General features: G+C 41.7%; 4 protein-coding genes, 2 long non-coding RNA genes and 4 pseudogenes across 25 annotated transcripts; 4 read left to right on the forward strand and 6 right to left on the reverse strand.

Annotated features, from left to right (window-relative positions):
- Nucleotides 1-37,749: 37,749 nt before the first annotated feature.
- On the reverse strand, nt 37,750-73,870 carry PSMA6 (proteasome 20S subunit alpha 6). 3 transcript variants are annotated; one of them, XM_031001729.3, is made up of 7 exons: nt 73,709-73,870; nt 47,363-47,457; nt 46,439-46,520; nt 44,398-44,553; nt 42,171-42,349; nt 40,774-40,868; nt 37,750-37,975 (listed from the first exon to the last, which is right to left on the reverse strand). In XM_031001729.3, the coding sequence occupies exons 1-7, from the start codon at nt 73,725-73,727 to the stop codon at nt 37,918-37,920; spliced, it is 684 nt and encodes a 227-aa protein (XP_030857589.1). In that variant the 5' UTR covers nt 73,728-73,870; the 3' UTR covers nt 37,750-37,917. The 3 variants fall into 3 exon arrangements, with proteins under 3 accessions (XP_030857589.1, XP_004055136.2, XP_055217282.1); XM_004055088.5 differs by lacking the exon at nt 73,709-73,870 and adding an exon at nt 59,856-60,111; XM_055361307.2 differs by lacking the exons at nt 47,363-47,457; nt 73,709-73,870 and adding an exon at nt 59,856-60,001.
- A 4,499-nt stretch (nt 73,871-78,369) lies between these two features.
- On the reverse strand, nt 78,370-232,453 carry PRORP (protein only RNase P catalytic subunit). Of its 12 annotated transcripts, none has more exons than XM_019009755.4 (8): nt 232,261-232,453; nt 229,496-230,775; nt 226,941-226,988; nt 226,102-226,234; nt 173,154-173,261; nt 87,083-87,231; nt 83,355-83,550; nt 78,370-79,000 (listed from the first exon to the last, which is right to left on the reverse strand). In XM_019009755.4, the coding sequence occupies exons 2-8, from the start codon at nt 230,479-230,481 to the stop codon at nt 78,869-78,871; spliced, it is 1,752 nt and encodes a 583-aa protein (XP_018865300.3). In that variant the 5' UTR covers nt 230,482-230,775; nt 232,261-232,453; the 3' UTR covers nt 78,370-78,868. The 12 variants fall into 12 exon arrangements, with proteins under 12 accessions (XP_018865300.3, XP_063553769.1, XP_004055120.3 ...); XM_063697699.1 differs by lacking the exon at nt 232,261-232,453 and adding an exon at nt 231,677-231,883; XM_004055072.5 differs by lacking the exon at nt 232,261-232,453 and adding an exon at nt 231,096-231,209.
- Nucleotides 90,868-91,530, reverse strand: LOC109029512 (large ribosomal subunit protein uL6-like; annotated as a pseudogene).
- On the forward strand, nt 113,082-118,869 carry LOC134757192 (large ribosomal subunit protein eL8-like; annotated as a pseudogene).
- On the forward strand, nt 194,816-196,020 carry LOC109023246 (septin-7-like; annotated as a pseudogene).
- On the forward strand, nt 231,682-268,171 carry PPP2R3C (protein phosphatase 2 regulatory subunit B''gamma). 3 transcript variants are annotated; one of them, XM_031001730.3, is made up of 13 exons: nt 231,682-231,827; nt 237,001-237,128; nt 243,121-243,225; nt 243,817-243,929; nt 245,543-245,640; nt 246,410-246,480; nt 254,410-254,542; nt 257,023-257,078; nt 257,154-257,229; nt 258,612-258,748; nt 262,576-262,713; nt 265,788-265,847; nt 267,860-268,171. In XM_031001730.3, exons 1-13 carry the CDS (start codon nt 231,770-231,772, stop codon nt 268,046-268,048), a joined length of 1,362 nt encoding a protein of 453 aa, XP_030857590.1. In that variant the 5' UTR covers nt 231,682-231,769; the 3' UTR covers nt 268,049-268,171. The 3 variants fall into 3 exon arrangements, with proteins under 3 accessions (XP_030857590.1, XP_030857591.1, XP_055217280.1); XM_055361305.2 differs by lacking the exon at nt 231,682-231,827 and adding an exon at nt 232,262-232,322; XM_031001731.3 differs by lacking the exon at nt 237,001-237,128 and having other exon boundaries at nt 231,691-231,827.
- A 2,081-nt stretch (nt 268,172-270,252) lies between these two features.
- Nucleotides 270,253-368,753, reverse strand: LOC101127474 (signal recognition particle subunit SRP54). 4 transcript variants are annotated; one of them, XM_055361303.2, is made up of 17 exons: nt 368,491-368,657; nt 354,866-354,976; nt 351,976-352,067; nt 350,605-350,689; nt 344,233-344,337; nt 342,937-343,003; nt 342,799-342,856; nt 339,950-340,100; nt 338,114-338,262; nt 337,706-337,806; nt 336,783-336,869; nt 332,856-332,929; nt 332,547-332,655; nt 328,534-328,704; nt 323,443-323,538; nt 274,580-274,677; nt 270,253-272,574 (listed from the first exon to the last, which is right to left on the reverse strand). In XM_055361303.2, exons 2-17 carry the CDS (start codon nt 354,941-354,943, stop codon nt 272,368-272,370), a joined length of 1,728 nt encoding a protein of 575 aa, XP_055217278.1. In that variant the 5' UTR covers nt 354,944-354,976; nt 368,491-368,657; the 3' UTR covers nt 270,253-272,367. The 4 variants fall into 4 exon arrangements, with proteins under 4 accessions (XP_055217278.1, XP_030857595.3, XP_018865484.1 ...); XM_019009939.3 differs by lacking the exons at nt 270,253-272,574; nt 274,580-274,677 and adding an exon at nt 322,063-322,565 and having other exon boundaries at nt 368,491-368,753; XM_019009940.3 differs by lacking the exons at nt 270,253-272,574; nt 274,580-274,677; nt 368,491-368,657 and adding exons at nt 322,063-322,565; nt 358,196-358,389.
- LOC134757108 (uncharacterized) lies at nt 303,009-306,769 on the reverse strand. Its single transcript, XR_010130721.1, has 2 exons — nt 306,450-306,769; nt 303,009-303,372 (listed from the first exon to the last, which is right to left on the reverse strand). It is a non-coding gene; the product is annotated as an uncharacterized lncRNA (long non-coding RNA).
- Nucleotides 368,754-369,180: 427 nt separating the features above from the next.
- LOC129526613 (uncharacterized) lies at nt 369,181-430,775 on the forward strand. The gene is made up of 9 exons (XR_008671291.2): nt 369,181-369,282; nt 382,416-382,553; nt 387,679-387,789; nt 388,576-388,709; nt 396,763-396,858; nt 423,047-423,144; nt 424,737-424,878; nt 429,572-429,696; nt 430,350-430,775. It is a non-coding gene; the product is annotated as an uncharacterized lncRNA (long non-coding RNA).
- Nucleotides 411,198-422,013, reverse strand: LOC101126727 (immunoglobulin-binding protein 1-like; annotated as a pseudogene). The gene is made up of 4 exons (XR_002002507.3): nt 421,881-422,013; nt 419,897-419,988; nt 415,898-415,960; nt 411,198-412,370 (listed from the first exon to the last, which is right to left on the reverse strand). The product of XR_002002507.3 is annotated as an immunoglobulin-binding protein 1-like (transcript).
- Nucleotides 430,776-470,731: the final 39,956 nt, after the last annotated feature.

A 470,731-nucleotide genomic window follows, 5' to 3' on the forward strand; every position in this document is an offset into this window, starting at 1 on the left:
CCTGCTCTGCTCTCCTCCCAAGCCCAGAGCCACTCTATAGTTGCAGAGAAAACGCTAGAGTTTTCTCTGGGAAACCTCACAATTTCTTATCAAGCAGCTTCCCAAATCTGTTTCTGCATCTTTTACACCCGTCTAAGGAGTCAGGATTCAGAAACCCAGAGTTCCAGAAGACTTTGTTTCTTTCTATCCTTTTCTCTTCTGTCTACTCTCATATCTCTTCCCTAAGGCAGGGAATGGCCAGAAGAGCAAGCACATGTACGTGTGTGTGTCTGTGTGTCTGTTGTCTGTGTGTGAGGCATGTGTGAGTGTGTGTGAGTGCATGTATGTGTGAGCATGTCTGAGAGTGTGTGTGTATGAGTGCATGTGTGTGTATGTGTGTGCACGTGTGTGTGACTGTATGTGTGAGTGTATGAGTATGCGCGTATATGTCAGTGTGTGTGTGTGTCTGTGTGTGTGTATGTGTGAGCGTGTGTGTGTCTGTATATGTGGTTCCTGGGGAGGGGAGAGGCCAAAGCTGGAAGGATGTCAGGGAGGAGAGCCCAGCCAGGCATCAGGGCCTGGGGCTGCAGTCCTGGGGCCGTAGTGGGCTGTGCACTTGCTGTGCTGCTTCCCTGGAAGGTATTGCCGGGGTGCTGGCCGGCCCGGCCCTCCTCCTTGGCATCTGACGGTGAGCCTGCACATCTGGGCCCTCGGTCAGGTGCGTAGCATGCAGGCGCCCGCGGGTTTAACAGCCAGGCTGTGCTTGTCCTTGGTGCTCTCCACAAAGGCCTGGAAGGGAGGGGCCTCAAAGTGTCCCTCAAAAGGCCTCTGAGGCTTCTGCTTCCTCCCAAAGACTTTCGTGAGTTCACTCTCAAGGAACCAGTGGGGGGAAAGGGTTTTCTCCAGAGAGCGCTCTTCTCTGTGGATGAGGCCTCCCCAGCCCAGTGCATTGCCCCCCAGCCTCCATTCCTGCTTTGCTAGGTTTCTTTGGGCCAGGAGGCTGGAGAGTGTAAAATGGCCCCACCGGCACCAGTGGCCTCAGACCCCTGTGTGCACAGGAAGGAAGCTGTAGGGGAGGCACTCGGCATTAGGTTACAGACACAGCTGAATTCCTTCCTCACAGTGTGTTTGTCCCATGAGGAAGGAACCACACTCCCTGGTTCCTCCTTTGCACTGCCTCCCACAGAATCAAAGCTCCATCTCCAAGCCTTTTACTCCTTGGGACTAGTTTCCTTCTGTGAGGTCCCATATTTCCTGGAATGGCGATTGCAGTGGATCCAGCCACCTGCACGTGGAGGTGCAGGTGCCCTTTTCTCTTTCCTGAGCAGGGCCAGCTCTCAGGACAGCTTGCCTCTTTATCTCCAGCCACTTCTAATTGTCCCCTCCAGCATCCCCCATGAGCTCACTCTGCAGCCTGACCTAGTTGTGTTGGCCCCATCCTTGCCTCTGTGCTGATTACTCCCAGGACCTTGCTGCCTTCAGTCCTTACTCCTCTAAGAACTTTTCAGTTCTTAGTTCTTCCTCTAACTATTCAGTTAATCTTCTCTTCTCGGTGGCATCTCGGAGCTCCACCAGCAGGCTTGTCTTAGGGGCCTCTGGCCAAACACATCTCTGAAGTATATGCATTCGTGAAGCTTTGGGGTCAGGAGGCAGATCCAGTCCCATTTCTGGCACTGACTGGCTGGTCCCTTGGCTTCTCTGAGCCTCTTTCTTCATCAGTAAAATGATGAAGAAAACAGTATCAACTTCGTAGGGTGGCGAGCTCCATGGGCATCGTGATCATATTTATATGTGCTGGTCAGGCACAGTGGCATGAGCCTGTAATCCCAACACTTCAGGAGGCTGAGGCAGGAGGATCACTTGAGCCCAGGAGTTTGAGATTAGTCTGGACAACAAAGTGAGACCCTCATGCCTATAAAAAATAAAAACAATAATAAAATTATCTGGGTGTGGTGGCACATACTTGTAGTCCTAGCTACTTGAGAGACTGAGGCAGGAGGATTGCTTGAGCCTCAGAGTTTGAGTCTGCAGTGAGCTATGATCGCACCACTGAACTCCAGCCTGGACGATAGAGCAAGATTTTTCTCTCTCTCTAAAAAAAAAGCATATGTGTGGCCAGGCGCGATGGCTCACGCCTGTAATCCCAGCACTTTGGGAGGCCGAGGCGGATGGATCACCTGAGGTCGGGAGTTCGAGACCAGCCTGACCAACATGGAGAAACCCCATCTCTACTAAAATTACAAAATTAGCCAGGCATGGTGGCACATGTCTGTAATCCCAGCTACTCAGGAGGCTGAGGCAGGAGAATCTCTTGAACCCAAGAGTTGGAGGTTGCAGTGAGCTGAGATCGCGCCATTGCACTCCAGCCTGGGCAACAAGAGTGAAACTCTGTCTCAAAAAAATAAAAAATAAAAAATAAAGCATATGGGCTATTAATTATTGTTAGTATTACATGAAAAGCATTATTCATTGTCATTGATCCTGCCTCATCTAGCATAAATCTTGAGTCTAATGTTTCTTGAGGAGATGGGGGTTTTCTCTACAAGTTTCTCCCTTTATTTATTTATTTTTATTTTTAATTTTTTTCTGAGACAAAGTCTTGCTCTGTCGCCTAGGCTGGAGTGCAGTGGCTTGATCTCAGCTCACTGCAACCTCCGTCTCCCGGGTTGAAGCAATTCTCCCGCCTCAGCCTCCCGAGTAAATGGGATTACAGGCGCCCGCCACCACGCCCGACTAATTTTTTTCTTTCTTTTTTTTTTTTTTTGTATTTTTAGTAGAGAAGGGGTTTCACCATGTTGGCCAGGCTGGTCTTGAACTCCTGACCTCATGATCTGCCTGACTCAGCCTCCCAAAGTGCTAGGATTACAGGCATGAGCCACCACGCCCAGCCCATTTTCTCTCTCTTTTTAATGTAATTCTTTTTTTTCTGTCTCTTACCAGAAGGAATGTAATTCTTTTTTTAATTAGAAGGTGAGGATGATGGTTGCAGTGTTGGAGAGGAAAACAGAATAATGTGTGGAAGGAAAGATAAATAGGCTATCAGCAACCTCGACTCCCAGGGTAGGTGCCAGCAAATTCAGCTCTGAAGGAATAAAGCTTGGAAACCTAGTGCTGGACTCCTCGTCTCTATGGACAAGAGACCAGCCCTGCCCCTGCAGAAGCCCTGTGGGTGCTCCCAGGAGCCTCTGACCACACCCAAGGATACACGGGCAATTGGTGTCCTCTTCACTTGTCTGTGTTGCTCTGGTTTGTCACACCTGGAAAACAGGCCAATAGCCCAGGAGGCAGGGCCCCAAGGAAACATGTGCTGGACCGCCTGCAGAGCCAGAAATGAAAGGTCAGGGAGTCTCCTGAGAGGGGACAGCAAGTCCGGCAGCAGAGGGTCAGGAAAGCCTGAGGGCCCAAGGCCCTGAAGTCATGGGCTGGGGGTCTACCTTGCAGGGAGGCTGAGTGGAGGAAACTCAAGGAGAGCGGGGCCGTGAGCCTGGAGAGGAAGCAGGAGGTTAGAAGTAAACCACATTGACTGTGGGGCTATCAGCATAGCAAAACATTGCAAATGCCCTCACTTTCCATCAATGTGGAAAAGGCTAAATACATACGAGTATCCACACGATGAGGAGGCTGAACAGAAAGATGAGAATTTGTATTATGTATTGATGTGAAACGATATCCAAGTTAAATAAAATAATTTTCTTGTTGGTAGGGTTGCTTCGAATTTTCTTTTTTTTTGAGACAAGGTCTCCCTTTGTCACCCAAGCTGCAGTGCAGTGGCGTGTTCATGGCTCACTGCAGCCTTGACCTCCTGGGCTCAAGCTATCCTCCCATCTTAGCCTCCCAAGTAGCTGGAACTACACCTGGCTAATTTTTAAATTTTTTGTAGAGACGAGCTCTCCTTATGTTGCCCAGGCAGGTCTTGAACTCCTGGGCTCAAGTGATCCTTCTGCCTCAGCCTCCCAAAGTGCTGGGATTACAGGCAGCAGGCACCAGGCCTGGCCCCCATCCCCCCAATATTTTTTTAAATAATAATTTGCATGTTTTTTAAAGGAAGAATATTTACGTATTTGCTTGAATGTGCATAAGATGCCTTTGGAAGGATTCACAAAAACCCATTTCAGAGAGTGTTTATTTAATGGGTAGACTCAACTGGGGAAGATGAGAAAGTTCTGGACATGGATGTTGGCGATGGTTGCACACAATGCGAATAGACTTAATGCCCCTGGACTGTACACTTAAAAATGGCTAAAATGGGCTGGGCGCAGTGGCTCACGCCTGTAATCCCAGCACTTCGGGAGGCCGAGGAGGGTGGATCACCTGAGGTCAGGATTTAGAGACCAGCCTGACCAACAAGGTGAAACCCCACTCTCTACTAAAAACACAAAAAATTAGCCGGGCATGGTGGCAGGCGCCTGTAGTCCCAGCTACTTGGGAGGCTGAGACACAACTTGAACCTGGGAGGCGGAAGTTGCAGTGAGCCGACATCATGCCACTGCACCCCAGCCTGTGCGACAGAGACTCCATCCCAAAAAAAAAAAAAAAAAAAAAAAAAAAAGCCGGTGCAGTGGCTCAAGCCTGTAGACCCAGAACTTTGGGAGGCCAAAGCAGGCAGATCACCTGAGGTCGGGAGTTCGAGACCAGCCTGACCAACATGGAGAAACCCTGTCTCTACTAAAAAAAAAATTACAAAATTAGCCAGGCATGGCGGCACATGCCTGTAATCCCAGCTACTTGGGAGGCTGAGGCAGGAGAATCGCTTGAACCCAGGAGGCGGAGGATGCAGTGAGGCGAGATTGCACCATGGCACTCCAGCCTGGGCATCAAGAGTGAAACTCCGTCTAAAAAAAAAGAAAAAAGAAAAATGGCTAAAATGGTAAATTTTATGCTATATACATTTAACCACAATTTTTAAAAACCCACCAAAAACTATTTTGACAGTTGCCTGTGGGGAGAACTGGATGGTCAAGAGAGGGAAAGAGGCTTTTCACTTCATATCCTTTTGTACACATTGAAATCTTTTCAAAAAATAAGTAAATGAAATTAAACATACAAGAAGCAGTTGTTCTCCCTCTCCCTCTCCCTCTCCCTCTCCCTCTCCCTCTCCCTCTCCCTCTCCCCACGGTCTCCCTCTCCCGCCCTTTCCACGGTCTCCCTCTGATGCCGAACCGAAGCTGGACTGTACTGCTGCCATCTCAGCTCACTACAACCTCCCTGCCTGATTCTCCTGCCTCAGCCTGCCGAGTGCCTGCGATTGCAGGTGCGCGCCGCCACGCCTGACTGGTTTTCGTATTTTTTTGGTGGAGACGGGGTTTCGCTGTGTTGGCCGGGCTGGTCTCCAGCTCCTAACCGCGAGTGATCAGCCAGCCTCGGCCTCCCGAGGTGCCGGGATTGCAGACGGAGTCTTGTTCACTCGGTGCTCAATGGTGCCCAGGCTGGAGTGCAGTGGCGTGATCTCGGCCCGCTACAACCACCTCCCAGCCACCTGCCTTGGCCTCCCAAAGTGCCGAGATTGCAGCCTCTGCCCGGCTGCCGCCCCGTCTGGGAAGTGAGGAGCGTCTCCGCCTGGCCGCCCATCGTCCGGGATGTGAGGAGCCCCTCTGCCTGGCTGCCCAGTCTGGAAAGTGAGGAGCGTCTCTGCCCGGCCGCCATCCCATCTAGGAAACGAGGAGCGCCTCTTCCCGGCCGCCATCACATCTGGGAAGTGAGGAGCGTCTCTGCCCGGCCGCCCATCGTCTGAGAAGTGGGGAGCACCTCTGCCCTGCCGCCCCGTCCGGGATGTGAGGAGCGTCTCTGCCCGGCCGCCCAGTCTGAGAAGTGAGGAGACCCTCTGCCTGGCAACCGCCCCATCTGAGAAGTGAGGAGCCCCTCCGCCCGGCAGCTGCCCCGTCCGGGAGGGAGGTGGGGGGGTCAGCCCCCCGCCCGGCCAGCCGCCCCGTCCGGGAGGTGAGGGGCGCCTCTGCCCGGCCGCCCCTACTGGGAAGTGAGGAGCCCCTCAGCCCGGCCAGCCACCCCGTCCGGGAGGGAGGTGGGGGGTCATCCCCCCGCCTGGCCAGCCACCCCGTCCGGGAGGTGAGGGGCGCCTCTGCCCGGCCGCCCCTACTGGGAAGTGAGGAGCCCCTCTGCCCGGCCACCACCCCGTCTGGGAGGTGTACCTAACAGCTCATTGAGAACGGGCCATGATGACAATGGCGGTTTTGTGGAATGGAAAGGGGGGAAAGGTGGGGAAAAGATTGAGAAATCGGATGGTTGCCATGTCTGTGTAGAAAGAGGTAGACATGGGAGACTTTTCATTTTGTTCTGTACTAAGAAAAAATTCTTCTGCCTTGGGATCCTGTTAATCTATGGCCTTACCCCCAACCCCTTGCTCTCTGAAACATGTGCTGTATCCACTCAGGGTTGAATGGATTAAGGGCGGTGCAAGATGTGCTTTGTTAAACAGATGCTTGAAGGCAGCATGCTCGTTAAGAGCCATCACCACTCCCTAATCTCAAGTACCTAGGGACACAAACACTGCGGAAGGCCGCAGGGTCCTCTGCCTAGGAAAACCAGAGAACTTTGTTCACTTGTTTATCTGCTGACCTTCCCTCCACTATTGTCCTGTAACCCTGCCAAATCCCCCTCTGCGAGAAACACCCAAGAATGATCAATAAAAAAATAAAAAAAATAAAAATTAAAAAAAAAAAAAAAAAAAGAAGCAGTTGTTGTACCTGAGCGAGTTAGAGAAAACGCCACACTTTGAGACGAATTAAGAGTCTGTTTATTTAGTTGGCAGCCAAGAGACAGCTAACGCTCAAAATTCTCTCGGCCCGAAGAAGGGGCTAGATTTTCTTTTATACTTTGGTTTAGAAAGGGGAGGGGGGGTCTAGTTAAAACAATTTTACAGAAATAAAGTAGGCAAGAAGTTAAAAGGATAAATGGTTACAGGAAAGTAAACAGTTCCAGGTACAGGGGCTTTAAGACCATTACAAGGTGATAGACTTGGGGCTTTGGGCGTTATCAATCAGACGAATTCCTGAGAATTGCGGATATTGCTCGCCACAGTATCTTATCAGTTAATTGCATTCTTGGATGTGCTGGGAGTCAGCTTGCACAAGTTAAGTCCTCGAGGAAGGGGCTGCCAGTGAAAGAGCCAAGATGGAGTCTGTCTGGCTCTCTTAGCTAAGGGAGAGTCAATTCAGGTGGAAACAAGGCTGGGTGATTAAAGGAAAGGGAGAGTCTAAAAACAGGATTGGTAAAAATGAGGTTGGGCATTACACAGTAAGCAGGTAAGGCTCAAGGACAAGCTAAGCTTTGCTCAGCCTGTAGCTGAGAGGCAGCATGGGAGAGTGGCTGGCTCATTTACAAAGACACTATTTACAAAACCACGAGGGGCCTAGAAGTAGGGATTGTGCAGCAATGCGGGGCGGATGGGAGCAAGAGGAACACTGCGCACCAGCACCCGCACCAGAACCCTGCACCAGAACCCTGTGGGACAGAGGCTGCCTGAGTGGGGCCGTGACCTTCCTTTTAGGTCCAACCCACCCTGGGCGACCCTGCGGGGAGGACTGCAGGGGAATGAATGCAGACTCCCCACCCCCTCCCTCCCTTTGATCTCCCACTGGGCTCTTCACTGGCCATGACCAAAAGGCGGCCAGAGGGCAAGGGTGGCGTCCATGCAGTGCACACGGCAGCTCCTCCAGGGCACAAAGCTGGAGGAGAGGAGGGATGACCTCTGGTCACGCCTGTGGGCTGAGGGGCCAGCCTGCCTGGGTGCACAGCCCAGCTCTACCATTGACTACCTGGGTATCCTTAGGCATCAAGATCTGGAACACCCAGCAATAATCATATTGATCCTAGAGGCTGTTATGAGAATGAAATTTGTTAATCCATGTAAAGTGTTTAGGACAGCGCCCCGCACATGATAAACCCCAGACACATGAATTGTGACTGACTGTGTGAAACCTAAAAGCTTTCTATGGCTTCTGCGGAGGCAGGGCCCATTGGGTCCATTCCGAGAGAGGGGAGGAGGAAGTCAGCAGTGGGTGCTAAGTTCAGGCTGGCACGTGGGAACAACAGTAACACCGAGGCATTGAGAATCTGTAAGTATCAAGACTGTGTGGGATCTGCTGTGTCCATTGTCCTTAAACCCTCATCATGCAAGCAGGCTGGGGGCAGTCGACCCTGTCTAACAGAGGAGGGGACTAAAGCTCAGAGGGGTGAAGCTCCCTGCCCAAGGCCACACAGCCAACAAAGGTGGACTCCAAGCCCCGCGCTCTCACTGCTGCACCCCTCCCAGCTGCTAAATGTTCTTTTAGAAACTCAGAGCATGTTGGGCGAGGTGGCTCATGCCTGGAACCCCAGCGCTTTGGGAGGCTAAAGTGGGAGGATTAGCTTGAGGCCACGAGTTTGAGACCAGCCTAGGCAACATAGTGAAACCCTGTGTCTACAAAAATAAAATAAAAACAAGAAACTCAGAGCCCATGAAAGATTTATAAGTTGCAATATAAAAAATTAGAATTGAGGCTGGGCATGGTGGCTCACTCCTGTAATACCAGCACTTTGGGAAGCCAAGGAGGGCAGATCACTTAAGGTCAGGAGTTCGAGACCAGCCTGGCCAACATGGTGAAACCACATCTCTACAAAAATACAAAAATTAGCCAGGCATGGTGGCACGTGCCTGCAATCCCAGCTACTCCAGAGGCTGAGGCATGAGAATCTCTTGAACCCAGGAGGCAGAGGTTGCAGTGAGCCAAATTAAGCCACTGCACTCCAGCCTGAGCGACAGAACAAGACTCTGTCTCAAAAAATAAAAATTTAATTTAATTTAAAAATTAGAATTGAGACTATCCTCTATTTAGCAGAATTTTCTCCAAGCTTCTTACCAGATATCTTAGCACTTACACAGAGGGTAAATTCTCATTTCAGATTATGTTCTATGGGGAAGAGTCTTTAAGTGTCAAAAATGTCAAATCTATTAACTTTAAAATACAACTTTAAAGAGGATTGTGGGCAATTTTATAAAAAATTAAAAATAATAAATCTATGTTTAAAAGTAATGCATTTTTCAGAAAAATATCAGTGCCATGGTATTTAGAGTCAAGATTTGGTTAAGAAAGTGATTAGGCCGGGTGCGGTGGCTCACGCCTGTGATCCCAGCACTTTGGGAGGCCGAGGCGGGTGAATCACCTGAGGTCTGGAGTTCAAGACCAGCCTGGCCAACATGGTGAAACCCCATCTCTACTAAAAATACAAAAAATTAGCTGGGCATGGTGGCCGGTGCCTGTAATCCCAGCTACTAGGGAGGCCAAGGCAGGAGAATTGCTTGAACTCGGTGGGCGGAGGTTGCAGTGAGCCGAGATCATGCTATTGCACTCCAGCCTGGGTAACAAGAGCAAAACTTCATCTCAAAAGAGAAAAAAAGAAAGAAAGAAAGTGATTCAAGTAGGCCGGGTGCGGTGGCTCACGCCTGTAATCCCAGCACTTTGGGGGGCCAAGGCAGGTGGATTACCTGAGGTCAGGAGTTCGAGACCAGCTGGCCAACATTGCAAAACCCTGTCTCTACTAAAAACACAAAAATTGTATGTGTGTGGTGGCGGGCTTCTGTAATCCTAGCTACTGGGAAGGCTGAGGCAAGAGAATCGCTTGAACCTGGGAGGAGGAGATTGCAGTGAGACAAGATTGAGCCACTGCACTCCAGCCTGGGCAACAAGAGCAAGACTCCATCTCAAAAACAAACAAACAAACAAAAATGATTCAAGCACAGGAATATATGTACCAAGAATAATGTTTTTCTTTTTTGTTTTTAAATATTGAGATAACAATATAAATACATTTTATTTGTTCTAATGCACGTATAATTATTTTAAATAATTTTATTTTTGAAAATAGTTTTTAACTATGTTATTTTATAAGTTCATCAATATAATAAAACAAATATCTTAGAAAATAAATGCTTACAAATGTTTTAAGTCCAAGGCCACTGCGTGTGTCAGCATCTATCAAGGGGTATGTGGGTCACCTCCTTGTTCCTTGTCCCTGCAGCTTCACCAAAGGAAAGATGATTTTCATCCCTATCAGCCTCAATTTGTGACATAATAAAGACGAATGAGTGGATGGACAAACAAAACATTGAAGGACAAATTGGCCAATGTACAGGGGAGCTGGTGACAAGACTGGAAAGACAGTTTGGTTTGGGCTACACAGGAAAGGCTTTTCTTTTTTCTTTTCTTTTTTTTTTTTTTTAGACAGGGTCGTCTGGCTTTGTCACCCAGGCTGGAGTGCAGGGGCACATTCACAGCTCTGCAGCCTGGAACTCCCAAGGCTCAAGTGATCCTCCCACTTCAGCCTCCAGAGTACCTGGGACTACACGTGCATGCCACCGTGCCCAGCTAATTTTTGTGTTTTTAGTAGAGACAAGGTTTCACCATGTTGGCCAGGCTGGTCTTGAACTCCTGGGCTCAAGTGATCCTCCTGCCTCAGCCTCCCAAAGTGCTGGGATTACAGGCGTGAGCCAACGTGCCCAGCTAAGGAGAGGCTTTGACGTAAGACTGAAGAGTTGAGGTTTTACGTACGAGGCAGCACTGTGCTCACTGGGGCATTGGGGTTTTGAACGAAAGAATGATGTGACACAACTTGAGTTCTAAGGAAGATTTATCTCATGGAGGGGTGAGGAGAAAACTGGCAGGATCTTGTGGGAGTGTGGGTTGGTTGGGGGTTAACCAGTCCCTTTGGCAGTGACAGGAAAGTCTGGCCCCAGGGAGGATGTTCATGATAGGAAATGTTTTCTTTCTGCGTTTCGATGATGCCACCTGCCTCCCGAGGCGATGGGGGTGATGGGTTGAGTCCATTGTAAGGTCAGGACCCGTGTCTCAGGCTGGGCGTCGCCCCAGAACCAGAACAGAGGGCAGCACCAAGAGCCCAGCATGCCGCCTCCTCTGGTTCTGTTTCCAGGGGAGATTCTGTACCCCAGAATGGGAGGGATGAGGTCATTCCTTCCAGTCCCTGAGACTTCTTGCACACAGGCAGACCCTGGCCAGAACATTCTTCAGACATGTGTTTGTAACTCTTAGGATGCCCACTGGATAACTTCTCACCACCTGAGACCAGCCCTAGAACAGAACATTCTAGACCAGCACTCCCTTGCTCTCTCCAGTCTTGCCTTGAATGCCAAAGTTCAAGTTGAACTGGAACTCAGGGAGAAGTCAGACAAACCATAAAGGAAGTGGCTGCCCTTCCCATTCATGCACACAGAAAGGCTGGGAGAGAGGAGAGGGGCTGCCAACGGGAAGCTTGATTCTTGATCACAAGACCAGTGCTGGGCAGATGGGATATTTCTCAGCAGGAAGGCGGGCTGAGTGGTCAGCAGCCCCTTCCAGTGTCCTGCGGATGACATACAACACCTGGGAGCCCCATAGTGCTCCTTGCTAAAGTCACACCTCTAAGAAAAATGGAGGGCAAGTCCCTTGCCTACAGCAGCCTCAGTCGTAAGAAGGCCCTCTCTAGAATCAAGTGGCTATTTTCAAATGAATCTCCTGAGGACCAAGTGATCCAAGCCTGCTTCTGGCTGATGGGATAGGGCTGGGCCATGGGCTCAAAAACGCATTGGCACTTAATTCGTTCAGCAAACGTTTATTTATTTATTTATTTTTTAATTTAATTTTTTTTTTTGAGACGGAGTCTTGCTCAGTCGCCCAGGCTGGAGTGCAGTGGCACAATCTCGGCTCACTGCAACCTCTGCCTCCCGGGTTCACGCCATTCTCCTGCCTCAGCCTCCCGAGTAGCTAGGACTACAGATGCCCACCACGACGCCCGGCTAATTTTTTTTTTTTGTATTTTTAGTAGAGACGGGGTTTCATCATGTTAGCCAGGATGGTCTCGATCTCCTGACCTCGTGATCCACCCGCCTCAGCCTCCCAAAGTGCTGGGATTACAGGAGTGAGCCACCGCGCCCGGCCTTATTTATTTTTTACTTTATTTTATTTTATTATTTTGAGGCAGAGTCTCACTGTGTCACCCAGGCTGGAGTGCAGTGGCATGATCTTGGCTCACTGCAACCTCCGCCGCCTTCTGGGTTCAAACAATTCTTCTGCCTCAGCCTCCTGAGTAGCTGAGATTATAGGCGCCCGCCACCATGCCCAGCTAATGTTTTATATTTTTAGTAGAGACAGGGTTTCGGCATGTTGGCCAGGCTGGTCTTGAACTTCTGGGCTCAAGAGATCCTCCTGTCTTAGCCCCCTACAGTGATGGAATTACAGGCATGAGCTACCACACCTGGCCCAACAAATGTTTATTGAGCACCTACTATGTGCCGTGCCCTGTGCTGGGTGGGGGAAAATGATGTGAACAAAACAAAACAACGTGCTGCTGAGGTTAAGATGCTCACAGGGCCAAGACTTTCAAAGGTCACATTCCCCAGTGGACCGGAACTCTCAGGCTGGAAGTAGGGGGAGGTTGTGAGGGCCAGAGGAGAAACAGGATGCTGGTGGCTCCTCCTACCTCAGGGGTTTGAAAATCTGGCCCGGGCAGTTTCTGGCACCCTGGCTGTGCAAGCTGAGAGTCTGGCTGGAACCAAGATAGACCCGTGACTGTCCACAGCTGCTCCAACAGTGAGACGGGTCTGCTCCTGTTCTCTTCCATACAGTGCTGAAGTCACAAGCTATGAGCTAGTGTTCCCTCGGTAGGCCAGGGTCCTTGGGGGACGTATGAGGAGATGGTGTGCACTGGAGGCCTGTGGAGTCACTGCTGGGGAATGACAGGCTGCACACTTGGGCCTCTGAGACACCTCTGGCTGGGTTCGCCTTTCAGAGTTTCAGCCGAGCCTGGAATCACTCCAGGGACAAAGGAGACACATCTGCCAACGTCTGCCCAACTCTCCTTGGCCACGGGAGCCCAGGACCAGCCATAAGTGGGCAGGAGCCAGGGGCCGTGTGGCGAATGGGGCTGCGGCGGAGGCCTTGGGACGTGCATGGGTCAGCAGAGGCCCTTGAAGTCCTGGGCGGGCAGGTTCCTCAAAAGCAAAATCACTTGAAACACATTATGAGGGACAGCTGAGGCCCTGTGGCCAGCCCCCGAGCACGAGAGGCTCCTGCAGCAGAAACCGCTGGCCAGCAAGGCAGCTGCTGGCTGGTGACGCCCAGAGACTGCTGCGGGCAAGGAGCTGAAGGGCCGAGGATGAGGGGGGTGCCCCTGGGGACCCCGCCCCGAGCTCAGGCCGCTCCATCTGGGCTCTAATCCCTTCTTTTGTTTTCAGCTCATGCTTCTCCCCCAGTGAAGGGAGGCTGGGAGGTTCTGTTGTTGCCCTAGGAGCTGCCAACAGCAGTAGAAGGCAGGGCCTTGGCAGGCAGCCTTGCCTCTGTGGGAGCAGGCGGGGCTGATTACTCTAAGCTGCCAGCCACCACTGGTACTTCCCAGCCCGCTGGCCTTGCCTCCTGTGTGGTGGACTCTGTGGGAGGGGACAGAGGGGCGGAGTGGGAGGAGGAGACCCAGCCGGGCCTTGAAGAGGAGCCAGGAGCTAAGAACTTGACCTAGAATCCCAGGATGAAGGACAAGTCCAGCCTCCTCCAGGATTCAGGGTCTCACCAAGGGGAATGAGGGGCCCAGGGTTCACCCAGCTGGGTTCTGATGGAGCCAGGCAGAGACGGGATGCGCTGAGGAGGCCCTGGAGAAGGGGCCTGGTGGAGCATGTACTGTGTGTCTTTCCTTTTTCCTACAAATCTTAGGGACTTTCCTGGGGTCAGGGCTGCTGTGTACAGCATGCAGGTGTGGGCTGAGGCGTGGGGGTCGGGCTGTGTCCATCTGGACAATGAGTTGCCTTTTTCCAAATCACACCAAGGCCCTGTGCAGGTCAGTACCTGGTTTTGCCAGGCCAGCCTCAGGGGGGCAGCTCATCAGAAACCAGCCCTGTGCACTGGGGAGGCTTTGGGCCTGGGGTGCCCTTTCTCAGAGAAGGGGTCACAGGGATGAAGGCTCATCCAGGAGGGGACCGGCAGGTCTGCAGGGTGCCCTGAGCCACTGGCTGGGAAAACCCAGGCCTCCTTCCCTCCCCAGGCTGTTTGCCTCCACACCCTTCCCTGCCTGAGGACTCACTTCTATCACTGAGGCAGGGTCACCTCAGGAACCAATCACGTTTCATCCTGAGTGGAATGAGTCTACGAAAGTCAAGGCCATAAGTCAGTGTGGCACCTGCATTTGACCTGAAAAAATATAGACTGTGAGGGCAAATGACCTGTCAAATGAGTATGTCGGAGCAGGGCCAATTATTGAATTTCACACCTGCCCTAACATCATTCACAAGGATTTTAGATTTCCAGAAAGGACCCTCCAAGCCCTTTTCATGGCCGCCGCAGTGGCTCACGCCTGTATTCCCAGCACCTGGGGAGGCCGAGGCAGGTAAATCACTTGAGGTCAGGAGTTCGAGACCATCCTGGCCAACATGGTGAAATCCCGTCTCTACTAAAAATGCAAAAATTAGCCAGGCGTGATGGTGGGTGCCTGTAATCCCAGCTACTTAGGAGGCTGAGGCAGGAGAATAGCTTGAACCCGGGAGGTGGAGCTTGCAATGAGCTGAGATTGCCCACTGCACTCCAGCCTGGGCAACAGAACCAGACTCCATTTCAAAAAAAAAAAATTCTCTGTCAGGGTGGCAGGAAGGATTCCTGGAAATATGAAGGAACTGAGGCTGGTTTTGAAGATAAATCCAAATATGCAGGCTGGGGAGGCCCACCTGGCACAGAGGTGCTGAGGAGGGGCTGATCTGGGAACCAGAAGGAAGTGGGTGACTGCGATGAGGTACAGTGGGCACCCAAGGGGAGAGGCCTGAGTCTGTGCCGAGGAGTAGACCCAGGGCCTGTACCCGGGTGGTGGTGGGAGGCAGCCGGACAGCACAAGGGGCAAATGCCAGCCTTCTGTGGCACCTCCTCCTCCCCACCGCCTCTGCAGCTGCTTCTGTGGCTTCCTTAGGGTCTTCCTATGCTGTCAACCTGGCCAGAGTCCCACAGAGCAAGATCCTGCTGAGGTTTTGGAGGGGGGGCAGGCTCTGAGAGGGACCCCTGGAAGGAGGCTGCTGCTCCTCAGACCTAGAAGGAGGCTGCTGCTCCTCAGACCTAGAGGTTTGTTCTTCTGCAGAGATCCACCGGATACTGAGAAATGCAGCTGCTGTGGAATTTCTAGCCATAAACACAGAAATGCGGTGGGGAAGGAGCTGTTTAGGGAAGAGGAAGTAGACACGTTGCACAGAGCTGCCGCTAGCCTGGGCTGGTCAGGCCACGCAGGGCGATGGTTCTCAAACTCAGGCTATGACCCAGGCGATGCTGTGATGCAGGTGCCTGGTGGGCTGAGAGCCCTGGAAGCTGGTGCAGAACCACTGGGAAGGCTGGGAACTGGTGGCCCACTGTGGGGCATGGCAGCTCCAGAGACCTCAGATCTGTTCCTCTGGTGAGTATCGGCCTCCTCCTTCCCCACCACAAAACCTCAAAAGCGGTCTTCCCCTGTATCCCACCTGCTCTCCCTGTGCTCCCACAGCTGAAGCAAAGGCAGTGCTAGAGGCTTGAGGGCCCTCTCCCCCAAATCAGCAATCATTTTCTTTCCACCAGGAAAATACCCTAAACAGAGCAGACATGACGATCGCTTTGGGTCGGTCTGGGTCTCCAAGGCTGAAATGCATTTCACCTGTGCCTAAGTCCTTGGCCTCTTAGCAGTTACAGCTTATGGTGATGCAGTCAGTGGACAAAGATGAATATTCCAGAAGAAACCCTTAAAACCAACCAGGCAACAGAGAGAGCTTATAGCTGCTAAGAACCTGGAGGCAGTAAGGCACACGTTCTTTGCCCATCCCACAGCTATTAATATTAGGCTACAGATGCCGAGGAAGGGGTGCGCACCTGGTTGCTGAGGAAGGGCAGCATGAAATGCAGGGCCCAAGGAGGAGCTCAGGCAGGTCAAGGACATTGCCCTCAACAAGCCACCCTCTCCAGGGTCAGAGGCCGACCGAGCAGAGGCACAGGGTGCTTGTTAGCGGGTAGACAGGCTCATCGTGCAAGCTTGCAGGGCTCAATTAAGGGTCTTAGTCACCCACAGCCTTCTGTCTCCTAGGTCCTGAACTGCAGCCCGGGGATGGGGTGGAGGTGCCCTATCTGTGGGGCCGTCCCAAGGCCCTCGCTGAGGGGCTGGGCACAATGAGGCCTGTGTTGGGACTTGCCGAACCGCACCTGCGCTGTAGCTCAGTATCCTTTGTGGGAGGCAGGGGTTTACCCTTGATAATCCTCTCCCCTGCCCAGCCCAATCCTAGCTCTGGCCTGTGGCCTTGCATCCCATGAAAGTTTCTATGTGACAAGGTTAGAAGGGGCTGCGCTGCCTGGTGGGAGACAGGTCCACAGGCCCAGCCCCAGAGCCCTAAACCTCTCCCTGTAAGACCCACATAGCCAACCACAGTGAATAAATTACCTTGATAATGCCATCCACCAGGAGGCAAATACTACTTTTATTTATTTATTGTTTTTTTATTTTTATTTTTTATTTTTTTGAGACAGTCTCATTCTGTCGTCCAGGCACAGAATCGTGCAGTGGCACGATCTCAGCATGATCTCAGCTCACTGCAACCTCTGCCTCCCGGGTTCACGCCATTCTCCTGCCTCAGCCTCCCGAGTAGCTGGGATTACAGGTGCGAGCCACCACGCCCGGCTAATTTTTGCATTTTTAGTAGAGACAAGGTTTCGCCATATTGGGCAGGCTGGTCTCGAACTCCTGACCTCAGGTGATCCACCTGCCTCAGCCTCCCAAAGTGCTGGGATTACAGGCAAGAGCCACTGCACCTGGCCTACATACTACTTTTAAATCATAAGGCAATGTTACTTTGATTTGCTTCTTATTAGGCCATAACCTTTGTTTGGTCTATGTCCTTTCTGAGGCCTCAAGGGGACTTCTGAGCCCCCCTTTTATGGGTACACAGAAGCTCTGAAACTTGGAGTTTGGATTTGGGTGAGAATGTGGGTCAACTGTGCTGGATTTCACAAAGCGAAGGCTGTGTATGACACAAGAAGCCCTGTGCAACAGGACAAGACTCCATGGTCATTGAACTGCACACAGACCTGGTTTTGAATCACCACCTACCATTGGTGTGACCTCGGGCAAGTCACCAATATCTCTGAGTCTCAGAATCCCATCTGTTGGGCAAGAAAACATCCACCTCATAGGATTGTTATTGAGAGTCAAGGAGGTAGTGTTCAAGCACCTCCGAGGGCCTGGTACCTGGTAGCGGCTTGGTGTGTGCCCCTCCCACCTCTCCTTCATTAGGAGCAGGAGCCCTGGAATTCCATTCCTCTCCTGAGTAGTCACGGCCTGACCTCAGGAGGCAGCAGCAGCAAGAAAGGAAGGGAGGCAAGAGCAAGTGATGTTCTCCCCAGACCCTCAGCCCAGGGACACGAGGGCTGTGATGGGCTGAGAGGGTTTTGCATCAGGCTGGTCTGTTCCCTCCCTAGCCCACCTGCGTTCTCCTCTGGAGATGGCATGGGGGGACCCAAATGCAGAGCATTCAGGTGGGGCCCTGGCACTAGCCACAGGGGTGGGGGTGCTGCATGTAGCCTTTCTCTGGCCACAAGCTCCTTGTTCAAGGGTCTCAGGCCACCTTGACTGTGGGTCTCCGTGGGGCCTGGCCTGCAGAAGGCCACATGGCACCTGTGCATCCCTGCATTGGTCACCACCTAGGACTGTGGCACGCAGAAGTGTTATCCATGGGCCTTCACTTTCTGCTCCAGACACGGCAGGGAGTTGAAGTTCGAGAAACAGATAAACAAATGCCCAACATGAGCATAAACTTTAATATATTCAGACTGTTTTAGATATTAAATAGAAAAAAGACCTTGGTGCCTTTGAGGGTCCTGTGTGGCCTTTCCCTGGGTGGAGCTGGTTCCCTTAGAGGCAAAACCAGGACCTGTCTCTTGCAGCTTATGAGAGGGTGATGAGGCTGCGGCTTATCCTTTGTCCTCGTGGCTGGAAAAGGGACCCTGATGGGCACAGGGCCTGCCTCGCCCTCCCTCCTCAGGTCTTGGGGAGACAGAGACTGCAGGTTGCCTGGGCGGCCCCAGGAACAGATTTGCATTATTTTGTGGCAACAAGCAAATTTCCTGGAGGGGATTTCTGGAAGAACTGGGAGCCACCCAGCGGGAAAGCTTTAGGAAACAGGAGAGCAGGAAGCCGGGAGGAGACAGGCCTGGGCAGAGGCGGAGGCTGCTTGGCCTGAGGCTCTGGGCCAAGGGATGGTTGAGGCCTCGAACCCCTCCTCCACCCTTCCTCACAGCAGGCAGGAAGCCAGGCCCTGAGCAGCCTCAGGCGCTGCCTCCGCGCCCTCGCTGACCTGCAGGAGACTCGCCCAACCCAGGCCTATGTCAGCAGCAGGACGATGACCTAAGAAGCCAGGCTGCAGAACAAGATGGAAAATTCCCGACGCTCCTGCACCTAAGGCTGCACCCGGGCGGCAATATTATGCTCCTCTGGCCCTGACTGCATGGGGGAGGGCTGCCCCCGTTCTGGGCTGGCGGCTCAGTCAGGGGCTGGGACAAGAGCAAACCAAACAGCTTCAAGGGGAGGGAAACGGAGCCCCAGCCCTTGACCTTCCACTTGGTTCGTGCGTTGCTGGACCCGGAGTAACTGCGGCTGTGTGGGTGTGTGTGTTGGGCAGGGATGGGGTGGCGATTACAAAACAGAGGAAGGCAGGCCTACTTTCTGCATAGAAAGAACATTCAACAGCCCTCCAACACAGGCTGAGAATCTGAAAAAGTCAGGCCATGTTGGCTTAAAGAAATCAAGCTGCATATCCACCAGCATATCAAGGTTTTAAATGTAAGAACTATGGGTCAGGTAGAGTGGCTCATGCCTGTAATCCCAGCATTTTGGGAGGCCGAGGTGGGTGGATCACCTGAGGTCAGGAATTCAAGACCAGCCTGGCCAACATGGTGAAACCCTGTCTCTACTAAAAATACAAAAATTAGCTGGACATGGTGGCAGGAGCCTGTAATCGCAGATACTTGGGAGGCTGAGGCAGGAGAATGGCTTGAACCCAGGAGGCAGAGGTTGCCGTGAGCTGAGATCGCGGCATTTCACTCCAGCCTGGGTGAAAGAGCGAAACTCCATCTCAAAAAAACAAGAAAACAAAAAACTATGACAGCTCGGATGTGTACATTCTAAAGTTCATCCAAACCTGGTTAATGCAGTGCTTGGCTGGCCCGGAGCCTTACGGAAGAATATCCACAAGGCGCCTGCTGTATGCTGGGCAGGTTCGCATGGAGTCTCTCTCGTTCAGTCCTTGGTTGGTGAGGGCCGCATCACAGGACAGGCTCAGCGCAGCACAAACCGAAAGAGAAATGCTTCGGACCAATGTCCTTTCTCAGTTTCTCCCGGGAAGGCCGGCTGGAGCAGGCTATTTCCAAGGCCCTGGAAATACAGGTGTTTTCCCTTCAGTCATCTCCAGAGCAGGAGCTTCCTATGTCTCAGGAAGATAAGAAGGATCCAGATGCCAGGAGGAGTGTCCTCTGGACACTTGGCTGGGAGCCCAGGAGCCCTGATGCCAGGCCCAGGAAGGCCTCCCCACCCCTCTGGGGCCTAGTCAGGGGAAGGAAGGAACCAAGGAAGGGAGGGAGGGAGGAAGGAAGACACACGGGATAGGATTTCCAGACCCAAGGCCGGCAATCCTCCTGGTTCCAATCACCGGATAGGCAAGCTGGTTTGTAGTTTTCCATAGGTGACAAAAGCCACAGGAAGGTTGCAAAATCCCTCCTGCACCAGTAGGCTTCAAGAGGCTACACTCTCAATAAGAATGTGAAATGGTAGATTCAATAAAATCTAGTGTATGATAACATAATAATTTATGTACATCTTAAAATAACTAGAATAGTGGGCCGGGTGGCTCACGCTTGTAATCCTAGCACTTTGGGAGGCTGAGGCGGGCAGATCACGAGGTCAAGAGATTGAGACCATCCTGGCCAATATGGTGAAACCCCATCTCTACTAAAAAAAATACAAAACTTAGCTGGGTGTGCTGGCACGCGCCTGTAGTCCCAGCTACTCAGGAGGCCAAGGCAGGAGAATTGCTTGAACCCGGGAGGCAGAGGTTGTAGTGAGCCGAGATGGCGCCACTGCACTCCAGCCTGGCCAGTCTGGGCAACAAGAGCAAAACTCCGGCCAGGTGTGGTGGCTCACACCTGTAATCCCAGCACTTTGGGAGGCCAAGGCAGGTGGATCACGAGGTCAGGAGATTGAGGTCATCCTGGCTAACACGGTGAAACCCTGTGTCTCTACTAAAAATACAAAAAAATTAGCCAGGCGTGGTGGCGGGCGCCTGTAGTCCCAGTTACTCAGGAGGCTGAGGCAGGAGAATGGTGTGAACCTGGGAGGCGGAGCTTGCAGTGAGCCAAGATTGTGCCACTGCACTCCAGCCTGGGTGACAGAGCAAGACTCTGTCTCAAAAAAAAAAAAGCGAAACTCTTTTCTACAGAAAGCCTGGGCTTTCTGTAGGGGCTGACTCACTTCAGGGCCCCCTGGCATGGCCCAAAGCTGCAGAGGGGAGCTGGCAGCCCCAGAAGGGCTTCATTTCCCAATCTCTCCTCCCCTTTCTCCTGGCCGCCTGGGCACCTCCACCTCTGCCCCTACCTCCCGAGCAAGCCTTGACTCACACACTCCTGAGTGGCAGCCTCTGGCCTCTCTCCATCTGTGCCACCCCCTCCTAGGACACTGGGGTGAGGAAGCTCTGGGAGGCAGGCTCTGGGTGCAGGTCAGAGGCCTCCCTGTCTGTGCTGGGGTCCAGCTGAGCCAGGGCCACTGAGCCCTTGAGGGCTCTGCAGGCCTCGGGATGGGAAGGGAAGGTGTGGGAGATGAACCTGAGCCCGGGGCGCCCCTTGGAGCTCCCAGAGGCTGTTTTGGCTCCTGGCAGGGTCAGAGCAGCTTGGTGCCATCGTGTGTGCTCCTCCAGGGGGAGAAGGCTCTAGACAGGGCAGGACTTGCCCTAAAGGCCAGGGACCCCCATAGGGAGAAGCTGCCTCCTATGGGTGTCACGAGGAAATGAGCGCCCAGGAAGAACATGGTCACCCAGAAAGAAGTAGGACGTTGTCTCCCTGGCTGAACCACAAGCCTTGCGCGGGTGACGCACGGCCTCACCTGCTCTGCCCTGGCTGAAGAGAGACATTTTTAAACTTCAGGCTGGCTTCTGCCTGCCTGACCACACTGCTTGGGTGACAATGTTCGCAGGAAATCACATTTTGGTAGTGACTGGTCAGGATGCTGGGGAAACTTGACAGCACTAGAGAGCCGTTCTGGAAGGGCGCCGCCACACTCTGCTGCCACAGCGTAGCTGGTGTCTTCTCTGCACTTTAAATGCATTGTGTCATTTTTTCCTCATAGCACTTCTTTGAGATGGATCCTGTGGTTTATACCCTTTTTTTTCAGAAGAGAAAAACTGAGGCTGTAAATTACTCAGCTGTGGACTGAGAATTCAGTCAGGCTCTGACTGTGGGGAAGCTGGAAGTCCCAGCACTTGATTCTGGCGGCTGGAAGCCTGGGGCTGCGAGTGCCCCTTTCCGCACCTCTGTAGTCAGGGCTCTTGTCTCCTGCGTCTTCCTGAGGCCAGACTTGAAAGGGAGCAAGTGCAGGGCTGGGGCTTTGGTGCTAAGATGCAGCCACCTGGAGCTGTTGGCTACGACCTGTTCAGCAGGGTCCTCCGACTCGCAGTGTTGCTGGATTGTCTGGTGTGTCAGTGTCTGGACAGGGCCTCATACGACTATTTATCTCCCTCCCGGGAGCCCCTCCCTTCAAGGTAGGCCTGGAACTAGGGTTTTTCAGAAATGAGAAATCAGCTGTGAGCACCTGCAGCCCCTCCTGCTTTAGAAGAAACAGCATAATACCCTGTTTTACAATGACCTTTTGTTTTTTTAAGTACACTTCATGGAGAAAGAAAAAAGAAAAAGAAAAACCCAGAAGGGATCTCCACGTAGTCTTCGGCAGGAAAGGGGCCTCTTACGGTATTGTTGGTAGCTTTGAATCATTAGAGGCATCTGCTCACGACCTGCTGCAGGGCCCTGGGTGCGGCGCTCACAGAGTCCCTCCCAGGAAGGAGGCCTGGAAGCTGGTTTTTCACAAGAAACGTCTTCATGCCCAGTCTGCTTCTGTAAAGGCCTGGACTGCCACCCTGCTGGATGCAGACAGGATGCAAAGTGGCCACAGATATCTCAGTGGCAGCTCAATAACTTGGAGGGGATACTCTGCAAGGGCCTAAATTCTTAGCCCCTGGGGAGACTTAGTCCGTCTTGGTCATCACCCTGTGCCCCAGAGCAGGGTCTGACTTACAGGAGGGGCTCAAAAATATTCGTTGATCAATAAGAAGTATTAAGAAAATGTCTCCTAAATTGACAGGAGATGGTGCAATAACATGGACCCTGTACAGCCTTCTTCCCTGGGTTCCCTCTTGAAGTACATTTTCTCAGGTGGCTGGGGACACAGAGGCACAGGGAAGCAGGCGGCCTTCCCAGGTCTCCCTGCAATGATGGGTCTCTACAGCCAATCCATTAGGATCGCTAGGCCGTTTTTTAGAAGAGGTGATTTTGCCCCCTGCCGTGTCCATCCACAACTTAGAGCTTGACCACTGTCACTTACAAAATGCCAGCACAGCCATCTTCACCGACAATTTTTTGCCCTCCCTCTTGATGAGGACTTGTATAAGTTCCTAGAAAAAGTGGCAGCCAGGCGCCTGGAGGCTGCCCAAGCAGCGTGGCCCCAGTTTTACCGAGCGGGGCAAACAGGTCTCTGAGGTAGTTACTAAGCAGACGGCTAGACGCGGCCAACATCCGCACTGCTGCTCACGGCCTCTATCCCTGGAAAACCCCAGCTAGGCCTGGCACTCTGGGGCTGTTCGCTGGGGCTCTCCCCAGATCATCCCTCCTCTGCCCAGGGAACAGGTCTTTCCTGTTCTTCTGCTTCTCCTTTTCTTCCTCATTCCAGTCCTCAGTGGAGACTTAATCACCGCAGTGCACTCGGTGAAACCTAAACCACTGTGTTAACTCTGAGGTTTACAGGTCACCCCCCTGCAGTAAGGCCAGAGCCTGATTTCTGTGGAAAGCACGCCCCTAATCCAAACGATCTTCTTGTGGTAAAGGGGTGTCAGCAGCTTCACCAAAGTTTATGCCACTCCACTTGCCATTTGGGACAATGCATTTCCTTCGTCTAAATGCACATTTCCCTACATTCCCCTCGTATCTCTGGATGTGGGAGAGGCCTCTCAATGACAAGGGGCTGCAGCAGGGCCTGGTGGAGCTGCCACAAGCCCTGGAAAGGGGAGCCCCAAGCTGAGGTTGCTGCTAAGAGTTAATTACTGTTAGACATTTGCATTTGTTATCCCCTGGTCTGGCTGCTGGAGTCGAGGATGACGTCAGCAAAGGCACAGATGACATAAGCCTAAGGCACAAGGTCACCTTCTGAAAACGCATTTGACTCAGCACACCAGTAAGCTGCCCACTGACCAAGAGAGCAGCACAGGTGGATGAGCCCCACATACACTTCACTGTGATCTTGTCACCTGCAGCTGCTGCCCACAGTGCTTCCCAAGCAGTGGCAAACTCCAGGCCTGACTGGGCCACACTCTCGAAAGACTCATGCCCACAGCAGTGTCCTGGGAGACTTGGACTTGATAGACCAGGGCTGAGGGCCTGGAACTTTATAGCCTGGAACTCCTGGGCTCAAGCAATTCTCCCACCTCAGACTCCCAATTAGCTGGGGTTACACGCATGTGCCACCGGGCCCAGCTAATATTTTAAATTTTTTTTTTGAGATGGAGTCTCGCTCTGTTGCCCAGGCTGGAGGGCAGTGGCGTGATCTCGGCTCACCGCAACCTCCGTCTCCCGGATTCAAGCAATTCTCCTGCCTCAGTCTCCCAAGTAGCTGGGACTACAGGCGTACACCACCATGGCTGGCTAATTTTTTTTTTTTTTTTTTTTTTTTTTTTTTTTTTTTTTGAGACAGAGTCTTGCTCTGTCACCAGGCTGGAGTGCAGTGGCACTGTCTCAGTTCACTGCAACCTTTGCCTCCTGGGTTTAAGTGATTCTCCTGCCTCAGCCTCCCAAGTAGCTGGGATTACAGGTGTGTGCCACCATGCCTGGCTAATTTTTTGTATTTTAGTAGAGACGGGGTTTTACCATGTTGGCCAAGCTGGTCTTGATCTCCTGACCTCGTGATCCGTTCGCCTTGGCCTTCCAAATTGCTGGGATTACAGGCGTGAGCCACTGCGTCTGTCCATTTTTTGTGTTTTTAGTAGAGACGGGGTTTCATTATGTTGGGCAGGCTGGTCTTGAACTCCTGACCTCGTGATCCGCCCACCTCGGCCTCCCAAAGTGCTGGGATTACAGGCATGAACCACCTTGCCTGGCCAATATTTTAATTTTTTGTAGAAACAGGGTCTGCCTGTGTTGCCCACGCTAGTCTCGAGCTCCTGGGCTCAAGTGATCCTCCCGCCTCGGCCTCCCAAAGTGCTGGGATTACAGGCATGAGCCACCGCACCCATCCAAATTGAGCAGATTGTGTGGAGAGTTCACCACCCCACATCAACTTTCCCTATTATCAATATCTTGCACTGGTGTGGCACATTTGTTACAATTCATGAACTAATACTGACACATTATTATTAAAGTCCATATTTTATATTAAGGCTTACTTTTTGTATTGTACATTTCTATGGGGTTTGATAAAGGCAAATGTCATGCATCCACGATTACCATACCAAACCCAGGTTTCACTGCCCTGAACTGATGCTTCACCTATTCATCCCTCTCCACTTCCCATTTCTTCCCACCCCACTCTGAACTCCCAGCAACCGTTATCTTTTTTTTTTTTTTCTTTTGCTCTTGTTGCCCAGGCTGGAGTGCAATGGCGCAATCTCGGCTCACTGCAACCTCCGCCTCCCGGGTTCAAGCGATTCTCCTGCCTCACCCTCCTGAGTAGCTGGGATTACAGGCATGTGCCACCATGTCCAGCTAATTTTGTATTTTTAGTAGAGATGGGGTTTCTCCATGTTGGTCAGGCTGGTCTCAAACTCCCAACCTCAGGTGATCCGCTCGCCTTGGCCTCCCAAAGTGCTGGGATTGCAGGTGTGAGCCACCACGCCCCACCAACCATTCTTTTTTTTACTGTCTCTATAGTTTTTACTTTTCCAGAAAGTCATATAGTTGGATTCATACAGTAAGTAACCTTTTCAGATGGGCTTCTTTCACCTGCAATATGCACTTAAGATTTTTCCATGTCTTTTTGTGGCTTGATAGCTCATTTTATTTTAGCGCCGAATAATATTCCATGGTATAGATGTACAACAGTTTGTTTTCCACTCACCTATTGAAGGTCATCTTGCTTGCTTCTGGTTTTTGGCAATTGTTATTATTATTCTGTTTTGTTTTGTTTTGAGACAAGTTCTCACTCTGTCACCCAGGCTGGAGTGCAGTGATGAGATCTCAGCTCACTGCAACTTCCACCTCCCGGGTTCAAGTGATTCTCCTGCCTCAGCCTCCTGAGTAGCTGGGATTATAGGCATGTGCCACCATGCCCAAAAAATTTTTGTATTTTTGGTAGAGATGGGGTTTCACTACGTTGGCCAGGCTAGTCTCAAGCTCCTGGCCAGAAGTGATCCACCCGCCTCGGCCTCCCAAAGAGCTGGGATTATAGGCATGAGCCACCTTGCCCAGCCTGTTTTTTTGCAATTATGAAGAAAGCTGCTTTATAAACATTTGTTTGTGAGGTTTTTGTGTGGCTATAAACTGGATTTTACACTAATAGTGTTTAGCTTTGTAAGAACTGCTCAGCTGTCTTCCAGGTGGCTGTACCATTTCACATTCCCACCAGTTACTGCTGCTCTGCACCCTTGCTAGTAGTATTTGGTACTGTTATTAAAAAACTTTTTTTTTTGGACTGGCGAGTTGGCTTACGCCTTTAATCCTAGCACTTTGGGAAGCCTAGGCAGGCAGATTACCTGAGGTCAGGAGTTCAAGACGAGCCTAGCCAACATAGTGAAACTCTGTCTCTACCAAAAATACAAAAAATTAGCTGGGTGCAGTGGCTCACACCTGTAATCCCAGCTACTCAGGAGGCTGAGGCAGGAGAATCGCTTGAACCTGGGAGGCGGAGGTTGCAGTGAGCTGAGATCCCGCCACTGCACTCCAGCCTGGGCAACAGAGCAAGACTCATCTCAAAAAAAAAAAAAAATTCGCCATTCTAATAGATATGTAGTGGCATCTCAGTGTTGTTTTAATTTGCAATTCCTGATGGCCTATGATGTTTAGCATTTTTTCTTTTTTTTTGAGACGGAGTCTGGCTCTGTTGCCAGGATGGAGTGCAGTGGCACAATCTTGGCTCACTGCAAACTCCACCTCCCAGGTTCAAGTGATTCTAGTGCCTCAGCCTCCCGAGTAGCGGGGGTTATAGGCACATGCCACTATGCCCAGCTAATTTTTGTATTTTTAGTAGAGACAGGGTTTCACCATGTTGGCCAGGATGGTCTCAATCTCTTGACCTCGTGATCTGCCTGCCTCAGCCTCCCAAAGTGCTGGGATACAGGCATGAGCCACCGCACCCAGCCAATGAGCATCTTTTCATATACTTAATTTCCATCTGCTTATCTTCTTTGGTGAGGTGTCTGTTTAGATCCTTTGCCAATTTTTAAATTGTTTTCTCATTGTTGAATTTTAGGAATCCTTCGTGTATTTTGGATACCAGTTATCATATATGTGTTTTGCAAATATTTTATCCCAATCTATAGCTCGTCTTTTCATTCTCTTAATGTTTTTTTCACAGAGCACAAGTTTTTAATTTACTAAAGTCCAATTCATCAATTTTTTTCTTTCATGGATTGTGCTGCTGATATTGTATCTGAAAACTCATTGCCAAACCCAAGTCACCTACATTTCCTCTCGTATTGTTATCTGGAAATTTCATAATGTGATGTTTTACATTAAGTCTATAATCCACTTCGAGTTAATTTTTGTGAAAAGTGTGAGGCCTGTGTCTAGATTCATGTTTTTCCATGTGGCTGTCCAATTGTTACAGCACTATTTATCAAAAATACGATTCTCCATTGAATTACCATTGTTCCTTTGTCAAAGTTCAGTTGATTATATGTTTGTGGGTCTATTTCTGGGATCTTTATTCTGTTTTATTAATCTATTTGTCTTTTCTTTCATCAATACCATGTTGTCTTGATTACTGTTGCTTTATATTAAATATTGATAGTCAGATAGTGTCAGTCTTCCGGGGGGACTTTGTTCTTCTTGAGTGTTTTCATTATCATGTTGGTTATTCTGGGTTTTTGGCACTTCTAGATAAACTTTAGAATCAGTTTGTCAATATCCACAAAATAACTTGCTGAGTTTTGACTGGAATTTGTTGAATCTATAGATCAAGTTGGGAAGAAATAACATCTTGACAATATTGAGTTTTCCTATCTATGAATATGGAGTATCTCTCCATTTATTTAGATCTTTGATTTCTTTCATCAGAATTTTGTAGTTTTTCTCATAAAGATCCTGTGTATATTTTGATATATACCTAAGTCTTTTATTTTGTTAGTGCTAATGTAAATGGTGTCGTGTTTTTAGTTTCAAATTCAAATTGTTCATTGATGTTATATAGGAAAGCAATTAACTTTTATATATTACCTTTATATCTTGCAACCGTCCTATAAATGCTTAGTAGTTCCAGGAGCTTTTCCCCCCCCGCCTTGTTTACATTGTTGACATCTTAGACTTTGTAAACAATCTTATATCCTGATTTCCCCCAATTGTGTCATAAATGTTTTTGATGCCATTTTATTTGTTTTTTTAGAGACAGGGTTTCACTCTGTCACCCAGGCTGAAGTGCAATGGTGTGACTATAGGTCAGTGCAGCCTCAACCTCCTGGAGTCATGCTATCCTCCCACCTCAGCCTCCCAAGTTGCTGAGCCCTCAGGCACACACCACCATGCCTGGTTAATTTTTTGTTTTTTTGTAGAGATGTTGCCCAAGCTTGGTCTCAAACTCCTGGTCTCAAGCTCCTGGTCTCAAGCGATTCTCCCTGCCTTGGCCTCCCAAAGTGCTGGGATTACAAGTGTGAGCCACCATACCCAGACTCAGTATCATTTTATTCTTTTAAAAGATTTTTGGTGGTGGGGCGCAGTGGCTCACGCCTGTAATCCCAGCACTTTGGGAGGCCGAGGCAGGCAGATCACCTCAGGTCGGGAGTTCAAGACCAGCCTGACCAACATGGAGAAACCCCATCTCTACTAAAAATACAAAATTAGCCGGGCACGGTGGCGCACGCCTGTAATCCCAGCTACTCGGGAGGCTGAGGCAGGAGAATCGCTTGAACCCGGGAGGCAGAGGTTGTGGTGAGCCAAGATCGTGCCACTGCACTCCAGCCTGGGCAACAAGAGCAAAATTCTGTCTCAAAAAAAAAAAAAAAAAAACAATTTTGGCAGCAAAATATTTTATTGAACTATAATTTCTTAATCAGTTTCCTTTTTGTATATCTGGGGTATTTTCAATTTCTTCATACATGTTTCTTATTTTAAATATGGAAAATGCAGAATATAAGGGAAAAAATGCCCTTGTAATTTCACCAGAATAACCACTGTTGCCATTCGATTGTCTTCCTTCTACTGTTTCCCTTGTGCCAGTGGTTCTCCTTTATTGGCAAATAGACTTATTTGAATATCTGATAAAAGCTATGGGCTTCTCCCAGGAAATTAGGACATGCACCAAATTTTGCATACAGCTTCAGAGTTCTAGGGACATCTATAGCCCATCCCAGAAATGCCCCCCAACAAGAAGCTGGGACATTGATCCATCAGCTCCAGTTGGCATTATTTACCCCAAAGTTTCAGGCTGTATTAGGCTTGCACAGCCTGAGCAGGTTTTCCTGATTTCAGAGAAAGCCCTGAGGCAGGGAAGCAGAGAACTGCACAAAGTACTTTCTGGGTGGGATGCCGTTGGCAGGAGTCAGGACTATCCACCATGGTATGGCAGAAATGAGGAAGGCAGAGTACCAAAATGTCTGCTGCAGGGATCACACTGCATATTTTATTCCGTTTTTTTTAACATAATATTACATTTGTAAATGTTTTCCATATCATTAAATATTCTTCAAAACAGAGGTTTTAGTGGCCTCATAATATTCCACAGTATTGAATGCAATGGAATTTATCATTGTATATAAAATTATATTGTTGTATATAAAATTATATTGTTGTATATAAAAATTACTCTGACACAATTCCTCATCTCTAATTACTTCTCTTAGAGACATTCTTACAAATGGGTAACTTTTCTTTCTTTTTTTTTTTTTTTTTGGTTCTTGATGCATATTTCCGTGTTGCCCTCCAGAAAGATGTCTGTACTTCCACCAGCAAAAGGAGTAGCTAACTTTAATTTTTTTTTTGAGGTGGAGTCTTGCTCTGGCACAGGCTGGAGTGCAATAACGCAATCTCAGCTCACTGCAAACTCCGCCTCCCGGGTTCAAGTAATTCTCCTACCTCAGCCTCCTGAGTAGCTGGGACTGCAGGCACATGCCACCACACCCAGCTATTTTTTATTTTTTAGTAGAGATGGGGATTTCATCATATTGGCCAGGCTGGTCTTGAACTCCTGATCTGCTCGCCTTGGCCTCCCAAAGTGCTGGGATTACAAGCGTGAGCTACTGAGCATGGCCTGGAGTAGCTAACTTTTAATGTACTTCATCACTCCTTCATACAACAAATACTTATGAAACATTTGCAATATGCCAAGTATATTATGTGCTATTAATGTAAAAGTCTTAGTAATTTGATAGAAAATATGTTATCTTGTAATTTTCATTTTAAAATTATTGAGTTTTTTTTTAGGTTTAGACTAGAAAATTTTCATGATTTGTCTGTTGTTGTTATATTTTTCTATGTATGTGTTAATATTTTCTCCTATTTGAACTTTGTTTATGGGGTCTTGTTAACAAAATTTTACATTTTTAAGTAGTGAAATATACAGATGTTTTCCCTTCGTGATTTTTATCCATTGTTATTTTATTTTTTATCATTTATTTATTTTTTGAGACGGAGTTTTGCTGTTGTCACCCAGATTGGAGTGCAATGGTGCAATCTTGGCTCACTGCAACCTCTTCCTCCCAGATTCAAGTGATTCTCCTCCCTCAGCCTTTTGAGTAGCTGGGATTACAGGTGTCCACCATAAGGCCTGGCTAATTTTTTGTATTTTTAGTAGAGACGGGGTTTCAAGGCTGGTCTCGAACTCCTGTTCTCAGCTGATCTGCCCGCCTCGGCCTCCCAAAGTGCATTGTTGTTCTTTAGAAAGTGGATCACCATGTGGAGATCTGTTTTTCAACTAAACTATTTTATTTTCCATCTCTTTTTCCCTCTTCTAGCTCTTTCTAAATATATATATATTTTTAATTACCTTGTGAAGCCTCTTAGATTTTATTTTGTTGTAAGATGTAAGACAAAGAATATTTTTTCCTACGTAGTTATTTTCTCCCTAGAATTATTTTCCCATTGATATGTGGTGCTAATTTTATCATATATTAAATTCTTATATATGCTAAGGTCTGTTGCTTGGCAATTCTAAGTTTTAAAAACACATTTTTTTTTTTTTTTTAGTATTTTGACTAGAATGACTTTAAGTCTACACGTTAGTTTGGAAAAGAACTGACTTTACAATAGTCAGCAGTTCCATCTAGCAGCAGGAGGTCTCGCAGTCAAGTTTTTTACTTTCCTTCACATGGGTCAATATTTCCAGTTAGAACGATTCCTATTTATATTTTTGTTGCTGTTGTGCCATACTTACATAATTTTCTAAACATTTATTCCTGGTATATAGGAAAGGTATTTACTTTTTAGACATTTTTGGGATGGTTGGGAAGGGGGCAATCTGAGAAAAAGTGATTGTAGATTTCGTCTAACATCCTGACAAAGATGCATCTTGAAGTCAGACTATTGTGTGTTCTAGTCCTGTCATTGACACATTGTAGTTGTGTGATCCTGGCCAAATTACTTAACTTGGACTCAGTTTTTGTTTTTGTTTGTTTGTTTGTTTTTACCCGCAACAGGGGAATAATAATAGTATAAGTCTATTATTCTTTATCCAAAAGGCATGGGGCCAGGTTCTTTTCTTTCTTTTTTTTTAAACAGAGTCTCACTCTGTGGCCCAGGCTGGAATGCAGTGGTGCAATCTTGGCTCACTGCAACCTCTGCCTCCCAGGTTCAAGTGATTCTTGTGCCTCAGCCTCCCAAGTACCTGGGACTACAGGCGTGCGCCACCACGCCTAATTTTTTTTTGTATTTTTAATAGAGACAGGGTTTTGCTATGTTATCCAAGCTGGTCTCGAACTCCTGAGCTCAGGCAATCTGCCCACCTCGGCCTCCCCAGTGAGGATTATAAGCATGAGCCACCACGCCTGGCACAGATGCATTTGGAACATAATGTATTTTGGATTTTAGAGTGGTAATATGATGTCTAAACCATATATTCCATAACTCTACCACTGGAGTCTGGGGCAGCACCCTATAATTAAGCACATTCATATTTCTGCAGAAATAAAGTGAGATATAAAAAGCCAGTTGAGTTTTAAGAACTTCCTGAATTTTGGAACTGTAGACAAGCAAATTATAAATGTTCAACTTAAACCAGTTTAAAGGATATTGTATCTAAAACAGGGCCTGTCCCAATAAAGACTAATACTTTATTAGGTCACTTTCTTATTTTTTTAGGTAAATAATCTAAATAGTAGATTATAATTCTATCTCCATTCCAATACCTCTTAATTTCATTTCTTATTGTATCAGCTGGAATTTCCAGAATGTAAAATAAATGGAGTTAGAAGCCATCTTGGAGCCAGGTATGGTGGCTGTAATCCCGCCTGTAATTCCAACACTGGGAAGCTGAGGCAGGAGGATGGCTTGAGCCCAGGAGTTGGACACCAGTCTGGGCAACATGGCGAGACCCTGCCTCTACAAAAATAAAACAGGCTTGGCGTGGTGGCTCACGCCTGTAATCCCAGAACTTTGGGAGGCCGAGGCAGGTGGATCACGAGGTTAGGAGCTGGAGACCAGCCTGACCAACATGGTGAAACCTCGTCTCTATTAAAAATACAAAAATTAGCTGGGCGTGGTGGCACGCGCCTGTAATCCCAGCTACTCAGGAGGCTGAGGCAGGAGAATCACTTGAACCCGGGAGCAGAGGTTGCAGCGAGCCGAGATCGTGCCCCTCCACTCCAACCTGGGTGACAGAAGGAGACTCCGTCTCAAAAAATAAAAATAAATAAAAATAAAAAAATTTAAACTAATTCACCATTATGATGTTAATTAGCTTAGCTGTCATTTTAGATTTTTGTTTTTTTGAGACAGATGTCTCATTCTGTCCCCCAGACTGGAGTGCAGTGGCGTGACCACAGCTTACTATAGCCTCGACCTCTTGGGCTCAAGTGATCCTCTCACCTCAGCCTCCTGAGTAGCTAGACTACAGGTGTGTGCCCCTACGTGAAGATCCTTAATGTAATAATTTGGTTGTGTCACAAATCTGGATCTTGGATTTGGAGGCTAGTGAGGGAGCTGAGTACCTGGTTTGTTGCTGACTTGTAACCTAAATGGTACAGTAACTGCTTATGAAAAATGAGGTATCAAGAGAAGGAAAGCCTCATGTCTACCCAAATAGCTTCACGTTCATGAATGTCTGGACATATCCTCTGAGTGTCAGAATTATTATATTTCTCATATTTAAAAAATCATATCTGTATTTTTTTTTTGAGACAGTCTAGCTCTCTTGCCCAGGCTGAAGTGCAGTGGCGGGATCTCGGCTCACTCCAACCTCTGCCTCCCAGGTTCAAACGATTCTCCTGCCTCAGCCTCCTAAGTAGCTGGGACTACAGGTGTGCACCCCCATGCCCAGCTAATTTTTGTATTTTTTAGTAGAGACGGGGTTTTACCAAGTTGGCCAGGCTGGTCTCGAGCTTCTGACCTCAAGTGATCCACTCCCCCTTGGCCTCCCAGTGCCAGGATTACAGGCATAAGCCACTGTGCTTGGCCTCATATCTGTATTCTTATATTTATTGATTGATTTTTAGATGGAGTCTCACTCTGTTGGCCAGGCTGGAGTGCAGTGGTCCGATCTCAGCTCACTGAAACCTTGGCCTCCCGGGTTCAAGTGATTCTCCTGCTGCAGCCTCCTGAGTAGCTGGAATTACAGGTGCACGCCACCACATCTGGCTAATTTTTGTATTTTTGTAGATACTGGGTTTCACCATGTTGGCCAGGCTGGTCTTGAACTCCTGACCTGAAGTGATCCGCCTGACTGGGCCTCCCAAAGTGCTGGGATTATAGGAGTGAACCACTGTGCCTGGTATGTGTATTTCTTACTAATCAAAGTATTCTTTGAGTAAAGATATTTAAAGATTTCAGGCATTTTTCTTGGCATTTTGTATAACCTTTCTGCATTAACCCTTTGTTATCCATTCCAGGTAGTTTGTTTAGAAAACAAAACAAGAAACAGATTGATTGAGACGGAGTTTCACTCTTGTTGCCCAGGCTGGGGTGCAATGGCATGATCTTGGCTCACTGCAACCTCCACCTCCCAGGTTCAAGCGATTCTCCTGCCTCAGCCCCCCGAGTAGCTGGGATTACAGGCATGTGCCACCATGCCCAGCTCATTTTTTTTTAGTATAGACAGTGTTTCGCCATGTTGGTCAGGCTGCTCTTGAACTCCCGATCTCAGGTGATCTGCCTGCCTCAGCCTCCCAAAGTGCTGGGATTACAGGCATGAGCCACCGCGCCCAGCCAGAATTAGAGTATTTAATGTCCACCCTTTTATTTTCATTATTAGAGAAAGGGTCTTGCTTTGCCACCCAGCCTGGAGTACAGTGTTGTGATCATAGTTTACTACAGCCTTGAATTCCTGGGCTCAAGTGACCCTCCCACTTAAGCCTCCCAAGTAGCTAGGACTCCAGGTGTGTGTGCACCACCACACTTGACCTAATTTTAAATTTTTCTGTAGAGACAAAATGTTGCCACGCTGGTCTTGGGCTCCCAGTGTATTGGGGACTATAGGCATGAGCTACTGTACCCAGCCTAATGTTCACCTATTTAAAATGACCTTTTCTATTTCTTCTCTTTTAATTAAGCATAAACAACCAATATTTAAAACTATTCTATATTTAATCCTAATTCATCTAGATTTTGCCTTATAATGTAAAAACTTACTTTCTAACAAATTACAGAATTTTAGTTTTTCACCTCTGAAAAGGAGCCCCTAACAGTAAAACTGAATTAGTTGCTAGTCTCTCATCCACTGATTCTAGGAGGGTGAAATCAGTCAAGGCTCTAAGGGTGTGGAAATTCAGCTTGTCTTTAGAGGATGAGCCCTTTTACATAGACCCCACTTTCGAAACGATGGCAGCACTTTCAAAGAGCCTAGTGGATTAGGATGGGTAATCCTAGAACAACAACCTGGAAGAACAAGGAAGAACCCTGCTTCCTTGTTAGGAAACTTTACTATTCCTGACAGCTCTGAAGAGGATGTGGTTGGTGAAGTTTCCTGCTTCTACTGGTCATGTTTATGTGGCCTCCCCTTGTGTAGCCCTGGTGGCTGCAGAAACAGGGGCAACTCTGACTTCAGGGACTGGCATGAGACCAGCAGCCACACTCACCTGCATGAGGTCAACAGCAGCAGACTTGCTCTGTGCAAAAGAGGACACAAAATATATTACCCTTAGACTTTCCAAGATTTTTTAATCATCTCTAATTAGTGGTTCAGGTCACCAGTCTAGGGACTTTAAAAAATCCTGTACATTAAAAAAAACATAGGCTACAGCTGGGTGCGGTGGCTTACAGCTGTAATCCCAGCACTTTGGGAGGCCAAGGCAGGTGGATCACGAGGTCAGGAGTTCGAGACCAGCCTGGCCAACATGGTGAAACCCCATCTCTACTAAAAATACAAATAATAATAATAATAATAATAATAATAATAATAATAATAATAATTAGCCGGGCATGGTGCCAGGTGCCTGTAATCCCAGCTGCTCAGGAGGCTGAGGCAGTAGAGTCACTTGATCCCGGGAGGTGGAAGTTGCAGTGAGCCGAGATCACGCCACTGCACTCTAGCCTGGACGATAGAGCAAGACTCTGTCTCAAAAAAAAAAAAAAGTTACCATGAATATACAGTTTGTTCTTTCTTCCTGAACATTGTGGTGCTGGGTCTCTAAACTTTAATATAAACCAATTCCTTAATGTTATCTTCAAGTACTTATTATTAAGGAGGCACAGAAACTACACACATTCTATGAGTTTTCTAGCCCTGTTTCCTGAAGGTAACTAAAATTTCTACCCTTGAAAATACTGGTTCTTAATGAGTATAAATGCTTTTCTCAAAACTATGAAAGATCATACTAATCCTTTTATTATAGTTAAAGCATTCAATGGGACTTGGGAGTCCATATTCAGTAGTATCTTGTTTGAATGAGAAATTGTAAAATAAAGGCCTTTCCTCACATGCCAACTTACGGTCAGAACGGATTTCTTTTTGGAGACCGGGTCTTACTCTGTCACCCAAGCTTAAGTGCAGTGGCACAATCACAACTCACTGCAGCATCAGACTCCTGGGCTCAAGTGATCCTCTTGCCTTAGCCTCCTGAGTAGCTGGGACTACAGGTGCGGGCTACCATGCCCAGCTAATTAAAAATTTTTTGTAGAGACGAGGTCTTGCTATGTAGTCCAGGCTCATCACAAACTCCTGGCCTCAAGCAATCCTCTCACTTCAGCCTCCCAAAGTGCTGGGATTATAGGTGTGAGCCACAGCGCCCGGCCAGAGTGGGTTTCAAAACCAAAGTTGTAGTTTGTTATTTAATTATACCATATAGCTACAGTTTACATTTCTGGCTTTTTTTTTTAAGATGGCATTTCTGTCACCCAGGCTGGAGTGCAGTGGCATAATCTCTGCTTACTGCAACCTCTATCCCCCGAGCTCAAGCAATTCTCCCTCCTCAGTGTCCTAAGTAGCTGGGACCACAGATGTGCATGCTAAGTTTTTATATTTTTGGTAGAGACAGGGTTTCACCATGTTGCCCAGGCTGGTCTTGAACTCCTGAGCTCAAGTGAGCTGCCCGGCTAAGCCTCCCGAAGTGTTGGGGTTACAGGTGTGAGCCAGCACGCCTGGTGCTGGCTATGAAATGTCTTAAGCCAAGTAAACTTGTACCAGTGTCAACAAAATGACTAAAGCTACAATGTGAAGATGGTGAATATTTGTCTGCATATACCAAAGGCTTAATACTTAAAATTGGAGGCAAACCACAATGAGACATCACCTCACTAGTTAGAATAACTATTATCAAAAAGACAAAACATAACAAGTGTTGAGGAAGCAGAGAAAAGGGAACCCTTACAATTAAGGGAAATGTACATGAGTACAGCCATTATGGAAAACAGTATAAACGTTCCTAAAAAAATTAAACAGAATTACTCTATGACCCAACAACTGCACTCCTTTGTATGTATTCAAAGGGAGTGAAATCCGTATGTTGAAGAGATATCTGCAATCCCATGTTTATTGCAGGACTATACACAATAGCCAAGATATAACTGACTTAAGCATTCAAAGTGAATGAATGGATAAAGAAAATGTGATATATATACACAAAGGAATACTATTCAGCTATTAAAAAGAATGAAATCCTGTTATTTATAACATGAATGAACCTAGAGGACAATACATTAAGTGAAAATAAGCCAGATACAGAAAGACAAATGCCACATTTTCACTTACATGCCAAGTCTAAAAACGTTGATCCAAAAGTAGTGAATAGTACATAGAACAGTGGTTACCAGGGACTGGAGGTGGTAGTGGGAGGGATGGGGAGAAGGTGGTGAACAGCTAAAAAGTTACAATTAGACAGGAGGGGCCCAGTGCAGTGACTTACACCTGTAATCCCAGCACTTTGGGAGCCTGAGATAGGACTGTTCGAGGCCAGGAATTTAAGACTAGCCTGGGTGACATAGGGAGACCCCTATGTCAATATTTTAAAAGACAAAAAATTACCCAGGCCTGGTGATGCATGTCTGTAGTCTTAGCTACTTGGGAGGCTAAGGTGGGAGGACTGCTTAACCCCAGGTATTTGAGGTTGCAGTGAGCTATGAGCACGCCTGCCACTGCACTCCAGCCTGGGTGAGATCAAGTACCTGTCTCGAAAAAGAGAAAAAAGGAGTAAGATTTGGTATCCTATTGCACAGCAGAGTGACTACAGTCAACAGTAAGGTACTGTGGACCCAGGCACTGTGGCTCATGCCTGTAACCCCAACATGTTGGGAGACTGAGGCAGAAGGATCGCTTAATGCTAGCCAGGAGTCTGAGACCAGCCCACGCAACACAGTAAGACCCCGACTCTACAAAAAAATAATAAAATTAGCTGGGTACAATGGTGTACACCTGTAGTACCAGCTACTAAGGAGGCTGAGGCGAGAAGATTATTTAACAAGGGAGTTCAAGGCTGCAGTGAGCCATAATCATGGCACTGCACTCTAGCTTGGGCAATAGAGCAAGATCTTGTTTTAAAAAACAAAAAACTAATAAGGTATTGTGTACTTCAAAATAGCTAGAGGAGAGGATTTTAAATGTTCTCACCACAAAAACACCGTGTTTCAGGTGATGGATATGCTAATCACCCTAATTTGATCATTATAATATATACATGTATCGAAACATCACATTGCACCCCATAAATATGTACATTAGGTGTCAAAAATAAATTTTAAAATAGGAGGTGAAAACAACAGGATGCAATTATTTTCCAAAAGCCTTGTTTTTATTTATATAGAGTCCTAACCACTTCGGTGGTAGGAGGAGTGGGAGAGGCTCCTTTTTCAATCCAGGGACCTCCATGATGTTGGTTTGTTGTTACCAAACACACAGGTAAGTGGCATCACGGATCTGGTAAACTAACGACAATGTTTAGTCTCTCTCTGCTAGAGCAACAAGGTGAGCATCAATCTCTGCTTCTGTAAGAATCCTAGAAGGCAAAAGGGGGAAAAAAACAACGATTTAAAAAAAATTTTTTCAAACACACGTAAAAGTGGGATAGTATAATAAACTCCCATATACCTATCAACCTACTTTAACAATTATCAATTTATAAACCAATCTTTAAAAAATCTATACACACACTTATCTTCCCTCAGATTTTGAAGGAATTCCCAGATATTATACCACCTTCACCTACACACAAAAATGTTTACTTCTTTGACATCAGATTTAGAATTGTATCTTGAAAATAAAATTCTTTAGTTGCAGCTAAGATAGAAAATATTTCAACTGAATAACATAAATAAAGCTAAACTATAAAGTATTCTATTTAGCTTCTATGTCAAAATGCATTTATTTTTTATTTTTTTTGAGACAGAGTCTTGCTCTGTCACCCAGGCTGGAGTGCAGTGGTGTGATCTCGGCTCACTGCAAGCTCTGCCTCCCAGGTTCAAGCGATTCTTCTGCCTCAGCCTCCTGAGTAGCTGGGACTACAGGCATGTGCCACTATGCCCAGCTAATTTTTCTATTTTTAGTAGAGATGGGGTTTCACCATACTGGCCAGGCTGGTCTGGAACTCCTGACCTCGTGACCTGCCTGCCTCGGCCTCCCAAAGTGCTGGGATTACAGGCGTGAGCCACCTTGCCCAGCCGTCAAAATACATTTATATGTAGTATAACTGAAATTTATGTCAGCTCAAAGATAAAAATTCATGAAGAAATTTTAAGCATATTAAAGTGTTCAGATTCAGAAGTTCATGAAAATAAAGTTATAATTCTATGAATAGTCTACCAGCCAGAGAGTGCTCCATGTTGAACATATATTTCTTTTTTTTTTTTTTTTTTGAGATGGAGTCTGACCCTGTCGCCCAGGCTGGAGTGCAGTGGCACAATCTTGGCTCACTGCAACCTCTGCCTCCCAGGCTCAAGCAATTCTCCTGCCTCAGCATCCCAAGTAGCTGGGATTACAGGCGTCCACCACCACATCTGGCTAATTTTTGTATTTTTAGTAGAGATGGGGTTTCACCATGTTGGCCAGGCTGGTCTCAAACTCCTGACCTCAAGTGATCTGCCCACTTTGGCCTCCCAAAGTGCTGGGATTACAGGTGTGAGCCACCATGTGTGGCCCTGAACATGTATTTTCTAAATGATGCTTGCCTCGAAAGGAAGCAATTGTTTGGCAACCTTGTTAATGTGACCTATTACTACTAGACTTCTAAAAAGTGAAATTTGTCAAAAGGACATTTTTTAGTGCAACTGAAGGCAATATCAAGCAGTTTAAATAGTTGTTGATGCTTATGCTATGTATTGTAATTATTTACATATATTTACTATCACAGAATTTATAAATGATACAAAGTTTTTTGAAGACAAGATTTTTGGTTCCTTACCAATTTTAAAAATAACAAATACAATTTTAAAGGTGGCAGGAAGGTCTCCAAACAGAAAAGAAAACAAGAACTAATTGTAGGTTCCTTAGAGAGATTTTAAAATTATTCTTGCTGAAATTTTTACTTAAAAAAAAAAAAGGCATCTTTTTCAAAAGCAACTTGATCCCTGCCCCCACCCCTCACCCCTACCCCAACCCAAGTTACAAGACTTCTTCCTACGGGAAGAAAAGCTAGGATAGATTCGCTTTTGGTGTTGTCGGTTGTTTTTTTTACAGATGGGGTCTCACTATGTTACCCAGGCTAGAGTGCAGTGGCTATTCACAGGCACTATCATTGTGCACTACAGCTTTCAACTCCAAGGCTCAAGCCATCCTCTCGCCTCAGCCTCCTGAGGAGCTGAGACTACAGATGCATGCCACAGCACCCAGCTCCTGTTTTTTGTTTTTTTTTTTAAGTCCTATGAATTTTTCTGAATCTGTCATGTTTATATGACTTATCTGTGGGCAACCAAAAGAACAAATTAGGAAAAAAAAGAACAAACGAAAAACCTCTTCAAGGTCTAGTTAAGCTTAGTTTACCACTCCCGTACCCCACACCACAACCAAGACCATGTGTCTTTATGGTTGTGATCTAAGAATAGATACACATAATAGTTAAAATGCCTCCCAGTAGTTCCTTGTATCTGTGGATTTAACTGCAGTATTTTCATTAAATATAAGAGCATCCTGGTCCATGGTATATCAACTGCCTCATAGGGCTGCTGGGAGGATTAAATGAGCTGATTATACGAAGCACTCAGTATGGATTTGAATCATGGAAGCTATAAGGCTGATGTGTGGGAGTAACTTAGTGAGTAAGCACACACACACACACACACACACACACACACACACACACACACACACACATCCAGCAACTGCAAGTCAATTAGCTGTATTCAAAATTTGGGCTTTCCAAAGATCTCTAGATAAGGGTCTGACATATATCAGTAGCTCATATTGCTCCTCAAAGTTCTACTTAAATAACCACTAAATAACCAAAGTTCTATCTGAAAAACTTGCAAACTACTACTTTGGGAATTGAATTTGTACTGGCCTTAAACTAAGAAAAAGAAAACACTTATGCTAATTTTTTTCCTTACATAAGGAAGGTAACTTTATGTCATCTCTGGTGTTAGATATAAAATCACTCTGAAATAAGGAGAAAAGCTTTCATATCTGACTCTTAAATAGAGTCCAAAGTTTTAAAAACAGATCTCAGGTGCTGGGGAAAAAAACAAACACACAAACAAAAACTATGACAGTTAAAGAAAAAAGATTTCCCGCACAAGTTATAGGACACATGGACTCACATGCCTCCACCTTTCTAGTCTGCATGTGGCCCACAATATCACTCACCTGAATTTAGGATTTTCAACTGTCACTACTCCAACTTCTATTTCTGAAGGTTTGAAATCAATTGATAGAACAGTAGACAGGCATGTAATTGCAGTCTGAAAAAAAGTATTTAATGTTAAAATATAGTATTTTTTAGAGATTCCAAGGTTTTCTCATTCCTAGCTTATTCAAATCATGAGTCAATCAGGAGCTCCATGTTTCAATGAGGTAGTTCAATGTTACTAACAGACTGCTTAACTCTAATGTATTGCCTCCCAATGATGAGAAACTGTTTTCTACCAAGGCAAATAATAAAGGAGTCCATTAATTAAAATAGGATGATTTATATAAAAAAGATTTATTGGCTTCATGACCCAGGCACTACACTTCACTTAGCACTTGGGGTGAAATGGGAAAAGGATAAAGATGAATGATACTCTCTGCATCTTCAAGGAATTTACAGTAAAAACGATTTAAGAATGTTTTAAGTGTTTTTTGTTTGTTTTGTTTCTGTTTTTTGAGGCAGAGTCTCACTCTGTCGCCCAGTCTGGAGTGCAGTGGCGCCAGCTTGGCTCACTGCAACCTCAGGCTCGTGGATTCAAGCGAGTCTCCTGCCTCAGTCTCCTGAGTAGCTGGAATTACAGGTGCCTGCCACCATGCCTGGCTAGTTTTTGTATTTTTCGTAGAGACAGGGTTTCGCCATGTTGGCCAGGATGGTCTCAAACTCCTGACCTCAGGTGATCTGTCTGCCTCCCAAAGTGCTGGGATTACAGGTGTGAGCCACCTTAAGTGTTTTTATACCGGATGTGGTTATTTATGTAATTAATTATGAATTGCAATAAAAGAAACCTTTAAGAAATATTTAGACAGGGCCCAGTACTTCCTGAACATGAACTAGCTTTTTATCTCCTTTAAGCATACTTCCAAACCAACCGTAAAAGCATTAGATGGTAATTTTTTCTTGGTCATTTATCAGAAGCATGTTGTTAGCATCTTCAGAATGGCTTTAATTCCAGACTTACACCCAAAATCTACTAAAATTTTTGTTTTTAATTTCTTGGCAGTAAATAGGACTGGCCTCGAACACCTGGACTCAAGCAGCCCTCCAGCTTCAGCCTCTCAAGTAGCTGGGACTACAGGTGTGTGCCACCATGCCCAGCTGGTTCCTATTTTTATTTATATTTTCCTATTATATGCGTTTTGTTGAAAGCCACCTCAAATACATTATGAAATAAGGAATTAAGTGAATAAAAGCAACTCAAATTTTCCTATGTCAGCTGTAGGATATCAATTTCATTATTAGGTTGACAACTTGAATCCTGGGATGTAATTCAGGAATAGCTTTGTATAGAAATTATACAAAGATCCTCACTGTTCTATATAGCATAAAAAAAGTCAGCTCCTTTTGGTTGACTTACTTCCACTGTCTGTTCAAATGTCCAATCAAATTTCTTCTTCACTTTTTTTTCAAGGAAGCTGGTTGACTCAGTTTGTTTAACTCCCGCTGCAGTGGCTTTAAACCCACAGTAGTAACCTGCAGGATCACACTTATATACCTGAGGGCCTTGCTCTTCATCTATACCAATTAAAATCATACCTAAAAAGAGAAAAGACCCTAATTAAATGTTTTAGCTTTATACAATGACATCTCCTCTTTCTTGGTGGTGTCACATAGCTGCTGCTAATCATTACTTTGGCCATCAATTTTAGGATATGTATTTTCCTTTAAGAAAACTGATAAAATACAGGTTATCACCACAGGTAAATTAGGTAACAGATAAATTCCCATTTCACAAAAGGATTTATCACAGATTAAAAAAAGTTTGAATAATTACGATAAATTCCCATTTCACAAAAGGATTTATCACAGATTAAAAAAAGTTTGAATAATTACAAATACAATTTAAAAATAGTGTTTCCAATCCTTGCTGTTATCCAAGCATGTTTATTTGAACCCTAATCCTTTAAGATGTTGCCTGGTCAAATAAACTTCAAAAACACTTTTTTTTTTTTTTTTTTTTTTTTTTTGAGACAGACTCTCGCTCTGTCTCCCAGGCTGGAGTGCAGTGGCATGATCTCGGCTCACTGCACGCTCCGCCTCCCGGGTTCACGCCATTCTCCTGCCTCAGCCTTCCGAGTAGCTGGGACTACAGGTGCCCACCACCACGCCCAGCTAATTTTTTGTGTTTTTAGTAGAGACGGGGTTTCGCCGTGTTAGCCAGGACTGGTCTTGATCTCCTGACCTTGTGATCCACCTGCCTCATCCTCCCAAAGTGCTGGGATTACAGGCGTGAGCCACTGCACCTGGCCAACCTTTTTTTTTTTTTTTTTTTTTTTAAGAGACGAGGACTCGCTGTTGCCCAGGGTGGTCTTGAACTCCTGGGTTCAAGTGATCCTCCTGCCTCGGCCTCCCAAAGTGCTGGGATTATAAGTGTGCACCACTGTGCCTGGCCCAAAAACACTTTCATATACCTTTTCTGGAAACAGATAATAAATAATAGCATATTAAATGCTGTGAAATATTCTGTTGTAGACTGACCTATTTAACTTTAACTCAGTAGTTCTTCTGTTTGTTTGACCGAGAAATACTTTTTTTTTTTTTTTAATAGAAATACCTATTAAGGTTCCAGGGAACAGTGTATGGGACACACTTTGGGAATGCTGGCACAAACTGAAATACACTTACAGGCTACCTGCTCACCTTTACACTGCCCATCTTCATTACTGTTGGTATATACTCCTCTAGTAAGTCACACAAACCAAGCTCTAAATTCTATACATGTAACTTTGTTACTACAATTCTAATGTTACCATATTATAGGAATACAATTAAAATAAACACCATCATTACATTTCTTTCTACTCAGTAGAACAGGTAACAAGGTACTTAATGGTTTGACTGCTTTCTTATATTTGATATATACAAAATGTAAGGGCAACACAAAAAAGTACCCACTTACTGCTTGGGGAAACAACAAATACTTCTTTCCTTCAAGGTCTTGCAAGATGAATATGATTTAAGTAATTTTTAAGTGAGAAGTCAAGAGGGTCAGATGCTAAACAGAAATCATTACACTGACTGCTTTAATGCTCATAAATGAATGACACAATGTCAGAAACAAACATGCACTGAATTTTTCATGCTAATTTATTACATCACATCTAAAAATCAGTAAATCTCATCCCTCTCCCAATACAATTTTACTTGTTTTCAAAAATAGAAATTTATTCTAAAAATGTGAATCACACACCTGTATATGACCCTAATTCTTTAGGGTGGTCAAAACAAACAGCTACATTATTAAGATGCCTGATGTAGGTATTTCTATGGAATTAGTAATCTCGAATTGCAGTAGAACCTCATTACAACATCCTAATAATGAGGACTTGCATCTTTCAAATCACATACTCCAAATGGAAATACTTTGATAAAAAGTCTAACAGCATCTAAAGCTTAAAGATAATGCCCGACATACTGTTGTGAAACCTATCCTTTAGTTCTGATTTATTATAAAGATTTTCCCACTCTATGTATTTTCCAAACCACATGTTCAGAACTCAAGTGTTATTTAAATAATTCTGTATACATGTTCTGTAAAAAGTTTCAATTCATCAATTATTTGGGAGACCTCTTAGCATACTTACAACAACCAAGAGGCCTCATTTCAGCATTCTGTGTGTAGACCTGAGAAATATCGGCAATTCTTTTACACAGCATGTCCACAGGAATCTCATAGCCATATTTGTATTTCCAGTTAGCTGCCTCATAGCGTGCCCTCTGTACCTGGGATCTGCTGTCAGCTTATAGCATAAAAAACAAAGATTTACCTGGTTAGAAGGAAAGAACAAACCTGAAAGCCAGGCAATTTAGCCAGGCAATTTTCCCACCATATAGACATACATGAGTTAAAGAGAAAGGGTCCGCTATGGCTTTTTCTCCCCCAATGAATACTAAATAACTCATCAACAAGTATATGAAAAAAATTTAAAAACATGAAGCTCTCTACACAGTACTCCCCTTTTATACTGAGCCTTTCATCAGCAGTCAAAATAGTTTCTACAAGTATCCAGTAACTCCCAAAAGAAAAAGCATTAAGGAGGCAGGGCATGGTGGCTCAACACTTTGGGAGGCCAAGACAGGCAGATCACTTGAGGCCAGGAGTTTGAGACCAGCCTGGCCAACATGGCTAAATCCTGTCTCTACTAAAAATATAAAAATTAGCTGGGCGTGGTGGTGCATTCCTATAGTCCCAGCTACCTGGGAGGTTGAGGCACGAGAATTGCTTGAACCCAGGAGGCGGAGCAGCCTGGGCGACAAAGTGAGACTCTTCTCCAAAAAAAAAAACCAAAAAAAGCCTTGAGAGAGAATAATCTTTCTTAATCTTTGTTTTTAGGCTTAAATTAGTTTTTCATTTATTTTTTTAGAGATGGGGTCTTGGACTGGCACCCAGTGAGCCATCATAGCTCACTGCAGCCTTGAATTCCTTGGCTCAAGTGATCCTCCTACCTCAGCCTCCTGAGTAGCTAGGACTACAGGTGTGTGCCACCATACCAGCTAATTTTTTTTTTCTTCTTCAGATGGAGTCTTGCTCTGTTGCCCAGGCTGCAGTACAGTCTCATGATCTTGGCTCACTGCAACCTCTACCTCCTGGGTTCAAGCGATTCTCCTGCCTCAGCCTCCCGAGTAGTTGGGATTACAGGCACCTGCCACCATAGCTGGTTAAGTTTTTTGGTATTTTTGCTTTTATTTTTTGAGACAGTCTCACTCTGTTGCCAAGGCTGGAGTGCAGTGGTACAATCTCAGCTCACTGCAACCTCTGCCTCCTGAGTTCAAGCAATTCTCCTGCCTCACCCTCCTGAATAACTGGGATTACAGGTGTGCATGTGCCACCATGCCCAGCTAATTTTTGTATTTTTGGTAGAGACGGGGTTTCACCATGTTGGCCAGGCTGGTCTCAAACTCCTGACCTCAAATGATCCGCCTGCCTTGGCCTGCCAAAGTGCTGGGATTACAGGTGTGAGCCACTGCGCCCAGCCTTTTTCTGTATTTTTAGTAGAGACGGAGTTTCACCACGTTGGCCAGGCTGATCTCGAATTCCTGACCTCAAGTGATCCGCCTGCCTTGGCCTCCCAAAGTGCTGGGATTACAGGTGTGAGCCACCGTGCCCAGCCCCCAGCTAATTTCTAAATTTGTTATAGAGATGGAGTCTCACCATGTTGCCCAGGCTGGTTTTGAACTCTTGGTCTTAAACAATCCTCTCACCTTGGCCTCCCAAAGTGCTGGGATTACAACTGTGAGCCACTGTGCCCAACCTAAAATAATTTTCATAATAATTCTCACTCACTTCTAACTGATGCCATTATTACCAGGTTTGAGATATACTGAGTTAGGTCCCCTTAAACTACTAACTATAGCTGAAATAAGATAAAATCATCTATGAAAGGGCCCTCAGCCCAGTTTCTCCGACAGTAGCATAAGCATCTAATTCTATTATAGGTATAATTTCAAAAAAGCTCACAATACTCTTAAAATATTGATACTAGTCTTAGAAGACTGCAAATCCACTCATGGCACCTGAAAATCAGGCAATAAGTTTAAAATTAATACAAAACTCAAAATAATTTGAAGGAAATAACAAAAGGCTTGTATATCTACAGATGTCTTGTATATCTACACATTAATTACCTGTCATTCCGGTCATCACACAACCAATGTTTTCAGTTATCTTGAATAAGTGAGTCACTGTGCTGGAATCCAATAATTTGTCCTAATAAACAAAATAAACAAAGATAATTTTTAAAAAAGCATACAGGTTTCTGTGTAGTTATAAAAAAAATTATGTTTTTATTTTTAATTTGCCCTGCTTCTTGGAGAAAACAATACTATGGAACCATAAAAATAAACTGTATAATAAATGTCTTCTGATCATTTTATAGTTAAAATCAATTTTAAAAAAAGGGTTTCGAGGGGCTCTATTTACCTTTTCTAGATGATACTTTTCCTGTGGACAAGCAATAGCTTAATAAAAATTTGTCTCAAGGTCCCCAAAGACAAAAGACTTAGAAACACCGTTATGCTTATAATCATGCCATGAAGTTTAATAAGTTAATTCTGTCCACACAGCTGAACTGTATATAGACGTTCAATAGACACTTCTTGGATGACAGGAAAGCAGGGTCAAAGCAAGATTATGTTAATATTTGTATATAAAAATACACTTTTCTACAAACCCTTGAAAAATTCTTTTTTCTTTTCTTTTCTTTTTTTTTTTTTTTTGAGACGGAGTTGCACTGTTGTTGCCCAGGCTGGAGTGCAATGGTGTGATCCTGGCTCACCGTAACCTCCACCTCCCAGGTTCAAGTGATTCTCCTGCCTCAGCCTCCCGAGTAGCTGGAATTACAGGCATGTGCCACCATGCCTGACTAATTTTGTATTTTTAATAGAGACGGGGTTTCTCCATGTTGGTCAGACTGGTCTAGAACTCCCGACCTAAGGTGATCTGCCCACCTCAGCCTCCCAAAGTGCTGGGATTACAGGTGTGAGCCACTGCACCTGGCTGAAAAATTCTTATATTCTGCAATTATTAACTATTTGGGCAGTATTACTTACAGGTACTTTCTTCTGTGTGACAATTACTGCACAGTCTTTCCCTCTGACAGCTACTGATGTAAGGCCACCCTGGTTAATAGCCTTAAAAGCATATTCTGGAAAACAGAACAGTTTTAAGTTGGAATAAATTATTGTAGATTCTTGCAATGAAATAATAGTCATTAAAAAGAATGAGAAAGAGCCACAGGAACACAGAATGCTCATATAGCATTCCAGGATGTGCAAAGTCAAAATAATAATAATGACCACAAGTCACAGTTAAACCAACTCCATTTCTTCCATTTTCATTTTACTGAAATTATTTTCATTAGGCTGATGCACCCAATTTCCAATAAAGTTTTTTTTTTTTTTTTTGGAAACAGAGTCTCGCTCTGTCATCCAGGCTGGAGTGCAGTGGTGCGACCTCAGCTCACTGCAACCTCTGCCTGCCAGGTTAACGCTAGTCTCCTGCCTCAGCCTCCTAAGTAGCTGGGATTATAGGCGCGTGCCACCACATCTGGCTAATATTTGTATTTTTACTAGAGACGGGGTTTCACTGTGTTGGCCAGGCTAGTCTTGAACTCCTGACCTCAGGTGATCCACCTGCCTTGGCATCCCAAAGTGCTGAGATTACAGGCGTGAGCCACCAGGCCAGCCTCTGCAATATTTAAATTTAATAACAGACACATATTTTGGTGGGTTTTGAGATAGGGTCTTGCTCTGTTGCCTAGGCTGGAGCACCAGGCCATGATCATAGCTCACTGCAGCCTCGACCTCCTGGGCCCAAGTGATCTTCCGGCCTCAGCCTCCCGAGTAGCTGGGACCACAGGTGTATACCACCACACCCAGCTAATTTTCAATTTTTTTTTCTGTAGAGATGGAGTCTTCCCATGTTGCCCAGGCTGGTCTCAAACTCCTGGACTCAAGCGATCCTCCCACCTCAGACTCCCAAAGTGATGGGATTACAGGGATGAGCCACCATGCCTGGCCTGTTTATTTTATTTTTAGTTAAAAATAGATATGGGGTCTTGCTATGTCGCCCAGGCTGGTCTTAAACTCTGGCTCAAGTGATCCTCCCACCTTAGGATTACAGGCATGAGCCACTGTTCCTGGCCTGGGCACATATTTTGTAATCAGGGGAAAAGCAACAAAAATCAATACGTGCTCATGGTAGAAAATATGAAAACACAGAAGATAACTTTTAAATAATTATTCATAATCCTAATCATTATTTACATTTTGACATATAACAGATTATTTCAAAATTCTGTCTTCGAGTGTTACTCTGGGCACTGAGTCTGAGCCAAGGCCTCATCTGTTCAAAAAGCCACAGGTGATGACGACCAGCTAAGAAAGCTACTGCCTATCAGGCTAAAGAATCTCTTTTAATAGAAACTAATAAATCATCAAGTATTTCTAAATGGCTAAATATTTAAGAGAGAACAAAAGAACAGAGCAAAAATGATTCTAGAAAAATCACCTTAAAGGAAATCCTCAGCTGGGTGCAGTGGCTCACACCTGTAATCCTAGCAATTTGGGAAGCCAAGATGGGAGAACTGCTTGAGCCCAGGAGTCCGAGGCCAGCCTGGGCAACATGGCAAGACCCTGTCTCTACAAAAAAATGTTAGCTAGGCGTGGTGGTGCACCTGTGGTCCCAGTTCCTTGGGAGGCTGAGGCAAGAGGATCACTTGAGCCCAGGAGGTCAAGGCTGCAGTGAGCCGTGCTCACACCACTGTACTCCAGCCTGGGCAACAGAGCAAGACCCCGTTTCAAAAAAAAAAAAAAGAAACAAAAGAAAAGAAATCTTCAAATATGGCTTGGATTTAACTGGTTTTATCATTATTATCATTATTGAGCAAGAGACAGCATCTTGCTCTGTCACCCAGGCTGAGTGCAGTGGCACAATCATAGCTCACCACAGCCTCAAACTTCTGATTCAGACCCTCCCACTTCAGTCTCCTGAGCAGCTGAGACTACAGGTGGGTATCACCATGCCTAATTTAAAAGAATTTTTTAGAGATGGGGTCTCACTACATTGCTCAGGCTGGTCTCAAACTCTTGGCCTCAAATGATCCTCTTGCCTCGGCTTCTGGAGTAGCTGGGATTACAGCAGGTATGAGCCATAACCCCCAATTTAATTGGTTAATTATAATAGCAAAATTTTACCATCCCATTACACTACAAGTAACTTTTTTTTTTTTTTGAGATGGAGTTTCACTCTGTCGCCCAGGCTGGAGTGCAGTGGTGCAGTCTTGGCTTACTGCAACCTCTGCCTCCTGGGTTGGAGCAATTCTGCCTCAGCCTCCCGAGTAGCTGGGATTACAGGTGTGCACAACCACGCCCAGCTAATTTTTGTATTTTTAGTAGAGACGAGGTTTCGCCATGTTGGCCAGGCTGGTCTTGAACTCCTGACCTCAGGTAGTACACCCACCTCGGCCTCCCAGATGCTGGGATTACAGGTGTGAGCGACCGCGCTCAGCCTACACTACAGATAACTTCTAAAATGTAGCTGGTGCCTCGCTATTTGTGGGGATTGGTTCTAGGACCTCCCATGGATTCCAAAATCCACAGAAACTCAAGTCTCTGATATAAAATGGCACAGTATTTGCACATTGCCTATGTATATCCTCCTGTATACTTGAAATTATCCCTAGCTTGGCCAGTCGTGGTAGCTGACACCTGTAATCCCAGCACTTTGGGAGGCAGAGACAGGCAGATCACCTGAAGTCAGGAGTTCAAGACCATCCTGGCCGACATGGTGAAACCGCATCTCTATTAAAAATACAAAAATTAGCCAGACATGGTGGCAGGTGCCTGTAATCCCAGCTACTCAGGAGGCTGAGGCAGGAAAATCGCTGGAACCTGGGAGGTGGAGGTTGCAGTGAGCTGAGATTGCACCACTACACTCCAGCCTGGGCTACAGAGCGAGACTCCGTCTAAAAAAAAAAGAAAGAAATTATCTCTAGCTTACACTACACGAGCTAATACAATGAGTGAGACTCCGTTTAAAAAAAAAAAAAAAAAGAAAGAAATTATCTCTAGCTTACACTACACTAGCTAATACAATGTAAATGCTAAATAGTTGTTATACTACATTGTTTAGCGAATAATGACAAGAAAAAAATCTGTACATGTTCAGTACAGGAGCAGTTTTTTCCCTGAATATTTATGATCTGCAGCTGGTTGAATCCATGGATGACGAACCCATGAATATGGGTTGAATATGGAGGACTAGCTGTACAACTTTCAAACTGCTTCTTGATTCTGATCCTGATATGGCTAATAAAGCTTCTATCAGATCAGCCCTCCACAAATAAAAAGTACTAACTCTAAACAAAACAACAATTACCTAAAGACACCACAAAGTCAGATTCTAGAGGGGAAGTCAACAGTTGGGAGAAAGGAATGGCATGAGTTGAGTTTCCCATTTTTGTGGCTCATAATCTGAGAGCAGTAAAGGCTGAACTCCCACAGAAAACTCAGTCTTTTTGGCCTGAAGAACTAGAGAACAGTTTGGGGTAACAATAGCTGCCAGAAAACAAGGGAGAGAAACAAGAGCACTAGAGAGTTAGAGTCCCAACTTCTATATATAAACACTGCCCAAATCTCTGGCAGATTCCATAACAACACACACAAGGCAGACTCCAAGCGGCCTAGTTAAGGATAAAAGAAACCGAGTGAGATTTAAGATGCCACCCAAGAGACAGACTTTGTAGCTTGAGAATAACCAAATTAACTGCCTATTAGAATAAAACAAGTCAATACTCTTTGGAGAAATATAACAGAATCCACAGTCTTCATAAAATAACATTCATAAATGTCCAGGATACAATCCAGAACTCTCAATATACCAAAAAACAAATCAAGTCAAACTAAAAAACCAAAACCAAAACCAAACAACAAAAACCAGGAATATTGTGTTTAATTCTCAAAAAGAACAATCCTGAGATGACCCAGATGTTGCTGTATTAGCAAAGAATTAAAAACAACCATTATAACTATGCTCAATGACATGATGGAAAATGTTCTCAAAATGAAAAATGATAGGAAATCTCAGCAAAGAAAAAATGAAAGAAGCAAAAGGAAATTGTAGAACTGAAAAATATAATACGTAAAATTTAAAAATTCACCAAATGGACGTTAACTGTAGAATGGAGATGAGAAAGGAAAGAGTGAGTGAATATGAAAATGCATCAAATGATCCAATGTTAAAAAGGCAGAAAAAATAGTTGAAAAAAACAATGAATCTGTGGGTCTACATCAAAATGTGTAAGATATGTATAACTGGAGTCCTATATGGAGAGCAAAGAATGGGGAAACAAAATCTGAAGAAATAATGGCTAAAAATGTTAAAAATATGGCAAAAGACAAAAAAATTTCAGATTAAAGAACCTCAGAAAACTCCAAGCAAAATGAAAACAGAAAATCACATATAGATTCATTATGGTCCAATATCTGAAAACCAAAAATATAAAAAATTTTGAAAACAGAGAAAAACAAATGAAAAACATAAAGAAACTATGACATAATAAAAGTGTGTTGTTTAAACACCACTAAATTTGTAGTGATTCTGGCTGTGTGTGATGGCTCATGCTTGTAATCCCACTGCTTTGGGAGGCTGAATGGGGAGGATCGCTTGAGCCCAGAAGTTTGAGACCAGCCTGGACAACATGGCCAGAAATCAAGAAACAGTAACAGACAACAAGAGAAAAACCAGCTAAGTCAAAAACTGGTTCTTTGAGCCAATAAAATCATTAACCCTCTGGTAGGTTGGTAAATGCATCCCCAAAATATATCTATGTCCTAGTCCCTGGAACCTGTGAATGTTACCTTATATGGCAAAAGCAGGCAGAGGGTCTTTAGAGATGTGATTTTTTCCTAGAAAAAAAAAAATTCTAGTAACACTTGATCTTCAATCCCACATGGCAACTGGCCACAAAGAAAAAAATCACCTAAGCTGAGCAGGTGTTTTGCAGTTTTCCACAGGTCCCACCATTTCCTGTTATCTTTCACCCAGCCTGTTTTACTCACTGGCATTACTTATCTGGTCTGTGTAAGCATTTGTGTCTGTCATCCCTGAACTAAATAAATGAATACATGCTTATTGCTCAAATAATGCAAAAGGTAAAAGCCACAAAAGAGTATCTTCCCTACCACATAAACTTTTGTCTCACAAAATAAAAAACATTTTACATATAAAAAATGCTTCTCAACAGAGAATGCACCTGTGAATTTGCCAGGATTCATTAAGGGGGCCCTCGTTCTTTATATAGACCAGTGCTGTCCAACAGAAATTTCTGTGATGCTGGCAATGTTCTGTATTTGCAATGTCCAATATGATAGTCACTAGTCATATGTGGCTATTGAGCACATAAAATGTGGCTAGTGTAACTGAGCAACTGGATTTTAAAGTTTTTTTTTTTTTTTGAGATGGAGTCTCACTCTGTCACCCAGGCTGGTGTGCAGTGCAGCAATCTTGGCTCTCCGCAACCTCTGCCTCCCAGGTTCAAGCGATTCTCCTGCCTCAGCTTCCTGAGTAGCTGGGATTACAGGCACACACCACCACACCCAGCTAGTTTTTCTGTATTTTTAGTAGAGACAGGGTTTTACCATGTTGGCCAGGCTGGTCTCAAACTCCTGACCTCAAGTGATCCACCCGCCTCGGCCTCCCAAAGTGCTGGGATTATAGGTGTGAACCACTGCGCTCAGCCAAATTTAAAGTTCTTTGTTAAGAATATCATTCCTACTCTTCCTCTCCTACTTCTCTGAACTTCCCTTCTCAATCTTCTTCACTGCTTTCATCTCTTCAGCCAGCTCCTGAAATACTGGTATTTCCCAGAATTCTATTATTTTCTCCATCCCTGAATGATTTTACCCTAAACCACAGATTTAGCTATAACCTAGATAATCACTACTAATCTGTCATCTCTAGCTCTGGACTTATAATTACAAATGTCTATTTCTTCAAATACCTATGCCTATTAGCCACAGACATGTCTAAAAATAAACTCTTCCTCTTTATAAACCTGATTTTCTTACAGTCCTTATTTCATAATTGTATTACTGGCCACTCAATTTTTCAAGCTACAAACCTGGGTTATCACTCTTGACTCTAACCTCCTGCCCTTTCCCAAGAAATGTCCATTCTTATACCTAGGATTTGCTTTAACATACTCTAGAAGAGAGGGGAAAGTGCGTGGGAAAGGGAGAAAACAAGACTGACAAAATATTGACATCAGATGAAGCTGCGTGATGGGTACATGAAGGTCACTGTACTAGTCTATCTACATTTGTCTAGACTCTGTCTCCAAAATAATAATAATAATAATAAAGAAATGAAGATAAAAATAATAGTTTATGGGCAGCATTTTAAAAGGATATTTATTTTTTAAAGTCAGGATTCAAATGTTGGCAACAGTACTTACACACTATTTACATGACCAAAGACTTTGGTTTGGGCTAAAATTTTGGAAACTTACAAAACTCTAAAACTGAGTAAACTATTCTTGAATGTCCAAGATTATGCAAGAAAATAATAAGTCATAGTTCATTTTCCTTTTTTTTTTTCTTTTTTTGAGATGGAGTCTCACTTTGTTGCCCAGGCTAGAGTGCAGCGGTGCGATCTCAGCTCACTACAACCTCCACCTCCCAGGCTCAAGCAATTCTCCTGTCTCAGCCTCCCTAGTAGCTGGGTCTACAGGGGCACGCCACCACACCCAGCTAATTTTTGTATTTAGTAATTTAGTACAGATAGGGTTTCACCATGTGGGCCAGGCTGGTCTTGAACACCTGAACTTAGGTTATCCACCTGCCTCGGCCTCCCAAAGTGCTGGGATTACAGGTGTGAGCCACTGCGTCCGGCCCCATTTTCCAGTTTTTAAATGGGAAAAATTATAATGCATTAAACTCGAGTCCAAGCCCCCAATTTTCTAAATCTTAAATACACAGTAAAATACCTAAGTATTAGATTGAACCACACGAAACTGCCACTTTTACAGGTTAAAAATTAGTCAAAGACCAGCAGTTTCATGGTTCAACCCAACAACAAACCATTAGGTTAGGAAGTAAATTGCTTCCTTGCTCAAACAAAATGGTATCAACAGTTATTTTGTATGTAGAAATGTCATTTCCATAGTAATATCTTATTTGCTTTGTTTCCTTCCCTACCATTTTCCCCAACACTTCCTCAATTTCTCTGGGATTCATTTGTATACTAGAAAAATACAGTGGCTAAACATAAAAGGCACGGTGGCAAAATGTTCAGGACAGGCACACGATGCAAGACAATGGCTCACACTGTACACAGCTCAGGCTGTGAGAACGACAGCAGAGATGTATATTCCCTTTATGTCACTCATCAGGCGTTGCAAAGCATTTACAGGTGATTCTGAGGTCCTACCAATTATTAGAAATGTAACTCAAGACTTTTTCCACCCATAATTTTGTTTAGAATGCTGTAGAGTTTCGGGATGTAAATATGATTTTCTCCCATATAAACGTGGGCTTGAAAAATAAAAATGAATTGAGAGATACATATTCTATGAGTTATTAAAAAACAGGCCTCACGGTGGCTCACTCCTGTAATCCCAGCACTTTGGGAGGCCGAGGCAGGCGGATCACGAGGTCAGGAGACTGAGACCATCCTGGCTAACACGGTGAAACCCCGTCTCTATTAAAAATATAAAAAATTAGCTGGGCTCGGAGGCAGGCGCCTACAGTCCCAGCTACTCAGGAGGCTGAGGCAGCAGAAAGGCGTGAACCCGGGAGGCGGAGTTTGCAGTGAGCAGAGATTGCAACACTGCACTCCAGCCTGGGTGACAGAGCGAGACTCAATCCCCCCCAAAAAAATAAAAATAAAAATAAAATAAGGGATGTTCTACTGGGGCAAAGAAAGTATATTCATATTCAATTTCAATGCTGTGTGGCAAAAAAAAAAAAAAAAAAAAAAAACTGTTAAGATTTTTTTGAAGCTGCTTATTTGCTTTTCCCTAAACTTGTAGGCTACATAATTGAGATGTGTGGTTCACTATAAAGTGCCTCCTAACCTTTTACTCTTTAGAACAGTGATTCCTCAAGGGGGTGGGGTCATTAGAAATCTTGGCACTGGGGGAGGGGGAAAGAGAGGGGGAATATGAAGTTTGAAAATACAGCAGTATTTGATCCCATCACTTTTTTTGTGTAGTTATATATGTATTTATGTATATATGCACATGTATGTATGTATGTGTATGCATGCACACACATGCATTGAATTTCAAATCAGATTCAAGGAGGGCATGAGAAGCCTGGGTTGAGAAATACTGCTTTGAAATAAGAATATTTTTTAAATTGCAAAAGAGGCAAATGGTAAGTACTTCTCAGTCATTTGTGAAATTTCTGACTCCATTTACATCAGCCATTTGTTTCTTCTTGACAGTAACCCCTACAGAAAATACTAACTGAAGGCGGGGCATGGTGGCTCACGCTTGTAATCCCAGAACTTTGGGAGGCCGAGGTGGGCAGATCATGAGGTCAGGAGTTCAAGACCAACCTGGCCAACATAGTGAAACCCTGTTTCTACAAAAAATACAAAAATTAGCCGGGCATGGTGGCAGGCGCCTGCAATCCCAGCTACTCAGGAGGCTGAGGCAGGAGAATCACTTGAACCCGGAAGGCGGAGGTTGCAGTGAGCTGAGATCACGCCATTGTACTCTAGCCTGGGCGACCGAGCGAGACTGTCTCAAAAACAAACAAACAAACAAACAAACACCCAGAAAACATTGAGTGCTTACTATATATACCGGGCAATGTTTTAAATGCTTTACATTTATTAACTAATTAAATCCTTAAAGCCCTATAAGGTAGGTGGTTATTATATTTTACAGATAAAAAGTTCTTAGAGTTGGTATGCAGGAAGGACTTGAACTCAGGAATTCTGGCTTCAATACACAATGACACTTCTACATTTTATTTTCAGTATGTCTCCACCAGTCCATTTCTTTCTAGTTCCCTATCAGCACGCTCCCTTCTTTGTAGCAACCAGGCAGTGCTCACATACACCTGTCAAGCAAATCCAAATGACTACTCCTCTTCTCCTTTGCCAGACCTATCCAGCAAAGGATCAGCAAACAGAAGAGAAGGGCCTACTGAACCAGGCTGAATTTGCCCAACTAGGGCCTCAGTGCCATTCCCCCTACAATGCACCTCCTCCCTCTAGTAACTTGGGCAATTCCTGAAAATAGATTACAAAGCTAGGTGTTCTACAATTTTTAACACATGAATACATGCACACACATACAACCTGCATATGTACATTAAGAGAAATATTTCAGGCCGAGCGCAATGGCTCATGCCTGTAATCCCAGCACTTTGGGAGGCCAAGGTGGGTGGATCACCTGAAGTCAGGAGTTCAAGACCAGCCAGACCAACATGGTGAAACCCCATCTCTATTAAAACTGCAAAATTAGCCAGCAGTGGTGGCACATGTCTGTAATCCCAGCTACTTGGGAGGCTGAGGCAGGAGAATCGCTTGAACCTGGGAGGTGGAAGTTTCAGTGAGCTGAGATCATGGCCATTGCACTCCAGCCTGGGCAACAAGAGCGCAACTCTGTCTCAAAGGGAAAAAAAAAAAAAAAAAGAAAAAGTCTTTCTCTCCACTCCCTGGGAGCAAACACTGCCAATAATATGTTATTAATAATTATAAATTATGTTTATAATTATGATTGGCATTACAACTTTTTTTTTTTTTTTAGATGGAGTCTAGCTCTGTCACCCAGTCTGGAGGTGCAGTGGCACGGTCTTGGCTCACTGCAACCTCCGCCTCCTAAGTTCAAGCGATTCTTGTGCCTCAGCTTCCTGAGGAGGTAGGACTACAGGCACACCAACACGAGCAGCTAATTTTTTGTACTTTTAGTAGAGACAGAGTTTCACCATGTTGGTCAGGCTGGTCTTCAACTCCTGACCTCAGGTAATCTGCCCACCTCGCCCTACCAAAGTGCTGGGATTACAGGTGTGAGGCACTGCACCTGGCCAAGCATTATAACTTTAAATGTATACCTCTAGTTTTTGATATATCAACTTTAGACGACATTTATCTTTTGAGTCCCAAGTACGGAAGATAAAGAGCATAGTTACCTTCCATTAATCTCCCCTCATCATCATCCCATTTTAAAAATATTATTTTCCTACTGTCAATGTTAACAACTTGCATCCTATAATCCTTCGATGCTTTGTCTTTGGAGGATTCTAAAGTTTACAAACAGACAGTATTTAGAATATTATGATTATGTATATATTTTACTGGAGAACTAAGCACGGAAGGACCCATAAAAAGGGAAATATTCCTTACAGAGCCACTAATCTAATAGACCAAAAAAAAAAGGGGGGCCAAAGAATCAAACAAGCATCTAATAACATTCACTGAGCATTTACTATGTGGCAGGCACACGTTAAGCACTCTACATACACTGCCTTATTTAATTCTCAAAACCACCATTTAAGGAAGAATTATTATGAGCCCAACTTTGGAAAGAGAAACTAAGGCTAAGGTTACACACCTGGCAAGTGCCCAGATCAGGTAGTATGGAGCAGGGCAGAGATTTGAACCCAGGTATGACTCCAGGGCCTGAACTCTTCACTATACTGCTTGCTCATACTACTCTTTCACTTTCATTTTCCTAACAATGTCTAATTAATGCCCTGAATAGCAGAGGGAGTGTGTTATTCACAGAGATTGAAATCATTCTGTCTAGGCTGGTGCTAGGCCCGGTGCTCACGCCTGTAATCCCAGCACTTTGGAAGGCCGAGGTGGGTGGATCACCTGAGGTTGGGAGTTCGAGATCAACATGGAGAAACCTCGTCTCTACTAAGAATACAAAATTAGCCAGGCGTGGTGGCGCATGCCTGTAATCCCAGTACTTGGGAGGATGAGGCAGAATTGCTTGAACCCGGGAGGCGGAGATTGCGGGGAGCCGAGATCGCGCCATTGCACTCCAGCCTAGGCAACAAGAGTGAAGCTCTGTCTCAAAAAAATAAAAATAAATAAAAAATCATTCTGTCTAGATAATGAACTTGTTTTCAGATAGATGTTCTCTTCCAAATCTTTTAAAACTATCACAATGACACTGTGTTCAGCCTTTCCACTCACCAAATCTGGGAAGCATTAACGATTATGCTTTATGGCTGGATTTCACAATACAGTATATAGAAACAAAGTAAAGGTCTCAGAGTGACTTTTCCTGTTCACATATTAAAAATCACGAATAGAACACTGAAAGCAGTAGTCTAATATACGAAAATTATTTAAAACTCAGGAATTTAATACAATAAATGAAAATTCTTTGAGGATACAGTTATCTCTTTGTTCTATCTTTAATCATGTTTTTCAATTGGGGATAAATTAAAAGGGCTATTGAATTATCCAACAAGATGATGTTTCTTGCTACATTATATATACTACGCAGTAATACACTGAGCAGTTTCATTCCAAGTTATCTTTAACTCTATTTCTAAAATTTACAGGTGAAGAGAACCTCATTTACAGACCAACTCTCTCCTTATGATTCCAAGCACAGATGATTATATTACTGTGCAAGACACGGAGCCACTAAACTCATTCAAAAATAAAACTATCACGGACCAGATGTAAATCAAGCCCTCCTGACACTAAATTCTCTATGGTAAGAGGTCAAGGGTCTGGCTTATAATCATAACCTAAACCTTGACACCGTTTCAGCGCAATACATTACTATTCCGAGTAACTGATAGTTTCTTTCCACTACAGGTGTTCTTCAGTAAACTAGTACACAGTACCTCATCTACAACTCAGAATCGGCATTTAAATTACAGGAGCATTCAAACAGCTGTGGGTAAAAAGGGGATGCCAATTTCAAGAGCAGCTCTAGAACTGAGTCACTCATTCTATCAGATTCCCAAAGATGTCTTGAACTCTGTAGATATTTGTAAACTGGCACTTTTAATTTTTTTTATCCGTTTGTTTAACGTATCTGTCACTCTAAGCTGTGGGCTTCAGTATAGAAGAGGGTATAACATTCATATTTGTATCTCCTAGGACTAGCAGTGTCTGGTATATAGCAGGCTTCGAGTGCCTGTGTGGAATTAACCACAGAAGTCCATGCTGCAAACAAAGGAAAACGGAGAGGAAGCATTTTAGTTGAGACGTTAAGGAATCAATCACCCTTTAGAAACAGACCTTGTGCCTGGCCAGGACAGAATACAATAATTGAAGGGGCCTCAGGAAGCCGGAGTCAGGCATTACAGCCCTATCTTCCTTAACTCTCCATTGGGTCTACGCAGTGTGGCCGCTCGCCCTGCAGAGACAGGCCTTCAGGCCCCCGATCCCTGCGTCCAGACGGGGGTGCAAACACCACAGAGCTCAATCCAGCCTCAGCCGTTCTCCCTTCCCAGCTCCAGCCCAGCTTCGGCCCCAGACTAAACCCGGGCCGCGTCTGCTCGCTCCAGGCCGTACCATGACAGGGCAATTCAGGTGGCCCACAGGCGAACCTGGTTCACTCACCTACTTGGTAGAGCCGACCCTCGGGTGAAAAAATGGTAATGTGGCGGTCAAAACCGGCGCTGGAACCACGGGACATGTTCGTAGAAGCACTACTTCAAACACAATCCCTGGGCCCCGTAGCTCCCGCACCAGGCACACAAGCACCTCCCGGAAGTTGCAGCGACTGCTTCCGGGGTACCAGCCGCGTTTCTTCCGCTCTTGCATGCCGAACTCACGGCTCTGGAGCCAGTTCGAGCACTGAGCTCTGAGGCCCCGCCCCCTAAGGGGGTGGTGGAGTGAGGGCGGGAGGACTTCGAAGGTATGCGCCTGCGCCAAGCAGGCCTCTTGAGTGGATAGACGTGAAACTTGGGTCGTGGCGGTTTCAGGCTTTCATCTGGAGAATGAATTGACTATAGCAAGGACGAAATGGCTTCCTGGGGACCCAGAATAGCGATTTGCCCATCAGTGTGACCTAAATAGAACGTGTAATTAACAAGTCTCTTACATGCATCCTGTGTCTGGTCAGACTGCTGGCTTGCCTTCTTCCTAACCTCTTTTATCCTCCACTTTCATTCCTATTACGGGGGAAACAGGTTGCAGCTGCAGCTGCAGCCGTTAAATTTAGGCACTGAAGGAAGCGGGTTCAAGCAGCCGTTGGAAAGAACATTATTTTCTGACAGCCAGGCAAGATCTTCCTTTGGCCAGCAGCCCCGACAATTTTTAGTCTTTTTTTTTTTTTTTTTTTTTTTTTTTTTTTTTTTGAGACAGAGTTTCGCCCTTGTTGCTCAGGCTGGAGTGCAATGGCGCGATCTCGGCTGACTGCAACCTCCCCCTCCTGAGTTCAAGCGATTCTCCTGCCTCATCCTCCCGAATAGCTGGGATTATAGGCGTGTGCCACCAGGCCCGGCTAATTTTGTATTTTTAGTAGAGGCGGGGTTTCGCCATGTTGGTCAGGCAGCTCTCGAACTCCTGAGCCCAAGTGATCCACCTTCCTCGGCCTCCCAAAGTGCTGGGATTACAGGCGTGAGCCACAGTGCCCAGCCAATTTTTAGTTTTGAAAGCGGAGGCCGGGCGCGGTGGCTCACGCCTGTAATCCCAGCACTTTGGGAGACCAAGGCGGGCGGATCACGAGGCCAGGAGATCGAGACCATCCTGGCTAACACGGTGAAACCCCGTCTCTACTAAAAAATACAAAAAAATTTAGCCAGGCGTGGTGGCGGGCGCCTGTAGTCCCAGCTACTTGGGAGGCTGAGGCAGGAGAACGGGGTGAACCGGGGAGGCGGAGCTTGCAGTGAGCCGAGATCACGCCACTGCACTCTAGCCTGGGTGACAGAGCGAGACTCCGTCTCAAAAAAAAAAAAAAAGAAAGCCTAACTCCAGCCTGGCCAACATAGGAAGGCCCCGTCTCTACAAAAAATAAAATTAGCTGGGCGTGGTGGCGCGCGCCAGTAGTCCCAGCTACTCGGGGGGCTAAGGTGGGAGGATGGCTTGAGCCCAGGAGATCCAGGTTGCAGTGAGCTATGATCACGCCACTGCACTCCAGCCTGGGCGACAGAGGAAGATCTATCTACAAAAAAAAAAAAAAAAAAAAAAAAAGAAATGTGGAACTGAGGTTGAAATACGAGTAATGGGGAATGAGGTTAAGCACCCTTGATTAATAATGAACTAGAGCTGAGGGGATGGGGCTTAGAGCAGCTAGTGTTGCATGGATTAATGAGAGTAATTCCAAGCTGGCGAGGTAGCTCCGGGAGAACAGCAGGTGGCTTTTCAAATCGCAAATTTGTGCCTATTTTGACTTTCCCCAAGGCACACTCCCATTTAATGAATACAAAATGCAAAACATAATGTTAGGATAGTTGTTTTTCTCCCCAGATAAAGATGGTTTGTGTACAAGGAAGGCAAGATACACTAATGTTTGCGGCACTGTAATGCCTGCTGTAATACTGAAGTAGGGATTCTTACTCCTTTAATGTATTTCCTAAACTAACTTTCTATTTTAAAGAAAAAATGTTCTAAGACCTTCATAAGGGAATTCCAATTTCTCAAGTGTTTTTTAAAAATTAATTTCTATTTTGTTAATCTAAAAAATCCCAAACTGAAACATGGTTAAGAAAACGGTAAATGCATACAGCATCTCTGGCACAAAGGGTACTTTCCAGCACTGGCTAGTTCCCAAGTGGACTGATAAAAGTTTTCCCTTGCTTCTGGTTCAGGTCCCTACTCTCAGGACCAACTCCTCTTGACCTTTTGAAGACTTTTGTCTTCTCAGACTCTGAAAGAGCCTGGTATACTGTAATTCCTACTGTTTGCCTGCATAGTCAGAGTTCTCGGTAAGGCTGCTAGGAGGATGAACTTAGTCTCACAGCCTCAGCAGCTGGCTCTATACTGATGTCTCCTGAATTTAGGTCTCTAGCTGGACCCTTCTCTGGAACTGGATCTTCTCTAATTGCCAATGGGATATTTTTCACATTGAGACATATGGCACCTCAAAACCCCACGTTTAAAAGAGAACTCCTTATCTCATCTATTCCCTCTCAAGCCAATTCCTGCCCCTTGTACCACATTTTCCAAGTCTTCAGAGCCAAAAGTTTGCAGCAGTCTTAATTTCTTAATACTTCTCCCCCTCTGCCTTCATTTGTTCCTGCTCTGCTATTCTGCCTTTCTTTTTTTTTTTTGAAATGGGGTATTGCTCTGTCACCCAGACTGGAGTGCAGTGGCATGATCACTGCAGCCTTGAACTCCTGCGCTCAAGTGATCCTCTGGCCTCAGCCTCCCAAGGAGCTGGGACTGCAGCTGCACACCAACAGTCCTGGCTAGTTTAAAAAAAATTTTTTTTTAGAGACTAGGTTTCACTGTATTGCCCAGGCCAGCCTCAAACTCCTGGCCTCAAGGGATCCTTTGGCCTTAGCCTCCTGAGTATCTTTTTTCTTTCTGTTATATAATTCATAAATTTAGGCTGGGCGTGGTGCAACACCTGTAATCCCAGCACTTTGGGAGGCTGAGGTGGGTGGATCATTTGAGGTCAGGAGTTAAAGACCACCCTGGCAGAGATGGTGAAACCTCATCTCTATTAAAATACAAAAAAAAAAAAAGCCATGCAGTAATGGTGTGCACCTGTAATCCCAGCTACTCGGGAGAGGTTGAGGCAGGAGAATCGCTTGAGCCTGGGAGGTGGGGGTTGCAGTGAGCTGAGATCATGCCACTGCACTCCAGTCTGGGCAATAGAGTGAGACCTTGTCTCAAAAAAAAAAAAAATCATAAATTTGTTCACTGTTTATTGTCCCTCATGCCCACCCACAATTTAACCTCCATGATGGCAAGGATTTTTGTTTTGTTCACTGATACAGCTCAACTTGAACAATAACCAGCATATATTAAGTGCTCAATAAATATTAGTTGAATGAATGAATCCCTAATGGTGTGGGAGTTAGTTCATCCTTTTTTATTTAAACCTGAATTTAAATTCATTTGTGACAGTTACTAGTTGGTATCAAACTCCTAGGCTCAAGCCAGGAGTGTCCAATCTTTTGGCTTCCCTGGCCACATTGGAAGAAGAATTGTCTTGAGCCACACATAAACTACACTAACACTAATGATAAGTGATGGGCTAAAAAAAAATTGCAAAAAAATCTCATAATGTTTTAAGAATGTTTACAAATTTGTGTTGGGCCACACTGAAAGCCATCCTGGGCCACATGCAGCCTGCAGGTCATGGGTTGGACAAGCTTGGCTTAAGCAATCCTCCTGCCTTGCCCTCCCAAAGTGCTGAGATTACAGGTGTGAGCCAGCATGCCTGGCCTGTGATGGGATATTTCAAATCACACATATTACGCACCCTGCAGTCTATGAGAATTATTTCACACATTCAAACAAATATTCATCCCCTCTTGTGGTATTTAAGCTGGGCATAGGATTTTGGATGGTGTATATATTTTAATACTCTAAAGGATATTTCCTGGAAGGAATCAACTTCATTTTCAACACAAACATAAAATTGAAAGCTAGGATTAAAAATCAGGCTCCTTGAGGGTGGTGGCCACATCTGTTTTTGTTGTTGTTTTTGGCTTATTTTTTGAGATGGAGCCTTGCTCTGTCGCCTAGGCTGGAGTGCAGTGGCATGATCTCGGCTCATTGCAACTTCCGTCTCCTGGGTTCAAGTGATTCTTGTGCCTCAGCCTCCCAAGGAGCTGGAATTACAGGGGTGCACCACCACACCTGGCTAATTTTTGCATTTTTAGTAGAGACAGGGTTTTGCCATGTTGGCCAGTTTGGTCTCAAACTCCTGGCCTCAAGTGATCCGCCTACCTCGGCCTCCCAAAATGCTGGGATTACAGGCGTGAGCCACCATGCCCAACTAGCCGCATCTGTTTTGTTCACCAGTGTATCCTCAATACCAAACAGTGCCTAGCCTGAGGTAAGCACTCCAATCATTTGTTGAATATGCATTCTCACTGTTTAGGTTTTCTATTATGTTAATTGTTTTTCTTTATTCAAAAAGATTCGTCAGTAAATGAGAGATCCAAATTTCAAAACCCTAAAAGGTCAGAGATTTTATATTAGAATTTGAGATTTTTCCACATAGCTAAATGAATTCCTCTGGGAAATCTTTCAGAAAGACAAAGCGTTTGCCAATTCCATTGCAAAGGGAAATCCCCTGGAAGCCGACTTCGTGATTATGTGCCAACGGGCTCCGGGCAGCAGCTAAACTACTCACTCAGGTGGACTTTCCCCTGGGTCAGGGAGCTTTCAGAAATGTCTGGGTACCAATACTGCAGCTCTAACACAAGCCTGGGTGGCAGACTTGCTGTGTCTGTGTGGAAAGTTTGATCTTCCTCTCTGTGGGGCCATCAAGTTAGACTTTTTGAAATGACTTTCTGGTTTTTTGAAAAAATTTAGAGATGACTTGACATCTCGTGAGTCTTGGAAAATCTCCTGGGGGCCTCCATTTGGCAAGGCCCACATTCTCCCCTGGGGGTGGAGGTAGGTGGAAGGTAAGGGTTACCCACAAGGCAAAGGTAGAAAGTGGCAGTGTAGATTCCCAGAGACTGCAGACATGCTGAATCACATGGTATTTAAAGGCAAGATAAGAATGTAGCCCTTAGCTTAAGGTGCTCTGCCGGCAGTTTCAGTGAGCCAGGGAATAAAAAAAAAGAAGCCTATTTGTGTTTCCATATGATATTAGCAGGGGTTGAAACACAGTGCCCTGTGAGTTGGCCACTTGCAATACAGCATCTTAGGGGAGTATCCTGATGTTAAGGGGCCTCAAAGGACAGCTGTAATAAGGACAGAGCTAGGGATGTGGCAGTTCTGGGTAAAGAAAGGGATGTAGGACTCTGCCCAGCTCTCTGGCCAGATTTTCACTAATTCAGAGCTTCCTCCCTGAGGACAAGAACCTGGCTCTGTATCTTTCCCTTTTTTTATCTTTCTCAGATCCTTCAGTTCTTCTTGCACCCCAGTAGCTATAGTTGGCTACCTAGGACTTCGGTCATTCTGGATGAGTGTTGGAGGAGGAGAAAAGGGTACTTTCTCTACTCTAGTTCTATAATTTATGGGTAAAGGAAACGGACAAATGGAGCACCAAATGTGGTTTGGGGTGTGACTTCTGTGACTTACATGAGGCAACTTACATGAGGTTATGCTTCTCATAAGCCCTTCAAACCCCTTAAAACCCTTCAAAGCCCTTCAAACCCCAGATTCCAATAAAGCAACCCTCCTCTGCCCCCTTGTCTGTAACATCTAGTGTGGTTCTTCTACCCTCTGGAACCAATGGTGGATGCAATACAGTGTTTAGCAACATAGAAGTCACACAACTATCATTTCCCTTCTGTGCCATCCCCTTACTAACCAGTCAATGTGGTTCTGTGCCTGGATTATCTCAGCCATTCCCCAGAATAAGTGCTGTCCTTTGGTTTGAGAGGGAATAAACTTGTATCACTTCAACCCAAAGGACATTTAAATACAACTATACACGAACCCCTCTACAGAGCCAAAACCTTTAGCTTTTCAGTTCACCCTTGTTTTTTAGCTATAATAACTTCAGTATTATCCTCTTACGGCTTTTGATATTTCTTGTTTTTCCAAGCTCTGTCTTAAATGAAAACCCGATGCTCAGCTTCTTGTTTCTGGAAGCCAAGGACTTTGAAAAACACTGAGAATTCTCATGGGTCTCCCCACAATACTGGAAGAAACAACGGAAGACCCCAGCTGGCTTGGGCTTAACCGTTGGTGGTTTTTAACATACAGCTTCCCCTTAGGCATGTTAACACAGGAAGCCCTTCATAGCTTGAGAGAACAGCAAATGTTCCAGTGAAAAATAAGATGGGGAAGGGTGGGAGAAGGGAACGGTCATATTGTGAACTTTGAAAATGGTCAGGTTCTGCTCTGAGTGTCAGCAGCACTGGGTTTGAATCTGAGCCTTGCCACAGATTACTTGGTGACCATAATCTCAGTTTCTTCGTCTCTCAAACAGGTGAGTATGCTGTACCCACTTTAAAAGGCATAGAAGTCCACTACGGTGAAATTAAGCCACCTACTATTTGACTGGAACTCAGCTTCTTTGTGAAAGGAGGGGGCGCACTGATGAATAACGCCTGAATTGTTGGCTATTTCGCTTTGATCTATCCCTAGTAAAGAATGAAACCAAATAGGTACGGCATGGGCCTGCACTGCACACTGCTATTATTCAGAAGTGAAACTCACTCTGTCTTAATTTGGAAAGCAGCTAATTCTTACCTATTGTGTCTCACACACATGCAGCCTTCACCCATGAATGTTGATGGGGGATGGAACTGCAAGATCAATTATTTCATGGTACCTCCCTACATCTTGGGATCTTTATGAACTTTATTTAGACTTTATTCACTCTATTCCCCACCCCCACCCCCAGCTCCCTGAAGGTGGGGAAAGGAAGGTGCAGAGATTGGCCAGTCACTAAGAAAGTGAGTCAAGAACAGAGAGGAAATAAGACTCAACAGCCTTCCCTTTAGCCTAGAGACACTTCCTCTTCCTTGAGGTTTCCTAATTGGCTTACTCTAATTCCTATTTTCTTACCACAAAATTAAGTCATCTGTGATGCTCAGAATGAACCAAATTCTCTTGAGGGTAATTGGAGAGAGGGAGAGAGAAAATGCAAATGAATGAGGTTTCTGATCATTTTGACCAATATTTTCAGTCACTAATTTAGAAACTAGTTCTTGAGAGTCCAGTTATTGATAGAAAAGCAAGAGTGTGCTACAGTTTTGTTTTTTTTTTTTTTTGAGATAGAGTTTTGCTCTGTCACCCTGGCTAGAGTGCAGTGGCACGATCTTGGCTCACTGCAACCTCTGCCTCCCAGGCGATCCTCCCACTTCAGCCTCCCAAGTAGCTGGGACTACAGGCATGCACCACCATGCTTGGCTGATTTTTAAGTTTTTTGTAGAGATAATGTCTCACTATATTGCCCAGGCTGGTCTTGAACTCCTGGGCTTAAGTGATCCTCCTGCCTCGGCCTCCCAAAGTGCTGGGATTACAGTCATCGCACCTGACTCCAGTTTTATTTTCTACTTGCTTTTGAATGACTTGATGAACCTCAGCTGAGATCCTCAAACTTCACTCTAAATGTATTTCATCCATAATGGTGAAACAAAGGCAAGTTCCGAAAATCAACCACAGACAGCAGATTTAGGCACTGAAACATGCCAAAGATTAAAAACTCTGGGATGATGTCTTACAAGTACATAGCAAGTTTTATCCCAGTTACCACAGTACCAAGTACAGAGTAGATGTCTAATGAATAAACCTTTAATTCACTGAAGATATCATGATTATAGAGGATGGCACTGAGAAGTTATTATTTTTTTGAGGATCAGTGAGGCATCAGACACCACAGATTAAGTTCCCACTTAGGCAGCTCACACACAAAATACCAACGAGCAAGAGGGGAATTCACTTAAAGGAGAAGTAGGCATTAGAGGTAAAAATCAGGAAGATATTTTCAAACAAATTCTCCAAAGTAATTCAACATTTACTGAGCTCCCTCTTTGGGCAAGAAGCTGGGCTAGCTGCTCTGGGAGACACACAGATGAACCCGACGGCGTCCCCACCAGAGTTCCATGGAGATGAAACATGAATGAAAGCAAAGCTAACATGAGGTAGTCTGTAATACATAAGGAAATGTGTAACAGAGCAGCACAGATGAGAAAATGACCTTATATGCTCATGGGCCAGAGGGAATGTAAGACTACCTGTTGGAAGATGCATGTCCAAGCTCAGCTTAGAACAGGGAGAACTCTTAACAGGTGTGTTAAGAGCAATGTTTGGAGCAATGTGGGAGGCACCACAATGCAACATGGAATGGGAGTGGCATAAACAAGCAGAGGAAGAAAAAAGATCCTGTGTTTAGGGCAAGCTAGGCAATAGCCTAAGCTAAGTATGACTCAAAAAATGTTTTGGATTAGGGTACAAATGAAAGGAGCTGGCCTTGGATACTAAGCTAAGGAATTTATGCTCTATCTAGTTGGAAGGCTACGGGGAGACATTTAATGTTTTTGAGCAAGGAGAGTGGCAAGACTAGAATGATGCTTTGGGAAGATAAACCTTGTAGCTGTATTTATGAAGAACTGTCATTGGGGACATCAGCCAGGAGGCTATTGATAATAGACCAAGTGAAAGTTTTTGAAGGCCTGAACTGGGGTAAGCAGCAATAGGAATGGAAAGAAGAGATTATCTGCAAAAAATTTGTAAAGGCTGGACATGGTGGCTCATACCTATCTATAATCCTAGCACTTTGGGAGATCGAGTTGGGAGGATTGCTTGAGCCCAGGAGTTTGAGACCAGCTTGGGCAACATGGCAAAACCCTTTATCTACAAAAAATAAATTAACCAGGTGTGGTGGTGTCCACCTTATAGGGTGTGTGCCAATGGTCCCAGTTACTTGGGAGGCTGAGGCAGGATAATTGCTTGAGCCCAGGAGGTCGAGGCTGCAGTGAGCTATGATTGCATCACGGCACTCCAGCCTGGGCAACAGAGTGAGACCCCATCTCCTAAAAAAAAAAAAAAAAGAAAGAGTTCTAGTCTAACATCCTATTACACCTATTGCAAAAATTTTAGACTGTGCAGAAGATGAAGTAAAAATCATCCACAACCCAACATCCAGAGATACCTATTAACATTGTGGAATCAATGAAATGTTATTCCTTCCAGACATTTTCCTCCAAGTATTTTTTCTCTTTCTCTCTCTTTTTTTTTTTTTTGTAGAGATAGGGTCTCCCTGTGTTGCCCAGGCTGGTCTTGTACTCCTGGGCTCAAAAGATTCTCCCACCTCAGCCTCCCGAAGTGTTAGGATTACAGGTGTGAGCCACCACACCTGAGCCGCCAAGTATTTTCTTTCCTTCATTTAAAAAATGGGATCTTACTAGACATACTATTTTGGAGCTGCTTTTTCATTGATTCTATGCCAATGTACAAAGTATCGGTGGGGCACAGTGGCTCACGCCTGTAATCCCAGCACTTTGGGAGGCCAAGGTGAGCGAACACCTGAGGTCAGGAGTTTGACACCAGCCTGGGCAACATGGTGAAACCCTGACTCCACTAAAAAATACAAAAAATTAGCTGGGTGTGGTGGTGCACGCCTGTAGTCCCAGCTACTCAGGAGGCTGAGGCAGGAGAACCGCTTGAGCCCAGGAGGCAGAGGTTGCAGTGAGCCGAGATCTTTCCTTTGCACTCCAGCCTGACCCTGTGGGGTCTCACTCTGTTGCCCAGGCTGTGTGGGTCTCACTCTGTTGCCCAGGCTGGAGTGCAGTGGCTCGATCTTGGCTCACTGCAACCTCTGCCTCCCAGGCTCAAGCAATCCTCCTACCTCAGCCTCCTGAGTAGCTGAGACGACAGGCACATGCCACCGTGCCCAGCTAATTTTTGTCTTTTTTGTAGAGATGGGGGGAATCTCACCATGCTTCCCAGGCTGGTCTTGAGCTCCTAGACGCAAGAAATCCTCCTGCCTTGACCTCCCAAAGTGCAAAGTATGATTTTAATCATTGCAACGTTAAAAGTTATGTTTAGGTTAGGTGCAACGGCTCATTCCTGTAATCCCAGCGCTTTGGAAGGCCGAGATAAGTGGATTGCTTGAGGCCAGGAGTTCAAGACCAGCCTGGGAAACATAGTGAGACCCTGTCTGTAAAAAAAAATTTTTTTTTTAATTTACAAATAAGTTAGAAAATTATCTGGGGGTGGTAGAGTGCGCCAGTAGTACCAGCTACTCAGGAGGCTGAGGCAGGAGGATTGCTTGAGTCCAGGAGGTCAAGGCTGCAGTGAGTCATGATCACACTGCTGCACATCAGCCTGGGTGACAGCAGGACCCTGTCTCAAAAAGTAAAAAATTAAATTACAGTTATTTACTTCTTCCCTTATTTTGAATAGTTACTTCCAATTTCATTATTGTCAATTACACTATTATGAATAAGCTGTTTTCAAAGTGGTTCAGTTTGAGTGTCTCAGGTGAAGTTGGTCAGCTGCAAATGTGGAATTGGAAAGAAACCGATGGCAGAGATGGTGCCTTCTTTTGAGAATGTTGCTATGAAACTATCCCTGGGAAAGCACAGTTTTGTCCAGTCAGAGCCTAAAGGTATTTGTAAGTAAATGGGAAAGAGCTGGAGGAAAGGGATTAACTGAGAACAAGATCCCAATTCAGCAAGAAGGAACAGCATGGATGTAGGTAGAAAAAGTAACCTAGGGCTGGGAGTAGTGGCTGATGCCTGTAATCCTAGCACCTTGAGAGGCCAAGGCAGGAGGACTGATAGAGGCAAAGAGTTCAAGACCAACCTGATCCTGTCTCTATTTTATAATTAAAAAAAAAATTTTTTTAAGTAACCTAGGGAAGAAAAGGGAGAAAAGATTCAGGAGAGGAAAATTATTGGAAAAGGCAAACATTGATGAAGAGGTTCATAACAGATGGCTTTTAGTTTCCGGTTAAGTCTGCTGAGTGTGAGAATGATGAGACTGACTCAGGACTTGGACTCACAGGTGTTGTTTTATTACTATTTTTTATATAATTGTGGAGCTCACTGAGGCCCTTACTTCTCAAATTACAGTCTGCAGCACTGGCATCACGGGGTATGTCAGACCTGAATCAGAACTGGCATTTTGAGTGGGATCCCCAGGTGATTCTATGCCTATTAAGTTTGAGAAGCACTGTGATGGCCCATCTTCCCCACTTAACAGAAAAGGAAATGAAGGCTCCAGGAGATTAGCTGCTTGCAACTTACCTTTGCAGAGTTAAGACTGCAAAGGTTGGGAGAGCTCCTTCAGGAAATTAATGGGAATTTCATGACTTTTCTAGCAATACTATGGTATACAGGAGTGGAGAAAGTGGAATGGTTTGTGGCTACTCAAAATAAGGTTTAGAACTGAAAAGATGGAGACCAAAGGAGGTAAAAAGTATGAAATAATTTGCACTGCTATTGAAGCCATCCCTCCCATGAATGCTTTGAGAGGCAGGGTAGGGAGAAAGGCAAGCAAAGTCAGATGGGAAAGGGCAATAGAGGCTTCCTGGGTGAGGAAGGGATAGGTCTAAGAACAGGTCAATGGTGGTTTAACCCAGTGGTGGTTGGGTTAAAGGAGTGGGGCAGGTAAGGAGGTTGTGGACAAAATGAGGAACTTGAAAGTTTAAAATCCTGAAACTAATCAAAAAGGTTGGCCATCTCATAGGGAGCCAAAAGTCACAAAATCAGGGAAGTGTGGTGGTGCATGCCTGTAATCCCAGCTACTTGGGAGGCTGAGGCAGGAGGATCGCTTGAGCCCAGGAGTTTGAGGCTGCAGTGAGCTATGACCACTGTGAATAGCTACTGCACTCCAGCCTGGGCAACACAGTGAGACCCCATTTCGAAAACAAACAACAACAACAAATCATGAGACCAGAGTTAAGAAACAATGAGACCAGGCTGGGTGTGGTGGCTCATGCCTGTAATCCCAGCACTTTGGGAGGCCAAGGTGGGCTGATCACTTGAGGTCAGGAGTTCAAGACCAGCTTGGCCAACATGACGAAACCCTGTCTCTACTAAACATACAAAAATTAGGTGGGCATAGTGGCACGTGCCTGTAATCCCAGCTACTTGGGAGGCTGAGGCATGAGAATCACTTGAATCCGGGAGGTGGAGGTTGCAGTGAGCCAAATTGACGCCACTGAGCTCCAGCCTGGGTGATAGAGTGAGACTCCATCTCAAGAAAAAAAAAAAAAAAAAAAAAGAAACAATGAGACCAAAATGTGGATGGAGCTGGAATCTCTGGTGATACTGGCAATGGGAGTGGAAGAAAAATACATTTTTGTTGTTGTTGTATTTTTAGTAGAGACAGGGTTTTGCCATGTTGGCCAGCCTGGTCTCGAACTCCTGACCTCAGGTGATCCACCTGCCTCGGCCTCCCAAAGTGCTGGGATTACAGGCGTGAGCCATTGCGCCAGGCCGAAAAATACATTCTTTTTTTTTTTTTTTTGAGACGGAGTCTTGCTGTGTCGCCCAGGCTGGAGCTGGAGTGTAGTGGCGCGATCTCGGCTCACTGCAAGCTCCGCCTCCCTGGTTCACGCCATTCTCCTACCTCAGCCTCCCGAGTAGCTGGGATTACAGGCACCTGCCACCACGCCTGGCTAATTTTTTTGTATTTTTAGTAGAGACGGGGTTTCACCGTGTTAGCCAGGATGGTCTCGATCTCCTGACCTCGTGATCCGCCTGCCTCGGCCTCCCAAAGTGCTGAGATTACAGGCGTGAGCCACCACGCCCGGCCCGAAAAGTACATTCTTATAACATGTATCAAGTACAAACTATTCAATACTGATTTCCTCACAGAAACTTCCCTTGGTGTGTTGATGAACAAAGAGTTACATGATTTGCTTTAAGCAGTAAAAAGCTCTTTATCTGTGTAAAGCAGCAATTGTTCCTTAGACGTTCTCTTCAAAAACATGGTCTGACCAGAGTTTATTTCTTTAGGAGTTGGAGATCAGAGGGCCTGACTTAGAAAAGACCCATTACATCAAGGATTTGACCACTCCTGCCAGAATAGCGCTAAGTGCCAAAGGACGTGACCCTTAATTTGAGCCAACAGCTATTATCAGGGTTCAGCTTCTGTGAACACAGATTTCCTTCTGAACAAAGCAAGCCTTGAGTAGCAGTTTGTGAGTATACAGCTATGCAAGTACTATTTTATGGTGTCCAGCAATGCTCTAGTTTAAGCTGGCTGCCCCTTTTTATGAATTTACATTATTAATTATTAGAATACATGAGGCCGAGTGCAGTGGCTCATGCCTGTAATCCCAACACTTTGGGAGGTCGAGGTGGGCGGATCACCTGAGGTCTGGAGTTCGAGACTAGCCTGACCAACATGGAGAAACCCTGTCTCTACTAAAAATACAAAATTAGCTGGGCATAGTGGCACATGCCTGTAATCCCAGCTACTCAGGAGGCTGAAGCAGGAGAATTGCTTGAACCAGGGAGGCAGAGGTTGCAGTGAGCCGAGATCGCGCCACTGCACTCCAGCCTGGGCGAGAAGAGCAAAACTCCATCTCAAACACACACACACAAAAGGATACATGAGGAAGAAGTGACTGTAAGAACAGGGAAAATTTTTCATTTTCTGTCAGGTGAAAAAAACATGTTACAAAAGAGTTCCTAGAGAATAAGTATATATGTATAGAAAAACAAAAAATGAGTATATATGTATAGAAAAATATATACGTACAACAACTTAATAGCAATAGACTGCTCAGCCATGGAACACAGGATAGAAAAAAAAGCAACTTTGGATTCTAGAGCAAGGTCATTGTAAAGAGGAATAAAATATAAGAATGATTTATTTTCAAAGAATCAGTAATATAGTACATCTCAAGCAACAAGTCTGAGTGAGGGACTTACCTCTCCGAAGACCTGCCATAGCCACCTCCAAAGGAAGCTACTTCATGAGGTGGAGGCTCCATCCCATTCTCCCAGCCTAGGACACTACCCTGCTCCAGCAGAGCCGCATGGATGGAATTGTCAGGGAATTCCATTGGCATCCTATTGGATACTGACATTCTCTGTTCTGATGCAGTCATAGAAAGCACAAGAAACCTTATTTATTTATTTATTTATTTTTGAGATGGAATCTTGCTCTGTCATCAGGCTGGAGTACAGTGGTGCAATCTCAGCTCACTGCAACCTCCGCCTCCCGGGTTCAAGCAATTCTCCTGCCTCAGCCTCCCGAGTAGCTGGGACTACAGGCGCACACCACCATGCCCAGCTAATTTTTGTATTTTTAGTAGAGACGGGGTTTCACCATGTTGGTCAGGATGGTCTCAATCAATCTCTTGACCTCAGGTGATCCTCCCGCCTCGGCCTCCCAAAGTGCTGGGATTACAGACATGAGTCACTGCACCCGGCCAGGAAACCTCTTTTAATAGTAGACTTTAAATATTTAGATGTGAACTGAACTTGGTATCTATATAATGTTCTAGTCCATCTGAGAGTGATGAGGCAATCTGACCTGGTCTCATTAAAATGAATTAATGTCTATCATATTCAAAATTAAAGCCCCTACTAATGATTTCTCAAGTATTTGCTTCTTGAGCTGGCTTTTAAATAGCACTGAAGAGATGAGTGGGATAGTCATTTTAATGTGCTCGAAATTAACTCTCTACATCAAATTTCTTGTCAGAAGTTACCAAAACCTTCCTATGTTACTGCTATTTATAATAACAAATTACCACGGTTATCATAATAACTCAATCCATTAGATAAGAGTATACTTCTGAGGGCACTCTGGTAGCAAAACAAACTATTTTTAGCTGCCATCAGTGACTAGATAATTGTCTTCCTGTTTATTTCCATTACCAGTTAAAAGCAAGTTGTGTATGTAGTAGAACCTCTGGAAGCACTCGTCAGATCAAATAATGCCAAAAAAACCCACAAAAACAAAAAACTAAACTTGGGGAGAGGGAACGTCAGGACATCATGAAAAAGCATAAATGGAGATGATAAAAGTAAAGATTATTTCTCAAATTTTATTACATTTACTCATCTGTGTTCCTGTCTCTTGTATTTTCATCCTGTTATTTTCTATGGCTTCCTCTCTGTAGAGCTCTAAATGGAACTTCCTTTGTTTATTTAGCATAGACTCAAGCAGACTGCTTGTCACTGGCCAGGACTGGGCAGGTAAAAGCTGGTCCTATTTCCTTTCTGCTCACTCCTAAGTGCCTTTTACAAATTTCCTTTCTTATTCTTGTTCCCCTCCTGCCTCCTGTAGGGCTGCTGGACTATAGAGATGCCTCATTTCAGGCTGTGCGGGGTGACTCACACCTGTAATCCCAGCACTTCGGGAGGCTGAGGTGGGTGGATCACCTGAGGTCAGGAGTTTGAGAGCAACCGGGGCAACATGGTGAAAACCCGTCTCTACTAAAAATGCAAAAATTAGCCAGGCGTCATGGCGCATGCCTGTAATTCCAGCTGCCCGAGAGGCAGAGGCATGAGAATTGCTTGAACCCAGGAGGCAGAGGTTGCAGTGAACTGAGATCAAACCACTGCACTCCAGCCTAGATGAAAAAAGATCAAGACTCTGTGTCAAAAAAAAAAAAATTAATAAAAGTGAGAAATCTGCTAGAGGACCAAGGAAGCAGTAATTATATTTAAGTGCAGACTTGAGAAGAAAAATTAATTTCCTATGAAGAATAAGCCACCTCAGATGAGGTAGTCCCAACAGAGCCCTGAGAGAATAAACTCAGCCTTCTTCCTTGAGATTTTCTTTTCACTGGGTCTGAGAACAGCAGGAGGAAAAGTGTATAAATTCAGAATGCAAGGGGGAAGCACAAAGTATTTTAGAAATACTTTTAAGTGGCAAAGTCAATGCTCTTTCAAATCCTTCATTGTTCACAACTGATTTTAAAGATACTAACAATTTAAGAGTACAGCTTTTAAAATAATTCCTCCTTCTTGTGGTGTCCAGGAGCTTGCTTGACAGGTACCTTTTTTTCACTCAAATGATCAGAACACAAATGGGCAGCCTAAGTGTCTGGTACCAGCTGCTTCCTTCAGGGAATCCCTGCACTCCTCAAGGTCACTGTGGCAGTACGACTTATGCTGAGCAACCCTACAATGGTTCCCCACTCCTGGACAAGGGACAGATGCACTTCAGTTTATCTCAAGCAGAAGTTAGGGTTTTGTTTCTAAATGGTATTAGAGTTATTTTAAAATGTAATTTCTCTACCACAATGTTCTATACTGCTGAGCCATTCAGGATACTTGGGCCCTTAAAACAGGTACGCCCCTGTTCCTTCTTCTCATTCTTACCTCCCTCCCTTTGAGACAGGGTCTCGCTCTGTCACCTAGGCTGGAGTGTAGTAGCATGATCATAGCTCACTGTAGCCTTGACCTCTGGGGCTCAAGTGATCCTCCCACCTCAGCCTTCTGAGTAGCTGGGACCACAGGCATGTGCTACCATGCCCAGCTAATTTTTAAATTTTTTGTCGACACGGGTCTCCCTGTGTTGCCTAGGCTGGTCTCCAACTCCTGGCTTCAAGCAATTCTCCCATTTGGCCTCCCAAAGTGCTGGAACTATAGGTGTGGGCCACCATGCCCTGACTCCTCCCCCATCTCTATGTGCCAGTAGAAGAAAGAGTATTTGGGAATTAGAAGAGCTGGGTTATGGCTGAAATGTCTGCACTAACTAGCCGTGGGATTCAGGGAAGCCAGGTCATCTTCCTGGGTCTGTTCCTCATCTCCAAAATGGACTTTACATGCTCTAAGGTTTACTCCTGCTCTAAAGTTCTAGTTTTCTTCTTGTAGCTTCTCCCGTCTTTTTTTTTTTTTTTTAAGAGACAGGGTCTTGCTATGTTGCCCAGGTTGGTCTCCAACTCTGGGCCTAAAGTGATCCTCCTGTCTTGGCCTCCCAAAGTGCTGGAATTAACAGGTATGAGCCACCACTTCGGCCTCCTCCTCTATCTCTATGTGCTCCTTTTTTGGGAATTTGCATTAGCCTTTTAGATGGGCTTAATAAATACTTTTTGTCTTCTTAAAATGTTTTTCTTAAAACTATGATAGTTACTTAAAAAAAGAAGTTTAGCTCACTGAAAGCACAGTTTCCTAAGTATGTAGTTTATGAAATTTGGAAAATAAGCAGACTGAATTTATTAGAGCTTTCGCAGTATCTTTTAATGCTCTCAATATATCCAATGTTTTCCTGGAGAGCTCTTTTGTCTTGGTGTGCAGTAATGTTGCATTCAGTAAATAGGTAAGAATATAAAATGTCCCCTCCTTGGATTTTCCTAAATTGTTTCTCTGTGCATAATACATACCCTAATTATACACATGTATATGGTTTGATATAAAAGAGGTCATTGTTTATTTCATGTAAATAATTATCTTTTCTTACCCTAACTTACTTTGAGGTATATTGTCATAAATGTAAATATATCAATTTAAAATGTTTAGTGTGAGGAATTTTAACTAATATATACATATAGCTATGTTACTATTACCCAAATCAATATAAGAAACTTTCCATCACCCCGAGAAAGTTCTCTCAAGTTCTCTCATATCCCTTTCCTCAGGCAATTATTATTCTGATTTTTATCACAATAGAGTAGTTTTTGCCTGTTCTTGCATATTGAATACAGTATGTATATGTAAAGAAAGAACTATCATGAAGGGGTGCAGACATGAATATTTTCAGCTGAAATCAAGGGCTAATAAACTGTAAGCTGGCTAGTGAGTGGAAAAAACAGAAATGTAACTATTAAAATATAATCACTTTGTTAAATTAAGTCAAACTTGATTAAGTGGAAAAAAATTGGCATATTTTAGAAAGCCCACATATACTGAATGATGAAATTAATAGTGTTCACAAAATGTTGAACCAATTTGGAAAAGAGATTATAGAATGAAGAAAAAACCATCATAGTCTAGAGAAGTGAGGCTGGGCACTGTGGCTCAAGTCTGCAATTCCAGCACTTTGTTTTGTTTTGAGACAAGGTCTCGCTCTGTCAGCCAGGCTAGAGTGCAGTGGTGCAACGTTGGCTCATTGCAGCCTTGACCTCCGAGGCTCAAGCAATCCTCCTACCTCAGTCCCCAAAGTAGCTGGGACTATGTGTGCAAACTACCATGCCTGGCTAATTTTTAAATTTTTTGTAGAAATGAGATCTTACGATGTTGCCTAGGCTGGTCTTGAACTCCTAGACTCAAGTGATTCTCTCGCCTCAATCTCCCAAATTGCTGGGGATTGACTGAGGCCAGGGGTTGGAGACCAGTCTGGTCAACAGAGTAAGACAGCCATCTCTACAAAAAAAAAAAAAAAAAATTAGCCAAGCCTGGTGATACATGCCTGTAGTCCCAAGTACTCAGGAGGGCTGAGGTAGGAAGATTGCTTGAGCCTGGGAGTTTGAGGCTGCAGTGAACTGTGATCACGTCACTGCACTCCAGCCCTGGCGACAGAGTAAGTTGAGACTCTGTTTCCAAAAAAAATAAGAAAAAGAGGAATGAATGCCCCCTCTTCTCCAATCCAAATAATTGGATGATAAGTAATTAAAAACTGCTATGAATAGTAAGCCTTTAGTATCTTGGCCTGTTTATTACAGAGGACGATAAATGATTCCATGTGGATAGGGCATAACATACAGAGAATGAGACTATGCCAGAAATGGGAGAAGGCATTTGAAACAACATGAGTATCTCAGGGACAGATGGATTGATTCTGCTATTGGTAGGCCTGGAAGGCAAGGTCAGAAGTAGCAAAAAATGGATACCAAAAGCACTATTTGTCACCCAAGCTAAGTGGAATAGCTGGCCCAGTAGGAGAAATGCAGGTTTTGCTCTACACTAAGTTCTCCAACTCTTGATAAGCCTCCAAAAACAAATGTTAGGGGGAAAAAACGCAGCTGGTTATGAAAAGATATATCTCATTTCATTAAAAAATCAATGTCAATGCTGTTAATAGAATCCTTTTATCTTCAGGACAGAGGCAATGCCCTAAACAAACACCAACTCAAGAGCCTCTGATGCCAACCTAGAGGGTACCCAAACACAAACTTAGCATAGAGGTAAGAATCTCTATGTCTTTTGGTGGAGGCAAAGCCATTTGGTTGGTACTTCATAGGAACATCTTTCTACCAGGTCTTCATCATACGGTATGTGCCACGAGTCTCCAGTTGTTTGCACCACTGTGTCATAGCTGAGAATATGCTGTTGAATTAAAAAGAGAACAAAACATTGAGAACAACACTAAAGGGCTACTTGGCCATTTCTCTTTCTGACACTTCTCAAGTTTGCTCCAGAAGAGTATTGATAATGGATTATCTCACGTAATAATGGATTTTCAAACAGCAGCAAACTCTGTGAAGATGAGCCCTAATATTAGGAGTTCCTTTTTTTGAGGGGTCTCATTTTTAAGTCTAAAGACTCTCTGTAGAAGCATTACATTTATGTAATACAGACGTTCTTTTGTTGGCTCTATCAGTTTTGTGTGTGAGAGTGAAAAATTTCAAATCCAGTCAGCCTTCCATAACTGCAGGTTCTGTATCCCTGGCAAACAACCACGGATTGAAAATATTTGAAAACAAAATGAAACAAAACAAAACAACAACAACAAAAAACTGTGTTCTGAACATGTACAGACTTTTTTTCTTCTTGGCATTATTCCCTAAAAGATACAGAAACAACTATTTATATAGCATTTACATTGTATTAGGTATTATAAATAATCTAGATGATTCAAAGTACACAGGAGGATGTGTGTAGGTTATATGCAAATACTATGCCATTTTATATAAGGGACTTGAGCATTTGAGGATTTTAGTATCTGTGAGAGGTCCTGAAACCAATTCCTCATGGATACCAAGGGACAAATGTAAACAAAAGTAGAGAAATGCTGTAATGAACTCTCATGTACTCATCACCTGGCTTCAGCCATTATCAATTCATCTCTAGTCTTATTTCATCCATACGCTGCCCTCCCATCTCAGATATGTAATTTCTTCTGTAATACTTCAGTATGTATCTCTAAGAAATAAGGTCTTATTTTATAAATGTAAGATCAATACCTTTATACCTTTATTATACTTAAGAATTAATAGTTCTTCAACTATATCTTGAATCACTATGGTATCATTTAATACCACATTTACTATAAATTTATTGTTTTGGATATTCTTATTTACTTACTTTTATAGAGACATGGTCTTACCATGTTGCCCAGGCTAGTCTTAAACTCCTAGGCTCAGGCAATCCTCCCGCTTCGGCCTCCCAAAGTGCTGGGATTACACAAGTGAGCCACTGCACCCAGCCTTTCTTACTTATTTTTAAATTGAGGAATAACGATTATACATATTTATCATGTATAGCATGTTTTTGAAATATGCATACATTGTAGAATAGCTAAATTGAGCTCATTAACATGAGCATTACCTTATATACTTACAATTTTTGTGGTGAGAACATTTAAAATCTACTCTTAGCAATTTTCAATGATACAACACATTGTTATTATTAACTACAGTCATCATGGAACGTATTCCTCTTATCTAACTGAAATTTTTTCTCCTTTGACCAACATCTCCGTTTTTTTTTGTTGTTGTTTTTTTGTTTTTTTTGAGACGGAGTCTCGCTCTGTCACCCAGGCTGGATAGCAGTGGCACAATCTTGGCTCACTGAAACCTTTGCCTCCCAGGTTCAAGCGATTCTTGTACTTTAGCCTCCCATGTAGCTGGGATTATAGGCACACGCCACCACGCCTGGCTAATTTTTGTATTTTTAGTAGAGATGAGGTTTTCGCTATGTTGGCTAGGCTGGTCTTCAACTCCTGCCCTCAAGTGATCCACCCGCCTTGGCCTCCCAAAGTGTTGAGATTACAGGCGTGAGCCATCACGCCCAGCCAATATTTTTTGATAATTGAACCTTATTTATTATATCACGGGCCAGTGTACTTTTCTGTAATAACTCACTTTGGATTCTCTCCCTTTGCTTTCACACAAGATGTGTCCTTATATTATAGATATCTTAACTAGAATCAAAGGAGAATTCAGTTGAGACTGTCATAGAAATGAATTAAACAGGGAAAACAAATTACTTAGCAGAAGTATAACAAACTATAAGAAATAAAGAATTTGAGCTATTGCAAATAAACAAAAATAAAAAACACATGTAAGAAGTTATAATTTATGGCCGGGTACGGTGGCTCACGCCTGTAATCCCAGCACTTTGGGAGGCTGAGGTGGGTGGATTATGAGCTCAGGAGTTCAAGACCAGCCTGACCAACATGGTGAAACCCCACCTCTACTAAAAATACAAAAATTAGCTCGGCGTGGTGGCATGTGCCCGTAGTCCCAGCTACTTGGGAGGCTGAGGCAGGAGAATCGCTTGAATCTGGGAGGCGGAGGCTGTAGTGAGCTGAGATTGCACCACTGCACTCCAGCCTGGGAGACAGAGTGAGATTCCGTCTCAGAAAAAAAAAAAAAAAAAAAAAAAAAGAAGTCATAATTTATGACATAATTAATTGAAGTCAAAACTGGTATATCCTAAATGTTGTTTTTTGTTTTTGAGACGGAGTCTTGCTCTGTCGCCCAGACTGGAGTGCAGTGGTGTGATCTCGGCTCACTGCAAGCTCTGTCTCCAGGGTTCATGACATTCTCCTGCCTCAGCCTCCCAAGTAGCTGGGATTACAGGCACCCGCCACCACACCTGGCTAATTTTTTTTTTTTTTCCATTCAACCCTGAGTGGATACAGCACATGTTTCAGAGAGCACAGGGTTGGGGGTAAGGTCACAGATCAACAGGATCCCAAGGCAGAAGAATTTTTCTTAGTACAGAACAAAATGAAAAGTCTCCCATGTCTACCTCTTTCTACACAGACATGGCAACCATCCGATTTCTCAATCTTTTCCCCACCTTTTCCCCCTTTCTATTCCACAAAACCGCCATTGTCATCATGGCCCGTTCTCAATGAGCTGTTGGGTACACCTCCCAGACGGGGTGGTGGCCGGGCAGAGGCGCCCCTCACCTCCTGGATGGGGCGGCTGGCCGGGCGGGGGGCTGACCCCCCCCACCTCCCTCCTGGACGGGGCGGCTGGCCGGGCAGAGGGGCTCCTCACTTCCCAGTAGGGGCGGCCAGGCAGAGGCACCCCTCACCTCCCGGAGGGGCGGCTGGCCGGGCGGGGGGCTGACCCCCCCACCTCCCTCCCAGACGGAGCGGCTGGCCGGGCAGAGGGGCTCCTCACTTCCCAGTAGGTGCGGCCGGGCAGAGGCGCCCCTCACCTCCCGGATGGGGAGGCTGGCCGGGCGGGGGGCTGACCCCCCCCACCTCCCTCCCGGACGAGGTGGCTGCCGGGCGGAGATGCTCCTCACTTCCCAGACGGGGTGGCTGCTGGGCGGAGGAGCTCCTCACTTCTCAGACGGGGCGGCTGCCGGGCGGAGGGGCTCCTCATTTCTCAGACGGGGCGGTTGACAGGCAGAGGGTCTCCTCACTTCTCAGACGGGGCGGCCGGGCAGAGACGCTCCTCACATCCCGGACGGGGCGGGGCGGCAGGGCAGAGGTGCTCCCCACATCTCAGACAATGGGCGGCCGGGCAGAGACGCTCCTCACTTCCAGGATGTGATGGCCGCCGGGAAGAGGCGCTCCTCACTTCCTAGATGGGATGGCGGCCGGGCAGAGACGCTCCTCACTTTCCAGACTGGGCAGCCAGGCAGAGGGGCTCCTCACATCCCAGACGATGGGCGGCCAGGCGGAGACGCTCCTCACTTCCCAGACGGGGTGGCGGCCAGGCAGAGGCTGCAATCTCAGCACTTTGGGAGGCCAAGGCAGGCGGCTGGGAGGTGGTTGTAGCGAGCCGAGATCACGCCACTGCACTCCAGCCTGGGCGCCATTGAGCACTGAGTTAACGAGACTCCGTCTGCAATCCCGGCACCTCGGGAGGCCAAGGCTGGCAGATCACTCGCGGTTAGGAGCTGGAGACCAGCCCGGCCAACACAGCGAAACCCCGTCTCCACCAAAAAAATACGAAAACCAGTCAGGCGTGGCGGCGCGCGCCTGCAATCGCAGGCACTCGGCAGGCTGAGGCAGGAGAATCAGGCAGGGAGGTTGCAGTGAGCTGAGATGGCAGCAGTACCGTCCAGCTTCGGCTCGGCATCAGAGGGAGACCGTGGAAAGAGAGGGAGAGGGAGACCGTGGGGAGAGGGAGAGGGAGAGGGAGAGCTTTTTTTTTTTTTTTTTTTGTACTTTTAGTAGAGACGGGGCTTCACCGTGTTAGCCAGGATGGTCTTGATCTCCTGACCTCATGATTTGCCCACCTCGGCCTCCCAAAGTGCTGGGATTACAGGTGTGAGCCACTGCGCCTGGCCCCTAAGTGTTTTAATTAATTTGAGGTTGGCCTATGAAAACTCTAGCAGACTCTTTCTAGGACCTGGCTAGTTCCAAATACTAACCTAAAACTGAGAAAAAAAAAGCATTTGCAACCTTCAATTAGTTGTGACACTCTTTTTCTATGCCACATTCTTACTGTATACTTGACTCTGTTAATATTACATAAAGAACAGGTACCATTACCTGAAAGGTTAGTTTTGATCCTGGAAACCTATTTACAATTGCCAGCTGATGTCCCTGCTGCCACTTAAAAAACAAGCGTTGGGTCTTGGCATCAGGCAGACAGGCCTTGTGGTCCCGCATCAGGTCTCTTGTGATAAACCTGCAGTGATTCCCGGAGTGCAGTGTGGCATACAGAAGGAATGGATCATCCTCCGAGCTGAACCAGGCATAAGAAAGGACACAATCAAGCACAGCTGAAGAGGCAGAGGACAGTGTTTTTCACCGTACTTTTTACTTACTTTCCTTGGAGGTGCCTCTGATTTCTTGACCAACATGATGCTAGTAATACTTAAGAACCACCTCAAAGTCCTAGCTGGTAAGCAATACTATCTAGAACACAGATGGAAAGCTGAGGGGAACGGAATGCTAATGCCTGGGATTCTCACAGCTCACTGGACTCTTCCACTAGAACGATGAATTCTAACAATGCTCTCTTCACGCTTAAAAGTTGCTTCTCTTTGGGCATTTTTCCTATTTGCCTTATCTATCACAGAGCACACCTTTTCCCTCTCTCTTCACCCAAATTCAAGAAACACCCAAAATACTACTAGGGCAGGATGAGACTTTCTTGCAAGCCACCAAATAACTGGCTGCCCCTAAAGCTGAACTGGTATTTCAGAGCAGCTTCTAGACAGTCACCTGGATCAGCACCCCAAAACATCTTCTTTGGTAAGAGCCAGTGACTCAAAGCCTCCAACAGACCATCAACCTTAGCACTTATTATTTTAATAAATGTGCTGTAAAAATGGCAGTAACGACCTTGCTTTAGGAGATTCAGACTGCAACTTGTGATATGCCCTACGCCTTGATTCAAATGACCCTAAATAGGACCATTTAAAGTTTTCTTTATCCTGAAGTATTTCAAGTGAAATGATAAAATGACGAAATTTGCCTTATAACTCTCCAGGAAAAAAAGAAAAAAGAAAAAATGTATTCGGTTTATGGAACAAAATTAGCAAAATGATGGTAATTGTTGGAGCCGGGTGACAGTTACATGAGGACTCACTATTCACTATATTATTCTCTCTAGTGTATGTTTGAAAAGCTTCTTTGGCACATTAGTGGAAAACAGATTTAATGTTAAACACTTAAATATTCAAATCCAAAGCGACAGAGAAGGTCAGTGAATTGATCGTTACAACTGAGTTTGGAATTTCAGCTGATGCAATAAATACAGCCCCCAAACCAAGCAGTGAGACCACTTTCCAACAGGCTTCTTGGTCATAACACTTCAAATTTATCTAATTTTTCCATATAAGGAAAATAATAATGATCATGACAGCAACTAACATATATGTTTTCCATGTACTTGGTGCTATGCCAAGAGTTTTACATGAGTTATTTACACATATTATCTTATTTAATCCTTAAAACAACCCCATAAAAGTTACACAAGAGATAAGGAAGACAGAGAGAAAGGAAAAACCTTTCCCAGACAGGGAGTGGCAGGGCCATGATCTCAGCCTGGGTAAACTAATTCCCAAGCCTACAATCTTACTGTCTACCCAATGTTGCCATTAGGTCTTCTGCTCTTGGAGAAATGGAAGCACCATCTTCCAGCTAAAAAAAGAAGGGATGTGGTTTGGGAACTGGATGAGAGGTTTGCTTCTCCCTTGCTTTATGCATTGAGAGCTACTGTACTTTTTAAATAATAAATGATTTGGGGGCCAGGCGAGGTGGCTCATGCCTGTAATCCTAGCACTTTGGGAGGCTGAGGTGGGTGGATCACGAGGTCAGGAGTTCGAGACCAGCCTGGCCAACATGGTGAAACCCCATCTCCACTAAAAATACAAAAATTAGTTGGGCATGGTGGCGGGTGCCTGTAATCCCAACTACTTGGGAGGCTGAGGCAGGAGAATCGCTTGAACCCGGGAGGCGGAGGTTGCCATGAGCAAAGATTGCGCCACTGTATTCCAGCCTGGGTGACACAGCGAGACTCCGTCTCAATAAAATAAATGATTTGGAGAATACTGACAAATCTTGAAGTTATCACATTCAGACTATGAAACCTAGATTTGGGGCTGAGGCATATATACTCATTAAGCAAAGTTGGAAATAAACTTTTGTTAGCACAAACAATATGAAAACCTCAATGCACAACAGTGCATTGAGTTCATATGTGCTGTTGCGGATCTGTACTCCTCCTAATTAGCTATTTTCTTCTTACTTTATGGCTACTGTAGGTTTGTGGGTTGTTTTTTGTTTTTTTTTTTGAGACAGTCTCACTCCGTAACCCAGGCTGGAGTGCAGTGGCACGATCTTGGCTCACTGCAACCTCGGCTTTCCAGGTTCAAGTGATTCTGCTGCCTCAGCCTCCTGAGTACCTGGGACTACAAGGCGTGTGCCACCACATCTGGCTAATCGTATTTTTAGTAGAGATGGGGTTCACTATGTTGGCCAGGCTGGTCTCAAACTCCTGATCTTGAGTGATCTGCCTGCCTTGGCTTCCCAAAGTGCTGGGATTATAGACATGAGCCACTGTGGCTGGCTTACTGTAGGTTTTGTTACTGACCATGTTTACCATGGTTCCTTTGGCTTCCTGGGAAGCTGCAGCTCAACAGCAATTTTCTCCCTACATTTAGAATAAAATCTAGGCCTCTTGCTTGTCTACCAGGATCTGCAAGGTCCTCTGTATTGCGGTTTCTGCCTTCTCTCTAATCTCAGAGCTTATTACTTTCCCTCTTGCTATTATAGCCCAACTGGCCGTCTTGCTTTCCTCAAACACACACCAAGCTTATGCCTGCCTCAGGGCTCCTTTGGGCTCCTTTTTTTTTTTTTGAGATGGAGCCTCGCACTGTTGCCCAGGCTGGAGTGCAGTGGCGTGATCTCGGCTCACTGCAAGCTCCGCCTCCTGGGTTCACGCCATTCTCCTGCCTCAGCCTCCTCAGTATCTGGGACTACAGGCGCCCGCCACCATGCCCGGTTAATTTTTTGTATTTTTAGTAGAGATGAGGTTTCACAGTTAGCCAGGATGGTCTCGATCTCCTGACCTCGTAATCTGCCCGCCTCGGCCTCCCAAAGTGTTGGGATTACAGGCATGAGCCCGGCCTGCATCGGGGCTTTTTAAATATTTCGTATTATTTGGGATGTTCTTCCCACCACCTCTCCCCATTTCTCAAATAACTCACTCCTCATCGAATCTGCCCCCTCAGAAAGGCTGTTCCTGACCACCCCATTCACAACCCTCTGACCTGTCCCTTACCTAAATTCTTTCTATCTACCTTGCTTTATTGTCCCCATAGTACTAATCACTGCCTGGAATGACATTACCTGTTTGTTTATCTGTTTATTGTAAATTCTAAGAGGGCAGGGACTTTGTCTTTTTCACTGCTCTTTCTCCAAGAACATAGAAGGTGCTCCTGTTTGTCAAGTATTTGCTAAATGATCTACTTAGGATCTTATGGCATGTATTCGGTGTACTAATCTCACTCCTGACTTAACTTCCCTCCATTTCTCCTTTATCCTGATTTCCTCATCTGTTTAAGTTTATCCTGCCGTAGAAACTGTAGTGTTTTTCTTTTTTAGAAGAAACCGTAGTTTTGTAAGTTGTCTCAAATCTTTTTTTTTTTTTAATGAGGGTGAGTATACATATACACATGCATTTAAAAGATAGGTTTTAAAGTAGGTAACTAACAAGCAGATAGATGTCTGCAGCACAGTATAATTCACCTATTACCTCCAACACTTACATGTCATCAGCAAAAAAACAGCTGGCTTGCTTTTGCACCTCTTCCATCTCATCCCGACTCCACTGGGAACTCCGTCTTAGCATGTGCTTCCGGCCTAGGACCAGCAGTCGCAGATTCCGTTTGGCTAGTTGAGAGACGACATTCAAGAGCTAAAAAACACAAAGCCAGAACCACAAAAGTTCAAGGGAAGACTCTCAAATTAGTGGAGTGATTTTTCCAGCAGCCCACCTCAATGGTGAAGCACTCTTTTCTGGTAGGGGGTAAGAAAACAATCCACAATAATTTCCCATCTTTGAAAGCCTGAGGAAAATGCTTCCCTATTACACATTAACGTCTAACATCTGCCTACTGGTCAGGCTACATTGCAGGGGGGGGTTTCTTTATTTTTGTGTGTGGGACAGGATCTCATTCTGCTGTCCAGACTGGAGTGCACAGGTGCAATCATAGCTCACTGCAGCCTTGAATTCCTGGGCTCAAGCAATCCTCCCACTTCAGCCTCCTGAGTAGTTGGGACCACAGATGTGCACCACGTCTGGCTATTTTTTTTTTTTTTTTTTTTGAGACAGAGTTTCACTCTTGTTGCCCAGGCTGGAGTACAATGGCGAGATCTCAGCTCACTGCAACCTCTCCCTCCCGGGTTCAAGTGATTCTCCTGCCTCAGCCTCCCAAGTAGCTGGGATTACAGGCATGCGCCACCACACCCAACTAATTTTGTATTTTTAGTAGAGACGGGGTTTCACCATGTTGGTCAGGCTGGTCTCGAACTCCTGACCTCAGGTGACCCACCCGCTTCAGCCTCCCTAAGTGCTGGGATTACAGGCATGAGCCACCATGCCTGGCCTAATTTTTTTTTTTTGGTAGAGATGGGATCTCACGATCCTGCCCAGGCTGGTCTTGAACTTCTGGCCTCAAGAAATTCTCCTGCCTTGGCCTCCCAAAGCACCTGGATTACAGGTGTGAGCCACTGCACCCAGCCTAGTTCAGCTGTTTTAAACTGTGCTCTCTAGGGCCCACTAGGATAGAGATAGAGAGGCTCAAGAGGGATGGGATTTTGTTTCCTATACATGTCAAACCTTGTTTCGACCCAAACGGCTCAACCTTTATATATTTATCATATTGGTATTCTACATAAGTTTTGATTTGAATAAAAGCTTCTACTTCTTTTTAAGTTTGTAAATGATTAGACTAGACAGTGACTTTTCTATGTTATGACTTTATTGCTAATACTGCCTCCTTTCATTGAAATCCCCTTTTCTACTAAAGATCTGTCGATTTCTGCCCTGTAGCCTACTTTCCAGTCAGTTACTTTATCCCCATTCTCTCCACTTCCCACTGGCCTCCACTTCATTGTGTGCACATGAACTCCTCAAAGGTCTAGACTTGGGTTTTAGAAGTCTAGTACTTTGGTGAGCTTGCCTATACTCAATTTTTCATAAGGAAAAGTACATAAATTACTTTTATGTACCACCTATTAAACTAAGCTATAAATGGATATTACTAAGTAAAACAAAAGCTGAAAAAATTATCTTGTATTATATAATCATGTATCAGAAATATAAAAGATCTTTATAAGAATTGGTAGGCCCACAAAAATCACAAGTTGAAAGGTCTTGCAGAAATCCTTTATTTTCTTGGGTCTTGGTTGGAAAAGGTATTTATTTTAGTCTAGCTTCTCTTTACTTATAAGTTCCTCCTCTGTAGATTTTCAGGACATTACTTAAAGTCCTATCATCAATAAAATGAATTCATTTATTTAATCAGCTATCAAATATTACATTCGTACCTGTTATATCCAATATACACGTTGACTCTGATGATCTAATAATGAATTATCAAGGGCTGAATTTTTTTATTTTTTATTTATTTATTTTTTATTTTTGAGACGAAGTTTTGCTCTGTTGCCCAGGCTGGAGTGCAGTGGCGCGATCTCAGTTCACTGCAACCTCCACCTCCTGGGTTCAAACAAGTCTTCTGCCACAGAAGTGGTGGCACTTCCAGAGTAGGTGGGACTACAGGCACACACCATCATGCCTGGCTAATTTTTGTATTTTTAGCAGAGACGGGGTTTCACCATAATGGCCAGGCTGGTCTGGAACTCCTGACCTTGTGATCCAACCGCCTCGGCTCCCAAAGTGTTGGGATTACAGGCGTGAGCCACTGTGCCTGGCCAGCTGAATTTTAAAAATATTACTGTTTATTGCTTTGGACTGATATTGAATTTTTGTCCACTCCATTGCTAATCTTATTTCAGTAAGGAGTAGTTGGCTTTTTTATCCCTAATTATTAGTTCTATAATTAAGACATAGAATGGGCCGGGTATGGTGGCTCACATCTGTAACTTCGGCACTGTGGGAGGATGAGACTGGAGGACTGCTTGAGGCAAGAAGTTTTAGACCAGCCTGGACAACATAGCAAGACCTCGTCTCTATTAAAAAAAAAAATTAGGCCAGGCACGGTGGCTCTCACCTGTAATCCCAGCACTTTGGGAGGCCAAGGTGGGCAGATCACTTGACTCAGGAGTTTAAGACTAGCCTAGCCAACATGGCCCCATCTCTACTAAAAATACAAAAATTAGCTGGGCGTGGTGGTGCATGTCTGTAATCCCAGCTACTGGGGAGGCTGAGGCAGGAGAATTGCTTGAATCCGTGGGGTGGAGGTTGCCATGAGCTGAGATCACACCACTGCACTCCAGCCTGGGTGACAGAGCAAGACTCCATCTCAAAAAAAATGAATGAATGAATGAATGAATGAATGAATGAATGAATGAATAAATAAATAAAATAAAAATTAGCCAGGCATGGTGGCATGCACCTGTGATCCTGGCTACATGAGAGGCTGAGGCAGGAGGATTGCTTGAGGAGTTCAAGGCTACAGTGAGCTACAATTGTACCACTGCAATCCTGGGCAACAGAGTGAGACACCATCTCTTTAAAAAAAAAGAATGGACACAACTTGCCCACTTCATGTGAGCTAACACTCAAGCAGGTAATTACCTTGAGGACACCAAACTCAAAGATTTACAACTAGTAAAATATAGTTCTTTCCTTCAAAGCTAGGAATAATGGTTTCTGTGCTCAAGCAGTTATTTCCTAGACCTCTCTATGTGTAAGGCATATGGTAGGTATCACAGCTGCAGGATTTTAAGCCATAGTCCCTGCCTTTAGTAACGGAGTACCCAATATTATTATTATTATTATTTTTTTTGAGACAGAGTCTTGCTCTGTCACCCAGGCTGGAGTGCAGTGGCACAATTTCAGTTCACTGCAACCTCTGCCTCCCAGGTTCAAGCGATTCTCCTACCTCAGCCTCCTGAGTACCTTGGATTACAGGCACCTGCCACCCATGCCTGGCTAATTTTTGTATTTTTAGTAGAGACGGAGTTTTCACCATGTTGGCCAGGTGGTCTCAAACTCCTGACCTCAGGTGATCCACCCACCTCAGCCTAGCAAAGTGCTGGGATTACAGGCGTGAGCCACCGCGCCCAGCCCCCAATATTTTCTTATGTAACTATCAAGACTAAGAAAACATATATGCTGGCTCTACACACATTGGATGGATCATAAATATATTTTTTCGTTAATAAATATTTTCTGATTAGCTGAAGAATATGCCCAACATCCATTTTCATCCATCATAAAGTAGCTCATATTTGAAAACTTGAAAAATGAAAGAACAAACGACTCACAGCTCACTACCCAAAGATTGTTAATGTCTATTTACCAGTCTTTCTGTCCTATGTATTTTTATTTTATTTTTCTTTCCAAATCAATAGGTCTTTTGCATCATTTAAACATCACAAATAGGTCTTAGGAATCATCCGGCATCTTGTTTCAGAAGCTGGACAACTCTTAGATCTTATTCATCAGCCGGCTGAACAGTTCCTTTTTCAGAGACATAGATACCATCCAAAAATTTCCTGATATCCTTGTTTTTAATTGTCGTGGCTTGCTGAATCAAAGCCTCTAAATTGGAAACAAGCTCAATGTCATTACCTTCAAGGATTAATTCATCTTTCTGGGCTTGAGATACTGAACAAGCAACACCTGTTCTCATCCAAACCCTGAGGATGTATTTTTCACCCAAGAAATTTCAGATTTCAACAAGAGACCCATTCTCCTGGATAACGACATTGATGGGGAAGTGAGCATACATAGACCTCATCTTGTAATGGAAGCCCAGTGTAACACCCTTGATCATGTTCTGTACATGACTACAAATAGTCTGAACGGCAACCAGTTCCTTTCTGTTCCCCCACCATTTGTCAACCTGGAGCCTCTTTTCTTTCTTTCCAAGAAGACTGAATCTACACTGATGTGACTGAAATCCCTCTGCAGGGTTCCTCTGGGGCCTTTCACAGTAACTGTGTGTCCCTTCAGAGTAATGTCACCATTTTCTGGAATGTTGACGGTCTGGTTGCTGAGAATGGTCTTCGTTCTCTCAGTAGACATGGCAAAGAAAGTTATTCTATGTATAAACATAATCTTATAAGCTATTTTAAAAGTTGGGCTAGTAATAAAAGGCAAACATCTATACTAGTAAACTTTGATTCATGGATTCGAATAGCTCAAAAGACATAGGCTGGGTCTGGTGGCTCAGGCCTGTAATCCCAGCACTTTGGGATGCTGAGGCAGGAGGACTGCTTGAGGCCAGGAGTTTGGGACCAGCCTGGGCAACACAGGAAGACCCCATCTCTAAATAATAATAATAATAATACAATTATAAAAAAAATTCAAACAAAAACTATTTCTGATACTGATTGCTTAAGTTTTCAGGCAACTGGGAAAACATGGCTTAAGATAATACAGTTGTGTCTTCACAGCTATATCCTGGTTCAGATAAATGGCCTTGAGTTTACTAATAGTACATTAAAGACTGGGGCCCAAAGAAGAGCAGAAAAGCCTATCTTGAACTATTCTGGGGCACCATCTTGTGGCTGAGAAGTCTCTACTAGAAGCAGCTCTCTGAAAACAATGAAAACAAAGAATAAATGAAAGACACAGGGAAAAAGATGAGTGTGCAGCATAAAAGCCCTGGCCTGAAACTCCGTGACAGTCCAGCCATGAACCCACTTCCTCTCGGGTAAATTCGAAGGCTGGATCCAGTGGTCTGAATCAGTGTCATAGGTATACTTGGAATAGTTTTTTTTTTTTTTTTTTTTTTTTTGAGACGGAGTCTCGCTCTGTTACCCAGGCTGGAGTGCAATGGCACGATCTTGGCTCACTGCAACCTCCGCCTCCTGGGTTCAAGTGATTCTCCTGCTTCAACCTCCTGAGTAGCTGTGATTACAGGCGCCCGCCACAACGCCCAGCTAATTTTTGTATTTTCAGTAGAGACGGGGTTTCACCATGTTGGTCGGGCTGGTCTCAAACTCCTGACCTCGTGATCTGCCTGCCTTGGCCTCCCAAAGTGCTGGGATTACAGGCGTGAGCCACCGCGCCCGGCTACTTGGAATAATTTTTTTAAAAAGACAGAAAATTCAACTTAAGATTCTATGTTAGATCAAAAGTAAAACCAGGAGGGAAAATGGAGTAGATGTACTTCTCCCTATGTCTCCCACTAAGTGCAACTAAAAACCTTGGACATTATATATAAAATAAACATAAGAAGACTTGGAAAGGTAGAGGGAAAAATGGCAAACTGGCTGGGGACCTCAGTACACAAGGACTGACATGGTGGTGAGTTCCCTGGGTTTTCTTTTTGCCACATGTATCTCAGAATTGGAGCTGAAGAAGCTGTCAACCTAGAAATGCCAATGTGTGCAGACAAAAAAACCCAACAAAGGCTTGTTCTCTCTAGCCAAAGACCAGGAAAGAGGCAGTCTTACTCAGAAAACTTGGTAAAATAACATCAGTAGACTATGATGCTGTGTATGTGTGTGTGTCTGTGTATGTATAAAACAAATAGAGTTGGCTGGGTGTGGTAGTTCATACCTGTAATCCTAGCACTTTGGGAGGTCAAGTTGGATGGATCGCTTTGTTGCAGAAATCAGGAGGACTAGACAGACGTCAGAGTAAAGCAGGAGGATCTTTATTGAGTGCACTCAGACCTAGCAGACTTAACATCTAAAAAACTGGGCTAAGAACAAAGACAACACTTGACTTTTATATACCCTTCAAAAAGGGGGTGGGCTAGCCTGAAACAAACTTATGGTGGTGCGAAAGCAAGAATACAGAGGCAGAACAAAGACAGTTAATCAAACTGTGATAGGTGCATAACTCAGGATTACACATGACTGTTGCTATGCAACCTAGATGGCTGTTATCTAGGTTTGCCCTAGTGCCTAGCATGGCTTATTCTGTGACATTCACTATGGCACCTAGGTGGCTATAGCTTAGGCCTGCTCAGATGTCTCATGACTTTCACTGTACTGTTTAGGTAAAACAGAATACCTGAAGTTACTAGTTACAGAGAACAGGAATCTATAAACTCATACTATAAGACAAAGGAAAATTTGTTTTTCTCTTCCTTATGTTGAGGGAGTACTGGGAGAGTCTTCAGGGCACATTAGATAGTATTATCAAGACTTTTCTTGGGTCTGGGCTGTGCCTGTTGCTGCCTCTGGGTCAAGTCAGCCTAATACAGGAAAGTTTATTTCTCTTTTTTAATTTTATTTTTTCTTTCTTTCTTTAATTTCTGCCTCAGCTTGAGTTCAGGAGTTTGAGACCAGCCTGGGAAACAAAGCAAGATTTTGTCTCTACTAAAAATAAAAAAAATTAGTTGGGGATGGTGGTGTGTGCCTGTGGTCCCAGCTACTCTGGAGGCTGAAGTGGGAGGATCCCTTGGGCCCAGTAGATCAATGCTGCAGTGAGCTATGATAGTGCCACTGCACTCCACCCTGCGCAACAGAGTGAAACCCTATCTGAAAAAACTCCCACCAAAAAAAAAAAAAAAACCCGAAAAACCTCCAAAACACCTGCAGTGATCACTAAAAATGCTATACAAAAAGATACACTCAAAAACACTATAGATTTTATTTTATTTTATTTATTTTTTGAGACAGAATCTCGCTGTCCACCAGGCTGGAGTGCAGTGGTCTGATCTCGGCTCACTGCAACTTCCGCCTCCCGGATTCAAGCAATTTTCCTGCCTCAGCCTCCTGAGTAGCTGGGATTACAGGTGCACGGCACCGTGCCTGGCTAATTTTTTTTTGTATTTTTAGTAAAGCCCAATTTTCACCATGTTGGCCAGGCTGGTTGGTTTTGAATTCCTGACCTCAAATGATCCACCCACTTCAGCCTCCCAAAGTGCTGGAATTACAGGTGTGAAGCACTGCACCCAGAAAAAAACACTATAGATTTTAAAAAGCCATTATAAAGAAATAAAAATGGAATTCTAAAAAAGTTCAATAGTCCATAGGAAGGAAGGAAAAGTAAAACAGAGACAAAACACAGAAAAGAAAAAATAAATGGCAAATATAAGCCCTAACATATCAATAAGAGTATGAGGTATAAAAAGTCTACATATACCAATTAAAAGACAGAGGCTGGCAGAATGGATTAAAAAACATGACCCAACTATATGCTATCTAAAAAAACTCACTTCAAATATAATCAAATAGACTGGTGGAAAGTAGACGGATGGAAAAAGTTATATAGCATGCAAACAATGAAAGGAAAGCTGGAGTGGCTACATTAATATTAAGTAAAATAGACTTCAGAGCAGAGAAAATTACCAGAGACACAAAAGACGTTATATAACGGTAACAGCGTCAATCTAAGAAAACATAGCAATCTTAAATGTGTGTACCAAACAACAGAGCTCCAAAATATGTGAAAGCAAAAGCTGACAGAACCAAAAGGAGAAATAGCCAAATCTACAACTACAGTTGGAGACCTCGACACTCCTCTCTCAACAATTGAGATAACTGGACAGAAAATCAGCAAGCATATAGAAGAACTCAACACCATCGTCCAGGTTCATGAATTGGAAGGCTATAGACAGTAAAGGCAAAGGAAGTAGAATAGCTAAAACAATTTTGAAAAGAAAGAATGAAGCAGAAAAATCAGTTAACCTCATTTTAGTCCTTCTTATACAGCTGTGGTAATCAAAACTGTGTGATAATACCGGAAGGATACATTCTGGAGTCTGGACTACATAGCACAACAAAATAAACAATACGCGGTTCATTCTAGAGCACATCTAAAATTCCAAACTGATCCCAGAACTAATACCTCCTGAGTACCCAATACCTCAGGCTTAACCTAAAATAAGGTATCTCTGCCCCGCCCCCACACCCTGCCTGCCCCATCCCACACAACATCACGGGTCCTCCTTAGTGACACTTTCCCTTACTGATAAGGAGTACACTTGGCCCAGACTTCTGGAATGGGAAGATGGAGGCTTACTCAAGTCAGACTTATCATCTTAGAATTCTTTTTTTTCTCTCTTCTGATTTGGGGTTTCTGTTTCCAATATTTTCTACTATTTCACCTTTCCTTTTCACAAAATTATTTTTCCTTGAAATACGTCTCCTTTTGCCACTGCATTTTCTTTATTCTGATTACTATCGGGGTTAAATTTTAATTTTCTGTCTACCGTTTTTTTCTCAAGATGATTAAGGATAATTCTCTAAAAATCAGAAGAATAAAAACATATTTTGCCAGGTGCGGTGGCTCATGCCTGTAATCCCAGTGCTTTGAGAGGCTGAGGTGGGAGGATCTCTTGAACTCAGGAGTTCGAGACCAGCCTGGGCAACATGGTGAGACCCTGTCTCAAACAAATGAACAAACAAACATATTTCAGATTAATATTTGGTTTGAACTTTTTCTGGTTTGGCTTCTGCCCTAATTTGGCTTATCTCCAGTAGGAGGAGATAAGAGATTTTTTTTTTTTTTACTCATATGTGACACATTAACTTTTGGCATAAAACTGATGAAAAGTAGTTCCTGAGCTTAGGGTAAAAATATAGTTGGCAGGGCTACATGGGTTAGAAATAACTGTGTAGGGATGCTCCGGAAATAGAAAAGCTGCCTGGGAGGTAAGAGAGGCCAATGAAAGCAAGAGCTTTTCTCAGTAATCCTAAACAGCAAATGTTAACTTCCTTTCCCTGTGCTTATACCTTTTTACCTCCTCCTCTGCAGTCTATGGCACTTCCTGAGGTTTTATGGATTGTAGCTGTTCAGAAACTCTAAAGCCTTTGGGATCTGATGTCTTCAGAAACTAGAAATTCTTCGTCTGTTCCTCAGCAAGATAACTATCATCAATATACCTCATTTATAAGAACATTCATTATGGGATACCTCCAAGAAAGAACTTAAAAACTGTTTTGGAAGCAACCCAAATGTCAATTTCTGGAAGATGAATAGATCGATAAAATGTGGTATATACATATAATAGATTATTATTCAGCCTTAAACAGGAATGAAATTCTAATACATGCTACAACATGGATGAACTTGAAAACTAAGTGAAAAAAGCCAGACACTAAACGACAAATACTGAATGATTGCACTTACATAAGTTACCTAAAGTAGTCAAATTCATAAAGACAGCATAGAATGGTGGTTGTCAGGGCAGCAGGGAGAGGAGAATGAGGAGCTATTGTTTAATGGATACAGAGTTTCAGTTTGGGAAGATGAGAAAAGTCTGGAGATGAATGGTGGCAACAGTTGCACGACAACATGAAGTACTTAATGCCACTGAACTGTATACTGAAAAATGGTTAAAATGGTAAATTTTATGTTAATATATTTTACAACAATAAGAGATTTTATCAGGCCAGACACGGTGGCTCATGCCTGTAATGCCAGCACTTTGGGAGGCTGAGGTGGGCAAATCACTTGAGGTCAGGAGTTTGAGACCAGCCTGGCTAACATGGTAGAACCCAGTCCCTACTAAAAATGCAAAAAACTTAGCTGGGTATGGTGGCAAGCGCCTGTAGTCCCAGCTACTTGGGAGGCCGAGGCAGGAGAATCGCTTGAACCTAGGAGGAGGAGGTTGCAGTGAGCTGAGATGGTGCCACTATACTCTAGCCTGGGCGACAGAGTGAGACTCGGTCTCAAAAAAGAAAAAAAAAAAGGATTTTATCATAAAAATTTTAAATACAAACAAAAGCAGGCAGAATAGCATAATGAACTGCCATGTACCCATCGCTCAGCTGCAATAATTATCAGCTCACGGCCAATCCAATTTCATCTATATACCAATTCACTTCCTTCTCTCGGATTATTTTGAAACAAATCCCAGACATATCATTTCACCTGTAAATATGTTGGAATGCATTTCTAAATATAAGAATGCTTTAAAAGATAAGCACAGGGCCAGGCGCAGTGGCTCACGCCTGTAGTCCCAGCACTTTGGGAGGCCAAGGTGGGCGGATCACGAGGTCAGGAGTTCGAGACCAGCCTGACCAACATGGTGAAACCCCATCTCTACTAAAAATACAAAAATTAGTTGGGCGTGGTGGCAGGCGCCTGTAATCGCGGATGCTCGGGAGGCTGAGGCAGGAGAATCGCTTAAGCCCAGGAGGCGGAGGCTGCAGTGAGCTGAGATTGCACCACTGAACTCCAGCCTGGGCGACAGAGCAAGACTCTGTCTAAAAAAAAAAAAAAAAAAAAAAAAGATAAGCACAATTTCTTTTTTCTTTTTTTTTTTGAGATTTTGAGACAGAGTCTCGCTCTGTCACCCAGGCTGGAGTACGGTGGTGCAATCTCAGCTCACTGCAGCCTCCGCCTCCTGGGCTTAAGCGATTCTCCTGCCTCAGCCTCCCGAGCACCTGGGATTACAGGCGCCTGCCACCACGCCCAACTAATTTTTGTATTTTTAGTAGAGATGGGGTTTCACCATGTTGGCCAGGCTGGTCTCAAACTCCTGACCTCGTGATCCGCCCTCCTTGGCCTCCCAAAGTGCTGGGATTACAGGCGTGAACCACTGCGCCCAGCCTGATAAAATCTTTTCTTGTTGTAAAATATATTTAATATAAAATTTATGTAACATAAATGTAACATAAATGACTCATATTTCTGAGTCACAATTGTTTTTTGAATAAGGATCTAAAAAATTCCCATACATTGAAATTGCCTGGTATCTCTCTTAAGACTCTGTATAAGCTCTTTATCTATTTATCTTTTCTCCCTTATAGTCTAAGGCATATGATTGTTCATAGAGAATTTCCTCCATTTAGATTTTACCGATTGCATCCCTATGGTATCATGTAACATAGTCTCCAGTCTTCTATGCTTCTTGCAAACTGGTAGTTGAATCTAGAGGCTGCGTTTGTTGGTACATGCATGTAGTCCCAGCTACCTGGGATGCTGAGGTAGGAGGATTGCTTGAGCCCAGCAGTTCAAGCGTAGCCTGGGCAACCACAGCAAGACCCTATCTCTTGATAAAATAAAATATTATGGTCCTGATGAATTGAAAAGGCCAGTTCATTTATCAAAGATTAAGAAGAACCTCCTCTGTAAGTCACTAGGCATGTGGTACTTGGAATACAGATATAAAAAAACAGGTATTCCAGCCGGGTGTGGTGGCTCACGCCTGTAATCCCAGCACTTTGGGAGGCCAAGGCGGGTGGATCATTTGAGGTCAGGAGTTCGAGACCAGCCTGACCAACATGGTGAAACCCCGTCTCTACTAAAAATACAAAAAAATTAGCCAGGCGTGGTGGCACATGCTTGTAGTCCCAGCTACTTGGGAGGCTGAGGCAGGAGAATTGCTCGAACCCAGGAGACAGAGGTTGCAGTGAGCCGAGATCACGCCACTGCACTCCAGCCTGGGAGACAAAGTGAGACTCCATCTCAAAAAAACAAAAAAAACCCAAACACAGTTATCTCTAACCTCAAGGTCTTTGCAGTCAAATTAATATAATATAATGTATGCACTAAGATGGAACACAAAGGATGGGCACTTCAATCAGACTGTGGGTGAGGAGGGTGGTCAGGGAAGTCACCACAGAGGAAGTGACAGCAGAGCTGAGTTTTCAGATGAACTAGCCCGGCAAGGAATGGGAATTTCCAAGAACAGGAGCAGCAAGTTGAAGGTGGAGGCTCTTTATTAGCACACTGAATTTGAGGAACTGCAAGGTGTCAAATGTGACTCAAGCAGAGGTGTGGGAGGATGACATGGGACGTGCCAGAAATAAGACTGGAAATGAATGCAAGGGTTAGATCCCAGGGGTCTTTATAAGTTGTATAAAGTCTTTTCCTGCCTGAAAGCAATGGGGGAAAATCAAAGGATTTAAAACAGGAGAGTGGGCTGGGCGCGGTGGCTCATGCCTGTAATCCCAGCACTTTGGGAGGTCAAAGCGGGTGGAGCACCTGAGGTCAGGAGTTCAAGGCCTGCCTGATCAACATGGAGAAACCTCATCTCTACTAAAAATACAAAATTAGCTGGGCATGGTGGTGCATGCCTGTAATCCCAGCTACTCAGGAGGCTGAGGCAGGAGAATCGCTTGAACTCGGGAGGCAGAGGTTGTGGTGAGCTGAGATTGTGTCATTGCACTCCAGCCTGGGCAACAAGAGCGAAACTCCATCTCAAAACAAACAAACAAACAAACAAACAAGCAAGCAAACAAACCAAAACAGGAGAGTGACATGACTTCCATTTTAGAGAGATCAAAATTGTGGACTGCATGAAGGCTGGGCTACAAAAGGGAGATCAATTAGGAGGCTTCTGCAGTAATTCAGGCAAGAGATAATGAGAAAACTGGCAGTAAAAATGAAAAGAACAGAGCTCTTTGCGAGTTAGTAAAGCAGAACTGAGCAGACTTAGTCACTGACCGGATGTGGGAAATAAGGAGAGGGATAAAGCAAGACAGATTGGACAGCTGGATAGATGATGGTACCAAGATAGAGTCTATGAGAGGAGGAGCTTTTGATATCTCAAGGTGGAAGAGATCTAGGTGGCCAGTTATGTGGCTCTCTACCAGATTTGGGAGTCATTCAGGGACCATGCAATGGCAGGTGCCATCAGAGAGTAGATGAGCTGTAACAGGACAGGTAAAAACTCTGGAGGGAAGATAGTGAAGGAAGACACTTGAGGAATACCATTATTTGAAGGATGGGGTACTAAGAAAAGCTTATAACAGAGACTGAAGCATGACCAAAAAGATGAAAACCCAGGAGACAGTGGTCTCTCAGAAAGAGACTATAAGGAGCATTTCAAGAAGGAGGGAGCAGCTATGTACCAGTGCTACGGGGACACCATGTCAGATAAGAACCAAAGTGTGGCCTACAACCAAGGGGAGTCATTTTGATGATGCCAGAGGGGGCAGGACTGAGATTTCAGTTGGTTCCCTAAATCCTATATAAGGATGCAGTTTGCTTTGCCCAGAGAGACTCTGTCCTATAAGTATAGCTCTATTTTGTCTGAGCAAACAATTGGTTCTGCTCTTCATTTCAGATACTGAGTGTTGTGGCCTCTTCAAAATCCCATCTCCCAGAAGCTTCACTGTTAAGGGAGAAAGGTGTGTGTGTGTGTGTTTCTTTTTTCTTTTCTTTTCTTTTCTCTTTCTTTCCTTCTTTCTTTTTCTTTCTTTTCTTTCTTTCTTTCTCTTTCTCTCTCTCTTTTTTTTTTTTTGAAACAGTCTCATTCTGTCGCCCAGGCTGGAGGACTGCAGTGGCACAAATCACAGCTCACTGCAGCCTCAACCTCCTGGGCTCAAGTGATTCGCCTCCACCTCCTGAGTAGCTGGGACTATAGGTGCACACCAGCATACCTGGCTAATTTTTGTATTATTTGTAGAGGTGGGGTTTCACCATGCTGCCCAGGCTGGTCTGGAACTCCTGACCTCAAGCAATCTGCCTGCCTTGGCCTCCCAAAGTACTGGGATTACAGGCATGAGCCATTGCACCTGACCAGCAGAAAGTTTCTCAAATTTTTTAAGGATGGAAGAGACTTGAGAATATTCATATTCTGATCAGAAAAAGCAAGTAGCAAGGTAGAGGCTGAAGATATGGGCACAGAAAGGAAAACAAGGTTCCTGAGAAAGCCGGGGACAGAATCTACAGAACAGGTGGAGAGAACACCTCTTGCCACTGAAATGGAAGGATAAGGGTAGGTCTAAACATAGGAAAGTCTGATTGTGTGGTTTGTGTGTAGGTGTATGTATGTGGTATGTAGGTAGAGATGTGAAGTCATTCATCCTGATATTTTCTGTTTTCTGTGTGCAACAGGAGGCAAGTCATTGGCAGAGGGATGGTGAAGTAGGAGGCTTGAGGGCAACAGTGCAGATGAGATATAGCTGGTGTGGGGATTGGGAGCAGGAGCTGACTGCAGACACGTAGAGAGAGCTGGACAGGGTAAAGCCCAGTCATGGTTGGAGACCAGCCACACCTACAGGCAGCAGCAGTTGGCCCAGTGGGGAGATTTACAGGGCTCAGCATCCTGCCTGCACCATGAAAGAAGGCAACTGGAAGACAGCCAGAAAGGATAATGACTGCCTTCTTTTTAATTTGTTTTTTTGTTTGTTTGTTTTTTGTTTTTGAGACAGGGTTTCACTCTGCCATCCAGGCTGGAGTGCAGCAGTGGCACAAACATGGCTCACTGCAGCCTTGACGTCCTGGGCTCAAGCCATCCGCCTGCTTCAGCCTCCTGAGTAGCTGGGACCACAGGCATGTGCCCCTACACCCGGCTAATTTTTTTCTTTTTTAGAGATGGGGTCTCACCATGTTACCCAAGCTAGACTCAAACTCCTGGGCTTAAGCAGTCCTCCCTCCTCAGCCTCCCAAAGTGTTGGGATTACAGGCGTGAGATACCATGCCTGGTCATGATTGACTTCTGGTTTCATGTTAATATTTGGCCAAAATGCACTTTCTGGTAGAAACATAATTGAAATGTCAGTCATCTAATATCATTCTTCCTATTTATTATTAGTAATTGGAGATACTATTCCAAATTTATATTTATATCAGTATAGGATCCATGGTTTTGTATTCTGGTCCAAGGTATGAATTCCTCAGGTACCCTCCCGCCTGCTCCTGTGCCTCCCCTACCCCTCCACTATCCTTACAGTGTTATTAAAATTTGTCAAGTCATCATTAACAAAAATATTAAACAGCCAGGCGTGGTGGCTCATGCCTGTAATCCCAGCACTTTGGGAGGCCGAGGCAGGTGGATCACGAGGTCAGGAGTTTGAGACCAGTCTGGCCAAGATGGTGAAACCCCGTCTCTACTAAAAATACAAAAATTAGCTGGGTGTGGTGGTGGGCGCCTGTAATCCCAGTTACTCGGGAGGCTGAGGCAGGAGAATCGCTTGAACCCAGGAGGCGGAGGTTGCAGTGAGCCAAGGTAGCTGCACTCTAGCCTGGGCAACAGAGCAAGACTCCATCTCAAAACAAACAAACAAACAAAACCCAAAAATATAAACAACATTATTTACATACAGTTTTTTGTATGGAAAGATGAAATTATCTTTGATAATTTTCTATTATTTCTCATAGCAATTTATGAGGGAAGTCAGCGGTGTTTTCTCATTTACAGGATAAAGAAGGTAAAGGAAAGAGAAATTAGGGACTTAGTCAAGGTGTTCCTAAGTGGTAATATAAAAAAAGGATCTTGTTTTTGCAATTGCAAACTGTGCTGCTATAAACTTGTGTGTGCAAGTATCTTTTCTGTGTAATGACTTCCATGCCCATCAATCAACAAGTGGATAAAAGAACTGTGGTGTGTATATATATATATATATATATATATATATATATATATATATATATATATATATATATGTGTGATGGAATACTACTACTCAGCCATAAAAAGGAACAAATTAATGGCATTTGCAGTGACCTGGATGAAACTGGAAACTATTATTCTAAGTGAAGTAACTCAGGAATGGAAAACCAATCGTCGAATGTTCTCACTCATAAGTGGGAGCTAAGCTATGACGATGCAAAGGCAAAAGAATGACACAATGGACTCTGGGCATTCAGGGGAAAAGAGTGGGAAGGGGGTAAGGGATAAAAGACTACAAATTGTGTGCAATGTATACTGCTCGGGTGGTGGGTGCACCAAAATCTCACAAATCACCACTAAAGAACTTAATCATAAACCAAACACCACCTTTTCCCCAATAACCTACGGAAATAAAAAATTTTAAAAAACGAAAAAAAAAATAAAATGGAGATTGGCCACCTCCAAAAGACTAAAAAATAAATACAGGATCTCAAAACCACCTGGCTCTCAAGGCAAGTTCTCTCTGGCAATATCTCCCTCTTTTAAGGACTTTAGGAAACAAGTAGGGGCCTATTTGATAAGGTGGTTCAGGGAGGCCACGTGTCAGTGCTGAAGTACATTTCCTTCCTCAATCTACCTCTCTACCTTCTGTTCAACTTCCCTCCCTTTAATGAATCAGTCAGGGGATGGTGAGGAGAAGCTCCACTTTATCTGAGCCTTAGTTAGGAGCAGACCTCAATTCTATTCAGCTAGTCTGGTACTCCTTGGAAAATGCATCAGTGTCATTCCCTGGCAGCTTCTGATCTTATTATTCTATGTGTAAAATGAATCAATGTAAATAGCTCTTCAGGAACCGGAGGAAGTTCACAGATCCCTAAACTCAGGAATAATTTTCTCTAAAGGACCTGATGTAGAAGGGGAGTCTGATTAAAGTAGAAACTGTTTTCCCTGAAAATGGTCAGCAGCTGTTCTAAGTCCAAACTGGGAGTAGGTAGGGTGTTTGAGGAGCAAGGCACCATGCATTTGAGGGGTATAAGACATCTTTTTTTTTCTTTTTTTTTTTGAGACCGAGTCTCGCTCTGTCACCCAGGCTGGTGTGCAGTGGCGCGATCTTGGCTCACTGGGTTCAGGCGATTCTCCTGCCTCAGCCTCCCGAGTAGCTGGGACCACAGGCATGCGCCACCATGCCCAGCTATTTTTTTGTATTTTTTATAGAGACAGGGTTTCGCCATGTTGCTCAGGCTGGTCTCGAACTCCTGGCCTCAAGTGATCTGCCCACCTGGGACTCTCAAAGTGCTGGGATTACAGGCATGACCCACTGTGCCCGGCCCCTTTTCTTGGATAAAACCACGTGAGTGTGCACACCAGGGAGGATGTAAAGTGATTTAGTCTTTGACCTGCCTCCTCTTTACACATTCACATAGCTATAGTTCAAAGCCTGAACTTTGAAAGGAGAGCAAATTAATTTTAAATGTATGATGATATTTAAGACAGTATCTTTAGTTATTCATAAGCTGAGATATTTGAAATTCCATAAAATATGGAAGTCCTTAAAATAACCACAGGTAACCCACATAGTGTTCTGATATAAAGGATTTCTAATACCAGTTCTACAGTTGTTTGGGAGACTAAAGCCAGGAAATATACTATCACACTGGTCTTTAAGAACAACAACAACAAAAAAGCCAGGTAATAATTCAATTTCATTTTTTTTGGTCCTGCTCTGTTATCCAGGTGGCAGTGCAGTGGCATGATCATGGTTCATTGTGGTCTCAATCTCCCAGGCTCAAGTGATCCTCCCACCTTAGCCTTCTGAGTAGGTGGGACTGCAGGTGCACGCTATCGTACTTGGCTAATTTTTTATTTTTTTATTTTTTGTAGAGATAGGGTCTCATGATGTTTGTTGCCCAGGCTGGTCTTGAACTCCTGGGTTCAAGCAATCCTCCTGCCTCTGCTTCCCAAAGTGCTGAGATTACAGGTATGAACCACCATGCCCAGCCCATCTTCACTTTTTATGTGATTACCTCACTAAAGATAACCTCATGGTAATTTGGGGCTTGAACTGGAATTAATTGTCCTGGGTGGGAATTTTCCTATTTGAGTCTGGCTGGATTTGAGGATATAATGGGGTTAAGTCAAAAGCAGACAGGAGAAAGCAAGAAAAGTAAATATTCTTTCATGTGCATTTATTAATTTTGACAATTATTTCCCACAGACTGAGAGAACGCAAGACCACTTTAGGGACAAAGACAATGATTGATGAACTCTCTTGAGGCAGTGTTCCAGAACTCAGGATATCACAAACATAATGCCTGTAATTGATGCATTGTGCTCGCCACAAAATGTACAGTGGAAAAAAACAGGGAACTCATAACTTACACTAGTCCAGTGGAGTTTTCTACTTGTTTTTATGATGCTATTACTCTCTGCAGGTTAGCTAATATCCAGTTTAAGTCCCTTCTTTGTCTTCGTTCCTCTTGTTTTTCTCTTGAGCTAAGTTTTGGGACGAGAATCCCTGTCCCAGACATAGAGTGACACTATTTCTCAAGTGACTGCTATATTCAACATTTTTCTGTATACCTCTGAAAATGCCACCAAGGGGGAGAGTGCAGGAAACCTAACAAAGTTGTGGCTTGAGGCTTCTAGTTTCAAATATTCTTGTCATATTTTCATTAGCAGCCTGCTCCATTGGTGCTGCCTTGGCCTCAGTTCTACCTTTGACAGCTGTTGCTGCTTGCAGAGAGAGAAAGAGATCATGATTTATTTAAAGGAAGCTTGATCATATTGTCTTGCTGGAACTACTTAAGAGCTATATACCATACAACAGACAGATTAGCACTTGAAGAAAATGAGAGAAATGGAAGATGAGAAAAGGAAACTTTCACCAGGTGGTATGTAAGCTGCAAGCTTTCTAAGTCTGGTGGTGTATCCAGAGGAGAGAGGCTGAGGCTGACCGAGCAGGAGTCCTACTTCTACCTCTTTGTACACAGATCTAAAAGTATTTAATGACTGACTCACTATATAAAGCACTTTGAATCTCTTTGGTAAAAAATGGATATATGGATATATACAAAATATTATTACTTCATTATAATGTCATAAATGATCCCACTGGTTTACATTAGACCCACCATGTCCTATATCCTGCTTTCGTCAGTCTTTGGTATTTTAGGGAGATTTCAATTATCTCATCTTGTCCTTAGTTAATGAAACAATTCTATGGAGGAAGAGAAATCCCTTCCTGCTTTGGGAACATCCTGTCAAGTGTGGGATGTTTCCTGCTCACCACTATCTTCTCTGATGCCATTAGCACCCACACAGTCATCCAGCCTTTTAGAAAACTATTAAATCATTGGCCTAGATGGATTTTCTCAGCTAGCTCAGAGTCAAAGCTGTCTAGAAGACAGATTTGCCTCCTGACTCATAGTGTGACTTTTCTCCAAACATTTATATGCATTTGGTCTTTTTATTTTCTCTGTAAGATATCTGTGTTTCCTCCCTATCCTGTAAGGCAAGAAAGGATAGGTATTCTGAAGACTGAAAACTAATTTCAGGAAGATTAAACTAACTCATTTTGACATGGAAATATCAAAATTTGATTAAATTTCCACTCTCAAAAGGTTTATTAAAAATTCCCCCTAGGGTTCTAGGTCCAGTCCATATATAAGGAATAATTTGCTCACTCTGGGAAAGTATATGAATACTGTCAGGATCAAAGGGCTCCATTTCATGACTAGAAGAGAAAGAGTAAGATGAGTGGGGAGTTCAGAAGCTTGAAAACTTGTGTAGCCTGGCCATGGCTGCACTAATTCACACAGCTTTTGTCTTGCTACAAAGCCCCACACAGTTGTACACTATGGTTATGGATTCTGTTTTCTGGTAAAGTACTGTCTGTTCGAAATATATAAAATACCTGGCTATATAAAAAGACACCCTATAATGGATGACTGGAAGCAGAAAAATAGTAAGAGAAAGGAAGGGAGGAAGGGAGGGAGGGAGGGACACCTTAGACATCTCCAGTTCATGTTTTAAGCAATCTATGCCGCTCTGCGGTGGAAGGACTTATACATAAATAAAACTGGATAGACACATAATAGAGACCTTTCCAACTTCTATTACTTAATAGTTCAATAATCATAATTAAGAGCACAAGCTTTGGCATCAGGCTGCCTGGGTTCAGATTCTAATTCTACTATGTACCAACTGTGTGACCTTGCGGAAGTTACATTTCCTCTCTGAGCCTGTTTCTTCATTGGTAAAGTAGAAATAATAATTGGGTTATTATGACGGTTACTTTAGATAATGTATGTAGACACAAAGCACATGGGAAAATACTCAATAAATGTTAGCTATTACTACGCAATCGGGACTGGATTAGGGAATTTAGAGCTCCCAATCCTTACTATATTCTCCCCGCATCCAAAACAAAGAAAGAGCAAAAAAGAAAAGAAGAGAGAGTAAAGAATAAAACAAAAGACAGAGAAAAAAGAGTTTCTTTTGGCATTATCACAGATTTGGGTGGTTTTTGTGGTAATCTCTGTCAACACTTGGTAGGAGTAGAACATAAACTTTCAGGTTAAGGCAAACTGAACACATGCATCTAATCTTAACCCCACTTGAAATTCCATTAAAACTATAATATAGACCTTCTAAAATCACAAATCCACAATGACTTTAGAGACAATAGCAACAAAATTTTGGAAGCTGGAAAGCAGATAAACAAGTGGTAACTGACTTTACAGATCCAACAAAGTCAAATCTGAAGAGAGGTAAGCTAAGAACCAACGCAATTTTCAAAAGACTCCAGAACTGGAAGTAAAGGAGTAAGACTTAATGAAGTGTGTGGCTGAACTAAGGAGAACTGGGGAAAACTGCTGAAGAAGGATTAGATTCCTAGACTCAGATACCCTTGCCCCCTCAGTTACATATTGCTTTTGCTGGGGTAGGAGATAGAAGTCTGAAGATTCATTATTTGAGTTTAGAGAGAGAGAACCAGAAAACAGAGAGGAAGGAATCATCAACAAAATAACCAATGAACATCTCCCCAAATAAGAAGATATCAGTTTCTAGAATGAAATAGTCTGCGTGTTCAACTCAATGAATGAAAATAGACCATACAAAGTCACAGCACCGTAAAATTTTAAAACACTGGAGACAAAAAGAAGACTCCAAAAACTTCCAGAGAGAATAAAGCAGATCATATACAAAAGATAAGGAGCCAGAATGTCTTCAGACTTCAAGAGTAACACTGGGAGCATAAAACACTGCCTTCAAAATTCTGAAATAATATTATTTCTAACCTGAGATCTATTTTCAGCTATACCATCATGTGTAAGAATAATATAAAGGCATTTTCAGACACGGAAACTCATAAAAATTTTACCTCCTATGTACCTTTCTTTGAGAAGCTCCTGGAGAACTTTTCACTAAAGAGACTAATCCAAGAAAGAGGAAGACAGGAAATTGGAGTTCCAAAACAGGAGAGCGGTAATGGGAATCCCCCAAAGGATGGTGAAGGGAGATCCCAGGATGATTGCTGTGTATCAGATACAGAGGGCAATTAATCCAGATTGAAAAGTGACTCAAGAGATAGCCACATTGCATACTGTCATCACCAAGATCCTCACTGCCATCACTTTATTATTTTTTTTGAGAGAGGGTCTCATTCTGTTGCCTAGGCTGGAGTGCAAGTGGCACAATCAGGGCTCACTGCAACCTAGACCTCTTGGACTCTAGCGATCCTCCTTCCTCAGCCCCCCAAGTAGCTGGGATTACAGGTGTGCACCACAACACCTAGCTAATTTTTTGTATTTTTAGTAGCGATGGGGGTCTCACCATGTTGCCCAGGTTGGTCTTGAACTCCTGGACTCAAGCAATCTGCCCGCCTCGGCCTCCCAAAGTGCTGGTATTAGAGGCGTGAGCCACTGTGCATGGCCACCATCCTTTTAACTGGAGCACAGAATGCCCGAGTGAGCCTGTATTTGGCTTGTTTTAACTGTAGTCCAGAGTTTCCATACTCCCTGACATCCCATGGTGCCGTAATCAGTGAAGACTTGCATTTTATTGAGAATGTAAGAAATTTTTGTTTTGACCTACTCCTGAAAGCTGGAGGAAAGCCATGGTGAGTTTAGAAGCAGAAAAACAGCAGCTTGTTCTGTTTGACCATATTTTCTGTTGGATGTTTTTGGGTACCTGGTCCAAACTACAGCTTTGCCAGATGCCCTGATGTGGTAAACCCTCTGTTTTGTAAGACTAGCTCTGACTTCCCCAGAAGGGGCTCCCAAAGAATAACGCCAGATCATAAACCAAAGACCTTGCTCAGCTTATCTTCTCAAGGGAGCTTTCATCTGACAGTGACAATCTTGCCCCTTCCTCACACAGCTAGAGTTGAGCTTACTCCTCAGTTTTTCAATCCTAAACAATGAAAAGCAAGAAAATTATTTACACAGAAGTCAGGATTATGTTACCTGACTGGGGTGGAGAGTTGGGGAAGAAGAAGTTAGCAGGGGAAAGGAGACAAGGTTAGAAGAGGTTAAACAGGACACAGAGGGAACTTCTTAACCCAACTGGTGGGTACAAATGTGTTAGTTTTATTATCACTCTTTAAACTACACATTTACATTAAAACAGTCTTTACACATGATATATTTTATGCGCGCACACACAGAGGCTTTGTATTTATTAGAGAACCACATAAAATTGCCAATATTCTACCATTTTTGAGGTATAAAAATAGCAACCTCATATGTTTAAACCCAATCATTCAGGCTCAGTAATGTACTTTGTGCCTTTGAGGCAAATTAAGAGCCTAAGTTTCCCCATGTGCAAAATGAAGTTAAAAAAAAAAAAGATAATATCCAAGAAGATAAGTAACCATAAGAGAAAAAAAGAATTTAAAAAAGTGGGTTTCTGCATTAAATTATATTTAATAAACTCTCATGATCGAGTAACTCTCATATTATGTATGTAACACCATAATACTGGTCCTCTAAAAAGTTAAAATGTTAGTCTCTAATGGAGGAAATTCTTTGTGTTTCCCAGAGGGAAGATTTGGCAAATATTACATTAACATAACTATAGTTCAATATAACATAACAATGAGGACTTATGAAAAGTTTTTAGAAATCCCCAAGCCCTCACATCTCCCTTACTTCTGCTTTTCTTGGCAGAAATGGGACACAGAAAGTGGAAATGGTGGGAAGCAATAACGGGGATTGATGTGAGGAATTAGAATATAAAATGAGACAAGTGTATTCACTATACTTGAATCAAGGCAGAAACATGGATGGTCTGAGTTCGTTCTTGGTAGAAGAGCTGTTTTAAGCCTCTTTTTTTCAGGTATATAAATTTAAAAAATGACCTAAACCAAAAAGAAGAGTCTTCCATTTTTTTCACCTTTAGCTATGAGTTACTAGGCAATTATGATGTGTCAAAAGTACTTTAAATATTAATGTGTTTATACACATCACCATTTAATCCTCATAGACACCCTTATGAATTTCGTACCATTATTACCACCCACTCCTACTTCCCTTTTACTTATGGGGAAACTGAGCCACAGCAAGGTTAAGGAACTAGCTCAAAGTTACAGGCCAGTAAGTAGCAGAACTAGGTTTCGAACCTAGGCAAACCTACATTCTAACCACAAACCTACATTCTTAATCAGTCACTCTTCTTGTAGCATATAACTCTCAATTTTAACTCCTTTCTTTTTAAAACGTTCCCTTATTAAACCTGTCCCTTATTCTTTTTTTTTTTTTAGACATGGTCTCACTCTGTCGCCCAGACTGGAGTGCAGTGGTGTGATCACGGCTCACTGCAGCCTCAACCTCCTGGGCTCAAGTCATCCTCCTGCCTCAGCCTCCCAAGTAGCTGGAACCACTGGGGTGCACCACCACACCTAGCTAATTTTTGTATTTTTTTATAGAGATGAGAGTCTCACTATGTTGCTCATAGGCTGGTGTCAAACTCCTGGGCTCAAGAGATCTGCCTGCCTCTGCCTCCCAAAGTGTGGGGATTACAGGCATGAGCCACCATACCGGGCCCTGTCCTTTATTCTACAGCTAACTGCGACTATGATTATTCCAGTAACATCTTTTGCATCCTTCTTAAGTGAACTATGGGAAATCCTTAGGTACTTTTGTTGGAAACCTAACACTGTATTTCTCAGCTGGAGTGTACATGAGCAGTACTTGGCAATACACTGAAGGTACTTGAAGCCATAGGATAAACAAGACATAACTTCCTGGAGTGACCATTACTTCAGGTTCAGTTTTTTTGGGAGAAACTCCTTGTAAAAACAAAGGAAACAAACACAGATATACCATGATGTCTTTGAATGCAAGATCTGCACTAAATTTTAAGATAAAAGAAATAACACTCCAAAGACATTTTCCACTTCCCTCAGGGCTATTTGATCCAATCTTTGGGGACAGTAGCTCTTTCTCCTCTGCTGGTAAGAGCACTCTGCAAATAATGTCAGGAGTGATCACTGGATTGTAAAATATGTCAGCTAAGCACAGCACTCTACCCAGGTCAGGAACAAAGTCACAATACCAAACATGGCCCTAATCTGACTATTTAAAACTTCCAAAATATTGCACTTGGAAATACGTGAGATATAGCTAGCTAGCTAGATAGATGAAAATGTAAATTTTAGAACAATATATTAATTATGCCGTATTTGTGCAAAATACGTATGTATGTATGTGCTCAAAATAGTCTTAAAAGATACACACTACACTGTTATCAGTGGTCTCTTCTGGGGAATAGAACTAGGGAGATGGCTTTCATTTTCTATCATTTGATATGATTTGACTCCCCCCCAACAATAAACATGTATACTATCTTTGTAAAGGAAGAAAAACAATACCCAAAGAGTAAAAAACACCAACAGCAGAACATACAGTAACCCCAAAGACCAAAAATAAATGAGGATCCCTAGAGATCTTCCAAGACAGTAACCCTGTGAATGTGTCTAAAGGTTAATCTGAAAGTCATCACAATATATGCAGAGTAGGTTCAGCCTGAGTTTATTAAATTCAACACAAATATTTATATGGTGTCTACATATGATAGGTACTACTTGAGGTGCAGGGATATTTAGATCTTTCTATCATAAGATTCAGTTCTTTTCTTTAAATAATTCATTCCATAGTAGGAAGCCAGACATAAATAAATCACTAAAATGTATATTATTCTAATGCAATACAAATAATACACAAATTTACCAAATGTGTGTACCTTTTCTGCTCCAGGTACTACCTGAAGCACAGGTGGATATAAGGGTAAACAAGACATGGTCCCTGCCCTCAGTGAGTTTAGAGCCCAGTGGGAGTAAATAAAAGGTGTCAGTAGAATCACCAGGGTAGGAGAAAAGAGAAGCCTATGAAAAGTTTTTAAAGCTAAAATGGAACTCCCCAGTTTAGAACTTCTTTAATCTTCTAGATTACAGAATCAGCAAATGCAAAGGCACAAATGAGTGAAATGTTACGGTATGTTGAGAGAATAACAAGAATTTTAGGACCAGTGGAGTGTACAGTGCAGGGTGGGAGAGAAGAAAAGCTGAGGAGAGGTGAGTCGAGGCTGGGAGGTAGGCAGGACTCTTGCATAAGGCACACAGGATCTTGGGTTTTGTGATGAGAAGCCTCTGAAGGGTGGTAATAGCAGGAAAGTGACAGTTTCAGATGTCCATTTCAAAAAGAACATTCTCACTGAGGTTCGGAATGTATTGAGGCCAATTATTAGACTTCAGCAACAGTGAGAGATGAAAAGGGTCTAAGACCAAAATAATCCAGAGCAGACTGTCCAAGAGAAATATAATGTGAGCCACAAATGAGAGCCAAAAGTTTAACTGTAAATTTGGATGCTCAGGTCCCTGATATAAAATTGCCATCCTTATATACTTCTTTTTTTTTTTTGAGACGGAGTCTCCCTCTGTCACCCAGGCTGGCGTGCAGTGGCATGGTCTCAGCTCACTGCAACCTCTGCTTCCTGGGTTCAAGAGATTCTCCTACCTTAGCCTCCTGAGTAGCTGGGATTACAAGCATGTGCCACCATACCCCACTAATTTTTGTATTTTTAGTAGAGACAGAGTTTCACCATGTTGGCCAGGCTGCTCTCGAACTCCTGACCTCAACTGATGCTCCCGCCTTGGCCTCCCAAAGTGCTAGGATTACAGGCGTGAGCCACTGCGCCCAGCCTTCCCTCCCATATATTTAAAATCATCTCTAGATTACTTATAATAGTTAATATAATGTGAATGCTATGTAAGTAGTTGTTATATTGTATTATTTAGGGAATAATGACAAGAAGAAAGTCTGTACATGTTTAGTACAGACACAATTTTTTTCAAATATTTTTGATCTGTGGTTGGTTGAATCCACGGATGAGGGGAACCCACAAATATGGAGGGCTATTTCACACAGCACATCTCAATTTGGTCAGCCACATTTCAAGTGCTCAACAGACCCACTGGCTAGTAGCTACTATATTGGATAATGCAGGACCAGAGGGACTAATTGAGGAGGCAATATCAGCAGAATTTGTTGATTTAATCAATGTGGAGGAGGAGGAACAAGCAGGTAGAAATCACTGTGATTGCCGGCTCGGGTAACTCAATAGGTGAAGATATTAAATTTTAAGAACAATCTAATAGCCATAAAACTGCTATGAACTTCTGATATGTTGTAGAATAAAAAAATGAGGAGATCCAGTGTGATCCTACACGCTAGTCCAAGGATGTTTACTTGAACTAAATGTTGGTTCTTTTCCAACACCTGTATAGCTAATACAGCATAGGAAAAGTGACACCAGCAAAAGAAGGTGGGAGGCACCACAGCTGTCCCTGAAATTATTTGCTGTCTCAAAACACAATTGGTTACCTTGGAAATGGCTGTGACTACCTGCATGTGTGCATACACATGTAGCTATGGATGGGCGTAAACAAACAAAGATCAAGAAAACCCACCCGGGTAAATTTTAAAACCAAAAAAATAAAAAAAAAAAAAAGATGGTTTAAAAGTTGACCACTTCGCAGGAACCACAGTATTTTTAAAGAATGCTAAAATAAAAATGTGTATATGCAGAATGCAAGGAAACTGGCATAACTTTGGTGGTAGTGAAATGACTGATGAACCACCAACTCTAATTCCAATCAGTACAACATTCCTACTAAGCTCTTCAACATCTTTTCTAATTTCTTCTTCTTCTTTTTTTTTTTTTTTTGAGATGGAGTCTTACTCTGTCACCCAGGCTGGAGTGCAGTGGCATGATCTCCACTCAATGCAACCTCCGCCTTCTGGGTTCAAGCGATTTTCCTGTCTCAGCCTCCTGAGTAGCTGGGACTACAGGCGCACGCCACCACGCCCGGCCAATTTTTGTATTTTTAGTAGAGACAAGGTTTCACCATGTTGGCCAGGCTGGTCTCAAACTCTTGACCGCAGGTGATCTGCCCGCCTCTCCCTCCCAAAGTGCTGGGATTACAAGCATGGGGCACCGTGCCCAGCCAACTTTTCTAATTTATTCTATAGAGGCCAGAGCAGAAGACCCTTGGTTTTCTTTAGTTGTACAGGGCAGGACAGTTCATGATTTGGCATGACACTGGTATGGCTTCATTCACATAATGCTTGCAGGCAACGTCTGAAATGCCAAAGAAACAATGTGTCATGTACATGTAACCTGTCAAAGGTCACGAGAATCTTGTTTCTAAAATTTAGACCAGCCATCTAATTTTATGAACACTATACAGTAGTCTGTTCTTATTCTTCACCAGTTCGTTGCCTGATCTAATAAACTTATTTATAAGCTGGTATTCAAATGCTGAGGAGAAAAGGGGCTCCACCTTGATCACGTACTTTGAAAAAATATTGTTTGTTTTTAGGGAAGCAGACATCTCTGGAGAAAGCATAGGAAGTGGATTTAGTGTAGTTTGGTTTTTTTTTCTTGAGACGGAGTCTTACTCTGTCACCCAGGCTGGAGTGCGGTGTCGCGATCTTGGCTCATTGCAACCTCCGCCTCTGGGTTTTCCTGCCTCAGCCTCCCAAGTCGCTGGGATTACAGGCACCTGCCACCACACCTGGCTAATTTTTTTGTATTTTTAGTAGAGACGGGGTTTCACCATGTTGGCCAGGCTGGTTTTGAACTCCTGACCTCAAGAGATCCGCCCGCCTCGCCTCCTAAAGTGCTAGGATTATAGCCGTGAGCCACCACCACACCTGGCCTAGTGTAGTGTTTTGAGAGCTGTTACCTCTGGGCAAGTCACAGCCTTTTAAGCCAGTTTCCTTATATGTAAAGTAAGAAAAATACAACACTTAGTCCATAGGGATGTGTGAGGATCAAATCACTTAATATTTATGAAAGGACTCTCTAAGCTGTAAAAGACTACGTGTTGTTATTGTTAGGCTGTAAAAGCACAATGTGATACGTTTATATATAGCCTTGTTATGCCTTAAAAAGCTTTGATATGCCTTACTTCATAGGACTGCTTAAGCACAGTGTCCAGCTTTAATAAGAGTATTTGGTTTCTGGCCCTTCAGATAAAATGCAGAGAAAAAAAGGTGTGTTAACTTAGAATGGCTATGTGCACTGTATTTAAAGAGTTTTGTTTGTTTCACTTAATGAATCTTAATCTTAAAAAGGTTAAGATTTTAAGAGAATTAAGAGGTTTTATGACAACAGAGTTGACATATTTTTCCCAAAGTCCTAGACTTTAATTCCTTTGAGCACATTCTTTCCCTCTTTTTTAGATTCCACTGTCATCACTTTAGTTCAAGATGTCATTAGGTCTTTTGGTTGGTCTTTCAATGCTGTTTCTCCTGTGACATCGCCAGGTTAACTTTCCTACAACCTGGCTTTCTTTGTGTCATTTTCCTATACATACTCATCCTCCAAATCCTAATTTCTGGCATTGGTAGGCTGTCCAAACCTACAGGTGTAAACAAATCCAGAGAACTACCCAGTGAGGGGCGGTCTAGATATGTGGGTTTGGGAATTACAAATGCATACCACAGGGCATGATAGTGTGGCATGGTAAAAGACCACGGACTTTGGTGTCAGATTGGCATTTCAATTCTGAATCTGTTACTTTTATTAACGATTCAGGGAAGTGACTTAATTGCACCTCAGTTTTCTCATTTGTAAAATGAGAATCTAATTACTTCATAGGATTGTTTAAGCACAGTGACCACCTTTAATACAGTGTGCAGTTTCTGGCCCTTCACATAAAATGCAGAGAAAAAAAAAAAAGATGTGTTAACTTAGAATGGCTATGTGCACTGTATTTAGAGTTTTGTTTGTTTGACTTAATGAACAGCTATTATATCTAATTTAAAAATTTAAGGCCAGGCGCGGTGGCTCATGCCTGTAATCCCAGCACTTTGGGAGGCCGAGGTGGGTGGAGCACAAGGTCAGGAGATCAAGACCATCCTGGCTTACATGGTGAAACCCCGTCTCTACTAGAAATACAAAAAAAATTAGCCAGGCGTGGTGGCACACGCCTGTAGTCCCAGCGGAGGCTGAGGCAGGAGAATCTCTTGTACCCGGGAGGCAGAGGTTGCAGTGAGCCGAGATAGCACCACTGTACTCCAGCCTGGGCAACAGAGCAAGACTCTGTCTCAAAAAAAAAAATATATATATATATATATATATATAAAATAAAAAATAAAAGTTTAAGAAGGTAAAAAGGCAAAATTGGAAAGGGGAACTATAAATATTTTAATATATTCAGATATCTCCCTAGTCAAAACATTAACTGTAAATTGATTTAAGTTACATGGTCATTTTTGCCTGTGGAAGAGGATAGATTCGAAAGAAACAAAACTGAAGATGAGAAACCAGTTAGGAGGCTATGATAGGGATTTAAGCAGGTACTAATAAGGATCTGATGAGAAAGATATGGTAAAAGAGGAAGAGAAGAGAATGGATTTGAGAAACAGAGCTGGGCACAGTGGTTCATGCCTGTAACCCCAGCACTTTGGGAGGTCTAGGTGGGAGGATCGCTTGAGTCTGGGAGTTTGAGATCTGCCTGGGCAACATAGGGAGACTTTGTCTCTATGAAAAATTTAAAAATTAGTTGGATGTGGTGGCGCATGCCTGTGGTCCCAGCTACTCAGGATGCAGAGGCAGGAGGATCATTTCAGCCTAGGAGGTCAAGGCTGCAGTGAGCTGTGATGGCGCCACTGCACTGCAGCCTGGGTGACAGAGCAAGACTCTGTTGAGAGAGAGAAAGAGAGAGAGAGAAGGAAGGAAGGAAAGGAAGGAAGGGAAGGAGGGAAGGAAGGAGTGAAGGAGGAAAGGAAGGAAGGGAAGGAGGGAAGGAAGGAGTGAAGGAGGGAAGGAGGGAGGGAGGAAGAAAGGAAAGAAAAGAAAGAAAAGAAAAATGAAAGAAAGAAAGAAAGAAGATGAGAGAGAGAAATAATTAGGAGGTAAAATTGGCAAGACATGGTGAACAACTGGTACCACCTATTGGTGTAGATGTCTGGCAGGAAGATGGCAAGTTCAGTTTTGGACATACAGTATTTAGTCTGAAGTACCTGTCTAAGGTAAAGATGCAGAGATAGAACATCAGAGAACACCAACATTTAAGGAGTAAGAGAAGGAAGGGAAATTCAAAAACAAGAGAGAACAAGGAATGGTCAGAGAGCGTAATGAGAAGGATAAGAATGTGAAGTCACAGAATTCAAAGACAATTTCAAGAAGAAAGGAATATATAAAGTATTAAATGCAGAAAAAGAGTGATAAAGACTAAAATATGTTCATCAAAATTGGCAATTAGGAAGTTACTGCTGTCCTGAGGGAGAGCATTTTCAATGCAATGATGGAGACTAAGCCAGACTTCAGTGGGCTTAGGGGTTAGGGAGCAAATGGGTAGCAAGAAAAGAATTGTATACCAGTCTTTTGAGAAGTTTAGATGAGGAGGACAGAAACTAGAGCAAGCTAGCTATTTATGAGTTAGTGATTAAAGCAATGGACATCCAAGAGAATCAGAAAAGCATGTTTCAAAGAGTCTACCATGGTATTTCAAGAAAACAGATAAATAGATCAGTAGGTTAAAATATAAAGAACAGTGTGTTACACTGGAAAGAACAAGGAATTTGGAATGAGACATGTCTAATCCTGTTACTTTGCCATTTACTAGCTATGAGACAAGTTACTTAACCTTTTCTGGGTCTTAGTTTCCTTATGCTTTTTTTTTTTTGAGATGGGGTCTTGCTGTGTTGCCCAGGTTGGAGTGCAGTGGCACAATCTCGGCTCACTGCAACCTCCGCCTTCTGGGCTCAAGATGTCCTCCCACCTCAGCCTCCCCAGTAGCTGGGACTATATGTGTGTATCACCCTGCCTGGCTAATTTTTTGTTTTCTGTTTTTTGTGGTGTTTTTTTTTTGTTTGTTTTTTTGGTAGAGATGGGTTTTGTCACCTTGCCCAGGCTGGTCTCAAAATCCTGAGCTCAAGCAATCCACCACCTCGGCCTCCCAAAATGCTGGGATTACAGGCATGAGCCACCTCGCCTGGCTAGTTTCCACATTCTTAAGGAGGTAATACCAATAACAGCTGTAGGAATTAAATGAGGTACTCCATATACAAGTGTCTAGCATTGGCAACTTTTGCTTGGTCTACAGAAGGTACTAAAAAATATTAGCTTCCCAAGAGAAGAAGCAGAGGCTGTTTGTCCGGGCCAAGAAGAAAGCTGCTGGCAAAGGGAACGTCCCCACTAAAAGACCACCTGTCCTTCGAGCAGGAGTTAACACCATCACCACCTTGGAGGAGAACAAGAAGGCTCAGCTGGTGGTGACTGCACATGAAGTGGATCCCATCAAGCTGGTTGTCTTCCTGCTTGCCTTGTGTCATAAAATGGGGGTCCCTTACTGCATTATCAAGGGGAAGGCAAGACTGGGACATCTAGTCCACAGGAAGACCTGCACCACTGTCAACTTTACACAGGTTAACTCGGAAGACAAAGACACTTTAGCTAAGCTGGTGGAAGCTATCAGGACCAATTACAATGACAGATATGATGAAATCCGCCATCACTAGGGAGGCAATGTCCTGGGTCCCAAGTCTGTGGCTCGCATCACCAAGCTTGAAAAGGCAAAGGCTAAAGAACTTTCCACTAAACTGGGTTAAATGTACACTGTTGAGTTTTCTGTACATAAAAATAATTAAAATAATACAAATTTTCCTTCAAAAAATATTAGCTTCCATTTCCCCTTGGAGGTTACTGGTAACATTGAAAGAGTGCCATTTCAATTAAGCAGTGAAGATGTATCTTAAGTTGCAGGATTAAAGCACTCAGTTATAAGATATTAAAAATAGGGAACAGGTGTAGCGGCTCATGCCTGTAATCCCAGCACTTTGGGAGGCCAAGGTGGGAGGATCACTTGAAGCCAGGAGTTTGAGACCAGCCTGGGAAACAAAGCGAGATTCTGTCTCTAAAAAAACATTAAAAAAAAATTAGTTGGGCATGGTGGTGTGTGCTGGCAGTCTCAGCTACTCTGGGAGCTGGGTGGGAGGATTGCTTGAGCCCAGGAGTTCAGAGGCTACAGTAAGCTATGATCACACCACTGCACTCCAAACTGGGTGACACAGCGAGACCCTGTCTCTTAAAAAAAAAAAAAAAGGAACAACAGTTGAAAGAGGAAAGAAAGGATTTGAGAGAGTTAATCATATTTGAAGTCTAAAAAAAAATGAAGTAAGTAAAAGTGCCAAGAGGGAAGTAAGGCTAGGGGCGTAGGAGCCTTTGTGTCTCATATATGATTAGCATACATCCAAAAATTATTTGAAAGAGTGTCTTACTGCATCATATAAATGACATTTGCAGCAGAGATGGTTTTAAGAGGCTGAACATGGACAGAAAAGATCAAAGGACAAACAAAGCTATCTTAAAGAGGAAAGTTGGTGCAGTTCATACCTAATGTTGATCATTTCAGTAAAGATCTAGGAAACACAGTATTTGGAAAAAATAGTTTCCAAAGCAGATGTGAATCCAAGTATCCTTGGGCCTAATTGTTAATGAATGTGAAACACACGGCTACAGAATCTGTGGGTAGAAAACATTCCCTAATTGCACAATCTCTAAACCTTTCCATCTGATTTCAACTACAATGACGTGCAAGTAAACATACTTCTCAACTTTTCCAACCCTACATGCACAAAGAATTACTCTCTTTGAGCACACATTTCATTGTAAGATGCGTCTTGACATGATTTCTTAGACAAATTCAAAGTTATTTTCTATATAAGGGAGTAGAGTAAGTAGTATTAATAAGTGTTTTTCAGATCCATACTTTGATCACAAGGAAAGCCTGAGCTTTAACAAACTTAAGAGGACTGAGCAGAGTCACGAAGCAAGAAAATATTATAATGGAATCTAATGGTATTATTTTTCTACATCTCTCTTCCTAATAAATATATGAATTGTAACTTTGCCTTCAAAATGCAGAGCACAGACTTCTTACCAATTGCACATTTACTGAACATAAATCAAGGTGGAAGAACCACTGCAGAGCTCAGGAAAAACACATGCTGTGATCATTGTAAGGGAAAAGAAATGTGAACATAGTTTTTCTGTGCAGGGAAAAAAAAGAAAAAAAAAAGGAAACAAAAAAAATTAGAGAACTACTCAAAGACAAAGGAAAAAAATCCTTCAATACTGCAGAAGGTAAAGAAAGAAGCAACAAGCAAATTTTAGGGTGGCCTAACACAGGTAATCTGAGGAAATACAAAGGATGATTTCTCCACAAAATCCTCTTCCACCCCATGGAGAGGACTGCATACTTTTCTTAAACGAAGGGATTGCACGTTGGCAATTGTTAGAATGTGGAAGCTGACTGATTTTACTATAGGAAATTAGTTTTGACAGACATCCTAATTAAGCACAGTAGATAAGACTACTGTATAGAACTAAGCTGGCTGTGCACTGAACAACTCTAGAGGTAATATTCATTGTCTCTACAACAATTCTAGAGACAAAGTTATAATTCATATATTTATTAGGAAGAGAGATGTAGAAAAATAATACTCTAGAGTTATGCAATGCCGTAGCCGATGGTAAGTACCTATCAGAAACAATGTTAGCTCCATGAGAGAAGGGAGTTTTCTCTACTTAATTCATTGGTGTATCCCTGGCGCAAAAAACAGGGCCTGACGCTTATGATGATCAATAAGTATTTGCCGAATGGGTTGACGAATGAAAAGAAAAGGGGAAACTGAAGTTTGAGAGCACAGAAGAGAGATGGATTTCTTAAAACTGAAAGAGATTAAGAGAATGAGTCCAAAAATCCAGAACCTTGGAATGGAACTCCTACCTGTTATAAAAGAGGAAGGAGGGCTGGGCACAGTGGCTCATGCCTGTAATCCCAGCACTTTGGTAGGCTGAGGCGGGCAGATCATGAGGTCAGGAGACCAAGACCATCCTGGCTAACATGGTGAAACCCTGCCTCTACTAAAAATACAAAAAAATTAGCCGGTCGTGGTGGCATGCATCTGTAGTCCCAGCTACTCGGGAGGCTGAGGTAGGAGAATCACTTGAACCTGGGAGGTGGAGGTTGCAGTGAGCCAAGATCGCGCCACTGCACTCCAGCCTGGCAACGAAGAAAGATTCTGTCTCAAAAAAAAAAAAAAAAGAGGAAGGAGAAGGAATGGTAGAAACAGTTTGGGACATTGCCAGATTTTACCATGCTCTGGCAAGGACTTACTATGGGCCAAGCAAAAATTAAGTAATAAAAAGGGGTGGAAATACCATGTTAGCAGAGATGCAGATTTTCTTCTTAATTGGCAGGCTACGTATGTCAAGAAAAGTTTACATAATTGCTGTTTTTCTATCAAAAACTTCCACATGGGTTAAGGCAGGAGAATTGCTTGAGGCCAGGAGTTAGAAACTAACCTGGGCAACACAGTGAGACCCCATCTCTACAAATTTTTTTTTTTTTTTTTTACATTAGCTAGGCATGGTGGCGCATGCCTATAATCCCAGCTACTTGGGAGGCTGAGGTGAGAGGACTGCTTGAGGCCAGGAGTCTGAGGCTGCAGTAAGCTATGTTTGTGTCACTGCACTCCAGCCTGGGTGACAAAGTGAGACCCTGTCTCAAAAAAACTCCAAAATGAAAAAAAAAAAAAAATCTGCATGGCCATACCAAACAGGGAGATGGAAGTCAGAATAAAAGATATGATTTTCATTATGATATAAACCATCTCCCCAAATATTAATAAAATCTTGAACCTATGATTAAGTGAGATAAACACTGCAGAAGTGATCTGTAAACTGTTATATGCTACCATGGTATAAGCTGTTTTTATTATCTAATTAACAGAAACAGAGTTCATAAAGATTAACCAGCCATTTGATGTCTACTGACTATATATTGTGCTTTAGCAAGTATGCATGTATATAATAAAGTTCATAACTTATGCAATTCCTTGTGTATACGTGACTTTCATTCTGTTTTATTTATCAGGTTTCAACTAGACCTAAAGTTCCTTAGATTGAATAAACCTATACTTTACAACCCTCAACATCATCTTTACGTGATCCATAAACACATATTAAATTTCTAAGGACCCCTGGGGTATGGCTGATTCTAAGGACTTTCCTTTCACATTCCCAGTATTTTTAAATTTCAGCTATAAAAAATTTATTTCAAGAGAGTTGGCGCCTCTATCTGTCCTACTATGACTACTCCAATTCATCTCAACAAGGAAATATGTTAATTTGCTCTAAATTCTGAGCAATGCAAATGGACTTACTAACCATATGTTTTCTGTTCACAATCTGTTTTCTGCCAGGATTATCTGGCATACCTCATGTATAATTTCCATTAAAACAACAAAGCCAAACAAATACAAAAACACATAGCTTTTTGCTGTACATGAAAAAAAATCTATAGTTGGCTTTTGTGGGAGGAACCACTTCCACTCTCAGCCACTCAAGGTTTATCAGGATATACTAGTTGAGAGGCATGAAAAATAAAAACTGGTAATTTCCCATAACCAAAACAAAAAGTGTTACAAGATACTTATATGATCCTTGGCAATACTTTTATTCTACTTAGTATATGATTAGGAGTTTAGTAGATTACAAAACCCAGCAAATAAAAGACAACTGGTATATATTCTCCTCAGACATGGTAATGTGATGTAAGGTAGTAAACCTTGAACTTCATTTTTGTATGGGTAATAAATTCACATGGCTCAAACTCCAAAAGAAACCAAATGATATTCAATAAAAAGTTTCTCTCCCACTCCATCCCCCAGCCACCTAGCTGTTCTCCCCAGAGGCAACCAGTATTATCCATTTCTTCAGTAGCCTTCTAGAGACTAGACATCAACAAGCAAGTGTGTGTGTGTGTTCTCTTTTCCTGTCTTTACACAGTTGGTGGCATACTGCATAACATTTCTCAGTAGTATCTTAGGCACTACTCCCACCATGCCATGTTTAGGAAACAGGCTTCTTGCATGTCTTCTTTGATTGAACAATACCAGCTTCTCAAGTGTTGTGAAGGAGTTTGAGACCAGCAGACTTGGAAGAAAAGTGTGTTGTAATTAATTGGTAATATCTGCCATAACCATCTATTCCTATTCTGTGCTTTTACCGTATCTTCCACATACCTCTTTCACAAGAATCACCAGGTTTCACTAACTTGAAAAGCCATATCTGAGAGTACGGACTATGTCCTTTCATAATCGTAATGCAGGATGCCTACCCAGCACAGTGCCTAACATATAAGTACTCGATGAATACTTACTAAATGAATCCCACAATCAAAATCCCCAATGTTTAGGGAGAACAAGACAGCTTTTCATATTCCTGAATGAGTTACTTTCTCCCGCTCAAAGATATACTTGATTGACCCTATAACTGTAGATTTGTAATGAAGTCATATTTGAAAGCTATGTGATACTGCTTTCCCCATCTCTATCAGAATTTACAGTAATGGGTTGGGCATGGTGGCTCACGCCTGTAATCCCAATGCTTTGGGAGGCCAAGGCGGGTGGATTGCTTGAGTCCAGGAGTTAGAGACCAGCCTGGGCAACATGGCGAAACCCGTTTCTACTAAAAATACAAAAATGAGCCAGGAGTTATGGCGCATACCTGTAATCCCAGCCACTAGGGAGGCTGAGGCAGGAGAATTGCTTGAACCTGGGAGGCAGAGGTTGCAGTGAGCAGAGATTGCACCACTGCACTCCAGCCTGGGCCACAGAGTGATACTTGGTCTCAAAAAAAAAAAAAAAAAGAATTTACAGTAATGACATCTGGCTGGCACTCAAGCTTCTTGAGGAAAAAAATATGTACCCAGAAGTTCACACAGGATCCTATCATATATGTAATCAACTAGTTTCTAATCACTGCCCTCTAAAGAGAAAATGATTGTGTAACATGTGATTTCTGAAACAAAAGTGGGGTCTAGGGAGGTCAGGCGGTGGTGAAAGAAAACTCAATGGAAACATCATGAGTGATAAAGAAAGCTTGTGATTGAAAAAAATCCAGTGAATGAAAAAAATTGACAAAGAACATGTCAATTAAGCCTTACTCATTAAAGACCCCACCTGCTAATCATTCTCAAAGCTCTTTCTAAACTTACATCTTTCATATAAGTACTGCCATCTACAGGGCATAATGTAAACAAAGTATTTTATGAGGGGTGGGGAGTAACTGAAATGAAAAGGCTGGCATACTATAGGCTAACATCTTCATGCCCTTTTAAAATACCAGCATTAATGGGGAAAAGACTCCCTATTCAATAAATGGTGCCGGGATAGCTGGCCAGTCATAGCAGAAGAATGAAACTGGACCTTTACCTTTCACCATACACAAAAATTAAGTCAAGATGGATTAAAGATTTAAACATAAAACCTCAAACTATAGAAATCCTAAAAGAAAACCTAGTAAACACCATTCTGGACATCGGCCTTCAGAAAGAATTTATGACTAAGTCCTCAAAAGCAACTGCAACAAAAACAAAAATCAACAAGTGGGACCTAATTAAACTAAAGAGCTTCTGCACAACAAAAGAAACTATTAACAGAAGAAACAGATAACCTACAAATAGGAGAAAATAATCGCAAACTACGCATCCAACAAAAATCTAATATCCAGGAATCTACAAGGAGCTTAAGCAATTTAATAAGCAAAAAACAAATAATCCTATTACAAAGTGGGCAAAAGACATGAATAGACACTTCTCAAAAGAAGACATACAAGTGGACAACAAACATGAAAAAATGCTCAATATCGCTAATCATCAGAGAACTATAAATCAAAACCATAATGAGATCCCATCTCATACCAGTCAGAATGGATATTGTTAAAAAGTAAAAAACAGATGCTGGCAAGGCTGTGGAGAAAAGGGAAGGCTCATACACTGTTGGTGGGAATATAGATTGGTTCAGTCACCACAGAAAGCAGTTTGGAGATTTTTCAAATAACTTAAAAGAGAACTACCATTCAACCCAGCAATCCCATCAATGGGTATATATTAAAAATAAAATCATTTTACCAAAAAGACACATGCACTCATATGTTCATCGCAACATTATTCACAATAGCAGAGACATGGACTCAACCTAGATGCCCATCAATGGTGGACTGGATAAAGAAAATGTGGTACATATGCACCATGGAATACTATGTGGCCATAGAAAAGAATAAAATCATGTCCTTCACAGCAACATGGATGCAGCCGGAGGCGATTATCCTATGCAAATTAACACAGGAACAGAAAGCTAAATACTGCATGTTCTCACTTACAAGTATGATAAACATTGGGTACTCATGGATATAAAGATGGCAACAATGGACACTGGGACTACTAGCGGGGAGATGGAGGGAGGAAGGCAAGGGTTGAAAACACTAACTATTGGGTACTGTGCTCACTACCTGGGAGAGGGGATCATTCGTAATCCAAACCTCAGCGTCATGCAATATATCTATGTAACAAATCTGTACATGTAGCCCCAGAATCTAAAACAGAAGTTGAAATTATTTTTTTAACTCTATATTTATTCAGAGTTACATGTTATGTTTTCTTTTTTCACACACAAGGGAAGGCAATAATGCTCAATGGCTGGTTATTATCTTTTAAAAATTAATATTGTAAAGCTAGCACTTACGATTTTAAGTCTTCATTTATTTATTTATTTTGAGACGGAGTCTTGCTCTATCGCCCAGGCTGGAGTGCAGTGGCGTGATCTTGGCTCACTGTAACCTCCACTTCCTGGGTTCAAGCGATTCTTCTGCCTTAGCCTCCCAAGTAGCTGGGACTACAGGCGTGTGCCACCACGCCCGGCTAATTTTTGTATTTTTAGTAGAGATGGGATTTCACCATATTGGCCAGGCTGGTCTCGAACTCCTGACCTTGTGATCCACCGACCTCGGCCTCCCAAAGTGCTGGGATTACAGGCATGAGCCACTGCGCCCGGCTGATTTTAAGTCTTTAAATTACCTGTTACATATTTCTGCGGGCTTGTGCAAAAAAAAATTACTTGTTACTTAACTGTGAACAATAAAGAAAAAAATTATAATTTTAAACTAAAATTTAAAAAAAAGTTTAAAATACGCCCAAATTCCTATTTATTTCATTTTGCTGTAAGATATAAACTGGGACTCTCTGAGAAGTAGAGAGTCCCTGGGAGAAGTAGGGATATTTTTGGTGGGAGTTGTCTTATGTAAGGATAGACCAGGATGGAAGAGGAAGAAGAACATTAAAAGCTAATGGACTGGTTCAGATTTATAGGTGCAAGCTGGAGAAACCTGAATGAAGGAAAGCACAGATGATTTCCATGCTTCTAAGGGGACATTATGCCAATGTGTTGTATTGTCATAACATAACTTTTTTTTTTTTTGAGACGGAGTCTTGCTCTGTCACCCAGGCTGGAGTGCAGTGGTGCGATCTCAGCTCACTGCAAGCTCTGCCTCCCATGTTCTCGCCATTCTCCTGCCTCAGCCTCCCAAGTAGCTGGGACTACAGGCGCCTGCCACGACGCCCGACTAAATTTTTTGTATTTTTAGTAGAGACGGGGTTTCACCATGTTGGCCAGGATGGTCTTCATCTCCTGACCTCGTGATCCACCCACCTCGGCCTCCCAAAGTGCTGGGATTACAGGCATGAGCCACCGTGCCTGGCTAACATAACTTTTAAGGAAAATAAGTGGAATCCATTAAAACTGTTTCTTATAATCAAAAGGAAGAAATCTGATTTTAGAGATAACCAAAATCCACCAGTATCACAAGGACGGTAAGAATTTTTGTTGGGGCCAGGCACGGTGGCTCACGCCTGTATCCCAGAACTTTGGGAGACAGAGGCGGGTGGATCGCTTGAGCTTAGGAGTTCAAGACTAGCCATGGGCAACATGGTGAAACCCTGTCTCTTCAAAATATACAAAAATTAGCCAGGTGTGTTAGTGCATGTCTCTAGGCCCAGCTACTTGGGAGGCTGAAGTGGGAGGATCACCTGAGCCTGGGAGTTTGAGGCTGCAGTGAGCCATGACTGCACCACTGCACTCCAGCCTGGATGATACAGAGAGACCGTGTCTCAAAAAATAATAAAATAATAATAATAATTTTTGCTTGTTTGTTTAACCATCTATTTTCAATTGGGTATTAAATTTTATCTTTCTCCTCAAATCTCGTCACAGTAAAGTTGCCACAAGTTTGGTAATAGAACAAAGTTAGGCAATATTTATTACTCCCCCCAACCCATCACTGCCTATCTCCAAAGTACTACTTTATTATGTGGTGCTGTCTAAACAGCGTTGTTGTCTAAACAGTGGAATCAGCCCCTTTTCCACTCTCCAAATCTGATTATCAAAGTCTAACCTGCCAAGATCCAGATTAAATGCCAATTTCCACATAAAGAATTATTTGATCCCTCCTTAGCTAAAAGTAGTTTTCCTTAGCCTATGAATGTTTTAGCTCTTTGCCTAAACATTTCTTACAGCCCTTGTAAATATTCTACATATTAATGATTTAGGTATCTGTGGGATTATAAACCCCTAAACAAAGGAAGGGACTACATTTTATTCATCTTTGCATCTGTCATAGTATCTAGCACAGAGCCTGGCACATGATGAGGAGTCAATAAAGATTTAATGAATATTGAATGTTTGTATTTGAAAGCTTACATGGCTAACACCAAATAGTTAATTTGAGAAACATCATGGCACAAATATTAACAACAGAGGGTCTTTGTTAAATATTTCACAGACTAGGAAAGCTAGAATCTATACCAACTATAGTAAAATATACATACTTAAGCTGGTGGTTTTATGAGAGTAATAACAGGTATCATTAGGTCACCAGAAGTCTAGTGAAAACTTAGTGTTACAGCTTTGGTTAGGCTAGAGGCAAGTGATTTAGGAGCTATGCTTCTTAAGCTCTTTTCTCATTTGTTTATTTATTTTATTTTATTTTTTAAAGATGTGGTTTCGTTATGTTGCCCAGGCTGGTCTTGAACTCCTAAGCTCAAGCAATCTGCCTGTCTTGGCCTCACAAAGTGCTGGGCTTACAGGTGTGAACCACTGTGCCCAGCCCTAAGCTGTTTTCTACTCTTCACTATAATTTATAGATTAGACAGGTTGTACAGTTGCCAGGGAGATGTCATGGCTACCGAAAAGGAAAGCATAAACACATTTTAAAATACACCAAGTGGGCCGGGCGCGGTGGCTCACGCCTGTAATCCCAGCACTTTGGGAGGCCAAGGTGGGTGGATCACCTGAGCTCAGGAGTTCGAGACCAGCCTGGTCACCATGGTGAAACCCCATCTCTACTAAAAATACAAAAATTAGCTGAGCATGGTGGTGGACACCTGTAATCCCAGTTACTCGGGAGGCTGAGGCAGGAGAATCACTTGAACCTGGGAGGCAGAGGTTGTAGTGAGCCGAGATCGCACCATTGCACTCCAGCCTGGGCGACAAGAGCAAAACTCCATCTTAAAAAAAAGAAAAAAAAAATACACCAAGTGTTGGGTAGAAAAGCAGGTATTAAACAGAATTCTTAGCTTTCTGTTTACTGATTTAGTTTCTTGGGGCTTCCTTCATTACAGGAGAAAAATCTCCTACACCAAAGTATTCAAGTTCTCAGTAAATGTATTCAGAAGTCCTAGTAAATATATGTATGTGGTAAGTCATACTATATTAACTATAATAAAGTTTCTCTTGAAACAATAAAGATTAATACATTTAGGAAAGAATAAAATAAAACCTATGCAAACATGGAAAAAAAATTCTGATACTAGCAACACTTACATGGAAGAGAAGATTGGATGTGAACATGGATAGGTAGAAATAATTAGAAGGTCAGAACTATAATTAAGGTAAAAGAGAATTAGATTAAAGGACATCATTCGTCTAACCCTGGACACAATCAAGAAACTTTCCACAATCCCAGAACACATGTGACCAAAAAAAAAAGGAGTTCATTGTCAAATATACACAAACAAGAGCTAGACACCAACTGTCTAATTTGAATCCTAGGAAATAGGTGGGAGGCCAAGCAGACAATAATAATGTGGAAGGAACATTGTTTTAACTAAGCAGCTTTTGGCCAAGTTATAACTAAGAAGGTTAAAGTGTTACACGTCTGACAAGTCCTTAATTAGTTGTTTTAAACAAAAACAGTATTTTTTGCTCATTAGGTATTTTCTAGTATGAGTTGTATCATTATTCTCTATTGGAACTTTAGGAAGAAAATATATTGGAGAGGCTGCATAAGTAGTGTTTAAGGCATAGACTCTGGTGCCAGGTTTCTTGAATTCAAATTCCAGCTCTCCCCCATTACTAGCTGTGAGACCTTAGGGATGTTACTTAGCCTCTCTAAGCCTCACTTTCTCATCCATTAGTAAAATGGGAACTGGTAGTAGTTCCCATCTGATAGGAGATTCCACTTCCTATGAGTATTCAATAAATTACTGTTCATAAAGCACTTTGAACATATATCCCACAGTAAGCTCTAAGTGAATATTTGCTAAATAAAATCTGTCCTTGATAATTTAGATATTTATCTGATTTAAGACAAATTTTGGCTCCTATGATAGAGAATATCTCTAGATATATATAGTATTATGATGACACTAGGTGGAAATAAAAAAAAGTTTTCTATTTTTGAAGAAGCACTGTTCTTTTTCTGTCCTTTCTTTCCCCTATGATTCATATCTCTGGCTTTACAATGCTAGCTAAAAGATAAACAGTATGCCACTTGCTCAGGTTCCTTAAGTGTTCATCTCCTCCAGGTCTGCCATGCCTTTAAGGAAATGAGAGAGAAAGAAAGGAATGTATCACTTCCCTTATTAGATATATGACAGCATTAAAGCCAGTGATGGGATAGAGTTTGAAATCTCATAAGATTATCTAAAACTGAGCAGAACTCCCATACAGAGGTACTAGAGGTGCTGGTATGATGCCTAAAATTATTATTTAGTAGTAGAGTCTTCCAATAATTTATCAGCAAAAACTCAAGTAGATGGAAAATAAGCTACTAGCCTCATTCCTAATAACAATCTCTGGAATCTGAACAATGTACACTTAGAAGTTAAAGTCTAGGCCAGGTGCAGTGGCTAACGTCTGTAATCCCAGCACTTTGGGAGGCTGAGGCAGGCGGATCACGAGGTCAGGAGTTCAAGACCATCCTGGCTAACACAGTGAAACCCCCGTCTCTACTAAAAATACAAAAAATTAGCCAGGTGCGGTGGCACACACCTGTAATCCCAGCTACTTGGGAGGCTGAGGCAGGGGAATTGCTTGAACCTGGGAGGCAGAGGTTGCAGTAAGCCGAGATCACACCACTGCACTCCAGCCTGGGCGAGAGAGTGAGACTCCATCTCAAAAAAAAAAAAAAAAAAAAAAGAAAGTTAAAGTCTAAAAAGTACACTTAGAAGGTTAATACAAGGAGGCAAGTGTCACTACGGCTCACGACATTAGTAAAGTATGTTCTGTTCTAGTGATACTCTTGTGGTTGATATAGTGATGATTTCCTAATACAGATTACAGAACAGATATAGACACAATATACAGTAGTAACGGGAAACGTCACCTCTCTCAGCATTGGGGAGAGGTTTCATTCTGGTAAAAAAAAAAAAAAAAGAGCACCTGATAAGGTGATACCACATTGACAATTTCATTTCTCAGAAAGTGGAGAAAACAACAAAGAGAACTCCTATCCAAGACTATAATGACTGACAAGAAGGAAACTGTAAGTGATGTGGGGTGACAAGAGTTTTATAAGAAGACAGTATGCTAGTTAGCTTTGGTGTTGTAATAGCAAAGGAAACCTGGAACCTTGACCCTAAGAGAGTAAATTTCAAGCATTCAGAGGTAGGATAGGTAATTCTAAGCCAGAAACTATAACAGGGAGTGTAACCCCAGAGAGACAGAAGGTAAGGCTTCAAAAACAAAATTATAATATAACTGACTCTGATGGGGAAAAATGGAGAGAAGCAACAAAACAAAAACAGGTAGAGATTCATTTATTACAGGATAAATGTGAAGAGTGGCACAAACTCAGTAAACTATCAGGAAAGGTAATGCCCAGAATGAGGTAAATAATTTTTGGCTACCTATTGTTTTTCTCTTCTTGCAAGTCAGAACGGCCAGTTAAGTTCTACCTAGGTGAAGAGACCAAAGAATCAGAACTTGGGCAAAGAACTTGGGAGTCCAAAATGGGGAAGGGGTAGTATATATTATGGTTTTGGCAGTAGCCATAATAGGGTATTCTATGACTAACAGAGTTATCTGTGTGGACCTTAAAACTGGGACATGCTAACTTGGACTGAAGGTGCCAGATGATTTATAGAAATTGGAAAGGCAGGGCTGGCACCGGTAGTGGATCCAGGTGTGCCAATATTTCTCTCCACTCTTCCCTAAAGTAATTGTTATTGTTGAGTCTTCTGTTGTTTTTATTGAATATGGTTGTATTTTCATTTCTTGAGTTTTGCTCTGAGGTTCTTGAATTAAATCTGTAGTACTGTTGGAGAGATGCCAGTTTTTGAGGCCATTCTTTCTAAAGACTGGAGTTTGGGTATGGGTTCTTAATGAATAACATCTCTAAATCTTCCAGTTGTTTCTTGGTGAACATTGTTTTCTTTATGGATGCCTCTGGTGCTTCCTTTTAGTGAGGACCTCTGAATCTGGCATCCTTTAATCTCTGTTGTTCACGTGTTCAGGTTCAGTGACTGCTATTCTTCTTCTTCTTAAGCTACAGATAACAGAAAGTATTTTTGTGTTTGGAGAGGTGAATATAATATTAAGAAATGACTAAAAATAAATCTTCAAGGTTATGTTCAGGTGGAAATGGTGGAGAAAGATTAAATGGGAAAAGAAGTACAAGACAAGTGAAGTGACTGAAAAAAATAGTTACTTCCGATGAATTCATTTTGCTACACCTGGATAAATTTTGTCCTCAGATACCAAAAAGAAAGCTTGCATATATTAATATACAACCACTACTGGTTATCTGTAAAGAAGGGAGAAAGGGAAGAATAGAAGTCTGAAGATAAACAAACATGACTGTGATTTTCAAAAACGAAGAAAATATGGTTCTTGAATACCAGAACAACCGCTCAGAAAAGGGGCATGACCATGGGAGGCCAGGTCATAGTAGGATACTAACTTCTGCTGCTGCCACTGTGAAATGTCTCTAACCACATTTATGCTCCAGAGTCAAAGCCCCAGGAGACAGCACAACTGGCCAAGCATAGATTTTGTGTTTATGTCCTAGTTGTAGGGCTGGAGCTAGGGAGAGGTGACTAAGGCACTCGTTTTTGGCACACAATTTAAAGGAGCACCAACAAACTCCCCAATCAAGACAAACAATATTTCAAAAAATCAAAATTAATGCAAAAAAAAATCCATGTTGAAATACAATAGAAAAATTTAAAGAAAGAGAATCAACAGCAGTGCCATACCAAGCCATATTAGAGCTTGAGGCAAAAGGGAAAACCAATTATACTGATCATGTCTTTCTTTAAGGTTTTGATATTTTATTCATCATGGATTTTTTTGCATCAATTATGATTTTAATAAACAATGCATTAAAATATTCTTTATCTTAATTATAAGTTTTTTGGTATCCCCTTAAATGTTACAGCTGAGTCAAGTGGCTCACTCTCCTCACCCTAGTCCCAGTCCTGCACAATTGCCTGGAACCACCTTTCATTCTCCCCTATGGGAGGCAAGGCTCTAAAACAGGAAGTGGATGGATGAGGATGCTGGGCTGCCAGAAACCCAGCTAATATCTACTACAACTTGTGGGCATTTGTACTGGCTGCTCCCTCTGCCTGGAATGTGAATCTGTCCTGCCTCCCCCCTCTCTTCTTGATCTTCAGGTCTTTAACACTGGCTTAGGAATCTCTGCTTGTGCTCCCTTAGATCCTATACTTAACATTATCCAAATACTTATCACAGTGTCTTGCAATTTATTTGTTTACATCCTCCCCCAGATTATAATCTTAGATGACATGGATTCTAGTATACTCATCCCTGCATCATTCTAATACCTACTAGACTGCCTGGCACATATTAGGCCCTCAATAAATATTTGCTGAATGAATAGAATAAAAGCCATGTCATAGGGGAATAATTAAAATTAAAGGTGTTGATCTTGGAAAAGAACAGACTCAGGAAAATACAGTAGTTGTCTTCATCTGAATGGCTATCATGAGGAAGACTGAAATTGCTGTTCCTCAGTCTTTTTTGTTTGCTCCCAACCCTCCTGGAGGGGATTCATTACATTTCCATCACAACTGGCTCACAAAGTCATGAGTTGTTCATTAAGTCTGAGGTTTTGCGGGGCTGGTGTTAGAGAGGATCTTACACCTCCTATAATGCCGTGTCAGAATGGTGGAGAGGCAGTGCATGTGTTATTCTCCCTCAACCTGAGAATCATGGGACTAGTCTTTCTTATCCCCTATTAACTGTGCAGGAGAGATCTAGAATGTGTTCTCAAATATTATGCCAGAATAGATTTAGCTCAATAGAAGGAATAATTTTTAACCTTTAGAGTTGTTCATAAACAGCATATATTGACATAAAATGATGAATGTGTCATGACTACAAACCTGAAACTCCTTGTTTGGAGTGTTGTAAAGTGAATCTGGTAGAAAGGAAAGTGAGATAGGGGACATGGTGGTATAATGGGTTGAAGGGTGAACTTCAAAAATATATGTTCATGTCCTAACACCCAGAACTTGTGAATGTGACCTTATTTGGGAAAAGGATCTTTTCAAATACAATCAAGTTAAGGACTCAAGATAAGATCCTCCTAGACTACCCATGTGGGTATTAAATCCAATGACCTTTTGAGACAAAAAGAGACAACACACAGAGAAAGCAGTTGTGAGAAGATGGCGGCAGGGAACTTAGACAAGTAGACTTTAAGACCTTCTAAATTTAAGAAACTTTTTTCTAGCCATTTCCTGCCTGGCGGAAAAAAAAAAAAACAATTAAAAAAATAGAGTCCATGTGGGAAGCTACCACATGGAAAGCTAGTAAAGTTTTTCTGCAGTGTTTCCAGAAACTGACACCTCTACTCTCTAGACAATAGAGAGGTGTATTTTGATACAAGCGAATATTAAGCAGGCATACAAGAATTTGCCAGTATAAATTAACTAGCAATGTTATAAATTTCTCAGTACCAGCCTATCTCTAACCAATGCATGAAGCTGTGTCCAACATGTAGGGTGCCATTAGGCACCCCCAAATGTCATGGTCACTTAGAGAATGACAGCAAATCCAAATCATGCAGGTAAGGGGCAAGGTATGCTTTTTGAGTGGCCACCAAATACTTTTCAAGTACTCAGGACCTAAACACTGTCACATGTGGGCCAACAGTTTTCACAAATGCTGCATGTCCCTTTGTAGAAAAAATGTCTCCATAGGCCTATCTCACCTACCTTTAGCTTGCTATTAATTTTACAGAATGGGCTTAGAAAATCTGAGTAGGAAGGGAGCAGAAGGCCCCACCCTGAGGTGGGCATGTTTCCCCCATGCAGAGAGTCCTAAGGGGCTCGGCCACATGCACCACGTTCCTGACTGCCTTCCTCTGCTGCAGTCGCATTCCTGGCAGGCAGTGGACTGGGAAACACCAGTGGTCGCAGACTGTATGGAGAACCTTACTGGCTGGGCATGCCCTATCTGATCACAGGACAGGAGTAAGGCCACAGCACGGTGTGCAGAGCTAAGGTCTTCAAGGCCATGAAGGTGGCCAACACTTCCAAGTTCTCCTGTATATATTTGTTCTAGACCAGCCCAACCATCTCAACATTACCAAAAAATGGCCCTAACCCTGAGCCATCGACTTTCAATTTTATAGATTAGAGGGCTGCCTGTCTTTATTCGCTCTTGGAACTGAAAAAGTGTAGCTTCTATGAAAATGTGACCCTTTGTACTAGAGTCTTATTAAAACAAACAAACATGAGCATCATGACGTCCACATAGAATATCTGGGGCTCCAAACTCCTTAGTACTTAAAAGTACAATTGGCCAGGCGTGGTGGCTCATGCCTTTAATCCCAGCACTTTGGGAGGCTAAGGTGGGCGGATCACTTGAGGTCAGGAGTTCAAGACCAGCCTGGTCAACGTGGTGAAACCCCGTCTCTACTAAACATACAAAAATTAGCTGGGCGTGGCGGCAGCACCTGTAATCCAAACTACTCGGGAGGCTGAGGCAGGAGAATGGCTTAAACTCAGGAGGCGGAAGTTGCAGTGAGCTGAGATCGCGCCACTGCATTCCAGCCTGGGCAACAGAGCAAGACTCTGTCTCAAAAAAAAAAAAAAAAAAAAAAAGTACAATCAGTGTTCTGTTGTGTTTTGTTGTTGGTTTTTTTTTGTTTTTGTTTTTGTTTTTTGAGACAGGATCTTGCTCTGTTGCCCAGGCTACTATGCAGTGGCACAAGAACAGCTTACCGCAGCCTTGACCTCCTGGGCTCAAGTGATCCTCCCACCTCAGCATCCATAATAGCTGGGACTACAAGTGCACACCACCACACCCAGCCAATTTTTTAATTTTTTTGTAGAGACAGGGTCTTACTATGTTGCCCAGGCTGGTCTCGAACTCCTGGGCTCAAGTGATCCTCCCACCTTGGCTTCCCAAAGTACTGAGATTACATGCATGGGCCACCATGCCCAGCTCTATTGTGTTTCTTGTTTCTTTAGCTTGATAGGAGGGTGTCAGGGATTTCCTGGCTTACAGAAATGATATGAATTTGCAGAAGAAACTAAAACTGTTAACAAACATTTGAAAAAAGTTAGCCCCATTATTTATTTTTTAAATGCAAATTAAAACAACATACCGCAGATTTAATGTAACTTCTATCAAAATCTCTGCTGGCTTCTTTGTAGAAATTGACAAACTGATTCTAAAATTCACATGGAAATTCAAGGGACCAAGAACAGTCAAAACAACTTAGAAAAGGAACAAAATTGGAGGGCCCACACTTTCTGACTTCAAAACTTGCTACAAAGCTACACTAATTAAGACTGTGTGGTACTGGCATAAAGACAGACAAACAGATCAATGGAATAAAATTGAGAGTCCAGAAATAAACCTTCACATTTATGGTGAATTCATTTTTAAGAAGGGTACCAAGATAATTCAAGTAGGGGAAAAATAGTCTTTTCAACAAATAGTGCCAGGACAACTAGATATCCATATACTAAAAAGTGAAGTTGGACTCATACCAAGTACAAAAATCAACTCAAAGAGAAAAAAACCCTAAATGTAAAACTATAAAACTCTTAGAAAAAAAAGATGTAAATCATTGTTACTTTGGATTAGACAATGGTTTCTTTTCTCTCTTTTTTTTTTTTTTTTTTTTTTTTTGAGACAGAGTCTTGCTCTGTCACCCAGGCTGGAGTGCAGTGACACAATCTTGGTTCACTTCAACCTTTGCCTCCCAGGTTCAAGTGATTCTCCTGCCTTAGCCTCCCAAATAGCTGGGATTACAGGTGCCTGCCACCACGCCAGGTTAATTTTTGTATTTTCAGTAGAGATGAGGTTTCACCATGTTGGCAAGGCTGGTCTAGAACTCCTGACCTCAGGTGATCTGCCCACCTTGGCCTCCCAAAGTGCTGGGATTACAGGCGTGAGCCACTGCGCCCACCCTAGACAATGGTTTCTTAAGGTACAAAACCAAAAGGACAAGTTATGAAAGAAAAAAAATAGATTGGACATCATCACAATTAAAAACTTTTGTGCTTCAAAAGTCATCTTCAAGAAAGTGAAGCCAAAAACAGAATGGGGGGAAAATTTTGCAAATACATATCTGATAAGGACCTAATATCCAAAATGCATAAAGAACTCTTACAATTCAATAATAAAAGAAAATTAATCCAATTTTAACATAGGCAAAGGATCTGAATGGACATTTCTCCATAGACTATACACAAATGGCTAATAAGCATATTAAAAGATGCTCAGCATCATTAGCCATCAGAGAAACACGAGTCAAAAATCACTTACGATACCACTTCACACCTATTAGTACGACTATAATAAAAAAGACAGTTAACAACAAGTGCTAGCAAGGATATGGAGAAATTAGATCCTTTATATACTGCTGGTGAGAATGTAGAATGGTACAGCCCTTTGGAGAAAAAAGTCTGACAGTTTCTCAAAAACCTAATAGAAGAGTTACTATATGAACTGACAATTCTACTCCTACATATATACTAAAGAGAAATAAAAACACATGTCAACACAAAAACAGGCACAAAAATGTTCATACAGTAGTATTATTCATGATAGCCAAAAAGTAGGAACAACTCAACTGATGAATGGATAAATAAAATGTGATATACCAGTGTGGACAACCTAGTGAGACCTCATCTCTACTAAAAATAAAAAAATCAGCCAGGTGTGGTGGCACGTGCCTCTGGTCCCAGCTACTTGGGGGCTGAGGCGGGAGGATTGCTTGAGCCCAGGAGGTTGAGAATGCAGTGGGCTGTGATCATGCCACTCTATTCCAGCCTGGGCAACAGAACAAGACCTTGTCAAAAACAAACAAACAAAAAACCCAGAAAGGAAAAAGACAAAAACAAATAAAATGACACACACGCACACATAATTTATATATTTTCTCAATTTTATGGGAAGAAGTTGAATGAGTGAAAATACATCAAAATGTTAAAACTCTCTTTCTCTCTCCTTCTCTCTCTCTAATATAAATGTATTATATAAATATATTATATATTATATATAAATATAAATATTATATATAAATATAAATATATACATATATATAATTTATATTTAAAGCTAGAGTCTTACGGTTGGGTGCGGTGGCTCATGCCTATAATCCCAGCACTTTGGGAGGCCGAGGCAGGTGGATCATTTGAGGTCAGGAGTTCAAGACCAGGCTGGCCAATGTGGTGAAACCCGGTCTCTTCTAAAAATACAAAAATTAGCCAGGCATGGTGGCGGGCACCTGTAATCCAAACTACTCAGGAGGCTGAGGCAGGAGAATTGCTTGAACCCAGGAGGTGGAGGCTGTGGTGAGCTGAGATCACGCCACTGCATTCTAGTCTGGGCAACTGGGTGAGACCCTGTCCCCCCAAGAAAAAAAAAAAAGAGACATAGAGTCTTACTCTGTCACCTGGGCTGGAGTGCAGTGGTGAAATAATTGCTTAGTCATAGCTCACTGAAACCTGGAATTCCTGGGCTCAAGCAATCCTTCCGCCTCCAAGCCAACAAAACAGCTAGGACTATAGGCAGACGCCACCATTCCCAGATAATTTTTAATTTTTTTTTTAGAGTCACGATCACTTTGTTGCTTAGGCTGGTTTCAAATTACCAGCCTCAAGTGATCCTCCTGCAGTGCTGGGAGCCACCACATCTGACAAAACTGTCTATATTTGCCTGGTAAAATTATGTGTATTTATTATTTTTTTCTTTGAAACTTACTTAAGTGTCAGTAACATCAGGAATTGGTTTATATCGCCTCATCTAAATAAAGGAAGGAATTAGACACTATTTCTCAAAGGTTGGGAGTCTGCAGACACAAAATTAAGCTGAGATTCTACCATTGTTCAGTTCCTTTCAAGAAGATGCTAAAGTACTGAGAAATACCACAGCACCCTCTTTTGGAAGAAATGCATTGTTCTTCACAGGCAATCTGCTTGAAGTTTTTAGAGCTGAAAGAATCTTTAGAGAATATTAAGTCTGGTCTCCTCATTATCTCCTTATAAATAAGGAAACTGGGGTTTGAATAGGAAAAGAGAACACCGAAGATCATAAAAGGAGGTAGCAACAGAGCTGAGAATGAAGCCCCACATCAAATCCTAACCAGAGCTTATTTTTCTGATCTTGCCATTCTTTATTCAATAAATAATTTAAGGTTAAAAAAAAATGCTTTCCCAATCCTCAGAAAGTCTGAAGGCCTATACTCAAAAGGCACTCAAGACACCCACCTTTGTTTTGTTTTGAGATGGGAGTCTCGCTCTGTCGCCCAGGCTGTAGTGCAATGGCATGATCTCGGCTCACTGAAACCTCTGCCTCCTGGGTTCAAGAGATTCTCTTGCCTCAGCCACCCGAGTAGCTGGGATTACAGGTGTGCACCACCACACCCAGATAATTTTTGTATTTTTAGTAGAGACGCAGTTTCACCACGTTGGGCTGGTCTCGAACTCCTGGCCTCAGATGATCCACCCACCTCAGCCTCACAAAGTGTTGAGATTATAGGCATTAGCCACCACACCTGGCCCCAGCTTTGTTTTGGGGTGCCAGGAACCACACCCATGTAAGATGGAGAAAAGTCTTATTTTAGAAAAACATGTCCATTCTTGCCCTGTTGCTTAAGAAGTCAGAGTAATAAATAACTTATATAACCACACAACCTCTGCATTTGTCTACTAATAATATATCTTTTTAAGATGCAACAGAAGATAAGCATATAAATCATTCCATTTAACTTCAGAAAACAAAATCGTAATGAGAATACACTCAATATTTGTTTGGGGCTTCTGACCACATAATTGACCTAATGTACGGGGATATTACTCTAAACTCCTACAATTTCATTATTTAGGCTGGTTTACAAATGGCTATTCATAAAAAATACAACTCTTCTTCAAAAATAATACAGGGCTTGTCATTTCAGCTTTTCTCATTCTCCTGCTCCTAGATCTGAGAAGTACCCTTGCTTCCCAGACAGTATTCTTTGAAAGAACATGCTGTTTTCCTCTTATTTGAAGGATGACTCACTAAGATAAACAAATGAACATTCTGACAAGTGATGAATAAAGAATGTGTGGCTTTTATCATCATCACCATTAACAGTCTTTAAAGTATACTAAGCAGATGCACAGGGAATATGATAGAGGTATACATTATTTTATTGCACATTACTTTACAGATATTCATTTTTTACAAATTGAAGATTGGTGGCAGTCTTGTGTTTAGCAAGTCTCTTAGTACCATTTTTCCAACAACACTTCTTGTCTTTATGTCACATTTTGGTAATTCTCACAATATTTCCAATTTTTCATTATTATTATATCTGTCATAGTGATCTGTGATCTTGGATGTTACTACTGTAATTGTTTTGGGGTGCCATGAACCACACTCACGTAAGATGGAGAATCTAATCGATAAATGTTGTGTGTGTTCTGACTGCTCCACCCATCAGCTGTTCTTCCATCTCTCTCCCTCTCTTCCCTTTCCCCGAGACACAATAATATAAAAATTAGGCCAATTAACCCTGTGATGACCACTAAGTGTTCAAAAGTGAAAGGAAGAGTTGCACATTTCCTACCTTAAATAAAAATCTAGAGATGATTAGTGAGGAGGGCATGTTGAAAGCCAAGATAGGTCAAAAGCTAGGCCTTTTGTGCCAGTTACCCAAGTTGTGAATGCAAAGAAAAAGGTTTTTTTCCTTTTTTTTTTTTTTTTAAGGAGACAGGATCTCACTCTGCAGACTGGAGTGCAGTTGTCCAATCACAGCTCACTGCAGCCTTGAACTCCTGGGCTGAAGTGATCCTCCCACCAGCTTTCCAAGCTAGGACTATAGGAATGAGCCACCGTGCCCAACCAGGAAAAGTTCTTGAAGGAAATTTAAAGTGTTACGCCAGTGAACACGCAAATGATAAAGAAAGCAAAACAGCCTATTGCTGAGATGAAGTTTTTGTGGCCTGGGTAGAAGACAAAACCAGCCACAACATGCCCTTACACCAAAACGTAATCCAGAGCAAGGCCCTAAACTCTCTTCAATTCTATGAAGTTTGAGAGAGGCAAGAAAGCTGCAGAAGAAAAGCTGGAAGTTGGCAGAGGTTGGCTCATGAGGTTTAAAGAAAGTAGGCATCTCCATGACATAAAAGTGTAAGACGAAGTAGCAAGTGCTGATGGAGAAGCTGCAGTGAGTTATTCCGAAGACCTAGCTAAGATCATTGATAAAGGTGGCTATACTAAACAACAGATTGGCAATGGAGACAAAAAAGCCTTCTATTAGAAGATGCCATCTAGGACTTTCATAACTAGAGAAGAGAAGTCAATGCCTGGCTTCAAAGCTTCAAAGGACAGGCTGACTCTCTTGTAAGGGCTAATGTAGCTGCTGTCTTTAAGTTGAAGCCAATGCTCACTCACCGGTCCAAAAATCCTAGGGCCCTTAAGAATTATGCTAAATCTACCCTGCCTGTGCTTTATCAACGGAACAACAAAGCCTGGATGATGGCACATCTGTTTCCAGCATGATTTACTGAGTATTTTAAGCCCAGAAAATGAGCTCAGAAAGATTCCTTTCAAAATATTACTGTTCATTGACAATGCACCTAGTCACCCAAGAGCTCTTATGGAGATATACAAGGAGATGAATGCTGTTTTCATGCCTGCGAACACAACATCCATTCTGAAGCCCATAGCTCAAGGAGTAATTTACACTTTCAAATCTTATTATTTCAGAAATACATTTCATAAGGCTATAGCTGCCATAGTGACTCCTCTGATGGATCTAAGCAAAATCAATTGAAAACTTTCTGGAAAAGAGTCACCATTCTACATGCCAGCAAGAACATTCATGATTCATGGGAGGAGGTCAAAATACCAATAGTAACAGGAGTTTGGAAGGTGTGGATTCCAATGCTCATGGATGGCTTGGTGGGATTAAAAAATTCAGTGGAGGAAGTTGCTGCAGATGTGGAAACAGCAAGAGAACTAGAATTAGAAGGGGAGCCTGAAGATGGGACTGAATTGCTGTAACCTCATAATAAAACTTGAACCTATGAGGAGTTGCTTGTTATGGAGAAACAAAGAAAATGGTTTCTTGAGACAGAATCAAAATGTACTCCAGAAGAAGATGCTGTGAACGTTGTTGAAATGATAACAAAGGATATGGAATATTCCATAAGTTTAGTTGATACAGCAAGTGGCAGGGTTTAAGAGGATTGACTCTGACTATCAAAGAAGTCCTACTATGGGTAAAATGCTATCAAACAGCATTGCATGCTACAGAGAAATCTTTTGTGAAAGGAAGAGTCAATCAATGCAGCAAACTTCATTGTTATCTTTAAGAAATCACCACAGCCACCTCAACTGTCAGCAACAACCACCCTATCAGCAGCCATCAACACTGAGGCCAAGATCCTCCAAGAAAAAAATATCAGGATGCCCTGAAGGCTCAGATGATTTTAGCATTTTTTAGCAATAAAGTATTTTAAAATTTAGGTATGTGCATTATTTTTAGACATAATGTTATTGCATACATAATAGACTACAGTATAGTATAAACGTAACTTTTATATGCACTGGGAAACCAAAAAACTTGTGTGACTCTTTTTATTGCAGTGGTTTGGAACCAAACTTGCAATATCTCTGCAGTATACCTATACTTCTTCTTGGCTGATAGTTATCTGTCTATTGATGAATCTGTAAAAACAAGAATCATTCATTCTTCTGCAAATATTTACTGAGCAGCCATTATATACAAGGCATGGTCTTAGGTGCTGGGAATATAGCAGTAAATAAAAGAGGCCAAGTCTCTGTTCTCACGGAACTTACATGCTTTAGAGGTGGGAAGCTGTCAGTAAACAAAAACAAATAAATAAGATGTTTGAGAAGTGCTGAGAAGACAATAAAACAGATAATAGACGAAAAAACTTTAAAAGTATCTCTATAGTGTTACCCACTAAAAAACGTTCACCAGTTCCACTATGGTACCTGAGCCAATCCTATATATGTATATCACTGTTCATTATGATGTAATAGGATATGAGCATGAGGCCTGTAGTAATTTGCTTTACTAAAGAAAACTGTTTTGACCAGGCGTGGTGGCTCACACCTATAATCTTAATACTTTGGGAGGCTGAGCTGGAAGGATCGCTTGAGCCCAGCAGTTCAAGACCAGCCTGGGCAACATAGTAAGACCCTGTGTCTCTACAAAAAAATAATTTTTAAAAAACTAGCCAGGTGTGGTAGCATGCACCTGTAGTCTCAGCTACTTGGGAGGCTGAGGTGGGAGGATAGCTTGAGTCTGGGAGATGAAGGCAGCAGTGAGCCGTTTCATGCTATTGTACTCCAGCCTAGGAAACAGAAGGGGACTTTGTCTTAAAAAAAAAAAAAAAAAAAAAGGCAAAAGAAAAGAAGAAAAGGAAAACTTTTCCAGAAGCCCAGCAGGCATATCTTAGTATTCCCGATATCTAAATTAATTTATTTATCTAGTATCTAAATTTGGTGACTTAGGTATTTCTAGCTAGTCGCATGTGTTGATTTTCAAGATAACTGATACTTATCAACATGAGCCTCTTCCTGCAAAATTCTGCCACTGTCAGAATACTAGCTATTCTTGCCACTCCTGCTGACTTCCCTGTATAAGTCTTTTTCTGTGGGCTGAATAAAACTCCTAACTACAAACTAAAAGTTAAAAACAAAAACAACCAAGATGTATCTGAAGTCAGATATATTTTATATGACTTTTTACCTCATTCATTTTCTGGATGCAATATAATTCAAAGCAGAGAATAAGATGAAACATATTCATGATACAAAATTAACCATTTTGTTAGTGGAGAAAAGAAGAATATAGATGTTTTTTGACAAGTAATTATTGGGGACTGAGTTTGCACTTTATAGGTAGGAATATTTTTCCAGTAACTCAGCCAAAGGTCCTTCTTCTAGTCAAATAAAATAAAAACTTCAATTCATAATACTTAACCAAGTTCCTTTTTTTCCATTTGTGAGTATGTGTGCAGTTTTATGGATTTTAATGACAACCACAATTACGATACAGAACAATTTTACTGTTAATTTTAATTTTTACAATTCTGTGCTGATTAAATTTTAACACTAGCATGTGTTTTTTATTTTGATAAGAGAAACTTAAAGATCTTATCTCATTTAGAGAGAGTGCTCTAGCGAAAATCAGAGAAGATACATTAGTGGGGTATGAAACTAGAGGAAGGATAGAAGACAAGTAATAAAATAACCCAACATTGCTAGAGGAAATGTAACTCAACTGAGCATATATGTCAAGAAATCAAGAGAGGCCAGGCATGGTGGCTCACGCCTGTAATCCCAGCACTTTGGGAGGCCGAGGACGGTGGATCACCTGAGGTCAGGAGTTCAAGAGCAGCCTGGCCAACCTGGTGAAACTCCATCTCTACCAAAAATGCAAAAATTAGCCAGGTGTGGTGGCATGGCCTGTAATCCCAGCTACTCAGGAGGCTGAGGCAGGAGAATCGCTTGAACCTGGGAGGCAGAGGTTGCAGCCACTGCACTCCAGCCTGGGCAACACAGCGAGACCCCGTCTCAAAAAACAAAACAAAACAAAAAGAAATCAAGACAAATGAATAAAGGAAAAAAAAATCCTAAGAAGTTTCTGACAAGGAAACTAAAATTAAAACTGACCTTAACATGAAACAGTATAATTAGGGCTTGCTGTGATGAACATCAATACTTCTTTTGCACTTATTAGGAAATTTGTCTGCTAAGTCAGTATATACAGACTATGGAAATTTATGAGGAGGAAGGTACTCCTTATGTTTGAAGGTCTACAACTGCTGTCCAACAAGGAAGCCACTAGCTACATATTACTATCATTGAGCTCTTGAAGTATGGTGGCTAATTAGAATTGAGATGTACTGGATTTGTATAAAAGTTACTATAAAAAAGATGGTAAAGTATTTCATTAATAACTTTTTTTTTTTTTGAGGCAGAGTCTCACTCTGTCGCCGAGGCTGGGGTTCAGTGGCACAATCTCGGCTCACTGCAACCTCTGCCTCCTGGGTTCAAGTGAGCACGTCTGGCTAATTTTTGTATTTGTATTTTTATTTATTTTTATTTTTATTTTTTGAGACAAAGTCTCACTCTGTCACCCAGGCTAGAGTGCAGTTGTGCAATCTCGGCTCACTGCAACCTCTGCCTCCCAAGTTCAAGTGATTGCCTCCCAAATTCAAGTGATTCTCGTGCCTCAGACTGCTGAGTAGCTGGGATTACAGGCGTATACCACCAGGCCTGGCTAATTTTTGTATTTTTAGTAGAGACAAGGTTTCATTCACCATGTTGGCCAGGCTGGTCTAGAACTCCTGACCTCAGGTGATCCACCCACCTTGGCCTCTCAAAGTACTGGGATTACAGGTGTGAGCCACCATGCCCGGCCTAATTTTTCTATTTTTAGTAGAGACGGGTTTTCACCATGTTGGCCAGGCTGGTCTCGAACTCCTGACCTCAAGTGAGCTGCCTGCCTTGGCCTCCCAAAGTGCAGGGATTACAGGTGTGAGCCACCATGCCCGGCCATTAATAATTTTTTTAAGTTACATGTTGAAATGATAACATTTTGGATGTGCTGGGTTAAATAAAATTAAAAACTATTTGACCTGTTAATTTTAACTTTTTAAATTGTGGCTACTAGAACATTTAAAATTACATTATATGTCTTTATAATTTTTAGAAATTATTATTACTTTTAGAGATGGGGCCTCACTAAAATAATAGTCTGCCCCATCAGGACTTGAACTCCTGGGCTCAAAGGATTCTCCTGTTTCAGCCCCAGGAGTAGCTGGGACTACAAGCGCTCACCACTATGCCCAGCTAAAACCACATTATATTTCTATTGGTGCTAATCTAGAATGTCACTGGTCAACTCTATGAAAACCACTTTGCACAGGCTGACAGCATAGTACTGATAAGGCCAGTGATATGGGTTACATCTTTAACAATAGTCTTTTTTTTTTTTTTTGAGACGGAGTCTTGCTCTTTTGCCCAGGCTGGAGTGCAGTAGCACGATCTCGGCTCACTGCAACCTCTGCCTCCTAGGTTCAAGTGATTCTTCTGCCTCAGCCTCCCAAGTAGCTGGGACTACAGGCATACACCACTATGCCCAGCTAATTTTTGTATTTTTAGTAGAGATGGGGTTTCACCATATTGGCCAGGCTGGTCTTGAACTCCTGACCTTGTGATCCACCCGCCTCGGCCTCCCAAAGTGCTGGGATTACAGGCGTGAGCCACCGCGCCCGGCCAGTTACATCTTATATAAGTCAGTAAGAAGAGGTAATTGTGCCTGCATACTTGAGCTCAGTCAATTTTAGCAGAAAAATGAAACTCATCAAAAGAGAAATAGGTATAGATATAGACATCTTCAATATGCTATGAAATGCATTTAAAAACCCACATGGATTAATGAATGAATTGAGGGATAGACAGATACCCAAGAAAGCAAGTACAATAAAATGTTAATGGTGGAATCTAAGGAGACAGCTGTGTTAAGCCTTCACTATAACACATTCTTTAAACTTTGTTACATTTTTGAAAAATTTTTTAAATAAAATGTTGATAAAAAGGGAAACAGGAAGGCTGTAGCAACATGGAATAGTAGAAAAACGAATGAATGAGAGGGTTAGAAGACCTGATACAGACTCTCTCCTCTTTAAAAATGTTATATACTTTGTAGTTTCTTTATTGATGGTGAATAGGACAACAATGTATTTGTAGTAATACTGAAGAAGGTAATTTTTTGTGATTACAACAGTTCTTAACTTTCCTTGTCTGATTTCTGCCTTCAGGAAGTAAGCCTTTAATAAAGCAGAATTGTAAGGTCTTTTTATTTTACATTTAAGAACTGAATTTTGAGAGTAAAGAGTTAAAGCGTATAGGCAATAACATTTCAGCATGTATCTCATGTACTGATATAAATATATGCATGTGCCCAGAGGGCTCCGGCATCCCCAGGTAAATGGCCTGACAGTATACATTTATTTGACATATTAGGCTGTTAGCCTTAAAGAAAAAAAAAATAAAAGATACACAGCCACCTTGGGAAGAAAAATTTAAAAAGAGAGGCCTCCATGTGATATTAATAATCTTAAAAGCAGGAAAATGTAGGGGTTAAAATCACAACCCTGAATGTAATAAGTTCATTTGTTAAGATTTCAACACTGCTAAATTACAAAGAAATGATACATGCATAATCCCTACAGAGAAGAAAACTTCTAATCGTCCTTCTAAGTGAGCATTAGAACATGATGAATATTTCATATAAATTATGCATCTTAATATGGAAATGGAATGGACCTTGACAAAAAATCCAGTTTAGCCCCATGGTCTCAGGAACATAAAATCTTTGCACTCCCACCTTAGAAAGGAGATGATTAAGGCCCAGAGAGGCTCACTATCTTACCTATAGCCACCCAGTCAATAAACAGTGGTGGTGGGATGGTGTGCAGTTCTCCTGCCTTCTGCTATATGATGATGTTGCTAGTCTATAGACTTATGGTAGAGAAGAAGATGATTTCAGGTTAGAAGTGAACACAGGAATGATCTATCATCTCGAATTACAAAGTTTAAACCTGGCTCTGGTTGGTGGGAATATAAAGCTGTATGAAATAGCTACGGGTTTGAACAGAGTAGACCTGGCCAGTACTTAAAACAGAAGTCCCAGCCAGTAAACAGTGAACTACTACTGATAATTTCTGGGGATTAATGTTATCGTGATTATCTTCCTCCAAACTCTAAAGCCTGGCCACATTCTCACCAGGGGAAGAAGGAAGCAGAATAACAGTGTCCTCCACCTCACTCAGGGAATTCGCTAACAGCATTCCCTCACTCGTCTCCCAGCTAATGACCTCAAGGATTCAGGGATATGAAAAACAAACCTTCTTCGCCAGAAAGACTAGAGGATCAAAAGGGACAATGTCCATCATAAGCAGCACTCTATCACAAGTCACGTTTGGTGCAAAAACACAGACTAACAGGAGTCACCAAACATTCTGCAAGTCTGAAAATGCACTTCAAGTCAAATATTCATTCAACATTTTTTTTTGTACCTATGACATACCAAACACCATGCTGGATGTTGTGATTTCTAAAACAAATAACAGACCCTGTTGTCAAGGAGCTGAGATCACTGCAATGGTGTGACTGGTGGTATGACAGAGATTATAATAAGCTTCTTAGAGAGAACATAGGAGGGGTCAAGTGCACAGACTGAAGAGGACTTGGTGGCAGGGGTAGCATGGAGATTAGGGAAGACTTCTTGGAGAGGACCCCCCAAGTTGAGACCTGAAGGGTGAGAAGAAATTAGCCATGTTTTCGTCCCTGAGAGGTGTGAGAAAAAACAAACAAACAAAAAACTGTGTGTATGAAGCCACCATGGTGATAGTGCAAACTTTCTACTTCAAAAACATATAAATATCTAATTAAATCAAACAAAAACCACTAATAACTTTTCTTTCACTTCTGAAACTGCTTTTCTCTGTTAATAGAGCAGATATCGCTGGGTATGGTGGGTCATGCCTTTAATCTCAACACTATGGAAGGCCAAGGTGGGAGGATTGCTTGAGCCCAGGAGTTTGAGACCAGCCAGGGTAACACAGCGAGACCTTGTCTCTATATTTAAAACTGTAGGCCAGGCATGGTGCCTCACGCCTGTAATCCCAGCACTTTGGGAGGCCGAGGTGGACAGATTGCCTGAGGTCAGGAGTTTGAGACCAGTCTGGCCAACATGGTGAAACCTCATCTCTACTAAAAAATAAAATACAAAAAAATTATCTAAGCATGGTGGCATGCGCCTGTAATCCCAGCTACTCAGGAGGCTGAGGCAGGGGAACTGCTTGAACCAGGGAGGTGGAGGTTGCAGAGGGCCGAGATCGTGCCACTGCACTCCAGCCTGTGCGACAGAGCGAGACTCCATCTCAAAACAACAACAACAACAAAAACTGCGTATTTTTTTAAAAAATAGAGCAGATGTTGAAGAATGTTGACAAAGCCCATAAAGAGAGAAAATAATAGTATCATTAAGCTCAGGCTCTGGCATAGAAAATCTGGGTTTGCATCCCAATTCTGACATTTACTAGCTCTGAATTTATCACGGGCGATTTATCATTGACTTCTCTAACCCTCAGTTTTTACATTTGTAAAATAAAAATAATACCTTATTAGACTGTCGAGAGGATTAAATGAGATAATGTGTATAAAGTACTCAAAACAGTTGCTGGTACACGTGAAATTCTTAATAAATGTTAGTGAAAAACAAAAAAAGCAAAAGATGTTGGGGCCATTATGAATAAGTCAACTGGAAATACCATAAAGGCTTAATATTTCTGAACAACTGGACAGAAAGACTAGTCTGAACTACAAGAAAATCTGAGAAATCTAAGAAATGTTACTTGCAGTTCTTGTACATAGAGTTACCGGTACAATGAACACGTTGCTGATATTGTCTTCTGCTACAGATATTTATCTTTTTTTTTCTTATTTCCCCCAAGAGACTATAAAACTCTTAAGGATAAAGACTATGTTTCTTTCACCTTTGTACCTCTGAAACACCCAGTACAGGGCCTTAAAACAAGGAGGCCCTCAAAAAATATTTGATGAATAAAATGATTAGGATGTTCAGATCAATGTAGTTGTGGTCACTGAAGACAGGCTAAATACATTTGGTAACTTTGTAGCATAGCAATATCTTAAAATGCATACATTAAAATCATAAAGTAACTAGAATGTGATTCATTAAAGAAACTGAACAGTATTCTTAAGTGGTAACTTTGTGACTAGGGAGGCAGGAGTCTTGACACATAAAATTAAATGTTAGGTTTTGTGGTCTCATTGACCTATTTTCTTTCTCAAGCAGAAATTTTTTTTCTCATTTCTTAAATCTTTTCCCAACACTACTTTCCAGTAACATGACCACGTGACATGAGTATCACCTTTGACAACGGTTTAAAGTGGAAGAAAAAAAATTAAAGGAGAAAGGTAAATAAGCAGAGTATTACCTAAGAATACAAAGTGTTCCTCCACAGGAAGTTTTTTGTGGTTGCCAGATTAAAGGAGGTAACAGATACCGTATGTGAAATACAAAGCTCAAGATAACTATACAATATGTACATACTTAGTGGTTCAGAATTTAATGAACCAATCCAATAAATAACCTTAGGATGTTCTTGCTTTATCTTCAAAGGAGAATTTTTGTTGTCATTGCCTCAATGCAATAATAAAATGATTGGTTCTATCAAAAGAATATCTTTTTTTTTTTTTTTTGAGATGGAGTCTCGCTGTCGCCCAGGCTGGAGTGCAGTGGCGTGATCTCAGCTCACTGCAGGCTCCGCCCCCTGGGGTTCACGCCATTCTCCTGCCTCAGCCTCCCGAGTAGCTGGGACTACAGGCGCCTGCCACCTTGTCCGGCTAATTTTTTGTATTTTCAGTAGAGACGGGGTTTCACTGTGTTAGCCAGGATGGTCTCGATCTCCTGACCTTGTGATCCGCCCGCCTCAGCCTCCCAAAGTGCTGGGATTACAGGCATGAGCCACTGTGCCCGGCCTCAAAAGAATATTTTTAGACTAAAATCTGGATTTTTAATTTAATTTTAATTTTTCTGAGACAGGGTATCACTCTGTCGTGCAGGCTGCAGTATAGTGGTGTGATCTTGGCTCACTGCAGCCTCCACTTCCTGGGGTCAAGTGATCCTCCCACCCCAGCCTCCCAAGTAGCTGGGAATACAGAAGCCCACCACCACACCCGGCTAATTTTTCCATTTTTTGTAGAGATGGGGTTTCGCCATGTTGCCCAGGCTGGCCTTGAACTCTTCAAATGCTAAAGTGATCATTGCAATTAAATAAAAACAATTGAGCTGAAGTGCCAATTTCATTAGTACAGCTGAACTAGTGAAAAACAGGTACAGCCAAACAAAATTAATGCAAAATAATCAAAACGTTTGAGTGCATCAAGTATGGAAAAAAGTTCTCAAGTTCTGAAGTATTTCAAACCACAGAAAGAGTAAGTTCTTTTCTTTGCATTTCCAGTAACTCTAAAAATAAACCTTTATTATTTTCCAGATTATTTTTTAAAAACCTTCTTATTAAAAAAATTTAACACTACACAAATACATAATATCAAAAACCAACATTTTATTTAAACTTCTCCTTTGGAGGTAACTGGTGCTATCAATTGAGTTTTAACAACCACTTTTCAGGCCAAGTGCCCTGGCTCACACCTGTAATCCCAGCACTTTGGGAGGCTAAGGTGAGGGGATTGCTTGAGGCCAGGAGTTCAAGACCAGCCTGGGCAACATGGCAAGTCTCCATCTCTACAAAAAAAATTTTTTTTAATTAGCCAGGTGTGGCAGCATATGCCTGTTGTCCTAGTTACTCAGGAGGCTGAGGCGGAAGGACTGCTTGAGTCCAGGAGTTCAAGGCTGCAGTGAGCTATAATCCTGCCACTATACTCCAGCCTGGGTGATAGAAGGAGGCCCTGTCTCTAAAAAATAAAAAAACCAAACTAACCAACTAAACAAAAAACCACCTTTTGATCGCATGAGACAGTAATAGGAGAGCTGCTCTAAATAAGTTTATACTAATTGCTTAAACTTCTCCTTTTATCTGTGCCCTTCCTACTCCACTGCTAAGGAAAATCAAAAACAAAAATCAAAAATACATGCTAATCCTCCAAAAAGACAACCCACACATAAGATTAACCCCTGAAAAAAAATCATAAGGTGACTGGGCAAAATTGTGACACCGAGTGGCAGAAACACATTTCCTTTAGTTGCCCTCAATAATAAAAAACAGGAACAGCATTTTTCTTTCAAAGATGATTGGAAGAACCTACCTAATTATCATGTTTTTTAGCTTTTAAAAAATAATTTTGTGAGGCCAGGCGCAGTGGCTCACACCTGTAATCTCAGCACTTGGGAGGCTGAGGCGAGCGGATCACGAGGTCAGGAGATCGAGACCACGGTGAAACCCGGTCTCTACTAAAAATACAAAAAATTAGCCGGGCGTGGTGGCGGGCGCCTGTAGTCCCAGCTACTCGGGAGGCTGAGGCAGGAGAATGGCGTGAACCTGGGAGGCGGAGCTTGCAGTGAGCTGAGATCACACCACTGCACTCCAGCCTGGGTGACAGATTGAGACTCTGTCTCAAAATAATAATAATAATAATAATAATAATTTTGTGGCCAGGCACGGTGACTCATGCCTGTAATCCCAGCACCTTGGGAGGCCCAGATGGGCAGATCACCTGAGGTCAGGAGTTTGAGACCAGCCTAGCCAACACAGTGAAACCCCATCTCTACTAAAAATACAAAAATTAGCCAGATGTGGTGGTGCACACCTGCAATCCCAGCTATTCAGGAGGCTGAGGCATGAGAATCACTTAACCTGGGAGGCGGAGGTTGCAGTGAGCCAAGATCGCACCACTGCAAGATCGCACCACTGCACTCCAACCTGGGTGATAAGAGTGAGACTCAGTCTCTAAATAAATAAATAAATAAATAAATAAATAAAATTTTGTATACAATGAGGCATTTTGTAGTGCCAGAGAGTAAGGAAGTACTAAAAAAAAATAAAGAAAAAAAAACACCTACAGCAACAAAAAGCTTGCAATGGCCAAAGGTAGAACACTGTGAGCAACAAAATAAGCAGTATTAGATTATAATCCAAAGTACTAAAAATAAATATCCATGAGTCCATACTACCCTAAATAAATAAGCAAATAAGGTAGAACAGACAATTTCATGGGGAGAATTCCAAATAATTTACGTAAATACTCTGCCCTCAAGGAAGTGAAACATAACTCCTCCCGCCAGCTCTTTAACTGAGGGCTGCACATAGTGACTTCCTTCTGAAGAGTACAGTATGGCAAGGGGAAAAAAAAGAGTAACTTTACAGTTGAGAAAGCTGACAAAACTTCCTTAGCCAGGTGATCAAGGTTAACATCAACAGTGATAAGTCATGTTGATACTATCTACTTTTGATATGGTATGATGAGAATGGCATTTTGCCTCTGTGGTCTTCCTACCCAAAACCCACAACTGCAGTCTAATTATGAAAAACACAACATAAAAATCCCAATTGAGGGAAATTCTACAAAATATTTGACCATTATTCTCAAAATTGTCAATTTCTTCATCAAAACTGAAGAAAAGTCTAAGTGACTGTCATAGGAACAAGAAGCCTAAAAAAACAAAATGACTAAATGTAATATGGTATCCTGGATGGGATTCCAGAAGAGAACAAGGACAATAAGCAAATCTAAATAAAGTATAGACTTTAGTTAATAGTAATATATCAATATTGGTTCACTAATTTTGACAAATGTACCATACTAATATCTTAGTGATAGAAAAAACTGGGGGTGGGGTATATGAGAACTCTACTAATCTTTGAAACTTTTCTATAAATTTAAAACTTTTCTAAAATAAAACTCTTATTGTAAAAAAACTTTAAAATCTACTATATATATAACATATATAATTTTCTCAGATGGGATAAGTAAATATCATAAAAGTCAATTATTCCTGAAGAATTATTTTATTAATAAAAATAATATAACACTAATTTTAAAATAGTTTAAATGAGATATAAGAAATGGAGATGCTAAAACAAAATACTGGAAAGTAATTAAGAATTTTGCATACTTAGGCCGGGCGCGGTGGCTCACACCTGTAATCCCAGCACTTTGGGAGGCCAAGGTGGGCAGATCACGAGGTCAGGAGTTCAAGACCAGCCTGGCCAAGATAGTAAAACCCTGCCTCTACTAAAAATACAAAAATTAGCTGGGCGTGGTGGCGGGTGCCTGTAATGCCAGCTACTCGGGAGGCTGAGGCAGAGAATTGCTTGAACCCGGGAGGTGGAGGTTGCAGTGAGCCAAGATAGAGCCACAGCACTCTAGCCTGGGCAACAGAGTGAGACTCTGTCTCAAAAGAAAAACAAAACAAACAAACAAAAAATTTTGCATACTTAATATTTTCACAATCATGGAATTGTCATGGCTTTTGGGATTTTCACCTTCAAGTTCTTTTGGTAAAATATTAATACTGTTAAAATACTGTATTTTTATCTTGCAGGATTATTTTGGTTCATTTGAAGAGGAATGGCTGTTTCCATTTATCCTCCAAGCTTAAACCCAATAAGATTACCTGTTATCTCTTTCCTCAACAGATGAGAAAATTTTCAGGGGGTTTTCCTGATATAACAGAGGCTTTCATAACATAACATGGAGAAAGAGAGACCTATTATAATTGGAAAGTTTCCATTTCAATTAATTCTGTAACTTTACATGCATAAGCAATTTCTACTTATGTATAGTCTAGGTAAGACTGACTAAACTAAATGATGTCAGGTTGACTTTGCAAGCTTCTTTTTTCACATTAAAGAAATACTACGGTCTCAGTCCGTTCACACAAAACACCTGAGACTAGGTAATTTATAAAGAACAGAAATTTGTTTCCTCAGAGTTCTGGAGGCTAGGAATTCTAAGATCAAGGTGCCAGCAGGTTCTGTATCTGGTGAAGGCCTTGGGTCTCTGCTTCCAAGATGGCACCTTGAACACTGTGTCCTCACACAGTGAGGCAAAAGGAACAGAAGGACAAAAAGAGCTGAACTCACTCCCTCAAGCCCTTTTATAAGGGTGCTAATCCCATCCACGAGGGCAGAACCCTCATGACCTAATCACCTCCTAAAGGCCTCACTTCTTAATACTGTGAAATTGAGAATTAAGTTTCAGCATGAATGTGGACTGGACATATTCAAACTATAGCAAGTACTCACTATAATTTTTTTTTTTTTAGATGGAGTCTCACTCTCTCACCAGGCTGGAGTGCAGTGGTGCAATCTCGGCTTACTGCAACATCCGCCTTCCAGGTTCAAGCGATTCTCCTGCCTCAGCCTCCCGAGTAGCTGGGACTACAGGCACGCACCACCACGTCCAGCTAATTTTTGTATTTTTTTTTCAATGGAGTTTCACTCTTGTTGCCCAGGCTGGAGTGCAATGGCACGATTTCGGCTCACTGCAGCCTCCGCCTCCCGGGTTCAAGCAATTCTCCTGCCTCGGCCTCCGGAGTAGCTGGGATTACAGGTGCCCGCCACCACGCCTGGCTAATTTTTTGTATTTTTAGTAGAAACGGGGTTTCGCCATGTTGGTCAGGCTGGTCTCGAACTCCTGACATCAGGTGATCCACCTGCCTCGGCCTCCCAAAGTGCTGGGATTACAGGCGTAAGCCACCACGCCTGGCCTAATTTTTGTATTTTTAGTAGAGACGGGGTTTCACCATGTTGGCCAGGATGGTCTCAATCTCTTGACCTCGTCATCTGCCCGCTCAGCCTCCCAAAGTGCTGGGATTACAGGCATGAGCCACTGCGCCCAGCCCTCACTATAATTATTTAACAGACATCGAAGGCAATTCTGATACTAGAACTTACATAAGTACCTCTTCAGAGTGCTTACTACACAGCAGTAATATTAGGGACATATGCTTCTTTTTGTAACCAAACTTTTAAAGAACTGAAATGAAATTATAATTATACAATTTTAAAACAAGGTCTAGCCCTGCTGTGGATTACCGTGGATCTAAAGTGAAAAATCAGCTTAAAAATTTATTTTCCAAAAGAGTCAAAGGGCAGGAGTCCTCCTATTTAGTCTTCTGACCAACTTCCTAGCATTAGTTATTGCTGAGGTATTGAGGCCTGTTTAGTACTTTCAGAAGCCTCTCTCAAGCTCACCCACTGTTCTCCTGACTCCTTTACTGCTGATGCTTACACAATCCATTCACCGGTTCGTAACAAGAATGTTGTGAATAGTACTCAGAGTGCCCACATGGCCCTGCCCTCTGAGGGTTCACAGGAAAAATCCCTTCGGTTTCAATATTAGGAATAATGGAACATTCTCTGAACAATTTGTTTCTATTTAGTCTTATGAATTATGTGAAGCCTATAAATGAATGAGTCTTATAGTGGAAACAGCTCCTTTGGAAGATATACCAGAATTGGGTGTTCCTTCAAATTTCCCCATTCTCCAAAGCTCTGATTTCTCCCTTCTGCTACTGCTCTTAGCCTACCTCCTTTGAGAATCTCTTTAGGAAAGAGAAATGTTTATGATGAGAATGTGAGGTACTTACAAATGATGTGCAAGCAGATAAAAGCATGAGCCCCTGCTCTTAAGTGATCATGTTATCATCTTCAAGTTTGCTGACAGAATTTACAGCCAAATTAATAGAGCACTTCACCATATGCATTTTGTGCACCAACCTTAAACCTTTTATTTCCCTAAGCTTATTTTCCCTTTGTACCCTTTTTACATTAACTTTATTTTAACTTATTTTAAATTTATTTTATTTTCTGTATCGCATATATTATAACCATCTTACATCTTTCACAAGACAAAATGGGGTAGAAATAATATACCAATAAGGAGTATCCACTTGAGTTGGCAGAGTGAATACTCTAAGGAACAATATACCCTTCCTAATACTATCTAGAAAAAAAGCCATGTCTAAATCACTGCAAAAGAAATCTAAGATCTGAACTGATCTTAATCAACTGATCTTAATCGTATTTGACTGGGATAAAAATCAGCCTTTATATTAGTGAAAATTGTGAAACAGAAACAATTTTAAAAGGAAAAAAATGTTGTTTTAAAATAAACATTACCAGAAAATTATGATTAAAGTGTTACCACTGTAATAATTAGGTAAGAATAATTTATATAGCTTTATAAACAGTTTAAGTAAATTTACTACTCACTCTGCAATTGCTGTTTACCTTACTGACAACAAATATTTAAACTTTTCTTGTTAAAATGGATATTATATTTTCATAAGTGGCCTCTTCCTACCACACTCTCAAGGAGAGTGTTTTAAAACACTGTCATGGAAGCAAGATATACACAATAATGACTCACGAGACAATCTCACCACACCCTAAATTGTTATCACACAGACATTATCAATGACACATCAGTGATGGGAAATCAACTTGCTATTAGGATTTTGCCAGAGAGAGAACAGATATGGGAGCTTGGCAACACTGTTTTTAATGCTGTTCGAAGACACTGGATCACGTGACTTCTACAACAATTGGGGAAATCTTGTTTCAAACACTATGCAGAATGTTCCTTTCTGGGACATTTGAAAAGAAAGGACTATGAAGCCAAATCACTATAGAAATTTTGCCTGGCTCCATTCATCTTGCTAGTTATGCCCTTGATCACTTCACTAAAAACCCACCTGACAGTTGATCATTAACTTCATCAGCAGTTGGTAAGAATAATTCTGAGTGATGCAGACTATCCCAGCAGTCACATGACAAAACATAACTCTTAACACATGTCAAGGCAGGAGTGGGTGAAGTGATACATGACAAAAGGAAGTAGTCAGCCTGGCACTGTTTGACCTAGGGCAATATGACTTCCCTGAGTTGCCATGTCATGAAAAATGAATAGTAAGAAAAAACCCAAGAACCATTCTTTTGTGTTCTTTAGTGAATTCTGGATTGGCATCCACTAATGCAAATTTGTTTCCTCAGGTCACTTATATCACCCTTGACTACCCAGCAGTAACTCCTTAAAACTAAGGAGTCATGATTAGATTTACTTTTCCACATGTGATGAAAATATTTATTTTTTGAGACAGGGTCTCACTCTGTTAGCCAGAATGGAGTGCATCAGTGCAATCACGGCTCACTGCAGCCTAGATCTCCAGGGCTCAAGTGATCCTCCCCCCGCCTCAGCCTCCTGAGTTGGTGGGACTACAGGTGTGTGCTACCATACCCAGCTTATTTTTAAAAATTTATTTTTCGTAGACATGGCGGGGGGCAGGGGGGTCTCACTATGTTGCCCAGGCTGGTCTCTAACTCCTGGGCTCAAGTGGTCCTCCCACCTCGGCCTCCCAAAGTGTTGGGATTACAGGTATGAGCCACCATGCCTGGCCTGAAATAGCACTTAAATGCTGCTACCTGATTAGCTGTTTTAAGATTCACAGCCCAAGTTTATAATTTCTATTGACTTATTTATTTTTAGATCTTCTTCCAAGAATCCACATTAACAGTGACTTGTTTGGATGATATTTGTTGGGGGATATTTCAGATTCCCTAGGGAGAAACTTACAATTACATTGCTTTGATATTACATATAATTACTTTAAGTCTGAGGTTTTTCCCAATTTATACATTCTCCTTGGACTCCTTAACATACGTTTCTTAAAGTCATAATCTAGGTAATTTAAACTATTATAATACTAAAGTAACTCCTTGATAACATAACTGTTGGTTATGAAAACATGAGAAACTTCTTTTTTGAAAATGAAAGAAGTATATCACTCTTAGAACTAAGTTCCAGTTTCCTAAGTTTCACATATATAGTTAAAAAAATAGATTTCTACCCTAAGAATCATTAAAAGACCTATCTGACTTCTAAAATTGCTTGTTTTTGAGTTTCTCAAACTCAAGTTTGAAAATTAATATTCTGCAGAATAGCAGAAACATTAGTGTTTAAGTTTATACCATTAAAGATTTATTTTAGTTTCTTATCTTTAAAATATGTGTGAGTTTTTAAAAAGAACTAGAATAAGTATTTGTAAAAATACATAACTATATAAAGAAGAAGTGACTGGTCAGTGGAGAATTTCTACTTCCAGGCTTTTTTCCCTGAATATACATAAAAACACACACAGTAATTTTTTTTTATTTTCAAAAAATGGGATCATCCTGTACATTTTGTTTTCAACTCGTCTTTTTCATGTATCGTGGGTACCTTTCTATGTCAGTAAACTCACCTCCAGTACTCAGTTGGCTTCTGTATAATTTCCAATTTTTTGCTATTACAGAGATACAATGAAAATTATGTATCTTTATGTACCTGTGCAAATATTTCTGCAGAACAGATTTCTGAAAGTGGAACTGATACATCACTGTATATTTTGAATAGATACAGTACCAAACTGACTCCATAAAGCTGAATTAACTTACATTCCCACGTATGGCATAAAAGAGTATGGCCTAGTTAATGTTTTCTAATATCTATAATTAAAATATTTTATATAATAAAACACTGCATATGCTAATACCACATTTATCTGAACACTGTTCAAATATAAGTTTCATATAAATGAATTTCAAGATAAATAAAACTTAAAATCATGTGTGAGAGGAACTTTCTGAAAAGCATTATGATTTTCTTGCCTTCTTAATTATGCAGATAGTTACAATTTACGATTTTCTTTACAATTATAAATTTTCAAAAAAGAAATCACAATTTGCCTATCTTCTGAAATAGGTATACTAGTCATAGTTTAAGATTTTCTTTATAATTTTGAAGATTATATATTGGATGCTACTTTCTTTAATACAGTAATGGCTGTTGAGGCTACTGAGCTGTTTGCTGGAAGGCTGAGCTGGATCCAGAAGGTTGTACTTCTTGACTTTTTAAAAAAAAATTAATTAATTAATTATACTTTAAGTTCTGGGATACATGTGCCGAACGTGCAGGTTTGTTACATAGGTATACACGTGCCATGGTGGTTTGCTGCACCCACCAACCCGTCATCTACATTAGGTATTTCTCCTAATGCTATCCCTCCCCTAGCCCCTCATCCCCCGATAGGCCCCGGTGTGTGATGCTCCCCTCCCTGTGTCCATGTGTTCTCATTGTTCAACTTGCACTTATGAGTGAGGACATGAGGTGTTTGGTTTTCTGTTCCTGTGTTAGTTTGCTGAGAATGATGGTTTCCAGCTTTCCCCATGTCCCTGCAAAGGACATGAACTCATCCTTTTTTATGACTGCATAGTATTCCATGGTGTATATATGCCACATTTTCTTTATCCAGTCTATCACTGATGAGCATTTGGGTTGCATTCTTGTACACCAATAATAGACAAACAGAGAGCCAAATCATGAGTGAACTCTCATTCATAATTGCTACAAAGAGAGTAAAATACCTAGGAATACAACTTACATGGGAAGTGAAGGACTTTTTGACTTTTTATGGCAGCATTTTTCTTTCAACCTGGACAGCAGTCTCTCTCTTCTCCCTAATGTAAGCATACCTGCCTCTAGTAGTAATCCCATCCCTCCACTTTCAATCCATGCATAAAAACTCTAATATGCTGCTCCTCATATATATATTTGAAAAAGAAAAAAAATTCCTCAAACAGCTTCTCAGAGCAGACATGAGGACAGTATGTTCTTCAAAGAAGGACACCCAAGTGTGAATAAGATACCCAAGTTTTGGGACATAAGGGACAAGACATTCTACCTCTAAAGCCAGATGTTAAGAGAGAGTCTTTAAGCGGCAGAAACAATTATATGGAAAAGAGTATTTAAAAGTCAAGGAGGTATGATAAAAATTCTACTTCAATATTTAACATTTCCTATTGTAAACATAATAGGGTATTTCTAAGTTTCCTTCCCACTTTAACATTATTGAAACATAATTTCAAGCATGGGGATCAAGAAACTCACATTTCTACAGTTGGGGCAAGAAAAAAAAAAATACACCCGGGATTATAAACACACAAAAATACTGAGCATAGTTTATTGTACCTTAGGTGCTTTATGGTATTGAAACTTTTACAAGAGGTTATGTAAATCAACAGAAAGAAATAAAATAACTTGAGTGGCAGAAAAAATAAGAACTTACTGTCAAGTAAACACTTTACCAAATGACCTTTAATGACCAATACTTGTGCCTCTATTTTTCTCTCACTGTAGTAAAACCAACTAACAGATGGCAATCAAAACAAATTCTACAGTGTTTTCACCAAACCACTTTCTATTCAATGCCCCAAGCATGCTATAAGAATGAAAGCATTCAGTGCTGGTGTCAGCCATAATTCTTTCAAATTACATTATAAATTTTCATTCTGCTGAAGCCATTTTAACCAATTCTCAGTTATCCACAGAAATAGGGAGCAGAATTTTGAAGAGCTAGCATGATTAACTAAAATGATGTGCTTTTCCTCCCATACATCCTCTATTAGAGGAGCTTATGAACACTGAAAATCCAAAATGCAAGCTGCAAAAGGAACAAAGAACAAAAGCATTAGGACTGAATTATGGGTAGGTATGTGGGGGAAGAGAGAATGAGAGAGAAAATGCAGCATTAGAAGCTTTCCACTTCATATCCTTTTTCTTTTTTTTTTTTTCCACCCTGTCACCCAGGCTGGACTATAGTGGCACAATCTAGGCTCACTCAACCTCTGGCTCCCGGGTTCAAGCGATTCTCCTGCCTCAGTCTCCCTAGTAGCTGGGATTACAGGCACGCGCCACCATGCCTGGCTAATTTTTGTATTTTTAGTAGAGACACGGTTTCGCCGTGTTGGTCAGGCTGGTCTTGAACGCCTGACCTCAGGTGATCCACCCTCCTTGGTCTCCCAAAGTGCTGGGATTACAGTACAGGTGTGAGCCACCACGCCCGGCCCCTCCTTTTGTTTTCTTAATGGAAAGTTATTATACTATGTTGTCCCTGCCTCCTCAAGGGGGTCTCACAGCACCAATTATTAGTGATAACTGAAAAGAAAACCTAATTTATTGAAATGGAAGTTACAAAGGTATGTATAAAGTATGAGTCATGGAGACTTTTAGAATTCCCTCCCTGATCATTCTAGGATAAATGGTCAACAAAAGCATGGTCTCTTTTCACAAAAAACTACTATGAAGGAACCTGATATTGAAAAAGACAATCCAGGCAAAGACAGTTTTGCATTGCCATGTTGAAACTCATCTCTAGTTCCTGGGCTAGACTTGGCAATCCCGATGTAACTGAAAATACAGACAGAAGTGACTAGGCAGAATGAGGTTACTTTGGAAGAATCAAGAAAGACCTTTGAGGTACTGATAATAATCCAGCCATTTGAAGATGGAAGAATATTAAAGAAATAGCAAGTACGAAGATTTGGGGGCAGGAACAAATTCAGCATGTTTGAGGGGCAGGAAAAATCCTAGTGTACCTATAATTCAGTGAAAGACAATGAGAAAAAAACCAGATGAGGTTGAAAAGAGAGGCAAAGACCAGATAATGAGTTACCATAATCCACGACGAGGAACTTGGATTTTATTCTAAGTGTAAAGGGAAGTTATTGAGGCAAGCATGAAAAAAGCAAGGAGACCACTTAGGAGTTTTGGTGAGAGATGATGTTAATGGAGATGGAAAGAAGTGACTAGACTATGGGATATTTTGGGGGGTTAAAACCAAGAAAACTTGTCAGTCTACTGGATATAGGAGTAGTGAGAAAGAGTAATTGTGGCTGGCTGGAATCCTTGGTTTTTGGTTTGAGCAATTTGGTGGATAGTAGTGCCAATTACCCACCCCAGTTTTTGTTTCTTTTTGTTTGTTTGTTTTGGTTTGGTTTTGGTTTTGGTTTTGGTTTTTGAGACTGTTGTCCAGGCTGGAGTGCAGTGGCATGATCACAGCTCACTGCAGCCTCGAATTCCTGGGCTCAAGCAATCCTCCTGCCTCAGCCTTCTGAGAAGCTGGAACCACAGGTGCATGCCATCACATCTAGCTAATTTTTTTGATCTTCTGTAGAGATGGGGTCTCGCTATGTTGCCTAGGCTGGTCTCGTACTCCTGGGCTCAAGTGATTCTCCCGCCTCAGCCTCCTAAAGTGCTGGAATTACAGGTTGTATTAGTCTGTTTTCATGCTGCTGATAAAGACATACCCAAAACTGGGTAATTTATAATGAAAAAGAGGTTTAATGGACTCACATTTCCACGTGGCTTGGGAGGCCTCACAATCATGGCAGAAGGTAAAAGGCACGTCTTACATGGCGGTGGGCAAGAGAGAATGAGAGAAGTGAAAGGGGAAACCTCTTATAAAACCATCAGATCTTGTAAGACTTATTCACTACCACAAGAACAGTATGAGGGAAACTGCCCCCCATGATTCAATTATCTCCCACCAAGTTCCTCCTACAACATGTGGGAATTATGGGAGCTACAATTCAAGATGAGATTTGGGTGGAGACATAGCCAAATCATATAACAGGTGCATGCTACCATGCCTGGCTTTGTTCAGAAGTATTTGTAAGAGTCCAAATAACATGTTGGGAAATGGCTGTTCATAAAAAGAAATCCATGAACCTAAAACTGCTCTAGGAAAATTAAGTTTATTAAATTAAAAAAGAAAAAAGAAATTCAATCCAAGAAAATCTAAAATATCTTACAACAGATTATGATGAAGAGATGTTGGTTCAAGTGCTATATAAAAGTTGACTCAAGTAGTATGTAAGGGTCCATAACTAATACTTTTAAATACAGTCAGCCGGGTGCGGTGGCTCACGCCTGTAATCCCAGCACTTAGGGAGGCCAAGTAGTCGGATCAGGAGGTCAGGAGATTGAGACCATCCTGGCCAACATGGTGAAACCCCGCCTCTACTAAAAATACATAAATTAGCCAGACGTGGTGGCACGTGCCTGTAATCCCAGCTACTCAGGCGGCTGAGGCAGGAGAATTGCTTGAACTCCGGAGGCAGAGGTTGCAATGAGCCAAGATCATGCCACTGCACTCCAGCCTGGGTGACAGAGCAAGACTCCATCTCAAAAAATAAATAAATAAAAAAAAATAAAAATAATAAAATAAATTTAGTCATAGTTTCTTCAAAATTACAACCTATTCTGGAGATTTAAATGTTACTAGACCATTTTGCAATACTTTTTTTTTTTCCTTTTTGAGACAGTTTCACTCTTGTTGCCCAGGCTGGAGTGCAATGGCTCGATCTCGACTCACTGCAACCTCTGCCTCCTGGGTTCAAGCGATTCTCCTGCCTCAGCCTCCCGAGTAGCTGGGATTACAGGCATGCACCACCATGCCCGGCTAATTTTGTATTTTTAATAGAGACAGGGTTTCGCCATGTTGGCCAGGCTGGTCTTGAACTCTTGACCTCAGATGATCCACTCACCTCGGCCTCCCAAAGTGCTGGGATTACAGGCATGAGACACTGCGCCCAGCCTTTTTTTTTTTAAGACGGAGTCTCACTCTGTCACCCAGGCTGGAGTGCAGTGGCGCAATCTCAGCTCACTGCAACCTCTGCTGCCGGGTTCAAGCGATTCTCCTGCCTCAGCCTCCCAAGTAGCTGAGATTACAGGAAAGTACCACCACACCCAGCTAATTTTTGTATTTTTAGTAGAGACAGCGTTTCAGCATCTTGGCCAGGCTGGTCTTGAATTTCTCACCTCTTGATCCACCCGCCACAGCCTCCCAAAGTGCTGGAATTACAGGCATGAGACACTATGCCCAGCCTGCAATGCTTATTTTTTTTAAAAATCTTATCTCATGTATTTTGGGTAAATACTATTTTCTATTCTGACAATTCAAGTAAATCTTTAAGGAAAAGAGTCATGCACGAACACAAGAATCATTGTTAATAGACAACAGGATACACAATATACATTTCTTGTTTAGATAACACAATCATTAGCCTAACCTTGTGGCTAGCATTCCTGTTATTGATCTATGGTCATATCCTCACAGCTTAAAACAGTATCTGGCTTGGAATGGGTGCTCAAGAAACAGTAATTGAATCAACCTAATAATTCCCTGCCAAGTTTCTGTAACTGTTCTTCTTAAAAGGCAGGCTATATAATCAATCTGCTAGTCACTCAGAATCCTTCCCTCTTCTTTAAAAAAAAAAAAAAAAAGCTCAGAATTTTTCTTTTTCTGAAAAATTGAAACCAGGGAAATATATTACTTTATGCAGGCTGGGCACCATGGCTCACACCCATAATCCCAACACTTTGGGAGGCTGAAGCAGGCGGATCACTTGAGCCCAGGGGTTTGAGACTAGCCTGGACAACATGGCAAGGCCCCATCTCTAAAAACAACAACAACAAAAATACTTTAAGCAAAATACAATTTACAGTTGAAAAACATCTACAAGAAAAGTAGTAAGACTCAGTCTGCCTAGATTGACAGGTTAAACAAATAAATAGGGTGAAGGTTAGTCCCTTTTAATCTCACTATATTCTAAATTATGTTGGTTTATCAGGTACTCAAGACTGAACTGTTTCCCTAACAATGCAAACTCTGTAACTGCAAGAACTAAAACTACAAAACTCTTAGAAGAAACATAGGCATTAATCTTCATGACCTTGGATTAGGCAATACTTTCTTTCTTTCTTTTTTTTTTTTCTTTTAGACAGAGTCTTGCTCTGTCGCCAGGCTGGAGTGCAGTGGTACGATCTCAGCTTACTGCAACCTCCGCCTCCCGAGTAGCTGGTACTACAGGCACCCACCACCACATCCAGCTAATTTTTGTATTTTTAGTAGAGACAGAGTTTCACCATGTTGGCCAGGATGGTCTTGATCTCTTGACCTCGTGATCTGCCTGTCTTGGCATCCCAAAGTTCTGGGATTACAGGCGTGAGCCACCGCGCCCGGCCCCTAGGCAATGATTTCTTAGATTAGACACTAAAAGCACAGGCAACGAAAGAAAAAATAAATTGGACTTCATCAAAACTAAAACTTCCATGCCTCAAAGGATATCATCAAAACACCGAAAAGAGAATCCAAAGCCTGGGAGAAAATACTTACAGATTATATATCTGATAAAGATCTAGTATTTGGTATATAGTTAAAAATTACAACTCAGCTGGGTGTGATGGCTCACACCTGTAATCCCAGCACTTTGGGAGGCCGAGGCGGGCAGATCACGAGGTCAGGAGTTCGAGACCAGCCTGACCAACATGGTGAAACCCCATCTCTACCAAAAATACAAAAATGAGCCAGGCATAGTGGTGCACGCCCATAATCCCAGCTACTCAGGAGGCTAAGGCAGGAGAATCGCTTGAACCCGGGAGGTGGAGGTTGTAGTGAGCCGAGATCATGCCACTGCACTCCAGCCTGGGCAACAGAGCGAGACTCTGTCTCAAAAACAAAAAAAAATTACAACTCAACAATAATAATAAAAAACAATTAAAAATGGGCAAAGAAATAGACATTTCTGGCCAGGCATGGTAGCTCATGCCCGTAAGCCCAGCACTTTGGGAGGCTGAGGTCAGGTGTTCAAGACCAGCCTGAACAACATGGTGAAACCCTGTCTCTAATAAAAACACAAAAATTAGCCAGGTGTGGTGGCAAGTGCCTGTAATCCCAGCTACTCAGGAGGCTGAGGCAGGAGAATCGCTTGAACCCAGGAGGTGGAGGTTGCAGTGAACCGAGATCGCGCCATTGCACCACTCCAGCCTGGGCGACAAAGCGAGACTCTGTTTCAAAAAATAAAAAAAAAAGAAAAGAAAATAAATATACATTTCTTCAAAGAAGATATACAAATGGCCATTAAATATATTAAAGGATATTCAACGTCATGCATCATTAACAAATGCAAATCAAAACTACAAGATACTGGGCCAGGTGCGGTGGCTCACGCCTGTAATCCCAGCACTTTGGGAGGCCAAGGCAGGCAGATCACCTGAGGTCAGGACTTTGAGACCAGCCTGGCCAACATGGCGAAAACCCGTCTCTACTAAAAATATGAAAAAAAAAAAAAATTAGCCAGGCATGGTGGTGCACACCTGCAGTCCCAGCTACTCAGGAGTCTGAGCCACGACAATTGCTTAACCCAGGAGGGAGAGGTTGCAGTGAGCTGAGATCATGCCACTGCACTCCAGCCTCGGTGACAGTGAGACTCCATCTAAAAAAAAAAAACAAAGAAACTGCAATATACCAGGTCCTGCATTTCTTACATGACCAAAACAAACAAAAAAAGATACCACTTCACACCTGCTAGGATGACTATAATCAAAAAGACAAATAACAAGTGTTCGTGAGGATGTGGAGACATTGGAACCTTTATACACAGCTGATGAGAATGCAAAATGGTGCAGATGCTTTGGAAAACAGTTGGGAAGTTCAAAAGATTAAACACAGAGTTACCATATGACCCACCAATTCTACTCCTAGGTATATAGCCAAAAGAAATGAAAACATATGTCCACACAAAAACTTGTGCCTAAATGTTCATAGTAGCATTACTCATAATAGCGAAGAAGTGGTAACAACCCAAAGGTCCATCAACTACAGAAAGAATAAATAAAATGTGGCATATCCATACAATGGACCACGATTTGGCAATAAAAGGGAATGAAATACTGATTCCTGCTACAAAATGGATGAACTTTGAAACACTATGCTAAGTGAAAATATGAAATGTCTGGAATAGGTAAATTCACAAAGATAGAAAGAAGGCCAGACATGGTGGCTCACACCTGTAATCCCAGCACTTTGGGAGGACTGCCTGAGGCCAGGAGTTCAAGACCAGCCTGAGCAACACAGTGAGACCCTGTTTCTATGAAAAAATAATAATAATAATAAAATTAGCTGGGCCTGGTGGTGCGTGCCTGCAGTTCTAGCTACTTGGAAGGCTGAGGCAGAGGACCACTTGAGCCCAGGAGGTCAAGCCTGCAGTGAGATATGACTGCACCCTTACCCTCCAGCTTGGGCAACACAAGTACCTGTCTCAAAAGAAAAAAAAAAGAAAATGAAAGAAAAAAGGAAAAGACAGAATGAAGACTAGTGGTTGCCAGGGACCAACGGGAGGAAGAAACTGGGAGTTAGTGCTAATGGGTATGAGGTTTCTTCAAGAAAAATGAAAATGTCCTGGAATAGGATAGTGGTGATGATTGCAAAACTCTGTGAATACAGTAAAAACCACTGAATTGTACACTTTAAAAGGGTGAATATTATGTTATATAAATATTATATTTCTCAATAAAAAAGAAAAAAAATACAACCATTAAAGAGTTGAGACATGACTTGGCCAAGTCTCCAATTGTGCCAAAAGCAAAATCTAGGCGGCATGGTGGTTTATACCTGTAATCCCAACACTTTGGGAGGCCACAGCAGGCAACTTAAGCCCAGGAGTTCAAGACCAGCCCAAGCAACATGACAAAACCCCGTCTCCACACACACACACAAAAAATTAGCTGGACTTGGTGGCATGTCTATGTAGTCCCAGCTACTCAGAAGGCTGAGGTTGGGGGGTGTCTTGAGCCCAGGGACTTTATAGTCCCCAGTTCCACTTAGCACATCTTGTAATCATACTTCCTCATTATTAAGATGCCAGAAACTGTAAGATGAAACACTGGTTTAGGAATAAATAACTTTTAAGCAAAAAAACAAACAAAAAAGTATACTATTTCAGTAACCAACAAAATTGTACATTAATCCATATAGTTCATACCATAATCTTGTTTTGGAATCACAATTAACATGTAAGTATACACTTTCATATCTGAATTGAAGGCTGTTCTGTTCTAAATCACTTTTGGCCATAACAGTTCTGTACATCCTCATGGTGACATATTACACACCACTCTCCTTAGAGCCTGTGCTATTCATCTTCACTTTTATAACACTTTTAGGACCAACAGCATGACACTAAGGTTGAAAAATACTGGAGTTTACCTGTATTTCACATCTGATTATTGCTTTTTCTTTCTTTGAATTATGCCATTCTTGAAGTTAGTCAACTTTGCTTGAATGTCTATGGGAAGGTATTGGCAGGTGGAAGTTTGCAGGCTCAGTGGCAACTTTTCAAAATGCAAAAATCAGTCATAACAACCTCTTCTTGCTTTAAAATTCTGTACCTTAGTCTTAGAAAAGCAACTTCCACTGTCTTTTATTACATTGTCAAGAAACCTTTGGCAAATATTTAAAGTTAAGATTTAGGTTAAAACTACAAATTTACAAGAGAAAAACAATCCCATTAAAAAGTGGGCAAAGGACACGAACAGAAACTTCACAAAAGAAGACAAACATGTGGCCAACAAGCATATGAAAAAAAGCTCAATATCACTGATCATTAGAGAAATGCAAATCAAAACCACAGTGAGATACCATTTCACACCAGTCAGAATGGCTATTATTGAAAAGTCAAAAAATAATACATGCTGGTGAGGTTGCAGAGAAAAGGGAACACTTATACACTGTTGGTGGGAGTGTAAATGAGTTTAACCATTGTGGAAAGCAGTATGGCAATTTCTCAAAGTGCTAAAAGCAGAACTACCATTCAACCCAGCAATCCCATTACTGAGTATATACCCAGACGAGTAGAAATCATTCTACCATAAAAACACATGCAAATGAATGTTCACTGCAGTACTATTAACAATAGCAAAGACATGGAATCAACCTAAATGCCCATCAATGACAGATTGGATAAAGAAAATGTGGCACATATACAACATGGAGTACTATGCAGCCAAAAAAAGAACGAGATCATGTCTTTTGTAGGAACATGGATGGAGATGGAGGCTATTATCGTTAGCAAACTAATGCAGAAACAGAAATCCAAATACTACATGTTCTCACTTATAAGTGGGAACTACATTATAAAAGCTTATGAACACAAATAAAGAAACAACAGACACGGGGGTCTACTTGAGGGGGGAGTGTGGGAGAAGGGAGAGGAGCAGAAAAGATTAACTATTGAGTACTGGGCTTAATACCTGGGTGATGAAATAATATGTATAACAAACCCCCTTGACAAATGTTTATGTATGTAACAAACCTTCCCATGTACCCCCAAGCTTAAAATAAAAGTTTTTAAAAAAAGATTTAGGTTAAAATTAAACAGTGTAACAGTGTGTGGAGCTACGAATACAACTAATTCAACTGAGGTGGCAATGTATAGCTAATTTTGTACACACCCAGGCAATGATAGTCACCAATAAATCTCTACATGGTGGCTGTCAAGTTTCTACTGACATCAATTATAACATAGACTTCAGAAAAGTTAAAATATAAAAAAGATTCATTTGAAAATCGAGAAAATAAAATACATTTACAACTAGAACTTTCTTTTTTTAGTTCCTTAATCTCTATCACCCTTAAGCTATAGGCTCTGAGATCAAGATATGTGATAATGGTGCTATTCCATAAACAATGAATGTAAAAAAGTTATCTTCTCATTAATGAACTTACAGAGAATACCAGATATATAATCAACCATTAATGTAAAAGGACCGAGAAAAATGTGTAATGTATAATGCAGAGAGTTTAGGAAGAGCATAAATAATATGTACATCACTCCACAGACAAAAAGTCTGGAAATCTCTTCAAAGATGGAAAAAACTTAAAACTTATAGAACTTCGAATTCCTAATTTTTCCTTTATGTACACTTATAGGTAATTGTATTAAGAGAAAGATAAGGAAGACAGAAAAGACAGTGAAGAATATTCCCTTTCTGGAACTATTTCATTAAAGTTTGTCCCACAATTTAAAAAAATCTATTTGACCTAAAAAATGGGGAAGAAACCATCCAGCCCTTTTCACTTAGCAGACTCATGGCATAGGTGAGTGGCTGAAACAATCATGTAATAAGTAACCTTAAAGAAATGTGTTATATTTAGGCACCATTATACACTTTTGGTGGTAGTATAAATTACTACAATCATTTTGGAAAGCAATTTGGCAATATATAGTGAGATCTTTAAAAATATATATACCCTTTGACTAAAGAGTCCAGTTTCTCAAAATCTATTCCAAAGACATCCTATGAAACATGCACAGAGGCTGTCTTCCAAGTATTACTTATTGTAGTGAAAAATGGAAAGCCTCGTTTGTCTAACAACAGGTAAATGATTTAAAAATTATTGTACATCCACAAGACACAGAGTATTATAAAATTATTTTAAAATATTTATCAAGAATGCTTTTTAACTTTTTTCCTTTCCTGATATTTTTAAAATTTTTAAGTAATATATACTCATGGTAAAAGAAAATTCAAAAAACGTAAACAAAAACCAGAAGTCCTCTCAATTCTCTTATACAGTATTCTATCCCCAATTCCCAAAGGTAACTACACTGTTAAATTGTGTGTGTGTGCATGTGTGTGTGTGCGTGTGTGTGTGTATGTATGTATGTGTTAAACTTCTAGAAATTTTTTGGGCATACACATACAAACTTATCTAACAAACATTTATCTATAGATGGGTAATTTTTTGCTTTGTTTTTAATGTGAGTAGAGCAATTCTAAGCATGCTGTTTTTCATTTTGCTTCTTACACTTATATTCTGACAACTGTTCCACAGCAGCACATATTGGTTTACCTTATTCACAAAAATTAATATTTAAATATGTATCGGGCTTAAGATTGATAGATATTTAGGTTGTTTAGATTTTTCTGCTTACCAATAACGCAATAATGAACACATATGAATACATTTCTTTATGTACTAGTGTTACTATGTCAGTTCCTAAAAGCAGAATTTCAGTATTTTAGATAATGAAAGTTACAGACAAATCATCCACCAAAAAATCACACTGATATCATCCTTCCTACCTCTTCAAAATATTCTAAACACTGAATATTACCAACTTTTAAAGATTTACTAATCTGGAAGATAAATATTTTAATCTGTGTATCTAGAAATATAAGTAAAATTAAACCACTATTCCACCGCATGGTTCATCTTTTTCTTTTTTGTTTTGAGAAGGAGTCTCACTCTGTCACCCAGGCTGGAGTGCAATGGCAAGATCTCAGCTCACTGCAACCTCCACCTCCCAGGTTCAAGCAATTCTCTTGACTCAGCCTCTCAAGTAGCTGGGATTACAGGCACCTGCCACCACACCCGGCTAATTTTTGCATTTTTAGTAGAGATGGGGTTTCACCATGTTGGCCAGGCTGGTCTTCAACTCCTGACCTCAGGTGATCCACCCGCCTTGGCCTCCCAAAGTGTTGGGATTACAGGCGTGAGCCACCGTGCCCGGTCGGTTCATCTCTTTCTTATAGGCTTATAAGAGTCCTGATACAGTGAGGAAATTTGCTCTTTGTCACATATTGTAAACATTTTATTTACTTTTTATTTTTTGAGATGGAGTCTTGTTTCGTTGCCCAGGCTGGAGTGCAGTGACATGATCTCAGCTCACTAAAACCACCGCCTTCCAGGTTCAAGTGATTCTCCTGCCTCAGCCTCCCAAGTAGCTGGGACTACAGGTGTGCGCCATCATGCCCGGCTAATTTTTTTGTATTTTTAGTAGAGATGGGGTTTCACCATGTTAGCCAGGCTGGTCTCGAACTCCTGACCTCAGGCAATCTGCCCGCCTCAGCCTCCCAAAGTGCTGGGATTACAGGCGTGACCCACCATGCCTGGCCTACATTTTGCAGTTTGTTGTCTTTTAACAGTGTTTATATTTTTTAGTTTAGTTTTGTTTTGTTTTTTACTGTCTAGCAATTTTTCTATTCTTCCCATTAGGGTTCCTCAACTTTATATATGTTTCAATTTCAAATATAAAAATAATATATACGTATTTTACTACTCTTTTTATCATTACTTTTTTTTTTTTTTTTTTTTTTGAGACAGTTTTGCTCTTGTTGCCCAGGCTGGAGTGCGATGGCACGATCTCGGCTCACCGCAACCTCCGCCTCCCAGGTTCAAGCAATTCTCCTGCCTCAGCCTCCCGAGTAGCTGGGATTACAGGCACATGCCACCATGCCCAACTAATTTTTGTATTTTTAGTAGAGACAGGGTTTCACCATGTTAGCCAGGCTGCTCTTGAACACCTGACCTCAGATGATCCACCCACCTTGGCCTCCCAAAGTGCTGGGATTACAGGCATGAGCCACTGCGCCCAGCTAGCGGCAGCAATTTTTAAGACATAGTTTAATTACAGATGAACGGCTATAGATTGCCAATGATAAGAGCCACAAGTCTGAAACCCAGGAGCTCTCTACAATCTAATTTTGATGTTATGACTGTTTTCTATAGATTTACTATACAAAATTAGCCTCAATTTTTTAATCTACAAAATAGAGATTAAAGTAACTGTTAATTGCAGCTATGAAAAATGATAGTCTTATTAGAAACTAGTAGGGCATTTATAAATTAACAAATGGCTACCATATAGAAAAAAAACTGCTTAGGTTAATTTACGAACATACTACGTTTGGAAAAAACAAATGTGAGTAATGAGTGATTAATATCTCTTGATATTGTATATTGATAATTTTCAAATATAAGGATATGACCCAAAGGGAAATGACAGAGTGACCCCAAAGAGAAAGCAGAGACCCAGGAGAAGGTTAGCTAAAGGTTACACGAAACGGGAAAATCTGGTCCTGTATTGCAATCTTTCTTTCAATTCCTCACTTTTAATCGTTTTCTCCCAGCCTTGAAGAGCGACTTATTTGTGATGAAAATAGTAAATCTTAGGGGAGCATGCAGTTAGTCACTGTGGCATCCTGAAGACCTTAGTTTTAGAGGAAGAAAAACTGAGGAGCTAAGAGCCCCAAGAAGGTCATAAATGGGTACAATAAATATTTCTAGAGATGTGGAATAACAAAGTAAAACTTATACTTACAAGTTGAGATTCACGAACTTTAGGAAACATTTTGGCAACATTGAGACCATCAATGACAACATCAAAAGGAGGACGAGATTTTATGAAGTTCTCAAATCTCTTAAGTTCCTAATAAAGAAATGTCAGACAAAACATTAATAAGAACTTAGTAAGGACTTTATTATAAACACACTGCAGTGACCTTTATTATTGTTTTGATAATTCAAAATATTCATCCCTTAAAAATACACACACACACACACACACACAGATACTCTACAAATGAAATCTGAAAAAGCCAGTCTAATGGATGCAACTGCATACAATTATCCAATACACTCTATAATCTCATAGTGTTTTATACTTCACAAAGCACTTTCATATGTAATTTCATTTGATCTGCAGCTGGCCTATCTAGACTTCTAAATTAACCCACATGATAGTTATGATAAGAATGAACTGGTGGTTCCAAGATGGCCGAATAGGAACAGCTCCAGTCCACAGCTCCCAGCGTGAGAGATGCGGAAGATGGGTGATTTCTGCACTTCCAACTGAGCTTTGAAGAGAGCAGCGGTTCTCCCAGCACGGAGTTTGAGATCTGAGAATGGATAGACTGCCTCCTCAAGTGGGTCCCTGACCCCCGAGTAGCCTAACTGGGAGGCACCCCCAAGTAGGGGCAGACTGACACCTCACACGGCCGGGTACCCCTGAGACGAAGCTTCCAGAGGAACGATCAGGCAGCAACATTTGCTGTTCAGTAATATTCGCTGTTCTGCAGCCTCCGCTGCTGATACCCAGGCAAACAGGGTCTGGAGTGGACCTCCAGCAAACTCCAGCAGACCTGCAGCTGAGGGTCCTGACTGTTAGAAGGAAAATTAACAAACAGAAAGGACATCCACAGCAAAACCCCATCTGTCTGTCAACATCATCAAAGACCAAAGGTAGATAAAACCATAAAGATGGGGAAAAAACAGAGCAGAGAAGCTGAAAATTCTAAAAATCAGAGCACCTCTCCCCCTCCAAAGGAACGCAGCTCCTCGCCAGTAACGGAACAAAGCTTTGCGATGACTTTGACGAGTTGAGAGAAGAAGGCTTCAGACGATCAAACTTCTCCAAGCTAAAGAAGGAAGTTCGAACCCATTGCAAAGAAGCTAAAAACCTTGAAAAAAGATTAGACGAATGGCTAACTAGAATAACCAGTGTAGAGAAGTCCTTAAATGACCTGATGGAGCTGACAACCACGGCACGAGAACTACGTGACGAATGCACAAGCTTCAGTAACCGATTCGATCAACTGGAAAAAAGGGTATCAGTGATGGAAGATGAAATGAATGAAATGAAGCAAGATGAGAAGTTTAGAGAAAAAAGAGGAAAAAGAAACGAACAAAGCCTCCAAGAAATATGGGACTATGTGAAAAGACCAAATCTATGTCTGATTGGTGTACCTGAAAGTGACAGGGAGAATGGAACCAAGTTGGAAAACACTGCAGGATATTATCCAGGAGAACTTCCCCAACCTAGCAGGCAAGCCACCATTCAAATTCAGGAAATACAGACAATGCCACAAAGATACTCCTCAAGAAGAGCAACTCCAAGACACATAATTGTCAGATTCACTAAAGTTGAAATGAAGGAAAAAATGTTAAGGGCAGCTAGAGAGAAAGGTCGGGTTACCCACAAAGGGAAGCCCATCAGACTAACAGCAGATCTCCTGGCAGAAACTCTACAAGCCAGAAGAGAGTGGGGACCAATATTCAACATTCTTAAAGAAAAGAATTCTCAACCCAGAATTTCATATCCAGCCAAACTAAGCTTCATAAGTGAAGGAGAAATGAAATCCTTTACAGACAAGCAAATGCTGAGAGATTTTGTCACCACCAGGCCTGACCTAAAAGAGCTTCTGAAGGAAGCGCTAAACACAGAAAGGTACAACCGGTACCAGCCACTGCAAAAACATGCCAAAACGTAAAGACCATAGATGCTAGGAAGAAACTGCATCAACTAATGAGCAAAATAACCAGCTAACATCACAATGACATGATCAAATTCACACATAACAATATTAACCTTAAATGTAAATGGGCTAAATGCTCCAATTAAAAGACACAGTCTGGCAAATTGGATAAAGAGTCAAGATCCATCAGTGTTGCTGTATTCAGGAGACCCATCTCACGTGCAGAGACACACATAGGCTCAAAATAAAAGGATGGAGGAAGATCTACCAAGCAAATGGAAAACAAAAAAAGGCAGAGGTTGCAATCCTAGTCTCTGATAAAACAGATGTTAAACCAACAAAGATCAAAAGAGACAGAGAAGGCCATTACATAATGGTAAGTAAAGGGATCAATTCAACAAGAGGAGCTAACTATCCTAAATATATATGCACCCAACACAGGAGCACCCAGATTCATAAAGCAAGTCCTCAGAGACTTACAAAGAGACTTAGACACCCACACAATAATAATGGGAGACTTTAACACTCCACTGTCAACATTACACAGATCAACGAGACAGAAAGTCAACAAGGATATCCAGGAATTGAACTCAGCTCTGCATCAAGCGGACCTAATAGACATCTACAGAACTCTCCACCCCAAATCAACAGAATTTACATTCTTCTCAGCACCACATTGCACTTATTCCAAAATTGACCACATAGTTGGAAGTAAAGAACTCCTCAGCAAATGTAAAAGAACAGAAATTATAACAAACTGTCTCTCAGACCACAGTGCAATCAAACTAGAACTCAGGATTAAGAAACTCACTCAACCACTCAACTACATGGAAATTGAACAACCTGCTCCTGAATGACTACTGGGTACATAACGAAATGAAGGCAGAAATAAAGATGTTCTTTGAAACCAATGAGAACAAAGACAAAACATACCAGAATCTCTGGGACACATTTAAAGCAGTGTGTAGAGGGAAATTTATAGCACTAAATGCCCACAAGAGAAAGCAGGAAAGATCTAAAATCGACACCCTAACATCACAATTAAAAGAACTAGAGAAGCAAGAGCAAACACATTCAAAAGCTAGCAGAAGGCAAGAAATAACTAAGATCAGAGCAGAACTGAAAGAGACAGAGACACAAAAAACCCTTCAAAAAAATCAATGAATCTAGGACCTGGTTTTTTGAAAAGATCAACAAAATTGATACACTGCTAGAAAGACTAATAAAGAAGAAAAGAGAGAAGACTCAAACAGACACAATAAAAAATGATAAAGGGGATATCACCACCGATCCCACAGAAATACAAACTACCATCAGAGAATACTATAAACACCTCTACGCAAATAAACTAGAAAATCTAGAAGAAATGGATAAATTCCTGGACACATACACCCTCCCAAGACTAAACCAGGAAGAAGTTGGATCTCTGAATAGACCAATAACAGGATCTGAAAGTGAGGCAATAATTAATAGCCTACAAACCAAAAAAAGTCCAGGACCAGATGGATTCACAGACGAATTCTACCAGAGGTACAAGGAGGAGCTGGTACCATTCCTTCTGAAACTATTCCAATCAATAGAAAAATAGGGAATCCTCCCTAACGCATTTTATGAGGCCAACATCATCCTGATACCAAAGTCTGGCAGAGACACAACAAAAAAAGAGAATTTTAGACCAATATCCCTGATGAACATCGATGGAAAAATCCTCAATAAAATACTGGCAAACTGAATCCAGCAGCACATCAAAAAGCTTATCCACCATGATCAAGTGGGCTTCATCCCTGGGATGCAAGGCTGGTTCAACATACTCAAATCAATAAATGTAATCCAGCATATAAACAGAACCAAAGACAAAAACCACACGATTATCTCAATAGATGCAGAAAAGGCCTTTGACAAAATTCAACAGCACTTCATGCTAAAAACTCTCAATAAATTAGGTATTGATGGGACGTATCTCAAAATAATAAGAGCTATTTATGACAAACCCACAGCCAATGTCATACTGAATGGGCAAAAACTGGAAGCATTCCCTTTGAAAACTGGCACAAGACAGGGATGCCCTCTCTCACCACTCCTATTCAACATAGTGTTGGAAGTTCTGGCCAGGGCAATCAGGCAGGAGAAAGAAATAAAGGGTATTCAATTAGGAAAAGAAGAAGTCAAATTGACCCTGTTTGCAGATGACATGATCGTATATTTAGAAAACCCCATTGTTTCAGCCCAAAATCTCCTTAAGCTGATAAGCAGCTTCAGCAAAGTCTCAGGATACAAAATCAATGTGCAAAAATCACAAGCATTCTTATACACCAATAACAGACAGAGAGCCAAATCATGAGTGAACTCCCGTTCACAACTGCTACTAAGAGAATAAAATACCTAGGAATCCAACTTACAAGGGATGTGAAGGACCTCTTCCAGGAGAACTACAAACCACTGCTCAACGAAATAAAAAAGGACACAAATAAATGGAAGAACATTCCATGCTCATGGATAGGAAGAATCAGTATTGTAAAAATGGCCATACTGCCCAAGGTAATTTATAGATTCAATGCCATCCCCATCAAGCTACCAATGACTTTCTTCACAGAATTGGAAAAAACTACTTTAAAGTTCATATGGAACCAAAAAAGAGCCTGCATTGCCAAGACAATCCTAAGCCAAAAGAACAAAGCTGGAGGCATCATGCTACCTGACTGCAAACTATACTACAAGGCTATAGTAACCAAAACAGCATAGTACTGGTACCAAAACAGAGATATAGACCAATGGAACAGAACAGAGCCCTCAGAAATAATGCCACTTATCTACAACTATCTGATCTTTGACAAACCTGAGAAAAACAAGCAATGGGGAAAGGATTCCCTATTTAATAAATGGTGCTGGGAAAACTGGCTAGCCATATGTAGAAAGCTGAAACTGGATCCCTTCCTTACACCTTATACAAAAATTAATTCAAGTTGGATTAAAGACTTAAATGTTAGACCTAAAACCATAAAAACTCTAGAAGAAAACCTAGGCAATACCATTCAGGACATAGGCATGGGCAAGGACTTCATGTCTAAAACACCAAAAGCAATGGCAACAAAAGCCAAAATTGACAAATGGGATCTAATTAAACTAAAGAGCTTCTGCACAGCAAAAGAAACTACCATCAGAGTGAACAGGCAACCTACAGAATGGGAGAAAATTTTTGCAATCTACTCATCTGACAAAGGGCTAATATCCAGAATCTACAAAGAAGTCTAACAAATTTACAACAACAGCAACAAAAAAAACCCATCAAAAAGTGGGTGAAGGACATGAACAGACACGTCTCAAAAGAAGACATTTATTCAGCCAACAGACACATGAAAAAATGCTCATCATCACTGGCCATCAGAGAAATGCAAATCAAAACCACAATGAGATACCATCTCACACCAGTTAGAATGAAAATCATTAAAAAGTCAGGAAACAACAGGTGCTGGAGAGGATGTGGAGAAATAGGAACACTTTTACACTGTTGGCGGGACTGTAAACTAGTTCAACCATTGTGGAAGACAGTGTGGCGATTCCTCAGGGATCTAGAACTAGAAATACCATTTGACCCAGCCATCCCATTACTGGTTATATACCCAAAGGATTATAAATCATGCTGCTATAAAGACACATGCACAGGTATGTTTATTGCGGCACTGTTCACAATAGCAAAGACTTGGAACCAACCCAAATGTCCATCAATGATAGACTGGGTTAAGAAAATGTGGCACATATACACCATGGAATCCTATGCAGCCATAAAAAAGGATGAGTTCATGGATGAAGCTGGAAACCATCATTCTGAGCAAACTATCGCAAGGACAGAAAACCAAACACCGCGTGTTCTCACTCATAAGTGGGAATTGAACAATGAGAACACTTGGACATAGGAAGGGGAACATCACACATCAGGGCTTGTCGTGGGGTTGGGGGAGGGGGGAGGGATAGCACTAGGAGATATACGTAACGTAAATGACGAGTTAACGGGTGCAGCACACCAACATGGCACATGTATACAAACCAGCACATTGTGTACATGTACCCTGGAACTTAAAGTATAATAAAAAAAAAAGAAAGAAAAAAAAAGAAGAATGAACTGTCAAAATCTCTAAGTCCTGTTCTGTAAGCCAAGGAGAAGTGAAGCTTAGATATGCCACTCTACCAGTACAACCATGCTGAAAGAACAAGGCTGTAAAACGTATAGGTCCTCTTTTGTCATTAAGAGGCTTTTATTTACTTATGGCTGTTTCGGACAGGTAAAGATTCAGCCAATCATTAATTCAACAAATGTTTGCTGAGCACCTACTACATGGCTAGCAGTTTACCAAAGGGACAAACAAAACAAAACAGAACAAAAAAACCCCAACTTAATGGAGCTTAGTGGGAGGATGCAGAAAATAAACCAAGTAAATAAGTAAATAATATTAAATGTGAGAATGCTATGGAGAAAAAAATAGGGGAGGGAGTTCCACCTCTGGTAATGATGGAATAGTTTGTACTGGATTACTAGATAATAATATAAATTCTAGATAAATACCCAACTATTTCAAAGTACCAAAGAATGAGCAAAAGCAGGCAGAAACTGGAGGGGACATGACATTTGAAAGGTTTGGTAGTTTTAAAATCTGTCTGAAAATTAGTTGACACTCCCCTCTCAAAAGGTGATGTTTAATACCCTATGCTTGAATATGGGCTCTCCTTTGTGACTGCCTCAATGAGTGGGATGTGGCAGAAGTGACATTATGTGATTTCTGAGGCTAGGAAATAAAAGATAATACAGCTTTCATCTGGCTGTCACTCTCAGGATGCTTGCTCTTGGAAACCAGCCATCCTGAGAATGCCCAAGTAGACGTTATATGTAAGTGTTCCATCTGACAGTCCAACGGAGTCCCAGCCAACAGCCAGCTAGCATCAATCACCACACCGATGAGACTGAGGGGGATTTCAAGATGACCCCCAGCCCCTATTTGATTACAACAATAGGAGACCCAAGCAAGAAGCATCAACTGAGTCTCATCAACCCCTAGAACCATGAGAGAGAACAACAATAATAATAGTAATAAATGATTGTGTTTTTTTAAAGCTACTATATTTGGGAAAATAAAGGAAAGAAAAGGGAATTATACCAGGTAAAATTTGTCTTGGTCAGAGGGCAATCTCCAGACAGTATGGCCAGCAGGAACAGCTGGAAATCAAGCAGAAAGCTGCAGAACTTACTGGTTTGAGGAAACAGAAGACAGAGTTTGGGGCAACCAGAGGCTGGAAAATGACGGGGAATCCTAGAAAGGATAAAACCACAAAATTTGCACATAAATCTCCTCAAATCCTTGGGTAAAACATGATCTGCACATGCTTGGAGAAGATTCCAAGAAGCCCAGCAAAAAAGCAACAGGTGAAAGACTTGAAAGACCTAAGCAGAGATCTCAGCTGCTACCCACTGCAAGGGAGACAGTTTGGAGTCTAAGTCTAAAGAAGTTTAACAGCCTGCTATATTAGCAAAAAAATCAATAATTTCTAGACAAACATAGATAATCTCTAAAGCCTCTGCAATGTGTCATTCACAATGTCTGATACACAATTGAAAATTAATAAACATAAAAAGAAATACAGAAATGTGATCCACAGTCAAGAAAAAAGGGATTCAAAATAAACTAATCTGGGCTGGGCACAGTGGCTCAAGCCTGTAATCCTAGCAATTTGGGAGGCTCAGGTGGGTGGATCACTTGATGTCAGGAGTTCAAGACCAGCCTGGCCAACATGGTGAAACCTCATCTCTACTAAAAATACAAAAATTATCCAGGCATGGTGGTGCATGCCTATAATCCCAGCTACTCAGGAGGCTAAGGCAAGAGAATTGCTTGATCTTGGGAAGTGAAGGTTGCAGTGAGCCAAGATCATGCCACTGCACTCCAGCCTGGGCAACAGAGAGAAACTCTATCTCCAAAAAAAAATGAAACTCTCTGGGCGCAGTGGCTCACACCTGTAATCCCAGCACTTTGGGACGCCGAGGCAGGTGGATCACAAGGTCAAGAGATCAAGACCATCCTGGCCAACATGGTGACACCTTGTCTCTACTAAAAATAAAAAAATTAGCTTAAAAATAAAAATTAGCTGGGCATGGTAGTGCACACCTGTAGTCTCAGCTACTCAGGAGGCTGAGGCAGGAGAATCGCTTGAACCCGGGAGGCGAAGGTTGCAGTGAGCTGAGATCATGCAACTGCACTCCAGCCTGGTGACAGAGCGAGACTCTCAGAAAAGAAAGAAAGAGGAGAGGAGAGGAGAGGAGAGAGAGGGAGAGAGGGAGAGACAGAGAGAGAGGAAGGGAAAGAAAGGAAAGAGGGGAAAGAGAAAGAAAAGAAAAGAAAAGAAAGAAACCAATCCAAAGTGTAGATGCCTGAGTTAGCAGACAAGAGCTATAAAGTAACTATTGCAAATATAATCAAGAAATCTGCCTGTAATCCCAGTACTTTGGGAGCCTGAGGCAGGTGCCTCACCTGAGGTCAGGAGTTCGACACCAGCCTGGCCAATATAGTGAAACCCCGTCTCTACTAAAAATACAAAAATTAGCCGGATGTGGTGGTGGGCACCTGTAATCCCAGCTACTTGGGAGGCTGAGGCAGGAGAATCACTTGAACCTGGAAGGCGAAGGTTGCAGTGAGCCAAGATTATACCACTGTACTCCAGCCTGGGCAACAGAGTGAAACTCCATCTCAAAAAAAAAAAAAAAAAAAAAATTAGAAGTAAATATAGTCATAATTAATGCAAAGAAAGAAAATCTCCACAGAGACTGTAAACTACAAAAATTAACAAAATGAACATTACAGAACCAAAAAGCACCAATGTGAAATAAAATATTCCTAGGGTGGATTTAACAGCAGATTGGAGATGGCAGAAGAAAGAGTCAGTGAACATGAAAGACAGAGCAACAAAAAATTATACAATTTAATGAAAGCAAAAAGATGAATTGGGTCTCAGTAACCTGTGGTACAATATCAAACAGATTAACATGTGTAATTACAGTCTAGAAGGAGAGGATAGAAAGGATAGAGTAATAAAAAGTATTTGAATAGCCAAAACATCCCCAAATTTGGTGAAATACATAACTTACCCAAGAAGCAGAGCGAACTCAAAGCAGAATAAACACAAAGAAAACCATAAGTAAAACTATAACTAGGCACGTCATAGTAAAACTGATGAAAATCAAAAATAGAAAAGTCTTAAAAGCAGTCAGAAAAAAAAGATACATAACATAAAAAGGAATAATGATACAAATGACAGTTTAGTTCTCATCAGACACAATGGGGCCAGAGAACATCTCTAAAAGGATAACAGACAACAAATAAAATAACAACAACAAAAAACTGCTTTCAATCCACAATTCTATATCTAGTAAAAACATCCTTCAAAAATTGCCAAAAACAATTAAGGTGAAATAAAGATATATTCAGGTAAATGAAAACAGATAATTCATCACCAGCAAGCCTGCAACATAAGGAATGCTAAAGCTGGCCAGTGCCATGGCTCATGCCTGTAATCCCAGCATTTTGAGAGGCCCAGGTAGGAGGATCACTTGAGGTCAGGAATTCAAGACCAGCCAGGGCAACACAGCAAGATACTGTCTCTACAAAAAAGAAAGAAGGCTAGGTGCGGTGGCTCATGCTTGTAATCCCAGCACTTTGGGAGGCCGAGGTGGGTGGATCACCTGAGGTCGGGAGCTCAAGACCAGCCTGACCAACATGGAGAAACCCCATCTCTACTAAAAATACAAAATTAGCTGGGTGTGGTGGCACATGCCTGTAATCCCAGCTACTCGGGAGTCTGAGGCAGGAGAATTGCTTGAACCCGGGAGGCAGAGGTTGCGGTGAGCCGAGATTGCACCATTACACTCCAGCCTGGGCAACAAGAATGAAACTCCGTCACAAAAAAAAAAAAAGAAAAAAGAAAAAGAAAAGAAAGAAAGAAATGCTGAAGCAATTTCTTCAGGCTGAAGGGAAATAATATCGGATGAAAACCTAGACTTGGAAGAAATGAAAAAACACCAAAAATAAAATGGTAAAGATGTGGGTATTTATAAAAAAGAATATACTTTTTATTCTTTTAATTTCTTTAAAAGACATATGACTACTTAAAGCAAAAATTATCATAGCACTATATTATGGGGCTTAAAACACATACACATGTAATATATGTTTTAAGCTACAATAAAACAATAGCACAAAGACCAGGAAGTGGTAAATGGAATTCTATTGCTATAATGTTCTTATATTTCATGTGAAATCGTTCAATATAAACTGTAAGTAGACTGAATTAAGTTAAGGATTCAGATTGTAAAGCCCAAATCATACATTTAAAAAATAATGTAGATCTGTAGGCCAGAGTTGATAAAATTTTTTAAAAGTTTAAAAAAAAGTAAAAAGGTATAGATAAAAGCCAATAGATGAATTAAATGACAAATTAAAAGAAATTCGATTAACCCAAAAGGAGACATCAAAGGAGAAACAGAAGAACAAAAAGCAGATGGGATAAATAGAAGACAAATAGCAAAATAAAATGCTTAAATCCAACCTTATAAAAAATGCTATCTATAATAGATGTACTTATCTTTAATACAGAATAAGGGGAAAGTGAAAAGTAGGGAAAAATATATATCATGCATCAATAAGCTTAAGAAACTTGGAATGGTGACACTAATGTTAGACAAAATAGACTTGAAGAAAAGGAATACTACAAAAAGAAGGGACATTTCATAATGATGACAGGATCAATACATCAAAGTCATATCATAAATAAGAATAGAGCTTCAAGATGTGGATAAAGGAAAAGCTGACAGAACAAAGGAGGAACAGATAAATCTACAATTACAGATGGAGATTTCAACACTCTTCTCTGCATAATTGATTGAACAAATAGATAAAAATCAGTAAGGACTTCGAAGACAAATCTATATCTGTAGGACACTATGCCCAACAATAGCAGACTACGTATTCGTTTTCAAGTGCACGTGGAACATCTACCAAGACAGACCACAAGTAGGCCATTGATATGGTTTGGCTTTGTGTCCCCACCCAAATCTCACCTTGAATTGTAATCCCCAGGTGTTGAAGGGAAGACCTGGTAAAAAGTGATTAGATTATGGGAGTGGTTTCTTCCATGCTGTTCTCGTGATAGTGAGTGAATTCTCACGAGATCTGAAGGTTTTATAAACGGTAGTTTTTCCTGTGCTCTCACATACTCTCTTGCCTGCTGCCATGTAAGACATGCCTGCTTCCCCTTCTGCCATCATTTTAAGTTTCCTAAGGCCTCCCCAGCCATGCAGAACCTTGAGTCAATTAAACCTCTTTTCTTTGTAAATTTACCCAGGCTCAGGCAGTTCTTTATAGCAGTGTGAGAATAGACTAACCATAAAATAAGTTTCAATACATTTCAAAATACTGAGATCTTAAAGAGTATAGTTGCTGATACACACATACACACACACATACACACACACACACACTTAAACAAAAAACCACTAGCAGTAAAATATCTATAAAAGCCCCAAGTATTCCTAAATACACTTCTCAATAACCCAAGGGTCAAAAAAATTACAAAGGGAATTAGGAAATATTTTGAACTAAGTGATAATAAAAATTACATATCAAAATTCATGGGATGCAGTATACTAGTACTTAGCAGGAAATACATAGCTTTAAATACTTATATAAAAAAAAAGAAAGGTCATAAAACGTTGACCTAAGTTTTCAACTTAAAAAGGTAGAAAAAGAAGAGCAAATTAAATTTCAAAGAAAGTAGAATAATAATAAGCAGAAATCAAAGAAATAGGAAAAGCTAATAAGGCAAAAAGTTGAAAAAAAAAGAATGAACCTCAATCCCTATTTCACATCACACACACAAAATATTTCTAAATAGTTCATAAACTTAAAAGCCAAAACTATGAAAATTCTAGAAGAAAACAGGAAAATTATTAGCAACATTAGAATAGGCATAAATTTCTTGGGCAACATATAAAGTCATCACTAATAGTCACATACGGGGGTCCTTGATACAATGCCCTTGAAAAGGTTATAAGATAATTTCTGTAACATTCTTGCCAAAAATACCAACCTGAATCTTATCATAAGGAAATATCAGATAAACCCAAATTTTGAGAGACATGTTACAAAATAATAGGCCTATGCTTTTTTATTATTATTTTTTTAAGTTGAGGTCTAAGAAAGACAAAGAAAACTGAGATTAAAAGAAACCAAAGAAACATGACAACTAAACCCAATGTGTGGTCATGGTTTGGATCTAGAGGAAGGAAAAGCTTGTTATGGACATTATTGGGACAAGTGACAAAACCTGAGTATCAACTCGCAATTAAATAATCTTATTATATCAATGTTACAAAGATGAAGAACTCCCTTTGGTCCAATAACTATTATAAAATACTCAACATCATTAGTCTTTAGGAAAATGCAAATTTAAAACCATAGCAAGATATCATTATACACCCACTAGAATGGCCGAAATTAAAAAGACTGACCCATACAACAAGTATGTGGAGCAACTGGAATTTCTAAACATTGCTGATGGGAATGCGGGATGGTACAACCACTTTGGAAAATAATTCAGCAGTTTCTTACAAAGTTAAACATATATTTATCATATAACTGACCAGTCCCATTTATGAGTATTCACAGAAGAAATAAGAAAATACACACCCACACAAAGGCTTATATGTGAATGTTAACAGTGGCTTTATTCCTAATTGCCAAAAACCGAAAACAATTCAAGTGTCTATTAACTAATGAATGAATGGGGGAAAAATGTGTTAAAGCCAGTTGCTTTAATACTCCCTTTCTTCTAATCCTTAGAAAATATTATCTGGTGTCTGCAGCACATGGATATAGTTAACATGTGACGATCACTACTTTTTATGCAAAGTTTTGAGTATGCATTATTGTTTTCCACTTATTTCTTCTTATTTGCTAGAGTAGGACATTAAGTGAGAAAGGTCTTTGTGAATTTGGTATTAAAGCAACTGGCTTTAGTCATAGCAGATGTGGAAAAACAGGGGAATACCAGCTCTTTTGGTTGGAAGCAGTGCTCTTAACATGGGAACAACAATAAAAAATCCATCTCTGTATCTAATTACTTCCTGTGCATTCTTTAAACCATGGAAGCCAAATAGATCCTAAATAAGAACATTAACATGACTGCCTTAATGTAGCTAGGGGAAAATGAAGCCACATGGCTAAAAAGTATCATTGTAAGCTAACAACTAACATGGAGGCTAGAGAAATTTTAAACTGGCAACAGTACTGTAAACTAAAGAGAAGAGAAGTTTGGGAGAGTTCTCCTAACCAAATGACCAATAGCAATCAGTGGTAATTTATTGAGACAAACTATCTTAGCGCATTTCTCCAGCTTTGGAGACAAAAAAGAGTAGAGGTGACTCAAAGTAAAGCAGAAAAAATACTGTAACTCAATTTTAAGAAAAAGGGCTGCATTAAACAGAAAAAACAGTGATGGTCTCCTTACCACATGTCAAACATCTCTCAAGCAACTTTACTTTACCACTCAATCCAGGTGGTCTGTTAGCTGTTTTCTTCTACCCTAATAAAATAATTAACCTTCAAGGCAGGAGAGTTAGGCGAATACAGCATCTCTGAACACTTTATCATCTAAAGAGAAGTGGTATAAGCAGGTAACAGGACTGAAAGTAAGATAAGACAAGCACATGACACCAAGGAATAATCTTTCATAAGCTGTTCAGAGAAGAATTATAAATGGCATCTGACTTGATAAGCCAGAGAGGAAAAATGCCCCATCTTCATGCAGCTTACCAGATAAACTGGATTAATATCCTGATGAGTCTAGATCCAAAAGGTGGAAACTGCCAGCATCCGAAGGGACAATGAAGGGGTAAGTACACTCTGCCCATCTACCTAATGGCATATGCTGAGCATTAATGGATCTCTTCTCTCAAGGATAATTCAATAGGGTGAAAAAGTCTATCACAGGCCAATGAAAGATACGTTAGGAGCTTTGCCTTAAAGATTCAGATAGGCCGGGCACAGTGGCTCACACCTGTAATCCCAGCACTTTGGGAGGCCGAGGCGGGCAGATCACAAGGTCAAGAGATCAAGACCATCTTGCTCAACATGGTGAAACCCTGTCTCTACTAAAAATACCAAAAAAATTAGCTGGGCGTGGTGGCACGCGCCTGTAGTCCCAGCTACTTGGGAGGCTGAGGCAGGAGAATCGCTTGAATCCAGGAGGCAGAGGTTGCAGTGAGCCGAGATTGCACCACTGCACTCCAGCCTGGTGACAGAGCGAGACTCCAACTCAAAAAAAAAAAAAAAAAAAAAGATTCAGATAAAAGCATGTTCTGAAACTCAAATACAATTTAGAAGACCTCTGCCTGGATCCCTCAAAGAAGAGGACAAATTCGGTTGCATCTACGAAGAAAGAGCAATAAGCTTTAAGGAGAGAATAGCAAGAGATGCAAAGAGATCCAAAAATAAAATAGAAATGAAAAAAAATGCAACAGCAGAATTTAAATATGCTTTGAAAGCAGTAAAGATTAGAACTAATATACTAGAACATGTATTTCATGAAATGCAGCACAAATTTTGAGAAATTCTACTTCAGTGCAGAAGAAAAGAAGAAAAAGAATGTTAAGAGAAGGAACATTATGGATATGAGGGACAGAGAACAGAGATCCAACTTTTAAGCCTCAGAAGGGTGTTCTCAAGGAATAAATCAAAACAAAAAGAAGAAGAATCTTTTTTTTTTTTTTAAATACAACTTCCCCAAGATTAAAAAATACCTACTTTTTGGCCGGGTACACTGGCTCATGCCTGTAATCCCAGCACTTTGGGAGGCTGAGGTGGGTGGATCCATTGAGGCCAGGAGTTCAAGACCAGCCTGGCCAACATGGTGAAACCTTGTCTCTACAAAAAATACAAAAATTAGCTGGGTGTAGTGGCAGGTGCCTGTAATCCCAACTATTCAGGAGGCTGAGGCAGGAGAATTGCTTAAACCCAGGAGGCGGAGGTTGCAGTGAACCAAGATCATGCCACTGCACTCCAGCCTGGGCAACAGAGCAAGACTCTGTCTCCAAAAAAAAACCTTACATTTTAAAGGGCACATGACATGAGATTCTGGGAAACAATGAAAAAAATCACCTAATCGTCTTCTCACAAAATGTTTAATTGTGAGATTAAAGAAAAAAATCCTACACACTTCCAAGTCAAATAAATAATATCATAAACTTACATAGTGCTTTCCATGTGCCATGTAGATCACAATGCTATTAAGAAACAAAAATTCTAAGTGCTTTACATATACTAACTTTCTTATTGCTGTAACAATGGTATGAGGTAGATATTATCATTTTTCCCACTTAACAGATTAGGAGAATAAAGCATAGAAAAGTTAAGCAGATCACCTAACTAGTAAATGGTGAACTTGGGGTTCAAAACCCAGAAGTTCATTCTCTTGTACTATCCCTCAGAGCAACAAAAATCAAGCTGGACCCCAGCTACTCAGGAGGCTGAGGCAGGAAGATTGCCAGAGCCCAGGAGTTCCAGGTCAGCCTGGGCCACATAGTAAGACCCCATCTCAAAACTAAGAAATTCAAGCTAGAAATCCCAAAAGCCAGAAGACATCAAAACAACTATGTTTAAGGATCATGGAGTAGTTTACACACGGGGCCTAAACCTCTTGGCACATGCACTATAATAGTTATTTCCTTCTTCCTGTACGGTACATTTTAATAGTGTGGCCTGTATTCTTAAGCAAGGCGTGCCAATCAAGACTGCTGCCCTTCCCTGCAAGGTACCTGCAAACAATGGGAGAGAAACTTTGCAAATGTCCTTCATGAGTTTTTTGGCTGGGAAATCCTACTTTCTTTGATGTGGTCTCCCTATTTTATTTAAGGAGATACATCACTCCCACTCCCCCACTCCCTCCCCAAAAGAGACTAATAAGGACTAATGGAATTTCACCTGGATATGTCTAATGAAGGATTTTTCTTTTTTCCTTATTTTTATTTATTTTAGTATTTCAACTTTTATTTCAGATACAGGAGATCCATGTAGAGGTTCGTTACATGGGTATACTGTACCCAGGTAGTGAACACAGTACCCAGTAGGTAGCTTTTCAACCCATACCCCATCCCCTCTAGCAGTCTGCAGTGTCTGTTGTTCCCATGTTTCTGTCCATGTATGCTCAATGTTTAGCTCCCATTTATAAGTAAGAACTTGCAGTATCTGCTTTTCTCTTACTGAATTAATTTGCTTAGGATTATGGCATCCGGCTCCATCCATGTTGCTGTGAAGGACATGACTTTGTTCTTTTTTATGGTTGCATAGCATTCCATGGTGTATAGTACCACATTTTCTTTATCCAGTCCACCACTGATTGGCACTAGGTTGATTCCACGTCTTTGCTATTGTGAGTAGCGCAGCAATGCACATATGAGTGGATGTGTCTTTTTGGTATAATGATCCATTTCCCTTTGGGTATACACCCAGTAGTGGATTCCTGAGTTAAATGGTTGCTCTGTTTTAAGTTATTTGAGAAATCTCCAAGCTGCTTTCCACAGTGGCTGAACTAATTTACATCCCATCAACAGTGTATAAGCATTCTCTTTTCTCTGCAGCCTCATACTGGTACAAAAACAGACATGGAGACCAATGGAACAGAATGGAAAACTCAGAAATAAAGCTGCACACTCACATACACCTGATTTCCGACAAGGTCAACAAAAACAAGCAATGGGGAAAGGAATTCCTATTCAATAAACGGTGCTCAGATAATTGGCTAGTTATATGTAGCAGAATGAAACTGGACCCTTACCTTTCACCACATATCAAAATTAACTCAAGATGGATTAAAGATTTAAATGTATACCCTCAAACTATAAAAATCCTAGAAGAAAACCTAGGAAATACCCTTCTTGACATCAGCCTTGGCAAAGAATTTTTGGTTAAGTCCCCAAGAGCAATTGCAACAAAAACAAAAATTGACAAGTGGGACCTAATTAATTAACTAATTAAACTAAAGAGCCTCTGTATAGCAAAAGAAACTATTAAAGTAAACAGACAACTTACGGAATAGGAGAAAATATTTACAAACTGCATCCAACAATGGTCTAATATCCAGAATCTACAAGGAACTTAATTCAACAAGCAAAAAACAAATAACCCCATTAAAAAACAGGCAAAAGACATGAACAGACACTTCTCAAAAGAAGGCATACAAGTGGCTAATAAACATATGAAAAAATGCTCAATATCACTAATCATCAGAGAAATGCAAATTAAAAGCACAATGAGATGCCATCTCAAACCAGTTAGAATGGCTATGATTAAAACATCAAATAATAAGGTGTTTTTTTAACTGCAGGTCACAACACCTTACTAGGTCATGAGATCAATTTAATACAGTTGCAACCAGCATTTCAGGGAGAAATAAACAGAACTAAAATAGAGTGCAACAAATAGAGCAAGAGTACATAATTTTTTTATGCATAATTTTTTTTTTCATTTATAAATGTGTTATTACATAAAATGTATATTGTATCTGTGTTGTGTTAAAAACCACTTAAAAGCCACAGGTAATAGGACTCTGTCACATATATAAAACATGATTTTGCCCCAGGGAGCATTATTAATACATTTTATCAGAGGCCTATAATATTTACCTCTGGTAAGTTTATTAAAGAAAGTGCCAGAACCCAAGTTATAAAAATTAGCTCTAATAGATATTAGATATATCATAAAACTACAATAATCAAAATAGTGTCATACTGTTAGGAATGCAGATTAGTGAATCAGAACAGAAAGTCCAAAAAGAGACCTAAATATTTATATGAAGAATTTGGTATATGCTAAAAGTAACATCCCGCTTTATCCCTAGTGGGGTAAAATATGGGTTGTTAAACAAATGATGTTGACACAATTGGCTAATTAGCTGGGGAGGAAATTAAGTTGGAACTACACCTCACATCAGAAAAAAATTCCAAATGGATGAAAAATTTAGAGAAAAACAACAAAAGTGAAGGGAGCAAAAGGAAGTTTTTTGTGTTTGTTGGCTTTTCAATAACCTTGAAACAGAAAAAATCTTTCTAAATATGAAACCCAGGAGCCATAAAAGGAAAGTCTGATAAATTCGAATATTTTAAAATATACATAGAGAAAAAAAATAAGCCTCAAAAATTGTAATTTAAATCACAGATGATTTTTCAAATAAAGAGCTCCTAAAATTAATATGAAAAGTCAGTAACTCAAAAAACAGACAAGACAGGAGCAGTTTGCAGAAAATAAATATAAGTGCCTCTTAAACCTATGAAAATATGCTCCACCACACTCCAAGAAAATTGTAAATTAATCCTATACTGCAATTTTATTTTTTTACTTCATATAGGCAAAGATCAAAATGTTTGATAACACACTGAATCTTAAAGGTGTGGAGAAAGAATTCTCATATTTTGCTGATCAGAGTATACACTGTTAAAATTTCCATGAAGGCCAATCAAAACTAATATGTCTCCATTGTGCTAGCAATTCAATTTGTGGGAATCTATCTTACATCCATCTTGGAATATGTGAGAAATTACAGATGTGTAAGATGATTCACTGTGACACTTTTGTAATAGTGAAAGATTTGAAACAACTTAAATACTCATTAATAGAAGACTCAATGAATAATTAAATTATGGTCATTCCATACAGCTAGAAAGAAGAAAAAAGAGAAGAGGAAGAGGAGAGAGAGGAAGGAGAAAGAAGATAACCTATTTTTCAATCTTGAAATATAAAATGATAGCCCACTATCAACTACATGAAGGACTGAAAAAGTTTCCCTAAAAAATTCTCAATCATCAAGAATCATGAGCTAAAGATGCATGCTCCCTAGCAGTTAGGTATCATTTCCAAGTATTAATACATTATCCTGTAAATTCCAGATAGAACAGAATTTACTTACAAGTTTAAAGTTATTTCTTAAATCTTGTCTGATCTTTGGAGAAATAGATCTAACTCAGGTAAAGATAGTTTAGAAATTAAATTTCTAGACAGAATCAGCTATATTATTTTTAATCCCACTCTTCTTCCTTTTCATATCATATTCTGACAGATTTATGGAGAATAGCTCAAAGAAAGGGCAAAAGGCAATATATTTTTAATTATAAAATCTTGCTCCTAAATTAGAAAGAAACAAATCAGGCCAAAAAATAAAAAATAAAAAAGGCAGTAACACAGCCTGAGTCCTGCAAACCCCAAAATACTGTTAACTACTTTAAAAAAAGAAAAAATTCTGCTTTCATTCAAGGAGTTTGTCCATGCTTACACACCCTGGAAATCCCCTCTGCTTCACACCTAACCCAGAACCTGCTCTAAAGTGCCAACACAGTGTCTAACTTCCCTTCGTCCTTGGAAGGAAATGTGTAGAAAATTTAAGCCCCTTCACTGATCAAATCGCTTCACTTTTCTGGGCCTTATGTTCCTCAGGAATAAAGTGGGGCTATTAACACATACTTTGAAGGGCTGTTGTAAGGACTCAGTAAAATTAAATGATTTGACTGTAAAAAGTCTATACTATAAAAGCCCCTGTATGTGCTTTAGGTAAATAATAATACCACAAGTTTTACCAATAGTTTGTCAACATTTATAACTCTTTGGGTTTTAACACTGGATACCAGGAAAGTAACTTTTCCTGCTTCCTGTTCCTGACTGAGAAATGGGCTCCGGTCTTCACATGGCAGTAGAGTAGATGAATCCCTGAAAGGACCCATAACCTAACTGCTTCCACATGTATAAGAAAAATATGTCTACATTTCAGTTGTTCCCAGGTATTCTCATCAGGGGCCAAAAAGACCATTTAGCTTGTCACCTTCAAAGGGCGCTAGACTGAGGTAAGATCCATCCCTTTGTAGTATGCATGTATGCATGGTTCATAAATCATGTTTTTTGGCTGAGGATTGCCTGTAGTGCATCCTTAAGGATTACTTTATGCTTTACAATGTGCATATGTCTTCTGATCTATCCTCAAAACAAACTTGTGAGAAAACAGATGCAGACAGAAAGACCAAATTAATGACAACAAAAAAATATAGAATCTTTATTTCTAATTCCCAGTTTACTAATGACTTCACTGAGTTGAATGAGCTATTTCCTTTCTTTATGAAGCAGAAACAATTTATCAGTCATTTGCAGAAGCCATCAAGTTTTCAACGTTCCCACAGAAATGAAGCAGAATTTACTACCATCTATACTCAATTCTATTGCTAATTTTTTTAAAAAAGAAAATAGTTTGGGCGATTTTTGTCCTCTTTTAGTGAAAAAAATCGGAAGCAGAGAAGAGAATGAAAAAGGAAAAATTTAAATTCCTGAAATTTCTAGTGCATAAATTCAACAGTAAATCTGACTAATGTTAAATATGTAGACAGTGAATCTTTGTGCACTGCAGTAGTAACAGAGTAGCCTGTGAAAGTTATCCAAGTGGAAAGCAGAAAGGAAATGGGAAGTGATTTTACCCTGAAAGAAAACCAAAAGGTGAAAGAGTCCAACAGTAAATAGGACAGGCAGGAATACTCAGGTAGAAATCTTGGGGATATCCCAGGAACATTCATCAGCTCAAATGACGTGTCTTGTACATCTCATCAGTGGTTTTCCCTCCGCTGTCTAACTTATACAAATATCTGAGTAACTCAAGAGCAACGTAGAACTGGAAGATGAGTCATTCCACCAGTAATCAACGAGATTAAGGGAAATTCTATTTTCCTGTGAACTTTGGCACAGTTTGAATCTGTTTCATTATTCCTGCTAGGAATCACTACGAATCCAGGTTTGCACACCTTTTCTTCTGCCATTATCAAGCAAATAATAATAAGCTAAGTGTTAGGTAATTTCCCATCCTCAGAAAACATACACCAGTCTCATAAGGAGGCAGAATTACCAGTATGGTTAAACAGCAAGTGTTACTGAGTCCAAAGATGTGGGTCTGAATCCTGACTTCATCACTTAACCTGTGTGGTTTCAGCAAGTTACCGAACTTTTCTGAACCTCAGTTTCCTCATTTGTCAAGGAGAGAAAATACTCATTCCCTCAAAGTTATTGTAAAGATTAACTGAAATGGTAGCTATGACATAATAAATGTAAGCACTGGATTATTTAATGTATAAATAACCGTATTTATTACACACCTACTGGATGCCAAGCATTGTGGAAAATAGGAAAAAGGGTGTCCTGTCCCTCAGAGTTTCTAATCTGGTTGAAATAACAATAGATACTGATATGAAAAACTAAACAACACTAAAACAAGAACACATAGTATAAGATCAATAGCCAGATGTGTGCCAGGGTTAATAAATGCTACAAGTTCAAAGGAAGAAAAGATAAATGCAGACTACAGAGGTCAAAAAAGGTTGTGTGACAGAAAAGGGACTGAGATAGTCACGAAGGAAAAACAGGATTTGGAGGTAGAAGTATATTTTAGATGAGGGGAAAAAGAAGAGGAAGAAAACACAAAGCAGTCTAGAGCCACTAATTAGCTGGCACTGGCTGACGCAGGTGTCTGTAGAGGAGAGTGGCAAGCAATGAGGCCTGAAAAGTAGGCTGCCACCAAACTGGAAGAATTACTTGCAGGGCAGGAATGGGAAACTGCTGAAGGTTTTGAGGCAGGGGAGTAACAGGATTACATCAGTGTTTTGAAAAGAATGACCTGGAGTGCGAGATCCACTGCTGATTAGGAGAGGAGCGTCAACAGCAGCACCGTGGTTCTTCTGTGGATTTCTTCTGTTGGAATCTGGACGACTGGAATGATGGAAATGTGTGGGATTTGCCAATCTCCCAAATCAAGTATCCAGAGAATCAGTGAAGAGAACGTTTGAATTCACACTTATGGTGGTGGGAAATCCAGGAAAGACAACATTAATCAACTCATGATTCCTCATAGATTTGCATTCTCCAGAATATCCAAGTCTTTCTCATAGAATTATTACTAAAAAGACTGTACAGGAGGAACAATCCAAAGTTTTAATCAAGGAAGGTAGTGTTAAGTTGCTGCTCACAATAGTTGATACCCCAGGATTTGGAGATGCAGTAGATAATAGTAATTGCTGGCAGCTCGTCATCAACTACATTGATAGTAAATCTGTGGACTACCTAAATGCAGAATCACAAGTGAACAGATTTCAGATGCCTGATAACAGGGTGCCGGGTTTATACTTCACTGCTCCTTCAGGACATGGAATTAAACCAGATAATAACTTTAAAACAGATAATGAAAGAAATCTAAGAACTTAAAATATATAAATTTCCAGAAACAGGTGAAGAAGACAACAAGCTTGTTAAAAAGAAGAAGGACCATTTACCTCTTGCTTAGGTAGGTAGTAATACTATATCATTGAACTTAATGGCAAAAGGGTTAGGGGAAGGCAGTATCCTTGGGGTGTTGGTAAAGTTGAAAATGGTGAACATTGATTTTACAATTCTAAGAAATATGTTGATAACACATACGCATGATTTGAAAGATGTTACTAAATGCCCACTATGAAAGGAGAAAACTGGCAGTTGTGACTTATAATGGAGTTGATAACAAATAAGGGCTTACTAAGAGCCTTCTGGCACAAATGGAAGAAGAAAGAAGGGAGCATGTAGCTAAAATGAAGAAGACGGAGCTGGAAATGGAGCAGGTGTTTGAAATGAAGGTCAAAAAAAAAGTTCAAAAACTGAAGGACTCTGAAGTTGAGCTCCAATGGCAGTGCCATGAGCAAATGAAAAAGAAGCATAACACAAAGAATTAGAGAAGAAACAACATCAGTTTGAGGATGAGGAAGCAAACTGGGAAGCTCAACAACATATTTCAGAACAAAACTCTTTGAGAACCTTCAAAAAGAAAAAGAATAAAGAGATCTTTTAAACTATTGATCAATAGTTACGTATTATTAATAGTTACGAATATCCCAACTTGGACATCAGTGTTTGTTGGATCCATTTGACCAATTTGCACCAGTTTTATCCATAGTGATAGATTTAACAGCATGACAAAAATTATTTTGTTGTTGTTCTTAATGGAGATTAAGATGCCTTGAATTGTTTAGGGTGTTGTGTACTTATTAATAGAAAATAACAGGCCAGGCACCGTGGCTCACACCTGTAATCCCAGCACTTTGGGAGGCCAAGGCGGGCAGATCACTTGAGGTCAGGAGTTCGAGACCAGCCTGGCCAACATGATGAAACCCTGTCTCTACTAAAAATACAAAAATTAGCTGGGTGTGGCAGCGGGTGCCTGGGTTTTAAACACAAGTTTAGCTTCACTGATCACACAGTTTACAGGAACAATGAATGCTGTGGTTTGGATCTGATCATCCAGCTCTGCTAATTTGGTACTTAATAATCAGTTCTTGTTTACTAATAGTCATCTGACGTTTCTCTGATTGTAAGTGGAGAAGCCTTGTACCATCAACACAATGGTGAATGACTTGGGAAGAAACCACATCCAAAAATATCCACAGGTCTGGCCCATGTTTAGGATAGGCTCCTAAGTATATTTTGAAAAAAATGAACGTCCGGGCACGGTGGCTCACGCCTGTAATCCCAGCACTTTGAGAGGCCAAGGTGGGAGGATCACGAGGTCAGGAGATTGAGACTATCCTGGCTAACATAGTGAAACCCCATCTCTACTAAAAATAAAAAAAAATTAGCTGGGCGTGGTGGCAGGCGCCTGTAGTCCCAGCTATTTGGTAGGCTGAGGCAGGAGAATGGCGTGAACCCAGGAGACGGAGCTTGCAGTGAGCCGAGATGGAGCCACTGCACTCCCGCCTGGGCGACAGAGCAAGATTCCGTCTCAAAAAAAAAAAAAAAAGAAAAGAAAAAAGAAAAAAATGAACTACCATTATTAGGGCAAGAAATATTGACAATGACTACAAAAAAAGGTATTAATTTATGATAGGAACTTTCACCTAAGTCTAATGATTCCTAAGCATCTACTCTGCGAATAAGTTCTTTTCATTTCCCACTGACATTGTATCTGGGGACACTGTACCTTGATATGGCCTTATCATATTTTCTTGAAAAACACCCTCTGCCTATTTTTCTCATTTTGGAGAATTTTACAGGTTAAATAATCAAGATAAGCATTTATACTGCATGAATCTGCAAAGGAACTACAGTATTTTTATTGATATGACAGAATGCACTTTTGCCATTAGTGGTTTTTCAGTCAGCTTGCAAAGAATCACACTGTTAAAGCAGTGATCAGCCTAGAGAGAAGCCTGCTTTTGAGACAACCTGAGTTATCTGCTAATTCAAAACATCTGAACAAAAATATTCCTGGCACAAATGCAGTGAACTCATTATAAAAACAAAAACAAAAACAAAAATAAAACACCTATGTTTAAATTAGCCCTGTAGGTAGCTCAATCCATATGCATTCCACCCTTCCAATTTTAAGTCTCTGAAAGAAAAGCCAGCACTCTTTTAAACACAGGAAATCACATTTTACTTCTCTGCAGCTGCTTCATAACCAAGGAAAATGCAAAAGCAAAGAGGAAATGCGCCGGAGATCTTATTAACAAAGAGTGGAAATCCCCACACTCCACATCTCCCAGTTAGCACTGTTGGGGACATAGGCTCTCAGGTTCAAATTTCCCTTTGTGAAATGCCTAACCACACCAGAATTAATCTGCAGTTGCCACCTATGATAAAAGCAGGGGTTGTGCACACTGGAGCATTCCACATTGCCTCTTCAGCTATAGCTTTTACCACAATGGATTAACTTGTACAGGATTTTTTCAAACTCCTCCCCTAACCCAGAAAAAAAATGTTAATAACCTCTTTGCAAAGCAAAAACAATGCAGTACAGTAGGAAACCTTTATAGAATTGACTCTGAATCTAAATTAGTTGTTCTACTCTATTAAGAAATTTTATCTTGTGCATTTCAAAAATGGAAAAAGAAACATGTGCAAATGACATGACAATTTTCAGCATTTAAAAAGTATCATTTAAGAAGGGGACTTTCATTCTCTATAGTGGTATTTCTGAACTGTTTATATCCTTTCTAATGAATATATACTAATATATGTTTACTTGAGGAAATCTTTACTATAGGAAGATTAGGAAGATGTTGCTTCTGCATGAAAATCACTAAGAAAGCATTGTTTTATAATCTCCCTTCTCATAACTTCTATCCTGAAAGCACATGTGTATTTGTCAGCTTTTTTTTTTTTTTTTTTTTTTTTTTTTTTTAAATAGACACCGGGTCTCGCTATGTTGCCCAGGCTTGTCTTAAACTCCTGGGCTCAAGCAATCCTCCAGCTGGCCCTTTGTTAGCTTATAAAAAAAGATTTTCAAGATGAAAATCTTAAACATATATAAAAGTAGACAGAATAGTATAATAAATCCCCATGAACCCATAAACTAGCTTTATCATCTCATGACCAATCTTGTTTCATATATAACTCCATCTATTCCATCCCCTATTTCCCAGTTATTTTTGAAGCATATCTCAGACATCACATCATTTAATCCATAAATATTTCAGTGTTTAGCTCTGAATCTAAAGAGTTTGGGTCAGGCATGGTGGCTCACGCCTGTAATCCCAGCACTTTGGGAGGCCAAAATGGGAAATCACTTGAGCCCACGAGTTCGAGACCAGCCTGGGCAACATGGTGAAACCCCCTCTCTACAAAAAGTACAAAACTTAGCCGATGTGGTGGCAGGCACCTGTAGTCCTAGCTACTAAGGAGGCTGAGGTGGGATAATCACCTGATCCCGGGAGGTTGAGGCTGTGGTGAGCTGTGATTGTGCCACTGCACTCCAGCCTGGGTGACAGATTGAGACCCTGCCCCCCAAAAAAAAAAAAAAGTTTTAACTCACTAGCATTATTAACCCTAAATAAAAATCAACAAAAATGTCTTAATAACTCCAATAACTGGTGTTCAGATTCCTCTGATTGTTCAAATCAGGAACTAAGGGCCCAGTATGATCCATACACTGCAAATGGTTGCTTTATCTCAAATTGCTTTTATCTATAGATCATTGCTCCATCTCTTTTTTTTTTTTGGCAATTGATTTATTGGAAGAAACTGGGTTGTCTTGCAGTTTCCCACAGATGGTATTTGGTAATTGTACCCTTGAGGTGTAATTTAACATATTCCTCTGCCCCCTGTATTTCCAGTAAATTAGTAGTGAGCTCTAGATGCTTGATCAGATTCAGGTTTGATATTTTCACGTACCAAATCCTTAACTCTCCTATTTACTATTTCTTAAAATCTTGAAGAACCACGAGCCAAATTTCAACCTATAGCTAAAAAGTAGTGCTGGTTAATAAGGAGATGTCATGTGCTCTGCTCAAGACATAACAACTTGGAATTTCTCCCTTTAGATATTAAGGAAAGGAGAGAGGTAGACTAAAGAGCTTCACATCATCAAAACCTCAACAACAATTTGATGCTGCCTTCCTTCCCTCCAAAACTGACACTGTGCTACATACAGACTCTGCACTTTAAATTCACCTAAATCGCTACTTCCTGTTCTACTGTGCACTGTCTTTGGGGCTCCACTCTCATCTCTGTTCCCACTAGGAAAAGCTGACCTTATCTAACTTTTCTTAACACATAACTATGTGTTATGTGTTAGTTAGAAAGGCTTAACATTGCAGAGCTGGCGTGGGCTTTGGAGATCATCTGGTCCAACTGTCTCTGTTTAAAGACCAGGAAAAAGAACGAAAGTGCTGAAGTAACTTTTCCAAGGTTATTATAAAGATATATGTTAAGTTAGTTAATATTTATAAAGTACTCATAACAGTGACTAGCTTATAATAACCCTTATATAAACATTTGCTTTTTAAAAAGCAAGTTAAAATTAGTTAAGAAACAGAATTAGTACCTGAGTGAGGACCTCTTAAATTTCTCTAAGAACACAAATAATACTCCCTTCTACTTTGCAGTTTGGGGGAATAATGCACTCTACATATACCAAAATGTTCCAGATAACTGAGGCATGTTCCTTTAAACACCCAATTTTATTTCGTTTTAATCTTTTAAAGTCAAGATAATCCAAGATGGAAACTGTTGTCAGAAATATAGTATACAGTTTCCTTCATCAAATGAAGAACACTGAACACTATCTTATTAAATTTCTCAGTGACCCTTTCATTATGAACACAGGAAAGCTTAATGAATAGAACTCATATTTGGGAATCAGACAGATGTGCATTCCAATCTTAATTCTGTTACTTACAAACCTTGCTTGGCAAGTCACTTAACCTCTCTGAGGTTTAGCAAAAAAGGAGAGACTGCCTTCCTTGTAGGATTGTCACAAAAATTAGAGATCCCTCTCCCTCTCCCTCTCCCCACGGTCTCCCTCTCCCTCTCCCCATGGTCTCCCTCTCCCCACGGTCTCCCTCTCCCTCTCTTTCCACGGTCTCCCTCTGATGCCGAGCCGAAGCTGGACTGTACTGCTGCCATCTCGGCTCACTGCAACCTCCCTGCCAGATTCTCCTGCCTCAGCCTGCCCAGTGCCTGCGATTGCAGGCACGCACCGCCACGCCTGACTGGTTTTTCTATTTTTTTGGTGGAGACAGGGTTTCGCTGTGTTGGCCGGGCTGGTCTCCAGCTCCTAACCGCGAGTGATCCCCCAGCCTCGGCCTCCCGAGGTGCCGGGATTGCAGACGGAGTCTCGTTCACTCAGTGCTCAATGTTGCCCAGGCTGGAGTGCAGTGGTGTGATCTCGGCTAGCTACAACCTCCACCTCCCAGCCGCCTGCCTTGGCCTCCCAAAGTGCCGAGATTACAGCCTCTGCCTGGCCGCCACCCCGTCTGGGAAGTGAGGAGCGTCTCTGCCTGGCCGCCCATCGTCTGGGATGCGAGGAGCCACTCTGCCCGGCTGCCCAGTCTGGGAAGTGAGGAGCGCCTCTTCCCGGCCGCCATCCCGTCTAGGAAGTGAGGATCGTCTCTGCCCGGCCGCCATCCCATCTAGAAGTGAGGAGCCTCTCTGCCCGGCCGCCCATCGTCTGAGATGTGGGGAGCGCCTCTGCTCCGCCGCCCCGTCTGGGATGTGAGGAGCGCCTCTGCCGGGCTGCGACCCCGTCTGGGAGATGAGGAGCGTCTCTGCCCGGCCGACCCGTCTGAGAAGTGAGGAGCCCCTCCACCCGGCAGCCACCCCATCTGGGAAGTGAGGAGCGTCTCCCCCAGGCAGCCGCCCCGTCCGGGAGGGAGGCGGGGTGGGGGATCAGCCCCCGCCCGGCCAGCTGCCTCTTCTGGGAGGGAGGCGGGGGGGTGGGGTGTCAGACGCCGACCAGCCAGCCGCCCTGTCCGGGAGGGAGGTGGGGGGGGGGCTCCTCCACCCGGCTGCTGCCGCATCCGGGAGGTGGGGGGCACCTCTGCCTGGCTGCCCCTTCTGGGAAGTGAGGAGCCCCTCTGCCCGGCCACCATCCCGTCTGGGAGGTGGACCCAACAGCTCATTGAGAACGGGCCATGATGACGATGGCAGTTTTGTGGAATAGACAAGGGGGAAAGGTGGGGAAAAGATAGAGAAATCAGATTGTTGCTGTGTCTGTGTAGAAAGAAGTAGACATGGGAGACTTCATTTTGTTCTGTACTAAGAAAAATTCTTCTGCCTTGGGATGCTGTTGATCTATGACCTTATCCCCAACCCTGTGCTCTCTGAAACATGTGCTGTGTCCACTCAGGGTTGAATGGATTAAGGGCGGTGCAAGATGTGCTTTGTTAAACAGATGCTTGAAGGCAGCATGCTCGTTGAGAGTCATCACCACTCCCTAATCTCAAGTACCCAGGGACACAGACACTGCGGAGGGCCGCAGGGTCCTCTGCCTAGGAAAACCGGAGACCTTTTTTCACTTGTTTATCTGCTGACCTTCCCTCCACTATTGTCCTATGACCCTGCCAAATCCCCCTCTGTGAGAAACACCCAAGAATGATCAATTAAAAAAAAAAAAAAAAAGATGGATTAACAAAAAAAAAAAAAAAGAAAAAAAAATTAGAGATAACTGATACAAAGATCCTAGCACAAAGATCTTAGCCTGACACTAAGAATTCAGTAAATGGTAACTATTATTCATTTATTCAACAAATTGAGCATCTTTATGTAAAGCACTATTCTGAGTTATGAGGATACAACAGTGTTCTAAACAGGCATTTAAAAATCCCTACCCTTGTGGTGCTTTCAGTCTATACAGAGAAAAGATATATAGTAAAAGCTCTGTGTGTGTGTGTGTGTGTGTGTGTGTGTGTGTGTGTGTGGCATGTCAGATAAGTGCTATGGAGAAAAATAAAGCAGAGATGGAAAATAGGGAGTGCTGGCAGATTACAATGGGGATATGAAGGAAAGAGGGGAATCAAGGATGATTCTGACCTTTTTGACCTGAATAGCTAGAAGGAAAAAGTTGTATTTACTGAGATAGGGAAGACTATACATGTGTATAAAGATCGGGAGTTTGGTTCAGTGGTGATCAGAGGCCTTATTCTCAACATCTCAGCTGCTGCTCTTTCACACTGGTAGTTTTCTCTTCCTTCAGAAGTAAGCTGTCTGTCTTCAGCACCAGTATTACTGTTTCTAATCTAGTATCTTATTTACATTATTCTATTCTCTAAGAAGACCAAATGAAAAAGCAATAAAATCGATACATTTAAGCAATAGCTATAGAAAAACTAAATCAAAAATCCTAGGCAGAATTTTTTAAGAAAAATAACACTAAAAGTGTATCACTCTGGGAAGTACCTCACTTCCAAATACTGTTTCTAAAAATTCACTTAGTAGATGATTATAAAGAACTCACAACACTTTTCCCATAAATAAAAATTAATTTAAAAATGGCTTGGTTTCCAAGCCAAATGATGCAATGGGTTATAGTATAACAGTAATAATGCCAACCTGAATCTGAGAGAGAAAAGATCACTCGCTGTAAGAAAGACAAGACTCTCTTGCCCTTAGCACAAGAAAAGTCAAGTATCTCCTTTGCACACTCCCACCTTGTTTCAGTCTCCTAAAGGTGACTTTATCCCTCTGTCTCTAGCACACTACTCCACACAAAACTTTCCATTTGAGCACCCCCCTCAGATCAGCCCCTCAAAACGTTCTCTATGAAAAATCACCAACCCAACTCTAAAACAGCAGCAGCCAAACACCCATACCCACACATAATTTTCATTTCCTTGTAAAGCCAAACTCAGCTAGGCTTTAGGAGGAAAGTACACTGCTTCAAGCTAAATCTCATAAAAAAGCCTGGATCCCAGCTGATAGAATTTCAGTCAAGTGTTACATAAAAGAAAAAGAATGAAGAAATAAGGAAAACATTTGACATTGGGAAGGCCACTGCTAGGAGTGACCTGCTCGTCCTTTTAAGTTTTTAACCTTCCTAAAATTCTGAATTCATTGATTTTTCTAGAAGCTTTACATTTTTGGCCAGAATTCTTGCACCGACATACCTGAACGGTAATTGTTTTAGGGCACCAGAAACCGTGCTGCTGTAAGACAGTAAACTTAATCAATAAATGTTGTGTGACTTCTGATTGCTCCACCAACAGCCATTTCCCCATCTTTCTCCCTCTGTTCAGGCCTCCCTATTACCTGAGACACAACAATACTGAAATTAGGCCAATTAATAATTCTACGATGGCCTCTAGGTGTTCAAGTGAAAGGAAGAGTCTCTGGTCTTACACTTTAAATCAAAAGCTAGAAATCACTGAGCTTAGTGAGGAAGGCATGTCAAAAGCTAAGACAGGGCTGGGCATGGTGGCTCACGCCTGTAATCCCAACATTTTGGGAGGCCGAGGCAGGCGGATCACTTGAGGCCAGAAGTTCCAGACCAGCCTGGGAAACATGGCGACACCCCATCTCTACTAAAAATTAGCCGGTGTGGTGACACATGCCTGTAATCCCCAGCTACTCGGGAGGCTGAGGCATGAGCATTGCTCAACTGAACCTGGGAGGCAGAGGTTGCAGTGAACCGAGATTATGCCGCTGCACTCCAGCCTGGGTGATAGAGTGAGACTCTGTCTCCCCGCCTTAAAAAACAAAACAAAACAAAACAAAAAAGCTAAGATAGGCCAAAAGCTAGGTACCAAACTTTGCAAATGCAAAGTTCTCAAAAGAAATCAGAAGTGCTACTTCAGTGAACAAATAAATGATAAGAAAGCAAAATAGCCTTATTGCTGATTTGAAGAAAGTTTTGGTGGTCTGGATAAAACATCAAACCAGCCACAACATTCTCTTAAGCCAAAGCCTAATCCAGAGCAAGACCTGAATGCTTCAATTCCACAAAGGCTGACCGAGGTGATGAAGCTGTAGAAGAAAAGTTGGAGGCTAGCAGAATTTGGCTCAAGAGGTTTAAGAAAATAAGCAATCTCCATAACATAAAAATGCAAGGTGCCAGTCATGGTGGCTCACACCTGTAATCACAGTACTTTGGGAGGCTGAAGCAAGAGGATCACTTGAGGTCAGGCGTTCGAGACCAGTCTGGGCAACATAGCAAGATCCTATCTCTACAAAAAATTTAAAAATGATCCAGGTATGGTGGTATGCCTGTAGTCCTAGCTACTCGGGAGGCCTAGATGGGAGGATTGCTTGAGCACAGGAGTTCGAGGCCCCAGTGGACTATGATCATAGCACCACACTCCAGCCTGGATGACAGAATGAGACACTGTATTAAAAAAAAAAAATTAAAAAGTGCAACATGTAGGCTGCTGGGAGGTTATGGGTACAGACTGGTGGAACCAACACAAAAAACAAAAAAAGTGCAAGGTGAAGCAGCAAGTACTCATGTAGAAGCTGCAGCAAGCTATCCAGAAGATCTAAGATCACTGATGAAGGTGGCTACACTAAACAACAGATTTTCCGTGGAGACAAAACAGCCCCTTCTATTGGAAGAAGATGCCATCTAGAATTTTCATAGCTAGAGAGAAGTCAATGCTTGACTTCAAAACTTCAAGGGACAGGCTGACTCTCTTGTTATGGGCTAATACAGCTGGTGACTTTATTGAAGTCAATGCCCGTTTACCATTCTAAAAATCTTAAGAGTCCTTAACAATTATGCTGAATCTCCTCTGCCTATGCTCTATCAATGGAACGAAGCCTGGCTAACAGCACATCTGTCTACAGCATGGTTTACTGAATATTTCAAGCCCACTGTGGAGACCTACTGCTCCAAAAAAAAGACTCTTCAAAATATTATTGCTCAGTGACAATGCACTTAGTCACCCAAGAGCTCTTATGGAGATGTATAAGGAGATGAAAGTTGTTTTCATGTCTACCAACACAACATCCATTCTAAAGCCCATGGATAAAAGAGTAAATTCGACTTTCTAGTCTTATTATTTGAAAAACATGTTTTGTAAGGCTATAGCTGTCATAGACAGTGATTGCTCTGAAGGATTTGGGCAAAGTCAATGGAAAACTTTCTGGAAAGGATTCACCGATCTACATGCCACTAAGAACATTTGTGATTCATGGAAAGAGGTTGAAATATCAACAGTAACAGGTTTGGAAGAAGTTGACACCAACCCTCATGGATGACTTAGAGGGATTCAAAATTTCAGTGGAAGAAGGAACTGCAGATATGGTGGAAATAGCAAGAGAACTAGAATTAGAAGTGGAGCCTGAAGATGTGACTGAATTGCTTCAATCACAAAATAAAACTTGGATTAGGAATTTCTTCTTATGGATGAGCAAAGAAAGTGGTTTCTTGAAATAAAACTCACTCCTAGTAGACACGTTGTAAATATTGTTAAAATGATAACAAAGAATTTAGAATTACGTAAACTTAGTTGACAAGGCAGCAGCAGGATTTGAGAGGACTGACTCCAATTTTGAAAAAAGTTCCAATGTGGTAAAATGCTTTCAAAAAGCACTGCATGCTGCAGAAAAATCTTTTGTGATAAGAAGAGTCAATTTATGTGGCAAACTTCATTATTGTCTTATTTTAAGAAATTGCCACACAGTGGCTCATGCCTGTAATCCCAACACTTTGGGAGGCTGAGGTGGGTGGATCGTTTGAGCCCAGGAGTTCGAGACCAGCCTGGGCAATGTGGCAAAACCCCATCTCGACAAAAAATTAGAAAAAATTAGCTAGACATGGTGATGTGAGCTTGTAGTTGCAGCTACTCAGGAGGCTGAGGTGGGAGGATCATGTGAGCCTGAGAAGTGGAGGCTACAGTAAGCCATGATCTTGCCAGTGCACTCCAGCCTGGGTGACAGAGTGAGACCCTGTCTCAAAAAAATAAAGAAATTGTCATAGCTATCCCAGCCTTCAACAAACACCACCACTTTGATCAGTCAGCAGCCATCAACATCAAGGCAAGACTTGCCATCAGCAAAAAGATTACAACTTGCTGAAGGCTCAGATGACCACCAGCATATTTTTTAGCAATAAAGTATTTTTAAATTAAGGTATCTATATATTTTTTTTTAGACATAATGCTATTGCACACTTAATAGTCTACAGCATAGTGGAAAGATAAGTTTTGTTGTTGTTTAGAGGCAGAGTCTCACTCTGTCTCCCAGGCTGGAGTTCAGTGGCACAATCACAACTCATTGTAACCTTGAACTCCTGGGCTTGAGTGATCCTACAAACTCAGCCTTCCAAAGTAGCTAGGACTACAGGTACACACCACCAAGCCCAGCTAACTAAAAAAAATTTTTTTTTGTAGAGATAGGATCTCACTATGTTCCCCGGGCTGGTGTCGAACTCCTGGCCTCAAGCAATGTTCCTGCCTGGGCCCCAATGCACTGGGATTACAAGTGTGAGCCACCATATCCAGCCACGGAAAGATAACTTTTATACGACCTAGGTAACCAAAAAATTTGTGTGACTCACTTTATTGCAATATTTACAATAAAGCTTAGAACCAAACTTGCAGTGTCTTCAAGGTATGCCTGTACTTTAAAACACATGGTTTAAAACTATATTTTGCAGATAATTAAATTTCTTTCTCAGATTTTAAAAAAATCACTAAGCCCACAAAGTTTTCCATTTACCACACAACATTTATTTAAATCTCGGGAAAAAAACCCACAGTTCATTTTAGAGATGACAAGATCTTCGAACCCAGAGAAAAGAGAAGGTTCTGGAGACTGTGATAAAGAGCTCAGTTCACATCTTTCAGTTTGTAACCAAATAAAGAAAAAAAAAATCCCTAAAGACCTAAATTAGATAAGTTCTTATACTGACATTTCATTAGGGTCATATGTCCTGTCTTAAATTTGCATTTAGAGAAACACCAGAAGGCCCCCCTCTTTGTCAATAAACTGAAGAGATACTATCAAGCAGGACAAATGATTTGCTTTAAACTTAACCCTAAAAACTCAATTAAATGTACCACGGGCAATTTGCCTGCCTTTTTTTCTTTTCCAGAAAGGAGAATCCTAAATCATTAAAGCTTTATTTAAAAACTTCTAAATCACAGAATTATGGGGACTGTGATTATGATTAAAGTTTCATTAAAAGTTCAAAATGGGGCCGAGTGCGGCGGCTCACACCTGTAATCCCAGCACTTTGGGAGGCTGAGGCGGGCGGATCACCTGAGGTCAGGAGTTTGAGACCAGCCTGGCCAACATGGTGAAACCCCTTCTTTACTAAAAATATAAAAAAATTAGCCGGGTGTGGTGGCAGGCGTCTGTAATCCCAGCTACTTGGGAGGCTGAGGCAGGAGAATCGCTTGAACCCGGGAGGCAGAGGTTGCAGTGAGCCGAGACAGCGCCACTGCACTCTAGCCTGGGCAACAAGAACAAAACTCTGTCTCAATAAATAAATAAATAAATAAATAAATAAATAAATAAATAAATAATCAAATAAAATTAAAGTTCAAAATGAATGGATCATGGTGGGATGTTTTCTTCCTTCCTTCCTTCCTTCTTTCTTTCTTTTTTGAGATGGAGTCTCGCTCTGTTGCCAGGCTGGAGTGCAGTGGTGCGATCTCAGCTCACTGCAACCTCCGCCTCCCAGGTCCAAGCAATTCTCCTGTCTCAGCCTCCTCAGTAGCTGGGACTACAGACACATGCCACCATGCCCAGCTAATTTTTGTATTTTTAGTACAGACGGGGTTTCACCATGTTAGCCAGGATAGTCTTGATCTCTTGACCTCATGATCTGCCTGCCTCGGCCTCCCAAAGTGCTGAGATTACAGGCGTGAGCCACTGCGCCCGGCCTTTTATCTTTCTTTATAGCTATTTTGACCAAAAAAAAAATTTTCCCCTTTTCACAGGTGTTGATGAAATTTTTTACAATTAATAAATATTATAATCAGGATAAAACCCACTTCCATTTTGAAAAGTAAAAGAAAATGATTAAGAAGTCTCAATAAGAACTAAAAAAGCACCAGGTGCAGTGGCTCACGCCTGTAATCCCAGCCCTTTGGGAGGCCAAGGTTGGAGGATTACTTGAGCCCAGGAGTTCACGACAAGCCCAGGCAACAAAGTGAGACCCCCATCTCTACAAAAAATTAAAAAATTAGCTGGTCGTGGTGGTGTGTGCCTGCAGTCTTAGCTACTCAAGAGGCTAAGGTGAGAGGATCACTTGAGCCTGGGAGGTTGAGGCTGCAATGAGCTATGATCACGCCACTGCACTCTAGTTTGGGTGACAAGGGTCTCTTAAAACAAACAAACAAAAGAACTAAAAAAGAACATAAGAAACTAATAGAAAATATACCGAGTACTGAGACTGCTGTCTTTGTTTTAGCTTCCTTTGTTAATATGCTTGTGTAATAAGATAGAGGGAAATAAACTTTACTTGAACTTTTACAATGGAAAGAAAAAGAAAATCATATCTAAACCAGAGTACTTTCTAAAACTGTGGTTCAAGGACTGCTGGGTATCCCCAAGACCCTCTCAGGGGATCTGCAAAGTTAAAACTATTTTCATAATGCTAAGACGTTATATGCCTTTTTCACTCTCATTTGCTCACAAGTGTACAGTAGAGTTTGGGCATAGTATCAAAGAACGATTATGATTATCTCCAAGAGCCAACAAAATCCTCTTTGCTTTCCAACTACCTATTTCCATGAGCTTCCATTTTCTTCATATGCTTCTACCAAAACACCATACCATACCACAACAGACTGAATATAGAAATAGATATAAAAATCCAGGTGTCAACCCTTTTCACCAAAATGATGATGCTGAAAGCAAAGAAGGAAATCCCTGCTCCTCCCAAAGCCAAATCCAAAGCTAAGGCTTTGAAGGCCAGCAAGGCAGTGTTGAAAGGCATCCAGTCACACACACAAAAAAATATCTGCAGGTCACCTATGTTCCAGTAGCCCAACACACTTTGGCTTTGAAGGTAGCCCAAACATCCTCAGTAGAGAACCTGCAGGACATACAAGCTGGACCATTATGCCATCAAGTTCCCCTTGACCACTGAGCTGACCATGAAGAAGACAATACCACATCTGTGTTCACTGTGGTTATGAAAGCCAACAAGCACCAGATCAAACAGGCTATATGAAGGTCTGTGACACTGACATGACCACGATCAACACCCTAATCAGGACTGATGGAGAGAAGGCAGCCTACGTTTGACTGGCTCCTAACTATGATGTTTTGGATGTTGCCAGTAAAACTGGGATAACCTAAACTGAGTCCGAATAGCTAATTCTAAATAAAAGGGTTTTTTTTTTGCCACTTATTTAAAAAACTACCTGTCTTTGGCCGGGCGCAGTGGCTCACGCCTGTAATCCCAGCACTTTGGGAGGCTGAGGTGGGCGGATCACCTGAGGTCAGGAGTTTGAGACCAGCCTGACCAACATGGAGAAACCCCATCTCTACTAAAAATACAAAATTAGCCAGGCTTGGTGGCGCATGCCTGTAATCCCAGCTACTTGGGAAGGCTGAGGCAGGAGAATCGCTTGAACCTCGGAGGCGGAGGTTGCGGTAAGCCGAGATCGCGCCATTGCACTCCAGCCTAGGCAACAAGAGCAAAACTGTCTCAAAAACAAACAAACAAACAAACAAAAACTATCTGTCTTTTATTAAGCCATATTATTTAAAAGACCTGCAAAAATGTAATACAATGTACTCTTCTCACTAATACTGGTTTTATTCTGGACAACAGAATTATTTTCTATAAAAATGTTATGTTTTATAATAGTTTTTATATTATTTTCAATAAATTAATATATATCTGGCTGTGCACAGTGGCTCACGCCTATAATCCCAGCACTTTGGGAAGCCGAGGCGGCTGGATCACTTGAGGTCAGGAGTTCGAGACCATCCTGGCCAACATGGTGAAACCCCGCCTCTACTAAAAATACAAAAATTAGCCGGGTGTGGTGGCATATGCCTGTAATCCCAGCTACTCGGGGGAGGCTGAGGCAGGAGAATCGCTTGAACCTGGGAGGCAGAGGTTGCAGTAAGCAGAGATCACGCCACTGCACTCCAGCCTGAGCAACAGAGAGAGACTGTCTCGCTTAAAACAAAACAAAAAACAAAAGCTCTCTAGAATGTTCAATAATGTTTAAATATGTAAAAGGGTCCCAAGACCAAAAGGTTAAGAACTGCAATTCTAAAGTATTTCTTAAAGTACACGAAAAATATAGCTTTACAAAGAAGTACTTTTTACAACAAGAAAACAAAGAAAGCTGTTTAAGAGAGAATTTAGGCCAAGCATGGTGGCTTATGCCTGTAATCCCAGCACTTCGGGAAGCCAAGGCAAGAGGATCACTTGAGCTCAGGGCATCAAGACCAGCCTGGACAACATAGTGAGATCCCATCTTTACAATTTTTTTTTTTGAGACAAGAGTCTCACTCTGTCACCCAGGCTGCTGGAATGCAGTGGCGCGATCTCAGCTCACTGCAACCTCAGCTTCCTGGGTTCAAGCAATTCTCCTGCCTCAGCCTCCCGAGTAGCTAGGACTACAGGCATGCGCCACTATGCCCAGCTAATTTTTTGTATTTTTATTAGAGAACGGGTTTTGCCATGTTGTCCAGGCTAGTCTCAAACTTCTGAGCTCAGGCATTCCACCCACCTTGGCCTCCCAAAGTGCTAGGATTGCAGGTGTGAGCCACCAAGCCCAATGCCATCTCTACCCTATCTAAAAAAATTTTTTTTAATTTAAAAATTAGCAGGGCAGGGTGGCATGCACCTGTAAGTCCTAGCTACTTGGGAAGTTGAGGTGGGAGGATTGCTCCAGCCCAGGAGTTCATTGCTGCAGTGAGCTATGATCACACCATTGCACCCCAGCTTGGGCAAAAGAGCAAGGCCTCATCTCTTGAAAAAAAAAAAAAAAAAGCAATGAATTTATAATTTACAGGATGAGCTTCCAGGTGTGGTGGCTCACACTTATTATCCCAGCACTTTGGGAGGCTGAGGTGGGAGGAATGCTTGAGCCCAGGAGTTCAACACCAGCCCTGGCAACATAATGAGACTCCATCTCTACATAAGATAATAAATTAAGGCTGGGCGCGGTGGCTCACGCCTGTAATCCCGCACTTTAGGAGGCCGAGGCGGATGGATCACCTGAGGTCAGGAGTTCAAGATCAGCCTGGCCAACATGGTGAAACCCTGTCTCCACTAAAAATACAAAAATTAGCTGGGCGTGGTTGCGGGCACCTGTAATCCCAGCTACTCAGGAGGCTGAGGCAGGAGAATCGTTTGAACCCAGGAGGCAGAGGTTGCAGTGAGCCGAAATCGTGCCATTGCACTCCAGCCTGGGCAACAACAGCAACACTCCGTCTTAAAAAAAAAAATTGCCCAGGTGTTGTGCCACATGCCTGTAGTCCTAGCTACTCAGGAGGCTGAGGTGGGAGGATCACTTGAGCCCAGGAGGTCTCAGCTGCAGTGAGCCGTGATTGTGCCACTGCACTCCAGCTTAGGTGACAGAGCAAGACCCTGTCAAAAAAAAAAAGTGGTCATGAGTTAATAATCATGGAGGATGGGGGTCCATTATATTAGTCTCTTTTTGATTATGTTTGAAATTTTCTCTAATGAAAATATTAAAGAATTGAATTCTTATCTTTGTAGTTGAATATAAAAAAATCTGACTGTAATTTAATGTTATTATCAAGAACCATGGCTAGGCATAGTAGCTCACACCTGAAATCTCAGCACTTTGGGAGGCCAAGGTGGGAGGACCACTAGAAGCCAGGAGTTCAAGACCAGCCTAGGCAACATAGTGAGACCCCGTCTCTACAGAAAAAATTAAAATAAAAAAATTAGCCAGATGTGATGGTACACACCTGAATCCTAGCTACCCAGGAGGATGAGGCAGGAGGATTACTTCAGCCCAGGAGTTCAAGACTGCAGTGAGTTATGATCATGCCACTGTATTCCAGCCTGGGTGAATAGTAAGAACTTGTCTCAAAAAACAAAACAAAACAAACAAACAAAAACAAAAAAAAAAAAAGAAAAAAGAAGGAAGGAAAATAAGAAAAAAACCTAATTAACATTAAAGCAACACTATGCGCATAGCTCCAAATTCACTTTTTGACCTTCACTGATGCCCACTCAATTAGTGTCAGTAGTTAAATCAGTAGATGCAAATTATTTGGAATTCTGCTTTGTTCACTTAAAATTCACATATACCACTCTTTACCTACTATCACTAATCTGACTTACACAGAAATGACAGATATCTTTCAGTTTAATATTTTAAAAAGTTCAACAAATCCTTTAACCTGATGGACTTGGTCATACCTAGAATAATTTTTATATGTTACATTATTGCCATCTGCTGGCTATGTTGTCTAATTACAGTAAACAAATGTTTAAAACAGAAAAGCTAAAAAATTACCTTATATAATAACTGAGATTTTTCTCCCAAAACTGTTCAACAGAAAAGAAGCTGCCATACTTTAAGTTTCCTCAAAATCTCACATTAGAAGCAACTGTCCTTGATTCTAGCTGCACTTTAAAATCACCTGGAAGCTTTTGAAAATCCTAATACCTGGACCCCACCAAGCCAAAGCAATTAAATCAGAATCTCCATGTTATGAAATGAAAGTCAACCACAGACTGAGAGAAAATATTTGTAAAATATATTGGACTTAGGACTTGTATCTAGAATATAGAAACAGTTCTTACAACTCAATAATGAAACAATCCAATTTTTAAAATAGGCAAAAAATCTGAACAAATATTATACCAAAGATATATGGATGGCAATTAAGCACATAAAACGATGCTCAACAACATTAGTCATTAGGAAAATCTAAATTAAAATCACAATGAGATACCACTTCACACCTATTAGAACAGTAAAGAGACTAACCTTAACCATACTAAGCATCAGCCAGGATGTGGGGCTACTATAGCCCTCATACTCTGCTGGTGGAAATGTAAAATGGTACAACCACTCTGGAAAACAGTTGGGCAGTTTCTGAAAAAGCGACATACACACACATATCTACCATAAGACATCTACCGTAAGACCAAACCATTCCAGTCCTAAGAGAGTTACCCAAGAGAAAAAAAAAGCTGTAGTAGGTTGAATAGTGTAACCTCAAAATTTATGTCTAGCAGGAAACACAGAATGTGAATGTAGAAAGAGGGTCTTTGTAAATGAAATAAGACAAAGTCATGCTAGATTAGGGTGGGCTCTAAATCCCATAACTTGTAGCCTTATAAGAGGAAGAGATGGCACACAGAGATACACACACACAAAGGCGACATGAAGACAGAGGCAGAGAATGGAGTGATGCAGCTAAAAGCCAAGGAACACCATCAATTGCCAGGATCTGGCTTCTGAAGGTAGGAAAGAGAAGGAAGGATTCTTCCCTGGATCCTTCAAAAGGAGCACGACCCTGCCAACATCTTGATTTCAGATTTCTAGCCTCCAGAATTGTGAGAGAGTAAATATCTGTCATTTGAAGCTACCCAGTTTGTGGTAATTTGTTAGGGCAGCCCTAGGAAACAATAACAAAAGCACAAAGACTTGTCCAAGACTGTTCTAATCAGCTTTATTTATAACAGCACCAAACTGGAAATAACCTAAATGTCCATCAACAAATGTACAAATTGTAAAATAGTCACACAATGGAATACTACTCAATTATAAAAATGAAAGAATGATTGAGACACAAAACAAGGATGAAATCTCAAAATGATTATGCTGAATAAAACAAATCAGACCAAAAATATATATATATATTGAATGATTCCATAGTGGTTGCCTGGGGATGGTAGGGCAAGGGAGTCATTACAAAATGGCATGAGGAAACTTTTGGGGGTGATCCATATGTTCATTATCTTGATTGCAGTGACAGTTCCACAGGTATATACATATGTCAAAACTCATAAAGTTGTACACTTTAAATATCTGCTGTTTACTGTATGTCAAATATACTGCAATAAAACTATAGTTGAAAAATCAAAATATTCCTGGGCACAGTGGCTCACACCTGTAATCCCAGAACCTTAGGAGGCCAAGGCAGGAGAATCACTTGAGCCCAGGAGCTCAAGACCAGCCTGAACAACACAGTGAGACCCTATCTCTAATTTTAACAACAAAACCAAAAGAACTTGTATAAAAAATCAGTATCTTTGGCCGGGCATGGCGGCTCATGCCTGTAATCCCAGCACTTCGGGAGGCTGAGGTGGGTGAATCACTTTTGGTCAGGAGTTCGACACCAGCCTAGCCAACATGGTGAAACCCCGTCTCTACAAAAAATACAAAAATTAGCCAGGCATGGTGGTATGCACCTGTAGTCCCAGCCACTCGGGAGGCTGAGGCAGGAGACTCATTTGAACCCAGGAGACAGAGGGTGCAGTGAGCCCAGATGGCACCACTGTACTCCAGCCTGAGCGACAGAGGGAGACTCTGTCTAAAAAAAAAAAATCAATATCTTTAGTGGCTGAGGTCCAGGTAGCAGTTTTAAACACTTCCCAAGTATTCTAACCAGCAGCCACAGTTGAAAGCCACTACATTAGAGAGTGTCATCTAATTTACTTTGTTTTGAACAACAGTACTATTTGGGGAAAACATATAAGCCTAAAACAACTTTTATAATGCTCATTTTAGGTGTTTATGGAGGTCAGTTGGCAAAATTTTTTTAAGTAGATTTAATAATTTAATAATTATTTAATAATTTATTCCTTTAATAATTATTCCTTGGTTTATACCTCATAATCTCAAATTATAAGCAAGCTTTAGAAAGCAACATTGAAGGCAGGTCCAGCTATTTGTCAACTAGATGTTTCTAATGTTCCTAACACAAAATAATTTAAAATGCTGAATATAATATAGTTTTATTAACGCATATTTACAATGAACGGTATCACGGACTGACTTGTGTCCACTCACCAAATTCATATGTTGAAGTCTCAACCCATAGTATTTCAGAATGTGACTGTATTTGGAGATAGGCCTTTAAAGAGGTAATTAAGGTAAAATAAGGTCATAAGGATGGGCCCTAATCAAATCTGATGGGTGTCCTTATAAGAGGAAATTTGTACATACAAAGATGATACCAGGAATACACCACAGGAAGGCCATGTGAAGATACCACAAGAAGGTAGCCATCGGCAAGCCAAAGAGAGAGGGATCAAGAGAAACCAAAGCTGACAACACCTTGATCTTGGACTTCTAGAATCCAGAATGGTGAGAAAATGAATTTCTGCTGTTAAAGCCACCTGGTTTGTGGTATTTGCAATAGCAGCTTTAGCAAATTAATACAAATGGTGAGGAAAAAAAACAATCAACCAACCAAAACAAAACCAACACACACATGTACATGCACGAAGAGACAACCAGTCCCTTGAATCCTCTCATATAGTGCTCTTTGGCCTTCCTCCCTTTCCTATCTGGCCTGGACCCCATGCAGACCATGTTAACTACTTACTCTGTCAGAATCGCCTTCTCTTGCTCTCTATCATGTGCCACATCTAACCAACAAAACCCAAACTCTGGACCAACGCTACCCTTTGTCCTTACTACCTCTGCTCTTGGTGAGCCAAGCTCTGTTGGAAATATATTAAATCACACAATCACACAGAGTAATTTCTACAGATTCACAGATTCAAACCTCAGCACCCACCCTCTGCCATAATCCTTCTGCCTTGAGTTAGCATCTTGACATCCCCTCAAGAACCATTCCAAACCTTCCCCACTCTCTCTAGTACTCTACTTGACTCTCATCTCTCTCATCTTGTATACCACTTAACACAGCAGGTATCATTTCTCTCAATGTTCCCTCTTTCTACCAATATATCATCCACACCCATCTTCACTTTCTTTTCTACAGCCTCAAATGATATTTCCTTCATTTCCAACCTCCACATTTGTGCTCTTTTTGGCAACCCCTGCTACTTTTGCTCAGCAATATTCCTTTTTCTCTCCTACATATCCTGTATACTCAATATTTTTTATCTCTATTGATACCTTTTCTTCATCCTCCAAACAGGCACAAGCCTATCTCTCTAAACCCTCCCTTGACTCCACCATCCTCTAGCCACCACTATATCATCTTTCTAATTTTCATGTAAACTTCTTAAAATTAGAGTTTACACTCAATGGGTATTCACTCAGCTGCTATAACCTGGCTGAATTTGGCCCCCAATAAACTACTGAAACTGTTCTTCCCAAGGTCATCAATGATTTCTTAGTTGCCAAATCCAATGTATCCCTTCAGTCCTCACCTTAACAAATCTCTAGTGTATTGCACTCTGTTTTGATATTTGTGACACTGTACTGAATAGATTCTTTCTGCCTTGTTCTGACTGTTCTGTCTAATATATGAAACTTCTTCTCTGACCTTCCTTCCTATGCTGGTGTTCCCCATCCCACCCCCACCAAGTTGTGAATTGAGCCCACTACTGTTCTCACTGTTTTCCTGGATGAGCTCAGGCACTCTTCGCATTTAACCTATTACTATTATGTGATGGTCCCCAAACCTCCAGCATTGACTCTCCCCTGTAAGCCGGAACCCAAGTCCTGGATCTTCTGCTGACATTAAAACCCAATATGGGCCGGGTGCGGTGGCTCACACCTGTAATCTCTGCACTTTGGGAGGCCGAGGTGGGTGGATCACCTGAGGCTGGGAGTTCGAGACCAGCCTCACCAATATGGAGAAACCACCGTCTCTACTAAAAATACAAAATTAGCCGGGTGTGGTGGTGCATGCCCGTAATCCCAGCTACTCAGGCGGCTGAGACAGGAGAATTGCTTAAACCCGAGGCGGCAGTTGCGGTGAGCAGAGATTGCGCCATTGCACTCCAGCTTGGGCAACAACAGCGAAACTCTGTTTCAAAAAAAAAACCAAAAAAACAAAAAAACCCGTTGTCAGATATTCAATTATCTTCTCCTCATACCTGTTCTTGGTAGATGGCATCTTTCCAGGGTGACAAAAGAGAAGGAATTAGGGAGTGAGAGTTTGTTCATCCCATCACCCAAGCCGAAAACCTGAACATCATCCTGTCTTCTCCCATCACTGCAGCCAAACCAAATGGTGAAATTTTTATCTCCTAAAATGTTCTCAAAGCTGAGCTGGTCCTTCTCTATCCTTATTCTGGCTTCCATTTCCCTCATCATCCCACACCTGGACCACTCAGCAGCCGTCTGACTCAACTCCAGTGCCTCAATCTTATTCTTTTCAACTCCTTTTTCCAACCAGCTGCCAGAGAGGTCTCTCTAAAATATACATATCACACTTTTGCTTAAAACACTTTTTTTTTTTTTTTTTGAGACAGAGTCTTGCTCTGTCGCCCAGGCTGGAGTGCAGTGGCATGATCTCAGCTCACTGCAACCTCCGCCTCCCAGGTTCCAGCGATTCTTCTGCCTCAGCCTCCTTAGTAGCTGGGACTACAGGTGCACGCCACCATGACCAGCTAATTTTTGTATTTTTAGTAGAGACAGGGTTTCCCCATATTGCCCAGGCTGGTCTCAAACTCCTGACTTCATGATCTGCCCGCCTCGGCCACCCAAAGTGCTGGGATTACAGGCATAAGCCACTATGCCCGGCCTGCTTAAAACACATTAATGGCTCCCCAGAACCTATGACAATGTTTCTTAATAACAGCTGCTCATTATCCTATAGTATGCTATAGGACCAACCAATGAGAAAGGAGAGGCCCTCTCCTGGATGCCACTGCTCCTTCACACTCATTACTTCTCCAGAGGTTTATGATATTCATTGATACCAGGGATCAGCAATTTTTTTCTGTTAAGGGCCAAATGGTAAATATTTTAGGCTCTGTAGGCCACATGTTCTCCTTTATATCTACTCAACTCTGCAGGACAAAAGTACCATAGACAGAGGAGAAGGGGTGGAGCAAGAAGGCAGAATAAAAGGCTCCACTGATCGTCCACTTGCAAGGACACCAATTTAACAACTATCTACACATGTAAAAAAAGCACCTTCAAAAGAACCAAAAATCAGGTGAGGACTCACAGTACCTGGTTTTAACTTTGTATCACTGAAAGAGGCACTAAAGAGGTAGGAAAAACAGTCTTGAATCACCATTGCCATTTCTCTCCCATCCCCCTGCAGCAGCAATGTGGTGCAGAGAAAGAATCTGAGTGTTTGGGAGAGGGAGAGTGCAGCAATTGTGAGACACTGCATTGAACTCAGTGCTACCCTGTTATAGCAGAAAGCAAAAATAGAACAAACTCAGCTGATACCCACCCACAGAAGGGGCATTTAAACTAGCTCTAGCCAGAGGGAAATTGCCCATCCCAGTGGTTGAAACCAGAGTTCCCACAAGCCTCACCACCATGGGCCAAAGTGCTCCAGGCCCATAAATAAATTTGAAAGGCAGTCTAAGCCACAAGGATTGTAACTCTTACGTGAGTCCTAGTGGTGAACTGGGCTCAGAGCCAGTGGACTGGTAGGGGCATGTGACCTACTGAGACGATAGCTAGGGGAGTACTGGTGCCATACCTCCCCTAAGCCCAGGCCGCATACCCCACAGTCTCCTAAACAGACCCACTCCTTCTACTTGAGAAGAGGAGATGGAAGAGTGGGGAGGACTTTGTCTTGCATCTTGGACACCAGCTCAGCTACAGCAGGATGGGGTACCGGTCAGAGTCATGAGACACCCCCTTTTCTAGGCCCTAGCTCCTGGACATTTCTAGACACACTCTGAGCCAGAAGGGAACTCACTGCCTTGAAGGGAAGAACCCAATCATGGAAGGATTCATCACCTGCTAACTGAAGAGCCCTTGGGCCCTGAATAAGCAGCAGCAATAGCCAGGTAGTACATCACAGGCCTTGAGTGAGACTCTGATATTGCTAGCTTCAGGCACCACCTCAGCCAGAGGTGGGTAGAGCACCAAGGGTGAGTCCCAGGCCAGGCAGCATGCACCACAAGCTGACTGAAGAGCCTTTCGGCCTTACGAGAACATCAGTGGGAGCCTGGCAGAACTCCCTGTGGGCTGGTGGTGGCAGTGGCCACACGGTGGGGCTCCTCTGCTTTTGGAAACAGGAGGGAAGAGTGGGAAGAACTGTGTCTTATCATTTGAATGCCAGCTCAGCCACAATACAACAGAACACCAGGTAGACTTCTAAGATTTTTGACTCTACTCCCTGGCTCCCAAATGGCACTTCTGGACCTGCTGACGCCTGGGGGAACTTGTCGCCCTGAAGGAAAGAACACAGGCCTGGCTGGCTTTACCAACTGCTGATTGTAGTGCCCCAGGGCCTTGAGTGAACACAGACAGTAGCCAGGGAGTAGTTAAGCAGGCCTTGGGCAAGATCCAGTGCTGTGCTGGCTTCAGGTCTGGCCCAGCACAGTTCTAGTGGTGGTGGCCACAAGGGTATTTGTGTGACTACGTCCTCAGCTCCAGGTGGCTCAGAATGAGAGGGAGAGACTGTTTGTTTAGGAAAAAGTAAGGGAAGAGAACAAGAGCTTCTGCCTAGTAATCCAGAGAATTCTCCCTGATCTTGTTCAAGGCCATGAAGGCAGTACCTCTTACCACAGCATTACTAGGCTTTGGCTGCCCCCTAAAGCACATACAACTTAGATCACAACACCCAAGTCCTTTTAAGTATCTGGAAAGCCTTCTCAGGAAGGAAAGGTACAAACAAGCCCAGACTGCAAAGACTACAATAAATACTTAACTCTTCAATGCCCAGACATGGTATCAAGACCATCCAGGAAAACAGGACATCACAACATGAACTAAATAAGGCAGCAGGGAACAATACTGGAGAAACAGATGTGTGACCTTTCAGACAGAGAATTCAAAATAGCTCTATTGAGTAAACTCAAAGAAATTCAAGATAACCCAAGAAGGAATTCAGAATTCTACCAGATAAATTTAACAAAGAGATTGAAAAAAAATTAAAAAGAATCAAGCAGAAATTCTGAAGCTGAAAAATGTAACTGGCATGCTGAAGAATGCATCAGAGTCCTTTAACAGCAGAAGGGATCAAACAGAAGAATTAGTGAGATTGAAGACAGGCTATTTGAAAATACACAGTTAGGGCTGGGCATGGTAGCTCATGCCTGTAATCCCATCACTTTGGGAGGCCAAGTGGGCAGATCATGAGGTCAGGAGTTCGAGACCAGCCTGGCCAACATGGTGAAACCCCATCTCTACTAAAAATACAAAAATTAGCTGGGCGTGGTGACGTGCACCTGTAATCCCAGCTACTCAAGAGGCTGAGGCAGGATAATCGCTTGAACCTGAGAGGCAGAGGTTGCACTGAGCCAAGATCATGCCATTGCACTCCAGCCTGGGCAACAGAACAACACTCCGTCTCAAAAAAAACAAAAAAACAAAAAACAAAACAAAACAAAAAAACACTACCTCAAAGCATTGAACGATCAAACTTACTTTCCTTCCTTCTTCCTTTCCTTTCCTTTGCTTTGCTTTCCTTTCCTTCTTTCCTTTTTTTTTTTTTTTTTTTTTTGATGGAGTCTCACTCTGTCACCCAGGCTGGAGTACTGTGGCGCAATCTTGGCTCACTACAACCTCCGCTTCACGGGTTCAAATGATTCCCCTGCTTCAGCCTCCCGAGTAGGTAGGATTACAGGCACGCACCACCATGTCTGGCTAATTTTTTTTTATTTTTAGTAGAGACAGGGTTTCACCATGTTGGCCAGGCTGGTCTTAAACTCCTAAACTCAAGAGATTCACACCCACCTCGGCCTCCCAAAGTGCTGGGATTACAGGCGTGAGCCACAATGCCTGGAAGAATAACCCAACTTTCTTTTTTTTCTTGTTTTTTATTTTTTTGAGATGGAGATTTGCTCTTGTTGCCCAGGCTGGAGTGCAGTAGTGTGACCTTGGCTCACCACAACCTCCGGCTCCTGGGTTCAAATGATTCTCCTGCCTCAGCCTCCTACGTAACTGGAATTACAGAGGCCCGCCACCATGCCTGGCTAATTTTTATATATTTTATAGAGACGGGGTTTCAACACGTTGGCCAGGCTGGTCTCGAACTCCTGACCCCAGCTGATCCACCCGCCTCAGCCTCCCAAAGTGCTGGGATTACAAGTGTGAGCCACCACACCCAGTTGAATAATCCAACCTTCAACGGATAAAGAAAGGATTGGGGCTGGGCGCAGTGGCTCATGCCTGTAATTCCAGCACTTACGGAGGCCGAGGCGGATGGATCACCTCAGGTCAGGAGTTCGAGACCAGCCTGGCCAACATGGTGAAACCCGTCGCTACTAAAAATACAAAAATTAGCCAGGCGTGGTGGCAGGTGCCTGTAATCCCAGCTACTTGGGAGGCTGAGGCAGGAGAATCACTTGAACCTGGGAAGCGGAGGTTGCAGTGAGCCAAAATAGCACCACTGCACTCCAGCCTAGGGGACAAGAGTGAGATTTCTTCTCAAAAAAAGAAAAAAAGAAAGGATTGGCTAGGTGTGGTGGCTCACACCTATCTATAATCCCAGCACTTTGGGAGGCTGAGGCAGGCGAATCACCTGAGGTCAGGAGTTCGAGATCAGCCTGGCTAACATAGTGAAACCCTGTCTCTACTAAAAATATAAAAATTAGCTGGGTGTGGTGGCAGACGCCTGTAATCCCAGCTACTCGGAAGGCTGAAGAAGGAGAATCGCTTGAACCCAGGAGGTGGAGGTTGCAGTGAGCCGAAATAGCACCACTGCACTCCAGCCTGGGTGACAGAGCAAGACTCTGTCTCAAAAAAAAAAAAAAAAAAAAAAGAACCAAAAAGCAACTAGAGAAAAAAACAAATAACATACAATGGAGCTAAAATACATCTGGCAGCAGACTTTTCAGTGGAAACTTTACAGGCCAGGAAAGAATGGCATGACATATTTAAAGTGCTGAAGGAAAAACACTTTTACCCCAGAATAGTATATGCAGTGAAAATATCCTTCAGACATGAAGGAGAAATAAAGACTTTCCCAGACAAACCAAAGCTGAGAGATTTCATCAACACCAGACCTATCCTACAAGAAATGCCAAGGAGTACTTCAATCAGAAAGAAAAGGATGGCCAGCTGTGGTGGCTCATGCCTGTAATTCCAGCACTTTGGGAGGCCGAGGTGGGTGGATCACCTGAGGTCAGGAGTTCAAGACCAGCCTGGTCAACATGGTGAAACCCCGTCTCTATTAAAAATACAAAAACTAGCCAGGTCTGGTGGTGCATGCCTATAATCCTAGCTATTCAGAGGCTGAGGCAGGAGAATCACTTGAACCCAGGAGGCGGAGGTTGCAGTAAGCTGAGATTGCACCATTGCACTCCAGCCTGGGTGACAGAGTGACTGCCTCAAAAAAAAAAGAAGAAGAAGAAAAGGACCATTACTCTGGTGACTCACGCCTATAATTCCAGCACTTTGGGAGGCCAAGGTGGGAAGATCACTTGAGCCCAAGAGTTTGAGACCAGCCTGGGCAGCATAGTAAGACCCTGTCTCTATATTTAAAAAAAAAAAAATGGCAGAAAGAAAAGGACATAGGCCGGGTGCAGTAGCTCACACCTGTAATCCTAGCATTTTGGGAGGCCGACGCAGCTGGATAAAGTGAGGTTGGGAGTTCGAAACCAGCCTGGCCAACATGGTGAAACCCTGTCTCTACTAAAAATACAAAAATTAGCCGGGTCTGGTGCAGGGTGCCTGTAATCCTAGCTACTTGGGAGGGTAAGACTCAAGAATCACTTGAACCCAGGAGGGGCGGAGGTTGCAGTGAGCTGAGATCGTGCCACTCCATTCCAACCTGGGCGACAGAGTGAGACTCCATCTCAATGAAAAAAAAGAGAAAAGGACATTAACGAGCAATAAGAAATCATCTGAGGGTACATAACTCACTGTTAATAATAAGTACACAAAAAGACATAGTATATTATAACACTGTAACTGTGGTGTGTAAACTAAAACTACTCTTATCTTTAGAAAAACTAAACAATGAGTTTAGTGAGGCAGTGCCTCACGCCTGTAATCCCAGCAGTTTGGGAGGCCGAGGTGGGCAAATCATGAGGTCAGGAGATCAAGACCATCCTGGTTAACATGGTGAAGCCCCGTCTCAACTAAAAAATACAAAAAAATTAGCCAGGCATGGTGGCGGGCACCTGTAGTCCCAGCTACTCGGGAGGCTGAGGCAGAAGAATCACTTGAACCTGGGGGGCAGAGGCTGCAGTGAGCTGAGATTGTGCCACTGCACCCCAGCCTAGGCAACAGAGCGAGACACCGTCTCAAAAAAAAAAAAAAAAAAGAAAGACTAAACAATGAACCAATCAAAAATAATAACTACTATAACTTTTCAAGACATTGATAGTACAGTAAGATATAAATAGAAACAATAAAAAGTTAAAAAGCAGGGAGACAAAGTAAAGGTGTAGAGTTTTTATTAGTTTTCTTTTTGCTTGTTTGTTTATACAGGGTTAAATTATTATCACCTTAAAATAATAGGCTATAGTTAAGTATTAGTGAGCCTCATGGTAACCTCCAATCAAAAAACATACAAGGCTGGGCATGGTGGCTTACGCCTATAATCCCAGCACTTTGGGAGGCTGAGGAGGGCGGATCATGAGGTCAGGAGTTCGAGGCCAGCCTGACCAACATGGTGAAACCCTGTCTGTACTAAAAATACAAAAAAAAAATTTGCTGGGCATGGTGGTGTGCGCCTGTAATTCCAGTTACTCAAGAGGCTGAGGCAGGAGAATCTCCTGAACCCAGGAGGTGGAGGATGCAGTGAGCCAAGATCGCACCACGGCACTCTAGCCTGGGCGACAGAGCAATACTCCAACTCAAAAAAAAAAAAAAAAGAAAAATACAACAGATACACAAAAAATAAAAAGCAAGAAACTAAATTATATCACCAGAGAAAATCATCTTCACTAAAGGGAAGAAAGGAAGGAAAAAATAAGACCACAAAACAACCAGAAAACAAAATGGCAGGACTAAGTCCTTACTTATCAATAATAACATTAAATGTATCTAGGCACGGTGGGATATAACAAAAGCAGCTATAAGTGCCTATATCAAAACAGAAGAGAAACTTAAAATAAACAACCTAAATATACATCTTTTTTTTTTTTTTTGAGATGGAGTTTCACTCTTGTTGCCCAAGCCGGAGTGCAATGGCGTGATCTTGGCTCACTGCAACCTCCGCCTCCTGGGTTCAACCGATTCTCCTGCCTCAACCTCACAAGTAGCTGGGATTACCAGCGTGCGCTGCCATGCCCAGCTAATTTTTTTTTTTTTTTTTTTTTTGTATTTTTAGTAGAAACGGGGTTTCACTATGTTAGCCAGGCTGGTCTTGAACTCCTGACCTCAGGTGATCCACCGGCCTTGGTCTCCCAAAGTGCTGGGATTACAGGCGTGAGCCATCGCGCCCGGCCAAATATGCGTCTTAAAGAACTAGAAAAGCAAGAGTAAACCAAACCCAAAATGGGGAGACTAAATAATAAAGATCAGAGTAGAAATAAATGAAATTGGAATTAAGAAAACCATACAAAAGATCATGAAACAAAAAGTTAGTTTTTTGAAAAGTTAAACAAAATTGATAAACCTTTAGCCAGACTAAGAAAAAAGGAGAGAAGACCCAAATAAACAAAATCAGAGATGAAAAAGAAGACATTACAACAAATACTGCAGAAATTCAAAGGATCATTAGTGGCTACTATGAGCAACCATATGCCAATAAATTGGAAAACCTACAGGAAATGGCCAAATTCCTAGACAGATTCAATCTATTAAGACTGAACCATGAAGAAATAAAAAACATGAAGAGACCGATAACAAGTAACGAGATCGAAGCCATAATAAAAAGTCTCCCAGCAAAGAAAAGCCCAGGACCTGATGGCTTCACTGCTCAATTCTACCAAACATTTAAAGAACAATACCAATCCTATTCAAACTATTCCAAAAAATAGAGGAGGGAAGACTTCCAAACTCATTCCATGAGGCTAGTGTTACCCTGATACCAAAACCAGACAAAGACACAGCAAAAAAAAAAACCAAAAAACAAAAAAAAAAAACCCAAAAAACTACAGGCCAATATCTCTGATGAATATTGATGCAAAAATCCTCAACAAAATACTAGCATACCAAATTCAACAATACATTAAAAAGATCATTCATCATCACCAAGTGAGATTTATCCCTGAGACGTAAGGATGGTTCAACATACACAAATCAGTTAACGTGATACTAAGAAAATCTGTAAATAATCTTAAGTTACTCTAAACTCTCTTGACTAGAAAAGTTGTGAGAAACTACAATGTTTTCATGGCAGTCTACTTGAACATAGTTTTCTGGAAGCACTTACAGAAAGAATAAGCATCTTTTTAGTTTAAGTGCATTTATTATGCCTCAATATAATAGGATTGACTTCAACAGATGATGGTCTAACCCAATTATTCTACGAAATTCTAAAGCAATCTCTCCGAAAGGTTGGCAATTGTAGTCAGCAGGCCAAATCCAGCCTACTGCTTGTTTTCATGAATAAAGTTTACTGGAACACAGCCATGTCTATTCATTTATGTATTATCTATGGATGTCTTAACTACAACAGCAGAGTTGAAAAGTTGCAACAGGGACCAATGACCTACAAAGCCTAAAATATTTAGTATCTGGCATTTTACAGAAATTGCTAACCCCTGCTCTAGACAAGCAATCCAAGAAGAAATAAAACTTGTTAGACTCACCTGAGGTGTTGTCTTTCTGTACTGGTCACCTCCCTCTATCACATCCTTCATGATTTTTCCCTTAAGACATTCATATTCTTCTGGACTCAGCTGAATAGACTCTATGGTTTTTCCACAGCCCGAACACCGGCCACTGTAATTATAATTGTTAAATAATAATATTTAAATATGTCGAATAATGTTCTGGGGAAAAAAAATTTGTGAAATGAACAATGAGGAAATTAAAAGGTAATAAAAAAGAACATTAAAACCTTTGTGATAATCACATACATCTAATTTTTTGTAAACGTGATAATATCACAAATTAGTGTGCCAGAAAACCCAAAAAAGTAGATTGGCCGTTTGGATGACTTTTTTTTTTTTTTGAGACAGGGTCTTGTATTTTTAGTGGAGACTTGGTTTCAACATGTTGGCCAGGATGGTCTCGAATCTCCTGACCTCGTGATCTGCCTGCCTCGGCCTCCCAAAGTGCTGGGATTACAGGCGTGAGCCACCGCGCCCAGCTCAGATGACATTTTTAAAGTAATTCCTATCCTGTGGAATATCATATTGGTGAATTAAATAAATAAATAAATAAATAAATCCTAAAACACAACTGGGTCCGGAACCTCTAGGGAAAAACATCTCTAAGACTTCATATAGGTTCACAGTACTCACAGGAAAAACATTCTGGGCACTGCTAAGTCTCTGTATGCAAAGTATGTTTTTTTCCTCAGATACTCTAATTACAAACTTGTAATTATCCTACCCTTAAGGTGTTCTTAAATATTTTTCAATTAATAGCAGCAAAACCTACTAAACCAAAATCAAACAAGTTAAAAATAAACACTGGTCTTCACCTTTTTCGGACTGTGGTGAATTGTCCTTTCCATTGTTTTCCAGGAACACTATGAAAAGATTGCAAAACCAAATCATGAGAAGGTTAGATTCCTACTGAAATGAAAGATATTCATGGTATTTGGAAACTCTTATAAGCAAGAAGTCCAAAAAGTTCAAGATACTTCTGTAGAACAGTTTAATTTAAAAAGTGGCTGCTATCCTGGATGCGGTTAAGAAGCTGCTGGTACTCTACTCTGGGTCTCCTTCTTCCCTGTGGTTCTCCTCCCAACAAATAACTCTCATCTTCAAGTCTACCGAAAGCGGCTGACCTTGGTAGCATAACCTCTAAACCAAACTCAACTCTTACCTTCTCCATAAAGCTGCCAGAAATTGCTCCTGCTGAGAGTAATTTACCTCTTACACACCACTATTATTTCACTGTGTGGTATTGTATTCCCAATTAAATTGAGAATGTCATAATAGATTTTATAAAACACTCGCAATGCCTAGCCTATTTGGAAGCATTCAAAAACTATGTATTGATGTATTTGTTCAATCAATGTATCCTTTCCTCCTTCCCCTTCCACATATTATCATCAGTTCTTATGATTCTACTGCCTTCTCTCCTTCCTCAGTTCTTAATTCTCATCATCTCTCACCTAAACCTAAAATTGTATTCACGCAGATCTCCCTGTTTTCAATCTTAATCCCTCTCCTATCTACTCTTCTCACTTGGCAATTGCCTTTGTAAAACTCCATTCCAGCATTATTTTTTTCTTTTGAGACAAGGTCTTGCTCTGTCGCCCAGGTTGGAGTGCATGGCGCCATCACAGCTCCCTGCAGCCTTGATTGACTCCCTAGATTCAAGTGATCCTCTTGCTTCAGCCTCCCAAGTAGCTAGGACTACCGGCACACACCGCCATGCCAAGCTAATTTTTGTATTATTTGTAGAGACAGGGTTTCACCATGCCCAGGCTGGTCTCCAACTCCTGGCCTCAAGCTATCCTCCCACCTCAGTCTCTAAAAGTGCTCAGATTACAGGCATGAGCCACAGCACCCAGCCAAATCCAGCATTCTTGATAACAGAATAAAATCCAAACTCCTTGGTATTCAAAGATTTTCACAAATGGGCTCCTCCTCCCTTGATCTTCAGTAAGTTTAAGATAATTAAGCATAATTACTGCTTCAAAGCTCTGTAAACATGATATAGGAAAAAAAAAGGCAAGAGAAAAACAGAGGGAAGGAACAAATTTTTAGGAAGCAAATTAATGAAGAAATAATGACTAAGCATGGTGGCTCACACCTGATCGCCTGAGGCCAAGAGTTTGAGTCCAGCCTGGTCAACACAGCGAGACCCCACCTCTTAAAAAAAGAATATTAATTTTAAAAAATAAGTAAAAATTTTCAAAAATTTTAAAAAAGACTAAAGCAATAAACAGGTATGTAGCCAGTAACATGAATAAAGCAAAAGCAAACCAAAGGAGAGAGCTTTAGAGAGACAGCAGCCAAATGATAGAAAAGTCCAAAACAAACTGGAAGGGTTAAGATTTTCCATTGTAATGCTTATGTATAAGGCTTGATCAATATCCCCCTGTCCACTCTAATCATCCAAGTTGATGAACTATAGATAGTAGACAGAATAGGCCGGGCGCGGTGGTTCACGCCTGTAATCCCAGCACTTTGGGAGGCCGAGGCAGGCGGATCACCTGAGGTAGTTCGAGAGCAGCCTGACCAACATGGAGAAACCCCATCTCTACTAAAAAGAAAATAGAAAATTAGCCGGGCATGGTGGCGCATGCCTGTAATCCCAGCTACTCGGGAGTGTGAGGCAGGAGAAAACCTGGGAGGCAGAGGTTACAATGAGCCGAGATCATGCCATTGCACTCTAGCCTGGCAACAAGAGCAAAACTCCGTCTCAAAAAAAAAAAAAAAAGGGAGAGAGTAGACAGAATAAATATAAGCACATTATCTCAGTCGCTAGATTTCAGAGGAACTTCTGAAAATACTAATATGGCCAGAGACAGTTCTAGTCCAATGCTATATTCTTTTCTTGCTATGAACAGTGGCCATAAGTAGTATTAAGTACTCAAATCATACTAGATGCCTAAGAAAACAAAATTAATGATCCTTCCAAAAGGAAAAAAATGTAAAAATTAAAACTGCTATATAATTTCAGTTTTATGTGATGGGTAAAGATTAGCACAAATTATGTATGCTGTTACTTTTTTTAAAGAGAGAAAATTTTGTCGTAAAGAGAAAATAAATCTTACTAAGAGATGGAAAAAAGTATAATCAGAATAGAGTGATTCTCAGCAACTAACAACAAAAAAGAATGGCTACTTTGAGGTTTAAAGTTATTAAATTAAAAATAATTAGCCAGGTATGGTGGCACATGCCTGTGGTTTTAACTACTCAGGAGACTGAAGCGAGAGGATCACTTGAGGCCAGGAGTTTGAGGTTACAGTGAGCTATGAACACACCACTGCACTCCAGTCAGGGCAACAGAGCAAGACCCTGTCTCAAAAAAAAAAAAAATTAAAGAATAAAAACATACATATAAAAAAATCAAAATTACCTCTCAAACCATGTTTTTATACTGTGTGCAAATGACTCCCCTGGATACAGCTGATTATTTCTTAGATATGAAAGAATATCTAGTAGTTTATTTGAATAGTTATCATCCTTTATGTCTTTTCCAAAATCAAAGAAGGCTTTTAAAGTTTCCAACATAGGAACAATATCATGACCTAGCAATTCCTGATATAAATTCCAAGCTGTGTTTACATCTTGATGAAGGAGAGCTCCCTGGATACAGTCATTATAGTTCTTTTTTGAAGGAGTTATAACTTTTTTGATGTCCTCTAACAGCAACAATGCTTCTCTCCATCTGTCTGAATGGATCAATCCCCGGATGAGAAGACTGTAACCTCTAGGTTCTAAAGTCTTATATCTGGCTTTCATAATTTCAAAGACATCAATAACTTCAGATGTCTGCATATGAAAGACACAGAGATACAAATACTTGACCAGTAAATCGTAACTTACAATACCATTATTTTTTGCTGCTACCCATGCCAGCAGAGATTTAGCCACATCTATAGAGCTATGACAGCCAGCCATCTGTGAAATGATCCAACTTTCGAAACTGGTCTTTCCGGTGTTTTCTTTTAAATCTGCCTTAAGTTTATCCCACTCCTCTGAATTCAAAGGTTGTGTTGGGAGTTGAATAGCGTTCCTCACAGGTGCCAAGGCATGATCTTCACTTTGAGAATTCATCTGTGATCTCTCCTTAGCTGCTCCAGCTAAAAAAAAATGAGGAACAGAATAAACTTGCTTATTACTGCCCTCATCTTTCCTGAGATATCTGGCCTTGGCAATCAGATTCGTTGCTTTGGTATTCTGTGGAGACATTGTTTTAAGAGAAAACAACCTCTGTTGGTTCCTGATGCCACAGCTGTCTGCCAGAAACAGAGAGACATAAGAGTGCCCTGGGCCTAGCCCAAGGTATGGGCTCTTCCAAAGCTTAGGAAAGCTTCGAATACCAAACAAATAGAAAGTCATTATGCAGTGAGATCAGCACCAGATAGTGAGAGAGATGTTGAAAAAACCCCTCTTCTATAGCAAAATTAAAGAGATTGGGGGTCGGCGGTGGAGAGTCGAAGTGGAACTTTTTAAAAGGTTTGTGTTTCTTCCTTACAGACAAATCAAGGTTCTGCTTTTGGGGCTACTTAAAAGCAAGAAGGTAGGTGAGTTTTCTCTATTAAACAACAATCCGGGGATGTCCAATGTCGCAAGCCGCAAACCAGGGGACAGAGCAGGAATCCTCTGGTGCCTCTTACATTCCAGTTCATGAACCTGAGGAAAAAGCACAAGACGGAACGCCCAGTTTTACTCACGTGGATCACAGCTGTCCTGAAAAGGAACAGATTCCCACGGGAAGCTTGCTGGAAAGGGGGTGTAAAGCCAAAACCGTACGTATCCAGGGACCCCCAACTCCAGCCTACCATCAACAGCGGCGAAAGCCGAAGTCTAGGGGCCCTCACCCTGCGTAGCTCTCTACAGACCGCAAAACTCCTCCGGTGGGGGGACGAGGAGGGAGGAGGTGGCGAGTCAGCTGCGCCAACGACTCAGGAAAGGAAGAGAGGTCCAGGAAGGGCGCTGCCTAGACTGCGTACCGATCGCTGACAAATTAAGTTCACTTCATTCAACAACTCAAAGCGGCACTCAGACTTAACGCGGCCATAAACGCGGCGGAAACTACAGTGCCCACGATGCACCGCGCCAGCCCCGGCCGACGGACAAGACTGACCCGGACTTAGGCGTTCCGCCTGGCCCGGCGGCGAGGAAAAAAGTCAGTTTTGAAGCATTTAGTGGCAAAAGGGGTAAGAGACGGCTGCTGAAGTGTCTACTACATTCAGGGGACCTGGAAGGCTTCCAGATATCCGCAATGAACAATGAAAAGAAACTGAAAGAAGGCGCTTCCCTCAAGCCGGAACTAATGAACTCCTGGGTCACGTGGTGCGCACGCGTCAAAGGCACACGATAAAGGAAAACGCGGGCTTATCGTGGCCTTTAAAATCCGGCTTGGTGAGCTTGGGTCGCCTCTGAAGGAGAACCATTTTCCATCTCTTTCATAGTTTTTTCCCCCAGTCAGCGTGGTAGCGGTATTCTCCGCAGCAGTGACAGTAATTGTTTTTGCCTCTTTAGCCAAGACTTCCGCCCTCGATCAAGATGGTGGTTGGACGGCCTTCCTAACCTTTACGGGGCCTGGCGGTGCTGACGCCTGAGCTGGTAGGGGTGGAGCAGGTAGGAAACAGCAAATGCAGAAGCTGCTGCGCGGGAGTCGGCCATGGACTGGAAAGAAGTTCTTCGTCGGCGCCTAGCGACGCCCAACACCTGTCCAAACAGTGAGTTTTGGGAGGGGCCGCCCGTTGGGATGGCCCGGCCCTAAACTCCTAGAGGTAGGGGGGAGGTGGGGAGGAGGAGCAAGGGGGAGCCGCCTTTTCCGCTTCTGTGAAACCTCCCGACAAAGGAGGCGGAGTGGAATGTGGTTTAAGGATCCGGATAGGTTTGACCCAAACTTTCCTGGGGCAGAATCTAGAGGAACGAAAAACTTAGCTTTAGTCACTGACTTCCATGGTCTTAATCTAAACTTGTGAAGAATAACTTGGAAGCCCGGCTCCAACAACGCCTCAACCCCACCAGGACCTATAATTGTCCTCCTGCCTTTTTACTGTCACGCTTTTTGCTTCCCTCCTAATCCATTTTATATTTCATAATCCATTTTTCCTTTTATTTTTCTCCTTCACATTGCTTATTAACTAACCTCGTTAAACCTACCTTTCCTATTCCACACCCGCACTAAGGGCTGTTGAAAGTGGCTGGAGAAAAACAGAACCTTGGTGAGTTGTCTCACTTTTTTTTTTTTTTTTTGAGACGGAGTCTCTTGCTCTGTCGCCCAGGCTGGCTGGAGTGCAGTGGCAGCATCTCGGCTCACTGCAACCTCTGCCTCCCGGGTTCAAGAGGTTCTTCTGCCTCAGCCTCTGGAGTAGCTGGAACTATAAGCGCGCGCAACCATGGCCGGTTAATTTTTGTATTTCTAGTAGAGACGGGGTTTCACCATATTGGCCAGGCTGGTCTCAAACTCCTGACCTTGTGATTCGCCCACCTCGGCCTCCCAAAGTGCTGGAATTACAGACGTGAGTCACCGCGCCCCGCCGAGTTATCTCACTTTTAATACAAGTCCACTAATCTAAAGAAGGTGTTTTGGTCATATCTACCGTGTTTTCCTGGACGTTCATTCTCCTACATTCAATTTTCATCTCCCAAACTGCCAATCTGTGTTTTCCTAAATACATTTTTTTTTTCCGATACAGTATCTCCCTGTGTTGCCCAGGCTGGAGTGCAGCGGCACAGTGACGTCTTGCTGCAACCTCGATTTCCTGGGCTCAAGGGATCTTCCCATCCCAGCCTCTTGAGCAGCTAGAAGTACAGGCACACGCCACCACACCCGGCTAATTTTTTATTTTTAGTGGAGATGAGGTCTTGCTATGTTGCCTGGGCTGGTCTCGAATTCCTGGCCTCAGGCAGTCTTCCTACCTCCACCTCCCAAAGTGTTGCTATTACAGACGTGAGCCGCCACACCCAGGCAACACTCTTTTACACTATTCTTCTCATCTCCTACACCTGAAGTCTGTCCTACCCGCTTCTTACTTTAAGCTGATGAACTTGTATTTTAATATATATCTAACTAAGAAAGGAGAAGCAGTCGGCCGGGCGCGGTCGCTCAGTCCTGTAATCCCAGCACTTTGGGAGGCCAGGCGGGCGGATCACGAGGTCAGCAGATCGAGACCATCCTGGCTAACACGGTGAAACCCCGTCTCTACTAAAAATACAAAAAAATTACCCGGTCGTAGTGGCGGGCGCCTATAGTCCCAGCTACTCCAGAGGTTGAGGCAGGAGAATACCTTCAACCCGAGAGGCGGAGCTTGCAGTGAGCCCGAGATTGTGCCACTGCACTCCGGCCTGGGCGACCGAGCGACACTCAGTCTCAAAAAAAAAGGAGAAGCAGTCAGAGGAGAACATCACCTGTCCCCCTTAACATTTATTTCAGCCCCACAACCCCACAGTTAGTTGCCCATACACTCTGGCTTCACTGTTAAAATGATGAACTGATGCCGGGCGCGGTGGCTCAAGCCTGTAATCTCAGCACTTTGGGAGGCCGAGGCGGGCGGATCACGAGGTCAGGAGACTGAGACCACAGTGAAACCCCGTCTCTACTAAAAATACAAAAACTTAGACGGGTGCGGTGGCAGGCACCCGTGGTAGTAGTCCCAGCTACTCAGGAGGCTGAGGCAGGAGAATGGCGTGAACCTGGGAGGCGGAGGTTGTAGTGAGCCGGAGATTGTGCTACTGCACTCCAGCCTGGGCGACAGAGCGAGACTCCGTCTCAAAAAAAAAAAAAAAAAGATGAACTGTCCATGCTCCTGTTTAAGAGTCCCCTCCACTCCACCACTAGATTGCATTCTTTTCCCTATATTCACTGACTTCCTTCCAGCCTCCTTTCTTTCCTACATCATCAGATTTTCCTTGTGCTGGATCATTTTCACCAGCACAAATGTGCTGTTAATATCACCCATCTTTTTAAAAGGTGGGTGGTTGGGGGGAGTGGTGTTGGGAGGCCCGGTGGCTCATTCATGTAACCCCAGCACTTTGGGAGGCCAAGATGGGAAGATCGCTTGAGGCCAGGAGTTTGAGACCAGCCTGGGCAACATAGTGAAACACAGTTTCTACAAAAATAGAAAGTAAAAAATTAGCCCGGGTGGTTGTGCACCACTGTAGTCCTAGCTACTCGAGAGGCTGAAGCAGGGAGGGTTGTTTCAGTCTAGGAGTTTGGGGCTGCAGTGAGCTATGATCATGACACTATACTGCAGCCTGGGTGACAAGAGCCAGACCCTGTCTTAAAAAAAAATTCATTTGGGCTGGGCACTGTGGCTCACACCTGTAATCCCAACACTTCGGGAGGCCGAGGTAGGCAGATCACTTGAGGTCAGGAGTTCAAGACCAGCCTGGCCAACATGGTGAAAGTCCGTCTCTACTAAAAATACAAAAAGTAGCTGGGTGCAGTGGTGCACACCTGTAATCCCAGCTACTTGGGAGGCTGAAGCAGGAGAATCGCTTGAACCCAGGAGGCAGAAGTTGCAGTGAGCTGAGATTACGACACTGCGCTCCAGCCTGGGCGATAGAACGAGACTACATCTCAAAAAAAAAAAAAAAGTCATTTGATCCCACATCCCTCTCCAGCTTCTGTTGCATTTCTCTGCACTCTTCATAGGAAAACTTCTCAAAGAAGTTACCTGTACTTGGCTGGGCGCAGTGGCTCATGCCTGTAATCCCAGCACTTTGGGAGGCTGAAGTGGGTGGATCACCTGAGGTCAGGAGATTGAGACCAGCCTGGCCAACATGGTGAAACGCTCTCTCTACTAAAAATACAAAATTTAGCCGGGCATTGTGGCAAGTGTCTGTAATCCCAGCTACTCAGGAGGCTGAGGCAGGAGAATCACTTCAACCCGGGAGGTGAAGTTTGCAGTGAGCCAAGATTGCGCCACTGCCCTCCAGCCTGGGTGACAGAGTGAGACTCAGTCTCGAAAAAAAAAAAAAAAAAAAAGAAGGTACCTGTACTTGTACTTTGTGTGCTTTCTTGACCCCGTAACTCTTAAACCCACTGCATTCTTTTACCAGATATTTATTGCATGCCTGTTTTGTGCCAAGTACCGTTGTAGCTTATAGCAGAACACACAAAAATCTCTGTCTTTGTAGAACTTACACTTCAGTGTGGAGAGAAATAATAAAATAATAAGTAAATTATATAGGTTGTACAGCACCTGCTTAAGTCTGGTTCCTTCATCAGTGTACTAGATCCTATCCTTTGTAGTAGATTCCATTTTTGCCTGCTGAAGGATGTACTCTTGCAGTTGTCCCTTCTCCTGCATCATCAGTTTTTCTTTAATCATTCCCATCAGCATATAAACATGCTGGTATTTCTCCCATCTTAAACTTTCTTGACTTAATTTCCACCTCTAGCCATTCCTCATTTTTCTGTTCCCCTTATAGCAATATTTGTTAAAACAGTTGTTGGTTAAATCTGTACTCGTCTTGAATTCCTGCTTGTCAAGAATCATCAGTGACTGCTATATTGTTAACTTCAGTGGTCAGTTGTCAGTCTTGACTTTACTTGAAAAATTTTGCAGTTTTCTACAACAGCACTGAGCCATAGTAAAGAAATTAACTTATAGGTTTGGTCTAAGGTTAAAAATTAACATAATAGGCCAGGCATGGTGGCTCATGCCTGTAATCCCAGCACTTTGGGAGGACGAGGTGGGCAGATCACCTGAGGTCAGGAGTTCGAGACCAGCCTGACCAACATGGAGAAGCCCCATCTCTACTAAAAATACAAAATTAGCCAGGCGTCTTGGCACATGCCCGTAATCCCAGCCACTCAGGAGGCTGAGGCAGGAGAATCCCTTGAACCTGGGAGGTGGAGGTTGCCGTGACCCAAGATCGTACCATTGCGCTCCAGCCTGGGCAACAAGAGTGAAGCTCCGTCTCCAAAAAAAAAAAATTAACAGATGCAGCAGAAATGCAGTCATAAAAGGAATTCAAGGAAACAATTACAGGCTTGTTGGGAAGGAAATGAGACCAGAAAGAGTAAAATAACTTTTGAGAAAATAGATCACAGAATTCAAGAGCTCAGTGAGGCTGAAGTGGAAATGGTATGGCAGTGAGGTTTTGAATTACCAGAAAGGATGATCTGAGAGTATATTTGAGCTTAAGATTTCAGAAAAGGATCAAGTAAAATCTGTGATCTTGCCATAGAACCAAATGGCAGAATGAACTAGAGGTGAAAGTCTTTGGAGTTGCAGGACCCATGGTCACCCACATGTTTATTCATCCTAAATGATTGCAGGACCTTGTGAAGAACACTGTGTACCAGTCACCATAGTCCACAAATAAGTGGGGAGGAATTGGCTGAATGAGACAGCCATGTGCCAATAGCAGGCGAGTTGCAGGGTAATAGAGCCCTGAGTTTTGAGCTTCAGACAGAGGATGAGTTTTTTTGTTTGTTTTCTCTACATTAGGTAGAGAAACAGTGATTATGAGGCTGAAACTCCATGAGGTCAGGGGCTGGGGCTGTCTTGCTCACCCCTCGTTCTGTGTCTACTACAGCGTTCTCTGTACATAGTAGGTGCTCAGTAAATTCTTTTCATTGAATGAATTAGAAGCACTCTACAGAGTTCTGTAGGAGAGGTAATTTGAGGAAGAGACTAGCTTTAGCGATAAACAGAAGTAGAGGGAGCATGCTGAGAAATGGTTGAAGATGTAGAGGAGGCTGCTTCAGTAGAGGGTAGTGATTCTTGGTATTTCAGAAAAGTTAATATGCTCAGTGTCTAAGCACAATTGTGAAGGCCTTTTTGGCACTGCAACTATTTTAATTAAACTATTAATATAATATATAGGATGACCTGAGTAAAAGTACTGCTTGATTTTAAAAGTGCTCCCCTTAATCTGTTTTGTTACCAGAAAAAAAAAGTGAACAAGAATTAAAAGATGAAGAAATGGATTTATTTACAAAATATTACTCCGAATGGAAAGGAGGTAGAAAAAACACAAATGAATTCTATAAGACCATTCCCCGGTTTTATTATAGGGTAAGTAGTGTCTAATCAAATGTCCTGCAGAGTTTAAAAATGAAATATAATTTTTGGCAAGGCAGGGTGGCTCATACCTGTAATCCCAACACTTTGGGAGGCTGAGGCAGGAGGATCACTTGAGTCCAGGAATTTGAGACCAGCCAGGGCAACATAGCAAGATCCCATCTCTAAAAAAAATTTTTTTTTAAATAGCTGGACATGGTGATGCATGCCTGTAGTCCTAGCTTCTCAGGAGGCTGAAGCAGGAGGATTACTTGAGCCCAGGAGATCAAGGCAGCAGTGAGCCGTGATTGTGTCACTGCACTCCAGCCTGGGCAACAGAGTTAGACCCTGTCCTCCCCACCCCCAGAAAAAAGTAGTTTTAAAAATAGGACCAGAATTTTATGTTTTAAAAATAGAGAATTATATTTTAAATTTTATATATTTATTATTTTATTGTAATTGATCTTATCACTATTATAAAACATTTTGAGCCCAATAAAATCCCAAGTTTAGATTTAAGTGGGTATGTAAACACAAAGTTGTTAAACTATGGGCTTTTTCTTTCTGATTTTTATTATAGATACTAGTAGTAAGTATTTTATTGGATTATGTTATCAGGTATACAACACTTTGTTATTAAGTTTTAAAATTTTGCTCAAGGCTAAACCGAAAAATAGATTATGGAAAACCTAAAGAATTTCACTTGAGGCCAGGCATGGTGGCTCATGCCTGTAATCCCAACACTTTGGGAGGCCAAGGTGGGTGGATCATGAGGTCAGGAGTTCAAGACCAGCCTGACCAACATGGTGAAACCCTGTCTCTACTCAAAATACAAAAATTAGCCAGGCGTGGTGGCACGCGCCTGTAATCCTAGCTACTCAGGAGGCTGAGGCAGGAGAATCACTTGAACCCAGGAGGTGGAGGTTGTAGTGAGCCCAGATCGCGCCACTGCACTCCAGCCTGGGTGACAGAGCAAGGCTCTGTCTCAAACAAACAAACAAAAAAGGAATTTCACTTGATTGTTTGTTTCCTTGTGCCAAAACTCTGAAAATGGCTATGAAGGGACGTATAGACAAAATAGACCTTAAGAAAAGCTATTCATGGTAGGGTCACTGCACTGCAGCCTGGGTGATAGAGCAAAGACCCTGTCTCAAAAAAAAAAAAAATGTTGGCCAGGCGTGGAGACTCACACCTATAATCCTATCACTTTGGGAGGCCATCAAATCAGGAGGATCACTTGAGGCCAGGAGTTTGAGAACCAGTCTGGGCAACTTGGTGAGATCATGTCTCTCCAAAAAAAACTTAGCCGGGCATGGTGGTGCGTACCTGTAGTCCCTGCTACTCAGGAGGCTGAGGTGGAAGGATCGCTTGAGCTCAGGAGCTTGAGGCTGCAGTGAGCTGTGATCATGCCACTGCATTCCAGCCTGGGTGGCAGAGCGAGAGCCTATCTCAAAAAAAAGAAAAGAAAAAGAAAAAAAAAAGCTGTTTACAACCTGGCAATGGTAGGGCAATTCGCCTGTAGTCCCAGCTACTCTGAGAGGGTGAGGAAGGGAGAATCTCTTAAGCTCAGGAGTTTGAGACCAGCCTGGGCAACATAGTGAGACCACCCCACACCCCATCTTTTTGGGTTTTTTTTGAGATGGAGTCTCACTCTGTTGCCCAGGCTGGAGTGCAATGGCACGATCTCAGCTCACTGCGACCTCTGCCTCCCAGGTTCTCCTGCCTCAGCCCTCCTAAGTAGCTGGGATTATAGGTGTGCGCCACCACACCCAGCTAGTTTTTGTATTTTTAGTAGAGACCGGGTTTCACCATGTTGGCCAGGCTGGTCTCGAACTCCTGATCTCAGGTGATCTACCTGCCTCGGCCTCCCAAAGTGCTGGGATTACAGGCGTGAGCCACCATGCTGGCCCATCCCATCTTTTTTTTTAAAGGTCTATTTTTTTTTCTTAAGGTCTATTTTGTCTATTTTTAAAAAATAAAAATAAAAAGCTATTTATACCTGAAACTGAAATCTACCGAAAAATACCTATTTAGTATTACAAATACCTATTTAGTATTATACAAGTTAACTGGAATCTTAGCTGGATGTCCCTTGAACCTATTACCTTCTAACTCTATTAATTACAACGTTATTTGCAAGTATAGTAAACAGTGATTTAGCTGGTGTTCTTACAGATTAAGGTATTTATATAAGTGAGTTATCCAGATACTGAAATATTTCTTCAAGTGCAAATTTTTTTCAACCGAACATTTTTTATTGGAAACCTTCCTATAATACTATATACTTCTCAACCTTTTAAGAATCATATGCCTGTAATCCTAGCCTATATTTATTGTAGAAAAGGAAAAAATATGGCTAAACAAGTTGATCTCTTCCCATGACGTCACCCAACAATGTAAACAGAACATTTTATATGAATCCTTCTACCTATTTCTGTGGGTATCTGTGTATTTTTTTAAATGGGATTACATCATACATACCTTTACTGCTTTTTGCATTTCACACTTTCCTTAAACAGAGGCAGCTAAATAACTGAATATTTTTGATAGCCGAGGGGAGAGAGAAGGGAATTGACATTTATTGAGTGTCTAAGCACTGCAGAGCCCTTTGTATTCTTTATCTCATTTAACCTGGATTCTTAAATAATATGTTACTGTTATCGAACATAGGTTCTTGGGTTCTCAATGCAAAAGGGAGAGAGAGCACCTGACTCTCTGAAAAGAGCTGGTAGGGCTTTTTAAAAAAAAATCAGGAATTGATATTAGGGTGGGGTATGCAGGCTGGGCTGGGCAAAGCAGATCAGGTAGGGTATGCGGGTCAGCATTGTCTGGTTGCTATGGCTATCTTGAGCAGCGGGCCACCTGGTCTGGCTAGAGGCAACAAGGCTGTAAATCAGTTGTTCAGCATTCCTTCCCCAGATAGGACACTCACTTCACAACTTTGGTTATCTCCTAGTTACTGGAATTCTTTTGAGTAAAAGGCATGGTTTGGACATTATGGTGTCAGTGAGGTAGTGGTGTGGGTTTTGTGATCAGTGGGAATGCATGAAAAGGGTGCCATAGTGGGAGTGAGCTGACCCAAGCCCCCATTCCTACTCTGTCTCATTCCTAACAGCTCTTGGATAGGAATGGTGTGACCCCATTCCTGAGCCCAGGACTGAACTTTCTTGTACTTCCGGGACCAAACCTTTGCCTTCTTTTTCTGGTTCCTGAGGGAATCTCCTTTTTTTCCTTTCTTCGTGTCACTTCTCTCTTTGGCCACCTCTAGATCTTAGATGGTTTCCTGTCTGCAGCTATGGATTTGTAAAAAAGTCCTTTCCCTTCTTTCTTCTTCCTCTCCATGGTCCCACTGCTTCAGAGAAAACACCTATTATCTTGAGTCACCACTTCTCTCCTTGGCTGATTAGCTGGGTAACTAGCCACTAGAACACAATGTCAGTCACCCCCAACTCCAGCCCCATCCCCACCTCCTAATGTTTCTTCTGTTGACGAAGAGTCGAACTCTGTAAAATATTTGAAGAGATTTATTCTGAGCCAAATATGAGTGGCCATGGCCTGTGACACAGCCTTCAAGAGATCCTGAGAACATGTACCAAAGGTGGTTTGGGTGCAGCTTGGTTTCATACATTTTAGGGAGGCATGAGACATCAATCAAATACATTTGAGAAATACATTGGTTTGATCCAGAAAGGTGGGACAATTTGAAGCGGGGCTTCCAGGCTACAGGTAAATTCAAATGTTTTCTGGTTGACACTTGGCTGAGTTTGTCTAAAGACCTGGGATCAAACAGAAAGGAATGTCTGGGTTAGGATAAGAGGCTGTAGCGACCAAGGTTTTATCATGCAGATGAAGCTTTTAGCTAGCAGGCTTCAGAGAGAATAGGTTGCAAAATGTTTCTTATTAGACTTAAAGTCTGTGTTGATGTTAATGCCAGAGAGCTATAAGGAGGCATGTTTGACCCCCACTTCCCATCATGCCCTGAAACAGTCTCTCAGGTTAAATTTTAAGGGCGCTGACTGAGGAGGAAGTCCATTCAAATGGTTGGGGGGCCTTAGAATTTTATTTCTGGTTTATACTCCTTTAACTCTGTTCCTTCTGATGGGAGGGATGGCATCTTAGTTCCTGGAAATGAAAGATGAAAACCATAACCCCAAGTTTTGACGTAAGGCTTACCGAGGTAATTTAATGGGGCTAAGATGTAGAAAAGGAAGAAGAACTCTTTAAAGTGAATTATTCTGGCTGGGTGTGGTGGCTCATGCCTGTAATCCTAGCACTTTGGGAGGCCAAGGTGGGAGGACTGCTTGAGTCCAGGACTTCAAGACCAACCTGGGCAACATAGCAAGACCCTGCCTCTATTATTAATTTAAAAAAGAAGAAATAAAGCAAATTGTTCTAAGTCAGGTTGGAATGAGTCATTCTAAAGCTCTGCTCATGGAAATCACCCCAGTTGGCAAACCCTCTTGCCTGGGAGGCCAACATAATAGGCACTGCCTTGACTGTCTCCAAGAAGAACGGTGATCCAATCTCAACAGGCATGCTTTCCTAAAACTGGACAAGAAGAATAAATGGTTTTTGCTGGACAGGAAGAATTACAGGTAAGAACCACCCAACAGGTTCTTCTTGCCTGCTACCCAGATAGAGCCAATTTATCAAGATGGGAATTGCAAGAGAGAAATAATTTCATATACATGGAGCCAACTAAATGGGAGACAGGAGTTTTATTATTACTCAAATCAGCCTTCTTGAAAAGTTGGAGGCTCGGGTTTTTCAAGGATAGTTTGGTAGGCAGGGGCTAGGGAATGGGTGCTGCTGATTGGTTGGGGATGGAATCACAGGGATATAGAAAAACAGTCCTGGTCCTTGCATGCTGAGTCTGCTTCTGGGTTGGGGCCACAGAGGAGTGGCTGGTCTGAGAGGGGCCATTGGGTAGTCAGAAGTGCAAAAGCCTGAAAAGACATCTTAAAAGGCCAGTCCTGTGTACTACAATAGTGATGTTATTTATAGGAGTAATTGAGGATGTTGCAAATTTTTGTGACCTCTGGAATAATAACTGCTAATCATTTAACTAACCTGCATCTTAGCAGAATTCTGGTCCTTCGCATCCTCCTGACCTGGTGTCCTTTCATTAGTTTTACAAAGGCAGTTTAGTTTTGGGATGAGCTATTATCATTTAAATCATAAACTGAATTTCTCCCAAATTTATTAATATCTTGGCCCATGCCCAGGAATGACCAAGGGCAGATTGGAGGTTAAAAACAAGATGGAGTTGGTTAGGTCAGATCTCTTTCACTGTCATCATTTTGTCACTGTTATAATTTTGCAAAGGTGGTTTTGAAATTGTCAATCTCCAGTTAATCCTCATTTAATTCTATATCATTCTTTTTTTTTTTTTTTTTTTTTTTTTTAGATGGAGTCTCGCTCTGTCGCCAGGCTGGAGTGTAGTGGCGTGATCTCAGCTCACTGCAACCTCCGCCTCCTGGGTTTAAGCAATTCTCCTGCCTCAGCCTCCTGAGTAGCTGGGACTACAGGCAATGCCACCATGCCCAGCTAATTTTTGTATTTTTAGTAGAGACGGGGTTTCACAGTGTTGGCCAGGATGGTCGATCTCTTGACTTCATGATCCGCCTGCCTCGGCCACCCAAAGTGCTGGGATTACAGGTGTGAGCCACCACCCCCAGCCAATTCTATGTCATTCTAAGGAAGCCAGCATGCCCAGCCAATTCTGTATCATTCTAAGGTGACAATAGAAACACAGTGCTTTAAGAAAATAAAATGAAACTTGGACTAGACTAGCTTTTAGAATAGCTTTTTCAGGGCAGAGATCCAGCCTTTCTGATCACCGATTCTCTGTGGATCAGTTTTTGTTAAACAAATGTTAAGCACAATTAAGGTGAGATACAAGAAATAATTCGAGGCAGTGGCATACAGTTATTTTATGAGGCCACATACATTTTATAGGACCCAGTAGTCTAAAATTTACATGTAGAAATTTACCTTGTATTTTCAGCTGCCTGCTGAAGATGAAGTCTTACTACAGAAATTAAGAGAGGAATCAAGAGCTGTCTTTCTACAAAGAAAAAGCAGAGAACTGTTAGATAATGAAGAATTACAGGTAAGAACAAAGCAAAAAGTTGCTTTAGATGTTAACCATTTCTCATTTGTGCTACTTAAATCATGCAGGATTTCTTGGTGCCTAATGGAGTCCGTACTACAGAGTGGTACTACATAGGCTCTGAAGCAGCAGTTCCCACCAGAAGCAGCCGCTGAGTTTGCATGGGTCATGTACCCCAAACATAGTGTTGTTTGTTATTTTTGTTTAAGGCCCTAGGTGATTCTAATGTGTAGCCGAGGTTGAGAACCACTGCTGTAGGGTCAGACTACAGAGGTTCAAATCCCAGCCCTGCTATATGACTTTAGGCAATGGACTTAACATCTCTGTGCTTCGATTATCATCTCTAAAGTAGGGATAGCTAACTATATCATAGAGATATGTGGATTAAAGAGGCAGTGTATATCAAAAGCTTAGTAGGCACTCAATAAATGTTATTTTTATTGTTAGTAATCAAAAGGATAATAGGGCATGAGATTCATCTTAATATTGACTCTGCCAACTCTCATTTTAGTGGAAAGCACACATTTAACTACATATTAAAATCTTGTTGTTTTTAACTTACAACATCTTCACTTCCACAATTCTCTTAAGAACTTATGGTTTTTGCTGGACAAACACCAGACACCACCTATGATTGGAGAGGAAGCGATGATCAATTACGAAAACTTTTTGAAGGTTGGTGAAAAGGCTGGAGCAAAGTGCAAGTAAGAATAATATAATTAACAAAAGAATGTGTTATGTTAAGCATTTTAAATGCCTCAAATATTGGCTGGGCACAGTGGCTCACACCTGTAATCCCAGCAGTTTTGGAGGCTGAGGTGAGAGGATTGCTTGAGCTGGGGTGTTTGAGGCCAGCCTGGGCAACTTAGGGAGATCTTGTCTCTACTAAAAATAAAAAAATTATCTGGGTGTGGGGGCGTACACCTGTAGCTACTCAGGAGGCTGAGGTGGGAGAATTGCTTGAGCCCGGGAGGATGAGCTGTGATTAAGCCACTGCACTCCAGCCTGGGCGATAGAGCAAGACCTTACCTTTAAAAAAAATAAACAAATCCTTAAATATTAAATGAAGTAAATGGAATGACATTTGAGTCCATTTAAGTTACTAATGAAATTTAATAAAATTATTTACAGTCAAAAAATCACATTGGTATGAAGTTATTAAAATAAATAATATAGCCAGGTGTGGTGGCTCATGCCTGTAATCCCAGCACTTTGGGACGCTGAGGTGAGCGGATCACGAGGTCAAGAGAACAAGACCATCCTGACCAACATGGTGAAACCCCGTCTCTACTAAAAATACAAAAATTAGCTGGGTGTGGTGGCGTGTGCCTATAATCTCAGCTACTCAGGAGGCTGAGGCAGGAGAATCACTTGAACCCTGGAGGCGGAAGTTGCAGTGAGCCGAGATCGTGCCACTGCACTCCAGCTTGGCGAAAGAGCGAGACTCCATCTCAAAAAAAAAAAAAAAAAGAAATAATGTAGTTTATGACACTTTCAGCCTTAAGACAGATGAAAGCAAACAAAAAAGAATGCAAGGCCAGGCACTGTGGCTCAGTGCCCATCTCTGCAAAATAAAAAAAACTTTTAATTAAAAAAAAAAAAGAATGCAAACATTTATGACTTAGGCTAGGCATGGTGCCTCACGTTTGTAATTCCAGTGCTTTGGGAGGCCAAGGCAGGTGGATCACTTGAGGCCAGGAGTTCGAGATCAGTCAGGGCAACAGAGCAAATCTCTGTTTCTATATATATATATATATATATATATATATCTTTTTTTTTGAGATGGAGTCTTGCTCTGTCGCTAGGCTGCAGGGGAGTGGCGCAATCTCAGCTCACTATAACCTCTGCCTCCTGGGTTCAAGTGATTCTCCTGCCTCAGCCTCCCAAGTATTATTGTATTAACAAAAGAATATGTTAAGCATTTTAAATGCCTCAAATATTGGCTGGGCCAATATAAATACAATATAATACAATATAAATACCCAATACAAATACTTTTTGTATTTTTACTAGAGACGGGGTTTCACCATGTTGGCCAAAATGGTCTCGATCTCTTGACTCATGATGTGCCTGCCTCAGCCTCCCAAAGTGCTGGGATTACAGGCAAGAGCCACTGCGCCTGGCCAAATCTCCATTTCTTTAAAAAAAAAAAAAAAAAAAAAGTTTGACTTAATATTTTAAGTTTTTGAATTATAAGGAGTCTCTATTGTTCTTTCATTTTTAATTGTATGAATTTATGCCATTGTTTGCTAATTTATGTAGAAGTCATTTTCTTTTATGTTGGCAGATCATTTAAATCTTTATTTTCTTTTCTTAGGCAATTTTTCACAGCAAAAGTCTTTGCTAAACTCCTTCATACAGATTCATATGGAAGAATTTCCATCATGCAGTTCTTTAATTATGTCATGAGAAAAGGTGATTCATTTTTACTGTGCTTGAACTCCTTATCTGGGAATCAAGTAGGTTTTTGGTCTGTGCTTTTATAAGTATTTCTTCCATGTGAAATCACTCTAAGTTTGAACAGTAGAATTTCTTATCTTTTGACCAAGATGTGTTACATAAACTTGGGTTAGCATAAAAAAACAAAAATTTTTTAAACCCTCATGTGTCTTAAAGATAATAGTAGACTAGAAATATTAAGAGCTGAACCAAGAGTTTTAATGTATGGTAATTTGAAATAATTTTAATTTACTGATAATTTTATTTTACCAATATATTACAAGTTGAGTTGACTGAAAGGATAGTTTCAAACCCAAAGCTGTAATATCAGTTTCAAGGAGCATCAATTAAACAGCTTGGACTTATGATTCCTACAAGTGCCATAATAATCTGTGAAAGCCTATTGTATACAATCTTTAATAATTGGTTGCTGTAATTAACCTCAGAAATAAAAGCAGCTTCATTGAAGGCATAACATTATACTAGCTGTCCCTGTTTGGTGGAACACCAAGTTTAATTGGTAAAGAACAGTATCTTCGAGGCGTCAATTTTATTATAGCTTTAGTCATGGTAGAATTGTTGAACTCTTCCATTCTATGGTTTTTTGTTTCAAGCAATTTTGTGGTGAGAAGAAATGTTTTTAGAGTTACTAGATTAGCTTGTCTCAAATCTGGCTCTTTATCTCCTTTTTCATATCTGAAGGATAGATCTTAAGAATTACTTTCATTTTCTTGTTTATTGTCAGTTTGGCTTCATCAAACAAGAATAGGACTCAGTTTATATGATGTCGCTGGGCAGGGGTACCTTCGGGAATCTGTAAGTATTAACCTTATAGATATTATATTAACTCTTATAGACACTAAAATGTAGACTGTAGTTATCACTGGGTGTTGGGATTACAGGCTATTCTCATAATACTTTGTTTTATTTCTGTCTGTGGGTGTTTGTGTGTACATATTTAGTTTTACTGTAACAAAGCAACTTGTACACTTTCAACTTTTAAAATTGAACATCATCTTTCCAGGGAAACAAAAAACAAATTTAAAATAAACAAAATTACAATAGAGAATGTCAATTCCAAATAAGATCCTACAGGTTCTACTGATTCTCCCATGGAGTAGCAGCCTTCAAGTCATCATTAAGAGAGAATTTATGCTGGGTGTGGTAGCTCACACCTGTAATCCCAGCACTTTGGGAGGATGAGGCAGGCGGATCACCTGAGGTCGGGAGTTTGAGACCAGCCTGACCAACATGGAGAAACCCTATCTCTACTAAAAATACAAAATTAGCCAGGCTTGGTGGCACATACCTGTAATCCCAGCTACTTGGGAGGCTGAGGCAGGAGAATCGCTTGAACCCAGGAGGCAGAGGTTGCTGTGAACTGAGATAGCGCCATTGCACTCCAGCCTGGGCAACAAGAGTGAAACTCTGTCTCAAAAAAAAAAAAAAATGTATTGGCTGGGTGCAGTGGCTCACGCCTGTATTCCCAAGGCCTGTACTCCTAGCACTTGGGGAGGCTGACGTGGGCGGATCACCTGAGGTCAGGAGTTTGAGACCAGCCTGACCAATATGGTGAAATTCCATCTCTATTAAAAATAGAAAAATTTGCTGGGCTGTGGTGGTGCATGCCTGTAATCCCAGCTATTCAGGGGGCTGAGGTGGGAGAATTGCTTGAATCTGGGAGGCAGAGGTTGCAGTGAGCCGAGATTGCACCACTGCACTCCAGCCTGGGCAACAGAGGGAGACCCTGTCTCAAAAAAAAAGAGAGAGAGAATTTATTTTAAAGGTGTCATTTTAAACTGCAAGGATGCCCCTTAAAAAATCACAATTAAACATGCCAAAGGAAAAGCAACATTGTCAAAATGCTCACTTTAAACTATCAAAACGTTTCAAACCTACCCTTTGCTGACCTATAACCCCATTTTGTAAAATTTATTTTCTTTTTTTAAATAAGAGACAGTAGACAAGGATGCCGGGCGTGGTGGCTCACACCTGTAATCCCAGCACTTTGGGAGGCCGAGGTGGGCGTATCACGAGGTCAGGAGATCGAGACCATTCTGGCTAACACGGTGAAACCCCATCTCTACTAAAAATACAAAAAAAAATTAGCCGGGCGTGGTGGCAGGCACCTGTAGTTCCAGCTACTTGGGAGGCTGAGGCAGGAGAATGGCATGAACCCAGGAGGCGGAGCTTGCAGTGAGCCGAGATCACGCCACTGCACTCCAGCCTGGGCGAGAGAGCGAGACTCCGTCTCAAAAAAAAAAAGAGACAGTAGACAAGGAGATGTTGGTAAATGCTAACTGTCCATATTCACATAGAGACATAGTATACTCTGCGCTCAATAGAGGAAAGCAGCTAGAATTCTATGCACGACTACACGGGGCCTAGCACCTTCCAGCTTCCAGCAGAGCAAAGGGAACAGGTTTTTCTTTTTTTTCCCATAGACCTCGGTGGTGTTGATTCCATATCGTTTTTGTTGAGACACACGATGTTTCCGTTTTGGGGTTTGGTTTTTTATTTTTATTTTTTTTAACAAATGACATGTGTTACTAAACAAATGTTTAATGTATATTGACTATACAAATTCCTTTTTAGATTCTTTTTCTTCAAACTTTAAAAAAAAAAGGCCTTTTAGCTGGGCGCGGTGGCTCATGCCTATAATCCCAGCATTTTGGGAGGCCGAGGTGGGCAGATCATGAGGTCAGGAGTTCAAGACCAGCCTGACCAACATGGAGAAACCCCGTCTCTACTAAAAATACAAAAATTAGCCAGGCATGGTGGTGGCCACCTGTAATCCCAGCTATTCAGGAGGCTGAGACAAGAGAATCGCTTGAACCCAGGAGGCGGAGGTTGCAGTGAGCCTAGATTGTGCCATTGCACTCCAGCCTGGGTGACAAGAGCGGACTCTGTCTCAAAAAAAAAAAAAAAAAAGCCTTTTAAAGGGGAAAAAAAAAGAATGTGGCATTTTAACATTTAAAAATCACTGAAAAACGTTTGATTATTCATGAGTGATATTAATGTGTCACTATTTTTTAAAGGGCCAAGAATTCCACCCCCCGACTTTTTTTTTTTTAAGAAAATATAAGAGAAGCCAGACACTGTAGCTCACGCCTGTAATCCTAGCACTTTGGGAGGTCAAGGCGAGTGGATCACTTGATGTCAGGACTTCGAGACCGGCATGATCAACATGGTGAAACCCTGTCTCTATTAAAAATACAAAAACATTAGCTGAGCATGGTAGCAGATGCCTGTAATCCCAGCTACTAGAGTGGCTGAGGCAGGAGAATCGCTTGAACCCAAGAGGCAGTTGCAGTAAGCTGAGATCATGCCACTGCACTCCAGCCTGGGCAACAGAGCAAGACTGTGTCTCAAAAGAAAAAGAAAAAAGAAAATATGAGAGAGAAAATGAATGTGACTGTACTCCCACCTCTGGGTTTAAGGTTGCTAGGTCAGTTACCAAGAGGCTGCTTGTTTCCTATTAGGCACTGCTGTAATTAGGCCAAGTTATCAACAGAGAATTATAACTTCATGGTCCAAATGGCTATGCTTCTTCTGAGTATGGGTATCTAAATTATATGGACTTATTTTTCACCTCAGGCTTTTTTCCCAAATATACAGTGCTTTTTTTAAGGTTGTAGGGGAGAGGGGAAGGGAGTTGGGCATGAATATAAACTAGGTTAATTAATCAAATAATTATTCAGATATAAGGGTTAAAGAAATGTAATTTCTTGTTACAGTTCGTATGGTTCCTGCTATAATTTGTTGCATTCTGTTTTGTCTAGATTTCTGTAGATAGAATCTGTTAGCTCATTCTGAACATTTATACTGTAAAACCTTTCCAGGGGCACACTACAGTTCTCTTTAAGGTTCAGACCAACTTGACAATAAAAGGCTCTTGCTTCTGGCCATCTCTTTCTAGCAAGGAAGACATAATTAGCCACCTGCTGGTACTCGTTTAGAGGTCAGGTCCAAAACTGGAGTACTTCTCTAGCTCTGAGAATTCTTGTTAGCAGTTCACTTGATTTATAAAAACAGCAATATTGATTTATAAAAACAGTCCCCTGTTACTGCTTGTCTTGCCTCTTTCCATGGATGGAAACAAAGATTGAAAGAGAGATGAGCAAAAGGGAGAGAAAAGAAACAGTGTACTTCTATAGTTGTTTTTAAAAAGGAATAATTTTCCCCTTCTCTCAATGAAAGAAAACACTTCTCTCAAAGTATTTCTTCCATCCTTGGCCCATTGCCTTTTGAAACCCAGACTTTGTGTCTTACTAATTTGAAAGGCAGTGGCTTCCAGACCAACATTTATAATCTGAGTAGAGTATACAAAGTTTTATTCACTTACTAAATCTTATTAAGCATTTAGTAGACATTTATTTGGGGGCAGGTATTATTCTAAGCTTGTAGGGTTCATGTTTTACTTTGTGACAATCTGTTTGCCCAGATTTCTTTTTTTTCTTTTTTTTGTTTTCTTGCCCAGATTTCTGTAGATGGAATCTGTTAGCTCATTCTAAATGTTATACTTTAAAACCTTTCCAGGGACACAGTACAATTTTTGTTCCCTTGTAGACCTATTTTTTCTAGCAGAGTGGGAAGACAGACACTAAATTATAAGCAGATAATATCAAATAGTGACAAGTTATATGTAGAAAATAAAACAGTAAACTAGGCAGGAATATGACTGGGATTGACAGACGATTTTAGGTAGGCTGGAAGGAGCATCTTTTTGAGATAGTGATTAAGTTTTAGCCATGAAGTACGAGAAAGAAGCCAGCCTTATGAAGATGTAGTATAGAGGAAACGGCAAATACAGTGTCTCCAAGGCAAAATTAAGCCTGGACCTGTTCTAGGAACAGAAGGAAGCCAGTGTGGCTAGAACAAGGATTATAGTAACAGAAAATGAAGTTGGAGAAGTAGGCAGGGGCCACATGTAGGGCCTTTTGGGCCACAGTAAGGACTTTGGGTTTATTTTGAGGCTAACGGGAAACCATCGGAAGTTTTAAGCTGAGTCTGTCAGGATATGATTTACATTTTAAAAGATCATTCTGGATGCTGTATGGAGGATGTAAGGAACTCAAAGTATGGCCAGGCACGGTGGCTCATGCCCGTAATCCCAGCAACTTTGGGAGGCCGAGGCAGGTGGATCGCTTGAGCTCGGGAGTTCAAGACCAGCCTGGCCAACATGACGAAACCCCGTCTCCACTAAAAATACAAAAATTAGCTGGGTATGGGGGTAGGCACCTGTAATCCCAGCTACTTGGAGGCTGAGGCAGGAGAATCACTTGAACCCAGGGGATGGAGGTTGCAGTGAGCCAAGATTGAGCCACTGCACTCCAGCTTGGGCGACAGAGCAAGGCTCCATCTCTAAATAGATAAATAAATAAATCTAGAGTATAAGCAAAATATTTAGGCACCTACCATGATAGTCCAGGTGAGATGATGGGCCCGTGACTAGGGTAATTGGTGGCTGTAGAGAAAGCAAGAAATAGATTAATTCAATATATATTTTGGACTCCCCTCCTTCCCAGAAAAAACACAAATTGCTGCTAGATTGGATGTTCAGGGTAAGGAGTGTGAAGGCATTGATGAAGAAAAAGAGAAGCCAAAGACAAGTCTTAACATTTTTATTTTGAGTAACTGTTGGAATAGAGGAAAAGCAGGTGAGGACCAAGGTTGGAGATGACAAGAGAGCCCCATTTTGGACACTTCAAGTTTGAGATGCCAGTTGTCCTATAAACTTAAAAGTATCTCAGATCTACCAGAAATTTGATATTTGAAATGGTTAAAGCAAAAATAACATTGTTAAAATAAGTATAAGAAACCATGGGAAGGCACAGTGGCTCACGCCTGTAATTCCAGCACTTTGGGAGGCCAAGGCAGGCAGATCACTTGAGGTCAGGAGTTCGAGACCAGCCTGGCCAACATGGCGAAACCCCCTCTCTACTAAAAATACAAAAATTAGCCAGGCGTGGTGGTACGTGCCTGTAATCCCGGCTACTCAGGCTGAGACATAAGAATCGCTTGAACCCAAGAGGTGGAGGGTTCAGTGAGCTGAGATTGTGCCACTGCACTCCAGCCTGGACTGGACTGAGACTCCGTCTCAAAAAAAAAGAGAGAGAGAAAGAAACCATGGGAGGCTTTTAAATTTATAATCCCGTAATAGGGAAAGCCTTTCTAAGTATGACAAAACCCAGAAGTCTAGAAAACAATAAATTCAGCTAAATTTTTAAAGATCTATAGGGCAAAGCCCATGTTAAAGTAAAAAGAAAACAACAAACTGGGGGAAATACCTGAAACAGTCAGAAATGGCCAATTACCCTAATATATAAAAAGCTCCCAGAAATCAAGAAGAAAGCCATTAACCCAATAAAAAACTGGACAAAGATATAGATAATGTATAAAAAGTAAAATTCAAATGCCTCTTAATCATAAGAAACAACTAACTTCACATAAGAGAAATGCCAGATAAATCTACACTAAGTTGCCATTTTTCACCTATCAAATTAGCAAAGATCAGAAAGTTTGAATTGACACCTTTAGTGTTTGAGTAATTTTTTCACAGTGCTTCTGAGCTAAAAGAAATGCCTGAAAGTTTCACTTATTAACTAGTTAATTTTAAACAATTTAATGAGTATTCATTAAGCTTATTAGCCATTTGAATAAATAATACACTTAAGTTAAAAGAAGATATTTTTATTTCATTCTTAAGTACAGTTATTAATGGGATGTGTACAACTACTTAAACCTGGGAATTAGACTGGACACTTGCCCTCCTCATTTCCTGTTCACTAATTTTTGTGTGGTACTTTACCACAGGAACCATCAAAACCTAGCTTTGCAAAGATTTATGTCATTAAAAGGAGTATATTTGGCTGGGCATGGTGGCTCACGCCTGTAATCCCAGCACTTTGGGAGGCCAAGGCGGGCAGATCGTGAGGTCAGGAGATCGAGACCATCCTGGCTAACACGGTGAAACCTTGTCTCTACTAAAAATACAAAAAATTAGCCAGGCATGATGGCACGCGACTGTAGTCCCAGCTACTCAAGAGGCTGAGGCAGGAGAATCGCTTGAACCCAGGAGGCGGAGGTTGCAGTAAGCTGAGATTTCGCCACTGCACTCCAGTCTGGGCGACAGAGCAAGAGTCCATCTCGAAAAAAAAGGAATATATTCATGACATTTTGGTGATTTAAAAAAATTTTTAAAAAGGAATAATAACCAGGCACAGTGGCTGACACCTGTAATTCCAACACTGGGAGGCCAAGGTGGGCAGATAGCTTAAGCTCAAGAGTTCGAGACCAGCCTGGGCAACATGGTGAATCCCCATCTCTACCAAAATACAAAAAATTAACTGGGTGTGGTGGTGCATCTCTGTGGTCCCAGCTATTCAGGAGGCTGAGGTGGGAGGATCACTTGAGCCTGGGAGGTAGAGGTTTCAGTGAGCCGAGATCATGCTACTGCACTCCAGCAGCCTGTGTGACAGAGTGAGACCCTGCCTCAAAAAGAAGGAATACATTGAGATCCAGTATTGAAAATGTGAACTACCTTGAGCACGTAGTTCTAGCTTGTAGCAATATCTGTCATGCAGTGTCTGACAAATGTTGCTGTTTCGCTCAAAATTTTAAAATATCCTGATGCACCCCTGTACATTAACTGTGGTGCTCCTGGGACACCTGTGTGCAGAATTCGGAACTGTAGAAATAGCCTTTACATTGCTGGTGGGAGTATAAAATTCACATGGCGTTTGTGGGGAGATGGAAGTTTCCCAGGGTCTATCAAAATTCTACATGTGCATATGCTACAACCCAGCAGGTCCACTTATAGAAATTGTATTCTATATTCTTCCACAATATCTATGAATGAATAATTAGCTTAGCCCTTATGGTATTATTTTTCGTGCAGCAAAATATTAGGAAAAAACTAAATGTCCCAATAGAGGCCTAGTTAAATATGGCACATCTATGCAATGATATAATATATAGCTATTTATTCTCAAAGAGTGGAAGCTCTTTGAGAGTCAGTATGGAATAACAGAATGACAAAAGCAGTTTTCATGGTATGTTGATACATCCTTTGTGTAAAAAGAGGGAAAGGCTGGGTGTGGTGCCTCACGCCTGTAGCCCCAGCACTGTGGGAGGCAGAGGTGGCTGGATCACGAGGTCAAGAGATCGAGACCATCCTGGCCAACATGGTGAAACCCCGTTTTTACTAAAAATACAAAAATTAGCTGGGCATGGTGGTGCGCGCCTGTGGTCCCAGCTACTCAGGAGGCTGAGGCAGGAGAATCGCTTGAACTTGGGAGGCGGAGGTTGCAGTGAGCTGAGATCACACCACTGCACTCCAGCCTGGGTGACAGAGCAAGACTCCATCTCAAAAACAAAAAAAAAAGAGGGAAAGAAACATATATGTATTGGTTCATATTTGCATCTGTTACCTTTGGGAAGCTGCATCAGAAGTTGATAATACAGGTTACTTAACCTTTGGGGAGAAGAAACAGGTGAGAGGCTTTTTAATCAATATCTTTGTTCCCTTTGAATTTGGAACTATGTAGAATTTACTACTTTTCAAAAATGTTAAAACTTAAATTAGAAACAAAATTTAATGTAAAATAGTTTTACCACTAAAATAGTCATGCATTTATTTCTTTATCAATATAGTATTAATGCTGAATAATTTTTAGTAATGAAATTCTAATATCTAATGAATCAAGACTGGACATTTAACACTTTATTTTGTTTTATTTTCAGGATTTAGAAAACTACATATTGGAACTTATCCCTACGTTGCCACAATTAGATGGTCTGGAAAAATCTTTCTACTCCTTTTATGTTTGTACAGCAGTTAGGAAGTTCTTCTTCTTTTTAGATCCTTTAAGAACAGGTAAAAGAAAATCTTATCTAACTTAGATATTATGAGGATATTATTATATCTAAATCTCAATAACTAGAGAAAACTCTTGAAAAACATCATTTATTTTCCTGTCACTGCCATTAAAAATTTGGTGAATTTCAAGGAGATAAAAAGGTAGAAAAAACAGTAGCAGTACTTTGGTTATGTTTATCTGAAGATCTTTTATGACTTACTTGCACTGACCATAACCTGCTGTGTGACAGATGGGGGGACATCACCTAACAGTGAAGAAGTATGAACTGGGTAGTCAGTCATAAATACCTCCTTCCAGTTCTAGGAAGCCAGTTATTTGCATATAATTTGCTGTCTCTGCTGTGTGACATACTGCAGAATTGTTCTCTTTTTGATGAAAAATATGTATTTGGAAATATGAGAGCCATTTAGCCAGTGATGCATATTTTTCTTATTCTCTATAAGGATTGGATTGGTAAATATGGCCTCATTAACAGTTTGTTTTATTAACTGTTCAAACCTGCCCAGACTTAACTACATGTAACTGGAGCAGAGGAAAGGACAGAGAAGGTCCAAATCAAAGTGCCTGATTGTCCTTCTGTCCTTGAAAATTCAGCTATGGGCCTGGCACAGTGGTTCACACCTGTAATCTCAGCACTCTGGGGGGCTGAGTTGGGTGGACCATTTGAACTCAGGAGTTCAAGATCAGCCTGGGGAACATGGCGAAACTTTTTCTCTACAAAAAAAATACAAAAATTGGCTGGACACGGTGGCTCACACCTGTAATCCCAGCTACTCGAGAGGCTGAGGCAGGAGAATTGCTTGAACCCGGGAGGCAGAGGTGAGCCGAGATCGCGCTATTGCATTCCAGCCTGGGCAACAAGAGGGAAATTCCGTCTCAAAAAAAAAACTAGCCAGGCGTAGTGGCACACGCCTGTAGTCCCAGCTACTTGGGAAGCTGCTGAAGTGGATCACTTGAACCCAGGAGGCAGAGGCTGCAGTGAGCCAAGATTGGGCCACTGCACTTCAGTCTGGGCAACAGAGCCAGACCTTGTGTCCAAAAAAAAAAAAAAAATCCAGTTATGAATCCAATCACAGCATATGGTAGCTGACAGTGTTTTTTGAACTCCTCTACTATAAGTACACACATATATACTTTTTCAAATTTTACAAAATAATATCACATGTTTTGACTTATGTAGTATGCTAAGCATTTTACATGGATTCATTCATTTTCATCTCATAACCCCATAAGGAAGGTACATTATTGTCCACATTTTATGTGTAAGGCAACTGAGACTTTGCTAGGTTACATATTTAAAAGTGGCATTCAAACTCCAATCTGGGCTGGATGTGGTGGCTCACACCTGTAATCCCAGCACTTTGGGAGGCTGAGGTGAGAAATCACTAGTGCCTAGGAGTTCAAGACCAGCCCTGGCAACACAGACCTCTTCTGTACAAAAAAGAAGCAGCAGCCAGGCGCAGTGGCTCACACCTGTAATCCCAGCACGTTGGGAGGCTAAGATGGGTGAATCATCTGAGGTCAGGTGTTCAAGACCAGCCTGGCCAACATAGTGAAACCCCATCTCTACTAAAAATAGAAAAAATTAGCTGGGTGTGGTGGTGGGTGCCTGTATTCCCAGCTACTTAGGAGGCTGAGGCAGGAGAATCGCTTGAACCCGGGAGGCAGAGATTGCAGTGAGCCGAAATCACACCATTGCACTCCAGCCTGGGCAACAAGAGCGAAACTCTGTCTCAAAAAAAAAAAAAAGAACAAGAACAAGACAAAGAAAACAAACTCTGCTCTTAAACCACACCTGTTTATCTGCGTATTGCTTTCTAGTCCAGAACCTGCCAAAAATAAATGGAGACAGTGTCCCTGTTCGTGTACCAGCAGTACTATATCTATAATCACAACTTTTTTGAAAATCTGACATCAGTATAATTTTAGAATTTACCACTTAGATTTATATAGTTGAGGTATACAAGTAGAGATGTTATTAAATGTTGCCTGTAGGTTTCTCTCTTTTTTTTTTTTTGCAGGGTGGGGATGGAGTTTTGCTCTTGTTCCCTAGGCTATAGTACGATGGCTTGATCTCAGCTCACTGCAACCTCTGCCTCCCAGGTTCAAGCGATTCTCCTGCCTCAGCCTCCAGAGTAGCTGGGATTACAGGCGCCCTCCACCACACCCAGTTAATTTTTTGTGTTTTTAGTAGAGATGGGGTTTCACCATGTTGGCCAGGCTGGTCTGGAACTCCTGACCTCAGGTGATCCACCTGCCTCAGCTTCCCAAAGTGCTGGAATTACGCAGTGAGCCACCGCGCCCAGCCGAGATTTCCCTTTTTGTAGCAATATGTAATAAGGACTTTGGAGCATAAGAGCTAGAAGCTTTAAAATATCAATTGTGTGATTGCTCTTGTTTAAAAAAATTTTTTTTAATTAATTGAGTTGCTCTTTTCTTAAAATGAAATTAATTGTGTTTCTTTATGTTCTTAAAGGAAAGATAAAAATTCAAGATATTTTAGCATGCAGCTTCCTAGATGATTTATTGGAGGTAAATGTTTTTAAACTACTTAATTGTATCACTAGACAGTTGCTATCTTCTAATTATGTCTTTATGTTCCATTAGCTAAGGGATGAGGAACTGTCCAAGGAGAGTCAAGAAACAAATTGGTTTTCTGCTCCTTCTGCCCTAAGAGTTTATGGTATGTTCCTATCATAATGCTAAAATTTGAATTATCCATTCTTCAGGAAATTGGTGTTCAGAGGACAGTTTTATACATACACTGATATACCTTAAGATCAAAATATTTAATTACCTTAAGCTTTAGTATTCTACATTACCAAAATTTACTTGTTTAAATACCGATGTTTTAACTTTTTGGACTCCCCCCAACCTTTTCTTTTTGAAGACAGGGTCTCACTCTGTCACACTGGCTGGAGTGCAGTGACATGATCACGGCTCAGTGCAGCCTTGAAGTCCTAGGCTCAATCCTCCCACCTCAGTGCCCCTACCCCACCCACCCCACCGCCCCCAGTACTGGGACTACAGGCGCCATGCCTGGCTAATTTATTTTATGTTTTTTAGAGATGGGATCTCACTGTGTTGCCCAGGCTGGTTTCAAACTCCTGGGCTCAAGCAGTCCACCTGCCCTGACCTCCCAAAGTGTTGGGATTATAGGCATGAGGCACTGCACCCAGCAGAACCCTTTTTAAGTTATACACTTCCTTTTCAATAGAACAGAATGTAATTTGATCCTTGTTGACTCAGGAGCATCATTATGAACATTAGCTATTGTCATGCTTTGTTGATAAAATGCTATTCCCAGCGTCTACTGATGGAGCTAATCTACATTATCTTGTTGGGTGGTCTTTTGACTCCTTTGGCATTTTTTTTTTTTTTTTTTTTTTTTTCTTGGAGATGGAGTCTTGCACTGTTACCTGGGCTGGAGTCCAGTGGCATGATCTTGGCTTACTGCAACCTCCACCTCCCAGGTTCAAGCGATTCTCCTTGCCTCAGCCTCCCAAGTACCTGGGATTACAGGCGCTCACCACCACGCCCGGCTAATTTTTTTTTTTTTTTTTTTTTTTTTTTTTAGTAGAGACGGTGTTTCACTATGTTGGCCAGGCTGGTCTGGAACTCCTGACCTCTGATCTGCCCTCCTCAGCCTCCCAAAGTGCTGGGATTACAGGCGTGAGCCACTGCGCCCGATCTCCTTTTGGCATTCTTATCTCTACTTTCAAGTGCTAGCATTTCAGTGCTTTTTGTTGGCCTCTACCTCCATTTAATTTAGAAACCTAGGAATGTTTAAAAAGACTGCAAACTGAAAACAAATAATGATGTAAGTGAAACAGCCCAGAGACTATGGCCTTCATGATGGGTTTTTTTGGCTGTTTCTAGCCCAAGGGTTTTTCTGATCAAGATTGCAAAGGTAGCTGATAGTATTACACATAGGCCACTACCCTAATCATAACATGAATAATTTGAAAATCAAAATATTAACCAAGAAAAAACTTTATGTTAGTCTATTCTTCTGATTAAAATTTTATTGTGGTCATAAGTGTCTTTATTATTTTTCTTCCCAAGGCCAGTACTTGAATCTTGATAAAGATCACAATGGCATGCTCAGTAAAGAAGAACTCTCACGCTATGGAACAGCTACCATGACCAATGTCTTCTTAGACCGTGTTTTCCAGGAGTGTCTCACTTATGATGGAGAAATGGTAGTAGTTTAAATCTGCTGCTAAGTTTTAAAAGTTTAGGCTCCCAGAGTTTCCACAAACCCTTTTCTGGATGTAATACAGCCCTTTTTTTTTCGAGACAGAGTCTTGCTCTGTCGCCTAGGCTAGAGTGCAGTGGTGTGATCTCAGCTCAATGCAACCTCCACTTCCTAGGTTCAAGTGATTCTCCTGCCTCAGCCTCCAGAGTAGCTGGGATTATGGGTGCATGCCACCACATCCAGCTAATTTTTGTACTTTTAGGAGAGATGGGGTTTCACCAGGTTGGCCAGGCTGGTCTTGAACTCCTGACCTCAGGTGATCTGCCTCCCAAAGTGCTGGGATTACAGGCGTGAGCCACCACACTCGGCCCAGCATTATTTATATCACTGTGTAACAGTGTCTTTAAAATGTGTAAACTGATCAAATTACTTGAGATTCAGAGTCTTTGGTCTTAACGTAAATTAAAACATCTGCATTATGGCCTCAGGGCAAATAGAAAAGCTTATTTTGTTCATTTCATTGTCAGTGCACCTATTGTACAGTAGTGCATTCTAGTTTTTTTTTTTTTTTAAAAAGCTGAGGCCAGGCTTGGTAGCTTATGGTTATAATCCCAGTGCTTTGGGTGGCCAAGGCCACAGAACCACTTAAGGCCAGTCGTTCAAAACTAGCCTGAGCAATACAGCGAGACTGTCTCTACAAAAAATAAAAAAATTACTTGGGCATGGATGGAATGTGCCTGTAGTATAGCTACTCGGGAGGCTGAGGCAGGAGGATTGCTTGGCCTGAGGAATTTGAGGCTGCAGTGAGCTGTGATGAGGCCACTGCACTCCAGTCTGGGCAGTAGAGTGAGACCATGTCTCTTAAAAGCTGAAACATTAGTAAATTATTCTGGCTATTTTCATTTAGATAGTTCCGTCATTAAATTACCAGGTCAAATGTAGTAACACATATGCCATGATTTAATTCTGAGAATCAGGTTGTATTAGTCTCTAGAAGTGGCTATATGAACAGCTGAAGATAACATGCACTTGTCTTTTTATTATGACAATGCAAAATACTTGAGAAGGAAAATTCTAAACAGCATTTTAAAATCACCATTTTTGCTGCTAAAAACACGGGTTAAGAATCTGATAACTTTGGGAGGCTGAGGCGGGTGGATCACAAGGTCAGGAGATTGAGACCATCCTGGCTAACACGGTGAAACCCCGTCTCTACTAAAAATACAAAAAATTAGCTGGGCGTGGTGATGGGCACCTGTAGTCCCAGCTACTCCAGAGGCTGAGGCAGGAGAATGGTGTAATGGTGTGAACCTGGGAGGCGGAGCTTGCAGTAAGCCGAGATGGCGCCATTGCACTCCAGCCTGGGCAACTGAGCGAGACTCTGTCTCAAAAAAAAAAAAAGAATCTGATAAATTTCCCAAACCAGTTATGCTTAAAAAATAGTCATATTGTCATGAGGATGGGGGTCTTACATTTATCATTTAGCTTCAATAGCAGTTTGCTAAATAACACCATTAGTAACAACAAAAGAAAAGAGGGGAAAAGGCACAGAAAATTTACTTTGTAACTCCCACAGCTGTAAACAATAGACAATGAAGAGCTTATATTATTAATATAATGATTCCTGATGAATAGAGAAAATCAGGCTACAACTATGGATGAAGTCAGATCACAATCTGCATTCTTTAACTCTTTAGTGCTATTTATGCAGAGAGGAACTTTTCTAAGAATATAAAATTTTTATCTAAGTGAGAACCTCCCAATTACTACTTTTTACCATTAAAAAAAAATCTGAGTATCCTGTTTTTTTGTTTTGTTTTGTTGTTTTTGTTTTTGTTTTAGATGGAGTCTCCCTCTGTCGTCCAGGCCGGAGTGCAGTGGCGCGATCTCGGCTCCGCCTCCCGGGTTGATGCCATTCTCCTGCCTCAGCCTCCCGAGTAGCTGGGACTACAGGTGCCCGCCACCACGCCCGGCTAATTTTTTTTTGTATTTTTAGTAGAGACGGAGTTTCACCGTGTTAGCCAGAATGGTCTCGATCTCTTGACCTTCTGATCTGCCCGCCTCGGCCCCCCAAAGTGCGTATCCTGTTTTTATAGGGAAGGCTTTCTGTTCTCTTCATGTCTTTCTGGCCTTTCCATTTTGCCTTTTTATGGATGAGAACAGTGTCAGCTCACTGTAAAATGTCTGGCAATCTCAAGATAGCTTCTTATTGGAAATCTGAATTAAAAATTTTAAACAATATTTTAAAATAGCAATTTAAATATACTGTTCTGAGACTGGGCACGGTGGCTCACACCTGTAATCCTAGCATTTTGGGAGGCCGAGGTGGGTGGATCACCTGAGGTCGGAAGTTTTGAGACCAGCCTGACCAACTTGGAGAAACCGCTTCTCTACTAAAAATACAAAATTAGCCAGGCGTGGTGGTGCATGCCTGTAATCCCAGATACTCAGGAGGCTGAGGCAGGAGAATGACTTGAACCCGGGAGGCAGAGGTTGTGGTGAGCCAAGATCGCGCCATTGCACTCCAGCCTGGGCAACAAGAGCGAAACTCCATCTCAAAAAAAAAATTATACTGTTCTGTTCATTCCAGATAAAAAATTTGTTTTTCAAAATAACTGCACTGAAATGAAGTTATAAGTTTATAGCTTAGTCATCTGTTTCAAAAGTTTGAAGCAGGATGCAGTAGTTCATCCCTCTAGTCCCAGCACTTTGGGAGGCTGAGGCCAGATGATTGCTTGAGCCCAGGAGTTTGAGACTAGCATGGGTAATACAGGAAAACCCCATCTCTACAAAGAATTTAAAAAATTAGCCAAGTGTGATGGCGTGCACCTGTAGTCTCAGCTACCTCGGAGGCTGTAGTGGGAAGATTGCTTGAGCCTGGGAGATCAAGGTTGCAGTGAACTATGATCGTACCACTGCACTCCAGCCTGGTTGATAAAGTGAGACCCTGTCTCAAAAACAAGAATAATGAAAGAAAATTATAGTTTAACACAGCAAATCTCTCATAAAAAAATGAACTAGGGCTGGGCACAGTGGTGCATGCCTGTAATCCCAGCACTTTGGGAGGCTGGGGCAGGCGGGTCACTTGAGGTCAGGAGTTTGAGACCAGCTTGGGTAACATGGAAAATCCTGTCTCTACTGAAAATATAAAAATTAGCTGGGCATAGTGGTGTGCACCTGTATTCCCAGCTACTTGGGAGGCTGAGACAGGAGAATCGCTTGAACCTGGGAGGCAGAGGTTTCAGTGAGCTGAGATTGCACCACTGCACTCCAGCCTGGGCAATAGGGCAAGACTCCATCTCAAAAAAATAAATAAATAAAAAAGAACTATGTCCTCAAAACTGTCCTGTGTAGATTATATATAGAATTCCTATGGCTAGGCACGGTTGCTCATGCCTATAATCCCAGCACTTTGGGAGGCTGAGGCGGGTGGATCACCTGAGGTCGGGAGTTCGAGACCAGCCTGACCAACATGGAGAAACCCCATCTCTACTAAAAATACAGAATTAGCCAGGCGTGGTGGCACATGCCTGTAATCCCAGCTACTCCGGAGGCTGAGGCAGGAGAATTGCTTGAACCCGGGAGGTGGAGGTTGTGGTGAGCCGAGATTGTGCCATTGCAACTCCAGCCTGGGCAACGAGAGTGAAACTGTCTCAAAAAAAATTCCCTAGAAACCAATATTAAGTACATAAATGGATTTCTCATTTCATAACTTAGGGAAAAAATTAAATTTGCCACCTTTGATTGCAAAATAGTTTCAAATCATAAGATATTCACTTGAAAGTTAATTTCAACTAAGGCCTCTAATGAACATTATTTTCTGTTCTGTAGGACTATAAGACCTACTTGGACTTTGTCCTTGCATTAGAAAACAGAAAGGAACCTGCAGCTCTACAATATATTTTCAAACTGCTTGATATTGAGAACAAAGGATATCTGAATGTCTTTTCACTTAATTATTTCTTTAGGGTAAGTCTCATTTGCATAAGTGAGTCATTGTTCCTTAAGATATATCATTTTGTTGCTGCCGGTGCAGTGGCTCACGCCTGTAATCCCAGCACTTTGGGAGGCCGAGGCAGGTGGATCACGAGGTCAGGAGATAGAGTCCATCCTGGCTAACATGGTGAAACCCCGTCTCTACTAAAAATACAAAAAAGTAGCCAGGTGTGGTGGTGGGTGCCTGTAGTACCAGCTATTTGGGAGGCTGAGGCAGGAGAATGGCGTGAACCCGGGAGGCGGAGTTTGCAGTGAGCCGAGATTGTGCCACTGCACTCCAGCCTGGGCAACAGAGCGAGACTCCGTCTCAAAAAAAATAAATAAATAAAAATTGTGAGATGCAGCAAAAGCAGTGGCTAGAGGGAAATTTATAGTATTGAATGCATATACTGGAAAATGTTAAAGATCTAAAATCAGCATCTACTTTAGGAAATTAGAAAAAGAAGAGCAAATTAAAGATATATCATTTGGTTTAAATTAAATATTTAGTAACCATTTTACCTAACTCGTGATTTTTATTTATTTTTTTCTTTTTTTGAGAAAGGGTCTGGCTCTGTCGCCCAGGTTGCAGTGGCATGATCATAGCTTGCCGCAACCTCCAACTCCTGGGCTCAGGCAGTCTTCCCACTCAGCCTCCCCAATAACTGGGTCCACATGCCTGTAATCCCAGCTACTTGGGAGGCTGAGGCAGGAGAATCACTTGAACCCAGGAGGCGGAGGTTGCAGTGAGCTGAAATCGTGTCACTGCATTCTAGCTTGGGCAGCAAAGCAAGACTCTGTCTCAAAAAAAAAAAAAAAAAAAAAAAAAACTACAACTACCAAAGTCTATAAAAATTTCTGTGGAAAGGAGCTACCTTTTCTGAACTGCTTAGCATCTTAGAAGTTTTTCATCACAAGTATAGAATTTATCACATATTTGTATTTCCAATGGTAGTACAGCCCCTGACGTGTATTTACATATTTCTATTTTACATCTAGTCAAATCAGCTTTCACTCAGTTATATTTTTTTTAAGTAGGAAAGAAAACTAAAAACTTGATTTCTTTCTGAAATCTGTTATGTAAATGCTTTTATTAAATTTAAAAATCGGCCGGGTTGCGGTGGCTCATGCCTGTAATCCCAGCACTTTGGGAGGCCAGGGTGGGCAGATCACAAGGTCAGGAGATCAAAACCATCCTCACTAACATGGTGAAACCCTATCTCTACTAAAAATGCAAAAAAATCAGCCGGGCGTGGTGGCGGGTGCCTATAGTCCCAGCTACTCGGGAGGCTGAGGCAGGAGAATGGCATGAACCCAGGAGGCAGAGCTTGCAGTGAGCCGAGATTGCGCCACTGCACTGCAGCCTGGGCGACAGAGCGAGACTGAGTCTTAAAAAGAAAAAAAAAAAAAAATCTTACCCCAGGCATGGTGGCTCACACCTGTAATCCCAGCACTTAGGGAAGCTGAGGCAGGAGGTTCGCTTGAGCACAGGAGTTTGAGACCAGCCTGGGCAACACAGGGAAACCCCAACTTCTACAAAAAATTGAAAAAATTAGCTGGGTGTAGTGGTATCACATGCCTGTGGTCCCGGTTACTGGGGAGGCTGTGCCCAGCCAGTTGTAGATACTTTTATTTGCTATGTTGAAATAAATAAACCATGAAAATAATTTTTAGGCCAGGCGTGGTCGCTCATGCTTCTAATCCCAGCACGTTGGGAGGCCAGGGAAGGAGGGTTGCTTGAGCCCAGGAGTTGGGAAACCAGCCTGGGCAACATAGGGAGACTCCATCTCTACAAAAAAATTAAAAATTAGCTGGGTGTGGTGGCACATGCCTGCAGTCCCAGCTACTTGAGAGGCTAAGGTGGGAAGATCACTAGAGTCTGGGAGGTCAAGGCTGCAGTGAGCCATGATTTGCCACTGCACTACGGCCTGAATGACAGAGTAAGACCCTATCCCTAAAAATAAAAATTAAAAAAACTGAATGCTATATGGGCTTATATCAGCGGCTCATCTGGGAAAATAAATACCAACCCATCATAGGAATGCCCCCACTTTAGACAAACCTATTAAGTAAAAATCCAATCTTAAGAAAATATATAAATGTATTTGAAATTAAACACTGCTCTTTTTCATAAAGATTTCTTTACAGTATTTTCTACTCTTAGAATATTAAATTGTTTTAAAAATACTTTAAAAATATTTCATATAGGCATTTTGTCAAAGCTTATTTAGGCTTGGTTATATGGGATAAGGTAAAAAGTGTCCAATGCTGAGCCCTATAATCCTGGGCTGTTCATAGAGCATTTGGACATCAGTATCCTAGTGATAAAGCTGGGTCTGGATGATTCACTCTAGATCATACCATCTATTACTATATTAACAGAGCGTGTACTCAGATTCTTATCTACTTCAAAGGGATTCCTTTATGGATACTCTGATTATTAGTGGTAACACAGTAGGCATCGGGAACAAAGTTGACTGTTCACCAAGAATTTGAAACTTCACATTTCCAGTGAATAATGCTCACCTGAAGTATTTTGTATTCCTACTGGATGACAGCAGTTTCTTCATTTTTTTGTTAAAGTTTATGAAAAGGAAGAGTTTTGGGAGGTCTACCTCCATTTCTTGTATTACGTAGAAAGCAAAGTGTAGGGTAGGAAGGGAGACAGTAGATTGGGGATCTTAAGAGAATAGTGAAGGCAGGAATAACATTCATGGAAAATGAGAGGAGCAGATCAAACAGAATAATTGTGAGGCCATGTTGAGGGCCTGTTTGAGGTTGGAGAACATTCCTATGTAGAAGCAGCAATCCGTAATCTTTTTTTTTTTTCCTGAAGTTCTCAATAGTTAAGATATAGGTCTAAAAAGGTCAACACACTAATCGAGAATTTAGGTTTTGCTCACTGATGTGGAATAAGGTCAAGAAAGCTAAGAAGATTGGCAAGAGACAGAATGATGACGTTTGTGGTCTGATAGGAAAGGAAGTATAAGTAGAAAGGGGTTGTAGGGCAAAAGAGGGATGTTGTGTATTTCATTTTTTATTTACAGATTTATTTCTATTAAATACAGGCCATACAGGAACTAATGAAAATCCATGGACAAGATCCTGTTTCATTTCAAGATGTCAAGGTTATCTTTTCCTTTAATTTACGTATTACCAGATAATTATGAGATAGTCATTTGTATTACATGAAATTTTATATGAAAGCAACTAATGAAGTACTATTTGAATCAAGTGTTTGCTTTTTGTTCTGAACTGATATTTAAATCATTACGAACTGAGACCACATTTGGACTATTTATGTAGTTTATAATTTTAGTATTGTCATCATTATGTTTTCATTGGAAGCATTCATTCATTTTAACTAAGACAGTCAGGGGGCCGGGCTCAGTGGCTCATGCTTGTAATCCCAGCACTTTGGGAGGCTGAGGCGGGCAGATCACCCGAGGTCAGGAGTTCGAGACCAGGCTGGTCAACATGGTGAAACCCCGTCTCTACTAAAAATACAAAAATTAGCTGGGCATGGTGGCGCATGCACGTAATCCCGGCTACTCGGGAGGCTGAGGCAGGAGAATCATTGGAGCCCGGGAGGTGGAGGTTGCAGTGAGCTGAGATTGTGCCACTGCACTCCAGCCTGGGCAACAAGAGTGAAACTCCGTCTCAAAAGAAAAAGAAAAGAAAAGACAGTCAGTACAGTCTATATCCTATGGCAGTCTGTTCAACTGTAAACTGATTTTTTACCTTGGAAACTGTTTTAGTATGCTACCTCAAACAGCCTGTTCACTTTCAGTAATTTTGCTACAAATTTTATTTTGCTACAAATTTTGTAGTTATTTTACTACAAAAAGATTAGAAAACATGTACTAATTCCCTGTAAATATCTGTTGTATACTTCATAATATAGAAGGAGGTCTTCTATATGTTCCAGTAAGTTTTAGCAGAATTTAGCTTCTTTTTGGATGTCTAATGCATATCCAGAGAGAAGAACTCCCCTCTCCCATCCTAATAAAATGTTGACATCAACATTGGAAATGAAGCTTTGTCACTATCTCTGAAACATTTAGATGTTTAATTGAGCTGAACGGTTAGCAAAAAAAAATTAAACCAAACCCTTGTTAGCCGGGTGTGGTGACTCACGCCTGTAATCCCAGCACTTTGGGAGGCCAAGGCAGGCGGATCACCTGAGGTCGGGAGTTCAAGACCAGCCTGACCAATATGGAGAAACCCCGTCTCTACTGAAAATACAAAAATTGGCCAGATGTGGTGGCACACGCCTGTAATCCCAGCTACTTGGAAGGCTGAGGCAGGAGGATCGCTTGAACCCAGGAGGCAGAGGTTGCGGTAAGCCAAGATCACACCATTGCACTCCAGCCTGGGCAACAAGGGTGAAACTCTGTCTCAAAAAAAAAAAAAAAAACAAGGCTGGGCGCAGTGGCTCACGCCTATAATTCCAGCAATTTGGGAGGCCAAAGCAGGCAGATTACTTAACATCAGGAGTTTGAGACCAGCCTGGCCAATATGGTGAAACCCCCATCTCTACTAAAAATACAAAAATTAGCTGGGTGTGGTGACGTGCACCTGTAGTCCCAGCTACTCGGGAGGCTGAGGCAGAAGAATCGCTTGAACCCAGGAGGCGGAGGTTGCAGTAAGCCAAGATCGCACTACTGCACTCCAGCCTGGATGACAGAGTGAGACTCCATCTCAAAAACAAAACAAAACAACAAAAACAAAAACTACAGACAAAACCTTGTTTCACCAATTAGAAGGCAACAGAAAAATATATAAGAAACTAGTTAACGTGCAGTCCCTTAACACTGCATGAGATAGTTCTGCCACTAATTACCTATGTAGCTGGATTCGGCACTGAGCCTTGGTTTCTTCATCTATAAAATGAAGGATAGCTATCACATAGCTAAGGAGTTATCCAATAAAATTTTGTGGTTGTAGGTAGAGAAAAGGAAACTGCCTGTTAAATGGAAAAGAAAAAAAGTAGAACAAAAAATTAACATAAGCCCAAGTGGCAGCCCTCAATTTTATTCCTCTGTACTTCAGTGGATGCAAACAGCCCTGAATTTTGGATCACTATGTGTGATAGAAATTAAGTGGATCAAATTTCATTGTATTTTTTTTTCTCTTGCAGGATGAAATCTTTGACATGGTAAAACCAAAGGATCCTTTGAAAATCTCTCTTCAGGATTTAATCAACAGTAATCAAGGAGACACAGTAACCACCATTCTAATCGATTTGAATGGCTTCTGGACTTACGAGAACAGAGAGGCTCTTGTTGCAAATGACAGTGAAAACTCTGCAGACCTTGATGATACATGATCTCTGAAAGACTAGACTGTCTTATATTAAGAGATACTTGAATGCTGCATGTAAAGCCTTTAAAGCAAAATCCTCAGAAATGGTCTAAATAAAACACTTGATATGCCTAGAGAACACAGCAAATGTTTTGGTTACTGGAATTTTGGTTGCAATAGTTTAGAAGCAATAGGACCAAATATTGCTTGTTAGGAGGTGGGGTAAGTTCTGGTTCCTTTTAGTTCAAAGATGGGAAGTGTGATTTGCTGTAGGTAGATGATGTTCAGTTTAAATCTGTATAATCTTCAGAGATGAAGTTTCCATGGAGTATTTCTGACAGTCATTTAGAATGTGACTATTTGACTGACAGTGCATATATATACACAAAACGTGTGTGTGTGTGTGTCTATACATATAAAATCTCAAAGATGACAAACTTTCCCATTCATGAGTAGAGCCATTTTATTTCTGGGTTAGGATTAGGATTTTTTTTTAGGAGGGTCAAGTGATTCTCCTGCCTCAGCCTCCTGAGTAGCTGGGATTATAGGCGCCTGCCAACACACCTGGCTAATTTTTGTATTTTAGCAGAGACAGGGTTTCACCATGTTGGCCAAGCTGGTCTCAAACTCCTGACCTCAAGTCATCTGCCTGCCTCGGCCTCCCAAAGTACTGGGATTACAGGTGTGAGGCACCATGCCCAGCCTTTTTGTTTTGCGGTTTTTTGTTTTTTTTTTCTCTTGAGACAGTCTCCGTCTGTTGCCCAGGCTGGAGTGCAGTGGCATGATCTCTGCTCACTGCAGCCTCCACCTCCCAGCTTCAAGCGATTCTCCTGCCTCAGCCTCCTAAGCAGCTGGGACTTCAGGTGTGCACCACCATGCCTGGCTAATTTTTGTATTTTTAGTAGAGATGTGGGTCTCGCCATGTTGGCCAGGCTGGTCTCGAACTCCTGACCTCAGGTGATCTGCCTGCCTCGGCCTCCCAAAGTGCTGGGACTATAGCCATCATGATTCACAGTGATACGTGAGCCACGTGCCCAGCCTTGTTCTTTTAATTGGATGTTTTAATAAAATGTATTCAAACTAGTATTTTACTTTCATGAAAATCATTGGTATAAAAAATTTGTTGGCCGGGCATGGTGGCTTACGCCTGTAATCCCAGCACTTAGGGAGGCTGAGGCGGGCGGATCATGAGTTCAGGAGATTGAGACCATCCTGGCTAACACAGTGAAACCCCGTCTCTACTAAAAATACAAAAAATTAGCTGGGCGTGGTGGAGGGTGCCTGTAGTCCCAGCTACTCAGGAGGCTGAGGCAGGAGAACGGCGTGAACCCGGGAGGCGGAGCTTGCAGTGAGCCAAGATCGAGCCACTGCACTCCAGCCTGGCAAGAGAGTGAGACTCCATCTCAAAAAAAAAAAAAAAAAAAAAAAATTGTCTAGTTTTATTAACCAATACCAGAGTTACATTTTACAAAACTTAATTCCAAGCCCAGACAACATGGCAAAACCAAGTCTCTACAAAAAAATAAATAAAAAACATTAGCTGGGCATGGTGGTGTGAGCCTGTAGTCCCAGATCCTTAGGAGGCTGACAGGGAAGGACTGCTTAAAGCCCAGGAGGTCGAGGCTGGAGTGAGCCATGATTGCACTATTGCACTCCAGCCTGGGCAACAGAGTATAAGACCCTGTCTCAAACCAAAAAACAAACTTCATTTTGTTAAGGATTTTTGTTAAAGAATTTATGTTAATTCAGGATAAAGACTTCAGTTAGTTATAAATTACATTTAGTTTTTATGAGATGCTGAAAGATTAGAAGAAGCTAAATATGAACTATGATCCAGAAGGAACTGGAATTATTTTTTTTGGAGACGAGTCTTGCTTTGTCACCCAGGCTGGAGTACAATGGTGCAAACGCCGTTCCCTGCAACCTCCGCCTCCCAGGCTCAAGCGATTCTCCTGCCTCAGCCTCCTGAGCAGCTAGGATTACAAGCACCTGCTACCATGCCCGGCTAATTTTTGTATTTTTAGTAGAAATCCATCTCTACTAATTCACCATGTTGGCCAGGTTGGTCTCGGACTCCTGACCTAGTGATCCGCCCACCTTGGCCTCCCAAAGTGCTGGGACTACAGGCGTGGGCCACCGTGCCCAGCTGGAACTGGAATTCTTAAAAGGACTGAAAAGGAGATAGGAAAAAGTGAGTGAAAGAGGCTTAAAGTAAGACAAACCATTGAATACATTTATGGGAAATTTTATAGTTTGCATAAACAAAGTATAAACTTAAGGCACAGTGAATAACTATATTGATAAACTAGCCACTATTGGACAAGTAGCAAAAGTAAAATTCAAGAAACAAAACCTTCATAAGTCACTACTTCCTTTTGTTACAATCGTAAAATTTTCTGGGTAAACTCTAGATACTAGTACCTCTAGGGAGACAGGATTCAGAAGATCACTTTTAGACACACCTATCTTCACTTGATAACCAAATAAATATCTGTGAGTGAGAGGTACTATCTCGAATGAAGTTAAAAACAAATTAGAAGGAAAAGGTCAGGTTAGCATGTTTTAGAACTATTGGTAAACTATAATTCATGGGACATTATATAATCAAAAGATTAATATTTTAAGCACTAAGTTATAAAGGGTTTACACTCATGAATAAAAATATTACCATCACTTACTATGAACCACCATTGCATGAATCCATGTAGCTGAACACTCCTAATGAAAAGTTTAATTATCCTTCAACCTGTAGTTGAAGAACTCAGTTCATGTTCATTGACAGATTTCCATTACAGACCCACTATATTGATGTTACTTTGACACTATATTTTATATAGATATATTAAAATTGAAAACTTAATGCTGTTTAGAAGGCTATTAATATAACTATTAATTTCTGAAAGCTTTGAGTTTCTGAAAAGGCTTTTAAGATCAAAATTTCTGAAACACTCCACACATTCTTCCTCACCCACATTTAATTATAAATCAATGTTATACTGATAAAAGGTTCTATACACACATTTAGAGATATATATGTGTGTGTGTGTGTCTATATATATACTTTTTTCCCCCCAAGATGGAGTCTCACTCTGTCGCCTAGGCTGGAGTGCAGTGGTGCAATCTTGGCTCACTGCAACCTCCACTTCCCTGGTTCAAGTGATTCTCCTGCCTCAGCCTCCCGAGCAGCTGGGATTACAGACGTGCACCACCACGCCTGGCTAATTTTTGTATTTTTGTAGAGACGGGGTTTCACTACGTTGGCCAGGCTGGTCTCAAACTCCTGACCTCAAGTAATCTGCCCACTTCAGCCTCCCAAAGTGCTGGATTACAGGTGTGAGCACCGTACCTGGCCATATTTAGGAATATTTTCAAAATTAGCTTCACAATATATACATTTATAAGGTTTACAAATAACCAAGTAGGTAGAGGAGTGGCCAACCAGATTCAAGTAAACTGTCCAGTCTTCACTGTTGCTACTTCTAAATGATGAATGACGGGTAATTTCATTAGGCTATCATTGCACCTTATACAATATCTAATTGCTCCTGATGGATTAAATCTATACCTGTCCCACTATCCCCCAATCCCCTCCAAACCACTTTTCTATAGGATTAACGCTGAACCGATAACATAACCAGGAAGCCACATGGATATTCACTAGGTATTAACATTAATAAATCTATTCTATAAGTAGTGTTTTAATATTATGTTCAAAGCTAGTTATTTGAGTCCTGAAAAAGAATACAAGATTAAGTGGCTTGCATTAAAAAATGGAAGCCTATCTTAATATCTGGTGTTATAAATACAGATTCTTACATAAAACAGTTATTCTCAATGAAAGAAAATTCAAAGTGCTTCCATCTTGCTCCTTTTATTATATGGTGAAGCATCCTTAGTGTGAAATTAATGATTAGATATATAAATGCATGGCATAACATGAGAAAATCTAGGAGAAAATATCCTCATTTTAATCTAAGACTATGGAATTATCAATTCCAATTAGACTTAATCAGCAACTTACCTTTTTTAAAAAAAGCAAATGCACAAATAGGCTTGATAATTTAACTCTTCTTAACTATTAAGGCTCTAGGATGTCCTTAACTTTTTTAAAAGATCATTTTAAAACCAAAGCACTAATTCTATACACAGTAAAAACAGTACAAATATCTGAATTTCAGATCTGGCTTTTGCTAGATAGATCCTAAAAATGAAGAAAACATTTTCCCTTTCCAGAAACTTTAATAATTTAAAATATAAATAAATGTATTAAGTCCCACTGAATAAAGAATGTGAAAGTTTTTGTATTAAAAAAAAAAAAGTTTGAAGCTTGATAGTCATTTCATTTTATGGTGGGACAGAGACTGGATTTTGCTTGCTTTCCATAATTACTTCAGTGTCTCCCTCCATTTCAAAATTGACATTCACAAATGAGCTGGATATCACTGTCTCTGGTTGATCTGTCTGAACAATGGAATCAGTCTGCAATTTATTCTGTTGATATTGTCTTTCTGCTTCTTCAGACATCCTGTTTTCTTCTTCTTCTTCTTCTTCCTAAAAAAAAGGAGCAACATCAAGAATAGTTGAAATACGAAAGTCCAAAAGGTATATAGTGCTGTTTTCCCCACTGTCAGCTTATGTTTAAAAAAAAAAAAAAAAAACAGTGTCATGTTCAAATCAGTTTGGTCTAATTAAGACATACTTTCCCTTCTCCTGCTCTCTAATTGAAATAACTACTGTAAAACATTTTAAGGAAAGTAGTTTTTTCTTGTTGTTTGTTTTTTTTGAGAAAGAGTATTGCTCTGTCACCCAGGCTGGAGTGCAGTGGCTCACTGCAACCTCCATCTCCCAGGCTCAAGCAATTCTCCTGCCTCAGCCTCCTGAGTAGCTGGGACTACAAGCACCTGCCACCACGCCCAGCTAATTTTTGTATTTTTAGTAAAGACAGGGTTTCACCATGTTGGCCAGGCTGGTCTCGAACTCCTGACCACAAGTGATCCACCCACCTCGGCCTCCCAAAGTGTTGGGATTACAGGCATGAGCCACCGCGCTCAGCCCAAAAGAGGTTACTTTTTAAAACAGGGTCCAGCACTACATCACGTAGATGAGACCTGAATTAACTTTGACAAGGACTTTATTTCTTTCAGATTAAGTCTAAGCTAAATAAATAAAAAGTTAGCTTCAACTGTATCACTTCAATTGTAGGGTGTCAGTCTATTCGGTTGAATAGGTTGGTTCATTTACTACATGATATATAGCATAGTTAGTTTTCCCATAAGCATCAAATACATAGACAAGGCAGCACCTACCCTCAAGAAGTTTACAACTTAGTAGGGAAGTTAAGACATGTAAAAACAGTATTATGACAGATGTAGAGATTTTGAAAGGGTAAATAATTTCTAGTTGCAGAACTACTAAATTCATTGAGTAGGTGGCATTTGTATTGGACCCTGCAGAACAGGTAGTCAGTACACAGTGAGTAACCCCAGAAGATTACTCTGGGGCTTGCTTGAAAATAGAGAGAGACCATTTAGGAGGCTAGTATAATAGTCCAGATGAGGTAATGAGGCTCTAAGCAAGGCTTACAGTGTTAAGAAATACTTATTTGTTCATAAAACAGGTTTGAAACCATACGACAAATATTAAGTCAGCTGACCTTTCCAGGCTCATGTCCAGTCACTCCCACATTGTACCTTATGCTCCAGTGACAATAAACTATTATATTTTTGCCATTTCCCCAACCATAACAATGTACCTTCATGCCTCTACATTCTAGCTTTACCTGAATTGCTGCCCTCTATTTGCTTGAAGAATAGCAGATGCCAATATTTGTTGTGCTCACTAGGTACTGTTCTAAACATTTTATATATTAATGTATTTAATCTGTAGAGCAGCCCCCGAGCATGGATGCTGCAATTCTCCTCATTACAAAGATGAGGAGATTGAGGCTTATAGAGGGGTTAAGTGTTCTGTCCAAGGTTACAAAGTTTTAAGTGGTAGAAGAGATTTTGAATTCAAGCCCTTTGGTTCTTGAGCCCATGCTCTTAAGCACTAAAGGCTTTTATTTTTTAAGACAAAATTCACTTCACTCTCACCTTAAGACCTCACTACTTTTAAACTGCCCTCAAATTTTTGTGCATTAACACCTGGCACATACACATTTCTTGTACTTAAATTTTTATCTGTGCCAAACCCACTCCACTTTTCCTATATCCAGTCCATGTGCTCTAAGTATCTTGTTTCTTCATCTTAGAATTAGAATGATAATTAATCCAAAGAGAGGCATGTGAAGATTAAATAATGTATATAAGGCATCTCACATAGCACTAAGACAATGAAATCTAGCTTAGTTTTGCACACAGTTCATAGGAAAATTCCAGTTTTAAGGAATTACAAAATGTATGTTACTTTGATAAAAGAAATTAATGATTCTAGAATGAAATGCCTAGCATAAGAGAGCTACATGTTGGGCAGTTAGAAAATACATAGGCTCATTATGCAACCCATCAAGTCCATAGCAAACCAAAATGAATCAAGAAAATGTAAAAAGGAGGCATACCTCCTTCTTCATCCGATAATATTCATCAATGGCATATTGGTACTTTGGGGTGCTGATACCCAAAACAGATGCAATCTTCTCTCCAAGGAAGTCACACACTGAAGATACAAAAGTTAAAAGACTTATATAATTCTATAAACATTTCTTGAGCACTTTCTATGTGTAAGACACTGTAGGAATACAAGAGTTACTGTTCCTGCTCTCAAGGAGATTATAAAAACCTAATAGATCTCTCTTCTGTATATCTTCCCTGATTTTCTTCAAGAAGTACCGGTGGCTTCAAAACTCCCAACAAGTCTTTTCATGTCTGTATTAGAACACTTATCACTAGGTATATCTGTTATATGTCTATGTCTTTAAGAAAAGTGTATACTGCCAGGCATGGCGGCTCATGTCTATAATCCCAGCACTTTGGGAGGCTGAGGCAGGCAAATCACATGAGGTCAGGACTTCAAGACCAGCTTGAACAACATGATGAAACCTCATCTCTACTAAAAATACAAAAATTAGCTGGGCATGGTGGTGGGCGCCTGTAATCCCAGCTACTCACAAGGCTGAGGCAGGAGAATAGCTTGAAACTGGAAGGTGGAGGTTACGGTGAGACAAGATCACACCACTGCACTCCAGCCTTGATGAAAGAGCAAGACTCTGTCTCAAAAAAGAAAAATGTATACTCAGAAAGCTGGGATATCACTAGGCTGGAGGAGGAGAATGGCTTGTAGTATAATACTCACTGAGTGCCTACCATGTGCCAGGTACTGTGAAAGGTTAGGCGTAGAGAGGTTAAAGAACTTAACCCAAACTGATAAAGCAGATCCAAAGTTCAAAGCTAGGTCTGAATCTCAAGCTCATGCTCTTTCCATTACACCAACCTGTCTAGCATATATTCAGTGCTCAGTAAATGTTTGTTGAATCAATTACTATTCACAATTAGCTCTAATAAAATGCCGAAAGTGATAAAAAGCTATGAGGGAGTTAAAAATGGAAGCAGAAGAAAGATTCATAATTTAAAACCTATATTTTAAATTAGCATTATTAAGTTATAAGTTGATAATTCATTTCCTTCAAATATGACTTAGTCACATCTCAATTTAAGAAATGAAATATTAATGAAATAGAAATATAAATTAACTATAATACAGGCTTTAGAATAAGCAGTGAGACAGACTGAGAATGTTATCAACTGGAAACCAAATGACAAAGCAGCAAAATAGCTGTTATGAGAAAGGGTTTAAGAACTTGAAAACCATATCTAAACTAACATAGTCATTTTTCATTCCTCAAAAAATAAACTATATTGGAAGCTGAAGAATGTTTTAATGTGAAGTACAAGTTAGGTTACTATCTCCCAATGCTAGCTAGCTCTTGAGGACAGTGATTAACTCCCTATTGTTTCTCCTTCAGTTTGGAAACATCCTATTTAGCAAAGTTCCTGTTGCTGAAGCATGTTACAGCAATTATACAATATTCAAGCAGAAAAGCAATACCTGAGAGAGTTGATGTAGCAGCCCGAAGCATGTAAAACCATAAGTAGGGGCCCCAGGTAAGTTTTGTCTGCAACAAGAAATCATGTTAGCAACATTCATACCTAAATTCATTCCATATATTTAGGCCAGAATGAAGTAGTCAAATACTTGGTAGGCACCGAGAATATTCTATAGGCAGTACTACAAAGAGACTGCAATCCAATCAACAATTTAAAATCTTTAGAGTTAAAATTCCACAAAGATATTTTACATTCACCCATATAACTACCACCACCTTAAGCCCATAGAAGAATCAAAAAAAGATGCAGCAGCTGAAATGGAGTTGGTAATCGCAGTCTGGATTATTTTATGAGTTGATAATCCACAGCTTTTCTTTCTCCTGTCTTGCTGCATTTTTGTCTCCACTATTTATAAATACAACACCAGAGGGGGTGTTCAGTCAATAGAAAGAAACTTAAGGATGCCATCTGACATACTTATGCTATAGCAGGGAAATTAAGGTTCAGAGAAATTAAGCAGGATATGTAACGGAACATCAAATGAGCTTTTAACGGTGGGAAAATAAGGGACAAATAAGTGGCAAGATAAGTTTTGTTTGTTTCTTTAAGTCTTTTTTTATTATTATTATTATACTTTAAGTTCTGTGCACAACATGCAGGTTTGTTACATATGTATACATGTGCCATGTTGGTGTGCTGCACCCATTAACTCGTCATTTACATTAGGTATATCTCCTAATGCTATCCCTCCCCGCTCCCCCCACCCCACGACAGGCCCTGGTGTGTGATGTTCCCCTTCCTGTCTCCAAGTGTTCTCATTGTTCAGTTCCCACCTATGAGTGAGAACATGCGGTGTTTGGTTTTCTGTCCTTGCAATAGTTTGCTCAGAATGATGGTTTCCAGCTTCATCCATGTCCTTACAAAGGACATGAACTCATCCTTTTTTATGGCTGCATAGTATTCCATGGTGTATATGTGCCACATTTTCTTAACCCAGTCTATCACTGATGGACATTTGGGTTGGTTCCAAGTCTTTGCTATTGTGAATAGTGCTGCAATAAACATACATGTGTATGTGTCTTTATAGCAACATGATTTATAATCCTTTGGGTATATACCCAGTAATGGGATGGCTGAGTCAAATGGTATTTCTGGTTCTAGATCCTTGAGGAATCGCCACACTGTCTTCCACAATGGTTGAACTAGTTTACACTCCCACCAACAGTATAAAAGTGTTCCTATTTCTCCACATCCTCTCCAGCACCTGTTGTTTCCTGACTTTTTAATGATCACCATTCTAATTGGTGTGAGATGGTATGTGATTTTGATTTGCATTTCTCTGATGGCCAGTGATGATGAGCATTTTTTCATGTGTCTGTTGGCTGAATAAATGTCTTCTTTTGAGAAGTGTCTGTTCATATCCTTTGCCCACTTTTTGATGGGGTTGTTTGATTTTTTCTTGTAAATTTGTTTGAGTTCATTGTAGATTCTGGATATTAGCCCTTTGTCAGATTAGTAGATTGTAAAAATTTTCTCCCATTCTGTAGGTTGCCTGTTCACTCTGATGGTAGTTTCTTTTGCTGTGCAGAAGCTCTTTAGTTTAATTAGATCCCATTTGTCAATTTTGGCTTTTGTTGCCATTGCTTTTGGTGTTTTAGTCATGAAGTCCTTGCCCATGCCTATGTCCTGAATGGTATTGCCTAGGTTTTCTTCTAGGGTTTTTATGGTTTTAGGTCTAACATTTAAGTCTTTAATCCATCTTGAGTTAATTTTTGTAGCAAACTTGACAAAAACAAGAAATGGGGAAAGGATTCCCTATTTAATAAACAGTGCTGGGAAAACTGGCTAGCCATAGGTAGAAAGCTGAAACTGGATCCCTTCTTTAAGTCTTAAAAAAGGACTAGACCATAGAACCCAAGACAAGCTCAGTGCATATTTGGTAAGCCAGGGCCACTGGCAGAATGCAATCCACAATGCACACCTACGTAGTTAATCTTGGTTCTGTAATTCCAAATGAATTTTGTGAAGCTTGCCAAACAGATGTTATCTGCCTCTCTAGATGAAGCCAGTGATAAAGGCATGCTTCATTGTACCAATACGTTTATCCAAAGAAAACATAGTATAAAGCCTTCAAGGAATCAAATGCATTAATAATTGTTTTCTGGAGTTTTTTTTAAGACAGAGTCTCACTCTGTCACCCATGCTAGAACGCAGTGGCACAATCTCAACTCAATGCAACCTCTGCCTCCTGGGTTCAAGTGACTCTTGTGCCTCAGCCTCACGAGTAGCTGAGATTACAGACGTGCACCAATTGCACGAATTTTTGTATTTTTAGTATAGATAAGGTTTCGCCATGTTGGCCAGGCTGGTCTCAAATTCCAGCCCCATGTGATCCACCCACCTCAGCCTCCCAAAGTGCTGGGATTACAGGGGTAAGCCACTGCATCTAGGCAATAATTGTTTTAATATGGCTTCCAAGGAGGGGAGAAAGAGAAAAACTTGTCCATAATCTTCTTATATATACTAATGATTAAAAGGGCATTAAAAAGGCAAACACAAGAATATCTGTTAAGACTGAGTGGATGGGGCGGGGTGCAGTGGCTCACGTCTGTAATCCCAGTACTTCGGGAGGCTGAGGCGGGCAGATTACCTGAGCTCAGGATTTTGCGACCAGCCTGGGCAACATGGTGAAACCCTGTCTTTACCAAAATACAAAATATTAGCTGGGCATGGCAGCGTGCACCTGTAGTCCAGCTACTTGGGAGGCTGAGGCAGGAGAATTGCTTGAACCCAGGAGATGGAGGTTGCAGTGAGCCAAGATCACGCCAGTGCACTCCAGCCTGGGTGACAGCGAGACTCCGTCTCAAAAAAAAAAAAGAAGAAGAAGAAGAAGAGAACCCTGATAAAACGTCATGAAAGTCTGGAAGGATTACACCACTGAAGATGCCATTGTTATAGAAAAAGCTGTGAAAGACATCAACACGAAACAAATTTCTGCTGGAGAAAACTGTGTCCAAGTGTTGTGCACATCTTCACAGGATTTACGACAGAGCCAATCAATGAAATCATGAAAGATATGGTAGATATGAAAAGAAAGGGGGGGTGGAGGGTGGAGCATTTCAAAATTTGGATCTTGGAGAAATTCAAGAGCTAACAGACACAACAACAGAGATATTAACAGAAAATGGCTTGACAGAGATGAGTGCCTCCAAACCACTGCCAGATAATGAAGAAGATGTAAAAGCAGCAGTGCCAGAAAAGAAACTGACATTAGACAATCTGGCAGAAGGGCTCCGATTTTTCAAGACTACTTGACTTCTTTTACAACATGGACCCTTCTATACAGGCAATGAAACTAAAGCAAATGGTGGGAAAAGAACTGTTACCACATAAAACAATTTTTAGAGAAATAAAAAAGTAAAACAGTCAGACAGAAATTACTACGTATTTCCATGAAGTCACAGCAAGTACGCCTTTCTCTCTTGCCTCCCCTTCCACCTCCTGCCATGCCTAACACAGCAAGACCAACCCCTCCTCTTCCTCCTCAGCCTACTCAATGTGAAGACAATGAGGAAGAAGACATATGATGATGATCCACTTCCCACTTAATGAATAGTAAATATATTTTCTCTTCCTTATAATTTTCTTAACCCTTTTTCCTTTCCTTTCCTTTCTCCTTTCCTTCCTTTTATCTTTTCTTTGTCACCCAGGCTGGAGTGCAATGGTGCAATCTCGGCTCACTGCAACCTCCGCCTCCCGGGTTCAAGCGATTCTCCTGCCTCAGCCTCCCGAGTAGCTGGGACTACAGGTGCCCAACACCACATCCGGCTAATTTTTGTATTTTTAGTAGAGACGGGGTTTCACTATATTGGCCAGGCTGGTCTCGAACTCCTGACCTTGTGATCTGCCCACCTCAGCCTCCCAAAGTGCTGGGATTACAGGCATGAGCCACCACGCCCAGCCAACATTTTCTTTTCTATAGCTTACTTTATTGTAAGAATATAGCATATAATACATATAACATAAGAAATATGTGTTAATTGACTTTATGCTCTAGGTAAGGCTTCCAGTCAACACTAGGCTATTAGCAATTTAGTTTGGGGGGAATAAAAAGTTATATGCAGATTTTCAACTGTGCAGGGTAGTTGGGGGGTCACACCCCTAAACTTCACATTGTTCAAGGTTCAACTGTAAATATGTTTCTCAGTGGACCAATTCTCCTGGGGTTGTTTCTGGCGAGAATAATTGATAATATCCAAGCTATGACTACCAAAGAATCAAATCTGCTCCAGAGCTGAAAAACAGGTTAATAATTCCTGAATAACATTTATCATCATCCCACACAACTATACAGAATGAATATATAGGGCCCTTTGTTTGAACATTGACTTGATTGAATCAAAAAAAAGAAGTAGCTAGAGTCTATGCCAGAACTCCACCACCTAGACTATCCCAGTAATAGCAAAACTGGGACAAGATCTTGTGTCTTCAAGACTTCCTGTACATAGTGCTAAAACTCAAAATGATTCATTTTTCCTCCAAAAATATAAGTATCTCTTCCTTCCCTATTAAGACCGACTACCTTTTATTTCTTATTAAAACAATTTATTTTCAGATTATAAAAGTCATATTTATTTGTTGTAGAACACTTAGAAAATGGAGGTCGGCCAGGTGCAGTGGCTCACGCCTGTAATCCCAGCACTTTGGGAGGCCGAGGCGGGTGGATCATGAGGTCAAGAGATCGAGACCATCCCGGCTAACACGGTGAAACCCTGTCTCTACAAAAAAATACAAAAAATCAGCCGGGCATGGTGGCAGGTGCCTGTAGTCCCAGCTACTCAGGAGGCTGAGGCAGGAGAATGGCGTGAACCTGGGAGGCGGAGCTTGCAGTGAGCTGAGATCGCACCACTGCACTCCAGCATGGGCAACAGAGCAAGACTCCGTCTCAAAAAAAAAAGAAAAAAAAAAAGAAAGAAAGAAAACGGAGGTCAATATAAGAAAAATGTAATTCACCCATTTTCCACCACCTAGAAATAATTATCCAAATGTCAGGGTATCTTTCTTTTCCTGAGCATACACTTATTTTTACAACATTGTTGTCCCTTACATATTTTCTCTATCCTATTTTTCCACATGTATTATATCATATTAATATAATTATAATATTAAGCCTATTTACTTAATCTGCTTAAATTCCTAAAGGTGGAATTAACTAGGCCAAAAATATAATCATTTAGGAAGCTCTTCATTCACATTGCAAAACTTCACACTAGAAAATTTGCCAATAAATATGCAGTAGCAATGTATGTGATTGCCCATTAACTTGTAGCTCCACCGGGTGTGGTGGCTCACGCCTGTAATCCCAGCACTTTGGGAGGCCAAGATGGGCAGATAACGAGGTCAGGAGTTCGAGACCAGCCTGACCAACATGGTGAAACCCTGTCTCTACTAAAAATACAAAAATTAGCCAGGTGTGGTAGCATGTGCCTGTAATCCCAGCTACTCAGGAGACTGAAGCAGGAGAATCACTTGAACCCGGGAGGTGGAGGTTGCAGTGAGCTGAGATTGCGCCACCGCACTCCAGCCCACGCAACAGAGGGAGACTCCGTCTCAAAAAAAAAAAAAAAAACTTGCATCTCCACTTCAATATATTACCCTTTTCCTTTTTGTAAAATTTGAGGTGGCTGGGCACAGCAGTTCATGTCCGTAATCCCAGCAGTTTGGGAGGCCGAGGCAGGCGGATCACCTGAGGTCGGGAGTTTGACACCAGCCTGACCAACATGGAGAAACCCCATCTCTACTAAAAATACAAAATTAGCCGGGCATGGTGGTTCATGCTTGTAATCCCAGCTACTTGGGAGGCTGAGGCAGGAGAAGCCCTTGAACCTGGGAGGCGGAGGTTGCAGTGAGCTGAGACTTTGCCATTGCACTCCAGCCTGGGCAACAAGAGTGAAACTCCGTCTCAAAAAAAAAAAAAAAAAAATTGAGGCAAAAAATGAGACCAGATAATTTTTAGTTTTGGCTATATTAGAAAAGCATCACTCAATCCATTTATATAGGTAACAACTATAACTATATATATATACAGATATAGATTTTTTTTTTTTTGAGATGGACTCTCACTCTGTCACCCAGGCTGGAGTGCAGTGGTACGATCTTGGCTCACTACAACCTCCGCCTCCTGGGTTCAAGCGATTCTCCTGCCTCAGCCTCCTGAGTAGCTAGGACTACAGGCACGTGCCACCACGCCTGGCTAATTTTTGTATTTTTAGTAGAGATGGGGTTGCACCATGTTGGCCAGGATGATCTCGATCTCCTGACCTCGTGATCCACCCGCCTCAGCCTCCGAAAGTGCTGGGATTACAGGCATGAGCCACCATGTCCGGCCTATAACAATATTTTTTTTTTCTTTGCGTCGGAGTCTCGCTCTGTCGTCCAGGCTGGAGTGCAGTGGCACGATCTCGCCTCGCTGCAACCTCAGCCTCCCGGATTCAAGCGATTCTCCTGCCTCAGCCTCCCAAGTAGCTGGGACTACAGGTGCATGCCACCACACCCAGCTAATTTTTTGTATTTTTAGTAGAGACAGGGTTTCACCATGTTAGCCAGGATGGTCTCGATCTCCTGACCTCGTGATCCGCCCACCTTGGCCTCCCAAAGTGCTAGGATTACAGGTGTGAGCCACCATGCCCGGCTGCCTATAACAATATTTTTAAAATATATATAGACTTATACAAATATACACATATTTGAGGAATATTAACTGAAACTAAATGTGTAAGAGAATTAGAGAAAATATGTTTATTCTTAAGGTACATCTAAGGTAAAATTGAAGTGAGTTACTATAAGATTATAAAAAGATCTAGGTCTTCACATCTTCTTTTTTTTTTTTTTTTTTTTTTTTTTGAGACAGAGTCTCACTCTGTCGCCCAGGCTGGAGTGCAGTGGTGCGATCTTGGCTCACTGCAACCTCCACCTCCCAGGTTCAAGCAATTCTCTGCCTTAGCCTCCCGAGTAGCTGGGATTACAGGCGCCCACCACCACGCCCAGCTAATTTTTGTATTTTTAGTAGAGACGGGGTTTCACCATCTTGGCGAAGCTGATCTTGAACTCCTGACTTCATGATCCATCTGCCTCAGCCTCCCAAAATGCTGGGATTACAGGTGTGAGCCACCACGTCTAGCATAGGTCTCCACTTCTTATGCTCTATTAGTATCATATGCCAGGAGTATTAATCTTAAATCTTTATCTTAAATGTCAGGGTTTTAAAAATTGAGTCTGTTTTACAAATGTACTATGGAAATACAGGACCTTTTCAAAATTCCTTTGTCTTATCATATTTATGATGTATTAAGAGGAAACAGAAAATTGAAAGTCTCCTCTTAACATTAAGTGAAGCCAGGTTTATCTTCAGTTGTTAAAAAGTACTCCAATGGGGCCGGGCACGGTGGCTCATGCCTGTAATCCCAGCACTTTGGGAGGCCGAGGCAGGCAGATCACCTCAGGTCGGGAGTTCGAGACCAGCCTGACCAACATGGCAAAACCCCGTCTCTACTAAAAATACAAAATTAGCCGGGCATGGTGGCACATACCTGTAATCCCAGCTACTTGGGAGGCTGAGGCAGGAGAATGGCTTGAACCCGGGAGGCAGAGGTTACAGTGAGCTGAGATTGCGCCATTGCACTCCAGCCTCGGCAATAAGAGTGAAACTCTGTCTCAAAAAAAAAAAAAAAAAAAAAAAAAAAAAAAACTACTCCAATGGATAAGCATTGGCTGTTGTATTGGTCTATGGCAGGAAACCCAACGATACATTCAAACTGGCTAGTAATGGTGAGATTTAGCTATACACATTTAAAAAAATTTTTTTAACTGGCTAATAGGGTATTATCTACAAAGATGCGGACAAGGTTTCCAACAATGAACAGAATAGTACCCCAGAGCTAATAGCACTGAGAAAACCATTAATATCCCTGCTGTTGTTTAAATGTGTCCCCTAAAAAATGTGTGTTGGAAACAATATAACAGTGTTGGGAGCTGGGACTGAACTGAGCAGTGATTATGCCATGACGGCTCCAGCATCATGAATGGATTAATGCCATTATTATGGAAGTGGATTTGTTATAAAATCATGAGCTCTGTCCCCTTCTCTCTCTGTCTCTCTCTCACCCTCTGGCCTTCTGCTACATTCAATGATGCGGCAAGAAGGCCCTTGCCAGATGCCAGTCGCTCAATCTTGGACTTCCCAGCCTCCACAACTGTAAGCCAATGAAGTTCTGTTCTTTATTAATTACCCAGTCTGTGGTATTCCGTTATAGCAGCACAAAATGGGCTATCACAAACCCAATATCTGAAGGGGTAAAAAGAGAGAGCAGTTACTGGGAACCCCGGGAGAATACCCAAATGGAGAAGGCTTCCCAACAGTAGCTGTGGCCTTAGTAGAAAATCCAGTTACCCATGGCATCTAATAAGGAAGGAATCCCAGAATCAGAATGGTGAAGAGTAAATAACACAACCTCATTTTATTCCCTGCCCTCTAATTTCCTGCCGGTGGTTCACATTGGCTAAACTCAATAAAAAGCCAGAGGACAAAGGAGTCTACTAATACAGTGCATACATGCCAAAGTACAATGCAGCATGCAGACGAGTAGAGAGTAAATCTACAGGAGCAAACAGAAACTTCACATGATGCCTAGTCCACAAACACAAGAAAGGATATGGTGATTAGAAGTAGTTTTATGGTTACCTGCTATCAAAATGCTCTAACATTAAGATACCAATCATCTGTTAACATACTCCACCATGTAAAAGATTTTCTACTTACACAATAAAAAACCTATTTACTGCCACCGATGGAGATTCTGAAATACATATTGGAAAAATTATCCATGTAAAACTACTAGAAGAAAACATAAGGGAAAACTACATAACATTGGTCTGGGCAATACTTTTTTTGATTTGACCCCAAAAGCTCAGGCAACAAAACCAAAACCAGACTAATGGGATTACATCAAAATAAAAAGCTTCTGCACAGTAAAAGAAACAATCAACACAGTGAAGTGACAACCCATGGATTGGGAGAAAATACTTGCAAGCCATACATTTGGTAAGGGGTTAATATCCAAAATATGTAAAGAACTTAAACAACTCAAAAGCAAAAAAACAACCTAATTAAAAACTAGGCTAAGGACCTGAACAGATACTTCTCAAGAGAAGGCATATGAATAGTCAACAGATATATGAAAAAATGTTCAACATCACTAATCATTAAGGAAAGGCAAATTAAAATCACAATGAGATATCACCACATACCTGTCAAAATGGATATTATCAAAAAGATAAAAGATAACAAATGTTGGCAAGGATGTACAGAAAAGGGAACCCAGGTGCACTTGGTGGGAATGCAAATCAGTACAGCCATTTTGGAAAACAGGATGGAGGTTCCTCAAAAAATTAAAAACAGAATTACTATATAATCCAGCAATTCAATTTCTGAATATATATTGAAAGGAACTGGAATCAGTATATCAAAGAGATATCTGCACTCCCATGTTTATTACATCATTATTCACAATGGCCACATTATGGAACCAACCTAGGTGTCCATATCAGATGAATGGATAAAGAAAATGTGACATATATACAAAATGAAATACAATTCAGCCTTTAAAGATAGGGAATTCTGTCATTTGTGCAACATGGATGAACCTGGAGGACATTATGCTACTGAAATAACCCAGGCACAGAAAGGCACAATACCACGTTTTCACTTTTATGTGGAATCCAAAACTCAACTCACAGAAACAGAGAGCACAATGGTGGTTACCAGAGGCTGGGGGTTAAGGGGAAATGGGGAGATGTTGGTCAAAGAGCTCAATGTTACAGTTAGGAAGAATAAACAGTTAAGTACTTGAGGCAATAAATATGTTTAATAAAAACAGAAAAATGGGCTGGGCATGGTAGCTCACGCCTGTAATCCCAGAACTTTGGGAGGCCAGGGTGGGCAGATCACCTGAGGTTGGGAGTTTGAGACTAGCCTGACCAACATGGAGAAACCCCGTCCCTATAAAAATACATAATTAGCCAGGCGTGGTGGCTGTAATCCCAGCTACAAGGGAGGCTGAGATAGGAGAATCGCTTTAACCCGGGAGGCGGAGGTTGCGGTGAGCTGAGATCGCGCCATTGCGCTCCAGCCTGGGCAAGAGCAAAACTCCGTCTCAAAAAAAAAAAAAAGATTCAAGATTCAAAAGCCTCTATTATGTATACATTCCATTAACTGTAACAATGGCATTTAAATATATACATGAAGTTGGCATCAAGATGCTCTTTTATGGCCAGGCGCGGTGGCTCACGCCTGTAATCCCAGCACTGTGGGAGGCTGAGGCAGGCAGATCACTTGAGGTCAGGAGTTTGAGACCAGCCTAGCCATCATGGTGAAACCTCATCTCTACTAAAAATACAAAAATTAGCCGGGAGTGGTAGCACACACCTGTAATCCCAGCTACAAGGGAGGCTGAGGCAGGAGAATTGCTTGATCCCAAGGGCGGAGGTTGCAGTGAGCCGAGATTACGCCACTGCACTCCAGCCTGGGCAACAGAGTGACACTCTGTCTCAAAAAAAAAAAAAAAAAAAAAAAGATGCTCTTTTACTACTTTAAACAACACAAGAAAAATGGATTTGAGGCCAGGAACTCATGCTTGTAATCCCAGCACTTTGGGAGGCCAAAATAGGAGGATCATTTGAGTCGAGGAGTCCAAGACCAGCCTGGGCAACATAACGAGACCTTATCTCTACAAAAAATTTTAAAAATTAGACAGGTGTGGTGGCCTATATCTGTAGTCCCAGCTACTTAGGAGGCTGAAGTGGAAAGATTGTTTGAGCCCAGGAGGTCAAGGCTACAGTGAGCCATCATCATGCCACTGTACTACAGCCTGGGCAACAGAGGAAGACCTTGTCTCAAAAAGAAAAAAATAAAAAAAAAAGGATTAGAATTCCTACATTTTTCATATTATCAGACAATGGCTTTAATACTTTGTTTCTAGGCAGGGTGCAGTGGCTCACACCTGTAATCTCAGCACTTTGGGAGGCCAAGGTGGGTAGATTACGAGGTCAGGAGTCTGGCCAACTCCTGTTGACCAGTCTGGCCAACATGGTGAAATCCTGTCTCTACTAAAAACAAAAATTAGCTGGGCATGGTGGCAGGTACCTGTAATCCCAGCTACTCGGGAAGCTGAGACAGGAGAATCATTTGAACCTGGGAGGTGGAGGTTGCAGTGAGCCGAGATCGTACCACTGCACTCCAGCCTGAGCGACAGGGTGAGACTGTCTCAAAAAAAAAAAAAAAAAAAAAATTTGCTTCTTATACCTTTTAAAACAAAGTCTACATTCATGAAAAACAAAATTAACAGCCATCTATTGCTGGTGGAAGTTGAAGGAAATGCACAGCAGGTAACACATTTTTATTTAAAGAATATTCTGCCTGAGCACCATTCTGTCTATATAAAAGGATTCAAAAAGTAATCAAATACTCAGCTGGCAACTTCCCTAAATGGCATTTAAGATGTGCTTATCTTATCAGAGAAAAATTGAAAAAAACTATTCAGGTGGAAGTCTTTGGTTAGTTCTAAGCTTTAAAAATCTTTTCTGAACAGAAATGAGAATGTTGTCTGGCAAAAAAAAAAAAAAAAAAAAAAGATTCAGTGGAAAAATCTCCTGAGTGGCTGAATACATTATGGTTTAATATATTAAACCATAATGTATTCTATTAATATTTAAAGTTTCCCTCCAAGGCAGAGCTTGCAGTGAGCCAAAATCGCACCACCGCACTCCAGCCTGGGCGAGAGAGAGCGACTCCGTCTCAAAAAAAAAAAAAAAAAAAAGTTTCCCTCCAAAAATATTATAGTTATTTAAGGGAAATAAAACCACCAGCAAGTTTACTTTATGAATGTAATTCTACATTAAGCTACAGCATTAAAAAACAACAAAAAAAATATGGTGACAGACTAATATTAACATGAGCGTACATAAAAAATTAACCAGATGAAGTCATTTGCAATTCAGGCAGCTATAAAAAATATCAGAGAAATAGGCCCGGCTCGGTGGCTCACGCCTGTAATCCCAGCACTTTGGGAGGCTGAAGCGGGCGGATCACGAGGTCAGGAGATGGAGACCATCCTGGCTAACATGGTGAAACCCCGTCTCTACTAAAAATACAAAAAAATTAGCCGGGCGTGGTGGCGGGTGCCTGTAGTCCCAGCTACTCGGGAGGCTGAGGCAAGGAGAATGGCGTGAACCCGGGAGGCGGAGCTTGCAGTGAGTCAAGATGGCGCCACTGCACTCCAGCCTGGGCGACAGAGCGAGATTCCGTCTCAAAAAAAAAATCAGAGAAATAAATTGTATCTCTTTTTGCTAAAGACTTAAGTAATTATTATTCTATCTCAGTTAATTTAGTCAACATGTATAGTCACATTTCCTAAGTATAAATTCTTCATTAACTGTATTAGGTTTTTCTGTGAAAATTTTACTTAGAATTCAAGTAAAATGTCCTCTCTCAGCTTCAGGCTGAGTTGTAACATAAAGCTACCAACTGACAGTACAGTAACAGCTCATATTGCCTAAAAAAATCATTGTACTTTTTTGTTTGTTTGTTTTCGAGACAAAGTCTTGCTCTGTTGCCCAGGCTGGAGTGCAGTCGCTCGGTGTCGGCTCATTGCAACCTCCATCTCCCAAGTTCAAGCGATTCTCCTGCCTCAGCCTCCCAAGTAGCTGGTATTACAGGTGCATGCTACCATGCCCAGCTAATTTTTGTATTTTTAGTAGAGACGAGGTTTCCCCATGATGGCCAGGCTGGTCTCAAACTCCTGACCTCAGTGATCTGCCCACCTTGGACTCCCAAAGTGCTGGGATTACAGGTGTGAGCCACTGCACCTGGCCCATTGCACTCTTAAAGGCATGAAGTACCAAAAGGGAATTTTTTTTTTTTTTTTTTTTTTTTTTGAGACAGAGTCTTGCTCTGTGGTTAAGGCTGGAGCACAGTAGGGTGGTCTCTGCTCACTGCAATCTCCGCCTCCTGGATTCAAGCGATTCTCCTGCCTCAGCCTCCCGAGTAGCTGAGATTACAGGCTTGTGCCACCAAGCCCAGCTAATTTTTGTATTTTTAGTAGAGATGGAGTTTCAGGGTTTCACCATGTTGGCCAGGCTGGTCTCAAACTCCTGGCCTCAAGTGATCTGCCCACCTCAGCCTCCCAAAGTGCTGGGATTACAGGCGAGAGCCATGTAACGTGGCCCAAAAGAACCTGGCCCAAAAGAAAAAATATAATTTTAAAGCTTTAAACTTGATATTTCAAAATCGGAATCATAAAACAAATCAATTTTATAAACTCTAAAATGATACTAAATCTGGATGCAGCACTAGATTTGTTATTTCAAAAAGAAAATGACACTAAATAGGAACTATGGAGAAAATTTATTTATTTATTTATTTATTTTGAGATGGCGTTTCACTCTTGTTGCCCAGGCTGGAGTGCAATGGCGGGATCTTGACTCACTGCAACCTCCCCACCTCCCAGGTTCAAGCGATTCTCCTGCCTCAGCCTCCCAAGCGGCTGGGATTACAGGCACCCGCCCCCATGCCTGGCTAATTTTTTGTATTTTTTTTTTAGTAGAGACGGGGTTTCACCATGTTGGCCAGGCAGGTCTCAAACTTCTGACCTCAGGTGATCCATCCACCTTGGCTTCCCAAAGTGCTGGGATTACAGGCAAGAGCCACCATGCCTGGCCCCAAAGGGAAAATATAATTTTAAAGCTTTAAAACTGATATTTAAAAATTGGAGTCATAAATCAATTTTATAAACTCTAAAATGATACTAAAATCTGAATATAGAACTAGATCTTTTTTTTTTTTTTTTTTTGAGATGGAGTCTCACTCTGTTGCCGGGCTGGAGTGCAGTGGCGCGATCTTGGCTCGCTGCAATCTCCGATTCCCGGGTTCAAGCCATTCTCCTACCATTTATCCGCCCACCTCAGCCTCCCAAAGTGCTGGGATTACAGGCGTGGTCCACTGCACCCGACCTATTTTTTTTTTTAAATGATACTAAATAGGAACTATAGAGAAAATTTAAAAAATAAGTTATGGGGTTTCAATCTCAAATTGAGTTCTAAAATTACCTCAAGTTAAAAAAAAAAAAACCGCAAGTAAAATTTCTTGTGCTACTTGCTATATTTGCTTTATTAATTGATACTACCATATATTTTTCTTTTCTTTCTTTTTGTTTTTTTTGAGACACGGTCTCACTTTGTTGCCCGAGCTGGAGTACAGTGGCATGATCATGGCTCACTGCAGCCTTGAATTCCTGGGCTCAAGCAATCCTCTTGCCTCAGCCCTCCAAAGCAAAGATTATAGGCATGAGGCACTGTGCTCAGCCAAGTCACTTTTCAGTGAGTTTTCATAGATATTATCTCATTTAATCTTTAAAAACAACTACAGGTAGGTGAGGCAAGTTATCTCTCTTCTTTGTAATCATGGAACTTTAACTACAATAAAAGTTAAGTCTTTGTCAAAGCAAGGTAACTACTACAGGACAGAGCCAGAACTAAAAACCAAGTTTCTGACATCTCATGGTACCTCTCAGTGAAGAAAATATAAAAAGATTTCTTATCACCCAGGGATCTGTTGGATTGGGCTTCACAACTCAGGGAAATTCCAACATGAATATGCTATATACATGGTCATTAAAGACCTTAAGAGTGGATATAGACCTCTATCATAACAGCATGAGGAACTCTGGGCCCACTTCCCAGTAAAACTGATGAAATTTATTAAAAAATAAACATTTAAATCACCTGGAAATGGTCTTAATGGCATATAAATGAATAAACATCTATTCAAGAAAATCTGTGAAAATTTGGTAACAAAAGCAAACGTCTGTGGTAACTGAACTAAGACCACTCCCTCTCAGCACCCTCCCAGCAAAGGAAGGCAGAAACTGCGCTTCAGACTGGTACAGCCAAGAATACAGGGTTCCCCCTCCCTCTCAGCACCCTCCCAGCAAAGGAAGGCAGAAACTGCGCTTCAGACTGGTACAGCCAAGAATACAGGGTTCCCCCTCCCTCTCAGCACCCTCCCAGCAAAGGAAGGCAGAAACTGCGCTTCAGACTGGTACAGCCAAGAATACAGGGTTCCCCCTCCCTCTCAGCACCCTCCCAGCAAAGGAAGGCAGAAACTGCGCTTCAGACTGGTACAGCCAAGAATACAGGGTTCCCCCTCCCCTCAGCTTCCAGTTGGGTTTTCTTCTCAGGAGGAACAGAATATTAACCAGCACTTCTCATCTATTACTGAGGCCAATTTCCAGGTAAGTGTGGTTGACAGGGGGTGACTCTCTTCTTCCACCAGCCTCTGCTCACAGAACGGAGGCTCTACCTTGAGCATGGCACCACTGAGAACACCAGGGCCCTGATCGCCTTTACCCAGTTCATAAGGCAGCAGAGGCAAGTTCTACGCCAGCAGAGGCAAGTCAAAAATACTTACAGCTTTTTTTTTTTTTTTAATATTATTATACTTTAAGTTTTAGGGTACATGTGCACAATGTGCAGGTTAGTTACATATGTATACATGTCCCATGCTGGTGTGCTGCACCCATTAACTTGTCATTTAGCATTAGGTATATCTCCTAATGCTGTCCCTCCCCCCTCCCCCCACCCCACAACAGTCCCCAGAGTGTGATGTTCCCCTTCCTGTGTCCATGTGTTCTCATTGTTCAATTCCCATCTATGAGTGAGATTAAAAAAAAAAAAAAAAGAAATGAGAAAAAAACAAATAGACATTTGGAAAACAAAAACTAAAAAAAAAAAAAATACTTAAAGCTACTGACCCCACCTCCCATAAATGCTCAGCTCCTAAAGTGAAGGTGTTATTCAGACAGAAATGAGCCATTGTCCCCACCCCCAGCTCCAAAACCTTGGCTCAGAGATTGCCCTGAGTGAGAGGCAGAAGGGCGGGGCTGGGGTAGGGGAGCCAGCCAGGACAGGAAACAAAGCAGACAACTACTAATCTCTTCCCAAAGGAACTGACTTCATTTGCAACACACCTAGAGAAGTCCAAGGCTAAGGGTGTTCTCAAAAACACTGGAGATTGTAGCAAAATGTACAGTGGTCCCCCTTTGTCTGCAGGGGCTGTGTTCCAAGACCTCCCATGGGTGACTGAAACTGCGGATAATACTGAACCCTATACTATGTTTTTTCCTATATACACATGCCTATGATAAATTTTAATTTATAGATTAGTCACAATGAGATTAACAATAGCTAATAATAGAACAATTATCACAATACACTATAATAATAGTTATATGAATGTGGTCTCCCAAAATATCATGTTGTACTGTATGCACCCTTCTTCTGATGGAGGTACCAAGTGTGACAGTATGAGATTTTATGATGCTACTCAGAACGGTGATCAACTTAAAATTTATCAATTGTTTATTTCTGGAATTTTCCATTTAATATTTTCAGAGCACAACTGACCATGGGTAACCACAAAAAGCAAAACTACAAATAAAGGGGGGACTACTGTAACTGGGAGAAGATTCTTAGATTCAATAAAAATACAGGCTAAACCATAGGCTAGCTAATTTGCAGGAAAGAATAGGAGTGGAGAATAGACTTCACTAAAAGAACACAGCAGTCACTAAACAAATAAACAGGCAAATAACAATGACAAGATATGGGGGCGCAGTACCCAGAGTTGCTATAATATATAATCTAAAATATCTAGTTTCCAACAAAAACTTATGAGACATGCAAAGAAACAGAAAAGTATGACCCATACATAGGGAAAAAAAATCAGGCAACAAAAAATACCTGTGAGAGTGACAAGATGCTGGATTTAACAGAAAAAAAAATTCAAATAGCTTTTATAAATATGTTTGAAGACCTAAGAAAATAATAAATTAAAAATAAAGGAAGGTATAACAGTATCACATCAAGTAGAGAGTATCAAAAAAGAGACAGAAATTATTAAAAACAAAACAAAACAAAAACTGGCCAGGTGCAGTGGCTCATGCCTGTAATCCCAGCACTTTAGGAGGCCAAGGCAGGTGGATCAAATGAGGTCAGGAGTTCCAGACCAGCCTGGCCAACATGGTGAAACCCAGTCTCTACCAAAAATACAGTAATTAGCCCGGGCATGGTGGTGCGTGCCAGTAAGCCCAGTTACTCCAGAGGCTGAGGCAGGAGAATCACCTGAATCCAGGAAGCAGAGGTTGCAGTGAGCCGAGATCGCGCCACTGCACTCCCGCCTGGGCGACAAGAGTGAAACTCCATCTTAAAAAACAAAAACAAAAACAAAAAACTGCCAGGTGCAGTGGCTCACGCCTGTAATCCCAGCACTTTGGGAAGCCAAGGAAGGTGGATCATTTGAGGTTAGGAGTTCAAGACCAGCTTGGTTGTCTCTACTAAAAACACAAAATTGGTGGAGTGTGGTGGCTCACGCCTGTAATCCCAGCACTTTGGGAGACTGAGGCGGGTGGATCACAAGGTCAAGAGTTCGAGACCAACCTGACCAACATGGTGAAACCCCATCTCTACTAAAATACAAAAATTTAAAAATACAAAAGTTAGCAGGACGTGGTGGTGTGCATCTGTAATCCCAGCTACTCGGGAGGCTGAGGCAGGAGAATCACCCAACCTGGGAGGCAGAGGTTGCAGTGAGCCGAGATTGCGCCACTGCACTCCAGCCTGGCAATGAGCAAGACTCTGTGTCAAAAAAAAAAAAAAAAAAAAGAACTGTAAATGCTTCTGTAGAAAATATTCACTTAATCCAAAAGATAACAGTAGAAAAGAAGGGAGCAAAAAGACATGAGACATAGAAAATAAAAGGTAAAATGGCAGATGTAAATCCAACTAAAACAACATAAAATATGAATGGATTAACAACTGAATCAAAGGGCAGAGATTGTTAGATTGGATTAAAAAAAACAAGATCCAACTATATGCTGTCTACAAGAGATACTTTAGATTAAAAAATACAAACAGATTCACAGTAAAAGGGATGGAAGAAGATATACAAAACAAACTATAAAAAAGCTGACACTGGCCGGGCGTGGTGGCTCACACCTATAATCCCAGCATTTTGGGAGGCCGAGGCAGGTGGATCACAAGGTCAGGAGATTGAGACCATTCTGGCTAACACGGTGAAACCCCATCTCTACTAAAAATACAAAAAATTAGCTGGGTGTGGTGGCACGCACCTGTAATCCCACCTACTCGGGAGGCTGAGGCAGGAGAATGGCGTGAACCTGGGAGGCGGAGCTTGCAGTGAGCCGAGATCATGACACTGCACTCCAGCCTGGGCAACAGAGTGACTCCGTCCCCAAAAAAAAAGAAAAAAAAAAAAGCTCACATGGCAATATCAGTAGCAGACAAAACAGACTTTTTTTTCCTTTTTTTTCTGAGGCAAGGTCTTACTCTGTCACCTAGACTGGAATGCAGTGGTGAGATCCCAGTTCACTGCAGCCTCAAACTTCTGGGCTCCAGTGATCCTCCCAACTCACCTCTCCCAGTAGCTGAGCCCACAGGTGTGTGCCACCACGCATGGCTAATTTTTTTTATCTTTTGTAGAGACAAGGTCTCACTACATTTCCCAGGCTGGTCTCAAACTCCTGGGCTCAAGAAATCCTTCTGCCTCAGCCTCCCAAAGTGCTGGGATTACAGGCATGAGCCACACCATGCCAGACCTAAAATAGACTTGAAAACAAAAAACGTAACTAGAGGTAAAGAAGGACATTTTATAATGATAAAAGGGTCAATCTATCAGGAAGATATGAAATTATAAATACATATGCAGTTAATTTAATAACAGAGCACCAAAGTACATGAAACAAATCTGATAGAAAGAGAGGGAGAAATAGACAATTCAACAATAATAGTTGAAGACTGCAATATCTCATTTTTAATAAATAGGGGCCGGACACGGTGGCTCACACCTGTAATACCAGCTCTTTGGGAGGCCAAGGTGGGCGGATCATGAGGTCAAGAGATCGAGACCATCCTGGCCAACATGGTGAAACCCCGTCTCTACTAAAAATACAAAACTTAGCCAGGTGCAAGCCTGTAATCTCAGCTACATGGGAGGCTGAAGCATGAGAATCACTTGAACCTGGGAGGCAGAGGTTGCAGTGAGCTGAAATCGTGTCACTGCACTCCAGCCTAGGCAACAAGAGTGAAACTCTGTCTCGAAAAATAATAATAATAATAATAATAATAAATAGGACAACAGGGCAGACGATCAGCAAGGAAACAGAAAGCTTGAACAATACTATAAAATCAATTAGACCTCACAGACACCTATAGAACGCTTTCAACAACAGAATATACATTCTTCTCAAGTACATATGGAACGTTCTAGACAGACCACCTGCTAGGCAGGCTATAAAACAAACGTCAATACATTTAAAGGGCCAAATAATATAAAGTATGTTCTCTGATCAGAATGTTGTGAAATCAGAAATCAATAAAAGAAAAAATAGACAAACAAATACATGGGAAGTAAACAATGTACTTCTAAATAACCAATGGGTCAAGGAAGAAAACCAAAAGGAAAAAAAAGAAAATACTTTAAATAAAAATGAAGGTATAGGCTGGGCGCAGTGGCTCACACCTATAATCCCAGCGCTTTGGGAGGCCAAGGCGGGCAGATCACCTAGGTCAGGAGTTTGAGCCTGGCCAACATGGTGAAACCCCGCCTCTACTAAAAATACAAAAAATTAATTTGGCATGGTGGTGTGCACCTGTAATCCCAACTACTCGGGAAGCTGAGGCAGGAGAATTGCTTGAACCCAGGAGGCAGAGGTTGCAGTGAGCCAAGATCATGCCACTGCACTCCAGCCTGGGTGACAGAGTGAGACTCCGTCTCAAAAAAAAAAGAAGGTATAACATACAAAAACTTATGGGAAGCTGGGCATGGTGGTGCACATCTGTAAACCCTACTACTTGTGAGGCTGAAGCAGGAGGATTGCTTGAGCCCATGAGTTCGAAGACAGCCTAGGCAATATAGCAGGACCCCATTTGTAAACAACAACAAGAACAACAAAAATGTATGGAATAAAACTAAGGCAGTACTTAAAGGGAAACTTGTATTCGTAAATGCCCAATTAAGAAACCTAGCAATAACCTAGACTTCTGCCCTAGGACACTGGAAAATGAAACACAAACTACACCTAAAGCAAACAGAGGAAGGAAATAATACAGGCAAGAGCAGAAATTAATAGAGAATAGAAAAACAACAAAGAAAATCATGAAACCAAAAGGTGGTTCTTGTGAAAGACCAACAAAATTGGCAAACCTTTAGGTAGATTGACCAAAAAGAAAGAGTAAATGCCCAAAATTACTAGAATCCAAAATGAACAGGAAAATCAACCTTACGAAAAATAAAAAGAATCATAATGAAATACTACTGTATGCCAACAAATAAGATAACAGATAAAATGGACAAATTCCTAGAAAGACACAAACTCATACACAACTGACTCAAAAAGGAACAATCTTAATAGACCTATAGCAAGTGAAGAGACTGAATTAGTAATCAAAAAAACTACCCACAAAGAAAAGCCAAGGAGGCTTCACAGCTGAAGTCTTCCGAACATTCAAAAAATAATTAAGGCCAGGCGCTGGCTCACACCTGTAATCCTAGCACTTTGGGAGGCTGAGACAGGGGATCATTTGAGGTCAGGAATTCAAGACCAGCCTGACCAACATGTTGAAACCCCATCTCTACTAAAAATACAAAAAAAATTAGCCAGACGTTGTGGCATGTGCCTGTAGTCCCAGCTACTTGGGAGGCTGAAGCAGGAGAATTGCTTGAACGCAGGAGGCAGAGGTTGCCGTAAGCCAAGATCACACCACCGCACTCTAGCCTGGGTGACAGAGTGAGACTCTATCTCAAAAAATAAAAAATAAAAAACAGTTGCCTGGGCGCAGTGGCTCACGCCTGTAATCCCAGCACTTTGAGAAGCTGAGGTGGGCAGATCACTTGAGGTCAGGAGTTCAAGACCGGCCTGGCCAACATAGTGAAAGCATGTCTCTACTAAAAATACAAAAATTAGCTGGGTGTGGTGGTGCGTTTCTGTAGTCCCAGCTACTCGGGAGGCTGAGGCAGGAAAGTTGCTTAAACCAGGGAGGCAGAGGTTGCAGTGAGCCAAGATCACGCCACTGCACTCCAGTCTGGGTGACAGAGCCAGACTCCATCTCAAAAAATAAAAATAAATAAACAAATAACCTAATCAAAATAAGCAAAGGAAGATTACAAATGGTCAATATGCACCTGAAAGGATGCTCAACATCACTGACCATCAAGGGAATGTAAATCAAAACCCCAATGAAATAACATATTCACTAGGGTTGCTAAAATCAAGAAGATACATAGCAAAGGCACAAGAGAACAAAAAAATAAAAAGACCCATAGTAACAAGTGATGCTGAATATGTGGAGAAATCATTATCCTTACACACTGCTGGTAGGAATTTAAAATAGTGCAGCCACTTTGGAAAACAGTCAGGCAGTTCCCCAGACATTTAAACATAGAGTTAGGGCTGGGTATGGTGGCTCATGCCTGTAATCCCAGCACTTTGGGAGGCTGAGGCAGGAGCTCGAGACCAGCTTAACCAACATGGTGAAACTGCATCTCTACTAAAAAAAAATACAAAAATTAGCCGGGCGTGGAGGTGTATGCCTGCAATCCCAGCTACTTGGGAGGCTGAGGCACGAGAATCGCTTAAACCCAGGAGGCAGAGGCTTCAGTGAGCCAAGATTGTGCCACTGAACTCCAGCCTGAGTGACAGACCCTGTCTCAAAAAAAAAAAAAAAAGTTATTGCATGACCCAGCAATTCTAGTCCTAGTTATGTACCCCTAATATTCTACCTGCATTTGGAACTACCTTCAGAGTATATGGTACAATCCTTTGAATATTTTCTGTGTAGAAAATCCGATTTTTTTTTTTTTTTAGATGGAGTTTCACCCTTGTTGACCAGGCTGGAGTACAATGGCACGATCTCGGCTCACTGCAACCTCTGCTTCCCGGGTTGAAGCGATTCTCCTGCCTCAGCCTCCTGAGTAGCTGGGATTACAGGCGCCTGCCATCACGCCTGCCTAATTTTTTGTATTTTTAGTAGAGACAGAGTTTCACCATGTTGGCCAGGCTAGTCTCGAACTCCTGACCTCAGGTGATCCACCCACCTCGGCCTCCCAAAGTGCTGCGATTATAGGCGTGAGCCACTGCTCCTGGCCTGCTTATGATTTTTTATTTTATTTTTTATTTTTTATTTTTTTTATTTTTTGAGACCAAGTGTCGCTCTTATTGCCCAGGCTGGAGTGCAATGGCACGATCTTGGCTCACCGCAACCTTCGCCTCCTGGGTTCAAGCGATTCTCCTGCCTCAGCCTCCCGGGTAGCTGGGATTACAGGCATGCGCCACCATCCCTGGCTAATTTTTTTGTATTTTTAGTAGAGATGGGGTTTTTCCATGTTGGTCAGGCTGGTCTTGAACTCCCGACCTCAGGTGATCTGCCTGCCTCGACCTCCCAAAGCGCTGGGATTACAGGTGTCAGCCACCGCGCCTGGCATGATTTTCTAATAGCCAAATATTTAAAGCCAAATCTGATGAAAAGGAATAACATTTTTAAAATCAAATATAAACAATTCTCTATTCTGTTACTATGCTTAATTTTCTTTATAGCACTTTTCATAGCCTGATAATTATAGTATGTATTTATTTATTGCCTGTCTTCTCACTAGTATATGAGAGCAGAAATTTATATCACCCACTGCTATATCATCTGCAACTAAAATAGTACCTGTTAGAAAGTCAGTAAATATGTGATTACCTGGACTCTCAAAATAATTACTTGAAGGGCATTTCTTTATAAATAAATAAAAATTTCTTTATAAATATATAGCTAGTCTCATAATTGTATAGTCACATCTTGTATAATTTAGAAATTCTCCAAGTTAGTTGATAAGGCACACAAAGTTCAGAAATGTATATTCTTATCTTCCAATCAAAACTTGAGGCAAACTTTTGTTTTGTTTTGTTTTGTTTTGTTTTTGAGATGGAGTCTCCCTCTGTTGCCCAGGCTGTAGTGCAGTGGCACGATCTCGGCTCACTGCAAGCTCTGCCTCCTGGGTTCATGCCATTCTCCTGTTGAGGCAGTATTTTAAAAAGCTGACAACTCCCTAAGTTTTGGGTGGAAACTATCATGGTAGTACAGTCCTTAAATCAAAGGAACTGGGATTCAAGCACTCAATTTAGTAAGATAAATCTTTTTTTTGAGACAGAGTCTCGCTCTTGCCCCGAGGCTGGAGTGCAATGGCATAACCTTGGTTCACCGCAACCTCCACCTCCCAGATTCAAGCAATTCTCCTGCCTCAGCCTCCCAAGTAGCTGGGATTACAGGTGTCCACCAATACGTCCAGCTAATTTTTTGTATTTTTAGTAGAGATGGCGTTTTGCCATGGTGGCCAGGCTGTTCTCAAACTCCTGACCTCAGGTGATCCACCCACCTCAGCTTCCCAAAGTGCTGGGATTACAGGTGTGAGCCACCGCGCCTGGCTGATCAATCTTAAATCTATCCATACTAACACAGTACTCTGACACTGAAAAACAAGCTGTTTCAGGCTACTGAAATGCTGGAAATATTTCCATCCATATCATGTAAAAATATTATTTTCTATCAAAATCACCATACATAATTTTATAATAAGAATATAGTTGATTTAAACCTCAAAAGGTTCCTTCCACTCAATGTTTAGGGAAAAAAAATAAATCAAAACAAAGCCCACTGAGGAAAGAACCATCAATATCAAACCTACCGGATCAACTGTAGGCAAAACATCTTTCTTCTCCAGGCCATCAACTTCGTCTTCATCTGTGCTGTATTCTTCCATTGTTTCGCCACTAACAAAGTGGATGACTCTCCTTGGGACTTTCTTCTTTTTTCCTATGACTCCCAGTTCTACATTTTCAAAGCCTCTTTCATTACTCATCTATATCAACGATAGTTTAAGAAAATGAGAGTTTCAAGTGAGAATAATTTTCTTTCATTACATGTGAAAAACTTTTGGTAGGTTTATTGTAGTAAAGAAATAAACAAATCTTTAAGCAGTTTTGGTTTGTTCTGAGACAGGGTCTCACTCTGTTGCTCAGGCTGGAGTACAGTGGCAAGACTATGGCAGACCAAATAAAACCCACCATTTGTAAACCAAATCTGGAAAGCAGATTATCAGCGTTGTATCTCTGAACTTCCAGATGTCTTGGCCAGTAATACATATGTAACAAAAGAGATTTCTGATAGTAAAAAGATTTCACAAGTTCTTAAACTTTAGTAGTCTATGGAATTTTTTTTCCCCCAGACAGGGTCTGGCTGTTGCCTAGGCTGGAGAGCAGCAGTGCAATCATGGCTCACTGCAATCTCAAATTCCTGGCCTCAAGTGATCCTTCTGTGTCCACCTCCTGAGTACCTGGGACTATAGGAGCATGCCACCACACTTGGCTAATTTTTTTTTCTATAGGGACAGTGTCTGGCTATGTTGCCCAGGCTGGTCTCCAACTACTGGCCTTAAGCAATCCTCCCACCTCAGCCTCCCAAAGTTTTAGGATTACAGGCATACGTCACTGTGCCTGAGCTGGAATTCTAATACAAATTTTACTCCTATATATTTACACTATATATATATATAGTGGGAGATGGTGAAGAGCTTCTTTTCATTGTCCTCTTGCCTCAAGTTTAAACTCCTAAGAAAACTGCCTGAAGTTGGGCCAGGTGCGGTGGCTCACACCTGTAATCCCAGCATTTTGGGAGGCCGAGGCAGGCGGATCACAAGGTCAGGAGATCGAGACCATGGTGAAACCCTGTCTCTACTAAAAATATAAAAAATTAGCTGGGCGCAGCAGCGGGTGCCTGTAGTCCCAACTACTCGGGAGGCTGAGGCAGAAGAATGGCATGAACCTGGAAGGCGGAGCTTGCAGTGAGCCGAGATCGCGCCACTGCACTCCAGTCTGGGCAACAGAGCAAGACTCTGTCTCGAAAAAAAAAAAAGAAAACTGCCTGAAGTTTAAACTTCCAGATTTCAAAAAGGTACAGTACATACAATTGTGAAGAAAAATCTGGCAACAGTGGTTACCCCATGGATAGAAACTAAGATGGAGGAGAAGGAGAAGGCAAGGGAGTAGTCAAAGGAGGGCTTTTATTCTTTTTGCATATACAGGACTACAGTAACGTCATGATTAGAGTCTATGTTCGTAGAATTCTCTAGGATAGTCCAGAGTACAAACATTTTGTTCTCTATAAAGATTCTTGTGGTTATAAGCAAACATAATTTAAACCCATGACTGCTGTTCAACCACTGGAAAAGCTCTTTGAATTGCTATTGCAAAAAAAGGATTATACTGATAAAAACAGTGAACTGCCCAGTTATGCAAGTATAAGCTACTTTATTTTTATACATTGTTTCATCTTAATCTTCTAAGGTCCTTCTTAGAAAACAGATATGATTCTTCTCTGCCTTTTACCTCCCAAAGTAAGTTTAGTCATTAGCCAGGATTTGAACTGCAGATCATGAAAATTTGGTAACAGGCCAGGCGTGGTGGCTCATACCTGTAATCCTAGCACTTTGGGAGGCTGAGGCAGGAGGATCACATGAGGTCAGGAGTTAGAGACCAGGCTGGCCAACATGGCAAAACCCCAACTTTACTAAAAATACAAAAATCAGCTAGGCATGGTGGTACACGTATGTAATTTCAGCTACTTGGGAGGCTGAGGCATGAGAATCACTTGAACCCAGGAGGTGGATGTTGCAGTGAGCCGAGATCGCACCACTGCACTCAAGCCTGGGCAACAGAGCCAGACTGTCTCAAAAAAATAAAAATAAGGCTGGGTGCTGTGGCTCAGGCCTATAATGGCAGCAATTTGGGGGGCCAAGGCAGGATAACCTGATGTCAGGAGTTGGAGACCAGCCCAGCCAACATGGTGAAACCCTGTCTCCACTAAAAAAACAAAAATTAGCTGGGCGTGGTGGCACGCACCTGTAGTCCCAGCTACTCGGGAAGCTGAGGAATGAGAATTACTTGAACCCGGGAGGTGGCGGTTGCAGTGAGCTGAGATCGTGCCACTGCACTCCACTCTGGGTCACAGAGTGAGACTCCATCTCAAAAAATAAAAATAATAAACTATCTTAAAAAATAAAATTTGGTAACATAGGCTATCTATGTATTAACATGAAAAAAAGTCACAATTCTTTCTAGCCTGTCCTGAGGGTTCAAATAAATCCCAGCCCTTAACAAGGAAAGATCAGGTCATTTATTGTGTCCATGAAAAAAATAAACAAGTAGTTAACCCAGGACACTTTTCTTCTACCCACCCCCAGCCCCCACCAATCCCCAGGCACTGATAGCCATCCCTACCCAGTCTCATGTTTACCCTTGAGATAAAATTTGGCTATGGCTGTCCTGACATCAACGTTTCCTTTTGGACCATGACTCAGCTTTTTGGATCCCTTAATTTTCTATGCAAAGGAAAGACAGATGAGCTAAGTTAGATCTCCAGTCATCCTACTAACTGGATGGATCTAATGTCAATGCAACAGCTCCAGTCAGTGAATCTCTATTCACAGTGAAGCTCAGATCCTTCACAGTATACCACCATGCCCCACCCTATCCCACCCCCAAGACAGTAGAGGCTTCTCACTGCTACCTCTAGCAATCTCTCATTGGCTTAATTTTTTCCTTCTATGACACAGGCAAAGGAAGGAATGTCAGTGCTCAAAAAGCTTCAGATTTTAGAGTATTTCAGATTAGGGATAATGATTCTAACCTCTAATTGGGAGGCGGGGTGGGGGGCAATGAACGAAGCACTAACAGGTAAAACCAACTAGAAAATCATTTGATAAAAAATTCCCAATAATTATATTTTTAAAATATTTTTCTTTTTTTATTTTTCAAACATCAACTTGAACCAGAAATCCAATAATTACAAATAAAATTTACACTGTGGCTGGGTATGGTGGCTCATGCCTGTAACCCCAGCACTTTGGGAGACTGAGGCGGGCAGACAACTTGAGGTCAAGGGTGTGAGACCACCCTGGCTAACATGGTGAAACCCCACCTCTACTAAAAACATACAAAAATTAGCCAGGCGCGGTGGAGCGTGCCTATAATCCCAGCTACACAGGAGGCTGAGGCAGGAGAATTGCTTGAACCCGGGAGGTGGAGGTTGCAGCGAGCCGAGATCGCGCCATGCACTTCAGCCTGGGCAACAGAGTGAGATTCTGTCTCAGAAAACAAAAAAAGTTACACTGTGAATTTTCCAAATGCTTCATTTTATAAATCTGCAAGTAAGAAAAATTTCACTGCCAATTATGCAAATTCCATAACGAACCCCAAAGATCTGAAAGATAGTTTCGTAACACCAGGAAATTATGAGGTACCATGTCAATTAACATTTTACTCCATTTTATAGTTAACCAAACTATAAATGTGCTTATCTTTATTCTCAGGATCTGTTTTTTTCTTTTTTGAAAAGGAGTCTTGCTCTGTCATCCAGGCTGGAGTGCAGTGGTGCGATCTTGGCTCACTGCAACCTCTACCTCCTGGGTTTCAGCGATTCTCCTGCCTCGGCCTCCCGAGTAGCTGGGACTAAAGGCGTGAGCCACAATGCCCAGCTAATTTTTCTATTTTTAGTAGAGATGGGGGTTTCATCACATTGGCCAGGCTGGTCTCGAACTCCTGACCTCAAGTGATCCACCGGCCTCAGCCTTCCAAAGTGCTGGGATTATAGGTGTGAGCCACCCCGCCCAGCTCAGGATCTGGTTTTAATGGCAATTTTTTATATATACTCCCATGGCACCCAGACTTCTTTAAAACACATACTAGACTTGGAATTTATTCTTTGTCATCTTCCCCAACTAGGCTATTAGCAACATGGGGGTAGGTACTGCTATATCTTTCAGCCTAGAGTTCCTGGCACATAGTAAGTGCTTGGTAACAGAGGTACCAAATAAATCAATCACTGAGTGGTACTGAAATTTTAACTCCTTTAAAAACATTGAGGCTGAGATTCTGGTTAAAAGTCTATTCAGAGAAGCTGCTGGATAGAATGTCACAACAGGAGGCCGGGTGCGGTGGCTCACACCTGTAATCTCAGCACTTTGGGAGGCCGAGGCGGCAGGTGGATCACGAGGTCAGGACTTCAAGACCAGCCTGACCAAGATGGTGAAACCCCACCTCTACTAAAAATACAAAAATTAGCCAGATGTGGTTGCGTGCGCCTGTAGTCCTAGCTACTCAGGAGGCTGAGGCAAGAGAATTGCGTGAACCCAGGAGGTGGAGGTTGCAGTGAGCCAAGATCATGCCACTGCACTCCAGCCTGGGCCACAGAGTGAGACTCCGTCTTAAAAAAAAAAAAAAAAAGGATGTCACAACAGGTACTGGATGGCCTGTTTGTAGGCCTAATTCTAGACTCTATCTCCTATCTCTTACTCCCTTTTCCCTACATTGCACTAGGGATTTCTCAGTTCTGCCAAACTTGGGAAGAAGTGTAAGACAGCGGCCTCTCCATCTCCTGAGATGTCCACTTCCCTGGCTTCTTCCCTCTTACTGTGCTCAACCCCCTGGGCATAGAACTGGAGTTCCCAAAGATGTTTCTGATTCAGGAATGTGAATCTGAAAGCACAAAGGGCAAATCAGAAAACGGAACTCACTGGTGTTTAACAAGAAAGAAGAGATATCTAATATTTAATAATATATATAATATATAAGAAATATATAATATTGAATGATAAAATTCCAGAGAGACTACACCAAAACTTAATAGTTACCTTTGGGGAATGAGAACATGAAGAAAGGGTGGTGGTGGGGTATTCCTGTGAATTTTTATCTTTTGTTCTACAGCCTTCTTTACTGTTTAAGTAGTTATTTGTTAACCAAGAATGTGAAAACAACATAATATCGCTAACCCAAATCAAAGAGCCTCTCACTTCAAACAACATTTAGCTGGTATATAAGTACACGTGTGTTTACTTTGCTATTAGATCCAGGGCGGAGGTAGTGATTTAAAAAAAACAATTCTAGTAACAACAGGAAAAATCAAATTGAAAAACATATCAAGCGCCATGGACTCAAAGGTTAAGTGTAAGTGCACTTGCCAACAATAGGTTTCAACTCAACTGAAAATGACGTGGCTTCCTTATCAATTCATGTTGTCCCCTGAATCCCCTTCTTAAGTAGGAGGGAAAAAACATATTCCATATAGAGTTTGGTATGTGGGAAAGTTGTGTTTTTTGTTTTTGGGGTTTCTTTAGTTTTTTATTTAAGAGATGGGTTCTTGCTCTGTTGCCCAGGCTGGATAAGCTTTTGTTAACGCAAACGACATCTTATACTATAAGAGATACACAGAGATATACTCACAGTTTGGGGGAAATGTCTTACTAACATTCATGTACTTAGTCTCAAAAATGAAGCTACTGAAAAAGCTTCATTCTCATGGAGGATGGGAAGAGTTACACACATGAGCAACTCAAGGGTTTTTTTGTTGTTGTTGTTGTTGTTGCTGTTTTGAGACGGAGTCTCGCTCTGTCTCCAGCCTGGAGTGCAGTGGCGTGATCTCGGCTCACTGCAACCTCCACCTACAGGGTTCAAGCAATTCTCCTGCCTCAGCCTCCCGAGTAGCTGGGACTACAGGCGAGCGCCACCACACCCAGCTAATTTTTGCATTTTTAGTAGAGAAGGGGTTTCACCATGTTGGCCAGACTGGTCTTGAACTCCTGACCTCAGGTGATCCACCCGCCTTGGCCTCCCAAAGTTTTTTTGTCTAATACTGAAAAGTTGCAAGAAACTTTAACTCTCTAAACCAGCGCTGTCCAATACAGTAACCACTAGTCACATGTGGCTAATGCGCACTTGAAATGTGGTCAGCCAGAACTGCGATATGCTGTGCGTGTAAAATGCACCCAGGATTTAAAAGACTTAGAAAAGACTCCAAAAGAGAATGCAAATACTTCATTAATAACTTTCATAGTAATTTTAGGTTGAAATTGTTTTGATAAATTAGGTTAAATAAGATATGCTATTAAAATTAATATCGGTTTCACTTTTTTAAAACGTGCCTACTAGAAAATTTTAAATTACAATTTTCAATGCAGCTTGCATTCTATTTATGTTGGACAGCGCAGCTCGGAGCCTTAGTTGCCTCGGCGGTGAAATGGGGCTAACACCCACCTCGAGCGGTTACTATAAGGATCCAGTGAATTAAAGCTGGTAAACGTTTGGCATATGCCAACCAAAGGGCAGATGCCAAGGTAGGCGCTCGCACCAGAAGAGACTGAGAAGTGGTTGAAGCCGCCCTCACCTGGCTTCCAGCTACTGCAAGGACAGCCTTTGGGGGACACACCTTCCTTCTTCCTCTGGTAGACCAGAAGCTGGACTATCACCCCAGGAACCCGAGGCCGCCCCAGAGTCTGCTGTGCTGCCAGCCAAGGGGTTGGTGAGTGAGGCGGGGGGCGCTCCTTCCCACAAGCTGGTCTCACTGAGCAGAAACAGGGGTGCAGTGAGGAGGAACTCCAAAGCTGGGGCGGCCTGCTCGGAGGACGGCCGCGCAGGCTAAAAGAGCGGCCCGCGGAGAAGGCAAGGAGGCGGCTCGGCTCCCCGGACTTCAGCCTCGGCGGCCCCACCTACCTGCCCTGCAGATTCCCCGAATGCCGCGGCGGCCGCAGCTCCCGAGGCTGCGACGGCTTCTCCTCGTTCCACACGGCCCACTGGCTCCTGGTCCATCGTTGTCGCCACCACAGGGCTGCTGGCGCTGGTGAGAAAGAGGGTAATGGCCGGTAAGCCCACTTCCATCCTTGGTCTCCCCGCCCAGTCGCTGGCCGAGCCAGGCTGTCGGGAAGTGGGACTCACCCGCAGCGCCCGCCTCGCGCCGCGCCTAGCCAAGCCTCTGAGAAGGGGACTCGCCGGCCTGAGGGGCGGGGCCAGCCCGCGCCTCGCCTAGCCCGCCTGGCTCCGCACCCCGAGAGCTGGCCGACTGCAGTCTGGGAGGCGCAACTACCGGCTCGCGCGGGGCGGGGTGGGGCGGGTCCTTGCGGGGCGTCGCTTCCGGCCAAGCAAGCATCCAGAGCTCGTGGATCCCCGCCTGGCACCGCCTGTGACGTCATTCCTGGTACGTGTTCCTGAAGCCTGGCGTCTTGACCTCGGCGCAGCCCGTCACGAGCTGCGTCCCGGGCAGTCACCCCGCAGGACCTCGGTTTCTGCACTTGTAAAATGAAGACAGCTGTGTCGTTGTACTTCAAAGGCTAGTGATGGGATGTGGTTGCTGAAAAATGTAAAATGTACGGCTCGTGCTGCACTTTCCATTCCTAACGTGGGTGACAGTCCAGCCAAAATACCCTCGAAAGAAAAACCCCAGGCGTGATATTTGCTTACTCTTGTCTGAAATACTTAAATATAACTGTATAAAGTGTTAAGTGAAAAGACCTGAAGGAGAGCAAAGGGCAGTAGTAAGCTTCCATCTTGACAAATGTAAGGAGTGTTTTATCTGTGTCTTAAAGTCGTGTGCGTATGTTAGAGGGGGCGTCCCAGATTTTTTCCGTCTTTCGCGATGTTCAACCAAAGTAAAAAATCATGCAATTACTGCATGACTTCAACATCAAACAAGTCTGAGGTTCTGCAGGTAAATGGTTTATTGTTGTTTTAGCATGAAAGTTTTCACAAATATGTAGGGGGCAAAACCAAAAAATACATTATTTTGGCTATGGGAGGCTTCATTTGATACTTTAAATTCCATTTTCATACTAGTCTCAATTCAGAAATGCTCCCTAAAGTTGTATGACCTTGTAAATGTTTTTCATCATAGCAACAGCAGGTCCAAATATTAAATATTCCTTTCTCTTCTGTGCCAAAGTTCTTCTCCTTACCCTCTGCCTAATGTTATTGTACACTTCCTATCCTATGTATAACTGGAACCTAAAAACAAAACCAAAAATTTTAAAAACAAATAATCATTTGAAAACCATCTACGCCTTAAAAACTAGTTGGAAATCCATATTGCTCTGTATCCTGGTAATAAAATCAAGTTAGGTTGCTGCTGAAGTAAACAAGTTAGTACCTGATCTGACTCTGTATGGTGGCATCAGCAGGGAGTTGAGACAGTCCAAAACAGCAAAACCAAACTCGGCCATAAATTGAAAACAAAAATAAAGAACCAATTGTTAAGACTTCATGAATTGGCATTCATAAACAACACAGTTCTGCATTATATGTATTCAAAATCTCTTCCTTCTTACTGGCAAGCAGGGCAATCAACAATCTTTATTACTAAAAATTTGTGGGATATTTATAAATGCATGATTTTATTTTCCAAAGTGGCAATTAAATATCAAATTACAATTTTCTTTTTCTTTTTTTTTTTTTTTTTTTTGAGATGGGGTCTCGCCCACGCTGGAGTGCAATGGCGCAATCTTGGCGCACTGCAACATCCGCCTCCCGAGTTCAAGCGATTCTCCCACCTCAGCCTGCCAAGTAGCTGGGATTACAGTTGTGCACTACCACGCCCGGCTAATTTTTGTATTGTTAGTAGAGACGGGGTTTCACCGTGTTGGCCAGGCTAGTATTGAACTTCCGACCTCAGATGATCCACCCACCTCAGCCTCCCAAAGTGCTGGGATTACAGGCGTGAGCCACCACGCCTGGCCTCAAATTACAATTTTCATTGCCGAAGCAGAATATATTTTCACAGTTTACAAGTGTATTTCTTAGTTTACTGAAAATTCAAAGTACAAGTTATATTCTAACATGAACTGGAAGTATTTCCTAAAAAGTTATTTTTAACACAAATATGCAATTGAAGAGCAGTTTATTACAAATCAACAACTCGGGCTGGGCACGGTGGCTCACGCCTGTAATCCCAGCACTTTGGGAGGCGGAGGCGGGTGGATCACGAGGTCAGGAGATCGAGACCATCCTGGCTAACACGGTGAAACCCCGTCTCTACTATAAAATACAAAAAATTAGCCGGGCGTGGTGGAGGGTGCCTGTAGTCCCAGCTACTCGGGAGGCTGGGGCAGGAGAATGGTGTGAACCCGGGAGGCGGAGCTTGCAGTGAGCCGAGACCGTGCCACTGCACTCCAGCCTGGGCGACAGAGCGAGACTCCGTCTCAAAAAAACAAAAACAAAACAAATCAACAACTCAAAGCAACATAAAAGCATAGAAATTATAATGGTTTTATTTTGGGCATTTATATTTTTGTCATTATTTCCAAACTGTTATAGCTCAACCAAAAGTAGGCACCAAGGCAATGTGCCAAATTTTTCCTTCTTTCACTTTGTAACATAAATTGTATCGTAGCACTATGACAAAAATAAATTCAAGTATTATGATAATTTATCTACTTGAAAACATAACGTGGTCTACATTTATCATTTAATGATACATATAGAGCTAAAAAGGTAAATTTGGATTGAACCATTTCTGCGTAAGGCTGGGAAAATAAATCTGAATAAAATTTGATAACCAGGAATGTTCATCAAATAAACAAGACATTCTTAGGGTTTTAACATAGCTACATATATATACTTTGATAGAGAATATTTTTTAAGTTATCCGTCAAACAGGACAATATATTTTCATCAAAAATAATGCACAAGAAAAAAGATGATAAAAACAAAAATGCATTTTAGGTTCAGTCTAAGCATAAAGAAATTTTTTTTTTTTGAGACAGGGCCTTACTGTATCACCCAGGCTGGAGTGCTCACTGGCTCAATTATGGCTCACTGCAGACTCAGACGATCCTCCCACCTCAGCCTCCTGAGTAGCTGGCGTGCGCCATCACACCTGGCTAATTTTTATATTTTTTGTAGAGATGAGGTTTTGCCATGTTGCCCAGGCTGAAGAAGTTATTAAAATCATGGTAGTGGTTTCACTTATGGAGCACAATATGCCAGGTACTTTGCTTTCTTTGTATTAACTCTTATTCCTCACAACAATTCTAAAGTATTACTGTAACTACCAACATGTTATAGATGAGGAAACAAAGAGAAGTTAAGCAACTTGCTCCAATGACGCAGCTGGTAAGCAGCAGAGCCGGGATTGAAACCCAGGCATTCTGATTCCACCACCTACACACTTAGCCATTCCGCCCCACTGAGAATGAAAATGTCAAAAAATACAAGGCCAGTAAGTGTTAGGAAGGCAAGAAATTTCCACACCAAAGGTGAGTATGTTGTTTGGAAAGATTGGGATGGAAATGAGTAAAGTATGTTTCTTTTTAAAAGTCTTTTAGTAAGCTTTAAAGCTCTATATGTAAGAAGCAGATGAAAATACCAAGTGAATTTTTAGATTTGATGTTATGTAAGGTTTTGTTAATTACAATTTGGTCAGGTTTTGTGTGTGTGTGTGTGTGTGTGTGTGTGTGTGTGTGTGTGGTGAGAATATACCAGTGATATCCAATCACCAAAATTTTCTTTTTTTTTTTTTTTCAGACAGTCTCACTCTGTCAGCCAGGCTGGATTGCAGTGTCGTACTCTTGGTTCACTGCAGCCTCGATCTCCTAGGCTCAAGTCATCCTCCCACCTCGGGTCCCAAGCTGGGACTACAGGCACACATCACCACACCCAGCTAATTTTTGTATTTTCCCAGAAAGGGGTTTCACCATGTTGACCAGGCTGGTCTCAAACTCCTGGCCTCAAGTGATCCACCCGCCTCAGCCTTCCAAAGTGCTGGAATTACGGGTGTGAGCCACCATGCCCGGCCTAGAATTTTCTGTATGGTATTAGGCATAAAATAACTAGCTTTCTTTGCACACTATGCCTAGACTCAGTAATTTTAATGTTGGAGAGCTGTGCATCTTCATCTAAAATCTGTAGAACCCTGAGTGTCTTCTGATAAGAATCTATAACAAATGTAAAGATATAATCCTTTTTTTTTTTAGACAGAGTCTTGCACTGTCACCTGAGCTGGAGTGCAATGGCGCGATCTTGTCTCAATGCAACCTCCACCTCCTGGCTTCACGTGATTCTCCTGCCTCAGCCTCCCGAGTAGCTGGGATTACAGGCGCACACCACCACACCCAGCTTATTTTTTGTACTTTTAGTAGAGATGGGGTTTCACTATGTTGGCCAGACTGGTCTTGAACTCCTGACCTGGTGATCCTTCCACCTTGGCCACCCAAAGTGCTGGGATTACAGGTGTGAGCCACTGCGCCCGGCAAAGATATAATCCCTTAAGGGATTATATTATTGATTCTGTTAAAGACAAATTATCTTTATTATAATAAAGACATAATCCTTGAAAGGATTATATTACTGATCTTTAAAGATCATGATTAAGAATGCCTCACCTCTCAGAGCAAGATCATACTTTTTTTAACACAGTAAGAAGGAAATTGCAAAAAAACAAGGGACACACATCAACTGAAGAGTTTCACATTCTTATTTCCTACCAAGTGGAATGTGTCAAGAAACATGCAGCTATTTCTTGTACCAATTCTGACAGAATTGAGATTATGCACCCCTTAATTGATTTCCCAAGGTCAGAAAGCGTGGGCCAGTGATGATATCCAATAACAATTCCCACCTCTTTTGGGTCACTGAGGAACAAGTTTCCCTTTCTATATAAAAGCATAAAACACAAGCAAACATTCCTGAAATATGGAAATATGCAGACATTATATGTTCTCACTTGATGCAGATATGAGACCTCTCTCTGGAAAAAGGCTCACAGAACTTTAGCATATCTTGCTTAAGAAAAATAGTCCGCAGTCATAGGCTGCAAAGGAAAAGCCTATATACAGCAATGTCAGAGGAATCTCAGACCTCAGGTAGGGGAGTTTCTTAGTGTCAGATTTACCTGAATCATCCCTCTTACAAACAAGTATTACTGTGCAATTTCTTGACTGTTTTTCCACTTATGATCCAAGTGGTACCAACAGTGCACTGTGTTAGGCTAATGAGAGAACCTTTTAAGCCAAGTGAAGCTAAAAGATATAACATGCTCTTCAAATGAAGAGAGAAAAACGTAATGAAAGGACTGCAAAAAGTAGCATATGCATGCCAAACTCAAAAGAACCTATATGACCGTCAGCACCACATTAATAAAAGGAAATGTACCATAGTTACCAGCTTACAAGACATATTTTTACTTTAAAAGACTCCAAAAATTGGCCAGGCGTGGTGGCTCACACCTGTAATCCCAGAACTTTGGGAGGCCGAGGCAGGTGGATCACGAAGTCAGGAGATGGAGACCATTCTGGCTAACACGGTGAAACCCCATCTCTACCAAAAATACAAAAAATTAGCCGGGCATGGTGGCGGGCGCCTGTAGTCCCAGCTACTCGGGAGGCTGAGGCAGGAGAATGGTGTGAACTCGGGAGGTGGAGCTTGCAGTGAGCCGAGATGGCACCACTGCACCCCAGCCTGGGCGACAGAGCAAGACTCCGTCTCAAAAAAAAAAAAAAAAAAAACCTCCAAAAATTATGTTGTATTAAATAGGCCCATATTACAGATAAAGGCAGATAAATATGCCCATATTACAGATATAGTACAAGAGAAATAGGGCTTAGGGTCTTAGGTAAGCAATTACTGAAAACTGAGTACCTATCTACCCCTAGTGGCAAAGTGTGGAGGAAAACTGTCATAGCAAGATTCACAGTGCATCCATTAACTACAAAATTAGCTACAAAAATAAGCCAAAGGCTACCCAGCTGACTTAGAGGTAAAGTTTAAATTAATCCCCAGCATGTGAGGTGTAAACTCATCATTCCTACAACTCATGGCTCAAAAGCAAAGAAGGTAGTAGGTTCAAGCTTCATGTAACCCCTAAATGTTTGGAACGTAATTAGAACTTGGGGCAGAATTTTGAGGATGATGACTAATCTAGTGAATCCAAAGAATGACAGTGATAAAGAGATCAAATCATGTAGACTTGAGCTGTGATGATGGCCTTCTGGTTTTGGATATGATCATTTACTTGGCTTTACCAATAACTATTCATTTATCAATAACTATTCGTAAGTCTTGAGGAAGATCAGTAATTATATTGTTATTTAACCATGATTCTCCCTGACATGGTTGTTTTTATTAGACCTCATTCAAATTCTCTGGCTGCTCTCTGTATTCAAATACTAAAATATTTTACATAAGCATCAAGTTGAAATTCCTTCACATTTTAATTTTCAATACTTTGTTCCATTTTTTACTGAAATATTTGCTTGTATGTGTATATGTACCAGAGCTACCTGTAAAATAAATTCATTCAAATTTATTTTATATTATGATTTGCTGTTTAGATTTTCTAAATTCACTAAAATACTAACATATTAATTTTACTGTTACATTAATATGCATATTATGGGGCTTTAGCTCCAGCAAATTTCCTGGTTTTGTTGCCACCTGTTTATCAGTATTCATGTATAACATTATATTTCTTTTTAGTTATGTGATACTATATTTCACATTACTAATATTAGTACATTATTACTGCATATTAGAACTTAGGACTTACTCTCACATTGTAACATACTGTATTTACTTTAACAAAATAATGGTTTATATAACACACATTACATGATAAAAAGAATTTAATTTTTTCCAAAAAATTTCTCCAGAAAATTGTGACGCACTGGGCATATATATACCTTTGTATCTTATATACCATTAAATATGATACTTTCAGAACACTGACATCTATCACATTTAAATCATTAATTTCTGCCTGGGCAGCGTAGCTTACGCCTGTAATGCCAGCACTTCTGGGAGGCCAAGGCAGGAGGATCACTTGAGCCCGGGAGTTCAAGACCAGCCTGGGTAACACAGTGAGACCTTGTCTCCACAAAAAATTAAAAAATTGGCTGGGCACAGTGGGTCACGCCTATAATCCCAGCATTCTGGGAGGCTGAGGCAGGTGGATCACTTGAGGTCAGGAGTTTGAGACCAGCCTGGCCAACATGGTGAAAACCCATCTCTCTTTTTTTTTTTATTTTTTTATTTTTTTTGAGACAGAGTCTCACTCTGTCCCCCAGGCTGGAGTGCAGTGGCACAGTCTTGGCTCACCACAACCTCCACTTTCCAGGTTCAAGCAATTCTCCTGCCTCAGCCTCCCAAGTACCTGGGACTACAGGCGCATGCCACCACACCTGGCTAATTTTTGTATTTTTAGTAGAGACAGGGTTTCACTGTGTTGGCCAGGCTGGTCTTGATCTCCTGACCTCAGTAATCTGCCCGCTTCAGCCTCCCAAAGTGCTGGGATTACAGGCGTGAATCACCCATCTCTACTAAAAATACAAAAATTAGCTGGGCACATGCCTGTGGTCCCAGACTTGGGAGGCTGAGGCAGGAGAATTGCTTGAACCCAGGAGGTGGAGGTTGCAATGAGCTGACATCATGCCTCTGCACTCCAACCTGGGTGACAGAGTAAAACTCCATCTCAAAAAATAAATGAAATAAAATAAAAAATTAGCCGAGTGTTGTGGCACACTCTGATAGTCCCAACTACTCAGGAGACTGAGGTGGGAAGATTGCCTAAGCCCAGGTCAAGGTTGCAGTGAGCCATGACTGCACCACTGCACTCCACCCTGGGTGACAGAGCAAAGACCCTGTCTCAAAAGAAAAAAATTAATAAATAAAAAATCATTAATTTCCCCTTTCTTCATTTTGTAGTTTGTGATATTTAATTTCTCAATCTGTTGTTGTCTTGTAATTACATGAGTACTGTAAGCTTAGGGAAGCTACACCTAGTTTTATGGTTACATATATTTAACATTATAATAAAATTCAGGAAGAATTCAATGTTGTACAGTATTAGAGCTAGCTAGTGGTCTAAGTTGGGAGTATATAAAAAAAATGGAGTCAATTTTAACACTAGTGAAAAACAAATGGAAATGTGTTCAAATTATTAAAGGATTTAATTTTGGTATTTGGTTTGGCTGTGTCCCCACCCAAATCTCATCTTGAATTGTAGCTCCCATAATTCCCACGTGTTGTGGGAGTGACCTGGTGGGAGGTAATTGAATCATGGGGGCAGTTTACCCCACACTGTTCTCATGGTAGCAAATAAGTCTCATGAGATCCGATGGTTTTATAAGGGGAAACCCCTTTTGCTTGGTTCTTATTTTCTCCTGTCTACCGCCATGTAAGATGTGCCTTTTGCCTTCCACCATAATTGTGAGGCCTCCCCAGCCACATGGAACTGTGAGTCAGTTAAACCTTTTTCATTATAAATTACCCAGTCTTGCGTATGTCTTTATCAGCAGCATGAAAACAGACTAATACAGTAAATTGGTACTGGTAGAGTGGGGTGCTGCTGTAAAGATACCCAAAAATGTGTAAGCAACTTTGGAACTGGGTAACAGGCAGAGGTTGGAACAGTTTGGAGGGCTCAGAATAAGACAGGAAAATGTAGGAAAGTTTGGAACTTCCTAGAGATTTGTTAAATGGCTTTGACCAAAATGCTGATAATGACATAGACAATGAAATCCAGGCTGAGGTGGTCTCAGATGGAGATGAGGAATTTGTTGGGAACTGGAGTAAAGGTGACTCTTGCTATCTTTTAGCAGAAAGACTGGCAGCATTTTGCCTCTGCCCTGGAGATTTGTGGAACTTTGAACTTGAGGGAGATGATTTAGGGTATCTGGCAGAAGAAATTTCTTTTTTTTTTTGAGATGGAGTCTCGCTCTGTTACCCAAGTTGGAGTGCAGTGGCATGATCTCAGCTCACTGCAACCTCCCCCTCCCGGGTTCAAGCAATTCTCCTGCCTCAGCCTCCCAAATAGCTGGGACTACAGGCGCATGCCACCATGCCCAGCTAATTTTTGTATTTTTAGTAGAGATGGGGTTTCATCATGTTGGCCAGGATGGTCTCAATCTCTTGACCTTGTGATCTGCCAGCCTCAGCCTCCCAAAGTGCTGGGATTACAGGCATGAGCCACTGCACCCAGCCTCTGGAGGAAGAAATTTCTAAGCAGCAAACCATTCAAGAGGTGACTTGGGTGCTGTTAAAAGTATTCCATTTTAAAAGGGAAACAGAGAATAAAAATTCAGAAAATTTGCAGCCTATGTGATAGAAAAGAAAAACCCATTTTCTGAGGAGAAATTCAAGCTGGCTGCAGAAATTTGCATAAGTAATGAGGAGCTGCCAGGTGCGGTGGCTCACGCCTGTAATCCCAGATGAGACTTTGGACTGTGGAGTTTTGAGTTAATGCTGAAATGAGTTAAGACTGTGGGGGACTGTTGGGAAGGCATGATTGGGTTTGAAATGTGAGGACATGATATTTGGGAGGGACCAGGGGCAGAATGATATGGTTTGGCCGTGGACCTGGTGGTACATAAATGAATCATGGAGGCGGTTTCCCCCATACTGTTCTCATAGTAGTGAATGAGTCCCATGTGAACTGATGGTTTTTTAAGGGGAAACCCCTTTTGTTTGGTTCTCATTCTCTGTTGCTGCCTGTACCCCCATTGTATCTAGGCAGGCAGATCACCTGAGGTTGGGAGTTTGAGACCAGCCTGACCAACATGGAGAAACTCCATCTCTACTAAAAATACAAAATTAGCCAGGTGTGGTGGCATGTGCCTGGAATCCCAGCTACTCAGGAGGCTGAGGTAGGAGAATCACTTGAACCCAGGAGACAGAGGTTGCGGTGAGCCGAGCTTGTGCCATTGCACTCCAGCCTGGGCAACAAGAGCGAAACTCTGTCTTAAAAAAAAAAAAAAAGGAGCCAAATGTTAATCACCAAGACAATGGGGAAAATGTTTCCAGGGCATGTCAGAGACCTTTGCAGCAGCCCCTCCTATAATAGGCCCAGAGGCCTAGGAGGAAAAAATGGTTTTGTGGGCTGGGCTCAGGGCCCCCTGCTGTGTGCAGCCTTGGGACCTGGTGCCCTGTGTCCCAGCCACTGTAGCCATGGCTAAAGGGTGCCAAGGTACAGCTCAGGCCACGGCTTCAGAGGATGCAAGTACCAAGCCTTGGCAGCTTCCACGTGATGTTGAGCCTGTGAGCGCACACAAGTCAAGAACTGAGGTTTGGGAACCTGCACCTAGATTTCAGAGGATATATGAAAACGCTTGAATGTCCAGGCAGGAGATTGCTGCAGGAGCAGGGCCCTCACAGAGAACCTCTGCTAGGGCAGTGCAGAAGGGAAATGTGGAGTTGGAGGCCCCCCACAGAGTCCCTACTGGGGCACTACTTAGTGGAGCTGTGAGAAAAGGGCCACCATCCTCCAGATGCCAGAATGGTAGATCCACCAACTGCTTGCACTGTGCACCTGGAAAAGCCACAGACAACACCAGCCTGTGAGAGCAGCTGGGAGGGGGGCTGTTCCCTGCAAGGCCACAGGGGCACAGCTGCCCAAGGCTGTGGGAGCCCACCTCTTACATCAGCGTGACATGGACGTGTGACAAAGGAGGCAAAGATCACTTTGGAGCTTTGAGATTTGACTGCCCCACTGGATTTCAGACTTGCATGGGGCCTGTAGCCCCTTTATTTTGGCCGATTTCTCCCATTTGCAATGGCTGTATTTACCCAATGCCTGTACCCCCATTGTATCTAGAAGTAACTAACTTGCTTTTGATTTTACAGGCTCAGAGGTGGAAGGGACTTGCCTTGTCTCAGATGAGACTTTGGACTGTGGACTTTTGAGTTAATGCTGAAACGAGTTAAGACTGTGGGGGACTGTTGGGAAGGCATGACTGGTTTTGAAATGTGAGGACATGATATTTGGGAGGGACCAGGGGCAGAATGATATGGTTTGGCTGTGGACCTGGTGGTATATAAATGAATCATGGAGGCGGTTTCCCCCATACTGTTCTCATAGTAGTGAATGAGTCTCATGAGCACTGATAGTTTTTTAAGGGGAAACCCCTTTTGCTTGGTTCTCATTCTCTCTTGCCCCCATGTAAGATGTGCCTTTTGCCTTCCACCATGATTGTGAGGCCTCCTCAGCCACCTGGAACTGTAAGTCCATTAAACCTCATTTTCATTACAAATTATCCAGTCTTGGGTATGTCTTTATCAGCAGCATCAAAACAGATTAATACAGGTATATAGTATTTATGCTGTGAAACATCACTTCAATGAAAACTGTGAGAACTGAAGGACAGCTTTTGTTAACTAAAATGCCAATTTGAGGACCTAATGGAATCAGAATTTTAAAGAACATTTTCAATTTCCTCATTTTAGCAGAAAAAGAAAGATAAAGGGAAGCTGAACAAAGTATCCTAGACCTTTAGTTGTCCTCTTAGTTATTTATTTACTTATTTTTTAGAGACAGGGTCTCACTGTCACCCAGGCTGGAGTGCAGTGGTGCAATTTTGGCTCACTGCAGCCTTGACCTCCTAGGCTCAAGTGATCCTCCTGCCTTAGCCCCAAAAGTAGCTGGGACTATGGGTGCACACCACTATGCCAGGCTAGTTTCTGTATTATTATTATTATTTTTTAGATATTAGAGTCTCACTCTGTCACCCAGGCTAGAGTGCAGTGGTGTGATCTTGGCTCACTGCAACTTCTGCCTCCCAGGTTCAAATGATTCTCATGCCTCAGCCTCCTGAGTAGCTGGGATTATAAGCGCCGGCCACCATGCCCAGCTAATTTTTCTGTTTTTGGTAAAATCAGGGTTTCACCTTACTGGCTAGGCTGGTCTCAATCTCCTAACCTCAGGTGACCCATCCGCCTTGGCCTCCCAAAGTGCTGGTTTTACAGGTATGAGCCACCACACCCAGCCTAATTTCTGTATTTTGTAGCAGTGGAATTTCACCATGTTGCCCAGGCTGGTCTGGAACTCTTGGGCTCAAGCGATCAGCCCACCTCAGCCTCCCAAAGTGCTGGGATTACAGGCATGAGCTACTGCATTCAGTTGTTTTTTAGATGAGGCCTCCCGATGAGGCCTCCCTATGTTGCCAAGGCCGGAGTGCAGTGGCTATTCATCAGCAGTGACTATTCATAAATGATCATAGTTCATTGTGACCACCAACTCCTGGACTCAAGCAATTCACTGATTTGCCCACCTCAGCCTCACAAGTAGCTGGTACTACAGGTGTGTGTCAATGTCTTGTCACTGTGCCTATCTTGTTATTGTTATTTTTGCTTCTGAAAAATAGATAAAATATATATATATCAAATATATATATATTAAAAAATCTTGTTTGTGTCAGACACACAAATATTTAAAACTATGCCTGAAGCCATCAAGGTTATTATGGCCAAAGATTTCAATTTCCTTTTTTGGTCAAAATGCAAAATTGATACCCTGAGAATAGAGTCACAAACGTGTACCTAGAAAAGGTAGTATGCATCAGTTAATAAGAAACTACTTTGGAGAACAGGATTTTCTCTGTTGTCAAATGTTTATAGCTTAGTAAGATTTCTGCAGAACACAAGATACATCATTTTAATATGGTATATAATTTTCTACAGGGTTATTCTAGTCTTTAGCTAGCAGAAAAACTAGCTAAAACCTTTTTATTTTAGTTTTTAAAGGGATATAAAACCTTTGCCCAAGTTAACAAGAAAATCTCAATTGCATTCTTTTTTTTGAGATGAATTTTCACATTTTTGTTGCCCAGCCTGGAGTGCAGTGGTCCAATCTCAGCTCACTGCAACCTCCGCCTCCCGGGTTCAAGCAACTCTACTGCCTCAACCTCTCAAGTAGCTGGGATTCCAGGTGCCCATCACCACACCCGGCTAATTTTTATTTTTATTAGACACGGGGTTTCACCACGTTGCTGGGCTGGTCTTGAACTCCTGAACTCATGATCCGCCCACCTCGGCCTCCCAAAGTGCTGGGATTACTGGCGACAAGATCTTTTTTAAACAACAGTCATAAAAAATTAGCACCATAAAAACTGTTTCTTTCATTCTTAGTTCTACAAATCAATCACTTGCTGAAGATCAGTTCATACTAATTCAAAATACACTGTTATACCATATATATTATCTACTTGATGTCAATAATGAATAGGCATAATATTAATAAATTATTCCAGTATTTTCAATTCCTTAATTTATTTAAAAGCCATTGTTCTAAATGAACCATGCAGCAATCCAAGATAACCAAAAACCAAATCAACTTTGTCATGGTCTCATGATTTATGTTTTTAACTTTCATTTTAGATTCAGGTCACTTTTTTTTTTTTTTGAGACGGAGTCTCGCTCCATTGCCCAGGCTGGAGTGCAGTGGCGCACTCTCAGCTTACCACAACCTCCACCTCCCGAGTTCAAGTGATTCTCCTGCCTCAGCCTCCCAAGTAGCTGGGACTACTAGGTGAGTGCCACCATACCTGGCTAATTCTTTTGTATTTTTGGTAGAGACAGGGTTTCACTATGTTAGCCAAGCTGGTCTCGAACTCCTGACCTCATAATCCACCCGCCTGGGCCTCCCAAAGTGCTGGGATTACAGGCATGAACCACCGTGCCTGGCTTTTCTTTTTTTGTTGTTGTTGAGACAAGAGTATTACTCTTGTCGCACAGGCTGGAGTACAGTGGCGCGATCTTGGCTCACTGCAACCTCTGCCTCCCAGGTTCAAGCGACTCCTCTGTCTCAGCCTCTCGAGTAGCTGAGATTACAGGTGTCTGCCACCACGCCCAGCTAATTTTTATGCTTTCAATAGAGTCAGGGTTTCACCATGTTGGTCAGACTGGTCTCGAACTCCTGTCAGGTCATTATTTTTAATATATAATAGTGACAACTTAATACTTGCAATTATTTTTCCTTTAGAAGATGTATACATTAGCTATTATCATTGAAGTATATCAAGTTCTTCAAGTATATTTTTGGTATGTAGAAAACATAACAAAAATGGCTTTAAAAAAATGAAAGATTAAGCCAAGCATGGTGGCTCATGCCCGTAATCCCAGCACTTTGGGAGGACAGAGTGGGCACATCACTCAAGGCCATGAGTTCAAGACCAGCATGGCCAACATGGTGAAACCTCATCTCTACTAAAAATACAAAAATTGGCCAGGCGCAGTGGCTCATGCCTGTAATCCCAGAACTTTGAGAGGCCGAGACAGGTGGATCACCTGAAGTCAGGAGTTTGAGACCAGCCTGGCCAACATGGTGAAACCCCATCTCTACTAAAAATACAAAAATTAGCCAGACATGGTGGTGCGTACCTGTAATCCCAGCTACTAGGGAGGCTGAGGCAGGAGAATTGCTCAAACCTGGGAGGTGGAGGTTGCAGTGAACCGAGATCATGCCATTGCACTTCAGCCTGGGTGACAGAAGGAGACTCTGTCTCAAAAAAAAAAAAAAAAAATTAGCCAGGTGTGTTGTCACGTGCCTGTAATCCCAGCTACTCAGGAGGCTAAGGCAGGAGAATCACTTGAACCTGGGATGCAGAAGTTGCAGTGAGCCGAGATCGTGCCACTGCACTCCAGCCTGGGCAACAAAGCAAGACCCCGTCTCAAAAAAGAAAAAAAAAAAATCAATGATTGGCTGGGTGCACTGGCTCAGGCCTGTAATCCCAGCACTTTGGGAGACCAAGGCAGGAGGATCACTTGAGCTCAGGAGTTCCAGACCAGCCTGGGCATGAGCCACCATGCTTGGCCTCTTAATTTCTTTTTTTTTTTTCTTTTGAGACAGAGTCTCACTCTGTCACCCAGGCTGGAGTGCAGAGGCGCGATCTCGGCTCACTGCAATCTCTGCCTCCCCGGTTCAAGAGATTCTCATGCGTCAGCCTCCCGAGTAGCTGGGACTACAGGCATGCATCACTACGCCCAGCTAATTTTTGTAGTTTTAGTAGAGACGGGGTTTCCATGTTGGCCAGGCTGGTCTTGAACTCCTGACCTCAGGTGATCCTCCTTCTGTCACCCAGGCTGAAGAGATCCACACTTCAGCCTCACAAAGTGCTGGGATTAGAGGTGTGAGCCACCATGCTCGGGCCCAGGCATAGTTTTAAATGACATTTATCTACTGGCTTTTCCATTGAGTTTTTAGTGTGATAAACTGATAATGTTTAACCATAAAGAAAGTTAACAACCCCTTAACTTATAACCACTTTGAAGTTTATTTTACAGCACTTTAATTGAAACATTATTTAACTACTGACCAGGACTGTTTACAAATGCAATGCTTGGCCTTTGAGATAATTAAAAACCTTTAAGTACTAAAATTTTACATCATGATTTAACTTAAGTGTTATGATGGTGAAAACAGAAGAAAATCTAAAGCAAACATATAATGATTTCCACAAAAACCATGTATTTCTCCCTTATATTAAAGGGAGGAAAGAAGGAAAAAGAAAAGGAGGGGAAAAGCGGGTGAGAAGAAAAGGAAAGAGTGCATGATAAGCAAGAAAAATACACTTTCCCCCCAATTCGCAAAAAGAAGGGAAACTCTGAGGTCTCAGCAAATTAGGTATTCAACTGAGTCAGTTTATATTAAGGCATTTTCTTTACATATTATTGAATCCCATCATGCCTTTCATGTTGCCAGCAGCACCCTGTTGAAACTGCCTCATCATTGACTGAAGTCCTGCCATACCACCTAGAGCAAAAGTAGGGAAGTAGAGTTAAAAACAGAGAATTATTAAGCAGAACTGGAAACATTTATTACTTTTGCCTAATAAGTACTTCTAAAAATACTGAATTCTGATTGCAATTTAGTCATCAGCCTTAAAGAACGTACCACCTAAAAATCTGTATTATCACCAGTTATCTTCATCAATAAAAGAGAATGAATAGCCTATCTTATGGAGTTATTGTGAGGAATAAATGAGGTGATACATAAAAAGATCTTAAGATACTACCTGTCACATAGTCAATAAATCTAAACAAAAAATTTTTTTCTTATAAATCCAAAAGGGTCTTACTCTAAGTTACATAAAAAATAATCAATAGGGGATTATTTCATAGGACTTACAAAAAGAAAATAATTCATTTATTGAACATCTACTATATGCCCAGAATTGTACTGAATGTCTTCATATATATTATCTCATTTAATTGTCACAATTTCTTGATGAGATATGATCTGTGATTTTACCGAAGGGGAAAGTGAGGTTCAGAAAGTTTAAGGAACTTTGTAAAGGTTATATAGTCAAAGTAGAACTCAGGTTAAAAATCCTCAGTCATATAATTAAAAATATCCAGGTTCTAAAATAAGGGAAAAAGTCACCAGAACAAACAAAAGATGATTAAATAGCTTGCTCAAACATCACACAGATGGCAGCAGAGGAGTGAATAAGACCTCAGCTAATAAGCCCTATTACAATTGAATTCAACTTAGGATTCAGATGACCATTTCCCTGAAATCACACACCTTTTGAATATATTTTCATAATATTACAATAAAAGGCTTATCATTAAAACTCAACCCTTATAAATTAAACTGCATTAGCAACTGCCAACAACTTGGTATTTACCCATGTGATGAAGAACCCTAGGATCCATCATTTTGGCCATTTGTTGGTTCAATTTTGCCATCTGTGACTGGCTCACATTCTTAGACATGTCGCCACCTGAGGGAAAAAAAAAAAAAGATTTTGAGTCAGTGTAGGAGGTAATATAATCAGTATAATCAGGGTGTAATAGAAAGTTTGATGAACTGAGTAAATACAAAGAAAAAATTACATAGTCCTATCACTCTAACATAATTCTTTCTATTTCTACATATTCCCTTCTAATCTTTATCTCAATTACATACTATTTTTTGAAGACCATGTAAAATTCTATATAAAAGGACATATAAAAGCCTTTTTTAAGGCTACGATTTATGCTAATACTTTATTTATATCTGTGAATAAGCCACTATTAGCAAAATTGTACCCAGTGTTTTATTTTTTATTTATTTTGAGATGGAGTCTTGTTCTGTCACCCAGGCTAGAGTGCGGTGGCGTGATCTCGGCTCACTGCAACCTCCGCCTCCCAGGTTCAAGTGATTCTCCTGCCTCAGCCTCCCAAGTAGCTGGGATTACAGGTGCCCGCCACCACACCCAGCTAATTTTTGTATTTTTAGTAGAGACAGGGTTTCACCATCTTGGCCAGGCTGGTCTCGAACACCTGACCTCATGACCCACTCACCTCAGCCTCCCAGAGTGCTGGGATTACAGGTGTGAGACACCGTACCTAGTCAGCCAGCAGTTTTTAATAGTAAGCTATAACAACGGCTTAATAGTGATACAGGGGAATGCTGGACAAAAAGCTGAGTTTATAGACATGGGTTAATTAGCAAAGAGACTGGATGGCTGGTAGATGAATATGAAAGTATGAGTCTGTTGGGCCGGCTGTGGTGGCTCACAACTATAATCCTAGCACTCTGGGAGGCCGAGGCTGGCAGATCACTTGAGGTCAGGAGTTCGAGAACAGCCTGGCCAACGTGGTAAAACCCCGTCTCCACTAACAATACAAAATAAATTAGTCAGACATGGTGGCACGCGCCTGTAGTCCCAGCTACTCAGGAGACTGAGGCAGAATTGCTTGAATCCGGGAGGCGGAGGTTGCAGTGAATCGAGATCGCACCACTGTACTCCAGCCTGGGCGACAGAGCAAGACTGTCTCAGAAAAAAAAAAAAAAAAAGAAAGTAGAAAGTAAAGTATGAGTCTGAGAGAATGTGAAGATGTGTATGTATCTAAGAAGTTTTTTTTGTTTTGTTTTGTTTTTGAGATGGAGTCTAGCTCTGTCACCCAGGCTGGAGTGCAATGGCACGTGCAACCCCCGCCTCCCGGGTTCACACCATTCTCCTGTCTCAGCCTCCCGAGTAGCTGGGATTACAGGCATGAGCCACCACACCCAGCTAATTTTTGTATTTTTAGTAGAGACAGGGTTTCACCATTTTGGCCAGGATGGTTTCGATCTCTTGACCTCGTGATCTGCCCGCCTTGGCCTCCCAAAGTGCTGGGATTACAGGCGTAGGCCACAGCGCCTGGCCAGAAGTTTTCTTTAAGTAATGAAAACCTTCAGAGAATACAAAGACAAATAATGCAACTTCATTTGTCAAGGAATTTCTACACTATGTCAAAACACCATAGTAAAAAGGGCAGTCAATGAAAGAGATGCAGCCTGGGTGAGGTGGGTCACATTTGTAATCCCAGCACTTCGGGTGGCGAAGGTAGGCTGATTACTTGAGCCCAGGAGTTCAAGATCAGCCTGGGCAACATGGCGAAACCCTGTCTCTACAAAAAAAACAAAAAAAAGCATTAGCTCAGTGTGATAGCATTAGCTCAGTGTGATAGCATGCGCCTGTAGTCTCAGCTACTTGGGAGCCTCAGATTGGAGGATCGCTTGAGCTTGGGAGGTCAAGGCTGCAGTGAGCCATGATCATGCCATTGCACTTCAGCCTCCAGCCTGGGTAACACAGCGAGACCCTGTCTCAAAACAAAACAAACAAACAAACAAAAAACAACAAAAAATAAATGCACTCTGAGCCAGAATAGATAAAAACACCCTTTAGACAACAGCTGTACTCATAAAAGAAAGGAAAGCAAGAGATCATCACTACAACAATGAATAGAACTGCTTCAACAATTTTTTTTTTTTTTTTTTTTGAGACAGGCTCTTGCTCTGTCGCCCAGGCTGGAATGCAGTGCTCTGATCATGGCTCACTGCAGCCTTGCCCTCCTGGGCTCATGGGATCCTCCTGCCTTGGCCTCTCAAAGTGCTGGGATTACAAGTATGAGCCACCACAACCATCCAAAATTATTTATTTGAAAGGGGCATTAACTATGGTACTTCTCAGAAGCATTTATAAAAAATGGGACTCAAAGCTCCTCCTGATTCTCCAATCACAGCTGGTTAATGTGAATAAATCATGTGAATTATAAACTATGAATGAAAGAGAAGATATGTTTTTATGATAAAATCTGTGAAAACCATTTATGATGAATAAATCTGAAGAAGATGGGAATTCCATGCTCATTAGTGATTTGTCCTAAGAGTTTGTTTATCAGCATTTAAAACTTCTAAAAAGTATTTCAAGTTTGGTGTGACATAGCTGTGTGTACACCCACTGCCAACTTCATCTTGGGTTATTCCTTTATTGAGGAATCAATGCATAGATAAGATCTGGATGGTGAATCTGTTCTATCAAGAACAGTCAGGACTACATGGGAAAGACATTACAGTGATGTAATGTGTTTATTAGTCACTATCTGAAATAGCATGTGATGGTAGGAATTATAACCAATTCTCAACATGTTTGTCTAATTTTTTGGTCACAAAAGAGAAAATAGGATATCGCAAGGAAAATAAGGAAAGCTTCAAAGACAAAAGGTAATTTAAAACATCTGAAAATACTCATTCTTTTAGAAGCTATTCAATGGTATTGTTCATCTTCAGAGCTTGTCTAATTAATATTTTTGGAAATAATAAATTCATTTTAATGGGTTTCAAGGCAAATTTTCACAGACTCTGAATTAGTTGTTTACATTATAGAAAAAAATCAAAAAGAGGACTGTAACAGTTGAAAGTCTTTGGAAAACCTTATCTTTTTACGATACACAATACACAGCAAAATAAATTCAACTGAGATTAAAAAGTCAAACACAAAATAAAAACAAAAACAAGTAGAAGCCAGGCGTTGTGGCTCATGCCTGTAATCCCAGAGCATTTTAGGAAGCTAAGGTGGGCGAATCACTTGAGGTTGGGAGTTTGAGACCAGCCTGGCCAGTAGAGATGGTGAAACCCAGTCTCTACTAAAAATACAAAAATTAGTTGGGCATGGTGGCACATGCTTGAAATCCCAGCTACTCGGGAGACTGAGGCAGGAGAATAGCTTGAACCCAGGAGGCGGAGGTTGCAGTGAGCCGAGATCATGCCAGTGCACTCCAGCCTGGGCGACAGAGCAAGACTCTGTCTCAAAAAAAGAAGAAAATGGTGACAACTGTGGTATCAACATGGAGAAGGTTAACTTGATTACCTCTGTAAAGAAAAAAAAAGGAAAAAATAAACAAGGGGAAGCTGTTTATGAGCATAAAAGAAAAAAAGATAGGCTGGCTACATTAAAAAGGGCAACTACTGTTCATTATAAAATATAAATAAAAATAAAAGGTAAATGAAAAACTGGGGGAAAATATTTGAAGACATAAACCAAAGATTTTAAGGAGTTATTACAAAGATATAAGGGGGGAAAGTGGAAGAACTGGACAGGGAACATGAAGAGGTGATTCACAAAGTAAATTCAAACCAGTAAATGTATAAAGAAATGTTAAACTTAATAATGTAAAAACACATATTGAGAAAATATTCAACCATTAAAATGGAAATGAGGCCGGACGTGGTGGCTCAAGCCTGTAATCCCAGCACTTTGGGAGTCCGAGGCGGGCACATCATTTGAGGTCAGGAGTTCAAGACCAGCCTGGCCAACATAGTGAAACCCCGTCTCTACTAAAAATATAAAAATTAGCCAGGCGGTAGTGGTGCATGCCTTTAATCCCAGTTACTCGGGAGGCTGAGGCAGGAGAATTGTTTGAGCCTGGGAAGCAGAGGCTGCAGTGAGCCGAGATTGTGCCACTGCACTCCAGTCTGGGTGACAGAGAGAGACTCTGTCTCAAAATAATATAAATAAAGAAATGTAATGGAAATTATATTACTACAAAATTTATTTAGCTTCTACTATGTTTCTGATCAAAACAGGCAAAAATCCCTGGTCTCATGGAACTGCACAAAAACTGATCTGATATAGAAGTGAATGAATCAGCCTTACTGTCCAAAAAAGTGGCACTACATTAGACAAAGATACATGCATAACTCGAACAGTATTACTCAGAAGAAGAGTGTGTGTGTGTGTGTGTGTGTGTGTGTGTGTGTGTGTGTTTGGGGACCGGAGTCTCACTCTGTTGCCCAGGCTGGAGTACAGTGGTGCAATCTCGGCTCACTGCAAGCTCCGCCTCCTGGGTTCAAGTGATTCTCCTGCCTCAGCCTCCCGAGTAGCTGGGATTACAGGTACACCCCACGACACCCGGATATTTTTTGTATTTTAAGTAGAGGCAGGGTTTCACCATGCTGGCCAGGCTGGTCTTGAACTCCTGACCTCAAGTGATCCGCCTGCCTCAGCCTCCCAAAGTGCTAGGATGACAGGCATGAGCCATTGTGCCTGGCCAAGAATTATGTTTTGAAGAATATTTGACAACATGGAAAAAGTTATGATATATCAGAAGAAAACTTAGTTATAGCAACTGTTATTTGCAGTAGGATCCACTGGATTCTCTGGGGAGTAAAGGTAATGTGTTTTTTTTTCCTTATATTATCTAAATTTAATATAATGTGTTCACAAAAAGAAAATCATTGCTTTATTAATTTTTTTTCATTTACCCACACTACACAGATGTAAAGTTTTTTTTAAATATTAATATTACCTTGAATATGAAAACAGATAAATCACAGGTCACATAAATCCTGGAAGTACTTGAAAATAACATGAAATTCAGCTGTGAATTTTCCAATACTGGCAGTACTCTTTTTTCTCAACTTCCTTTCTTTTCCGTCTGTTAACTAATAACAAGCTTATTTTTCTTACCTTTGAAAAGTCCTTTGATACCTCCCATCTTTTTTACCATCTGTGCAAACTTGGTATATTGTGTCAAAAGTTCTTGAACATCTCTTGTTGATACACCCGATCCTCTTGCTACTCTTTGGATTCTTCCTGGTTGTTTACTAAAAACTTTGGCACCATCCGTACTGTCTAGTTCTGCAGACAAGGTCAATTACTCTCACACACAATTATCATTCACCATCAAAGCAGTTATGTGCAAATCGGCAATATATAACTTCAAAGAGCTTAGCAGATATGTTTTTAAAGTGATAACTATCTCATTTTTCTTTTTATATTACAAAATATCTTACATACAGAAAAACAGACATAATACATAGTCAAACTACCACCCAGATTTAACAAATGTTAACATTCGCTATGTTTGCTTTTGAGTTTTAAAAATTAAACATGGAGGCCAGGCGTGGTGGCTCGTGCCTGTAATCACAGCACTTTGTGAGGCCGAGGCAGGCGGCTCATGAGGTCAGGAGTTCGACACCAGCCTGGCCAATATGGTGAAACCCTGTCTTTACTAATAATACAAAAATTAGCTGGGCATGGTGGCATGTGCCTGTAGTCCCAGCTACTCGGGAGGCTGAGGCAGAAGAATCGCTTGAACCTGGGAGGCAGAGGTTGCAGTGAGCCAAGATTGCGCCATTGCACTCCAGCCTGGGCAACAGAGCGAGACTCCATCTCAAAAAAAAAAGAAAAGAAAATACGGAATATATTCAAAAGAACATTTATAGTATTCATAAGCTATAAAAACAATGAAACAAACATGTACTTTCCCTACAGTTTAAGTAAACTATTAATAGAATGTTTTGAGACCCCATGTCCAACACTTCCATACTTCATATGTCTACCCTCTCCAGGCCCTCCAAACATCAGAGGTATATGGTATATTTAAAAAATGAACACAAATGCTCACTTTAGCTCTACCCTAAATATTAATCATAAATTCATAAATGTAGACTATATAAGCAAGCAGAAAGAGGTACGTTCTATCCATAATCAACAGAAAAATTATTTCCTATAATCAAGTAATTACTACTACTAGTATTTTAATTCTCTCAGTAGCATATAGTGAATTAATTCCCGCAGTTGTTTGATCACTCTTAGAATATCAGGTGCATTTCTTCTAGCTTCAGTTGCATGCAATCTCAGGAATGGGATGGACTTTAGTCAAAATGTCCATTATGTCTGCATTCCCTCTGCAATATCCCCCAAATAAATGGTTATCTAGCCTTGGTCTTAATATCCCCAGGAGAGATGACCTGCTATCTAATGTAAGGCTGTCTATGCCATTCTGTTATACTTAGGGAAAAATCTTTTCTTTACACATATTAAATTGAAATCCATTTACCTGGCACTTCCATTCCTATTCATGTATATGTCTCCTTGCTACGCATAAAAAATAAGGCTTTCAAAATCTTTTTTTTTTTTTTGAGACAGTGTTGCTCTGTCACTCAGGCTGGAGTGCAGTGGTGCAAGCTTCGCTCACTGCAACCACCACCTCCAGGGTTCAAGCGATTCTCCCACCTCAGGCTCCTGAGTAGCTGGGACTATAGGCACACGCCACCACAGCCAGCTAATTTTTTTTGTACTTTTAGTAAAGACAGGGTTTCACCATATTGCCCAGGCTGGTCTCGAACTCCTGACCTCAAGTGATCCACCGACCTCAGCCTCCCAAAATGCTGGGATTACAGGTGAGAGCCACCGCACCTGGCCAGCTTTCAAATGCATAAGAGCTACCATGTCTCCTGTGAATTTTCGCTGGATAACAAATATCCAACTCTGACTCTTCTAACATGGTTTAGAACCCCATTTATCATCCTGATTTCCTACATCTTTTAATTTGTCTATACATACCCTCTAAGTATATTGTCCAGAAGTGAACTGAAATCCAGGTGAAGTCTAATTATCAATGCAATACTAACAAAGATACAATATCTCAAAATAAAGTCACGATCAAAACCTCCAAATCCATTTCATAAATGCAGCTTTTAAGCCACATCTTCCTTATAAAAGATTTATGAAACATATATATTATATTCCTTCCAACAGCTCAAATCAAATGAAAGAAGATAAACTAATAGCAGCACATCGTGGCAAGCAATATGACAGAGTTAAGCAAATAGAGGAAGGGGCCTTAATTCAAAGAAGGAAGGAAGTCAGGAAAGGTTCTGTACTGGGCAAATTACTCAACTTCCCTGTATCCCAGTTTCCTAATTTGAAAAAGGCAGATAATAACTGAATATGCCATAGGAGTTGTTATGATGATAAAATGAATTAATATATTTAAAGTGCTCAGGACAGTGCCTGGCACAGAATGGATACTTTAGATATGCTGCAATTATGAATTCTACATGCAAACATTTTTGCAGTGTTAAAGACAGTGAGGAAAAAGACAACCTTAAAAGAAAAAGACAGTCTTATTTGGGCTACTATGAAAACCTGGAGCTCAGGAAAAAGAGACTACAAAAAAAAAAACAATAAATCAGATAGTAGATAAAGCACAGATATGAAAAATTGTTCAAATTGTTAGAATATTACATAAACTTAGTTGATAAAGCAGCAGCAGCAGGGTTTGACAGAACTGACTCCAATTTTGGAAGACGTTCTACTGTGGGTAAAATGCTATCGAACAGCATCGAATACTACAGAGAAATCTTTTGTGAAAAGAAGAGTCAATGAATGGGGCAAATTTCATTCTTGTGTTTTAAGAAATTGTCACAGCCACCTTGACCTTTGGCAACCATCACTGTAATCAGTTAGCAGTCATCAACATCAAGCTAAGACCCTCCACCAGCAAAAAGATTATAATGCACTGAAGGCTTAGATGATCATTAGCATTTTTAGCAATAAACTATATTTTTTTATTTTTTCTTTTGAGACAGAGTCTCACTCTGTCGCCCAGGCTGGAGTGCAATGACACAATCTCGGCTCACTGCAACCTCCGCCTCCCAGGTTCAAGCGATTCTCCTGCCTCAGCCTCCCAAGTAGCTGGGATTACAGGTGCGTGCCACCACGCCCGGCTAATTTTTTTTGTATTTTTAGTAGAAACGGGGTTTTACCATGTTAGCCAGGCTGGTGTCAAACTCCTGACCTCAGGTGATCCGCCCGCCTCAGCCTCCCAAAGTGCTGGGATTACAGGCGTCGTGAGCCACTGCGCCCGGCCAACAATCAACTATGTTTAAATTAAGGTATATACATTGTTTTTTAGATATAATGCTCTCGCACACTTAATAGACTACAGTACATGTATTTGTAAACATAACTTTTATATACACTGGAAAACCAAAACAATCTGTATGACTCACTTTATTGCATGATATTTCCTTTACTGCAGTGGTCTAGAACCAAACCCACAGTATCTCTGAGGCATGCCTTTATAGGGTGAGGGGAACAGAGCAGTATACTGAGAAAACTGAATTCTTATGTTTCAGACAGAAAGAATTTCCTAAGCATTGCTTAAGCTATCCATTTCTTAGTTTCCCAATGTATGTTAGCAATATTAAAGCTCCGTGAAGAGACTTTCAGTAAATAATTTTTTTTCATAGAGGCAGGGTCTTGCTACGTTTGGCCAGGTTGGTCTTAAACTCCTGGCCTCAAGTAATCTTCCCACCTTGGCCTGCCAAAGTGCTAGGATTACAGGTGTGAGCCACCTCACCCAGCCAAATTTAACTCTTTAAAAACTAGCATTCCACCACATTTGACTCAGAGTTCTCCTTTTAAGTTAACTCTATGAACATCATGAAGAACTAGTGTTCTTTCCTTGTAACTCATTTGGAGAAGTATTATACTAGACATTTCTCTCAACGATGAAGGCAATCCAATAATCATAACCCTTTGAGTAAGAGCTTTCAAGCTATTACAAATCTACCTAAAAATAATCTTTCAGGCTAAATTTCTCCTCATCTTGTCCACAAGAATACAGTGAAACTCTCGTCTTACTGATACTCAGAACATTGTCGACTGAGGAAAATAATCTGCCATCTTACCTTGATCATTCATACTATCCATTATTGTCATTAATTTCTTTAGCCTTGCCATTGACTCCTGTTCATTTCCTTTGCTCATGAAATCTGTCCCAAAACCAGGGATCATCCCCTAAAACAGATTTAAACATAAAGTCAATAGTAGCTTAAGATTAATGGTTCAAAATGTCCACATTTAACTATTAGGTTTAATATTGACACTAAGTCTTAGATATATTTTTACCCGAATGTAAAAATAATTAAAGCAAGTGTATCTATTTTAGAAAATTTAATGAAAACAAAAGAAGGTATAAAGTTTTAAGGATAACTAACCAAGATCTGACTGAAGGGGCCCATTTTCATGATATTTTGAAATTGCTCATACATGTCTCGCAACGTAAACTGACCTGAAATACAATGTAAATAATTCGGATATATTAAAGTATGTACATTACCATTCAACAAAACTAATTTATTCCTTAATCATGAATTCATCTTGAAGCATATTTATAAAATATACAATAATAAATATTCACCAAGCAGTTACCATGTGCAAGATGACAGGATGAATGCTGGGGAGAATACATAGACAAAGACAGGTCCTATCATAGAGAAGCTTACATTCTATCTGAGAAGACACATATAAAAACACACAAGAAACCTGAAAACAAGGCACATAAACTACACCTGCTAGGATGAGTAAAATTTTAAAGGTTGACAATATCAAAAGTTAAAGCGGATGTGGGCCACAAAGAACTCCCATATATTGGTGAGAATATAGAATAGCAAGACACTTTAGAAGATTGTTTGGAGTTTCTTAAATAGCTTAGGTATCTATGAACAGGAAAATGGATACACTGTGGAAAAAATATTATTCAGCAATAAAAAGAACAAACTATAGATAAGTACAACTACATGAATTAATATCAAAATATGCTTAGTCAAAGAAAACAGATTGGAAGAAAAAGGATATACTCAGAATTTCTTTATTTTTTTAAGAGGGTTGTGCTCTATCACTGAGACTGGATTGAAGTGGTACAGTCATAACACACTGGTAGCCTCAAACTCTTGAGCTCAAGTGACCCCCTGCCTCAGTCTCCAGAGTAGTTAGGACTATGGATGCATGCCACTGGATTTTTCTAAGAGATATGGGTCTCACTACATTGCCCAGGCTGGTCTCAAACTCCTGACCTCAAATGATCCTCCCACCTTGGCCTCCTAAAGCACTAGGATTACAGTGTGAGCCACCATGCACAGCCCAGGACTTCTATAATATGAAGTATTACTGGGAAAGGGCACAAGCAAACCTTTTAGAGTAATGGAAATGTTCTGTTTCTTGATTGGGTGTGGGTTACTGTGCATTTGTCAAAAAAAGAAAGGTATCCTTAGGATTTGAGCATTTCATTGTATGTATACTAACCTAAGGTTTAAAAACGGGGATGGAACAAGCCAAAAGAGAAAGTATTTTCTATTTATGTCCTAAAGATAAAAAGAGAAAAGGTATTTGGTTCAGGCATTCTGAATGTGAAGTGGCAGTACAGTATCTTAAAAGAAATGTTATAGCAGGCAACTAGAAACGCAGAATTAAACAGTGGAAGAGAGGATTAAGGCTGAAATACATATTTAGCCATTTATACAGAAGTGATAATTAAAGCTAGGATAATATAAGAAATCTACAGACATGGAACTTAGAGTCTGAAAACAGAAAAGGCAGAAAACACTTAAATATTAGGAACCAAGGAAAACAAGAAAGGTCACTACATGTGGAAATTAGGAGACCCTTGGAGATCTCAGAATGAGTAGAATATTAGAAATAGAAACAAAAATGTAGAGACTTAAGGAGAGTCAGGAGTCAGAAAGGAAACAGAGTAGGAATATACACCCAGCTTCATAGTGGTAGCAGAAACAGTGGTAGGATTATCCAAGATAGAAAAAGGAAGGAGCGGCCAGGCAAGGTGGCTCACGCCTGTAATCCCAGCACTTTGGGAGGCCGAGGCAGGCAGATCACCTGAGGCCAGGAGTTCGAGATCAGCCTGGCCACCACGGTGAAACCCCATTTCTACTAAAAATACAAAAATTAGCCGGGTGTGGCAGTGCATGCCTGTAGTCCCAGCTAATGGGGAGGCTGAGGTAGGAGAACTGCTTCAAACTGGGAGGCAGAGGTTGCACTGAGCTGAGATTGTGCCAATGCACTCCAGCCTGGGCGACAAGAGTGAAACTCTGTCTCAAAAAAAGAAAAAAAAAAAGAAAAGAAAAAAAGAGGCAAAGAAACAGGCAACAAAGGATAAATTCATTCATTCAATAGTTGCTGAAGGCCTACTATGTGCCAGACACTGTGCTAGGTACTGTGAACATAAAAAATGAATAACACAGCTATGACCTCTACCTTCACCTTCAAGCAGGAAAAACAGACATCAAATAATTATGCTGAATAATATAAAAATTAATTGTAGGAAGTGATAGAAACATCTGTCAGAAGGTTCCAACTCAGTCTAGGGTTCAGGTGAAATGTCCCTGAAGAAGGACATTTAAGGAGAAATCTGAAGTGTAAGTAGCAGTCAGCCATCTTGGCCAGAGGAGATGATGGCAGAGGTAAGAAGAAAGATAGAGGGACTGGCAAAGGCAACAGCCCAGATGTGAGAGACAGGAATGTACATTTGAGAAACTAAAAGAAGTCCAGCATAGCTGGCACACAGAATACTAAGAACAACAATGCTAAAACACAACATGGAAGATGTGAGCTAGACAGTAAAATCAGTTAAAAACTTTAAAAGGGCAATAGAAAGCCACTAAAGAATTTTAAGAAAAGCAGTAATGGGATCAGATTTGCAGTTTTGAAAGATTATTCTGGGCTGTAGTATGAAAAAATACATCAAAGGGGAAGAGTACAGGAAGATGGAAGATCTGTTGAAAGACTTACAATAAGAAGATCTAGGAAAGAGATGAACTAGCATAGCTGTAGGGCGGCTACAGAGAAGGGGATGGAATGGAGATATTTAGGAGGTGGAAACACTTGGACTAGTTAACTGATGGAGAAAGGAGTGGGCAGAGTGAGGAAGAAATAATAATGACACCCAAGTTTCTGACTCTGGCAACAATATAAATGATATTAATATTCATTGATAAGACAACGAGGTGAGAGGTTGGGATGGGAATAAGGATATGCTGAATTTGAGATGTCTATGAAACATCCAAGAATGGTCTAGTAAACACAGATACATGAGTCTGAAGCTCCTGAGAAAGATAACTTCGAATGATCCCTGAGAAACACCAGCATTTAAGAGAAAAGTAAAGGCACAATTATCTGGTAAGATGAGTGAGAAGAAGCAAAGAGGCAGAATAGTTGCTATGGTAATTAAAGATTATTTTTAGAACAACTGGAATGGTCGAGAATAATATACATTGAGTGTTTATGATGTGCCAGACATTGTACATGCATCAGCGAATGCAATCTTCACAACCATATGAAGTAGGTAGTATTATGTACGTTTTATAGATGACAAAATTGAGGCTAAGTAATTTAAAAAGTTATAAAGCTAAAAAATAGATCAGAGATACAAAAACAGGTATGTTATATTTAAGAACCTGAGCTCCTAATCAGAATAATATCCTTCTCTACAGGAGTGGTCTTTCATGTGGGGTAAAGAAAATGTGGTATATTTAATTTCATCCTTGTGTTCTAACTTACTTTTAACCTGTTTAACTTCAAGGAACCGGCCAAGCACAGTGGTTCACACCTGTAATCTCAGCACTTTGGGAGGCTGAGGTGGGTGGATCACCTGAGGTCAGCAGTTCAAGACCAGCCTGGCCAACATGGCAAAACCCCATCTCTACTAAAAATGCAAAAATTAGCCGGGCCTGGTGGTACGTGCCTGTAATCCCAGCTACTCAGGAGGCTGAGGCAGGAGAATCACTTGAACCCAGGAGACGGAGTTTGCGATGAGCCAAGATTGCACCACTGCACTCCAGCCTGGGTAACAGAGTGAGACTCCGTCTTAAAAAACAGAAAAACTTCAAGGAACCTAGTGAAAGCCTTATTTTAATCTTAATTTTATTACAATAAAGAAAATAAAAACACTGAATTCTGTAACTGCTCAGGTACCTGAGATTTTAAATGATTTGCATATAAATCATCTAAAATAATAAGCAGTGGAAGATCTGACTCTAACAGATATTACATTTCAAATAACTTAATAGTAACTTTATAAAAAAATCAATGGAAGAAATCTGAGATGAAGTGCTTTTTTGTCACTCATATACCATGTTTCAACTTCTCTATAAGTGCTTCATTGTCATCCAACTTCAACTCGTTGACTTTATCTATCAGTCCTTCAATGTCGCCCATACCTACAAGATACAAAAAAGAAAAATTAACAACTAATACTATACCCTGCTTCACATTATACAAAACACATTCACATACATAATAACCTTGTGAGGTTATAATAGGTTAGGTATTCTTACTACACTACACAAATGAGAAAACCAAGCTAAGAAAGTTAAGTGGCATGGCCAGGAGCGGTGGCTCATGCCTGTAATCCCAGCACTTTGGGAGGCCAAGGTGGGTGGATCACCTGAGGTCAGGAGTTTGAGACTAGCCTGGACAACATGGTGAAACCCCGTCTCTACTAAAAATAAAAAAAAATTAGCTGGACCTGGTGGTGCATGCCTGTAATCCCAGCTACCTGGGAGGCTAAGGCAGGAAAATCGCTTGAACCTGGGAGGCTGAAGTTGCAGTGAACTGAGATCCCACCATTGCACTCCAGCCTGGGTGACAAGAGCGAAACTCCGTCTCAAAAAAAAAAAAAAAAAAAGTTAAGTGGCAACAAACAAGTGGCAAAGCAAGGACTGCAGCCCAGGGTTTAACTCCAAATTCCATGCTAACTATACCACCTTGAGACATTGCCAAAGTATTACTGCCCTTACATCCACTATTATTAAAACCACTTGTTTTTGTACTGTGCTCTAAAACTTTTCCAAAGAACTTTCTACTAGATACCTCATTTTACCACTTTCACCACAGAGAGCAGATAACCATTATCTCTATTTTACAGGTAAGGAAACTAAGTCACAGAAAGAAATGATGTGCTTAAATTAGTGAGGACAGAATTAAAATCCTATTTTGTCCTAAAGATACATCATATTTCTTGGAGATTTTTCTATATCCCCACCACTGTACATACCAAGAAGTTTGCTAATAAAAGGCTGTGTTTTGAAAGGTTCAAAGTCATCTATATGTTCCCCTGTACCAATGAAAATAATCGGACTTTTTGTGGCAGCGACTCTGGAAAAAAAAAGAAAATATAAAATAACCTCAAAAGAACCCCACAAATTTCCAGCAGATCTGAAATTCGAAGTGAATCCGCCTCCAAAGCTAATTAGACAAAGGTACAAAACTCAAGTTTCATTTCACAAGTTATAATAGACCTATATCAGACAGGCTCCAAAATTGTTTCTATTTAAACTTCCTTTATAAACCATATTAGGCTCACTATTGAAACATATTTTAAATGATCAATATGAAAGCTATAAACACATATCCTTCCCCATATAATCCCAAGACAGAGGACAACAGTATCAATGATACTTACGCACTGAGTGCACCACCTCCTTTTGCATGGCCATCAAGTTTTGTCACTATTACTGAGGCTACGTCTACTTTATCTTTAAAAGCCTTAGCCTGGGCTTCACAAGCCTGCCCAATGGAGGCATCCATCACATAAACAATGTTATCAGGTTGCTAGAAAGTTTAAATAGAAAAGATACTTTAGAAAAGATTTGTATTGATCCTAAGCAAATGTCATCATTAGAAGCTATAAAACAATATTTAGAGCCAGGCGCAGGGGCTCATGCCTGTAATCCCAGCACTTTGGGAGGCCGAGCCGGGTGGATCACCTGAGATAGTTCAAGACCAGCCTGGCCAACATGGTGAAAACCCCGTCTCTACTAAAAATACAAAAATTAGCATACAAAAATTAGCCAGGCATGGTGGCGAGTGCCTGTAATCCCAGCTACTTGAGAGGCTCAGGCAGGAGAATCACTTGAACCCAGGAGGCAGAGGTTGCAGTCAGTTGAGATCGTGCCACTGCACTCCAGCCTGGGCGACAACAGTGAAACTCCATCTCAAAAAAAAAAAAAAAAACAACCTACAATATTTACACTATAAATAATTATTCAATCCATAAATATTTGTTGAAGTACTATGTATTATCAGGTACCATCTAGGTCATGAGAACAAAAAGGTAAATGAGAAAATATTTGTCCTAAGAAACTTGCATTCTAGTCAGAGGACATATATAATAAATAGATAAACATTTCAGATGTATAACAACGAAAATGGGATACAGAGTATCAGTTTTGAAGTATGGGAGGCATTTTCTAGTAGGGTAGTCAGGGAAGGCCTCTCTGGACCTAATGTTTGAGCTGAGGCCTGAATAAAGAGGAAAAGGTTATATGCAAAGATTTGAAAGAATGGCAATCTAGGCAAAAAAAGTACAAAGGCAAATCAAAGTACAAGAGTGTATACTGAAAACGGATAAAATATACTTGAGGCTACTTCCCTTAGATCTGCTCAACTTGGTCAAAATAACAACATAACTGAAAAGAAACTTATTAGCATTAACCACAAACCAAAGAATTACTGCTAACACTCCAATGTCAAGACGTGGGTTCCTAATAATATATGCTGCAGATATCTATAAACTGCTTCTCCTCCCCCAAATTGTTTCCATCACACTTTTAAAGAGACACAAAATGATAATTAATATTTTTTAAAGTATTTAAAAATCTAAGTATTTCCAACTGAATTTTTAAAAAGGAAATTCAACAGAAACTAAAGGCTAATTACTAATTTTTTTTTTTTTTTTGAGATGGAGTTTTGCTCTTGTTGCCCAGGCTGGAGTGCAATGGCATGATCTTGGCTCACTGCAACCTCTGCCTCCTGGGTTCAAGCTATTCTCCTGCCTTGGCTCCCAGGTAGCTGGGATTACAGGCACCCACCACCATGCCCAGATAATTTTTGTATTTTTAGTAGAGACGGAGTTTCACCATGTTGGCCAGGCTGATCTTGAACTCCTGACCTTGTGATCCATCCGCCCTGGCCTCCCAAAGTGCTGGGATTATAGATGTGAGCCACCATACCCGGCCTAATTACTAATTTTTAAATGTTTTCTTATGCATACTAACAGGATGACTAAGTGAGAAAGGAAATTATTTTTTCATACTTATGAAAATTTTATATTTAATGGAGAGCAAAAATAATGAAATTAAGTCCCTACCACATAGATATAGGTGCCCAAAACAAAAATAAATTACTTGGGATCTGCCTCACAGGTAAAGAATAATTTATATTGGTCATATACTCAACCTGGTTTTATAAATAAATTAACCAAAGTCCTAATAATAGTGTTACATTGAAAGCTACTTACTATAGCATTAGCAACTTGAAGCATTTCTTCAAACAAAGAGTCTTCTTGTTTGTGGCGGCCACTTGTATCAACAATAATAATTTCAAAATTTTCATTTTTAAATTTCTCTACTCCTTCAGAAGCAATGATGACAGGATCCATTTCTGTATAGCTATATAACATGGACAAATGATTTAACAAAACGACAAAACTTCCAAATACTACTAATTCGGAAAGTTAATTTACCTATAATCTATTTTGAAAAAGCCAAAATGACCCCAATTTCAATTTAGAAGAAGAAAATCTATAAAGTATTAAATACAGAATCTACTTCTAAAAAAGCATGAAGCATTATCCAATTTTCCAATTCCAAAACCCAGTATGATTCTACTGCATGTCTTTTTTGAATGAATTGTGTCTCCTTCAAATTTATTTTTTATATCTTCTTTAATAATTGAACTCATGCTCACAGTGTTTCACACATTTTTCCATTTAACATCCATTTGGAAGCATTTTATAAAACCAGTAGATATTCTTGTAACAAGCCTGGGCAATATAGTGAGATTCCATCTCTACAAAAAAAAAAACTAGCTGGCATAGTGGAATATGCCTACAGTCCCAGCCACTTGGGAGACTGAGGCAGGAGGACCACTTGAGTCCATGAGTTCGACACTGCAGTGAGCTTATGATCATGCAACTGCACTCCAACGTGGGCAACAAAGCAAGACCATGGCATGTCTCTTTAAAAATTAACACGGGGGAAAAAGGAAAAAATATTTCTGTAACACATAACCTTGAGGTTATACAGCATTCTATCAGATGGCTGTATCATTTATTAAATAACGCCCTACTATTAGACATTTGACGTTTTTCCAATTTTTTTTTTAATTTTTATGTATGTATTTATTTATTTTTGAGACAAAGTTTCACTCTGTTGCCCAGGCTGGAGTGCAGTGGTGCGATCTCGGCTCACTGCCACTTCTGCCTCCTGGGTTCAAGGGATTCTCATGTCTCAGACTCCCAAGTAGCTAGGATTACAGGCACCTGCCACCAGGCCTGGCTAATTTTTGTATTTTCAGTAAAGACGGGGTTTCACCATGTTGGTCAGGATGGTCTCAAACTTCTGACCTCATGATATGCCCGCCTTGGCCTCCCAAAATGCTGAGATCACATGCATGAGCCATCATGCCTGGCCTCCAATTTCTTTTTTAAATTTATTTATTTATTTATTTATTTATTTATTTTGAGGAACAGTTTTGCTCTTGTTGCCCAGGGTGGAGTGCAATGATGCCATCTCAGCTCACCACAACCTCTGCCTCCCGGGTTCAAGCAATTCTCTTGCCTCAGCCTCCTGAGTAGCTGGGATTACAGGCACACGCCACCACGTCCAGTTATTTTGTATTTTTAGTAGAAACGGGCTTTCTCCATGTTGGTCAGGCTGGTCTTGAACTCCCGACCTCAGGTGATCCACCCGCCTAAGCCTCCCAAAATACGGGGATTACAGGTGTGAGCCACTGTGCCCGGCCTAAAAAAATTTTTTTTTTTTTTTAAACGGTGTCTAGCTCTGTCACCCAGGCTGAAGGGTAGTGGCGCGATCTCGGCTCAATGCAACCTTCGCCTCCCAGATTCAAGCGATTCTTCTGCCTCAGCCTCCCAAGTAGCTAGGATTACAGGCACCCACTAACACGCCCAGCTAATTTCTGTATTTTTAGTAGAGACAGGGTTTCACTGTGTTGGCCAGGCTGGTCTCGAACTCCTGACCTCATAATCCGCCCGCCTCAGCCTCCCAACGTGCTGCGCCCAGCCTGAAAATTTTTTAAATTTATTTTTTATAGAGATGAGGTCTTGCTATATTGCTCAGGCTGGTGTCCAACTTCTGGGCTCAAGCGATCCTCCCACCTCAGCCTCCCAAAGTGCTGGGATTACAGATATGAGCCACTGTGCATGGCAGTGTTTCCAATTTCCTGATATTAAAAATACAGCCAATATAATTGGTACATAAATGTTTCTTCTTTGACACTATGTTATGACACACTCTTATAAGCTGAATTTGGAACAAATGGTATGACCATTTAAGGCTTTTTGCTTTTATGAGGCAAATCTCTTCCATAAAAGTTTAATCTCATCCCTATTTCACTACATTTTCACAATCCCCAATACAATCTTTGTCAACTTGAAAATCAAGAAATGAGATATTTTAATTTGCACTCTTCTGATTAGTGGCAACTTTTTATATGCAGATCACTATTATCAAATAAAGACACATAATGTTACAAAAAAAGTTTTTCCCCTAAATTAAGAACCACCACCAAAAACTCAGACAGAAATACACCTAGTAAGAATATGTGTGTGGCTGCATACAGTGGCTCAAGCCTGTAATCCCAGCCCTTTGGGAGGCTGAGGTGGGAGGATCATTTGAGCCCAGGAGCTTGGGACCAGCCTGGGCAACAAAGGATATTTTATAAGACAGGGTCTTTACAAAAAGTTTTTAAAAAAATTAGCAGGGTATGGTCAGGCGTGGTGGCTCATGCCTGTAATTCCAGCACTTTGGGAGGCTGAGGCAGGTGGATCACCTGAGGTCAGGAGTTCGAGACCAGCCTGGCCAACGTGGTAAAACCCTGTCTCTACTAAAAATACAAAAATTTAGACGGGCATGGTGGTGGGCACCTGTAATCCCAGTTACTCAGGAAGCTGAGACAGGAGAATCACTTGAACCCAGGAGGTGGTGGTTGCAGTGAGCCAAGATCGCACCATTGCACCCCAGCCTGGGTGACAGAGGGAGACTCCGTCTCAAAAAAAAAAAAAAAAAAAAAAAAAGCTGACAGACAAGAAGAGGCATATAAGTGTTAAAATAAAAAACAGTAACCTACCTTCCATAAAATGGAATTCTTGCTTTGGTAGCATTCTGTTTTAGTTGGTCAAAAGCCCCTAGAAGATAAAGAGTTCATGAATCCTCAAACTTGAAAATAAAAATTATATAAAACAATTTTCAAATTTCAAGACATTACCTGCTCTGAATGTGTCTGCACATATTAAACAGGTCTTCCAACCTTTCCTCTGGTAATAATATGCTAGCTGGGTGAGAAAAGATTTAAAAATATAATATCATAAAATATAACAAATTATACATATAATTTCTTCTGTTTTTCCTTATTATTTACCTAAGGAGTAAAATAAAACTGCTTATAATTCTCTTGAAAATATTATTAAAGATTTTTGAATGTGGCAAATTTCCTACAAAGTTTTATATTCTAATTGTCATGCAGTAGCATTCAAATATAAAATGATCAAGTAGCAAATGATCATAGCAAAAAATGTTAACTACTATTAATGTTAATTAAAAACAAACAACAACAAAACGATCTAAAAATCATCCTTTTCTCTTTTTCCCTCTCAAAACTGTAACATATGTGAAGCTTGTGGAAAAATCTTGTAGTATTGTTGAGACACCCAATTTGGGAGAAAGGAGTGGTAAACTGAATTAAAAATTAGCATAAAGTGGTCAAGGCTACAGTAAGCTATGTTTGCGTGCTACTGCACTCAAGCTTGGGCAACAAAGTAAGACTCTGTCTAAAAAAATATGGCATAAGGATATACAAAATGAAGATCTATAGTATGCTGGGTGGGAACCTGAAAAAGGAGTCCTGAGCCATAGAGGATAAAGTAAACTCCATGTTCTCTTCTCCAAAAATCATACACTCACTTCCTGAAAGGATAGGAATGGTCTTTTTTTTAATAAAAGAAATAGCATAGTTACAGATGTCTACCTTCTTACAAAAAAGAAATCATAAGAAACTATGAGGATCTCTCCTCTTATCCTACAAAAAACTATTTAAAAACATACATCAAGTAACACAAAATTATAAAGCAACAATATTATAAAGCCTGGCTTTATAAGATATTTTAATATATTATTAATATATTTTAATATATCACAAATATATTTTAATATAAATATATTTTATTTTAGTATATTTTTTATTAAAATATATTTATATAAAATATATTTTATTAAAATATTTTTTATTTTAATAAAATATATTTATACAAATATATTTTATTAAAATATATTTATATAAATATATTTTATTAAAATATATTTATACAAATACATTCTATGTAAATATATTTTATACAAAATAACATTATTTATAATATATAAATGCATTCTAATTAATTATAATTAATAAAATATATATTTCAATATTATAAAGCCAGGCTTTATATTTTTATATTAAATACAAAACTTGATTTATACAAACCTATCTTCCATATGACTTCTTTTTAAATTAAGTTCAATTTACCTTTGAACATGTTGTTGTTTTACCACTCCCTTGCAATCCAACAAACATAATCACATTTTGTTTTCCTTTAGTGGGTGTCCATGCCTTAACTCCAGGGTCTACAAGCTAAATACCAAAAATAAATTAAAAATAAAATCAGGTTAACATACATTTAAATTCAAAACCCCTTCCCCACAACTTTTTTTTCCTTTTTTGAGACAGGGTCACACTCTTGTTACCCAGGCTGGAGTGCAGTGGCATAATCAGAGCTCACTGCAGCCTCAATCTCCTGGGCTCAAATGATGCTCCCACTTCAGCCTCCCAAGTAACTGGGACTATAGGCACACGCCACCACACCTAGTTAACTAAAAAAATTTTTTTTTGTAGAGGCAGGGTCTTGCCATGTTGCGCAGGCTGGTCTCCAACTTCTGGGTTCAAGAAATCCTTCTGTCTCAGCCTCAAAGTGCTGGGATTTCAGGCTTGAGCCACTGTGCTGCCACAACTTTTAAATTATATAAATAAGGACATTTTCATGTAAAAGCTACCATAAGCTATTATAATACAATTATTCCCCTTTGTATAGACAGAGTAAAATTTAAGAACATAAATTTAAGAAGTCATAATCAAGTCTATACTCCAAACCAATTCAGAGGTAAAGATCTCACAGCGTTTTTTAGAACAAGCTGGAGTATAAAATGTGAAACCAAATTTAAGCCACAGGAGGAATCTACATCAGCACTACAGAAATGTAATACAAAAATGTATATGAAGGCTACACATGAATTTTAAAATTTCCAGTACTGACATTTAAAAAGTAAAAACAGGTGATACTAATTTTAGTATCTACCCCAATACATCTAAAAATTATCATTTTCATATGTAATCTATATAAAAAATTAATGAGATATTTTACATTTCTTTTCCCATACCAAGTCTGAAAACCTGGTGTGTATTTTATATGTAAAACACATCTCAGTTTGGACTAGCCACATTACAAATGCTCAATAACCACATGTGGCTAGTGGATGCCATACTCGAGAGTGCTAATGTCCATATTCAATTTGACAAATATTTACTTAACAAAATTACAGATTATATGTGAAAGATTTTCCAGGTCAAACTGTAAATTCTCCAATGCCAAATATTTACTGTAAAGTTACTACATTTAGAGGGCTAGTAAAAAATAATAATCAACTTTAAAATCAGTCAGTGGAAAACTGAAGTTCATATAGGGACCGTCTCCAAATTAAAAAAGCATGGGACATTTAGGGCCGGGCGCGGTGGCTCATGCCTGTAATGCCAGCGCTTTGGGAGGCAGAGGCAGGTGGATCACAAGGTCAGGAGATTGAGACCATCCTGGCTAACACGGTGAAACCCCATCTCTGCTAAAAATACAAAAAATTAGCCGGGCATGGTGGCAGGCGCCTGTAGTCCCAGCTACTCTGGAGGCTGAGGCAGGAGAATGGCATGAACCCGGGTGGCGGAGCTTGCAGTGAGCCGAGATCGCGCCACCGCACTCCAGCCTGGGTGACAGAGTGAGACTCCGTCTCAAAAACAAAAACAAAAACAAAAAAAAGCATGGGACATTTAAAAAATAATTCACTTGGGGGTGAGTTGTTTGGAGCTTGAAATGTATGATAAAATAATAAATCCATAATAGTTAATGTCCTAGATCAGGGGTTGGTAAACTATGTGCAAATAAAGTTTCAATGGAGGCTGGGTGTGGTGGCTCATGCCTATAATCCTGGCCCTTTCAGGTGGGACAAAGGAGGATGATTCATTGAGACCAGGAGTTTGAGACCAGCTTGGGCAGCATAGCAAGATCTTGTCTCTACTAATTTAAAGAATTGGCCAGGTGTGGTGGCATGCACCTGTGGTCCCAGCTAATCAAGGAGGCTGAGGCAGTAAGACTGCTTGAGCCCAGGAGTTTGAGACTGCAATGAGCTATCATCAGGCCACTGTACTCCGGCCTGGGCAACAGGCTGTAAAGTTATTACATTTCTAGTTATTACATTGAAAAAAATTTCAATCTAATACAGTCATGCCCATTCATTTACCACTTTTTTTGTTTTTTTGAGACAGGGTCTTACTCTGTCACCCAGGCTAGAGTGCACTGGTACAATCAATCATGGCTTACTGCAGTCTTGAACTCTTGGACTCAAGCGATCCTACCATCTCAGCCTCCTCAGTAGCTGGAACTACAGGCATATGCCATGATGTCTGGCTAACTTTAGTATTTGTTTGTAGAGATGGAGTATTGCTATGTTGCCCAGACTGGTTTTGAACTCTTGGTCTCAAGTAATCCTCCAGCCTTGGCCTCCTGAAGTGCTGAGATTACAGGTATAAGCCACTGTGCCTGACCCATTTACTGCTTTTGTGCCACAACAGCAGAGCTGAGTAGTTGCAATAGAAATCACGTAGTCCACAAAGTCTAAACCTTTGAGAGAAAGTCTGCCAAGCCATCCATAAAAATTACATCATCTATATTATACTTGAATTTCAAGGAAAGCCATGAGGTAGAGAAGAGAGGAAAATACATTTTCTTATACCTTTCCTAGGCATCAACCTACCCTTAGGTAAACTTTTGAAATAGGCAAAATCTGTCTTAAACATAAATCCACTTCCCTTCCTCATAGATCCTTTCAGTACACTGATGCTGCTCCACATTCATCTCCATTTTCTACATGTCATGGCAAAATCTCCCAGCTCTCTATGGACCCATTATTTGGAACATATATGTTTTACTAAATAATTTTATAAATTTGTCTTCTCTTCCTCCCACCATCAAGAACAGCAGTTTTCAACTTCTTGGTCTCAGGGCTTCTTTATAATCATGGTAGTTTGTAAAGGTTAGCTGCAATGTAGAATCTGAAACCATATAAACTTTTATACTCTTGTTACATTAAAATCTGTGATTCCATCTTGCATTTTAAATGAATCTTATACTGGTAAATGATCTTGTAACATCACGCACTAGCTATTCACAAAACATTGGTTCACTGAGTTAGGCAGATCTCTCGTCATTGACATATTTCACTATACATAATCAAAAAACTTTATTCATTTATATCAATACTGACCCTCATCAGAAAACTAAGTAGTGGGATACTGTCAAACTCATGATAGAGACAGATGATAGATACAAGTCCTTTTTATTTTTATTTTAGATGGAGTCTCGCTCTTGTGGCCTAGGCTGGGTGCAATGGTGTGATCTCAGCTCACTGCAACCTCTGCCTCCCAGGTTCAAGCCATTCTCCTGCCTCAGCCTCCCAAGTAGCTGGGATTACAGGCATGTGCCACTAGACATGGCTAATTTTTTTTTTTTTTATTTAGTAGAGACGGAGTTTCACCATGTTGGTCAGGCTGGTCTCAAACTCCTGACCTCAGGTGATCCACCTGCCTCAGCCTGCCAAAGTACTGGGATTACAGGCATGCGCCACCATGCCTGGAAGCTTTATTTATTTATTTTTTTTTTTGAGACAGGTCTCGCTCTGTCACCCAGGCTGGAGTGCAGTGGCGTGATCTCGGCTCACTGCAACCTCCACCTCCCAGATTCAAGCGATTCTCCCACCTTACCTTCCCGAGTAACTCGGCTTACAGGTGTAAGCCATCGTTCCCAGCTAATTTTTGTATTTTTTGCAATGATGGGGTTTCACCATGTTGCTCAGGCTGGTCTCAAACTCCTGGGCTCAAAGAGTAGTAGTCCCAGCTACTAGGAGGCTCAGGTGTAGGGATCACCTGAGCCCAGGGAGGATGAGGCTGCAGCAAGCCATGATCACACCACTGCACTCCAGCCTGGGCAACAGAGTAAGACCCTGTCTCAAAAAAAAAAAACCGAAAAAAACAAAAAACAAACAAACAAAAAACATGGTGGTGCATGCCTGTAGTCCTAGCTTCTCTGGAAGCTGAGGAGAGAAGATCGCTTGAGCCCAGGAATTTGAGGCCGCAGTGAGCTCTGATCACGCCACTGCACTCTAGTTTGAATGACAGGGACTCTGTCTTCAAAAATAAATAAATAAATGAAGAGTCCAGAAACTACTAGTATCGTCTGGTGCCACTGCCTTGATTCATACCAGGGAGTTTTACCTACCATTGTTTTCAGTGCAAATGTCAACATAGTACAAAAGTCAAATAATGTCTTAGTATTATGAAAATAATTTTGACCTTGCTTTGTACACCATTGCTCTAGACCATAAGCATCTGAGTATAAGGACCAGTCTTATTTATTTCTGCTATCAGCAGCATTTGGCATACTTCCTGAAATAAAGTAGGTACTCAATAAATGCTTCTTAATAAAGCACTTGATGCTCCAGAATTGCCTACAGTTACGAGCCCCTAACAATAAAAATTTCTGGCCAGGCACAGTGGCTGACATGTGCAATCCTAACACTTTGGGAGGCCAAGGCAGGTGGATCACTTGAGGTCAGGAGATCAAGACCAGCTAGGGCAACATGGCAAAATCTTGTCTCTACAAAAAATGCAAAAACTAGCTGGGCGTGGTGGCATGTACCTGTAGCCCCAGCTACTTGGGGGGCACTGAGGCAGGAGGATTGTTTGAGCCCAGGAGGTTGAGGCTACAGTGAGCCATGATTGCACCACTACACTCCAGCCTGGGTAACAGAGTCAGACTGTCTCTTAAAAAAAAAAAAAAAAAAAAGAGGCCAGGCACAGTGACTCATGGTTGTAGTCCCAGCACTTTGGGAGGCTAAGGCAGGCAGATCACTAGGTCAAGAGATAGAGACCATCCTGGCCAACATGGTGAAACCCCATCTCAAGTAAAAATACAAAAAAAAATTAGCTTGGCGTGGTGGCACACACCTGTAATCCCAGCTACTTGGGAGGCTGAGGCAGGAGAATTGCTTGAACCTGGCAGGCAGAGGTTGCAGTGAGCAGAGATCATGCCATTGCACTTCAGCCTGAGTGACAGAGGGAGACTCCAAAAAAAAAAAAAGAAAGAAAATATTCAAACAATGTGGGGGAAAAATGATTGTAGAACTAGTGGGCATCTAATGCTCTAAAAAAATTTTTTTGTTTGTTTTTTTTTTAAAGACAGGGTCTCACCCTCTCCCCCAGTCGGGAGTGCAGTGGCACAATCACGGCTCACTGCACCCCCGAACTCCTGGGCTCAAGCAATACTCCTGCCTCACCCTCCGGAGTAGCTGGAACTACAGACGTACACCACCATGCCCGGCTAATTTTTGTATTTTTAGCAGAGATGGGGTTACAGCATGTTGGCCAGGCTGGTCTCGAACGCCTGACCTCAGGTGGTTACCCGTCTCAGCCTCCCACAGTGCTGGGATTACAGATGTGAGCCACTGCGCCTGGCCTGCACCAGCTATTTTTATCAATTTTTTCTTTTTTTTATAGAGACTGGTTCTCACTATGTTGCCCTGGTTGGTCTCAAACTCCTGGCCTCAAGCAATCCTCCCACCTCCGCCTCCCAAAGCACTGTGATTACAGGCATGAGCCACCATGCCTGGACTAAAATAATTTTTTTAACAGCTCCTTTCTTTTTTTTTCTACAACTGGGCCAATATATATTTTTTAAGCTCTAAGATTTTCACCATAATTTGCATGATCAGCAATAAGGTGAGGCACGGCAACCGGCTATATTTACTATTTGAAAATAAAACTTTCACTAATTCAAAATTGCTCATAATCTAGGCAAGAATTGGGATACCTGGTCTTTGCAAAGGGAATTCCTTACACAACGAACAGTGTAGAAAAGAATACTTGCTATATGTGACTTTGCCATACAAAAGCAGGACCATCACTAGGCAAAACATGATAGTGAAAGAGGAAAAACTTAAGCCCTTCCATCAACAAATCTGTAGAGAAATTTCACTCATCGCATCTTGGCTTTGGCATTTTTTGCAGGAACAGTACTAGCCTTCATATCTGCACTCAGAATTATGTATATTCAGTAAAGTCTACAATAAAAATAGGTCCTGGCCAGGTGGTTCACACCTGGCAGTGGTTCACACCTATAATCCCAGCACTTTGGGAGGCCGAAGCGGGCGGATCACCTGAGGTCAGGAGTTCACGACCAGCCTGACCCACATAGAGAAACCCCGTCTCTACTAAAAATACAGAATTAGCCGGGCATGGTGGTGCACGCCTGTAATCCCAGCTACTCGGGAGGCTGAGGCAGGAGAATTGCTTGAACCCGGGAGGCGGAGGTTGCACTCCAGCCTGGGCAACAAGAGCGAAACTCCTTCTCAAAAAAAAAAAAAAAAAAGGTCCCTAAGAAAACTCAATAATCCTTTCATTAATATTTTAATACAGATGATTATTCCATAAAAAACATATTTAAAAATTCTGAAATATTTGTAGTGTTAACGCATTTTTATCCACTGAGTATAGAATCACAGCACAATCTTCATATACTTTTACCTTCACAAGTTCTTTAAATACAGCATGCTGAATCATTTTTCTTTTGTTAAGACCAGATGCCATCTCTTCAAGATCAATAGCAGACCTTTATGATGGTGGTTGGTGATTGGGGTGGGGAGGAGAAAATCAGTTAAGAAACTCTAAGAAAAAGAAGCTTCTGCTCCAAAGAATGTACAACATTCAGTCATTCGTATTAATAGTCTTCCAATTAACATGCATGTAATTACTACAGATTCGTAAGTCTATATCATAAAGAGTTTTCCCATGAAGTATTAGATGCAAGACTTTGGTTTTCAAGGATTACACTTCAAAGTATAAATATAAATTTGTCCTAATATTACCACAAAGAACTAGTTTTATTTACTTTTCTTGCAGCTTATATATTTTATATATCTTTACAACAGAAATCAGGACTACTTTCTCTATTTCTTTTCTTTCTTTCTTTTTTCTTTTTTTTTTTTGAGACAGTCTCACTATCAGCCAGGATGGAGTGCAGTGGCATGATCTCGGCTCACTGCAACCTCTGTCTCCCAGGATCAAGCAATTCTCCTGCCTTAGCCTCCTGAGTAGCTGGGATTACAGGTGTGTGCCACCATGCCCGGCTAATTTTTTGTATTTTTAGTAGAAACAGGGTTTCACCATGTTGGCCAGGCTGGTCTCGATCTCCTGACCTCGTGATCCACCCACCTCGGCCTCCCAAAGTGCTGGGATTACAGGCGTGAGCTACCGCGCCCGGCTACTTCCTCTATGTCTAAATGCTTAAATGCTGGTAGTCCCACAACTAATCTGAGTCTAACAATACAAGGAGAGATGTCTAAAGCATGGTAAGAGATAAGATTCAAGCAGTTAACTGAGCTACCTGTATTGCTCTGTGTGTCCTACCAAGTCAGTGCCTCTCCCAATGAATATGATAACTGAGACCAAACACATTAATTCTTCATTCAAATATGAAACAGAGAAACCAAAAGGAGAACAAAAGAGAATACAGTCCTCCAATAATGAAGGTTGATTAAGATCATCTTAAGCCTAAAAAGAATAAAATGGCAGTACTTTTCTATGAAGAACCTGAATTGTTAAAAGAATATATTAAAATACTATACAGTATTTAATCAAATCCATCCAAATAAAAGACTAGTAAAATAGAAAAAAAATATGTAATTAAATGAAAATCACATGTAGTTTATTCTTTGAACCATCATTATGGAAACGTACTACACATGCTCTCGCCCAACATATGAGCTCCAACACAGCACTTTTCCAGTGGTGCAGAGCAGAAATGATTCCTGATACAGCAAGCACTTCTAGTTAGCACCTCTTTCCAGTAAACTAAACTTAACTGTGCCTGTGTTTTACCTGACTGATTTAACTTACTTAACATTTTCTCTTAGTTGCTTCACTAGTTTAATATTAACATCTGCTTCCAACAAAGCGGTACAGACTTCTTTTAGCATAGCATTCAATACCTGAAAATAAAGAAATAAATGAAATTTAAAGCACCCAATGTTTCATTTCAGTTCCATAAAAACAACTGTTGATCACTTACATAACCACAGCTTAATAATACCACACTACTGGGTTTTTCAGTTAGTTCTTGGAGAGATAATTTTATTAAATGTTTAGTCATTTTGTCAAAATAAGAGACCCCATTTAGTTTTACACCCAAGTATTAATTACCACAATTTTATTCCTATATAAAAGTAATTATAGGCCGGGCATGGTGGCTCACGCCTGTAATCCCAACACTTTGGGAGGCCGAGGTGGGCAGACCACTTCAGGTCAGGAGTTCAAGAACAGCCTGGCCAACATGGCGAAACCTCATCTCTACTAAAAATACAAAAATTAGCTGGGCATGGTGGCACGTGCCTGTGATCCCAGCTACTCAGGAGGCTGAGGCAGGAAAATCACTTGAACTCGTAACTGTACTCTCAGCTACTCAGGAGGCTGAGGCAGAAGAATCACTTGAACTTGGGAGGCAGAGGCTGCAGTGAGCCAAGATAGTGCCACTGCACTCCAGCCTGGGCGACAGAGTGAGACTTTGTCTCAAAAAAAAAAAAAAAAACAAAAACACACACACACAGACAAAGTAATAATAAAGACAATATTCAAGCCAAAAAAAAGTTACTACAAATAGATGTTGCCTTTGATGTTTTCTACGTTATTGAAGAGCTCCTGTCACTATTATGTAGTGGTATATAGTTACAATATTTGCTTTTCTTTTTTTTTTTTTGGAACAGAGTTTCAGAGTTTCGCTCTTGTTGCCCAGGCTGGAGTGCAATGGCGTGATCTCAGCTCACTGCAACCTCCGCCTCCCAGATTCAAGAGATTCTCCTGTCTCAGCCTCCCTAGTAGCTGGGATTACAGGCGCCTGCCACCACGCCCAGCTAATTTTTTGTATTGTTAGTAGAGATGGAGTTTCACTATGTTGGCCAGGCTGGTCTCAAACTCCTGACCTCAGGTGATCCGCCCGCCTCAGCCTCCCAGAGTGCTGGGATTACAGGTGTGAGCCACCACACCCGACTTAATATTGCTTTTCTTAAAAACTGGACAATTATGGAAGTAAATGTGACAGAAGAAAGTTACCCAGTCTTGTCATTTTTACTTAGAGCAGCAGAATACAGTTGGAAAGGAGGCTACTCTCCATTTATAACTTATTATCATCATATGTTTGTTGAATTGCAAGGCACTGTAGTTAAAAGGTCATAAAATTAAAAGTCTTAAGAAAAGATGAGGCTTTAGCCACTCATGTATATAAAGTGCTCACACACTAGAATGTAAACTCTATGAGGGTAGGAATTTTAGTCTATTTTGTTCACCGCTGTATCTCTGGTGCCAGCAAAAATGTCTGCAAAAACATAGGCCCTCAAATATTTCTTGAATGTACTCTCTCCTCCAACTCACTTCATATGCCCTACAGAGAGAGGCTTACCAGTTTTCTCTATCCCTCATTAAACGGGTCTGATAAAATTCGAACTGATCTTTCACTAGAGGGCTTTCTCCTTGTTAATTAGCTAGCAGCACAGTAGCAGGAACAGAGAAGCTGCCAATTTAAGCAACAGCTGTTACTCTACCTCCCACCAAGAACTCCTCCCCTGGTTTCCTTTCCTTTCTACTATAAACACAAAGAACATAAGGGCTACACAACAGGGAAAACTGTTTGGAAAGTTGTTTTATATATTTGGAATTATAAGACCAAACAATCATTTAAGTTATGATTTATTTTTTAATAAGCAGTATTAGAAAAAGCCCTGTATGAGGAACTAGGAAAAAAAGGTTCTAATCCTGGTTCTTCCAAATAAATAATCACATGAAACTGACTTTGGTTCTGTTAAATAAGAGGCTGAACTAAATGATCTCTAAGACGGTCTCAAAATTATTTAATTCCGTTAGCTTAGTATTGAGATCAAATTCCATGTAAGAATTCTACGTAAGTTTTCTAACTTCCAGGTTAGAAAGTTTATTTGATACTTAAAACCATTTTCTATGGTAAATGCTATTTTTCCTATTTTATACACTAAGGAATCTAAGGTTTAGTTGCCCAAATTTACATCGTACAGCTGCTAAATAGCTACAGTGGGACTAACCAATGTCTTCTAACACCAAATTCAGTACTTTTCCATTGTTGACATAAAACATAAAGTATACTTGTGAACCACAGTCATCTTTTTCAATTAATAAACCACTAAGATACAATCTGTGGGGGACAAATGGAACAAAGAAATATCTTAAAATAATATAGCCGGGAAGAAAAGTATTTTAATATCATCTAAGGAGTGGCTTACAAAATCTCCAAAAAACTGAAGATTTCAAAGAAAATGAATCAAAACAGACAAGATGGAAATGCTAGCCTTTTATAAAAATGCTAAATAAAAGTCACAAAGAAAAGGACAGATAAGCGCAGGCCTAGCCAAGAAGAAAGAAGTAGGGTAATGAAATTTTAGGTCTATATCAATAAAGAAAACAAAAGTACAGTTCCAGATTTAAGCCACTTTCAAAAGATAAAATATGTTATTTTTACATGTAAGTTAAGGTCAGTTTTTTTTGGATTTTTTTTGGAAAATTCTTTATAGAAAGTTGAAGTAAATTTGAAGTTGTAGTTAATTTCTCAATAAAACACTACTTACTGTATCCACTTTTAGGCTTTTATCTACAAGTATTAAGTCTACATCAAAATACATATAAATACAGGGATTATGAATAAGCCATCTTCCCAATGCTAGTGATAATATAAAATCATATATATTTCATACAGTATTTTACATACCTCTTCATTGATAATGGTGGCATTGCTCAACGAGCGTAATGCTGATGTTATTTTTCTTCCAAGGTCTGCTAGAACCATCTTGACAGCTTTAAGATGTACTTAGGAAGAACTCTACAGCAGAAAAAAAATTAAGTGAGAATAATCAATTTCACTTCCCATGACTGAAGAGTTCTAAAGAGTATTTAAGTTCAAATTACTCTAGTGTTTAGATACTGTAAGATCACCTTCCATAGCCTCAACCTGTGCTTAAATACAGTCATGTCATAAAGATAAAACTGCTACTTGGTTATGATGCCTTATATTCGAATACTTAATTGGAATCTTGTATATGAATCAGCAAATTTAACATGTCAAATAACATACTTTGAGGAAATAATGACATAATCTCACATTAAATATGTTCTTTTTTTGGCACAATACTTATGAATAACTGAATTATGTATCATGCACATTTTTAAATTAAAAGAGGAGAAAAAGGTGAAATCTCCAGGAATACTGCCTAATTTCCCACATTAAAGGACTCTGCAAACTATTTTGATTCTTGCTCCTAAGCAAAAAAATAAAAAATAAAAAAGGTTTTAATAACTTTTCTAGTACAAAAAAAGCAACTGTTCAGCTATCAGCTATATTGAAGCGCTATACTAAGTGATTCCACATACATTATTTCATTTTATTCTTCTAACCACAAAGGAAAGAGGTATATTATTTTACTCCTTTTTTTTTTTTTTTTTTTTGAGACAGCGTCTCACTCTGTCACCCAAGCTGGAGTGCAGTGGTGTGATCACAGCTGACTGCAGCCTCAACTTCCTGGGCGCAGGAAATCCTCCTGCCTTAGCCCCCCAAGTAGCTGGGACCACAGGTGCATGCCACCATGCCTAGCTAATTTTTATTATCTGTAGAGACGGGGTCTCACTATGTTATGTTGCCAAGGCTGGTTCTCTTCCCATTTTAAACCTGTTTCTTATTCCAGGAAAACTCTAAAATAAGATAATGATTTAAGTTATCATTTATTATTAATAAGAATTATTAGAAAAAGCCCTTGATGAGGAACCGAAAATAAAATTCTGATCCTGGTTCTTCCAAAAAATAGTCACATGCAACAGACTTTCTGTTTCAGTTAACTAAGAGTCAAAAACCCTTTCCAGCTCTAAAATCTTACTGTTTTATAAAAGTATTACATATTAGATGTACTTACTACTTGTAAGGATGCAAGGGCTTACGGATGATAAACAAGCAAATATGATTTGTAGTCCCTGCCCTCAAGATGCTTACCTACTAGCTGTTAAGACAAGGCACACAAATGAACACTAAAATAAACACTAAGAGAGAATTCCTCCTGTCTGACTGCTAACAGGGACATCAGCTTTTCTTGCCTTCAAACTGAAACACTGGTTCTTTGTGGGTCTCAAGCCTTTGGATTAAAACTACATCAATGGCTCTCTGAGTTCTCAGGCCTTCAGATTCAGACTGGATCTACACCATGGGCTCTCCTGGGTCTCCAGCTTGCCAACTCATCCTACAGATCTTGAGACTTAAGTCTCCATAACGGCCTGAGCCAATTCCTTATAATAAATACATATCTTTATATCCATTTCTCCCTCTCTCTCCCCCCCCCCCCCCCCCACACACACATACACACACACACACCCCTTATTGATTCTGCTTCTCTGGAACAAGAAAAAAAAAATAGGAAAAAAAAGGCCAGGTACAGTGGCTCATGTCTGTAATCCCAGCACTTTGGGAGGCCAAGGAAGGAGGATCACTTGGGCTCAGGAGTTGGAAACCAGCCTGGGCAACATAGCAGGCAGGACCTCAACTCTTAAAAAAAAAAAAAAAAAGTAGCCAGGCATGGCGGCATGTGCCTGTAGTCCCAGCTACTCGGGAGGCTGAGGGGAGGATTGCTTGAGCCAAGGAGGTCATGATCACACCACTGCACTCCATCCAGCCTGGGTGACAGAGTGAGACTCTGTCTCCACAAAAAAAGAAAACAGAAAAGGAAGAATTTTAGACTAAGGCAGAGAGTATAGGCTTTATTGGAAAGATTGAGTATGAATTTGGTCCTGAAATAAGAGTAGAATTTGAGTAAGTGGAGAAGACAAAAGGGAATTTGAGGAAGATGAAATAGCATAAGCAGAAATGGAGAGAGAGGTAAGTCTGGGACATACTTATGCCTTATATATGCACTGTACTTATGGACCACTGAGCATTATTTAGGGGACAGGAAACAAAACATTCTGCTCAGGACAGAGGTGTATACAGTTAGAAGGAAACAGAGATCTCAAAGGGCTCTAAAAACACGGTCTGGGGAATATCAATTTTCCAATATGAACAATATTAGCAGAAAAGGTAATTCTTCAAAACAACTGTTTTGGTAACCCTTCCAAACTAATGTAGTCTAATTTAGTCAACCAAGATTATCCAGACTAGATCCCTTCTACAGAACACACAGGAGATTAAAAATAAGAGAAACAGCACCAGGCGTGGTGGCTCACGCCTGTAATCCCAACACTTTGGGAGGCCGAGGTGGGTGGATCATCTGAGGTCAGGAGTTCGAGACCAGCCTGGCCAACATGGCAAAGCCCTATCTCTACTAAAAATACAAAAAAAAAATTAGCTGGGCATGGTGGCAGGCACCTTTAATTCCAGCTACTCAGGAGGCTGAGGCAGGAGAATCGCTTGAAGATGGGAGGCAGAGGTTACAGTGAGCTGAGATCGCGCCATTGCACTCAGCCTGGGCAACAAGAGCCAAAGTCCGTATTAAAAAAAATAAATTTTGGGCCAGGTGCGGTGGCTCATGCCTGTAATCCCAGCACTTTGGGAGGCCGAGGCAGGCGGATCACCTGAGGTTGGGAGTTCGAGACCACCCTGACCAAAATGGAGAAACCCCGTCTCTACTAAAAATACAAAATTAGCCGGGTATGGTGGCACATGCCTGTAATGCCAGCTACTTGGGAGGCTGAGACAGGTGAATCGCTTGAACCCGGGAGGCGGAGATTGCGGTGAGCTGGAGATCATGCCATTGCACTCCAGCCTGGGCAACAAGAGTGAAACTCCATCTCAATAAATAAATAAATAAATTAATTAATTTTAAGACAAACAGGAAGATGAAATAGCTGACTCATTCACCATAGAGAAAGTAAAGCGGTGAGAGGAATCAAAAAAAGGCAGGAAGGGAAAATGCATTTGAGGACCTATCACTGGCAAACAGATATCCCAGGCTGAGCTATAAATTAAACACTACACTTTCACTCAAGTACAATTTGGTAATTTAGAACTAAAAAAAAACTTACTACCAATACTTGATGAAATTGAAAAAAAAAAATTGCTTACCATAAGATTTTTTTACAATTACATTGTTACTTAAGCTGAGAGCCAACCACCTCGTGGAAAAGATCCAGGACTTTTTATTTCTTATGCCATACCCATTATACAAAATAATTATTGATCCTTAAATTAATATTCTTCATTTAAGAAATAAGATTCAGATGTTTCAGTTTATATCCTTCACCATGGTGGTAATGGGAGTGATAGAATCCTATTTATGACACCACAATTAACTTTTTTAGAGGTCATGTCATAAACAGATCATCTTTCATTTTAAAAAGCTATACTAAGCCAGGCATGGTGGCTTATGCCTATAATCCCAGCACTCTGGGAGGCCAAGGCAGGCAGATTGCTTGAGGTTGGGAGTTCAAGACCAGTCTAGCCAACATGGTGAAACCCTCATCTCTACAAAATATACAAAACTTGGCCGGGTATGGTGGTGCACTCTGGTAGTCCCAGCTACTCAGGAGTCTGAGGCAGGAGAATCACTTGAACCCAGGAGGTGGAGGTTGCAATGAGCCGAGATCACATCACTGTACTCCAGCCTGGGAGACAGAGTGAGACTCCATCTCCAAATAAATAAATAAATAAATAAATAAATAAATAAATAAGCCATACTAGTTAACTTTTTGGGGGGCAAACTTAGGAAGTGTCTTTATTTTAATTTTTTTAATTAATTTATTTTAGATTCAGAGGGTACATGTGTATGTTTGTTACATTGGTATACTGTGTAATGGTGGGGACTGGACTTATACACACATGACCCAAATATTGAACCTTGAACCCAAGAGGTACTTTTTCAATCCTCAGTCTCCTCCCAAACTCTCCCATTTTGGAATGGTCTGTGTCTACTACTTTCATCTTTATGTCCATGTGTATCTATGTTTAGCTCTCACTTATAAGTGAGAACATCAGATACTTGATTTTCTGTTTCCGAATTAGTTCTCTTAGGATTATGGCCTCCTGCTCCATCCATGTTGCTGCAAAGGACATGATTTCATTCTTTTTATGGCTGCCTAGTAAATTCTTAAATATAATTCTAACTTTCCATGTTAACTGGTTGTTTTAAATTTAAAAATTTTAAAAACTTCTGTGAGGTTTTCCAATATACTTTTCCTTCTGCAAGTAGTTACTGGCAGTGTGTATTTTAAAACATTTTTGCCTTAAATTAAAAAAAATATATATTTTATTATATAATACATGAATACATATAGTTTTAATATATAAAATAACAAAATCTGTCCAGGCCCAGTGGCTCACGCCTGTAATCCCAGCACTTTGGGAGGCCAAGGCGGGTGGATCACCTGAAGTCAGGAGTTCAAGGCCAGCCTGGCCAACATGGCGAAACCCCATCTCTACTAAAAACACAAAAATTAGCCAGGCTTGGTGGCAGATGCCTGTAATCCCAGCTACTCGGGAGGCTGAGGCAGGAGAATCGCTTGAACCAGGAGGTGGAGGTTGCAGTGAGCCGAGATGGTGCCACTGCACTCCAGCCTGGATGACAAGAGCAAAACTCCGTCTTAAAACACAAAACACAAAAACAATAAAATAAAATCCTGCATTTCAGTAGAGAAGTAAGAACATCTAATAATACCTTTAACTTACAGTGTTTCCTCTACAATGTCCAAGGATGATGTGTTCCTGAAAACTCCGTGTTAGAATTTTGCTTAAAATCTCAATGACTTCCATTGCACACAGATGTAAAGTCCTCAGAATGGACTGTAAGGCCCCCTCCACCCCCCACCCCCAACACACACACATGACTGATTTTAATCATACTGACCTCCTTGCTATTGCTGCTACACATTTCCACCTCAGTGTCTCGGTACTAGCCAGCATGCTCTTCCTCTGCTTGACAACATAACTCCCTCCCTCATTTCCTTCAGATTTGTCCAGATGCCATTTCTCAATGAGGTCTTCCCTAATCACTTATTTAAAACTGCAACCCTCTTCCCTTTATTTTTTCCTATTGTTCTATTATCAACTGACATATGGCTTATTTATATTATTTGTCATCTATAATCTCACTACTGAAATGTAAGCTGTGGCCAGGTGTGGTGGCTCATGCCTGTAATCCCAGCACTTTGGGAGGCCGAGGTGAGTGGATTGCCTGAGGTCAGGAATTCGAGACCAGCCTGGCCAACATGGTGAAACCCCATCTCTACTGAAAATACAAAAATTAGCCAGGCGTGGTGGCAGATGCCTGTAATCCCACGTACTCAGAAGGCTGAGGCATGAGAATCGCTTGAACCCAGGAGGTGGAGGTTACAGTGAGCCCAGATCGTGCCACCGCACTCCAGCCTGGGTGAAAGAGCAAAACTCCATCTCAACAACAAAAACAACAACAAAAAAAAAAAAAAAAAAAGAAAAGAAATGTAACCTGCACGAGGGCAGGGATTTTTGCCTCTTTTGCTTTCTCCTGTGAGCTCACTGCTTTATCCATCCTCAGCCTTATACAGTAAATCCTTAATAAAAATGAACATTATGAATGAATGAAATGATGTATTTAAGTCCTTAGGGAAAAAGCGAGACCAGAGAACTAAAGTCATGAAAGGCACTGCAAATATCTTTAAAAGCCACTAAAATAAATCAATGAAGATAATATGATGACTCAAAAGAAAAACAATAACTTGGGTAATTTATACTGTACATTAAATATATTTATTTGTCATTACTTATAATTCTTCTTCAGAATTTCCCTGCCATGCATTTCCAACAAGATACTTAAAAATTAACCTCACCTTGTTCTAATATGTACACTAAAGTGAAAAATACCTTTTGTATGTTAATAGCTAAGCCTAAATCTCAGGTTGGAGTAATCTACAATTCAAGTACACTCTCAAGATTCTCTTCCCTAACTAAAACGATTTATAGAAATAAATCCGTATATGCTAGAATTTCACAAAAGAAGAATCTCTACTTAAATGGGGCTTTTAGAAAGGTAAGAGATTACCACACAGTACTTTCCTACAGTTGAACATCTATTATCTCATTTCACTCTTACAACGATTTTATGATATAAGTAGGATAGGGAATAGAACAGCCGTTCCCTGCCAAAAAAAAAGCAAAATGACTTCCCATAGTCCTTTGGCTAGAGTATGAACGAAGCTTTAAATTATAGGGTTGAATACACCTGCTGGAAACTGCAAGGACAAATTTTGCTACTATGCTATAATAGAAGAAATCACATTTTAATCATATTTAAAGATGTATATTCCTCTTTGTGGAGGAGTAATTGCAACGTTCAGAAAGAAATGATAACTATCACTGCAATCAGACCAGTACATACAAGGACTGATCCTGGCTCGAGTCACAGGGTCTTCTAACTGGGGTCTGACTAGGATTTGGATAGTAAGCAATAGAAACAGGCTGAAGTTTGGGGTGCCCTAAGTAAGGCAAGCACAGGGCCAAGTATCACACTTACTTGCTGCAGTGTGAAGTACTGGAAAGAGCATAGATTTTGGAGTCTGACAGACTTAGATTCAAATCCTAGCTCTGTTACATACTGGCTGTGTTACTTTGGGCAAGTTACTTAATCTCTCTGAGCCTCACTTTCCTCACTTGCAAAATGAAGATAATACCATTTCCAAGGTAGTTACCCTGAAGGGCTGTTGTGAGGATTAAATGAGACAATACATATAAAGCTGTCTTCAAAAACCTAGCATATTAACTATTAACTTCCTTTCTTTTTTTAATGATACCAACTATCTCTCTCTGTATTATATGGATGTAAGTAAGCTGGAAATTTTCTGAACAATCTTACAGAAGTGTCTGTCCCATCATCCAGGAACCACTCCTGGAATCTTTAAAATTTAGTGGCAATTACAACTGCCAGATTATTATTCAACAGAAGCTGCAGTGTCCAAAAACCCACCTTTCTCTACATAAACAATTATAAATATTCCTGCCAGATTTGCCTGATCTGAGATTATATAAACAGAGTCTAATGATTAGCTATGTCAAATCCTATTACAACATAATCCCTACAAAAAAGTTCTTTTTTTTTTTTTGAGACAGAGTTTTGCTCTTGTTGCCCAGGCTGGAGTGCAATGGGGCAATCTCAGCTCACTGCAACCTCCCGAGCAGCTAGGATTACAGGTGCCCACCATCACGCCCAGGTAATTTTTTGTATTTTTAGTAGAGACAGGGTTTCACCACGTTGGTCAGGCTGGTCTTGAACTCCTGACCTCAGGTGATCCACCCACCGTGGCCTCCCAAAGTGCTCGGATTATAGACAGGCATGAGCCACTGCACCTGGCCAAAAGTCCTTTCTTCTAAGTCCTTGTCAATGACTTTTTCAATCAATATTAGCCTCAAAAACTAAATATACTTAGAAAAATTACTTCTACATAGTACAGTCAGCCTTCTGTATCTGGGGCTTCACAACCATGGATTCAACCAACTACAAATCAAAACATTCAGAAAAAAAATTGTGTCTTTAGTGAACATGTACAGACTTTTCTTGTCATTATTCCCTAAACAATACAGTATAACAAGTATTTTCTTAAGTATATAAATATGGTATAACAACTATTTACATTTTGTATTAGGTATTGATGTAGAGATGCTTTAAAGTATATGGAAGGATGTGCATAGGTCATATACAAATACTACACCATTTTACATCAGGGACTTGAGCATCCTCTGATTTTGGTCCTGGAATCAATCCCCCCCGGACAGCAAGAGACAACTGTATACTTTTCTATAAAGCAGTCAAAGGCTAACAACCAGTATTTGCTTTTCTGACTTTAATACTAAATATTTTTCTTAATTCTGCACAGCATATGTGTTCACAGTCTAGGACCACAGAAAAGTAAATTTAGTTAACAAAATGGCCTATAGGTATTGTATTTAGTAAAATATATACATTATATATGTTATATATGTTATATATATGTAATATATATATGTTTTATATATATATGTATATATTTTTTTTTTTTTTGAGATGGAGTCTCACTCTGTTGCCAGGCTGGAGTGCAGTGGTGTGATCTCAGCTCACTGCAACCTCCACCTCCTGGGTTCAAGAGATTCTCCTGCCTCAGCTTTCTGAGTAGCTGGGACTACAGGCGCATGCCACCACACCCACCTAATGTTTGTATTTTTAGTAGAGACGGGGTTTCACCATGTTGGCCAGGATGGTCTCGACCTCCTGACCTCGTGATCCACCCACCTCAGCCTCCCAAAGTGCTAGGATTACAGGCGTGAGCCACCGCACCCAGCTTAGTGAAATATATTTTAATGACTAATTTTACAATGTTAATTATGACTTTCAAATTTAGGAATTGTTTTTCATGCTGAATCTACTTATTCCCCAAGGAAATAATTCACCTTTATGTTCTGTGATTACAAAATGATGTATCTTCACTGTAAAAGTTAAAACATTACAGAAATATTTAAGGTAGAAAATATAATTCCCCTAATTCTACCCACTCCCATACCATGGTAACAACCAATAATAATTTGGTATATATTAATATGGATTGTATTTTCTAGGTATATTAATTTAAGCAAGGTTTCCCAAGAATTTATGGTTTTGGCGGGGAGTAAAGAGGGGAGCAAAAATTAGGAAAATTCTTTTGTAAAATATGCTTGCTAATGCTAAAAACAGGCTTAAATGCAAAAGGCAGACTACAAAACTGCGTATGTAGTATAATCCAGATTTTGTTAAACACAGTCTGAAAACAAGTATTAAAAAATATTAGCCATCAGGGAATTGTAAATCAAAATCTTAATGAGATATCATCCAAATACTTGTACATGAATGGTCAGAGCAGCATTATTCATAATAGCCAAAAAGTAGAAACAACCCAAATATCCTTCAACTTATGAATGGATAAGTAAAATGTAGAATAAAATACAAAGGTATATCAGTAGGCAATAAAAAGAAATGAAGTACTGAACATATGCTACAACATGGATTAATCTTCGAAACATAAGTGAAAAAACCCAGTCACAAAAGACCACATATTATGGTTCCACATGAATTGTTCAGAATACATAAATCTACAGAGACAGAAAGTGGATTAATAGTTGCTTAGGGCTCAAGAGATGGAGTAAAACAGGGAATGATTGCTAATAGGTATGGGGTTTCTTCATGGGATAATAAAAATGTACGAAAATTGATTATGGTGATAGTTGCACAACTTTGTAAATACACTATAATCCTTTCAATTGTACACTTTAGGTGAACTGTGTAAGAATTATGTGTGTGTGTGTGTGTACATATATATATACACACACATATATATATATATATGGTTTTTTTTTTTTTTTTCCGGACGTAGTGTCTCTCTGTCACCCAGGCTAGAGTGCAGTGGCAAGATCTCGGCTCACTGCAACATCTGCCTTCTGGGTTCAAGCGATCCTCCTGCCTCAGCCTCCCGTGTAGCTTGGACTACATGGAGTGCCACCATGCTCGGCTAATTTTTTGTATTTTTAGTAGAGATGGGGTTTCACCTTGTTAGCCAGGATGGTCTGGATCTCCTGACCTTGTGATCTGCCTGCCTTGGCCCCCCAAAGTGTTGGGACAGGCTTGAGCCACCGCACCCAGCCAAGAATTATATTTTAATAAACTGTTAAAATAACATTTGTTATCTCTGGATGATGAATAACTAGCAATTTTTTTTTTTTTGAGACGGAGTCTCACTCTGTGCCCACTGGAGTGCAGCGGCACAATCTTGGCTCACTGCAACCTCTGCCCTCCGAGTTCAAGCGATTCTCCTGCCTTGGCCTCCCAAGTAGCTGGGATTACAGGCGCCTGCCACCACACCCGGCTAATTTTTTATATTTTTAGTAGAGATGGGGTTTCACCATCTTGGCCAGGCTGGTCTTGAACTCCTGACATCATGATCCACCCGCCTCAGCCTCCCAAAGTGCTGGGATTACAGGCGTGAGCCACCGCGCCCAGCAATTTTTATTTTCTTATATCTTTTTCTAATTTCTAATTTTTTAGTACTGACTGAGAACATTATTTTTTAAGTCAAGGGAAAATTATTTTCCAAAGCACTCCTTGTGAGAATTAGAGTGCAACTAGTCAACAGACTAGAGGTTGGGATGGAGCTGCCACTTGTATTCATTTACTCATTCATTAAACACCTACTATGTACTCCAGAAATTGTCCCAGCATGAGAGAAGTTCTAATTCCTAATCAAATATAACAGTTTAACACAAGACTCCCTTCAAAAGATAAATTATGCATCATACCACCTGTCTTAACTTAGCACCAACGATTATATTCAATTATATCAAGAAGTATCAAGCAACTTTCTCTTCATTAAAGTAATTGTTTTTCAAATTTTAAAACTCATTTTATGTAAAATAATATCACAGCACCAATTCGTACTTTTGCAGCAAAAAAGGTATACCAAAAAAAAAGTCAATTAGCAACAAGAGGTAATAACTCAGGAACACTGGGAATCATTTCTTTAGGATACTTTCTGGCTATGAGGTCAACCATAAAAAGAATCTTTACATAAAATGCTACCAAGAAGAAAACTAAAATGAAAATCAAAAGAATTCCTTGGAAAGTTGGCCTTAACGTTGAAAAGAAAAAGGAAAAGTGAAAAATAAAAAAGGAAAAGGAGGGATAAGAGGCATATGCTCAAGCAATGGGTTATTTCAATGACATTTAGATAATGCGTATCAGTAAAAATTAAATGCTCAATCAGACTCTCCAGAGATAGTAAGGTAAAAAAGTTTTAGGGGGAGTAGCTTCATCTAAATTCTTAATCTGGAGTGCAAAACAAGACATTTATGTTTTGAAAACTTTCACTAGCTATATTGATGTGCAGCAAGGGTTCATAATCACTACATTAAGTATTTAATAACGTGTCCCAAAGAAAACAACGGAATGAGAAATCTGTTCTATACCTTAGAAACATCTTTAAATACAGTGTAACAAATACATTGGAGGGAAAAAACTGAAGAGCCAGGACACTACATGCACTACCCATACTCCATAAGGCTAGTTGAGACAAGATGTGGCCTTGAACTAGAGAAAAAGAAACTAGGGTTAAGGGCTAATTCATGAAGCAGAATCTAATGACCAAATGGTTATGGCAAGCGAAGGAAAAAAGAGGCAAAAATGATTCCAATATCTCTAGTTTTTATAACCAGATGGCTAGTGATGCCATTAACCAATGAATGGAAGGCAAAAAGGGAAGGTGGTTTGAAAGTCAGAAAGAGGAGTTAATAGAGAAAAGGTCAAAGGGACTTAATGTATTATTTTTAATGTTTCACTTTTTATGAAGGATGTGTACATAGATGTTCATTTCATTATCCCTCCAACTAGCTGGGACTACAGGCGGCGCCACTAAGCCCGGCTAATTTTTGTCTCTTTTGTTGAGACAGGGAGTTTCACCATGTTACCCAAGCTGGTCTCGAACTCTTGAGCTAAAGCAATCTGCCAGCCTCAGCCTCCCAAAGTACTGGGATTACAGGCGTGAGCCATTGCTCACAGCCCTTATAATCCTTTTAAAAATTTAACCTACTTGTATCACAAAATTCAACCAGAGGTCAAAACTCAAAAACGCACTGACAATCACTGCTTTTATACACTTTCGTATGCATGACATATGTCATAGTGAAAAAAAAAAAAAAAAGGAAGGTGAAGACAGTGCGTTTGGTTTTGGATCTAATGAGTTTGCAAGTTTTAGGGGAAAGTACAGAACTATCAACTCATGAGATGGAGGCTAAAGAATAAGGTTTAGGCAGGGCATGGTGGCTCACACCTGTAATCCCAGCACTTTGGGAGGCCGAAGCAGGCGGATCACTTCAGGTCAGGAGTTCAAGACCAACCTGGCCAACATGGTGGAACCCCATCTCTACTAAAAACACAAAAATTAGCTGGGCGTGGTGGCGGGCGCCTGTAATCCCAGCTACTCGGAAGGCTGAGGCAGGAGAATCGCTTTAACCTGGGAGGCGGAGGTTGCAGTGAGCCGAGATGGTGCCTCGGTACTCCAGTCTGGGCGACAGAGCAAATAAGGTTTGGAAAAGAACAAGGTTTGGAAATGAAAAGAATAAGGTTTGGACATGGTTGGCATATAGGGACAACGCCATGGAAGCAAGCGAGAAGCCTCGAGGAGAGCCTATGGAAGACCATTTGGGTTATAGCAATGACTGAGGGCCAACTAAAAGGACGGCGTTAACCAAGACTGAAAATAACCAAAGGGATAGAAGCTTTTACTAATTCCCTTTCCCTTTCTCCATGGCACATAGGAGAAAATCAATTTTTAAAAAGCTACATTTATGGTTATCTTACTGTAATCCTGTGGCAGGTCCAGAATTTCCAAATAGATGGGGACAGAGGAGTAATCTGGAAGGAAGACTTGAAGATGCTTTTGCATAGTACTCTATATTAAGGTAGAAAATACCAGTTGGCCATATCAAAAAACTGAGGAAAAGCGATTTGAGGGAAATATTTCCCTCCCCTTTGGCACCACGATTGCTGTGTTCTAGGCACTAAACCAAACCAAACCTCTTACCTAATCTCCTTTCTTCCTCATAACAAGCCTATTAAGTAGATGAGGAAATTGAGGCTAGATTGGAATAGAAACTGGCTCAGGGTCACAAAGCACCTAAGGAGCACTTTAGCTCTCCCACAGCTTTCTACAGCTCTTTATACGTAACTAGTGTTTCTCATTACCCATCTTGATATAATGTGTACTTATGTGCGTTAGCTTCTCAATGGCAGAGTTAGTGTTATTCATTTCTGTATCCTTGTAGCCAAGAACAAGTATATATTTTGTTAAATTCAGCATGTGAAAGAATCAGGTGAGGATAGCACGAAGAAAGGTAGCAGGGGAAAGTTTCAAGAAATGGATGGTCAGCAGCGTCAAATGGTACAGAGAGAGCTATCAGTCTATCTTAAATCATCATTGGCATTCAACTGATATTCCATATTCGTTTATTGAACGTCTACTACACGCAGGACATTGTGTTAAGCACTACAAACACATAGAAAAAATAAAAGTCTTGTACAAGTAAAAGGATTTTCGGGGAAGTAGCCTCATCTAAATTCTTGCTCAGGAAAGCAAAACGAAGAGTCAGGCCTGCAACTGCCTACATCTTATTTGGCTCAGGTAAATCGGAAGACAACTCAAAAGGGTCACAGCGCATCTTTAATAAAACTTCTCATGGAAGACAAGAGATAAAGAAGAACCACAGAAACTCAGTCTCGGTAACGATGGCCGGTGGCTACGGAGGCCGACTTCCCCCGCAGTCTCTCGCCTCCTGAGCAGCGCTGGGGCTGCCCCTAGCTGCCCCTCCGTAGTCTGGGGCGGGAAAAAGCAGACACTTACCGCAAAAGACACCGCTAAAGCCGTGGCCCTGAGGGGCCGGGAATTCCTTAGCGAGGCCCCACGCCGTCGGAAGAAACCCAAGAAAGCTGGGAGCAGACAGACAGGTATGACCCCACAACCCAACTTCCCGAACTAGATAAAGTAGGGTCCCAACGCCCAGCACCACGTCGTCAACTCCCACCAGCTGGAAGACCAACGGAGTGCCAGCGAACCTTCCGCCCAATGAGGAAACGTCACCACTCCGCGTAGTCCAGCCTTTCTATAGGAGGATCTACTTCCGCTTCCGGGGCACACCGCCGCGTTCCTTCTACGCGGCTCCTGAAACAGTTTAGATGTTTACTTGCTTACACTGGTTTTTGGTTTCAGTTTCCTACCGCTGAATAACTGCAGGAGTAAAGTTAGTGGTAAAATAGGAGGCTGTCTAGGGACGTGATTTCGGGGAAGAAGTCAGGCCTCGACGAGCCACCTTAAGAAAAGTGACTAGGTGGAGCACTCCCAGCTAAGAGCGGAAAGATGAGAGAGAGAGGTGTGACTGAAGGCAGGGATCCCCTGGCGCACGTGAGACCTCCGTAGAGGGGCGGGGCTTAGGGCTTTGCAGAGTGGAGGCTTGTTCCGCGGAGGGTGGGGCGGTCTTTGCTTGCGCATGCGCAATGCCAGCCAGTGCCTGCGCGGCATGCTCCAGCAAGGTGAAATTTCCCACTGCGAGGCAGGCAGTGATGCTGTGGCCGCTTCGCACTGTGGCTCCTGCCGACCGCCAGGCGCTGCTACGGTGGATGCGAACTAACCGTAAGTGTAAGTGACCAGAGCTAGAGGCAGGTGGTGGGGGCAAGGATATGCTGCAGGCGCTGACTTTGAGGATTTAGGCGGGGTGAAACCAACAGTCTTCCTTGGGATCGTTGTGCTGGTCTCTGCTCTCTTGAGGGGTAAATTGACCAGGACTTTGAGTGCTCTAACGGAAAAGCGAGTTAGTTGCTCGCCACACGTAGAGACCCATTAACAAGAGCGAGCCCTGGTATACAAGAAGAGGGATTTTATTTCCGAAGCCAGCCAGCTTCGCCTTTGGAGCAAAAAAGCGGGCATTTTATAAGGTACAAGAGAAAATGAGTAAGAGGTCTCTGCTAGCTGGTGCCTTATCTACCGGGTAGTTGAGTTGGTGCCTTTCTGAGCAGAAGTAAGTTGTAAAAGTGGCTAAGTGGGCATGCTTTCTGCTTACTCTTCTGAGGCGACCGCCTGGCGGTGGGAGTTGCGTCTTGGATCTCGTAGATGAATTTGCTCTGTAGAGAATGGTCTGGTGAGGGGAGTTGAGAGGTTATTTTGCAGTTCAAAAAGGGCTAAGTGGGAAGTGTAGTGGGGAGGGGAAAAGAGGGGAAAAAATAAACTATCTCTTGGAAAATGGGGGTAATCGGATACAGTACCACTTGGAATTAATTGGGTGTGGGAAATCTGGTTCTGAGTGGTTTGTGAGTTTGCAGCAGACTTCGGACAAGCCTTTAGAGCTCCTTGTGCCTAACCCTTTTTCTGAAAGAAAATAGAGAGTTAGCCCTCCTCCCCATTACTCCCACAAACTTGTTAGGATTGGTACGTTGCCACCTGAAAAAGCATTTTGCAGGAGAGGTTTTAGGCTGTAGCGTTAGTAGGAAGTGTTAAACGAAAAACCTTAGCCAAGTTAAATTTAACAGTTTGAGCAAAGAATGATTCACGAATCGGGCAGGCTCAGAGAGATTGCAGCGCAGCCAAGTGTTGAAGATTTATAGACAGAAAAAGGCTGCAGTGAGCTTTGATCCCGCTGCTTCACTCCAGCCTGAGCGACGCAAGACCCTGTCTCTTTAAACACACACGTTAAACTGAGGAAATGTGGTGGCTAGATCTAGTTACTGAAAAATGGGATAGATGTATTCTGGCAAAGTAAAGCCTGACGAAAGCTCAACAAAATAGGATATTCTTATGTTTGGTAACTATAGCAAACTATCCTATGCCTGTATGTGAGTGTGTGTGTGTGTGTGTGTGTGTATGTGTGTGTATTTATTTTTTGAGACAGAATTTCACTCTTGTCGCCCAGGCGGGGGTGCAGTGGCGCCATCCAGCTCACTGCAACCTCCACCTCCCAGATTCGAGCGATTTTGAGTGGCTGGGATTACAGGCGTCCGCCACCACGCCCGGCTCATTTTTGTATTTGTAGTAGAGACGGAGTTTCACCATGTTTCCCAGGCTGGTCCCAAACTGCTGACCTCAGGTGATCTTCCTGCCTGGGCCTCCCAGAGTGCTGGGATTGCAGGCGTGAGCCACCACGCCTGGCCACTATGCCTGTATTTTGCTGAATGGTGATTTCCATAGTTATTTTTATCCAAACTCATGACTTGAAATGTCATTGTTAGCTGATGACTTACAATTTTAGATTTTTAACCTCGACCTCTTAAAATTCTTTGTGATGTTAGAGTCAGTAGGTTTAGATATTATAATTATCATTATTACACATTTTAGGAGTCATTTTAGATAAGATGTCAAACTGAAGTTAACAGGAACATCTGCTAGTGAGATTTGACCTGGAAAGTATAGAAAACCAGATACACAGCTTTGTTTATTTATTTATTTATTGAGACGGATTCTCAGTCTGTCGCCAGGCTGGAGTGCAGTAGCACGATCTTAGCTCACTGCAACCTCTGCCTTTTCGATTCAAGTGATTCTCCTGCCCCTGGAGTAGCTGGGATTACAGGCACGAACCACCGCGTCCAGCTAATTTTGGTATTTTTAGTAGAGACGGGGTTTTACTATGTTGGCTAGGCTGGTCTTGAACTCCTGACCTCGTGATCTGCCCTCCTCGTCCTCCCAAAGTGCTGGATTACTGGCATGAGCCACCGCACCCAGCCGGATACAGCTTTATTTCTATATACACAAAATCAAGATAATAATTTCCGTAATATGCTGAGTCTCCTATCACTTCATCTAAACCCTATGTTGCACATTTCTTTTTTGTTTTTGTTTTTGTTTTTGAGACGGAGTCTCGCTCTGTCGCCCAGGCTGGAGTGCAGTGGCGCAATCTTGACTCACTGCAAGCTCCGCCTCCCGGGTTCACGCCATTCTCCTGCCTCAGCCTCCCGAGTAGCTGGGACTACAGGCGCCCGCCACCACGCCCGGCTAATTTTTTGTATTTTTAGTAGAGAGGGGGTTTCACCGTGTTAGCCAGGATGGTCTGGATCTGCTGACCTCGTGATCCGCCCGCCTCGGCCTCCCAAAGTGCTGGGATTACAGGCGTGAGCCACCGTGCTCGGCCGCACATTTCATTCTTCATATCCCATTTGTCAATAAAACAGCACCGATTTACATCTTTTTTTCACATTCCTCAGCACAAGGTCATTTATTCTAAAAGCACTGAGTGCCTACAAAGATGTCACATACTGCCTAGAGCTGGCAATTGTAAAATTACTAAAACATCTTTGCCCTCAAGATTTGTTTTGTGGAGCCATTTGCAATCTAAATCTTGATTTTTTTTTTCCTGTGTTTTGTTTGTTTTTGAGATAGGGTCTCTGTCACCCAGGCTGGAGTGCAGTGGCACCATCATAGCTCACTACAGCCTCACACTCTTGGCTTCAAGGGATCCTCCCACCTCAACCTCCTAAAGTGTTCAAATTACAGGAATGAGCCACTGTACCCAGCCTCAAATTTTAGAGATATCAGTTGAGACTCTATTTTTCAAAATCAGGAAGACTTGAAAGAATGTTTTGGATAATTTTGTAAACAAGAGCCAATATCACTGGCTAAAGAATATATTTTTACTTTTTTTTTTTTTTTTTTTTTTGAGTCAGAGTCTTGCTGTCGCCCAGGTTGGAGTGCAATGGCACGATCTTGGCTCACTGCAACCTCCGCTTCCTGGGTTCAAGCGATTCTCCTGCCTCAGCCTCCTGAGTAGCTGAAACTACAGGCACGTGCCACCACGCCTGGCTAATTTTTTTGTATTTTTATTAGAGACAGGGTTTCACCGTGTTAGCCAGGATGGTCTCAATCTCCTGACCTCGTGATCTGCCCGCCTCGGTCTTCCAAAGTGCTGGGATTACAAGCGTGAGCCACCGCGCTCGGCCCTATTTTTACTTTTTTTAAAGGTACTTTTTGTTGTTTTTAAAGAAAGGGTCGCACTCTGTCACCCAGGCTGGAGGCTGGTGTGCCGTGACACTGTTATAGCCCACTGCAGCTTTGACCTCCTGGGCTCAAGCAGTCCTCCTACCTCAGCATCCTGAGTACCTGAGTAGCTGGACTATGGTGCAAACCACCACACCCAGCTTTTTTAAATTTCCTGTAGAGACAGCGTCTCACTATGTTGCCCAGGCTGGTCTCAAACTCCTGGCCTCAAGAGATACTCCCACCTTGGCTTCCCAAAGTGCTCGGATTACAGGTGTGAGCCATCGTACCTGATCTAAAGGTACTTCTTGTGCCTCTCTTCAGCAGATCCTGTAGTGAGGAAGCTCAAGCAATTTGTTAAACAATTTAAAAAATAACTTGAGTTTCTGAAGAATGTTTATTAACACGAATATTTTAAGAAGTGAGGCCGGGCATGTGGCCCACTCCTGTAATCGTAGCACTTTGGGAGGCCGAGGTAGGTGAATTGCCTAAGCTCAGGAATGTGAGACCAGCCTGGGCAACATAGTGAGAACCTGTCTCAAAAAAAAAAAAAAAAAAAAATTAAAAATTAAAAAAAATTTTAAGAAGTGAGAGTATCACTGAACTTAAAATAAAGGAGTATGGTTATTTATAATCCTTGAAAAAAGTAGTGTATTAGTATACCTTCTTTATTGTGGTAAAATATGTATAAAATAAAATTTACCATTTTGACCTTTTTTTTTTTCCTTCAGACAGAGTCTTGCTCTTTGCCCAGGCTAGAGTGCAATGGCACAATCTCGGCTCACTGCAGCCTTTGCCTCCCAGGTTCAAGCGATTCTCCTGCCTCAGCCTTCTGAGTAGCTGGGATTACAGGCGTGCACCACACCTGGCTAATTTTTGTATTTTTAGTAGAGATGGGGTTTCACCATGTTGTCCAAGCTGGTCTCGAGCACCTGACCTCGTGATCTGCCCACCTCAGCCTCCCAAAGTGTTGGGATTACAGGCGTGAGCCATCGCGGCCAGGCCATTTTGACCATTTTTTACTGTATAGTTAAGTGGCATTAAATATGTTCACGTTGTTTTGTAAATATCACGATTAATCTCCAGAACTCTTGTCTTCCCAAACTGAAACTCTTAGTATGCCTTTTTATGAAGTGGTCTAAGTACAGCACAAAATATTCTTCTAAACAACCATTTTTCATTTTCCTAATTAAATTTCCTTTTGCCTGGGGAAATTTGTTTTTTTTTTTTTTTTTTTTGAGACGGAGTCTCGCTCTGTTGCCCAGGCTGGAGTGCAGCCTCCTGAGTAGCTGGGATTACTGGCACATGCCACCAAGTCTGGCTGATTTTTATATTTTTAGTAGAGGGGTTTCACCATGTTGGCCAGGCTGATCTTGAATTCCTGACCTCAGGTGATATGCCCATCTCGGCCTCCCAAAGTGCTGGGATTACAGGCCTGAGCCACTGTGCCTGGCCTCTCTTATAGTTTTTAAATAAATTTTTAAATCTCTGGCATTAAGTCATTTAAATAATGTCTTGCATGACATTTGCCTAGACTTTTAATTTAAATTATAACTCTTCTTGAATTTTTATACCATTTGATGGAATAACAAAAGACAATGCTAGATGTTGAGTATGGCTTTGGTTTTGAGTTTCATAAGAGTTTATTAAAACTAGACAACATGGCTGTGTGCAGTGGCTCACGCCTGTAATCCTGGCACTTTGGGAGGCGAGGCAAGCAGATCACCTGAGGTCAGGAGTTTGAGACCAGCCTGGCCAACATGGTGAAACCCTGTCTCTACTAAAAATACAAAAAAAAAAAATTAGCCAGGCATGGTGGTGTGCACCTGTAGTCCCAGCTACTCAGGAGGCTGAGGCAAGAGAATTGCTTGAACCCAGGAGGCTGAGGTTGCAGTGAGCCAAGATTGTGCCACTGCACTCCAGCCTGGGCAACAGAGTGAGACGCCATCTCAAAAAAAAAGGAAAAAAGAAACATAAAACAAAGGTGGGAGCCTAGATGTTTCTTTGTACAGCTTAGCCTAGGAAATAATGAGCACTAGTGTCAGACAGGTAAACCAAGTCTGAGGGGCAATGCAGGCAAAAACAAGTTCCTCTCCCCCCAAAAAAAGATAAAAAGGAGTTAAAATACAGCAGTACTGGAACTCATTGATTCTGATCCTCTGGCAGAGTATCTTTTCCCTACTATTTGCCTGATGTGTATGAAGTGGGCTCTTGACCTAGATTTCAAAGTGTAGGAGACTGATTGCAATCCATTAAGTGAGGGGAGTTGAGAACCAGAGCTGCAAGTGGGGTCCCCAATAGGGCAAATAGAAAAGATACAATGCAACAGTAGTCTATGAACAAATTATACTCTGAAGGCTCTCAGTATTTCCTGAATATGCAAAATAGAAATGAGGATGTTAAACCAATAACTCATACAAAGTCTCTCCTTTTCTTTTTTTTTTTTTTTTTTTTTTTTTGAGATGGAGTCTCACTCTGTCGCCCAGGCTGGAGTGCAGTGGTGTGATCTCAGCTCACTGCAAGCTCCACCTCCTGGGTTCACACCATTCTCCTGCCTCAGCCTCCTGAGTAGCTGGGACTACAGGCGCCTGCCACTACACCCGGCTAATTTTTTTGTATTTTTTTAGTAGAGACGGTGTTTCACCGTGTTAGCCAGGATGGTCTTGATCTCCTGACCTGCTGATCCGCCCCCCTCGGCCTCCCAAAGTGCTGGGATTACAGGTGTGGGCCACCGCGTCTGGCCCATGCCTGGCTAATTTTTGTATTTTTATTAGAGACAGGGTTTCACCATGTTGGTTGATCTCCAGCTCCTGACCTCAGATGATCCGCTCACCTTGGCCTCCCAAAGTGCTGGGATTACAGGCATGAGCCACCGTGCTGGGCCTCTTCTTTTAGACGGTCTCGCTGTGTCACCCAGGCTGGAGTGCAGTGGTGTGAACACAGGGCGCACTGCAGCCTCAACTTCCCAAGTTCAAGTGAGCCTCCTCCCTCAGCCCAAGTAGCTGGGATTATAGGTGCGTGCCATCATACTTGGCCAATTGTTGCATTTTTTGCTAGTGACAGGGTTTCACCATGTTGCCCAGGGTGATCTCATACTCCTGAGCTCAATTATTTCACCAACCTCAGCCTCTGAAAGCACTGGGATTGCAGGTGTGAGCCACTGCGCCCAACTGCTCATACAGTTTCTATTAAGGATCAAGTTACAGAGGGTAGAAAATTAAGGTTTGCAGGAAGGAAATTAACCAGATAGTCAAGAAATATTTAAATGCTTAAAATAACAAGAGGTGACTAGACACTTACAGGAGATTCTCTGTATCCTTTGTTGTAAACACCTCAATTGAACATGTTGCTGAGCAGTAGCTACAGAGCTTTTATAGGTTCTATTAAATGAATAAAATTGTACTTTTCTCTCAATCGCATTTGTTGTCTATTAAAAATGGCCAGGATATGTGAAAAGAATAATACATCATGAGCAAGTGGGTTTATCTCAGGAATGCCCTGTTGGTTTAACATTAGAAAATCAATGTAATTCACCAAATTTGCTAAAACATACATACAATCTTACATCATTTAACAACAGGGACAGATTCTGAGAAATGCATTGTTAGGCCATTTCGTTGTTGTGTGAGCATCATGGAATGTACAGTACTTACCCAAACCTAGATTGTATAGCCTGTTGCACCTTCTACAAACCTGTACAGCATGTTCCTGTAGCAACTGTAGGCAGTTGTAACACTATGGTTAGTATATGTGTATCTAAACATAGAAAAGGTACAGTAAAAATATGACATTGTAATCTTATGGGACCACCATGGTGTGTGCAGTCTGTCATTGATGGAAGTGTCATTATGTAGTACGTGACTGTATTTCAGAATTGTTAAGAGAGTGGGTTTTGGCCGGGCGCGGTGGCTCAAGCCTTTAATCCCAGCACTTTGGGAGGCTGAGATGGGTGGATCACCTGAGGTCAGTTCAAGACCAGCCTGACCAACATGGAGAAACCCCATCTCTACTAAAAATACAAAAAATTAACCGGACATGGTGGCACATGCCTGTAATCCCAGCTACTCAGGAGGCTGAGGCAGGAGAATTGCTTGAACCTGAGAGGCGGAGGTTGTGGTGAGCTGAGATGACGCCATTGCACTCCAGCCTGGGCAATGAGAGCGAAACTCTGCCTCAAAAAAAAAAAAAAAAAAAAAAAAAAGGGTGGGTTTTAAATGTTCTCGACACAGAGAAGTAATAAATTTGGCCAGGTGCAGTGGCTCATGCCTGTAATCCCAGCACTTTGGGAGGCTGAGGCAGGCGAATCACCTGAGGTCGGGAGTTCGAGACCAGCATGGAGAAACCCCATCTCTACTAAAAAAAAAATACAAAATTAGCCAGGCGTGGTGGCGCATGCCTGTAATCCCAGCTACTCAGGAGGCTGAAACAGAAGAATCGCTTGAACCCGGAAGGTGGAGGTTGCGGCAAGCCGAGATCACGCCAATGCACTCCAGCCTGGGCAACAAGAGCAAAACTCCCTCCCAAGAAAAACAAAGAAATAATAAATATGTGGTGATGAATATGTTAGCCTGATTTGATCATTCTACAATGTATACATTCTACCCCATAAATATATACAATTATTATTTGTCAATTAAAAATAAAATTTTAAGAAAATGGCTGAGTAGACTTGTGATATGGAGGGCCTTAAAAATCTCGAGATTTGATACACTGAAAAATAGAAAATCATTAAAAGTTTGTAAGGAGAGGGAGTGATATAAAAGTGAGGTTTAAGCGAGATTCGTTTAGGTGAACAAGGTATTTTATAGTGGGGAGAAGCTGATATTGAGGAACTGGTTATGAGTTTGTAATGGTATTCAGAGTGTGAGATGATGACTATGGCTATGAGATAGTTGAATTGAGAATGAAGGGAAAATAGGTTTCAAAAGAAAAAGTGGTGGGACTGAATACCTGACTAGATACAAAAAGTGAGGTTTGATTCGTAGGCTGTCAGCTTTGGGGACTTTTCTTTCTTCATATAATTAATTAGATGTAAGTAGGTAATTTTAAAGAATTGATTTTGCCCTTTAGAGAACTCTTCTTTCTCCATTCCCTTCCCCTCTACATATGTAATTTGAGAAAAGCTCTACTGTCCTTTAGGCAGCTGATTAGCACCTTCCTTTAATCTTTTTCCAAGCAACGTAGTATTACCACACATTTGCTGTTTACATGTTAAGAGATGTTCCACCTCACTAGTAATTAAATAAATGCAAATTAACCAGGTTTTTTTAGTTTTTTTATTTTTTCAGATAGGATCTCACTCTGGTTGCCCAGGCTGGAGTGCAATCGTGTGATCACGGCTCGCTGCAGCCTTGACCTCCCAGGCTCAGGTGATCCTCCCACCTCAGCCTCCCAAGTAGCTGGGACTATAGGCATACACCACCACGCCCAGCTACTTTTTAATTTTTTTAGTAGAGATGGGGTTTCACCATGTTGCCCAGGCTGGTCTCAAACCCCTGGACTCAAGCGATCTGCCTGCCTTGGCCTCCCAAAGTGCTGGGATTACAGGCGTGAGCCACCGTACCCTGCCCAAGTTTGTTTTTATGATAATATTCAGTGTTGTGAGGGTTTGATGAGACTTGTGTTCTTTTATTTTATTTTTTATTTTTTGAGAGGGAGTCTCATGCCCAGGCTGGAATGCAGTGGAGCCGTCTCGGCTCGCTGCAACCTCCACCTCCCGGGTTCAAGGAATTCTTCTGCCTCATCCTCCCAAGTAACTAAGATTACAGGCGTGTACCACCATGTCCAGCTAATTTTTGTAATTTAGTAGAGACAGGATTTTACCATGTTGGCCAGACTGGTCTTGAACTCCTGACCTCAAGTGCTCTGCCTGCCTCAGCCTCCCAAAGTGCTGGGATTACAGGCATGAGCCACCACGCCCAGCCAGAGACTCGTGTTCTTTTTTATTTCTGTTAAACTGATGTCCTTCAAGAAAGAAAGAAATGTGCAAATGTGTAGGAAAAGCCTTTTCAATGTTGAAGCACTTCTAAGAATTTATAGTAAGGAAATAATCAGAGATGCAAAGAGATGATGTTTGTCAAAATGTTTGTTGCAGTATTCTCAGTTTTACACAATTATAACTATATTTAACTGTCTCAGGGTAGCAGTGAATGGTTAAATAGAGACTACACAGCCTTCAAAAGTAAAGTTTCCACAAATTTTAATTTTAATGACATAGCATAAATGCTTAGGATATGCAGTGGGTTCTCCATATCCACAGATTGTACACTTGTACATTGATCCAGCAGAGAATTGAAAGTATTTCAAAAATCATAATATACTATTTTTAGAAATAGAGCATAACAACTCTTTTTTTTTTTTTTTTTTTTTTTTTTTTTTGAGACGGAGTCTTGCTCTGTCGCCCAGGCTGGAGTGCAGTGGCACAAATCTCGGCTCACTGCAACCTCTGCCTCCCGGGTTTGAGCGATTCTCCTGACTCAGCTTCCCAAGTAGCTGGGACTACAGGTGCCTGCCACCACACCTGGCTAGTTTTTGTATTTTAAGTAGAGACGGAGTTTCACCATGTTGGCCAGGCTGGTCTTGAGCTCCTAATCTCGGGTGATCCACCCGCCTCGGCCTCCCAAAGTCCTAGGATTACAGGCATGAGCCACCGTACCTGGCTGCATGTCTGCTACTCTTGAATTGACATCGCTACTTATGTATCTAAAATGGCAGGGTATAGATGGTGCCTCTAGTCTCTCATCAGGATACTTTCCATTAAGATTAGTGGAACTGGGCAACCATTCATAGCTCAGATTCATCAGTCACAAAAGAACCCCAGATGATTATGGTGTTCATAAAAAACTTTTTAGTATTTTGGTTCTGCTTTAATCTTAATCCATAGGGTAATAGATGAGATACTCAAGTTCAGAGAGGTGTGGAAGTCATTTGACAGAGCAGTCGGGCCCAAGTGGTTTCCTTATGCCAAGGCAGCACGTCATCCTTTTTCCTCAAAAATAACAGCAACAGCATTCCTGCAGCTTGCCTCTGCAGCATTATATTGTGCTGCAGAAACCAGCTCAACTATGCAAAACTACCACCAGGACTGGCCGACACCAGGAGGGATTCCAGAGACCACACTGCAGGGAGCATACAGAAAGAAAATTAAGAGATCAGGTCAGTTAGCATTCACTGATGAGCAATGGGAAAGTCTCAGCTTATGGTGTCACACCAGAATGCACCTGATGTGCATTCTGATAATGCAACACTTAGATCAAAAAGCAAGAGGAGAAGTGAATGTCTGACATCATTGACTGAGGAGAGTTCATGAAGAGATAAATAAAAGTAAATATGTTAAATTTACTGTGAGTGCTTCTTAAAGTTTCTCCTATTTTTCCTAACCCCACAGTCTCTTTAGCCTAATCAGCCCTAAATTTGGTTTTAAACAGTTTTTCATGTAGTGCTTCAGCCATGTCCCCAATTCTTTTGAGTCCTCAACCCTTTGACTCATCAGTACTATTCATTCAACAAATATTTTTTGAGAGTATCCTGTTTGCCAGGCTCTGGAAAAACAATCAAGGCCCAACAAGAGCTAATGATGTGATCCTAACTACATCCATGTCCTTGTTTTTTCCTCTGTTCCATTTCCCTCACTTGTATTAATGATGAAGCTCACCTTTTTGTTTCTTTCTTCCACATTTGCCCCTTACACTTTTACTTATTCTTCTATTCCTTTATTTTTAGAATTAGTTCTCATTTTTGGCCGGGCACGGTGGCTCACGCCTGTAATCCCAGCACTTTAGGAGGCCGAGGTGGGTGGATCACAAGGTCAGGAGATTGAGACCATCCTGGCTAACACAGTGAAACCCTGTCTCTACTAAAAAACAAAAAAAATTAGTTGGGCGTGGTGGCAGGTGCCTTAGTCCCAGCTACTTGGGAGGCTGAGGCAGGAGAATGGCTTGAACCCAGGAGGCGGAGCTTGCAGTGAGCCAAGATCACGCCACTGCACTCCAGCCTGGGTAACAGAGTGAGACTCCGTCTCAAAAAAAAAAAAGAATTAGGTCTCATTTTTCTTCTCCAGAACTCTTTCAAGTTCCTTCAAATCCTAACCCTTACAGGAAACCTATGTTATGAATATTGTTTTGTAAAGCAAGGCTAATAATCTCTTCTTGGCCAGGTGTGGTGGCTCATACCTATAATCCCAGCCCTTTGGGAGGCTGAGGTGAGAGGATCATTTGAGCCTAGGAGTTCAAGACCAGCCTGGACAGCATAGCAAGACCCCATCTCTATTAAAAAAAAATTTCCACCCACTAACCTGAAAGCAGCAATTCTCCATGTGGTTTTCAGACTATAAATAACTGCATAAAGGAGCTAAATTCTGTTTTTTTGTTTTGTTTTGTTTTGTTTTTTTGAGACAGAGTCTTGCTCTTGTTGCCCATGCTGGAGCGCGATGGTGCAATCTCAGCTCACCGCAACCTCTGCCTCCCAGTTTCAAGTGATTCTTCTGCCTCAGCCTCCCATGTAGCTGGGATTACAGGTACCCACCACCATGCCTGGCTAATTTTTGTATTTTTAGTAGAGATGGGGTTTCACTATGTTGGTCAGGCTGGTCTCAAAACTCCTGGCCTAGTGATCCGCCCACCTCCGCCTCCCAAAGTGCTGGGATTACAGGCGTGAGCCACCGCTCCCAGCCATCTGCACATTCTTAATAGTGCTATGCATATAATCAGTTTTGTGAAATCCACGATGTATGCAATGAGAAAAGTAATCCTTGTATGTTAATAATTGACCCACAAACTTCAACTTTTTGTCTTTTTTATTTATTTATTTATTTATTTTATTTATTTATTTATTTTTTTGAGATGGAGTCTCTCTCTGTCGCCCAGGCTGGAGTGCAGTGGCACAATCTTTGGCTCACTGCAAGCTCTGCCTCCCGAGTTCACACCATTCTCCTACCTCAGCCTCCCGAGTGGCTGGGACTACAGGCGCCCGCCACCACGCCTGGCTAATTTTTTTTTTTATTTTTAGTAGAGACAGGGTTTCACCGTGTTAGCCGGGATGGTCTCGATGTCCTGACCTCGTGATCCACCCGCCTCGGCCTCCCAAAGTGCTGGGATTATAGGCATGAGCCACTGCGCCTGGCCCAACTTTTTATCTTAAATTTCCTTCTGATCCTTATATGTCCATACCTGATTTCTATGTACCAACCAAGGTTTCTTTGTTTAAATGTAGACACATTTTTAGGTATTCAAGCAGAATGGTTTATTATAGTTAAGGTGAAAGGAATCAAACATTTGTTTCTTTGTAGCCACTTGCTAGTATATCCTATACCACTAATATTAACAAATGACTACTATTTATAAGCATGAAGTTTTAATAGCATTTTATTATTTGAAAACTGCACTCTGGGAAAAGATTACTTGTTAAATGTTTTAATGGTAAGTCACTGACATGTAGGACTCAAAAGACCTGTTATTAGTTTAAATTTTTTCCCCTATTATTAACTAATATAATTTCTTTGAAGAAATGTTTCTGGGTAAGTATTTGTAAAATATGCTACTTAGGATAAACAAAATGATCTATGAGATTCCTTTCAACTAGAGTTTTATGTATTTCTCATGGCTTGTTTTGCATCATTCCAGGTCAAAAAGTTGCTAGGGTCTCAGAAATAAAACGAAAGTAGAGCAGTTACTTGCATAAGCAAAACATGTCTTACTGTGCCTTTTTGTTGCTCTCAGAATGTTAGCATATAGACCACTGACATTTTGCTTTATTTAGCAATAAAAAGATACTTCTTTGTACTTTGTTTCTTTTGATGTTTTTCTCTCCACCAGATGCAGCAGCAGCTGGAACCCACAGTTCACCTTGGTGCATTCCTTTATGATGAAGACTTATTGATTCATTATATGAGAAAGGAAAAATGAGCAGAAACTACTGTATGATGTGCAGCTCACACCTGACAGCACCTTTAGGTAGGAACTTAGGTATGCAAATCTGATGACTTTATGTGTATTTTTTCTTACATGTCATGAGTATGCAAAGTTTGGACTAAGCTATTCAATGTTTTCTGAAAGCAAAAGGCCAACCTGTGGCATGGTTATTACCAAATACTGCAGTTAGGGAGAGTAAATGAATATTATCTCAGGAGAATAGGTCACTTAATGTCCCCCAGGATATATTTAGAAACTTTGTTTTGTTTTGTTTTTTGAAACTGAGTCTTGCTTTATCGCCCAGGCTGGAGTGCAGTGGCACAATCTCAGCTCACTGCAGCCTCTGCCTCCTGGGTTCAAGCAGTTGTGCCTCAGCCTCCCAAGTAGCTGGGATTACAGGCACCCGCCACCAAACCTAGCTAATTTTTTTGTATTTTTGGTTGAGACGGGGTTTCACCATGTTGGCCAGGCTGGTCTTGAACTCCTGACCTCAAATGATCCGCCTGCCTCAGCATCCCAAAGTGCTGGGATTACAGGCATGAGCTACCACGCCCAGCTTAGAAACTGTTTTTCACAGTTTTTTTTTCCCTAGTCAAGTAAGGCAGTGAGATGTTTTTCACAGCTAGAAACTACGTAATCAGAGGCAACTCTGCAGGTTCAGAAACTAAACAGAGGTGACAATACAAAGGAACTGACTCATACTCTACATATTGAACAGAGATTGGTAAACTATACACTGATTGATTTACAATGAGAAATATAATTTCCAAGGAGGCTGAAATGTTCTCCCCATAAAAACATCTACTTGAGCTGGGCATGGTGGTGTGTACCTGTAGTCCTAGCTACTTGGGAGGCTGAGGTGGAAGGATTGCTTAAAACCAGGAGTTCAGGTCTGCAGTGCAGTATGATTGGGCCTGTGTATAGCCACTGCACTCCAGCCTGGACAACAGGAGACCCAGTCACTTAAAAGAAAAACATCTGGCTGAGCACAGTGGCTCAGGCCTGTAATCCCAGCACTTGGGAGGCCGAGATGGGTGGATCTCTTCAGCCCAGGAGCTCGAGACCAGCCTGACCAACATGGCAAAACCCCGTCTGTACTAAAAATACAGAAAATAGCAGGGTGTGGTGGTGCACACCTGTAATCCCAGCTACTTAAGAGGCTGAGGCATGAGAATCGCTTGAACCCAGGAGGTGGAGGGTGCAGTGAGCTGAGATCGCACCAGTGCACTCCAGCCTGGGTGACAGAGCAAGACTGTCTAAAAAAAAAAAATCTCCTTAAGAAATCAGATAGTGATGAGATATTATTGGGCAGGCATGGACGCAGAAAACAGAGATAGATAATCTTGAGAAATAGTTCATTCAGGCTATAATTTGACCCAGTGAAGCATCCCAATCCATATTAGAGAACTTCTCTAGTGACAGAAAGCCTTCTGTCTTTGTTCAGGCTGGGTAGATTTGTCTAGTCATGTTGCTTTAGACATGTATTTCCCTGCTCACTTACATTTAGGATTATTACATAGAGTGGGCTACCCCTCTGGGTAAATAATCTTGTGCTTATATTACTGATCTTAGATGATATCATTATCAAAGATTAAATACCAAATTTGGAATATGTTGCTAAACAGATATATTGTATCTGTATTATAATTTGAGATTAAACTTCTCTGATTTATTAGTTTAAGATCCTATTTCTCAGGCCGGGCGCGGTGGCTCAAGCCTGTAATCCCAGCACTTTGGGAGGCCGAGGCGGGTGGATCACGAGGTCAGGAGATCGAGACCATCCTGGCTAACACGGTGAAACCCCATCTCTACTAAAAATATAAAAAATTAGCCGGGCATGGTGGTGGGCGCCTGTAGTCCCAGCTGCTTGGGAGGCTGAGGCAGGAGAATGGCGTGAACCCGGGAGGCGGAGGTTGCAGTGAGCCAAGATCACACCACTGCACTGTAGCCTGGGCGACACAGCAAGACTCCGTCTCAAAAAAAAAAAAAGATCCTATTTCTCAATAATACTTCTAGTTTCCATTTGAGGTAGTTAAAATTCACAGAATGAAAAGGATTTGGACAATAATAGAAGAAACACTAAAAAGTTATTAATAACTTTGGGAGGCTGAGGTAGGTGGATCACCTGAGGTCAGTAGTTTGAGACCAGCCTGGCCAACATGGCAAGACCCCATCTCTAATAAAAATACAAAAATTAGCCGGGTGTGGTGTGGCACACGCCTGTAGTCCCAGCTACATGGGAGGCTAAGGTGGGAAGATTGCTTGAACGTGGGAGGCGGAGGTTGCAGTGAGCCAAGATCTTGCCACTGATGCTCCATTCTGGGCAACAAAGTGAGATAACAAAGTGAGACATCTCAGAAAAAAAGTTAATAACTGTTAACATCCTGTTAAAAATATTTATAGAAGAGCTATGTCTGACAGATAAAAATTTGAAGATCAGGATGTGTCTTCCCATAAAAATCTTATTTTTAATTACTGGGTAAACAGGCCAGCCTCCCCATTGTAGAGAACTATAATGAATCTGAAACAGTTATCACCATAAGGGGCTTTCCCCCTCTCTGTCACAAGGGGTATGTCTAGCTACAAGACTGTAGTGGTGACTCTGTAACCCAAAGAAGCACTAGTGTGGCAAAGAGGATAGAGAAGATGAGGATCCTAGGGAGATAACGACTACACTGCTTACAGCCCAAACCCCAAGAATGACTTCAGAGGCCTAGTTACACCTTTTATTCTCTTCTAAGGGATTGGCCTACCTGCTTCTATTTTACTTTTCACCCTCTATTACTTAGGACCAAGGTTTCTCCCCTTCCTGATCATTATTACATAGAACATAATATAAGTCTTTGGGTTACCTACATATCAGAAGAAAACCAGACTCAGGCTATCTCAGATATTTCATGACAGAAACTAGGATGAGAAGATAGATTAGCAGGCTAGAAATGGTGGCAGTTAAACTAAGTGGGATAAAAGCAATTTATGGGTGTATGTGAATCTTTCACACCACTCCTGTCTTGCCCTCCAGAATCTATTCCAGGTTGATGAGGGCTGCCACTCTGTATAGCTCCAGAGCCAGTCATACATTTCGTAGTCTACAGTCTATGCAGCAATACATAGTACTTCTGTGGTTAGTTCTGGGGTAAGGTGAGAAAGCCGGATGGTATGGAAGTTATGACGCTGTCCCAGGCACAACAGGCCATAGGAAGTAGAGAAACGAAAAAAACCCAGGACCTCTAAAGCAGCAGCAAGAAGGAAATGAGGGGCACGGGAATAGAGACAGTCTTCTAAGTAGCTGTTCCCTAAAGGCCTCTTAAATGTCAGACTTAATATTTGTTCTAAGTCAGAGTGGATGAGTAAAAAATTATCACACGAATTTTTTCCAAATAACTTCTGGATGATTTTCATTGGTTAAGGAACAAAAACATGAAATATACTTTACAGATGAAATATAGATGAAAGAATTAGAAGTCCAGAATGCAATTACTTATACCCAAGCAAAATTTGATGTTCACTCTTCCAATTCTCTGGGATTTATTTCTCATTACTTCTCCTTCATGGAAATGAAATTCATTTATCATCATGTACTCTCTGACATATCAGGAAAGGTCTTGGTTGACATCAGCTCCAGGCCTAGCATAGTCCTTTATGGGGTACCGTCCAGCTTGCAGACATCAACATTTGGAAAGCATTTTCTTCTGCTAGCAACAGCTTTGCCTGTCACCATCCAAGGTGACAGTGTGGCTTTATTTATTAAAGTAAAAGAATAATAAGTTATGACATAGGTAGACACTTATATTCTAGTTTATGATGACAATGGAATTTGGGATTTCAAAGACCACGTGTCTGATTTCCTTTACTACTTTGTCTCTGCAATGCAAATTAAGGAATATCAACAAAACAGAAGTGTATGACTCTTTCTTGTAACACTTTGCTATTTTATCAGTCACTACTGCCTTCTAACCCCTTTTTTTGGTACTGTACTGAAATAGTATGTTGAACTTTGATAAGAGCTTTTATAAAGCTGACAAATTTACTTGACCTAGGATATTGCTGTATGGCCATAAGCAAACCACTTAACACCTCTAGGCCTCTAGTTCCTCATTTTAAATGAGCAAACTAAATGCTATCCAAGGACACATCTTGCTCCAGTTTTTTGTGATCCTAAGTTCGAATGCTTGTTTCTAAAACATCACTTCAGTGTGGGTTTTTTAAAATTAAATCATGAGTATTTATTTCTTATGATCTTAAATGGTTTTACCAAAATCTGAAATAGGATTTCTGGTTGTCATTAGTAGATTTATTAAAACATGTGGCCAGCTGGGCATGGTGGCTCATGCCTGTAATCCCAGCACTTTGGGAGGCCAAGGCTGGAGGATCACTTGAGCCCAGGAATTCAAGACCAACCTGGGCAACATGGTGAAACTCGGTCTCTCCAAAACAATACAAAAATTAGCCAGGCATGGTGGTGTGCACTCCTCTTCCCAGCTATTTGGGAGGCTGAGTTCAGAGGATTACCTGAGCCTAGGGTAGATGAGAGTGCAGTGAGCTGTGATTATGCTACTGCATTCTAGCCTAGGCAGCAGAGTGACACCTTGTCTCAAAAAATAAAGGAAACCCATCTTTAAAAATATAACTATTTTAGATAATGGGAATTAATAAACTATAATCAAGGCTCTGATCAGTAAGAGCCTTTTTCAGTTCAGGAAGTTGTAAGTTTTACATAAACTACAAGATATTACTTTCATTTTCTTTTTACTTTATCGAATTATTTTTATTTATATGTTTTGAGACAGAGTCTCACTCCGTTGCCCAGGCTGGAGTTCAGTGGCGTGATTTTGGCTCACTGAAACCTCTGCATCCTGGATTCAAGCAATTCTCTTGCCTCAGCCTCCCGAGTAGCGGAGATTGCAGGTGCCCGCCACCACGCCTGGCTAATTTTTTGAATTTTTAATAGAGTTGGGGTTTCGCCACCTTTGCCAGGCTGGTCTGGAACTCCTGACCTCAGGTGATCCGCCTGCCTTGGCCTCCCAAAGTGCTGGGATTACAGGTGTGCGCCACCATGCCTGGCCAAACTATATTTTTTAAAGCTTGATTTTTAAAATTTCAAGTAGAAATAAACCCATGGGTAAGAGTTCATTCATTTGCATCATAGTGTATCTTCCTATTTTAGGGTTATCTTTCCAGTTCAGCAGTGCAACTCTATGGAGTAGAATTGAAAGGAGACTTTCGCCAATTGCAGGAAATGGTCATAAAAAAATACCTGTTCACTGACAGAATAAAGGTACCTTTTAACTTAGCCAAATCTCTTTTGCATTGTTTTCCAATCTGTTCTTGGTTGCCATTGTATAGAAACAGATTGAATTCTCTTAAATATTTTAAAACATTAATAGAGATGAATTGTTGTAATTATATCCTATTCACATATTTCTCTCTTCCCTGATTTTATTGGAAAGTAAAATTTTTTGAATTGTCTTCCTACCAGATACAGTTTTGGTAGCAGCATTTTTGAATCTCTAGAGGTTGGTTAGAAGTGTATTTAATTAATCTGTGAATGTCAAAAATACATAAAGGCCTAAGTAATGCTCACAATACCTCTTTTTCAGCAGGTATCGTGTATGCCACAGAATAGCAGTTCATGGGGGAATGATGCCATAGGTTAGGCTACAACAGAGGTTTTCTCTTTTTCCCGTACTTAAGAAGAAAAATAACAAAGAAGGAGAAAGGAATTTTTTTGGTTAATGCAGTAATCTTTATCATTTCACTAATAGTTCTGTACTTCTGATGGCAATGCAGAGAAATACCGAGTATCTCTGATGTTAAGTGCAATCTAATGTGGAAAGATGTACCTCAGTAAGATTAAGGATGTAGTCTTCCACCAACCCCCCCCCTTTTTTTTTTTTTTGAGATAGAGTTTCGCTCTGTCGCCCAGGCTGTAGTGCAGTGGCCCAATCTCGGCTCACTGCCACCTCCACCTCCTCGGTTCAAGTGATTCTCCTGCCTCAGCCTCCCGAGTAGCTGGAACTACAGGAGCCCACCACCACGCCCGGCTAATTTTTTGTATTTTTAGTAGAGACGGAGTTTCACTGTGTTAGCCAGGATGGCCTCGATCTCCTGACCTCGTGATCCGCCAGCCTTGGCCTCCCAAAGTGCTGGGATTACAGGCGTGAGCCACCGCACCCGGCCTCCCCTTTTTTACAGAAGGTAATTATTTCATTCCCTCCTCTTTCCCACCTCTCTCTCTCCCCGACTTGCTCATATTAGAGATAGAGGCAAATGATCAGAGTAAATTCATTGTCCAATAGTATGTTCATGGTATTTTCTCACTATCCCATATGTAGTGAACAATAATACCTTGCTCTTGCACAAGAATCACATAACTAATAGAATCAATATAATTGAAAATTGAGATTTAAAAATTATGAACTCTTAAAAATCATGGTTTATAAATGGATAACCAAGTAATTTTTGTTGGTTTCTTTTTAAAGAAGATAATAAAGGTGTACAAAATACATATTTACTTACTTTTTTTTTTTTTGAGATGGAGTGTCACTCTGTCACCCTGACTAGAGTGCAGTGGCACGATCTCGGCTCACTGAAACCTCCGCCTTCCAGGTTCAAGCGGTTCTTCTGCCTCAGCCTGCCGAGCAGCTGGGACTACAGGCAAGCACCGCCACACCCAGATCTTTTTTGTATTTTTAGTATAGACAGGGTTTCACCATATTGGCCAGGCTGATCTCGAACTCCTGACCTCGTGATCCGCCCAGCTCGGCCTCCCAAAGTTGTGGGATTACAGGCATGAGCCACTGCCCCCAGCCTTACTTACATTTTTAAAGATGTTTTTTACCCCTTTTCAAAGGAAAATATGCAGACACACCCATCCACATACTTTCCTGGCTTGTAGCTTCTGTGGCCATCAGCAACCTGATAAAAACTTTTTGGCCAGGTGCAATGCCTCATGCCTATAATTCCAGCACCTTAGCAGGCCAAGGTGGGAGGATTGCTTGAGGCCAGGAGTTCAATACCAGCCTGAGAAACTATCTCTCCCCCCCAAAAAAAAAAAAAATTAGCCAAGTATGGTGGCACACACCAGTAAGTCCCGGCTACCTGGGAGGCTGAGGCAGGACTCCTTTAGCCCAGCAGTTTGAGGCTTCATTGAGCTACAGTCATGGCACTGCAGCCCAGCCTGGATAACAGCTAGACTTTGTCTCTTAAAAAAATAAAAACTCTGAGGCCGGCCTGGTGGCTTACACCTGTAATTCCAGCACTTTGGGAGACCAAGGCGGGCAGATCACCTGATGTCAGGAGTTTGAGACCAGCCTGGCCAATATGGCAAAACCCTGTCTCTACTAAAAATACGAAAATTAGTCAGGTGCGGTGGCGCCTGCCCTGTAATCCCAGCTACTTGGGAGACAGAAGCAGGAGAATTGCTTGAATCCGAGGAGCGGAGGTTGCAGTGAGCCGAGATCATGCCACTGCACTCCAGCCTGAGCAACACAGCAAGACTCTGTCTCAAATAAATAAATAGATAAAACTTTTTTTATACCTTTTTTTTTTTTTTTGAGATAGGGTCCCTCCCTGGGCTCAGACGATCCTCCCACCTTAGCCTCCCAAGTAGCTGGGACTACGGGTGCGCTCCACCAACCTGGCTAATTTTTGTGTTTTTTTGGTAGAAACAGGGTTTCACCACATTGCCCAGGATGGTCTTGAAATCCTGAGCTCAAGCGATCTGCCCACCTCAGCCTCCCAAAGTGCTAGGATTACAGGCCTCGGTCACTGCACCTGGTTTTTTGGTTTTTTTGTTTTGTTTTTTGTTTTGTTTTTTTTTTTTTTGAGACGGAGTCTCACTCTGTCACCCAGGCTGGAGTGCAGTGGTGTGATCTCGGCTCACTGCAAGCTCTGCCTCCTGGGTTCACACCATTCTTCTGCCTCAGCCTCCCGAGCAGGTGGGACTACAAGCACCCACCACCATGCCTGGCTAATTTTTTGTATTTTTAGTAGAGACGGGTTTCACCATATTAGCCAGGATGGTCTCAATCTCCTGACCTCGTGATCCGCCCGCCTCGGCCTCCCAAAGTGCTGGGATTACAGGTGTGAGCCACCACGCCCAGCTGCACCTGGTATTTTTATACCACCTTATGACTTTTAGAAACCTTAACAGTTTCCTTCCTTAAAGCTATAAACAAATGGATTTGAGGTATCTTAAAATTAACAGAAAGGGATTCTAGGATTGTTTTTTATTGTATCTGTTGAAATCCAACTAGCCTCCAAGGTTCAATTTTTCCTTTTTCATTTGTTTTTGTTGTTGTTTCTTTCTTTCTTTTTTTTTTTTTTTTTTTGAGACAGAGTCTTGCTCTGTCACCCAGGCTGGAGTGCAGTGGCATGATCTCAGCTTACTCCAACCTCCTCTTCCCAGGTTCAAGCAATTCTCCTGCCTCAGCCTCCCAAGTAGCTGGTATTACAGGCACATGCCACCAAGCCTGGCTAAGTTTTGTATTTTTCGTAGTGACTGGGTTTCACCATGTTGGCCAGGCTGGCCTCAAACTCCTGACCTGAAATGATCCGCCCACCTCGGCCTCCCAAAGTGTTGGGATTACGGGCGTGAGCCACTGCGCCCAGCCTGTTTCATCTTTTTGTACAGGGCTTTTCTCTGAATCCTTGGTTTTCTGCTCATGCTTAAGAATGAGTAACAAAAAAGCTGATTGAAGTTCTGAGTGGGGATTGTTAACTGTGGACTTCACTATTGAGTGATCTTGCTGGGTAGTTCATTAGTTGGGAAATATCTAGTGAAATATCTTAAGATCTTTCCTCTTGGGCTGATCTGATTGCCTAGAAAAAACCTTTTCAATCTTCTAGCTGAATAGCAAGCAGCATACTGGGAACAGAGTGGTAGAGCAAAAGGGTTGAAGAGGCAGGGTTCTCAGCATTCTGCATGCATGTTTCCTTAATTCCTCAGTTTTCAGTACGTTACCCTTTCTTTCAGCGAGGCCTGGAATCCCCTGGTTGTCTGGTTCAACCATTTCCAGAGAATAAACCTCTATTCATTTGCTGGAGTAGGAGAAAGGGAAATAGGGATCTGACTGCGTCTTAATCTGACTTTCAGCCAAATTCCCTTATTTTTAGCATTTCTCCCTACTTCACCTGGTACCACCAATTATTAGCCTTTTGGAGATTCTGTAGCATAAGTCAGATTTGAGTCTTAGCTCTCAATACTTCTATCTTTGAAATCAATTTTCTCTGGTCTCCTAAATTCCTTATCACTTCTCCTTTTTTTCTAACTTAACAAATTTTTATATCTGTTATTTCCTTTCCCATTCTACCCATTCTTGAAGGTTTACACCTTCTTTTAAAAACCCCTATTCTGTCATTATAATGGGGTTTCAGTAATGTACATACATGTCTCTTGCCCACTGTCTTTACAGGCAAGGCCTATGGATTGAAATTCTTTTTCCCTTTTCTTCAGGCTAGAGGTAAACTTTCCCTCATTCATATCCCTGGTGTTGGCTTATTCCTTTGATGGCAGCTGTTGTATGAACTTACTAACATAGCTTTTCTAATCCCCTTACTAGATAACATATTTGAGAATAAATATTGTGTCTCATTCATCATAGTGTATATCTTTGCATGGTATCTTGTGCATAGGAGGTGCCTATTAAATATCGGTTAAATTGATTTGAGCTACCTTGTGGCCTCTGCATTGTTAGCATTCCAGAGTTCGCCCAGAGCTATTCCTTTACGGTTTTCCTGGGACCTTAAGAGCACCTCTGTGGGCTGCCGTAATTAATTGATCCACCTGATTCTCTTTTACCCTATCTGTATAGTTGTGGGATGTGGGGGAAAAGAGTGAACAGAAATGGAAAAGAAAAGGGGGGAATTGTTTGAGAGCTGTGATATATCAGGAGGTTAATTTACATATTTCATGTATTTCATACATGTTTCAAAAGTTTGAAATGATTGACTTTTTCTTTATATTGAGTAATATGTTTACAGGCTCCAGGCCAACTTTAAATTTATTATTTTAGTATTTTTTTTTTTTTGAGACGGAGTCTTGCTCTGTTGCCCAGGCTGGAGTGCAGTGGTGCGATCTCAGCTCACTACAACCTCCACTTCCCGGGTTCAAGTGATTCTCCTGCCTCAGCCTCCCGAGTAGCTGGGACTACAGGTGCATGCCATTACACCCGGCTAATTTTTTTTATTTTTAGTAGAGGCAGGGTTTCACCAACTTAGCCACACTGGTCTCGATCTCCTGACCTCAGGCAATCCGCCCGCCTTGGCCTCCCAAAGTGCTGGAATTACAGGCATGAGCCACTGCACCAGGCCCATATTTTAGTATTCCTAACACTTAAAAAAAAGAAGGAAAATATTTAAAAATCGGACCCCAGGCCAGGCATGGTAGCTCATGCCTGTAATCCCAGCACTTTGGGAGGCTGAGATGGGCTGATCACCTGAGGTTAGGAGTTCGAGACCAGCTTGGCCAACATGGTGAAACCCTGTCTCTACTAAAAAGCTCCAAAAATTAGCCAGGCGTGGTGGTGCGTGCCTGTAGTTCCAGCTACTCAAGAGGCTGAGGCAGGAGAATCGCTTGATCCCAGGAGGCGAAGGTTGCAGTGAGCCTAGATTGCACCGCTGCACTCCAGCCTGAGTGACAGAGCAAGACTCTTTCTCAAAAAAAAAAAAAAAAAAAAAACAGACCCCAAAACATTTTGAATATTATATATTTATAAGACCGTGTGCTTATTTGAAAAGAAATCATATGATACAAAGTAAACTTTTATTTTTAAAATAAAAGTTTGTTTTGCTCTTGAGCAAATACGTTTTTTCTTACTATCTTTCCTGTTGTCTGTAAGATCTATAGATTGTAGTCTAAATTAATTTGTTTAGGTATATAGTATTGGGGGGGTATTTAACTTCTAAGTTCAGGGATATGTGTGTAAGTTTGTTATATAGATAAAGTTGTGACATGGGGGTTTGCTGTACAGATTATTTTGTCACCCAGGTGGTAAGTGTGGTACCCTTTAGTTATTTTTTCTGATCGTCTCCCTCCTCCCAACCTCTATTCTCCGATAGGCCTCAGTATCTGTTGTTCCTCTTTATGTGTCCATGTGTTCTTATCATTTAGCTCCCACTTGTAAGTGAGAACATGTGGTATTTGGTTTTCTGTTCCTGTGTTAGTTTGTTAAGGATAATGGCCTCCAGGTCCGTCTGTGTTCCTGGAAAGGACATGATCTTGTTCTCTATGGCTGCATAGTATTCCTTGGTATATATGTACCGCATTTTCTTTATCCACTCTACCATTGATGGACATTTAGGTTGATTCCATGTCTTTGCTATTGTGAATAGTGTTGCATTGAACATACATGTGCATGTGTCTTTTTAGGCTGTAAATGCTGTTTCCTCCATGGTCCAACAGCGACCCTGCCCAGTTTAACTCCCAATTCAGGGACTTAGGCCCATGTAACCTCCTAACCACCCACAATCCTAGGTAAGGCCAACTCTGTGACCCTGGTCAGCAAAGAACAGTTAAAAAAATAAAACCTGGCTGGGCGCAATGGCTCACGCCTGTAATCCCAACACTGTGGGAGGCTGAGGCAGGCAGATCACATGAGGTCAGAAGTTCAAGACCATCCTGGCTAACACAGTGAAACCCCATCTCATCTGGGCGCGGTGGCTCATGCTTGTAATCCCAGCACTTTGGGAGGCCGAGGCAGGCGGATCACCTGAGGTCGGGAGTTCGAGACCAGCCTGACCAACATGGAGAAACCCCATCTCTGCTAAAAATACAAAAATCAGCCGGGCATGGTGGCACATGCCTGTAATCCCAGCTACTCGGGAGGCTGAGGCAGGAGAATCACTTGAACCTAGGAGGCAGAGGTTGCAGTGAGCTGAGGTCGTGCCACTGTACTCCAGCCTGGGCAACAGAGCAAGACTCCATCTCAAAAAAAAAAAGACACATAGCCCTCCTGCACAAATAAGTCAAGTTATCCTGTGCCCAACTTATCACCAGACACTTGCAAGTTAGCTCACCACAACCTTGGCATTATCAGTACTGCACAAAGCCCTCTTCAGCATACAGCAGAAACACCATTCTATAAAAACTCACAGCAAGCCCTTGTCTCTTTGCAGTCAGCATTTTTCTTGCTGACCTGCCTGTTTCACCCTTGCAATGTATTTTCATACTCTAGTAAATCTGCCTTTTTTTTTTTTTTTTTTCCCGAGATGGAGTTTTGCTCTTGCTTTCCAGGCTGGAATGCAATGGCACGATCTCGGCTCACCGCAACCTTCACCTCCCGGGTTCAAGCGATTCTCCTGCCTCAGCCTCCCAAGTAGCTGGAATTACAGATGCCTGCCACCATGCCTGGCTAATTTTTTTGTATTTTTAGTAGAGATGAGCTTTCACCATGTTAGTCAGGCTGATCTGGAACTCCTTACCTTGAGTGATCCACCTGCCTCGGTCTCCCAAAGTGCTGGGATCACTGGCGTGAGCCACCAGGCCTGGCCATAAATCTGCCTCTTTTTTTTTTGAGACAGAGTTTCACTCTTGTTGCCCAGGCTGAAGTGCAATGGTGCGATCTCGGCTCACTGCAACCTCTGCCTCCCAGGTTCAAGCAATTCTCCTACCTTGGCCTCCTAAGTAGCTGTGTCACAGGCATGCACCACCTCACCCAGCTAATTTTGTGGTTTTAGCAGAGATGGGGTTTCACCACATTGACCAGGCTGGTCTTGAACTCCTGACCTTGGGTGATCACCTGCCTTAGCCTCCCAGAGTGCTGGGATTACAGGCGTGAGCCCCCATGCCCGGCTAAATCTGCCTTTCTTTGCCTGCAACTGTCTAAATTCTTACCACCGGGGCCACCAGCCCAGATAGACACTGATCATCTGCAACACCCATCTGATGGACAAGATTGCCCTGCAGAGTTCAAGTCTGACAGTTCCCCTAGAGCTAAACTCTCCTATCAAAGTAAGTCGAGTCTAGAGGCATGGCAGTCCCTGGCTGTGCTCCATTACAGAATGCTCCTGCAGCAAACCCTCTGGTCTCCATATCAGGTGGCTTGCTGCCCTTACCACTCCTCTGAGCATCTCTCTGCCAACTCAAGTGTCCAGAGTCTCTCTCTGTTGCCCAGGCTGGAGTGCAGTGGCGCGATCACAGCTCACGGCAACCTCCACCTCCTGGGTTCAAGTAATTCTTCTGCCTCAGCCTCCCAAGTAGCTGGGATTACAGGTGCACGCTACCACGCCCAACTAATTTTTGTATTTTTAGTAGAGACGGGGTTTTACCATGTTGGCCAGGCTGGTCTCAAACTCCTGACCTCAAGTGATCTGCCCACCTCAGACTCCCAAAGTGGTAGGATTACAGGCGTGAGCCACCACGCCTGGCCTCTCCTATATTTTTTAAATAAATTGTTTTGTTTACTTTTTTGGATAGGTGATACATTTAAGTGATTTTTTGTTTGTTTTTTGTTTTTGAGATGGAGTTTCGGTCTTGTTGCCAGGCTAGAGTGCAATGGCACTATCTTGGCTCATTGCAACCCCGCCTCCGGGTTCAAGCGATTCTCCTGCGTCAGCCTCCCGAGTAGCTGGGATTATAGGCATGTGCCACCACGCCTGGCTAATTTTGTATTTTTAGTAGAGATGGGGTTTCTCCATGTTGGTTAGGCTGGTCTCAAACTCCCGACCTCAGGTGATCCACCCGCCTCGGCCTCCCAAACTGCTGGGATTAAAGGTGTGAGCCACTGCGCCTGACCTAAGTGATTTTTAGATGAAAAGCCAAACAAGACCAGTTACCATATATTAACATTTTATAATTTTTTATAACCCATTTAAAAAATGTTTTTATGGTCCTATTTGATTCTGTGAATTAGAACATATTCTTTCATTTTATTTATGAAGAAACTGATTACCTAACAGTGTAAACCTAGTTGGTGATGGAGCCAGAATTTGAACTTAGGTCCTTTGACTCTTACAACTAGTGTTATAATTATAGCGGGAAAAACTGAACTGGAAGTCAAAGAGCATAATTATGACTAAGTGAATAATTGCTTCTAAAATAAATATTGACAGGTTCATGGGTTTTACTAGATAATAAGCATCTTATATAATACTACTCCCATAAGCGGTAGTATTATACTGCTCTTTCTCCAATTTTTAGAAGTGTTAACCTGTCATGTTGTTTCACAATATCAGTGAACCAATAGATACTTCTTATGTACTTGTATGCTATTGTATCCTTGTTCTTGTCTGTGAATTCATTCTTCTTTAGGTGCTTCATGCAGACATCTGTACACCAGATTTACTTCTGCAAAATGCTGATGCTATGAATAATGCTTTTGAATATTAATAAGGCAAAACAGACCAGGTATGTTATTTTATCAAGCAAGAAATTTGTCATTAAAATATATCCAGCAAGATATGAAAAGAGATTAGTAGGGGAGAAATGTTTTCATGTTAAACTTTTTAAAAACAACTCCTCAAACAACTATAAGGAGTATAATCTCCTTATAGATTATAAGGAAAAGTGCTGTTTATAAAATGAAAACAAACCTTGTCTAATTTTGGAAAACATAGTACCTAATTTTTTTTTTTTTTTTTGGAGACAGGGTCTCGCTGTCTCACCCAGGCTGGAGTGCAGTGGTGCGATCTCAGCTCACTGCAACCGCCACATCCCAGGTACAAGCAATTCTCCCACCTCAGCCTTCCAACTAGCTGGGATTACAGGTGTGTGCCACCATGGCTGGCTAATTTTTTTGTATTTTTAGTAGAGACAGTGTTCCACCATGTTGGCCAGGCTGGTCTGGAACTCCTGACCTCAAGTGATCTGCCCACCTCAGCCTCCCAAAGTGCTGGGATTACAGGCATGAGCTGTGACACCCAGCGTGTCTAATTTTTGACAGATAAAATGATTTCATGATCCAACATTTCCTTAGCAGTGAGGGATACAATAAAATACCAATTCTCAGTGGGCCTTTATACTTCTTTTTTTTTTTTTTTTTTTGAGAGGAGTCTTGCTGTGTCGCCCAGGCAGGAGTGCAACAGTGCAATCTTGGCTCACTGCAGCCTCCGCCTGCCAGGTTCCAGCGATTCTCCTGCCTCAGCCTCCTAGGTATGGGTAACTGGGATTACAGGCACGTGCCACCATGTTCGACTAATTTTTGTATTTTTAGTAGAGGTGGGATTTCACCATGTTGGCTAGCCTGGTCTCAAACTCCTAACCTCAAGTGGTCCGTCTGCCTCAGTCTCCCAAAGTGCTAGGATGTGGGTGTGAGCCACTGTGCCCAGCCTATACTTGTTCTTTTCTGCCTCAGTTTTTTTTTTTCTGTGAAATAACATCATATTGCTATCCTATTACAAACTAATGGGAATTAACTAAGGCTTATAAATGAATATTAAATGGATATAAGAATATTGGCCGGGCACGGTGGCTCACACCTAAATTCCAGCACTTTGGGATGCTGAGATGGGTGGATCACAAGGTCAGGAGTTCGAGACCAGCCTGGCCAATATGGTGAAACTCCATCTCTACTAAAAGTACAAAAATTAGCCTGGCGTGGTGGTGGGTGCCTGTAGTCCCAGGTACTCAGAAGGCTGAGGCAGGAGAATTGCTTGAACCCAGGAGGCGGAGGTTGCAGTGAGCCAAGATGGTGCCACTGCACTCCAGCATGCATGACAGAGTGAGACTCCATCTCAGAAAAAAAAAACGAATATTGCTGGGTGTGGTGGCTCACGCCTGTAATCCCAGCACTTTGGGAGGCCGAGGCGGGCAGATCACGAAGTCAGGAGATTGAGACCATCCTGGCTAACACAGTGAAACCCGTCTCTACTAAAAATGCAAAAAAAAAAAAAAAATTAGCTGGGTGTGGTAGCGGGCACCTGAAGTCCCAGCTACTCAGGAGGCTGAGGCAGGAGAATGGTGTGAACCTGAGAGGCGGAGCTTGCAGTGAGCCGAGATCGCACCACTGCACTCCAGCCTGGGTGACAGAGCGAGACTCCGTCTCAAAAAAAAAAAACAAGACTATTAACCTGGAAGACAGATTAATTATTGAACTTTAAAAATGTTCTTAAGGTATTAATCATAGGTTCCTTGAATTTATTCTGCAATTCAAATAGAAAAACTAGCAAATCTATGATCACTTTTCTGACTTCCTTGCCACAATTGGTGCATCAGTACCTATAGGATCCTCTAATTAGAAAATTGCTATAGTCTGTAGTCTGAAACCCTGAAATCAGGCTTGCTGATTTCTTACTTTTTATATGGCATATATGGATTCTAGACACAAGAAAGCTCCTTTCAATATATTTGAAAGAGACACTAATATTTTTGGATTGGTGCATCATTAAGGTTTTCATCACAGAGAAATTAAAATGCAGGAGTGCAGTGGTGTGATCTTGGCTCACTGCAACCTCTGCCTCCCAGATTCAAGCAATTCTCCTGCCTTAGCCTCCCAAGTAACTGGAATTACAGGCGTGCCGCCACCATGCCTGGCTAATTTTTGTATTTTTAGTAGAGATGGGGTTTCACCATGTTGGCCAGACTGGTCTCGAACTCCTGACTTCAAGGGTCTTACTCTGTCCTGACTTCAGGTGATCCACCTGCCTCGGCCCCCAAATCAAGGAAGCACTTCATGGCTTCTCTGGCATATCTAACTTGCCAGCATCACTACTCTGTGCTTTGGGGCCATTAAGTAAAATAAGCATTACTTGAAAAACAAACAAAAAAATGAAAATTAAAAAAAAAAGAAAACTTAAAAAACAAACAAAAAAGAATGAGAAATAAGCCTTACTTTACCACCAGCCCTTCGATACGGAGACAAAGGGCTTGATCTGACAAAGAAGACGCTACTAAGTGACTAACAGGTGGGTAGTGGAGACAAGTGTGGATCCCCTGGATAAAGAGATAATTCACTTCTGGGATACAGAGCAAGATGGCATGAAATTTCATCATGCTACTCAGAATGGCATGCAATTTAAAACTTAGGAGTTTTTTATTTCTGGAAATTTTTGTGTGCTGTTTTCAGATTACAGTTGACCACAGGTAATTGAAACTACGGAAAGAAAAACCATGGCTAAGTGGAGATCACTTTATATGCTTAACACATTTTTTAATAAATATGAGGTAAATATTCAAACTGTAGGATACCAAGGAGACATTACTACCACCACCTTCAATATTCTGTATGTGGAGTTATTCAACTTAGTTTTTAAATGTCTATATATTTGCCTAGAGACAACTAACTGTTATTTTATTTTATTTATTTTTATTATTATTATTTGTGCATGTGGCATGAGGTCTCCCTCTGTAGCCCATGCTCGAGTACAGTAGCGTGATCTTGGCTCACTGTAACCTCAACCTCCCAGGTACAAGCGATTCTCCTGCCTCAGCCTCCTTAGTAGCTGGGACTACAGGTGTGCGCCACCACACCCAGCTGATTTTTTTGGATTTTTAGTAGAGATGGGGTTTCACCATGTTGGCCAGGCTGGTCTCGAACTCCTGACCAGGAGTGTGGTGGTGCATGCCTGTAGTCCCAGCTACTTGGGATGCTGAGGTGGGAGGATCACTTAAGCCCAGGAAGCTGCACCACTGCACTCCAACCCTGGGCAATAGAGTGAGACTGTATCTCAAAAAAAATAAATAAATAAATGCTAGTTTCTTACTTCAGGAGAATTTTTAGTGTTGGAAGCTTTATACTTCCCACAATTTGTCATTCCTTAGCTTGACCTCAACCTCCCTCTCTATCCTCCAGTGTTACACAATGCGTCTCAGAAGGTTTGTGGGGAAGGAGAAAAATAGAGTTAAGATAGTTTCATATTTCATCAGCCAAATGAAAAATACACAAAACAAAACCAGTTTTTCATGTAGCATTGCTGGTACTCAAACAAAAACATTAAGATTACAGTAAATGTCCTAATTATTTAGCTCTTTACCATTTTACATTGATTTGATAAAAAATTAAATTGATAGAAAATAAACCTATTAGAACTCTGGAACTTTTTTCAGCCAATGATTTTTTTAAATTATTAAACTTCATACAGGGCTGGGTGCAGTGGTTCATGCCTGTAATCCCAGCACTTTTGGAAAGCCAAGACAGATCACTTGGGGCCAGGAGGTCAAGACCTGTGTGGCCAACATAGTGAAACCCCATCTCTACTAAAAATACAAAAAATTAGCCGGGCATAGTAGCACGCACCTGTAGACCCAGCTACTCGGGAGGCTGAAGCGCGAGAATCGCTTGAACCCGGGAGGCAGAGGTTGCAGTGAGCTGAGATCACGCCACTGCGCTCCAGCCTGGGTGACAGACTGAGACTCTGTCTCAAAAAAAAAAAAAAACCGGCCAGGCGCTGTGACTCACACCTGTAATCCCAGCACTTTGGGAGGCCGAGGCGGGCGGATCACGGGGTCAGGAGATTGAGACCATCCTGGCTAACACGGTGAAACCCCGTCTCTACTAAAAATACAAAAAATTAGCCGGGCGTGGTGGCGGGTGCCTGTAGTCCCAGCTACTCGGGAGGCTGAGGCAGGAGAATGGCGTGAACCAGGGAGGCGGAGCTTGCAGTGAGCCGAGATCGCGCCACTGCACTCCAGCCTGGGCGAAAGTGCAAGACTCTGTCTCAAAAAAAAAAAAAAAACAAAAGTAAATAAAATAAAAATAATTTTGAAAATTAACTTCATACAGCTTCTTCATTTTTTTTGTCACCTTATTCCCTCACCCAACCTCCAGTGCTATCTAGTAATGCAGATGCCCCAGATGTCCAGCCTCGTCCCATTTTGGGATACAACAGCTTAAACATTCCAAAATTTGATGAAAACTTCATCATTAGTAGACATTATAAGGTATTTTTTGTTGATGGTGAATTCCACAGCCATTCAACTATTAATTGCACTAATTTTACAAACATGTACTAAGCGTCCACTGTTTATCCAGCACTCTGCCAGACTCTGGATACAAACATGGAACACTTGGGTCCACTCTGAAGGAACTCACAGTCTAAGGAGAGAGGCGCTTCTTTCATTTAGATACAGGGTAAGGAAAGGTCGCTGGTAGAGGGAATGCCATATGCGGGGGCATAGAGGAGAGTATTTTAGTATGACCAGGGTCCAGGCTAGGATTACATGAGGTTGGTAAAGTAGACGAATGCCAGATCGGGAAGGACATGGTGTGGCAAACAAAGGAGATCACATTGTATTCTGAAAGGGGGAGCCATTCCAAGATGCATTAGCATACTGATATAGTCAGAATAAAAGTATAGAAACATAATTCTGAAGGCGTTATTTAGGATGGATTAAAAGGGTAAAACATGGTCGGGTGTGGTGGCTCACACCCGTAATCCCAGCACTTTGGGAGGCCAAGGAGTGCAGATCACAAGGTCAGGAGTTCTGGACCAGCCGGGCATGGTGACGGGCACCTGTAATCCCAGCTACTCAGGAGGCTGAGGCAGGAGAATTGCTTGAACCCGGGAGGCAGAGGTTGCAGTGAGCCGAGATCGTGCCATCGCACTCCAGCCTGTGTGACAAGAGCAAGATTCTGTCTCAAAAACAAAATAAAAGGGCAAAACAACAGCAAAGAAAATAAGTCAGCCACTGGAGTGGTCCAGCAAACCCAGTAGTAATGAACTAAGGCGTCAACACTGGGAATGAAGGGAGAAAGAAGGAATCGTAAGTATTTAGGAGGGCCTAGCACTTTGTGGGGAGTAGATAAATCTGGAAGTGAGTAGTTTTAATAATTACATTTACGAAGAGATTTGAGAAAATCAATGAGGCATTACAGCAAATCCATTGAGTCAAAAGATAATAGCAAGAAATCTGCTGCATGGAATCATACACTAACAAAATAAAAAATAGTTAAATACTAAGTACATGGCCAAAAAAGAATGCCAGGAGGCAAACATTAAAACAGTAGCTTGAATGGGAACCTGCCAAGGGTGAAACACACATATAAGATACACAAGGATAACTGCATTGAAGACATTAGGGTAGGGCATAAAATAAAGTTCTAAACATTGTAAATAAGAATCTAGCTGGGGAGCTGGGCGCCATGGCTCACGCCTGTAATCCCAGCACTTTGGGAGGCCAAAGTGGGTGGATCACCTAAGGTTGGGAGTTCTAGACCAGCCTGACTGACACGAAGAAACCCCGTCTCTAATAAAAATACAAAATTAGCCAGGTGTGATGGCGCATGGATGTAATCCCAGCTACTCAGGAAGCGGAGGCAGGGGAATCACTTGAACCCAGAAGGGAGAGGTTGCAGTGAGCCTAGATCATGCCATTGCACTCCAGCCTGGGCAACAAGAGCGAAAGTCCATCTCAAAAAAAAGAATCTTGCTGCAGAAAAGAAAACAAACATAAGGGTTTCACTGGCGACATGCTAGTATAGTAAAAGATACGTACTTTATTTTTAATTTTTTTTTGAGACAGGGTCTAGCTTTGTCTCCTAGGATGGAGTGCAGTGGTGTGATCTCAACTCATTGCAGCCTCAACCTCCCAGGCCCAAGCAGTCTTTCCACCTCAGTACCCCAAGTACTTGGGACTACAGCTGTGCACTACCATGCCTGGCTAATTTTTTGTAGGGACAGGGTTTCACCATATTGCCCAGGCTGGTCTCAAACTCCTGAGCTCCAGCAATCCACCTGCCTTGGCCTCCCAAAATGCTGAGATTACAAGTATGAGGCACCACTCCTGGCTTAATTTTTTTTTTTTTTAAGACATGGTCTCACTCTGTCACCCAGGCTGGAGTGCAGTGGCATGATCTCAGCTCACTGTGGCCTCAACCTTTCAGGCTCAGGTGACCCTCCCACCTCAGCCTCCCAAGTAGTTGGGACTATAGGCACCCACCACCACACCCAGCTAATTTTTGTATTTTTTGGTAGAGATGGTTTCACCATGTTTTCCAGGCTCGTCTCAAGCTCCTGGGCTCAAATGATCCACCTGCCTCAGCTTCCTAAAGTGCTGGGATTACAGGCCTAAGCCACCATGCCTGCCCAGATACCTACTTTAAAAGTAACTTTTTCCTTAGATACAGTATTGTTTAGGCAGGCCTTGGAACCTGGGGTATTGCTTAATGCTTTAAACAACTCAACCACTTTAGGCTGCCGTTTTATCCACTTGTAAAATGAGTTAATTCATCTTTTCTGACCATGAATTTCACAAGAGTATTATGTACATCGAGAATGATAAACAGTCTTTCAGACACACATATGGAAATGCACATAAATAGAATACAAATTGGAATTGATCTGTTTATCAGAAGAAATGTCCCAACCACATTGATAGATAAAGTAATCGTATTTGTATGAAGGATCCTCATTTCCAAGAGCATTCAACATCAGGTTGCTCTTTGCCAACAACAATGATCATCCAGCTGTTAAGTTCTCTAGCACTAATTGGTATTCTCAAATTTCTACTTTCTTTGAGGGAGATGAGGAAAAAATGCCCAATATAACCTTTTAGGAATAAATTAAATATGGATTATGGATTAATGAAAATGTAATTATGTAGACTGAGGAGAAAAAAAAGTATGTGGCCAGGCGCGGTGGCTCATGCATGTAATCTCAGCACTTCGGAAGACCGAGGCAGGCAGATCACCTGAGGGCAGGAGTTCAAGACCAGCCTGGCCAACATGGTAAAACCCAGTCTCTACTAAAAATACAAAAAATTAGCTGGGCATGGTGGCACGTACCTGCAGTCCCAGCTACTTGGGAGCCTGAGGCAGGAGAATTGCTTGAAACCAGGGGGCGGATGTTGCAGTGAGGCAAGATTGCACCATTGCACTCCAGCCTGGGCGACAAGAGTGAAACTCCGTCTCAAAGAAAAAAAAAAAAGTGTGTAAAATCTCAACTGTACCTAATGACAGAAAAAGGTCATAAGCTATGAAATCATCTCAAGCAGGCTCTGTTAAAATGCTTCCATACTGACTGGGCGCAGTGGCTCACACCTGTAATCCCAGCACTTTGGGAGGCCAAGGCGGGCAGATCACCTGAGGTCAAGAGTTCAAGACCAACCTGGCCAACATGGCAAAACTCCATCTCTACTAAAATTACAAAAATTAGCTGGGTGTGGTTGTTGGCATCTGTAATCCTAGCTACTCGGTAGGCTGAAGCAGGAAAATCATTTGAACCTGGGAGGTGGAATTTGCAGTGAGCCCAGATGGTGCCACTGTCCACTGTATACTCTAGCCTGGGCAACAGAGCAAGACTTCATCTAAAAAAAAAACAAAAAAAAAAAAACAGCTTCCATACTGACCTAAATCACAGACTCCTATACCAAGAGTCATCAAGGAAGATTTTCAGAGAATAAAAAACACATAAAATTTGCTGACACATGTTTTATACGAGATGCATTAGCTGTTGACCCTGACAACCCAATGATGCAGGAGCTATTAACCCTATTTAACAGATGAGTAAACTGAGTTTTAGTGAAGGTAAGAACCTTTCCAAAAGTTACACAGTTAGTAAATGGCAGAGCCAGGATTCAACCCTATTCCTATCTGAACTCCAAAGACCATGCCCTTTTGTTATGCTGCATCTGTATTTTAAATTTGATAACCTACTATTAACCACAGAAATCAATAGATTCTAATAGAAAATGTGTTTTGCCTTATTTTGGTTTTGCATTCCCTCATAATGTGAGAGTTGCTTGAGTAATTGTCAAATGTATGAGATGATTTATAAATCTGTTGGGTGCTTAAGCCAAGAGGAAAAAATAAAGGTTCAAAATTTGTGACTTTTGTGAATAAAAGTACAACATAGCTTTAATACTGTAAATGGTATCATCCAATACTATGAACCTAATAACCTAAATGGGAATTATTGTTGTAATTTTTTTTACATTGAAAGTTACCTGTATAGAAAGTGGGTTCATTTTCTTCTCTTTTTTTTTTCATTTACTGAATTGTTCATACATTAATAAAATAATACCTGAACTTTTCAAAAGCAACTGAAGAAATAGAAAATATGACAAGTTTTTGGCTTGAAAACAGGCAGGAAAGGACAACTCATAGAAACTATATGTGGTTTGCTCATAACGACTCAGTTTTTGGACTCAATCTTTTGTTTAATTTCCTTGCCAAACAAACGTTATTTTCCTTGTCAAACAAGCGTTAATGTTTAAGTCAAACTGCAAGGTGCAAAAATAAGAGCCATGCTTTCTGTATGAATTCAGAAAAGCACAGACTTTTTAAGTTTGAAAATGTCTCAGAATAAACTTGTCCAACTCCATTTTCTTACAGAAAAAAAAAATTGTATTTGAAGCTTCTTTGCAAAGAAATGAGTGAAAGCAACTTCCTTAAAACCTACCTGCATTCTGACAACATGGGACCCACAATTTATGGGATAAAATGAAGCTTGAAAATTACTTTAGGTTGATGTTGAGAAATTGGAACCGTCCTACATTGCTGGTGGGATTTTAAAATGGTGCAAATGCTTTGGAAAACAATGCTAAAGATGGAGTTACTATATGACCTAGCAGTCTCACTCCTAGATACATAGTCAAGAGAAAGGAAAACATGTCCAACACAAAAACTTGTACATAAACATTGACAGCACATTATGTATAAAAGCCAGAAAGTGAGGGGAGGTGGGGACAAATGTCTCTCAGCTGATGAATGGATAAATAAAATGTGGTATATCCATACAAGGAAATTTTACATAGGTTAAAAGATAGTAATAATACATGCTACAACCCAATGATCTTGAAAACATTGTGTGAAGAAGCCAGTCACAAAAGATCATATTATATGATTCAGTGTATATGAAATGTTTAGAATACACAAACCCTACAGAGACAGTACATTACTGGTTGCTTAGAGCTGGGATGGGGGTAAGAGAAGATGGGAAGTGATTACTAATAGGTATAGGGTTTCTTTTTGAGGTGATAAAAATAGTTTAAAAATAGATTTTGGTGATAGTTGCACAATTGATGATACTAAAAACTACTGAATTTACATTTTATTTATTTTGATACAGAGTCTCTCTCTGTCACCCATGCTGGAGTACAGTGGTGTGACCATGGCTCATTGCAACCTTGACCTTCCAGGCTTAGGTGATCCTCCCACCTCAGCCTCCTGAGTCACTGGGACATAGATGTGCATCCCCACACCCAGCTAATTATTGTATCTTTTGTAGAGATGTGGTTTCACCATGTTGCCTAGGTCGTTTGAACTCCTGGGCTCAAGCAGTCCACCCACCTCAGCCTTCCGGAGTGCTGGGATTACAGGTGTGAGCCACACTGTTCTGTCATTCTTGCCTTTGTTCCTCAGCACTTGTAGCTTGTTTCTCTGGCTGTTTTGTTTTGTTTTGTTTTGTTTTGTTTTGTTTTGTTTTGTTTTGTTTTGTTGAGACAAGGTCTCGCTCTGTCGCCCAGGCTGGAGTGTGGTCGTGTGATCATGGCTCACTGCAGCCTCGACGTTCTAGGGTTAGGTTGTCCTCCCACCTCAGCCTCCCCAGTATCTGGAATTGCAGACGTGCAGCAACACACCCAGCTAATTTTTATATTTTATTTATTTATTTTTCTTAGAGATAGGTTTTTGCAATGTTGCCCAGGCTGGTCTCGAATTCCTGGGCTCAAACAATCCTACTGCCTTTTGCCTCACAAAGTGCTGGGATTGTAGGCATGAGCCACCACACCTGGCCCTGTTTTTAATATATTCTTTTTGTGACTTTCATTGTGCATTGGTGTGTTTTATTTCGTGTTTCTTTTGCTTGGAGTTTGTTGCACTTCTTGGATCTGTGGGTTTATAGTTTTGATCACATTTGGAAAATGTTTTGGCTATTATTTCTTCAAATATTTATTCTATCCCTCCATTTTTTTCTTCCTCTTTTGAGACTCCAACTACACATATCTTAGGCTGCTTAATGTTTTCCCACAGTGCAGTGAGATCTGATCATTGAGATCTGATTTTTTTCAACCCAATCTTTTATATTTCTGTGGTTCATTTTGATAATTTCTGTTGCTATGCCTTCAAGTTTATTAATCCTTTCTTTCTTTCTTTTCTTTTTTTTTTTTCTTTTGAGACAGAGTCTCACACTGTCATCGAGGCAGGAGTGCAGTGGCGCAATCTTGGCTCACTGCAGCCTCTGCCTCCTGAGTTCAAGCAATTCTGCTGCCTCAGCCTCCTGAGTAGCTGGGATTACAGGTGCAGGCCACCACACCTGGCTAATTTTTGTATTTTTAGTAGAGACAGAGTTTTGCCATGTTGGCCAGGCTGGTCTTGAACTCCTGATCTCAGGTGATCCACCCGCCTCGGCCTCCCAAAGTGCTGGGATTACAGGCATGAGCCATCGTGCCAGGCTTTAATCCTTTCTTTAGCAGTATTTAATCTGCTGTTAATCCCCTCTAGTATATTGTCCATCTTAGACATTGTTTCTTTCTTCTTCTCTAGCTGTTTTGAGTCTTAAAAATATCTTACATTCCTCTTCTTATCTTGCTCAAACTTTCCATTACCTTTTTGAAGATATGGAGTATAGTTAGAATAGCTGTTTTAATGTTCTTAACTAACAAATCCTATCGTCTTTGTCACTTCTGGGTCTGTTTCTATTGATTGTTTTTTCTCCTTGTTATAGGTTGTATTTTCTTATTTCTTCAAAAGCCTTCTAATTTTTGGATTCCATTGTGCTGGAGTTTTCTTATTTAAATGTTTTGGATTTTGTTCTGGGATGCAGTTGTATTACTTGGAAATAGTTTGAATGGTCATTTCAAGGCTTACTTTGCATCCTTATTTTTTTCCCCCCGAAATGGAGTCTCACTCTGTCGCCCAGGCTGGAATGCAGTGGTGCTCTCTGCTCACCACAACCTCCACTTGCCGGGTTCAAACAATTCTCCTGCCTCAGCCTCCCAAGTAGCTGGGATTACAGGTGCCCACCACCACACTTGGCTAATTTTTGTATTTTTAATAGAGATGAGGTTTCACAATGTTGGCCAGGCTGATCTTGAACTCCTGACCTCAGGCAATCCACCTGCCTTGGCCTCCCAAAGTGCTGGGATTACAGGTGTAAACCATTGCACCCAGCCTTTTTTTTTTTTTTTTTTTTTTGAGATGGAGTCTTACTCTGTCGCTTATGCTGGAGTGCAGTGGCGCAATCTTGGCTCACTGCAACCTCCGCCCCCTGGGTTCAAGCAATTATCCTGCCTCAATCTCCCGAGTATCTGGGATTACAGGTGCCTGCCACCGTGCCAGCTAATTTTTGTATTTTTAGCAGAGACAGGGTTTCATCATCTTGGCCAGGCTGGTCTTGAACTCCTGACCTCATGATCCACCTGCCTTGGCCTCCCAAAGTGCTGGGATTACAGGCATGAGCCACCGCTTCCGGCTGCCTTTTTCTTTTCTTTGAGATGGAGTCTCTCTCTGTCACCCAGGCTGGAGTGCAATGGCACTATCTAGGCTTACTGCAACTTCCGCCTCCCAGGTTCAAGCAATTCTCCTGCCTCAGCCTCCCGAATAGCTGGGATTACAGGCATGTGCCACCATGCCCGGCTAATTTTTGTATTTTTGGTAGAGACGGGGTTTTGCCATGTTGGCCAGGCTGGTCTCGACCTCCTAACCTCAGGTGATCTGCCCACCTCGGCCTCCCAAAGTTCTGGGATTACAGGTGTGAGCCACCACGCCCAGCCTTGAATCTTTGTAGGAAGGTCCATTACAGCCTTTAATATGGGGCTTATTTGGCTCAGCTACTGAAGCAATACCTTCTCAAGACTCTACTCAATGCCTTGCATCTTAGGAGGTTTTTCCACTCGATCTGGTTGGACCACAGTTTCTGGTCCTGTTTAAATCCAAGTTTTGTTCTACTTGTTCTTCTCCAGTGCTTCTTTCTCAAATCTTGGTCGTTTACTTCACGTACATGTACTGATGATCAGAACCAGCTGAAGACTCAAGGAGAACCCTTCTGAGCTCTTCTATTACGTAGTTCTCTCCTCTGATTTTTACCATGTAAATTCTGATGCCTTCACCTCCCAGATCTTCATACTGTTTGCTCAACTCAAAGAGGTGGTCAACATCTGTTTGGGTTGCTCCTCCCTGTGCTGCAGCCTGGAAATTCTACAGCAATCGTAGGACTCACCTTTTTTTGTTTGCTTCTCTGAGAAATCACTGTCCTGCACTGCCTCCTGTCTGATATCTGAAAACAATTAACTAGTATATTTTTGTTCAGTTTTTTAAGTATTTTAGGTGGGAGGTTAATTCTGGTCCCTGTTACACCATCCTGGGTGGTAGCAGAAGTCACAGCATAAAGTTTTTATTTCCTAATGTTTTCTTAGTTATATGGATAATTCAGATGTTGAATAAGAACATATTTTGCATTTTAATTTTTTCAATCATTTTATAAGTTGGAGGAATCTTTAAAAGTAGAAAAGCAAAAAAGGTGTAAAATGAACAACTGACAAATAAGAAAATCATGATACTTTACCAAGATGTTGTACTAGATAATTATTAAGCAACTTAGGTAATATCTCAAAGGCTTTTAGAAAATGTGTGTAAAAAATTATTTTAATTCCTTATAATGTTCCTTTTTTCTTTCTTTCTTTTTTTTTTTTTTTTTGTTTTTTTGAGACAGAGACTCACTCTGTCACCCAGGCTGGAGTGCAGTGGCGCGATCTCTGCTCACTGCAACCTCCTCCTCTCGGGTTCAAGCGATCCTTGTGCCTCAGCCTCCTGAGTAGCAGGAATTACGGGCACCTACCACCACATCAGGCTAATTTTTGTATTTTTAGTAGAGAAAGCATTTCACCATGTTGGACAGGCTGATCTCGAACTCCTGACCTCAGGTGATCCGCCCGCCTCGGCTCCCAAAGTGCTGGGATTACAGGCATGAGCCACCGCACCTGGCCTAAATGCTTATTATTTATTTTTATTTTTATTTTTTGAGACGGAGGCTCGCTCTGTTGCCCAGGCTGGAGTGCAGTGGCGCAATCTTGGCTCACTGCAACCTCCACCTTCTGAGTTCAAGCGATTCTCCTGCCTCAGCCTCCCAAGTAGCTGGGATTACAGGCACTCACCACCACGCCCAGCTCTTTTTTATTTTTTTATTTTTTTAAGTAGAGATGGGGTTTTACCATTTCGCCAGGCTGGTCTTGAACTCCTGACCTCAAGTGATCCACCTGCCTCGGCCTTCCAAAGTGGTGGGATTACAGGTGGGAGACACTGCACACCCAAACACTTACTATATTTCTACTTAACGGCTTCAAGTCTTAAACAGATTCCAGGACTAGCAACATTTTGAAAACTCACTGTTCCACTGCAGTTTTGCTCTTAAGTAAAATTTGAAAAATTTGCTTTTAAATATGGGAGATACTGAGCATAATATTTAATTTTTTTTTCTGAGACAGAGTCTCACTCTGTCACCCAGGCTGGAGTGCAGTGGTATGATCCCAGCTCACTGCAACCTCTGCCTGCCAGGTGCAAGTGATTCTCCTGCCTTGGCCCCCCAAGTAGTTGGGATTACAGGCATGCACCACCATGCCTGGCTAATTTTGTATTTTTAGTAGAGATGGGGTTTCACCATGTTAGCCAGGCTGGTCTCGAACTCCCGACCTCAGGCTATCTGCCTGCCTCAGCCTCCCAAAGTACTGGGATTACAGGCATGAGCAACCCTGCCCAGCCAAAATTTAATTTTCAAGTGGCCAGTAGTTACTCCAATGAAGCCAAAAATAATTAGTATCATTTTCCAGCCCAAGTTGCAGAATGACTGAACATAGAAGGCATCTCAGAAAAAAAAATTTTTTTTAATCACTGGACACTTTATTGAAAGCAAAGCAAGATTTAGCATCTTTGCCTTTGTTGTACACAGCTGAAGCGGAAGCCCAGGGAGATGAGGACTGCATGGTTTTCCTTGGCATGGGAGGTGTGCATCCTTCAGTCCTCTCATGTTGTGGGAAGATCAGCCCATGCTCTGTTGGCTGCCATAGTCCCTAGGATGGGTGCCCTTCCAGTCATCCCACTCCCGAGCTCTGTAGAGTGTTTGTTCATCATCCTCTTCCTCCTTTTCTTCTTGACCTTCCTGTTGCTGAGCTGCTTTTCTGAATTCCTCTGGTGCTGCCTTGGCTATTCCCTGATCTGGTAATGCTCCATATTTCCGATGTTGCTTATACCAGTCACTCACCGTCATAGTTGCCAGACTTGGATAACCAGCTCCAAATACTTTGACTTGGGCCGTGTTCTGAGTGAGAATGAAGGGTTTCACTGGAGGCCTCTCCTGGTGAGATGAGTTAGAAGTTGATGCCTCTCTTGAAGAGTCTCTTTCTCTCAGGATCTTTATTTCCTGGTCAATGCTCTCAATCTCTTCTAAGCTGATATCAGTTCACCTCTGAAGGTGAAGAAGATAATATTCACGAACACGCTCATCATCTGCTTGACCACTTTCCACAGCAGATTTGATTGCAGACAACTTGTGCTCCAACTCCTTCTGCTTGTGTCTCTCTCTTTTAGCCTGTCTTTGAGATGCCATAGCAATGAGGCTAGGATAAGCCATGGAGAAATTAGCAGTGTGATTTTTCAGCTGAGTTCTTGGTTTTGGGCAGCTCAAGCTCTGCCACATGATAGCAATGGCACAGTTAAGTAGTTTATAATGCTCTTGAGCCCACTGCAAATGATCTAGACGCTTGCTGGGCTTGACTTGTTTCATGGTGAAGGCTCCTTGAAACAGTGGCACCAACAGGTACTTCAGGTCGGTGGAAGCAATCACTTCCAAATCTTCACTTTAGCTGAACAAGTCGAGCTGCGATAACATTTCGGCAGCCTTCTCAAGGAGGTCCAGGCCCTTGAACACCTTCTCCTGGACTATCCGGGAACCGGCAGGTTCAGTCGCTACTTCTACATCATCCAGAAGCTGTTTGCTGGTTTCAAACAGCTCGGGGAGCTGTGGCAGCAGTAACTCGTCTTCAGCAGCCGTCTTGGAGAGGGACGAACAAGAAATTATTTTTAAAGGAAAACTTTCAAAGTGAAAAGAGAAATATATCTTCTCCTGGGAGTACTAAAAGAAAACCTCACCTCAGATGAGTTATCTCACAATTTCCGAACAAAAATAATCACCTTTGGGCCAAGAAGAGGTGTGGAAAGTTTCAAACACAGTTTTTATAAAGGGGGTACAACTGAAAAGGGGTTTTAACACAACCACCTCTCCCACAGGCTTATTAGATCCTGATCACCTAAGAGTTTCTTGTCAGCACTCCTGTCAAATGGATGAAATGCGCCCGGAAGGCTACCTCTGACAAAAAGGAAGGCACAGCAGAAATGTTACTGTGTAAGGGTGCCAATGGGTACAGATGTGGTTATCATCTTCCACTAATCATCTAAGAACAAAGCATCTTTTGCTCCTTTGGGGGGCTAAATTGGATGGTTACTAAGTGGGAATGATGTGCTTTCCTAATCCAGCAGTATAAGAATTGTTCTAAACGATTTTAACCCTGGCTGGGCACAGTGGCTCACGCCTGTAATCCCAGCACTTTGGGAGGCTGAGGCGGGCGGATCATGAGGTCAAGAGATTGAGACCATCCTGGCCAACACGGTGAAACCCCATCTCTACTAAAAATACAAAAAAAATTAGCCGGGCGTGGTGGTGGGTGCCTGTAGTCCCAGCTACTCAGGAGGCTGAGGCAGGAGAATCGCTTGAACCCGGGAGGCGAAGGTTGCAGTGAGCCGAGATCGTGCCACTGCACTCCAGCCTGGGCGACAGAGTGAGACTCTGTCTCAAAGAAAAAAAAGGGCAGGGGGTGTCAGGCATGGTGGCTCACGTCTGTAATCCCAGCACTTTGGGAGGCCGAGGCAGGCGGATCAAGAGATCAAGACCATCCTGGCCAACATGGTGAAACCTCATCTCTACTAAAAATACAAAAATTAGCTGGATGTGGTGGTGCGCACTTGTAATCCCAGCTACTAGGGTAGCTGAGGCAGGAGAATCACTTGAACCTGGGAGGCAGAGGCTGCAGTCAGCTTGGATTGCACCACTGCACTCCAGCCTGGCGACAGAGCAAGACTTCATCTCAAAAAAAAAAAAAAGTATAAAAACCTCAACAATTATAATTTATCTGATCTTATTATGTAAAGGGCTCTTGAGAACAGCTAGTTTATCTCAATATGGTATATTCAGAATAGTCAAATATAGTTTTTTGTTTGTTTTTGAGACACAGTCTCACTGTTGCCCAGGCTGTAGTGTGGTGGTGCATTCCTCAGCCTCCTGAGTAGCTAGGGCTTCAGACACGTGCCCCCATGCCCAGCTGATTTTTCAATTTTATATAGAGATGAGGTCTCCCTGTGTTGCCAAGGCTGGTCTCAAATTTCTGGGCTCAAGGGATCCTCCTGCCTCAGCCTCCCAAAGTGCTGGGATTGCAGGCGTGAGCCACCAAACCCAGCCACCGCCCTGGTCTTTCAAAGCACTGGGATTACAGGTGAGCCTTAATTTAGAGATAGTATTTCCCTTCAGAGCAGATATCAGACATGTTTGCTTTCCTGCATAATAAAGTTAATGTCTCCCTCCAGAGCAAAGAACTTGCAGGTTTAAAAGTTGTCATTCAGAACTAAGGGGAGTTCCGTGGCGCCTCTGGCCTGGCCTCCACTTTCTTGTCTGACTCGAGACACCAACTGAATTCCTGTTTCTAGTAGCTAAGCTCCCACTGTCAGGGAGGAATCAGGGACTGTGCAGTCCCTGCCGGCTGTCCTTGAATCCCATCCAGGTCAGTTCTAGATTCTAAACTGAATTTTTTTCATGATATTGTCAAAACAGTGAGGAAACATTTTGTAAAGAAGCCCTAAAGAAAAAAAAAGTCATTGACCCTTCCTAAACAATTTTCTCTTAATATATGTATTCTAAGACTTTTTAATGTATATACTATATTAGAAATCCAATTCTCTTGTAGATGTCTCTTTTTTTTAATAAAAACTTTTTTTTTTCACATTTTCCTGCCTCTATCTAGTATGTGGAACTTAACTGAACTTAGAAGGGACTTCAGAACTATTTATTTATTTATTTATTGAGACAGAGTTTTGCTCTTGTTGCCCAGGCTGGAGTGCAATGGCTCAATCTCAGCTCACCGCAACCTCTGCCTCCCGGGTTCAAGCGATTCTCCTGAGTAGCTGGGATTACAGGCAAGCACCACCATGCCCGGTTAATTTTTTGTATTTTTAGTAGAGACAGGGTTTCTCCATGTTGGTCAGGCTGGTCTCGAACTCCCGACCTCAGGTGATCTGCCTGCCTCGGCCTCCCAAAGTGCTGGGATTACAGGCACAAGCCACCACACCCGGCCCTGTAGATTTCTCATTGAGGGTACAAACATTTATGTCCATCTCCTGTGTAACTATTCATAAACTTAAAGATGATTACTAAAGCAACTTTCACCTTCCTCAGGTTAAATAAGCAATGTGCCTTTAAACTTTCCACATAAATTCTGTTTTCTAATTTTTTTGTTGTTGTTGTTGCTATTTTGTGTTTTCTAATTTTTAATCCTTTGGTTAATCATGCCTCTGGATTTTTTCCCATTTTCTTCATCTCTTGAATTTAGAGCCCAGGATCTGATACAATACCCTAGTAAAGGGTTAATTCCTATTGCATAGATTTTCGATACCTGCCACAGACTTGAGGGCAGGTTGAGGGCAGGTACTGTTTTATACTTTTCTAGTATCAGTAACTTTCTAGCATATGTAGGTGCTCATCAAATTCTTACTGATTGATTGGTGTATCCCAGAATTGTTTTTGAGTTGTAAATCACAGTACCACTTTGCTGATTCATGTTTAATGTTTGCTTCACTATAAAAATTGTTTGTAAAGTAAAAAACAGCAAGGAACTCTACAAATGGTGAACAATGGCTATAAATCATAGAACCATCTTTGTTTTTGTGAAAAGTATTCTTACTTCAATTAGCAGTCTTTCTATTCCCGACCACCTATCCCAAAGGAATCATCATCAATAATGCCATCTCTGCATACAAAAGATATTCTTTAATTACGATGCTTAGCTGAGTTAGCATTTTTGCATTTTTACTTTTTTTCCTTTTTCTACTCTTTTTTTTTTTTTTTTTTGAGATGGAGTCTCGCTCTGTCTCCCAGGCTGGAGTCTAGTGGCGCGATCTCTGCTCACTGCAAGCTCCGCCTCCCGGGTTCACGCCATTCTCTTGCCTCGGCCTCCCGAGTAGCTGGGACTACAGGTACCCGCCACCACGCCCGGCTAATTTTTTTTTTATTTTTAGTAGAAACAGGGTTTCTCCGTGTTAGCTAGGATGGTCTCGATCTCCTGACCTCGTGATCCACCCACCTCGGCCTCCCAAAGTGCTAGGATTACAGGCGTGAGCCACCGCGCCCGGCCTATTCTTTTTTTTTTTTTTTTTTTAGTACCACTTGCTGTTGAAGCATTTTTACTTTTTGTATTTCCTTCTTTCTGAGTTACTGTGGTAGGCTGCATCTAAAATGACTCCTAAGCACCGTACCTTCTGGTTTTCACATCCTTGTGTAATTTCCTCCTCTTGTGCTTGGGCCGGACCTAATGACCTCTTTCAAAAGAATAGAATATGGCAAAGTGACAGAATGTCACATCTGAGATTAGGTTACAAAAGACTGTGACTTTCATCCTCCTCTCTCTCTTGCGCTCTCACTTGCTCATTCCAATGTAGGAAATTGCCATGTTGCAATTTCCAAAGGATAGGTCACAATCCAAAGGATAGGTCCATATGGCAGAAAAACGGAGGGTAGCCTCTAGTCAACAGCCAGTGAGGAACGGAGGCCCTGAGTGCAACACCCTGATAGGGACTAAGTCCTACCAACATCAACACCTAGTCAAGCCTTAAGATGACTGCAGCACCCGCTCAACACCTTTTATACAGCCTTATGAGAAACCCAGAGCCAAGAGACCCAAGTAAGCTTTGCCTAGCTTCCTTACTCAGAGACTCTGTAAGAAAATAATTGTTTATTGCTTTAAGGTACCAAGTTTCGGGGTAATTTTTCATACAGCAAGAGATAACTAATATAGATTCTGTTTGATAAATATTAACTTACACCTAACTCAGATTTCACTCGAAGAAATTAATATGCATGTGAGAAGATATATTCTTTACCCAACCACGGGAGGTATTGCCTAGGAAAAACTTAGAGAGTTGCCAGCCGATTGTATCATAATCTCACTTCTGAGTTTAGAAATTAATATTAAAGGACTGTAGTTTCCAGTCAGACTTTTCCATTTAAAAACCATGAGCTTCTGTTTTTACAAGTCATAGGTACTTAATTAGTTCTCCACTATTCTGTAAAATAATACACTCCTAGTTCTGTGATAACTCTGGTCAATTCTAGAAATAAGTATTCGTTAGTACAAATTACCAGAGCCTGTGGATTTGAATGTATCAATCTGTTTTATTAAGCAGGCCCCATTTTGTGAAACTCAGCTGGAAAACGACAGTCAACCTGACAATTCTCATAGATAGTTAATTTAAGAAATTCTTTTTCTTTTTTTTTTTTTTGATAGAGGGTCTTACTCTATTGCCCAGGCTGGAGTGCAGCGGCACAATCATGTCTCACTGCAGCCTCAGCCTCCGGAATAGCTGGGACTGCAGGTGCACACCACGATGCCCAGCTAATTTTTTTTTTTTTTTTTTTTTTGAGACGGAGTGTCGCTCTGTCCCCAGGGTGGAGTACAGTGGCTCCATCTTGGTTCACTGCAAGCTCCACCCGCTGGGCTCACGCCATTCTCCTGCCTCAGCCTCCCGAGTAGCTGGGAATACAGGCGCCTGCCACTACGCCCAGCTAATTTTTTCTATATTTAGTAGAGACGGGGTTTCACCGTGTTAGCCAGGATGGTCTCGATCTCCTGACCTCGTGATCCACATGCCTCGGCCTCCCAAAGTGCTGGGATTACAGATGTGAGCCACGGCGCCCGGCCGCCCAGCTAATTTTTAAATTTTTTTTGTAGAAACAGAGTTTCACAAAGTTGCCCAGGCTGGTCTCAGACTCCTGGGCTCGAGCAGTTTGCCCACCCCAGCCTCCCAAAGTGCTAGGATTACAGGTGTGAGCCACCACACCTGGCTAATTTTCTTTTTTTTTTTTTTTTTTTTTTTTGAGACAGTCTCACTCTGTCACCTGGCTGGAGTTTAGTGGCACGATCTTAGCTCCCTGCAACCTCTGCCTCCTGAGTTCAAGTGATTCTCCTACCTCAGCCTCCTGAGTAGCTGGAATTACAGGTACACACCACCACGCCCAGCTAATTTTTGTATTTTTAGCAGAGACAGCGTTTCGCCATGTTGGCCAGGATGGTCTCTATCTCTTGACCTTGTGATCCACCCACCGCAGCCTCCCAAAGAGCTGGGATTACAGGCGTGAGCCACCATGCCCAGCCTAATTTTTTATTTTTTGTGAAGATGGGGTCTCTGTTGCCCGGGCTGGTCTCAAACTCCAGGGCTCAAGTGATCCTCCAGTCTCAGCCTCCCAAAGTGCTGAGATTACAGGCATGAGCCACTGTGCCCACCCAAAAAATTATTCTTAAGCTGGTGAGTACATAAATGTTTCTTTATTATTTTTTAAATCTATATATATGTTTTATGCAGTTTTTGTTATGTGTAATACATTTCATAATAAAAACAAGGTTTAAAAAAAACAAGCTTTCTGACTTGTTCTGATATTTAAGATTTTGGTAAAAAGTTTTAAGTTTTAAAGAGTGCATATGGGCTGGTCCGAGTGCAGTGGTTTATGACTAATTAATCACAACCAGTTACAGATTTCTTTGTTCTTTCTCTACTCCCACTGCTTCACTTGGCTAGCCTTTAGTAAATAAATAAATAAATAGAGTGCATATGGTAGTTAACCAAAAAAAGAGTGTTTTCTAAGCTTCCATTAAGTCTATCATACACTATCATTAATTCCCCTAAGACTGTGTCAAGTTACCTATTTACAAAGATCGGTTGCTCAGATCCTCCAAAGTTCATTAATCTTTAGTTTTGGATGATAAAGAGTGAAAAAACAAAAGTTAAAGAGAAGCCCACAGAACCAGAGAAAAAAAGAAGTTGCCTTCTTTCTCATCCTTCATAAACACCTGCCCACACAGGTTGATGTCCTTTTTCAAATGTTTAGTCAGACCCCAAGCACTACCCTTGACCCTGGTATTACAAGTCCCACTCTGCCTTTACTACTCATATCTGAACTTTTAATATCTAATTACGGTATTCAATGAACTGATATTACATGCTACCATTTTTAAGTTTGGAATTAAACTTGGAATTATATTGACAAATCTGGTTTGTTTTAGAACTTAATACGATTTAGAACTTTTGTTTATTATGTTTTATAAATTAAATGCCATTTTTTACCTTTTAAAATTATCTTCCTATTTTATTCATTCAGCAAATATTTATATACCTATAGTAAAAGTATATAAAGCTGATATATAGTAATATATCCAGAAATGTTCAGGATAGAAATGCAGTAGTGAACAGACAAGCAAGCTTGTAGTCTTTAAATAAATTACCAACTGTAATGCTGTTTGACATTATGTTTTTAAATAATGCATAACCTATTGTTATCAGGGAGTTATACATACCTATGTATTACCATATATCTTCCAATATAGGCTTGTAATAAAGTCAGTATACTCACGTTCTCTTTTCTAAGCATGTCTTAACAGGTTAAACCACACAACCGTGATATTTGTATATTATATAATTAACATCTTAAATAACAGCTTTGAAATTTCTTAGTGATAGATTGCACTGCACTAAAATTTGAGACAGGGCCAGGCATGGTAGCTCACCCCTATAATCCCAGCACTTTGGGAGGCCAAGGTGGGCGGATCACCTGAGGTCAGGAGTTTGAGACGAGCCTGGCCAACATGACAAAACCCTATCTCTACTAAAAATACAAAAATTAGCCTGGCATGGTGGCACACACCTGTAATCCCTGCTACTCAGGAGGCTGAGGCAGGAGAATCACTTGAACCAAGGGCGGAGATTGCAGTGAGCCGAGATTGCACCACTGCACTCCAGCCTGGACGACAGAGCAAGACTCTGTCTCAAAAAATAAATAAATAAAAATTGAGGCAGATACACTTCGTATCATACACATTAAAACAGGAAAGGATTAACCCTCATCACACATATACTCAAATCAAAGTTAATACCACTTGGTTTTCTTTTTCTTTGTTTTAGTAAAAATTAGACAGTTTATAATTAAAGAAACTATCTTTGAGAACCTGATCTTTCAGTCTATGGATATTTAATGAAAATAATGAAATTAGTTATCACCTTTGAAGAGGGGAGGATTCAGGGAAGAAAAACCAGTACCGTCCATCTGTAATAGATTTCTTAATTGAAGATATTTAGCAAAAGCACACTGAAGACTAATAGAATTGCCCAAAGGTTTTTCTCCTCTTTGATCCACATATTGTGTCTCACATGACACAAGTGTGACACACCACCTCAAAAACAAACTTGCCCTTTCCATTCAAATACCAAACTGGCCAAGTAGGGTGGATAGAGTGCTGTGTCTCCTTCCTGGTACAGTGTGCCAGCAAGGAAAGTCTCTGTTATATAACTTCCTGCATCTTCAAAACAAAACAAGACTTCACGTAAGAGATATTACCACCCCTAGAAAAGTTCCACCCATCAGAATAGGAAATCCTCATCTGTTGCTGACAGCAGTGTCACAAAGGCCTTAAAAATGTTTAAATACCTTGACTGAACAGTTCAGTTTCTAAAAACTTAAGAAAATAATCGGATATTTGCAAAATGATTTATGTATGATGGTTTACTACAGTGTTGTTTTATAATGGTAGTAAATTGGAAACCACCTAAACGTCCAGTAGCTGGAGATTGATTAGGTATAGGACATCCATATCCACTCCAGCCTGGGTGACAGAGCGAGACCTTGTCTTAACAAAAAAAAAAAAACAAAAAGTAGACAGCTGCAACTTTGGATGGCCAAAGGGCTGGCAGTGTTAGGAACAGCTACTTCAATAAAGAGAACAGAAAACTGAAAGCTGTAAATTACACATTTTCTATTCTGTGCTTTGCTTTCCAGGAAGTCACATGTTCATTAGACTCCTTTTTATTTAAAAACTAGATAATACTTCTTTCCCACCTTATAATTACCTCCCAAAATACAGTCAACACAATGCTGTGCTTTGGCTACTTTGGCTAAGAATAATCCCAAATCAGCATTTTAAACCAAAAGTATCAGACCCGATCAAGAAAGGTAAACTGATGTGTTCCAGCTCTCTGTTATGACCAAGCAGGAAGTTTCCGAGCAAACCTCCACTTCTCAGGAAGTTTACGTCAAACTTAGTATTTACATCCTGTTGAATATAGTCTTAATTTTTTTCTCAATTCTAGATACTATTTGAATTAAAATGTTGGAGTAATCTGTCCTCAAATTGTTTTTTTTTAACTCTCAATAGACTATGTATATCTGTTCTAAGTGACACATGGAATACCTCCATGACTAATAATGATAAAAGTTAAAGATTGTTTCTAGAATTAAGTACCTATAATTATAACTATTTATATCCCTATACATTATCTCTTATTCATTTGATCTCTCAAGTAGGTCCTTGTTAACTATGTTCTGATTAATTCATTATGCAGTTAGTATACTATATGCAAACAAATAAAACCCTCAGTGGAGCATCCTGATGTTTCTCTCCAGGACTGACCGTGTAATATTGACGTGGGAAAGGTGACACGATGCTGAGTCTGATACTTCTAGCAGCTGGCTGTATGACTTTGGCTAAGGCCCTTAACCTGCAGTTTTCTCACCTGAAAATAAGAGGGGTGGGTTAAATGATCTTTAGTATATCTTCTGTGATCGTACTATGCAGGAGTGCCAATCTTTATCTTACATACAGTAAAGTCATACTTCATTATGTTTGTTTGTTTGTCTTTTGAGACAGGGTCTCACTCTGTCACCAGGCTGGAGTGCAGTGGTACAATCATGGCTCACTGCAGCCTCAACCTCCCAGGCTCAAGCGATCCTCCCACCTCAGCCTACCAAGTAGTGGGGACCACAGGTGCATGCCAGCTAATTTTTTTTTTTTTTTAAGAGATGATGTCTCCTTGTTGCCCAAGCTGATCTCAAACTCCTGGACTCAAGCAATCCTCGTGTCTCTGCCTACCAAAGTGCTAGAATTATAGGCTTAAGCCACTGCTCCTGGCGTCATACTTCTTAAATTAAAAAAAAAAAGACATATTCTAAGTGTAAGCCGTAGGACAAAAACCGTGCATCTTTGTAGTAGGTGTGCTAGTTAGGATTATGGTTGCAAGTAATAGAAATCTGAATGGATCTTGCTTAGATAATGAGGTGAATGTATTTTAAACACATAAAGGGTCTCACAGAACCCAAGGACACAAATTGAACTGGACATAAGGAGCCAGGAAGGTGAATGTCAAAGAGACTCTGTCTCATGTGTCCTCCTCCCTTTGTACATCAGCTTCATTCCACCTTCTCTCTGTCCATCAGGTTCTTCTGCTTCCCCGAACCACAAGGTGGAAAATAGCTGCTGGCAGCTCTTCAGTTTACAAATTACAGTGTGGACACAGGAAGAGAAATGGTTGTTTCTCAGTCCAAATGCCATGTCTCAGGAAAAGGCTCCAACCGGCCCACATTGGGGCAGATGTCCATCCCAGGACTTATCAACTGTCATCTATATTTGGGACAACCTCTATTGAAAATGATGATTTTCACTTCAATTCTGAGGAGTAGGCAGGAAAGGGAAATTTTTAGAAGGAGGATATAAGTAGAAAATCTAGGCTGGGGCCGGGCACGGTGGCTCATGCCTGTAATCCCAGCACTTTGGGAGGCCGAGGTGGGCGGATCACGAGGTCAGGAGTTCGAGACCAGCCTGACCAACATGGTGAAACCCTGTCTCCACTAAAAATAGAAAAATTAGCTGGGCGTGGTGGCGCGTGCCTGTAATCCCAGCTACTCGGGAGGCTGAGGCAAGAGAATCACTTGAACCCATGAGGCGGAGGTTGCAGTGGCCGAGATGGCGCCACTGCGCTCCAGCTGGGGCAACAGAGGACAGAGTGAGGCTCCGTTTCCAAAAAAAAAAAAAGAAAGAAAATCTAGGCTGGGCATGGTGGCTCACGTCTGTAATCCCAGCACTTTGGGAGGCCGAGGCAGGTGGATCACAAGGTCAGGAGATCAAGACGATCCTGGCTAACACAGTGAAACCCCGTCTCTACTAAAAATACAAAAAATTAGCTGGGCGTGGTGGCATGTGCCTTTAGTCCCAGCTACTTGGGAGGCTGAGGCAGGAGAATCATTTGAACCTGGGAGGTGGAGGTTGCAGTGAGCCAAGATTGTGCCACTGCACTCCAGCCTGGGCAACAGAGCCAGACTCCATCTCAAAAAAAAAAAAAAAAAAAAGAAAAAAGAAAAGAAAATCTAATTGGGGTTCACACACTAAAATATCAGTGTTAATAGTATTTTTACATTTGGAAATAATTATAGATTCACAGGAAGTTGAAAAATTAGTGCAGAGAGGTTCTCTGTACCCTTCACCCAGTTTCTCCTAATGGTCAGGTCTGACATAATTATAGTGCAATATCAGTTGTAAATTTTTTATTGAGACAGTTGATTTTCATATTCTTTCCCTTTTATTGTAGCACATGTGCCTCACTCTTCATGGTAAACGTTTTACTGAAGAATAACATACAGAAAAGTGGACAAGTCTTAACTGCACAGCTCAAGGAATTTCCATGAAGTAAATATACCCATATGATAATCCAGCTCAAGAAACAGAAAATGACTACCACCCCAGAAGACTGCCTTATACTACCATCTTTTAAGAGTGAATCACACATGGGGTACTCCTTGTATCTGGCCTCTTTCTTTCTTTCTTTTTTTTTTAAATTATTATTTTTGTTTGAGATGGAGTCTCATTCTGTCACCCAGGCTAGAGTGCAGTGTCATGATCTCGGCTCACTGTAACCTCTGCCTCCCGGGTTCAAGCAATTCTCCTGCCTCAGCCTCCTGAATAGCTGGGACTACAGGCGCCCGCCACCACGCCCAGCTGATTTTTGTATTTTTAGTAGAGACAGGGTTTTGCCACGTTGGCCAGGCTGGTCTCGAACTTCTGACCTCAGGTGATCCACCCACCTCGGCCTCCCAAAGTGCTGGGATTACAGGCGTGAGCCACTGCACCCGGCCTGTTTCCAGCCTTTGTTCAACATTATGTTTGTGAAGTTAATCTGTGTTGTTTTATGTAATTATAGTTCACTCATTCTTTCATGGGCTTAAATCTTTTTACAATAAAATTTTAAGAGAATAAAATGTAAAAAAAAAAAGCTCATGACATGCAATAAACTGTACAATTTGATGCGTTTTGACACGTATACACCCATATCAGTACCACAGTCAAGATCATGAATATATGTATTTCCTCAAAATAGTCCATGAATTTTTTTTTTTTTTTTTTTTTTTTTGAGACAGAATCTCGCTCTGTCGCCCAGGCTGGAGTGCAGCGCGCGATCTCGGTTCACTGCAACCTCCGCCTCCCGGGCTCAAGCAATTCTCCTGCCTCAGCCTCCTGAGTAGCTGGGACTACAGGCGCGTGCAACCACGCGCCTGTAGTCCCAGCTAATTTTCTGTATTTTTAGTAGAGATGGGGTTTCACTGTGTTAGCCAGGATAGTCTTGATCTCCAGACCTCGTGATCCGCCCACCTCGGCCTCCCAAAGTGATGCGTCCATGAATTTTTTAAAACTAAAAATGGGACCTGGATAAAGTGAACATCTTAGGGCCGTAATGACCTCCAGACCTTTTGCAGAAGGTTGGAATAGGTAATATTTATTTTTCCCTGTTGTTAAGAAGACTTTAATGAGAAAAGTTTCTATTATATATCTTCTGTATTTTAAATTAGCCAACATTTGTACGCACATACAACAAACTGGACTAAATTTTGGGATTTACTCCAATAAGTACAATAATAGTGTTTAGAGAGCTATAGATAAGAGAATATTTGCTATATCAATCTTTTTTTACATGGCATTTTTTAAATATGCAGAATACTTTTGTTATAATGTACAGTTCTTCCATCTCCTTACTTATGTCATCACAGTGATTCATAGTTGAGGAATTATAAGAATAGAGGGGTCAAAAGACTGTAAAGTCAGAACAACAAGATTTTTGACAAGGAAGGAAGACATATTCTGGCAAACTTAACATTAATGCCAGGAACAAGTCTAGAATGGATTTTCATAGGTGATTTGAGAGTACTTAAGGAAAAGACATGATCATTTAGATCCAGCCTAAGTTTACCAAAAACAGGTTAAGCCACACTAACTTTATTTTTCAGATAAGATTAGCATATTCGTAGTCTGGAAAATGCTATACGAAGAATGTAAAACATGAAACTACTTGTGGACCAAATGAAAAACTGTGGAGCAGATTATGATGCAGTTAGACCTTGCTTGAATGACTTTGACCCACAAAAGCAGGTAAATGTTCCCTTGGACTGAGGCTTTTGGTTGCATTGCAAGGTTCCATCACGGGCTCTATTACATTTAACATTTTTAGTAATTATTTGGATGGAAAATCACATAAAATTAAATTTGTAGATTACATGTAGTTGTTAAGGATTACTAATGTATTCATTGACACTAAAGAATTATTAGGTAAGCCTAATTGTAAAATTCAGTATGTAAGTTAGAAAATTAATAGTACAGGTCAGGCACAGTAGCTCACACCTGTAGTCCCAGCACTTTGGGAGGCCAAAGTGGGAGGATCCTTGAGCACAGGAGTTGGAGGCTGCAGTGAGCTATGATCACACCACTGCAATCCAGTCTGGATGGCAGAGCAAAACCGTCTCTAAAAAAGCAAACAAACAATTGGTACAGTATATTTCAGGTAAATATGTCCTTCAGCAGTATGTGGAAAGGCAGGAATTATAGCTGACTATAATTTTAGGCTTCATTAATTAAAACTGAACCAAATGAACATTGTCCCTGTCTATTCTTGCTTGGTCAGACCACACTATAATTTCAAAGAAACGTTCGTAAGCCAAAGGTGTCTGTGTTAATCCATTTGCATTGCTATAAAGGAATACCTGGCCAGGCACCATGGCCCATGTCTGTAATCCCAGCACTTTGGGAGGATGAGGCAGGTGGATCACCTGAGGTCAGGCGTTCGAGACCAGCCTGACCAACATAGAGAAACCCTATCTCTACTAAAAATAGAAAATTATTAGCTGGACGTGGTGGTGCATGCCTGTAGTCCCAACTACTCGGGAGGCTGAGGCAGGAGAATCTCTTGAACCCGGGAGGCAGAGGTTACGGTGAGCCGAGATCACGCCATTGCAATCCAGCCTGGGTAACAAGAGCGAAACTCCATCTCAAAAAAAGAAACAGAGAGAGGAAGAAAGAGAAGGAAGGAAGGAAGGAAAGAAAGAAAAGAAAGACAGACCTGAAGCTGGGATAACTTTATTTTATTTATTTATTTATTTTTTTATTTATTTATTTAAGATAGAGTCTTGCTCTTGTCGCCCAGGCTGGAGTGTAGTGGCACGATCTTGGCTCACTGCAGCCTCCCCTTCCACGGTTCAAGCGATTCTCCTGCCTCAGCCTCCCAAGTAGCTGGGATTACAGGTGCCCGCCACCACACCTGGCTAATTTTTGTATTTTTAGTAGAAACGGGGTTTCGCCATGTTGGCCAGGCTGGTCTTGAACTCCTGACCTCATGGTCTGCCCACCGTGACCTCCCAAAGTGCTGGGATTACAGGTGTGAGCCACCGCGCCTGGCCTTGGGTAATTTTAATTTATAAAGAAATGAGATTTATTTTGGCTCATGGGTTCTGCAGGCTGTACAGGAAGCATGGTGCCAGCACCTGTTTCTACTGAGTGCTTCAGGAAGCTTACAGTTGTGGCTCATAATGCCAAGGGGAGCCAGCATGCTACATAGCAAGAGAGGGAACAAGAAAGAGAGCGAGAAGGAGGAGGTTCCAGAAGGAGGTGGAGAGAGAAGGAGGCGAGTCTTGCCTGTTGCCCAGGCTGGAGTGCAGTGGCACGATCTCAGCTCACTGCCTCCCACGTTCAAGTGATTCTCCTGCCTCAGCCTCCTGAGTAGCTGGGATTACAGGCACCCACCGCTATGCCCGGCTAATTTTTTTGTATTTTTAGTAGAGATGGGGTTTCACCATGTTGGTCAGGCTGGTCTCAAACTCCTGACCTCAAGTGATCCACCTGCCTCGGTCCCCCAAAGTGCTGGGATTACAGGCGTGAGCCACCGCGCCTGGCTCCAGACTCTTTTAAAAACAATCAAATCTTGTGTGAACTCAGAGAACTCACTCATGACCAGGAGGAGGGCACCAATCCACGCATGAGGGTTCCACTCCCATGACCCAAACACCTCCCACCAGGCCCATCTCCAACACTGGAAGTCACATTTCAACATGAGATTTGACAAACTTCTAAACTATATCAATATCCATAGAAGGCTAACCAGGATAATAGGACTTTGGAACTATGTCCTATGAAATTGCTAAAGAAATAGTTTTCTCCACAGAAGAAAAGCCAGGGGAGATGGGGTCAATATGTCTTCCAAAGTCTGAAGGAGAGTTATGTGGCAAATACCAAATTTACTATTTGTGACTTCAGAGGACAAAGCCTCTGGATCAATGTTCAGAAACTCCCGTGTAGACAAAGTTTATCTGAATATAAGTACATTCTAGCCATTAGGATTGTAGGCTGCATTTTTTTTTTTTTACGAGACACAGTCTAGCTCTGTCGCCCAGGCTGGAGTGCAGTGGTGCAATCTTGGCTCACTGAAACCTCCGCCTCCCAGGTTCAACCAATTCTCCTGCCTCAGCCTCCCAAGTAGCTGGAATTACAGGAGCCCACCACCATACCTGGCTAATTTTTGTATTTTTAGTAGAGATGAAGTTTCACCATGTTGGCCAAGCTGGTCTCAAACTCCTGACTTCAAGTGATCTGCCCGACTCAGCCTCCCAAAGTGCTGGGATTACAGGCGTGAGCGACCGCACCCAGCTAACATTAATCCATTTATGAAGGTAGAGCCTAATCATCATCCCACCTTTTAATACTGTTACAATGGTAATTAAATTTCAACGTGAGTTTTGGAAAGTGACAAACATTCAAACCATAGCAGATGCTATGCCGCTGGCTTCAAAGGTAGAAGAAGGGGCCGTAAGCCGAGGAGTTCAGGCAGCCTCTAGAAGCCAGAAGAGGCAAGGAAATGAATTCTACTCCAGAGCCTCTGTGGGGGAATACAGCCCGCCAGCACTCTGTGGGGGAATACAGCCCGCCAGCACCTTGATTTTGGTGAAACCCATTTTGAGCCTTTTCTGCCTAGATGGAGCCCTCTTTTTTCATTTTTTTGAATATTTTTCTGTGGAGATCTTAAGTACTTCCCATAACTTCAACTCTAGCTTCTCTATAAATAACACCCCAAATCATATCTCTTCCCCTAATCTCTCTTGAGCTCTAATCCCACATAACTAATTAGCAGACATTTTTATTTGGACATCCTGAAATAGTTTTAAATTCAATATGCCTCCAGGAAGAAAGATGCAGGGATTGAGAGTTTAGAATGCAAAGGGGTAATGTGGTCTTTCCTTCAAGGAGGAAAAACAAAGCCAACTTATTTTCTGCAAAAAACAGATCCAAAACTGAGCAAAATTGGCCATGAAGAGTTCTGATGACAAAATTGCAAGTGCTTTTGTGCAGCAAACTACATAGAGGCTTTTAAACTCCAAATGGGATAAAGTTAAAGATTTTTTTTCCTGGCCGGGCGCGGTGGCTCACGCCTGTAATCCCAGCACTTTAGGAAGCCAAGGCGGGCTGATCACAAGGTCAGGAGATCAAGACCATCCTGGCTAACATGGTGAAAACCCGTCTCTACTAAAAATACAAAAATTGACTGGGCGTGGTGGTGGGCGCCTGTAGTCCCACCTACTTGGGAGGCTGAGGCAGGAGAATGGCGTGAACCTGGGAGGTGGAGCTTGCAGTGAGCCGAGATCACACCACTGCACTCCAGCCTGGGCGACAGAGCGAGACTCCGTCTCAAAAAAAAAAAAAAGATTTTTTTTCCTTAAGTTGTCCTTTTTCAAAATTTTATTAAGTATTATGTTCTTTTTAATTATTATTATTTATACTATCTTTTTGAGACAGAGTCTCGCTCTGTTGCCCACGCTGGAGTGCAGTGGTGTGATCATGGCTCACTGTAGCCTCAACCTCCTGGGCTCAAGTGATCCTCCCCTCAACCCCCTGAGCAGCTGGGACCACAAGTGTGCCACCACACCCAGCTAATTTTTAAAATTTCTTATAGAGACAGGGTCTCCCTATGTTGTCCAGAGTGGTTTCAAACTACTGGGCTAAAGCAATCCACTGGCCTCGGCCTCCCAAAGTGTTGGGATTACAGGCATGAGCCACTGCACCCGGCCCAAATACTATGTTCTTAACAAGAAAAATGATACTTATAATATCTGGACATGAGATGCATGTCTTCAGCCATCTCTTTCAAGAGTAGGCTGAGCCCAGTGAAGTGATAAATAATAAATGTGAATTAAAACTACAGGGAACCACATACCATTGTGGTTTAGAGTGCAAGCACTAGAGTTAGGTAGTTTGGATTGGGGTCATAGCTCTAATATTTGTTGGATGAATAACTTTGGAAAATCTTGTTATCCTCCTTTACCTCCGTTTCTTCATCTATAAAATGAAGATAGGCTACGCATGGTGGCTCACGCCTGTAATCCCAGCACTTTGGGAGGCCGAGGCGGGTGGATCACAAGGTCGGGAGATCGAGACCATCCTGGCTAACACGGTGAAACCCCGTCTCTACTAAAAAATACAAAAAATTAGCCGGGCGTGGTGGCGGGCTCCGGTAGTCCCAGCTACACGGGAGGCTGAGGCAGGAGAATGGCGTGAACCCGGAAGGTGGAGCTTGCAGTGAGCTGAGATCGTGCCACTGCACTCCAGCCTGGGCGACAGAGTGAGACTCCGTCTCAAAAAAATAAATAAATAAACAAAATGAAGATAAAGTATCTACTGCATAGGGTTGTTGTAAAGATTAAAAGATAATACAAGTAAAGATCTTTTCATTTTAAACAAGAAGTTTATTTAAACAAGACACTTGAAGGGAAAACTATCTAGGATTCTTTTTTTTTTTTTTCAGAGTAATTTATCCCTACTTACAGAGAGATTGCCCTACGTGTAACAGCTGCATACAAAAAAGTTATAAAATTATCATTGGTTTAACAAGGATAAATGAAAAACATTAAAATTCTCCAACTGAACAAGGTATGCAAGGATTTTTATCTTGTTGTTGTTTTGTTAAAATAGTAAGAGCAAAATAACTTACTGGAATATAAAGATAAGAGCTGAATGAGCATGCCACTAATGGAGAAAGGGGGTATTTTCACAGAATCAGTATTTTTTCCCATTCCATCTCCACTTGATGTCAGTCAAAACGTACCATTGCTATTTAGTTTAAAAAATGCAATATGGGTTGGGCGCGGTGGCTCACTCCTGTAATCCCAGCACTTTGGGAGGCTGAAGTGGGTGGATCACCTGAGGACGGGAGTTCGAGACCAGCCTGGCCAATATGGTGAAACCCCGTCTCTACTAAAAATGCAAAAATTAGCCGGGCGTGGTGGGTGCCTGTAGTCCTAGCTACTCAGGAGGCTGAGACAGGAGAATTGCTTGAACCTGGGAGGTGGAGGTTGCAGTGAGCCGAGATCGCGCCACTGCACTCCAGCCTGGGTGACAGAGCAAGACTCAGCCTCAAAAAAAAAAAAAATGCAATATGTGTGTCCACATATACCAGTTACTTTATGTACAATAAAAAAAATGGGAACTGGAGTAAAGAAGCAGCTTCCCTTTTCAGTAGACACCTCCTATCTGCTGGTGGAACACATCAATTATATCTATATCCTCCATTTCCACCTGTGCAGGTGTGTCTGTTTCATTGATTGGCTGACTGTCAAATCGGAATCTGATCTGCCCCATTGACAATGCCTTGGGCTTTTCCTCGGCCATGGCAAATGCCAGAGTATTCTCAGCTGCCGCTTCACAAAAGAGGTACCAGCTTCTCACCGAACGAACACAGTGCAGCACCAGGAGTGACAGAAGAAGGAGGCGGCAGCGGTGGTTGAGGGACAGGGTGCGTGCACGTCCAAGTACAGTTCTTAAAATGTTGAGGGCATACAACATATGCTCAATAAATACCTGATTTTTAAAAAAGACAATGACTATGGAAAACTCTTGATCATTAACCCGAAGGGAGAGTCTAGTTTCCAGGAAGCATTTGTTTGTATACACTGTTTAACCCAAGGATACACTCTTTTCTCCGTGGCAGCGTGACTCATCTTAGTCTCCAATTTTTGACCTGGTAAGGCATCTTTTTTGGTCTCTTAATTTCTGGCTCACTTGGCCCTGATTTGATGTGAATGTTCTTACTGACATCCCAGTGACTGATTCTCAGCACACCACAACCCCTTTTTGGTTCCTACCCTATCTTCTCTGTGTTGGCAACTGGACTCACCTATTCTTCAGGACTTTCAGGAGTGCACGCTCTGGTAGCCCTCTATTGACTTTACTGCTCACTCATTCTTTTTCTTTTTTTTTTGGAGACGGAGTCTCACTCTGTTGCCGAGGCTGGAGTGCAGTGGCGCGATATTGGCTCATTGCAAGCTCCGCCTCCCGGGTTCACGCCATTCTCCTGCCTCAGCCTCCCGAGTAGCTGGAACTATAGGCGCACGCCCGGCTAATTTTTTTGTATTTTTAGTAGAGACGGGGTTTCACCGTGTTAGCCAGGATGGTCTCGATCTGCTGACCTCGTGATCTGCCTGCCTCGGCCTCCCAAAGTGCTGGGATTACAGGTGTGAGCCACCGCGCCCAGCCTACTGCTCACTCATTCTAACAGAGCAATGTTCCAGTTCTGACTTAAGAAGAACTTCTGTGATTCTAGCAAGTTGTTAGTAAAAGGTATTGAGGCCAGGCATGGATGTCCTTGCTTGAAATCCCAGCACTTTAGGAGGATCTCTTGAGACTAGGAGTTCAAGACAAGCCTGGACAACACAGCAAGACACCCTCTCTACAAAAAATACAGGTGCACACCACCATGCTTATGCCAGCGTGCCCGCTACTTAGGAAGCTGAGGTGGGATGATTGCTTGAGCCCAGGAGTTCAAGCCTGCAGTGAGCTATGATCACACTATTGCACTCCAATAGAGTGAGAACCTGTCTCTAGGGAGGAAAAAAAAGAGATATTGGATTCACTGTCCTATCTAGAATGAAAGTTTTTCATTCTAAATTAGCATAACCATCATTAACTACCTACCTTCCTAGCACTGACTGACCACCCCACCATTTTCCCCTTTAGTGAATCCAAAAAAAAAAAAAAAACAGGTGTTGAAATTGAGCAAGGGAGAGGGGCCTTATATATATTTGTGCTTCTCTAAATCTTATTGAATATGATGTGCAAAAATATGCCATTAAGACTATACTTTCAGGGATCATTTCTATAGTTTGTTACAAACATATGCCATTAATAGCTTGATAGGTCATACTTTAATACTTTTTCTTTCTAATAAATAGATATGCTTTTTAAAATTTGGCTAAGTTATGGGCAAATCTATATTCTCTTACCCAAATCAGATAATAGACTAGACAGTAAGCCCACAAAACCATAAACCAGGCACCACCATTCACTCGGTAGCCAGTACCTGAGTTATAAATACAGTGACTCACAGAAAATAATAAATTTTCATTAGGCTGGCCTCCCCCAAGTTAAATCTGTAACATGAAACAGCCATTTTAAAGTGGTGTCTAGGCAGGGCATGGTGGCTCACACCTGTAATCCTAATACTTTGGGAGGCTGAGACAGGCAGATCACCTGAAGTCAGGGGTTCAAGATCAGCCTGGCCAACATGGTGAAACCCTATCTCTACTAAAAATACAAAAATTAGCCGGATGTGGTGGTGGGCCCCTGTAATCCCAGCTACCTGGGAGGCTGAGGCAGGAGAATTGTGTGTACCTGGGAGGCAGAGGCTGCAGTGAGCGGAGACTGTGTCACTGCATGCCAGCCTAGGTGACACAGTGAGACTCTGTATCAAAAAAAAAAAAAAAAAAAGAAAGTGGTGTCCAATGACCAATACAATGTATGTAGAGAGAAGAAAAAGTGTCAATGTTGATTACAAAGATAAAAAATGGAAAAAAATTATAGAAAGAAATGGTCAATGGCCATAAAAGGGATAACCTTCTGTGGAAGATGTATACAAACCATAACTTTGTTGAAAAATAACATTTACATAGCACTTCACAATATACTTTTCTTACACTCCACCTCATTTGTTCCTTGTAACAGTATTCTAATGTTGGTGCTCTTATTGTTCCTATTTTTAAAATGAGGACATTACAGCTGGGCACAGTGGCTCACTCGTGTAATCCCAGCACTTTGGGAAGCCCAGGTGGGCAGATCACCTGAGGTCAGGAGTTTGAGACCAGCCTGGCCAACATGGCAAAACCCTGTCTCTACTAAAAACACAAAAATTAGCTGGGCGTGGTGGCGTGCGCCTGTAATCCCAGCTACTCAGGAGGCTGAGGCAGGAGAATCACTTGAACCCGGGAGGCAGAGTTTGCTGTGAGCTGAGACCACGCCATTGCACTCACTGCAGCCTGGGCAACAAGAGCGAAACTCCATCTCAAAAAAAAAAAAAAACAAACCATGGGGGGACATAATGAGTGCAGAAGGTTAGGTAATTTGTCTATGTTCACCCACTTAAAAACAGGCAGAACCAGGAGACAATTACACTTGCCCTGATTCCAAGTCCTGGACTTTTCCCATTACATCATGCTGCCTCACCTAGTACGTAGGACACAGTTAAATGCATAGAAGAACTTCACTAGATAGGCTTGTAAATTTCATTTTTAGGAATCTTCAAGAGGCGCATATGTCTTATATAATTTTAACCAATCTGGCAGCAGATTTTTAGGCATAATAATCTTTTGAGGTTCTTTTCTGCTATTTCATTTTCAATTACTGTCAGACTACTTCTCAGTACTGCTTATGACTTATGATATCTACCCCCACTGCATATGGTAAATTTTAATGTTATGTATATTTTACCACAATTTTAAAAAATAAATTGAAAAAAAAATTTTTTAGTGAAACAGGGTCTCTTTGTCACCCAAGGCTGGAGTGCAGTGGCACGATCATGGCTCACTACAGCCTCCTGGGCTCCAGTGATCCTCCCACTTGAGCCTCCCAAGTAGCTGGGACCATAGGTGCATGCCACCAAGCCCGGCTATTTTTGAAAATTTTTTGTAGAGAGGAGGTCACACTATGTTGCCCAGGCTGGTCTTGAACTCCTGGGCTCAGTTGATCTTCCTGTCTTGGCCTCTCAAAGTGCTGGGATTACAGGTGCAAGCCACCATGCCGAGAATTTAAAATATATATATATTTTTTATTTTATTTTATTATTATTTGCATTATTATTATTATTATTATTATTGAGACAGAGTCTCATTCTGTCACCCAGGCTGGAGTGCAGTGGCACGATCTTGGCTCACTGCAACCTCTGCCTCCCGGTTCAAGCGATTCTCCTGCCTCAGCCTCCCAAGTATCTGGGATTACAGGCACTGCCACCACACCTGGCTAATTTTTGTATTTTTAGTAGAGATGGGGTTTCACCATGTTGGCCAGGCTGGTCTCAAACTCCTGACCTCAAGTGATCCACCCGCCTTGGCCTCCCAAAGTGTATTTTTTTTTTTTTAAGTAGGGTCTCATTTTGTCACCCAGGCTGGAGTACAGTGGCATGATCTCGACTCACTGCAGCCTCAGCCTCCTGGGTTCAAGTGATCCTCTTGCCTTTTTACCCCACCCCACCTCCCTGACCCAAGTAGCTGGAACTACAGGCCCGCACCACCCTGCCTGGCTAATTTTTTGCATTTTTTTTAGAGGAATGGGTTTCACCATGTTGTCTAGGCTGGTCTCAAACTCCTGAGCTCAAGCAATCCACTCACCTCAGCCTCCCAAATTGCTGGGATTACAGGCGTGAGCCACTGTGCCCAGCCTAAAAAGATAATTTTAAAAGCATAGGAAATATGAGTCCTTAGCTCTATTATTGAAAGCCTCTATGGCCTCCATGTTTGTGTTACAGAATTATCAGTTAAGCCGCTATCGCATGGAAACACCAGATACAAATGTGAATTTAGTTAAAGAGTTGTGTGTTTGTGTGTGTGTGTGTAGACAGTGGATATCTTGTCTACTTTAGATGTGATTCTTCTTCCAACTGATTCGCCAGAAGCATCAGGCCTCTTTGCTTCTTTTCTTCAGTGTCCTGCGCCTTGGCTGTTACAGGTGGAGGTGGAAAAGAAATTGCCAATGATGCTGCAAATAACTTCCTTCACCTTCTAACCTGGAGATTCATTGAAGGAAGAAAAAAGGTGACTGTCAGAGTCCCTGCTGGCCATGCCTCTCAGCCACAGGACCACTGAGCCACTTAATTCCTCCCCAGGGTCAGACGTGCCCCAGCACCCAATTGTTTATGGATACCCTAACCACCTTTTCACACTCCTTGAAGTTTAGCTTTAAATGTTTTAAGAATTAGCAAAGTGGGCCGGGCGCGGTGGTTCAAGCCTGTAATCCCAGCACTTTGGGTGGCTGAGGTGGGCAGATCACCTGAAGTCAAGAGTTCCAGACCAGCCTGGCCAACATGGTGAAACCCCATCTATGCAAAAATACAAAAATTAGCCGGGCATGATGGTAAGTGCCTGTAATCCCAGCTACTCGGGAGGCTGAGGCAGAAGAATCACTTGAACCCAGGAGGCAGAGGTTGCAGTGAGCCGAGATCTCACCATTGCACTCCAGCCTGGGCAACAGAGCGAGACTCCATCTCAAACAACAACAACAACAACAAATTAGCAAAGCTGATTATTTGATCTTGGTGAGTACTGGCTAATGCTGAAGGTTATTTCAGAACGTTGACCCTGGCCAGGTGTGGTGGCTCACGCCTGTAATCCCAGCACTTTGAGAAGCCAAGGCAGGTGGATCACCTGAGGTCAGGAGTTTGAGACCAGCCTGGCCAACATGGCGATACCCCATCTCTACTAAATATACAAAAATTAGCTGGGCATGGTGGCGGGCACCTGTAATCCCGGCTACTTGGGAGGCTGAAGCAGGAGAATTGCTTGAACCCGGGAGGCAGAAATCGCAGTGAGCCGAGATCGTGCCATTGCACTCCATCCTGGGCAACAAGAGCGAAACTCTGTCTCAAAAAAAAAAAAAAAAAAAGAATGTTGACCCTGATCAGTAATTCTACAAGAAATTAAGAAATTATTATCACATTTGGCAAAGGGAAAGTTGTTTAGTTAGCACTAAATAAGGTGGTGGCAGGACACAGTGGTCACTCCTGTAATCCCAACATTTTGGTAAGCCAAGGCAGGCAGATCACATGAGGCCAGGAGTTTGAGACCACCACGTGGCGAAACCCCATCTCTACAAAAAATACAAAAAATTAGCCAGATGTGGTGGCACAGCTACTTGGAAGACTGAAGTGGGAGGATCACCTGAGCCTGGGGAGGTCGAGGCTGCAGTGAGCTGTGATGGCGACACTGCACTCCAGTCTGGGTGACAGAGTGAGACCCTATCTGAAAAATAAAATAGCTGGGCACAATGGCTCACACCTGTAATCCCAGCACTTTTTGAGGCCGAGGAGGGAGGACTGCTTGAGCTCAGAAGTTTGAGATCAGGGTGGGCAAACATGACAAAACCCTGTCTCTACAAAAAATTTAAAAATTAGCCAAGTGTGGTGGTGTGAGCCTGTGGTTCCAGCTACTCGGTAGGCTGAGGAGGGAGAATCACCTGAGCCCAGGGAGGTCAAGGCTGCAGTGAGACCTGATCGAAACACTGCACTCCAGCCTGGGCAACAGAGTATGAAACCCTGTCTCAAAAATAAATAAATAAAATAAAGTGGTAAAGACATATTAAAATTAGTGCCCCTTGTGTGATTAAAATATATCATCACTATCATTGTTTTGGAAAGTTGAGAAGTATTAAATATTAGTATTTTACGAATCATGGTCATTTTTCCTTTGTTGAATGTTCAACATACATTTTTAAAAAAAGAAGTATAGGGTGGGCACAGTGGCTCACGCCTGTAATCTCAGCACTTTGGGAAGCCAAAGCAGGTGGATCACGAGGTCAGGAGTTCAAGACCAGCCTGACCAACATAGTGAAACCCGGTCTCTACTAAAAATACAAAAATTAGCCAGGTGTGGTGGCACACGCTTGTAATCCCAGCTACTCAGGAGACTGAGGCAGGAGAATCGCTTGAACCCAGGAGGCGGAGGTTGCAGTGAGCCAAGATTGCACCACTGCATTCCACCTGGGGGACAGAGCGAGATTCCATAAAAAAAAGAAGTCTATTGAAACCATTTTCCTAGCAAACAAAAAAAACAAGTTTAGAATAGTTTTACTAGGAAACCTTTATCTTCAGCAGGATACAGACTAAAAAAAATTTTTTTAATAAAAAAAAGGAAACCTTTATCAAAATTCTCACTAACCTTATAGTGAATAGAAAGTATACGTTAAGAAGTAACAAAAGATATCTGAAGTCTAAAAACAACTCACCTGCCAACAAATTATATGATCTTGGACAAGTCACTAATCACTGCTTAATCATTGTTTCTTCATCAGCAACCTGGAGGTAATAATGCATCTCCAACCTAGCTAAGATGGAAGTTTACATACAGTAAAATAATGGATGAGTAAGTGCTTTGGAAAGCATTGCATGCTGCACTTATAATTATTGTTGTTAATAAAGATAGTTTTAAACAAAAACCATGGTAAGAAGAGGGAGAAAGACAAACTGAGAGATATATATCTATATATCTTTTTTTATTATTTATTATTATTATAATACTTTAAGTTTTAGGGTACATGTGCACAACGTGCAGGTTTGTTACATATGTATACATGTGCCATGTTGGTGTGCTGCATATCTTACATTTATACATATCATATGTACATATATACATATGATGTATATATGTACATATGATATGTATAAATGTAAGCCTAACACAAGATGGACAATAATCAAGAAATTTTAATTATTTTTATTCTATCCTATTAAACTAATTATTCTTTTTTTTTTTTTTTTTTTTTTTTTTTACAGTAGAGACCAGGTTTTGCTGTGTCACCCAGGCTGGAAGGCAGTGACACAATGATCATAGCTCTCTGCAGCCTTGAACTCCTGGGCTGAGTGATCCTCCCACCTTAGTCTCCTGAGTAGCTGGAACTAATAGGTGCGCACCACCACGCCCGGCTAGAATAATTATTATTGTCCTATTTAAATATTATTTTAATACTTGAAACAATATTTTCCTGTGGTTTAGCCCTACTCAGATATTAGTGGAAAGCAGCTGACACATGTAGTCCAAACCACAGTTTCATTAAACTAATGAGAAACTACCAGTCTATCCTTGGAATCCTGGGTTGTTCCAGAGGTGTAGAGTAGGATTAGCACAGATCTAAGGGACTCAAGCGAGTGGGGGTTCCTTATCACCAAAACCGTAAATGTATTATAGATGCTCCTAGGAGTTCTGCTAACTTTCAGATAGTATGTGTTACCAGGGGATTCCACTTAGCATAAGCATAAGGAGTAACAGGACCAAACTGGGTTTTTTGTTTCACTAGAATTATCCTTTCCTGGGCATTTTCTGGAATTTAAGTACAACCCGATGATACATTAGATAACAACTGATCAGATTAGATGCCCTAAACTTCCCAAATCATCAGGGACTAGAGATTGAGTTACTATTGTCCCAATAGTATAAATTTGTGGTTTTGTGGGTTCAGTCTAGGTCCTGCTGCTCGCTACACAGAAAGCCAATGACTGAGACAACGGGTATTGCCAAGGCAAACGGCTTTGGCCAGGTGCTGCAGTGGAGGAGATGGGAGTTCAGTCTCAAATCCGTCTCCCCTGCCGACTAAAATTAGGAGTTTATATAGCAGGTAAGAAATATAACAATGTGTAGGAAAACAAGAACTCAGGGACGGTTAAGGAAGCAATCATGATGAATCAGGGGCCTGGCCTCTCATTGGATGAGATGATCCAGTGAGTTTCAATTATTTGATACTTTCCCAGAGGTCTGGGGGTCCTTTCCTGAGGAAGTAACTCAGATAAAATAAATGTAAGTTTCAAGCTTTAAGACCAGAAGTGTCAATTTCTATAGATAGATAGATAGATTTTTTTTTTTAATAAAATCTCAAACTCCTGGGCTCAAGTGATCCACCCGCCTCAGCCTCCCGAAGTGCTGGGATTACAGGCATGAGACACCGTGCCAGCACATCCAGTATTTTCTAATCTTCCCACATTTCTGACCCTTCGCCTACACTTCCTTACTTTTCATCAACTGACCTGAAAACAGATGTCCTCAGATAAAACGCGTCTTAACTTCCTCAAATTAAACTAATTCAATATATATAATTTCACTTCCCCCAGTCAGCACCTTTCTTCCTATTTAACAGTTACCTGTGTTCTTAATTCCATTTTAACCACCTTGTGCTATCTTAATTATTCTATTCTATTATTTATCATCCTCCTCCTCAGTATACTTCCTCTCAGTTGGATCTTACTATCTTTTTTTTTTTTTTTGAGACAGGTCCACTGGAGGGCAGTGGCGTGATTACAGCTCACTGCATCCTCGACCTCCCAAGCTCAAGCCATCCTCCCACCTCAGCCCCTCAAGTAGCTGGGACAACAGGCACCAGCATGCCCAGCTAATTTTTGTATATTTTGTAGAGAAAGGGTCTCACCATGTTGCCCAGGCTAATCTCGAACTACTGAGCTCAAGCAATCTGACCACCTTGGCCTCCCAAAGTGCTGGGATTATAGGAGTGAGCCACCACGCCCAGCCTCCATTAGCATTTTAACCTACTTAAGTTTCTGCCATCAACACCACAAACAAAACCAGAATATTCTTTGACCTTTTATCTCTCTCAGCTACTGCCCTGTTCTTCTCACCTAACCTTCTTGACAGAATTGTATACACTCACTATTCTTCACTTCCCACTCATTCTTTGGTCCACTGCCAGCTGCCTTTGACCACTAACATTCCTCTACAAGGCCACTAACAACATCCGAGTCTCAGAAATCCAATAAACACTTTAAAAAAAATTGAGATATGATTCAAATCTCATAAAATCTCATAAAATCCCATAAGACTCACCTTTTAAAGTGTACAATGTATCTTTTAAAGTGTACAATGCAGTGTTTTTTAGTATATTCATAAATTCATTCAACTATTACCATTTAATTTCAGAACATTCTCATCACTCCTGTATCCATTAGCAGTCACTACCAATTCCCCCTCCCTACAGCCCTTGACAACTGCTAATCTATTTTCCACCTCTACAGAGTTTCCTATTCTGGACATTTAATATAAACTGAATCATACACCATGTGACCTTTTGTGACTGGCTTCTTTCATGAAAGATAATGTTTTGTTTATTTATTTATTTTTAGCTATACCTACTGGAATGGGATTTCTTTTTTAGTATAATGTTTTCAGGGCTCATCCATGCTGTAGTACATATCAGCACTTCATTCCTTTTTATTGTGCAATAATATTCTGTTGTGTGGATATACCTCAGAGTGGTTATGCTATTTTGTTTATCCATTCATTAGTTGACGGACATTTGGGTTGTTTCCACTTTTTGACTATAACGAATAATGTTGCTATGAACATTCAGGTACAAGTTTTTGTGTGGACGTATGTTCTCAATACTCTTAGGTGGAATTGTGGAATTACTAAGTCATATGATAACTCTGTTTAATCCTTTTCGCCTTTGCCCCAAGAATACCTGCCAGCGGTGCTTGCAGCTGCAGCATTTACTCCAAGATAACCTTGGCACAAAATATTGTTGTATTATTAATACATTAGTAAGCATATTAATATTTATTATTATTTTCGCATTGCTGTAGTGTATTGACTTTGGAAACAAAGAACATTATTCTATTTATAGTATTCTGTTTTTAGTTGTATTTCCATTTACAAAATATAGTAATTCTTGATCACTGAAAATGTCAAATCCTAAAAAACGTAGCATCGTTCTCAAATAGTTGTTGGCTGAAGATTCATTTGATGGATCTGATTTTTCTGAAATAGACGATTTTGATGGTTCAGATGATTCTGATGTTAGTTCTGTTTAGAAATAACTCCAAGAACAGTTTTTATATTTTATTTTCACATGAAAATCAGTCAGATTTTCTTCAGCCCCAAAGAACATGTTTAAGTAAAATTAAATGAGTGCTGGCATCAAGCTGTGTTTTTTTAAAATCTAAACTGGAAAAGGGTTAAATTCTGACAAAGTGCCAAACTGTTTTCCAAAGCACCTGCACCATTTTACATTTCCACTGTTAATATATAAGAGCTCTAATTTTACCAACACTTGTTATTATCTGAGTTTTTCTTTCCAGCTGATCTAGCAGGTATGAAGTAGTATTCAATTGTGGTTTTGAAGTTGGATTTTTCTAATGATTAATAATGTTGAATATCTTTTTATGTGCTTATTGGCCATTTGTATATCATCTTAAGAGAAATGTCTATTCAAGTCCTTTGCCTACTTTTCACTTGGGTTTTTTTTTTTTTCTTTTTCTTTTTGAGATGGAGTTTCGCTCTTGTTGCCCAGGCTGGAGTGCAGTGGCACAGTCTTTGCTCACTGCAACCTCTGCCTCCCCAGTTCAAGTGGTTCTCCTGCTTCCGCCTCCCGAGTACCTGGGATTACAGGCATGCACCACCACACCCGGCTAATTTTTGTATTTTTATTTTTTGAGATGGAGTCTCACTCTGTCGCCCGGGCTGGAGGGCAATGGCATGATCTCGGCCCACTGCAACCTCCGCCTCCTGGGTTCAAGCGATTCTCCTGCCTCGGCCTCCTGAGTAGCTAGGATTACAGGCATGCGCCACCACGCCCGGCTAATTTTGTATTTTTAGTAGAGACAGGGTTTCTCCACGTTGGTCAGGCTGGTCTCGAACTCCTGACCTCAAGTGATCTGCCTGCCTCGGCCTCCCAAAGTGCTGGGATTACAGGCGTGAGCCATCACGCCCGGCCTAAAAGCTTTTAATTTTTCTGAAGTCCAATTTATCTATTTTTTCTATGGTTGCTTAGGCTTTAGGTATTATATTTTAGAAACTATTGCCTAATCCAAAGTTACAAAGGTTTTGTTGTTGTTGTTGTTTTGTTTGTTTTTGAGTCGGTTTCTCACTCCTGTCTCCCAGGCTGGAGTGCAGTGGTACAATCTCAGCTCATGGCAGCCTCCACTTCCGGGGCTTAGGTGATCCTCCCACCTCAACCTCCGGAGTAGCTGGGACTACAGGTACATGCCACCACACCAGCTAATTTTTTGTATTTTTAATAGAGATGAGGTTTTGCCATGTTCCCCCAGGTTGGTCTCAAACACCTGTGCTCAAGTGATCTGCCCATCTCAGAAGTGCTAGGATTATAGGCATGAGCCACCTCACTTAGGCATGAAGATTTATACCTATTTTTTATTCTAATACTCTTGCAATTTTAACTCTTACATTTAGGTCTTTGATCCATTTTGAGTAAATTTTTACATATGATATGAGGTAGGGGGTCCAACTTTATTATTTTGCATGTGGACATCAAGCAATTCTCCTGCCTCTGCGTCTGAGGAGGTGGGATTACAGGTGTGCACCACCATGCCCAGCTAATTTTTATATTTTTGATACAGACGGGGTTTCACCATGTTGGCCAGGCTGGGACTCCCTCCTTTTAAAATACTCTTTTTCTCTGACTCTGCTCAATTACCTGGCATCATAAGAATTATGCCTGCTTTAGAGATTATACAAAGCATACCCATAAATAAGTGCATGGTATCAGTATGCCTTAGTAGAATAAACACTGCCATAGGAATTATTATGAGAGGTGTTTTATGTCATTTTCTATAAACAGTTTGGTCATATACTTTGTTGATCTTTTGTGGGGAACGAGCTTGTAGATATTTTTTAAATTACTATTTTGTAGGAAGTCTTTAATATTAGAAAAATTAATTCTTCGTCTTAGGCTATGAGTAAGACATGTTTTCTCCCCAGTTTGTTCTTTATTTTTATTTTTATTTTTTTGAGACTGAGTCTCGCTCTGTCGCCCAGGCTGGAGTGCTGTGGCGTGATCTCGGCTCACTGCAAGCTCCACCTCCCAGGTTCACGCCATTCTCCTGCCTCAGCCTCCCGAGTAGCTGGGACTACAGGCGCCCGCAACCATGCCCGGTCAATTTTTTTGTATTTTTAGTAGAGACGGGGTTTCACCGTGTTATCCAGGATGGTCTCGATCTCCTGACCTCGTGATCCGCCCGTCTCGGCCTCCCAAAGTGCTGGGATTACAGGCGTGAGCCACAGCGCCCGGCCTGTTCTTTATTTTTAAACTTCTCACATAAAGGTTTTTGCCATGCAAATTTTTTTTTCTGGTTAATTTTTCAGTCTTTTATGACTCTGCCTTTGTATCATGTTTAGAAACGGTTTCCACATTCAGACATAACAGAAAAAAAATCCCTTCCATGGTTTTGTCTAACACTTTCACGGTTTCGTTTTGCATTTAAATCCTTGATCCATGTGGAATTTATCCTAGGGTAAGGTATGAAATATGGATCTCACTTTTCCCCCCAGATGAATATTTTTTCTTTGGCTTCAATTCAATTAATTGAATAATCCTCCCTCATTTAAACACTTTTATCATATTCCAAATTCTCTTGTTTTAATATGTATTTCTCTACTAACTATTCAATGTAATTAATCTACTTATAACTGATTACTACACTGTGAAATTATTATTGCTTTATAACATATCTTAGTATCTTCTTTTTTTCAGAATTAGCTTATATGATAGATATTAAATTGTCCCTATTAAGGAATAAATTTTAATCCAGGCATAGTGGTTCACACCTGTAATATCAGTACCTAAGGAGGCCAAGACAGGAAGATTGCTTGAGCCAAGGAGTTTGAGGTTACAGTGAGCTATGACTGTACCACTGCATTCTAGCCTTGGTGACAGTGAGAGCCTGACTCAGTTTTGTTTTTTTTTAAAAAAGGAATACAATTGGAATCACACTGATTTTTAAAAAGGAAAAAAAAAGGAGTATATTTTGTCTTGTTTATTTCAACTTGTGAAAATATTTTTGAATCTGAATTCTAAAATAAAAGTTTGCCATTTCTCTTTTTGCATAATCATATTTAATAACCATACCTGTAGATCTTAATATAATCTAAGATTCTGAACAAAAAACGGCCAGAAAGAGAGTCTTGCAGCATTCTCCTAGACGCTTGTTACTCTAAGTGTGGTCTGTGGTCCAGCCTCCCAATATTTCTTGGTTATTATAAATCCTGAATCTCAGGCCTGAAATTAGTAACTCAAACCTACTAATTTAAAACCTGCATTTTGACAAGACTCCCGAAGCAATTTGTACGCACATCAAAGTTTGAAAGCAGTGTACTATAGAGACTTATCTCTAGGATAATAATCCATAACCTTCGCTTACATTAAATTCGCCTGGGGGAGTTTTTAAAAAATACTGAGGACTGAGTTGCAACCCCAGAGATTGATTTAATTGGCCTGGGGTTGAAACGCTTGGCACTGGTATATTTACAAACCCCTAATGGCAGCCATGGTTGAGAAACAGTGCTCTAGAATTACAGCTTGCCATTGTCAGGGTCCTAGTTACTTTAAAACCAGGAAGAGGACCTTTATCATCTGATGAGGTATCATCAGAAAACAACAGTGATCTGAAAGCATTATTCATGCAACTTGCATCCCCAGAACTTTTTAGCTATTGTACCTGCCTGGCTTGGCTTTTTGCCTTGCCATTTGTTTGGTTTCCTTGATGGACAACTCTTGTTTCCTGATAACCACCTCTTCTTCATCTTCATTCTGACATCCAATAAAACGTTCTGTCTTGCCTACTCACTTTAATAAGGAACAACAGATTTGTATCTGCCTGTGTTCCTGTTCTTCTGCCTTATGTATACTTAAATATTCTTGTTCGTGAATCTGATACAATTTGATCCCTCCTGGCTGGGCATGGTGGCTCATGCCTGTAATCCCAGCACTTTGGGAGGCCGAGGCGGGTGGATCGCTTGAGACCAGGGTTTTGAGACCAGCCTGTGCAACATGGTGAAATCCTGTCTCTACTAAAACAAAAATTAGCCAGATGTGGTGGCACATGACCTATAGTCCCAGCTACTTGGGAGCCTGAGGCACCAGAATCATTTGAACTCAGGAGGCACAGGTTTCAGTGAGCTGATATTGAGCCACTGAACTCCAGCCTGAGCAACAGAACGAGATGCTATGTCAAAAACAGCAACAAAAATTTGATCCCCCTCCTACTAGTTGCAGCTTCAGTTTGGGAGATTTTTCTTCTTTTGTACTGTTAAAATTCCATACTTATAAATAGTTCTTATCACAGTGGTCAGCTCATCTTCCACCGTGGTAATTAGTGACAGTACGCCATAGAATTCCTCAGGTATGCCAACCCAGAACCTTAGCAAAAGAAAGGAAAAGGGATTCATTTTGAATGACATTCTAAGAGTCCATGTTGATTCTTTTTTTTTTTTTTTTTTTTTTTTGAGACAAAGTTTCGCTCTTGTTGCCCAGGCTGGAGTGCAATGGCATGATCTTGGTTCACCACAACCTCTGCCTCCCGGGTTCAAGCGATTCTTCTGCCTCAGCCTCCCGAGTAGCCGGCATTACAGGCATGTACCACCATGCCCGGCTAATTTTGTATTTTTAGTAGAGGTGGGGTTTCTCCATGTTGGTCAGGGTGGTCTTGAACTCCCGACCTCAGGTGATCTGCCCACCTCGGCCTCCCAAAGTGCTGGGATTACAGGTGTGAGCCATCGCGCCTGGCCACCCGTGTTGGCTTCTAATGATCACTGTGTGCTTCTATAAATACACATAAGCCAATGCTTAATAAACTACGATAGAATGTTGCAGGCTCTCAGATTCAAACTTTCCACCATGTGGAAGAGACTATTAGACTATTGAAAATTTGGAAGGTTGTCAGTCTACAGTTTTCTAGAAACCTGATCACTCCTACCTCGTTCTTAACATAATTTCTCAGAAAGTACTAATGCTAGTTCTGAAATCACTGGGCAAATTCTTTCAGTATCTAGGTATAATTCTCCAGAGTGCTGAAGTCTTGAACTCTGTAGAAGTGAGAGATAAATTTATTATCTTTTCATATATTGCGGCCTTAGTTGTCCGTTTAACATACATAAATGAAGCATCACGATGTGCTGAACTTGGACAAAGTTGAGTAACCAAGGAGTTTACTTCTCCATATGGAGGAAGAAATATATCTCCAACCAATACAAACTGAATGTAGTATGAATGAAATGGATTGGATGGGGCAGATGAAGTTCTGTGTGTGAAAATAGCTGGTCTTAAAGTTTGGAATTTCTAATACTCTACTGGTATTACGGATATGCAAATTTTAACATCTGTCCCAGGGATGTGAACAATGTTAAGAGTTTTATCTGGGGGAACTAGAGGGCAGTTTCCCGGAAGTATTTTGATTTTTTTTCTAGCTTGAAATATTGCTTGTTGGATGGAAACAATATAGTAATCAAGTTGCTAAACTCTTTTTTTCGGCTGCTAAAATTATATTATTTTCCTCGAAAAGTAAGTCTATTTCTTTTCTGAAGTATTTCTTCCTACAAACTTCTTTTTTTTTTTTTTTTTTTTTTTGAGACAGGGTTTCACTCTGTCACCCAGGCTGGAGTGCAGTGGGGTGATCTTGGCTTACTGCTTCCTCAACCTCCCAGGTTCAAGCAGTCCTCCCACCTCAACCTCCCAAGTAGCTGGGACTACAGGTGTGCAACACCACACTGGGCTAAATATTCAAAAGTTTTTTTGTAGGGCCGGGTGCAGTGGTTTACACCTGTAATCCCAGTACTTTGGGAGGCCAAGGCGGGCAGATCACCTGAGGTCAGGAGTTTGAGACCAGCCTGACCAACATGAAGAAACCCCATCTCTACGAAAAATACAAAATTAGCTGGGTGTGGTGGCGCATGCCTGTAATCCCAGCTACTCAGGAGGCTGAGGCAGAGGTTGCAATGAGCCGAGATCGCACCATTGCACCCCAGCCTGGGCAACAAATGCAAAACTCCGTCTCAAAAAAAAAAAAAAAGTTTTTTTTGTAGAGACAAGGTCTCACCATGTTGCCCAGGCTGGTATGGAACTCCTGGGCTCAAGTGATCCTCCCGCCTCAGCCTCCCAAAATGTTAGGATTACAGGCGTAAGCCACTGCGCCAGGCCTACAAATTTCTAAAGAATCTGCAGGTGGAAGATAAAGACAATTTATATTAAGGTAGAGATATAACAAGATAGCCATTTAAACATTTTGGTATTATGATGTAAATTTCAGTTTTAGGGCATACAGTCGATACTAAAGGCAGATTTGACTTTAGAAATTTCTACCAATGGCCGGGGGCGGTGGCTCACGCCTGTAATCCCAGCACTTAGGGAGGCCGAGGCAGGCGGATCACGAGGTCGGGAGTTTGAGACCAGCCTGGCCAACATGGTGAAACCCCGCCTCTACTAAAAATACAAAAATTAGCTGGGCACAGTGGCACACGCCTATAATCCCAGCTACTCAGGAGGCTGAGGCAGGAGAATCACTTGAACCTGGGAGGCGGAGGTTGCAGTAAGCCAAGATTGCGCCACTGCACTCCAGCCTGGACAACAGAGTGAGACTCTGTCTCAAGAAAAAGAAAGAAAGAAATATCTATCAACAAGTCACCTGTAACATATTTTATGATCTGCCTTAAAATCTGCCTTTTCTAACTTAAGAACAGTGGTAGGGAAAATAATTAATAAAAAAATTTGTGAGCTGGGTGCGGTGGCTCATGCCTGTAATCCCAGCACTTTGGGAGGCTGAGGTAGGTAGATCACGAGGTCAGGAGTTCAAGACCAGCCTGGCCAACATGGTGAAACTCCGTCTCTACTAAAAATACAAAAATTAGCTGGGCATGGTGGTGGGCGCCTGTAATCTTGGCTACTAGGGAGGCTGAAGCAGAGAATTCCTTGAATCTGGAAGGTGGAGGTTGCAGTGACCCGAGACTGCACCACTGCACTGTAGCCTGGGCAACACAGCGAGACTCCATCTCAATAAAATAAATAAAATAAATAAATAAAATTTGCTCATGCCAGGCACCTATTTTATTTGATCCTCAAAACAACCCTCTGAGGTAGGCACTATTATTAACTCCGTTTACAGATCAGGAAATAGGCACAGACGTTAAATGATATACACACACCGTTTAGTTGTAGCCATGAAGTGCCAGAGATAGAATTTAAATCTAAGCCTACCTGACTTCAGGGGATAAACGACTGACCACCATAAAAACTGCTCTTTTTATCTGTTGTCGTTCTTTGCTACACTATTAGGTAAAGCTCACCTTTCTACCTTTCTTCAAATTGCCAACAGGATATTCCAGATTCACACTTGAAATGATGCTTGGAAGCCCTCAGTTAAGCAATTTCATCCCTATCGTGTGTCTGTGGTGGTGGTTTTCTAAAGCCCTGTGTTTTTCTGTCAGTGATATATGAAAATAAAAACCAAAAACAGTGAGGGGCCTTTGCTCTTTGAGGAGAGGTTTATGGACTCATTTGTCCCCCCAGGACCTATTCGAATATATGCTTTTTTTTCTGTCCCTGGCATCCCTGTATATATCTGAAACAGACAGAAACATGGACATGTACCCTCCCCCAAGTACTCCATCTTATATTACATTTTCAGATTTTGAACTCAATACCTGATTGTAGCCCATTTATTAGAATTGCATATAATGAATTCTTAGAAAGGAGAATATGTTTTTCTCTAATAATTTATTTAAACATTCAGTAATTTCATCTTCTCTAATAAAAGGGATTAAAAGCATGCCACGCCTGTCCAGGTATGATGACTCAGCCTATAATCCTAGGATGTTGGGAGACTGAGGCATGAGGATCACTTGAGCCCAAGAGTTCAAGACCAGCTTGGGTAACACAGTGAGAGCCCCGCCCCCACATCTCTATTCAAAAGAAGAAAAATTTACAAAACACACATACACCTTCACTTCACTATAAATTACAATAACTGACCTTACCACTTCAGCATTGGCTCAACTACTAGTGCAGTGGTGCAATCTCGGCTCACCGTAACCTCTGCCTCCTGGGTTCAAGCGATTTTCCTGCCTCAGCCTGCCGAGTAGCTGGGATTACAGGCACGCGCCACCACATCCAGCTAATTTTTGTACTTTTAGTAGAGACAGGGTTTCGCCGTGTTGGCCAGGCTGGTCTCAAGCCCCTGACCTCAGGTGATCCGCCCACCTCGGCCTCCCAAAGTGCTGGGATTATAGGCGTGAGCCGCCACGCCTGGCCATGACCAAGTTTAATAGAATGTTGAGATTATACTACTGTATAATCCTGTGGGTTACTGGTTTTTAACTGCTGTAAGGAAGCCAGTAAATAGAACATATTCACAGCAATATGAAATTCAGCCTATAAGTTTCCAACACCACCCAAAAAAGGTAATTATTTAAGTATTTCTTAGCTATTTAGAGCTTTTGTTGTCTGTAACTGTATTTGGCATTTAAGACCTATCTCATTTGAATTCTGTTTAGAATCACCTGTATAAATTACTCCAGATATTTTTGAAAAATTGTGAAATAGGTGAAGTTCGCCCCTCCCGCCCCGCCCATGAATCCTTTATCTCTTTTCTGGGGTGGCTTTCTGCATCCTCCATTCTTTTTTTTTTTTTTTTTTGAGATGGAGTTTTGCTCTTGTTGCCCAGGCTGGAGTGCAATGGCATGATCTCGGTTCACCACAACCTCTGCCTCCCAGGTTCAAGCAATTCTTCTGCCTCAGCCTCCCCTGTAGCTGGAATTACAGGCAAGCGCTACTACGCCCAGCTAATTTTGTATTTTTCGTAGAGATGGGGTTTCTTCATGTTGGTCAGGCTGGTCTCAAACTCCCAACCTCAGGTGATCTGCCCGCCTCGACCTCCCAAAGTGCTGGGATTACAGGTGTGAGCCACCGGGCCTGGCCTGCATCTTCTATTCTTCCAGGCACTTACGTTCTTTTGCAACTCCCCAAACTGCCTATTGCTGCCCACTGCAGACTTACTAGCCTGGCAATTGCCCTTTCTTTCTCTCTCCCCGCAGACCTCCCATGTCTTGTTTCCTACAAGTCTTATACAAGATGGTAACCTGATTCATATTTACATATTAATGACTGACAGCTGCCAGGGGAATTAGAGGAGGTTTGGGAAAGGCCTCTCCCTGCAGCTTTGAAATTCCCACCTGGGCAACAACTTAATTAGCTGATCTCCAAGAGTGTTCCTAATCAAATTAATTGACAAGTACTGTACAGTGAAAAAGATTAGATTGCTTAAACACAAAGTAGTTATTTATTTAGGGAGCCATTGTTTAGATTTGTGTCTTCCATGTGGAAATTTTTTTTTAAATTCAGAGTTGAAGTCAGCATTAGGAGACTAGTTCCAAAATCACAGATTCAGAAACTCATCTTTTTTACTAGCTTTGTTGCTGCTAGATATCCTATATATACTTTTTTTTTTTTTTTTTTTTTTTTTTGAGACAGGGTCTCACTCTGTCACCCAGGCTGGAGTGCAGTGGCACAATCTCGGCTCACTGCAACTTCCACCTCCTGGGTTCAAGCGATTTCTGTGCCTCAGCCACCCAAGTAGCTGGGATTATGGGCATGCATCACCAAACCTCGCTAATTTTTTTTTTGTATTTTTAATAGAGACGGCCTGACCCTGTTGGTCAGGCTGGTCTCAAACTCCTGGCCTCAAGTCTGTCACTCTGTCATGGCCTCCCAGAGTGCTAAGAGTACAGGCATGAGCCACCGTACCTGGCCTATTCTTTTCAATTAAATAAATTTAAAACATTTCCACGTGTATATGAACATATACTGTGCATCATTTAGTAAACGTATTTGCTCACTTATTTTGCTTATATAAATGGTGACCAAAACTTTTTGACTAGTAACTATACATTTAAGGGTGCAGACAGTGATGTTCCCTTTTCATTATTTGGTTAAATTGTGAACATTAAATTGTACCTATGTATCAGAACTTAATAAATCAGAGATAAAACTCATGTAATTTGGTGAACTCTACTTATTCTTTCTGATCCATATAAAGTAGATCTTTCTGGCCAGGCGCAGTGGCTCACATCTGTAATCCCAGGCCTTTGGGAGGCCGAGGCGGGTGGATCACCTGAGGTCGGGAGTTCAAGACCAGCCTGACCAACATGGTGCAACCCCGTCTCTACTGAAAATACAAAATTAGGTGGGCATGGTGGCACATGCTTGTAATCCCAGCTACTTGGGAGGCTGAGGAAGGAGAATCGCTTGAACCCGGGAGGCAGAGGTTGCAGTGAGCCGAGATCACGCCATTGCACTCCAGCCTGGGTAACAAGAGTGAAACTCCGTCTCAAAAAAAAAAGTAGATCTTTTTGATTACCTGTGGATTCTTCATGCATTTGTTTATGCTGTATGATAATCATTCAGTTATTAATTATGGATTTATTAGGTATGTTTTATAGGCTTACCACTTGCCTAAGAGAAATGTATGATAATTTTAGTTTCTTTTGTGTGGTTTTTTTTTTTTTTGAGACAGAGTCTCACTCTGTTGCCCAGGCTGGAGTGCAGTGGCGAGATCTTGGTTCACTGCAAGCTCCACCTCCTGGGTTCAAGCCATTCTCCCATCTCAGCCTCCCAAGTAGCTGGGACTACAGGCGCCCACCACCAAACCCGGCTAATTTTGTTTTTCTAATTTTAGTAGAGACAGGGTTTCACCATGTTAGCCAGAATGGTCTCAATCTCTTGACCTCATGATCTGCCTGCCTCGGCCTCCCAAAGTGCTGGGATTACAGGCGTGAGCCACCAGCCAGGCCAGATAATTTTAGTTTCTAAACAACAAAAAAAAGGATACATACTCTGACAAATGTATCTCTGGTGACAGTGTTTCTGAATCACAGAATGGACTATCCTGGAAAATCTAAAACACAATATTGCCAAATATATGAATTACTGAAAAAATAAAGTCATTGTATAGGACAATGATAAAAAGCAATTTATTGAATGCATATAATGTGTCAAGCACTTTATATATATTATACCTAATTTTTATGGCAATCTCGCAAGATGGCTGATATTATTTCCATTTTATAGATATAGAACCTAAGGTTTTGGGGTAGGAGTGGAGGGAAAGGTTTATATAACTTGTCTAAAATCAATGGCTGTTCTGTGCCAGAGCTGGGTCTCAAATTCTTTTTTTTTTTTTTTTTTTTTTTTGAGACAGAGTCTCGCTCTGTCACCCAATCACCCAGGCTGGAGTGCAGTGGCACGATCTCGGCTCACTGAAAGCTCCACCACCCGGGTTGATGCCATTCTCCTGCCTCAGCCTCCTGAGTAGCTGGGACTACAGGCACCTGCCACCACACCTGGCTAATTTTTTTGTATTTTTAGTAGAGACAGGGTTTCACCATGTTAACCAGGCTGGTCTCGAACTCCTGACCTTGTGATCCACCTGCCTCGGTCTCCCAAAGTGCTGGGATTACAGGCGTGAGCCACCGCGCCCGACCTAGCTGGATCTCAGATTCAAAGCTGGTCTAACATCAAAGCCCGTGCTCCTTCTCTAACAGCCTATTATCTCAAATAACTGAGGATGTCCTAGTGAGTCCTAGCATACAGATACTTGTGGTTAAGAAAGGATGGAGAGGGAATTCAGGAGTGAGTCAGATAGACCTGGATTGAATATTGGCTATACTGTCTCTATCACTTAATAGTTGTATGACTTTGGCACGACATCTCTAAGCCTTCATTTTTTTCTGAGTAAAATGTGCTTAGTAATAGCTACTTCAAAGAATACTCAGAGGATTAAATGAGATATTGTATGCATTACCCTTGACACAGTGCCTAGCACATACTAAGCAATCAAAAATTGCTATCTGCTATTTTTGTTGTGATTTTATAGTAGCAGTTAAAAGTGACATTGATATATTCTAGTAAAAATGTTGTCGTTGGCCGGGCTTGATGGCTCATTCCTGAAATCCCAGAGCTTAGGGAGGCCGAGGCAGAAGGATTGCTTCAGGCCAAAAACTCAAGACCAGCCTAGACAGCATAGTGAGATCCCCATCTCTACCAAAACAAAACAAAACAACAACAACAAAAAACCTAGCAAGAAATGGTGGCACATGCCTGTAGTCCCAGCTACTCGGGAGGCTGAGGCAGGAGAATCGCTTGAACCTGGGAGGCGGAGGTTGCGGTGAGCCAAGATCTTACCACTGCACTCCAGCCTGGGCCACAGAGCAAGACCCTGTCTAAAAAAAAAAAAAAAGCCAGGGGGCGGGGGAAGGAGTGGGGAGTGTGGCTAGAGAAGAAAGCCAAAAGAATGTATAGGAAGCTAATGAGTAGATGACAGACAGAGTGGCCACCGTTTTGAAGGCTGTGTTAAAGAGTTTTTGTTGTTGTTATTTTTTGTTTCTTTGTTTGTTTTTTGAGACAGGGTTTCACCTGTCGCCCAGGCTGGAGTGCAGTGGCGTAATCTGGGCTCACTGCAACCTCTGCCTCCTGGGTTCAAGTGATTCTCCTGCCTCCGCCTCTCAAGTAGCTGGGATTACGGGCATATGCCACCACGCCCAGCTAATTTTGTGTTTTTATTTTTTATTTTATTTAATTTATATTTATTTGTTTATTTTGAGACGGAGGCTTGCTCTTTTGCCCAGGCTGGAGTGCAGTGGCACGATCTTGGCTTACTGTAACCTCCGTCTCCCAGGTTCAAGTGATTCTCCTGCCTCAGCCTCCTGAGTAGCTGGGATTACAGGCACCCGCCACCACGCCTAGGTAATTTTTTGTATTTTTAGTAGAGACAGGATTTCACCATGTTGGCCAAGCTGGTCTTGAACTCCTGTCCTCAAGTAATCCACCCGCCTCGGCCTCCCAAAGTGCTGGGATTATAAGCGTGAGCCACTGCACTGGCCTATTTTATTATTATTATTATTATTATTATTATTATTTTGAGACAAAGTCTCACTCTGTCACCCAGGCTGGTGTGCAGTGGTGCAATCTCAGCTCACTGCAACCTCCATCTCCTGGTTCAAGTGATTCTCCTGCCTCAGCCTCCTGAGTAGCTGGGATTACAGGCGAGTGCCACCATGCCCAGCTAATTTTTATATTTTTGGTAGAGACGGAGTTTCACCATGTTGGCTAGGCTGATCACGAACTCCTGACCTCAAGTGATCCGCCTGCCTCTGCCTCCTGAAGTGCTGGGATTACAGGCATGAGCCACCACGCCCGGCCTGAAATGGTTTTTCAGATGTATTTTTAAATTTGCAAATTGTGGCTGCACTGTTGATAATTACTCATTACTCGTGAACGTCTTTCATCCCAGCGTGGTAGAAGCCTTTATGGGTATTAAAGTTCATAACACCCCGACAGACAGCTTATAGGTAATTAAACTCTGTGATCTACCCACTTGATATATGAATCAGTTCTTAGTTAATACTCTTTTACGTATTTCAAATGAAATAAAAAATTTAAATAGCAGTAATAATGGCACAAGCGCCAGAGAAATACAAAGGAGTTTAAAATCACCATGAAAAAAACTTATAAATTTAAAAATAGACCTATTTTAGAAATGTGTGAAATTTTATGCTTGAATGAGTTTAAGATGAACCTAGAATATTAAAAATTCATTCCTCAAAAAATATTTTTGGAGGCCCACAGTGTGTCAGACACTGTGTATCAGACACTGTGCTAAAGGTGGCTACACAATCATACATAAGAATTGTCAGCACCGGCCGGGTGCGGTGGCTCACGCCTGTAATCCCAGCACTTTGAGAGGCCTAAGTGGGCGGATCACATGAGGCCAGGAGTTCGAGACCAGCCTGGCTAAACTGGTGAAACCCCGTCTCTACTAAAAATACAAAAGTTAGCCTGGCGTGGTGGTGCGTGTCTGTAATCCCAGCTACTCAGGAGGGTGAGGCACGAGAATTGCTTGAACCCGGGAGGTGGAGGTTGCAGTGAGTCGGGATTGAGCTACTGCACTCCAGCCTGGATGACAGAGCTAGGCTCAAAAAAAAAAGATGCAAAAAACGGAACCCAGATTCTTCAAAGCATTCACTCATTTATTCAGAATATGTAAATAAAAAACTACAATGTGTCAGGTATTGTTTTAGAGGAGGAAGACACTGTCCTTGCCCATCCCCATCCCAGGATTATTGACACATAAACAAATTGGTACAGTGTGTTATAGGAGATACGTAGGGGAATAAGAGTACCAAGAAAGAAGCCATGAGTTTTATGGCTGTTTGTGGGACTAGGGATGCAAGAAGTGTTTCCTGTAGAATAAAATATGTGTTTAGTCTACTATGTATTCTTAATCTGTATTTGTAAAACAATGGTCCACATAACGATATTTGACTCGTACAAAACATAATTTAGGGACGGTAGTAGTTTTTATGCTGGCAAATTAAAATTATGTAGAACTTTGGAACCCCTTAAGTTTTTCTGGGTCCTACTTATTTTGTAAATTTGAGCTCTGCATAATGCAATATATGTTTTATCTGAATGTTGAGACACACTAAGGAACAACACACTGTTCTGCACAGACCGTTGCAACAGCTTTGGAATGTGTTTGTCAAATTAAGCGACAAACAAAAACACAAAACGCTACAGTTCAAAACTGGCTTTTTATTAGATCTGCTACTTTGCTTCAAACTTTAAACTGTACCCAGATAACACAAGAAATAGATAAGTACCAGTTGCAGAGAACCTTCTTTGTTGATTGCCTCTTGGGAATTTTAACATTTGAATATACTTCCCAGTGTGGAAGCATGGAGTAGGGAGTGGACTCCAGAAGACAGAGGGGCCCTACCTAGCTGTAACCACGTTATTATGAAGAACAAAATTACAGCTAAATAAAAATTTGAAGACTGTCCTTGAGGATATGCATAAAAAGCAATGTGTTACCTAATAATTTATGAGCCTGAAGTCATTCAAAAGCCAGAGAAGAAATATTCAGGCTAAAACAAAACTTGCTACTTTGTTAGAACAAACAGAATGCACTTCTTGTTGGGAAGCTAAATCCTAAGAAAGACGGGGAATAAATACTCCATAGATAGCAAGCCCCAGAGAATTTTACTTTAATATTTATTTATTTATTTATTTATTTGTTTGAGATGGAGTCTTGCTCTATCGCCCAGGCTGGAGTGCAGTGGCGTGATCTCAGCTCACTGCAATCTCTGTCCTCCGGGTTCAAGCGATTCTCTTGCCTCAACCTCCCGCGTAGCTGGTACTACAGGCGCCGGCCAGCACACCCAGCTAATTTTTTGTATTTTTAGTAGAGACGGGGTTTCGCCGTGTTAGCCAGACCTCGTGATCCGCCCGCCTCTGCCTCCCAAAGTGCTGGGATTACAGGCGCAAGCCACCGTGCCCGGCCAAGAATTTTACTTTTAAAGTGAGTAGGATAGAGCTAACATAAGAACCAGAGACCTTCCTAGAGAACTGAAAAGAAGCCTCGAGTATTGCTATTACTGTAGCGTACGGACATCAGAGCGGATGTTTTACTGAGTTAGATTGAGATCAGGTGGCCTACATGAGCTCTGGGAAATAACCAAAACAACAGCATAGGAATGGAGGTTAAATGTGTGGGTGGTGCCATAACTTTGAGTGGCTAAATTCAAGATAATTTATCGAGATTTGGTCCTAGATGCTGTTATACTGGGCACCCACCAAGGCTTTTTAAAAAGAAAATCAGCCAGATGTGGTGGCTCACACCTGTTTTTCCAGCACTTTGGGAGGCCAAGGTGGGAGGATCGATTGAGGCCAGGAGTTCGAGACTGGCCTGAGCAATATAGTAAGACCCTGGTCTCTTAAAAAAAAAAAGAACATCAAAGCCTGAAAGTACAAGAGAGGTCTCTCAGGTTGTAGAGATAAGGCATGATCAGTCTTCCTTGGTGGAAGAGATAAAAATATTGGCCAGTTTGATTTTGCTGCTGTTTAGAAAGACTCCTGGCTGGGCGCAGTGGCTCACGCCTGTAATCCCAGCACTTTGGGAGGTCGAGGCGGGAGGATCACTTGAGCCCAGCAGTTCAAGACCAGCCTGGCCAACATGGCAAAACCCCGTCTTTACTAAAAATACAAAAAATTAGACGGGCATGGTGGTGCATGCCTGTAATCCCAGCTACTTGGGAGGCTGAGGCACGAGAATCACTTGAACCTGGGAGGCAGAGATGTCAGTGAGCCAAGGTCAGGCCACTGCATTCCAGCCTGGGTGACAGAATGAGACTCTGTCTAAAAAAAAAAAAAAAAGAAAGACAGACTCCTGAAGGGTTTTATTTATTTATTTATTTATTTTTAAATAAAAATATAGAGATGGGGTCTCACTATGTTGCCCAGGCTGGTCTCAAACTCCTGGGCTCAAGTGATCCTCCCGCCTTGGCCTCCCAAAGTGCTGGGATTACTGGCGTGAGACACCGTGCTCAGCCCTTCAAGGTCTGGATAAACATGAACACACTGCTTGAGGGGAACGGGGGATACTAAGTGCCCGTTATGGACCAGACACTGTGCTTAGGCACTTTCTCTGAAAGATAACAATTAACTTTCTCTTTGAAAGCAAACAATTTGCAGACTAGAGAAGTTTCTTATCAATGCTTAGGGTCATTTGACCTTTTGCTAGCCACTAGACTTCCAGTGATCAAATTAATTTACTAGAGCAATAATTTTTTAGTCATTTTCTTGTATTTTTTCTGAATGAAATAACCATTATCATTAACAGAAAGAAAGACTTATAAAGGAAAAGAAAAGTAATGTTCAGTTGTGTTGGTGATACTGAAAGGAAAAGTGTGGAGGCAGGCGTAGGCAGCCATACTTTAAAGACTTGGATGGTGTTGCTTTGGGGGCATCCTTACTTGCAGTTTATATTCTTCATATGTAATTATATTGCCAAAGACAAACTATTTCATCATGTATGGTAAACATTTTTCCCCAGACCTACCATAGTTTTAATGATGTCTTCTGGTTGTAATAAAAATTAATGAGTTGCGGCAGTTTAAGACAAACAAAACCCAGGTAACCTTGTTTTATTCTTTTTTTTTTTTGAGAGGGAGTCTTACTCTGTCACCCAGGCTGGAGTGCAGTGGCGCGATCTCAGTTCACTGCAACCTCTGCCTCCCGTGTTCAAGAGATTCTTCTGCCTCAGCCTCTTGAGTAGCTGGGATTACAGGTGCACGCCACCACGCCTGGCTAATTTTTATATTTTTAGTAGAGACAGGGTTTCTCCATGTTGGTCAGGCTGGTCTTGAACTCCTGACCTTGTGATCCGCCTGCCTCGGCCTCCCAAAGTGCTGGGATTACAGGTGTGAGCCACCACGACTGGCCCCTTGTTTTATTCTTATCTTAAAAATAATATGTGCTCAGCTGGGCGCAGTGGCTCACACCTGTAATCCCAGCACTTTGGGAGGCCGAGGCAGGCAGATCACGAGGTCAGGAGTTCCAGACTAGCCTGGCTAACATGGTGAAACCCCGTCTCTACTAAAAATACAAAAAACAGCTGGGTGTGGTGGCAGGTGCCTGTAATCTCAGCTACTTGGGAGGCTGAGGCAAGAGAATTCTTTGAACCCGGGAAGCGGAGGTTGCAGTGAGCCGAGATCACGCCACTGCACTCCAGCCTGGGCAACAGGGTGAGGCTCCATCTCAAAAAAAAAATAAAAATAAAAATAAAAAGATAATAGGCCGGGTACAGTGGCTCACGCCTGTAATCTCAGCACTTTGGGAGGCCAAGGCGGGTGAATTGTGAAGTCAGGAGTTCAATACCAACCTGGCCAAGATGGTGAAACCCCGTTTCCACTAAAAATACAAAAAGAAAAAAAAAAAATTAGTCAGGCGTAGTGGCAGGCGCCTGCAATCCCAGCTATTCAGGAAGCTGAGGCAGAGAATTGCTTGAACCCAAGAGGCGGAGGTTGCAGTGAGCATAGATCACGCCACTGCACTCCAGCCTGGGCGACAGAGTGAGACTCCATCTCAAAAATAAATAAATAAATAAATAATAATACTGTATGCTCATTACAGAAAAATCAAATCAGAAAAACTAAAAATGAAAATGAAAAACACCAATCAATCCAGAAATAACTGCTGGCTAGTAATAAAAATTTGTTATATCTTTAGAGAGGCTGTGTGTGGTGGCTCATACCTGTAATCCCAGCACTTTGGGAGGCCAAGATGGGCAGATCGCTTGAGGCCAGGAATTTGAGACCAGCCTGGCCAACATAGCGAAAGCCTGTCTCTACTAAAAATACAAAAATTAGCCATGTATGGTGGCACATGTCTGTAATCCCAGCTACTTGGGAGACTGAGGAAGGAAAATCACTTGAACCTTGGAGGTGGAGGTTGCAATGAGCTGAGATTGTGCCACTGCATTCCAGCCTGGGCAACAGAGCTGTCTATCTCAAAACAAAAATAAAAAAACTTTCCATGGGAATAAAATATGTTTGTACAACATCATTGTGAACGGCAGCATAGTAGTCAATTGTTTAGATATTTATTTTACATCTTTTTGCTAAATATTTGAATTGTTTCTTTTTTTACTAATGGGTTTCATATCCTTTGTTCATTTTTCTATTACGTTATTTCTTTTTGCCTGTAAGAGCTCTTTATATATTAAAGATCCTAAACCTTTACCTGTCATAATTATTACAAATATTTTGGTAAGTTTTCTATTTGCTCTTTAATTTTATTTTGAAGTTAGAAAAGTTTTAATTTTAATATAGTTAAATCTATTCGTCTATTCAATTTTATTTCCACCCATTGTATCATGCTTATGCATCATTCTCCACACCATGGTTATATACTTACACACATTTTCTCTTAATAGCAGACTTTTACATCAGAATGAAACTCTGCCTTACATGCTTATGTTTTCTTTTTCATGTAATGTTTATTCCATGTGAAACTTATTTTGAAGTAAGACATAGGTGGAGATATAATTGATTTTCCCCCCAAACAGTTGGCCAGTTGATTCAATGTCATTTTGACTGAATCATTTTCCCTGTTTCAAAATGCTACCTTTTTGTATCCTGAATTCTTACCTATACTGGGCTATTTCTGGACTTCCTGTTTTGTTTCATTGATTTATCTATTTCCCCTCCCCCTTTGAAGGCAAACTGAGTTTACTTGCCAGACAAGAGAACCAAACCAGTAAAAAAATTAGTTTACTGATTCACTAAAGGGCAAAACCGTGGGGGTGGTCTGTCTGTGATAGAAATGTAGGGAGTTTGTGATGGCTGTGGTAATTTAGAATGGAAAACTTTCATTCTAGATAGGACAATGAATTAATATACCTTTACATTTTTTTTTTAAGTCCCATTGTTCCTTGGAAAGAGCATCCTAGGTGGGTCCAATAAAGTTCTCACCTACCAGGGACTCTAAAAGTTCATTTTTTTTGGCTGGGCGCAGTGGCTCACGCCTGTAATCCCAGCATTTTGGGAGGCCAAGTTGGGCAGATTACCTGAGGTCAGGAGTTTGAGACCAGCCTGGCCAACTTGGCGAAACCCCGTCTCTACTAAAAATATAAAAATTAGCCAGGCGTGGTGGTGGGTGCCTGTAATCCCAGCTACTCGGGAGGCTGAGGCAGAAGAATTGCTTGAACCCGGAAGGCGGAGGTTGCAGTAAGCCAAGATCACGCCACTGCACTCCAGCCTGGGTGACAGAGCGAGACTCAATCTCAAAAAAAAAAAAGATAATACTTGTGTATATTTAATATAGTTAGATGGGGTCAGTGGAACAGTGGAAGAGGCAATAATTGAGTATTCTATGTTTTAAAGGAGACTTGAGCTGATAAAAATCAAGAACATAAGTAGAAGAGTTAATTTTGGGAAAGTAAATTTTTCTTTGTTTGTGGATGTAGGTAGCAGGAGAGAATATAGAGAAATTGTCATCTAATGAATGTAATCACCCAGAGTGCAAGGATCTTCTGTTTTATTCCCTGATATATCCCAAGGTCCCTAGAACCATGTCTGGCAGATAGAAGACACTGAGATATTTGTTGAACGAACAGACTTTGACATATAATCAATCTGAATTTGAATCCCAGTTCTTCCACTTGCATACTGTGGAATCTTGGACATTTTCTTTCCCTTGCTAAGCCTTACTCTTAGTATTTTATAGTAAGAGTATAAGCCTTACTCTTATTATCTGTAAAATGCGAATAATAACACAGAATGTTTGGGACATAGACTTTTTTTTTTTTTTTTTGAGACAGGGTCTCAGTCTGTCATCCAGACTGGACTGCAGTGGTTTGATCATGGCTCACTGCAGCCTCAACCTTCTAGACTCAGGTGATCCTTCCACCTCAGCTTCCCAAGTAGCTGGGCCTACAGGTACTCGCCATCATGCCCAGTTAATCTTTGTATTTTCAGTAGAGATGGGGTTCCGCCATGTTGCCTAGGCTGGGCTTCAACTCCCAGGCTCAAGCAATCCACCTACCTTGGCCTTCCAAGGTGCTGGGATTACAGGAACGAGCCACTGTGGCCTGTCAGATTTTTAATCTGAGCCACTATGACTTTCTTGTTCTTAAATTTAGTGATTGGCAAAGTTGCTCTGTGATTTTTTTCATTTAATTTTTATACATAAGGAATACATTTGCTTTACTATAAATCACAATATCTTTAAATATTTTCAGCAATTTTCTAGTTGTGGAACCTTCATTTGTTGTGATATAACACATACTCGGTTTTTGTAAAATCACAAAAATAAGTTTTTTTGTTTTTGTTTTTGTTTTTCGTATTTTTTTTAGACTGAGTCTCCCTCTGTCACCCAGGCTGGAATACAGTAGCATGATCTTGGCTCATTGCAACCTCTGCCTCCCGGGTTCAAGTGATTCTCATGCCTCAGCCTCCGGAGTAGCTGGGGATACAGGCGCCTACCACCAAGCCCGGCTAATTTTTATATTTTTAGTAGAGACAGGGTTTCGCTGTGTTGGCCAGGCTGGTCTCAAACTCCTGACCTCAAATGATCCTCCCACCTCGGCCTCCCAGAGTGCTGGGATTATTGTCGTGAGCCACCACGCCCAGCCAAAAATAAATTTTTCTAAAAGTCGGTTATAAAGATGCATTTAAGTTTTAAATATTTCATTCTTTAGCTCTTAGATTCAAATACCTGGCATCACATTCTGGTGTTTCTCTCTCTCTTTTTTTTTTTTTTCTGAGACGGAGCCTCGCTCTGTCGCCCAGAGACTGGAGTGCAGTGGCGCGATCTCGGCTCACTGCAAGATTCCGCCTCCCGGGTTCACGCCATTCTCCTGCCTCAGCCTCCCGAGTAGCTGGGACTACAGGCGCCTGCCACCACGCCCGGCTATTTTTTTGTATTTTTAGTAGAGACAGGGTTTCACCGTGATATCCAGGATGGTCTCAATCTCCTGACCTCGTGATCCACCTGCCTCGGCCTCCCAAAGTGCTGGGATTACAGGCGTGAACCACCGCGCCTGGCCTCTGGTGTTTTCTCTAACTTCATTAACAATTAAGACGGTAGCTATGGTGGAATGAGGTAGCTTTTTATGATTGAAGGAGAAATGTAGGTATATGTGTAGAGTACAGAGGGGAAGGCATAGCTAAGTTTCCTGCTAGAAAGTTCTAAAACATAAATATATTTTGTGAAGTAAGATTTATTGTATTTAAATTAATAATGGAAAAATGCGGTGTTCTTATTGGCACTTTCTAAATTAAAACTTGACTGCCCACTTCTCATGCTAACACTCAAGTTTGTTGCCATAGGAATTGCCCAAGATTCTTGCTTACAGCCTTAAATGAGTATAATTGCTATTGTTATAGAGCGAAAAATCCTGACTTATGACTAAGAGATAATCATCATATGATAACTCTAAGTGCATTTACAATTCCAACTCCTTGGAAACAAATAAAGGCAAAGTAGTATTAGATTATTTGTTGCTTCTTGAAAGTCAGCATCCCAAATGGTACAAATATTTGATTAGTCATAGCTGAAAACATTTTAAGATTAATTTATCAGATGATTGCTGCCCTATAGAAACTTACATTTTGGAGACTCTGACACAATATATAGAACATACCAACACAACACTGTTACAGCAAGAATTCGAACTACTAATCAAAACTACACATAGTTGTAAAGTTTATATTACTTAGTGATAAAAAAAGGAGAGTGATAAGATGATACATCTGAGGGAATCAAAGTGAAGGAAAAACATTTTTGGAAGATCAGGGAAGCTTGAATATGTTAGTAGGCCAAAAGAAAAGAGCAACCAAAGGGAGGAGATATTAAGGAAGTCAAGGAATAAGCTCCTAGGGGTTGAAACAAATACGATCAAAGGCATAGATATAGTCTTGGAGAGGAGGAAACAATAGGGAAGGAAAAAGGGATGTGGTGAAAAAAAAATTGAGTTGAGAACAGAAGTTCTCAGAATGGCTCAGATTTTGTAAATAAATTAGGAGGCAAGGTGATTGCTGAGAGCAAAGGTAAGGCTAAGAAAGGAAGGCCAGGTTGGAGGCTTGAGAAAAATGAAAAGAAGTTCGGAAAACCTGTTATAGGGCGTTCAACAGAATGTCAATATGAGATGATGTAAAAGGAGTTTAGAGTGTCAGCAAAGGCCCCTAAGATTAGAGAGCACATTTTTGTAATATCTAGCAATGATCAACCCAGAAGAAGGAACGGAGAAAACAAATGCCGGTGGTTACTCAGTGGCTCAGTGAGGTATTCTGGAGTGCCGAGGAGGGGTCTTGAGTGTCTTGGTACTTGAGCTGGGTGCCTGAATAGAGGGAAGAGTATAAAGAAATGTATTTGTTCAGCAAATAATTACCTACTATATATCCATCAACTCTAGTAGATTTTGTTATCACATTTCTGGAAACAATCCCCTAATCTATAGACTGAATTTTGATTTCTCTTTGTTTTTTGTTTGTTTGTTTGTTTGTTTTTTGTTTTGTTTTTTGTTGTTGTTTGAGTCAGTCTTGCTGTGTCACCCAATCTGGAGTGCAGTGGCACAATCTCGGCTCACTGCAACCTCCGCCTCCCTGCTTCAAGTGATTCTCCTGCCTCCCTGCTTCAAGTGATTCTCCTGCCTCAGCCTCCCAAGTAGCTGGGATTACAGGCGAGTGCCATCAAACCTAGCTAATTTTTGTATTTTTAGTAGAGGAGGGGTTTTGCCAGGTTGGCCAGGCTGGTCTCGAACTCCTGACCTCAGGCGATCTGTCCACTTTGGCCTCCTAAAGTGCTACAGGCGTAAACCACCGCGCCCGGCCTGATTTCTCTTTTGATTTCAGAGCCTTGTCTTTCAACTGCCTGCAGGGCAGGTCTGATTTGATGCTTCATATCTAAAACTGAATGCTTCATCTCCCTCCCAAACCTAATTTAATACCTTGTTACCCCATTTCTGTTCATGATGTTATTATCTTTCTGGTCTCCCAAGCCTGAAACCTTTGAATCATCTCTGACTTTTCCTCTCTCTTCCTTAGTGTATCATCAAATTATGTCACCAAAGATTTCCTCTGAAATATTTCTCCTGACTTTTCCTCCCTTCCATTGCCAAGGCAATAATTCGGGCTTCATTTCATTTCGTGCTGGTACTTCTATGCCTTCTCAACAAGTTTTCCTATCTCCAGGCACTACCCAGTCCAGTCAGTCTTACACACCACTTCCTCCCAGATTAATCTTTATAAAATGTCAGTTTGGGGAGTCACTCATCATCTCAACTGTGGCAGAGTCCTCAAGGAAAGAACAAGACCCCAGAGGAGCTCATATTCCAATGAGAATGGAGGCAGTTAATGTTGTGAGGAAGAGATGTTGATTTAGGGAAGGCCTCCCTGAGGAATGACAAGAGAAGAGAATGGATGGGAGGAAGCTGGGAAATACCAGGATTTAGAGAATAGATTGAGGAAGAAGAGGTGATGCCAAGGAGACTCAGAGCAGCTCAGGGAGGTAGGAGGAGAATCAGGAAAATTTGTATCACAGAGACCAAGGTAGGAGAGGATGCCAAGGAACAGATTGAGTGAGTAAGGTGGACTCTTTCCTGGAGAAGAGTTCTTTGGATTTGTCAGTTAGGAGGTCAGAATCAAAAGCAGCTTCAGGGGAGTGTAGGGAGTAGAAAGGCTATAGTGAGCTGGAAAATAAGGAGAAATAAAGAACACAGATTTCCTTTTTAAAATGTTGGTTGAGAACAGAAACAGTGCTGAGGATTGTACTTAATTTTTTCCCCCACAATGAAATGGACCTACACTAGTTTACAGTCTAAGGGCAGAGATCTTAGGGGTGAAGGAGATGTTGATATTAGAGGAAAACTGACTGATGGAGCAAGTTCCCTAAAGAGGTCTGAGGAGATGGAATCCAATCAGGAAAAAAGTCTTTGTCCATTTATAATCATCTCCTTACTATATACATGCAAATTTTGTATATATGTTATGGTTGTATATGGCTAAGGTAATAGTGTATTATGAAATGACTAGATGAATTTTTGCAGCTTGAAGCGGTCTCTAGAAGCTGGAAGACCTTCTAGAGACTTGGTGTGTGGCCCTCTTTCTCATTCAGAAGGAGCAATGTCACATCTCTGACTTTGCTTCAACCATCGCATCTCTCTCTAACATAGTCAGGAAATGTTCTCCACTTTCAAGGATTTATGTGATTAGATTGGGTCCACCTGGGTAATACAGGCTACACTCTCTCTATCTCAAAGTTCTTTTTTCTTTCTTTCTTTTTTTTTTTTTTTGAAACAGAGTCTCTGTGTTGCCAGGCTGGAGTGCAGTGGCATGATCTCGGTTCACTGCAACCTCTGACTCCCTGGTTCAAGTGATTCTCCTGCTTCAGCCTCCCGAGTAGCTCGGATTACAGGCACGTGCCACAACGCCCAGCTAATTTTTGTATTTTTTATTTAATTTAATTTAATTTATTTATTTATTTATTTGAGACAGAGTCTTGCTCTGTTGCCCAGGCTAGAGTGCAGTGGCTTAATGTCTGCTCACTGCAACCTCCTCCTCCCGGGTTCAAGCCATTCTCCTGCCTCAGCCGCCCAAGTAGCTGGGATTACAGGCGCCCACCACCATGCCCAGCTAATTTTTGTATTTTTAGTAGAGACGGGGTTTCACCATGTTGGCCAGGATGGTCTCGAGTTCCTGACCTCGTGATCTACCTGCCTCAGCCTCCCGAAGTGCTGGGATTACAGGCGTGAGCCACCATGCCCAGCCTTTGTATTTTTAGTAGAGATGGGGTTTCACCATGTTGCCCAGGATGGTCTTGATCTCCTGACCTCATGATCTGCCCGCCTCGGCCTCCCAAAGTGCTGGGATTACAGGCGTGAGCCACCGCGCCCGGCCTTAAAGTTCTTAAGCTTAATCACATCTGCAAGTTTCTTTTGCCATATAAGATAACATATTCACAGGTTATGGGTATTAGGATGTGGACATCTCTGAAGGCTGTTATTCTGCCTGCTACACTGGAACTGACTGTGAAGTCCTTATTTTAAGAGGAGAGTTTGAAATGGGAAAAAGAGGGGCCGGGCGTGGGTGCCTCATGCCTGTAATCCCAGCACTTTGGGAGGCCAAGGAGGGCAGATCACGAGGTCAGGAGTTCAAGACCAGCCTGACCAACAAGGTGAAACCCCGTCTCTACTAAAAATACAAAAATTAGTCAGGCGTGGTGGCACACAGCTGTAATCCCAGCTGCTCAGGAGGCTGAGGCAGGAGAATCACTTGAACCCGGGAGGCGGAGGTTGCAGTGAGCCAAGATCACGCCACTGCACTCCAGCCTGGGCAACAGAACGAGACTCTGTCTCAAAAAAAAAAAAAAAAAAAAAGAAAAGAGAAGAAAAGGAAAGAAATGGGAAAAAGAAAGGTGTTTAGTATAGAGAAATTTGGTTTTTGTACTTGAATCGGGCAAGATGCTTATTCTGGTAGATAAACTGGCTTCCAGGGGCCATGAATGTGGTGTCTACATGCTGAGAAGTGATTGAGAAACAGTTTACTGGTAGCTTGAAATGAAATGATCTTTTTTCAGCTAAAAAAAAAGAAATTTCAGTTGTGGTAAGGAAATGAGATGGTGTTTCAACACAAACTTTTTTTTTCTTTTTTTTGAGTTAGTGATGGAGTCTCGCTTTGTTGCACAAGCTGGCCTTGAACTCCTGGCCTCAAGCAATCCTCTTACCTTGGCCTCCCAAAATGTTAGGATTATAGGCGTGAACCACCACACCCAGTCCAAACATTTGAATTAGAGAAAATAGAGCGGTTATTATGACTCCTGGCTTCCAGGTGTGATGATGGCAACAAAAATAAAAAGGAGAAAATCCTAAATGTTTTTATTTTATAGGAACCTATAGCATTAGCACGTTTTGTCAGGAACTCTTAGGTTAGAATTTAGCAAAAATACTTTCAGACCTGGGTTCTGAATTTTGTCTTAGTTCTAGCTCTCCTTCCATAATGGCCAGGTAGTCTGTGGATACAGGCAGTGCAATGTGAGGACTCTTCTTTTAAAGCACATTGTAAGTTATTGGAGTCAAAACGGTTTTTATGTCTGATTATTCCTTATATGTCTTATTTTTAAAAACAACAATAAATCTCTCTGGTTGAACATAGTATGATTTATTTTGTAAGTTGGTAAATAACTATAAACGTAGGTGATCTAGATAGAATTTTTCAGAAATGTGTAATCTCAATTCTATTTCCAGGTTAAGATGAAAGCAGTTATCTGACTCTATTTCTCTCACTATCATCAAGTTAATTTGTGTTTTATATATCCATGTAATCATTCATCCATCCAACAGATATGTATTGAACTCCTATCTTGGGAAAGACACTATGGTAGGCCCTGTAAAATATTTAACACAGACATTTTTTACTTTCTATTTGCAGTTCTAAACTTTATATTTCTGATTGTGAAGTGAAAGATTTTATTACATCAGCTATCTGTCCTGACTTGCCTCTTTACCTTCTAACCTCTGTATCTTTAAATTTTTTATTCATCTTTCAACAGTGAAAGGTTTCCCTTTCTTTTTTTTTTTTTTTTTTTTGAGACAAAGTCTCGCTCTGTCGCCCAGACTGGAGTGCAGTGGTGCAATCTTGGCTAATATGTATTTTTAGTAGAGAGGGGGTTTCACTATGTTGGTCAGGCTGGTCTCAAACTCCTGACCTCGTGATCCACCCGCCTCGGCCTCCCAAAGTGCTGGGATTGCAGGTGTGAGCCACCATGCCCAGCTGAAAAGTTTCCCTTTCATCCTTGTCTCCTAGCCACCCCTTTCTCAGAGGCAACCAGTGTGTTATTTTCTTACATATCCTTCCAGATGTATTTTATGTATCAGGCAAATATATATTATAATATTTTTTAAACAACTTACACACTTTTCTGTACCTTGTGTGTGTTTTTATTTTACTTCTTTCTTTTTCTTTTTTTTTTGAGATGGAATCTTGCTCTGTCACCCAGGCTGGAGTGTAGTGGTACAATCTTGGCTCACTGCAACCTCCACCTCCCAGGGTCAAGTGATTCTCCTGCCTCAGCCTCCTGAGTAGCTGGGACTACAGGTGTGTGCCACCATGCCCAGCTCATTTTTGTATTTTTAGTAGAGACAGGGTTTTGCCATTCTGGCCAGGCTGGTCTCAAACTCCTGACCTTGTGATCCACCTGCCTCGGCCTCCCAAAGTGCTGGGATTACAGGTGTGAGCCACCATATCCGGCCTCACAGTGTAGTTTTAATTTATACTTGTCTTGTTAGTGAATATCTTTTATTTTTATTTTTAAGGCAGGGTCTCATTCTGTCTCTCAGGCCGGAGTGCAGTGGTGCAATCTCAGCTCACTGCAACCTCCACCTCCTGGTTTCAAGCGATTTTCCACCCTCAACCTCCCAAGTAGCTGGTACTACAGGCCTACGCCACCATGCCTGGCTAATTTTTGTATTTTTAGTAGAGACGGGCTTTCGACACATTAGCCAGGCTGGTCTCAAACTCCTGACCTCAAGTGATCTCTCCACCTCAGCCTCCCAAAGTGTTTTTTATGTTTGAAAAGCCATTTGTGCTTCTTTTTCTGTTTATGTTGGGTTATTGTGATTTATTATTATTATTTATGGGAGCTCTTTATATATTAGGGAAATTAGCCCTTTGTCAGCGAGTTGCAAATATTTTTTTCCCCAATTTGCTATTGTCTTTCAACTTTGTGGTAGCTTTTTTTCGTTGTTTTTGTTGTTGTTGTTTTTTGAGACAGAGTCTTGCTCTGTTGCCCAGGCTGGAGTGCAGCGACACGATCTCGGCTCACTGCAACCTCTGCTCCCCAGGTTTAAGTGATTCTCATGCCTCAGTCTCCCTGAGTAGTTGGGATTACAGGAGCCCACCACCAAGCCTGGCTAATTTTTGTATTTTTAGTAGAGACAGGTTTTTGCCATGCTGGCTAGGCTGGTTTTGAACTCCTGACCTCAGGTGATCCACCTGCCTCGGCCTCCCAAAGTGCTGGGATTACAGGTGTGAGTCACTGTGCCTGGCCTGTGTTAACTTTTATATGCGGAATTTTATTTATTATTTTATTTTTAAGACAGGGTCTCACTCTGTTGCCCAGGCTGGAGTGCAGTGGTGAGATCTTGGCTCACTGCAGCCTCAACCTCCTGGGCCCAAATGATCCTCCCACCTCAGACTCCTGAGTAGCTGGGACCACAGGCGTGTGCCACCATACCTGGCTAATTTTTGTATTTCAGTAGAGATGGGATTTCACCATGTTGCCCAGGCTGTTCTTGAACTCCTGTGCTCAAGTGATCTAACTGCCTCAGCCTCCCAAAATACTGGGATTATAGGCATGAGCCACTGTGTCAGCCTAAATTTTTATTTTGTAGAATTATATATTGTGTATTTTCTCTTATAAGTAGGCTTTCCTTCTTTTGAGATAATTTTTTTTTTTAAATCTTCCATGGTTTTCGTTAGTACTTTTATGATTAACAAACCTTCTTAATCATTACAAGTTCTAAATTGTTCAGTGGATAGTACTGAGTTCCCTGTTTCAGTTTATATCTGAGCTAGATTAGCAAGTCAGTCCTATGGAAATATAGAATAGTAGTAAGAAGCTTGGATTCTGGAGTTGATAAGATTGGAATTTAGACCTTCCTGTTTCTGAACTGTATGGTTTGGGGCATGCTACTTAATTAACGTCTCAGAGCCTCACTGGCTTCATCTGTAAAATGGTGATAAGTACTTCTTAGTTTGAGGTGAAAATTGCATGAGATGAGATGATTCCCTTAAAGCCCTTAGCACAATCCTTGACAAGCTGGAAACAGTCATTAAATGTAAAGTATTACTGTGATAAAGATGATGACCATAGACTACTCTCTCAACTTTAACTACCATCCCATAATTCATGACTCTAATCAGAAGGGGTTGAATAAAAAGATGAATTCCCAATTTGCCCACATTACCACTTCAACATCAATAGTCCGAGCACAGTAATTCTCAGCCTTGGCAGTCCATTAAATTACCTGAGTAGATTTTTAAACTCCCAATGCCTGGGTCTCTTTCCCAGAGACCTGGGGCCTGGATATGGCCCAAGCACCAGTATTTTTCAAAAACCCTTCAGGTGTTTCCAATGGGCAGCCAAGTTCTAGAACCACTATTCTAACACTAGGCCACTGGTTTCAGATATAAAGGAAAACACATTGCTTCTAAATAACAGTACTGTATATAGAAATCTTTTATGGGTAAAATGCCATGAATTCATTAGAAAGACATTATAAAGAACATAGAAGACTTGAGACAAATGTTAGAGATATGTGAGAAAATGAATTACACAACTAAAGATGTTCCTTGTATATATTTGTAAGGCATCTTAGAAAAGCTTAGGGCAGCTATACTGTAAGTACTTTTATAATATTGCTGAGAGGTAAGGGAAATGAAATTTTCTATCTGTTAGATGTGTTAATGGAAGCATGGAGATAGGTCTCATGTCAGCTGTCCAATTAGAGAAATTTACGATTTTTTTTTTTTTTTTTTTTTTTGAGACGGAGTCTCACTCTGTCCCCAGGCTGGAGTGCAATGGCATGATCTCAGCTCATTGCAACCTTCACCTTCCAGGTTCATACGATTCTCCTGCCTCAGCTTCCCAAGTAGCTGGGATTACAGGCGCACACCACCACGCCCAGCCAATTTTTGTACTTTTAGTAGAGACGGGGGTTTCACCACGTTGGCCAGGCTTGTCTTGAACTCCTGACCTCAGGTGATCTGCCCGCCCCAGCCTCCCAAAGTGCTGGGATTACAGGCATGAGCAG

Source organism: Gorilla gorilla, chromosome 15 (genome assembly GCF_029281585.2).
Source record: "Gorilla gorilla gorilla isolate KB3781 chromosome 15, NHGRI_mGorGor1-v2.1_pri, whole genome shotgun sequence".
Lineage (NCBI taxonomy): Eukaryota > Metazoa > Chordata > Mammalia > Primates > Hominidae > Gorilla > Gorilla gorilla.

Coding starts and splice junctions, on each gene's coding strand:
- PSMA6 (XM_004055088.5), bottom strand. CDS start 59,931: ATGTCCCGTGGTTCCAGCGCCGGTTTTGACCGCCACATTACCATTTTT. Junction 47,458..59,855: donor GGGTCGGCTCTACCAAGTAG/GTGAGTGAACCA, acceptor TCTGTTTTCCAG/AATATGCTTTTAAGGCTATT. Junction 44,554..46,438: donor TGTGATGACCGGAATGACAG/GTAATTAATGTG, acceptor TTATGCTATAAG/CTGACAGCAGATCCCAGGTA.
- PRORP (XM_019009755.4), bottom strand. CDS start 230,481: ATGACTTTCTATTTGTTTGGTATTCGAAGCTTTCCTAAGCTTTGGAAG. Junction 226,235..226,940: donor TTCACCACAGTCCGAAAAAG/GTGAAGACCAGT, acceptor TTATAATTACAG/TGGCCGGTGTTCGGGCTGTG. Junction 173,262..226,101: donor ACAGAAAGACAACACCTCAG/GTGAGTCTAACA, acceptor TTTCTTTATTAG/GAACTTAAGAGATTTGAGAA.
- PPP2R3C (XM_031001730.3), top strand. CDS start 231,770: ATGGACTGGAAAGAAGTTCTTCGTCGGCGCCTAGCGACGCCCAACACC. Junction 245,641..246,409: donor TAATTATGTCATGAGAAAAG/GTGATTCATTTT, acceptor GTTTATTGTCAG/TTTGGCTTCATCAAACAAGA. Junction 265,848..267,859: donor TTTCATTTCAAGATGTCAAG/GTTATCTTTTCC, acceptor TTTCTCTTGCAG/GATGAAATCTTTGACATGGT.
- LOC101127474 (XM_055361303.2), bottom strand. CDS start 354,943: ATGGTTCTAGCAGACCTTGGAAGAAAAATAACATCAGCATTACGCTCG. Junction 352,068..354,865: donor CCACCATTATCAATGAAGAG/GTATGTAAAATA, acceptor CTTTATTTTCAG/GTATTGAATGCTATGCTAAA. Junction 336,870..337,705: donor TTTTATTAGCAAACTTCTTG/GTATGTACAGTG, acceptor TGTATCTTGTAG/GTATGGGCGACATTGAAGGA.